We start from the raw sequence: 576,716 nt of genomic DNA, 5'->3' as shown, positions 1-576,716 counted from the left end.
GACGCCAACATGTCCTCCCTGAGTGATTGGCAAATGGAGTCTGTTGCCTGCTATAGTTGCTCCATCTGCCTTTCTGGGGGGACAATGGAAGTGGCCACCCTCTCCATAGCTTGAGCCATCATCTCAGATGCTGCTGCCTGTTGGTTTGCCATACCGTATATGGATTTCTCCCATGCGGTATTGCCTGGTGGCGTACGGCCACTGCTTTGGCGGGCACCACACCTGTCTGGGGCAAGGCGAACTGGGCCTTGCTGTACCAGCACTGCCTGAGGCTGCAGGACTGCATTCCCCCTCTGATCTGCTGGCCCAGGAACAGGATCAGATGTTGCGGAGTGTGGCCCTGCATCCGTAACTACCAAAGGCGGACCTACCAACACTGACATCCCCATAGTGGGCTGTACCCCTGGTGCAGGTGGGTCGGACAGAACAGAATCTCTCCCAGAAACACCTACTGTCATGATGCCTACCTCCAAGGAGCCAGGTCCGACCCAGCAACCCCAGAGGCAGGCATCATTTCCCCCAGGGAAGTGCCAGCGGGCCCAAGCTGGGGCCCTTTGGACACAGTCCTGGTGCCTTAGGTCCCAGGCTCATGTTGGACCCCTGTCCTGGCGCCTTAGGCGCCAGGCTCATAAAGCTAGACATGTGTTCAAGTGTTTTAAGGTGCACTTACCATGCTGCTACATCCAGGCCCTCTTGAGGCCTGAATGGAACTACTTTACCTGTGGACCTACTTTCCCCTGGGTGTGGTCGGGGAAGGATACATACCTGATCGGTGGAAGGATACATACCTGGAACTTCTTCCAAAGCTATTTAAACCACACCCGATCAGCAACTCACGCTTCGCGTTGTTCTGCTCCTCGCAGCTGGACGCTCACCGTGTCAGCTCCTGCATCTGGACTTCAGCCACGCCTGTCAGCATCCTGGGTCACCTGCTAAGAGAGAATTGGAGAGAAAGAAGACCTTACCTGCTAAAGCTGCATCACGGAGACTTCACAGCGACGATCCTGAAAGGGAAGACATCATTTTAAAAGCATTTTGCTTCGATCGCTGCAGCGCTGCATTTCACTCACCTTTCCTGGGCACCTCCATCTTCAGCAGCGATCATCCGGATCCGCAGCCACTTCTCTGAGCCTAGAGAGAAAAAGACAAGAACACAAGGTGAGAGAAGGAAGGGAATAGGAAAAGCTCAGTTTCCTTCTAAGACTTACCTGTTGGGTCATTCCCATTTCATTTCGGGTCCTGCCGCTTCCTGGCATTCCGGACCCCGACCCCGGGGTCTTGCTGCAATAACAATGAACATTATTATTAAGCTTGAACTTTTGAACTTGCTACAGAACTCTTACAGCGCCTTACCTGAATAGTCAAGCTTATTTGAACTCCCATCAAACCTCAATCCAGTGAAGTAACTGGGTTTCAACGCGCCCCTGCATCAGAAGCAGGATGGAGAACTCATCCTTCCAGACCCTAAGGTGAGACTTCACGGGGAATCGAGGAAGGGTATCGTGGAGGGCTGGAAGGGAGTGGGTGGCTTGAGCATTATTCCGTCAGTAGGTAATACTCCCTTTTCACGCACAGGGCAATATTCCTGCGAGCCAGTGAGTCCATCTTCAGAGTCCTGCGCTTCACCATAGAAGAAGCATCAGCACTTGAAGCCAGACCTGCGCCTCCGTGGGAATCAGGTGAGCGTGACAGAATGCGAAGCCTACCCACAATTTCCCACCCGGGCGCTATGGAGACTTCCGAGACAGATCAGCTGGCCCAGCTTTTGGGGGAATTACGGGCAGAAGTGCACTCAGCCCGCCAGGAGACTAACGCTCTCAAAAGAGAACTGATCCTATCCAAGGAAAGAACAGATGACCTGGCCAAAAGGTTATTGCAGGCCCAGGCAGGGCACACTCCTTTACCTAATTCCGGAGGTACTTCCACATCAATGGGTTTGAATAACCCGGTACAAATCAATCTACCTGGACACATGCCTTTGGCCCCGCCTGAACGTTTTGCGGGGGATCCCAAGAAATATGCCGTCTTTATGAACCAATGTCGTTTACACTTTCTATGCAGACCCGGGGCCTTCCCTAACGACCAGACCAAGGTAGCCTTTATACTATTTTACCTCAGTGGCAGTGCTGCCGATTGGTCTATTCCATTGGTAAATCAGGATGATCCCATTCTCCAGAATTTTCAGGGTTTCCAGGCCAGCATGGAAAGATTGTTTGCTCGACACTCTCAAGGACAGGCCCTTGATAACGAACTGCTATCCTTACGACAAGGGTAATCAGGATCTTCTCTCCTACGTTGCCACCTTTAATAGATTGGTTGTGGAAACTGGATGGCCAGAAAACAAAAGGATCACATTGTTTCATCGAGGCCTGCGCGGAGAGCTTAAGGATGTTCTAGCTCAGATAGTAGATCCACCCCAGGTCTGCGCAGACTACATAGACTTGGTGGTTCAACTTGATCACAGACTTCAAAACAGAAAAGCAGATCGGTTCAAGTACGAAACCCGAGTACCGATCAAAACCCACGCTAACTCCAAGAGTTCCGACGTATCCGAACCTATGCAAATCGGCGGTGTTAAAGGACTATTAACGCAGAAGGAACGAGAGAGAAGGCGGCAAAAGCAACTTTGCCTGTATTGCGGGACTTCCGGTCACTTTCTTCGAAATTGTCCGGTTAAACCACCTAAGAAGGTGGTTGGAGCCACTGATAACGATTTATTGACACCTGATTTGGGAAATGACCTAGCCCGACAAGCGTAGGGGTCCGCTTGCCGAGCTTGAAAACAAACTCTTTGACCTCGCATTTTGTCATGCCTATGGTGCTCGTGGACCCAAAACAGCCTCAGCTGTTGCATGCTATAAAAGCATACATCGACAGTGGAGCTATTGGAAATTACATAGACCGTGAATTGGCTTCCAGGATTAAGCTTCCTCTCTGCCCGAAAGTAACCCAAGATGTCATTACTACAGTAGATGGAACCGAAATAGCCTCAGGGCCTGTAACGCATTCCACTGTTGAAATGACACTGGTGGGTCAGGATGGACATCGGGAAGCAATAGTGTTTCATGTGATCAAGGCCCCACAATTTCAAGTAATTCTTGGAATTCCTTGGTTAGAAACACATAATCCCAGAATTGACTGGCGAGCAAAGAAGATAAGTTTTCCTGATTGTGAACCAACTTGTTACCCAAGAAATCCAGTTATGGGTCTAGCCTCAGCAACTTCCACCCCTGTACAGCTACCGTCAGAATACCAAGAATTCCAAGACGTTTTTCAGAAGGAACAGGCTAACACGTTACCTCCCCATCGGTCTTATGATTGCCAAATCGATCTGGTACCCAATGCTCAACTACCTTGTAGTAGGATTTATGCTCTTACAGAACCTGAGAACCTACATTTGCGTCAGTATTTAGATCAGTACCTAGCCAATGGTTTTATTCGCCCGTCCAAGTCTCCTGTCTCCTCAGCTCTGTTCTTCGTGCCGAAAAAAGAGGGCAACTTTAGAACATGTATAGACTATCGCGCCCTAAATCAAATAACGATTAAGAATCGTTATCCTCTGCCCCTGATCCCTGCGCTTATCGACCAGGTGAAAGACGCTTGTGTGTACACCAAGTTAGATCTCCGAGGAGCTTATCAATTGGTGCGTATAAAAGAAGACGACGAATGGAAGACTGCATTCCGTATCAAATTTGGGCTCTTCGAATATCATGTTTGTGCAATGCACCTGCCGCCTTTCAGTACTTTATGAATGATGTTCTTCGGGAACTTATCGACGTCTGTGTCATTGTTTATATTGACGACATCCTGGTGTACTCCTCTTCAGAATCCGATCACAGAAAACATGTTAGGGCAGTTCTTGAGAAATTGCGCCAGCAGAGACTATTTGCAAAGCTCGAGAAATGCGTTTTTCATACCACAGAAGTGGAGTTTCTCGTATTTATCCTGACACCTCAAGGAGTCCGAATGGACTCGCGAAAGCTGGACGCCATCCTCAAATGGCCATCTCCTAGCTCGGTGAAGGGAGTTCAGAGCATGCTCGGCTTCGCCAATTTCTATCGAAGATTCATCCCGGAAATTTCCCGAACAGTCCAACCCATCACAGCTCTCCTAAAGAAAAACAAACGCTTTGAATGGACTCTTGAGGCCGAACAAGCCTTTCAGGACCTGAAAACCAAATTCACCTCTGCACCTATATTGAAGCACCCGCACCCAGATCTCCCTTACATTGTGGAAACCGACGCATCCAGTTCGGCCATGGGAGCTGTCCTGTCGCAAAGAGACCCAGAAACTAACCAACTACACCCTGTGGCCTTTTGGTCCAGGAAATTTTCTCCTCCTGAAATCAACTACGCAATTACCGACAAAGAGTTACTGGCTATTAAATCTGCTTTCAAGGCTTGGCGTCACTACCTTCTCGGGGCAAGACACACCATCACCGTAATTACGGACCACAGAAATTTACAGTATTTAAAGACGGCCAAGGCTCAATCTTCACGACAACTCCGATGGGCTCTATTCTTTGCGGAATTTGATTTTGTAATTACCTATCGCCCTGGCTGCAAGAATGGTAAAGCGGACGCCTTATCCCGGATTGGCATGGAAGAACCCAATTCGAGTTTAGAACCTGTGCCAATCATACCAGAACAATGAATTTTAGGCCTAACTTCATTGCAAACTATTGAGGACATCCAAACGCAAGTAAAACAACTTCTAGACTCTTCAGCCTTACTGGAATGGAGTCAAAAGGGTCCTCATTACACCGTTAAGGATGACTTACCCTACTTCCAGGAGCGGTTGTTTCTGCCTAGTAAAGAATTGCAAGAACTTGTTATTGCCCATCATCATGAATCATTAATGGAAGGACACCCTGGTATCGCTAAAACGGAGGAAGAAATCAAACGCCACTTCTGGTGGCCTTCTTGGAGAAAAGACATAAAGTCTTTTGTTTTGTCTTGCGGAATTTGCGCCCAAAACAAGGGTCAAAAGAAAAGGCCAGCCGGCCTACTTCAACCCTTGGATATTCCACCGGCATCATGGCACACCTTGTCAATGGACTTTATAACTAACCTGCCTCCTTGTGCTGGTTACAACACTATCCTTGTAAATGTGGATCTATTCTCCAAAATGGGCCACTTTATCCCTTTAAAAGGTTTGCCTTCAGCTTCCACCTTGGCCAAGGAATTTCTGGAGAATATAGTTCGCATACATGGTTTCCCTTCCATATTAGTCTCGGATCGTGGAAGTCAATTCATCTCCCATTTTTGGAAGAGGTGTTGCCAACTAGCACAAATAGATTTGCAGCTATCCACCAGCCACCACCCCCAGACCGACGGACAAACCGAGAGAACCAATCAGACTCTCGAGCAATATCTTCGGTGCATGTTACACAAATCCGAGTTAAATTGGAAAGACATCCTTTGGATCGCAGAATATGCATACAACAATTCAGTTCATTCTGGAACCGGACAAACTCCTTTTTATACTTTGTATGGTCACCATCCTCGGACCTCTGATCTAGATCCACCTCTGACCCTGGAAATGCCCACAGTAAATCATCTGCATTCCACAATAACCTAAGCCTTCAAAGAAGCTGCAACTCATTTACAGCAAGCCAAGAAAAAGTATAAAGAAAACGCTGATTTGCACCAAAGTAAAACTCCTCCTTACCAAGTAGGAGATCAGGTATGGCTAGCAACGAAACATTTACCCCTCAAGGGCCCGCGAACCTTCAATCCCAGATTCATAGGACCTTATCCCATCAAGGCTATAATCAATCCTGTGGCCTTTAAACTGGATTTACCGTCTAACATGCGTATTCATCCAGTTTTTCATGCATCACTTTTGAAGCCAGTACAACCAGGGACCCGACTGTCCAAGCCTCCAGACCCAGTTCAAATTGAAGGGGAATTAGAATTCGAAGTTAAAGACATTTTAGACTCCAAGGTGTTAAAGTCCAAACTCTTCTATCTTGTTCACTGGAAGGTACATGGACCTCAGGAGAGATCATGGGAGCCTAGTAACCATGTTCACGCACCTCGATTAATACAAAGGTTCCACCGGAGATTTCCGAACAAGCCAAAACCCCCGGAGGGAACAACCTTGGGAGGGGCCTTGAGGGGGGCTACTGTCATGATGCCTACCTGCAAGGAGCCAGGTCCGACCCAGCAACCCCAGCGGCAGGCATCATTTCCCCCAGGGAAGTGCCAGCAGGCCCAAGCTGGGGCCCTTTGGACACAGTCCTGGTGCCTTAGGCGCCAGGCTCATGTTGGACCCCTGTCCTGGCGCCTTAGGCGCCAGGCTCATAAAGCTAGACATGTGTTCAAGTGTTTTAAGGTGCACTTACCTGATGCAGACCATGCTGCTACATCCAGGCCCTCTTGAGGCCTGAAGGGAACTACTTTACCTGTGGACCTACTTTCCCCTGGGTGTGGTCGGGGAAGGATACATACCTGATCAGTGGAAGGATACATACCTGGAACTTCTTCCAAAGCTATTTAAACCACGCCCGATCAGCAACTCACGCTTCGCGTTGTTCTGCTCCTCGCAGCTGGACGCTCACCGTGTCAGCTCCTGCATCTGGACTTCAGCCACGCCTGTCAGCATCCTGGGTCACCTGCTAAGAGAGAATTGGAGAGAAAGAAGACCTTACCTGCTAAAGCTGCATCACGGAGACTTCACAGCGACGATCCTGAAAGGGAAGACATCATTTTAAAAGCATTTCGCTTCGATCGCGGCAGCGCTGCATTTCACTCACCTTTCCTGGGCACCTCCATCTTCACCAGCGATCATCCAGATCCGCAGCCACTTCTCAGAGCCTAGAGAGAAAAAGACAAGAACACAAGGTGAGAGAAGGAAGGGAATAGGAAAAGCTCAGTTTCCTTCTAAGACTTACCTGTTGGGTCATTCCCATTTCATTTCGGGTCCTGCCGCTTCCTGGCATTCCGGACCCCGGCCCCTATGGGGAAAAAAGACAAAGACATTGAATGAGCGAATGCAAAGACATTACCCGAACGCTCATCCAGAACTTACCTGTCATTTACTGGGACTGCACGTTTCACTTCGGGTCGGCGCCATATCTCCGGCATTCCGAACCCCGGCCCCTAAGGGGAAAAAGACATAAGCGTTAGCGCTTGCTGCAATAACAATGAACATTATTATTAAGCTTGAACTTTTGAACTTGCTACAGAACTCTTACAGCGCCTTACCTGAATAGTCAAGCTTATTTGAACTCCCATCAAACCTCAATCCAGTGAAGTAACTGGGTTTCAACGCGCCCCTGCATCAGAAGCAGGATGGAGAACTCATCCTTCCAGACCCTAAGGTGAGACTTCACGGGGAATCGAGGAAGGGTATCGCGGAGGGCTGGAAGGGAGTGGGAGGCTTGAGCATTATTCCGTCAGTAGGTAATACTCCCTTTTCACGCACAGGGGAATATTCCTGCGAGCCAGTGAGTCCATCTTCAGAGTCCTGCGCTTCACCATAGAAGAAGCATCAGCACTCGAAGCCAGACCTGCGCCTCCGTGGGAATCAGGTGAGCGTGACACCTACCTGCGAAGCCACATAGGTCTCATCATCCGAATCAACACCCGAAAAGAGGTCTGGGGAGGTGCACCCAGAGACACCCCTGGAGAGAACGGTCTGCAGCAAGAGTGGGTTCTCACCCACCACTACACCCCGTCCCCCACTGGTGGCCGGTCGTGCCTGAAATCCCTCCTGGTTCTGCACCATCTCCTCACCCTCAACAGCATCAAGTGCGTCATCCCCTGCAGAAACATGAAAGACAAAAAATGGAAACAGGCATTAGCACCATAGCACACACATAGGCTTCACAAGCCAGAGATCCAGTACATGATTTACACATGTGCCACATGACTATAACCCTCCCATGCATGCACTGTCACTGAGTTTTCAGGGGAGGAAAATGTCAGACACTTATGACACCAAGATGGAAGAGCAACACATTAGCTGCATGCTGGCTAGCAGAGCCATCACACATTGGCCTGTGAGTGGCATGTCCAATCCACATACATGACACATGCCATCACACAGATGGCATGTACCATAGGCATGTCACATATCATTTGACAATAGGGCTGAGAAATGCGTGGTGAAAGTGGGGGGATCGAAACAATCAGCCTGAATGAACAATGAGAAATACGGAACAATGTTGTTTCAAGATGCCACTTCAAGGGCAACTGGCATGATGTCGCACAAAAAGTCTACTGTGGGCAGAAGGGATACTGTAATACCCAAATCCAGGGGCGCAGAATGTTTTGGATGAAGCACATGGGTGACCCAAACCACTCAGGCACACACACCCTCACCTGGCACTCAATCAGAACCCCTCACACACACAACATACACATGGATCACACACACATGCATGTGCACTCACCGGACAATGCCTCGTAATCTGGCAGATCTCCCAAACCTTGGATCTGTTCCTCTGTGACGTAGGTCCCAGCAACAGACTCTTGTACAGTGAGTTCAATGTCCTCTTGTGGAGACCCACCTCCAGTCACCAGAGTAGCGGCATGACTTGACGCCAGCTTTTTCTTTGCCCTGCGCTTAAGGTCATTCCAGCGCTTGTAGCACTCACCAGCTGTGCGCCTCACTGATTCAAGGGCATTTATGATGTCCGCGACAGTCTGCCAGTGTGCCTGACGTCGAGCAGGTGTGGTCTTGCACCCTGAAGTGATCAACATTTCGCTGTCATGTGCGCACACATACTGCACAAGTGCATCACGTTCGGCATCATTGAAGCTAGGCTTCCTTTGTGTGCCGGACTGCGTAGCTGTGTCTGGGGTATCAGCCTGTAGTGGACGAGCACTCTTCCTCTTTTTTTTGGAAGGTGGTGGGGATCCTGAGTGGCCTACGCTGCTCTGGCCACTAGGGGCAGGAGCACCTGTGGACTGGGTAGTTGGAGTGTGGGAATGCACACTGAGCATGGGACTTGGTGCAGGCATTGGCTGAAGTGTTACGTAGTCAGGGGGAACGTTAGCAAGATGGACTGGAACCAACACTGCCCTGGCTGGGAGAGTCAGAGCTGGGGTGGATGGAGCTGCAGCTGCCCCTGTAGCCTCCCCACCCTGCCTACTCGGGGCAGCAGATGACATAGCTGCCCCTGATCCACGTGGCCTGGTGACACCAACTTGCGCCGCCACACGCGGCCTAGACTTGGCGACCTGGAAGTCAGCCTGGGAGTCACCCTCTGCCAGGTCAGGTGCCACAATGGGCCGGTCCAACAAGGGCTGAGCAGAGATGGTGTCAGCCACATTTCCCTCAACTATGGGGGGGGCATGGGTGTCCGTGACTGGTCCTCCACACATGGGGGGCTAGCGGTACCCTGCAAATCCCAGCCACGTCCCCTACCGCGCCCACCACGGCCACCTCTTGAGGCTCGGCCACATTTGCCACCCTTACCGCTTGGTCGCCTCCCAACCATGGCACTGATGTTGTTGTGCGTATGGGAGTTGCAGTAAACTATTGTCCTGGGCAATTGGGTGTCAAAGGGGTAGGGTACTAGATGGAATTCGTACCCTAGTGCTCTAGCAAGGCTGTATGTGACCTCTGGGGAAAGATGACGGGTCACGCAACGCGCAGGCACCCCAAAAACAGAAAATAACGTGCACGCAACCCCTCGTAGACCACGTGCGTGGAAAAATGAACCCGCGCTACACTGTGGCACCCAGAAACACAAAAATTAACGTACGCGTGTTACACGCAGCCTACAATGACCTCTGAAGGGGTATGCGACACACGGGGCAAGCACAGTTGGTTAATATGTGCGCGACTCACCGTCTGCCTGGAAAATGAGCATGAAAAATACGCACTTGTGCGCGTTGGCAACACCCCCGCCAAAAGAAGAATTGTACACTGTCTGAGGAGACAGGACAAAAGAAGAAGTGAACGCTGTTTGAGGAAACAGGCACTACAGAAAATCAGAAAAAAGCTGTCAGAGGTAACAGGGAGTGCGAACTAGAAATGCTGTGAAGTAAATCGCGTGTGAACCGACAAGAAGTACAGAATTCACCCACTCACTCTCCACAAAAAGCACGTACAAGGAAATGACGTCCTACACGTGCCTTTTGAACCTCCAATTACACGAGCTGACACTCGGATGTGCAGTTCTTGGACGTGTAACATGCACCCGGGTTCAGGGAAACACCCGCGCGCGCATGTCACAGGCGCGCTTACGCGCTAAGGGCCTTTGGTCCAATGAAATTGCGTACGCGTGCTTACGCGCTAAGGGCCTTTCCTCGAATTACACGCCGACGTGCTAGATTTGCACGTGCCAAATCACTCCGTATCAAGCTGGCCACGCGTTCACACACGGAAGACCACGCTCCTGCCCAGAAGGCCGAATTACTGCACCCCAGAGCCCCGAGCACGCTCCCACCTGCCATCTGCTGCTGCCTGATTGCCTGCTGCCCACGTGCCCTGCCTTTTGCTGCCTGCACGTCAGCCCGGGGTGCTGTTGCTGTGACCACCCCTGCTGGAACAGAAGACTCCTGACTGCGATTCCATCGCTCCACAGCCCAGCCCCAGGACCCAGTTGCCCACCCACTCCTGCCTCTGGGGTTGCCATGTCGGGCACTACACCATCTGGCACCACTGGCAACCCCCAGCCAGAGAGGCAGAGGGCCACCAGCTTTACTGCCACCGAAGTTGGTGTCCTGGTGATTTTTGTATTATAATAATTTGTTTATTGATATATATGAAAAGATAAACTGGATATAAGGTGTCATCCCTCATCCACTGTTCGTTCCACTGTTGCTTTTACATACACCTTTCTCAGACGTGTCCTGTGTATTCCGCCTTTTTTATATATATTTCCTATAGTTTTACCAATGTTCTCTGAGATATTAGGCAATATTTTATACAGTGATGATTTCTTTTATGGCAAAAGTCGAAATGAAGTTGGAGGAGGAAGACGGTGAGCTAATGGCTGCTGGACAAAATGGAGAAAAAAAAACATCCAAATGGACAGTTGCCATAGCAACTATGCCATGCCAATGTCTCTGTCATTGGTGCGATATGTTGCAAGGAGAAGACCCCTTCAGCAGATGGATCAGTGAAGAGCGATGTTTTTCAAGTGTTCTGGTCTCGCTTTTCCAATTCTCACACAGGTTCTGAGGCCCTTCCAATGGGGGTTTGCCATTATACGCTTCTGTGAATTAGGCCCACAGGCTCTCGCTGGTCTTTGTTTGCCCCCCTGTCGTTTGCAGGGCTACCAAGCAGTGGTCCTGGGCTACCTAGGTTCATCTGCCTCCGGCTCAGCGGCGCCCTCTTCAGGTAAAGCCTAAACACATACTCCCGCCTCTCCTTCACTTGCAGTTGTGTTTATTTATAATTGTTTTTTTTATAACACTTAATACGAAGCGGCTTCTAAGAGCGGACCCAGGATTCGAACCCGTGTTTATCTGCGTCGTCTTGCTTACAAGGAATGCATTGCCACTGAGCTATACTACCAGCATATAGTAAAAATGGGAAGTGTTTTACCTGGAAACACAGTTCAAATGGCATCTGGGCGGTTGTAGCAGCCCCATGGCTGCTTTATAAAGTCATGCTGTAATGAAACGCATTGAAGGAAGCGCCTAGAAACAGGACTTCGAGGTGTAGCGCCTCTTCCATAGCACTTCTTCCCGCTATAATGACACCCACGGTGCTTCCTGAGCCCTTCACTCTTACGAGGCACTAACGAGGCCAATACAGGGGCAGGAACTTTTCATGGCTTTTGCTCACAAAAGCGCGCATGTGTCTCTATAAGCGCTATAAATCCCTGATGTTTCCTCATGCCACGCATGAGAAAGGCGTCCAGTCGTGTGCTTTCTTTTTTTTATTCGTGGACTTGCATACTTGCCAACATGACTCATTCCAATCTGTAGGTGCTTATCCAGTTCTGTTTTTTTTCTTTGCATCCTGGAACTTATAGTTCCACATTTCCCATTATATAACTCGGACTACAAGCCCAGAATGCAACAAAAAAAACCAGGTCTGGATAAGCACCTGCAGATTGGAATGGGTTATATTGGCAACTATGGACTCTCAGATCACCTACGTTTTAAATGGGACATAACAACTACAAGTCCCAGAATTCAAAAGGATAACCTAAGCCGGGTTAGCCTCAGCAGGCTCCGGGTAAACAGGGATGAAGCAAAACACTCTGAAAAGATGGGAGGACTCATTGGGGGATGATCATTGTGCGTGAACCTCCAGTGATGGCCGCTGGGTGGCGCTGTGGCATGAGTGACTTGGCTCATTCTACTTTCAGAAGCAAACCTGAACTTTCTGGCACGCCCCCTGCAGGCCCGGAGGGAGGGCCTCACTTTGGGCAGGAGGACCTGTCACTCAGGCTGCCTGCACGCCCCCTGCAGGCTCGGAGGGAGGGCCTCACTTTGGGCAGGAGGACCTGTCACCCAGGCTGTCTGCACGCCCCCTGCAGGCCCAGAGGGAGGGCCCCACTTTGGGCAGGAGGACCTGTCACTCAGGATGCCTGCACGCCCCCTGCAGGCCTGGAGGGAGGGCCTCACTTTGGGCAGGGGGGGCCTGTCACCCAGGCTGCACGCCCCCTGCAGGCCCGGAGGGAGGGCGTGACTTTGGGCAGGAGGACCTGTCACTCAGGCTGCCTGCATGCCCCCTGCAGGCCCGGAGGGAGGCCCTCACTTTGGGCAGGAGGACCTGTTACTCAGGCTGCCTGCACGCCCCCTGCAGGCCCGGAGGGGGGGCCTCACTTTGGGCAGGGGGACCTGTCACCCAGGATGCCTGCACGCCCCCTGCAGGCCTGGAGGGAGGGCCTCACTTTGGGCAGGGGGGCCTGTCACTCAGGCTGCCTGCACGCCCCCAGCAGGCCCGGAGGGAGGCTGTGACTTTGGACAGGAGGACCTGTTACACAGGCTGCCTGCACGCCCCCTGCAGGCCCGGAGGGAGGGCCTCACTTTGGACAGGGGGGCCTGTCACCCACGCTGCCTGCACGTCCCCTTCAGGCCCAGAGGGAGGACCTCACTTTGGGCAGGGGGACCTATCACCCAGGCTGCCTGCACGTCCCCTGAAGGCCCGGAGGGAGGGCGTGACTTTGGGCAGGAGGACCTGTCACTCAGGCTGCCTGCACGCCCCCTGCAGGCCCGGAGGGAGGGCCTCACTTTGGACAGGAGGACCTGTCACCCAGGCTGCCTGCACGCTCCCTGCAGGCCCAGACGGAGGGCCTCACTTTGGGCAGGGGGACCTGTCACCCAGGCTGCCTGCACGCCCCCTGCAGGCCAGGAGGGAGGGCCTCACTTTGGGCAGGGGGGTGTAGAGATATCGCGAGACCCGTGAGTCTCGCGAGATCACGCCCGTAGCCGGAAGTGCCGCCTCCGCGCTCCGAGCGCGGATTACGCAAGGATTAGGAACGGAGCAGCAACGGGAGCAGGACGTGTCCTGTGTGCTCCTTCCAAGCACGGGCCCCAGAGCACACATTAAGACTTATGCAGCATGTGCTAGTTATGGCCACAGTTGTAGGGCCTGTTGCCCTTTGACATTATTCTTTAATGCAAGCAAAAGCAAAGTTATTGCATGCTGTGAAAATAAAGGCATCTAAGTAGATAAGACGCCTCCTGTCTTATGTGAAGATATTATACAACATAATTGGCGACGAGGATTACAGATAAAAGCCGCGCAGAACCATGCAAGGAGCAACCCCACCACCGCCCTTCCTACAGACTCCAGGTAGACCTGCCATTCCGTGGCCACAATGGCAACCATTGTTCATGATGTATGTCGAGGCCTTGGGCGGTGCGGGCTACTCGGCGGCGAGACGCAAAGCAATGTTACTTAATGCCCTGGGCGTCGAAGGGCAGAGAGTGTTTGAAAGTCTCACCCCAGGGCAAGTGGCTGCCGACAACGACAATGTTTTCAAGGAGGCTGTCAGGAGGATTGTTAAGAGGTTCGCCAGCAAAGAGAATACGGTCCTGCATAGAATCCGGTTCTACAGCCGCAAGCAAGAAGCCTCAGAACCCGTTGACGATTATGTTACCAAACTGCGCGAATTGGTGGCGCTTTGCAACTTTGGTAACAATGCAGAGAGCCTCATCTGCGACATGCTGGTAGTTCACACCAATAGCAGGAAAGTACAAGACAAGTTCATTTTGGAGAAGGAACTACTACTGGATAAAGCGATTGACATAGCGAGAGCAGTGGAGGAAACAGCTGGGAGAAGGAAAGAACTCGCTGGAAGCCACAGTCCCGCTGAAATACAAGCTGTGGCATTCCGACCGAGGAAAGGGAGGCAAGTACCTGACACGAGAGAAGGGAAATGGATGAAGAAAGAACCTCTGAAATGCCACAGGTGCACAAGTACAAAACACCTGGCGTTCGACAGAGAGTGCCCGGCCAGAGACAAAGAGTGCTCAGTATGCAAAAAAATTGGTCATTTCTCGAGTATGTGTCGTTGGTGCAACAAGAAAATCACGAGCGTAAACACTGACCACAACACGGAGAGGTAATCGTCATCTGAAGACGAAGGGAGACCTACAGTTATCATGGTGAACAGCCCACGGACCAGAAGAGAAAAACCCCATTGTGCCATCAAGATCAATGGGTTAGAAACAAGAGTCATGGCTGATTCAGGGTCGGATCTCACCATAACACCCCTGCGTACATACAAAGAGATGGTGGGGACAGAAAAGGTACAAGTGCTCACCACACGACACAGGCCAACGGTTTTTGGCGGGGCGTCCATAGACCTACTGGGATACATTAATGGAAAAGTGGAGTTTAAAGGAAGAGAGACCACCACCAAAGTCTACTTCAGTCAAGAAGGTCTGGCAGTATTAGGATGGGACGACCAGGCTAAACTGAAAATCAGACTGGACCCCAGCACGGAAGATCAGGTACTGTCGGTCAGTGGGAGCAGTGCGCCAGTATTAAAAGGAGATTATCCTAAGCTATTTTCGGAGGAGCCAGGGCACATCAAGGGCTTCGTGCACAAAATATTGCTCAAAGCCATTGCCGTTCCAGTCAAACACAAAGTAAGGCCAGTACCTGCAACTGCGAGAGACACACTCAAATGTCAATTAGACAAAATGAGGAAGGATGGCGTCATCGAAGAAATCGAGGCCTCTGAGTGGCTCAGCCCAGTTGTACTTATTAAGAAACCGAACTCAAAAGAGCTAAGGGTCTGTATCGATCTTCGCAGCCTGAACGTAGAAGTTATCACGGACAGCTACCCACTGCCGAGCATTAATGAGTTGATCCTCATGATGAAAGAAGCCAAAATATTCTCTAAATTGGACATGAGGAATGCGTACCACCAAATACAACTGCACAAGGAGTCCAAACCTCTCACCGCTTTCATAACCCCGTTTGGCACGTACCAGTTCACCAAGATGCCATTCGGCTTATCATCCGCTGCTTCAGCGTTTCAGCGAATGATGGATGCCCTGCTACAGAAGGTCAGAAATGTGGCTTACTTTCAGGACGACATTCTTGTCTACGCAGGGGATGAACAGACACACGACGCCACATTGAAGATAGTTCTCACCAAACTGCAAGAAGCCGGAGTGAGATTAAGATATGAAAAATGCGTATTCAAGGCGAAAGAAGTTGAGTATTTGGGGTACAAGATATCAGAGAAAGGCATAAGTCCCAAACAAAATTTGATGCAGGCCATAACTAAAGCACCAGAGCCCACCAACAAAGACGAAGTAAGATCATTCCTCGGGTTGGCGGAGTACTATGCCAAATTCATCCCCAAATTCTCGGAAACCTCAGCACCGCTCCGGGAACTCCTTAAAAAGGGATCGGAGTACATGTGGCAAGAACCCCAGAAGAAAGTGGTGGAAAGCATAAAACAACATATAGTAGAAGCGCCATGCTTGCAACCGTTCAACCCCGAGTGGGGTACGGTCATCACAACAGATGCCAGTGCATATGGACTAGGAGCTGTGTTAACTCAGAAGAAAGGCGACACGGAACGTGTGGTAGCTTTTGCCTCGAAAGCCGAACAAAACTACTCCACCATAGAGAAGGAGATGCCAGCGTGCGCATGGGCAGTGGAACATTTCAGAATATATGTGTGGGGCACAAAATTCAAATTAGTTACCGACCATAAGCCCCTCATCCACATGCTCAGCCCAGGCGGCACCAAAGTGTCAACGCCCAGATTGGCACGCATAGCAGCCAAACTGCAGGAATACACTTTCGAAGTACAACACATCTCAGGATGGAAGAATTTGCAGGCAGACTGCATGTCAAGATTGCCAGAGGACAAGGATAAGGCCACGACCTTCCTGCAAGAAGAATGCATTGTAGCATCCATCACAGATCTCAAGACACCAGACTACCTAGAGCTCAGTGAGAAAGACTGGGTGGAAGAAGATGGAAAGGACCCGACCATGGCGAGAATTAGAGAGTGGATCAGGAGCGGGTGGCCAAATGAACGGGCAGTTCCAGAAGGAATGAGACCTTATTGGAAAATAGCAGATGAAATTTCAGAGGCAGACGGAATAATCATGAAAACGGACCAAATAATCCCGCCCACAGGCATGAGAAAAATCATTCTCTACAGAGCCCATGCGGGCCACTTGGAAACACCATGACACGTCGAAGAGTGAGAGAAGCCTACTGGTGGCCGTCCATGGATCAAGAGATCCGCACCATGATCGAGAGATGCCATGAGTGTCTCAACAGTGACAAGCGCCTAAAGATCAGACAGGCGCCCCTGATCCCTACGGAAGTCCCAGAAGCGGTGTGGTCAAAAGTAGGTCTAGATTTCATAGGGCCATTGGAGGCGATGACGCCCGAACATCGGTACGGCATAGTGCTAGTGGACTACTTATCAAAGTGGGTCGAAGCCGAGTTTGTTCCCAACATCACCACCGCAACAGTAATTGAGGTCCTCACAGCCATCTTCCAGAGAGAAGGGCTCCCCGATGAGTTAGTTTGCAAAGGTAGCGGGCGCCCCTCTCTCGACAGAACAAGGCCTGATAACCTGTTCAGTGGTTATTAACCACTTGAGAGTTCGCAGCCACTGCTTTTACTCACTGTGCCTTTCACAGATGGGAAATATCCATTTGCATATCAGTCTTTGTCCTGCCCAGGGGCAGTCCAGCACCGAAATGCAATGGCAATTCCAACCTGAACGAGAGTACCACCAGCAACCCCATACACGTGTTTCACCCTTGTTGGGGATCATCAGTGAGGTCACGCTGATGCCTCTCTAAGCACAGTGAGAGGGAGACCACGTCTGGTTGCCCCCAGGAGACCTAGGGTTACCAATCCCAGGTTCCTTGAAATTTAGTTTGCAAAGGTAGCGGGCGCCCCTCTCTCGACAGAACAAGGCCTGATAACCTGTTCAGTGGTTATTAACCACTTGAGAGTTTGCAGCCACTGCTTTTACTCACTGTGCCTTTCACAGATGGGAAATATCCATTTGCATATCAGTCTTTGTCCTGCCCAGGGGCAGTCCAGCGCCGAAATGCAATGGCAATTCCAACCTGAACGAGAGTACCACCAGCAACCCCATATACTCCCCAATGAGTTAGTAACAGACAACGGTGTACAACTGATTTCCAGAGAAATGGTATTGTTCCTGAAGAAGCACCACATACACCAGAAGAAAGCAGCACTATATCATCCCCAAGCCAATGGGCTTGTCGAGAGAGCCAACAGATTTATCAAGGGGGCTATCCAATTAGCTACTGCACCAGGGATGGACCCTCTCAAAACCACAAAGGAGGCCATAGCAGCTCACAGGTTAACTCCCAACGGGATCACCCAAATTTCCCCGTTTCGCATGTTGAGAAGGAGGAGAGCAGCCTCCACATTAGTGCCACCATGGTTGGCCAAAGTAAGAGAAGACGAAGAAGTAGACATGTCGGAAGTGGTATGGAGAATAGAAAACAGCAAAGCACGCATGAAAACATGGAGTGATAGAAGAAGGACCAAACAAGGGTCAGATGTTAAAGAAGGAGACTGGATCAAAATACGGCTACCGACCAAGGATCAACTCACGGGTTCACGGTTCAGCAGACCCGTAAAAGTGATTCACCGAGGATCCAACCATGTCCGCACCGAAGATGGACGCACATGGAACATGGAAAGAGTGGCCTTGTTTGAGAAGAGACAAGAGAGAGAGAACACCGTCGAAAGATCGGAAGCCGAAGGAGAAATGAACCATGAGAGAGGGATAGAAAGTGAGCCGGCGGCCGATGACAGAGAAAGAGAAGAAACCGGACTGGAAGCGGATACACCCGCGGTAGAGCGAGAGGAGGAGCTGCAGGAGCTACACACTGAGAAAGGTGATCGGCCACGGAGAGAACACAGAAGACCGGTGAGATACAATCACTATGTCTTACAATGAACTGCCTTTGCATTATCAGGGGGAGGTGTGTAGAGATATCGCGAGACCCGTGAGTCTCGCGAGATCTCGCCCGTGGCCGGAAGTGCCGCCTCCGCGCTCCGAGCGCGGATTACGCAAGGATTAGGAACGGAGCAGCAACGGGAGCAGGACGTGTCCTGTGTGCTCCTTCCAAGCACGGGCCCCAGAGCACACATTAAGACTTATGCAGCATGTGCTAGTTATGGCCACAGTTGTAGGGCCTGTTGCCCTTTGACATTATTCTTTAATGCAAGCAAAAGCAAAGTTATTGCATGCTGTGAAAATAACGGCATCTAAGAAGATAAGACGCCTCCTGTTTTATGTGAAGATATTATACAACAGGGGGCCTGTCACTCAGGATGCCTGCACGCCCCCTGCAGGCCCGGAGGGAGGGCCTCACTTTGGGCAGGGGGCCTGTCACCCAGGATGCCTGCACGCCCCCTGCAGGCCCGGAGGGAGGGCCTCACTTTGGACAGGAGGACCTGTCACTCAGGCTGCCTGCACGCCCCCTGCAGGCCCGGACGGAGGGCCTCACTTTGGACAGGGGGGCCTGTCACCCACGCTGCCTGCACGTCCCCTGCAGGCCCGAAGGGAGGGCCTCACTTTGGGCAGGAGGACCTGTCACCCAGGCTGCCTGCACGCCCCCTGCAGGCCCGGAGGGAGGGCCTCACTTTGGGCAGGGGCCCTGTCACTCAGGATGCCTGCACGCCCCCTGCAGGCCCGGAGGGAGGGCCTCACTTTGGGCAGGGGCCTTGTCACCCAGGATGCCTGCACGCCCCCAGCAGACCACTGCCTGTTCAGGGGATTCCCTGCCTAGGAGAAAGGGGTTTCCCTCCCGCCACTGCTGCCTGGCTGCCACCTAGTGGTGGCAGTTGGAAGTGCTGCTGGAGGCGGGTTGGGGAAGTCCAGCTTTGCAGGAAGCCGCCCAGCAAGCAGAGAGGCGGGCTGCTTTCTGACTGTGCCTCCCCCGAGCAAGGAGGGCAGACTGCGCCTGCAGACGTTCAACTAGCGCCCAGTGCTCCCCCGGGGCCAGCAGCCGCTCGCAGCGCCTCCAACAGGACCAGACTCGCTGTATCCACGGAAGCGCCGGTGACTGGCATCTTGCACGCGAAACTGCAGCAGGCGCCGCAACTGACCGAGCCATCTGAAGTCGCAGGCACCTGCAGAACGGCGTAGGACTACACACATGGAACTCGCCTAACACACCGGATTTCGGAGCTGTGGACTCAGATCTGTGCAGTGCGGGCCCAACCCACTGAGTTATTGTATATCGAAAACACTTTTGGAATTGGAGTTCCGCAAACCGTGGGAGTGGCAGGGCAAGTGCGGGTTAAGCACCGATCACCCGCAGCGGGTGCTTTAACCCACGCAGCTTCTTCTTTATATCACTGGCGTCCGCCAGATAAGATTGCATTGCACGGGCATCTCGGCCGCTGGAGCATTGACCCACCGAGTTACCTGCCAGAGCGGCAAGCTGTGATCTCCGCAGCAGGTGCATTAACCTCCCCCGAGCCTGGAATAGATCCTGTCGCACACAGACCTCGGCAGCAGGCGCAGTAGCCCACCGCGCTGCCAGGCCGCCGGGCCCTGGCACTTGGCAGCGGCGCTTCTCGTGTTGCACAATCGTGGGCTTTTCTGCTCCTTGGCCTGTGCTGCACTTCCCGCTTCCTCTCGTGCAGGCGCTGCTGCCTCTGAAGGGCGTCCCAGGGCGCAGTCGGCGCACCCTATGGGGGGGTGAGCCCGACAGACACCCAGTGGAGTCTGACACCTGCAGGGTGTTCCCATTGGCTGGAATGGAGTCTCACACCTTTTCCTGCTGAAGGAGGGCCTTCTGCCCACACGCCTCGCTCCAGCGGAGCCTTGGTCCAGCAGCTCATCACTGACCCCCGAGGGCCATGTCGGGCAAAGGGCCCCCGCAGGACGAGGTGGCCTTCGACCCCGAAGAGGGCCCCTACGACTCTGGCTTGCTGGTTTCCGTGACGTCACCCCTGACGTCACTCGCGCCGCTGGACAGCGGACGGCCCGGGGGAGCCCGGCAGGACCCGCCGGGGGGCGACGATGAGCGGCCCGGGGGGAAGAGGGGCGAAGCCCCGGAGCAGGAGAGGAACGACTCGGCCTACGGGTCATCGTCCATCACAGACTCCCTGCTGGGCAGCTGCACGGGGGAGCCCCCCAAAGAACTGGCACTGGGGGACCCGAAACCTGAGGTGCCCGGGCCGGACCCCCTGCAGGTGCTCGCCTTCATCTCGGAGGATGGGGACACGTGAGTACAGCCACTCTCTGCCAATCACGCCCCCCTCCCCCGATCTATACCTGCCTGATAACCACACGCCCCCTTACTGGCAAACATCTGCTTGCAGACACCTGGACTGCTGCCACCAATCGGCATGGACGGTCCCTGATCAATAGCTGCCCGGCATCGCACACCCCCTCAATGATCAATAGCTGCCTGTTATCGCATAACCCCTCAATGATCAATAGCTGCCTGGTATTGCATACCCCCTCAATGATCAATAGCTGCCTGGTATCGCACACCCCCTCACTGACAAATAGCAGCCTGGTATCGCAGACCCCCTCACTGATCAATAGCAGCCTGGCATCGCAGACCCCCTCACTGATCAATATCTGCCTGGTATCGCATACCCCCTCACTGATCAATAACAGCCTGGTATCCCACACCCCCTCACTGATCAATAGCTGCCTGGCATCGCATACCCCCTCACTGATCAATAGCTGCCTGGCATCTCATACCCCCTCACTGATCAATAGCTGCCTGCATCGCATACCCCCTCACTGATCAATAGCAGCCTGGCATCGCATACCCCCTCCCTGATCAATAACAGCCTGGTATCCCACACCCCCTCACTGATCAATAGCTGCCTGCATCGCATACCCCCTCACTGATCAATAGCTGCCTGGCATCTCATACCCCCTCACTGATCAATAGCTGCCTGGTATTGTATACCCCCTCCCTGATCAATAGCTGCCTGGTATCGCATACCCCCTCCCTGATCAATAACAGCCTGGTATCCCACACCCCCTCACTGATCAATAGCTTCCTGGTATCCCATACCCCCTCGCTGATCAATAGCAGCCTGGTATCCCATACCCCCTCACTGATCAATATCAGCCTGGCATCGCATACCCCCTCACTGATCAATAGCTGCCTGGTATTGCAGACCCCATCACTGATCAATAGCAGCCTGGCATCGCAGACCCCCTCACTGATCAATAGCTGCCTGGTATCGCACCTTCTCACTGATCAATAGCAGCCTGGCATCGCAGACCCCCTCACTGATCAATATCTGCCTGGTATCGCATACCCCCTCCCTGATCAATAACAGCCTGGTATCCCACACCCCTTCACTGATCAATGGCTGCCTGGCATCGCATACCCCCTCACTGATCAATAGCTGCCTGGCATCTCATACCCCCTCACTGATCAATAGCTGCCTGGTATCCCATACCCCCTCACTGATCAATAGCTGCCTGGCATCTCATACCCCCTCACTGATCAATAGCTGCCTGGTATTGCATACCCCCTCACTGATCAATAGCTGCCAGGTATTGCATACCCCCTCACTGATCAATAGCTGCCTGGCATCGCATACCCCCTCACTGATCAATAGCAGCCTGGCATCACATACCCCCTCGCTGATCAATAGCTGCCTGGTATCCCATACCCCCACTGATTAATAGCAGCCTGGTATCCCATACGCCCTCACTGATCAATAGCATCCTGGCATCGCACCCCCCCTCACTGATCAATAGCAGCCTGGTTTCGCACACCCCCTCACTGATCAATAGCTGCCTGGTATTGCAGACCCCCTCACTGATCAATAGCTGCCTGGCATCGCACACCCCCTCACTGATCAATAGCTGCCTGGCATCGCACACCCCCTCACTGATCAATAGCAGCCTGGTATTGCATACCCCCTCACTGATCAATAGCAGCCTGGCATTGCATACCCCCTCGCGGATCAATAGCTGCCTGGTATTGCAGACCCCCTCACTGATCAATAGCTGCCTGGCATCCCATACCCCCTCACTGATCAATAGCTGCCTGGTATCGCATCCCCCCTCACTGATCAATAGCTGCCTGGTATTGCAGACCCCCTCACTGATCAATAGCTGCCTGGCATCCCATACCCCCTCACTGATCAATAGCTGCCTGGTATCGCATACCCCCCTCACTAATCAATAGCAGCTTGGTATCTCATACCCGCTCACTGATCAATAGCTGCCTGGTATCGCATAGCCCCTCACTGATCCATAGCAGCCTGGCATCGCAAACACCCTCACTGATCAATACCTGCCTGGCATCGCATCCCCCCTCACTGATCAATAGCAGCCTTGTATCGCAGACCTCCTCACTGATCAATAGCTGCCTGGTATCTCATACCCCCTCGCTGATCAATAGCTGCCTGGCATCGCACACCCCCTCACTGATCAATAGCTGCCTGGTATCGCATACCCCCTCGCTGATCAATAGCTGTCTGGTATTGCATACCCCCTCACTGATCAATAGCAGCCTGGCATCGCTTTCCCCCTCACTGATCAATAGCAGCCTGGCATCTCATACCCGCTCACTGATCAATAGCTGCCTGGCATCGCAGACCCCCTCACTGATCAATAGCTGCCTGGTATCCCATACCCCCTCACTGATCAATAGCTGCCTGGTATCGCAGACCCACTCACTGATCAATAGCTGCCTGGCATCGCACACCCCCTCACTGATCAATAGCTGCCTGGCATCGCAGACCTCGCTGATCAATAGCAGCCTGGTATCGCACCCCAACCCCCTCACTGATCAATAGCAGCCTGGTATCGCAGACCCCCTCACGGATCAATAGTTGCCTGGTATCGCAGACCCTCTCACTGATCAAAAGCTGCCTGGCATCGTATACCCCCTTGCTGATCAATAGCAGCCTGGCATCACAGACTCCCCCCCCCTCACTGATCAATAGCTGCCTGGTATCGCATCCCCCCTCACTGATGAATAGCTGCCTGGCATCGCACACCCCCCTCACTGATCAATAGCTGCCTGCCATCCCATACCCCCTCACTGATCAATATCAGCCTGATATTGCATACCCCCCCCAACTGATCAATAGCAGCCTGGTTTCGCATGCCCCCCCCTCACTGATCCATAGCAGCCTGGTATTGCAGACCCCCTCACTGATCAATAGCTGCTTGGCATCGCATACCCCCTCACTGATCAATAGCAGCCTGGTATCACAGACCCCTCACTGATCAATAGCTGCCTGCCATCGCACACCCCCTCACTGATCAATAGCAGCCTGGTATTGCATACCCCCTCACTGATCAATAGCAGCCTGGTATCACAGACCCCTCACTGATCAATAGCTGCCTGCCATCGCACACCCCCTCACTGATCAATAGCAGCCTGGTATTGCATACCCCATCACTGATCAATAGCAGCCTGGTATCGCATGCCCCCCCCTCACTGATCCATAGCAGCCTGGTATTGCAGACCCCCTCACTGATCAATAGCAGCCTGATATTGCATACCCCCCCAACTGATCAATAGCAGCCTGGTATCACATCCCCCCCCCCCCTCACTGATTCAATAGCAGCCTGCTATCCTATTTATTATTACTAACTAATCAATAAGCCACATGCATTGCAATCAATCACAAAGATCATACTTGCCAACATGACTCATTCCGATCTGTAGGTGCGTATCCAGTCCTGTTTTTTTTTTCTTTACATCCTGGGACTTATAGTTCCACTTTTCCCATTATATAACTCGGACTACAAGTCCCAGAATGCAAAGAAAAAAACAGGACTGGAAAAGCACCTACAGATTTGGATGGGTTATGTTGGCAACGATGCAAAGGGCACCATCTGCTGACTTTGCAAACCTTTCCCTCTGGCCATTTGCTGTCCCGTAAATAAAGGGCAAACTGACCCCATTCTTGCATTTCACGGAAACAAACAGACATTATTGGACTCAACGACTTGTAGTTGCAGATAAGAAAAAACCCAAGCGTTGACTTCCACAGCTCTGCAACCTTTAGCTGTGCAGATGCTACGGACTACAACTCCCATGAGCATTAGGTAGCGTAGGCGACGGTGAGGGGTCAGGGATCCAGTGCCACCTGGGGCGCTCAGGTTGCAGACCCGCTGGTTTAGGCCTCCGAGCAATGTCCGGGCTCGAGCAGTTATTGCCCTCCAGCGCCACCTGCTGTATACTGCCGGCGGTGCACGCCTGGGATTTCACAATCCAATATAATAACGCTATATGCGCTGGGTTAGTACATATGTGGTGACTAGTGTCCATGTGCAGAGTGGACGTGTCCGGTGTGTCTGTGTTTCCTGCATATACTCGATTAAGGTGTCGACCCCCGCTTAGTAGCCAGGATGAGTCCTGCAGCAATTGCAGCAAACTCCAAAGTACGGACAAAAAGCAGGGAAAGCAGGGAAACACCGTATTGAAAAACGGATGTATTTTAATGTTTCCATAAAAGTAAAACATTTGTACAAAAAAACAATAGTACAATCAGCAACCACACAAAGACACACAGAGGCAGGACGCCAAAGTACACGACCTGTACACACACACATATATATACTGTATTCCACCCCGTACAGTTTCGCCTGTGGACCAGGGCAACAGTACAGTGCAGGCATCCAGCCCGCTTCTTCTCCATGGAAGCCTGCACGTGCAGTTTCTTCTTGTCCATTTGAAATGTAGGGACATGCACTTCCATGCACACACGGGGCTGCATCGGGAGCTCTGTGCAATACCACATGACCCACCCCATGTTACCTTCTCTCCAGGACTGATTAGTAGTGGTGTGTAGCTTCTCTAGTCCGCCATATTGCTATTTCTTTTGCCCCCCGGCACAGACGCATGTTGCCCTTCTGTCGGCCCCTTCTGGTGGCTGTCCGGGGATGACGCTGAGCCGTTCGTGTTCTGTTTTTATTGTAGAAGCCTCTCTATTCTCGCACAAGGTCAGGAAATACGGGTCCTCAAGGTGTCCATAAAACGGACAGTGAGTGATACCGTGTCTCTCAGTTGCCCCTTCTCCTAAGTCACACTGTTAACAGCGCCTGTGTCTGCCCCTGAGGCTTTTCTTTGAGCTGTGCCACTCGCTCTGTATTTGGTGAGTGCCTCTCCTAATACGGTGCCAGTTTAAAGCTTTGCCCCAGAGTCCTGTAGCATCCTAGCATGTGTTGTCACCCCCAGGGTCATGGGGTGGTGCTTCTCCAGGGCTGGTTCTAGGTCCCTAGTCCATTACTCCTCGTGCCTTTTTGTTTCTAATGCTGGGGGTCTTTGGGGTGCTGCTGGCTGAGGACTGCAGATGTGTGATCTTGCTCAAGGCATTGTTTGTAGGGATTTGCTCTTTCTTCTTGCAAAGCCTGGTAGTGGCTGGGGTGACCGCTCTTGACACGGCACCCGCTTTTCCCCATTCTGCAGTCTCCCCTTTAAATTAGTTTTGCCCCCCCCAACTCATTCCCATAAAGCAGGATAGGGTTAATGGTGTCAAAACGCTTTAGCCTTAATTATACTGGTGGATTCTTTTTCTCGAAGTATTTATATTGCCATTGTATGCCTCCTAGTCTGAGACATTGGTACATTGGTAAGTGTAACCTGTTGTATGCTCAACTTTTGCGCCTTTAAGGATGACTCAGAATCTATTGTGGTTTTTCTTTGGTTTATTCTGGAATGCCATGATTTTTTTTTTCATAGGTTCATTTTCAAGGCCCAGATTGTGCAGCCATCTTTGAGGACGTCTGTGGCATCTGTACTGGCTCAGGACTGATAGGATGTGCGCTTGCAGTATTCCATGCTGTATTCATTCATTCACACTAAACACGCCACAGTGTGTGGGCTTGCTATAATGCCACCAGGGAGGGGGCAAGGGAAGCAGGCCCTCACCTCTGATAAAGAGCAAAGTCACTGATGGGATGAGATGATGGCAATGGCAAACCCCTCTGCAGAGATTCTGCGGGAAGGAAAGTGGCAACAATTCTGGGTCTCACTGATTCGGACATTGCATTTCAGTTCTTTTCATCGATGCATCTAGTTCTTACTTCATGTTGGCTATTTCCATTGTAGCCATCCTTTAACGGCTGGAACTTCATCAATGCTTTCCTTACGACAATTAGTAGATATAAGTGACATATATATCGCCAACACAGATATGGTGGGTTTAAAAGGGCTTGCAAAAATCCTTCACCTAAAATGTGAACACTACTCTCTCTGTACCAATCATTCCACAGTCACTACCTGCACTTAAGGTTCTAAATGTGAAAGTAGATTAATCCATTTGAGCCACGTCAAACATGTAGCCATCGCTGGCAGTTCGCCTGCAGTTCAGAGCCTTGTTAGCAAGACATTGTGGGTATGTAAATTAGCCCAAATGCAAGCCTTTTGCTCCAGGAAATTGTGTTTGTTTTACAGGGCAGTGCTCCGTTATACATAGGCTTTATCAACCCAAGACATGCATTGCTCAAGGACATTATGGATATGTTTGCACCAAAATGGCACACACCAGTGATTCATATACCCTAGTGTCTGTGCCAGCGCGCCCATTATTTTAAGCTGGGAATGGAGTTTTTGTGTAAAAGTATCTGAGAAGAAAAAGGAAATCTGTAAAACGCGTCACAGGTTGTGCCGAGAGGAGAATCGCATGATTGAAGTCACGTGAGTGAGAGCAATCTGATGAACCAAATAGAAATATGATGTTTTAGAAAGTTAACATTTTTTAATGTAGACATCTCCAAGATGTCATCTCATCAAGTGGGAGGGGAACTGAGTTTGAAAGCTACTCCCATTAGACTGCCCACTTCATTACTATGCCCAATAAGTATGAAAGGGATGGTTTAGTGCGAGGTCCTTTTTGGAACATTGGACCATACACTGAACAATTTAGATTAGAGAAATGATATACATCTCTAAATGGAGTGGTTTCTGATATATAAAACTCCAACCTATAAATTCTGGGTACGCACTTACTCACTGACTGGCAGGGATGGACTGGCAGGCAACATAAAAGGAGAGAAAGGAGAATTGATAACACAAAGGATAATGGAATAGATTGATTTCCTTTTGGACCTATTATGGGTTACTATTAGTACACCGCAAGGGAGGCTACCTCGGGTTAAAGTCCAAGGCCTTCTTCAGTGTAAAAGAAAACAAACAGGCTGTGGAGGGAAGCTCACCCCCTCTTGCTGACTGATGCCCACCTGTTCCTAGAGAGGGAGAATTGAACCAGGCCTTAAGAGGTTGCTGACCTGTCTACAAGACAGCCAAAGGAAATGCCTATGTAAGTATAATGTTAAGGGGAAATACTTCTGAGGGGGGGGCGATACTCTAAAGGGTAATAGATTAAATCCCATCCCTTTTTATTTGTGAAAGTACTGATGTGGCAGGGGTATATAAATTGACTGTACATCCTGAGAAACATGTATTTCAGAAGTGTATGTGCTTCTAGAATGATTTGACAAAACACATCAGAATGGTGTATATATGGGGAGAACACTGCTCCTCTTCTGTGCAATGAAGAAGCACAGATTGGGAGCCAACATATATCTCACTTGTTAGGAAAGATTTCGTAATTGTAGGCAATTTTCCTTCCATGTGGCAACCCCTAAACTTTTTGCTGTTGTTTTTCACCTTGTTCTTGACTTTGCCAGAGAAGTGCAGCCTTCTGCTGCACTCCTCTGGGCTTTCGCTCCTTTCTTACGGGGAAACTGACATGCCCTTAAGACAGTCAGTACCGGGGAACGCTGTTTCCCGTAGTTTCTTTTATCATGTTGCGGCTTTCGTGCAACATGACACAAGAGGGCACTGTAAGCTAAGTTACAGCTCTCTTGGGTCTCTAGCCTTGTACAGGCCCTAGATACTCGTTTAGGATTGTATCTGATCGGTGCAAGTGATTCAGGGACGGGTATGGTGGCAGCAATCGTTTCTTGTGTTTTGAGCTCCTTTTGGCGTTCTAAGCGCGTTTTTCGCGCTTAACCCAAAATGGTGGCCTGGCTCCCAAAATGGCCAGACCACGAGGCTCCTTTGTCCTGTCCGCTGACCGTCTTGCTCCCTTCACCTTCCCCAGGTCGAGCCGACCCGGGGCCTTCCTTATTTGGGCATGTACTTTCCCGCGAAACACGGATGCTTTCGCGGGCTTCTACATGTCTTTTGTGTGCCTCCAGGATATGGGCTGGGATTTCTGGTCCCAATACACATCCTGGGTGCCAGAGAGTCTAGGGTGGTGTGAATGCCTGGGACCACCATGGTCCGTGATTGGTCCACGAATGGTGTGAGTGTTGATGAGCGGATCTCCCATTGGGTCCCCTCCGTTTTGGCGCGAAGGGAACCGTGGATAAGAGGGGGCTGGAAACACCACTACCATGTCGATCTCCTGAGTTCTCATGAACGAAGGAATACAGGAGCCAAGTATCCTGCAACCAAGAGGCTGGACCGAGGAATCGCTGGTGACCCGCTGAAGGACTTCTCCTCTGCACTGCTATCGCCTTGTGAAACCCTTTTCACCTTTGATCGAACCAGAAGGCCTGTACTGGTACTTCGACCCTTTGGAATAGCGGGAACAGCTATTCTCGGCATCTTCACCATCTCCTGCCAGTAAGCCTTCTGACTGGCCAGCTTACACGGGAGTCTTGCTCTGTAACCGCCGCCAGGTTGTGTAGTATTTCGAGTCCTTGTCACTCTCACACGCTTCGTACACTTGGCGTTCCAAAGTCTGAAGTGAGTAGTGTACATTTGGCTCAGATACACACGGCCGCTCCGTTTCCCTGCTGTGGTAACAAACTGTGCGGGTTTCTTCGATTGGGACGTCTTTTTTCTCAACACGACAACGAGGCGTTCCCTGCTCTTCTGAACCTGCCAGCTGCTGAAACTGACGCGGAGAAGCCTGGGTCTGCTTGCATCGGGGACCGGTGAGTAGCATAGCTAGGATCTGGTCGCCCTCCTGCAGGAGCCCATTGCTTTTCCCCGCTGTGTAAAACAGCACCCTTTTCCGTACTCGCGCTCTGCTTCTGCCCACTGTGGAGGCTGCGCTTGAGTCGCGGAACTTGTTCTTCTTCTTTTGTGCACTAAACTGAACTGACTGATTTCCCTCGAAGAGCTTCTCCTTTTGCCCGTTGGCACCAGCGCGTGCAGGTACTTTTGAGCACAAGGCTCCACTCTTCGCAGGGCTCGGACTTCCATCTAGTTAGGTGCCTCTGAAGGCGAACTGGGTCTAAGCATTATTTTGCACTGCCTGTCTTCCTTCCCTTTTAGGCGGACTACCCATTTCGTGCATATAACGCTTGGGACTGTCGTATTTGTATATATATTGTGTTGATATGGTATGTGTTGGTTTACTATCGTTATATTGTGATTTTCTCGCTACGGTCATTGTTTTAAAGGCCTTGAAATAAATGTGTATATATTTTTTATATAACAACTGTTTGGAGTAGTTTGTAAGTGATCTTGCTTTGGGTGCTCATTGCAGGCTTTCAGTCACCCTCACCCCTCTTGAGACCTAGTCTTGACCGCCGCGATCGCTACCTTGTTTGGTCTGGCTCGTCCAGAGGTTACCCTGTTCCAAGTAATTAGGTTGGCCTTCTGAACTTCTGCGCCACCAGGACAGAGTTCAGAAATCCGTCTTAACAAATTGGTGTACAGCGGTGGGATACGACTGAAGGTATCCAGTGTTGCGCACGAACTAAGGCATTTCAGGTTATTCCAACCAGGACACGTAGTGAATTGTTGTAGTATAACTTTAAAAAGGCCATAGTCCTATCTAACAGTATGGAAACAAATACATTGTTAACTTTAAATGCTTCCAAATCAGAAACACTGAAAAAGATGTGTGCAGAGAGAGGTGTTTCCTCTCAAGGCACGAAATTGGAAATGATCCAAAGAATCGTGGCGTGGCAAGAAGCGCAGCTTGACGCTATAACTTCTGAGGACAGTGCGGAAGGTGGTGGGGCTGCTCTCACTGGTAGAACCGACGGTTCTGCCGCTGCACTGATCCATCGCGACCACGAGGACAGGGAGGACGAGATGTCTAATGTTTCCTCTGCCAGTGCTGATGGGGAGGCTATGCTTGAATTCAAGAAGCAAGAGCTGCGGTTTAGGCAGCAGGAGCTTGAATTCAGCATAGCCAAACTAAAAATCGAACAGGCAGAAAAACAGAAAGACAGGGATCACCAGTTGGAACTGGCCAAGCTTCAGTTTGCAAATGGGTCCAAGGGTCCTGGACATGGGTCTGGGGCTTCCTCTCATCCACGGTTTCCGAAAGATCTGCTCAGTGTGTATGAAGAAAGGAATGACATTATGGACTGGCTGAATGCGTTTGAGTATGCATGCGAAGTTCAACAAGTTGACAATGCTGATAAGATTGCCTGGTTACTCAGCAGACTGCCCCATTCTGGCTGTAGTGCTATTATGGAAATGTCGAAGGCTGAGCGAGCTGATTTCGCAATGTTAAAGCAAACTCTCATTTTAAAGTTTGGGAAGACTCCGGCCCAATATTTGAAACGTTATAGAGAGTATAAGAAAAAGGAAGGTGGTACTTGGGTATCTTATGTAACTGAATCCTTGAAAAACTTAACTGGCTGGGTCGAAGGTTATAAGGTTTCTACCTTCGAAGGCATGATAAATCTTGTCATGCTGGAACACATTTTTGCATCTTCTTCCCCGGAGCTTAAGCAGCATTTGGCCGATTCAAAGGAGATAGATCCTAAGAAGCTGGCCATTGCAGCAGACTTATGGGTGTCACATCGAGTGTCCCATAAGGACAAAACTCATCCTGGTAAGCAGGAGGAAGGGAAAAAGTCCAACGTTATGGAGGGTGGAGAATCTGATAAATCTTCTTCTCATAAGGGCCACAAAAAGAAAAATAAGGGTAAGACACAAGAGAACTCACAGGGTAGTGGAGGTCCGCCTCCGAAACAGAACTTTGGTTACCATAAGCCTCCCTATGTAAACAGACCCAATAGATCTTGTTTTGCTTGTGGAGCAACTGACCACGTGAAGGGGGATCCCCGGTGTAAGGTTAGACCTTTGGGGGTCCACTCCGCTAATCTGGCCTTCTCCTCCTACGAGGAAGAAGAGATTACAGGAGCATCCTTCTCCTCAGACTCATTTCCCAGCGGGATAGAGGCTGAGGTAGTTTTAGTGTCCCTGGGTTCCTGGGAGCCTAAAGTCGCAGAGGCTTATGCTAGGATTCCGGATAATACCAAGCACTACTTTAAAGACAGTGTGCTGATCAATGGAGTAGATACTCCAGCTCTTAGGGATAGTGGGTGCAGTCGCACTGTAGTGGATTCTACCTTGGTAGACTCAGAGGAAGTTGCCAGAGCTACTCTGATGCCCACTAAGTTGGTTGACGGCCCACTCCGTATGTTCCCAGTAATACCTGTAAATCTTACTTTAAATGGTACAGCAGTCAGGATTCCAGTGAGCATTCAGAGAAACGTCCCGGGAAAGGTCTTGTTAGGTAATGATCTCAGAGCTTTAGGGCTCGTAGGAGACACTGCCGAAAGACCCTACACACGGTCTCAAGCACGGGCAGCATTGGCCAAGACCAATACGCCGCCCCAGCCGAAGGGGAAACCCAAGGCGAAAGGAGTCGCCAAGTCAAGACGAGGGAAAGAGAATATTCCCCCGAGCTCACCTACCACTGCGGTGGAGGAAGTTGGTCAATCGCCCGGGCCTGACGAGGAGGTGGCGATGCCTGAAGTATTTGACCCCAACGATCATCCTGAACTAAAAGACTTGTTAGTTGAAGGAGGTCCTGATAGGGACGAATTCAGTAAAGGCCAACGTGAGTGCCCATCTCTGGAAGGCCTAAGGAGACAGGCCTGCTCCCAGCTTGAGGGTGAACCTCCTGGGACGCATAGGATTTATTGGGAAGGTGGACTCCTGTATAGTGAGCCCACAGAGTCTACAGAAGGAGACCATAGGAGGTTGGTGGTTCCCCTTGCTGTTAGGCCCTTCCTCCTGCAGTTGGCGCATGAAGTTCCCCTTGCTGGTCACCTTGGTATGAAGAGGACCAAGCAAAGGTTATCCATGCACTTCTACTGGCCCAAGATGGGGGTGCAAGTAGAAAGTCACTGCATGAGTTGTGCCTCCTGCCAGTTGTCTGGTAAGGTTGGCGCGACAATCCAAGCTCCGTTGGTATCGCTCCCAGTTGTGGGGGTACCATTTGAAAGGGTAGGGATCGACATCGTTGGTCCCCTTGACCCGCAAACATCCTCGGGCAATAGGTTTATCCTGGTGCTGGTCGACCATGCAACCAGATATCCTGAGGCCATCCCATTGAAAACTGTAACTGCCAAGTCAGTTGCAAAAGCTTTACTTGGCATATTTACTAGGGTTGGCTTCCCTAAAGAAGTTGTGTCGGATCGTGGCAGCAACTTTATGTCGAAGTATATGCAGGCTATGTGGAAAGAATGTGGGGTCACCTACAAGTTCTCTTCTGCATACCACCCCCAGACCAATGGTCTGGTGGAACGTTTCAACAGAACGTTAAAAAGCATGATTGGGGCTCTGGAGGAACCTCAGAGAAGAAAATGGGATCTTCTTTTACCATGCTTACTGTTTGCCTACCGAGAGGTACCACAGGAGGGTGTTGGCTTCAGCCCCTTCGAACTTCTGTTCGGTCATCCCGTACGGGGACCCTTAGACATCGTCAAGGAGGGATGGGAGATGCTCACTCCCCCTGTTACTACCAACGTAGTTGATTATGTGCTAGGGCTCAGAAAACGGATGGTACTTCTGATGGGCTTGGCTAGTGATAAATTGAAGGCAGGACAAGCGCTGGTGAAACATTGGTACGACCAGAAAGCTTCCCTCATCAACTTTACACCTGGTCAGCAAGTCCTGATCATGAATCCCATAAGGCCTCGAGCTTTACAGGACAAATGGTCAGGCCCTTACACAGTGGTGGAGCCCCTGGGTGAGGTTAACTATTTAGTGGACCTTGGAAGGCCTGGACAGGCTCCAAAAGTGTTTCACGTGAATAGGCTGAAGGCTTTCGTCCCAAGAGTCGAAATCGCAGCACTGCTACTGGCTTCAGACGTTGAGGAAGAGGAGTCTGAACCTCTCCCCGACCTGTTCCAAAGCAGTCCTTCAGATAGCTCTTTTGAGGGTGTCCGAATGGCCCCTCACCAAAATGGACAAGGCTCAGTGGTTTACCTTGGACATGAAGTAGGTGGAGGGAGGAGACAGCCTCTACCCAGTAAAGTACAAGCAGTACAAGACTGGCCTACCCCCAGTACGCAAACCCAAGTGAGAGCCTTCTTAGGACTCACGGGTTATTACCGCAATTTTGTGGCAGACTATGGCACCATAGCTGCTCCTCTGACTGCCCTCACAACTCCGAAGAAACCCAAGAAGGTAACTTGGACCGACGAGTGTGAGAAGGCCTTCAATGGCTTAAAAGACTCCTTGTGCCAGGCCCCTGTCCTCAGGGCCCCTGATTATCAAAGACCTTTTATCGTGCAGACGGACGCCTCTGACACTGGGATAGGAGCTGTACTATCACAAGTAGATGAGAAGGGTAAGGAACACCCTATTGGTTTTATTAGCCGCCAGCTTAAGGACAGAGAGCTCAGATGGTCCACGGTAGAGAAAGAATGTTTCTCTGTTGTGTGGGCCCTAAGGAAGCTGAGGCCCTACCTCTATGGGACCCACTTCACTGTGCAAACTGACCATAAGCCGTTAAAGTGGCTAATGAACATGAAGGGGGAGAATCCAAAGTTGCTTAGGTGGTCCATAAGTCTACAAGGCTTCGACTTCACTATTGAGCATAGGCCAGGTGTCCAACATAGCAATGCTGATGGGTTGTCCAGAATGTTTAACCGACCTGAACAAGAGACTCATCCAGTGGTGGATTAGTTCCCCCTGTCCATAGTCTGGGAGGGGCGAGTGTTAGGAAAGATTTCGTAATTGTAGGTAATTTTCCTTCCATGTGGCAACCCCTAAACTTTTTGCTGTTGTTTTTCACCTTGTTCTTGACTTTGCCAGAGAAGTGCAGTCTTCTGCCGCACTCCTCTGGGCTTTCGCTCCTTTCTTACGAGGAAACTGACATGCCCTTAAGACAGTCAGTACCGGGGAACGCTGTTTCCCGTAGTTTCTTTTATCATGTTGCGGCTTTCGTGCAACATGACACAAGAGGGCACTGTAAGCTAAGTTACAGCTCTCTTGGGTCTCTAGCCTTCTACAGGCCCTAGATACTCGTTTAGGATTGTTTCTGATCGGTGCAAGTGATTCAGGGATGGGTATGGTGGCAGCGATCGTTTCTTGTGTTTTGAGCTCCTTTTGGCATTCTAAGCGCGTTTTTGGCGCTTAACCCAAAATGGTGGCCTGGCTCCCAAAATGGATAGACCATGAGGCTCCTTTGTCCTGTCCGCTGACCGTCTTGCTCCCTTCAACTTCCCCAGGTCGAGCCGACCCGGGGCCTTCCTTATTTGGGCATGTACTTTCCCGCGAAACACGGATGCTTTCGCGGGCTTCTACATGTCTTTTGTGTGCCTCCAGGATATGGGCTGGGATGTCTGGTCCCAATACACATCCTGGGTGCCAGAGAGTCTAGGGTGGTGTGAATGCCTGGGACCACCGTGGTCCGTGATTGGTCCACGAATGGTGTGAGTGTTGATGAGCGGATCTCCCATTGGGTCCCCTCCGTTTTGGCGCGAAGGGAACCGTGGATAAGAGGGGGCTGGAAACACCACTACCATGTCGATCTCCTGAGTTCTCACGAACGAAGGAATACAGGAGCCAAGTATCCTGCAACCAAGAGGCTGGACCGAGGAATCGCTGGTGACCCGCTGAAGGACTTCTCCTCTGCACTGCTGTCGCCTTGTGAAACCCTTTTCACCTTTGATCGAACCAGAAGGCCTGTACTAGTACTTCGACCCTTTGGAATAGCGGGAACAGCTATTCTCGGCATCTTCACCATCTCCTGCCAGTAAGCCTTCGGAAGCGTCTCTGGGCCATTCAGCTGACTGACCAGCTTACACGGGAGTCTTGCTAATTAACCGCCGGAAGGTTGTGTAGTATTTCGAGTCCTTGTCACTCTCACACGCTTCGTACACTTGGCGTTCCCAAGTCTGAAGTGAAGTCTACTGAACAAACATGTTAAACAGGCACGTTTCTCTTTACAAGCGATTTCTATGCAGGAATGTCACGTAGCCGGTATTTCAATGGAGTTGTTCTAAAAACGCTGTTTGAAATTCTGACATGTCCATTGAGTAAGGAGTGGCATCTATTTTCAATAAAGGGGAAGTAGAGAGACTTAAATAGGCAGGGAGTGCATTTGCTTTTCCATAAAATGGCCACTTCATCCTGAGCCCTTACACATTTCAATGCATGTTGGATGCAGTTGAGGGTAAATCAAAGGTACATATGGCGATGTCTCTGTTTACAAAAGTCCACATAGACGCATAGAAAAGTAATGCCACAATTGTATTGATCATTCTTCATTGTAGTCACCAACAACATTGGAATTCGATAGATTTCATAGATGCATAATGTCTTTATATTTAAATTGATTTACTTATTTCTATTTTATTAAATAAACCTTCTATGCAACCCTGTGCGTTTCGTGTCCAAAAAGGGTAGGGAGGCTGTTGGGAAGAAATATAGCTGAATTGGGGTCCCAGGTTCATACAAATAAATTCATTCAATAAATAAAAGTTGTGTGTGCCTGATTTGGGGTGGGTGGAAAAATCCTGCTGACTAGTTGTTTCCCGATGGAAACATCCTGCAGTCCCACTCTCTCATTGGATCAAACCTCCTCCCTCGCCGTGGCATCCCTGACCCCAGGTTAGTTTCTACAGGTGGCCGACCCCTACTCCCTGGTCCTGTCTTCGGCTGGTTGAGAGGACCTAAAGCCATCTCTCTAAACTCCCTTAAGAATTTCCTAGCTTTCCCTACTCTACCCTGCCAGGTGTCAGTTCTAGACAGGAAGTTGAGAACTGTTGGATTCAGGGCTCTGGTTAGCATTCCCACTCCCACCTCTCCCTTTCCTACTCTTTCTTCTTAGCTATGTTGCCTCGCTCCTCTCTCTGATTCCTCTCACTCCTCCTAAGCGTTGCCACCACCCTTTGATGTTACACCCTCTGCTCAAACACCATGCTTTCACTCGCTACCAATCCCTTCACAACCACTACCTGCACTTAAGGTTCTAACCACACTTTCCACACAACCACACACACACACACACACACACAGCAGTACCACTTCCACTCCCAAGCCAATGCCTCACCTTCTACAATAATTGCACCCACAGACTGCTGCTCCTTCTCCCTCCTGCTGGTCTCTCCGTTTCTGCCACCTATGACCTCACTTGACTAAGCCACACTTCTGCTGCCTGCCTATATATACACTCCCTCTCTACTGATTGCAATCTGGCCATGTCTTTCCCACCTGGGGTGAGTGGTATGCCGCACAGTTTACAAACAAGGGTGAGCCCCGTCCACTTCTTCTGCACTGGCTTGCAGCATAAAAACAGCAATGGTGGCACAGGAGGTTTCATGTTGCGGTTCATGTTTGGGGGCTCATCTCCATATGCCTCAAGGGGTAAGTCCTAGGTTTATGGGGGTGCTGATAGGAAGTGGAGCTGTGGGTGCTGGAAATGGATGCTGATGGGAGGTAGAGATTGAGGGAGCGGGCAGAGGGTGCTGATGGCAATGGAAATGCAGCTTGCTGGTAAAGAGTGTTGATGGGCGTGGAGATGGAAGGGTGCTGATGGTGATGAAGCGTGCTGGCAAAGGGTGCTGATGAGGTAATGGCCCCCGTAGTCGAGGGGCTTATTGTTATTAGTACCCCAGCCCGTTAGACTGGGGTACTAGAAGCATTTTTTTTCTGTTCCAAAATGCTCCAGTGATTTGGGACAGAAGAAAATGGCCGCCAGGGAAGGGAAAAGGAAGTCCGTTGAGAGATACTGTTTTGGATCTTAACAGTTCAAATGCGATACCGGTATCCGCCATCAGATTTGAGTGGGGTTGGATCTCTCTTGGGGCCCGAGTGTGCTGGAGACGTCTAGCTTTGTTTCGTAACCAATTAACCCTATCCCAGATTAATAGTACGATGTTCTGGGATCATATGTGGACACTAAGGTTCCGGTGGGTAAAACCAGTGCAGTGATTGCGACTAATGCTAGGAATTGCGATCGGATCTTGTGGGACCTCTCAACGGACAGGTCCACTTTAATGGCAAATCCAGAAAAAGTAAAGAACATTTTGTATGATGGAGACTGGTCTGAGACGGTCGATCGATTCCATGAGTATCCTTCATTCACACGAGCACAAAAAGTGAGGCTTCATCTCAACTATTCTAACTCAGTGTCTGAATCGATTATTATCATACGCTGCTGCTAAGATTACCCTGGAATTTGCTATTAACCAAGGAAGTCTTGCTGAAAAGAAGGAGTAATTCCTCTAACGGATGCCTTTTGTCATTTTTGTTCTGAGAAGGACAATTTAGAAACCTGCAAAACACCTATTATTGGAATCTGATGCATTAAAGCAGGGGTCGGCTACCTTGGGCTTTCCAGATGTTTTGAACTAAAATTCCCATAATTCCTAGCCAATCTTGTCAATGTTGAGAGATCATGGGAGCCGTAGTCCAAAACATCTGGAGAGCTGCAGGTTGCAGACCCCTGCATTAAAGGCTGGGAGAGTGATTCTGATGGGGAAATGATTGTATTCCATAGACTGTCATAAAATAGAGTCCTTATGGCGACGATGTTTTAGCGTATACAATATTTTGGACGTGATAGCAGTTGCAGCTTTTTAGAAGTTTCAGAATTTGGGTTCATGCTATGCAACTACATTTTGTATTAATTAATAATGGTATGAATGTGCATAGGGAATTAAGATTTTTTGTTGGTTTCAGACTATCTGCATGTATTTCATTACATTAGGGTGGATGAGCTCTTTTTTAGAGATCAAGTAAAAATGATGATAACATTTAATAGACAGGTGTTTTAAATGTATTTTATGATTATAATCTATGTATTTCTTTTACTGAATTTGCATTGGCTGTCTGGCTTTGTTAATAGTATGTATTGCTATTTGTTTCCCCTTTAAGGTTTTTTGTAAACCAAACAATAAACAAAAAAACGAAAAGAAATAGATTGATTTTGGACATTCATGGGAAAGGGATCTACCCAGGACTGGAGAAGGTTTTCCAAGTCACTGGTTATTTGGTAATCCTTTATAAATGTTGCGTATGATTTACTTTGAATGTTTTGTTGTTTAGTGTGAGGGCCAGTGTTGTGTATGCAAGGAGAATTCCCCTTAGAACCTCGACTAGGTAGGAAATTCCCTGTTAAAGTAGGTTTAGTTAGGTTTTCCTTGCACTTTTTGATATCAATAAAATGTCAACCAATGAGCAAACACCAAGCAGTTGCCTGCCCCGCTTTACTAAGCCCTCAGAGGGTGGAGATGGATTGCCTTGCCTTGGCAGTGGGTGATTGCAAACAATGATGGCAGTGGGTGATGTTGGAGGATGGTGCCGATGCGTTACCATGGAAGGCGCTGGCAGTGGTTGATGACAGGGGGCGATGGTGATTGGTTATAAAAAATAAAGGAGCTGGCAGTGAGTTGGGATGAAGGGGTGCTGGCATTTGATGCTGATGGAGAGTGGTGGCAGTGGATCGTAATGGAGAGTGGTGTGTGACAAATCATGGGGTTCAGTCACTTCTACCCAGAGGGGCACCCTTCTTTGTGAGGCTAGGGAGGTGAGGCTGCTTACCGATATTCCCCCCTTGGGGTGGTAAAATGCAGATGGACCTCACAGGGAAAGGCTCTCCTTTTGGGGATAAGGACTTCCATTCCATACAGAAACACCCTAACCCTCTTTTCCTAAAACCTCTAAGGCCCACCCCTCTAATTTGCTAGAAAGTACCAATATCATGTATTGTGATGTCCTTACCTGTACGCCAATAGGGTGTGGTCAAACCCAGGCTATGAGCAGAAAGGGGTCACTCTTCAAAACATCATCAAAGTACTGAGAAGAGGAAGCACCGAGGAAGCATAAAGATTACCCCAGCCTCTGACCAAAGTACTGAGAAGAGGATGCACTGCGTAGGCAGGAACATCACCTCTGCCTCTGGCCAAAGTACTGTGAAGAGTAAGCCCAGAGGAAGCATAAAGGTCACTCCATGGAAACAAAAGAAAGGCCTTGACAGTCTGACAAAGGACTTTAATCAGAGAGCGTCCAGCAAGGAAGCTTGAAACCCCCTGAATCCAAACTTGGCAAGAGGAGACATCACAGCTGCATATCTGTGAGAAGCAGTCGGTGGAGCAGACTCAAGAAGGTGCAAAAGCCGAGCAAAGGAGCAGCTGGAGGGAGAGTGGCAGTGACGTAACCTCAGCTGCGAAGGACTGCTCTCAGGCCCCATGGAAGCAGGCTAGAGAGGCGAAGAGCAAAGAAAGGCAACAACCACTACCAACACCCCAGGAAGAACTGGAGCTGGGACTGCCTCCACAGGAAGGTAACGGAGGCTTCGGGAGATCCGGTAGGGGGTTGGGTGTAGAAGGTTACATCACGAGTAATCTCCCTTGTCCCAGTACTCCTAAACAGGAGTGCATTGGGAGTAATCCAGCACATCATTGAGGAGTGCATCAGGAGTAATCTCCCTTGTTCCAGTACTCCTAAGCAGGAGTGGATCGGGAGCGCATCATTGAGGAGTGCATCGGGAGTAATCTCCCTTGTCCCAGTACTCCTAAGCAGCAGTGCATCGGAGGGGCATCATTGAGGAGTGCATCAGGAGTAACCCCCCTCATCCCAGTAGTTCCATTAAAACTACTGGAAGGAAAGACTTTGAAGAGTGCATCTGGAGGAAACGCCCTCGTCCTAGTAGTATCCAGAACACTATTGGCAACCAAGACTCGACACTAAACATCGAGAGTAATCTCCCTCGTCCTAGTGGTTTCAGAAGCCTACTAGTTGGGGAATTGTAAATACCAAGGGGATGAAAAGGACACTCTCTCTCAACTGGAAATAAGTCTGTAAAGAATTACATAAGGTCATTCGAAATGTGTAGAGAAGAGAACTGTATTTGTTTTGCACCAGGAGGAGGGAGTCCTCCGCCTGGTTGGATCGAGGGTGCCTGATGGAGGTTATTATGGCGTGCCTAACATTTCAAATTCGAACATTTCGAATTCGTTATTTTCGGCTATGAAATAATTGCGTACATCCTTGACGCAGTAGGGTCATTCAGGTGTTCTTTGAATATCATTCATGAATACCACCTCTGTGTCTGACTCCTGCTTCTGGCAACCTCTCACACGGGGCAGTGGATTGTAAGGGAGGGTGGGGGCAGTGGGTGATGGCTGTAGGTTATCATGGAAGGTGCTGGCAGCGGGTGATGGCAGAGGGTTAGCAAAGGGTGCTGATGGATGGCATCTGTCCTTCATGGTGATGGCAGTGCGTGCTGGTGGTCTCTTCTCATGGTGGGGGAGAAACAACAGATGTTCCTGCATAGCCTCCAAGTTGTCATATCACAGGCGCGAGGATCCCACCCAGTCCTGTTTGTAGCTTTGGCGTTTGAGTGGTGCTTTAAGAGCAACTTGCCTGCAAAAACGATTGCATTGGAGTGCAGAGAGGAGCGAGATGGGATGTGAGGAGGGACCACAACTTGTTGATGCTGTTTGGTTTTTTAACCACCCGTTGACTGCCCATGGCCATGCAAATCCCTATGGCCATTCCCACCCACAACCTACCCTTCCCCATCAAAAACACACCCTCCGAGTATCTCTTTGAGATTGCTCTATCATGTAGTAACATCAAACTGTGTGCTGTAGGCAAAGCCAATGTCATTTATAAGCAGTCTTGTGAAGGTTCATGACTTAATTGCAGTTGTAAATATGCTCCTGATGCATTAAAAAATTATTAACCAAGTGTGCTTTCAGCCACTTGATTTATAAGCAGTAGGTGTGTTCTTGCATCTGCTGCTTGCACTCAATTCCTCTGGAAATGGCAAGGTTTTGGATTGTGTATAGGTAGTAGGCATTTGCGAGGTCTGCTATCATATGCCAAGGCACTCGCACCATTTTGTAGCTGATGCCGTCTTATGGCCAAGTAGTAACCTTTTGACAGCGCCTGGCAAATGCCCATGTCATGCATACACAAAAACCAAAACTGTTGGCTTTGTCAATGCTTGTTTCCATTACATTCTGATACGCTGTGAGAGGGGCCCCGCAAGGCAACAGTGTCTGCCTCAACTGCTGTGCAGCTTCCATGCATGAAGCTCGCGTGAGGCCACGATGCCGCCTCCCAACCAGGCTCGGACTGGCCTATAGGGCAATGCCTGAAACAAAAAACGCAAAATGCTAGTGTGGGCCTGTTATTTTGGGCAATGTGGGCCACCTTTCTGCCCACTGACGGCCGGTTTGATGAGCTACTACTCTAACGGTCTGTCACAAAAGGAATTAATTGCCGTTTGCATCTGTGGGACACTTTCTCATTGGTGCTCGAGCGCATTTTATTCCCCAGTCCCTGCTCCCAACCTCCTGTGGCTCCCTAGAGAGAGGCACCCATTCCCAGCGGCCCATGGGATGCTGCAGGCCCCTTAATGACTGCTTATCACTCTGTCTTCAAGCAGCGCAATAAAGTGGAGGCGATTTACAAATGATGGCCCATTTAAGAGACCTTTGTTTTGGAGGAGATGCTTGTAACGTTTCTCTGTTCATAAATGCAAATAGGCATTTTCCCTCTGAAAGCAGACACAAAGCACCAGCTAGCTGCCCGAATCTACGCTCTCCTCCAGGTCAATTACAATATAACACACAAAACTGTTTTAATTTAGTTACCTTCTTTTCAGATTTTAACGCGCATAATGTGATATTTTCGTCACATATATGAACCCTTCATTTGTCAAAAGCTGAAACACAATGAGCTAACCTTTTCACACATTACATGTTGTTATACGTCTTGAAAATACATTTTTCAAAACCCAAAGGCCATTTTATTTTGCATTTTGCCGAAGTGCATTCTGGTATTTGTAGTCTCCCAGTCAAGATGGGGGAATAATGCCACAATTGTACACTTTTTGCTTGAAATTTTTCTGTAATGACTTATATATTTGAGTGGGTACCTTACTATGGTCTGTGTACTTTTCAAGTCCTCTTTATAAAGCAGAGTATTGTTGAAAGCCCGACGTGGGGTTGAGGAGGGGGAATGAGAGGGCAAGCGAGTCTGGACTATTTGACCAGGATGTGGCAAGAGGGGTTACAATACTGGACACTGGTGCAGTTATTATTCCCTGATCATTGTGGCCACGTGCTGCTTTTCAGGGCACAAGTGGGTGGACAGCGTACATTTTTTCAGAGCGCGGACACAACACCCTTTGGTGTTCTTGAGGTAGGCAAAGGCATTTGGCTACCAGGAGTTCACCCAGGTTGTCATGTTTCCAGTGCAGACAGCATACAGCATAAAATGATCATCAAAACACATGCTCGTAATGGGATTTTGTTTTCCAGGGAATATTTCACTACATATTGCTGGGTTAAAAAGGCGAGCACCTTTTTATACTTGACCAGAGTATTTAATGAAAGATGTACTCTCTGAGGTTATTTTTCTGTTGTTACATTTGTAGAAAGCGCACAAAGCCCTTGGGTATTCAGGCACTATTGCCGCAGGAATAGGAAAGATGACATATGATTTACAGGAAGGTGTAAACGTATAACATCTCAGCAACAGTCTCCTAACCTGCTCAGTTGCCTTTGAAACTTTCTGCTATAGCATGGCCTGCTATTCTACACCCGGTGAACAGTTTTCGCCTGCTCACCCTCTTCAACCGTGGCTCACGGGGTACATTAATGAGGCTCCCTTCTCATTTTGTAGTGAGCAGCACTTGATAAGCGTGGTTATTGCTATTATTTTTTTGACAGTCAAAATAATCCTTATCTGTACCTTTGGAAATAAAAACATATTGCTAATTTGAACAATATACCAAAATATAAAAACAATCGTGAAACCTCTGTAAAAACAGCAGTTGGTTTCAGTTAGCAAAACACAACAGCCATATTTTTGCATTGCCTTCCACATAGTGTTTTTAAACCAATGTTTCCAAAGACCTTTTGCAAACAGTATTTCTATGAACTGCACCCGGGAAGAGATGTGATTGAGTTCCTGAATTGCAGACTGCTCTCAAATCTGGCTTTCGTCACTTAACCAAAGTGAGTGCTTCCACAACTTTTATCACACTCTGCCTTATCTGCCAAAATCAGAAGTCTGTACAAGGTAATCAGCTGTCTGCTACTGCATAAAAATGCCTCACCCCTGATATTGACACATGGGTAAATGTTAATATTGACAATTCATATACTTGACGTCACAGTGTATTTGTCTACTACCTTACGCATGGCAACATAATGTAACTTCCCATGATACCTTTGCATACTAAAGACTCATTCTGTGATATCAATGATATCACTATTTATGCAAATTAGGGGGACCCCACACATGCTTTGTAACCCAAGTCCCGCACATACTAGGGCCGACCCTGTTAATGCTAGTAGAGATGTGGAAGGCAAAGGGCTCGGTATGTAGGCATGTACAAAAATGTGTACTGCTGTATGGAACTACAGAAATAGGTACCCAGGGGATTGGTACCAGCCTACCAGGAAGCTAGGAACGAGGGCTTGCACCGACGGCATATGCCTGTGTTCCGTAGAAATGGCTTGTGCCACTCCTTGGGTGCCGCCTTTTTTTCCAGAACCCCACCAGCCCTTGTCCGTGCTTTCCCATCCATGTCTGAATACCTCTCCTTAGACCGCCTTCTCCCCCTACTTACCTGCTTTTGTCCCTTACCTCCCTTCCTCACGCTCTATGGCTGGCAGCAACATAGAGAAGGGAATTGCCTCTGTTTCTACGTTGCATGTTGGCCATCTTGTTTTTTTCCCACAGGGAATTCAGATGATTTTCAATACTAACGTTACAGAAGGTCATACTTTTATGCTTTGTTGTTATATTATTTACTGTAGAAGTTTTGCTGCTCGAGAAAGTAAAGGCGAGAGAAAGCATAATCTGGGCCTCCGGGTCTTCACTTAGAATCGGGTTTCCACTTGCATCGTGCACCAAGTTCTCTGTTGAAAAAACAGCACCCTAGAGGGGAATGGGGATTGGGGCCTTCAACATTTTAGGTCATTCGCCCTAGGTCAACAGATGGCCTCATTTAACCCCTGTAGTGGGTACTATATTTTTTAACTCTGGGGTCTCATTTAACAACTTTGTGATCTAAGGAGCTATAGGTTTGTTTCCTGTCAGATTAACCCAACGGCTTATCAAGGTGTGAATGGAAAACCCAGGACTGGAGTACGGTGGCATCGTAATATGTAGTCATATGGTAACCTTATTTTAAGGAACACCCCTGTGCCAACAAATTGTACAGGTCGCCCACCAAACATTTTACGCCTCTATATTAATGCTTAGGTGATGTGAGCTGAAGCGGCTATTTTCCTTGAGAAAAAGTTGGATATTACAATCTATTCCTTATTTCGGGATTTTTTTTATTGATATAGCTGAATTAATCAACTTTACAATTTCATTTCTTTGAATAAAATCAATACAACTCATAAAATGATCATATATCATAAACATTAAAAATGCTAAGGTGTTCATAGTCACACATCGATTAACCACCAAGGAGAAAAAAAAACAACAAAGAAAGAGAAAACAAACAACCAAATCCAAGAAGGATTATAAAGTTTCTGTAAACCTAATGTTTACGTCATTATGAAGTGGCCGAGTTTCATTGTGTGTGTAAGAATATCTCCGTAGTCAATCCGCCCTTCAAGCGTAAACAATTCCTAGAACCTTATCAGGTGTTAACAGTGACCTCCATCCGAAGTGGCAATTGATGTGTTAAGGATAAGCAATACAATTAAAAGGTTAAACATACAAAGTACATTGAGTGGCCATAAACCAATTTGATTGATGTAAAAACCCAATGACTCCAATTTGACATGACAATATATGTCAGCAAAAAATGACTTGCCAGAAGTGCTCTGGTGAGATCCCACTAAACTGTTTAACTGTTGCCTTAAGATATTTGGTACGCAACATCATTAAGGCTTCACATTCAACAATTAGATGATATAACGTTTCTTTGTTTCCAGCACTATTACAGAACCGACAAATGGCTAGACTGCTTTTGTAGGCCACAAATTGAATCGTAAACACATAAAGTCGGATCTGAGGTGTCGAGATGTAGACTTCTGTAAATATTGTTCCAAATTGCTAAATTCTTTTATGCCAAAGGGTTGTTTTGTAAGGTCTTGATATTCCTGGCATTTGGCTCTTGTTTGTATCCTGTCAAGCTGGAAGAGCTTTGTTTTAACCCTGGTAGGATTTTGAATCAGAATTTCTAAAGATATTGTTATTTCACCTACAATGGGCTCAACAGTAGTTCTCCATTTCCACACGAACAGATCATTAGCCTCGCGCATATCTATGGACAGAATACTGATTAACAATTGTGAGTTGGCATGCAGTATACACTTTCTGAATAGAGCAATTAAACTCCATAAATATCTTGCATGTAATGAAATAAGGCCTAGTTCATCCCTAATCTAAGAGGTCGGAACACACCCTGGAAGTTTCAAGAGTGGCTTCCAAAACTTGGCCTCAAGTCCCTTCCACCAACATTCGGGGATGATTTCTTTCGTTTCTGCACCATACTTGTTCTGAATAAGGGCAGCATGCGAGACAGATGTAGCCAATTTTGTCTCCAAACTTGTCCTGAACTCTCTCTGATCACCATGTTCTGCAATGATCACACCCAAATAAACATATTGAGAAACAGTTTCCAGGGTTGAGTCTTGGAAAAGCCATTTAGATTTTTTGCTTACATTTCACCTTTTGGACTGGCCACCCACCATGCTTTTAGTCTTGTCCAAGTTGATAGTGAGAAAATGTTCTTGGACAAAGATGTCCAAGGCATTCAACAACTGTTGTAGCCCTTGAGGTGTTTTAGACATGAGGACTAAGTCGTCTGCGTACATAAGTGCTGGAATAGACCTGTCAGCCAACTTGGGAGCATCAGAAATTACCTCTCTGAACACTCCCTGAATGTCCAAAATGAAGGAATTGAAAGGGGCTGAGGCCAGGGTGCATCCCTGCCTCAGCCCTCTTCATGCGTCAATGTCAGGAGTCAATGTACCTTCCAAGTCGACTCTCACCTGCACCTTCGTATTAGAGTCCAGTGCTCTAATTAAGTTAATGAGCTATCGTGGACAACCTGCAGATGTTAATTTCCTAAAGAGCAGCTCTCTAGGAACAGAGTCAAATGCGGCTCTCAGGTCAACAAAGACAAGATAAATTGGTTGCTTCATAGGAGCGTAGTGTGCTATGATTGACTTGATGGTGAGAAGATTAATTGCAGTTCCCATCCTGGGGATAACCCTGTTTGGAAGGGATCCCGCTGAGCACAATTTGTGGCCCACAAATTAAAATCTCTCAAAATGAACCTCGTGAAATATTTCCAGGTGCGTCAAGAAGGGCGATCAGCCTGTAATTTGCCGGGCAGGCACGGTCTCCCTTCCTGAAGATAGGAACAATAACTGAGCGTCTCCCTGAATCTGGGATGTTGTTACTCTTCAAGATTTGGTGAAAGATAATGTAAAGTATCTTAGCCCCCAGCTCAGGATATAGATTGAACGTAAAATTGTTTAGGCCATCTTGGCCCGGTGCCCTAGAGTGGCTAGATCGCATTATGTAAAATAGAATGTCCTCCCCTAAAATTACAAGCTGATGAAAACTATTAGATCCAGCAGCACACTCCTTGACCTCGCCATCTGGACACAGTTACAAATTGGTATAATGAGTTATCCAGTCCTGTTGCCGCACTCCGTTAATTTGAACGGCAAGTGAGGCCCTGTGCGTTAGTGTATAGTGTGTACAGTTAGTGTATTTACACTTAAGTGTTCGAATAATAGAGGCCCGCACAGTAACAGGTGGGCCTGACTCTTGGCTCGCCGGAGCTCAGCTTTCCGGGACTGCAGCTCTGGATCAAAAACATGTTTAGGTTGGAAGTAGGTATGTGAAGTGGAATACGATAGTTGTCTAAACCACTGCAAGATCGAAGTCTACGGTTCTCCAACCCACCCAAGGCTAGAAGTCAATCTACCAAGCTGATTCTTCAATGAAGTGAGGGATTGGATATCGCAACGGAAGCGCATTCTGGCATTATTAGATGTCATTGAAAATGGATAGCTTTCCAAATTTCTACCCACAGAAGGTTGGACATATTTTCTTTTTTTAATTGTTTTATTGGTTAATTATATTTCAACCTTTAACCTAAGTCCAAACAACCATCAACTCAACTTAGGGGGGAGCAGGGCAAGGAGAAGAGAGAAAGATAAGAAAAGAAATAAATCAAGTCCAAAAACTCTCCAGCCCCCCAAGTAACAGTCTTTGCCCTGCCCCAGTTCATTGGTTGATCTCATCAACTTTCTCTGTTAACAGTTCCTCTACAAATTTCAAAGCGTCAATTGTGTGACCAAGTCGGTCCGCGGTTAGCAACCTCTCCCACAATTGTTCTTCTAGAGCAGAGTCGCACTCATTAGAGTTGGTCCCCATTGCCCTTGTCCTTTGATCACCTAGAGATGGGCAGTTAAGCATCAGGTGTCTTTTTGTTTCAATGGAATCCACATCGTTGCAGAAGCGACAAGTAGCTTCCTTTGATGTGATTTGCTTCCGTAGTAGCATCACTTCTCTTGTCGCTAAGGTGTTAAATCTACAGCGTCTCTGTAATGTGCGGTGATGGTAGTTCGTTGAGTTTGTTACGCTCCCATATGATATTGGGCATTATTTAGTTACTTTTAATTTCGATAGTTTCTTCCCAGTCTTTCGCCTGTAGAATCTTTTTAACCTTGTTCGGGTTTCCTTTTAAAGTCTGCATCTTGATTTTGAAGTGATCTAAGTATTCTTTGCAGCGAACTTTCCATCTCAGAAGGTTTTTATTCTTAGCTGGCTCTTTACCTCTTAGAATCTCAAAAGGTGCTGGTGGAGAGTCCAGCTCACACTTCCGAAAGACGGAGATCGTTTTCCACATAACTATAGATGTTAAAGATTGCAATCTTAGTTCATGTCTTATTATGGCTACTGAAACTGAATTAGGTAGCCGGAGGATCTTCCTCCAAAAGAAGGCTTCACATAAGTCCCAAGTTTTCCAGGCAAGATTAACAAGGGCTTCCACCCCATATGTAATCACTGCAGAGACCTACTGCTTATAGAAGGTTACGATAGGAATCATAGAAAAGGTTCCTAAACGACATTGTAATGCTCTTCCCTGATTGGTTAATTTCATCAGTTTCTCCTTGATCATTTGGTAGTGGCCCAGCTCATTGATGTTTTTGTTGATTTGTATCCCAAGATTAATTATCGACTGTACTACTTCAAGCAGTCGATTTTCGATACTCCAATTAAAGATTTTTGATTTTTTCCTGATTGACACATGCAGATTTCATTATCAACGCCTTGGATTTCTCAATGTTGATCCTCATCTCGTTTTTATCCAGATAGATTTTGAACGCTTCTAATTGTCTCTGGATTTCTATAGTGGTCAAATCAATAAAAACGAAATCGTCCTCCGCATATAGGATCCACGGGATTTCACCCTCTCCAATCTTGGGAGAGAAGGCTCGGACTTGTAGTTGGGGATCCTTTATATCAGCCAAGTATAATGCAAAAAGGAAGGGAGCTAAGGCACACCCTTGTTTAATCCCTCGAAAAAGTATGGATCTTCTTCGTAATGGTACCGTCCCTAGATAGCTGGATCTGTATTGTTGTATTCATGTACAGAGATTGCATAGCCTCTAAAAGATCTTCTGGGGAATTCCATTGTTTTACTTGGACCATAGAAGTTCTCGGCTTATGCAGTCGAACGCTTGTTCTAAATCTACAAATCCAAGGTAGACTTTACACTTGGACTCTAGAGCTCGTTGCTGTAAGAGATTTAGAATGAACAGGTTCAGGGAGGTGCCTACTCCACTTATGAAAGCTGTTTGTCTAGGATATCTGCCTTCATTGCCCAGTTTTTAAGGTCGCGTAGAAGAATTAACGCAAAGATTTTGCCAATAGAACCTAATAGCGCTATTGGTCTGTAGTTACGAGGATTACTACGGTCTCCCTTTTTAAAAATTGGGACAATGATTGCATCCTTCCAAGATGGAGGTACTGTTCTTGTTCACTTGACTTGACTGAATATCAGGTATATCAAGTCGGTCCAGCTTTCTTTGTTTTCCTTGAGCATCAAATTCAACACACCGTCAGGACCCACTGCCCTTGAGGAGCTTAGTTTAGTTATCATCCCCAAGATTTCTGTCCGGTCAAAATCAATTGAGCATGCCAATGTCCTGATCTTCTTTACTTGTCGACTTATGGGTTTCTTTCGACCAAAGAGAACCGTATAATGGGAGGACCAATGCTCTTCCGACACCTGATTGATTGATACTGCATCTTGAAAATCATCTCCCTTATTGATGATGTCCCATAGGTATCGTGGATTGCATACACGTATTGCTGCCAGCATTTCCTCTGCATCATATTGTGCTCTTTTGGCTTTTATTCTCTTTGACCAATTTTTATAAGTCTGCTTATATTTTTTAATTTCTTCCACTTTCTGGCGACCGTCAGTCTTTGATAGTCAGAGTAATTGTGCTCTGTGTTCCTTCCTTTTTTTCACTAACTCTATATTATAAGTGTGTTTCCTATTGACCACTGTAGTTTTGGTTAAATTGGGCTTGATTTCAAACTCCTTCAGTAACCACGCATATTTAACCTTCTGTGGATTATTGGCAACATAATGGTCAAAGCATGTGACCAGTGTAGGGAGGGCCTCCTTTTTTATTCTCAGTTTGTTGTGTCCCCATGTTACTTCAGATGGAATTATTTTAGGCCTCTCACTCCCTTCCTCTAACCTAGGTCATTTCAATGTCCAGCAAAGCGTGGTCACTAGTTGCTTGTTTTTTTACTGTAAATGATCTAATAGATTGCACAGGGTTCCCTTTAACAAAACAGTAATCAAGGCAAGCACTACTAGCACCACAGAACCAGGTAGCCGCACCATCGAAATCCCCTAAGGTTGACGCATGTAACATGATCATGGAGCGGATTTCCACTTCCATCGCCGCTCCTTTTCTTCCAGGTGCTGGATTTTCTTTGGTTTCCCATCTCTGGTTAACAGTCTAATGTTAAGATTGCCACAGACTAGTATTAATTGGTTAGGATCTTCTATCATGGACCTATCAATTTGTTCCATGATGTCTCTTATGTACTTGTCAGTATGGCACTTATTTTCACTCCAATAGGTTTTAATTAGGAGGATTTTTGTCTCCTGTTTCCTTGAATGTTTCGTAATCTGTAGAATTTGGACAAAGGGATTCGGGATATGATGTTCCAATACTTCAAGATCACTGTTTATTTTGACCATAGCTAATAGGCCAGCATAAGGCCTTCCCTTCTCACCTTTCCTTGCGGGGTTGATGTAAACATTGGAATCTTCACAAATCGGTTTATCCTTTATCCATGATTCTTGTAGACAGATAATTTCGTATTGTCCTAGGAAATTATCTTCACCTGAGAATAAGTGCTTGAATCCTTGGGTATTGCATGAAGCAATTCTCACATTCTTCTCAATGAAGACATTTTCGGTCTATTGTTTCTTCTTCGTAGTTTGGGCTTCGGCCACCCATGACCAATCAACTTGATTTTGAACTTTTTTGCTGCGTGGTTTTTATTAGTTTTAACTGCTTTCTAGAATTGTCAAATATCAAGCTGAGCTTCTTTGCCTCCACCCATGATGGTAGGACTGCTTTAGAGGCAGCCGGCAGTATCGCCCTTGGTGGTAGGGAGACTTTAGAAGCAGCCGGCAGTTTCAACGTGGATTCTGGGATATCCTCCTTATTTTTCCCATGCGGTCTTGAGTTTACTCCCTTTCCACATGCTTTATCTTTTGCATCTTGGATTTTATCTTTGAAAACACTTTGCTTAGGGACCGAACTTCTCCTAGATTGGTCTCTTTTTGATGACTTTGAGTGAGCGTATTCCTTTGCATGCGATGGAGTTTTCCCGGGATTCTTATCATGGTCTCCGATTCCCGTCAATTCATAACCCAATAAAATAATGTTGTCCTTCATTTCCATGAAAAGTTCCTTTATCAGAACAGATCTTAGATGCAGTTTTACCAAGTCCAGTCTCTTTTCATTAACAAATTCCAATGTCATCTGATGAGATAAACAGCAGAGCAGGAATCTGCCACAAGAGCGACATGACTTTTTCTCTGTTTAGAAGCACTCTTTGGTGTCCTTCTCAGTTCTCTCTAGCATTACTTTACAATCGTTCTTGCTTCGTTTGGTCTCCACTGAACAGGCCGTCTCTTTCCCTGGCGGCGTTGAATCCAGCCTATCCGGTTTCTTAACAACAGGCCTGGGGGACGTTTTTTCTTTTAAGTTCAGATGTACTTTAGGTTCAAGTCTCTCTTTCACTTGTTTGGGTTTCTAACCCTTTTCATTCAATTTTTGTCTCGATTCCTCCTTGCATCCTTTCCTTTTATCTTCTAATGTTGTAAAAACCACATTCTTTTTCTTTTCCTCGTTCTCAGGACAACTTTTCTCTGTGTCTTTTGACCTCTTGTCTTTATTAATTTCCTCTTTCCTGAACATCGTTCCACTATCGGGCACACCAAGATCACTTTTTTCTTTCTCAGGTGAAGTTCTGGCCTGATTTTCAACTTCCTGCCAGTCCAAGAGACTAACGCTCTCCCACACTACTTCCTCTTTATTCTTCCTCTTTATTTTGTTCCAAGGCCTCAATGAGGTCACTCAAACAGGATTCAGAGACCCTCGAGTCGTCTTCTGATGAGCCGATAGACCACGTACAGGGGGAATTTGGGGCAGATGTAACTTGGGAGTTTTTCTCTAGTATCAATTCTATTCTAGCCTTTTTTGCCGCCTGTGGTTCTTTCATCCTTGGGGGTGGGGGGTTCCTTATAGTCCCATTTAGCTTTCGGCATCTGACTTGATTCTTTGTTTTTTTCTCCCTTTCTAGGTTCTTCCTGGGCCACATTGCCATTAGAATTTCTTGCTCCATTTGATGCCAAAAAAATCAAAAAAGTTGATTTGGCTAAATTGTCAGAGGATCTTTCAGGGTTTTTAGCAAAGTTGGCATTTTCCATAGGCTTTCTTCCGCCATCCGCCCCTTCTTGAGTATTAGCCTTACTTCTTTGAAGTTGTAAGGGACCCCCCTTTGCTTTACGCTTTTCCTTACTTTGATTGTCAACCGCAGAGCTGCCCTGATTTGCTGATGGTTGGCGAGTTCCTAGATGTTCACAACTATCTGCTGTTGCTAAAGTGGAGCACTTTTTTTCAGATTTATCATAGCTCTTCATCCACTTGCAATCTTCTATTACCGCCTCCATGAGAAGAGTTTTATCATTTGATTCACATCTTGCTAAGTCACTAAGGCGGTTTTGCCACACGCCGGTTTGCTCAGCTTCCTTATCTAATCTATGCTCTACTATTTCCCTAAAGCAACCAAGATCGCACAGTTTCTCTTTAGATTTTAGGTTTATCGCTAGCAGCTCTTGTAGCGAGTCATTTATACGTTCATATAATTTCAAAAAAGGCGCAACCGAAATTGTCAAGGCAGCCATTACTGTATTTTGGATGTGAGTTGAGGTCTCCATCCTGTCCTTTTTCAGTAGATCCTCCGTTTTCAATAGCATGGATTGTTCAGTCAGGGTCAGAAAGGGGAGCTACTTGTGGGGTGGTCAGGCTTCCACTTATAGAGGTAGATCCGGGATAAGAATTGGCTCTCATGGCCCCTTGGATCCGGCAGAAAGATGTAATCCCCATCAAGGGTTGCAATTTTGTCTTTGATAAAGGAAAGGCTCTGCAGTTTCTCTTGAGCAATTTTACCTGTGAGTGCCGTGATATCTTTCACTAGCTTATCTGCTAACAGTGAATTAGTTAGATCTTTTTTTTACCGGCTCCTTTCACCTATCTGGGGATAGAATTACTGCTTCAATCGCTTGTTTGTTGTTCTTGACAGTAAACCCCCTTTTTTCACTTCTCCTTTTTCCGCCTGGCTAATTGCACTTTCTTCCCGGCTCTCCACATCTCTGGGGGTTCGTTCTTTCCCATTTTGAGGATTTTCCTCTGCCAGCCGAGCCTGGTTCTCAGCTGGGAGAGGAGTTTCCTCAAAAACATCCCAATCGTCAATGTCTTCCCAAATTGCGGGCACATTATTGCTGTTTGGCTTTTCGCAATCAGCGTATGTTTGCCTAGTAGGAACTGGAGGTCTAAGAAGTTTTTCCATTCCAGCACCTTCTTGTCTTTCAAGGACACTTTTCCAGGTCTTTTCCATGTCTTCCACTAAGCTGCCCTCTTCAGAAGCAGTTCTCTGCTTGGGCCGATCTAGCGGCTGGGCCTCCATAACTCCAAGGCCATGCACCTCCACCTCCAGTTTGTTGCTCGGCGATCGCGCCTGGAGGCGAAAGGGGGCAGAGGAGAGGCGCAGCCAAGCAGCCCACCTCTCTTTCATCCACCGCCGCAGGCGAGGCCATCACCCCATCGACACAGCCGTCCCGCAGCAAGTCGGGGGGGGGGCCCAAAGAGCCCTCACCCCCCATGTCCGCTGCGTCTACTGCCTCCATGCCCGCCTCAATTTCAGCCGCTCCTGGCTGGCTCATCCACCGGTAAGTTTGGAGGTGCCGTTTGTTCTGTGTTGGCTGCTTCTGAGTCGGAAAGTCTTTGTGGGTTCTCTCTGAGTAACAGGACCGGGCTGGAGGGGGTATTATTAGATGATTTGATCTTGGTGTGGGGGGTTGAGTATCCCCCAAACCGCTGCAGCCCGTCTCTTTTGGGCCTGTTCAAAATCATCCCCAGGTAAGAGAGTTAACGAACCCAGAGGTTTCTGCACGGCCACGCCCACCTCCCCCTCGTCAGACAATGTTTGCAGAGTGGCATTTTCAAAAGGGGGTTTATCCAATGCCTTCCTTTGTCTACGTTCATGTCCAAGCCCTGTGATCCTGTTTGGTGACACTAGGGCTATCGTCAAGTCCGTCGGTTCACGGGCAGTGAATGAGAGCCTTAGTTGTTTTAATGTTGGTAAGGCCGTTTGCGTGGACAGACTGGTGTGAGTTTTTATTAGAGATGGATTTCCCCGTTGTCTCACCTGGAGTCTGGTTCGGGTCCCAGCAGAATCACCCAGTACTTCCTTAGGCTCCCCACCCACTTTCTTCATCGTCGTGCAGCTCCTCTACGTTTCGTTTTACCAGGCAGTCACTGGCCTGGAGCACTCGTGTGCAGGGGCATCAGCTGAAAAACTCAGACGGCTCGGCTCGGGTGGTCGGATGGTCTGCTCCCGCGACTCAGAGCTCAGCTCAGCTCAGCACACTCGTCGAAATCAGAGGAAAGGACCCTCCAACATAGGAAAACGTGTCAAGCCGCACTTCTTCACTCGCACACTCTCACAGATGCCGCTTCCGACAATTCCTTCAATGTGGGCAGCATGGACACATGACCAGGACAAGAGATTATGGTCACTGTTGGTCTGTATTTTGACTTTAAATTAATTTGTTAACCCAAACATGTATCTATCCAAGAATATATAGGCCCTCATTACGACCCTGGCGGAGATCGTGGTGCAAAATGCACCATGGAGCACGGCGGAAAGCTGCCGATACCGCCATGGGGGTTGGCGGATTTACCGCCCCATTCCGACCTTGGCGGGGCGGTAAATCCCCAATCCCCATTTTACCCTTCCCCATTCCCATTTTTGCCCCATAGGGTATAATGGGAGTGGGGAAGGAGTTAATTACGCCACCGTAAATTACGGTGGCGTAATTAACGACGAGGTCCCGTAGCGCCATGGATTTTTCCGCCCGGAAAAAACGGGTGGAAAACTCACCATGGCGCTACGGGATCTCGTAGTAGGGCGGACGGGTCCGCCGCGAATACCGCTGGCGTAGACCCACTCCGCCAGGGTCGTAATGAGGGCATAGTCAATAATTGATGCGCTTTTACCACGCTGCCAGGTACTCATTGGTGGGATGTCGGTTTCGAAGGCACCATTGAGCTTGATAAATTGACGATTGCTCATAACATTTAGCCACCTCCGACAGGGCAAATCATTTTTTGACTTTGATACACATTTTAGATTTAAGTCTCTGACAAGAATTGTATTTGTGATTTCGGGACTTTGTAAGACTGTGTCCATTGCTTGAGATCAGACAGAAACTTGTCATCCGATATGGCTAGGGGATTGCGATACATATTGTTCAGAGCAAGTGCTCCACCGGGATGAGTAATTCTAACCAACTGTAATAGGCATTGGGTGCTGCCCAAGGCACAGCCATGAATCCCTTATTGCTGGCAACAGCCACTAACCACCCAGAGGACGGACGACCTTTGCCATTAGACTTGGCTGGAAGAAGAATCACGTTGTAGCCATTCCACAGAGGCTGTTCAAGCAGCCAAGTTTCTTGTAACGCTATTATGTTGTAGGCAAGTAAAGTAGTCGTGCTCGAATTAAATAAGTGGAATGAGCCACGCGTGTTCCAACTTGCAAGGGAAATTGTAGCTAAACTATGTGTCTGGATTGGGTATGATCTTGCATGAGCTGTCCTAGAGATCTGATGGTTATTTGTGTGACCATACTGTTCATTTTGTTTAACACTTTTTTTCTGAAGAGACTCGTATGCCAAAGTGAATCCTAGCTCAAAAATGGATTGTCTAGATTGCCAGATTAAGTTTAAAATTACACCTGATTGTATCCAAATTCTGGCACAAGATAAGTCAAAGTCATCCACAAATTGTACTTGATCTAAATCTGTAGACGTCAGGTCCTCTAGACTCGGAATATCTGCAAAGATGTTAAGAATTGAAGTTCGGTTTAGATCATAAGTGTTTTGAACATTGGCGCAGCATTTAATTAGAGCGTGGTAATTAGGACTTTGTCGCTCACTAATAGATCGAATGCTGTTGTTAGGGACGTTATATTGATGCAAGCCCTTTTTCTCTGTTAAGGGGTGTGGAAGTTGAGTTTGACTACTGACGTGATCTGTTAGCTTCATAGCAACAGTTTGAGCCGGCGTGTGAGTTAATGTATTTTCCAAGTGTGCTAGTCTTTGTTCAAGGCAATGGAAATCAACCTCACTTGTTGTATTGGCCTGATCTGATGGTTGCCCCACATGTGTGGCCAAGAGAGTACTTTTATGGATCTCTTCAGTTAGTTTTGTTTGCATGTTTATGGCGTCTAAGAGATCGTCTAGAGGCTCTTGCGATCCAAAGCTCTTAATTACCCCCATTGGGGTTTGGGTTGACGTCAACGTATTTTTGTTTATCGTTGCATATTTTCTGGAGATGGCTGCACTAGCAATTGTTCGTGCTTTCTTCTGTGTTACAGTGCTAGCAGTGGGACCACTTTTCTTCGGTTTGCTTAAGTTTTTAAAGAAATGATTTTGTGGCTGTGTGTTCGTTGATTTTACTAAAAGTGATGTTCATGGATTTTTTCGATTGGTCCAATGGCTTGATATTGGTCCGGCTTTCACAATGGGTTTACAGAAAGATGTAATATCCTGATGACTGTTTTTGCTCATCAGCAAGTTTTTTGCGAGGAGTGTCTCAGAGTGATACTGGCCGTGGGAGATCTATAGCTGCAATTTCTGCAATGGATCCGGATATGGTGGATCCACAAGGCACTAGAGGACCCCCCGTCTTCATGGGCGCCCCACTACTCTCCTCGTTTGCCACACTGCTTAGCGTTTTTGAGTAACCTGCTGTTATAGTTGACAGAAATGAAATTAGTAATTTGCTAATGTCCGGGGTGCAAAAATGAGCTAGCGCATGCTCGCTAACCTTGTTTGTGACCACATGAGGTTTGACAATCGGCCACGCCTGGAAAGGTTGCGGTGGAGACGCCAAAGCTTGAGTTCTAAGAGTTTGTTGCACTAACAGTTTTTCAATTAACATAGATTGTGAAGTGAGTCTCGCACCAAGAGTTTCATACAATTTCAGCAAAGAAATGACGGCAGTGTCCATGTTAATGTTAAAGGATATTTGTACTGCGCACTACACCACCGGAGTGGTCCCCTGGCGCTCTGGAAAAGGGAGAGGGGGGGTGAGTTAGTGTGAGTGAGCTGGAAAAGTGCAAGAGAGCAGTGATGTGATGTTGGCAGCCTCAGCCCGGTGGGTCTGTTGGCTGGGCTTGGGGTGTTTTATGGTCGGTAGTCGTTGTGTACTGTTGTGCAAGTCTATGTGTGGTTGGTTTTGTTGTTGCAGTGTAGTGAAGTTTGTGCGGTTTGAAGACAGAGTCGTCTGAATATGCATTCAGGTGGCACTGTCAAAGGTGGCGGGGTTGGGATACATCTACAGTTTTCATGAAATCCATTCCATAAGGAGTTCTATATTTGCCAGGCTGTGATGGTTTCTGGACTGTTCGAGTCCTTTTTATGCAAAAGTGTTCTTGAAAGCCAGACATCAACACACGCTAGACCTTAGGAGACATGTGGTCAAGTGCGTAAACTGCAGACTTGTGTCAAATCCTGGCTCTACCACCAATTAAAACTGAAGTGGGTGATCCTGAGCAACCCGTGTATCACACTAGGCCTTGGAAAGGGCACGGGTTCGGTGACTTATGGGCGGAGGGTGTCCTAAGCTGCTGAGGGAGAAGGAATCCTTGACTCGGAAATGCAAGAAATCGCGATAACAAAACCGGAAGTCACGGCAGGAAGCTGAGTTCATCTTCAGCTCGAGGCCATGGAAATTCCCTAAAAGCCCCGCGCGCTTCTGAGCTCGGCTCGCCGTCGAGGTTTTGGAAAGCATGATGGGCTCTGGAGCTGGGGCTGGGCACTCAGAGGTACCAGAGGAGGGTGACCAGGGAAACGAGCCTGCGCTACCCCATGAGCAGGGAGTTAGAGGGGATACCCCGGAAACTGGCTTCTGGCGCTCCATGAACCGAACCCTGCTGCGCTGGGATCCGATAGTGGGTGCTCCGAAAACTGGGCCTCATCAGTGATGGAAATGGAAAAAAGACTCTAGGAGTTCGCCTGCGTGGAGGTCGGAGAGAATGGAGTGGTGGCGTCAGGACTAGGGGTGGGCTCACGGCAGCAACTGATAGACTTGTAAAACCTTTCAAAAACCCACAGGATTAATTTAACACTTTTCTATAGCTGACTTGAAAGGTGCACAAATCACGCGATAAACCCACCTGACAATATTTAAACGGCTCCAGTAACCTATTGAGGAAAACGGGTATGAATCTCACTCTAGAATGAGAGCCTACAATTGCCAGCATGCATAGTTCTGTGTTTGAAATAAAATCATCCTAGCTGGAAAGAAACACATTGAAAGGAAATCCATTACACAATGGCCCCCTGTTATTCTTTTTTTCCACGCAGCCTGGAGGATTAAGCACCCCTTCCATTTATTATAGCCCAACATTTGAAGCTCTTGGGACAATAGCCTCTTCCAATTATGTACTCCCTGCTGTGCCTGTAGACTCCTATACTCCAACCTTAAACTGTGCCTAACTGAACACAACCACAAACGAGCTGAAGCGCAGCTCATCTGAGCTTGGATGTCTTGGGGCATTGGGAACGGCTGATCACTGTGGGTGCAGGGTTCGAAATTAAGATACGATGAGCAGGAGCTAAACAGCTCCTGGGTGTCCGGCATCACCAGTAGACCGGAGGTACTGTAACCGTGGATCTCACTTCTACATGGGATGTGCGCTTGTTGCCCATAACGCATGATCCATAATGTTTAATTGAGTGCTGGATATGTCCTAATTCGACTTTATTCACATTCTTAAATGCTCAAAGTTAATGTCACATATACATGTTTGTAAGGCACCACTTGTGCCTGGGGGCCAAAAGTTGCTCTTTGTGGCTGTTGCTTTCCTGCTAACCAGGCTCTCCTACGACAGAAGCAGGGGCCAAATAGCCCCCCGCACTTTCCAATCCTGATGTTATATGAGTGAAGTGTGAGTTTGCTTTTTGTTGCAGCTCACTGCCCCGCCTTCCCCCTCCCTCAGCCCCACAGCACTGGGGTCAACACAAACACCCCCCACCCCCAACCTCAGAAGTAGGGCCAGTCCACCACTGGTTTGGGCCAAACCAAGGGTACTTTGCAAAATGGCTTGGGGTAATCTAGCACCAGGCCCTTGTATCCCCTAGCCGCTGGCATAGATCACTCTGGCACTCGGCTTTGGATACTCTGGCAACAGGCCATTGGATCCCCTAGCCACTGGCATAGATCACTGTGATTCTGCTTTGGGTACTCTAGCAACAGGCCCTTGTATCCCCTAGCCCTGGCATAGATCACTCTGGCACTAGGCTTTGAGTACCCTGGCAACAGGCCCTTGGACCTCCTAGCCACTGGCATAGATCACTCTGTGACTCAGCTTTGAGTACCCTGGCAACCGGCCCTTGTTACCCCTAGCCACTGGCATAGATCACTCTGGCACTTGGCTTTGGGTAATCTAGCAATAGGCCCTTGGATCCCCTAGCCACTGGCATAGATCACTCTGGCACTCGGCTTTGGGTACTCTGGCAACAGGCCATTGGATCCCCTAGCCACTGGCATAGATCACTGTGATTCTGCTTTGGGTAATCTAGCAACAGGCCCTTGGATCCCCTAGCCACTGGCATAGATCACTCTGGCACTCGGCTTTGGATACTCTGGCAACAGGCCATTGGATCCCCTAGCCACTGGCATAGATCACTGTGATTCTGCTTTGGGTAATCTAGCAACAGGCCCTTGGATCCCCTAGCCACTGGCATAGATCACTGTGATTCTGCTTTGGGTACTCTAGCAACAGGCCCTTGTATCCCCTAGCCCTGGCATAGATCACTCTGGCACTAGGCTTTGAGTACCCTGGCAACAGGCCCTTGGACCTCCTAGCCACTGGCATAGATCACTCTGTGACTCGGCTTTGAGTACCCTGGCAACTGGCCCTTGTTAACCCTAGCCACTGGCATAGATCACTCTGGCACTTGGCTTTGGGTAATCTAGCAATAGGCCCTTGGATCCCCTAGCCGCTGGCATAGATCACTCTGGCACTCGGCTTTGGGTACTCTGGCAACAGGCCATTGGATCCCCTAGCCACTGGCATAGATCACTGTGATTCTGCTTTGGGTAATCTAGCAACAGGCCCTTGGATCCCCTAGCCACTGGCATAGATCACTCTAGCACTCGACTTTGGATACTCTGGCAACAGGCCATTGGATCCCCTAGCCACTGGCATAGATCACTGTGATTCTGCTTTGGGTAATCTAGCAACAGGCCCTTGGATCCCCTAGCCACTGGCATAGATCACTGTGATTCTGCTTTGGGTACTCTAGCAACAGGCCCTTGTATCCCCTAGCCCTGGCATAGATCACTCTGGCACTAGGCTTTGAGTACCCTGGCAACAGGCCCTTGGACCTCCTAGCCACTGGCATAGACCACTCTGTGACTCGGCTTTGAGTACCCTGGCAACCGGCCCTTGTTACCCCTAGCCACTGACATAGATCACTCTGGCACTTGGCTTTGGGTAATCTAGCAATAGGCCCTTGGATCCCCTAGCCGCTGGCATAGATCACTCTGGCACTCGGCTTTGGGTACTCTGGCAACAGGCCATTGGATCCCCTAGCCACTGGCATAGATCACTGTGATTCTGCTTTGGGTAATCTAGCAACAGGCCCTTGGATCCCCTCGCCACTGGCATAGATCACTCTGGCACTCGGCTTTGGATACTCTGGCAACAGGCCATTGGATCCCCTAGCCACTGGCATAGATCACTGTGATTCTGCTTTGGGTAATCTAGCAACAGGCCCTTGGATCCCCTAGCCACTGGCATAGATCACTGTGATTCTGCTTTGGGTACTCTAGCAACAGGCCCTTGTATCCCCTAGCCCTGGCATAGATCACTCTGGCACTAGGCTTTGAGTACCCTGGTAAAAGGCCCTTGGACCTCCTAGCCACTGGCATAGATCACTCTGTGACTCGGCTTTGAGTACCCTGGCAACCGGCCCTTGTTACCCCTAGTCACTGGCATAGATCACTCTGGCACTTGGCTTTGGGTAATCTAGCAATAGGCCCTTGGATCCCCAAGCCACTGGCATAGATCACTCTGGCACTCGGCTTTGGGTACTCTGGCAGCAGGCCCTTGGAACTCCTAGCCACTGGCATAGATCACTCTGTGACTCGGCTTTGAGTACCCTGGCAACCGGCCCTTGTTACCCCTAGCCACTGGCATAGATCACTCTGGCACTTGGCTTTGGGTAATCTAGCAATAGGCCCCTGGATCCCCTAGCCATTGGCACAGATCACTCTGGTACTCTGCTTTGGGTACTCTGGCAACAGGCACTACATAGATCACTCTGGCTCTAGGCTGTGGGTACTCTGACAACAGGCCCTTGGATCCCCTAGCCACTGGCATAGATCACTGTGATTCTGATTTGGGTAATCTAGCAACAGGCCCTTGGATCCCCCATCCACTGGCATAGATCACTCTGATTCTGCTTGGAGTAATCTAGCAACAGGCCCTCAGTACCCCTAGCCACTGGCCTAGATCACTCTGGCACTTGGCTTTGGGTACGCTGGCAACATGCCCTTGGATCCCCTAGCATAGATTACTCTGTGACTCGGCTTTGGGTACTCTAGCAACAGGCCATTGGATCCACTAGCCACTGGCATAGATTACTGTGATTCTGCTTTGGGTATTCTCGCAACAGGCCCTTGGATCCCCTAGCCACTGGCATAGATCACTCTGGCACGCGGCTTTGGGTACTCTGGTAACAGGCCCTTGGATCCCCTAGCATAGATCACTCTGTGACTCGGCTTTAGGTACTCTAGCAACAGGCCATTGGATCCCCTAGCCACTGTCATAGATCACTCTGGCACTCGGCTTTGGGTACTCTGGTAACATGCCCTTGGATCCCCTAGCCACTGGCACGGATCACTCTGGCACTCAGCTTTGGGTACTCTGGTAACAGGCCCTTGGATCCCCTAGCCACTGGCACAGATCACTCTGGCACTCGGCTTTGGGTAATCTGGCAGCAGGCCCTTGGATCTCCTAGCCACTGGCATAGATCACTCTGTGACTCAGCTTTGGGTAATCTAGAAACAGGCCTTTAGATCCCCTAGCCACTGGCATAGATCACTCTATGACTCGGCTTTGGGTACCCTGGCAACCGGCCCTTGGATTCCCTAGCCACTGGCACAGATCACTCTGGTACTCAGCTTTGGGTACTCTGGCAGCCGGACCTTGGATCTCCTAGCCCACTGGCATAGATCACTCTGGCACTCGGCTTTGGGTAACCTGGCAACCGTTCCTTGGTACCCCTAGGCACTACATAGATCACTCTGGCTCTAGGATGTGGGTACTCTGGCAACAGACCCTTGGATCCTCTAACCACTGGCATAGATCACTCTGGCTCTAGGATGTGGGTACTCTGGCAACAGGCACTTGGATCCCCTAAGCGCGGACCCGGGGATCGAAACTGTGTTGCTCTGTGTCGTCTTGCTTCCAAGGCGAGCGTGTTGCCCCTGAGCTATCCTTCTCCTTCATCTAGAGCATAGTCCTGTGCCTTAGGAATATCATCCTCTGGACCTTCATATGTCACACAGCCACGCACCTCGTCATCATCAGTAATAGGTTCACCACAAAAAAGATCAACAATGAAACCACAATAAATACTACTTTTACGTTCCAACACCCCCGCTATATTGGGTGAGGAGATCCCAGGCCATTAAGGTCCTCTACCGCAACTATTTGTTTTGTTCTCATGCTGCCCTCTCCCTATATATCAGACGAGAGATCACAGACTCACTAAATATACAGAGCCTCTTTCCATATCCTCGTTTCTTCCGTTATACAGCGCTGTCTTCTCCCCTATTACCTAAGGAAAGGATCCCGTTGTTCCACAATCCTAAAATAACGACCTCAATAAAAAGATATACACCACAATATGGTTTTCTACTTCGTCAATCCAAGCTCTCCTCGCCACACATATATACCCACTCTTCTTTTCACTCCCCAACACTCATACATTCCCCTCATATCCCACTTATTCTTCTCCAAAAAGGGGTGCACTCACATCTGCAGGTTCACCCAAGGTCCCCCGTCACAGGGTCCCATCAACGGCCTGCACAATCCGCGGACAGCGCTCCACTCCAAAGAACAGAGAGGAATTCTGATAACGCGGCTCCTGTAAACCTCTCAAAGGTTTTGCACAAAGGGGACTGGTTGCTGCAGGTGGGTGCAGCCCCTCCGGATCTGTGGCCAGGGATCTTCTGTTGTCACGGGGGCCAGTGGAATCACTTTGGGGTCACCAAAAATGTGTGGCAGCTCTCAGCAATCAGACCAAGGAAATGCAAACCGGTAGGGAAAAAGGCTAGATGCATTCTCTTTCGAGACAAGAGCTTTATTTTGTTTACAAAAGAATAAGGTGACAGGGCGTTACAAATCCACTGCCAAAGAGCTCTCTGGCATCCTTCGTACACGATTCAAGTTAGAAACACACAAATCGTTACTCATTAAACACTCAATATACAGTGTTAACCCCCCACCCTCATTGGCTACCGCCTATATACATGCTAATGATTACATATAGCCCATCCTCCAGTTGGTTCCACTGTCTTCTCGCTCATCTTCACCAGACGCGAGTACCCTCCTCGTCCATCATGGAATACTGCAAAGCAATTGGTTAACATCCACTCTACCTTCGATCCAAACCATGTGATATATGCACCTGGTTATCGACGTGCATTCCATGGGCAACTTTGAGGTCAGGCTGGTCCTAGCGAACAGAGCAGCCCTTTTCTCATCCCAGACACATTAATAATAATTAGGCATTTATATAGTGCTACGAACCCTCGGGTATCTGAGCGCAGCTTATTATTACCCACGGTGTGTGGTGCTCATTTATCGACCTTGGAAGGATGAAAGGCTGAGTTTGGCCCCGCCGGGATTCGAACCTGCATTAGCAAGCTCTGCACCGATGTCAAAGCGAGCACTCTACTCACTGTGCCACTCACCGGCTTGCATACATTGGCAGGCCCACCATGCCCTCCCCACTATACAGGCATCATTTTGAGCTTTCCTTGGCACAAAAAATAAATCATGTTGTTCGCCACTTTCCCCTTTATCCGTTCCCCTCCTCAAGAGTGAACCTAGCGTCCCTCTAATCAATACAGTTCACAAAGGATTTAGAGCCTATTTCCATGCACATCTGGTAGTTCAAATTGAACGATCGTCATTCCGGGGGGCACTAGTATCTTGAATCTTGGTTCGTGTTTTGGCATCTGAAGACCTCTGCCTTCGCTCCCAGGAATACAACCTTGGTACTAGGCTGCAGCACTTTGCTTCTTCAGCTACATACATTCCTACCCAACGGATGTGCGGGCCTATGCGTGTTCTTTGCCGCGCCTGGGCATCTGGATGCAATGGTGGGGCGGGGGATAAGGCCTCCTTGTTCTATGTTTCTGTGAAAACAGGACCTGCGAGGATTCAGGACTATTCGTAGACGCGGTGTTAGTTTGTGTTATGACTGTCGTGTATGTGTGTGTGTGTATATATACTACAGCCTACATAATTCAATTACACACTACTGGTTAACTTCCCCCTGTGTGATTTCCCACCCCTGCCAATTGTCCCCACCCATAACACGCCCCCCTCCCTCCACCACCGTCCCATGCTCATTTCTATATTTTAATATATTTTTCGCAATCTAAATCGTCGAGGAGGGGCGGTGGTCTGGATGTGCCTCCCTACAGTTCCAATAGTAGGAGTCAAGGAGGATAAAGGTATGAAAGTGGGAGGCAGCACGGGATAGGATTGGGAACAGGGAGGGTGAGGAAGGCTTGCGATCACAGGTTAGAGGGTAGGAGGTATAAAGATTCAGCTACGTGCGGGGGGTCTATTGATCTAAAACCAGAAGATGGAACTGAAAGGGTGAGAGGGGCTGCCTGGGCAGCCAATACTGAGGCCATGGGGTTGGTGGGGGCAGATAATGGGCGGTAGGAGAGGTTGCGTGTGGAAATGGAGTAGAGTGGCGGTCCCATGAGGAGGCTGGAGCAATAATGAAGCCTGCTGAGGACCAGACAGGTAATCGGGTCTCTAGCAGAGTATAAAGGCGAGGCGGGGAAGACTTTTCAGATGGCGAGTAGATTAAGCCAGGCTGCTGTTGCTGTTGGCAAGGCTGAACTGCTGGAGTTTGATGCGACTATCAAAGAGAACCCTCTTGTTGCAAGCGCTGGGCAGTAGGTTACAATAGAAAAGGTAGGGGAGGGCTCAAGGGTTGAGATATCCGGAGCTCGGTGGAAAATCACATCAGTTTTTGCCGAGTAGAGTATTTGCAGAGCAGAGCGTAATCCAGTGATGAAGAGGCAGTAAGAAGTGCGGTTGGATGGCTCTGGGGTGAAGAAGGAGGAGAAAAACATGTGGTTGTCAACAAAAAACAGTGATATGAGAACCCAAAGGTGAAGACACGATTGCGGGGGGGGGGGAGACAGGAGGAGGAGGAGGAATGAATTGGGGACAAGGACTGATCCTTGTGGGGACCTCCCACTGGGAGGGCACCGCAGAGGAGGGGCGGCGGTACATAGGGATGGAAACGGGGGTGTTAGACAGGTAGTAGGTCATCTATTCGAAGGGCAGCATCATGGAAGCCCATGCGAGCGTGGGGTGCAGATAAGGATGGCGAACAGCACCAAAAGCGGCGGAAACCTTGAGGTGGGTGAGAATTGAGTAGAGTTTAGAATGGGGAGCAGTGGAGAGGGACTGGGGGTCATGGGTGCATGCTGTTTCAGTTGAGTGTTCACTGTGCACCCCTGTTTGGAGGCCCCCGCTTACACAACGCAGAGGATACGATGCGGCGTCCAGGAGAATCATTCGTCCTTATGTGCGCCGCTGTCATATGTGCAACAAAAAAGAATGTGTGTACGCCGGTTCCTCCATTATGTCTCTGACTGTTCCATGGACTGAAATGCCCTGGTGGAAATTACAGTTGACCTGTTACAAATGTTTTTTGTTAAACCACCCGTCAGCATGTGAGCTTATTACTGATAGACCAAATTCCAATGAACTCCCATTGCACTCTGCAGAGAGTTAATGGAGCTCAGCTCCTTTTCACTGCACTTTGCAGAGAGTTAATGGCGCTCCGCTCCCTTTCACTGCACTCTGCAGAGAGTTAATGGCACTCAGCTCCATTTCACTGCACTCTGCAGAGAGTTAATGGCACTCAGTTCCCTTTCACTGCACTCTGCAGAGAGTTAATGGCACTCAGTTCCCTTTCACTGCACTTTGCAGAGAGTTAATGGCACTCAGTTCCCTTTCACTGCACTTTGCAGAGAGTTAATGGCACTCAGCTCCATTTCACTGCACTCTGCAGAGAGTTAATGGCACTCAGCTCCCTTTCACTGCACTCTGCAGAGAGTTAATGGCACTCAGTTCCCTTTCACTGCACTTTGCAGAGAGTTAATGGCACTCAGCTCCATTTCACTGCACTCTGCAGAGAGTTAATGGCACTCAGCTCCCTTTCACTGCACTCTGCAGAGAGTTAATGGAGCTCTGCTCCCTTTCACTGCACTCTGCAGAGTGTTAATGGCACTCAGTTCCCTTTCACTGCACTCTGCAGAGAGTTAATGGAGCTCAGCTCCTTTTCACTGCACTTTGCAGAGAGTTAATGGCGCTCCGCCCCCTTTCACTGCACTCTGCAGAGAGTTAATGGCGCTCAGCTCCCTTTCACTGCACTCTGCAGAGAGATAATGGAGCTCCGCCCCCTTTAACTGCACTCTGCAGAGAGTTAATGGCGCTCAGCTCCGTTTCATTGCACTCTGCAGGGAGTAAATGGCGCTCATCTCCCTTTCACTGCACTTTGCAGAGAGTTAATGGCGCTCAACTCCCTTTCACCTGTGCTTATGCTGCCGGGTTGCTGAAGATCTGCTGGCAGCACAGCGGGAGCTGCAAGTAATAGGGAAAACGGAGAGTGCAGGGCCAGGGTTTGGGGAAATCAATAAGGAGCAGAGGCTTGGGGTTAGGGGGCGCACAATAAATGCTTTCGCAGCAGCAAAGTCAAGGAGAGTGCCCTTAACATAGACTAGAAATACACACAAAACTTTAAAAACCAAGATTAGCATGTACTGTTTGTGTAATCTGCTTTGTCTGAGGAATTACTGCAAAGTTCTTGAATCACAATGTAATAAAAGCTGTTTCATTTGTATTTATTGACGTTTGGCAGGAGTTGCTTAACCGCAGAGTGTAGTTTGGAGGACAGGGGTGGGGGTTGAATTTTAGTGTTTTTTCAGTCCGGGGCACCAAATGGAATAGAAACTGCCCTGTGCATGAGGAGGATAACATGGCCCACAATGGATAACAAAGTTAGTACCCTTAGCACCACGAACTGAGCTTGTGTCGTTCCTACTGGTGCCCCAAGAACCAAGAAGCAGGAAAATCAACCGCGCTCCTTAGTCACGAAAAAGCTGCGACCATGGGCAGAAAGTGGAAGAAATTCAGGGGAAACAACGCACACCCGGATGGGCCAGAATACAATGCCACTAAACCACATGTACAAAATGGATATCAAATCTTACAATTACAGGGAAAGGCAAGACTTGCTCTATTAAACGAACAAAAGAAAATGACCTTCTGAATGTACGGCACTTTCCCAAACCACTGGCGCACTCGCACCTACAAAGGCTGTGAAAATCTGGAATGTCTTGCCTTTGGAGCTCAGGTTTGTAAAGGAATAACATCCCTTTTGCCCTAGATTAAGAACTGTCCTTTTCAACTAACGCTCCCCACGGCATGCCTCTCTGAATAGAACCTGCCCCTCTTCTGACTCTCTTGCCCACGTTGGTCACCTGTCCCGTCTTTTTTGTTGCTGTTTCCTGTGTTTGTGTGCCCTGATGCCTGCGGGCTCCGGCGTCCTAGAAATAAATAAATAAAAGCACGATCCAATCTGATCTAAATTGTTACCTTTTTTCTCCAAGTGTACGGTGCTGTGTAGCCATTTGAGTATTTGCGAGCAAAAGTTTGGACTCAAACCTGCAGCCTTGCCACTGGTAATCCCATACTCTAACCATTGAGGTTGGTTGCGTCTCCCAATGGACCCATCCTCTCATGATCCCTCAGCCCTGCCACAACATTATTTATTCATGTATGTACGGAAGGAAGTTGGAATTGTTTTACCATTCCGAGATGTCTGACAAGTAGTGCTTTCTTCTGTCTTAGCCGTTTGTATGGATTGTTTTACCATTTCAAGATGGCCGGTCTGCTGATGCCTTCTTCCTGTAATATTGTACACCTGACAAAGGCAGCTGGTTGCAGGATGGAGGCACATTGCTATTCTTCTCTCCATGGTGGCAGACCTAATCTTTGCTGCCTTTTTACTAAGCTCTACCGCTGCAGTCGTAGCCCACCCATAATACTTGTCTTTTTCTGCCTTTCGCATTTTCAAGCAGCGGACACCCTTGTGGACACCCTGCCTTTCTTTGGCATGGTTACAGTGGGGTTTTGGGTGGCTACATATCAGCGACAGGTAGGGTGGTGAACCGTCCCCTATTTTGTGGGACTGTCCGGTTGTAATGGGCTTTGTGTCCCGCAGAGAGCCTCTCCGGCATGGGTAGAAGTCCTGCATTGTTCCTCTGAAGCAGTATTTGCCGTCGATTGCCTTTCCGGCTTAGCAGGGAAGGACAGTAGCTACCCCTGAGGTGCTTTGTGTCAACTAAGCAGTACAACCGGAAAGACAAGAGGGTTCATGGCCCAGCACAGCGGTTCCTGCTGAAGGACTATTGTCTCTTAAGCCGTGCGAATGGTGGGTGATAAACGGGAGTGGAGCCCGACACTGCATGCTGTGTGTGGAATAATGACTAATGCAGGTTCCCTGAAACTGCTCTGTCAAGTATCGCCATGAGTAAGGCGGAGGCAGCCTCACAGTCCTCTCTCTTACTCTCTCTGCCTCCCGCTCCTCAACCAGCCCCGCACATTCCTTCCTTTCCCCCCATCCTCTCGTTCCGACTACCTGCTTGTGCCATGCAGAGCACAAAGTGAGCCAGGAGTCAGCACAACTGTTACCCCATAGGATACAGCACACCCCTTCCCAAGAATTGACGTGACCTCTAATAAAATAAACAGTATCCTACAGTAACAGTAACTTGTGGTTAGTTAATTGTCCCTGGATTTACACGACATCTAAAAAAAGTAGCAATTTCCAAAGCAAATGTATGGTTAGCTACTAATCATCAGGTGGCGCAGAATGTTTCTCTTGCCTTCTCTTAGGTCCATGTGAAATCCTTGAAACCTGATTGGCATCTTGCATGAGAGTTTAGGCCTTGACGTTAACCTACGTTCACTGTTATGGCTATCTACTACACTGTCGCTCGCATTGACCCCACTCCTGCCAGCATTTCCCCCTCTCTCAACATGCTTTGCGTTCCATGCATTCTCACCCCCAATTCAACCAAAAAATGCCATTTAGCATTTTGCTACTTAGTACCTGAACCTCCTAATTTATATGCTTTCTCTTCTCTCGTTTCGGGGGGATAGCTCAGCGGCAGCGTGCGCGTCTTGGAAGCAAGACGACATGAAGCAACACAGGTTTGATCCCCGGGTCCGCGCTTAGAAACCTCTGGGTGTTTAAGCGCATTATAAATACGTAACTAAGACAAAAAAAACTATTCCTGTAACAGCGCCTCGATGCCTGCGGGCTGTGTGAGCGCTTTATAAATGTAATTAATTAAAAGTTTCTCTTACTCCATTGTGTAAATGACACTTAAACTCTATATTACCCTAATTTCATTTCTAACAACCTTGGAAAATGTATCTACTATCCTTGTCGGCTTAGAAAATGTTGACATCCCTCTAGGCATCATCCTGCCCTTCTTTATCCTCACTACGTCACCGATGACAACCTTTTTTTGTTTTTTTGTTTGGTTGGACACCCTCTATCTTTCTCCTGATGCATTATCATCTTCTGACATAAGCTGTCTGGCTCGATCAGCTTTCTTTTAATGTTTCCATTGACCCATGACGGATTCAGTATAGTATTTGCTGCCCTACCCCTCATGAGACTAAAAGCAAAACTGCCGTAACTCTATTGGGTAAAGATCTGACATACCAAACTAGATCCCTCAATGATGTTACTATGTGCATGTTATTCCTGTTAGCCAATTCACTAGTTCCGCTAGTACCCTATTAAAACGTTCAACAAGCCCATTAGCTTTGAGATGATAATTCTCAGCACATTTCCAATGTACCCCTTATGTACGTATCTTCGTGGCATACCTTGCCACCTCTCCTCTCCTGAACTAAGGCCTGCTATTGCTGATGATCTCCGTGAGGTATCCTTCCCTTTCCGAACACTTGTTCTAAAAATATAACGATTTCTTCAGATGTAACCCTTGTCACTAATTTGATTTCAGGCCACCTGGAAAAGGAGTCTGCTACTACCAGTATGAACTTCATCTTGGGCCCCATGTTAAAAAAGGTCAATCCCTAAACCTTTCCATACCCAATCAGATGGATTCATGTTGCTTGGTTCAGGTTTCTCTATATTAATGCTTTTATCAGTATTACTACATGGCCAGTAATTCCTAACATATGATTCTAGGTTCATATTTACTCCTTGCCACCAATACTTCTCCCTTATTTTCCTTTCATGCCTGTGATGCCTGGATATATTAATGCTTTCATCAGTATTACTACATGGCCAGTAGTTCCTAACATATGATTCTAGGTTCATATTTACTCCTTGCCACCAATACTTCTCTCTTATTTTCCTTTCATGCCTGTGATGCCTGGATATATTAATGCTTTCATCAGTATTACTACATGGCCAGTAGTTCCTAACATATGATTCTAGGTTCATATTTACTCCTTGCCACCAATACTTCTCTCTTATTTTCCTTTCATGCCTGTGATGCCTGGATATCCTTTGTGTGCTGCAGTAATTGATCTTTCACGAAGCGACACCGGTTGAACCAATTGATGTCCCCTGAGTAATAGATTATCCTCTACTGCCAACTCTTCCTTTACATCCCAATAATGAGCAGGTTTCTCATCTGTTTTATTTTTCAGGCCATTACCTCACCTGATTGATTGTCATATCTAGTCTTGCTATAACTCCTCCCGATGCTAATAGGATACTGGCTACCGTGTCCTCCTTCTCTGCCTTCTCAACACTTCTGAAAGGCATGTGTGATAGGAAATCAGATATTTTATTTTCAGGTCTGGGCATATATTCTACCCTAAAATCATATTCCTGAGTCTTTAGACTCAATCGTGCTATTCTCGGTTTCGCTTTGGCGATGCCTATGATAGATAGTACTTCAACCTTTAACTGTTTTACTGCTTCCTCACATTCACCGGACCATACAAATTTCTTTTCCTTCTTAAATAGGTTGCATATTGTCAGGGTAATATCAGCAACGTTTCCTACAAACGTATAATAGTATTGTGCTGTCCATAGGAATATACATATTCTCCAGCATGGGTCTGGCATGGATTCACATGCTCATGAATATTCCCCGTCGTCAGGCGGGAATCCTCGGTAAAGAAAAAACCAGTATCAGTTTCGTTTCTGATCTGTCTTTCGTAGTAATAACAAATCACTGGTCTCTGCGTCATACTGACCACAGCCAATGACTGCCCTCTACCTAAGCCCCGCCTCTGGCAGCCATCTTCAGATTTTTACCGCACGTTCATGTGTTGGGATCCTCGTGCTATTGCTCTCGAGCGTTAGGCTATTTTTTCACGTTTTTCTCAAAAACGTCGTTTTTTTCGGTCAAAAGAGCCTCAAGCTCCACTGACTCTCCATCCGATCAACGGGGACCCATGTCGGATTCGTCTGCGCCCCTCAAGGGTGAAGATTTCGTCGAGCTACGCTTTTGGAGGACTCCAGAAGTTTTCTCAGGCCCGTCCCGGACATGGCCCAGGAGAAGGGAAGCTCGACGCCCGGAAAGCTGTTCAGGGTCTGCCCTGGATGCCAGCTGCAGAACGTCTTTAAGGAGGACGAACACTCCTTTTGTCTCTACTGCCTACATGAGGACAAGACGCACGTGGAGAAGGACTGTGCGTTTTGCGGCAACATGTCGGAGCGGACCATGAAGGACCGCCATCAACGTCTCGCCCAGCACTAACTTTACATTTAGATGGTTCAACGGCCACCCCCTTCTCTTTTAGCCTGCTTAACACCTTGTGAAATGTGTCATTGTGCTCTTTTCCTGCCTTCCCATAAAGAATTTTACAATCTTGATACACAATGATACCCTTTAATACCCTTCATGATATCAGACATAGTTCTTTGGAACAGCACTGCTGTGGATGCCAAACCAAATAGCATTCTCTTGTATCGGAACAATCCAAATAGCGTGATGGACTACAGTCTACAGAAGAAATGTCTACAGTTTTCCGTCAGCACTATTTGGTGATAAGCCGCTAATAATGGTCGTAATGAAGTCTGCACCATGCATGCAGTTTTGCATTTCTGCGATAGGTGGCCGAGGAAATTGATCAATCAATATGTTCTTATTTACCTCCTGCAAATCCATGCATACTCTAATCTTCCCTGTTTTCTTCAATGCCACTACTACTGGACTGACCCATTTTGCTGACTATCGGTTCAATGATACCTTCACATAGCAGTCTTTCCAATTCTTGCTCTATGTCGCTTCTTAAAGCTAATGGAACAATTCACACCTAATGCGCCACAGGTTCCACTCCTTGCTTCAGTATGATTGTGTGTGAATACCCCCTCAATCTTTCTATCAACATGCCTAATTTATTAAACAACTAGATTACCAGTCTGCAGTTTACAAAAATGTGGACAGGGTCTTGTAAAAGGGGGTGGGGATCTGGTGACATCATCCTCTGAGGTTTCCTATTCCAAATGTAGGCAGGTATGCTCTCAACCTTTTACATTGCTTGAAGGGTGAGAGCCTGGGTTGGACACCAGAAGTGACATCACAGGAAGTGACATCACAAAACAGTGTACACAAAAATCCTAACAAATATTAACTAACTAGGGTGCTCCAACACTATGCCCTTTTGCATGCAACGATTGTACCGTGTAAATGCAGTTAAAGAAAATCAAAATGTCAAAACACATGTTAATTCTACAAAGTTTACATTAGCCCCGTAGAAGTAGCACACTGCTTTTTGGTGCATGGGACTTCAACCACTAGAATCAGAAGCCAGAAGTATCTCAAGTTCTCAGGATCACACACTTTAGTTAAGCAGTGAAGCTGGGATTTTAACCCACATTTTTTCTGACATTTATGTGGTACACATTTACATGTTTTGCTTTCAAGGACTACAATAATACTATGTTACAGTGATTACTTACACACTACACAAATCACATAGTAAAGCAGCCTGGCAATATGTAAGTTCTTACAGAAACTCATTAAGCCAATACAATCTAATTATTGCCTTATTTCCACATCATGAATGGAAAACTACAAACTGGGAATGCAAAATAATGCAAGTATTTAACACACACTAAAATAAATTGTGTAGAGCAGCGTAGACCTGAATGCTTGGATACAGCTGGTATCAGATATAGCTACCTCTGGGTATGGAGAGACCGGTGGGGAAGGACATGCAAAGATATGGCTGGGACAAAGGCTTTTGTAGAGGACAAGGTTACTCGGTTGCAAGGTGAGATTATATAGGTAGGATGAGTAGACTGGGAGTTGGGGAAGGGAGAATTGGGGGGACAAGGGAAACAGACAGACACGGGTTGTTACAGATTGTAATGTATGCAAATATGACGGTCCGAATGTTTTTTGTTTGTTCGTAAAAAGAAAATTAATTAAAAAATGTTTTTTAAAAAGTATTTGACACACACAAAAATATATTGTGCCTCATTACGAGGTTGGAGGTAGCCATGCCCTTAATAGACTGGGCCACCAAACATAAGAGACAGACACCGAATGAGCCATGAGGAAGCCGGAAGGGTCTTCGCTCTTCTCGGACCAGCGCCTCTTGGGAGCCTAACGGCAGGGGCGTCTGGTCGTAATAACAAGGGCTCAGCTTCCCCCGAAGAAACGGCACTCTCCCCACCCACGAACACCTTCAAGGGCAGGCAGGGCTCAGGCACAAAGGGTTGGGAGAGTTGGGCCTACTATGGACTTGGTGCAGAGGAATAGGGGGAAGCAGGTGTTGGTCACGGAGCAGGCACCACACTTTCAGACTGAGTTTCACGAATGTGTGCAGGGATTCTTTTTGTTGTGAAAATAAATCTGTGGCCAAGTTTGCCATTTTGAAGAACTGTCTCATTCCTGCTCATTTCTAAGGGGAAAGAAGGAAGTGGAAGAATGAGCAAAAGAGGGCTTATTGGCTATGGGTACGAATGGACAAATGCAAGGGTCACTGGCGTAACAGGAGTCGCTGCAAACCCCCGCGGTGCAGGGGGCCCTGCCAGCACATATCCTGGGAGGGGGCCCACTTGAAAAAAGATTCTTTTTTTTTAACAAAAAAAAAGTTTTGTTTTGAAGTCACTCTGCATTAATAAAGAAATGATTTCTGTAACAGAAATCATTTCTTTATGAAGGCAGGGTGACTACAAAAAGAAACTTTCTTTTTGAAGGCTGAGGGCTCCCCCCAACCCATGACATGGAAGACCCTAGACTGGAGGGCTCCATGTCATGGGGTGGTGGGGAGCCCTATGACTTCAAAAATAAATAGTTTATTTTTGAAGTCACTCTACCTTCATAAAGAAATTATTTCCGTTATGGTTCAGTCCTTAACTGAATAATTTCTTAATGAAGTTAGAGTGACTTCAAAAAGAAATAATGGGGCTCATTCTGATCATGCCGGCCCGGAAACAACGGTGCTAGTCATCTTACCCGCACCGTTGTTTCCAGACCGGCATATTACAGGTCTACCTGCTGGGGCGGCTGTGCCCGACAGGTCTGACCCTGCCGGGCACAGCAGCCCCGATAGGCAGACCCGTCACGGAAGCACCAGCACCGTTAACAATGGTGCCGGTTAGCAACGGTGCCGGTGCTTCCGTGCCCCTAATCCCATGGAGTCCTATGGGACTCCACAGGAATGGGGATTACCAAAATTACCGGCGCCTGACTTCTCAGCCGCTGGACTTGGAAGAGCCTGGTGGCACCGGGAAGACAGGTGCCAGTAATATTTTACGGGTCTGGTGGCAACGGTTACTGCCGGACCCGTAATGAGCCCCAATTTCTTTTTTAAGTAATAGGGCTCCCCTCAGCCCCATGACGTGTGCGTGTGTGAGTGTATGGTGAAAGGGTGCACACTTAAATGTATAGGTGGCTGCCTGTGTGAGTGTATGGTGAAAGGGTGCACAATTAAATGTATAGGTGGCTGCCTGTGTGAGTGTATGGTGAAAGGGTGCACACACGTATGGGTTGCTGGGTGTGCGTGTATGTGTGTACGCTGAAAGGGGGCACACTTAAATCTATGGGTGGCTGCCTGGGTGGGCCTGTATGGTGATAAAGTGCACACTTAAATGTATGGGTGGGTGGGTGTGTATATGGTGTGTGAGCTTGTGTACAGGGGCACAACAAAACATACATTTCGGGGGCTAACCCTTCAAATGTTGGGAGATGCGCTAACTTCACGAGTGGTGGGGAGGGGCAAACTTATTTGTGTGGGGGCATCTAACTTCTTTACGCATTTTAATGAGACTATTCTAGTGCAGCTTCAATGTTACAAGCAGTTAACTCTCTCCTTTAAGTCTCCAATTCCCTCTCTACCCTTCCAATCACTCCCCTGGCATGCAAGTACTAGACCCACATCACGATTTCAATTGCCTAAAAAATGTGCCATTTGAATGCAGATACTAGCAGTGAAATGTTTTACATTGGTAATTGCTGGGCCCTTATTAACAGCAAAACCCAGGTGCTGTTTAACATTTGTGTCCTGTTCTGTCCGGCAACTGCTCTGAAGGTCAGCCAGGCCGAGTCAACATAGCCCAAAATGTCAGTGGGGGAGAGTGCTGAAGCCCAGTCAACTCAATGGTGTTGAGCCACTACTTGTGTTTAATGCCTTGATTACTCCTAGCTCTATTCTTCCTCGTCCCAGTACTTGTGTATGAGACAGTACATGTGTACTCTGGCTTATACGCAAGTGCTGGGATGAGGTAGAGGGACATGGATGCAATGCCTGACTTAGCTACATGTACTCTTAATCACTTCTAGTCCCACTCTTCCTTATCCCAGTACTTCCCTATGAGGCAAGGAGCCTCAAACGTAAGCTCTGGGACAAGGAAGAGGGACATGGAGATAATTCTTGGCCAAGGAGCTGATTTTGGAGGTTGGGGTAGAGGGTGGGAGGGAGAGGGAATTTGTGGGGGGCGGGATCGTGCGATAAATCATAATGGTTGTCCATGTCCAGGCTAAGCAGGCATGATATGTGGTATTAGTGGCTAGAGAGGCATGTTGGTGCTGGCAGTCTAGCCATTTCTTACTGCGGCATTGTATATTTTTCTAGGCATCTGTGATAAAATGATATGATAAAAGTCATTTATAACGCACCTTTACACAAGTGTTTCTATGCGCGATAAGGCAAGCGAGGGAAGATAGAGGGAGGACAAGACAAACGATCTCACTAGGTTTGTGTCATTGTGAGAACGAGGGAGGGGGGGAAGTGCAAGGGAGAGGGGAGGGGAAAACAGTGCTGCAATGTTCTGAGTAAGTACAGCCAGGGCAGCGCGGCTATGGGTAGTACAAGGTGAACAAGGGGCTGCAGGGTTACAGTTACAGCCCCTAAGTGCATGGTAGGCATGGAGGCAGTGCAAGGGTGACCGATCAAGAAAGAGCCTGGACTCAGAGAGACTCTGAGGGCATCCAAGCAACGGGTCGGTACAGCAGACAGGTAGGTCTGCAGGGGAGGTAGAGAGAGAAAGCAGAGGAGAAAAGGAAAGCTTTGAGCTGCTTCCGAAACTTCAGGTTGTCCGGCTCAAGTTTGAAGGGCAGGGAGGCCATTCCAGAGGGAGGCACCAGCAGAGGAGAGAGATCTACCCCCAATCTCTGCCTGGAGAAGCGTCTAACCCTTAGAGAGTCTGAGGTAGCTGAGCGAAGGGCTCGAGAGGGAAGGTATTTTGGAAGAGAGCGTTGGATGTAGTGCAGGCCCCGGCCCCAGTAAGCCTTGTGGACAATGCAAAGGGTCTTGAACTTGATCCATGCAGCCATCGGGAACCAATGGAGAGAATTCAGGGCTGGAGAAATATGATCACTGGGCTTGAGACCAAGGATAAGTCTTGCAGTCCTGTTCTGGATAAGTTGCAGATGATGGAGAGTAGAGGAAGGCAGAATGAGAAAGAGGCTGTTGCAGTCGTCCAGCCTAGAGAGAACCAGGGCTCAGGAGACAGTGAGCTTATAGTGGAAAGTGAGAAATGGAAAAGTCCCTTTGAGGAGGAGCAGCTGGTAGTGGAACATCTTTGTGACATCTGAGATGTGAGGAGAGAAAGAGAGAGTGGCATAGAAGATGACACCAAGGTTTTTTGCCTCACAAGAAGGGGAAGGAAGAGGGCCCAAGGCGGCCGGCCAGAGTGAGAGGAAAAACTGGTGCCAGGGTCCTAATGAAAAGGATCTCCGTCTTACTGGCATTAAGGCAGAGATTGTTGGAGGTGCACCAATCCTGAATCACAGATAGACAGTCAGGAATGAGTGAGAGAGGAGAGGAGGCTGAGGGGAGCCTGAAGGAAAGCTGAGTCATCCGCATAACACTGAAAGTTAGAGGAGAAGGTCGAGATCAGGTGGGCCAAAGGGGCCAAGTAGCGGTTGAAAAACCAGGGTGAGAGTATAGAGCCCTGGGGAACGCCACAGGTAGAGAGAGGTGGCAGACAGATTGGAACTAGGTTGGACCTGGGAGGGGGGTGCAGTCCAAGAGGAAGGAGGTCAGTCACTCCAGGGCCTGATCTGTGATGCTCAGGTTCTCACTGAGTCGATTGATCAGGATGGCGTGAATGACCATGTCAAAAGCAGAGGAAAGAAGGAGGGTGAGGACAGAAGGAATGCTGGAATCAAGGTTAGAGAGCAGATCTTCATGGGTGTTCAGGAGAGCAGTTTCCATGCCTCTGGCATCTCTGAAGCCAGACTGATGGTCATGGAGACAACCAACTGATTCCGTGTGGAGAGTAAGCTGGGAGATGGAAAGCTTTTCCAAGAGTTTGCCCAAGAAAGGGGTGATGGAGATTGGGCAACAGTTTGCCGGGCAGGTAGGATCAGCAGATGGCTTTTTGAGGAGTGGGTACACAAGGGAGTGCTTAAGGGGAGAGGGGAACGTTCCAGTGGCTAAAGAGTGATTACAAAAATCGGCCATGGCTGGAGCGAGGGTGTCAATATGGACCTTGATGGTTCTGGAGGAGCAGGGGAGCACCTGTTTGGACAACGCTTTCATAGTTCAGACTTGTCTAGAAACCTCGTCAGGTGTTGTCAGAGTGAAAGAGGAAAAAGGAGGGGGAGAGGTAGAGTCGACCAAAGGGGGCCGAGAGAGGAAGAGGGAGTGGAAGAGGAGATAGAGGACAGGATATCTTGAGATTTCGCGGACCAGTGAGAGGCCAGAGCCACACAGAGGGCCTTGGAGGGAACAGAAGAGGTAGAGACCGCAACAGGATTGACCAGTTCCTTGCAGATTTGAAAGAGTTCGGCCATGTTGGTAGAGGCGGCGGAGACGCAGGCTTGAATGTGTGCTCTCTTCTTGATGAGTGTTATTGCTTTGACTGGCATTTTGGTGCAACCAGTCTAGGCATGTCTAAATGTGGCCTGGCATGCCTTACTGTAATGTTATTATGTGTCTACTACACTGGTCTACATTGTGCAGCCAGTTGGACATGTTTTCATTGTGGCATGGCATTTTTAATAGCAAAGCATTAATGTTCCTGTGCACTGTTGGTGACTTACATGTATTGGATTGGTGTTACCCTACAAAACAATTGCAAACGCTGTGGCTTTATAGGCAATTTTTCCTCAGAAAGTGTGCTGTATATTGCATTAAAACACATATTTATATCTTTCTCCTAGTGCAGTGTGCGGCATACCCCTTCAGCAGCATGTTCGTGTATATTGCGCAAGCGTGACAATCTAGGCCGGCCCAGAGTGTGGCGCGACCTGTGATTTGTTGCTGAGTTTTGGGGGGGCCCCCCTCAGCATGGCTCGCAGGGAGGCCCCCACATTTTGTGTTACGCCACTGGCAAGGGTTATCCTACGTCAACATTATGAGTACCACTTCATTGCGTAGAATTGTAACTCTTGTACTCTACAGTGGTACAAAACGTGAGAAATGGCTGTAGCAAGCTCTTTGATAAAATGAAGGTTGTACTTGTGTCATGGGGTTGTGAAACCTTGCGCTGTGAGTGGCGCCTGGGTATATTATGATTGTAACGTCTTGTTTTGTAGTGTGTGACATGGGGATTTTCAGTGTTAGAATCTGTTGTGGGGCTTATATGTCATGCCGTCTGCGCATCACTTTCGGCGTTCTGTGCTGTATTGGAGTTATTGTAGATTGCCGTGTGTTGTTTCATTTTGTACTGTGACGTGTATGGTGGTGTTGTAGGCTGCATTGCCTCCTGCTCTGGCATCAGGCGATATTTCAAGCTGTGCACGTTGCTATTGCAGTGTGTGGTACTATAGTGCAAAGGTCTTCAACGTTGCCTTTGTCACATGTTTGGACTACAAGCCCCATTAGAGCTAGTCAGCATAGTCAATGGAGAAGGATCATGCGATTTGTAGTCCAAAATATCTGTAGAGGCGCACTTTACAGAGCCGTCAGTCGTTACGTGGCCACGTTTCTTTCACGCCACGGGTAGCCATGTTGTTTGGCTTGTTTTCTTGAGGCCCTGTGCTTCACTGTTGGTGCTGTGAAGCGGCCGCCACGAGGCGCTTGAAGAAAACGCCAAATAAAAATATTGCTAGTGTTCCTGGTTTTCTTTGTGTCTATGAGGTTACCATAGGTTGTGGCACCAGCTTCCGTGACGCACGCGCCTCTGTTGTGATTCTGCGGCCTGTTGTCTTGGTAATTTGCTGATGGAGAAGTGGGGTGTCAGGTGACTGATTTTTTTGTGTTTGTCACCGGCGAGATGTTTTTAGGCACTTTAATAGCACTTAATCCCGGACCAGTTCACGGAACACAAACCCTCCCAGCGCACGCACACCCTCTGTCGCAACGCCCAGCCTCAACTCACAAAGAAACCAGACTTGAGAGTGAATTTTCTGGGGTAATTTTCCCTTGGATCCGACAAGTGGCTATGTTAATTGCCTCCAGGCGCTGGATAGCAAGTGACCTCTTGGCATCAGGTCAGGTTCGGGGCAGTGGCTTTTCAGAAGCCCTGCCCACTTCCACAGGCATTTAGGAGGCGGGGGAGTAATACATTGAAACAATTATGAAAAAATTACCAGGTACTTTTGGGGGGGGCACCATTAGGTGGCATTGATTTAAACACACAACTTTAGACTTCAACCAATAACTTAAAACCACACAGTATGCCGAGTGGGAGACCACCACATAGCTCTCAACCATTTGTGTCGCAAAGGCGGGTGAAAACACCCGATTTTATTTTTGGCGGGTGAGAGGCCCATTGAAATGAATGGGCGTGTAAGAGGCTTGGCGGGTGAGTCAGCTATTTACAAGGCGGGTGACACCCGCCAAAAGCGTGTGAGTTGAGAGCTATGCCACCACAAAGCTTGCCGGTCCTCTGGCAGATAAATGCCAGCCTCTTTGCTGAGACTCTGTGCTGTGGTTGGCAATGGGTCTTGTAATCAGGCCCGGCTTTAGGGGGGGCGAGCCGGGCTACCGCCGGGGGCGCCGCGCCCCCCAGGGCGCCATTAGCCCCTGCCACGCCAGCTCGGGGGAGTCTTTCAAGGGCCCCCCCCAACTGGTGTAGCGGGAGAAGGCACAGCAGGCGGGCGCATTCAATGTCGATCGGGTGCTGAGCACCCGATTGTCACCAAATGCGCACCACCGCCGCGGGCGCATTCACCAACAAAAGGCACCTTAGCCCCCCCGCCACGCCAGCTCTGGGGATTCTTTCAAGGGCTCCCCCGAGCTGGCGTAGTGGCGGCAGGCCCCTCATTGTTAGGCAATGCGCCGTGGCAGCGGAGCACATTTAGGAACAATACGGTGCTAATGCACCCTATTCATAGAATTTACTCCTTGCTGGAGCGAGGAGGTTTAAAAAAATGGAGTCCGCGTTCAATTCCAGGAGGTGTCACAAGTAACTAAGGTCCCGGAAGGAGGGAGACCAGGAAGGCACCAGGAGAATAAATGGAAGAAGTGAGCGCTTCAGGCGAAGGCCCTCGATAAGGGGGAGCACTGAAGGAGTCTAGGAAAGAGAAGTTCGAAGATCCTGGACAGAGGGTAGGGGCACAGGAAAATACGAACACACTTGCCGAAGTTCGGAAGTCTAGCGTTGAGACGCAAAGCGCCGCGGGGGCATGTCCCTTTTCAAGGGACTGGCAAACTCCTGGAAACGCTAGCGCGGTACTCATGCACTAACGTCGGCCATGTTGAGTGTGCCTTAGAGGGAGTGTAGCAATGCCTTATGGACCATGTAGTCAAGAAGGGGCTAAAACGGCGAATCATGACAGCATGACCCCTCTTAAACTGCGATCCTCCTGGTTTGCCCGGATGGGTTAAATGAAACCGTCGTAGCAAAAGTTAATGTACAGATTGTGTCTTTGAAGCCAGGGTATGCCTAGTACCATCGGATAGTGAGCAGCCTTTATTAGGTCGAAGTGTAGCATCTCTTGGTGGTTGTTAATGGACAATAACAGTTCTGTGGTTTGTTGGGTTATGGGTCCTGAAGATAACGGACTTCCATCGATGCCTTCGACCGCCTGGATGATGTCCTTGGTTTCCTGGGAGATATGATGTTTCAGGGCCCATTCATGATCGAGGAATATCCCCATTGTTCCGCAGTCCACCAAAGCCAGGAAGGAATATGTTTCATCCTTGGTCACTGATAGAGACACTTGAAGAATCACCAGATTGTTTGTGGTTTGACAGGGTTTACTTGGAGAAAACTTGGAGCACGAATCTTTCTCCAGAAGCTGGGCTCCGTTCAAGATCGGGAGCTGGCGTTTCCCGAACGCCTGGGAGGAGTTATTGGGCAATTTCTTTCTAGGTGTTTGTCTGATGCACAATACATACATAGCCCGTCTCTATCCTATGGTTCTTTCTTGTGGAGAAATGGGCCCCTGTAAGGAGCCAAGTTTCATCGGTTCAGGATCTGGCTGAGGACTGGGAGTTGTCTCCTTATGACTGGGATATTCTAATGGAACCTTTGTTGGCAGGGAGCGTGTCTTTTTCCTTTCAGATTTTCTTTCCTGGATGCGGGAATCAATCTGCAATGACAAGTCCAATAAAGCCTGGAACGAGCTTGGGCGGGCTACCCGGGCCAGTTCATCCTTGATGTCGTCGTTCAATCCACTGCGAAACAGAGTAAAACAGGCTTCCGGAGCCCAATCAGCCTCCTTGGCCAATTGTTTGAATCGGGTGACGTATGACAACATATCCTGAGAACCTTGTTGAAACTCCAATAGCCTCTCTTGAGCACTGTAAACTTGCTCAGGTCGATCAAACATAGTTTTAAAGGCATCCACAAATCCTTCATAGTTGTCCAGAAGTGGGTCCCCTGCATTTACTAGAGGTGTTGCCCAGGCCAATGCGTCTCCTGAAAGATGGGAAATTATGAAGCCAACCTTGGCTCTGGGTGTTGAGAAGTAGTAGGGTTTGAAGGTAAAATGAACCAAACACGAGTCGAGAAAGGAACGCAATGTTTTGGTGGTTCCGTTGTATTTGTCCACAATACCCCCAACTATGGCGCTTTCTTGGAAGGCAGAGTCCCTGGAGAGAACGAGTTGTTTCAGGGCGGCATTTTCCGTCTTTAAGTTCTGTACTTCACTTGTCCGCTCTTGCATACCGCTCATGAGGTCTTGGACGGCGGATCCCATTGTAGAATCAATATTCAATCCTTGGCGTCTCAAACTGTCACACTTTGCCTGAATACTCACCTGTTTGTCTTTCGAAGCCTTGGACTGGTTCTTTTCCTTTTTCCGGACAGCTCGGGACTTGTAAAGACTCGGGCGTGAATCCTCCGTCGCCAGCATGTAGATATCTCTGACCGAGGGAGTCCGCGTTCAATTCCAGGAGGGGGCACAAGTAACTAAGGTCCCAGAAGGAGGAAGACCAGGAAGGAACCAGGAGAATAAATGGAAGAAGCGAGCGCTTCGGGCGAAGGCCCTCGATAAGGGGGAGCGCTGAAGGAGTCTAGGAAAGAGAAGTTCTAAGATCCTGGACAGAGGGTAAGGGCACAGGAAAATACGAACACACTTGCCGAAGTTCAGAAGTCTAGTGTTGAGACGTGATACGCTGCGGGAGCGTGTCCCTTTTCAAGGGACTGGCGAACTCCTGGAAACACTAGCGCGGTACTCGCGCATTAACGTCGGCCATGTTGAGTGTGCCTTAGAGGGAGTGTAGCAATGCCTTATGGAGCGCGTAGTCAAGAAGGGGCTAAAACAGCGAATCATGACACCTGTCTCCTCTACCTACGCGTATGCAGTATGCAATTGACAAAGAAACCGGGCGGTTTTTGTCATTTCAGAATTTCACGCGACAGGAATATTTACAGCATGAAAGGGACTACATTACCCTAGTGTTGCAACAAGAAGACTAAGACTGGGGATTGACTCTACCATAATGGCATCACCACTGGAAATATTTGTGGAGGTGAGCTTGCTAGGGTAACAATTTGATACGTTACGCTGTATTACATTCACTGTACAATGAATTGAGATGACAAGGATACGGGAACAATTGTAATTAGTTTATTATTGAAATTTTTAGATCAAAAAGTTCACTCCATCCATCATAGAAGCAACGTGTATTTGTCAGTTGTCCTCTGTCCTTAGGTAGGTTGGCTAAACGACTGGGGCAAGATATTCTATACCCACAGTGAACTACAACCGAAACATGTGTCGACAGACATATATTCCCCTATATTTACATAGAGTGATACATCCATAAAATAAATGAGTTTTGATTTTGAAAATGTATTTTGTATTCTGTTATGGTGATAATAGACACCTATGTTAGGTATAGTTGTTGATATGAATATGAGTACCCAATAGGGCGTTTCAGGCATAAACGATATTGTATGAAGACTGAGAATCATGTGATGAAGTCCTAAACTGAAGATGATCATTTAAAAATGAAAGGAAGAGTGAGGGCGTGCACAATCACTATTCCCTTAGGGATTATGAGCACAAACGAAAAAGTTTGTGTGAGTGTTCTCTGTGATCCACAATATGAATTGTTTTTGACCCAAAAAAGTGAAATAAATATTACGTATTGGTTAAATTCTTGTGACTACATACATATAGAATCCCGTCATCATTTATCTATTTGGTCCATTTTTTGTTATTGATGTGTATACTCACCTGGAGGACCGTAGAATCACACCAGGTACCCTTTTGGTATAATCCATATAGTTAAGGTCCAGTGTCCAGGTTTGTTGTTGTAAGCTTGTGTCACTTGTGTGTGTGTTAGTGTCTAGGGTTACTAGCCCAGTGGGCGTATATGGTGTGTGGTGGTGTGTAGGAGGGGGCAGGAGTGGGGTGGTTAGTACATTGGCTAATCTCTAATTCTGTGTGGGTAATCTACACAATTCTATAAAGTGATACACATAGTCTAAGTGTGACATGTGGCTAATATTCACAAATTTGTTTAGATGTGACACAAACTGATATTCACAATTCTGTCTAGATGTAACAAAAGCTGATATGCACAAATCTAGATGTGACGCAAGCTAATATTCACAAATCTATCTAGAGTTGACGCAGGCTAATCTTTACAGTTTTGTGTAGATGTGGCACAAGCTGCTATTCACAATCTATCTGGAAGCGATACAGGCTAATCTTCACAGTTCTTTCTGGATGTGACGCAAGCTGGTATTCACAAATCTGTCTAGATGTGACGCAAGCACATTTTTACAGTTCTGTCTAGATGTGATGCAAGCTGGTATTCACAAATCTATCTAGATGTGACGCAAGCACATTTTTACAGTTCTGTCTAGATGTGATACAGGCTAATCTTCACAGTTCTTTCTGGATGTGACGCAAGCTGGTATTCACAAATCTGTCTAGATGCGATGGAGGCTAATCTTCACAGTTCTTTCTGGATGTGACGCAAGCTGGTATTCACAAATCTGTCTGGATGCGATGGAGGCTAATTTTCAGTTCTTTCTGGATGTGACGCAAGCTGGTATTCACAAATCTGTCTAGATGTGACGCAAGCACATTTTTACAGTTCTGTCTAGATGTGATGCAAGCTAATCTTTACAGTTCTTTCTGGATGTGACGCAAGCTAGTATTCACTAATCTATCTAGATGTGATGGAAGCTAATCTTTCCAGTTCTGTCTAGATATGGTGCAAGCTAGTATTCACTAATCTATCTAGATGTGATGGAAGCTAATCTTTCCAGTTCTGTCTAGATGTGGCACCAACCGACATCAACAGTAGATGCAGCAACACTCAGACTGATGGTTTGCAAAGCAATCAGGCTAAACAGGAGGTATTGCTAGTTAAACACATTAAAGTTAAAATGCGAGCTATGGCCAACTGGCTGCAGTCAGGCTAAGTGTGGATAGAGGTAGGGTAGATGGTAGAGGCAGGGAGGCCCAATAAGAGGCACTGCAGTGAATGCAGTAGTACTTAAAACAGGTGGTCTTTAAGGTAAAACACGCTAAATAGGAGATATATGCAACAGTCTACAGGCTCTTAGATAAGCATATAATAAGAGGGGTCAGACAGTCTAGCGTGGAGAAGTAATTGCTGTTTCCCCTGTCCAGACCTCGCCCACATTGGCAGTCGCTGCCGGCACAGAGAGGGAAGCCTTCCTACCGTAGGTTTTCTATTCTGCAGCTGGGATGGTGTCAACATCTAATTGGGGAGGGCCAACATCTGAGGTTCCCCATTGGGGCTATTGCCAACATCCATTTCGGCCACTGCCAGTAGCTACTATTGTGCCGTGTGGGCCGGTGTGAACATCTAATGGAGCCCTGTCAACATTTGAGGTTCTCCATTTGGAACATTGCCTGCATTTGAGATTGGATAATTCTCCACGTTTTCCAGTGTGACTAAAGCCAACGTTTGATACTCTACACCCAGGTTACCAAGGTACTCCATGTCTGACAGTGGCAACAGCTGGCATTCTCTTCTCGGACCACCTGAGCTTCTTCACATCTACCCAGGCCATGATCTGAGATTTTCCTTTAAGAGTCCTGTTAACCCAAAGTCAACCTGCGGGTGCTATTTCCCCTTTGGCCGGTGACCACAGCTTGGGTGTCCAGTGGAACCAATCCCCCGTCACACAAGATACCTCGAGATGGAATAGTGCCAACATCTGAACTCTTTCAGGAAAGAGTCACTATTGAGCTGTTTGGTGGTTGGTTAATTGGTTGCAAGGCTGATGCCCCAGAAACTCACTGCGAAATCCAGACCAGGACAGATGTATTTATGGAAGTCTTAAAACTCTCAGACCAGCTTCTGACCGCTTGGGATTTGTGTGCCAGTTTTGCAGCCCATCAGCCCAAAGTCCTTCTCCTATGTAGCTAGCTCTCTGTTCTTGCACGTTAGGGCAACAGAGTGCCTAGAATGGGTGCTTCTTCCACCAGAAGATTGACAAATAAAGGCCCAATTCTAGTTTGATTGCGTATTTCACATCGTACAAATCCCACTTTCACATCCCCACCTCCGGCTTCCAGCTGGTTGCATCCCACACTCATGGCATTGCTTGAATATATTCTTTAGTGGGCTGTTGGACTGAGTGCCATGTGTTACTGAAAGCCTGACTCGGGTAACTAGTAACAGGGGCATTATTCTGGGTTATTTCCACCTCCCATCAGATACTAAATCCATAATGAGGCGAGTGTGAGGCCCCTGCCTCCATCATTGCTAGCGAGAGGGTGAGGACGATTCCCGGGTGAAGTGGTCTTGGGTTGTTTTAAGTCCTCTGTGAGTGTCCCTTTTAGGCCAGGCTTTCTCTCTGTGTTCTAGCTAGTCCTTGTCATTCTCATTTTCCCATAATAAAAACACAGACCTACAAGTGCCAGGATGGCTTGCAAAGAGGCACGAGGACTGGGTGAGCGGCTCATGATGCGTGTGTCTCATCTCCGGATGTCCAGGTCTGGTTGGGCAGTGGGACACCTGGAAACCTATGATAGGAAGGCTGTCCTCTATGTCCTGGCTGGAGGATCACACTCAATTTTATGGTAATCCTCCCCACGAAAACACAAATACAAAAACGAGGATGAAAATAGTGAGGAATAAAAATGACAAAGTCTAAAAAAAACTCTTTATAGCCATTATAATACAACAAATAATAAAAGCAAATTAGATGGTATACGTCACCGTTGGCACAGCAGCAGATCATCTCATCTCACCAAAATCTTGACTGGGCAGCTTCCAGACTAGGTTGGCAGAGAGAATCCTCCTAACGGGACTGAAAGGAAAAGATGCGTCCATCCGTTCCCCAGCACAGAAGCTTTTCTCTGGCAGCCTATCCGGTGCTCTCCAATTTAAACCTCCCACAAATGCAGGATAGTACTTTTCCAGAAAATTCACCTGTTGCTAGCATCCACTGGCATTCGGCCGGAATGTCACATGGAACACTCCAAGAGGCCACTTTCTCCTAGAAACGCGAACGACAACATCGTTTGCTTTTGGCTCCTGCATCCTTATCAGGCGCTTTATTCAAAACAATCCCTGAAACACTGCTGACTGGAACAATATATTTTTATAGTGATTCCGAGGATGCAGCCAGTATTCGGAGCTCACATTAATATGCAGCCTTCACTTGAGGAAAATGCCCACTGCTGCACCCAGCATGCATTTCAAACAGACGCCATGTTTTAGTCAAAGATATTAAATGATTTTAAAAGCATTACAGGCGCTTATACAGCAAGACAGTGTATCAAAGCACCACAAGGCAAAAGGGAAGGGAACAAGGGAGCAAATAAACATTGAACATTTTCAATGAATAAAAAAAAACATACAATGGTCTTAATAGGCCTTGTGACATTCAGAGCATGCAAGTGCAGTAAAGAGAAAGAAAAAGGGGGCTGGAGGTAAGTGCTATTAGGGTGCCCCTGGGTGGACCCTAATATAGGGCAAGCCTAGCAGTCGATGGAGCGCTTTGCGGTGCTTGAGTAACACAGGGCGCTATGTGACTTTACTGGTTTTAGGCCACCCTCTGCTGCCATTATCAGGATCTCCAGGCACTTTGGAGGTTCTGGAAGGGACCGGTGGGTACGGTTACTTGGATGAGAGGGAAAATGCATGCTAGCTTTGCTGCTATGTGGATGCGGGCAGGTCAGAACAACCCGGCTACGGGGGCTCCTTTTGAGAGGAGCTTTGTACTGAAAGGGGAGCTTCACTGGCTTGGGCGGCAACAGAACTGCTGGGATGCAGGAGCTGGCTCTGTGGTCTGCATGTTGGTCAGAGAGGTGTGATTGGCTATCCAGGGTGGCAGTGGTATAGTCTCTGCAGAGGGTCTTTTGGGGCGATGTCTTGGTAGCGGAGCGCGAGTACCCCCGCTTTCCCTTCCAGTATAGGCCGAATTCCAGCCCTGCCATTGAAGGCGGGGGATGGGGCTCAAGAATCCTAGACCCCTGAAAGAGGAAGCATGGAAAGCCAGTGGGAAGTACTGGCACCATAACATGTGCCTGGCAACGTCGCAGACACCTGGACTTCAGCAGTGGGTACCGGGGTCAGCCAGTCTGCCTTTTTCCAGCATTCTCATGACAGCTAGACTCTATGTGGTCTCCAGCCTTATGCTCCCTTCCTCAGTACTATTGTCCCCAGGGTCTGTGGCAAGTATTTTCAAAATTACTTTAATGTTTAGGCATCTTCTGCTGGAGGGCCTTCTCTATGCCAGTAAGATAGCTCAGCGGGTTGAGCATTCCCTGCTGAGATCTGCGTTTGATTTGCAGGTCGCAGGCTTGCATCCCAGCAAGGCCGACTCAGCTTTCATCCTTCAGAGATTGATAAATGAGTACCAACTTTGGTTGGGTGACATTGCATGTAAATATGTTCTATGTAAAGCGCTTTGGCGAAAGCGCTATATAAATAACACATCAGTATCTTTGCATTCACTACCAGCTTAACCTTAGGAAGGGGGACCCCTCCCCGCCCTCCATCCCCCACCAGTGTGAGATCTTGACTTCTAGTTCTGGGAATAAGAACGTATTTCGGGGAGGTAGGGACGTCCCGCCTCTCTACTAGTACAACCCAAACTGCTAGTAATGGTCACAGTAAAAAAGCAGGCAACTTGTCACCTTTAAAATCTCCAATGCTTTGAATCCTAAAATGTGGCTCTTGCTTTCAAGATAAAATGGGGGCATTCGCGAACAGAACGTTATATTTCGGGCGACAGTACCTCTCGCATGGAGATTTTCACAAACACCGTCTCATCAGCCCCAACCGTACAATGTCACAGGCATTCTCTTATTGGGGACCTCGCCCAGTGAGCACAATTCCAACCGTGTGCTAATCGCCACAGCCACAGTGTGGTTTGTGAGTGCATCATTCAAACACGCGTGTGTGCGCCTTGAAATCCCCCACTAGCGCTACGCAGTGAAGGAAGCGGGCCCCAGCCTAGACTCGGGCCATAGACCAGGTGACCACCGATGAGCTGCCGCTCTGGACTACGGAGGGTGGGAGGGGGGTCCACTTCTAGGCCCATTGCATGCCCCCCACCCCTCTTCTCAATGCTGCTGTGTGTGTGGCATGCAGCAATCCTGTTGCATGTTGTGACACGACATTCTGAGTTCTGCTGCTTTCATATGTCCCGCCTGAGTATCTTCACTAGTCTGTTGCATTGGGGGGGGTCTGCTAGGGGCATCCAGCAAGCCCCAGGGTGCTGTGGGCCATCAGCACCTTATAGGCCCAGTGCCTCTGGGGATTGGGCCTGCTATGGGCATCTAGTAGGCCCCAGGGTGCTATGGGGGATCAGCCTAAGAGAGGGCTGCCGGGGGACACCCGGTCTTGAGTGGGGGCAGGGCGAGCCTTTCCCATGACAATGCAGACCTGTGCCACCGTCCTGGCACGAGGGACCCACGGCATCATGGCCTGCAGGCCCGTGCTCACATGGTGTAGGCCTAGAGGCCTAAATGAGAAAGCACTCAGTCCTTCCTCTTTGAGAGTCTGAAGCCGTTCTGTTGCACGTGTCGGCAGGGGCTCCATTTATTAGCTTGGGCAATGACACAGTCATTTCCCATCTTAAAAGGGCAATACACGTTGGGAGGGGCCCACCTCTTAAATGGGCAATACACATGGGAGGGACACATTCCCTTAAAGGGGCAACACAGTTAGGAGGGTCACACAGCACATTGTCCAGTCTCCTGTGTGAGTGGCTCGCGGGTAGCATAGCTGCTCTGCCTTTGTGCCGGGCAGTCTTCATGCCTTCAGGCTGGTCCTGAGGGTGTAGACCCTTGGGTGAGGGACTGCACGATGGCAGCAAGCGAGAAGTTTCTACCACCTTCTGTCTGTTCGCAGGGACCAGAACTTGCCTCAGAAATTAGCTTCACAAGTTGGTGACTTAATATCCTTTTAGCTGCAAACATCCAACACCAAACCATAACCTTCTTATCAGTTCATAACACCTGCTATGCGTCTTGGCATGGGAAGTGTAACACATCAATGAAAATCACAAGTCTTCCTAGCCGAGCACTCACTGCATAGTACCCTAGTGTGTCCACCCTCTTCCGTCACATCAGAGAAGGCAGGCCTGCGTAGCTTCTCCTGACATTTCAAATGTTCCCGAATCTCACGGCGTCTGCACGTTAGGCGTGAGCGGCTCACCCTGTGCAGAGAGCTAGGCTGTCAGCCATCGGCTGAGAGCGGCTCACCCTGTGCGGAGAGCTAGGCTGTCAGCCATCGGCTGAGAGCGGCTCACCCTGTGCAGAGAGCTAGGCTGTCAGCCATCGGCTGAGAGCGGCTCACCCTGTGCGGAGAGCTAGGCTGTCAGCCATCAGGTATGGGTGGCTCACCCTGTGCAGACAGCTAGGCTGTCAGACATCAGGTGAGAGCGGCTCACCCTGTGCAGAGAGCTAGGCTGTCAGCCATCAGGTGAGAGTGGTTCACTTTGTGCAGAGAGCTAGGCTGTCAGCCATCAGGTATGGGTGGCTCACCCTGTGCATAGAGCTAGGCTGTCAGCTATCAGGTGACAGTGGCTCACCCTGTGCAGAGAGCTAGGCTGTCAGCCATCAGGTGAGAGTGGTTCACTTTGTGCAGAGAGCTAGGCTGTCAGCCATCAGGTATGGGTGGCTCACCCTGTGCAGAGAGCTAGGCTGTCAGCCATCAAGTATGGGTGGCTTACCATGTGCAGAGAGCTAGGCTGTCAGCCATCAGGCGAGAGCGGCTCACCCTGTGCAGAGAGCTAGGCTGTCAGCCACCAGGTGAGAGTGGTTCACCCTGTGCCGAGACCTAGGCTGTCAGCCACCGGGTGAGGGTGGCTCACCCTGAGCAGAGAGCTAGGCTGTCAGCCATCGGGTGAGAGTGGCTCACCCTGTGCAGAGAGCTAGGCTGTCAGCCATCAGGTGTGGGTGGCTCACCCTGTGCAGAAAGCTAGGCTGTCAGCCATCAGGTGAGAGCGGCTCACCCTGTGCAGAGAGCTAGGCTGTCAGCCACCGGGTGAGAGTGGTTCACCCTGTGCCGAGACCTAGGCTGTCAGCCACCGGGTGAGGGTGGCTCACCCTGAGCAGAGAGCTAGGCTGGCAGCCATCAGGTGAGAGTGGCTCACCCTATGCAGAGAGCTAGGCTGAAAGAAATCGGGTGAGAGCGGCTCACCCTATGCAGAGAGCTAGGCTGTCCATCAGATGAGAGTGGTTCACCCTGTGCAGAGAGCTAGGCTGTCGGCCATCACGTGAGAGCGGCTCACCCTGTGCAGAGAGCTAGGCTGTCCATCAGGTGAGAGTGGTTCACCCTGTGCAGAGAGCTAGGCTGTCAGCCATTGGGTGAGAGCGCCTCACCCTGTGCAGAGAGGTAGGCTGTCAGCCATCGGGTGAGAGCGTCTCACCCTGTGCAGAGATCTAAGTTGTCCATCAGGTGAGAGAGGCTCACCCTGTGCAGAGAGCTAGGATGTCAGCCATCAGGTGTGGGTGGCTCACCCTGTTCAGAGAGCTAGGCTGTCAGCCATCAGGTGAGAGTGGCTCACCCTATGCAGAGAGCTAGGCTGACAGCCATTGGGTGAGAGTGGCTCACCCTGTGCAGAGAGCTAGGCTGTCAGCTATCGGGTGAGAGTGGTTCACCCTGTGCAGAGAGCTAGGCTGAAAGACATCGGGTGAGAGCGGCTCACCCTATGCAGAGAGCTAGGCTGTCAGCCATCAGGTGAGAGTGGCTCACCCTGTGCAGAGAGCTAGGCTGTCAGCCATCAGTGTGGGTGGCTCACCCTGTGCAGAAAGCTAGGCTGTCAGCCATCAGGTGAGAGCGGCTCACCCTGTGCAGACAGCTAGGCTGTCAGCCACCGGGTGAGAGTGGTTCACCCTGTGCCGAGACCTAGGCTGTCAGCCACCGGGTGAGGGTGGCTCACCCTGAGCAGAGAGCTAGGCTGGCAGCCATCAGGTGAGAGTGGCTCACCCTATGCAGAGAGCTAGGCTGAAAGACATCGGGTGAGAGCGGCTCACCCTATGCAGAGAGCTAGGCTGTCCATCAGATGAGAGTGGTTCACCCTGTGCAGAGAGCTAGGCTGTCGGCCATCACGTGAGAGCGGCTCACCCTGTGCAGAGAGCTAGGCTGTCCATCAGGTGAGAGTGGTTCACCCTGTGCAGAGAGCTAGGCTGTCAGCCATCGGGTGAGAGCGCCTCACCCTGTGCAGAGAGGTAGGCTGTCAGCCATCGGGTGAGAGCGTCTCACCCTGTGCAGAGATCTAAGATGTCCATCAGGTGAGAGAGGCTCACCCTGTGCAGAGAGCTAGGATGTCAGCCATCAGGTGTGGGTGGCTCACCCTGTTCAGAGAGCTAGGCTGTCAGCCATCAGGTGAGAGTGGCTCACCCTATGCAGAGAGCTAGGCTGACAGCCATTGGGTGAGAGTGGCTCACCCTGTGCAGAGAGCTAGGCTGTCAGCTATCGGGTGAGAGTGGTTCACCCTGTGCAGAGAGCTAGGCTGTCAGCCATCATGTGTGGGTGGCTCACCCTGTGCAGAGAGCTAGGCTGTCAGCCATTAGGTATGGGTGGCTGACCCTGTGCAGAGAGATAGGCTGTCAGCCATCAGGTATGGGTGGCTCACCCTGTGCAGAGAGCTAGGCTGTCAGACATCAGGTGAGAGTGGTTCACCCTGTGCCGAGACCTAGGCTGTCAGCCACCGGGTGAGGGTGGCTCACCCTGAGCAGAGAGCTAGGCTGGCAGCCATCAGGTGAGAGTGGCTCACCCTATGCAGAGAGCTAGGCTGAAAGACATCGGGTGAGAGCGGCTCACCCTATGCAGAGAGCTAGGCTGTCCATCAGATGAGAGTGGTTCACCCTGTGCAGAGAGCTAGGCTGTCGGCCATCACGTGAGGGCGGCTCACCCTGTGCAGAGAGCTAGGCTGTCCATCAGGTGAGAGTGGTTCACCCTGTGCAGAGAGCTAGGCTGTTAGCCATCGGGTGAGAGCGCCTCACCCTGTGCAGAGAGGTAGGCTGTCAGCCATCGGGTGAGAGCGTCTCACCCTGTGCAGAGATCTAAGTTGTCCATCAGGTGAGAGAGGCTCACCCTGTGCAGAGAGCTAGGATGTCAGCCATCAGGTGTGGGTGGCTCACCCTGTTCAGAGAGCTAGGCTGTCAGCCATCAGGTGAGAGTGGCTCACCCTATGCAGAGAGCTAGGCTGACAGCCATTGGGTGAGAGTGGCTCACCCTGTGCAGAGAGCTAGGCTGTCAGCTATCGGGTGAGAGTGGTTCACCCTGTGCAGAGAGCTAGGCTGTCAGCCATCATGTGTGGGTGGCTCACCCTGTGCAGAGAGCTAGGCTGTCAGCCATTAGGTATGGGTGGCTGACCCTGTGCAGAGAGCTAGGCTGTCAGCCATCAGGTATGGGTGGCTCACCCTGTGCAGAGAGCTAGGCTGTCAGACATCAGGTGAGAGCGGCTCACCCTGTGCAGAGAGCTAGGCTGTCAGACATCAGGTGAGAGTGGTTCACTTTGTGCAGAGAGCTAGGCTGTCAGCCATCAGGTATGGGTGGCTCACCCTGTGCATAGAGCTAGGCTGTCAGCCATCAGGTGACAGTGGCTCACCCTGTGCAGAGAGCTAGGCTGTCAGCCATCAGGTGAGAGTGGTTCACTTTGTGCAGAGAGCTAGGCTGTCAGCCATCAGGTATGGGTGGCTCACCCTGTGCAGAGAGCTCGGCTGTCAGCCATCAGGTATGGGTGGCTTACCATGTGCAGAGAGCTAGGCTGTCAGCCATCAGGCGAGAGCGGCTCACCCTGTGCAGAGAGCTAGGCTGTCAGCCATCAGGTGAGAGTGGTTCACTTTGTGCAGAGAGCTAGGCTGTCAGCCATCGGGTGACGGTGGCTCACCCTGTGCAGAGAGCTAGGCTGTCAGCCATCAGGTGACAGTGGCTTACCCTGTGCAGAGAGCTAGGCTGTCAGCCATCAGGTGAGAGTGGTTCACTTTGTGCTGAGAGCTAGGCTGTCAGCCATCAGGTATGGGTGGCTTACCATGTGCAGAGAGCTAGGCTGTCAGCCATCAGGCGAGAGCGGCTCACCCTGTGCAGAGAGCTAGGCTGACAGCCATCGGGTGACAGTGGCTCACCCTGTGCAGAGAGCTAGGCTGTCAGCCATCAGGTAACAGTGGCTCGCCCTGTGCAGAGAGCTAGGCTGTCAGCCATCAAGTGAGAGTGGTTCACCCTGTGCAGAGAGCTAGGCTATCAGCCATCAGGTATGGGTGGCTCACTCTGTGCAGAGAGCTAGCTCTGTCAGCCATCAGGTATGGGTGGCACACCCTGTGCAGAGAGCTAGGCTGTCAGACATCGGGTGAGAGCGGCTCACCCTGTGCAGAGAGCTAGGCTGTCCATCAGGTGAGAGCGGCTCACCCTGTTCAGAGAGCTAGGCTGTCAGCCATCGGGTGAGAGCGGCTCACCCTGTGCAGAGAGTTAGGCTGTCAGCTATCTGGTGTGGGTGGCTGACCCTGTGCAGAGAGCTAGGCTGTCAGCCATCGGGTGAGAGCAGCTCACCCTGTGCAGAGAGCTAGGCTGTCAGCCATCAGGTGAGAGTGGTTCCTTTTTGTGCAGAGAGCTAGGCTGTCAGCCATCAGGTATGGGTGGCTCACCCTGTGCAGAGAGCTAGGCTGTCAGCCATCAGGTATGGGTGGCTTACCATGTGCAGAGAGCTAGGCTGTCAGCCATCAGGCGAGAGCGGCTCACCCTGTGCAGAGAGCTAGGCTGACAGCCATCGGGTGACAGTGGCTCACCCTGTGCAGAGAGCTAGGCTGTCAGCCATCAGGTGACAGTTGCTCGCCCTGTGCAGAGAGCTAGGCTGTCAGCCATCAAGTGAGAGTGGTTCACCCTGTGCAGAGAGCTAGGCTATCAGCCATCAGGAATGGGTGGCACACCCTGTGCAGAGAGCTAGGCTGTCAGACATCGGGTGAGAGCGGCTCACCCTGTGCAGAGAGCTAGGCTGTCAGCCATCGGGTGAGAGCGGCTCACCCTGTGCAGAGAGTTAGGCGGTCAGCTATCTGGTGTGGGTAGCTGACCCTGTGCAGAGGGCTAGGCTGTCAGCCATCGGGTGAGAGCAGCTCACCCTGTGTAGAGAGCTAGGCTGTCAGCCATCAGGTGTGGGTGGCTGACCCTATGCAGAGATCTAGGCTTTCAGCCATCAAGTGTGGGTGGCTGCCCCTGTGCAGCGAGCTAGGCTGTCCATCAGGTGAGAGTGGCTCACCATGTGCAGAGAGCTAGGCTGTCCATCAGGTGAGAGTGGCTCACCCTGTGCAGAGAGCTAGGCTGTCAGCCATCAGGTGAGAGTGGCTCACCCTGTGCAGAGAGCTAGGCTGTCAGCCATCTGGTGTGGGTGGCTCAGCCTGTGCAGAGAGCTAGGCTGTCAGCCATCGGCTGAGAGCGGCTCACCCTGTGCAGAGAGCTAGGCTGTCAGCCATCAGGTGTGGGTGGCTCACCCTGTGCAGAGAGCTAGGCTGTCAGACATCGGGTGAGAGCGGCTCACCCTGTGCAGAGAGCTAGGCTGTCCATCAGGTGAGAGCGGCTCACCATGTTCAGAGAGCTAGGCTGTCAGCCATCGGGTGAGAGTGGCTCACCCTGTGCAGAGAGCTAGGCTGTCAGCCATCTGGTGTGGGTGGCTCAGCCTGTGCAGAGAGCTAGGCTGTCAGCCATCGGCTGAGAGCGGCTCACCCTGTGCAGAGAGCTAGGCTGTCAGCCATCAGGTGTGGGTGGCTGCCCCTGTGCAGAGAGCTAGGCTGTCCATCAGGTGAGAGTGGCCCACCCTGTGCAGAGAGCTAGGCTGTCTATCAGGCGAGAGTCGCTCACCCTGTGCAGAGAGCTAGGCTGTCCATCAGGTGAGAGTGGCTCACCCTGTGCAGAGAGCTAGGCTGTCCATCAGGCGAGAGTGGCTCACCCTGTGCAGAGAGCTAGGCTGTCCATCAGGTGAGAGTTGCTCACCCTGTGCAGAGAGCTAGGCTGTCAGCCATCAGGTGTGGGTGGCTAACCCTGCGCAGAGAGCTAGCTGTCAGCCATCAGGTGAGAGTGGCTCAGCCTGTGCAGAGAGCTAGGCTGTCAGCCATCAGGTGTGGGTGGCTGACCCTGTGCAGAGAGCTAGGATGTCAGCCGTCAGGTATGGGTGGCTCACCCTGTGCAGAGAGATAGGCTGTCAGACATCAGGTGAGAGCGGCTCACCCTGTGCAGAGAGCTAGGCTGTCCATCAGGTGAGAGCGGTTCATCCTGTGCAGAGAGCTAGGCTGTCGGCCATCAGGTGTGGGTGGCTGACCCTGTGCAGCTGTCAGCCATCAGGTGAGAGCGGCTCACCCTGTGCAGAGAGCTAAGATGTAGCCATCGGGTAAGAGTGGTTCACCCTGTGCGGAGAGCTAGGCTGTCAGCCATCAGGTGTGGGTGGCTCACTCTGTGCAGAGAGCTAGGCTGTCCATCAGGTGAGAGTGGCTCACCCTGTGCAGAGAGCTAGGCTGTCCATCAGGTGAGAGTGGCTCACCCTGTGCAGAGCTAGGCTGTCAGCCATCGGGTGAGAGTGGCTCACCCTGTGCAGAGAGCTAGCCTGTCAGCCATCAGGTATGGGTGGCTCACCCTGTGCAGAGAGCTGGGCTGTCAGACATCAGGTGAGAGCGGCTCACCCTGTGCAGTGAGCTAGGCTGTCCATCAGGTATGAGCGGCTCACCCTGTTCAGAGAGCTAGGCTGTCAGCCATCAGGTATGGGGGCCTCACCCTGTGCAGCGAGCTAGGCTGTCAGACATCGGGTGATAGTGGCTCACCCAGTGCAGAGAGCTAGGCTGTCCATCAGGTGAGAGCGGCTCACCCTGTTCAGAGAGCTAGGCTGTCAGCCATCGTGTGAGAGCGGCTCACCCTGTGCAGAGAGCTAGGCTGTCGGCCATCGGGTGAGAGCGGCTCACCCTGTGCAGAGAGCTAGGCTGTCCATCAGGTGAGAGTGGCTCACCCTGCGCAGAGAGCTAGGCTGTCAGCCATCAGGTGAGAGCGGATCACCCTTTGCAGAGAGCTGGGCTGTCAGCCATCGGGTGAGAGTGGCTCACCCTGTGCAGAGAGCTAGGCTGTCAGCCATCTGGTGTGGGTGGCTCAGCCTGTGCAGAGAGCTAGGCTGTCAGCCATCGGCTGAGAGCGGCTCACCCTGTGCGGAGAGCTAGGCTGTCAGCCATCAGGTGTGGGTGGCTGCCCCTGTGCAGAGAGCTAGGCTGTCCATCAGGTGAGAGTGGCCCACCCTGTGCAGAGAGCTAGGCTGTCTATCAGGCGAGAGTCGCTCACCCTGTGCAGAGAGCTAGGCTGTCCATCAGGTGAGAGTGGCTCACCCTGTGCAGAGAGCTAGGCTGTCCATCAGGTGAGAGTGGCTCACCCTGTGCAGAGAGCTAGGCTGTCCATCAGGCGAGAGTGGCTCACCCTGTGCAGAGAGCTAGGCTGTCCATCAGGTGAGAGTGGCTCACCCTGTGCAGAGAGCTAGGCTGTCAGCCATCAGGTGTGGGTGGCTAACCCTGCGCAGAGAGCTAGCTGTCAGCCATCGGGTGAGAGTGGCTCAGTCTGTGCAGAGAGCTAGGCTGTCAGCCATCAGGTGTGGGTGGCTGACCCTGTGCAGAGAGCTAGGATGTCAGCCATCAGGTATGGGTGGCTCACCCTGTGCAGAGAGATAGGCTGTCAGACATCAGGTGAGAGCGGCTCACCCTGTGCAGAGAGCTAGGCTGTCCATCAGGTGAGAGCGGTTCATCCTGTGCAGAGAGCTAGGCTGTTGGCCATCAGGTGTGGGTGGCTGACCCTGTGCAGCTGTCAGCCATCAGGTGAGAGCGGCTCACCCTGTGCAGAGAGCTAAGATGTAGCCATCGGGTAAGAGTGGTTCACCCTGTGCGGAGAGCTAGGCTGTCAGCCATCAGGTGTGGGTGGCTCACTCTGTGCAGAGAGCTAGGCTGTCCATCAGGTGAGAGTGGCTCACCCTGTGCAGAGCTAGGCTGTCCATCAGGTGAGAGTGGCTCACCCTGTGCAGAGAGCTAGGCTGTCAGCCATCGGGTGAGAGTGGCTCACCCTGTGCAGAGAGCTAGGCTGTCAACCATCAGGTATGGGCGGCTTACCCTGTGCAGAGAGCTAGGCTGTCAGACATCAGGTGAGAGCGGCTCACCCTGTGCAGTGAGCTAGGCTGTCCATCAGGTATGAGCGGCTCACCCTGTTCAGAGAGCTAGGCTGTCAGCCATCAGGTATGGGTGCCTCACCCTGTGCAGAGAGCTAGGCTGTCAGACATCGGGTGATAGTGGCTCACCCTGTGCAGAGAGCTAGGCTGTCCATCAAGTGAGAGCGGCTCACCCTGTTCAGAGAGCTAGGCTGTCAGCCATCGTGTGAGAGCGGCTCACCCTGTGCAGAGAGCTAGGCTGTCAGCCATCCGGTGAGAGCGGCTCACCCTGTGCAGAGAGCTAGGCTGTCCATCAGGTGAGAGTGGCTCACCCTGTGCAGAGAGCTAGGCTGTCAGCCATCAGGTGAGAGCGGATCACCCTTTGCAGAGAGCTGGGCTGTCAGCCATCGGGTGAGAGTGGTTCACCCTGTGCAGAGAGCTAGGCTGTCAGCCATCAGGTGTGGGTGGCTCACCCTGTGCAGAGAGCTAGGCTGTCAGCCATTGGGTGAGAGCGTCTCACCCTGTGCAGAGAGCTAGGCTGTCAGCCATCCGGTGTGGGTGTCTCACCCTGTGCAGAGAGCTAGGCTATCAGGCGAGAGTGGCTCACCCTGTGCAGAGAGCTAGGCTGTCAGCCATCAGGTGAGAGTGGCTCACCCTGTGCAGAGAGCTAGGCTGTCAGCCATCAGGTGAGAGTGGCTCACCCTGTGCAGAGAGCTAGGCTGTCATCCATCAGGTGTGGGCGTCTCACCCTGTGCTGAGAGCTAGGCTGTCAGCCATCAGGTGTGGGTGGCTCACCCTGTGCATAGAGCTAGGCTGTCAGCCATCAGTTGTGGGTGGCTCACCCTGTGCAGAGAGATAGGCTGTCAGCCATCAGGTGAGAGTGGCTCACCCTGTGCAGAGAGCTAGGCTGTCAGCCATCAGGTGTGGGTGGCTCACCCTGTGCAGAGAGCTAGGCTGTCAGCCATCAGGTGAGAGTGGCTCACCCTGTGCAGAGAGCTAGGTTGCTATCAGGCGAGAGTGGCTCACCCTGTGCAGAGAGCTAGGCTGCTATCAGGCGAGTGTGGCTGTCAGCCATCAGGTGAGAGTGGCTCACCCTGTGCAGAGAGCTAGGCTGTCAGCCATCAGGTGTGGGTGGCTCACCCTGTGCAGAGAGCTAGGCTGTCAGCCATCAGGCGAGAGTGGCTCACCCTGTGCAGAGAGCTAGGCTGCTATCAGGCGAGAGTGGCTGTCAGCCATCAGGTGAGGGTGGCTCACCCTGTGCAGAGAGCTAGGCTTCTATCAGACGAGAGTGGCTGTCAGCCATCAGGTGAGAGTGGCTCACCCTGTGCAGAGAGCTAGGCTATCAGCCATCAGGTGTGGGTGGCTCACCCTGTGCAGAGAGCTAGGCTGTCAGCCATCAGGCGAGAGTGGCTCACCCTGTGCAGAGAGCTAGGCTGCTATCAGGCGAGAGTGGTTGTCAGCCATGAGGTGAGAGTGGCTCACCCTGTGCAGAGAGCTAGGCTGCTATCAGGCGAGAGTGGCTGTCAGCCATCAGGTGAGAGTGGCTCACCCTGTGCAGAGAGCTAGGCTGCTATCAGGCGAGAGTGGCTGTCAGCCATCAGGTGAGAGTGGCTCACCCTGTGCAGACAGCTAGAGCTAGGCTGCTATCAGGTGTGGGTGGCTCACCCTGTGCAGAGAGCTAGGCTGTCAGCCCTCAGGTGAGAGTGGCTCACCCTGTGCAGAGAGCTAGGCTGCTATCGGGTGTGAGTGGCTCACCCTGTGCAGAGAGCTAGGCTGTCAGCCATCAGGTGAGAGTGGCTCACCCTGTGCAGAGAGCTAGGCTGCTATCAGGCGAGAGTGGCCTGCCGTGTTAAGGTTTCTAGATGGTTCCCGGTCACGTGCCCAGAGATCTCTAGCTTGTCCCGTGACTGTCCCCTACTCTCGGAACCTCGCCTGTTTCCTACAGAGGTCTGTAGGGGACACAGGGCACCTTATGCCTTTAAGTGTCTGTGTCACCTTTCATATCTTCCTGGCTGAGCTACTGCACTGGTGGGTTCAGTTCAATCACCGCACTGCTACCGCGGTAAAGGGAGGTGTTTAGAGTGAGCAAAGACTACTGCTGAGGCGCAGTCTGACTGTGACCTCTCCTATTGTGTGCAGACCGGTGGTGCTATCCAAAATATTCCGTATTTAGCCCTTTTAGCCATCCCACATTAATAGGTACACACCAAGCTCACCACATCCCTGTTTAGTTTGTATGTCCTGTCTGTCCATTTCTTTGTGTTGTCGCAGCATCTTTCTGTAGTTCGGCATGTGTGTTGCTAGGCTGATTGTTGGGTCGTCTTTTAGTGTTGCCATCGTCAGTGCTGGGGAGGGCATTTTCTGAGAGGCACTGTGTGCAGTATTCTTCTTCATTTTGGAGGGTCGCGTTTGCCCGCTCCTTCGGGTGTCTTCGTCCCCTGGGTTCTGGTCACCCCTTGGTTTGTGAATTATTTTATAGTTGTGCTCCTGAAGTCTTATGCCCTATCGCTCCATCCGTGGGGGCATTTTCGTCCTTGGGTTTCCAAACAGGGATAGTATAGTAGTAGGCTTTATTTTTCTGCTTGGGAGTAGGCCGCTTCCGTTTCTGACCACTCTCTACTGGTATACACTACTGCATGTTTCAATGTCTGTGCTTCCCTCTGACTTTGGGCTAGACTGGCCCCTAGTCCCACAGGACTGGCATCTACTGTAACTTCTGTGTGCCATGCTGGGTTGAAAAATGCTAGGCAGGGTGCCGTTGATAGCGCACACTGTGTGAGCGTCTCCCCAATGACATGGGGCATGCTGGCAAGTAAGGGCAACATCCATGCACACTGTGGGAGCGTCTCCCCAGTGACATGGGGTGTGCTGGCATGTAAAGGCAACATCTATGCACAGGGTGAGCGTCGCCCCTATGAGATGGGGCGTGCTGGCATGTAAGGCCAACATCCATGCACATTGTGTGAGCGTCTCCCCAATGACATGGGGCGTGCTGGCATGTAAGGGCAACATCCATGCACATCGTGTAAGCGTCTCCCCAATAACATGGGGCGTGCTGGCATGTAAGGGCAACATCGATGCATACCGTGTGTGCGTCTCCGCAATGACATGGAGCGGGCTGGCATGTAAGGGCAACATCCATGCACACCGTGTGAGCGCCAGCGCAATGACATGGGGCGTGCTGGCATGTAAGGACAACATCTATGCACACCGTGTGAGCATCTCCCCCGTAACATGGGGCATGCTGGCATGTAAGGGCAACATTCATGCACACCGTGTAAGCGTCTCCCCAATAACATGGGGCATGCTGGCATGTAAGGGAAACATCCATGCATACCGTGTGAGCGTCTCCGCAATGACATGGAGCGTGCTAGCATGTAAGGGCAACATCCATGCACACCGTGTGAGCGCCAGCGCAATGACATGGGGCGTGCTGGCATGTAAGGACAACATCTATGCACACCGTGTGAGCATCTCCCCCGTAACATGGGGTGTGCTGGCATGTAAGGGCAACTTCCATGCACACCGTGTGAGCATCTCCCTAATGACATGGGGCGTGCTGGCATGAAAGGGCAACATCCATGCACCCCGTGTGAGCCTCTCCTCAATGACATGGGGCCTGGTGGCATGTAAGGGCAACATGCACACAGTGTGAGCATCTCCCCAATGAAATGGGCGTGCTGGCATGTAAGGGCAACATCCGTGCACACTGTGTGAGCCTCTCCCCAATGACATGGGGTGTGCTGGCTTGTAAGGGCAACATCCGTGCACACTGTGTGAGCCTCTCCCCAATGACATGGGGCGTGCTGGCATGTAAGGGCAACATCCGTGCACACCGTGTGAGCCTCTCCCCAGTGACATGGGGCGTGCTGGCATGTAAGGGCAACATCCATGCACACCGTGTGAGTGTCTCCCCAATGACATGGGGCGTGCTGGCATGTAAGGGCAACATCCATGCACACCGTGTGAGCGTCTCCCCAATGACATGGGGCATGCTGGCATGTATTTTGTATTTATTTTATTTATAACGCGCAAAACCCGCAGGCCCGGGGGCATCAGGGCGCAATTTGAAGGTTACAGAAGTGCATAGATACAAGAGTCAAGATGCATGACTTTACATAGAAATGACATTACATGATATGAACAGGACATTAAATACAGGTAAACAGTCAGCAGGGCAGAGATAATAAGACAGAGGCGCTGTGTGTGACTTAAGGCAGGTCGAAAAGCCAGGATCTGGTATTAGCTTTGAAGGTGTGAAAAGACTCTTCCGCTCTGATAGTAACAGGGAGAGAATTCCAGAGCTTGGAGGCTAGGACCGGGAAGCTTGAGCCCCCTGCTTTTTGCAGCTTAAATCTAGGGATTGCTAAGCAATGGGATTGGGCAGTTCTTAGAGGACGGGAGGTCGAGTGTCGCGATAGTCGACTGCTGAGATAGATGGGGGCCTTGTTGGCCAGACATTTGTGCGTAATGGCGAGTGCTTTGAGGGAGATTCTTTGCTTGACAGGTAGCCACTTTAACTTTGACCTGGTTTCTGAGATATGGTGGTTACGAGGGATGTTTAAGGCGGCACGAATGGCATTATGTTGGGTAGTTTGGAGTTTGTTTAAGTTCTCTTGACTAGTGCCAAGGTAGAGAGCACTGCAGTAGTCAATTTTAGCCATGATGAGGGTTCTTGCTAGTGTGACACTGTTGGAGGTGGTCAGGAAAGGTCTGCAGGCTGCAATGAGTTTGCATGTGTATGCTGACGCAGATCTGACAGCATTCGTTTGTCGGGTTAATGATAGCGTAGCGTCAAGGTAGAACCCTAATGTTTTAGTGTCTTTTGAAACTCGAATGCTATTGCCATCTATAGTGAAAGATTGGTATACCGGTTCAAGTCTGCTCAAGCGTTGTGCGGTGCCCAAGATGAGAAGCTCTGTCTTATCATCGTTAAGGCATAGCTGGTGTTGGGCCATCCAGGCTTGTATAACCAGGTAGACATCATTAAGGGCCTTGGTGTCAGCCAGATAATCACCAGTAATGGGAATGAGTATCTGGGTGTCATCCGCATAATTAGTGGAGGAGACACCCAGATAGTCAAGCACATCAAAGAGTGGTTTTGTGAAGATGTTATAGAGAGTGGGTAAGGGCAACATCCATGCACACCGTGTGAGCGTCTCCCCAATGACATGGGGCGTGCTGGCATGTAAGGGCAACATCCATGCACACCGTGGGAGGGTCTCAGCAATGACATGGGGCGTGCTGGCATGTAAGGGCAACATCCATGCACACCGTGGGAGCATCTCCCCAGTGACATCGGGCGTGCTGGAATGCAAGGGCAACATCCATGCACACCGTGTGAGCCTATCCCCAGTGACATGTGGCGTGCTGGCATGTAAGGGCAACATCCATGCACACCGTGTGAGCATCTCCCAAGTGACATGGGGCGTGCTGGCTGCGTATGTGCAACATCCATGCACAGTGTCAGCATCTCCCCAATGACATGGGGCGTGCTGGCATGTAAGGGCACCATCCATGCACACCGTGTGAGCGTCTCCCCAATGACATGGGGCATGCTGGCATGTAAGGGCAACATCCATGCACACCGTGTGAGCGTCTCCCCAATGACATGGGGCGTGCTGGCATGTAAGGGTAACATCCATGCACACCGTGTAAGCATCTCCCCAATGACATGGGGCATGCTGGCTTGTAAGGGCAACATCCATGCACACCGTGTGAGCCTCTCCCCAATGACATGGGGCGTTCTGGCATGTAAGGGCAACATCCATGCACAGTGTGAGCATCTCCCCAATGACATGGGGCGTGCTGGCATGTAAGGGCAACATCCATGCACACAGTGTGAGCCTCTCCCCAATGACATGGGGCGTTCTGGCATGTAAGGGCAACATCCATGCACAGTCATGGAGCATGCTGGCATGTAAGGGCAACATCCATGCACACCATGTGAGCCTCTCCCCAATGACATGGGGCATGCTGGCTTGTAAGGGCAACATCCATGCACACCGTGTGAGCCTCTCCCCAATGACATGTGGCGTGCTGGCATGTAAGGGCAACATCCATGTACACAGTGTGAGCCTCTCCCCAATGACATGGGGCGTTCTGGCATGTAAGGGCAACATCCATGCACACCGTGTGAGCATCTCAGCAATGACATGGGGCGTGCTGGCATGTAAGGGCAACATCCATGCACAGTCATGGAGCATGCTGGCATGTAAGGGCAACATCCATGCACACCGTGTGAGCCTCTCCCCAATGACATGGGGCGTGCTGGCATGTAACGGCAACATCCATGCACACCGTGTGAGCCTCTCCCCAATGACATGGGGCGTGCTGGCATGTAAGGGCAGCATCCATGCAAACCGTGTGAGCCTCTCCCCAATGACATGGGGCGTGCTGGCATGTAAGGGCAACATCCATGCACACCGTGTGAGCCTCTCCCCAATGACATGGGGCGTGCTGGCATGTAAGGGCAACATCCATGCACACCGTGTGAGCGTCTCCCCAATGACATGGGGCGTGCTGGCATGTAAGGGCAACATCCATGCACACCGTTTAAGCGTCTCCCCAATGACATGGGGTGTGCTGGCATGTAAGGGCAACATCCATGCATACCGTGTGAGCGTCTCCGCAATGACATGGAGCGTGCTGGCATGTAAGGGCAACATCCATGCACACCGTGTGAGCGTAACCGCAAGGACATGGGGCGTGCTGGCATGTAAGGACAACATCTATGCACACCGTGTGAGCATCTCCCCAGTAACATGGAGCGTGCTGGCATGTAAGGGCAACATCCATGCACACCGTGGGAGCCTCTCACCAGTGACATGGGGTGTGCTGGCATGTAAGGGCAACATCCATGCACACCGTGTGAGCATCTCCCTAATGACATGCGGTGTGCTGGCATGTAAGGGCAACATCCATGCACCCCGTGTGAGCCTCTCCTCAATGACATGGGGCCTGGTGGCATGTAAGGGCAACATCCATGCACACCGTGTGAGCCTCTCCCCAATGACATGGGCGTGCTGGCATGTAAGGGCAACATCCGTGCACACCGTGTGAGCCTCTCCCCAATGACATGGGGCGTGCTGGCATGTAAAGGCAACATCCGTGCACACCGTGTGAGCCTCTCCCCAATGACATGGGGCGTGCTGGCATGTAAGGGCAACATCCGTGCACACCGTGTGAGCCTCTCCCCAGTGACATGGGCCGTGCTGGCATGTAAGGGCAACATCCATGCACACCGTGTGAGCGTCTCCCCAATGACATGGGGCGTGCTGGCATGTAAGGGCAACATCCATGCACACCGTGTGAGCGTCTCCCCAGTGACGTGGGGCGTGCTGGCATGTAAGGGCAACATCCATGCACAGTGTGAGCATCTCCCCAGTGACGTGGGGCGTGCTGGCTTGTAAGTGCAACATCCATGCACACCGTGTGAGCATCTCCCCAATGACGTGGGGCGTGCTGGCATATAAGGGCACCATCCATGCACACCGTGTGAGCATCTCCCCAGTGACATGGGGCGTGCTGGCTTGTAAGGGCAACATTCATGCACACCGTGTGAGCATCTCCCCAGTGACATGGGGCGTGCTGGCATGTAAGGGCAACATCCATGCACACCGTGTGAGCCTCTCACCAGTGACATGGGGCGTGCTGGCATGTAAGGGCAACATCCATGCACACCGCGGGAGCCTCTCCCCAGTGACATGGGGCGTGCTGGCATGTAAGGGCAACATCCATGCACACCGCGTGAGCCTCTCCCCAATGACATGGGGCGTGCTGGCATGTAAGGGCAACATCCATGCACACCGCGTGAGCCTCTCCCCAATGACATGGGGCGTGCTGGCATGTAATGGCAACATCCATGCACACCGCGTGAGCCTCTCCCCAATGACATGGGGCGTGCTGGCATGTAAGGGCAACATCCATGCACACCGAGTGAGCCTCTCCCCAATGACATGGGGCGTGCTGGCATGTAATGGCAACATCCATGCACACCGTGTGAGCATCTCAGCAATGACATGGGGCGTGCTGGCATGTAAGGGCAACATCCATGCACACCGTGTGAGCATCTCAGCAATGACATAGGGCGTGCTGGCATGTAAGGGCAACATCCATGCACAGTGTGAGCATCTCCCCAATGACATGGGGCGTGCTGGCATTTAAGGGCAACATCCATGCACAGTGTGAGCATCTCCCCAATGACATGGGGCGTGCTGGCATGTAAGGGCAACATCCATGCACACCGCGGGAGCCTCTCCCCAGTGACATGGGGCGTGCTGGCATGTAAGGGCAACATCCATGCACACCGCGTGAGCCTCTCCCCAATGACATGGGGCGTGCTGGCATGTAAGGGCAACATCCATGCACACCGAGTGAGCCTCTCCCCAATGACATGGGGCGTGCTGGCATGTAATGGCAACATCCATGCACACCGTGTGAGCATCTCAGCAATGACATGGGGCGTGCTGGCATGTAAGGGCAACATCCATGCACAGTGTGAGCATCTCCCCAATGACATGGGGCGTGCTGGCATGTAAGGGCAACATCGATGCACAGTGTGAGCATCTCCCCAATGACATGGATCGTGCTGGCATGTAAGGGCAACATCCAATCACACTGTGTGAGCCTCTCCCCAATGACATGGGCGTGCTGGCATGTAATGGCAACATCCATGCACACCGTGTGAGCCTCTCCCCAATGACATGGGGCGTGCTGGCATGTAAGGGCAACATCCATGCACACCGCGGGAGCCTCTCCCCAGTGACATGGGGCGTTTTGGCATGTAAGGGCAACATCCATGCACACCGTGTGAGCATCTCAGCAATGACATAGGGCGTGCTGGCATGTAAGGGCAACATCCATGCACAGTGTGAGCATCTCCCCAATGACATGGGGCGTGCTGGCATGTAAGGGCAACATCCATGCACACCGCGGGAGCCTCTCCCCAGTGACATGGGGCGTGCTGGCATGTAAGGGCAACATCCATGCACACCGTGTGAGCCTCTCCCCAATGACATGGGGCGTGCTGGCATGTAAGGGCAACATCCATGCACACCGAGTGAGCCTCTCCCCAATGACATGGGCGTGCTGGCATGTAATGGCAACATCCATGCACACCGTGTGAGCCTCTCCCCAATGACATGGGGCGTGCTGGCATGTAAGGGCAACATCCATGCACACCGCGGGAGCCTCTCCCCAGTGACATGGGGCGTTTTGGCATGTAAGGGCAACATCCATGCACACCGTGTGAGCATCTCAGCAATGACATAGGGCGTGCTGGCATGTAAGGGCAACATCCATGCACAGTGTGAGCATCTCCCCAATGACATGGGGCGTGCTGGCATGTAAGGGCAACATCCATGCACACCGCGGGAGCCTCTCCCCAGTGACATGGGGCGTGCTGGCATGTAAGGGCAACATCCATGCACACCGTGTGAGCCTCTCCCCAATGACATGGGGCGTGCTGGCATGTAAGGGCAACATCCATGCACACCGAGTGAGCCTCTCCCCAATGACATGGGGCGTGCTGGCATGTAATGGCAACATCCATGCACACCGTGTGAGCATCTCAGCAATGACATGGGGCGTGCTGGCATGTAAGGGCACCATCCATGCACACCGTGTGAGCATCTCCCCAGTGACATGGGGCGTGCTGGCTTGTAAGGGCAACATCCATGCACACCGCGGGAGCCTCTCCCCAGTGACATGGGGCGTGCTGGCATGTAAGGGCAACATCCATGCACACCGTGTGAGCCTCTCCCCAATGACATGGGGCGTGCTGGCATGTAAGGGCAACATCCATGCACACCGAGTGAGCCTCTCCCCAATGACATGGGGCGTGCTGGCATGTAATGGCAACATCCATGCACACCGTGTGAGCATCTCAGCAATGACATGGGGCGTGCTGGCATGTAAGGGCAACATCCATGCACAGTGTGAGCATCTCCCCAATGACATGGGGCGTGCTGGCATGTAAGGGCAACATCGATGCACAGTGTGAGCATCTCCCCAATGACATGGATCGTGCTGGCATGTAAGGGCAACATCCAATCACACTGTGTGAGCCTCTCCCCAATGACATGGGCGTGCTGGCATGTAATGGCAACATCCATGCACACCGTGTGAGCCTCTCCCCAATGACATGGGGCGTGCTGGCATGTAAGGGCAACATCCATGCACACCGCGGGAGCCTCTCCCCAGTGACATGGGGCGTTTTGGCATGTAAGGGCAACATCCATGCACACCGTGTGAGCATCTCAGCAATGACATAGGGCGTGCTGGCATGTAAGGGCAACATCCATGCACAGTGTGAGCATCTCCCCAATGACATGGGGCGTGCTGGCATGTAAGGGCAACATCCATGCACACCGCGGGAGCCTCTCCCCAGTGACATGGGGCGTGCTGGCATGTAAGGGCAACATCCATGCACACCGTGTGAGCCTCTCCCCAATGACATGGGGCGTGCTGGCATGTAAGGGCAACATCCATGCACACCGAGTGAGCCTCTCCCCAATGACATGGGGCGTGCTGGCATGTAATGGCAACATCCATGCACACCGTGTGAGCATCTCAGCAATGACATGGGGCGTGCTGGCATGTAAGGGCAACATCCATGCACACCGTGTGAGCATCTCAGCAATGACATGGGGCGTGCTGGCATGTAAGGGCAACATCCATGCACAGTGTGAGCATCTCCCCAATGACATGGGGCGTGCTGGCATGTAAGGGCAACATCCAATCACACTGTGTGAGCCTCTCCCCAATGACATGGGCGTGCTGGCATGTAATGGCAACATCCATGCACACCGTGTGAGCCTCTCCCCAATGACATGGGGCGTGCTGGCATGTAAGGGCAACATCCATGCACACCGCGGGAGCCTCTCCCCAGTGACATGGGGCGTGCTGGCATGTAAGGGCAACATCCATGCACACCGCATGAGCCTCTCCCCAATGACATGGGGCGTGCTGGCATGTAAGGGCAACATCCATGCACACCGCGTGAGCCTCTCCCCAATGACATGGGGCATGCTGGCATGTAATGGCAACATCCATGCACACCGTGTGAGCATCTCAGCAATGACATGGGGCGTGCTGGCATGTAAGGGCAACATCCATGCACAGTGTGAGCATCTCCCCAATAACATGGGGCGTGCTGGCATGTAAGGGCAACATCCATGCACACCGTGTGAGCATCTCAGCAATGACATGGGGCGTGCTGGCATGTAAGGGCAACATCCATGCACACCGTGTGAGCATCTCAGCAATGACATGGGGCGTGCTGGCATGTAAGGGCAACATCCATGCACACCGTGTGAGCATCTCAGCAATGACATAGGGCGTGCTGGCATGTAAGGGCAACATCCATGCACAGTGTGAGCATCTCCCCAATGACATGGGGCGTGCTGGCATGTAAGGGCAACATCCATGCACACCGTGTGAGCATCTCAGCAATGACATGGGGCGTGCTGGCATGTAAGGGCAACATCCATGCACACCGTGTGAGCATCTCAGCAATGACATGGGGCGTGCTGGCATGTAAGGGCAACATCCATGCACACCGTGTGAGCATCTCAGCAATGACATGGGGCGTGCTGGCATGTAAGGGCAACATCCATGCACACCGTGTGAGCATCTCAGCAATGACATAGGGCGTGCTGGCATGTAAGGGCAACATCCATGCACAGTGTGAGCATCTCCCCAATGACATGGGGCGTGCTGGCATGCCCCATGCACACACACTTTCCTAACACGCTTCAGTGCTGTGCCCAATGTCAGGATCATCTTTGAAAAAAGAAACACTAACAAAAAACCCCTAAAAGACCATGAATGGGTTCCCTGCTGTAAATCCACACCGCCCCCCACCTGGGCACTGCGGTAGGTCACGCGCTCCCCTCCACCCGCGAGGAGGCTGCAGGCGGGTGTGGCGGTGGGGGCGCAGATTCTAGGATAACAGACAGGAAACGCCCAAGCAGCGGTGACTCACACTCAAGTGACAGCCCAAAAAGCACCTTCCGTCCCGAAGTCACTCGAGAAGCTGATGTGGGGGTTTCAGCCGTTGCGCCCACAGCTGCTGTCCGCATTATGGGAGGTGAGCGCATGGACATGCGCGCTTCATCAGAACAACCGCAGATCTCGAGCGCCGACACCACGTGAACGACATCCGCCCAGCTCTGCCAATGCACCTCAGTCTCCACCGAGAGTGCCCTGCTAATCTAGTACTGGTCCCACCCTGACCTACTGTGCTCCTACTAATCTAGTACTGGGTCCCACCCTGACCTACTGTGCTCCTACTAATCCAGTACTGGGCCCCACGCTCAGCTCTGCCACTGCACCTCAGTCTCCACCGAGAGGCTACTGTGCTCCTACTAATCCAGTACTGGGCCCACCCTGACCTACTGTGCTCCTGCTAATCCAGTACTGGGCCCCACGCGCAGCTCTGCCAATGCACCTCAGCCTCCACCGACACCGAGAGTGCCCCTGCTAATCTAGTACTGGTCCCACCCTGACCTACTGTGCTCCTGCTAATCCAGTACTGGGCCCCACGCGCAGCTCTGCCAATGCACCTCAGCCTCCACCGAGAGTGCCCCTGCTAATCTAGTCCTGGGCCCCACGTGCAGCTCTGCCAATGCACCTCAGTCTCCACCGAGAGTGCCCCTGCTAATCTAGTACTGGTCCCACCCTGACCTACTGTGCTCCTACTAATCTAGTACTGGGTCCCACCCGGACCTACTGTGCTCCTTCTAATCCAGTACTGGGCCCCACGCGCAGCTCTGCCAATGCACCTCAGCCTCCACCGAGAGTGCCCCTGCTAATCTAGTACTGGGTCCCACCCTGACCTACTGTGCTCCTACTAATCCAGTACTGGGCCCCACGCGCAGCTCTGCCAATGCACCTCAGTCTCCACCGAGAGTGCCCCTGCTAATCTAGTACTGGGTCCCACCCTGATATACTGTGCTCCTACTAATGCAGTACTGGGCCCCACGCTCAGCTCTGCCAATGCACCTCAGCCTCCACTGACACCGAGAGTGCTCCTGCTAATCCAGTACTGGGCCCCACGCGCAGCTCTGCCACTGCACCTCAGTCTCCACTGAGAGGCTACTGTGCTCCTACTAATCCAGTACTGGACCCCACGCGCAGCTCTGCCACTGCACCTCAGCCTCCACTGACACCAAGAGTGCTCCTGCTAATCCAGTACTGGGCCCCACGCGCAGCTCTGCCACTGCACCTCAGTCTCCACCGAGAGGCTACTGTGCTCCTACTAATCCAGTACTGGGCCCCACGCGCAGCTCTGCCAATGCACCTCAGCCTCCACCGACACCGAGAGTGCTCCTGCTAATCCAGTACTGGGCCCCACGCGCAGCTCTGCCAATGCACCTCAGCCTCCACCGACACCGAGAGTGGTCCTGCTAATCCAGTACTGGGCCCCACGTGCAGCTCTGCCACTGCACCTCAGTCTCCACCGAGAGCGCTCCTGCTAATCTAGAACAGGGGCCCACAGGCAGCTCTGCCAATGCACCTCAGTCTCCACCAAGAGTACTCCTGCTAATCTAGAACTGGTGCCCACAGGCAGCTCTGCCAATGCACCTCAGTCTCCACTGAGAGTGCTCCTGCGATTCTAAAACTGGGGCCCGCAGGCAGCTCTGCCAATGAACCTCAGTCTCCACCGAGAGTGCCCCTGCTAATCTAGTCCTGGGCCCCACCCTGACCTACTGTGCTCCTACTAATCCAGTACTGGGCCCCACGCGCAGCTCTGCCACTGCACCTCAGTCTCCACCGAGAGGCTACTGTGCTCCTACTAATCCAGTACTGGGTCCCACGCGCAGCTCTGCCAATGCACCTCAGTCTCCACCGAGAGTGCCCCTGCTAATCTAGTCCTGGGCCCCACCCTGACCTACTGTGCTCCTACTAATCCAGTACTGGGCCCCACGCGCAGCTCTGCCAATGCACCTAAGTCTCCACCGAGAGCGCTCCTGCTAATCTAGAACAGGGGCCCACAGGCAGCTCTGCCAATGCACCTCAGTCTCCACCGAGAGGCTACTGTGCTCCTACTAATCCCGTACTGGGCCCCACGCGCAGCTCTGCCAATGCACCTCAGTCTCCACCGAGAGTGCCCCTGCTAATCTAGTCCTGGGCCCCACCCTGACCTACTGTGCTCCTACTAATCCAGTACTGGGCCCCACGCGCAGTTCTGCCAATGCACCTCAGTCTCCACCGAAAGTGCCCCTGCTAATCTAGTACTGGTCCCACCCTGACCTACTGTGCTCCTACTAATCCAGTACTGGGCCCCACGCGCAGCTCTGCCAATGCACCTAAATCTCCACCGAGAGCGCTCCTGCTAATCTAGAACAGGGGCCCACAGGCAGCTCTGCCAATGCACCTCAGTCTCCACCGAGAGTGCCCCTGCTAATCTAGTACTGGTCCCACCCTGACCTACTGTGCTCCTACTAATCCAGTACTGGGCCCCACGCGCAGCTCTGCCACTGCACCTCAGTCTCCACCGAGAGGCTACTGTGCTCCTACTAATCCAGTACTGGGCCCCACGCGCAGCTCTGCCAATGCACCTCAGCCTCCACCGACACCGAGAGTGCTCCTGCTAATCCAGTACTAGGTCCCACCCTGACCTACTGTGCTCCTACTAATCCAGTACTGGGCCCCACGCGCAGCTCTGTCAATGCACCTCAGTCTCCACCGAGAGTGCCCCTGCTAATCTAGTACTGGGTCCCACCCTGACCTACTGTGCTCCTACTAATCCAGTACTGGGCCCCACGCGCAGCTCTGCCACTGCACCTCAGTCTCCACCGAGAGGCTACTGTGCTCCTACTAATCCAGTACTGGGCCCCACGCGCAGCTCTGCCAATGCACCTCAGTCTCCACCGAGAGTGCCCCTGCTAATCTAGTACTGGGTCCCACCCTGACCTACTGTGCTCCTACTAATCCAGTACTGGGCCCCACGTGCAGCTCTGCCAATGCACCTCAGCCTCCATCGAGAGTGCCCCTACTAATCTAGTACTGGGTCCCACCCTGACCTACTGTGCTCCTACTAATCCAGTACTGGGCCCCACGTGCAGCTCTGCCAATGCACCTCAGCCTCCATCGAGAGTGCCCCTACTAATCTAGTACTGGGTCCCACCCTGACCTATTGTGCTCCTACTAATCCAGTACTGAGCCCCACGCGCAGCTCTGCCACTGCACCTCAGTCTCCACTGAGAGGCTACTGTGCTCCTACTAATCCAGTACTGGGCCCCACGCGCAGCTCTGCCAATGCACCTCAGCCTCCACCGACACCGAGAGTGCTCCTGCTAATCCAGTACTGGGCCCCACGTGCAGCTCTGCCAATGCACCTCAGTCTCCACCGAGAGGCTACTGTGCTCCTACTAATCCAGTACTGGGCCCCACGCGCAGCTCTGCCAATGCACCTCAGCCTCCACCGACACCGAGAGTGCTCCTGCTAATCTAGTCCTGGGCCCCACCCTGACCTACTGTGCTCCTACTAATCCAGTACTGAGCCCCACGCGCAGCTCTGCCACTGCACCTCAGTCTCCACTGAGAGGCTACTGTGCTCCTACTAATCCAGTACTGGGCCCCACGCGCAGCTCTGCCAATGCACCTCAGCCTCCACTGACACCGAGAGTGCTCCTGCTAATCCAGTACTGGGCCCCACGTGCAGCTCTGCCAATGCACCTCAGTCTTCACCGAGAGGCTACTGTGCTCCTACTAATCCAGTACTGGGCCCCACGCGCAGCTCTGCCAATGCACCTCAGCCTCCACCGACACCGAGAGTGCTCCTGCTAATCTAGTCCTGGGCCCCACCCTGACCTACTGTGCTCCTACTAATCCAGTACTGGGCCCCATGCACAGCTCTGCCACTGCACCTCAGTCTCCACCGAGAGGCTACTGTGCTCCTACTAATCCAGTACTGGGCCCCACGCTCAGCTCTGCCACTGCACCTCAGTCTCCACCGAGAGGCTACTGTGCTCCTACTAATCCAGTACTGGGCCCCACGCGCAGCTCTGCCACTGCACCTCAGTCTCCACCGAGAGGCTACTGTGCTCCTACTAATCCAGTACTGGGCCCCACGTGCAGCTCTGCCAATGCACCTCAGCCTCCACCGACACCGAGAGTGCTCCTGCTAATCCAGTACTGGGCCCCACGTGCAGCTCTGCCACTGCACCTCAGTCTCCACCGAGAGGATACTGTGCTCCTACTAATCCAGTACTGGGCCCCACGCGCAGCTCTGCCAATGCACCTCAGTCTCCACCGAGAGTGCCCCTGCTAATCTAGTACTGGGTCCCACCCTGACCTACTGTGCTCCTACTAATCCAGTACTGGGCCCCACGCGCAGCTCTGCCAATGCACCTCAGTCTCCACCGAGAGTGCCCCTGCTAATCTAGTACTGGGTCCCACCCTGACCTACTGTGCTCCTCCGAATCCAGGACTGGGACCCACGCGCAGCTCTGCCACTGCACCTCAGTCTCCACCGAGAGGCTACTGTGCTCCTACTAATCCAGTACTGGGCCCCACGCGCGCCTCTACCAATGCACCTCAGCCTCCACCGACACCGACTGGGCCCCACATGCAGCTCTGCCACTGCACCTCAGTCTCCACCGAGAGGCTACTGTGCTCCTACTAATCCAGTACTGGTCCCCACGCGCAGCTCTGCCACTGCACCTCAGCCTCCACCGACACTGAGAGTGCTCCTGCTAATCCAGTACTGGGCCCCACGTGCAGCTCTGCCACTGCACCTCAGTCTCCACCGAGAGGCTACTTTGCTCCTACTAATCCAGTACTGGGTCCCACACGCAGCTCTGCCAATGCACCTCAGCCTCCACCGACACAGAGAGTGCTCCTGCTAATCCAGTACTGGGCCCCACGCGCAGCTCTGCCACTGCACCTCAGTCTCCACCGAGAGGCTACTGTGCTCCTACTAATCCAGTACTGGGCCCCATGCGCAGCTCTGCCAATGCACCTCAGCCTCCACCGACACCGAGAGTGCTCCTGCTAATCCAGTACTGGGCCCCACGTGCAGCTTTGCCACTGCACCTCAGTGCCCCTGCTAATCTAGTACTGGGTCCCACCCTGACCTACTGTGCTCCTACTAATCCAGTACTGGGCCCCACGCGCAGCTCTGCCAATGCACCTCAGTCTCCACCGAGAGTGCCCCTGCTAATCTAGTACTGGGTCCCACCCTGACCTACTGTGCTCCTACTAATCCAGTACTGGGCCCCACGCGCAGCTCTGCCAATGCACCTCAGTCTCCACCGAGAGGCTACTGTGCTCCTACTAATCCAGTACTGGGCCCCACTGCACCTCAGTCTCCACCGAGAGTGCCCCTGCTAATCTAGTCCTGGGCCCCACCCTGACCTACTGTACTCCTACTAATCCAGTACTGGGTCCCACGCGCAGCTCTGCCAATGCACCTCAGTCACCACAGAGAGTGCCCCTGCTAATCTAGTACTGGGTCCCACCCTGACCTACTGTGCTCCTACTAATCCAGTACTGGGCCCCACGCGCAGCTCTGCCAATGCACCTCAGTCTCCACCAAGAGGCTACTGTGCTCCTACTAATCCAGTACTGGGCCCCACGCGCAGCTCTGCCAATGCACCTCAGTCTCCACGAGAGTGCCCCTGCTAATCTAGTCCTGGGCCCCACCCTGACCTACTGTGCTCCTACTAATCCAGTTCTGGGCCCCACGCGCAGCTCTGCCAATGCACCTCAGTCTCCACCGAGAGCGATCCTGCTAATCTAGAACAGGGGCCCACCGGCAGCTCTGCCAATGCACCTCAGTCTCCACCAAGAGTGCTCCTGCTAATCTAGAACTGGTGCCCACAGGCAGCTCTGCCAATGCACCTCGGTCTCCACCGAGAGTGCTCCTGCTAATCTAGAACTGGGGCCTGCAGGCAGCTCTGCCAATGCACCTCAGTCTCCACCGAGAATGCTCCTGCTAATCTTAGCCCAGGCCATTAGCCCCCCTCCATGCCAGCTCGGGGGGAATCTTTCAAGGTCTCCCCTGAGCTGGGGTGGTGGGAGAAAGCGTGGCAGGTGGATTAAATGCGCCCGCTCTCTGCGGCAGGGCCCATTTAAGAACAATAGGGAGCTGATGCTTTTGCATCGGTGCCTATTGAAAATCCTGTTGCCACGTTTTTGTTTTTGCTGCCGCAGCTAAGGCTAGTCCTGTCTCCGGTGATCAGCCGGCATTGATCGTTGGTGGCACAGCTGGAAACCTCTGCTTGGAAGAGTTTCCTTCCACCCCCAGGTTTTAGATGTGTAAATTAACTTTGTTGTATCCAATGAATGGGATGGAGGTCCATGGCAAGCCTACAGTGGGATGGGAGGTTGCTGCAGGTGCATCATGGAAACTTTGGACTTTATGAATGACGTAGAGAGACTTCAGAGTGATCCTCGCCTCCACTGGGAGCCAATGGAGTGCTTTGAAGGCTGGTTCCACGTGATCCGGGACGCGCAGATCCAGGCACGTCCTTGCTAATTGATTTTGTAGTCTCTTGTGTCTGTATAAGATCTTTTCTGGATTGTCCGAGTAGATTATTTTACAGTAGTCCTGGTCCTTGTAAGGTTACAACCTTGATCGCAGCAAGGATGATTCCAAGATCAACTCTTTGTGATGGACCTATGTGCCCCCCTTGCCCCAACCCTGTGTCTGTCTCCAGTTTGAATCTGCTTAGGCACAGGCCTCGCCTTGAGATACGGTTAAGGCATTCCGTGACTTTGGCCTGTCCCAACGGATCCTTGGCCAGGTGTATGGGAATCCTGAGCATACATTTTGAAGTGCACCTGATAATGGTCCAAGAACTTGGCCAGCAGCACATGTAAATCCTGAACAGAAATGGCGAGAGGGGGGACCCCTGGGCGACACCACATGTAACCCTATGGATGGACGAGTCCACAGCTACAGTTTGTACCCTGTGGCTGCCGTCGAGAAAGAATTAGTGGATCGATTCGAGGACATTGCTGGGAATTTCAACCTTTTCAATAGAATGGTGTGGTCTACTGTGCCATAGGCTGTCGAGAGATTGAGGAGGATTAAGCTAGACCGGTGCCGTCCGCAATTGCCACTGTCGCGTCTGTGCCATGGCCTATAGCCTGATTTAAGATCAAGAAGGTGAGACATATCTCACCAGGACTAGGGAGCAAACTATGAAAACTATATACTTAACGGTTCTGCACATATGAAGGGTACACACCCTTCCCCCTCCTACTTCAGGCTGGCTGATTGGGTAATGTTGTCGAAACTGATATAATATTATTTTGTCTCCATTGTATATGTTGGCCTATGCCCAGTCGCGTTGCGAGGAAATCCGTATTGCAAGGTCGTGACCTTAAGTTAATCAAGCCTCCATTTTAGGTTAAAGTCGCCATTTTGGCTTATCGTGCAAAGTCACCCTGTGGCCTAAAATGGCCGACCTGTGTTCTCTTGTTCTTACTTTAACCTCTTCAACCTCTGTAGGCGAGTTAATGTCCAACCTGTCTGCAGGCTACATGTTAGGGTCATGTAGACCTTGTCCTTTGTTGACCTCGGGTTCAGGGGATTACTTGAATCGGTGATGTTAACCTACAAGTATACAAGAACAATAACGCTATTTAAACATGACATGCGAAACATCTGTTTGACCTGCATTGAAGCAAATGTGTAAAGAGTGTAAAGTTAAACCCAGAGAATAATAGTGCTTGTTAGTAAATGTATTAAGAAGTAAACCGCATGCACGAGATATGTAAATTAGGAATGAACCTGGCGCGAACCCTAGCCCAGTACATGATTAACTTGTAGGAGGCTGGACATTGTTATGAAGAAACGGTATAAATATGCTGATGTCCAGCTAGAAATTCCTGTTCACTGCTCACATTGAACCCTGCTGGTGGTCTCTGTGAAGTACTGACGGCCAAATAGCTATTTGTGTACTTTGTTTTATAAACTGTTCAGTATTGCAATAAAGATTCTGGGAATCTTTACAAGACTGTGTTGGTGTATTTCTCTTTGCATGGTGTAAAAGCCTTAATATTGTATTTTCTGATTCAACAATGTAAGGGTGTGGCACACACAGGTGGCATGTATGTTACAAAAGACTTTTATTAAATAAATGCAGGTTGGGAAAATATCTTCATGTCCCTAACACTAAAAGGGGTTGCCCTGCCTAGAAAGAATATTCTAATGAGTCTGTCGGGATAGTCCAAAGAATTAAGTCCACTGTCGTGTCAGAAATCCTATTTCCAGCCCTCACACTAAGAACTCAAACTAATGTGAAAAAAGGAATCTTCTTTAGTCTCAGAGTTCTTTTCCAACTTACAAAACACATTTTCTAAATGGTGCATCAAATAAACTTCAAAAGAAAGGAGAACCTTACTCCCCAGGTTGTCTCTTCCGACGAATGTCCAATGAGGGTCTTCCTTCTTTCAGTTTTCCAAAAATGTCCTTGGTTTCTTCCCAGTATTTTCTGCAGTCAACCTGGCTCATATTTCTCCCAGATACTGTGACTATGAAGATTCCTCTTGTCTTCTCCTTGGTTTCACAGCCAACCCGGTACACCGTCCTGCCAGGTACTGTGACTATGAAGATTCCTCTTATCTTCTTGGTTTCACAGCTAACCCAGTACACCATCCTGCCAGGTACTGTGACTATGAAGATTACTTTTGTAGGCTTTGATTAGGCTTGTGGGTCCCAGACTTGCCTTTGTGGTTCTCCTTTCTGTTAGTCATCTCACCAACTGTCCTGGTCTCCCCGACCTCTCTGGAGAGCCTACCGGTCATCTTCAGTTGTTTGCAGTTGCTTCATGCCTTCTTGGCTTCCCTCTGCGGCTTCCAGGGACTGCGGTGGCTCAGCCCTGACTCACGGCCTCTGAGCTGTGCATCTCAACTTCTCCACATGCTCCAGGCTTCCTGTCTGGCTGGGAGCTCCGGCTTCTTCTCCTCTCGGGTGTTCATCTGCGAAGGATACCTCAGGAACGCCTCTACCAGTGGGTAAGCGTCCCGTCTCCTCTACTGCTGTGAGGATTCGATCTCCCGCTTCGTCCTGGGAGGGCTTCTCTCATCATCAAGTCCTTATTCCCTTTTTATGTTCCGTTCTGATTTGCTAGACACAAATTGACTAGTGTCTTTGTAGTGGTTTGGGGGATTATTCCACATTACTGTGCACTTCTTCCTCGTCCCAGTACTATGGTCATCCCTGTTCTCAATGTTCTTCCTCGTCTCAGCGTTTCTTGGGGAAGTGACATTGTCTATTCTGCAGAGAAAAGACCAAGGCTAATTAGCCTTCGGTGTGGGCCACACACCCTCTTGCCCACTAGGGGTTGGTTCTGTTAATAAAGTAGTGATAGCCTTTGTGATAGTTCATTAACACACTTGTTTTTCAAATTCCACAAAATAATGTATTTATTCTTTAGAAATTTTGCCCAATGCATTTCAGACATAATGTCCTTCATCAGGGCCTTAGGTTGTTGCCTGATTATAGTAGTCACCAACACAGTAATGTCCATCAATGATCAAAGTGCAAATATACACATATAAATATAGAGTGTGGGATCGTATACCAACTGTGCGCTAGTGACCACACTTAAAATTTCAGAAAAATTATTGATTCCAAATAGAGTAGTAGAAGAAAGAGAAAATGACGGGTGGCTGCAGAACTACCCACAAAAATCCGTAAATGGTAAATAGTCAACAAAAAGTGGGAGGGTTGTCAAGTCCCGCGCTCAAACCCTAGCAGTATATTAAGTCCGAATGATGGCGTTAAATGCCGAAAAATCACTCAAAAAAGAGAAAGTTCCAATGTCACAGAGGTTCTTTAATACGGTGGACAGCCGACACGTGTTTCGACCACTGGTCGTCTTTAAGGTTGTGTACAGTGTTTAGCCATGCATATAAGTGTGCAATATACACAAATCAATTGAAAACATGTATATATGTTGTTACATTTGGTCATTTACATAGTAAAAAGAAAAAGTCCAATGTATAAGGCATATGTGTCAACAGAAATTAGTTGTTCAAAAAGTAAAGAATAAAAATCATACCATATTGTGTCACAACAGCGGATTAGGATGAACAGGTGGGTACGGGGTGGTGGAAGGAAAAATAAGATATAAGGGAAAGTAAGAAAAACTTCTTGTAACCATTTCAGTAATTCGCTATCTCGGACTGGTGCCTTTAAAAATGAAAATCGATTATACTGGGAGAAATACATCCTTCTCCCTTTGTAACTCCCTAAATGTGGAGCCATTCCATCAGATAGCCGATAACGTGATTATTTTCTTTTAAAATCACTATTGCATGTTCATTCTACTGTGCCCCCCCTTGAATCCAATACCTAAAAGATTTATCCCAATGGGTGTCCATCGTATTAAAGAACCTCTGTGACATTGGAACTTTCTCTTTTTTTTGAGCGATTTTTCGGCATTTAACGCCATCATTCAGACTTTATATACTGCTAGGGTTTGAGCGCGGGACTTGACATCCCTCCCACTAAATACACACATATTTCCAAATTATGTCATGCACAAAAATTATATTCATGTATATTCCAAGACATAATAGAAATAGAAGAATTAGCAGGGTACCCACATGACTTCCATTAACATTGAACAACCAAAAGGAGAGACATATGGTAACATTATTCAAATGAGTCAAACATGCTAGAAGTATGTTCGTTAATGCTTAACAGTGCATTCTAAGCTGGTACTTAACAGTACATAGGAAAACCACTGTGGACCATAGTCCTTCATGCTGTTTGTGCTGACACATCTAGTTATTACTGGAGCTGTTAACCAGTATATGCTTATCACGTCACCCTATATGTTTTTGAATAGGGCGCATTGTTTAACAACTGTTATTCAGCTAATGCGCTAGTTGTGTGAACCGTAATGTGTGTCTTCTCGTGTAGCCGGTACGGAAAAGTCACGGTGATCTATACTCAATTGTGTTTTTTGTGTAAACTTACTGCTACACATTATGTGCTCCCATGTGTGGTAATAAATGTTAGGTGCTTATGAAAGTTGCATTCATTTTGCTGATATTAAATGAATGATACCTTTAATGTAGTTACGTGAATAGTGCTGACTTTAATGCGTGCACACTAGGTGGTAATGTGAAACTGGGTCTGACTTGTAATGGCGAACATGGTTCGCGTTTCTCTCTGCAGTTTTGCGCTATTCTAAAAAGATCATGTTGTACTATTAAAATACGATCGTAATCATGGATCAGGCTTACATTACTTCTATCGGTATCGATCGGTTACCTTTGAGTTTCAGAGCATCTAGACGCCAGCGCGATCGAAGGCAGTCAAACGTGACTGTCATACTTTCTGCATACAGTGTCTTAAGACATTTTACTACATGCAATACTGAGAATACGGTGTATTGTATAAGATGCCCGTGCAGCATTTACTAGGCTGGCGAAACTGGCAGGAAAATTAGGATACGCATGAACGAGCACAAGTCATGTGTTACAAATAAAAATGCCAATTCATCAGCAGCAGCAAGACATTTCATGGAATATAACCACAGTGCGGCTCAACTGAAATTCCAAGTTTTAGAAGTAATGGATAGTCAAGAACATGGACAAGACATCAAGAAGAGGAGACAACAAAGAGAAGCATATTGGATCGACCATTTGGACACACTTGTGCCAAATGGAATGAATGAAGAGTGGGACCTTAATTGCTTCCTGTAACCATGAATTCCCATCACAAAATGACACATGATGAGACAAAGACAATACATATTGAACTAGTAATTGATTCAACAGTCTTAGATTATGTAGTGTTTTAATTCCACAAGTGTGAACAAAAGGTGGCTATTTGAAGGAGTAATGGAGCCAACAGTTATTGATAACTTTAATGATAACTTTTTAATTCGACAGGTGTAAGCAGAAGGTAGATCATTCAGAATAGTGATTTGAGAGGTGTAACGAACACAACAATATGGTAAAAGCTGTGCGATACTTCAACGCTGTTGACACAGTACACAACCCATCCATGAAGTGATTAGCATAACATGACTCAAATACTAGATGAGTTTTCTCGAATCAATACATAAAACAATTTGCATATGACGGTGCTATTGGGGCCCCCATGGCTGTCCCGGATGTTTGTAGATAGTATTCCTTCTCATATTTGAAGTAAGAGTTAATGGAGATAAATGTCAATAGAGACATGATGAACTCCTTGGCTGCCCCAATTTCTCCTTCTTGTAGTAAAAGTCACTCAACGGCCTCCTGACCTAGGTCATGTGGGATACTGGTGTAAAGGCTATTAACATCTATGGTGAACAGATTGTCTTCATTGGTGAGGTTGATGCTCTCTAGAATGTTCAAGGAATGTGTGCTTTCTTTCATGTATCTGCCAGTTTTCTGAATTAGTGGCTGAAGGAAGTAACATAATGGTTGCAAAGCTCCTCCTGTCGTTGCAACGATGGGTCTGCCTGGTGGATCCGTCAAACTCTTGTGAATCTTCGGTAAAAGGTAACAATGTGGAGTGTGAGGTTTTTTATTCAGTAGAAATGCTTTAGTTTTCTGCAAGATCAATCCCATTCCCTCTGCTTCCTGCAATAATTCCTCTGAATATTCTAAGTCATGTGTAATTGTTTATTTAATCATGGCAGACCTATACAGCTGTGGGTGCATCTGACGTTAGTTTAGTTAGCAAGAGACTTTCTCTTGATCTCGTAGATATTTTGTCTGCGGCCTTCCTTTACGCAGTGTCAGCGAATAGTAGGTGGGTCCATGATTGGTCTAGAGGTGTTCACAGGGCCCGAATCAGGAAGTTAGTCCATGGACCGGCCTTTCATATCACACATTTTTATTTGAACTACTTATTGAGGTTTTTTTTTTTTAATCCACTGGAGGAATGACTGGAAAATTTGCAAAAGCTTTTGGGAGTAGGCCACGGCTCCTCACACACGTTTGGTGAAAATCTGTCCAGCGGTCCAGGCCCTAGGTACAAAAAAAACTTTTTTCCCCTCAAGTCAAGCTGGATTTTGAAAATGTTTGGAATCCCCCTATTCCTGTACCCGCCTTTGATGAAAGTGCACCAAACTTTACAAAATGTTTTAAAGTCTGGTCTATATTCTATACGTTCTAATCCACACAAAAAGTGGTCTTCCTATGGGGATTCCAACTTAACCATAACTGCTGGTCGCTACCGCCGGCCCTGTAAAATGTACAGGGTTATATTAGATGCGATTTTCTGCAGCCTCTGTCCCTAAGCAGCATGTTTCCTCTCACTTAGCAAGCCCCTAAGCTCCTTCTCATGGGTAGGCCTCTGCTTTTGGGAATGCCACCAGGGGTGGAGGGCCTTTGAAAGAACTGGTCTTCTCTCTGGAACTCCTTCCCCCTTATATACAAGACTGACAAATGCGATGGGGCCAAAAAGACACAAAAGACCTGGATATTTACCCCAACGCATGATTTGATTATTCTGTTTTTGGCACCCTGAAGCCACTGCCATGTCATATCAGTGACTTTGTGAAATGCCAGCACTCACGATCACTCTTTGTCCTTTTTTTCTGCAGACTCCTGCACCTGGCGATCATCCACAGTGCCTTGGGCCTCTGCCTGGATATCCTCTCCCTGATCCCCACTGAGATGGCCGAGGTCCAGAATGACTTATTCCAGGTCAGTGCAGTGGATGGGCTGGTCATCGCTCAAGGCTACTCGTTGGCAATGGCACTTTCAGGCAGAGAGATGAGCCGGTGAATGGCTTACTGGTACCTTAGCCTGGGCTGTCCTATCACACTATCCCAGCAGCAAGGATTCCTGACCACCCTCAAAGTAGCCCCCTAATGACCCCTACACTGAAGGTGATCTCTGGCAGATATATGATCTGAACGCTGGTGTCTGTGCCCTCTGGGCTCCACTATAACTCAGTGTAGACAATTGTGTTCTGGCAGGCCTCGCAGCTTGGAAGCCTGTAATGTGCAGGTTCAACCCCATTCTATCATGCCACTTGGTAGCCCTGTTTCTAAACTCATTCCTTCTCCCCCTGGATCACTTGTTTCTAACCTCTTGTACCTTCATGTCTCACTGGATCACATGTGACTCCTCAGGTTTACCCTCTTTGGATCACTTGTGTCTTGTCTTGCTTGGTCCCTCGTATCCCATGACTTTCGTCACCTTGTGTTTGTCGCACCCGCTCCCTCGTGTTCCTTTTTAATGGTTCCTTTCCCTCTTGGCTCGCCTACTTCCTCCTCTACCTGATCCTCTTAAATCTTTTTTATTGTTGTCCTTCATGCCTCATCTTTCTGTTTCTCTTGTACCTTGTTCATCATTTTCCTTCATGCCTCATCTTTCTGATTCTCTTGCGTCTTATCTATATTGTGTCCTTGTTTCTCCTTTCTTTTGGTTCCAAACTCACTAGTGCCCTCACTAGTTTCTCTTGAGTGATGATGAGCCCACTCCTCAGTAGCTCTCAATGGTGGTGGCCCAATGCCATGTTCTCTGTGCGGATGCTCCCCCTCCTCATTGCCGCACTGTGGATGTTCTTTTTCTGCTTTATTCTCTGAGTAGTGATGAGGCCCCTCCTCAGTCCGTGTTAGTGGTGACGGCCCCTCACTGTGTTCTCTCTGTGTTGACGGGCCCCCTCCTCAATGCCTCTCAATAGTTGTGGTCTCTTGCTGGCTTCATGGGTGGAGGGCCCCTTGCTCTGCTCTCTAGGGTGATGACCCCCTCATCAGTTCCTGTTAGTGGTGGTGGCTCCTCACTGTGTTCTCTCTAGGGCGACGAGCCCCTCCTCAGTCCCTGTTAGTGGTTATGTCCCCTTGCTGTGTTCTCTCTGTGTTGACGAGCTCCCCCCTGAGTGCCTTTCACTGGTGATAGCTCCTTGTTGGCTTCTCCTGAGTGGTGTGGTAATGGTCACTTCCAGTCTTCTACTGAGTGGTGATACGCCCTTTCCGCAGTTGTCTTGTGGGAATAGTCACTTCCAGTCTTCTCCTGAGTGGTGATATGCCCTTTCCGCAGTTGTCTTGTGGGAACTGTCACTTCCAGTCTTCTCCTGAGTGGGCATACGCCCTCTCCTCACTTGTCTTCTGGGAATGGTCACTTCCAGTCTTCTCCTGAGTGGTGATAAGCCCTGTCCTCACTTGTCTTGTGGGAATGGTCACTTCCAGTCTTCTCCTGAGTGGTGATACGCCCTCTGCTCACTTGTTTTGTGGGAATGGTCACTTCCAGTCTTCTCCTGAGTGGTGATACGCCTTCTCCTCACTTGTCTTGTGGGAATGGTCACTTCCAGTCTTCTCCTGAGTGGGCATACGCCCTCTCCGCAGTTGTCTTGTGGGAATGGTCACTTCCAGTCTTCTCCTGAGTGGTGATACGCCATCTCCTCACTTGTCTTGTGGGAATGGTCACTTCCAGTCTTCTCCTGAGTGGTGATACGCCCTCTCCTCACTTGTCTTGTGGGAATGGTCACTTCCAGTCTTCTCCTAAGTGGTGATACGCCCTCTCCGCAAATGTCTTGTGGGAATGGTCACTTCCAGTCTTCTCCTGAGTGGTGATACGCCCTCTCCGCAGTTGTCTTGTGGGAATGGTCACTTCCAGTCTTCTCCTGAGTGGTGATACGCCCTCTCTTCAGTTGTCTTGTGGGAATGGTCACTTCCAGTCTTCTCCTGAGTGGTGATATGCCCTTTCCGCAGTTGTCTTGTGGTAATGGTCACTTCCAGTCTTCTCCTGAGTGGTGATGCGCCCTCTCCACAGTTGTCTTGTGGGAATGGTCCCCTCCAGTCTTCTCCAGAGTGGTGATAATCCCTCTCCTCACATGTTTTGTGGTAATGGTCACTTCCAGTCTTCTCCTGAGTGGTGATGAGCCCTCTCCTCACTTGTCTTGTGGTAATGGTCACTTCCAGTCTTCTCCTGAGTGGTGATACGTCCTCTCCGCAGTTGTCTTGTGGGAATGGTCCCTTCCAGTCTTCTCCAGAGTGGTGATAAGCCCTCTCCTCACTGTCTTGTGGTAATGGTCACTTCCAGTCTTCTCCTGAGTGGTGATACGCCATCTCCTCAGTTGTCTTGTGGGAATGGTCACTTCCAGTCTTCTCCTGAGTGGTGATATGCCCTCTCCGCAGTTGTCTTGTGGGAATGGTCACTTCCAGTCTTCTCCTGAGTGGTGATACGCCCTCTCCGCAGTTTTCTTGTGGGAATGGTCACTTCCACTCTTCTCCTGAGTGGGCATACGCCCTCTCCTCACTTGTCTTGTGGGAGTGGTCACTTCCAGCCTTCTACTGAGTGGTGATACGCCCTCTCCGCAGTTGTCTTGTGGGAACTGTCATTTCCAATCTTCTCCTGAGTGGGCGTATGCCCTCTCCTCACTTGTCTTGTGGGAATGGTCACTTCCAACCTTCTCCTGAGTGGGCATACGCCCTCTCCTCACTTGTCTTGTGGGAATGGTCACTTCCAGTCTTCTACTGAGTGGTGATACGCCCTCTCCGCAGTTGTCTTGTGGGAATGGTCACTTCCAGTCTTCTCCTGAGTGGTGATAAGCCCTGTCCTCCGTTGTCTTGTGGGAATGATCACTTCCAGTCTTCTCCTGAGTGGTGATACGCCATCTCCTCAGTTGTCTTGTGGGAATGGTCACTTCCAGTCTTCTCCTGAGTGGTGATAAGCCCTCTCCTCAGTTGTCTTGTGGTAATGGTCACTTCCAGTCTTCTCCTGAGTGGTGATACGCCATCTCCTCACTTGTCTTGTGGGAATGGTCACTTTCCGTCTTCTCCTGAGTGGGCATACGCCCTCTTCTCACTTGTCTTGTGGGTATGGTCACTTCCAGCCTTCTACTGAGTGGTGATACGCCCTCTCCTCACTTGTCTTGTGGGAACTGTCACTTCCAGTCTTCTCCTGAGTGGGCATACGCCCTCTCCTCACTTGTCTTGTGGGAATGGTCACTTCCAGTCTTCTCCTGAGTGGTGATACGCCCTCTCCGCAGTTGTCTTGTGGGAATGGTCCCTTCAAGTCTTCTCCTGAGTGGTGATACGCCCTCTCCGCAGTTGTCTTGCGGGAATGGTCACTTCCAGTCTTCTCCTGAGTGGTGATAAGCCCTGTCCTCCGTTGTCCTGTGGGAATTATCACTTCCAGTCTTCTCCTGAGTGGTGATAAGCCCTCTCCTCACTTGTCTTGTGGGAATGATCCCTTCCAGTCTTCTCCTGAGTGGTGATACACCCTCTCCGCAGTTGTCTTGTGCGAATGGTCACTTCCAGTCTTATCCTGAGTGGTGATAAGCCCTCTCCTCACTTGTCTTGTGCGAATGGTCCCTTCCAGTCTTCTCCTGAGTGGTGATACGCCCTCTCTGCAGTTGTCTTGTGGGAATGGTCACTTCCAGTCTTCTCCTGAGTGGTGATACGCCCTCTCCTCAGTTGTCTTGTGGTAATGGTCACTTCCAGTCTTCTCCTGAGTGGTGAAACGCCCTCTCTGCAGTTGTCTTGTGGGAATGGTCACTTCCAGTCTTCTCCTGAGTGGTGATGAGCCTGTCTTTGGTTATCGTCTGCAGACCCCTCTACATCTCGCCGTCTACCTGAACCAGACTGAAGTGGCTCGCGCACTGGTCCAGAAGGGCGTGAATCTGGAACTCCAGGACCGGAATGGGAACACGCCCCTGCACGTGGCCTGCGAGCAGGAGAACCTGGACTGTGCCCATGTCCTGCTGCAGAAGGACGGACCCCCAGAGTCCTGCAGGACCTCGGAGCCTAGGCAATGGCCGAACCTGCAGCTCCAAAACTGGCAAGGTGAGCAAAGGGCCCTCCGCACCAGAGTCCATCCAGTGAGGAGGAATGAGTGAGACTCCATCGAGTCGCATGAGGCCGGTGATGAGGAATGAGTGAGACTCCATCGAGTCCCATGGGGCCGGTGATGGCGAATGAGTGAGACTCCATCAAGGTGCCTGAGTCCAGTGATGAGGAATGAGTGAACCTCCATCGAGTTGCATGGGGCCGTGATGAGGAATGAGTGAGACTCCATCGAGTCGTATGGGGCCGGTGATGAGGAATAACTGGACTCCATCGAGTCGCATGAGGCCGGTGATGGCGAATGAGTGAGACTCCATCGAGTCGCATGAGACCGGTGATTAGGAATGAGTGAGACTCCATCGAGTCGCATGAGGCCGGTGATGGGGAATGAGTGATACTCCTTCGAGGTGCCTGAGTCCAGAGATATGGAATGAGTGAGACTCCATCGAGTTGTATGAGGCCGGTGATGGAGAATGAGTGAGACTCCATTTAGGTGTCTGAGTCCAGTGATATGGAATGAGTCAGACTCCATCAAGTTGCATGAGGCCGGTGTTGGTGAATGGGTGAGTCTCCATCAAGTTCTATGAGGCCCTCATTCATATGAGGCCAGGGCTGCATGTATGGGTGCCTTGCTCATACGAGGCCAGGGCTGTCTGTGTGGGAGCCTCGGTCATATGACACTAACGCTTCCTGTGTGGGCATCCAGTTGCACCCAGTCTGGCTGGGCCAGGTAACCAAGGTCCTTCTGGTCACTTATCTGCTGTGTAGTGTCAAGTAAACATCAATTATCATGATCTCTCAGACACTCTGTGAAGGTATCCAAGGTCTTCCCACCAGTCAGGTCAAGTAACCGACTGGGGGCTCAGGGCCTGCAACAAGCTGTGCAGCAATATGATCTGGTCGCTTGCTACACATTGAAGAACAGCCAGTTTACTACCTATGCCCCCTATAGCCGAGTTGCTAGGCGCAGTAAGGAACACTGTATCCATGTAACCGACTTCCATCGGTATGCCTAAACATCGACTGTGTGCCCCAATAGCTTCATGGGAGGAGCGAGTGGCACGTAGGAAGTGTCACGGTATATTGCACGGCACACACCCACTAGAGAACTCCTTCCCCTACAATGGATGTGGCGCACAACAAAGCACTTTTTATTTGAATAAACTACGGATTCTTTTTTGAGTAGGCCTCCAACCCGTCTCGCACCCAGCCTCCACTAACACCCCGTGTCACAATGGTCTAGGAACAAGGCTGGTGTGTATCAATAAGAGATTTATTAATGTATTACTTAATGAAAAAGGAAAATCAAACAATATACAGTAGCCGTCGATGTTGTGGCAACACAAATGCAATGACCTCTACAGAACAATTAGTTTCAGATATCCTATCACAGTTCACACGGACCTTTAATGGCAAAACAGGAAAAATATATTTTTTTACAAAGAGACAGCACCAATGGTTCAGCACTCCCCCCTGCAACACTCACCCCCAAACATCAGATAAACTTGATTCCTTTGACTGGAAAGCAGTGGCAAAAATTAGGAATAGAGGGAAAATCGGATTTGGGGTAAAGCCCACCACCCCAAGATGGGAAGCCAGCAAAGAAAGTGAAAACCCATTTTTGGAGCAAAATGGCAGAATGGGATTTTGATTATTACTCGCAACTGCTAGAGGACAGAATGAACGGGAATTCATATTGCTTACACTTTAGGGGATAGGGAACGTTTAGAGAATACTAATCAGCACACCAGGGCAACAATAGAAATAAAGTGGGAAAATCGGTTTTGGGAAAAAGCAAATGCAAAAGGGAATAAATACAGTGGCAAATGGAAATTCATTTACACTGGGTTTACAATGACAGGCAGCTCAGGGAAGGGGTTTAGCTTACAATAAGAAAATCGGTTTTCAATGACAAGGACAGAGGCTCATAACGGGTAGACCTCTAGGCAAAAGGGATTGCTCACAATGGAACAACAGTTTGAGGTTTAATAAGACAGGTTCAAATAGGAATGCGTTTGGTAATGCACACAATGGGATCCGGTCATTTTTTTTAATGCATTTTTTCGAAATGCAATTATCTCAAACATTTCGTCGACATTTTTTTTTCCGAATGTATTTTTTTTTTAATTTAATACGTTTTTGGGGGTTTGTAAGTAAAAAAAAGTGTTAAAAAAACAGGGGTTTGGGGGGGGGAATAAAAATAAAAAAATAAAAAATAAGCATTCGAAAAAATGTCATTCGCAAAAAATCACTATAAACCGCACACAATACTCAGACAAATTTGGTTTTCAGTTACGAGGAGACTAATTCTTTTGAGGCAATACTTTAATGACTATAATAATGATATACAACACCAGGGCCAAGATGGTTGATTTCGAACTTCAACAATCTTGTACCGTGAATTTCAATGGGGGAATTAATTGATTTACTTAAGAAAAATACTAAGGATTTACACAGACAATTGAGAGTTATTTTTTTTAAGGAGATCTGCTAACATACACAGGCTAATAACTTCTTCTACGGGAAGGTGACTGATTTACACAGGCAATTTGTGGGGTTTTTAATGAGGTTTTCAATGGGAGAAATATTGGATACAATGTTACAAAACTGAAAGACATATGCAATTTAGGGCTGGGGTATATGCTACTTACAAAGCAAGCCTTGGTTTAGGATTCAGGCAAGCCAGCTAGATCTCAGGACACCCTGGACAGCAAGGGTAAGGGATCTGGCATGTAAAATGGCATAAATCGAAATGAATCTGCATTCTGATTGCTGCAAAAAATGCCTAAAATGAAATCAGTCATTTAATGTCAATTGGGAGTGTCGGTCCCCCCCTGTGGGAGGGCCGCTTTATCCTCCAGAGCCATCTCTCTTCCTCTGGGCTCAACCGGTGACCAGAGATTTTATTGGTGCCTTTGAACTTTGCATTTTGCGCTTTGAGGTGGGTGCAGGAAGGGCTCACACCTCCTGGTCAAGCTTTAGCCACACTTGCCTACTTTGAACTGTCTGGGCTCCTGCCTTCATGTTTGGCAGAGCAGGGAATTATGTCGCCCTCAACAGCATCACATTTTATTGCGGGATGGTTATAGGATATGTGTGATATTCAGCGGGAAGTGGGGCTTTGTCATCATGACTTCCTGCCATCATGCCAGAACTGGTTTTTCCTGTCGTAAGTGTCTCTTCAAAGGTGACTGGAGTCTTGTGGGTTGGGACATAATGTACATTTGCTTGGGCAACTCCCCTCCCCCATTATATTTCCCTGACAATTTTCTGCGTGAGCAGTGCTATCTTTCCACTGTGGCTTTTTAAAGCCGTATTTCTTTTCACACGTGTGCAGGCTTTTTGCTTCTGATGTTTAAAGCTCTGTCTTGCAGGTCACAGGATTCTTTGATTCCTCCTTCTCGGGTGAATTTGCATTTGCTGTTGGTCTATTGACAATGATGGGTAGGCCCCCTTTCACATGGTTCTTTAATTTGACATAAACACAAAGAAAAAGCCAAGGCATTTTTTGTTTGCATTGTTTAAAGGGCTGCTATTCATGTGAAAGGGGAAGCAAAAGCTGTTTTTGGTTGTAGAACTGCAATTCTTGCCCCTCGTGTGAAAAACATGTAAGCAAGGTTGTTGTTGGTTGCAGTGAAGAAATTCGTGTCATTCAGATTAAATAAAAGCAAAACGAGGCCGATTTTGGTGGCAGTGTTTAAATGCTGCTGTTCAGGTGAGGGGGGCTGTTAGGCAAAGTTTGTATTCAGTACCCTTTGGGAGCACTACACACAACTAGGACTACAGGTCTAAGCAAAACCAACCTTCGGTATAAGTCTGTACTACACAGTTTTGGTAGCGTTGCTGAGCAGCCAGCCGTATTTCAAGAGGGGAATGTGAGCAGTAATGATGTTACACAGAGGTCTACAATCACAGGTAGCCAAATAAACTCTTATACTCAAGGTTTCTTGGTAAAACACTTATTAATTTATTTCACAGTCAGTTATAAAACATTCACTAGAAGGAGGCAACTAAATATTATAAACAAATATACTTCAGTGCTAAACTATACGTTTCTGAGGCTTTTAAACTACTTTGAAGGAGGAGCAAAATGGCATTCAGAACTCTTTGAAGTAGGAGCAAAAAGGCATAGGTTGTTAGAATATCACAAAGAAAGTTCACAGGTATTCTCAGACAGTGCAGATACTTTGTGTTCATCAGAAGAGTCAATAAAATGCAATAGGTTAGGCCAAAGTCAATGGGCTAAAGTCTTGGATAGGATAAAACAGTTCTGGTAAGTAAAACGGTAAAGTCTCTGTAAAGGTTCTCAGAAGTAGTTTGCGAAAAGTAAAATCATATGCTGGGTTACAAGCTGACTAGGCCTGCAAGTTGCCAAGGTTTCAAGCACTTTCGCAGTGAGAGGCAAGTTCTCTCGGTCGGGATTTCACAGTACCTTACAATGAAGATAATATGCAGCTGAAGAAGTCTGTTCCTGGCAGTTCCTGCAGATCTCGCTGTTCCTGAGCCTCAGTCGTGGGGACAAGAGGGAGGACGTTGGGGAACTCCTGCACTGCCCTGGGACTGGTCAAAAAGCTGGTAACTTGCAAATCTTCAATTTCGGTAGCTGTAGTCAAGCACGCAAACTGGTGTCCTTCTCTCTGGTTATTCGGTTTCCTGCAGCAATCTGAGGAAAATACAACCAGCTCTGAGAATGGTATCCACATGGCTTAGGGTTGAGTTGATTGGACCCACCAACTCAAAGGGAGAAGTCGTCCTTGCAGATAGGGTGTGCTGGTTCTAGGAATTTGAAAAGACTAGTACAGTTAATTTCACTTTACTTTCTCTGGGAAACAGTAGTTTATCCCAGAGAAGGTATTTAAACCTTGGGACAGCCTAAAAAGGCTTCCCTCTGTCACTGCACTGAAGGTGCTGTGTGACACAAACAAACAAACAAGATGATGCCTATGGAGTTGGTTAGTCCATATCCAAAGAAACAATCCCAGAAAAAACAAATGAAAAGTTTGAAGTCCCAAAGTTTAGTAAAAGAGCTGGAGGGCTCGAAGTTAGAGGGAATTGGCACATTTATGAGAATTCTCCCTAACAGGTGCTTCTGTCTAGGGCCTTTAAATTCACCCTACAGAAGGAAGAGCACCAGGTTTTGTGCAGCACCACTGGTCCCCAGTAAAGTGTTCCCTTCCCTATGAGTCACTGGCAAGAACCCATCCAATGGCATGGAGGCCATTCTGGCTGTGGTTTCAGGCAGGGCACAAGTCGAGAGTACACATGAGTGGGTGGAGCAGGGCTTTAAGTGGGCTGTGGCCAGCCGGGGCCAAGCACCGGCAGACTCCGAAATCTCGTTTTGAGGCGGGGCCCTTGCGGGGCTCACTAATCTCCCCCGGCCATTACATGAAAAGGATTTTTTTTAAAGTGTGAACCTCTCCCTCGTGTACGAGAGGTTCAGGCTTCAGAAAAAAATGTCTTTCATCCATAACGGTGGCGCGCATACCTGCCTAACCTCCAGGTTTAACTCGGAGAGATTTTTACGCTCTTCTCCGGGTCTCTGGGGAAGAGCGTGGAGTCTCCAGGTTTTCCGCCCGTTCCTGCGTCTCCACTAGATGTGTGTGCTTTGATCTCTTTCCTGCCATGCATGCAATACCGGCAAGTAACGCTGTGTCCGTCGGTGATTCCTAACAGCACATCTGTTGGGAGTGAATGTTTCTTTGCTGCTGCCCTGTCCCTGAAATGCACTCATGTTTGCCTTCAAAGCGAGTTAATTGCAATGAAGGGCACACATTACGGCCTCTGCTATGGCGAACACGTGCTAAGTCACACGGAGATAAAAAAAAAAGCTATTGTGGCGTGTTCAGAGATTTCACATACATGTTCACATTTGAATATATATATATATTTGTGCTGGATCCTTTAATAGCTTTTGCATATTTGGTGCTTATTACAATCCTGTATTTTTAAACACATCTAGTACAAACCTAAATATATTGCAACGTGTGGGCATGGCCTTGCGAACGTGTCGGCGGGGCATTCCGTTGACTTGGATCTCCGGGTTTTTCATTTTGGAATGTAGGCAGGTAGGGTGGCACCGCACATGCGAGGCATGCCTTCCAGCAACAGATGCCCATGGGCCGGCGCCACCATTATGGAGAGAAACGTAAGGCCCCTGGAAGCAGAGGCCTTCTTATCTAAATCCTGAAGCTCCTGCATTCGTGGGAGTTTGTCTTTAGGAAAAAGGACTCCGCTTTCAGCGGCCTTTCAGCCTTAATGGCGACCCTGGCCCTCCCCAGCTGACGAGGGGCAGTGGCACCATTAAGTCTGAAAAGGTGAGGCGCTGTCCCCTGCCAGGCAAGCCTATAGAAAATAAATGCAGAGATCAGCATCCTCTACCCCACTGGGGAGAGGATGCCGATCTCTACAAAAGTCTGCCTGGCCCATTGAGTCGGGGCTGTCAAGGGGCGTGGCCTAACGTGCCAGCAGGTGATCCTGCCGGTAGGCCACGCCCCCCTTGATGATCCCGCTCATTTTGCAGTAAGCCACTAAAGGCGCTTGGGGCAGAGACTCATCCCAAGGCTAGGTGGGCGGAGAAAGGTGTTTCATTAAAGAGTGAGGCTGTGGGGCCGAGCACCCCAACCAGTGTCTCGTGCTGGGTTGCAATTACTTGTTATCAGGCCACTGTTTGATTTGAGCACATGTGCAACGCAAAGTCAAAACCTCACACAGCCCTCAGTCACATCCCAATATTGACCTGCATTCAAGAAAGCCAGGCTCAAAACAATAACACACTGTTTAAAGTGGTCTATTCTGTTTCCAGGACCAGTGCTTGACAAGTAAAATGTGTTGCACTGCAGATGCAACTCATCATGTGTGACAGTGCGCTGCACACCTGGGTCAAAGAATAACTAAAAGCAGGGCCAAGCATACAGGCACCTGCAGAGAATGTTCTTTAGAATAGGGCCTAGCATACAGGCACTTCCGGAGAATGTTCTTTAGAGCAGGGCTTAGCATACAGGCACCTCCGGAGAATGTTCTTTAGAGCAGGGCTTAGCATACAGGCACCTCCGGAGAATGTTCTTTAGAGCAAGGCCTATCATACAGGCTCCTCCGGAGAATGTTCTTTAGAGCAAGGCCTATCATACAGGCTCCTCCGGAGAATGTTCTTTAGAGCAAGGCCTATCATACAGGAGCCTCCGGAGAATATTCTTTAGAGCAGGGCTTAGCATACAGGCACCTCCGGAGAATGTTCTTTAGAGCAGGGCTTAGCATACAGGCACCTCCGGAGAATGTTCTTTAGAGCAGGGCTTAGCATACAGGCACCTCCGGAGAATGTTCTTTAGAGCAGGGCTTAGCATACAGACACCTCCGGAGAATCTTCTTTAGAGCAAGGCCTATCATACAGGCACCTCCGGAGAATGTTCTTTAGAGCAAGGCCTATCATACAGGCTCCTCCGGAGAATGTTCTTTAGAGCAGGGCTTATCATACAGGAGCCTCCGGAGAATGTTCTTTAGAGCAGGGCTTAGCATACAGACACCGCTGGAGAATGTTCTTTAGAGTCGGGCCTATCGTACAAGCACTGCTGGAGAATGTTCTTTAGAGCAGGGCCTAGCATACAGACACCTCTGGAGAATGTTCTTTAGAGCAGGGCCTAGCATACAGGCACATCAGGAGAATGTTCCTTAGAGCAGGGCCTGGCATACAGGCACCACTGGAGAATGTTCTGTAGAGCAGGGCCGAGCATACAGGCACCGCTGGAGAATGTTCTTTAGAGCAGGGCCTGGCATACAGGCACCTCTGGAGAATGTTCTTTAGATCAGGACCTGGCATACAGGCACTGCTGGAGAATGTTCTTTAGAGCAGGGCCTGGCATACAGGCACTGCTGGAGAATGTTCTTTAGAGCAGAGCCTGGCATACAGGCACCACTGGAGAATGTTCTGTAGAGCAGGGCCTGGCATACAGGCACCTCCGGAGAATGTTCTTTAGATCAGGACCTGGCATACAGGCACTGCTGGAGAATGTTCTTTAGAGCAGGGCCTGGCATACAGGCGCTTCTGGAGAATGTTCTTTAGATCAGGACCTGGCATACAGACACCTATGGAGAATGTTCTTTAGAGCAGGGCCTAGCATACAGGCAAATATGGGGAATGTTCTTTAGAGCAGGGCCTAGCATACAGGCACCTCTGGAGAATGTTCTTTAGAGCAGGGCCTAGCATACAGGCACCGCTGGAGAATATTCTCTAGAGCAGGGCCTAGCATACAGGCACCTCTGGGGAATATTCTTTAGAGCAGGGCCTAGCATACAGGCATCGCTGGAGAATGTTCTTTAGAGCAGGGGCCTAGCATACAGGCACTTCCGGAGAATGTTCTTTAGAGCAGGGCCTGTCATACAGGTGCTTCCGGTGAATGTTCTTTAGAGCAGGGCCTATCATACAGGCACCTCTGGAGAATGTTCTTTAGAGCAAGGCCTATCATACAGGCTCCTCCGGAGAATGTTCTTTAGAGCAAGCCCTATCATACAGGAGCCTCCGGAGAATGTTCTTTAGAGCAGGGCTTAGCATACAGGCACCTCCGGAGAATGTTCTTTAGAGCAGGGCTTAGCATACAGGCACCTCCGGAGAATGTTCTTTAGAGCAGGGCTTAGCATACAGGCACCTCCGGAGAATCTTCTTTAGAGCAAGGCCTATCATACAGGCACCTCCGGAGAATGTTCTTTAGAGCAAGGCCTATCATACAGGCTCCTCCGGAGAATGTTCTTTAGAGCAGGGCTTATCATACAGGAGCCTCCGGAGAATGTTCTTTAGAGCAGGGCTTAGCATACAGACACCGCTGGAGAATGTTCTTTAGAGTCGGGCCTATCGTACAAGCACTGCTGGAGAATGTTCTTTAGAGCAGGGCCTAGCATACAGACACCTCTGGAGAATGTTCTTTAGAGCAGGGCCTAGCATACAGGCACATCAGGAGAATGTTCCTTAGAGCAGGGCCTGGCATACAGGCACCACTGGAGAATGTTCTGTAGAGCAGGGCCGAGCATACAGGCACCGCTGGAGAATGTTCTTTAGAGCAGGGCCTGGCATACAGGCACCTCTGGAGAATGTTCTTTAGATCAGGACCTGGCATACAGGCACTGCTGGAGAATGTTCTTTAGAGCAGGGCCTGGCATACAGGCACTGCTGGAGAATGTTCTTTAGAGCAGAGCCTGGCATACAGGCACCACTGGAGAATGTTCTGTAGAGCAGGGCCTGGCATACAGGCACCTCCGGAGAATGTTCTTTAGATCAGGACCTGGCATACAGGCACTGCTGGAGAATGTTCTTTAGAGCAGGGCCTGGCATACAGGCGCTTCTGGAGAATGTTCTTTAGATCAGGACCTGGCATACAGACACCTATGGAGAATGTTCTTTAGAGCAGGGCCTAGCATACAGGCACTGCTGGAGAATGTTCTGTAGAGCAAGGCCTGGCATACAGGCACCGCTGGAGAATGTTCTTTAGATCAGGACCTGGCATACAGGCACTGCTGGAGAATGTTCTTTAGAGCAGGGCCTGGCATACAGGCACCACTGGAGAATGTTCTGTAGAGCAGGGCCTGTCATACAGGTGCTTCCGGTGAATGTTCTTTAGAGCAGGGCCTATCATACAGGCACCTCCGGAGAATGTTCTTTAGAGCAGGGCCTGTCATACAGGTGCTTCCGGTGAATGTTCTTTAGAGCAGGGCCTATCATACAGGCACCTCTGGAGAATGTTCTTTAGATCAGGACCTGGCATACAGGCACTGGTGGAGAATGTTCTATAGAGCAGGGCCTGGCATACAGGCACCACTGGAGAATGTTCTGTAGAGCAGGGCCGAGAATACAGGCACCGCTGGAGAATGTTCTTTAGAGCAGGGGCCTAGCATACAGGCACCGCTGGAGAATGTTCTGTAGAGCAAGGCCTGGCATACAGGCACTGCTGGAGAATGTTCTGTAGAGCAAGGCCTGGCATACAGGCACCGCTGGAGAATGTTCTTTAGATCAGGACCTGGCATACAGGCACTGCTGGAGAATGTTCTTTAGAGCAGGGCCTGGCATACAGGCACTGCTGGAGAATGTTCTTTAGAGCAGAGCCTGGCATACAGGCACCACTGGAGAATGTTCTGTAGAGCAGGGCCTGGCATACAGGCACCTCCGGAGAATGTTCTTTAGATCAGGACCTGGCATACAGGCACTGCTGGAGAATGTTCTTTAGAGCAGGGCCTGGCATACAGGCGCTTCTGGAGAATGTTCTTTAGATCAGGACCTGGCATACAGACACCTATGGAGAATGTTCTTTAGAGCAGGGCCTAGCATACAGGCAAATATGGGGAATGTTCTTTAGAGCAGGGCCTAGCATACAGGCACCTCTGGAGAATGTTCTTTAGAGCAGGGCCTAGCATACAGGCACCGCTGGAGAATATTCTCTAGAGCAGGGCCTAGCATACAGGCACCTCTGGGGAATATTCTTTAGAGCAGGGCCTAGCATACAGGCATCGCTGGAGAATGTTCTTTAGAGCAGGGGCCTAGCATACAGGCACTTCCGGAGAATGTTCTTTAGAGCAGGGCCTGTCATACAGGTGCTTCCGGTGAATGTTCTTTAGAGCAGGGCCTATCATACAGGCACCTCTGGAGAATGTTCTTTAGATCAGGACCTGGCATACAGGCACTGGTGGAGAATGTTCTATAGAGCAGGGCCTGGCATACAGGCACCACTGGAGAATGTTCTGTAGAGCAGGGCCGAGAATACAGGCACCGCTGGAGAATGTTCTTTAGAGCAGGGGCCTAGCATACAGGCACCGCTGGAGAATGTTCTGTAGAGCAAGGCCTGGCATACAGGCACTGCTGGAGAATGTTCTGTAGAGCAAGGCCTGGCATACAGGCACCGCTGGAGAATGTTCTTTAGATCAGGACCTGGCATACAGGCACTGCTGGAGAATGTTCTTTAGAGCAGGGCCTGGCATACAGGCACCACTGGAGAATGTTCTGTAGAGCAGGGCCTGTCATACAGGTGCTTCCGGTGAATGTTCTTTAGAGCAGGGCCTATCATACAGGCACCTCCGGAGAATGTTCTTTAGAGCAGGGCCTGTCATACAGGTGCTTCCGGTGAATGTTCTTTAGAGCAGGGCCTATCATACAGGCACCTCTGGAGAATGTTCTTTAGATCAGGACCTGGCATACAGGCACTGGTGGAGAATGTTCTATAGAGCAGGGCCTGGCATACAGGCACCACTGGAGAATGTTCTGTAGAGCAGGGCCGAGAATACAGGCACCGCTGGAGAATGTTCTTTAGAGCAGGGGCCTAGCATACAGGCACCGCTGGAGAATGTTCTGTAGAGCAAGGCCTGGCATACAGGCACTGCTGGAGAATGTTCTGTAGAGCAAGGCCTGGCATACAGGCACCGCTGGAGAATGTTCTTTAGATCAGGACCTGGCATACAGGCACTGCTGGAGAATGTTCTTTAGAGCAGGGCCTGGCATACAGGCACTGCTGGAGAATGTTCTTTAGAGCAGAGCCTGGCATACAGGCACCACTGGAGAATGTTCTGTAGAGCAGGGCCTGGCATACAGGCACCTCCGGAGAATGTTCTTTAGATCAGGACCTGGCATACAGGCACTGCTGGAGAATGTTCTTTAGAGCAGGGCCTGGCATACAGGCGCTTCTGGAGAATGTTCTTTAGATCAGGACCTGGCATACAGACACCTATGGAGAATGTTCTTTAGAGCAGGGCCTAGCATACAGGCAAATATGGGGAATGTTCTTTAGAGCAGGGCCTAGCATACAGGCACCTCTGGAGAATGTTCTTTAGAGCAGGGCCTAGCATACAGGCACCGCTGGAGAATATTCTCTAGAGCAGGGCCTAGCATACAGGCACCTCTGGGGAATATTCTTTAGAGCAGGGCCTAGCATACAGGCATCGCTGGAGAATGTTCTTTAGAGCAGGGGCCTAGCATACAGGCACTTCCGGAGAATGTTCTTTAGAGCAGGGCCTGTCATACAGGTGCTTCCGGTGAATGTTCTTTAGAGCAGGGCCTATCATACAGGCACCTCTGGAGAATGTTCTTTAGATCAGGACCTGGCATACAGGCACTGGTGGAGAATGTTCTATAGAGCAGGGCCTGGCATACAGGCACCACTGGAGAATGTTCTGTAGAGCAGGGCCGAGAATACAGGCACCGCTGGAGAATGTTCTTTAGAGCAGGGGCCTAGCATACAGGCACCGCTGGAGAATGTTCTGTAGAGCAAGGCCTGGCATACAGGCACTGCTGGAGAATGTTCTGTAGAGCAAGGCCTGGCATACAGGCACCGCTGGAGAATGTTCTTTAGATCAGGACCTGGCATACAGGCACTGCTGGAGAATGTTCTTTAGAGCAGGGCCTGGCATACAGGCACCACTGGAGAATGTTCTGTAGAGCAGGGCCGAGCATACAGGCACCACTGGAGAATGTTCTTTAGAGCAGGGCCTGGCATACAGGCACCTCTGAAGAATGTTCTTTAGATCAGGACCTGGCATACAGGCACTGCTGGAGAATGTTCTTTAGAGCAGGGCCTGGCATACAGGCACCGCTGGAGAATGTTCTGTAGAGCAGGGCCTGGCATACAGGCACCTCTGGAGAATGTTCTTTAGATCAGGACCTGGCATACAAGCACTGCTGGAGAATGTTCTTTAGAGCAGGGCCTAGCATACAGGCACCGCTGGAGAATGTTCTGTAGAGCAGGGCCGAGCATACAGGCACCACTGGAGAATGTTCTTTAGAGCAGGGGCTATCATACATACACCGCTGGAGAATGTTCTTTAGAACAGGGCCTAGCATACAGGCACCGCTGGAGAATGTTCTTCAGAGCAGGGCCTATCATACAGGCACCTCTGGAGAATGTTCTTTAGAACAGGGCCTAGCATACAGGCACCGCTGGAGAATGTTCTTTAGAGCAGGGGCCTAGCATACAGGCACCGCTGGAGAATGTTCTTTAGAGCAGGGGCTATCATACATACACCGCTGGAGAATGTTCTTTAGAGCAGGGCCTAGCATACAGGCACCGCTGGAGAATGTTCTTCAGAGCAGGGCCTATCATACAGGCACCTCTGGAGAATGTTCTTTAGAACAGGGCCTAGCATACAGGCACCGCTGGAGAATGTTCTTTAGAGCAGGGGCCTAGCATACAGGCACCGCTGGAGAATGTTCTTTAGAGCAGGGTCTAGCATACAGGCACCACTGGAGAATGTTCTTTAGAGCAGGGGCCTAGCATACAGGCACCGCTGGAGAATGTTCTTTAGAGCAGGGCCTACCATACAGGCAAATCTGGGGAATGTTCTTTAGAGCAGGACCTAGCATACAGGCACCGCTGGAGAATGTTCATTAGAGCATGGGCCTAGCATACAGGCACCGCTGGAGAATGTTCTTTACAGCAGGGCCTAGCATCCAGGCACCGCTGGAGAATGTTCTGTAGAGCAGGGCCTAGCATATAGGCACCGCTGGAGAATGTTCTTTAGAGCATGGGCCTAGCATACAGGCGCTTCTGGAGAATGTTCTTTAGATCAGGACCTGTCATACAGGCACCGCTGGAGAATGTTCTTTACAGCAGGGCCTAGCATCCAGGCACCGCTGGAGAATGTTCTGTAGAGCAGGGCCTAGCATACAGGCACCGCTGGAGAATGTTCTTTAGAGCATGGGCCTAGCATACAGTCACCGCTGGAGAATGTTCTTTAGAGCAGGGCCTAGCATCCAGGCACCGCTGGAGAATGTTCTTTAGAGCAGGGCCTAGCATCCAGGCACCGCTGGAGAATGTTCTGTAGAGCAGGGCCTAGCATACAGGCACCGCTGGAGAATGTTCTTTAGAGCAGGGCCTAGCATACAGGCACCGCTGGAGAATGTTCTTTAGAGCAGGGCCTAGCATACAGGCACCGCTGGAGAATGTTCTTTAGAGCAGGGGCCTAGCATACAGGCACCGCTGGAGAATGTTCTTTAGAGCAGGGCCTAGCATACAGGCACCGCTGGAGAATGTTTAGAGCAGGGCGTGGCATACAGGCACCTCTGGAGAATGTTCTGTAGAGCAGGGCCTGGCATACAGGCACCTCTGGAGAATGTTCTTTAGATCAGGACCTGGCATACAGGCACTGCTGGAGAATGTTCTTTAGAGCAGGGGCCTAGCATACAGGCACCGCTGGAGAATGTTCTTTAGAGCAGGGCCTAGCATACAGGCAAATCTGGGGAATGTTCTTTAGAGCAGGACCTAGCATACAGGCACCGCTGGAGAATGTTCTTTAGAGCAGGGCCTAGCATACAGGCAAATCTGGGGAATGTTCTTTAGAGCAGGACCTAGCATACAGGCACCGCTGGAGAATGTTCATTAGAGCATGGGCCTAGCATACAGGCACCGCTGGAGAATGTTCTTTACAGCAGGGCCTAGCATCCAGGCACCGCTGGAGAATGTTCTGTAGAGCAGGGCCTAGCATACAGGCACCGCTGGAGAATGTTCTTTAGAGCAGGGCCTAGCATCCAGGCACCGCTGGAGAATGTTCTGTAGAGCAGGGCCTAGCATACAGGCACCGCTGGAGAATGTTCTTTAGAGCAGGGCCTAGCATACAGGCACTGCTGGAGAATGTTCTTTAGAGCATGGGCCTAGCATCCAGGCACCGCTGGAGAATGTTCTTTAGAGCAGGGCCTAGCATACAGGCACCGCTGGAGAATGTTCTTTAGAGCAGGGCCTAGCATACAGGCACTGCTGGAGAATGTTCTTTAGAGCAGGGCCTTGCATACAGGCACCGCTGGAGAATGTTTAGAGCAGGGCGTGGCATACAGGCACCTCTGGAGAATGTTCTCTAGATCAGGACCTGGCATACAGGCACCTCTGGAGAATGTTCTTTAGATCGGGACCTGGCATACAGGCACCACTGGAGAATGTTCTGTAGAGCAGGGCAGAGCATACAGGCACCTCTGGAGAATGTTCTCTAGATCAGGACCTGGCATACAGGCACTGCTGGAGAATGTTCTCTAGAGCAGGGCCTAGCATACAGGCACCTCTGGAGAATGTTCTCTAGATCAGGACCTGGCATACAGGCACTGCTGGAGAATGTTCTCTAGATCATGGACCTGGCATACAGGCACTGCTGGAGAATGTTCTTTAGAGCAGGACCTGGCATACAGGCGCTTCCGGAGAATGTTCTTTAGAGCAGGGCCTGGCATACAGGCACTGCTGGAGAATGTTCTTTAGAGCAGGACCTGGCATACAGGCGCTTCCGGAGAATGTTCTTTAGAGCAGGGCCGAGCATACAGGCACCGCTGGAGAATGTTCTCTAGAGCAGGGCCTAGCATACAGGCACCTCTGGAGAATGTTCTTTAGAGCAGGGCCTGGCATACAGCCACTGGTGGAGAATGTTCTCTAGAGCAGGGCCGAGCATACAGGCGCTTCCGGAGAATGTTCTCTAGAGCAGGGCCGAGCATACAGGCACTGCTGGAGAATGTTTGTTAGCCTCTAATGCAGTAGGAGAGATCTTTACACATGTTAAGTTGTCCCTTGTCGGGTGTAAGCTTTTCCGCCTCTTTGCATTTTGGTACTTGTAGTGTTATATTTATAAAGGGGAAAAACAATTTTATACGTACATCACAGGAATTGAAAATTGCGTTCTAAAAGCTGGGACATGCAGAACATCACTTGCAAGCTTCGTATATAACATTTTTTTTTTAAGTGAGACTGGTCAAGGAGTGATTTCTTGTTTTTTTAGTACGTTTGGGGAATTCAGCCTGGGCTTTCCATGGAGACTGCTACAGGAACGGGAAATCACGTGCTACTACTAGCCACGTGAATTCACGCCAAGGGGCCAGGGCCAGCCCCGTTTACCAAGAGGCTGCTATTGTTTGGTGACGTCACTTATTGTGTGCTGCACAAATACGCATGCCCCTCAATTAGGACTCGTGCCTTTGCTTTTCGACCAGTGTCTGGTGCCGCCGCATTAACCCCTGGAGTAGAGGCTTCATTTCGTTTCCGAGTAAAGTGTGAACTCCATTTGTGTGGGCCGCGTGCCCACTGCCTCGTGTTTTATATTCGGTTTAGCCAGAAGTGAGGACTGCTGCTGCCTGAGCTCCCCTCTTCCCCACCCTGCTTGAACAGGACTCTGTAAACTGTCTTGGCTCACCTTGGGTAGCGAGGTTGAACATCAATACAGCACAATATCAGATAAATTAGGATTGCCCCCAGGGGTACTGCCTTAAAGAAAAAAATGGCGCATTTGCTGCGTTTACGAATAAACCATAAAAATAAGCTGGAAAATATTGGATAAAATCAGAATGAGAACCCCCCTGGGGCGACGTGGAGTGTTTTTACAACTTGAAGTGTAACGTTTTGGGCAAGTTGTTCAATTCTCTTCCAGTAGATGGAAGGACCGTCTCCTGCTCGCCATGCTGCAGGAGGAAGCAACTTCTCCCGGGCGGGTGTTCCTCAACTAGCTTGGGAAGCCAGGCACCTGGAGAACTGCAGGCCCCACAGGCAATGCTTGCAGCCGACGGCCACTTCCGGTGCAAGCTTTCATTAAAGCAGGCAGGTGGAAATGAGCCACCGGCACCTTGCGGGGCAGTTGCGGATGGGGGGAGGAGGGACAAAGACGGAGGACGGGTGTTCAGAGAAAGAATTGTCCGTTTTTGGACCCCTGTTTGCTCTTTTGTCAGTATAGGGTGACCAGACATCCCGGTTTTGGCGGGTACTGTCCCGGTTTTTGGTGCTCTCTCCCCCTTTCTCAAGATTATGTTTCCATTGGAAACTGCAGTGGTCCCGATTTTTGGAAGTCGGTCTTCATACCTGACAGCAGGGCCGGCCTTAGGGCAGGACGGGCGACATGCCCCCCAGTGTTCCATTAATCCGTAGTCACACCAGCTCAGGGAGTCTTTCAAGGGCTCTGCCGAGCTGGCGCAGTGAGAGAAGGCACGGCAGGTGCCCTTTTGTTATTAAATGCGCCCATGTTGGCGGGGCTCATTTAATAATTACCTCCCCACTCTGACGGGAGCGAGGCGGTTTCATACATGCCAACATTCCGACGCACCTTGAAGGGATATTTCTTCGAAGAAATCGGGAGACAGCAATTTCCCCATAGGGAATGCATTGGGGAAATAATTATTTTAGGCGGGAGAATGTGAAAAATAGCAATATTTTTCACTTTAAAATTGGGAGGGTTGGCATGTATGCGGTTTGCGTTGGAAAAGGGCGCTCCCGCATTAGTATGCGCGTCCTATTCCAGTGATTAACTCCCTGCGAGGCGCCACAGCGGGGCGGTAGAACAAACATTTGGCGCATCCTGACCTCCCGTACCTCTCCCTGTTGACCAGGGGCACACAGGGAGGAGGGTTGCCAATTCTGCCCAAGGCGCTGCTGCGGCTAAGGCCGGCCCTGGCCGACAGGCATGAATGCATAGTCTGACACAGAAACATCTTGCTCGTGCTATCAATTAGAGAAATGGGCCGGGAGCAATGTAGGTCCCTGGCTGCTCCTTTTTTGAAAATGGGGACGATAAGACTCCTTTTCCATGACAGCGGGAGTCTCTGTGAGGTCGCCATCGCATTACACACAGTTGATAGAATGGGCACCCACCAAGTTGGGAACCATTTAACAACCTCAATGTTGATGCCATCAGGGCCTGGAGATTTTACCCCCCCCCCCACCTCCCTCCAAGCTGCAGTCAGAGAAGAAATAACCTTCTTCTAATACTGTCAGTTAAGGCTAGTCCTGGGCCTGTCCTCAGACCCCTGCCAGTGAGGAGTTAAATAGAATACCCGAAAAGTGGGGACTCCACACTTCCGGGTTGATGACACTAATCTCAGTGTTGTCCCTGGTTGTTGTCCCTTTGGCTACCAACCTCCAGAAACCCTGTGTATAGTTATCTGCACCGTCTGGTCTAAAATATCCCATTGTTTTTCTGTTTTTCTATATGGACAGCCTTCTACTTCTTGCATAAACTTTAGTATCTCATTTTTAGGGCATATAGTTCCTCCGCCTTTAGAGTCCTGGCCCTGGCTTCCACGCACAGTCTTCGTTTTGCCTCCCTACACTCCAAGTCAAACCATGCAGCGTCGGGGCGTCGTCTACTCAAAATGCTAAATGCACTGGTTTGCCTCCTTTTAGAGCCTCTACTAGTTATGTGTTGGGAGCTCAAACACACCACTGACCTTAGATTCCCCCTCGTCAGGATTAAGTGTAGCTGCTTTTAAGGGACCAATGTTAATACTATTCAATGTACTTTCTATTCAGTCCCTATTTAGAATATTGTTTGAGCTTGCTTGGTTCTCTTCGTTTTCCACCTCTGGACCCTCAGCTAAAATCTCCCACTTAATCACTAGAGGATTGTGGTCACTCTCAGGCCAGTCCGGTACCGTAAAATCCAGAATATTTCTATATGCAGAATAATTTACGAGGCCATAGTCTATCACCGAGGACCGAGCTCCCGATCTAAATGTTGGTTTCGGAGGGATATCGCTGGGGCGTCTCCCGTTTAACTCAACCAGACATAGATCTTTAATAAAGGCATTGATCAAACACCCTCTGGAGTCCTGTGCTGGTAGAGATGACTGTGCTAGACTGGACTGGTCCTCGCCTAGATCTTCCGTTCCCCCTAGGTTTGCGTTAGAATCATCTCCCAATATCAAACAGCTGACACTTTTATCATGATTCAGAAAAGTACTAATAGTCCCACCAGTTTTAAAGATGTTCCCAGATGACAGTTTTGGTTGAATATACACATTCATAATACAAACGTTCTCCGCTAGGCTTCGCTCAATGTCCAAAGAGATTATAATGCATTCATTACTATCGCACTCGCGTCTTTCTACTTTATAGCCGAGGCGCTTGCGTATCAAAGTAGCATGACTTGTAGTCGGTCTGCCACGTCAAACTCTTTCAAATATTTGAGTAAACCGCTCTCATTGGTCAGCCAGGTTTCTTGCAAGCAAATTACGTCATGTTCTTTAAGCCATGCTATCCAATCTCGATCGCTTAATTTATTTAAAACTCCAACCACGTTCCAACTAATTAAAGTAATGCACTTATTTAGTGCCGGAAGGTAACTATCGTGGCTAGTGATGAAGGAGTTACTAGGGGCAATTCGGCAGTGCATGTGTGATACAACCGTACACTGACTCACGGGTCTGGACTGAAATTCTATCTTGGGTCGTTATGTAAGTAGACGCATGCGTCTGTATCAAATTAAATTCTAATTCAGCCTTGGATTGGTCAAAAATAAGGAAGTTATTAGGATAAACGACCGCAAGATCCTTGGTCTTGAATTGGGTATGGTCAACTCGACCTTCGCCCTGACATATCCGCATGGGGTCTAGCCATGTACCATGCAAATGACTTACAATTTTCAATACCTTTATGTGACAGTGCCTCACTGCAGTTGATTACACACGCCCTGAAAAGAGTATTGGCCACCCCGAACCTAACATTGCACGCTCCACTAAACATACAGTCAGACAGAATCCAAGAAATCGTGAAGATATTGAAAGAGAGACGCGTGACTCCTAAGGTTTCGGCTAAGGCCCTAATACTCTTGGATAGGAGTTCTTGTTTCCGTGTGTGCGGCCTTTAAAACAACAAATAATCTTCTGATCGCTCCAGCCTTCCAAACATCATCTGTGTCTTTCCGTTTGCCTTTATATCTGTCTTTCGACAGGACGGCTGGAAGATTTGACATCATGGCTTGTGCCTGGACTCTCATTTGTTGGAGGTTGGGTCAATTTTTATGGCCTACTTCCAGGCCGATATCTAGTTTTCCCAAGGTTCGGGTTCTTTAGTGCCTAGTTAGGGGTAATATATGTTTTCTGCTATCGGGGGGAGTGGGCTTCTTTGTGTGCGGCGGTGCAGCCACAATATTCACCTCTGGCTTGAACTTAAGAAATGTTTGTGTGTACCCATCCCTCCTAGAAACACCAGAGTTTTCTCATACAAAACCGTTCACCCACAGATAGCTTGGCGCTGTAGAATAAAAGAGAAAAGGTGTTGGAATATTTTGTGGCAGGTGCAGCGAAAGAGTGACCCCCACTTCACTGCTTTCTGTAAGATGGCACTTCAATTAGGTTTCTAGACATTGGCCTCTGCCTGCGTCGGGGACAATTACGGTTCCTGTGGGAGAACACATTTGGTAGCCTGCTGTGCTTTAAAAATGAAACAAATGGGTTTGAATATCATTTGCTTTCTAACTGGTAAGCGGTGTAGGGTAGGTGAGGGCAGCTGAGAAGTGTTCGTATTTCTTTGATCCAAGGAGATTTGGTGCTGCCGTATTTTGGGCTCTCTGCAGTTGTACCATCAGTTTGTCCGAGAGGCCATGGGAAATGCTGTTGTTGAGGGTGTAGCCTTGGTGATGTACAGACCCCTACAATCACCCAGTGGGAGAAGTCTAGTAGTGGAAGGAGAGATGGTAGTCTTCTTAAATGGAAGACGCACAGGTTCAATACTCCTAATAGCTGATCTTTCAAAAATCACTCCCACATTTTCAGTCTTTTGTGTTTGAGCATGGGGCAAAGGATTGCAGCCAGAAGGAAGGATTCCATGAGATCTAGTTTATCAGGGTTTCTAGTTAGATCATTTCTGTCCATCCAATACTTGATCGAAGTTAAGCATTCGTCCAATCGTGGGCCAATGGTGTCTCTACTTTGCAATAATTTAACTAAAATCTTGTATCGTCAGCATAGTTAAAAAACAACAACACCAACCAGGCGATTATATCCATCAAGAGGAGCATTTACAAATTAAAGAATGCTGGTGATGAGGCTGCACCCTGGGGCACCCCACATCTGAAGAATGATGGGTCAGTTGAAAAGAATACCCAGCTGTACTCGCTGGGATTGATTCGTTAAAGTGTAGCCATATTTCCCTTCAATTCGCTGGTTCTCTAATCTGACAACTTGTGATCGACTGTATCAAATGCGGCTGACAAACCCAATAGGTCAAAAATAGCCGGCGTGACTAATTCAGTGTGGCATGCGTGCCTGACATTAGAATCCTCTACGTGTTGTGTGTTCAAGTTGTTTTGCCAGAAACAGGATGGATATTGGCAGTGTCTGTGGGATCTGGGGAGGGCTTTTCCCAAAAAGGGTGCACAACTGCTGGTTTCCAAGCGGAAGGGCGGACACCGAAACTTAAGAACACATTGAAAAGTAATGGAACATGGTTTGGGAATAACGGGAAGATATCTTTTGCCAATGTAGAGGGAGAGAAAAGTAAGAGCGCATGTGGATCGTCTTCCCCAAGAGTGCCCCTGGGTGTCCCAGTAGTAGGGCTTTCCATGTGAGGCGAGGAAGAGGGGTAGACACTGTTCAGGGACAGCTCGTATCTGATATCGTCTATTTCTCAGAGGAAGAAGGTGGCAAGGATATCCACCACGGCCTGTGAGGGCGAGAGGCTGCTACCTCTAGAACTAAGAACATTCCTTCACTAAATGAGGAGGAGCATTATGCATTTGCTTTGCATTAAAAGCACCTGTGTATAATGGTAGATGAGCTGTTTAACAACATTTGCAGATGAGGGTCATGTGAGCCATTGTCCTTCTGGGCTTCTTACCTTGCAGCGGTGTAAGTTCACTTCTTGCCTGAGCTATCTTTTATTAGACTCTTGCTTGTGGTTTATACCCATTCCTCTCTTGGCTTGCTTAAGGCATTCCCTAAAGAATCGCATGTAACTCCAGGTCTACATTTGAAGGTAGGTCTGTGGGCCTAGTTGCAATTTTTGAGAGATGTTATGAGAAGTAAAATGTTTCCAGGAGTGAGTAGGACAGAATGACTTTCCAGCGTGGGAATTGGAAAGCTTAAAGGGTCACCAAAAGGATCAGACCCGGTCCATTTGATCACTTACAATCCCAAAACGAAGAAAGACTCTGTTCCAAAGTGTAGCCCGCTATGTCTGTGGAGCTATGAATCGCTGTAGAAAGCCGAGATTCTCAATGGGCTCCAATATGTCTGCTATGTCACTGTTTAGAATGGAAACAACTAGAGCACGTGGTCTGTTTGCCATCGCTGGTGATCCTCATCAACTCTTCCCTCCTCTTTATCGTCGCAATACTCTGGGTATTCTGGGCATTGAAGTCCATAACGTTTCTCGGTTTCCCAACGTCACTTTGTTTCAACTGATGGCTGGAGGAAACAGCAGATGTCATGTGACTATTGTGCGCAGTAACGTCTCTTGGTTCTTCTTTACAATGTGCCATCAGAGCTTTAGGGCAAAGGGAAGATGCATGTGTTAATGGAGTTACCAGCTTCCCTAGTTATGGGTCTCCTACCCTCACATGATCCTCCCTCATAGTACCGCCCCTAGGGTCAGGATCAGGCAGCCGCTGCCTTCCCCTGGTCATGAGAAAGGAGTCCCATCCCTGGGCTTACGTGATGGCTTTGCTGGCTTCATCGCAACACTAGACCGCTGATCTTGCATTCAGTAGTTAACATTGCAATAGCTTAAGCGGACCAGAATGCAAATCGTTTGTGAAAAACGCGACTTGTTCAATTGACTTAAGGGAGTTCAGACAGTAATTCCTCCCTAATGGCGTGGAACGATATATTATCCCGCTTTAAGTTTAATACTGATTCCTGCACCAGTGGGAGGGATAAAGAGAAAACATTTATTATTTTACTGTTAGAGGCAGTTTCAGGGTGAACAAATTAACCATGACTTGTGGCTTTGGGCCCGGCTTGCCTTTAACGCGCCGCACCATATTAAGTTTAAATATTCTTACTTCAGTGACGTCGGGAGGAAATAAAGGAACTATAGAGCGGAAAACGTCCTACTCCTAGTGATTGACAGGCATGAAGCCAGTTTTGAAAGCGGTTGAAAAGAGAAGAAACCAACCTTTGCTCCGAAAGATTGGAGCACACTGGCCCCCGAGAAGAAAAAACCTGCAAAGTGTAGGGAAACAAAGTTCCCTTGCATATGGGTCAGTCGCGTACTTTATGACGTACATATGGCCCCACAGTGTTCATGTCCTAACTCGCCACAAACCCTCTGTTGCGCATGCGCAGTCCAGGAGGCTCCAAACCATTCACTAGGAGATTGGCAAGGCTGGCAGCCAAACTGCAAGAGTACACGTACACCGTTGAGTATTCCCGGGTGGAAGAACAAGACGCTGACTGCATGTCGCGCCTTCTCTGTAAGAAACCATTGCCACGCACCTATTCATCGGATGAACGTGTCGTAGCCTCGCTGGAAGGCATCATCAGTGACAAATGCAAGGGCTCAGGGGCAAGAGAAGGGATTTAGGCAAGGGACGCAGATGAAGGCCTGCGGCAAGCGCAGAATTTCTAAGTGTACGTTGGGGCATGTGAGCATTGCCTACTACTGGTCATGCCTAAGGCCAACCAGGGCAATCTAGATTCAGCCTTACTGAGCGTAGGATAAGAGAAGCAGACGGATGACCTCAGATGGGTGACATTGTGGACAGAGTGGATGCTGAGTGGAGCAGTTGCACACCAGGCAAGCGCAGGTGCAGAAGGGGGAGGGGACAAGACATAACTATATTTAATGCTCCCCTTGCTTAGAAGCAGCCTGGAAGCTGCTATGGCATAGTAATCCTGGATTAGCACTCCAAGTGGATAGACCTTTACGTTCTCCCAGCCATAACCACAAGACCAGTGACTGGAGTAACGAGCAAGTTTTTTAGGAGAGAAGGGTTCGCTGGAGAATTCGTTACACATATGGAGTTCCGCTAGCGTAACATATCATTATGGCTTCTTTTAAGGAATGCAAAATCTCCCCCCTGAGGTTTGAGGTGGCCCCTCAACAAGGCAGTTGCCAAGAGGAGAGGTCCAACGGGTTAAAAAAATGGGAGCCACCTACTTGCGCCAGCAGCTTGCAGAAAACTCAGACTGCCCTGGGAGCCGTGGCAGCCTCCATTCAGGCTGAGATTTGCCAGAGCCAATGGCACGCCACTGATCCAAATAATGAGAATAGGGCCCGCACTGGCTTGATCCCACCTGTGGTTAGTTCCTTGTAATTAGGGAGGACAGTAGGGACTGGGAAGAGGACATTTCATGACTTGTCAAGAGAGAGCAAGTCAAGCAAAGCGCCTTTCTGTGACCAAAGGTATGCTGTTCAGAACCCAGATGTGCAACAGCTGATTGGGTCAATTGGGTCAAATTGAGACCGGACCACAGGAGTATGCTGTCAAGATGAAGATAATCAGAGTGAGAAAGAACTATGTCTTCACCAAAGATAGTATGGTCTGGAACATTGAATGGGTAGCCTAATATGATTGGAAGGTTACATCTAGCCAGGCATATGTGACGACAACATGGATGAAAACAAAATGGCGACCATCCCAATGGCAATACGAGAGGCTCCACCGAAACAGACAACAAACGTTTAATGTTCTGGCTCCGGCCATCACGGGGCAGAGCTAGACCCTTAGCAAGAGAACTGGGCGCCCCCATGCTGGAGCCCCTTGAGTAGAATCACCACCTTACAAGCCCTTCACTAAGTACCCGTCAGGAAAGACGAGTCCCAGCTGGGATTAGGGAGCGTGGGGTCTGGCCTTTCTCCCACCCTGTTCATTTGTGTAAAAAATGTCCCGACCTGCTCTGAGTCCTCTTCTGAGTGCCCATGAAGGATTTGGGGGCCAGGACATGAGCACACCAGAGATGCAGAGGTGCACAGAAAGTGTTCTCTCAGTAGGACACCTGCTGTGTGGCTATGCCACCGGGCTTGCAAATTCTCAGATATACTTGCTGTATTTGAAAATACTTCTGCTTTAAGATTGGAGAATCTAGGTTCTTCTCTTTAACTTTGCCGTATTTCATCCTTACACATTATAGTTCTCCTGCCTCGTCCTCGTGCCGGTAAAAGATGATGGTTGTGCACGCCTTAAATTTTGGCCATACCACTGGGAAGCCTTCCTCTTAGACAAGTTGTGCCCAGTCCAATCCTAACTTGCTGACTGCTAAATCACTTAAATTCCACCATTTCAAGGCAGCTGCCATAGGCGTAATGTAAGGCTAGCAGAATGGCCCGAAGGGCTCATGTTTCCTCTCCACCACCTAAATCAGGCTGGTCAGCACTGGCAACCTGCAGAGGCAGTCTGAACTGACCGCTAGGAGACTCCCTCCCTGTAGGAAAAGATACAAACACCTTGTGGTGGGGGAGCGGAGGGCACTGATTGGACTCCAGTTACCGCCACCCACTGAACCTCCATGAGAATCCAGTCTCGTGTGAAAGGGCATGAACATTTTAAAGAGAGTTCACGGCACTCGGCTAAGCTTGTCTTACTGACCCTATGAGAATCCAACCTCATACCACGAGATCCAACAGGGGGCGGGGGAATAGGTCAGAGGTAATCTCCACCTGTTTACCTCCATGAGAATCCAACCTCATACCACGAGATCCAACCGGGGGTGGGGGAATAGGACGGAGGTCATCTCCACCTGTTTACCTCCATGAGAATCCAACTTCATACCACGAGATCCAACCGGGGGTGGGGGAATAGGACTGAGGTCATCTCCACCTGTTTACCTCCATGAGAATCCATCCTCATACCACGAGATCCAACCGGGGGCGGGGGAATAGGACGGAGGTCATCTCCACCTGTTTACCTCCATGAGAATCCTGGCTCGTACCACGAGGTCCAACCGGGGGTGGGGGAATAGGACGGAGGTCATCTCCACCTGTTTACCTCCATGAGAATCCAACCTCATACCACAAGATCCAACCGGGGGTGGGGGAATAGGACGGAGGTCATCTCCACCTGTTTACCTCCATGAGAATCCATCCTCATACCACGAGATCCAACCGGGGGCGGGGGAATAGGACGGAGGTCATCTCCACCTGTTTACCTCCACGAGAATCCATCCTCATACCACGAGATCCAACCGGGGGCGGGGGAATAGGACGGAGGACATCTCCACCTGTTTACCTCCATGAGAATTCTGGCTCGTACCAGGAGGTCCAAAGGGGGGGACATAGGACTGAGGTAATCTCCACCTGTTGACCTCCATGAGAATCCTGCCTCATACAAAAAGGTACACACGGTCCAAATGTGGGTTCATATGACTCGGGTAACCTCCACTTATGGCCCTCCGTACAATCCACCATCATGTGAAAGTGCATGCGATGTCCATGGAGGCGGAGGATCCGGTATATGGTAACCTAAACTTACTGACCTCCAGGAGAAGCAGGTCTCATGTGAAAGTGCATGCGAGGTCCATCGAGGCGGAGGATCCGGTCTATGGTAACCTAAACTTACTGACCTCCAGGAGAAGCAGGTCTCATGTGAAAGTGCATGCGAGGTCCATCGAGGCGGAGGATCCGGTCTATGGTAACCTAAACTTGATGACCTCCAGGAGCAGCAAGCCTTATATGCAAGGGCATGCGAGGTCCATCGAGGCGGGGGATCTGGTCTATGGTAACCTAAACTTACTGACCTCCTCGAGAAGTAAGCCTCATATGCAAGGGCATGCGACGTCCATGGAGCCGGAGGATCTGGTCTATGGTAACCTCAATTTACTGACCTCTAGGAGGCGCAAGCTTCATATGCAAGGGCATGCGAGGTCCATCGAGGCGGAGGATCGGGTCTATGGTAACCTAAAGTTACTGACCTCCAGGAGAAGTAAGCCTCATATGCAAGGGCATGCGACGTCCATGGAGCCGGAGGATCTGGTCTATGGTAACCTCAATTTACTGACCTCTAGGAGGCGCAAGCTTCATATGCAAGGGCATGCGAGGTCCATCGAGGCGGAGGATCTGGTCTATGGTAACCTAAACTTGATGACCTCCAGGAGCAGCAAGCCTTATATGCAAGGGCATGCGAGGTCCATCGAGGTGGGGGATCTGGTCTATGGTAACCTAAACTTACTGACCTCCAGGAGAAGTAAGCCTCATATGCAAGGGCATGCGACGTCCATGGAGCCGGAGGATCTGGTCTATGGTAACCTCAATTTACTGACCTCTAGGAGGCGCAAGCTTCATATGCAAGGGCATGCGAGGTCCATCGAGGCGGAGGATCGGGTCTATGGTAACCTAAAGTTACTGACCTCCAGGAGAAGTAAGCCTCATATGCAAGGGCATGCGACGTCCATGGAGCCGGAGGATCTGGTCTATGGTAACCTCAATTTACTGACCTCTAGGAGGCGCAAGCTTCATATGCAAGGGCATGCGAGGTCCATCGAGGCGGAGGATCGGGTCTATGGTAACCTAAACTTACTGACCTCCAGGAGAAGTAAGCCTCATATGTAAGGGCATGCGACGTCCATGGAGCCGGAGGCTCTGGTCTATGGTAATCTCAATTTACTGACCTCTAGGAGGCGCAAGCTTCATATGCAAGGGCATGCGACGTCCATGGAGCCGGAGGCTCTGGTCTATGGTAATCTCAATTTACTGACCTCTAAGAGGCGCAAGCTTCATATGCAAGGGCATGCGAGGTCCATCGAGGCGGAGGATCTGGTCTATGGTAACCTAAACTTGATGACCTCCAGGAGCAGCAAGCCTTATATGCAAGGGCATGCGAGGTCCATCGAGGCGGGGGATCTGGTCTATGGTAACCTAAACTTGCTGACCTCCAGGAGATGCAAGCTTCATATGAAAGTGCATGCGAGGGTCATCGAGGCGGGGGATCTGGTCTATGGTAACCTAAACTTGATGACCTCCAGGAGATGCAAGCCTCATATGAAAGTGCATGCGAGGCCCATCGAGGTGGAGGATTGGGTCTATGGTAACCTAAACTTGCTGACCTCCAGGAGAAGCAAGCCTCATACCTATGTAAGGGCATGCGAGGTCCATTGAGGCGGAAGAGCTGGTCTATGGTAACCTGAACTTGATGACCACCAAGAGCAGCAAGCCTCATGTGAAAGTGCATGTGAGGTCCATCGAGGCGGAGGATCTGGTCTATGGTAACCTAAACTTGCTGACCTCCAGGAGAAGCAAGCCTCATATGAAAGTGCATGCAAGGGTCATCGAGGCGGAGGATCTGGTCATTGGTAACCTAAACTTGATGACCTCCAGGAGAAGCAAGCCTCATATGAAAGTGCATGCGAGGGTTATCGAGGCAGAGGATCTGGTCTATGGTAACTTAAACTTGATGACCTCCAGGAGATGCAAGGGCATGCAAGGTCCATCGAGGCGGAGGATCCGGTCTATGCTAACCTCAATTTACTGATCTCCAGGAGAAGCAAGCCTCATATGAAAGGGCATGTAGGCTGCAATGGGTAACGGCCCTATTTTGACCCCAAATCCATTTTCATGCAAAAGGGAACACATGCTTCCACAGGGGATCTGTAGGACTTGGCTAACCTTCTTTAACTGACTCTAGAAGAGTCAAGCCTTGCAATAAGGTGTGCAAGCTCCAAAGAAGGGATCCGTAGAAGTCTGTTAACCTCCTTCTACTGAGCTCATGTAGAACCTAGTCTCACACGCAAGGGCATGCAAGACTCTGGAGACTGTAGACCCTTATGAAAGGGTGGAAGTGCCATAGGGCATTCTGTAGGGCTGATCTTAACTACTCCTTCTGACCCTCAGAGGAAACCAGCCTTAGAGGAAACCAGCCTCATACGAAAAGGTGCTCATGTTCCAAATGGGGTTTCGTAGGACTCTACTAACATCCTCAGACTGACCCCAGGAGTATCCGGCCTCATATGAAAGAGTGTGCACGCTCCATTTTGGGTACCCTAGCACACTGGTAACCCCAGTGAAGAAGAATCCAGCCTCACATGAAAGTGCACAGAAGCTCCGAGGGGGGAGCTATGTAGGCTGAGGTGATCTCCATTTACTGGCCACCAGGGGCTCCAACCTCCTACAAAAGGGCATACAAGCTCCAGAGGCAGGCTCAGTATCACTCAGACCACCCCCACTTGCTGACCTCCAGGGGGATCCAGCCTCATATGAATGTGTGACCAAGCTCCCTAGAGGGGCCTTAGAGCTGTGCTAACCTGCATCTTCTGAGCCCCAGAAAATCCCAGCCGGTATGTAGTATATCCATCTAAAGTCTATCCATCGAATGCATTTGCATAAAGGGGTTTGCAACGATAAAATATGCATGGAATGCATGTTTTTGAGGGGTAAAGGGTTCATTTTTTTTGGGTGCGTTTTGAAGGGTGTAAAATGGGGGGTTGGGAGGGACCTGCCCAGAAGGGTGAAAAATGGGGGGTTGGGAGGGACCCGCCCGGTTGGGAGGGACCCCCCCGCCCAGGACCCACCCATTAAAAAAATAAAATAATTGCATTTGATGCAAATTCTTTCGCTGCAAAAAATTTGAAGGAAATGTCACTCGATGCAAAAAGGTGCTAGCTCCAAAGTGGGGTTCTTAGGACTTGGGTAACCTAGATCTACGGACCTCCAGAAGGATCAAACCTAACAGAAAAGGTCGTAAAAAGTCTATAGCTGAATCCTGAAGGCTCGGGTGGCCCCCACCTTCTCACCTCTGTGAGAATCCAGCTTGAGGGATGGGCCTGTCTGGGTATGCATTTCCCACTGTTTAGGACCCACTGGACCCTTGCTAGGCCCGCAGCATTTTCTAAGCCAGTGCAAAAACTGGCAGGATCTCTTGGTGAAATGCCACATGTGACGAATCAACTTCCGGGCAGCAGGGCCCAGGGATGAATATTGGTTTCTAAACCATCAATCAGCCCCACACTTCTAGTACACCAGAAGGGATCCGAACAGATTGGAAACACAAGCAAATTATAAACCTCTGTGTCCAATTTTGGTAACGTGGATGGAACGACAGGTTTAGCTCGACAAGGTTGTGGATCTGTGGTTAGTAGCAACACAGCAAAAATAAAATGATTACCCAATGATAAAAGGGACTGTCCAGTCAAGGTTGTATACACATATCTACTTTATTTTGATCACAACAGACAGTTCTAGCACACTACAAAATACAACCCACCCTGTAAAGGAATGCAGAGGACAGGTAGTTTCAAGAAGGAAAGGGGATGCACTCTGGTTACTGACAGGCGGGTAGTCAGTAAAGTAATTAATCACAATAGTTGTAGAATACTTGGATTCAGCACAAAGGGAGCAATGGGTCGTAAAATGTCACTAGGGGCCTTCGTAGGAGGACCAGGGGGACAGAACCACAATGTACCTTGTGCTTATAGAAGTTCTTGGTGCTCGACAGGGTCGAGTCGAATTCAGGGCGCTTTGAGCTCCTGTGACAGAGTTCACGGCAGGAGACAGCTGCGGGTATCAGGCGGCAGGCAGTTTGGTGAGCGAGGCTGCACATACAGCTGCAGGCTGGCCTACACTGCATCTCGGGGTCAGGAATCGTCTCAGTGTTGGTTGGTGGATATGAAGCACTGGTCGAGGCGTCTCGGATGACTTTAGGGACTGCGGCGTAACAACAGTCAGCGGTGCAGTCGTTTGCAGTTTGAGGGGCTCGACTGGTTCAAAAATATCCTTTAAGATGGATGTCAGTAGATAATTGTTGATGCGCTCCTCCTAGCTTCTTCACTGGGTTCATGTCATCCTTTAAGGCAGACGGCCCAAAGCCACACGCTGTGAGCTGGCTGGGTAATGGTTCTGGAGCTGCTGGGTGGGTCCTATGAGATCAGCATCTCCCTCTGTTCCCTGGGAGATGTTTAGGGGATCTTGCTTTCCTCTTGGAAATCCTGGCCTTCATTCATTGGTGGAAACTGTAAGGCAGACTATACCTTCTGCCAGGGTCCAAATTGGTTCTTCTTGTTACTCCTTGCAAAGTCTTCAGATGATCTGCCCAAAAGAGTGGCTTAGCCCTCTTCTAAAGCCAAATGGGCCACAGTGATTAGTGTAGGCCAGTGTTGTACTCATGTACAGGATCAGCCACTAGGAACCAGTGTAGATGGAATCTGACAGCTTGCTGCCGGGACACGCCAACAAAAACCCAGAGCGGGTCTCCTCAATTGAGGGCAAACTTTCTCTCTAGAGACCGGACTACATGTAGAACAAATGTGCAGTTCAGTGGCTAGAAGGAAAGAGCAACCACACACACCAAGCTAGGGAAAAGGAAAACGGGGCGTTAGATCAAGGAAGCGAAAGGTGAGTGTAATGTATGCACAGTGATTTCACTAACCATGCATAAATGCAAGTGGATCTTGGGTGTGTCCTGGGCTGAATATCGGACCGTAACTGGACAGGACTGGGAGGTTAGTATGTTAATAGGGGCTAACCCGATGAAACAAGGACGTACTAAACAGTTCATCAAAGGTTAAATCAGCAGAGCGTCCAAATCCATACAAGGGGTCTCTTATAATCCAATCCAGCAGGTTTTAGCATGGAGTCTTTATGATAAGGAAAATGTTCTTCTGTTCTGGTGGTGGTGAAAAGTAAGTAAGAAGAGGATTCAGGATAGGGTTAAAAGGAAAAGAGGAGCAAGGCACAGTAGAATGGTACCTGTGCACTGGAGAGGTAACGTGGTTGTCCGACAGGGATCGAGCGTAGAGTATCCAGGGATGTTCCGTGTTCAGATGTCAATCAGCAGCGTCAAAGCAGACAAGGAGAAGACAATCAGCAAAGTGCCGTGGTCGTGGAGTAGATATCAATGTCCAAGCCGATAGGTAGCAGGCAATGGAAGTCTGGCCCTGTACCGTGGTCGGAAGACAGAAGAGAAACAGCGACAGAGAAGCAAGGAGGCTTGAAGCATCTGCAGTAGAACGTGGAAACAGCCAGACATAAAACAGGAGCACAGGAATTCTTTTTTTAAAATTTGTTTTGGCTACACAGTAACCTTTACAAAATATAAAAATCAGATATGAACAGATCATAAAATTGCATTACGTAAAATTTCATTACATACGATCCAATACATACAATATGACAAATCCTAATTTTTACAGAAAAGAATAAATGACTTGTGCAACAAACTAAACCACAAAAAGAGCAAAGAAATACTAGTTATCTGAAGAAACCTTCATTCATGTCCAGGCTGCCTCCCTATAATTCACATTTAACTTTTAAAAAGCGTAGTACCGCCAATTGTAGTTTAACCCTCGAGCCGTGCAGCATATCATTCCAGAGGGCTTCCAAATCAACACGCTCTGGGTTGGGCACATACTTAATAAAATATTCAATGCGTGCAAGTCTTAGTCCTGAACATTGTGTCAGTAAATGTTGAAAAGTTACTTCGCTAATGTCTAGCTCACAAAATAGACATTTAGCCGTGGGAGTAAACAGACATTGCCTTATGCTCATAATTTGGCCCGTTGCCAGGACGTTAAAGCAAAAACGCATGAATTCCTGTCTATGCCCTTTGCTGGGGAATCTTCTGAGGTAGGGTTCTGTTGTAGCAATTTTTTTATGATTACCAACCAGATGCGCGTATAGTTTTTTGCTTTGTAGTAGGTGAACTGTAAGATTCCAATCTGCATGTTGCAGAAGTATCTTCACCTTGGTTGGATTGCTAATAAGCAATTCTTTTGAGACCCCTACTAATGCCAGTACTTCATGAACCTCCTTTTCCAAATCCCGCACTACCACACAGGATTCCTTACCAGCGACCAGGCACCATCCCAGGATTCCATACAGGGTGGATTCCTTGCTCACAAGCAGTTTCCTAAGCAACGATACTCTGCGCCAAAGGATTACACTAGAGAGGGTATATAGCCCAAGTTCGAAAGGTATTGCCGCTAGTGGGACACACTTCGGGAGATACCAGGTCAGGGACCTTAGGACACGTGCCTCATATTTCAAAAATTCACTCCTGAACCAAGACGGGACCAATTCCATCCCATAGCAAAACTGGGCAATGGTTTTGCTACGGTACATTTTTAGACATGGTAGCATCGAGAATTTCCTGTATTTGTTATCAATTTTTAATAGTTGGGAGATCAGTGGAGTTATTTTTTTATCCAAATAATTACATAGATTGGCCCTGGTAACAGTCTCAAAAATAGGATAGCCTAGGTACATGAAAGCATGACATATAGTAAGTTTAGCGTGATCCAAAAACTATGCAAATTTGGATAACCGTTTCCTGTAGCTCAGTTGCATGATAAAAGTTTGTGTTTGATTTATGACCAATGCATTTTCCACCGTGTATTTCTTGAAAGCCGACAGAACACGTTGCGGGCCCAAAGGCGTTAAGTCAAACAATATTACGTCGTCTGCATATGCAGTCCACACAATCCTAGTACCCTCCACTTTTGGTGCAGCAAAAGATGCTTCTTCCAGGAACGGGCCAACATCTGACAAATGCAAATTAAAGACAGTAGGCGCAAATATGCACCCCTGTCTAAGACCGTTTCCTGTATTCATTTCCTCTGAAAGAGTTCCCTCAGTATTAAGACGTACCCTTATCTTAGATTCTGCATGGAGCTAATATAGGATCGCCAGGAGCTGTGAAGGCATATCCAGGGCAAGCATTTTACTCCACAGCGTGGGTCTGTCAACTAAATCAAAAGCTAAACAAAAGTCCATTGAAGCCAAGTATATAGGTTGGCTACCTCTTTGTCTGGTTTGTTGCTGCATGATGGTTAATAGGAGACCCCCCGCGTCAGTTCCAACCGCTTTCCTGATGCCAAATTGCTGTGGTGACAATACTGCCTCTTCCTCCATCCAAACATGTATGTGTTCAAGGACCAAAGACGCAAAGATCTTAGAGTCAGCATCAAGCAGGGCAATAGGTCTATAACTAGTTGGTGAGGATCTATCACCCTTTTTTATAAATTGTGACAACATAAGAGATATGCCAAGTAGTTGGAAAGACCTTGGTTATAGCGATGTTCTTGAACAGTAAAAAGAGAATTTTGGCCCAGAGAGTCATATTACCTTTAAAGACCACATTAGCAAGCATATTTGGACCTGGTGCATGAGAAGGCGAGCATCTAGAGATCAATCTTTGGACATCCTGTAAAGAAAAGGGGAAATTCCACTGGCATCATTTTTGGGGTGAAAAAGAGCTTGATGTCCATCTTGTCGTTTGCAACCCTTGCTTTTTTACTACAGTTAGATTTCTTTGTTGCATTTGTAGTACCTTGGACAAATTTCCCCCCAGTTAGTTTCTTATCAAGGGCTTGTCGATTTGTATTTACTTCTTCTTTTTTGTTATTGGTTGTTTTCGAACCTGTGCCTTTCCCTTATGGGTCATAGTATCATTCAGAGTATCAGATGTTTCCCCATAATCGTCTTCTACAATTTCTGATGAGCTTGAAGGACTCTGAGTTTGAGGGTCAGGCTCTCCCTGATTAGCTTTTTTTGAGGTCCGCAGTTCTTTCAATTCTAGGGCTTTTTTGCTTTCATCATCAAGTTGAGACAGGTCAATACAGCCTTCAACAGCCAATCCACATATATCTTTCAAGTTGGCGTTGGTATTGTGGACTTTTATTCCCGGTAAATTCTTATTTTTTTTTTCTCACAGTTTTTAACACCGCCATTTGTCTTAGCCGCCCTACGTCTAATGGCCCTGGCCCTCATTTTGTTCTCTCTTCGAGATAGCGGTGGATTATGGTTAGTTGAACATTCTAAGGAGGCGTCCCCATCTAAGGCCCCCCCTTCCTCACCATCAGGCTCTCCTCCCTCCTCTAGAGCCCTTAGTAATACAGATGGACTATCCATATCGGGAGCATTCAGTGGAACCTCTGAGTTGCTTACACTAGATGTTAGCTTCTCATCCAGTCTTGTGAAGTTTGAATGAACCAATTCGGTCTTCTCCCTTAGACTCATAATCTGAGTACCGTTAGTGGACACCAAAACTTTAAGTTCTGCCAGACCACTCAGCAGGGCAGCCAATGAGTCATTGTTTCCTGGGGTGAGGGCTTCTGCATAGGATTTAGGACAAACCTCAGTCTCACAATCTGTCTGCACTGTCTGATCGTGGGAGACTATACAGATTTGAGGTTTAACATACCCCCCCATCAGTGCCCATCTTTCCATTGCCAAAAGGAAGCACTCACCTTTACAGATCTTTTCTGTATTAACCAGTAATATGGATCTGAGTTCCTGGATATCTAAATGGATTTGTTCGTGGCCCTTGTCCAGAAGATTCAAAATCCTAGTTAATACAGGAAACGTGGCATATGTCATGGCCGTCTCCTCTTGATTGATGCCATCAAATAGCGGTCCTGTGAGGGGATCAATAGTTCCAAAAGACTGATTCAATATGGAGGACGTAAGGGAGGTTGGACTAGACGATGTTATCTTATTAGCCACTGGACCACCCTGCCCCCCACAATCCCCCGTATGTGACTCTATCTCCTTGGCCCCACCACCAATGTCCAATTTTTTTTTTCCCAACGTGAGGAAAGGCTGGGGGGTTAATGGAGCCTCCTCAGTGGGTTTGTGTAAGTGACATTGTCACAGCCCCCAGCTCTGGGTCTAATGGGTGTAGATGGCTCCTTTGACAGCCTGACCCTCCTGTCAAGTTCTGCCCGAACCACCGGCGCCAGAAGGGATGTATCGGCCCCTCTTTTAGGTTTTACTCCTTCTTCCATTTGCCCCAAGGAGTATCTACGGGAAGTCTCATATGTGTATGACAAACTCTTCTGTGCGAGAGCAGCTAGCGGGCCTGTGTTCGAATACTTATCTCCCAAAATGTCATCCACCCGGCATGAAAGGACGATACCCGTACAGTTAGGCAAACAATTTAAGTGCTTGTTCCCCGAATTTTCTTCCTCCTGAGATGAGGCGGAAGCACCCATACGTGTCACCATGCCCTTTGCATGGGGCAGTTCTTCATCTGGTGGGCTATCACCATTAGGGCCATTTTTTGGGGTAGGATCAGACTGTGGACCTTCCGCTGACAGGCTATCCATTTTAAACACAAAGACCGGTTTTGCCAAGGAGTAGGTTTTTTTAACTACTTGCATGGGTCTTACCAGTTTTCCGTTTCGGAGTGTACCAACCATACTGCAGCATGAAAGCAATGGAACTGATCTTACTCAGTTAAATACTATGGCAGCACAGTCCCCAGGGAACGCGAGACCTTGCTACCTTCATCAATTTTCTTAAACCCCCACAGAAGCAATAAACACTTGCACTCCGTACAATTCCGTACAATTCACGGAGGAATAGGGTACTTTCCTGTACCTATTAGGTGTGTAAATGTCCAGCCTCAATTGCAGTACATATTCAAAATATAAAACAAACAAAGAAGCAGAAATGCAGAGAGCACATTAAAGATGCCCCATTATGCCCACAAGATGACACTAACCATAAAGCCTCCAGAACAGCACTCACCAAAAAGAAAACTTTTCTCATCAAGTAAATGCGGGCTCCAAGGGTTACCCCGAAGGCCTCTCAAACAAGGCTTGCCCTATACCAGTGTTGCCCTGTAAGATTCCTCCCCAAAGTAGGGCCCCGCGCCCCGCGCCGCGCACCGTGAACAGTAAACAGTACTTGTGTGTACTTCTGGGTGCGCGCGCAGGTCAGCGGGCTTATGTCCACGCAGGAGGACGGCGTAGACGCCCAGGGGGCAGAGCCAAGATCACAGTGCCAGACCTTTTTCTATCTTGTTAGGTCCAGGCAGCCAGGTGCATCGAAAGAAAGACGTCCTCCAGACGGCTTTCAAGTGGTTTTCCCTCGAGTCGTCCTGCTGGATAGAAGGATCGCAACACTTCAAAGGATCACCAGTGCCAGCTGACAGCAACCCGCCGCCCCAGCAAACAGTACTTGTGTGTACTTCTGGGTACAGGAATTCCTGGAAGTTCCGAAGGACACAAGGAAACAGCATGTAACCGAGCCGTAACATAACTTCAATCAGAAGCGTTGGAACAGCGTTCTGAGGAATAGATATAGATCAAGAAGCAGTCAGGTGACCGCATAGCCCATGTCATGTCCTAGGCGAAGGGGCTCACTCTGCAGGATATGCGTCTGCACAGCTGTCACAAAGCTAAATTAGTTGCCTGGACAACAGAACGCAAAGCGTTCTATGCTGGTGCGCACAAAACTGAGACAGACGCTATGGTAGTTGCCACAAGCGAGTCCGTGGATAGCGATTCCTGGGGAATCCGTGTAGTGAGGAGCACAGCCCCTGGCCAACCATGACAGCAAGGCCTACCTTAATGAAGCAATCCTGGGTCCCCACCAACAATCTCTGGTATGCGTGAGGTCATAAACAGAGTGCTTTGCAACAGAAAAGGTAAAGGGGTGAAAACATGTAATACTAAGTCCCACCTATTTTCCTGTCTGTTGTGGATCAAAGGGTCTTTCTGGTTAATTGAGCTCTCTGTGGTTCCTGATTAAAACCACAGGTCTCCCTTGAAGATGTGGGGAGACCAGACTTTTGGTCGCCGCTAAACCACATACTAGTACCTTCTGAATGGGGTCCCCCTGTGGGGATGACAAAGAGATCCATTGCAGTAAATGAGGACAGTGATGCGAGGAGTGGCAGGAACCCCATTACACTGCATGTGGCTACTGGCGTGTAGAATGAGCGGAGATCCATTGCAGTAAATGAGGCCAGTGACGTGAGGAGTGGCAGGAACCCCATTACACTGCATGAGGCCAGTGATGTGAGGAGTGACTGGACCCCATTACACTGCATGAGGCCAGTGATGTGAGGAGTGGCAGGAACCCCATTACACTGCATGAGGCTACTGGCGGGTAGAATGAGCGGAGATCCATTGCAGTAAATGAGGCCAGTGACGTGAGGAGTGACTGGAAGCCCATTACACTGCATGAGGCTACTGGCGCGATGGATGAGCGGAGATCAATTACACTGCATGAGGCCAGTGATGTGAGGAGTGGCTGGAACCCCCATTACACTGCATGAGGGCAGCGATGTGCGGAGTGACTGGACCCCATTAAACTGCATGAGGCCAGTGATGTGAGGAGTGGCTGGAACCCCCATTACACTGCATGAGGCCAGCGATGTGCGGAGTGACTGGACCCCATTACACTGCATGAGGCCAGTGATGTGAGGAGTGGCTGGAACCCCCATTACACTGCATGAGGCCAGTGATGTGAGGAGTGGCTGGAACCCCCATTACACTGCATGAGGCCAGTGATGTGAGGAGTGACTGGAACCCCCATTACACTGCATGAGGCCAGTGATGTGAGGAGTGGCTGGAACCCCCATCACAATGCATGTGGCTACTGGCGTGTAGAATGAGCGGAGATCCATTGCAGTAAATGAGGCCAGTGACGTGAGGAGTGACTGGAACCCCCATTGCACTGCATGAGGCCAGTGATGTGAGGAGTGGCTGGAACCCCCATTACACTGCAGGAGGCCAGTGATGTGAGGAGTGGCTGGAAACCCCATTACACTGCATGAGGCCAGTGATGTGAGGAGTGGCTGGAACCCCCATTACACTGCATGAGGCCAGTGATGTGAGGAGTGGCTGGAACCCCCATTACACTGCATGAGGCCAGTGATGTGAGGAGTGGCTGGAACCCCCATTACACTGCATGAGGCCAGTGATGTGAGGAGTGGCTGGAACCCCCATTACACTGCATGAGGCCAGTGATGTGAGGAGTGGCTGGAACCCCCATTACACTGCATGTGGCTACTGGCGTGTAGAATGAGCGGAAATCCATTGCATTGCAGTAAATGAGGCCAGTGACGTGAGGAGTGACTGGAACCCCCATTGCACTGCATGAGGCCAGTGATGTGAGGAGTGGCTGGAACCCCCATTACACTGCATGAGGCCAGTGATGTGAGGAGTGGCTGGAACCCCCATTACAGTGCATGAGGCCAGTGATGTGAGGAGTGGCTGGAACCCCCATTACACTGCATGAGGCCAGTGATGTGAGGAGTGGCTGGAACCCCCATTACACTGCATGAGGCAAGCGATGTGCGGAGTGACTGGACCCCATTACACTGCATGTGGCTACTGGCGTGTAGAATGAGCGTAGATCCATTGCAGTAAATGAGGCCAGTGACGTGAGGAGTGACTGGAACCCCCATTGCACTGCATGAGGCCAGTGATGTGAGGAGTGGCTGGAACCCCCATTACACTGCATGAGGCCAGTGATGTGAGAAGTGGCTGGAACCCCCATTACACTGCATGAGGCCAGTGATGTGAGGAGTGGCTGGAACCCCCATTACACTGCATGAGGCCAGTGATGTGAGGAGTGGCTGGAACCCCCATTACACTGCATGAGGCCAGCGATGTGCAGAGTGACTGGACCCCATTACACTGCATGTGGCTACTGGCGTGTAGAATGAGCGGAGATCCATTGCAGTAAATGAGGCCAGTGACGTGAGGAGTGACTGGAACCCCCATTGCACTGCATGAGGCCAGTGATGTGAGGAGTGGCTGGAACCCCCATTACACTGCATGAGGCCAGTGATGTGAGGAGTGGCTGGAACCCCCATTACACTGCATGAGGCCAGTGATGTGAGGAGTGGCTGGAACCCCCATTACACTGCATGAGGCCAGTGATGTGAGGAGTGGCTGGAACCCCCATTACACTGCATGAGGCCAGTGATGTGAGGAGTCGCTGGAACCCCAATACACTGCATGAGGCCAGTGATGTGAGGAGTGGCTGGAACCCCAATACACTGCATGAGGCCAGTGATGTGAGGAGTGGCTGGATCCCCATTACACTGCATGAGACCAGTGATGTGAGGAGTGGCTGGAACCCCCATTACACTGCATGAGGCCAGTGATGTGAGGAGTGGCTGGAACCCCCATTACACTGCATGAGGCCAGCGATGTGCGGAGTGACTGGACCCCATTACACTGCATGTGGCTACTGGCGTGTAGAATGAGCGTAGATCCATTGCAGTAAATGAGGCCAGTGACGTGAGGAGTGACTGGAACCCCCATTGCACTGCATGAGGCCAGTGATGTGAGGAGTGGCTGGAACCCCCATTACACTGCATGAGGCCAGTGATGTGAGAAGTGGCTGGAACCCCCATTACACTGCATGAGGCCAGTGATGTGAGGAGTGGCTGGAACCCCCATTACACTGCATGAGGCCAGTGATGTGAGGAGTGGCTGGAACCCCCATTACACTGCATGAGGCCAGCGATGTGCAGAGTGACTGGACCCCATTACACTGCATGTGGCTACTGGCGTGTAGAATGAGCGGAGATCCATTGCAGTAAATGAGGCCAGTGACGTGAGGAGTGACTGGAACCCCCATTGCACTGCATGAGGCCAGTGATGTGAGGAGTGGCTGGAACCCCCATTACACTGCATGAGGCCAGTGATGTGAGGAGTGGCTGGAACCCCCATTACACTGCATGAGGCCAGTGATGTGAGGAGTGGCTGGAACCCCCATTACACTGCATGAGGCCAGTGATGTGAGGAGTGGCTGGAACCCCCATTACACTGCATGAGGCCAGTGATGTGAGGAGTCGCTGAACCCCAATACACTGCATGAGGCCAGTGATGTGAGGAGTGGCTGGAACCCCAATACACTGCATGAGGCCAGTGATGTGAGGAGTGGCTGGAACCCCCATTACACTGCATGAGACCAGTGATGTGAGGAGTGGCTGGAACCCCCATTACACTGCATGAGGCCAGTGATGTGAGGAGTGGCTGGAACCCCCATTACACTGCATGAGGCCAGCGATGTGCGGAGTGACTGGACCCCATTACACTGCATGTGGCTACTGGCGTGTAGAATGAGCGGAGATCCATTGCAGTAAATGAGGCCAGTGACGTGAGGAGTGACTGGAACCCCCATTGCACTGCATGAGGCCAGTGATGTGAGGAGTGGCTGGAACCCCCATTACACTGCATGAGGCCAGTAATGTGAGGAGTGGCTGGAACCCCCATTACACTGCATGAGGCCAGTGATGTGAGGAGTGGCTGGAACCCCCATTACACTGCATGAGGCCAGTGATGTGAGGAGTCGCTGGAACCCCAATACACTGCATGAGGCCAGTGATGTGAGGAGTGGCTGGAACCCCCATTACACTGCATGAGGCCAGCGATGTGCGGAGTGACTGGACCCCATTACACTGCATGTGGCTACTGGCGTGTAGAATGAGCGGAGATCCATTGCAGTAAATGAGGCCAGTGACGTGAGGAGTGACTGGACCCCATTACACTGCATGAGGCCAGTGATGTGAGGAGTGGCTGGAACCCCCGTTACACTGCATGAGGCCAGTGATGTGAGGAGTGACTTGACCCCATCACACTGCATGAGGCTACTGGCGTGTAGAATGAGCGGAGATCCATTGCAGTAAATGAGGCCAGTGATGTGAGGAGTGGCTGGAACCCCCATTACACTGCATGAGGCCAGTGATGTGAGGAGTGGCTGGAACCCCCATTACACTGCATGAGGCCAGTGATGTGAGGAGTCGCTGAACCCCAATACACTGCATGAGGCCAGTGATGTGAGGAGTGGCTGGAACCCCAATACACTGCATGAGGCCAGTGATGTGAGGAGTGGCTGGAACCCCCATTACACTGCATGAGACCAGTGATGTGAGGAGTGGCTGGAACCCCCATTACACTGCATGAGGCCAGTGATGTGAGGAGTGGCTGGAACCCCCATTACACTGCATGAGGCCAGCGATGTGCGGAGTGACTGGACCCCATTACACTGCATGTGGCTACTGGCGTGTAGAATGAGCGGAGATCCATTGCAGTAAATGAGGCCAGTGACGTGAGGAGTGACTGGAACCCCCATTGCACTGCATGAGGCCAGTGATGTGAGGAGTGGCTGGAACCCCCATTACACTGCATGAGGCCAGTAATGTGAGGAGTGGCTGGAACCCCCATTACACTGCATGAGGCCAGTGATGTGAGGAGTGGCTGGAACCCCCATTACACTGCATGAGGCCAGTGATGTGAGGAGTCGCTGGAACCCCAATACACTGCATGAGGCCAGTGATGTGAGGAGTGGCTGGAACCCCCATTACACTGCATGAGGCCAGCGATGTGCGGAGTGACTGGACCCCATTACACTGCATGTGGCTACTGGCGTGTAGAATGAGCGGAGATCCATTGCAGTAAATGAGGCCAGTGACGTGAGGAGTGACTGGACCCCATTACACTGCATGAGGCCAGTGATGTGAGGAGTGGCTGGAACCCCCGTTACACTGCATGAGGCCAGTGATGTGAGGAGTGACTTGACCCCATCACACTGCATGAGGCTACTGGCGTGTAGAATGAGCGGAGATCCATTGCAGTAAATGAGGCCAGTGACGTGAGGAGTGACTGGACCCCATTACACTGCATGAGGCCAGTGATGTGCGGAGTGACTGGACCCCATTACACTGCATGAGGCCAGTGATGTGAGGAGTGGCTGGAACCCCCATTACACTGCATGAGGCCAGTGATGTGAGGAGTGGCTGGAACCCCATTACACTGCATGAGGCCAGCGATGTGCGGAGTGACTGGACCCCATTACACTGCATGTGGCTACTGGCGTGTAGAATGAGCGGAGATCCATTGCAGTAAATGAGGCCAGTGACGTGAGGAGTGACTGGACCCCATTACACTGCATGAGGCCAGTGATGTGAGGAGTGGCTGGAACCCCCATTACACTGCATGAGGCCAGTGATGTGAGGAGTGACTGGACCCATCACACTGCATGAGGCTACTGGTGTGTAGAATGAGCGGAGGTCCATTGCAGTAAATGAGGCCAGTGATGTGAGGAGTCGCTGGAACCCCAATACAGTGCATGAGGCTACTGGCGTGTAGAATGAGCGGAGATCCATTGCAGTAAATAGGCCAGTGACGTGAGGAGTGACTGGAAGCCCATTACAGTGCATGAGGCCAGTGATGTGAGGAGTGACTGGACCCCATTACACTGCATGAGGCCAGTGATGTGCGGAGTGACTGGACCCCATTACACTGCATGAGGCCAGTGATGTGCGGAGTGACTGGACCCCATTACACTGCATGAGGCCAGTGATGTGCGGAGTGACTGGACCCCATCACACTGCATGAGGCTACTGGCGCGCGGAATGACTGCAGACTTGTGAAATGGCAGCAAGTCCATTATATAGTTAATGAGTCCAGTAATGGGAGCATTTAGGCTCCCTGTTTCAAACTCCGTTGTTTTTCTGTCCCCACCACCCCCTCTAAACTCCCCTTTTCTGCCCTTCTTTCTGCCCTAGGATTAGCCTGCCTTCACATCGCCACACTGAAGAGAAACGGCTCGCTGGTCGCCCTGCTGCTGAAAAGGGAGGCCGACATCAACGTCAAGGTATCTACGAACGAGGGTTCCAGGCGAGCCACTGGTCCCAAGACAGGCAGAGGAAACGGGGCTTACCCGCATGCAACCATGTAGAGGCTAGTGGCAGGAGCTCCCCCGGGAAGCAAGGCCAGGAGCGAGCTGTACCCACACACCAGGGGCAGGAAAGGGCTGTACCAGGCATTATGGACAGTAGTGGGCGGTGCCTTGGCAAAGGTGGGGAGCTGATGGTCCCTAAACACAAAGTGGCAGGACATAGCTCCATACAAACGCTAAAAGGCAGGAGGGTGCTGTACACAGACACAGAGGGGAGATGGGGACTGTAACCAGACAGAGGGAGGAGAGTGCTGTTCCCAGACACTAACTGGAAGGAGGGTGGTGTACAGAGACACAGAGGGGAGATGGGGACTGTAACCAGACAGAGGGAGGAGAGTGCTGTTCCCAGACACGGAAGGGAAGGAGGGTGCTGTACACAGACACAGAGGGGAGATGGGGACTGTAACCAGACAGAGGGAGGAGAGTGCTGTTCCCAGACACTAACTGGAAGGAGGGTGGTGTACACAGACACAGAGGGGAGATGGGGACTGTAACCAGAGGGAGGAGAGTGCTGTTCCCAGACACTAAAGGGAAGGAGGGTGCTATACACAGACACAGAGGGGAGATGGGGACTGTAACCAGACAGAGGGAGGAGAGTGCTGTTCCCAGACACTAAAGGGAAAGAGGGTGCTGTACACAGACACAGAAGGGAGATGGGGACTGTAACCAGACAGAGGGAGGAGAGTGCTGTTCCCAGACACTAAAGGGAAAGAGGGTGCTGTACAGAGACACAGAGGGGAGATGGGGACTGTAACCAGACAGAGGGAGGAGAGTGCTGTTCCCAGACACTGAAAGGCAGGAAGGCTCTGTACACAGACACAGAGGGGAGATGGGGACTGTAACCAGACAGAGGGAGGAGAGTGCTGTTCCCAGACACTGAAGGGAAGGAGGGTGCTGTACACACACACAGAGGGGAGATGGGGACTGTAACCAGACAGAGGGAGGAGAGTGCTGTTCCCAGACACTTAAAGGCAGGAAGGCGCTGTACACAGACACAGAGGGGAGATGGGGACTGTAACCAGACAGGGGGAGGAGAGTGCTGTTCCCAGACACTGACGGGAAGGAGGGTGCTGCACACAGACACAGAGGGGAGATGGGGACTGTAACCAGACAGGGGGGTGCTGTTCTCAGACACTAAATGGAAAGAGGGTGCTGTACACAGACACAGAGGGGAGATGGGGACTGTAACCAGACAGAGGGAGGAGAGTGCTGTTCCCAGACACTAAAGGGAAAGAGGGTGCTGTATACAGACAAAGAAGGGAGATGGGGACTGTAACCAGACAGAGGGAGGAGAGTGCTGTCCCCAGACACTAAAGGGAAAGAGGGTGCTGTACACAGACACAGAGGGGAGATGGGGACTGTAACCAGACAGGGGAGAGGGGGGGAGTACTGTTCCCAGACACTGAAGGGAAGGAGGGTGCTGTACACAGACACAGAGGGGAGATGTGGACTGTAACCCGACAGAGAGGGAGGGGAGCATTGGTCCCAGACACTGAAGGGAAGGAGGGTGCAGTACACAGACACAGAGGGGAGATGGGGACTGTAACCCGACAGTGGGAGGAGAGTACTGTTCCCAGACACTAAAAGGCAGGAAGGCGCTGTACACAGACACAGAGGGGAGATGGAGGCTGTAACCAGACAGAGGGAGGAGAGTGCTGTTCCCAGACACTGAAAGGCAGGAAGACGCTGTACACAGACACAGAGGGGCGATGGGGACTGTAACCAGACAGAGGGAGGAGAGTGCTGTTCCCAGATACTAAAGGGAAGGAGGGTGCTGTACACAGACAAAGAGGGGAGATGGGGACTGTAACCAGACAGAGGGAGGAGAGTGCTGTTCCCAGACACTGAAGGGAAGGAGGGTGCTGTACACAGACACAGAAGGGAGATGGGGACTGTAACCAGACAGAGGGAGGAGAGTGCTGTTCCCAGACACGGAAGGGAAGGAGGGTGCTGTACACAGACACAGAGGGGAGATGGGGACTGTAACCAGAGGGAGGAGAGTGCTGTTCCCAGACACTAAAGGGAAGGAGGGTGCTGTACACAGACACAGAGGGGAGATGGGGACTGTAACCAGACAGAGGGAGGAGAGTGCTGTTCCCAGACACTAACGGGAAGGAGGGTGCTGTACGCAGACACAAAGGGGGAATGGGGGCTGTAACCAGACAGAGGGAGGAGAGTGCTGTTCCCAGACACTGAAGGGAAGGAGGGTGCTGTACACAGACACAGAGGGGAGATGGGGACTGTAACCAAAGGGAGGAGAGTGCTGTTCCCAGACACTAAAGGGAAGGAGGGTGCTGTACGCAGACACAAAGGAGGGATGGGGACTGTAACCAGAGGGAGTAGAGTGCTGTTCCCAGACACTAAAGGGAAGGAGGGTGCTGTATGCAAACACAGAGGGGAGATGGGGACTGTAACCAGGCAGAGGGAGGAGAGTGCTGTTACCAGACACTAACGGGAAGGAGGGTGCTGTACGCAGACACAAAGGGGGGATGGGGGCTGTAACCAGACAGAGGGAGGAGAGTGCTGTTCCCAGACACTAAAGGGAAGGAGGGTGCTGTATGCAAACACAGAGGGGAGATGGGGACTGTAACCAGGCCGAGGGAGGAAAGTGCTGTTACCAGACACTAACGGGAAGGAGGATGCTGTACGCAGACACAAAGGGGGAATGGGGACTGTAACCAGACAGAGGGAGGAGAGTGCTGTTCCCAGACACTGAAGGGAAGGAGGGCGCTGTACACAGACACAGAGGGGAGATGGGGACTGTAACCAGAGGGAGGAGAGTGCTGTTCCCAGATACTAAAGGGAAGGAGGGTGCTGTACGCAGACACAAAGGAGGGATGGGGACTGTAACCAGAGGGAGGAGAGTGCTGTTCCCGGACACTAAAGGGAAGGAGGGTGCTGTATGCAGACACAGAGGGGAGATGGGGACTGTAACCAGACAGAGGGAGGAGAGTGCTGTTCCCAGACACTGAACGGAAGGAGGGTGCTGTACACAGACACAGAGGGGAGATGGGGACTATAACCAGACAGAGGGAGGAGAGTGCTGTTCCCAGACACTATAAGGCAGGAAGGCGCTGTAAATAGATGCAGAGGGGAGATGGGGACTGTAACCAGACAGAGGGAGGAGAGTGCTGTTCCCAGACACTAAAGGGAAAGAGGGTGCTGTACACAGACACAGAAGGGAGATGGGGAGTGTAACCAGACAGAAGGAGGAGAGTGCTGTTCCCAGACACTAAAGAGAAAGAGGGTGCTGTACACAGACACAGAGGGGAGATGGGGACTGTAGCCAGACAGAGGGAGGAGAGTGCTGTTCCCAGACACTAAAGGGAAAGAGGGTGCTGTACACAGACACAGAGGGGAGATGGGGACTGTAACCAGACAGAGGGAGGAGAGTGATGTTCCCAGACACTGAAGGGAAGGAAGGCGCTGTACACAGACACAGAGGGGAGATGGGGACTGTAACCAGACAGGGGGAGGAGAGTGCTGTTCCCAGACACTGAAGGGAAGGAGGGTGCTGTACACAGACACAGAGGGGAGATGGGGACTGTAACCAGACAGAGGGAGGAGAGTGCTGTTCCCAGACACTAAAGGGAAAGAGGGTGCTGTACACAGACACAGAAGGGAGAAGGGGACTCTAACCAGACAGAGGGAGGAGAGTGCTGTTCCCAGACACCGAAAGGCAGGAAGGCGCTGTACACAGACACAGAGGGGAGATGGGGACTGTAACCAGACAGAGGGAGGAGAGTGCTGTTCCCAGACACTAAAGGGAAGGAGGGTGCAGTACACAGACACAGAAGGGAGATGGGGACACTAACCAGACAGAGGGAGGAGAGTGCTGTTCCCAGACACCGAAAGGCAGGAAGGCGCTGTACACAGACACAGAGGGGAGATGGGGACTGTAACCAGACAGAGGGAGGAGAGTGATGTTCCCAGACACTGAAGGGAAGGAGGGTGCTGTACACAGACACAGAGGGGAGATGGGGACTGTAACCAGACAGAGGGAGGAGAGTGCTTTTCCCAGACACTTAAAGGCAGGAAGGCGCTGTACACAGACACAGAGGGGAGATGGGCACTGTAACCAGACAGGGGGAGGAGAGTGCTGTTCCCAGACACTGACGGGAAGGAGGGTGCTGCACACAGACACAGAGGGGAGATGGGGACTCTAACCAGACAGAGGGAGGAGAGTGCTGTTCCCAGACACTAAAGGGAAAGAGGGTGCTGTACACAGACACAGAAGGGAGATGGGGACTGTAACCAGACAGAGGGAGGAGAGTGCTGTTCCCAGACACTAAAGGGAAAGGGGTGCTGTACACAGACACAGAAGGGAGATGGGGACTGTAACCAGACAGGGGGGGTGCTGTTCTCAGACACTGAAGGGAAGGAGGTTGCTGTACACAGACACAGAGGGGAGATGGGGACTGGAACCAGAGGGAGGAGAGTGCTGTTCCCAGACACAGAAGGGAGATGGGGACTATAACCAGACAGAAGGAGGCGAGTGCTGTTCCCAGACACTAAAGGGAAAGAGGGTGCTGTACACAGACACAGAGGGGAGATGGGGACTGTAACCAGACAGAGGGAGGAGAGTGCTGTTCCCAGACACTAACGGGAAAGAGGGTGCTGTATACAGACACAGAAGGGAGATGGGGACTGTAACCAGACACAGGGAGGAGAGTGCTGTCCCCAGACACTAAAGGGAAAGAGGGTGCTGTACACAGACACAGAGGGGAGATGGGAACTGTAACCAGACAGGGGGGAGGGGGAGTACTGTTCCCAGACACTGAAGGGAAGGAGGTTGCTGTACACAGACACAGAGGGGAGATGGGGACTGGAACCAGAGGGAGGAGAGTGCTGTTCCCAGACACTTAAAGGGAAAGAGGGCGCTGTACACAGACACAGAGGGGAGATGGGGACTGTAACCAGACAGAGGGAGGAGAGTGCTGTTCCCAGACACTGAAGGGAAGGAGGGTGCTGTACACAGACACAGAAGGGAGATGGGGACTGTAACCAGACACAGGGAGGAGAGTGCTGTCCCCAGACACTAAAGGGAAAGAGGGTGCTGTACACAGACACAGAGGGGAGATGGGGACTGTAACCAGACAGGGGAGAGCGGGGAGAGTACTGTTCCCAGACACTGAAGGGAAGGAGGTTGCTGTACACAGACATAGAGGGGAGATGGGGACTGGAACCAGAGGAAGGAGAGTGCTGTTCCCAGACACTTAAAGGGAAAGAGGGCGCTGTACACAGACACAGAGGGGAGATGGGGACTGTAACCAGACAGAGGGAGGAGAGTGCTGTTCCCAGACACTAAAGGGAAAGAGGGTGCTGTACACAGACACCGAGGGGAGATGGGGACTGTAACCAGACAGAGGGAGGAGAGTGATGTTCCCAGACACTGAAGGGAAGGAAGGCGCTGTACACAGACACAGAGGGGAGATGGGGACTGTAACCAGACAGGGGGAGGAGAGTGCTGTTCCCAGACACTGAAGGGAAGGAGGGTGCTGTACACAGACACAGAGGGGAGATGGGGACTGTAACCAGACAGAGGGAGGAGAGTGCTGTTCCCAGACACTAAAGGGAAAGAGGGTGCTGTACACAGACACAGAAGGGAGAAGGGGACTCTAACCAGACAGAGGGAGGAGAGTGCTGTTCCCAGACACAGAAAGGCAGGAAGGCGCTGTACACAGACACAGAGGGGAGACGGGGACTGTAACCAGACAGGGGGAGGAGAGTGCTTTTCCCAGACACTGACGGGAAGGAGGGTGCTGCACACAGACACAGAGGGGAGATGGGGACTGTAACCAGACAGAGGGAGGAGAGTGCTGTTCCCAGACACTAAAGGGAAAGGGGGTGCTGTACACAGACACAGAAGGGAGATGGGGACTGTAACCAGACAGGGGGGGTGCTGTTCTCAGACACTGAAGGGAAGGAGGTTGCTGTACACAGACACAGAGTGGAGATGGGGACTGGAACCAGAGGGAGGAGAGTGCTGTTCCCAGACACAGAAGGGAGATGGGGACTGTAACCAGACAGAAGGAGGAGAGTGCTGTTCCCAGACACTAAAGGGAAAGAGGGTGCTGTACACAGACACAGAGGGGAGATGGGGACTGTAACCAGACAGAGGGAGGAGAGTGCTGTTCCCAGACACTAAAGGGAAAGAGGGTGCTGTATACAGACACAGAAGGGAGATGGGGACTGTAACCAGACACAGGGAGGAGAGTGCTGTCCCCAGACACTAAAGGGAAAGAGGGTGCTGTACACAGACACAGAGGGGGGATGGGGACTGTAACCAGACAGGGGGGAGGGGGGAGTACTGTTCCCAGACACTGAAGGGAAGAAGGTTGCTGTACACAGACACAGAGGGGAGATGGGGACTGGAACCAGAGGGAGGAGAGTGCTGTTCCCAGACACTTAAAGGGAATGAGGGCGCTGTACACAGACACAGAGGGGAGATGGGGACTGTAACCAGACAGAGGGAGGAGAGTGCTGTTCCCAGACACTGAAGGGAAGGAGGGTGCTGTACACAGACACAGAGGGGAGATGGGGACTGTAACCAGAGGGAGGAGAGTGCTGTTCCCAGACACTAAAGGGAAGGAGGGTGCTGTACACAGACACAGAGGGGAGATGGGGACTGTAACCAGACAGAGGGAGGAGAGTGCTGTTCCCAGACACTAACAGGAAGGCGGGTGCTGTACGCAGACACAAAGGGGGGATGGGGACTGTAACCAGACAGAGGGAGGAGAGTGCTTTTCCCAGACACTAAAGGGAAAGAGGGTGCTGTACACAGACACAGAAGGGAGATGGGGACTCTAACCAGACAGAGGGAGGAGAGTGCTGTTCCCAGACACCGAAAGGCAGGAAGGCGCTGTACACAGACACAGAGGGGAGATGGGGACTGTAACCAGACAGAGGGAGGAGAGTGCTGTTCCCAGACACTAAAGGGAAGGAGGGTGCTGTACACAGACACAGAGGGGAGATGGGGACTCTAACCAGACAGAGGGAGGAGAGTGCTGTTCCCAGACACCGAAAGGCAGGAAGGCGCTGTACACAGACACAGAGGGGAGATGGGGACTGTAACCAGACAGAGGGAGGAGAGTGATGTTCCCAGACACTGAAGGGAAGGATGGTGCTGTACACAGACACAGAGGGGAGATGGGGACTGTAACCAGACAGAGGGAGGAGAGTGCTTTTCCCAGACACTTAAAGGCAGGAAGGCGCTGTACACAGACACAGAGGGGAGATGGGGACTGTAACCAGACAGAGGGAGGAGAGTGATGTTCCCAGACACTGAAGGGAAGGATGGTGCTGTACACAGACACAGAGGGGAGATGGGGACTGTAACCAGACAGGGGGAGGAGAGTGCTGTTCCCAGACACTGACGGGAAGGAGGGTGCTGCACACAGACACAGAGGGGAGATGGGGACTCTAACCAGACAGAGGGAGGAGAGTGCTGTTCCCAGACACTAAAGGGAAAGAGGGTGCTGTACACAGACACAGAAGGGAGATGGGGAGTCTAACCAGACAGAGGGAGGAGAGTGCTGTTCCCAGACACTAAAGGGAAAGGGGGTGCTGTACACAGACACAGAAGGGAGATGGGGACTGTAACCAGACAGGGGGGTGCTGTTCTCAGACACTGAAGGGAAGGAGGTTGCTGTACACAGACACAGAGGGGAGATGGGGACTGGAACCAGAGGGAGGAGAGTGCTGTTCCCAGACACAGAAGGGAGATGGGGACTATAACCAGACAGAAGGAGGCGAGTGCTGTTCCCAGACACTAAAGGGAAAGAGGGTGCTGTACACAGACACAGAGGGGAGATGGGGACTGTAACCAGACAGAGGGAGGAGAGTGCTGTTCCCAGACACTAACGGGAAAGAGGGTGCTGTATACAGACACAGAAGGGAGATGGGGACTGTAACCAGACACAGGGAGGAGAGTGCTGTCCCCAGACACTAAAGGGAAAGAGGGTGCTGTACACAGACACAGAGGGGAGATGGGGACTGTAACCAGACAGGGGGGAGGGGGGAGTACTGTTCCCAGACACTGAAGGGAAGGAGGTTGCTGTACACAGACACAGAGGGGAGATGGGGACTGGAAGCAGATGGAGGAGAGTGCTGTTCCCAGACACCTAAAGGGAAAGAGGGCGCTGTACACAGACACAGAGGGGAGATGGGGACTGTAACCAGACAGAGGGAGGAGAGTGCTGTTCCCAGACACTGAAGGGAAGGAGGGTGCTGTACACAGACACAGAAGGGAGATGGGGACTGTAACCAGACACAGGGAGGAGAGTGCTGTCCCCAGACACTAAAGGGAAAGAGGGTGCTGTACACAGACACAGAGGGGAGATGGGGACTGTAACCAGACAGGGGGGAGCGGGGAGAGTACTGTTCCCAGACACTGAAGGGAAGGAGGTTGCTGTACACAGACACAGAGGGGAGATGGGGACTGGAACCAGAGCGAGGAGAGTGCTGTTCCCAGACACTTAAAGGGAAAGAGGGCGCTGTACACAGACACAGAGGGGAGATGGGGACTGTAACCAGACAGAGGGAGGAGAGTGATGTTCCCAGACACTAAAGGGAAAGAGGGTGCTGTACACAGACACCAAGGGGAGATGGGGACTGTAACCAGACAGAGGGAGGAGAGTGATGTTCCCAGACACTGAAGGGAAGGAAGGCGCTGTACACAGACACAGAGGGGAGATGGGGACTGTAACCAGACAGGGGGAGGAGAGTGCTGTTCCCAGACACTGAAGGGAAGGAGGGTGCTGTACACAGACACAGAGGGGAGATGGGGACTGTAACCAGACAGAGGGAGGAGAGTGCTGTTCCCAGACACTAAAGGGAAAGAGGGTGCTGTACACAGACACAGAAGGGAGAAGGGGACTCTAACCAGACAGAGGGAGGAGAGTGCTGTTCCCAGACACCGAAAGGCAGGAAGGCGCTGTACACAGACACAGAGGGGAGACAGGGACTGTAACCAGACAGGGGGAGGAGAGTGCTTTTCCCAGACACTGACGGGAAGGAGGGTGCTGCACACAGACACAGAGGGGAGATGGGGACTCTAACCAGACAGAGGGAGGAGAGTGCTGTTCCCAGACACTAAAGGGAAAGAGGGTGCTGTACACAGACACAGAAGGGAGATGGGGACTGTAACCAGACAGGGGGGGTGCTGTTCTCAGACACTGAAGGGAAGGAGGTTGCTGTACACAGACACAGAGGGGAGATGGGGACTGGAACCAGAGGGAGGAGAGTGCTGTTCCCAGACACAGAAGGGAGATGGGGACTGTAACCAGACAGAAGGAGGAGAGTGCTGTTCCCAGACACTAAAGGGAAAGAGGGTGCTGTACACAGACACAGAGGGGAGATGGGGACTGTAACCAGACAGAGGGAGGAGAGTGCTGTTCCCAGACACTAAAGGGAAAGAGGGTGCTGTATACAGACACAGAAGGGAGATGGGGACTGTAACCAGACACAGGGAGGAGAGTGCTGTCCCCAGACACTAAAGGGAAAGAGGGTGCTGTACACAGACACAGAGGGGGGATGGGGACTGTAACCAGACAGGGGGGAGGGGGGAGTACTGTTCCCAGACACTGAAGGGAAGAAGGTTGCTGTACACAGACACAGAGGGGAGATGGGGACTGGAACCAGAGGGAGGAGAGTGCTGTTCCCAGACACTTAAAGGGAATGAGGGCGCTGTACACAGACACAGAGGGGAGATGGGGACTGTAACCAGACAGAGGGAGGAGAGTGCTGTTCCCAGACACTGAAGGGAAGGAGGGTGCTGTACACAGACACAGAGGGGAGATGGGGACTGTAACCAGAGGGAGGAGAGTGCTGTTCCCAGACACTAAAGGGAAGGAGGGTGCTGTACACAGACACAGAGGGGAGATGGGGACTGTAACCAGACAGAGGGAGGAGAGTGCTGTTCCCAGACACTAACAGGAAAGAGGGTGCTGTACGCAGACACAAAGGGGGGATGGGGACTGTAACCAGACAGAGGGAGGAGAGTGCTGTTCCCAGACACTGAAGGGAAGGAGGGTGCTGTACACAGACAGAGAGGGGAGATGGGGACTGTAACCAGAGGGAGGAGAGTGCTGTTCCCAGACACTAAAGGAAGTAGGGTGCTGTACGCAGACACAAAGGAGGGATGGGGACTGTAACCAGAGGGAGTAGAGTGCTGTTCCCAGACACTAAAGGGAAGGAGGGCGCTGTACACAGACACAGAGGGGAGATGGGGACTGTAACCAGACAGAGGGAGGAGAGTGCTGTTCCCAGACACTAAAGGGAAGCAGGGTGCTGTACGCAGACACAAAGGAGGGATGGGGACTGTAACCAGAGGGAGGAGAGTGCTGTTCCCAGACACTAAAGGGAAGGAGGGCGCTGTACACAGACACAGAGGGGAGATGGGGACTGTAACCAGACAGAGGGAGGAGAGTGCTGTTCCCAGACACTAACGGGAAGGAGGGTGCTGTACACAGACACAACGGGGGGATGGGGACTGTAACCAGACAGAGGGAGGAGAGTGCTATTCCCAGACACTGAAGGGAAGGAGGGTGCTGTACACAGACACAGAGGGAAGATGGGGACTGCAACCAGAGGGAGGAGAGTGCTGTTCCCAGACACTAAAGGGAAGGAGGGTGCTGTACGCAGACACAAAGGAGGGATGGGGACTGTAACCAGAGGGAGGAGAGTGCTGTTCCCAGACACTAAAGGGAAGGAGGGTGCTGTATGCAAACACAGAGGGGAGATGGGGACTGTAACCAGGCAGAGGGAGGAGAGTGCTGTTCCCAGACACTAATGGGAAGGAGGGTGCTGTACGCAGACACAAAGGGGGGATAGGGACTGTAACCAGACAGAGGGAGGAGAGTGCTGTTCCCAGACACTGAAGGGAAGGAGGGCGCTGTACACAGACACAGAGGGGAGATGGGGACTGTAACCAGAGGGAGGAGAGTGCTCTTCCCAGACACTAAAGAGGAGGGTGCTGTACGCAGACACAAAGGAGGGATGGGGACTGTAACCAGAGGGAGGAGAGTGCTGTTCCCAGACACTAAAGGGAAGGAGGGTGCTGTATGCAGACACAGAGGGGAGATGGGGACTGTAACCAGACAGAGGGAGGAGAGTGCTGTTCCCAGACACTGAAGGGAAGGAGGGTGCTGTACACAGACACAGAGGGGAGATGGGGACTGTAACCAGACAGAAGGAGGAGAGTGCTGTTCCCAGACACTAAAGAGAAAGAGGGTGCTGTACACAGACACAGAGGGGAGATGGGGACTGTAGCCAGACAGAGGGAGGAGAGTGCTGTTCCCAGACACTAAAGGGAAAGAGGGTGCTGTACACAGACACAGAGGGGAGATGGGGACTGTAACCAGACATAGGGAGGAGAGTGATGTTGCCAGACACTAAAGGGAAAGAGGGTGCTGTACACAGACACAGAAGGGAGAAGGGGACTCTAACCAGACAGAGGGAGGAGAGTGCTGTTCCCAGACACCGAAAGGCAGGAAGGCGCTGTACACAGACACAGAGGGGAGACAGGGACTGTAACCAGACAGGGGGAGGAGAGTGCTTTTCCCAGACACTGACGGGAAGGAGGGTGCTGCACACAGACACAGAGGGGAGATGGGGACTCTAACCAGACAGAGGGAGGAGAGTGCTGTTCCCAGACACTAAAGGGAAAGAGGGTGCTGTACACAGACACAGAAGGGAGATGGGGACTGTAACCAGACAGGGGGGGTGCTGTTCTCAGACACTGAAGGGAAGGAGGTTGCTGTACACAGACACAGAGGGGAGATGGGGACTGGAACCAGAGGGAGGAGAGTGCTGTTCCCAGACACAGAAGGGAGATGGGGACTGTAACCAGACAGAAGGAGGAGAGTGCTGTTCCCAGACACTAAAGGGAAAGAGGGTGCTGTACACAGACACAGAGGGGAGATGGGGACTGTAACCAGACAGAGGGAGGAGAGTGCTGTTCCCAGACACTAAAGGGAAAGAGGGTGCTGTATACAGACACAGAAGGGAGATGGGGACTGTAACCAGACACAGGGAGGAGAGTGCTGTCCCCAGACACTAAAGGGAAAGAGGGTGCTGTACACAGACACAGAGGGGGGATGGGGACTGTAACCAGACAGGGGGGAGGGGGGAGTACTGTTCCCAGACACTGAAGGGAAGAAGGTTGCTGTACACAGACACAGAGGGGAGATGGGGACTGGAACCAGAGGGAGGAGAGTGCTGTTCCCAGACACTTAAAGGGAATGAGGGCGCTGTACACAGACACAGAGGGGAGATGGGGACTGTAACCAGACAGAGGGAGGAGAGTGCTGTTCCCAGACACTGAAGGGAAGGAGGGTGCTGTACACAGACACAGAAGGGAGATGGGGACTGTAACCAGAGGGAGGAGAGTGCTGTTCCCAGACACTAAAGGGAAGGAGGGTGCTGTACACAGACACAGAGGGGAGATGGGGACTGTAACCAGACAGAGGGAGGAGAGTGCTGTTCCCAGACACTAACAGGAAAGAGGGTGCTGTACGCAGACACAAAGGGGGGATGGGGACTGTAACCAGACAGAGGGAGGAGAGTGCTGTTCCCAGACACTGAAGGGAAGGAGGGTGCTGTACACAGACAGAGAGGGGAGATGGGGACTGTAACCAGAGGGAGGAGAGTGCTGTTCCCAGACACTAAAGGAAGTAGGGTGCTGTACGCAGACACAAAGGAGGGATGGGGACTGTAACCAGAGGGAGTAGAGTGCTGTTCCCAGACACTAAAGGGAAGGAGGGCGCTGTACACAGACACAGAGGGGAGATGGGGACTGTAACCAGACAGAGGGAGGAGAGTGCTGTTCCCAGACACTAAAGGGAAGCAGGGTGCTGTACGCAGACACAAAGGAGGGATGGGGACTGTAACCAGAGGGAGGAGAGTGCTGTTCCCAGACACTAACGGGAAGGAGGGTGCTGTACACAGACACAACGGGGGGATGGGGACTGTAACCAGACAGAGGGAGGAGAGTGCTATTCCCAGACACTGAAGGGAAGGAGGGTGCTGTACACAGACACAGAGGGAAGATGGGGACTGCAACCAGAGGGAGGAGAGTGCTGTTCCCAGACACTAAAGGGAAGGAGGGTGCTGTACGCAGACACAAAGGAAGGATGGGGACTGTAACCAGAGGGAGGAGAGTGCTGTTCCCAGACACTAAAGGGAAGGAGGGTGCTGTATGCAAACACAGAGGGGAGATGGGGACTGTAACCAGGCAGAGGGAGGAGAGTGCTGTTCCCAGACACTAATGGGAAGGAGGGTGCTGTACGCAGACACAAAGGGGGGATAGGGACTGTAACCAGACAGAGGGAGGAGAGTGCTGTTCCCAGACACTGAAGGGAAGGAGGGCGCTGTACACAGACACAGAGGGGAGATGGGGACTGTAACCAGAGGGAGGAGAGTGCTCTTCCCAGACACTAAAGAGGAGGGTGCTGTACGCAGACACAAAGGAGGGATGGGGACTGTAACCAGAGGGAGGAGAGTGCTGTTCCCAGACACTAAAGGGAAGGAGGGTGCTGTATGCAGACACAGAGGGGAGATGGGGACTGTAACCAGACAGAGGGAGGAGAGTGCTTTTCCCAGACACTGAAGGGAAGGAGGGTGCTGTACACAGACACAGAGGGGAGATGGGGACTGTAACCAGACAGAAGGAGGAGAGTGCTGTTCCCAGACACTAAAGAGAAAGAGGGTGCTGTACACAGACACCGAGGGGAGATGGGGACTGTAGCCAGACAGAGGGAGGAGAGTGCTGTTCCCAGACACTAAAGGGAAAGAGGGTGCTGTACACAGACACAGAGGGGAGATGGGGACTGTAACCAGACATAGGGAGGAGAGTGATGTTGCAAGACACTGAAGGGAAGGAGGGTGCTGTACACAGACACAGAGGGGAGATGGGGACTGTAACCGGGCAGAGGGAGGAGAGTGATGTTCCCAGACACTTAAAGGCAGGAAGGTGCTGTACACAGACACAGAGGGGAGATGGGGACTGTAACCAGAAAGGGGGAGGAGAGTGCTGTTCCCAGGCACTGAAGGGAAGGAGGGTGCTGTACACAGACAGAGAGGGGAGATGGGGACTGTAACCAGAGGGAGGAGAGTGCTGTTCCCAGACACTAAAGGAAGTAGGGTGCTGTACGCAGACACAAAGGAGGGATGGGGACTGTAACCAGAGGGAGTAGAGTGCTGTTCCCAGACACTAAAGGGAAGGAGGGCGCTGTACACAGACACAGAGGGGAGATGGGGACTGTAACCAGACAGAGGGAGGAGAGTGCTGTTCCCAGACACTAAAGGGAAGCAGGGTGCTGTACGCAGACACAAAGGAGGGATGGGGACTGTAACCAGAGGGAGGAGAGTGCTGTTCCCAGACACTAAAGGGAAGGAGGGCGCTGTACACAGACACAGAGGGGAGATGGGGACTGTAACCAGACAGAGGGAGGAGAGTGCTGTTCCCAGACACTAACGGGAAGGAGGGTGCTGTACACAGACACAACGGGGGGATGGGGACTGTAACCAGACAGAGGGAGGAGAGTGCTATTCCCAGACACTGAAGGGAAGGAGGGTGCTGTACACAGACACAGAGGGAAGATGGGGACTGCAACCAGAGGGAGGAGAGTGCTGTTCCCAGACACTAAAGGGAAGGAGGGTGCTGTACGCAGACACAAAGGAGGGATGGGGACTGTAACCAGAGGGAGGAGAGTGCTGTTCCCAGACACTAAAGGGAAGGAGGGTGCTGTATGCAAACACAGAGGGGAGATGGGGACTGTAACCAGGCAGAGGGAGGAGAGTGCTGTTCCCAGACACTAATGGGAAGGAGGGTGCTGTACGCAGACACAAAGGGGGGATAGGGACTGTAACCAGACAGAGGGAGGAGAGTGCTGTTCCCAGACACTGAAGGGAAGGAGGGCGCTGTACACAGACACAGAGGGGAGATGGGGACTGTAACCAGAGGGAGGAGAGTGCTCTTCCCAGACACTAAAGAGGAGGGTGCTGTACGCAGACACAAAGGAGGGATGGGGACTGTAACCAGAGGGAGGAGAGTGCTGTTCCCAGACACTAAAGGGAAGGAGGGTGCTGTATGCAGACACAGAGGGGAGATGGGGACTGTAACCAGACAGAGGGAGGAGAGTGCTGTTCCCAGACACTGAAGGGAAGGAGGGTGCTGTACACAGACACAGAGGGGAGATGGGGACTGTAACCAGACAGAAGGAGGAGAGTGCTGTTCCCAGACACTAAAGAGAAAGAGGGTGCTGTACACAGACACAGAGGGGAGATGGGGACTGTAGCCAGACAGAGGGAGGAGAGTGCTGTTCCCAGACACTAAAGGGAAAGAGGGTGCTGTACACAGACACAGAGGGGAGATGGGGACTGTAACCAGACATAGGGAGGAGAGTGATGTTGCAAGACACTGAAGGGAAGGAGGGTGCTGTACACAGACACAGAGGGGAGATGGGGACTGTAACCGGGCAGAGGGAGGAGAGTGATGTTCCCAGACACTTAAAGGCAGGAAGGTGCTGTACACAGACACAGAGGGGAGATGGGGACTGTAACCAGAAAGGGGGAGGAGAGTGCTGTTCCCAGGCACTGAAGGGAAGGAGGGTGCTGTACACAGACACAGAGGGGAGATGGGGACTGTAACCAGACAGAGGGAGGAGAGTGCTGTTCCCAGACACTAAAGGGAAAGAGTGTGCTGTACGCAGACACAGAAGGGAGATGGGGACTGTAACCAGACAGAGGGAGGAGACTGCTTTTCCCAGACACTAAAGGGAAAGAGGGTGCTGTACACAGACACAGAAGGGAGATGGGGACTCTAACCAGACAGTGGGAGGAGAGTGCTGTTCCCAGACACTGAAAGGCAGGAAGGCGCTGTACACAGACACAGAGGGGAGATGGGGACTGTAACCAGACAGAGGGAGGAGAGTGCTGTTCCCAGACACTGAAGGGAAGGAGGGTGCTGTACACAGACACAGAGGGGAGATGGGGACTGAAACCAGACAGAGGGAAGAGAGTGCTGTTCCCAGACACTAAAGGGAAAGAGGGTGCTGTACACAGACACAGAAGGGAGATGGGGACTCTAACCAGACAGAGGGAGGAGAGTGCTGTTCCCAGACACCGAAAGGCAGGAAGGCGCTGTACACAGACACAGAGGGGAGATGGGGATTGTAACCAGACAGAGGGAGGAGAGTGATGTTACCAGACACTGAAGGGAAGGAGGGTGCTCTACACAGGCACAGAGGGGAGATGGGGACTGTAACCAGACAGAGGGAGGAGAGTGCTGTTCCCAGACACTTAAAGGCAGGAAGGCGCTGTACACAGACACAGAGGGGAGATGGGGACTGTAACCAGACAGGGGGAGGAGAGTGCTGTTCCCAGACACTGACGGGAAGGAGGGTGCTGCACACAGACACAGAGGGGAGATGGGGACTGGAACCAGCCAGAGGGAGGAGAGTGCTGTTCCCAGACACTAAAGGGAAAGAGGGTGCTGTACACAGACACAGAAGGGAGATGGGGACTCTAACCAGACAGAGGGAGGAGAGTGCTGTTCCCAGACACTAAAGGGAAAGAGGGTGCTGTATACAGACACAGAAGGGATATGGGGACTGTAACCAGACAGAGGGAGGAGAGTGCTGTCCCCAGACACTAAAGGGAAAGAGGGTGCTGTACACAGACACAGAGGGGAGATGGGGACTGTAACCAGACAGGGGGGAGGAGGGAGTACTGTTCCCAGACACTGAAGGGAAGGAGATTGCTGTACACAGACACAGAGGGGAGATGGGGACTGGAACCAGAGGGAGGAGAGTGCTGTTCCCAGACACTTAAAGGCAGGAAGGCGCTGTACACAGACACAGAGGGGAGATGGGGACTGTAACCAGACAGAGGGAGGAGAGGGCTGTTCCCACACTAAAGGGAAGGAGGGTGCTGTACACAGACACAGAGGGGAGATGGCGACTGTAACCAGAGGGAGGAGAGTGCTGTTCCCAGACACTAACGGGAAGGAGGGTGCTGTACACAGACACAGAGGGGAGATGGGGACTGTAACCAGAGGGAGGAGAGTGCTATTCCCAGACACTGAAGGGAAGGAGGGTGCAGTACCTTAGCGCAGGTGTTGGAAGGTGATCACTGCACTCGGACACTAAGAGCACAAGGGAGTTATACCGGGCCTCAAAAGGAAAGAGGCAAGGTGTAGCCAGGTTTTAAATCAAATGTTGCCAGACACTAAAGGTTAAATGGGGCGTGTCCCTTGACACTAAGATGGATGTGGGGGAGCTATACTCAGAGACAAAGGGCAGGTGGGAGCTATATCCAGAGGTTTGGAGTAGGGTGGAACTCTACTTAGAATCTGAGGGAAGGGTCGAGCTGTACGCTGGCAAAGGAGGATAGCACAGGGGCAACGCGCTGGTCTTGGAAGCAAGACCACGCAGAGCAACAGAGGTTTCAAACCTGGATCCGCGATTAGAAACCGAACTCGGGTACGATATTAGGTGCGTTATATAAAACAATTAAATAAATAAATTAAATAAATGAAGGAGGAAGGTGAAAACTAACCAGACACTGAGGATGGGAAGCCGCTCCGCCCAGAAATTAGGGACTGGAGGGTGCTCTACTCATCCAGTAAGGGGCAGGAGTGAGCTGTGCACACATACAAGGTGGAGAGGGAACTGTATCCAGGCACAAAGACAGCTAGGAGCTGTGAGAGCAGAACTGACAGGATCAGCCCAGAACTATTCTCAAACTCCCTGACACATCAACTGGTTAGAGACCCCTTAGTCAACAGGTGCGGATCTTCAAAGGGAAAAACCTAACTTATCCAGGAGCAATGCGTTTGTCTTGGAAGTAAGCCAACACAGAGCAACACAGGTTGGAATCACGGTCCCGCGCTTAAGACAATGGCTTTCTCCCTCCCCTGCGGCTGCAGCATTTAAAAAGAGAACTACTTCCTCCCATCTCCCTAAAGGAAAAACAATGTTGCCACAGGTGGGAAATAAGTCGAGTTTTGCCTGTCCATTGTAATGGCTTTTTTACATCAGAAAACCACAAAACGAACTTCTGTGTAGGGGGATAGCCAGGAGGAAACGCAGGTGCAGAGCAGATCACAGACACCACTTCCAGCGCTACAAAGTCGCCTGAAGAAAATCCCAGGGGGCGGGAAGCCCTTTAAAGGCTTCCTTCCCTGCCTTGGAATGGGAAGTGAAGTATTCAATCCATTACAAAGTTTGCCTCAGCCAATGGGAGAACAGTGAGGACTTTATAATAGAGGCCAAGCTGGGAGCTCGGGTGAGGAATCCATGAGGAAGCCATAGGGCACCAAAGTAGGGGAGCCCCTGAACCCCAAACGTGGAAACTGCTCCAGTGAGGCAGAGAAGAGCCCAGCTGAACCCCAACAGAGAGGTATGCTCCTGTGAGGAAGAGGTGAGCCCTGTGACCCCAGAGGAGGGGTGGGCTTTCATGAGAAGAGGGACCAAAAGAAAGAGACCCCAGACTCCAGAGACAGGAGGGGCGACAAGTAGATAGAACGAGACTTTGACCCCAGAAGATGGGATTTGTAGCAGAATAGGAATGCCCTGTAAACCCAGAAAAGGGGTGTGCTACAGCGAAGAGAGAAAGAGTGAGCAGGGTACTATATCACTAGGTGCACACTAGTGAGCAGGGCACTATATCCCTAGGTGCAGACTAATGAGCAGGACACTATATCACTAGGTGCACACTAGTGAGCAGGGCACTATATCCCTGGGTCTGGATAAACGAGCAGGGCACTATATCCCTGGGTGTACACTAGTGAGCAGGGCACTATATCCCTAGGTGCACACTAGTGAGAAGAACACTATATCCCTAGGTACAAACTAGTGAGCAGGGAACTATATCCCTGGGTGTGGATAAGCGAGCAGGGCACTATATCCCTGGCTGCACCCTAGTGAGCAGGGCACTATATCCCGGGGTGCACACTAGTGAGCAGGGCACTATATCCCTAGATGCACACTAGTGAGCAGGACACTATATCCCTAGGTGCACACTAGTGAGCAGGGCACTATATCCCTGTGTGTGGATAAGCGAACAGGGCACTATATCCCTGGGTTCACCCTAGTGAGCAGGGCACTATATCCCTGGGTGCTCGATAGTGAGCAGGGCACTATATCCCTAGGTGCACACAAGTGAGCAGGGCATTATATCCCTAGGTGTACACTAGTGAGCAGGACACTATATCCCTAGGTGCACACCAGTGAGCAGGGCACTATATCCCTGGGTGTGGATAAGCGAGCAGGGCACTAAATCCCTGGGTGCACCGTAGTGAGCAGGGCACTATATCCCTGGGTACTCACTAGTGAGCAGGGCACTATATCCCTGGGTACTCACTAGTGAGCAGGGCACTATATCCCTGGGTACTCACTAGTGAGCAGGGCACTATATCCCTGGGTACTCACTAGTGAGCAGGGCACTATATCTCTAGGTGCACACTAGTGAGCAGGGCACTATATCCTTGGGTGCACACTAGTGAGCAGGGCACTATATCCCTGGGTGCACCCTAGTGAGCAGGGCACTAAATCCCTGGGTGCTCACTAGTGAGTAGTGCACTATATCCCTAGGTGCACCCAAGTGATTAGGGCACTATATCCCTAGGTGCACATTAGTGAGCAGGACACTATATCCCTAGGTGAACACTAGTGAGCAGGGCACTATATCCCTGGATGTGGATAAGCGAGCAGGGCACTATATCCCTGGGTGCACTGTAGTAAGCAGGGCACTATATCCCTGGGTGCTCACTAGTGAGCAGAGCACTATATCCCTAGGTGCACACTAGTGAGCAGGACACTATATCCCTGGGTGCTCACTAGTGAGCAGGGTACTATATCCCTAGGTGCACACAAGTGAGCAGGGCACTATATCCCTAGGTGTACACTAGTGAGCAGGACACTATATCCCTAGGTGCACACTCGAGAGCAGGGCACTATATCCATGGGTGTGGATAAGCGAGGAGGGAACTATATACCTGGGTGCACTGTAGTGAGCAGGGCACTATATCCCTGGGTGTGGATAAGTGAACAGGGCACTATATCCCTAGGTGCACACAAGTGAGCAGGGCACTATATCCCTAGGTGTACACTAGTGAGCAGGGCACTATATCCCTAGGTGCACCATAGTGAGCAGGGTACTATATCCCTGGGTGCTCACTAGTGAGCAGGGCACTATATCCCTGGGTGCTCACTAGTGAGCAGGGCACTATATCCCTAGGTGCACACTAGTGAGCAGGGCACTATATCCGTGGGTGCACACTAGTGAGCAGGGCACTATATCCCTGGGTGCACCCTAGTGAGCAGGACACTAAATCCCCAAGTCCTCACTAGTGAGTAGTGCACTATATCCCTAGGTGCACACAAGTGAGCAGGGCACTATATCCCTAGGTGAACACTAGTGAGCAGGACACTATATCCATAGGTGAACACTAGTGAGCAGGGCACTATATCCCTGGGTGTGGATAAGCAAGCAGGGCACTATATCCCTGGGTGCACTGTAGTAAGCAGGGCACTATATCCCTGGGTGCTCACTAGTGAGCAGGGCACTATATCTCTAGGTGCACATTAGTGAGCAGGACACTATATCCCTAGGTGTACAATAGTGAGCAGGGCACTATATCCCTGGGTGTGGATAAGCAAGCAGGGCACTATATCCCTGGGTGCACCCTAGTGAGCAGGGCACTATATCCCTGGGTGCACACTAGTGAGCTGGGCACTATATCCCTGGGTGTGGATTAACGAGCAAGGAACTATATCCCTGGGTGCACCCTAGTGAGCAGGGCACTATATCCCTGGCTGCACACTAGTGAGCAGGACAATGTATCCCTGGGTGTGGAAGGGTGAACAGTGCACTATATCCCTAAGTGTGCACTAGTGAGCAGGGCACTATATCCCTGAGTGCACACTAGTGAGCAGGGCACTATATCTCTTGGTGCTCACTAGTGAGCAGGGCACTATATCCCTCTGTGTGGATTAGCGAGCAGGACACTATATCCCTGGGTGCACCCTAGTGAATCCCTGGGTGCACACTAGTGAACAGGACACTATCCCCTGGGTGTGGAAGGGTGAGCATGGCACTATATCCCTGGCTGCACACTAGTGAGCAGGACAATGTATCCCTGGGTGTGGAAGGGTGAACAGTGCACTATATCCCCAAGTGTGCACTAGTGAGCAGGGCACTATATCCCTGGGTGCACACTAGTGAGCAGGGCACTATATCTCTTGGTGCTCACTAGTGAGCAGGGCACTATATCCCTCTGTGCGCATTAGTGAGCAGGGCACTATATCCCTGAGGAAAAGACAGACGGGGAAGAGTCCATTAGCTCCGCAAAAGAGGAATAGGAAACAGAGAGAAGGAGAGTCCCAGTGACTGGGAAGACTTTTCGGAACTCTTGACAGGTAGGAAGCCCTGAATGCCGACGTGGAGAAGCCTTGTAGCCCCCAGAAGAAGTGATAAAGACTGAATGCTAGAGTGAATTAAGCAGGAGTCCCTCCTATCTGGTGCTTTCTGAATGTATTTCTGTTTGCTGTGCTTAGTTCATAATCCTGAGTTCAAGGACTACGACTCCCAAGAATCTTTATGCGACAGCTGTCCTCAAACAATTTCTATGCAATAGTCATATGTTTCACTTTTGGTTTAATCAAACCCTTTTGCTTATTCTGGTGTCAGTAGTTGTATGTTCCCTCGTCCCTGTGACCGAGATTTAGGCATATGATGGTGCTCTACCTAGAAACCTAGGCTAGAGGGACTTGTACCTAGAAAGTACGTACAGGAGGAAGCTGTACGTAGAAACAATGGCGGGAGGGAGCTGCACCAAGAAACTCCAGGCAGGAGGGAACTGTACAGAAAGGGGCAGGTGCAAGCTGTACACAGTCATAAAGGAGAGAGGGGAATACATCCTAACATAAAGGACAGCAGGGTATGGTAGCCAGGACTTGGGGTAGGATGGAACACGACATAGAAACCAAGGGCAGAATGACGTGTGCATAGAAACTAAGGGCAGCAGGGAACTGTAGACAGGCACTATGGGTAGGATGGAACACTGCATAGAAACCAAGGGCGGAAGGACGTGCACATAGACACTAAGGGCAGCAGGGAACTGCAGCCAGGCTCTAGGGGTAGGATGGAAAACTGCATAGAAACCTAGGGCAGAAGGACGTGGACATAGACACTAAGGGCAGCAGGTAACGGTAGCCAGGCACTAGGGGTAGGATGGAACACTGCATAGAAACCAAGGGCAGAAGGACGTGTGTATAGACACTTAGGGCAGGAGGGAACTGTAGCCAGGCACTAGGGGTAGGATGGAACACTGCATAGAAACCAAGGGCGGAAGGACGTGCGCATAGACACTAAGGGCATGAGAAACTGTAGCCAGGCACTAGGGGTAGGATGGAACACTGCATAGAAACCAATGGCAGAAGGACTTGCGGATAGACACTAAGGGCAGGAGAAACTGTAGCCAGGCACTAGGGGTAGGATGGAGCACTGCATAGAAACCAATGGCAGAAGGACGTGCACATAGACATTAAGGGCAGCAGGGAACTGTAGCCAGGCTCTAGGGGTAGGATGGAACACTGCATAGAAACCAAGGGCAGAAGGACGTGTACATAGACACTAAGGGCAGCAGAGAACGATAGCCAAGCACTAGGAGTAGGATGGAACACTGCATAGAATCAAAGGGCAAAAGGACGTGTGCATAGACACTAAGGGCAGCAGGGAACTGTAGCCAGGCTCTAGGGGTAGGATGGAACACTGCATAGAAACCTATGGCAGAAGGACGTGTGCATAGACACTAAAGGCAGCAGGGAACTGTAGCCACGCACCAGGGGTAGGATGGAACACTGCATAGAAACCTAGGGCAGAAGGACGTGTACATGTGCATAGACACTATGGGACAGAAGGACATGTGCATAGATACTAAGGGCAGCAGGGAACTGTAGCCATGCACTAGGGATAGGATAGAACACTGCATAGAAACCAAGGGCAGAAGGACGTGTGTATAGACACTAAGGGCAGGAGGGAACTGTAGCCAGGCACTAGGGGTAGGATGGAACACTGCATAGAAACCAATGGCAGAAGGACGTGCGCATAGACACCATGGGCAGGAGAAACTGTAGCCAGGCACTAGGGGTAGGATGGAACACTGCATAGAAACCAAGGGCGGAAGGACGTGCGCATAGACACTAAGGGCAGGAGGTAACTCCACCTAGAAACCAAGGGCGGAAGGACTTGTGCATAGACACTAAGGGCAGGAGAAACTGTATCCAGGCACTAGGGGTAGGATGGAACACTGCATAGAAACCAAGGGCGGAAGGACGTGCATGTAGACACTAAGGGCAGGAGGAAACTGTAGCCAAGCCCTAGGAGTAGGATGGAACACTGCCTAGATACCAAGGGCAGAAGGATGTGTGAATAGACACTAAGGGCAGCAGGGAATGATAGCCAGGCACTAGGGGGAGGATGGAACACTGCATAGAATCCAAGGGCAAAAGGACGTGTGCATAGACAATAAGGGCAGCAGGCAACGGTAGCCAGGCAACAAGGGCAGAAGGATGTGAGCATAGACACTAAGGGCAGCAGGGAACTGTAGACAGGCACTAGGGGTAGGATGGAACACTGCCTAGATACCAAGGGCAGAAGGATGTGTGAATAGACACTAAGGGCATCAGGGAACTGTAGCCAGGCAGTAGGGGTAGGATGGAACACTGCATAGAAACCAAGGGCAGAAGGACGTGTGCATAGACACTAAGGGCAGGAGGGAATGATAGCCAGGCACTAGGGGGAGAATGGAACACTGCATAGAATCCAAGTGCAAATGGACGTGTGCATAGACACTAAGGGCAGCAGGCAACGGTAGCCAGGCAACAAGGGCAGAAGGACGTGAGCATAGACACTAAGGGCAGCAGGGAACTGTAGCCAGGCACTAGGGATAGGATGGAACACTGCATAGGAACCAAGGGTGGAAGGACGTGAGCATAGACACTAAGGGCAGGAGGAAACTCTACCTAGAAACCAAGGGCAGAAGGACGTGTACATAGACACTAAGGGCAGGAGGAAACTGTAGCCAGGCCCTAGGAGTAGGATAGAACACTGCCTAGATACCAAGGGCAGAAGGATGTGTGAATAGACACTAAGGGCAGCAGGGGATGATAGCCAGGCACTAGGGGGAGGATGGAACACTGCATAGAATCCAAGGGCAAAAGGACGTGTGCATAGACAATAAGGGCAGCAGGCACCGGTAGCCAGCAACAAGGGCAGAAGGATGTGAGCATAGACACTAAGGGCAGAAGGGAACTGTAGACAGGCACTAGGGGTAGGATGGAACACTGCCTAGATACCAAGGGCAGAAGGATGTGTGAATAGACACTAAGGGCAGCAGGGAACTGTAGCCAGGCAGTAGGGGTAGGATGGAACACTGCATAGAAACCAAGGGCAGAAGGACGTGTGCATAGACACTAAGGGCAGGAGGGAATGATAGCCAGGCACTAGGGGGAGGATGGAACACTGCATAGAATCCAAGTGCAAAAGGACGTGTGCATAGACACTAAGGGCAGCAGGCAACGGTAGCCAGGCAACAAGGGCAGAAGGACGTGAGCATAGACACTAAGGGCAGCAGGGAACTGTAGCCAGGCACTAGGGATAGGATGGAACACTGCATAGGAACCAAGGGCGGAAGGACGTGAGCATAGACACTAAGGGCAGGAGGAAACTCTACCTAGAAACCAAGGGCAGAAGGACGTGTACATAGACACTAAGGGCAGGAGGAAACTGTAGCCAGGCCCTAGGAGTAGGATAGAACACTGCCTAGATACCAAGGGCAGAAGGATGTGTGAATAGACACTAAGGGCAGCAGGGAATGATAGCCAGGCACTAGGGGGAGGATGGAACACTGCATAGAATCCAAGGGCAAAAGGACGTGTGCATAGACACTAAGGGCAGCAGGCAACGGTAGCCAGGCAACAAGGGCAGAAGGACGTGAGCATAGACACTAAGGGCAGCAGGGAACTGTAGCCAGGCACTAGGGTAGGATGGAACACTGCATTGAAACCAAGGGTAGAAGGACGTGTGCATAGACACTAAGGGCAGGAGGGATCTGTAGACAGGCACTAGGGGTAGGATGGAAAACTGCATAGAAACCTAGGGCAGAAGGACGTGGACATAGACACTAAGGGCAGCAGGGAACGGTAGCCAGGCACTAGGGGTAGGATGGAACACTGCATAGAAACCAAGTGCAGAAGGACGTGTGCATAGACACTTAGGGCAGGAGGGAACTGTAGCCAGGCACTAGGGATAGGATGGAACAATGCATAGAATCCAAGGGCAAAACGACATGTGCATAGACACTAAGGGCAGCAGGGAACGATAGCCAGGCACTAGGGGGAGGATGAAACACTGCATAGAATCCAAGGGCAAAAGGACGTGTGCATAGACACTAAGGGCAGCAGGAAACTGTAGCCAGGCACTAGGGATAGGATCGAACACTCCATAGAAACCAAGGGCAGAAGGATGTGAGCATAGACACTAAGGGCAGCAGGCAACGGTAGCCAGGCAACAAGGGCAGAAGGGCGTGAGCATAGGCACTAAGGGCAGCGGGGAACGATAGCCAGGCACTAGAGGGAGGATGGAACACTGCATAGAATCCAAGGGCAAAAGGACATGTGCATAGACACTAAGGGCAGCAGGCAACGGTAGCCAGGCAACAAGGGCAGAAGGATGTGAGCATAGACACTAAGGGCAGGAGGAAACTAGCCAGGTACTACGGGCAGGATGGAACACTGCATAGAAACCAAGGGCAGAAGGACGTGTGCATAGACACTAAGGTCAGCAGAGAACGATAGCCAGGCACTAGGGGGAGGATGAAACACTGCATAGAATCCAAAGGGCAAAAGGACGTGTGCATAGACACTAAGGGCAGCAGGCAACGGTAGCCAGGCAACAAGGGCAGAAGGACGTGAGCATAGACACTAAGGGCAGCAGGGAACTGTAGCCAGGCACTAGGGTAGGATGGAACACTGCATTGAAACCAAGGGCAGAAGGACGTGTGCATAGACACTAAGGGCAGGAGGGATCTGTAGACAGGCACTAGGGGTAGGATGGAAAACTGCATAGAAACCTAGGGCAGAAGGACGTGGACATAGACACTAAGGGCAGCAGGGAACGGTAGCCAGGCACTAGGGGTAGGATGGAACACTGCATAGAAACCAAGTGCAGAAGGACGTGTGCATAGACACTTAGGGCAGGAGGGAACTGTAGCCAGGCACTAGGGATAGGATGGAACAATGCATAGAATCCAAGGGCAAAACGACATGTGCATAGACACTAAGGGCAGCAGGGAACGATAGCCAGGCACTAGGGGGAGGATGAAACACTGCATAGAATCCAAGGGCAAAAGGACGTGTGCATAGACACTAAGGGCAGAAGGAAACTGTAGCCAGGCACTAGGGATAGGATCGAACACTCCATAGAAACCAAGGGCAGAAGGATGTGAGCATAGACACTAAGGGCAGCAGGCAACGGTAGCCAGGCAACAAGGGCAGAAGGGCGTGAGCATAGACACTAAGGGCAGCGGGGAACGATAGCCAGGCACTAGAGGGAGGATGGAACACTGCATAGAATCCAAGGGCAAAAGGACATGTGCATAGACACTAAGGGCAGCAGGCAACGGTAGCCAGGCAACAAGGGCAGAAGGATGTGAGCATAGACACTAAGGGCAGGAGGAAACTAGCCAGGTACTACGGGCAGGATGGAACACTGCATAGAAACCAAGGGCAGAAGGACGTGTGCATAGACACTAAGGTCAGCAGAGAACGATAGCCAGGCACTAGGGGGAGGATGAAACACTGCATAGAATCCAAAGGGCAAAAGGACGTGTGCATAGACACTAAGGGCAGAAGGAAACTGTAGCCAGGCACTAGGGATAGGATCGAACACTCCATAGAAACCAAGGGCAGAAGGATGTGAGCATAGACACTAAGGGCAGCAAGCAACGGTAGCCAGGCAACAAGGGCAGAAGGGCGTGAGCATAGACACTAAGGGCAGCGGGGAACGATAGCCAGGCACTAGAGGGAGGATGGAACACTGCATAGAATCCAAGGGCAAAAGGACATGTGCATAGACACTAAGGGCAGCAGGCAACGGTAGCCAGGCAACAAGGGCAGATGGATGTGAGAATAGACACTAAGGGCAGGAGGAAACTAGCCAGGTACTACGGGCAGGATGGAACACTGCATAGAAACCTATGGCAGAAGGACGTGTGCATAGACACTAAAGGCAGCAGGGAACTGTAACCACGCACCGGGGGTAGGATGGAACACTGCATAGAAACCTAGGGCAGAAGGACGTGTACATGTGCATAGACACCATGGGACAGAAGGACATGTGCATAGATACTAAGGGCAGCAGGGAACTGTAGCCATGCACTAGGAATAGGATAGAACACTGCATAGAAAGAAGGACGTGAGCAAAGACACTAATGGCAGGAGGGAACTGTAGCCAGGCACTAGGGATAGGATGGAACAATGCATAGAATCCAAGGGCAGAAGGACGTTTGCATAGACACTAAGGGCAGGAGGAAACTGTAGGCAGCCACTAGGGGTAGGATGGAACAATGCATAGAATCCAAGGGCAGAAGGACGTGTGCATAGACACTAAGGGCAGGAGGAAACTGTACCTAGAAACCAAGGGCAGAAGGACGTGTGCATAGACACTTAGGGCAGCAGGAAACTGTACCTAGAAACAAAGGGCAGAAGGACGTGTGCATAGACACTAAGGGTGGCAGGGAACGGTAGCCAGGCGCTAGGGGTAGGATGGAACACCACATAGAAACCAAGGGCAGAAGGACGTGTGCATAGAAACTAAGGGCAGAAGGACGTGTGCATAGAAACTAAGGGCAGAAGGACGTGTGCATAGACAGTAAGGGCAGAAGGACGTGTGCATAGACATTAAGGGCAGGATCAAACTGTAGCCAGTCACTAGGCGTAGGATGGAACACTTCATAGAAACCAAGGGCAGAAGGACGTGTGCATAGACACTAAGGGCAGCAGGGAACTGTAGCCAGGCACTAGGGGTAGGATGGAACAATGCATAGAATCCAATGGCAGAAGGACGTGTGCATAGTCACTAAGGGCAGCAGGGAACTGTAGCCAGGCACTAGGGGTAGGATGGAACAATGCATAGAATCCAAGGGCAAAAGGACGTGTGAATAGACACTAAAGGCAGAAGGAAACTGTAGCCAGGCACTAGGGATAGGATAGAACACTGCATAGATACCAAGGGCAGAAGGACGTGTACATAGAAACTAAGGGGAGAAGGACGTGTGCATAGACACTAAGGGCAGGAGGGAACTGTAGCCAGGCACTAGGGGTAGGATGGAACACTGCATAGAAACCAAGGGCAGAATGACTTGTACATAGAAACTAAGGGGAGAAGGACGTGTGCATAGACACTAAGGGCAGGAGGGAACTGTAGCCAGGCACTATGGGTAGGTTGAAACACTGCATAGAAACCTAGGGCAGAAGGACGTGGACATAGACATTAAGGGCAGCAGGGAACTGTAGCCAAGCTCTAGGGGTAGGATGGAACACTGCATAGAATCAAAGGGCAAAAGCACATGTGCATAGTTACTAAGGGCAGAAGGAAACTGTAGTCAGGCACTAGGGATAGGATCGAACACTGCATAGATACCAAGGGCAGCAGTACGTGTATCTGTGCATAGACACTAAGGGGCAGAAGGACGTGTGCATAGACACTAAGGGCAGAAGGAAACTGTACCTATAAATCAAGGGCAGAAGGACGTGTACATAGAAACTAAGGGGAGAAGGACGTGTGCATAGACACTAAGGGCAGGAGGGAACTGTAGCCAGGCACTAGGGGTAGGATGGAACACTGCATAGAAACCAAGGGCAGAATGACGTGTACGTAGAAACTAAGGGGAGAAGGACGTGTGCATAGACACTAAGGGCAGGAGGGAACTGTAGCCAGGCACTATGGGTAGGATGAAACACTGCATAGAAACCTAGGGCAGAAGGACGTGGACATAGACATTAAGGGCAGCAGGGAACTGTAGCCAAGCTCTAGGGGTAGGATGGAACACTGCATACAATCCAAGGGCAAAAGGACGTGTGCATAGACACTAAAGGCAGAAGGAAACTGTAGCCAGGCACTAGGGATAGGATAGAACACTGCATAGATACCAAGGGCAGAAGGACGTGTACATAGAAACTAAGGGGAGAAGGACGTGTGCATAGACACTAAGGGCAGGAGGGAACTGTAGCCAGGCACTAGGGGTAGGATGGAACACTGCATAGAAACCAAGGGCAGAATGACTTGTACATAGAAACTAAGGGGAGAAGAACGTGTGCATAGACACTAAGGGCAGGAGGGAACTGTAGCCAGGCACTATGGGTAGGTTGAAACACTGCATAGAAACCTAGGGCAGAAGGACGTGGACATAGACATTAAGGGCAGCAGGGAACTGTAGCCAAGCTCTAGGGGTAGGATGGAACACTGCATACAATCAAAGGGCAAAAGCACATGTGCATAGTTACTAAGGGCAGAAGGAAACTGTAGTCAGGCACTAGGGATAGGATCGAACACTGCATAGATACCAAGGGCAGCAGTACGTGTATCTGTGCATAGACACTAAGGGGCAGAAGGACGTGTGCATAGACACTAAGGGCAGAAGGAAACTGTACCTATAAATCAAGGGCAGAAGGACGTGTACATAGAAACTAAGGGGAGAAGGACGTGTGCATAGACACTAAGGGCAGGAGGGAACTGTAGCCAGGCACTAGGGGTAGGATGGAACACTGCATAGAAACTAAGGGCAGAATGACGTGTACGTAGAAACTAAGGGGAGAAGGACGTGTGCATAGACACTAAGGGCAGGAGGGAACTGTAGCCAGGCACTATGGGTAGCATGAAACACTGCATAGAAACCTAGGGCCGAAGGACGTGGACATAGACATTAAGGGCAGCAGGGAACTGTAGCCAAGCTCTAGGGGTAGGATGGAACACTGCATAGAATCAAAGGGCAAAAGCACATGTGCATAGATACTAAGGGCAGAAGGAAACTGTAGTCAGGCACTAGGGATAGGATTGAACACTGCATAGATACCAAGGGCAGCAGTACGTGTATGTGTGCATAGACACTAAGGGGCAGAATGACGTGTGCATAGACACTTAAGGGCAGAAGGAAACTGTACCTATAAATCAAGGGCAGAAGGACGTGTGCATTGACACTTAAGAGCAGAAGGAAACTGTACCTATAAATCAAGGGCAGAAGGACGTATGCATAGTAACTAAGGGCAGAAGGAAACTGTACGTAGAAACCAAGGGCCGAGGGGTCTGTACCTTGGTGCATGAAGAAGGCAGCAACTGTACCCAGACACTAAGGGCAACAGGGAGCAATAGCTAGTCACTCATACCTAATGGCATCCCGCTTGCCCACTCCTGTGTCTGAGGGAAGGGATACCCGAGTGGCCACCTATTGTGAATGACTGGCTCGGACTACCCCTCTCTACTGTACCTAATCCCACTCTGTGCAATGTTGTACAGCGCTCTGCCGCTTAGGAGCTAGGTGTGCGGTTTATGAACGACCTAACCCAAAATAAGGAGATGACTTCTCTTTGTGTGTGTACATTCAAAACTGCATTATTCATGTGGCTTATGTCTCTGGTCAGCAAGGAGTTTTAAATAGTTGATCATGGGGCCTTCTCATGAAAGCAAGTCTTTTAAAAATAAGATTCATGTTTGAAGAGTGAAATGTGAGGTGTGTCTATGCCTTTGTCGATGGCAGAAGCCAGTCTGCTTACCTCATTGTGAAAACCCTGGCAGTTGGGATGTGCTATGGTCGCGACCGGCCCTCTGGCAATGCTGTGATCTTGGGGCATGTCAAGAGTGCCTGATCAAAGTTGCCCTCGTAGTGTAGAAGAAGAATTCTACCCTACAATGTAACCCTGTGTCTGGATACAAAGAAACCAGCACCAGGGGTCAATTGTTTGGAAGAATGGACCCAAACGCGTGGCAGGAGATTCCCTAAACCGGAAAAGAAAGAGTGATTGACAATAACTATACCCGAATCTTGGCAAAGGCAGAACAGACAGATTTCTACTACCTTCGTGTAAATGATCAAATTCCATGGTGACACAACTTGAATTGAAACTACATCAACATCAAAGGGAAAGCCGGAAGATATCTGTTACAATAAACAAGGACATACGAATTTTTGGTACTTACAAAAGACCAAAATGGCAAGTGAAATCAAAAGTATGGACAGACACTTCTTACCATGGGAGGGCCAGATGGTAGTCCAGATAGGGCATCTGCTCCAAGTAAGACCGCAAGGTACAGAGGTGTACAGGCCTATTCCCGCTGGCACGCGAACGCCTAGGGGTGAGGAAGTTCAACAAGGAATACCCGAGGAAACGAGGACGCTCCTCCCTCACCCCACGATGGTACACCGGCAGTCTCTAGTCCGTACCGGGGTGAGGCGAGGAGGAAGGTACCGGCAGTCTTATGGAGCACTTGCAGTTGTGTGGATCCCAAAGCATAGTGAGCAATCCAACGAAGTCCGGGTTGGTAACGGGCTGGCAATAATGGTGATCAGTCGTGAGGCAAAAGGCAATCCTGAAGGCAGTCCGGGTCAGCAGCGGGAGTATCTTCAACAATGACAAAACTTAAGGCAGTAAAAACAGTTCAGGGTGAAGTCCGAAATGGCAGCAGGAAGGCCAACAGGTAAGGCGGGGAGGAAACACAAGGGACGGGAAAAGAAGGATGGGCACAAACAGGACGGAAGACTTTACTCCACGAAACCAAGGTACAGAGACTCGATAAGGGGAGCGGAAGCCAAGGCAGGAACAAAAAGGGTCAAGAACAGGGAAACAGAATCTTGATCATAGAACGTAGCGCACTTCATACAAAATCAGAAGCAATAGGCTCAATGCAAACTAGAGTTTTTGAAGTTACGGTCACATGACCATAACGTGCATCTGACGTTGAAGGAGTCAGTGTCCCTGCCCCAATTTCCATGGCAACCGCCACCGCGACAGGAAGGAAGGATATCTTTTTGTGAACTTGGTGCGGCAGTGAGTTAACCCTTCTTTAAGAGGGAAAGAATAAGACTGTACATGTGATCGATGGTATGAATTGCGTACTTTGGAATGCCCCTGTTGTGTCTGACAAGACGGGGAAGGCGCTCGCCCAGCTCGATTCTTGACACGCCCACCTCGATTCCTGACAGGGTACCTGTCCGTTTTTGAACATGAGTGAGTGCTCATGAGTACTTGCAAACAATCTCTGGCGACAAAGAAGGCCATGTCCAATTTCAAAAATTGTAGCATAATGATGGCGTCATGGGGAATGAATTTGTGTGACCTTGACGCAATGACATCACGTTTGGATCCCAGAAGATGTTTCTGATGCTGCAAGACAATTTCTGATCAGAAGTAAACCAATCACCCGGCAACAATGACAACGTATCCTTTCCCTTATTCCTATTTTTTAAAACGTATATTCAAACAAAGAATCAGGATGGGAGAACCACACATTAGAGATTCACCAATTGTGTCAATATGCACATGTACCTGTTGTACTCCTTTCTGTGCCCCTTACAACATACTGAATATCACACTGCCACCACCCATTTGGTCATGTGCCTCTCCCGGCACCACCACTCCCCGTGGACTACATTTCCCGTGAACACTAGCCCACAGCTTACTCATTGGCCCACGTTCTGATACTTGATTGGATGGCCTGGTCTAGGGGCAGGCGCCACCCGCACTCTTTAGTTTTGCGTTCACTCGCACAGAACGCAACGATCCAGACAGACGCTTCTGCGCAGGCACTCCACGAAGTAAGTTTCACTTTCCAATCCCAGTCAGTTGTGCGCGATTCCACGGTGTCGCTCTGACCAGTCCGGGACACCCCACAACCCTAGCACGATTCCACGTGCACGGTTATGCCTCAGCTCCAAACCACACAACGCCTGGCTCCTCTCGGTGCGGCCATGTATCCGTGTTTGTATCACCGATTTTCACAGGCACTTTCACCAAGCACTTTCTTGGACATTATGCTCTCTGGACCACCTTGGACCACACAGCCCAAACAGCACAGGCTCCATAGACCACCAGTTATGCCTCCGATCAAGCGTTTTCAATGCCCTTTGCCAAACGGAGGCTCCTGCCTTCACCCATGTTGGGCTCACGCAGGCGCTTTAGCCTCCGCACTGACTGGACATCACGCACAATCCAAAATCCAGTTCCGCCACACCTGGCCTCTGGCTCGTTCACCCGTCCTCAGGTAAGCACCACCCCTGACCAGTCACCCTTCTGTGAATTAGACCGAGACTACATGTAGCTCTTACCTTTTCTTTAAGTTGCTGGCGCCATTCATTGACACTCCCACCATCTGGAAACCCCGGTTGCAGATCTGGTACTTTGGACTAACATCCTTAGCCACAGTGGACCCTTGGCCACTGCCTTCACCAGAACCTACGCATGGTTGAAGACCCTCAGAAGCTTTTTACCGCCACACCGGGTGTCGGTCCACGGTAAGCTTCTGTCTACCGGTGCATATTTGGTGCACCCGTTTTTTGACACCAATCAGTCACTATAAAGTTATTTAAATTACGAATAAAACCCTGGAGACCCCACACCTGCCTAACTATCTGCCTTCAATTCTACAGATACCATACGGACAGTGTTTTATCCCTTCACCTCCATCCTGAAGAAGGCCATCACAGCCACCTAGGTCCAGCCCTCGTACTCCGTGGCCGAAACACTACAGTGTCGATCTATGACACAACCTCAGCCCATACTTACCTGTACACACCTGTTGTTGTGTTTTTTCTTATGACAATGCCCATGGACCAACTGAGGTCCTGGGCTGCATTCACTCTTGTGTTGTGAACCCATGTTGATTGTGTGCCCAAGATATTTTGTACCACCAAAAGGCTAACACCCTCCACACTCTTGAGGGTGGTACCCAACGGTACACCTAAAGACCAAACGTATAACTGTCCGTCTATCTATCATTATGCAAACAAGTGATATATTGTACGTATCATTACTAAAATTCAGAGATGAAACAAATATTTCCTGAATCTCTAATGTGTGGTTCTCCCATCCTGATTCTTTGTTTGAATATACGTTCACCCTCCTGGGCATATCAGGACCTAGCCAGGCGCCCTGTACGATTACCTATTTTTTAAAACATCCATCATTGATCTTAAGAATTGTCATGGTAACAACAAACATGTCCCCTCCCCTCCTTGGATTTGGCCCTCAATACCCTCCCACGTTGTTTCCGCTTCCTTAGCACCATACCTTCCCTGTACCTCTCTTTTACAATCCATTCTAGTGATCCTGGTCACCGGAATCCTGTGGCAAATCCAGGGATCATCTGCTTCGTAAGTCTTCACCGTTCCTTCATGATGTCCACGATGCGTAACAGTTAGCTGAGTGCTCAAGATAAAGTATAGTGCGCCCAGCCAGGCCTGGTCACCTGCCTCCAGGAGATATGCTTTAACACAGACACACTGTGTGTGAATACAGGTATCTGAAATGGAAGCACTGCATTAAGTAGGCCCGATCCATGTCTGGTTTTCAGGATACCCCTCATTAATATTCATGCAATAGATTTGCATACAATGATTCTAAATGTATGCACATTTCTCCTCATGAATATTAATGAGGGATATCCTGAAAACCCGTCAGGATACCGGTACTCGAGGTCCGGTGTTGGACAACCCTTTGTAGGGGAGAAGAATATGTCAGGTGATATGAAATTCCTGTGGCTTGGTTCAGAGCACATCTTAACCACTCCTGAGTTATCCTTGTGTATGCCGCAGAAGGGGTAGGATCTTTTACTAAGCTCTGTAGGTGGCAGGACTGGTGAAATGGCAGAAGACGACTGCGTTAGTTTGAAGGCTTGGCAAGAAGCAGGTCTCACACCGTACTTGTCCCCAGCGGATATCAAGAAATCTGGTGATATTAGTGATATCAACAGCTTTTTATTGGTACCAGGACCACACACTGTTTCGTTTCCAAGTGAAGAGGGAAGAGCGGCCATTGCCATTCTCTTTTAGATTGCTTTTTTAATGCCAAAATTGTTTAGATAACGTCGTTGTCATGCAAGTCATGGCTTACGTATATCATCCAAAATATTATTCACATACATTATCCCAATTCCCATTAATAATTCATTATACACTTTGGATAAAGGCGCTATATAAATAACACCTCATTATCATTATACACCATTAATAAACGAGCCATTCATCTATCCCAAATATCCGCGCATTAGTTGAACATTGGTACGATTCCATGCAACTAACTAACAACCCTCGCTCACAAGCATTGAGGTTGGCCAAGGTGCGGCCTCTTTCTTCTTCTTACATTTGTGTGAACTGCTATTAAAAACCTTTGTTGCTTAGGTGGTGTTTGGTCAAGACCACATAGCAGTGCTGATTGCTGCGGTCTTTCGTTCATTAACACCTCACAGGGCTGAGTATCTCTTCACCAGTGTATTACCTGTAGTTCACAAGAAGAAGAGGCAGGTCACATGTCATTACTGAATCATTAAAGGGCGAGAGAAAATCTATTTCCCATTCAAATGAAATGTTCCCTCCTTACCGATCTAAAGGGACTTACAGAGGAGACATTATTCATTCTCTCCTAATGTATGGCTATGATATCATTCCTCTTATGTTCAAACCTTCAAACTGTAGTTTAAACAATCAGGAAATCAAATTGTTAAACTAGGTATAAAAAAAACAGCCACACAGAATCCCCCGACTTATACAATTTGGTGCAGTTGAATAAACTTTAAAACAATGGTTCTTGATATGGTGTCAAAAATATATTGATGCCACTCCTTTAAGGAGGGTCCACTGGTTTCTACTGTTATCAAATGCATAGTATTCTTCAGGACCACCATTCAATAATTAGCTGCAATATTCTAAAAAATTCAGGCTTACGCTTGTGTCGTTGTACTGCTGTAAATGCTCTTGACACTCGCTCCGCGACTACACCTCATCATGCGCCAACCATTTATAGCAAATAATGACAAACCTGTCACGATTTTAGATATGGGTAAAGACAATCAACCCTACCATTTCCTCATTATCTTAAATCCCAGGAGATACTAATGCCACAATGAGTGTAGAGCACATGAGTGAGTTCTAATCCAGAGTACATACATGTCTTAATCACTTCCTTGTGGTGTTGTCCTCTGAAAAAGGAAGCAAACACAAAGGAAAGAGGAATAAGTAAGGTAGGCATTGAAGCTAGAATAAATCAGCTGTGAAGATGGATCAAATCGAACTCTACTTGCTCATGTGGGCCGTGTCCTCTCTCCGAGCGGTCAAACCTTTCTGCTAGTACCGATTTCTTTAAATACTGCTTTGCCTGCCGCCATCTGCAAGTTGGCCACCATGTGACAATGCAAGTGTGTGTCTCTTGGTGTGGCTTGCTATGTTCAATACGATGGGCAAGTGCAGCAGCCATCTTACTGGTATGTTATGCAAAATGAGATCAATCTCTCAAATGCTGTAATGCAATCCCAAGGCATCGCGCGGAGCAAGTTCGCAAATTATCCTTTATGATTAATGGCTCTGTAATTGAGCCCTGTGCTTCTATCACATGCTGGGATGTATCTACGGTCAGCGTGCCTTCGAATGTGGCAAAGCAGACCCATCATCTTCTTAGGATACACCGAGCATTAGAGCAAGTTAGCTCCACATTGTTTCTTCAGACTCACAGCATTCTTCGATTCCCCGGCCTATGAGGGATACGGTTATTAAAATGTTGAAAAGATCAGGCATGAACATACCTCGCGAGTTGTAGTGCTCTTTCAGGCCTCACCGTCTGAGTTTAGTAGTTAATCTATACAAGTACTCTTAGTTGTGGGCTCTTGAGTTTAGACCCCAAAGGCCGAACTCTAAACTTAAGATCTCTACTGACATGCTCGGGATTACTCCTAAAATGCTTTTCCAAACTATCCTTCCACAATTACAAGGTTCCGCCACAGGGATGCAGCCCACAGATGCGTACTGCATGGGGCCATGAACATTACTAGTCTCAGCAGAGGAGTTAGTAAGGAGTAGTCATATCATCTATGAAACCTCAGCAGAACCTTGGAGGGTGCAAGTGCTAAATCACAATGCCATTATTACCTGAGTTTTCCAATAGGTGTTTGTTACAAATGTCCGGCTGAAATAGGTAATCACTTGCTCTCTCTCAACGTTTATGCTGTCGTCTACCATAAACTTTGACATTACTTTCCCGAAAACAATATTAATATTGACCCTGTTTCTCTATGGTACCTTGTGGTGAACCAGAAGGAGGAGTCGGACTCGAGCTTAACATTTTAAAGGTGTTCGCATTAGATAAAGAAAAAATGCCTACCTGTCCGTATTGCAATAAGGGATTTTCCCTGCCTAAAAAAAAAGCATCTAAGGGCGTTCATCAAATGTCCAAATCAAAAATATCCCATAGTCTGAAATCTAACTCTTATTTGGTCCTACCACTTTTAGAAAAAACGAATCATAAAAAATAGCCAGAACAGTAGCCTTTCCACTCTGGCTTCTTCCAGCCAAAGCTTCTTGGGTAGCTCCAAATTAGTTTTCAATAGTTTATCCCAGTAAGGTTTTAGTCCTCTTTTCAGGTTCCTTATGACCAGCTTTTTTTTTAATTTTTTTTTTTTATTCAGTGTATTTGGTTTATTACAAACCTTTCACAAATGAAACAAATTTCAGCAAATAGATCATACATAAAAATAAAATCATGCATAGAGACAGCAAAAACCAAAACAAAACAACAACCTCTAACAAAAATTCTATCCTAAAAGAAGTCTCCTAAATAGGCAAGCATTACTTGATGGGTATTCAAATTTAAAACAAGGAGGCGCATAGAAACATTACATCTTATTAGCTAAAACCAATTAAACTAGTTAGCTTTACATCATCATCGCTGAATTGGTCTAGCATTTTAAGGGTTTGTTCTAGAAATTTGACTGTTACAAAGTTTATTCTTGGTGTTCGACAGTCATATATTAAACTCCACCATTTCTCAGAGTCAAGACCACATAGATCTACGATGTTAGTGCTAAAGTACAGGTTTCTGAGTTCTCTCAGCTTTGGGCAGAATAGTACCAGGTGGCTAAGAGACTCTTCACTTCCTTTACCTAATCTGCACCTTGTGCATATCTTTCTTTGGTATATCTTGCCTTTGTTGTTTTGTTTTGGAGAACATTCAGTCTAAAACGTAATAATAGATCTCTTTGCTTACGATTTGTAAATTTTCTCAAATAATCCGGTATAATAGACATCACACCACAATTTGTTTTTAGGAGTGTATGAGTTTTTGACAATGCTCTTTTTATTTCAGTGTTGGTCCAGTCCTCTGCCCATAGCATTCTTTTAACAGCTTTTGGGTTTTCGGCCAAGGTTTCTTTCTCTAGGCTTGACTCCTTTAAAATTCAGTCATTTTTCTTATCCATTCTTCAACTACCTCTTCTGTGAAGTTGTTGTTTTCATAGAATATTTCAAATTGAGGTAGCATCACGTTATTCATTGTTTATCTATATAGCATCAGCCGATTGTAGCAGATGTATACATATAGAGCTGTCAGGCCAAGTTCATGGCGAATTACCGTCATTGCTTAGCTTTCGGCAACGGCAAGATATTTTTCCAGAATAGCCCTTCCAAGGCATTCCAGAAATGCTATGGGATATTCATGCAAGTTTCTCCTCCATATGTTAGTGTTGGTATTACTTTGAGCCTGTAGAATGCTATTACAGGTCGGAGGGAAAATCTCCCGTATCTTTTGTTGATAATATTCGCTTGTGCGATTAGTTGTTTTGTTTTCATCTTTAACATTCTTTTCCAGGGCTCTTCATTTTTTGTGCCGCTTAATTGGCTACCCAAGTATCTCATTTCGCTACATGGCTTTATTTGCGTTTTGTTCACAGACCATGCTTCGTTCTTGCCTTGTTTCCATCTTTTGTCACCAAATATCAGTATTTCTGTCTTTTCTGCATTTATTTCTAAATCCTTTTTTTCTGTATATTTTTCAACCTGATTTAGGGCTCTTCGTAGACCAATTTGTGTGTGGTCTAATATAATCAGGTCGTCTGCATATAATAGATGGTTTACCGGTCTGCTATTGTCCAGGCAGTATTGCAGATCTTCAATATAGAAACAAGAGAGTAGCGTCTAACGGGCAGCCTTGTTTTAGGCCTTTTGTTGTTTCTATTTCCTTTGATAGATTGCCATCTTGATCTAATTTAACTCTTATTGAAGTTTTAGCATAAAGTTCTTTGATTGCTTTCAGGAGATCTGTAGGGCAACCTTTAGTAGCCAATTTTTCCCAAAGATGTTTTCTATTTACACTGTCAAAAGCTTGACGCAAGTCAATACTGGCTGTTTGTAACTTTTGTTTGTTTGTGAATGTTCTTTTTTTCATCAATCTTAGTATCAGTAGATTTAAGCTGCACCCTACATTTTCAACAAAGCCCGACTGCCGTTTGTCATAGATGTTTGTGTCTTTGATCCATTTTTTTATCGTTTTAACAGAAGTGTAGCAAAAAAAATTCCAACACAATCCAGCAGAGCGATTGGTCGGTCATTTTTAGGTTCCATCCGATTTCCTTTTTTTAAAATAGGAACAACGATGGCCGACTTCCATGATTTAGGGATTTGTCTCAGCTTGATGATTCTCTTGAACAGTCTTTCACAGAAAAGGGCCCATTTTTCTGGATCTTCTTTTAACACCGCATTCGACAGGCCGTCTGGCCCTGGAGCTCTTGATGAGCTTGCTTTTAGAATTAGCAGTTTTATGTCTTCTTTGTCGAATGTTATATTCCAGGATCCGGTTTCATTTTCATTTATATTACTTTTGGTGTCCGGTTTTTCTGAGTCGTTGAACAATTTTGTAAAGTGCTCCATCCAGCCACTTTCCGGAATAGGGTTCATAAGAGCTGCCGCTGATTGTTTCTCATTTAGCAGATCCCATAGTGTCCTACTGTTTGCATTATCTATGGCTTTTTGCATGGCTTCAGCATCCTGTTGTAACAGTTGTATTTTATGGGATTTCTGCCAATTTGTGTATTTTTGTTTTCTTTTCCGGATCAGTTCTTTTGTTTCTTTGCTATTTTCTGTTTTTAATGCGTATAGATCTTTTCGCAATTGTTTCTTTTGTGTCATCACTTCTGGATCATACACATGTCATTTTTTCACTTTTGGTTTCATATATTTTCCTGAGCTTTGTTTGAATATCTGTAGAGATATGTCATATTCTACAGACATTTTTTCTTTAGCTGGCCACTTATCCAGATTTTGCAATACAGTGTCAAAGTCGTTTCTTTTTAACCTTAGGCGATTTAATCCGGATTCCAACTCATTTTTAGTATTCCATACCGGATTTAGTCTTGTCTTCCAGTGGGAAAACACAGCGATAATTGGGTCATGATCGCTGTGAATTGATGGTATTACACGAAAGCTCTGGATTTTCGTTAGCAGTTGTTCCGAGACAAACATGTAGTCCAGTATATTATTCAATTTACCATTGGTCCAGGTGTTGGTGGGTGGGATATCTCCCTTCATATTTCCATTTAATCTGTGCAGTCTCCTCGCTTCCATTTCATTATTCCACATTTGACCACGTTTACATTTTTGGCCATTTTTTTGATTTAATTCATTTTGTGTCGATCTCTTTACCTCAAAACAGTTTGCATTAGGATCCCTGCAGATGAGAATATTCATGTCTTGCTGCACCTCTCTTTTACAATCCAAACATTCCATTAATTGAACTATGAATTGTTCACTTTTTATTTTTTAGGGGATTCCAATATACGTTCAATAAGAGCAACGTTTGTGTAGGCCTTGGGGATTCCGACTGAAATTGCACTACTGTTGCCTGTATGTACGAGTCAATATTTGTGGATTCCAACACCGTTATTCCGGAGCCATTTTTAATTAAAGTTAGCAGGCTTGCAGTGTCAAGATTAGTCAGGCGAGTACAAAGGCAGCGAATATGGCAAGGGAAATGTGCACCCAGGAACTACGACTCAGGTATGCTAGAACCCAGGAGTGCAAATAGAGTGTGACATCAAAACCAATATATGAAAAGGGATGTGGGGTAAGCACCTGACCGCGAGGAAAGTCGGCAAGCGCCTTACCCCCAATTGCTGTTACAGGTACTGACAGCGCTAAACCCACGTGGAGGGCAAGCAATGACAGGATCTGTGTACTAACACTCTTGATGGTATTACATAAGGGAACTTAAGAACTGTACTCACGAGGACGAGATAAACCTCTTGAATGTCAGCTAGCCCACGAATCCTGTTGAAGAAACTGGAACCCCGAAAGGCTAGAACAGCAATGGAAGGAAAACTAAATACCTAAGTGGGAATAGTGTTTACAAAATAGTGAGGAAAACATAAGCATTCACACAGGAGCTAGCTACTACCGCACACCACACCTAATAATCAAAGGGAAAATAAATGCAGAAGTGCAGTGGAAAACATGGAATGGATCCTCTAGAAAGTAAGGATCAGGAGCAGGGAAAAAACGAAATAACCTATGCAAACTTCTCCCTACCCCTCCAAGGAAAAGACAGGAAACTAAACTAAGAGGAAGGCTAAGGCAAATGGGTAACAGCAGCAAAGGACAGAGTCAAAGAAATATAGAACACAGACAAACTGGGCTGCATCTAAAAGGGGAAAGCACTGAGAATTGCTGCCTGCAAACAGAGGAAGACAAAAAGGGAAATCAAGGGAGCAGAAATCAATTAGCGCATGAATCCGAAATTCAGGGCGGAGGAAACAAGAAAACAGGAACAAGGAAGTAGGTACAAAGGCAAAGAACCAGGAACCAGGGACTAGTCAAAAACAGGAACACTGCAAACGATGACCAGCGCTGGACTGAAGTGAGACTGAGGCTTTTAAAGCTGTTTAACGAGCACACGCCTCAGGTGTGCTGACTGCTGCACCTGCAGCCACAGGTGTTGCCTATCCTCCACCCAACCTTGTCCTGCAAGGGTGGAGGTGGAGCAGTGGGCCAGGCATTCTGGGAAGCACAGTCATTTGGTTAAAGAAGCATGCTGTCTGCCAAAAACCTGGAATGGATCCGGAAGGGAAGTAGTTTGGAAAATAGGGATTTAGCGCTCCCAATTCATTACAGCACTGTGGCATTAGGTTCGGAGGAAATGTACAGCTTGGAATAAGCCCCAAAACATGCCCCCAAGTGGCGGGAACCGGAGCGAAGGGAGCGAGTCGTGACAGTATACCCCCTCCTATGGCCCTCTTCGGGTGCCCGCCACCCGTACGAGACTTCTTCTTTCCATGATGGGAGTGCTTTTTCTTTGGAGGTGGCACTGATGGAAATGGTGGCTTGTGGGCAAAGGCAGATGGGCTTCCATGATAGGAGTGTGTTGTCTTTGGAGGTGATACTGATGGAAACGGTGACTTCTGGTGAGGAAGAGACTCATGGTTCGAAGAAAGGCATGAAGAACTTGCAGGACCTGGAGCAGAGTTGGAAGGTCCAGGAAGCTCAGTCACTGGGAGTGGACCCTTGTAAGTCTTTGAGGAGGGAGGCAGGCTGGTGCAACTTGCCTTAGACGATGGTAGAAGTTCTGTTAGCCTTTCCGCCGAGAGCGGACATGCGGGAGGTGAGGAAGTTGCTGGCTTCAGGAAATGTTCATGTTCAGCCATTAGAGAAGGTGGCGGCTGAGGTAGAGGTTCAGATCTTTTTCTGTCATCCATCTGGGAAAAGGCTTGTGGTTGAAAATGATTAAGGTTTGACTGCACATATTCTACGCCTTGGATGCCTGGAAGTCCCATGGGTTGTACGAGGCTGGTACTCCTGGTGACAGTCGTGTAGCCACTTTGTTGCACGTTGGATACAACCGCAGGGACGTTTGGCATACTGATAGGAGTGATAGACACAGTACTTGGTATTTCAGGCACACTCGCAGAAGGAGCAATAACAGACACATCTTGAACTGCAGCAATCATTCCCTTCCTTTGGCTACTAGCACCCAACTGGTGCTTCTTGGCGGAATTCTGTTGCACAAGTTCTGTAGGTAATACGCCGGTCTGCACCACCCCCTGTGCACACCCAGGTGAGTGGTTCTGACTCACCACTTGGTCCAGCTTGATGACTCTGAAGCGGGAGCTGGCAAAAGTCTCAAACTCTGATGCTGCATTTTTAGGAGGCTCTGATGCTAAAGTGAAGCAGTTGGGAGAATCGTCTTGTGGAAAAGGCAGGCATTCTGGTGCTCCTACTGAAGCAAAAGAAAGGCAATCTAAACGTTCATCGACAGTAAATGTTTGGGATTCAGGAGGACTGTCTGGAGCAGTAGAATATATAGCAGGATCTGATGGTGTAGACAGGTATACCTCTGATGTTGGAAGCGAAGCTAAGCAGGATACCGGTGTATCATGAACTGAAGGCAAGCAAGCAATAAACTCTGGAACTGAAGACATGCACATATGATGGACTACCGGAGGCTCTCTGGCAGAAGGATGATCTTCTGGATGAGTCACTGTAGCTGAAGACAGGCAGGCCAGAGGAAACTTTGAAGCTGAAGGCATGCGAGTTGGAGCCATCTCGGTAGCTGAATCCAAACATGTCAGGGTCTTTGGGACTAACCCCGTGCATGGTGGAGGCTCTTGATTAAATGGCAGACATGGCAGCGGTTCATTGATTGAAGACACGTGTACCAAAGATGACTGCAGGGCTGTGGATTGGATCATAGAAGAGTCAATGGTTGTAGGAGGACACACAGAAGTCTCAGAAGTTGATAGACACATTAGTGGCTCAGGAATGGAGGGCACCTTTAGGGCATTAGACTCCTTGGCTCCAGTAACCAAGGACTGAACTGTACCCTTGCAGTCCTTTTCTTTAGTGGGTGACACAGAGTCTCTTTCTTTGTGGAAGTCAAAATCAACCAGTGGAATCACCATAGTAAAGTCTCTGTTAATCAGGATTTCGTCAATTGTCCATTCCTCTGTCTTAGCTTCTGAAAGAGGCAGATTAACAATCAACAGTTCAGGAATCGCCTGCTGGTCTTTTGGTTCTGTATACTGTGGAATGAGTTCATCAGAACATGAAATCTGTACTGTCTCTGACTGTTCGTATTGATCAGAATTGGCAGAAGGAAGAGTGAACCCAGAGGTAAGATCGTCTTCCACATCAGCTTTAACATCTACTTCAGTCTCAGCAGCTGTATCAAGAGCAGGACCTAAGCCTACTGTAGTGACTGAATCTGTGTATGCCACCTTTGTGTATTGTGTTTGGAGATCAGAAGCTTGTATGTGTGCTAGCTCAGAATTATGACAGACTGCTACACAGGAAACTTTAGGTAAAGGAGTGGCTTGTAAATCTTCAGCTAACTGCAATCCCTGACAATCAGCAGAACAATTGTTAGAAACTGTGCCCAGATTGAGCGCTGTGCTAGAAGAAAGACTTTCACTTCCAATAGATCTAACATATTGGCAATTATCATGGTTTACCAAAGTCTCTGCACTCAGGGGCTGAACTGTGTTCACTTCATCAACATCAATGGATAAAGTCTGAGGTGTATTCAGGAATGCGTGCAAGATCTTATTCTCCTCTTGTAAAGAAATGAATTCTTGTGTTAACTCCTCAAGCTTAGCTCTTAGCATGCCCTGCATTAACTGTACATCACTATCAGTAGGCACAGGGGGAGGCATAGTGGCATCAGGGCTGGATCCTACACTAGCAATCTGGATGTGCACCGATTGTGCATTTTCCTCAACTGCTTTCAGGTTCTGAGATTTATGCTTTCTCATACTAACTTGGTCTGTGTTACCCTTAAGCAATCTATTGACCTTAGACCTCTTGACATTAGGGACTACCGTATGTACTTGTGCAAAGAAGTATTTGGACTGAGGGTAGAAAACTGAAGTTATGCAAGGAACCCCTCCATTCGTTATGTTTGTACCATGAAACTGTTCTATCTGAGGTGAAGCACAACTGGAATCATGGGGTTCAACAACAGAGGTACTCTTGTATAATAAGTCTAACAGTGTGTTGTTTTCTGCGGCTAAGGCTTGCGCTGACATAGAATCGGGATCAGAACAAAAGATCGAACTAGGGTCAGGCAATGTAGGATGTGCCATCCTATGGGAAAAATACTTTGCTCGTAAATGCCCATTCGTGACAAGGAGTTCATTTAAGCCAAGACTAGTGATTTGATTGTCACAGGTAAATGTAGGGGAAGCTTTCTGTACAAGCTTGTTAGAGGCCTTGCTGCCTTTCTTTCTTAAACTTGCCATATTCAATGGGAATTTTGGGCTGGTCATACTGTCAAGATTAGTCAGGCGAGTACAAAGGCAGCGAATATGGCAAGGGAAATGTGCACCCAGGAACTACGACTCAGGTATGCTAGAACCCAGGAGTGCAAATAGAGTGTGACATCAAAACCAATATATGAAAAGGGATGTGGGGTAAGCACCTGACCGCGAGGAAAGTCGGCAAGCGCCTTACCCCCAATTGCTGTTACAGGTACTGACAGCGCTAAACCCACGTGGAGGGCAAGCAATGACAGGATCTGTGTACTAACACTCTTGATGGTATTACATAAGGGAACTTAAGAACTGTACTCACGAGGACGAGATAAACCTCTTGAATGTCAGCTAGCCCACGAATCCTGTTGAAGAAACTGGAACCCCGAAAGGCTAGAACAGCAATGGAAGGAAAACTAAATACCTAAGTGGGAATAGTGTTTACAAAATAGTGAGGAAAACATAAGCATTCACACAGGAGCTAGCTACTACCGCACACCACACCTAATAATCAAAGGGAAAATAAATGCAGAAGTGCAGTGGAAAACATGGAATGGATCCTCTAGAAAGTAAGGATCAGGAGCAGGGAAAAAACGAAATAACCTATGCAAACTTCTCCCTACCCCTCCAAGGAAAAGACAGGAAACTAAACTAAGAGGAAGGCTAAGGCAAATGGGTAACAGCAGCAAAAGACAGAGTCAAAGAAATATAGAACACAGACAAACTGGGCTGCATCTAAAAGGGGAAAGCACTGAGAATTGCTGCCTGCAAACAGAGGAAGACAAAAAGGGAAATCAAGGGAGCAGAAATCAATTAGCGCATGAATCCGAAATTCAGGGCGGAGGAAACAAGAAAACAGGAACAAGGAAGTAGGTACAAAGGCAAAGAACCAGGAACCAGGGACGAGTCAAAAACAGGAACACTGCAAACGATGACCAGCGCTGGACTGAAGTGAGACTGAGGCTTTTAAAGCTGTTTAACGAGCACACGCCTCAGGTGTGCTGACTGCTGCACCTGCAGCCACAGGTGTTGCCTATCCTCCACCCAACCTTGTCCTGCAAGGGTGGAGGTGGAGCAGTGGGCCAGGCATTCTGGGAAGCACAGTCATTTGGTTAAAGAAGCATGCTGGCTGCCAAAAACCTGGAATGGATCCGGAAGGGAAGTAGTTTGGAAAATAGGGATTTAGCGCTCCCAATTCATTACAGCACTGTGGCATTAGGTTCGGAGGAAATGTCCAGCAAGGAATAAGCCCCAAAACATGCCCCCAAGTGGCGGGAACGGGAGCGAAGGGAGCGAGTCGTGACATGCAGATGGTCTTCCAAGCAAATCTCCTTTCGCCGGATTGCATAACACGGTGTATCCCTCCTTAATGGGTGCAATTTTCAGCCATGATTCTTGTATGCATATTATTTCAAGATTGTTTAGAGTTGGATTGAAATCATTGAAAAGATGTCGGAATCCTCTGGTATTCCAGCTTCCTAATTTCCATTGATCTTCTTGGGATTCCTTGGGTGGCTACAATTTCGGTTTTATGGCAAGAGTGCCAGCTAGCCAATTCCAGTACTTCGGATCATCTTTTGATGTTTGTGTTGTATTATTTGATTGAACTATATTTTGGTTTCTTTTTATGGTTATTTTTATTTTGTTCAAGTGTTCCTTTTCATGCCTTTGAATTTGCTCTCCATTTTCATCTTCCTTTAATTGCCGTTGCGATGATTCTGTAATCTGTCTTGTTATATTACTGTTGCCACATGAATGACTCTGATCATATTCAGAGTTCTCTCTCTGTTTTGACTTCACAGTCTCACTTCTTTCTTTATCTTGTTTTGCTCCATCCTCTTTGAAAAATTCTCTGTTGATTTGCTCAGTTTTGCTATTACCACGGGCCCCTGGCTCTTCATTGGCATTTTGGTTAGCAGCTAGTTTTGTGATCTTAAAGCCCAACACTCTAAAGTTTTTGTCGGCCTCTAGCATAATGGAGGCAAGTAAAACCGAGTTTGTCACTATTTCAACTAGGTTGACACGAGCTTCAACAGGAAAACTTACAGACAAAATTTCTTCATATTTTATAATTTTTAGTTGAGGAATATATTGTAGAATTTTCATGACGGCTGATCTATTTAGTATTAGCCCGTCCGAGTTTCTTGCTACTCTTTCGAGTATCACAACCGTGTTTGTCGGTGGTTTTGGTTTTGGCTTAATCCATTTGTTATTTTGTCCGGTTTTTCTTGGGATTCTGTGTCTTTCAATCGGTGCCCTTATTTCATTTTGGTGGGCAATGTTCATATTTTCAAATAGTAACTCTTTAGGCATGGAAGTTTCCTTAGGTTCTTTACTCATTTCTGTATATTTGACTGTGCATTTTTGCAATTTTTCGCTTAAAGTTAGAAAGTTTTCTTCACTTTTTTATTATTAACCTTAGGGTCAATGCATACTTTTTTGGATTCATATATATTGAAATCCGTGATCACCCTTTCTTGAGTTTCATTTTCTTGCGAGTTTTCAATTTCATAGACCGAGCAGTCTAGGAGTTCCTGTAGGTTGCCATCATATGTACTAGATTCATCGGAAGACACAGATACAGTCGTGGTCTTTCCTTGTGCCAACTGGGCCAAAGACTCTGATGGTTTACTGCTGGGTGGTGGCATAGTGGAAGCACTTGGAATCTCATCTTCAGCTGTGGTTTTTAAATTTCTTAAGAAACTCCTAGAACCACAGATCTTTTTCTTTTCTTTATTTTTCACTTGTTTTGCAGGCACTTTTTAGATTTTTCTTTTGTATGTTTATTGACTTTAATTCCTCTGCCTTTTTAGTTGCATTTTGATTGAATATTGAAAAGGCACTTGTGACTGCTTTATATGTAGATCTTACAGATTGGTCGGGATTCTCGCTTACAATTTGTTGGTTGTTTTCATTTTCCAATGATATTGAATTTGGGTCATTGCCAAGCTAGATGTAACTGGTGGTATGACTCTTTGTTCTTCGCATACAGTAGACTGTGCGGTGTCAAACTCGCTTGCTGTCACACCAGTGGTTTTTGTATTTCTCGTTTCCACTTTTTCTACCCCTTTTGTTTGCGGAGATAGGGTTGTGACGATTTCTCGGATCCCTTCTAAGAAAAGATGTTTATCAGATTTTGCATCTTGTAATAGGTCTATCAGTGTTTTTTGGATCACTCCATCCATTTCTTTCTCCCGGCTTCGCTTTTCTTTGATTGCCTCCAAGACTGATTCTACATAAATAATTTTACTATACATGAATGCAATCATTGTTGTTTGGTCTTGGTGATTTTCATTTATACTTTCATACAGTTTTAGAAAAGGAGCCATAGTTATTGATACTGAGGAGATGATGGATTCCTGCACCTCTTGGAGCCACCTCGTTTCCTTTGTTTCCCTATTAAGTGTGACGTTTTTGAGTCTTTGTGCATTTATTCCTTTATTTCTGTTACTCTCTTTTGAACTGTAATCTGATGATGAGGAGGTGTTGTCATCAGGTGGCGTTGTCACCTTTGCGTCGAGATTTGTATGAGGTAAGAAAATGTGATTTGATCTTGTAAAGCTTTTATTTCTAGAGCATGCTGTCTGTTTACTTCTCCCTCTTCAGGTGATCTTATCCTTCTGCTTTCGGGTTCAACACTATTTTTGTTTATGGTTTTGGCTGTCCATACAACTTGTTCAACAGGATCTGGGAGTTCACGCTGTATGTTCTTTAAAGTGCTCTGAACAGGTGAATGTATCCTTGGGCGTTTTGGAGCCCATGATTCATTTTGGGTCTCTTCTCCATTTTGCTTTAACAAGCCTTGTTTTTGAATTGTTCTATGAGAACTTTTTTCCACAATTGTGATCTGGGTGTTAGATTTTTCTGATATTGGATTTGTTTTTTGGGTATCAATCATCTCAGCTGTGTTTGATAGTAAATCATCATCTGTTATTTCCAGAGTAAGTTTCCTTTTGTGATAGTGCTTCTGCCATCTAGCACTATTTTGGTTGTTATACTTTCTTGCATGTTGTTACATATTTGAGGTTTGCCCATGTTTGGGGATTTAGTCACTCCAATTTGCAATGGTTTTCCATTGAAGTGCCACCTCAGTGTTCCGATCTCAAAACTAGAGTAGCACCTTTTTTTTGCGTGTTTCACCTGGCTTTGTATCCCAGATAGCTCTGAGCCTTTCGGGCGCACACCAGACTGTGAGCTGTTATTTTTAGTATTTGCACTATCATTTTTTGCAAGCTTCATATTGGCGCTTTCCTTTTGTATTTGAATATTTTCACATTCTGATTCTGGCATGTTAAGGGGTACTTGTGAGGGCATGTTATCTGGTTTCTGTAGGGGCGCTGACTGTAATACCTTTACTTTTGCTGATTCGGATATAGGCATGTTTTTTGAGGTTTGATGGATGTTTTAACTGTAACGCTGTGTTAACTCCGCTGCAGAGGCCGGTCGACCCCTGTTTATAAGGGATGAGGTGCTTGCACACCGTAGCGCAGGGTGACGGGGAACAAGCCTCGTTCACCACGTCAACGTCGGCCAGGGACTGTGCCGGCTCGCGGCCACTGTAAACCCCGCCCATACAAGGAAGCGGATCGCCCGCCGGCCAGCAGCGTGGAGGCTAGGCTGCCGCTTTCCCCTGCCACTTTCCCCTCGCCGTGCACCCCCTCTCGCTCGCAAAATGCCTCGGAGCGGGGGCATCCAAATTCGCCCAGCAATAGCGTGACAAGGGCGGACTCATCCGCGCACCCGCTCACAGCATCTCCGACGCGCCCATCCTCACATTGTACAAGTAACTCGTTCTCGGCCGCGCTCACACACGCTGCGCCGCAGATGCTGCCGCAGCCACAGGGACCATGAAGCGCCTCCTCACCGCATGCTATCGACCCCCGGTGTAAAGCAGACGTCAATAATGGGTGAGGAGCAGGTTTTAGCTGCAATTCGTGACAGCATGTGGTTTATGTCCAAATCGCAGGCTATGTTTGCATGTGAATTTATGGTTGGCTTTATACTTTGCTTTGAAATAACCTTTGTGGCAGTCTTTATGGCATGTATAATGAGTGGTAAGGCAACAATCTGTTTGTCAACAGTAGCAACTAATGCACGTACCTTACTACGGGTTCGTGAATACATTTCTCCGGATGTTTCAGGGTCCATTTGCTCGCACATAGGCGAACACTAGGCAAACACTCCGCTACGCTCCGCGTCTGTAAATGGTCTTTATGGTTTCTTGTGGTAGAAACAGAAAACAGACTCCAATAGACTCCAACAGGGTGGCTTCCTTCTTCCAGGGGATGGGTAACAGAGCTTCACCTTCACCAATGCCAAACACTCTGCAAACATTCCGCTACCCTCCGCGTCTGTAAATGGTCTTTATGGTTTCTTGTGGTAGAAACAGAAAAAAGACTCCAATAGACTCCAACATGGTGGCTTCCTTCTTCCAGGGGATGGGTAACAGAGCTTCACCTTCACCAATGCCTAACACTCAGCAAACACCAGTTTTAAGTCTTTAAACAAATCCAATGGTTCCAGTTCCTTAAAAGGAGAAATTATCTCTAAGTGCGATTTCACCATTTGGGACATTGGACCTCATTACAAGTTAGCCGGTGCAGTAATAACATGCCGGTATTACTGCATACCGGCATGTTACCCCACTGGCACACTCCAAGTTTGGTGGTCGGGTAGCCAGATTTACCGGTGCAGCTCCGAGCTGCCAGTAATTCCAGCACCCCGCCACCAACAAATGCCAGTATTACTGGCACCAGTATTATCGGTGCCGGTAATACCGGTAATTCCCCCATGGAGTCCCTATGGGACTGTATGGAATGGGAAATTCCCACACTTAACACCACCTGTCATCTGTGTGGTGCTAATGGTATTTCCATTTGGTGGTTTCCGCCGGATTTACCGGTGGGATACTACCAACCTTTTAATGAGGCCAATTGTCTTTTGTTCTCTTTAGTTAGGTCCCTTTTACTTTCGGATTTGGTTAACACGGCAGTAACCATCGGTCCCTCTCCCTGGATTTACTTTCCCCCAGAGCTTTTGCCGGCCCAGCTCGATAGTTGTTACACTTCTTGTGCAGAGATTGGGGATTAGGTTTCTCCGTTGCGGCCTGGTCTTGGCGTCAGTTAACAGGCCTCAGGTCCACCCCGGCTGCTGCGTGGACGCAGTAACAGGTGAGGCAGTCTATCTATCATCTCTGTCTCCATTTCGGCATGGTCGCCCTTTGCAACGGTAGCCTGCCAGCGTCTCTCTCTTAGTCTGCTCTCTCTGCACGCTATTGACGACTCTGCGATGTAGCACAGCTCCACCTCTGCAGGACGTTCTACCGCCCCAGGCTCATCTCTGAGTAGGAGTCTTCTTCCTCCATTTATGCTTCCTCGTCTCTTTATTTTCGCTGCAGTATTTCCACGGGGCACGTTGTTCTCCATCAGCTCTTGACTTTACAAGGATCCCAGCATTGCCTTCAGCCAAATATTTGGAAGTAGTGTTAGCATGTTGTGTATGTCTATCTAGAGAAATAATATCAGTCTTTTCTATTCCCATACAGGCAGACAACCGTGTTCTTTGTATGGAGTTCCTGGTAGGAATGGGAGTCCATGTTCCCGAGAGGGGAGTCACTCCCAGTGGGTTCCTCTTGCCCAGACCCCTATAGGGGGGTTTTCTTAGTGGACTCACCTTCCCAGCTTGAAAGGGGGTGGCTTGCCCCTGGGAAGAAGGGACAAATTGCCCAGATTTGTCATGGACTCGATCAACGGCATCCATCAATTGCTACAGTGCCTAGTGGGATTTGTGAAAAGGGAATTGACATGGTTTGCAAAACCCAACACTGGATACAGTATTCTAGGGATGGGGGAGAGCACAACCAGGACTCTGGGTAGATTAGCTGCACAGGTATTTTAAAAAGGAATGGTACTAGCACATACCCCCATTTTGAACCATCTTTGAGCCATCTTTTGGGTTTGCTTGCACCGTTGCTCTCTGCTGTAGAGTTCCTTCACTATCCCAAGTTATTTTCCATCTATGCCATAACCAACAGAACCAAAAGCTGTTGAGGCATCAATAAAATAAACCTATGTGTTGTGCCCCTTTGCCGGAGCGTCCTTGGCTACTACATAGGATAACCCATCAGCCAGATTTCAGAACTCCTGATAAATCCTCCTTGACAATCACTGAACACGTGTATGTGGCTCACCCAAGCTTCTAAGTTGGCTAGTAAGGTCTTAGCAAAGAGTATCCCCCCTGCATTGGAGGATAATTTAGTAAGATGACTGATGACCCATGGGCCTTACTTGTGAACTGGTGCAGTTCAAATGCCCTTGCAAGATTTAGACCTGAACCAGCAAGCATCCCACAAATGGGGTGCTAGCTTCATGGCATCGATTGCAGCTGCGTCGGGCCTGCAGCCTTGAATGTGCGTTTTAAAGCGGCATCGATATTATGGTGTTTTTTAAAAAAAGAAATGCAAGGGGAAAACCATCCTTCTATTGACATCCCACTATATAATGTGAGCGTAAAATCGGCCATCTTGGTTAAGGGATCCGTGTCACAGCGCCACCTTGCGACTGTTGCTGGAAGTGCACCTTCAGTCCAGAGCCACAGAGCAAGGCTTTGCTGGTATGCAGCCTTTGACTGGGTGCTCTGTACGCCCACACCTCGAGATACGGTCTGTCCAAAAGGGAATACTTCCCAGAGGAATTTACTGCCAGCTAATGCCTGGGTTTTTTTCTCCTTATGCCGCGGTTTCCTAGAACCACGAGGCCCTGTTTTTCTGCATTAGTTTGCTTTGCAGGCGTGCCTGCCTGGCACTTTGGGCTTGGGTTTTCAAATGCTGTGAATGGGCTCAGAGGCAGTGGGTGGGGTCCCAAAGTGCTAGCAGCTGTCATTGGCGCTGCCTTAGGTTTGTTTTGCTAGTGACTCATCGACCTTCTTGTAGCATAAGTATTATTACTGTTTAAGCAGCCAGTGGTGCCGGCCTCTCTGAAACTTTTAAAAGACCTTTATAACACCTTTCATTCAAAGTGTGTAGTCATAAGTCCTATTTTCGTGCGCTGTAAACGTAAGGTGTTGTTAATATATGAATCAATCCCACTAGGAGTAGCTTTTTGGAACTTGCACCTATTTAAAAAGTGCTGTATAAACATTTATGTTATATTTTTATATCTTGTATATAGGTGCATTATAAATAACCTATCAGTCAAGCAATGGGTAGGGCAAATAGCCAAATGGCAAACACAGGGCTGCATTGTGGGCTGGTCACTTTTTGGAGCTGGCGGTATTCCTGCAAATCTGCCCAATTCAGAATTTACCACTAGCCGTTTGAACTACCACTCTGTTTTGTTGAAGATTTCTTTTTTCGTCCATTAACACCGTGCTATAGATCATGTACAGTGAGTGGTACACACAGCTGTACATTTTTTAATGCACCCATTCTGACTTGTAGGGCAGACTTCACCTCTGGCGGGATTCAATTGGAATACCACCAGAGAGAATACCTCCACATCTGTAACTGGGAGAACAGGAAATATGTCTCTTTTTTGTTTTTACCATTACTGTCTGCATTCTAATGGCCCCCTAGTTTTAGTTACCCACATCCTCCTAGGCAGATCATGCTATCTTGTGCTTGTGATATCCTTCCTGTCTGCCAGTAGTAAGGAGTGCTGTCATATGTACATGTCTAGAATGGCTGACACTTCCTCCATGCGCTAAGTCATCTGCATGTCTCTTCCAGGAGGGCACCAGCGGGAAGACCCCACTGCACCTGGCCGTGGAGCTCCGGGACCGGCCGATGGTCAGCTTACTCCTGCGGCGTGGCGCCCAGGTCGACGCCACCATGTTTAACGGCTGCACGCCGCTACACCTGGCAGTGGGCAGGAAGGACGCCACCATTGCCAGCCTCCTGTGCCAGTCCGGGGCGGACACCCTGTTGAGGAACGTGGAGGATGAGACCGCTCAGGACCTGGCAGATGGCAATAATGACGTAAGGGACCGCCAGTCTTAGGTGTGCGCCAGCCTGTCTGGACTATGGAAAGTCGCTGGGTGCAATGTGCCCATAGTACCTGCCTAGTGGCCTGAGAACAAGTTCTTGCTAAATCCCTAGATTTAGGCATACGACCGCTGTCTAGAAGGAAACCACAGTTGACTACACCGGGTTTCCTCTGCTCCAGTTACACCCTGTAGCTTTCTCTTCCCGAGACTGCACGTGTCCACGATTATGCATTCTTACAGGGTTGGGACTTACTTACCAATCAATAATTATGGTGAATGCCTTCTGTGATATGACCAACACAGAGAAGGACTTTTAGGATGGTCTGAGGGGGTAAAGGGAGGCTGTATTCAGCTCTGACCTAGAGCCCACATCCATGCTATTTGGCTGCCACCCCTCTGCCTTTGACTCCATTTTTTTGTGGAAGCACCCCTACAATAATGGTGGGGTTATTGTTGTTGGTGTTCTTTCTACCACTGCTGTAGGTGCTGTCTGCTATCCCTCCTCCGACAGCTGCAGTGTTAGTGGGGCTGGAATCCCTCTTCCTTAAGGTGTAGGATTAGTGAAGGCCTGGCATTTCTCCCCTTGTAGCAGGAGGGTTTGAGGAGATGGCATCCCCTAACTTGCAGCTATAGAGATGGTGGGACTGGTAGTTCTCCACGAGCTGCAGGACTGTGTGTAGTGGGCCTCTACCTGCCGACTACATTTGCTAAGATTCATATGGACTGGCATTCCCTACAGCAGGAGGGTACCTGGACCTTGAATCCTATTAAGGCTGGGCAGCAGGGTGTGTGGAGCTGGCATACACCACCAGCTTCTGGATTGAGGGTTAGAAGAGATTGTGAAGGAACTGCAGAGAATCCCACTGTCGCAGTCGTGGGATCATTTCTAATGTTTGGATAAACGTCATGTGCTGTCACTGTTTGTTTGTTTCTGTCAGCCTTCTCACCTCACTTTTCTTCCGTCAGCTTCTGGCTTACTGTGCATTGACCTGCCTTCTCACCTCTCTTTGTTTCCCTAAGCTTCTGGCTTACTGTGCATTGACCTGCCTTCTAGCCTCTCTTTGCTTCCCTAAGCTTCTGGCTTACTGTGGATTGACCTGCCTCGTCACCTCTCTTTGTTTCCCTCAGCTTCTGGCTTAATGTGCATTGACCTGCCTTCTCGCCTCTTTGTTTCCCTCAACTTCTGGCTTATTGTGCATTGACCTGCCTTCTCACCTCTCTTTGTTTCCCTCATCTTCTGGCTCACTGTGTATTGACCTGCATTCTCGCCTCTTTGTTTCCCTCAGCTTCTGGCTTACTGTGCATTGACCTGCCTTCTCACCTCTCTTTGTTTCCCTCAGCTTCTGGCTTACTGTGCATTGACCTGCCTTCTCACCTCTCTTTGTTTCCATCAGCTTCTGGCTTACTGTGCGTTGACCTGCCTTCTCACCTCTCTTTGTTTCCCTCAGCTGCTGGCTTACTGTACATTGACCTGTCTTCTCACCTCTCTTTGTTTCCCTCAGCTTCTGGCTTACAGTGCATTGACCTGTCTTCTCACCTCTCTTTGTTACCCTCAGCTGCTGACCTACTGTGCATTGACCTGCCTTCTCACCTCTCGTTGTTTCCCTCAGCTTCTGGCTTACTGTGCATTGACCTGCCTTCTCGCCTCTTTGTTTCCCTCAGCTTCTGGCTTACTGTGCATTGACCTGCCTTCTTGCCTCTTTGTTTCCCTCAGCTTCTGGCTTACTGTGCATTGACCTGCCTTCTCGCCTCTTTGTTTCCCTCAGCTTCTGGCTTACTGTGCATTGACCTGCCTTCTCGCCGCTCTTTGTTTCCCTCAGCTTCTGGTTTACTGTGCATTGACCTGCCTTCTCACCTCTTTGTTCCCCTCAGCTTCTGGCCCTCTTGCCTTTCGACGACCTCAAGATTTCTGGGAAGCCTGTTGTGTGTAAAGAGTGACCCAATTGGATGTCGCGGATACCCAGAGAATAAGGTGGAATGTTACCATCTACCGGAGAATTGCATGGTCCTGTATGAGATCGTGGTCGGTGTGGGCAAAGGGAGATGGACTGCGGCGGACCCCATACACTCGGGAAATGCATGCTGGGAAAGCCTGACGACGAATGCTGCATCTATCTAAGCACATGCAGCTCTGGACATCCTTATGACGGCACGGCCAAGCACCCCCCCAACCTCTTGAACCTTGCTGAGGTCCCAAATCAGAGTGGCGTGGACTGTACAGTGACCCCGGGCAGGCCGTCCCAGGAAAAGTGAACCCATGGAACTGGCTCGGGCCTGGATTTGTTAGGGGTGACCATCTGGTTATGGATGTGAATTGTAAAGGGAGGGGTACAGATTTATTTTCCCACCCTACATTTGGCCTCTGCAGTCTAGCCTGGACTATGAGGATCACTGCAGCGTAGGAGAACACGCTTGACCGCAAGTGAGGGACCCTGTTCCTAACCAGGCCCAGAGCCTGCTGCTGCTTTCAGGGATGCCTGTGACCTCACAGTGGGGTCATGTTACCGGAAGTAGACCTGACCTCCTGTGCCTGGATGCAATGACATCTGCAGCCGGGTCAGAAGGATCTCGATTCTCCGCGGTTTGGCCCGCTCTTGCTGGTGGCACCAGATTTGTGCTTTGCATACGCCACGGGGGAATACCACAGTGGAGCTCACCTTGTGAATATCACTCATTTTCATTTTGACCAAATGTAAATAAAAAGAGTGTTTTTGAGTGTGGGTTACATGTAGGTGTTCTAGTTCTTATTGCAGCATGATCCTATTCAATCTTCGGCCGGCCTGAGGTAGGCGTAATGACATACATGTGGGAACACAGTTGGGAAAATCTCCCGGGCGCATGTGAGAAAGGCGACAGACCGAGAATTATTTTCAATATGTGCTCTGACGAGTTACTGAGGGTGGCCTCCTTCAGCACCTGGTGAAATGGGTACACGGGTGGCGGGCGCGGTCCCAGAGCTGAACGGTAGGAATGCAGTAGGTCTAAACGGGGTGCATTGTCAAAGCTGTGTTAGGGGTCCTAACACTGGGGCTGGGGTTTCCAACATCTGAAAATTACACCATGAAACTTAGCGAGTTGCTTCTTCACTTAGAAATGTACTGGCTTAAGCGGGTCATGGACTGGTGGACAGGCTCTTCTTGGAAAAGATCATGGGGTGAGTTATAAGGCTTTCAACATGAAATGTCTCCACTTTTACTCAAAGGACAACTGCTGGCAGAAAAAAGTCTGAAGTCCACAGCGCTTGTACTAAAACAAAGTAGAGGAGCAACAGGGCTGTGGGTGTCTGGGGGGGGCGTGGGTTAACTGCCACTATACTACCACTGGGAAATTACAGTTAGACCAAGAGTGGGTCCCAGTCACACTGTGCCAAGAAGATTGCTGAATAGAAGTACATCTGAAGTTTTATTTGAAAGAGAACACAGCCTGACACGTGTTTCGAGCTTTGACTAGCTCTTCATCTGATGCTTGACTTGAGAATTCGGAAGGATCCAATTAGAAATGGAAATCAAGCAGTTAAGCTCTGCAGCTTCGCAATTGCAGTAAAGTCTTGGCAAGGAAAGAATAACAACTCAATTTCAGCAATTTCAACTTCAGACTTGTACTTCTATTCAGCAATCTTTTTGCCGTGGTGTGACTGGGACCCACTCTTGGTCTCACTTTTACTTAAACCATTATTTCTTCAGATATAAAGCTAATTTTCACCTAAAGTGTAGTGGCAAATCAATGGGAGCCAGCATGGCTCCTAGACATGCAAATAATTTTTCTATACCATCTAAAAATGGTTGTATGTCATTTCCTCGACGGTTGGAATTTCGATGGGTTTTTTAATGAGTATTTTTTATGGAAAAAACTCATCAAAATTTCTGACCCCCACCCTTATATACACTTTCCCAACCCCCCATATATTTCGATGAGTTTTTTCAGTGAAATAATACTTGTAAAAAAAAACATCGAAATTCCGACCGTCGATGAAAGGACCCTAAAAATACACCCATACCAGCATCTCCTCAGAGCAAACATTCTGAAGTGTTATTTTTTGTTGTTTTTTTGGCGAGTTACATGGACGAGGTATTTGGCGACACGTTAAACAACATTCCTGAGTGTATCCAATTCACACTGCAAGCTATGGCACTATCACACGGTTTTTTAGATACGCCCTTCGGGATCTCACGCAATATGTTTTGTTCTGCTAGTCGCCGAAAGAACAGATGAGAATCGCCCTTTGCTTTGGGTCAGCGCTCACCCGAGGCCACATATTTCAACCTTACTGTACTCACACATTTTATAAGTTCCAGATTAGTTTAAGATGCCAGGTTGTTTCCCTTCTGCTCCGGGTAGCTTCTGGGTCCTGCCCGGCTGATTGATCTTTAAGGGTGAGAAACAGGGCACGTAGTTTGGCATGTGGGATAAGGTACCTTTTATTCCATTAAGTCCTATCAGTCTTGATTGCAAAAGGGACTGCCCATTGGTTAACCTTTCTCTCATGCTTACCAGTAACTAATCACAGTCAAGAATCAAGCAACCCAGCGAATGCAACCAAGGCCAGGAGGATAGCTCGGGAGCAGGGGAGTTGCTAGGTCTGGAAAAGACCCGGGGCTACGCTGATGTTGGAACTGTTGGGACTGGGGGCTAGCTAGTCTTTTGGCTGTAGCTCCTGAGATTCTATCTGGGGCTACAACCAAAAGATCAGGGGCTATAGCCCCCTTAGCCCCCCCCTAGCAACGCCCCTGCTCGGGAGCAAAGTGTTTGTCTTGGTAGCAAGACAATGCATAGAAACACAGGTACGAATCCCGATCCCTGCTTAGAAACCGGTCCCCACTTAGAAACCGGTCCCCGGTATTAAGCGCGTTTTAAAAGAACAATGATAACTATTAGAATTATAACAATGACCCCTCTTCATCACATCATGTGTTTTCCCCCTCTAAGGTGTTTGTCCTCTGGCAAAGCCCCCGTTCCTATAACCTCTTGCCCCTCACCCCTTCTGTTATAGCTACAAAACAAGGTCTCATCCAACCCTGGCAGGGTCACAGTGTGCCACTTTTCAGACCCAGGTCAGGTGCCTTTAGGGCACTACAGCAGTGATGGGTGCAGTATAAATACTTAATAACATATCCTGTTTAATTTCCCACAACATCTCTCTGTATGGCTGCGCGTGCGGCACAAATGAATGGTTGTTCTGTGCCTTTGTCCAGTATGTGGGTTTTGGATAAACACTTATCGATTTGTCCCCTTTGGGTCGCAAAGCTGTTGTTGCTATGGTCACAGTGCTGAAGCGGGTGCCAGGCTCGAGGCCAGGAAGTCTTCCGGTCTTCTGTCCCTGTAGTACGGAGGAAGAATGAATGGTCTAGGATGCCGGTGCTGCACCTGTTCCGCGACCGGTGCTCAGTAATTCTGATGTGGACGGGCCTGGATGTATGTCCAACATAGCGGAGGCCACACGGGCATTGTATGCAATACATGGCCCATGCCGTCTTACAGTTAGTATGTTGGCAAGGTTAAGCCTTTAGACAGAACACGAGTCTGAGTTGGCATAAGAATGTGGTCAGATAAATTGGAAATTGGGAGTCCGGCAGTGTCAGTGTTTCTCTGTAGGCCATTCTCCTCTGCGTTCTCGCCCGGCGTTGCTAACGACTCCGTGGTTAGTGGTGGAATTGTGGATTCCTCGTTGTTGGCCTCTGCCTAAAAAAGGGGGGCAACCCCGATAGGGAGGAAAGAAAGGGGGATCAAAATAGGTAGTGTCCGGCAGAGATCCGCGGATGAATCGATGCTACTGTCAGAAAATGTGACTCTATGTCGAGTAGGTTTGTGGCTGCCTGTCTGATTGCGATCAGACTTTGATAGGGATAAAAGAAGCCTTGGATGTCACAAGCTAGTTTCTTCGTTTTTTTTGTCAGGTTAGTAAGTTTAAGTTCCTCTTCACAGAGTTTGTCTTGAGCATGAAATAATGGAGATGTCATTGAGAAGGTTTTATTCAGCTGCTTCAAGTTCTGCTTGAATAATAGCACCCGGACGCTGGGCTGTTGGTATCGTCAATACCATAAGTCCTTAAGCGCCAAAAAAAACGAAGGGATTACCTAGTACATACTAAGCCTAAGGTTAACAGGTCAACCACCGCAAGTTGGGACCTGAGACCACTCACGGGGCACTTCCCGTGCGAGCCATGCTCGGTTTGCACATTTTGCCACCAAATGAAGGCATTTGACATTGCTGGCAAAAGTTGGGAACTTCGCCAACATACTAACTGTAAGACGGCCTGGGCCATTTATTATATACAATGCCCCTGTGGCCTACGCTATGTTGGGCAAACATCCAGACCCGTCCACATCAGAATTACTGAGCACCGGTCGCGGATCAGGTGCCGTACCGGCACAGCCCCCATGGTTGGACACTATGTGGAATACGGCCACACAGCCAACGACATTCTATAATGGGTGCTCGGACCGGCCAAGAGTGCCTTTAATCCACAAGTGCAGGGCAGCGGTACTAGTTTCTATTGTTTTCTTTTACCAGTCTGTAGCTTGAACGGTCCCATTTCCGGCCAGCCTTTATCTTTAAGTCATTTACCGTTGTCTTAGATACGCGCGGACAGAGTCTTCATCGCCCACGGTCGGGCCTTGTTCAGTATTCATGTATTCACTTTTAGTTTCTTGCAATTTGCACTTCCTTTACATTTCTCACTGGCTGATGCGTAACAGGGTTCTGTAGGTGTTGTGGTGGCAGTGTGGGGCTCACGGCTCTGAGGTGATGGGCTTTCCCACGCTCTTCCGTGCTCCTTCACACTTGGTCTAGTTAGCATATTTATGCATTTGTTAGTTTGAGTTCTTATGCTCATGTTTCATCGTTACAGGGTCCTGAGGAAGGTGTGCTTCACTTGATCATTCCACCGAAATGCCTTTATGATTTGCTTTCCCTGGCCTTGGCCCTTGACAATTATTTATTTAATTGATGACTTTTGTATGTATGATGCTGTTGCTTATCTATGCACGTGTATTTTCTAAGTGCATAAGCAATTGCTATGCATTCAAGAAGCAGAATTCATGTGTCTAGCTAAATTAATTTTGATTGTACAAAATAAAAAAATTAAGATATATTTTCAAAATGTCACCTTTATGTATCGTGTGTGTATCACGAACATTCAATGCAGGTTCTCATTTACACACATTTGCATTCTGCCAAGTGTTTGAATGTTTTTGAAAGATTTGGATTCAGTTCCGACTTGCATGTTTCATGCAAAAAAAAAACTTTTTGACAAGTCACTGTATATAATTAGTTCTGATGGGAACACCCCCTTCTGAGTTACATTGTCTTTCCAATTCCCATCTCAGTGGAGACTTTCTCTCTTCTGTATTACTACTAAATCACAGGCCATGTGGAAAAAACATCTATGGACACACGTTCGTCAGCGGCGGCTCCGTTATCGGAAACGTCAGACCCAAAAAAGTCACGCTCGTCGACTACTCCGTTGACTGTCCATGGCAATCCAGTCAATGATGCAATCTACCATGCAGAAGCTGGTAAAACATTGGTCGGCAACAACCCAGATAACAACACCATAGTCAATGGTCCAAACAGCGATTAAACCCACCGGCAAACCAAGGGCTCACTCGTCAACAGAAAAAACATTGTTGATGAAGATGTCAACTAGTTTACATGCGTTCTCCACAAAAGGACAACCGATGCAGATAACCAGTAAATGTCACCTGTCAAATTCCTGTCAAGTGATTCACCACTCGTCCATAGACCAGCAACTGGGCTTACGGCTCCTGCGACAGAGCAAACAAGCCAAAAAACGAATTGACACAGAGTAGACAGGAGAAAACTCCTCCCTCACAGCCAGATGCTGCACCTGGCTTATCCGGGGATCCACAGGAGCAAGAAGGGAAGCCATCGCCCATCGTCTCACCAATCATATACACAGATGTCATGCTTGAAGACATCATCATTCCGGTTTTGAGGCACAAAGAGCACACTATGCAGTGTTTTTGGATTCGGATCAATCCGTGGTTATGCAGGAGCAAAGAGCCATACCACACAGCTCATCTAGCCTCACCAGTCTACCCACTATTGAATCCTCAATCACATTTACAAGTTCTCTCATCATTGCAGAGTCTGTTCACACAGCTCAATTCCAGACTCCCTCATCCACAAGCACGGCAGGGAGCACCAACGCTGACAGATCCACAGGGAGCGGCAGCACCGACAGATCCACAAGGGTCCTCAGCTAAGCGCAAGAGATCAGCATCCAGTGTACGGTGAATGTCCCCACGATGCCCGAGGAAACTCGCAATATCATGGATTCAAGTATCCCCACAATGTAGTAGGGAGCACTCCAGGTCACAGTCGCAGCAACGATCACAACACCTGCCCGGACCACATAGGTCACCATCAACACCAACATCTCTGCGTAGGATGCTGGCAAGCACACAGCCCTTAGGCTGGGACCAGAAGGAAGGTGAACTCACAGATACAGATACTGCACCACATGGTGCAACATCTACCACAACGGGCTCACCACACAAGGATGATGAATGGGACACTGATGACCTATTTAAAAACCAGGGTCCACAACAAACTACCTGCTAATGTCGTATTTGGCTGCAAAATTAGCATTTCACCTGAAACAGGAAAAAGGAGAAAGATCGTCTTTTCAGAACAAATATACAGACGATCAGGTCGGAGATTATAAGAAAATATATCGATTTATTATTTATTTTTAACACATGATAAAAAATGGACATGAGAAGTAATGCCCATACAAGTGAGACAAATATATAAAACAGAACAGACAAATAAAGCAATGGGCGTGTTTGTTTGCTGTAAAGAAATGTGCAAAAATTCACCCATTAGTTACTAACACCACTCTGCAAATAGAGGACAAGTTTCTTTTTTGGATGGTATAAAATACCAGTTTGCTTTATTTGTCTGTTCTGTTTTATATATTTGTCTCACTTTTATGGGCATTACTTCTCATGTCCATTTTTTATCATGTGTTAAAAAATAAAAAATAAATCGACATATTTTCTTATAATCTCCGACCTGATCGTCTGTATATTTGTTCTGAAAAGACGATCTTTCTCCTTTTTCCTGTTTCAGGTGTAATGCTACTTTTGCAGCCAAATCCGACATTAGCAGGTAGTTTGTTGTGGACCCTGGTTGTTTAAATATGTTTCTAAGTCCTCTCCCAACAAGCCCCTAAAAAAAGAGGACATTTGATTGCTTGTTTTATGATTACCCTGGGACACTGATGATACTGCTATGTACGAAACACCTAAAAGCCCCTTGCAACCATCGCAAACAGATGATATCAGGGCTTTCCACTGCATGATCTCCAAGGCATGTCTAGAATTCAGCTTGACACCAATGGAAGAAAGGAAAGAATGTTTTATTTTCGACCGTATGGGAAAACGATACAAAACCATGGTCTCCATCCCTATCCTAGACCATGTGTGGGAGGAAGGAGTACGTACAATGAGGCATCCCTTCGCTCGGCAGTGAAAGGTAGATTGGAGAAGAAATGTAAGGCTCCAGAATCTACGCCTAAATGCCTCACCACCCAACCAACACCAGAGTAAGTGGTATCCGCAGCAGCAACCAGGAAAGCGCATACACAATCTCAAAAATGTGCTACACCACCGGATAATGAAGGGAGAAAGCTGGATGCTTTCAGCGAAAAAGTCCTAATAATTGGGGCCACGACAGTAAAGGCTGCCAATTGCCTCGCCATTATAGCCCATTATGACATCGAGAACTGGCATAGAATGGCTTCCATTCTCGAACATCTGCCTGAAGATCACCGGAAAGAAGCCCTAGCTATCTTAAAGGAGGGCGAGGAAGCATCATTCCACAACAATAACATTGCTGTCTACCTGCGGAAACAGGATTCAGCCAAATTAGACATAGAGTAGTTCTAAGACGACAAGGCTGGCTTAGGTGCACCCGCTTCAGGCAGGAAGTGCAACACAAGGTGGGGAACATGACATTTGAAAGCGACAACTTGTTCGGCCCGAAGATAGATGAGGTGTTGAAGGCCATGAAGACAGATTCAGACACTACGTGGTCGCTTACAGCGCTGCAGGGAGGAATACTTTTCGCCCCTTTAAGCGGATAATATACAGACAAATCGATGTTAGATGTCATCCAGCACAGCCATCTGATGGAATCCAAGAAACAAACAAAGCACGTTCCTTCCAGGAAACATGCACAACAGCAGTTACAAGTGCTTTGACAAGAGGTGCGACAAATGCTCGCCGAAAGGGCCATCCAGGGGGTCCCAAAACATCTCACAGGAAAAGGAGTGTACTCCAGATACTACTTCGTGGAAAAGCCTGACGGCAAGTGCCGCCCCATACTCTATTTGAGGTGGCTAAAACAGTTCATCAAAAAGCAAAATTTCAAAATGGCTGTGCTGCATGAATTAACAAGGGCAGTGCAGCCTCAAGAGTACCTGGTGTCATTAGAGCTGCAGGATGCCTATTTCCACACCTCAATCCACCAGAGTCACAGGAAATACCTAAGCTTTCTAGTAGGGAACAATCACTATCAATTTTGAGTCCTGCCTTTCGGCCTAAAGTTGGTGCCTCTGACATTCACCAAATGTCTCGCGCCCATTGCTGCATACCTCCAAGGCAAGGTCACCACGTCTACCCGAATTTGGACGATTGGCTGGTTCGGGCACCGACAATCAACCAAGCAAAGTCCTCCTTTTCCGAGAAAAAGACTCTCCTGCAACAGCTAGTGTTTACCATACATTGCAATAAATCTTGTACACAGCCCTCCAAACACTAGTATGTTTGGGAGCACAGTTCTCCAACACGGAAGCATTGGTGAGACCGTCCACCGACAGAACCCAAGTGCTAAGAGCGCTAGTATCAACCTTCCAACCAAACAAATGGGTATCGATTCGCAAATGCATGGCACTCCTGGGCACCATGTCGTCCTGCATCCCGTTTATTCCTCGCTGCAGGCTGCACATAAGGCCCCTGCAGGAATTTCTTGCCAGCAGGTGGTCCCAGATCGAGGGATCATGGAAAGACATAGTGCAAATCACCCTCACCCTCACAAACAAACTCCAGTGGTGGTCCAGCACGCAGAATATAACAGAGGGCATGCCTTTTCAAGAACCAATTCTCAACCCACACCAGTGGCAGATGCGTCACTATCTGGAGGGAAGCCGCACATCGACCCCAGACATGTCAATGGTCTGTGGACGCCGGAAGAAACATCTCTACACATAAACATCCTGTAGCTGAGGGCGGTCCGGTGGGCACTCAAATCCTTCCTCACGATAATACACAGCTCTGTGGTGAAAGTCCTCACAAACTACACCGCCACTATGTATTACCTGCACATGCAGGGAGGAACAAGGTCATAAACCTTATCCCAGGAAGCACAAAAGAGTTGGCATTGGGCTGTACTCAACGGCATATCTCTCCAGGCGTATCACCTACCAGGGATACACAACCAGATAGCGGACAGTCTAAGCAGGGCCAATGCTCAGAGCCACGAGTGGGAATTCCATCACAATCACATCCGCAGGATTTTTGCTCAATGGGGTCACCCATCCATCGATCCATTTGCTACCAGGAACAACAAAAAAGGTTGCCAGTTTGCATGCAGAAGACCACAACAGGGATCGCTAGGAGACGCATTCTCCTTTCTGTGGACCAACATCTTTGCCTACTCTGACGAATCCCAGGATGACGTCACTGATTCCATGGGGGAGTCTCTTCCCCTGAGACTAGGGAGGTGAGGCCGCTATCCGATAGTTCCCCTGTGGGTGGTACTCATTCGGGTGGATCTCATGGTAGGGGAAACCCCCTATGGGACCAGTGATGACTATTGTGGGAGAACGCAGTATCCACATAACGCCCCCGTCTCCCCTTCTGCCCCACTCTCTTCACCCCTACCATCCTAGTCCATATACTTCTGTAGTATGCAAGAAGTAGAAAGGACTGAGGCGAGGTAGAATAGGGATAAACATCATGGGAAGGAAAGATAGCTCAGGGGCAACGTGTTTGCCTTGGAAGCAAGACAATGTGGCATAACACAGGTTTGAATCCCAATCCCGTGCTTAGAAACCACTTGCTGGTATTAAACTGGTTATAAATTAACAATAAAATAAATAGATAAAAATGATTAAAAAAAAGAAAGGATGGAAATGAGGAAAAGGCACAGATCTGCAGGGATCACTCCACGGAGCCTAGTTGAACAGTCTAGCTTTCAACTGCAGACTTTGATAGGAACGGACATAAACCCTGACAAGGGACTTACCTGAATGTCAGACGCTCCGGAGAGGAACCGTGAGAGGGACTGAGAGTTGCAGAGGGGGGCAAGAGGAGCAGACCCTGGCACAGAGATGCTGAAGGGGCACTATCCACGGGATCCGCTAAGAAAACTGAAGGGCTGGCTGCGGAAAGCGCCATGAGCGAAGGACAACAGGAACAAGTGGTCTGGAGAGAAGGGAGACACTGAAGTGGTTCTGAAGCTGCGGAGCCGCTGCGGCAAGTCAAAGACAGCCCCAGAGCACCAGCGAATCAGAGGACAGTGGGAAGCTTGCAACTGACCGGAGGGCTGCAGCCAAGACCCTTAAGGTAGTTGGGTGGCAGAGTCTGTTTTGGGAGAGGGGGTCCCCTAGAGAGTGAGAGAAACCCTGAAAAGCATAGTGGATGAAACCTTTACTGAGATACAGTAACAAGGGGAATAGGGTCTGGGACCCTTACAGGAAAAGGACATACCAAGTAACAAGAAGGTCTAATCTTTTACATGGCAGTACTTGGAGGGAAGGCGCCCCAGGGCTGTCACATAAGAGAAACAATAAAGAAAACTGCGATAGTGATACATAGGAGGACAGTACTTTGCAGAGGAGAAAACCAAGTCTGTATGTGAAATCCAGAAATCATAAATAGAACTGTGAGAGTGATACACATGTAGACAGTACTTGACAGGGGAGCAAACCAAGTCTGTGTTTGGGACTAAGAGACCTAATGGAGAAGGAAATCGGGTCTGCCAACCAGGGTCGACAACCCACCAGAGTTTGGAGAAGCATCCCACTCCTCTTCTTAGTTGTAGTGCCTGCTAGGAGGAAACCAGGTCTGCCAACCATGGCCAGGGACCCACCACGGCTTGTAGGAGCCTGCAAGCCCCTCTTCTTCATCGCAGTTCCTGGTAGAAGGGAACTAGGTCTGCCAACCAGGGTCAGCCACTACAGTTTGGAGAAGCGTCCAAACTCTGATTCTTTGTCACAGTGCCCGGTGGGAAATGAACGAGGTATGACAATCAGTGTCAGGGACCCCAGAGACAGAGGAGAAGTCTGAGAAGTGCCAATTGGGGAATGGAGACACTTCCCCACCAATTGTTGAACTGTGTTACAAGCCTGAGGAAGGCTGGGGAAGGGAGACATTCCCCCCAACACGTGGTTAACTGATAACCCCAGAACTGTCTTTTTGTTCAGGGGAAGGGAGTCATTCCTCTGGGCTAGGAAGACCTACTTTATATTTTGTTTAAACTTAATGTGTGAGGGACAGAGCTAGGATTCTGACATTGTACATTGAGACTTTTGCTTTTGACATCCTAACTACGACATTAGTAATTTTGGTTGAGGCTGGGAAACCTGTCTTAAAGTTTGGGTAAGATAGGGTTTTCTTTTCATTTTCTCACTTGAATAAAAGCTTATTCCAACCATCCTGACCCCTCCATGTCAGAGTCTTACTTCTGCACCCTTATACTAGGTGCCGCCCATTCCAATGATCAGTAAGATGATACAGAGGGTCTGGGCGCATACCTCTCGGATAATACTTTTAACACACAAATGGCCGAGGCAGACATGGTTCATGGACCTTCTTCAGCTGTTCAGAGATGAGCCAATTCACTTGTGGAGTGTCTTGAAATGGGGAACATCTTCCTCGGGACCAGCCCTTGAGAGCAAAAATTACCCAAATCAGCCCAAAATACAGGTTCTATTGTGCCGAGCAGTGATCTCATGCTAGTGACAAATGACACCTTCAAACTGTTTAGCATTTATTAGAAACAGTGAATTTAGCAACATCTTGGGATTCAAGTTAGAGAAGATTACAAAACACAAAACTTAGAGAAATACAAAATATAGAGAAACATAGTACTTAGAGAAACATAGAGAAACACAGTCTTACGCCCCTTCAATCAGCACTGGGAGACCCTGGCCCTCATAAGCTAGCTGTTGCCAGCCCCGCTCATAGGACAGCGCTGCAGGGTGCCGACAGAGCATCAGGTTCCAGACACTCGATCTTGCTCGAACCAAGTCCACGGATCGATCTCCCACCTGAGTCATGTGGGCATGCATTTTTGTAATCTCGTGCTGTCAGTCCATGACGCACAGTTCCAGAACTCTCCCTGTGCAAAATATAGGCTTGCTCATAGAATATTCCTTGTAGCTCACTACTGCGTAATGGAGGTGCTACAACAGACTACTGTCAGCATTTAACACATACTTTGAATAAACTATTGGCTTTCAGCGGCTAATGCTGTCATCTAAAGCCCTGATTGGCAAATTTGCATTTTGTGTATCACGACATTTCACCCCTATTCAAAGTGTGGGCGACAATGCTGGCTAATACCCATCAACATAGTATGTAGTGCAGTGATAAATGAGGTGGTGAACGACTTTGGGGCTTTGCAAGAGGTTTAAGCAAACTATCTTCTAGCAGTTAGTCAGCGTGCCATGCAAGGTTAATAAAAACACTACCTAAACAAAAATGTACACAAAGTGAACAGTGACATATACCCTTGCCAAAACCTGGCCTACACAAAAATATCTAAATAATTATCGTATAACTGATTGTCAGTTAAAAAGCAGCATGCAGTTAGAATATCAAGGCAATCCGGTGCAGTCTAATCTACAATGCACTATTGCATTTATGTATGGTTACCAATTCTAAACCTGGCAGCCTTTCACTCTAAGGGCCTACACTCCCCCTGATCCCAGGGCATTTAAACGTAACTATGGGCTGTGTGATTAGACACTTCCCCCATGTATGTGGAACCCAACCAGAAACCATCTAATTTCATGAGCAAGGTGAACCCATGGGCACCAGGTTATCTAAATAAAAACAATTCTACTAATTTGCATCAAAGCATGGCATGTGTTATTCATGCAATCAAAAGCAAGCAGTTTAATCCATATGTTTGCTGGTAGCTGTAGCTCTGTGTGCCAGTGGGTTGAGGATGGTCGCCCCCACTCGGAGCGAAAAGCCAACACCTGCTGATTTAACAATGTTTGCCATAAAATGCATCGTGTGTCTTTAGCAGTCTTGTTGACCTGCCCTATGGCAGAAAAAATGTCTTCATAACTAAAGTTTTGCCATCTGCAGTGGTGGCCAATACTTGTAGCAGTGTTGGGCTTATCAATGGGCCCCACTAGGCCAGAAGTTTTATAGCGGAGCTGGCATCAGAACCCATACTGGCTAGCTCATTGCGCACAGTTTCTATGTCAAAAGCATATAAAGCTCCTGTTACCCCCCGCTGCTCCTGCAATTAATTAATCTAGCTCCTTAGCTACGCGCACTCTGGTGATGGGCCATAGAAATTCACTCCATTTGTAGCAGCTTGGTAGTACTAAGGAAACATTGCCTCATGATAAATCTATGTCTAAGTGTATCACTGTAATAATAGAGGTGTGCATTACCAGCCTACAATTTAAATGTTGCCTTACTACTGGAAAATCTAACATGTTCACAGTTTCTACCTTGTGTGACTTGGAGAATACCCTTCTCAAAGTGGGATGCCTACCATATACAATATTAGTTTTAGCTACAAACACCATACTACCATCCGGCAGTGGCTGTTTCATCGTACCATTGTGTGAAATGCATTTAGTCAAATTATAGTCCATAAAATCTTGGCGAGAACACTCGCTGCAGTTCTTGGTCAGAAAAAAACATAAAACATCAAACTAATTGTTGGATCCGTTCACTGAAACATTTGGGCCTAGGATTTCATAAGCACCAGTCATATGAGTCAGTGACAAAAGATGCCCGACAATGTGCCAGGCCAGTACGCTAGCAGTTCCATGTGGATACTCATTTGTAGCGCTTTTCCAATGAATTATTCTAAATGTCTACAATCAAAAGGTGACTCTTTGCATCAGTGTGCTGGAGACAGCCGTCCCCAAAAAACATGAAACTGTTTGGTTCAACACAAACTGTGTCACACACTGTGTCATGAAATTCAGATTTTCCTCACATTCGTTACAGAAAGTCATAATTCTATTAAAGACACGGAGGCGAAGGATTATGCTTACTGTACAACTTTACTGTTCAGCAGCAAAGAAAACAGTACCAAAGAACATGAATACAAATCTAATAAAAACTACAATAACCATGGTTTTCTGAGAATTTGTAGTTCATTTCGATTGGTCCTCAACTGACCATGTGATAGATCCATAAACCAATGAACAAGTCCTCAATGAAACAAAAACTCCAGTCCTCTTTCCCTTCTTCCTCTTTCTTTGTCCTTGCGAGGATGAGTTCTGTACGTCTTTGATATCTTCTTCCATTCTCAAATTCCTGCTTGTTTGCTATCTGACGTCGTCCCTAAAGAAACATAAATTAGAAAGGTGACTATAAACTGACACAGGGTGGGTCAATCGTAAATTCCACATCTAGTAATAACCTGTATACTCATTGATCATTAGCAACATCTTCATAGTTATTATACATCCTGTATGATTCATTACATAAATAACAGCAGAAACATGACATGTAAACATCTCATTCTTACGATTGATCGGGTGGGATAATCCTTCGCCTCCGTGTCTTTAATAGAATTATGACTTTCTGTAACGAATGCGAGGAAAATCTGAATTCTATGTCAAGACCGGAGGCTCGGATTATGCTTGTTCAAAGCTTACTTACCACTAACGATGTTGCACTTTCCATGGGTTTAAAATAGAAAGTTTTAAAAGTCGATTCATTCGACCAATCCGCAGACCTCATAATGTCTTCCACTCTAGCACCTATGTTATATGCTTTAGTAGCCATCACTCCTCTAGCTGAGTGGGCGCCATACCTCTCAATATCTATGCCTGCTTCTGCCATCACCCACCCAAGCCATCTGGCTATGGTAGCCGGTCTAACCGCTTTAAAACGTTTACAAATAGCTATCAATAATTGAGTTATCCCTTGAGGCCTTACTTCCCTCGTCATATCTTCGTATGCCGCTAGGCATCTGACTGGACATAATTTTGGTTGGTTTGGAAAAGATTCATATGAAATAGATCTCAATCCTGTTTTGGTCCTCTTTGAAATGAGAAAAGTCACTCCGTTAGGGGATATACTTTTCCTATTAACTTCCAGAGCTCTAACATCAGACGATCTCTTACATGCTAAAAGACATAAGAGCATGGCTAACTTTCCTGAAATAGCTTTACGAGTCAAATCCTGATTATCTGGCCATGTCAAAAATAATCTCAAGACCTTGTCTACATCCCATAATTGACTATATTTTTCACTAGGAGGTTTAATCATCTTTACTCCTCTTAGTAGTCTACAAATTAATGGGTGTTCCCCAATCGCTAATCCATCAACTCTAGGATGCCCAGCCGATATCGCAGATCTGGCCGTGTTAATGGTCCTATATGCCTTACCTTGCGCTGCCATCTGCGCTAAAAAATTTGCTACATGAACTACATCCGTTCTATCGGGATGTATGTTCCTCTCCAAACACCAGCTACTCCATCTAATCCATGCTGATCTATAAGCTTTATGTGTCCCTGGGGCCCAGGATTCATTAATGATGTTCTCAGCTTCGTCCGATAGTCCTGGCCTAATCTAAGATCCCCTGAAATCGCCCACGCTAAGAGATTGAGTCCTCCTGACTTCACCAAAGGGTGACTGAGGCCTCTGGGATCTCGAATGATTAATTCCCTGTTGGGTAAAGCCAGTGGGTTCTGGTAAGTCAATTCCAGTAGACTGGGAAACCACACCTGACCTCTCCAATCCGGTGTCACTAGGATTAGTGATGCCCTCTGACGTCTCACCTGAGCAAGCGTCCTCGTTATCATGGAGAACGGAGGAAACGCGTAGTTCCTCTGATGGCCCCAGGATTGCAGAAAAGCATCCATCGCTTCTGCTTCCGAGTCCGGTCTCCAGCTGAAGAACCGGGGTAATTGCCTGTTCAATCTTGATGTAAATAGGTCGATCTGGCATGGACCCCACCGAGACATTAGTTCCTGGAACACCCCTTCGTCCAGCTTCCAATCGCTGGTGTCTCTGAGGTATCTGGAGTTCCAGTTGGCCACTTCGTTCTGTTGGCCCGGCAGGTACTCTGCCCTCACTGAAACTCTCCTTTCCAGACAAAGTTCCCAGAATTCCTTTGCCAGTTCTGCAAGAATTCTGGATCTTGTCCCTCCCAGTCTGTTGATATATGTGACTGCCGAGACATTGTCCATTTTCAGCAGAACGCAACATTGAACCTTCTCCTCAGTCCAGCATTTCACTGCAAAAGACCCTGCTAGTAATTCCAGGCAGTTGATGTGGAGACTCGTCTCTTGATCCGACCACCTGCCCCCTGTCGACAGGTTTCCGCAACGGGTTCCCCAGCCCCATCTGCTGGCGTCGGATTCGATGACCAGGTCCGGGGATGAACCAAATATGGCTCTCCCGTTCCATGCATCCATATGAATGAGCCACCATTTCAACTCTTCCCTCACTTCTTGGGAAATGTTCACCTTTGATTCGTATGAAGCGCCCTTCCTGAGGTGATAAATCTTCAACCTCTGGAGTGCTCTGTAATGAAGTGGCCCTGGAAAAATCGCTTGTATTGATGCCGCTAGGCGCCCTACTAATCTCGCAATGTCCCTCAGCGATATTTCTCCCTTCGCTAGTGTGTGTCTCAGCTGTTTCTTGATCTCGTTCACATTGTGAATGGGTAGGCTGAGGGTTCCCTGATTTGAGTCCACTATGAAGCCTAGGAATTCCATTGCTTGAATTGGAACTAAGCTGGATTTCTCCCAATTTATAATAAAGCCCAGGCTTTCTAATAAGTCTATTGTTAACTGTACTTGTTCTACCAATGTCTCCTTCTCTTGGCACATCAGACATATATCGTCTAGATATATTATGAGTCTTATCCCTTGAGCCCTGAGGTGTGATACAACTGGCTTCATCATATTGGTGAAACACCATGGTGCCGATGCTAGGCCGAATGGTAGGCATCGAAACTCCCATGTCGCTTCCCCCCAGATGAATCTCAGAAATCTGCAGTGTTCCTCTGCTATGGGGATAGTCAGGTATGCATCTTTAAAATCTATCCTGGCTAGCCAGTCTCCTTGAATTAGAGTATCCCTTAGTAGGTGTATCCCTTCCATTTTGAAGTGTCTGTACACTACGTAACCGTTTAGACCTCTCAGATTGATTATTGGTCTTGTCTTGTGTTTCCCTTTTACTAGGAACATATTGCTTATGTAACCTCCTGACTGATCTGATGCGGGGCGTATAGCTCTTTTGCTTTCCAGACCTCTCAACTCTCTTTCCAGTAAGATCTTGTCTTCCCTGTTCAATACTATCCCTCTTGGTGGTTTCTCCTGCTGAGGTGTATCTAGAAAAATCTATATAGAAGCCTTGCGCGGTCTGAATCACCCAGGAATCCCCTGATATGTTCAACCAATTCTGTAAAAACTGAGCAGTTCTCCCACCTACTTCTATGATATTTAGATGTGGGATTGATAATCTCACCTGGGTTGTTTTGCTGACGTTCACCTCGCCAGTTTCTTCCTCTTCCTCTCGATGGGAAGAAAGGTGTTTGTTTGTGCTCCTCATAATCTCTCCATTGTGCTCTGTCTTGGTAGGATCGATTGTATTGGAACCGGCCAGCCGAACGACCCCTTCCTCTGCTGGCCCGTCCAAAAATCTACCTTCCGAAAACCCTCTTAAGAGAAACTTGAGCCTTATCCAAAGCTGCATAGGAGTTTACAAATTTGGTGAGCTCCTTGATAAAGGAGTCCCCAAACAATGTTCCCTTCGCCGAAGTGGCGGATTCTGAGGAGGCTAACTCGCTCAATTTTGGGTCGATCTTTACCAGTAAAGATCTCCTCCTTTCTGTGATTATAGCATGATTAGCGTTCCCTAACATGCATATCACCCTTTGGGCCCATCCGATAAGGATTGCCGGGTCTATCGGCTCCCCTTTTATCTTCGCTTCTTCTCCCATCTGGAGAATCTTTGTGAGGGGTCCCGTCATATCAAGCATCTTGTCCTGACATGAACGCCAGGATCTATCAAGGCCCTTCCTCACATCTTTAGTAAACTTGCTCATAAAGGTTATCATTTTATCATCTATTACCGGCGTGTCTGCCGCCCCCTCAGGGAGGAGTGGTCTGGGGCATTCCGCCCTCATCTTGCTTCTAGCCTCTTTGGCTAATGGCGCCCTCAGGCGTTTCTTTAAGTATGCCGAAATTCTTCTGGGGGGTTCCCATTTTGATGATCTGGGATGGATCAGTGCTTCCGGATCAAAATCCCCCTCATCGGCAACATCCTCCTCCTCCTTCCTTTTCTTTAACGCTTCATGGCTCTCATCCCCTGATGAGGATATTGATAACACTTCCTCTTCCTCTGGGTATTCCTCCTCCCAATCATTCTCACCCTCATCTGAGGAATCGGAGGATGACTCTCGTCCCCTGCTAGGCACCGTCTTACCCTTTCTCTTTCTTTTACCACCTTTCTTTTTTGGTGGAGAGCCCGGGGGGGGTGTGGGCTTCATCCGCCCTACGGGCCGATTGACGGCCCCCTTTTGTTTTCATCCGTGCCTTAAGGCTCTTGCCCTCCTCCAGGCCCTGGGAGAATCTGAGCCAATCCTCCATCAGCGCTATCTGCTGAGGATTATGTCCCAGAGAAGCCCCCAGGGCTTTCTGGAAGACAACATTCATGTCCGAGTGGCTCCTCTTTTGGCTGACCCCAGCCTTCCCCTCATCACTAGAGGAACTCATGATTCCCAGGCCCTGGGGAGTAGTATTATGATATTATATACATATATATATATATATATATATATATATATATATATATATATATATATATATATATATATATATATATATATATATATATATATATATATATACCAGGGTTCTCTCAGTACAGAGGTTCAGATATTGTTTTAAATTATAAATTATAAGTCTTCCCTGGTTCTGTTTATATCAAAGATATAACAGTATTTTCACGTCACAGGTTTTACCTGGGACTGTGCCCGTCTTAGGTGCGGTGTCAGAAGATTGCCTGCAGGGGCGCTGCTGAGCTCGTAAAACAGGATGCTACGCTCGTGCGATGCGTGCTGTTATAAGCCCTTATCAGTATAAAAAGAATCTTTCTTTCGGATCAATATCACTCGTGTCCAACTCCCAACGTACAAACTTTCGCAATGAAAAACGAAGGAGAGAGTGCCGGAACTACGCAGTCCCGTCGCGCTCTCCATTCCGTTATGTAGTGCCCTCTTTGACGGTTCGTAGGAGCTGCGGCCGCCGGAGCACCAGCCCCGTCGCGGTCGCCGCCCCTTAGAACTGCCTAACCGTTGCGGAATGTTCCGCCATATAAAATAAACACGCTCTTCACACTTAGGTGAAAGTTATCATGCACACCAACATTCACAATAGAGTAATAAAAGAAAAGTACTTAACTGGCTGCCGAGCAGCAAAGAAAGAGGAAGAAGGGAAAGAGAACTGGAGTTTTTGTTTCATTGAGGACTTGTTCATTGGTTTATGGATCTATCACATGGTCAGTTGAGGACCAATCGAAATGAACTCCAAATTCTCAGAAAAACATGGTTATTGTAGTTTTTATTAGATGTGTATTCATATTCTTTGGTACTGTTTTCTTTGCTGCTGAACAGTAAAGTTGTAGAGTAAGCATAATCCGAGCCTCCGGTCTTGACATAGAAATCAAATTTCAAGTCAGTCTTGGGTTCATTTACCCGCCTTAAGGCTGGCTGTAAAAGTATCCAGTGTTTCAAAGGTTACCATCTCAAATTAGAGCTCACACACTTGGTAGCATTACTTCAAATTAAGGACCTTAACCTATGCACAGCTAACTTTGGTGTGCGCACTCATTTTATCTCAAAATATATTACGATCCTGCTTGCATAACCCTGCTGCCCCAACAATTCATAAATCATTTTCCTGCCTACGTGCAATGTAGTAGTAGTTTTTTTTTTTTTTTTTTTTTTTTTTTTTTTTTTAAACAAAGCATCTCTGGTTAAAGCAATTCAGTTGGAAGAGCAAAACATTTCGTTTTTTCAATGTGTTAGCATTCAAGTGCTGTGTCGCACAGCTGTTTGTGGTGCATGATGTCACAGTCCACAACCCATTGTCCATAGTCCTTTAAACAAGAAAGGCAAAACATATCAACCAGGTTATTTCCAGCAACTGAATCATTTGAATGTGCAGCATCAAATGTTTGATAACTAGCCAAGTCTGCACCGTGCCAGTTCAGCAAAAGTTATTACTCTGTTGGACACTTCTCGCAGGTTGCAGAACAAATGTCCTCATACGTCATGCATGTTAGCAGCATTGAGTGCGGTGCAGGACAGGGTCAAAGTTCACATATCATCTCGCAGTGACCCGCTTTCTCTGAGAATGCGTCTGCTTGACTGATCAGTGTCACCCGCAAATTACACACATCTACCCCAATCATGGCACGCAACTGTCTTGGTTTTTTGCCTAGGCAAAATACAAATAGAAATGTTAGGATTTCATCAAAAGTACAATGTCATTGTTCTTCACGTTAGGATGTCATCAAAACTACAATATCAGCGTTATCCACCCCTTCCCTTAACACCACCCCCCACCTTCAGAAGTCTCATCAGGTAACTACACACTTTATCATTGCTATCACAATTATTTGTCACCCTTCTGTGTGTTACTGGGGGATTATTTACACTCAACCATACGGGGTGTAATTGCCTAATCACAAACTCATTTGTGCAATGCGATCATAGTTGGTCAATGGTACTTCAGACTGATCTGTGATTTTACAAAAGCCATATAATAAGTACCCAGGTCGCACTTCCCAATGGATCAATGCTTTTCTTTGTCACCAAAGCGATCACGAATGCCAGGCGCCAACTTGCTTCCAGTCTTTCATGATCTTGATTAAGGTTGCCCTGCTGGCATCACTCCATTTTTCAAAGGTAAAGTCCTTCAGTCCAATACCGCTTGCAGTTGCACAAGCAGCTTTGTTTATTTTTCTCCATACAGCTAGTGTCTTTCAAGCCTCTGGTTTTCCACTTGTCATTTTCCCAAAGGGTGTCTGCTGATTTCTTGAGCCACCCCTTTGAGAGCGTAAGTCAGTTTCTTTATTTCCTTCAACAAATCATTAATTCTTGCACTAACCCGTGAGGCTTCTGGATCATGGCTAATGTGCAGTGTTCATGTTATACTCAGTTCTGCATGTTGTTTCTTGCAGAACGGCTACCTTTGTCAATTTTGCTTCCATCTGGAACGCCATAATGTCTTTGTCAGTTACTCCAGCCCTGACAAGGTAGCTTGCATTTTTGCCAGCTGTGTATTTTCACTTCTCAAAGCGCCTAGAGGTTTCTTCTCCAGTGCACAGCGCTTTACTTCAGTTCACATCACATGGAGTACTGGGATGCAGTTTGCACAGCAATGTCTATTCACTTCACATCACATGGGGCATGGGGATGCAGCTTGCATGGCAATGTCTCTTGAAATGGGCAGCTGTCTTTTCTTAGCCCATTCACAGATGCAGTTTCCCCAAATGTTCAGATGCGTGATGCGCCCAGTCTGCCATCTGCATGCAGCATTTCTTTTCCTTGCAGTGTTGATACTGGGCAAATTCTTTACTTCTGATCAGCTCTGTTATTGCATGCCCGTGTCAGAAAGCATGCGTAAGGTAGATTGCGCTCTTTTTCATCTTCTCACTCACAGCAATTATTGCCTTCAGTTCTGTTTCAGCATTTTGTCTTTGCACCCCGCTCCTCAGTCTTTGCTTACACTGATGGTGTCTCTCACATGGGATGGAATGCAGAATGTCATTGTTTATCTTTCCTGTGCACATGGCAGCGCCATACGCACGCAGCACGCTTGTCTCTTTGCTCTTAGGCCTATAACTCTTAAGCTGGGGCGGCTTCAATGGAAGGCACTCGTTTCAGACAGTTCACCCAGATTAACTGTTTTCTGCATTGCTTCAGCAACTCAGAAAAGCTCCCATATCTGCCAGCTTTTATAAACACCATTTTACTGAACAGGAGCGCGGCATTCTGCTTTCCTGCCTTCCTCCAACAGTTTTTTATTTCGCGCACCTCGCCCAAGACAGTGCAAGTTATCTTCAAGGCACAAGCTCTGCACAGCAAGACTCTTATTTTCAAAAGAGGCACTTTTTCTTGTCATCAGATTCAACTCCATGTAATTTTGCAAATCGTCTTTTAGCCTGTTTAAACTGATCAATGTCCCATTTAAAGGCATACATTTTTCTATTTCCTCGTGACCTTGTAGTTTGGCTTTACAAACTCACTCCAATGCAATGTGCGATCTTTCAAAAGAACCCGCAACCCACTAAATCTTTGTGCTGTTTTATCACACACAGATTTTTCATTCTGTTGTACCATTGCCAAATTAAAACCAATATTTCAGTGCATTTAAAACATGTCATGTGTAGTGCAGCTCCCTGCATGTTTTCTGCAAGAGCAACCCACACTCTATATTGCTTGTGGGCTGTTAATGTGTCAACAACATTTTTCACCATGTATCACAGTCAACAGGTCACTATTTCCAAAACATACATCACTTATAACGCAACAGTACTTTGTCTTTTAGCAGCAAATACATGGCATAGCGTGGGAAGCAGTCAAAATACTATAGGGGCAATTTAGGGGCAATTTAGAAAATATAAATAGTCTTTTCCCCCAAACCATTGCAAACTGATTCTGCAATTCCAAATCAATACACAAAAATCGAAAATCCAAACACCATTCACTCACTTTCTTTTTTAAGTGAGTCTCTCACCCATTGTAAGCATGGCACAGCTAAAATGCAATGTAGCCATTTTAGTGTGTTTCCTTAAACAGAATGCACCACCAGCACATGGAATTTACAGTTGCCAAAAAACAAACCCTTTAGGCTTGCAACACAAATGTTACTCTTTCTCCTAAACTCCGCTCATTCCCAAGTTATCTTCAGGAATGTCAACACTTCAAAAGCATACATTTAAAAAGCTAACCTTCGTCTCCTTACATTACAGCCCCCCACTCGCTAGCACACTGGGGCTGGATCTCATTGTTTAAATCACTATTCACAATTTGCATATCAAATCCTTGCAACTATTTTCCTGCCCTCATGACAGAATAGAGTTGAGAACTCCGTCTCACTTTGCATTCCAAATTGCAACTTTAACTGGGGAAACCGCATGATAAAATTATTTCCTAATTGAACATAAATCTTTCTTCACCATTCATCGGAGCGCTTTAAACATAGCCATTTTCCCGCTTGTTTATCGCCTTGTGCTCCCTGGCTCCATTCCCAAGCAGTAAGTCAGCCACGACTGATTTACTGAAGGGGAAAGTCTTAACTACACAAGCTATCGGCCGCGGCAAGCCGATACCAACGTGCTGTCTTTTTGATGTCTCAGAGCTGCAGTGAAACCACCAAGGAAATGCAACAGCCTGCTCCTCACTCTGCACTGTGTTCTCTCACACAATTTGTCATTTCACAGCAAGGCACTGCTCTGCACAAATCCCCAAGCTGCCACCAAATGTCTTGAAATGGGGAAAATCTTCCTCGGGACCAGCCCTTGAGAGCAAAAATTACCCAAATCAGCCCAAAATACATGTTCTATTGTGCCGAGCAGTGAACTCATGCTAGTGACAAATGACACCTTCAAAATGTTTAGCATTTATTAGAAACAGTGAATTTAGCAACATCTTGGGATTCAAGTTAGAGAAGATTACAAAACACAAAACTTAGAGAAATACAAAATATAGAGAAACATATAATTTAGAGAAACATAGAGAAACACAGTCTTAGGCCCCTTCAATCAGCACTGGGAGACCCTGGCCCTCATACGCTAGCTGTTGCCAGCCGCGCTCAGAGGACAGCGCTGCAGGGTGCCGACAGAGCATCAGGTTCCGTCCACTCGATCTTGCTCGAACCAAGTCCACGGATCGATCTCCCACCTGAGTCATGTGGGCATGCATTTTTGTAATCTTGTGCTGTCAGTCCATGACGCACAGTTCCAGAACTTTACCTGTGCAAAATATAGGATTGCTCATGGAAAAACCCAACTCTGTGATGCTCCCTGCTCGCTCCTACCCCTCCCTTGGAGCCCTCTCTGTGAAAGCTTTGGAATGTCCTTATCAGCGTGTGGGCAAGGCCTTCTTAGGGAAACAGGATTTGTTTATGAAGCCATGCAGCGCTACAGTTAGAAAGGCAGAATATTCTAAGAGAAGCCGAGATAAATTAACCCCATGTGAGCAAGTTCTAAAAGGCATGCACTCATAGCTTAGTGTTCATAGCGCTTAAGATTGGCCATCTAAGCGCTATATAGGTGCCATAATGCTCCAAACACTCCAATAATGTCTCTATTACCTACAGAACTGGGGCCTTCGCCCTGCCTGTCTATCTACAATGCATAATGTGACCTACCACCCCTACTAGGCCTGCATATTCCTTGTAGCTCACTACTGCGTAATGGAGGTGCTACAACAGACTACTGTCAGCATTTAGCACATACTTTGAATAAACTATTGGCTTTCAGCGGCTAATGCTGTCATCTAAAACCCTGATTGACAAATTTGCATTTTGTGTATCACGACATGGAGCCAGAAAGATCTTCTGTCTGAAGACAATGGCAGAATCCTACATCCTGACACACGATCACTCAAGCTAGCAGTGTGGCTCCTGATCCCACAGGAATACTGAAACGTGCTTGCAGTGGCGAGGGCACCATTCACAAACCGCTCATGCCTTCTAAAATGGCTGTTGTCAACACAGCCAGAGCATATTCTCCCATATCTGCTATCACTCGCTAATAGTGAGCTCTCCTTCTCATCCATCAAGGTGCACCTTGCAGCCATCTCCAGGATCGCTCGGAAAAGGGGAAAGGCACCACTGTTCAGCGACAGACTGATTTTTCTGAGGGGACAGTTTGAACATAGTCCTTGCAGGGCTTATAAGGGGACCCTTTGGACCTTTAGCTACAGTGCACATAACGTTTGTTTCATGGAGCGTCGCGTTCTTGGAGGCCATTACATCATCCAGCAGGGTTTCAGAATTGCAGGTACTGGTAATAGATCCACCGTACTTAAGGTTTGAAAGGACCAACCCCCTCTTCATCCCGTAGATACCTACTGAGTTCCACAAGAACTCAACCATCACGTGCCCTACTTTCTTCCAGAACTGTACAACTCCGCTTGAGATTGCTTTGCACATGCTAGATGTAAAAAAGGGCGCTCAAATATTATTTGGACCAGACAAAGTCCTTCAGAGTCTCAAAACAACTCTTCATGGCACACGGCCCATCAAGTAAATGGATGGTGATTACAAAGCAAGGCATTTCTAGGCTATTTCCTTTCCAATAAACCGCTATAGGCAGCAGTCTGGGCAGACTCCACAAGAGCTGTGGTGTCTTCCGCGGCACTATGGCCTGACATTTCACTAACAGACATGTGCCAAGCAGTCACGTGGGCGGTGCATAGCACCTTCACAAGGCATTACTGCCTACGAAGTCGGCATGCAGCAGACACTCGGATGTAGAAAGCAGTCCTATAGCGTCTATTTTAGTAAGGCAAGCCCTGCAGCTCTAGGGCTCACCAATTATGCACTATTTATCTAATCTGTTTTTGACCTATCTTCACCGCCTTGTGGAAGTTGATACTACTGTAACATTGATTCACAGCAGTTCCGATGCTGGGGAAGAGATATGTTGCTTACTTGTAACTCCATTTCTCAAGCATTTGCATCGTTCATGGATCCACATGCCCCCCCCAGCCTTTCCCAGAGGTAAAACCCATATGTTAACTGTCTTGGAAAGAGTAGATCGGGGCTGCTGATTTAGCTTGACTTATCATCAGCTTTCAACCTCCTGGACCATAAAAAACTGTTGTACGGATTGGTTGACGTTGGGGGTTTCTCTAAAGAAGCAGTGACATGAATGGAGTCTTTTCTCGAGGGGAGGAAATCCTGAATTCATTGGGGAGATGCGTCATCTGATGCCAAACCTATTGACTGTGGTGTCCCACAGGGGGCTTGTTGATCCCCCTCTCTCTTTAATATTTACATCCAGGCACTATGTAAGGAAATGGGGGTGTTTTTTGCTAATTACGCAGATGATTTTCAATTTACCATGGAACTCAGTGGAAATTATGCTTATGATCAGGAAAAATGTAATGAAATTTATATGGCCAGAAACAATTGGATGTCCAGCAACTGGTTATGTCTAAATGCAAGCAAAGCAGGGCTTATAGTATATGGGTCTAAGCTTACCCGAGGGAGGTTAGGACAGGAATGTTCAAGTTTCTATATTGATGGAGGCCTTGTCTTGGTGGCTGGTAAGGTCAAACCACTTAGTACGTTTATGGAGGCCTTGCTTAATGCAGATGCCCATGTGGACTATATTGTCAGGAACTCTAATTACTATCTTAGAGTTTTGAGATTGATCTGTCCTATGATCACGAGGGAAAACCGTGAGAAATTGGTGCAAGCCATTGTCTTACTGCAACTTGATTATTGCAATTCCCTGTTAGGGGGAGCCAGCAAGGAATGCATTTACAAACTGCAGAAGCTTCAAAATGAAGCAGTACACATGATCTGCAATATTGCACACAGAGATTCAGTACTATGGCCGTAGAGAACTTCACTGGCTTCAAGTGGCAGCCAGAATTCTCTTCAAGCTATTGACGCTGGGACAGAAATATCTTTTCGGGATTGCCCCTCGGTATCTAAAGGAGAAATTGGAGTTTTACAAACCTAGCAAGAGTTTGCATTCTACAGAGGCCTGTACCCTTAAGGTAAACCGATTCAAAAGAGTTTGGGGGAATGGTCGTTCCTTCCCTGTCCGGGTGGCACAGGCTTGGAATGAGCTTCCTGAGTCATTAAAGAAAAAGGGAAATCATTCTATTTTCAGGAAACTCCTGAAGACTAGGTTGTTTGCATAGATAGAATCCAGCTTATTTGTTCTGTAGTTTTTGTTTCTTGTCATGTTGTCTGTCTTGTATGTAGCACCTGATTGCCTGGATGCCTGAGGGCTTTGGCGCTTTATAAACAGATAAACAGATAAACAGATAGATAGATGCATGCTTAGCAAACAGCTCGCCATATTCCAGCAAGCGTGGCAGGGTTCGGAATTGAGGGAAGCTGGGAGCCATTTAACTCCTGCTTGAAGCCTCGAAGAGCCTGGTTAGTTTGGCATAAAAGGCTACCATGGCTCCCCAAGCCAACTGATGCCAAACAAACATTCCTATAAGACATTAATGCTGTGTGTTTGGCCAGATCTATAAATAAGCATTCAAACACATCTGTACAATATTTAAAGCATACTGGGTCATAAATAATGGACTAAATGTTAAGTGTGAATAACTGTGCAAGTTAGATTTGTGTCACGCTATGCACCCATAACAAGGTGGATGGGCTGTGTGACGAATCCTAGTGTATTGTCACTGTTCACATGGGGGGAGCCCCTTCCCATGAGGCTAGGGTGGTGAGGCAGCCACCCGATAGTTCCCCTGGGGGTGGTACTCAGCGCATGGATCTCATGGGGAGGGAAACCCTCCATGGACCTAGTGAGGACTATCCTGGGAGAACGTGGTATATAAAATACCCATCTCTGTCCCCTCTTTCCTTTTACTCCACCTACCCCTCTGCGGTCCCCCACACATCTATGCATCTATGCATATCCGTAGTGTAGAGCACCCCATCTATACAGACCATACTGGGACAAGGAAGAGTGAGACAAACCCACATGGACTTGACAAAACTACTGACATGAAGAAGAACGGGCAAGGAGGCAAAGGCCCACAGCGGAACCAACATACAATCATCTAGAGCTATAGCCTAAGATAAAAAGGGAAAGAGGACTGACGGATCCTACCTGGGGGAACCGTGAGCCAGCTGGAGACTCACCGCGAAGAACAGGAAAGGCTGTCGAAGCCTCGCCGAACACACGCTGTGTCAACTGTTGCCCAGGCTGGAGAATCAGGGGCTATGGGGAAACCGGGAGTCAGACCATGTAGTTGGACCAAGAAGCACCAGCAGAGAGGGAAGGGACCCGATCTGGGAACGCTGCATGGACACACAGAGACCACTGGCAGGCGTGCAGGTGCCTGCAGCGGGAAGCAGTTCAGCGAAGCTGTCTGAGAAAGCCGGTTACGCCACACAAGGTACCTAGGTTACTGTAGCGGGTGGTGGCGATAAAGAGGAGCAAATGAGGTGGTTGGGGACGACTGAAGCACCCCACCCCTCTCGTACCAGTACCTGGTCGGGGGCAAAGCAGCAAGAACACATATATGAACCAGTGCCTAGCAGGTTAGTGAACTAGGCCTGGGTACAGCATGTGATAAACCTATGAAGTCAGGGAAGCCCTGCAAAAGCAACGCACAGGACCCACAGGAGCCAAGCGATGCACACAGCAAAGAGGCTGGGGACCACAACCAGTCGGGGAAGGCCTAAGAGGTCTGGGACCCACACAAAAGAGAGAGAGAAGCTACACAAGAAGTCAGTAAGGTCCTGAGACAACCTAGAGGGATATGGAACTCACGAGGAGAGAGAGGAAGAGAGAGAGAGAGAGAGAGAGAGAAAGAGAGAGAGAGAGAGAGAGAGAGAGAGAGAGAGAGAGAGACAGAGAGAGAGAGACAGAGAGAGAGAGGGGGAGGATAAGGGGTCGAGGACACACTATCAAAAGAAAAGACATTTTCTGGAATACTAGGAACCAAGGGGCTGGGGCCCACAACAAGTCGGGGAAGTGAGTTTTTCCTACAGCAGATTTGATCATGGTAGAATTCATGAAGTTCTTAACCACGCATTTTGCCGCAAATATATGTGGGGGTGAGTTTAGGTGAATAATGAATGTAGGAAGGTTAAGGAGGGGCTGCGGGGTACCTGCCCCTGCATATATTTGCAGAAAAATCATCCAGTAAAAAAACAAAACAAATCGCTGAATTCTACCACGATCAATTAACTTTGACCAAATCACCTAGAACTGTCCCGGGACAACATAGAGGCGTCTGCAACCCTCACAAAAGAGAGCGAAACTACACTGTTTTGCCATCAGGAATCAATTCCTGCTCTGGTGCTGATTTGCTGCACCCCTGCGTTTCCTCATCGTCCTATGGCGCCCCCCTTCTCTCCTTTCTGCTCTCCCTATCGGCCAGAGTCTCCTACTGCTCTGCATCCGGTGCCTCCGTCCCACTATGTGAAGCAGGTCGATCCAGAAAACTGAAAAGGGACTATTTCCTGCAGGCCTGCGGAGCGTCCATTACTCTGCTTGGCTTTCTTTGTTTTCCTTTTCCCTCGCCATTAAGCGCCTGCCACAAGCAGCCAGCTCTACGGACAGGTGCTGATAGCAATATTACCCAGAGCTGCAGGGCAATATGGTGTCTATGACCCTGTAGCCCTCCTTATGCTCCCTTGCGTCACGTGGCTTGTGGTCTCATAAGAAACCGTATTGCCTAGGGTGGCCAACTCTTTGATAGTCTTTTGCTGGACACTTGCCCACAAGTCGATGACGACGTCATAACGTTATTCATGTTTGGTCCGCCCCTTTTTGTAATTTAAATATGTTAATGGCTCTTAATTCCTGGCTTAATTGAAATGCAAATGGTTTGTCCTTGGGAGGTGATGGTCACGTTTTTTAACTGCAAACATGACCATCTGGACCCCAGGAACAAAGCATTAGCATTTGAATAAAGCCGGGTGTCGAGCGTTACAGCTCGACCTCTAGGCTCAAAAGGAGACAGGACTGCAGAGCCGCCCGGAGAAAGAAAGCAGCAGGCGGCAGAGCCGTGCTGTGTACATGGCCACTTCAGTTTGCAGACGCAAGTCGGGACAACCTGCGTCCCGCACAGCCACTCTGCAAACTGCTTTATTAACAGGGGCTTCACAGAGTCCAATGCTCGATGGTCAGCAAGAACCCACAGAGAGACGAAACACATTTCATGCATGATCGAGCAGCCCAGGTAGGCAATGCTCAAAGTTATCTGCTTATTCTGTAATTTGGACGGAAAGGGGACACTGCTCAGGAAGGGGGCTTGGACATTCAAACCCATGGGATTGCAAGTGACTTGCAGGACACCGCTCCAGGCAGATGAGCAGGAATTCCTTTTTTATGAATTTAAAATTGGGGATGGAGATTGGACATTGCCCCCTGGAGCTTAGACCCATACAGCATATAATGTACACCTTGCCCCCCTCACCGGTTGCTTAGATTCTTCCCTTGCGAGTTGAGATTCTTCTTATACGCCATTCTGCAACCTCTTTCCACGTTAAAGGTGATTAAAGGTGTTGATACCTACTGTTTTTTGTGTGTTTGTGTGCATTCTGCGGACACCGCTCATGACACCTTCACCTCTCCACCTGCTCCAATTGTATTTCATGCCAAAACAATACAAATGCGTACACAAACCAAAAGACCTGAACGGGATGCCCACAGCACCATTTTCACAAGCAAAGATTTAAATTGTGATAATTATTTTTAATGCTTAGATATTTCTCTGATTGCTCACAGTATTCAAATGATACCTTGCACTAAGACTGCTAACCTGCATTCTCATGGCCCGTCGCCCTTTGCATTTCACACCAAGTGTTCTTTACATACATGTAATAATCCACTTGATGGGAAATGAGTTGCACTATCTTTTTCTATTAGGAAAAACGAGGATAGATGTTTTATTTATTTTACTTATAATAAGTACTTGAAAAGTGGACTTGCGACGCTATAACATTTCACTTTGTGCAGGTCGGTAGGGCACACCATTGGGATAGAAGTCGTGCCAGTGTTTTCGTTGCTTGCGAGGGTCTGTGCTTCCATCAATGTGCTCTAAGTGAAGAAGGATATGTCAACCAACACATTTCTCAAACATAATTCCTACGGGGCACTGTGGAAGTTTTCATCAAGGATCACATTTACTGGTTAGAGGCCCCAGAAAGCGAGGAAAGATGAAGTATCCTAAGATGAAATATTTGACACTTCTGTTGAAAATGGAGTAATATACCAGTGATGTAGATAAACAGATGGAAGATAATACTTATTAGTACCTGGTGAGAGTCAAACAGAATGCAGCACCCATTCTGATTGGCTCTCGCCGGGTCGTTACCGGCCGAGAATCCTTTGATTCTCGGCCGGGATTCCAGCTGGCTTGTCCTCGGCGGGGGTCATGGCAGCCCCTCAGCCAATGAGGAGGCTCGAAGCGGGGCCATCCCCGCTCCGAGCCTCCCCACAGCTGAGAGGCTGCCGCCGGGGACTCGGGTAAGGCATTTTTTTAAATTTCCCTTTCCTCCCTCCTCCCTGCCCTCCCGACCCCACTTACCTGCTTGCTCCTTCGTCCCCGGTGGGGGACGATGACAGCCTCCAGCCGTGTGGAGACTCGGAGCAGGGCCACACGGCTGGAGACTTCCATCGTCCCCCGCCGGGGACACAGGTACGTTTTTTTTTTACTTTCTCTCCCGCCCCCCCAACCCCACTTACCTTCTGCTCCTTTTTTTCAGGAGCGGACATGCTGGGAACGCTTCAGTTCCCAGAGCGTCTGCTCCCGATGGCCGCCATGGAAAGGGAAAACAGATTCCGTGTTCCCGGCAGCCATTTTCTTGGACGTTTCTTTTTTTTTTCTGTCCCGAAACGCTGCAGCGTTTCGGGACAGAAAAAAATGCTTTTAGTGCCCCGGTCATGCAGATATTGCGGGCTGGGGTACTTCGCTCGGGCCTATTACTATGGGCCTGAGTTGGTAATTCCCCCGCCGCTCGGGGCATATTGCTTAATTAATGCAGACCATCGTCCTAAATACCAACAAACATAACAAACGCAACGTTCACTACCCATCTCACCAGTGCCTGCAGAAATTGAGTTTGGATGGCATTTGGAAGCAATTTAGGAAGAACTCACAGTCGATGTTTTTTTGTGTACCTTGAACGGTCGTGCATATCCTGGGTAAAGTGCAGGCTGCAAACGCAGAATCGATTGGCCGTCACGTCGGCCAAGATTTCCAGAGCCCTAATTTCACTCTCGTCCACTTTACAACCGCAATTTCTAAGCCATCTTCTTATTGAATCAATATCCTTTGGGACTACATGCAGGACAGCACCAGGAACTTTGGCGTGGCTTGCATTCTTGAAACCTACATGAGATCTGCATAAAGAAGTATGAACTATTACCACAAATAATACCGGATGAATGTGAATAAAGGAATTTGCACCAGATATTAGAAAGATAAAGAAAGAAAAGCTGTGTAGCCTAGTCGAGTGAACTCTGCGACAACTTTATTATACTATTGTTATACTGCACATTGTACTATAACGCACAATGATGAATTGTGGTAGTTACCACAAAGAAAATACTTGAACTAATCGCTAATGACTAAGGGCCTCATTACACGGTAGGCGGTAAGGGTTAACGGTCACCGGTAAGGGTACCGGTGACCGCAAACCCTTACCGCCTTATTACGAGGTCCATTTGCGGGTTGGTACTTTAACGCCTGCTTTTAGCAGGCGTTAAAAAAACGAACCCGCAAAGGGACCTTGGTGCTAATTACGGTACCGCAATTTACGGTACCGTAATTAGCGCCTTCCCCATTCCCATTATGCCCTATGGAGGCAAAATGGGAATGGGGAAGGGCCTTGGTGAATGGGGAATTACCGCCCCCGCTAACCTTGGAGTAGGGCGGTAATTCCGCCATCCACCAAGGCGGACACGGTAAAATACCAATGGCAACCATGGCGCTAATGGCGCCATGGTTACCGCCTACTGTGTAATGAGGCCCTAAGTCTTTGAGATACATGAACATTAAAATCCTGGGTACATTTGGTTGAAATCGACATAGACGTTCATAGTAACGTTAGACAAAGGAAAAAGCGCACACCTTCTTTTTCCGTGATGATGGTCATTGCGGCAAAAGAAGGTGTGTGCTTTTTCTTTTGTCTTCATAAATAGGCTCTTAATGAAGCCTGAGGCCCAAAAAGACACGGCGCCTGTCACACTAAGTACATATGCCGTGCCTTTTTGGGGCCTCAGGCTCCATTAGGAGCCTATTCATGAAGAAAAGACCCGAACGGCACACATCACTCCCAAACTACACCTCTGTCGTGTGACAAAATCCGCTCCTCAATATGAATAAATAATTGCTATATAAATTAAGCTGCATCATTACATTGTAATTCAAGTACTTTACAGAAGAATTCTAATGTGAAAACACAGCTGTTGCTGCCAAAGTAAATGTTTTTTTCTGTTACCTGCTCTTAGGGAAGGCCTTGCCTGAATGCAGTTTGAAACTGTCCATACTGGCACTCTGCGGTGTGAACATCCTATCGGGGTCTGAGGGCCTACTGGCCTGGCCCTGTGTTGCAGATGTTCTGTTCGTCCCACCTCACTTGTATTTCGCAAGGGGCAATACTAGACTAACCATATGAATTATTTTCTGATAGAAGGTTATCATTCCAAGATGGACATTCTGGTACACTTTTATTGTACTCCTTCAAAATACCTCTCTGAGAGTGGGAAAGGGGACACATAGCACCAATGAGGATTCCTGTATGCTTTGCATTAAATCACAGAGCATGTCAGGACTATACCAGTGATCAGAGATCACTACATTTGATAAACAAGTCTGTGATAAAAGGATTGTATGTGTGAATCTCTAAATTCATAACTGATGAATGGCTTGGTGCTCACATTACTGTTCACAATACTCACCCTAACATTAAAATGCAACATCAGCCACTCAAATGGGGAACAAAGGCCCTTTTGTTTCTTTTTTCCGAAGAATTTTAGAGGAGGAAGGGCTGGGTCTCAGTGTGGGCATGCCCAACCCCAATACAGAAACATCTTTAGAGAATTATATCTACGGAAAGGGCAGGAAACCGCACAAGAGAGACCCAATAAACAATGCACAGAAAGCCTACACAGAAAGGATTGCACCACTTTCAAACTTTAGCCTGACCAGTGATCAGCGGATGAAGCGTTTTAAAGAAAACCGTCTGCTAATGCATGGTAGAGGGTCCAGAGGCCTCAGCGGTTATTTCGGCAAAAAAGAGAAGTCCCATGCTTTATCTAACAGAACTGGCATTAGCAGCTCTTATTAGTACTGGCCTGCAGCTAATGAAAATCATGGTGTGGCAGTGTAGAAAGGGCGTTTGGCTTAGTGGATGTACAATTTGAGCCAACTTCTTTGATTGCTTTATGTGTTTAAGTATGGGCACCGTATGGCCTGCTCGTCAGAGTCACATATACAAAACATTCCAGTGTGCTCTTGTATGGACGCCACGCATTCCGAAGCCATATCTATAAAAACAATAACACCAACACAGAGAGTGGGGCAGGGGAGTCCCGACCAATTTATTTTTTGCTCAGGGGGGGCCTTGGCATAAAAAGTTTGAAGACCACTGCTCTAGAGCCACAAGAAGCAGTTCTTCAGGCATTACTACCTTCCCCATCAGCTCCTGACTCCAGAGCAAATACGTGGGTGAGAGGGCACATCCTCTCTTTGCCCAAAGTTCCTTTTCCTCTTTAGGTGCTTTTCCTTGCGTTTCTATGATTTGAAGCACCCGGTCTGCAGTATATGGAGCTGGCATATGTACCTGCTGGGACACGGCTTCCATTTTCTGGGAATCTGTAAATGGCAAATATGCAGCCTCTTTCACCGCCCTGTCTGCAGCATCATTTCCAAGTGGTATGGGGTTAGTATGATTAGCATGCACAGCTCCTTTTACAATACCTACCTCTGTGCACAGGGTTAATGCTTTGATTAGTCTGCATAACAGCGCAGCATGCTGGTCAGGGGTCCCGTCAGATCTCCTAAACCCTCTTCTCTGCCACCTTGATAACCCTAACCGCACAGTGGAGGTTGCATACGCAGTCAGAATAAATAGTGACCGCCTTCCCCTTACTCATTTCTAGCGCCTCTATACGTGCCACTAGTTCCGCCACTTGCAAGGTGTAATGCGAAGGCAACCGTTTCTTCAGTCTGACCTGGTATTCCACATCCACAAAGCCCACAAAGGCTGCACCTGTATGCCTCCAACCAGTGTCCTGTGTGAAGGCATTATGAAGCAAGACACAGACAACAGATTCAATATTTATATAAAAACTTGTATTAACTTAAATGTGTGAGGAAGGCATGGTATCAAGTAGCAAACACAATGAATACAAGTTTTGAAAACCTTTATTTAAAGGGTTGGTCGAATTCCTACCTAGCCCTAACTCTAAAATGGGAGTAGTCTCGACCATTAAATAATAACAAAAAAGTCCAAGTCAGTTTGGTCAAAATAAAAAGGCCTACTCTAAAAAAAACTAACCTTGCCCTCTTTCTCAAGATAACAAATGTGTTAAGGGAATACAAAAAGGAAAATAGTGTGTAAAAAAGAAATGCCAGAAGGGGTTCTGTACCAACTCCCTTCCCTATGTTCAACCCCATGGGGTCTAGAGAGTCTTGTAATAAACAAAGGATAGGTGGATGGCACAGCTCTATCAGTCTTGCACACGTTGCCTTACTGGTGCAGTTCAACAGTTCAATCCTTGGCTTTCAATCTCTGGTGGTTCAATCACTTCCTTAGGCTTCACGCGCCTTGTCATCAATACTCAGTCAATACGCTCTTAATCTCTCACAGTTCTGTACAGGCTTCCCTCTGCCGGGCTCGAGCCTGTCTGGTTTCACTCTATCACACAATTCTTAAAATTCAGCACAGGCTTCCCTCTGCCGGGCTCGAGCCTGTTGTGTTCTTCATGTTGGTTCCCTTGCCTGCGCTTTATCTTAGATCTTTATCACTGTCAGAGACTTTAGAAACTGCAAGGAATTTACATAGACCTCTGCATGACCACTTTGACCTCTCTTTCCATATTCCTTCAATTCACAATCTTCTCATGCAGCACCAATGCATCTTTGTATTTGTAGTTCTTCATTTGCATTCTTGGCATTTTTCAAAGTTCATTACATTTTACTTTTGCACTCTTGGCGTGTTTTACTTTTGCCACGTTGGCTTGTTTCACATTTCACATATTTCGTTTTCCTGTTATTTAACTTTCTTTCCTTTGATCTCCACTTGTAACATCTTTCAAAAGTGCATACCATTTCACAGAGAATTTCGAATGTGCGCGTTCCTCTTGCAGCACCACTCTTATTTTAACAATTGCTCTCTTCATTCGCGTTTTATCGGCACACGCGCAACCTTCACTTTCAGTCACTTTCCCTTTAACATCAACCAGACATTTGTTGTGCTCAATAACTCACTGGTTGTGTCAAATGAATATCTTTCATCTTTCTTTTGCAGTTCAAGGCCGTTACCAACGCTTCCTCTGCTCCTCCCCAACTCTGCTGTTCACCCGGGACGGTCGTGGACCTTTTCCTAGCCCCTTGAAGGTTTCATTCCTCCTCTCGTTCGGCTCTGCCTTTCGAACACTCACGGCTTCCCAAAAGCTTGGAAATCTTGCCTGGCTTTCTGTCAATCCTCTCTGTTGCTGATCAACACCAATGTGTCAATACCTTCCAACGCCCACAGCCTGGTTCGCCTCAGCATAGGAAGAGCTGTTTGTTCTTGTACCCAGCCTCACTCAAAGTGTGTCTGTGTGTGCCACCTTTTATTTTCACAGAGAGCCTTAATAAGTGGCAGGTGTACATTATTAAAGCTACATGCCTGACTCTGCCTGGCCTCATTACAGGGACGGGGCCGATGCAAGTCAGGGGAGGTAATCCTTCTGTCCATATTCCTCATCTTCTTTGGTGTAGTACTTTTGTTAATACAAGGTGGGAAGGAATTATGGGACTTGTAGTTTCCCATAAAATAAACAGGGATAAGGGTTAGATTGGTTGTGGAAAACGGGGATACCATGTCTCACCATGGGGTGCTTCTCCCCCACTCCCCGAGGACCCCCTACCCAGGTGATTCCCTCTCGCTTGTCCACCCCCAGGGTAGGGATCCAAAAGCAATGGCCTTTCCCTGGCCACCTGAGTAAGGGATCGCCGGAACTACGTTGTGAAACACCCTCTGGTTTTTCACAAATGTCAGGATGGAAAAAGGCCTAACTTGCCTATGCTAAAGTACATTTTCCCTACCTAAATAAAACTAAGGAAAGTCTGAGTCAAAGATTCTCTGTCCAAAGCCTATCTTGCCCTCACAACTAATATATAGAATGTGTAGGGATGTCAGCAACTAAAGGAACCATTGTCCAACATAAGGTTCTGAGCCTCTTCCAGCTCTCAGCTTCCTTTCAGCTCCCTTACCCAAGTATAAAGTTGTTCCAACAAAAAGTCTTCAAGTTTCCTCTCTTGAGTTCAAGATGATATAGTTTACCCAGTACTTGGGGTTCCCTTCCCCAAGTTCCAAGTAACACAGGCCCAAACACCAAAAGAACCTTGGTTGTAAGTCAATAAAGAGTTCAGGTCTCAAGGTTCCCTTCCCCAAGACTTAATTGGTCAAAGCAAGATTGGTCTTATGGGGTCCATTTTACTTTTTGAGGCTCTGCATTTTAAAGCTTATCTGTGAGGCAGGAGGTAATAGAGGAATAGCTTGGGATAAACCGTCTATAATCGGAAGGCTCTAAGATCTTTTTTGTTGTAGGGATTGGAGTTTCCTGCACCGCCTTCACTTTTTCCCCCTGGGGTTGAACAAGGCCATTCCCCACAAAAATATGGTTGAAGGACTTGTCCATTAACATTTGAAAGCTGGCTGGGGCTCCGTGAAGGCCAAAGGGTAACACCGTCAATTGGTATAGGGCAATACGAGTGGAAAAGGCTATTTTCTCCTTGTCCTCCGGATTGACAGGCACTTGCCAGTATCCCTTAGTTAGATCAATTGTGGAGAGGAAAACAGCAGCTCCCAATCGATCAAACAGATCATCTATGCTTGGCATAGGATAACTATCAAATTGGGAAACCGTGTTTACCTTTCTGAAAATGATACAGAACCTTCACGACAGATCTGGTTGGCAACAAGTACAATCGGAGAAGACCAAGGACTCTGGGACGGTTCAATTATATCCGAATTCAGCATCTTTTCCGCTTCCTGTATGACTACCTCTTTTCTTGCCTCAGGGATTCTATACGATTTTAAATGGACAACCATCCCTCGGGGTATGCAAATGTAATGACAATCCCCATTTACTCTTGCTGGTTTATCTCGAAAGATGTCAGTAAACTGATTTAATTAATCTGGTAGACCGCATTTTTGGGTTGGTAATATGTGAGAAGGAATCAGAGTATCTTCATCTGATTCTTCTGTCAAGAGACTAGAAGATGAATAACCCCTGGGAGAGACTCTACCAAGTCTTTAGCTCACTGTCCCTTTCACAGAGAAGAAATGGGCTTTCTGTTGGTACTCTTGTTCAGAGGAGAAATACCTAGCATTTCGGGGCTGGACTGCCCCTGGGCAGGACAAAGACTGATATGCAGGGACATTTCTTCTCTGTGAAAGGGACAGTGAGCTAAAGACTTGGTAGAGTATCTCCCAGGGGTTATTCACCCAAGAACAGGTCATTAGGCTGTGTTCGTGCTGGTAGAGAGATTCCCAGACCTCCCCTTGTTTTGCATAAATTAACTTTGGGTCTCACCCTAAGTTACCAGGGCGATCCAGACATGAACCCCTTGCTCACTGTTCTTAGAGAGGCACAGCTTCACCTCACTGACGATGCCCAAGAAGGCTGAAACACGTGTATGGGGTTGCTGTTGGTACTCTTGTTCAAAGGAGAATTGCCTAGTATTTCGGTGCTGGACTGCCCCCTGGCAGGATAAAGACTGATATGCAAGGAAATGTCTTCTCTGTGAAAGGGACAGTGAGCTAAAGACTTGGTAGAGTCTCTCCCAGGGGTTATTCACCCAAGAACAGGTCATTGGGCTGTGTTCATGCTGGTAGAGAGATTCCCAGATCCCCCTTTGTTTTCCCCTTAATTTACATTTGATGGCATCACAGGCACAGGAGGTGACATCACGGGAAGTGGTAGCCACTCTATTGGCTTCCTCTTCTGTGATAATCTGCTGCTATGAACCCCCATTTTCCATTTCTTTAGGTATTCGGCACAGTGTGAAGCAGCAAGGAAGGGCCGATAGAATGCACCTATTCCCTAGGGGGCACCAGTCTTCTCAAACCGTATGCTGTCACTTCAAATGTCCTTTTGCTGGCAAAAGAAACAGACCACTTTAAACATGGTCACTTATCACTGACATGCTTTACTCTGCTTCCTCTGGTGTGTGGGAAGAGAATATGTTTGGAGAATAATGAAGTTCAAGGTGGGGCTCATGTTGTGCACCCTCAATGATACAACCAGCGGTATCACCAATTGGAATTTGCTTCAGGAAACAGCTCCATCGAAATCTATGCCCCTCTCTTCTCTGAAGAGTTGGTTTTGAAGGCCATTCAGCAGATCAAATCTTGCGCCCCTCTGACGTGGTGCCATTCAGAGTCCTGAAGGAGATTTCAGCTGACCTTCTAGGATTGATTACGGATACTGTCAATGCCTCATTTCAATCGGGATTTATACAGCTGGAGCCAAAGGCTGCAACAGGAATCCCTCTTTTTAAAAAAACCTTCATTGGACTCCTCCCTGCCAACTAATGTTCATCCCATCTCTCTTCTACCTGCTCTTATGAAACTTTTGGAATCACTGGCTTCTCCTCTTCTGTCCTCCTTTCTTGAACTATCGAACTGTCTTTACTCAGCCCAGTCTGGTTTTCGGGCAGGCAGGGGCACTGAGAGCATCTTGGTCTGAGTACAGGACGACTTGGCCAGGCTAGTGGATGCAGGGGGTGTTGGAGCCCTGATATTATTGGATCTATCCGCAGCTTTCGAGACAGTGGATCATCTTACCCTGCTATCCTGCCTGGTCCAAATTAGTATATCTGGGCAAGTATTAGCTTGGTTCTCTTCTTTTTTGGTGGATAGATCTCAATCGCTTCGTCTCTCCTTTTTCTTCTAAATCTAGTCACCTCAGTTGTGGTGTCCTTCAAGGCTCCGCTTTGCCCCCCATTCTCTTCAATATTTGCATCCGGGCCTTAGTGTCCCTCATCAGCTCCTTTGCCGTCAGATGCTACTCATATGCCGCCGACACCCAGATCCTGATTCGTTTAGATCTTGATCGGGACAGGGTGTCGTCGGGCCTTGATCAGTGCCCGACGGCCGTGGGGGGTGGATGCGCCTTAATTGGCTGAAGCTGAATGGGGACAAAACGGAGGTGCTGGTGGTGGGTTCTCCCCCTGATCCCTGACTCTAGATTGCCTCTTTCTGGCCTTCTCCCTTGGGTCTCTTCCTGTTTGTACGGCAAAGGTTAAGAATCTGGGAGTACTCATGACTGCTACCCTGTCTATGGATGCTCAGGTTTCATCTGCCTGTCAGACTAGGTTTAATCACTTGAAAATCCTGAAAAGGTACTCCATATGATAGCACCATCCCTGCTTCCACCCGTTGTGGCTGCGATTGTATCCAGCCGGCTGGACTATGCAATTCTCTTTATCTTTCACAGCCTAAGAGTCTGGTCCTTCGCTTACAACGCCTTCAGAATTTTGCTGCGCAGGTGGCGAGTGTCTCACGATGGGGCCCATATTTCTCTGGTTTTGCGCCGGTTGTGCAACGCATCGAATTCAAGGCGCTCTGCATTGTGCATCGTTCTCTCCACGACCACGGGGTGGAGTATCGGTGTGTCAAATTTGTACGCTATCTTCGGAAGCGCTCCCTGAGGTCTGAGTCTCCTGGCCTGCTCTGTGTGCAACCTTTTCGCCATTCCCAGACTGGGGGATGTTCTTTCTCTATTGCGCCGCGCAGCTTTGGAATAAGTTGCCTGTGACATTTAAAAAAATATCCAACCATCTGGCCTTCAGGAAGGTCCTTAAAACCCATCTTCTCCTAACTTAGTGGCTATGGTGGTCGTTGCTGCTTCCTTTTCAGGTCCTGTCTCTTCCTCTCCAGCGCCATGATGCCTTTGGGCTACTGTGCGCTTTATAAGAAATCTTAACATAACATAGCTGCCTCATACGTGGGGTTCAGGGTCCTACAGACATGGTTTTAAAAAGGGGCCACCACTCAGCCCCTGCATATCTTCAGTAGGCACTGAAACCACACATGAGAAAGAGGATACAAATAACCAATGTACATTACTTGTCATAAAATCAACAACATAAAATGTGTGCACATAATTAACTAAAATAGCTATATATGACAGTTGACATGATTCAATAATGCAACACTTCTGAGCACATACAGTTAACACTGGCCTGCCCGTCTATTTTATTATGATAGCACCCTAACAGTAAAATGACTGCTAATGCAAGAGTCATATAAAAAAAGAAACACTGTAACTGCATGTGTTTTTACCAGCCAAGGACTGACCTTTACAAAACGTATTAATGCATCTCATACTGGCAAGGGGTCCTCCCAATATCTTTTGGGGAGAAGGGGCAGTTGACATGGTTGGGGGAAGCGACTATGACATTGGAGAAGGGACATGTGGCAGCGGCAAGAGGGAATGGTGAAGTGGGCGGGGGTAAGAACAGATGACAGGATAAGGAAAGAAGGGGCAGGAGTGACTTCTTACCCCCCTTGACAATGGGATGGGTGACTGACAAGAGAGGACTCTGACTCACCAGGGGAAAGCAGCATCTTTCTACTCCCAGAACAGCCAATGTCAGCGACCAGCCCTTTCTCCACAAACATAAACTGAGTGCCAGCAGCAGAAACGTAAACAGCACAGACCATCCGAGAGGCATACACGCCGGCTAGGGCCGGTATTGCAGCAAAGCGCCAGGCTCAGCTGGTCAATTAAATCCCATTGCCCGGGCATAGGCCCAGAACGCCAGTTCCCACCTCAGACCACTGATGGATCAAGAACCGTGCCGCCTCGCCCCAATCGCTGAGAGCGACTGCTGGAGAAGTGCCTTTCTCCCTGCCCAGGAGGACGAGTGCTACAGTCCACATTGCCCCGCCCCACAGCGAGGTGGCCATAGGCTCCAGACTTGGACTCCATACCATATTACCATGACCCATTTGGAGCACCCAAGCACCCTCCACGGGAAATGCCACTGGAGTGCCCCACATGGAACACTCATGTGCAAACACCCTCCAGACAGAGTGCCCCGAGCTAAGCACAGCAAAGCACAGAGAGTTCACATTGTGATCCAATGTGTTGTCTTGGAAGATCTGTACTTTGGTGGGAATTCAGTTGCCAAGTTCGAGTTTTAATCGGATTCAGATGTAGCAAAATTAGATATTGGGCTATTCAGGTCCATCAAACAAAGCAAAAGCATTTCCTAGACACAGTGACACACTAATACAAAGTTACAGCATTGAGCTGGAATCATCTCGCCCGGGCTTATCCTCATAGAGGCGCAGTATAGTAGATGCTCAGAAACCCATAGACCACCAACCGGATCCAGTAGAAACCTCTTAGAGCTGACTGTCATCTTTTGGTTCCAGCGGTGTAGTGTTCAAAGCCTAACGTATCTGGGTGGCACCGGTCGACCAGATGGTCCGACAAGAATCAAAAGGCACAGTGATGACATTTTGTGAGAAGAGGGCACTGACCTTAGGGGTTTCAGCCAGCTACGTCCAAACACAATAAAATATGCGCGTGTTGTTTTTCCAATATGTGGGGTATTTTTTTGTCAGAGTACAGAAATGTGGACTCCGACGTTTTAATGGCAGCCACGCTTGTCCGACCGAGTGGCAGGTCACAAATCAATTGACAAATGGGCACCTGGACCACTGTCAGTCAGTACACATACGCTGAGTGCAGCTGGCCTCCAGGCACCAGAATCACTCATGCTACTGCCATGCGACGAGCGAGTGACTAGCTCTGGCTGCGACTATCTTAGAAATGGTGCAGAGCACTGTCCCCATGATGCCCCCGCCCCCAAGCATCTGTCTACTGTGAAATAGTCATGTGACCAAGACGGAGTAGGAACGTGGCCGTGGTGCCCCATGTGGTGCAGGTCAATAAAAGGGAGGAGGAAGCCGTGGCACATCATCCATCGCCGGCGCAGGGCCAAAAGCAAAGCAACTGAATGAAGTAATTGCAGAGACAGAGGAAGACACCTGCCTTCAGATCACGAAGGAGGCCATCATGTCAGGAGAATGGAAGAACTACCTTGCGGCCGTAGCTCATCGCACCCCACAAGCACAAGAACTCCTGCGGAATCAGACACGAACTATCAGTCTCATCTTAAAGGGACACTGCATTGTAGTGCCTTTCAGTTTGCAAGACAGGGCACTCCAACTGGCGCAGAAAGACCACCAAGGAATAGTTAAAACACAAGCATGCCTAAAATCAAGAGTGTGGATGCCACAAATGTAACAGAATCTAATAACGCTGGTGGAAACCTGCACGTCATGCCAGGCTGCCCGCCGAACAGGTCTCCCAGAGCATGTGGCCAGCCCGCCCAGGAGTGGACACCGATAGGACGGAGTCAGCCTTGACTTTTGCACCATTGCTAACGAGGCATACCTCCTGGTGGCAGTGGACGATTTCATGCGGTACCCGGAAGTAGAACCAGCAAGATCCACGGATGCAGCCTCAGTAACGACAGCACTGGAAAGGATGTTCGCAGTCCACGGAATACCATCCTCCATCAAAAGTGACAATGGCCAACACATTAAGGAGAAGGGAATTCAAAAGGTTCCTTGGTGACATGGGAATACGGCACCACCACATCACACCATATAGGCCCCAAGCAAATGGAGACACAGAGAGGTTTATGTCCTTGATCATCAAAGTGGTAAGGATTGTGAAGGACAAAGGTCGTCCGTGGCTGCAAGAGCTATACCGATTCCACCGGCCCTACCGACTAACCCCACACTCAGCCACGTTAGGCACTCCAGTAGCACTCATGTTCAGGATCCCCATCTAGGCCGGATTTTCCCTCCACCATGCCTGGAAGGATTGAACGGAGCAAAGGTGGCGAGAACACAACGAAAGAGAGAACAGGGCCAGTAGAGCAACACTAAGCCAGCTACAAGTGGGTGACACAGCACTAGTCCAAAACCGTGCCTCCCCCATAAAGATGACGCTCCCATACGAGTCTCAATTAATGGAAGTCACCCACTGAGCACACGGAATGGTGACAGACTCACGAGGGCCGGCGACAGTGATGCGGAACGTGTCCCATTTCAGAAGGATACCAGCGACCACCTGGCAAGAGAACCGTAGAGACCGCACAAACAAGGGACGCACAGACCCCCTAGGTCCAGACACCGCAAAGGCAAGGCCCAGGAGAGCCATCCAGAGAAATGCCAGAGGCCTGCACTGATCCAAGAGAAGAGCCAGCAAGCCCTGGAGTGGTTGACACCCTGAAGAGACAAAGGAGCGATTGATACTCACTCCGCCAGTGACCAGTCCAATCATCGTGACTATGCAGGTTCATCCTGCAGGGGATCTACCGGAGGGGTGAGGTCCTGAGAGAAGAAGCGACAGTAAGATAGAACTATGGTCATGTCAAGGGTACCTTCGGACATGCAAGGGGACGTTGTTGAACAGCTCACTCCTCAGGAAGTAGGAACGTGGCTGTGACGGCCCATGTGATGTAGGTCAATAAAAGGGAGGAGGAAGCCCACCAAGGGGTTCTGTTCTCGTACCAGATATTTGAGCTGTGTCCGTGTATTCTGTTTGTCTGTACCCCGTTGCATAGTGGGGGACTGGACATGACATCTATCGTGCTGCAGTCCTGCAGCGTGGGCCACCTGTGTGTGTGCTCAGAGTGCACAGCAGCAAGCTTAGCTATTCTGAGCACTCGGCCCATGCTACACGGGGCACCATAAGCGCCGGCGCTGATGCCACCCCATTCCCCACACTCCGGCATATGGCTCTGAGTGTTCCAACCTTCTGTATAAGACCACAAGCCACGAATCCCCAAATCTGCCCCTTTGCACAGGATACATGCCAAAAGCTCCCCCTCCTTTGCACTGGCCAAATTTCCCAAATCTGCTGCGCAGGATGCTGGCCTCTGTGCAGGACAGAATCACTCCTTTGTATCATAGAAAAAGTATTTCACCCTTTTGCACAGGAGCACACGTCACAAAATGGAAACTAGTTTACTGCGAATTGTCTAGACGCTGCCACCACCCTTGACCTTGGAGCAATGCCCATATCAGTTAGCTCAATTCCACAAGGTTTTCTGCCCCTGCCTTCCCGCTCACGCTTTGATCACGTGGTACGGAAGGGCAAGCGTTAAAGTAGACACAAACGTGCTCGGAACGTAACAGTGAGGGGGCGGAGCGTTGCTAGGGTCCGTTTCTCGGATGGGAACTAGACACTACCCTTTGGGACAGGCACGGCTCGCACATTCATTGCTCTAGCTTAATGGTTCCATGTGGCTCTGCGGGGGCAGCTGAAGCATAAATCCATGTGCGTTACTCCAGGCGTAATGGACGGGTGTCCGTCTCCCATCAGTGGACCGCAGGGGGAATGCTTTATCTGAAGTGGTAATGTGGGCTTTCTTATTTATTTTTAAGCTTGTATAGCGCGCCGAACCCAAAGGCATCGAGTGCTTTCTTATAGAGCAGAAATGTTACAGTTGCAGTTGTTACACAGAGTATATACAAGACTGACATAATGCATGGTATTAACATTGCAGACAAGACATAGTATATACAATATTTACAGTAATCACAGTTTTTTTTAAATATGTGATGTGTAGTGTGCGGGTGTGAGTTAGTAACCCAGGCTTAGAATGAAGAGGTGAGTTTTGAGTAGTCTGTGGCAAATCCAGAAGGACTCTTGCACTCTGAGTGGGAGTGGCAGTGAGTTTCATAGTTTGCTGGCAATCGTAGGGAAGCTGCTACCACATGCATTTTGGAGCTTGAACCTGGGATTAATGAAGTGGAACTGGTAGGCTGCTCTGGTAGGTCTTGCATGTTGTGTCATGGTGATTTTGTCAGATAGATATGCGGGGGTCAGGTCATCCAGTGTAGACATTTGTGGGTTAAGGTGAGTGATTTGAACATGATGTGTTCATGTATTGGAAGCCAGTGTTGTTGATGTCTTATTGCAGAAACGTGTTCTGATTTGGGGATGTTGAGTGCTGCTCTGAGGGCATTGTTCTGAAGGACCTGTAACTTCCAGATGTTCTGGAGCTTGGTGCCGGCATATACGGCATTGCAATAGTTGAGACGGGCTAGGACTAATGCTCTGGCCAGGGTCACGCAGCTGTCAGGTGTGAGGAATTGTCTGCAGGCGTTAACGAGTTTGCACATGTAAGTAGTGGCTGATGTGGCATTGATTTGTTTGTTTAGGGCGAGTGAGTAGAGTTTTTACCTTGTTAGTAACTTTTATGATGTTACCGTCAATGTTGAAGGAGTTGAATGTTGTTCCACAGAGTGGAAGGAATCGTTTAGTTTGATGATCCTGTGTTGAGAGCCTATGAGGGGAAACTCGGTCTTGTCATCATTTAAACATAGACTGTGCTGCGCCATCCAGCGTTGGATGGTGAGATATATGGCATTGAGAGTGGCTGTGTTGGCATTGTGGTCCCTGGATATTGGCATGAGGATCTGTGTAAGTTGTGTAGGTGACACCCAGGTCGTCCAATCGATCAAAAAGAGGCTTTGTAAAAATATTGTACAAAGTGGGGGAGACACGAGCCTTGCGTTACTCCGCACGCGACTATGGTGGGTGGTGCTTCTGCTTTAGTGGAGAAGACTTTCATTGTTCTGTCACTAAGGAAAGATTTTATCCATTGTGTGGCATTTGTGAAGAAGTGCGCTGCCGAGGCCAATTGTTTTCACAGGATATTGTGGTCAGCAAGATCAAACGCAGTGGAGAGGTCTAGGAGAAGGAGCAAGGCTGGTTTCCCTTTGTCCCTCAGGTCATCTATTTGGACTGTTTCCGTCCCATGTCTTGGGCGCAATCCACACTGATGTAGCCTAAGTATGTTATTGGCTTCCAGATATTTCTGGATTTGCAAGTATGCTACTCTATCTAAAATGTTCAAGAGAAATGGAACAGTTGCTATTGGCTGGTAGTTTGTGGGAATGTTACGGTCGCGTGTGTTTTTTTTGGGTACGGGTAGTACCCACGTGTTCCGCTGTTGTTTTTGAAAGAGGCATTCATCGATGAATGGAGTATGCAGTCTTTAATGACTGTCCGTGGGCAGGGGTCACCTTGATGGTTTAAGACTTAGGATGATTTGGAGGACTTCTGAATGGGTGACCTCCGTGAATTCAAATTGTGGCAGTTCCTTGAAGTTGGTGGCGTTCTTGGGGAGGGTAGATGGTTCGGAAGGTTTGGCTGTTCTTTTTGGCTTGGATTATGGATTGTAGGCGAGTGATTTTGTTTTGGAGTGCATTTTGCATGTTCTCACATCAACTAGCATTTTTGTTACAACTTTCCACTGGTGGGATTGCGGTTTCTAGCTCTCTGAGGATTAGTGTTACAGCTAGCTTTAGAGATTCTGTCGTTGCAGAGTTTACTTTTGGTAAGGAGTACTTGTTGTTTGTACACCCTGGAGGCATTGTCAAAGGCATTTTTGTTAGCTACTGTAGGGGATTTTTTCCAGAAAGATTCCGCCTTTCTTAGCACTTTTAGCTCAGGGGTGAACCAGCCATTGAGGTGGGCAGGGCGTTTGGCTTTTTGAAGTGCAAGTGGGGCTATTTTGTTTATGGCTGGCAGGATAGTGTCATTGTACAGTTTGGTCATTATGGTAGGGTCAGTGTTGTTAGCAGTAGGTGTTGCTAGGTTGCAGTAGCGGGTTGTTGGCAGCGATATTCCTTTTGTTTCCAGAGGGCGCCTCTGGAACTAGTATAGGGCGGTTGGTTTGGCCGATCTTTGTATCGACTTTGAATGTGATGAGGTGGTGGTCGGACCATGGGCAGGGAGAATTGGATGTGATGGTGGAGTTGCAGTTGATGTCTGCAAGCCAGTTGAGTGTACAGTCTTTTGCGTGTGTAGGATTTGGATCCTGTGTGCGAGTCTGAGTGCTGACATGGTATTTGCCAAGGATAGAGCGTTGTTGTCGAGGGGGTCGTTCAGTAGGTTAAAATCCCCCAGAAGGATGGGTAAGGATTTGGGTTTGGCATTGGAAGAAATGATTTTTGTGACCTCATTTTCAAAGGCGAGTACAGGCCCAGGGTGTCTATAGATGAGGTGAATGTTTAATGTGGCTGTAGCAGATAGGGACATTTTGACTGATAGAAGTTCGCAGGAAGTAACAGGGGTTACGGACACCTCTCTCATGTTCAGAGATGTCCTGGCAATGATGGCCACTCCTCCTTTAGCGTTAGGTCTGTCCCTTCTATATATGGAGGGGCTGTCTAGAACGGCAAGTGAAAGGGCTGGTCCTGCTGCAGCATGTAGCCAGGATTCTGTTATGGCTAGGAAATCTAGATTGTGTGAGGTGAGGATGTCTGCAATGTCTAATGCGCTGGCTGGGAGGGGTCTGGCGTTAATGAGAGCTCCAAGAATTGTGTAGTTGGGTGTGCTGATGAGGGTGGGTAAGCGTGAGTGAGTTCGAGTCGTGCAGAGTGTGATTCTTCTTAGGATGGGGGGGGCAGAGGTGCCTGTTGTGTCGATTGTTAACTTGGTTCTGGTTGCAAGGTTGGTGTTTCTGTGTGGCAGTGGGCATGGGACACCCAGGTCGTGCTTATCATGAAGTAGAGATGGGTTGTGGGTCACCTGGGGAGTAGTATGGTTGTGGTTGAGCGCCACCAGTGGGAGGCGGGTGGGCTGGTTAGAGTTGGCATCAGGAGTGAAAGGGGGCATGGCTAAATACTGGGATGCATTGATGCTAGACAAGGTCACAATATGACTTCCGTAAATCAGGTATATGGTTGGAGCAGGGAAGATGGTAGTTTTCGGGTAGATAGGGTAGGTGGTGATGTGCCACTTCCTGGACTATTGGGCCAGAGGGTGGTAGTGGAACTATAGGAGCAGGTTAACCTGGTAGTGAGGGTTACCAGCTTGCGGCGCTAGTGCAGATGTCAGGACTAGCAGCAGGTGAGCTGAAGGGGACAGGACTTCATACAAACATGCAGCGATAGAGAGCTGTTCACAAGCTAAAGGTCCTTTACAATAAGCGAGTTTACATGAAATAAAATGCATAGCGATGCAAATTGCACGTGTCTATGCCAGTGTGCAATAGTTCAAATGATACTGTCAAGCGAATGGTATTATACAGCGGTGAACGCTGAGGGGACCATATATCAGACACAGTTACGTTTGATTATCTATGCAGAGACTAAGAACAGGCTGTGTGAATATATAGTAAACGTAAAGCACATCTAGGACACGACAGGCCAAGTAGTGATGATTCATATAAGTGCATTCATGCAGTTATACAGTGCTACTAGAGTCTGTACCTGGCAAGATCCTTCGTAACGTGATCGGTAGTAGGTATTTCTGCTGAAGTGGCTAATCTTATTCTGTTGCACTACTGTATTAGCGTGGCATTTCTTTTTTTTTTTTAGCAAACAGCATTGCACTGTGGTACTTGAGTTGGAGTGATTCAAGACTACAAGCCCCAGAATGCATTATTGCTCACGTTGACCCAGGACTGCATATATGTGCCCCTGGTGACATGTAGTCCTTTACAACCTAATCTTCCACTGAAACAATAGCCAGCATGGCGGCTGTCCAGGCAGGGGCCTGCACATATGCGGGGAAATCACTTCATTGCAATATAGCCTTTGTTTGACTGTCCTGTGGCATTTGAGTTTTATATTTTGAGAATGCGAAACATTGCTCGTCACAGGTACATTTAGAGTGAAACATGCATGTTTATCTGCATTGAGATGTAAAACTATATGCACTGCCCAGCCAGACCTATGTTCCTCCATACAGAAGACGTTTCTGGCCATACTGTTCTTGCGTGCGCTTTTGGTTATCCCGTCAAGTAATCTTTACAGTTGCAGATAAAACACATAGCCTACTATCTCACGTGCTGCTAAGTTTAGCTCGCATGGAAAGTAGAAGTAGGCGCGTGACATCCCTGGGCTTTAGCTGTTGCTGAAGGGACCTGCTCGCCACCAGAGCTTTAACCGCATCACACTTACTTTGGTAAAACATGTCTTTTGTGATCGGTCAATTGATACTGTGACGGTACATTCAAACTGAGGGACACCCCCACAGCTTCTGTTGCCTATCATGTCTGCTTCCAAGACAATTAAAGTGAGTAGTAAAAGAAAGCCCCTTTTAAAGATTAGTTGATATTCCTGATGCCCGCTAGCTTGACATGCACACTTAACATTTGTTTGTGTTGATTGAAATAAAAACGGTGTTCATAAAAGCAAGCTGGATGTTTGTGACAATCTCTTGTTCCCAGCCTATAATAGCGTATTACGCAATTTCTTGTTATGTGTGTATAAAAGTACAGTAGTGTGAAATAGACATTTCAGGTTTTCATTATTTTACATTATAGGTGTTGCAGTTTCCGTTTAGGATGTGGAAAATAAAGCTACACCGATATTCTTTGGGCTGAACATATTTTTGAAAGGATTGTCATGTTGCTTGACTTTTACAATGGGCCAGCTTTATTGATGTGGGCACACAGTTGTGTTAATTACACCAGAGATTCTAGTACAGCGGACTGGTTGCAGCAGAACCTGGATAAATGTCCTCGCCTGTTGCCCGAGTGGCTTGGAACTTCCAAAGTACTACACCACGTAAGAGGAGTCAAACTCTTTGCTGTGCCTTGTAATGCTATGTTATTGAGTGTAGTATAGCGCACCTTCCCAAGTCAAAAAGGAAGATCTTCCTGGAATCATTCTGGAGACATCCGGTGACTCCATTCTATAGTCATCCATGGTTAGTTCAGGGAGATCATCCGAAACCATCCTGAAGTATGTGTAGAGGCCGAAATATATAAATGAGATGATTCTAGTTATCACAGAAACTACTCCAGGAGTTCTAGTTACTTCAGTAATGATCTTGTATTACTCCAGGATGACCCCAAGACAATTTCAGGAGGGCTGGGAATGACTTCATGACAACTTCAGGATGTTATGTTATTTGGCATGTATATAGCGCTCTATATATCATTGGTATGACCTCAAAGCGCTTGTGGGTTGAGGTCACTTGAGTGCACTCAATATGTGAGCAGCTGATGCTAGCTGCATCCTTAGATTAGGTATGGTGGTATTGAGAGATCAGTTGAATGTGTGCAGTCTGGTGGTTGGCCTCCGAGACTACATTCTGGCGGCATTAGGCTTGTGCAGGACATTTATGTGTGCAGCTAGGCTGATGTTTTGTGTGGGGTATAGCTGCGTTCTAGCAGGACGTTGAGGTGTTCATGGAGTATTGTTCATATGTGAGCAGCCAGACCAAAATTGATCGAGGGGTATAGCGAGTGGTGAGTGTCTTGAGTGGATGTTTTATACTTACAAACCCACTGTTCCGGATTACATTCTCGCGTTTCGCTGTAGATGTACTCAGATGGAGATGGCACAGGAGGCAGCAAGGCATGTGTGGTGTACTCAGGAAGTGGATAGTCAACAGTCACATATCTTAGCGCCTGCAGGACGCCAAGGTTGTCCTCAATGGTATCCGTCTCCCGATTCTGTCTTGGTGACTTAGTCGCTTTCAGTGGCATCATTGCTCGGTATCTCCTGAACATTTGTCTGCAGGGTGTAATTACTTTCCAATGTAATGTCATTGAAGTCGTAGCTCATGGTGTTTCTGGGTTTAAGCGGCCCTAGATGGTCTTAATCAGGTTTACGGAAAGAGCCAGGTTTTTATAGCTTTGCGGAATGCCATATAGTCTTGGGTGTATCGAATGTTTGGGGGGAGTGAGGTCCACAGAGTTGGAGCCATGGTTGAGAAGGCGGATCCTCCAGTCCTGGCTGAATTGAGGTTGGAATCACTAGTAAGAGGGCAGTGCTTGATCTTAGGGTACGTGGTGGGAGATATGATTTAATCTTCTGTTGTAGGTACGTTGGGCCTGCCTTGTGCACTGCTCGTGGGTAATGCATAGGGTTTTGAAGGTGGCCCTTCGTCCCACAGGGAGCCAATTAAGGGTGCAGAGAGCGGGGGAGATGTGGTCTCTGTGACCCAGGGCAAGGAGTTTGGCGGCAACGTTTTGGAGTTTAAGTTGGTATGCCGGTGATCCTAGGTTTAAGGAGTTGGCATAGTCCAGTCTTGACATAACAACATGCATCTAAGGAGTTTGAGGTGACAGGATTTTGATACATTACTGATCTGAGGGGAGAGGGTTAGGGCTGAGTCCATAGTGCAGCCAAGGTGACTATTTTGGGGGCGGGGGGTACCAAGGGAGAAGGGCAGTATTGTCACACACCATGATTTCAGTTTTATTTGGGTTCAGAAGGAGATGGTTTCTTGTTATCCATCAATCAATATCACTGAGGCAAGCTTCAAGGTCAGGAAGTGGGTTGGTACTTGTTTTGGGAATTCTTCTGATAATTTGGGTATCGCCGGCAAAGTTGTAATAGGAGAGGTTGTGCACGAGGATGTTTGCTAGAAGAGTGGTCAGATAGAGGGCGAAAAGGAGAGCAGAGAGGCAGGCGCTTTGGGGTACGCCGGTGTTCACAGCGCGAGCTGTTGAGACAAAGGGGGAGAGGAAAGTGATTTGATTTGTTTCCTGTTGCTCAGGAAGGAGGCAGTCATTTTGAGTGCCAAGCCACGGATTCCTAGATATTGGAGACGGTCAAGGAGGATAGAATCGTTAACAGTGTCAAGGCTGCTGACAGATCAATGAGAATCAACGCTGCGCAGCCCTCAGTGTCTGCCGCAACCTTGAGATCATCCCAGATCGAGATCAGAGTGGTTTCTGTTCCATGGCGCGGCCTGAAGCCTGATTGCGCAGGGTCGAGTAGTTTGATGGATTCTATGAAGCAGTTGAGCTGTGAGAATGCAGCACGGTCAATGAGTTTCGCAAGAAATCTGGGTTTGAAGATCGGTCTGTAGGGTCGAGGGATGCCTTTTTTAGAAGTGGTTTGACATGCGCTATTTAAAGGCCTCTGGAAAGGTGCCAGAGGTGAGGGAGTCATTTAGTATGGACCTTTCAAGTTCTCCTGCGCAAGTAGAGGAGAATATTTCTTTCAGAAGAAAGGCGGGACAGGGAGCAAGGGGGGATTCAGAGAGTCTTCTGCCAGATAGATCTAGGAACTCGTCTCTCGAGATGGGGTGGAAAGAGTGGAAGGCTGGCATTGCGGTCGTCGGGGCAGCGGAATCGGGAGGGCTAGGTTTGGGGCACAGGGTGAGGGTGGAGAGTTTGGTGTTAAGGGTTGCTATACTATCAAGTGCAGTGTTGTAGAAATGTAGCGAGAGGGAGTCACAGAGCGTCTGCCTGGAGGTGGTTTGGGCAGAGGTGCAAGTAGGTTTCACGAATTCTGAGATGATCTTGTGGAGTTCTTTGCTGCTGTTGCCACAGTTCAGAATTAGTTTATTGTAATAGGCCTTTCGGATCTCGGATTTGTAATTAGGGTGGTAGTGGGTGAACAGATCTGCAGAGAGCAGTTTTAGATGTTCGCCATTTGCGCTCAAGAGAGCCATTTTGACTTTTGAAAGTCTTCAGGTGAGGCGTGAACCACTTGGTGGACGGTCCTTTGCGGGAGGCTGTGGGGAATTAGTGATTCTTTAAGCCAGGAGTCAAAGGATTCGATGGTTAGGGGTCTATCAGAAGTCAGTGTCGCTGGGAGACAAGTAGCAGGGCTTCGGCTAGGTCGGGGAGTACCTTGACTTTGATCCAGCATTTGTGATCATATGTGAGGGCAGGGAGAGCCATGGGTGAACAGGCTGGTGTGTGGAAAGAGAAAGGGATGGCAGAGTGGTCTGTCCAGATAAGCAGCATGGGACTTGGCATAGAGACAATGACATAGGAGCTGAAGATTGCATCAAGTGTGTGACCCCCAGAGTGAGTTGTACCAGTGGTTTGTCGGGAGAGGTTGCGAGCCTCAAGACTGTCGACCAGGGGTTGGGTCCTGGGGTTGTTGGGCACATCGAACCAGAGATTGAACTCTGCTAGTAGTGCGAGTGTTGGGTGATTTACCTGAATGGTGGCTATTGAGTCACAGTGATTGTTGACAAAATTTCGCATATCCAGGGGGTCTGTATATGAGTAGGAAGCTGTGAGTGAGTTGATGGTAGCGAGAGTTTTACTAGAAGCGATTCACAGTTAGCATTGCATGTCTGGGTTTCGGCACATGAGATGGAGAAGCAATTTGATTTGATTCATTTGTAAGCGTGCACCAAACAAACTTAATCGTGTCTGGCCGCTGATGGAACAAGTAACAATGAGTCTGCAATCATCCCAATAATATCCAATTAGATGGTGTATTGCACAAACCAGTAACTAACCATCGGTGTTCCCTAGCAAAACAAATGGGTCTTCACAGCCTTACGGGAATGCTACGTTTTCATGTCTCAGATAGCTCCATAGACCCTGAATCTTCAATCCCCTTTACTCACATATTTAGACTGCGGTACATGCAGCAGATTCTTATCGCATGAAAGCAATTGGCTGCTTGGGGTATAGCTCCTAATTCTATCAGGTAGATACCTTGGGCTACTTAGTTCACGCATTTGAAGACCAGACAGCAGATTTTAAAATATATATACGCTCTCTCACAGCCAGCCAGTGTATAGATCGTCTTAGATTGGAGATAGGGGAAGATTTTGCCGTCCTAACTGCAGCATTTTGGGCCACTTGCAATCTTCGCATTTGGAATACTGGTATTCCCGACAGTAGCACATTGCCATAATCCAATCGCAAGTTAACAAGAGTCCCCACCACTGTTGCTCTGTCCTCATTCACTATGAACAGCAAGATTTGTCCCAGCATTCATAAGGTGTAAAACACTGACTGCACATTTGTGCTAACCTGCGCTCCACATCCCATGCTGTCTTCTCACACACAGCCCACATTGAAAGATTTTGGGCAAAGTTAAACTGTGGACCCAAAAAAAAAAACAGGGCGACACGCCTGCTTGGTGTGTTGCAACCTCTGTCTTGCTGGCACAACAGCAGCTGGTTAGCACACATCCAGGTCTGTACCTCTTCTCTACTTTCAAGAACACCAGAGTATCATCCGCATAAGAATGAAATTTGATGCAGTGTTTTCTCAAGATGTCCATAAGAGGTTTAACATATAAATTAAAAGGCAGAGGAGAAAGTGAGGACCCCGTGGAATCCCACACTTTTGTAAAAAGGAGTCCAACAGGAAATCTCCTAGCTTAACCCTTTCTTCCCTTCCGGTTAGAAATGACTTAAACCACTGAAGGGCTTGTCCCAAAATCTTTCCCACCTCTCTTAGCCACCTCAACAGGATCTTGTGATCTACCATAGCAAATGTGGCAGATAGGTCCAACATGATCAACAAAGACATATCCCCTTGATCTGCCGTTTCCAGGAGATCGTCCCAGACTGTCAGTAGTGCAGTCTCTGTCCCAAATCCTGGACGAAATCCTGATTATAAGGATCTAGTAGGTTCTCCTGTTCCACATATTCCTGTAACTGAGATTTCACAATTTTCTCCAGAATTTTTGCCGGCCATGGAAGTCCTGCCACTGGTATGTAGTTCTGGAGATTCTTGGGATCTAAATTTGCTTTTTTTAACAACAGGGTAACCACTGCCTTCTTCAAATTTACTGGCACTATACCTGTAGTTAAGGATTTGTTCACAAACTGTGATAAATGGGGCACTATCCGGGGCTACTTGTTGGCTACTGAAGATGGAATTGCAAATAAATCATCATTTGTTGCCTTCAGGTTAGAAAGCAAAAAACATATCCTCTCCTCCGAAACTTCAGTAGATACAAATGGTTTCTGAACCCTCATATTATCTAGGCTAACAGCCTCAACCATCTTCGATTGTTCCTTGGTAAATACAAATGGTTTCAGAACCACCTCATTATCTGAGCTAACAGTCTCAACCACCTCCGATTGTTCCTGGGGGATCAGTCAGTGTGACTTGAATACTCTTTTCTCGAATCAGATCTATTTTTTCCATGAAATGGTTGTTGAAAGCATCTACCTGTAGTTGTGAGGTTTGTAGAAGGATCAAAATGAGGTCAGTATTGTCAGAGGATAGGCGGTCAAAGATGAGGTGTCTGTTTCTCGGCGTTGAAAATGAGGCATGTGACTTCTTGAGGCGAGTTGCAGGTACTCTGAGGGGGCGGGGAGGTGAATGGGTTAGGTCAACAGGAAGTGGAAGGTATGCGAGAGACGTGTTGGGGAGCATCGGGGGGGAATTGGGAAGTGGTGCATGTGTGGGGGTTAGGCGAGCTGTTTGTGGTTCGAGTCTGGAGGGTGCTAGGGATTTAGGTGTACTGGGTGAGTGGTCAAGATCAAGGGGGTGGAGACGGGGAGAGAAGGGTCTGATGGTGGAGGGAAAGGATGGGAGGTTTGACCGATGGTGAAGTGGTGAGGTATGAAGAGTCGATGGAGAGGGCCCGTCAGCCTTTCTGCGTTTTGTGAGTTTGGCTGCCAGAGGGTGTGAGAGTGGGTAGGAGGGTCAGAGGGGAAAGAGGATGAAGCAACGGTTTTAGTAAAGGCAAGAGATGCTACTTTGAGAGAAAGGAAAGGGTTTGAAGGGGGAAGGTCTGTGGGCGGGGGTTGAGTAGGAGCAGAGGGCGGGTGAGTGGACGGTGTGGGAGGTAGGGTGAGAGGGCATCGCAGGTGAAGAGAGGGAGCACTGGGCTGTGCAGAGTTTGTGGGATGCGGTTGTCCTTGTGGGACCACGCCGTCAAGGGGACGCTGGGTTTCCGAGGGAGAGGTGTTGGAGGTGAGGAAGCGTGGGACAGACGTGGCGGGGGGGCCTGGATGGAGTGCATGTTGGTAGAGAGATGACAATGTTGGTGTGTCCTAGAGCTCTACACGAGTGGGTGGGTGCTAGTGTAGGTGTCACAAGAGGTTTGGCATGGGCCGGGAGGGCGGAAGTGGGGGGGGGGTAATTAGTCCGGGGGATGGAGTTCCTGAGTGAGCACACCTGTGCTGCAGTAGTGGCGTGGGACTTGTGATGTTTGGAGTGCCAGAGAGCTCCTCTGGCTTGCGAGTTGGAGATTGCACAGGGAATAGGGGGTTGTTCTTAATAGATGCCATGGGGTAGAGGGAGGGCGAGATAGCAGGATGGGTTGAAATGTGTGGGGTAAGGGTATGAACACATGGTGTTTGGCGCACCAGAGCGCTCCTCTGAGAGTTAGAGGCGAATGATGTTTGGGAGGGGTCAGAGTGTAGCAGTGTTCGAGGGCAGAGATCGCAACCCGATGTCAGATATAGGGGTGGTTCTTGAAGGTAGGCGCTAGTACGGAGAGCATGCACCAGGAGGGCCGCATTAAGTGGGGCGAGTATGGTGCACAAGGGGCAGAGAGACGGTCTTTGTTGATGTGGTATCTCCATTAGGGAGGGGAGGTCAGTTATTGTTGTGGGATCGAGTAGTTTAGCAGCTGAGCAATGTGGGGGTCAGAGAGTGGGTGCATGTCCAGGGGGGAAGGACGGAAAGGTATCAGGGTCGAGGTACCTAAGACTAAGATGGCAGGGAGTGTACTGAGCAAAAATGCAATAGCAGCACCTAGAAATTGAATCACCTGTATAGAGGGAGAAAGGGCCTAACACGGGGGACAACATTAAATGCAATTACAGTAGTGCAATAGCAGCACCTAGAGTGGGCACACCTGGATAGCAGCACCTAGATTGGGGATACCTGGATAGCAGCAGCTATAGTGGGCACACCTGGATAGCAGCACCTAGAGTGGGCACACCTGGATAGAGGGAGAAGGGTCTAACATTGGGGATAGCAGAGAATGCAATAGTAACAGCTAGATTTGGGACACCTATACAATAGCAGCACCTAGATTTGGGTCACCTGGATGGGGGATGAGGGGGTGGCGCCCTAGCACAGGGGACAGCAGTAAATGCAGTAACAGTAGGTGTAATAGCAGCACCTCGATTTGGGGCACCTGGATAGAGGGAGAAAGGGCCTAACAGAGGGGGAGGGGCAGTAAATGCAATAATAACCGCTAGATTTGTGGTACCTATACAATAGCAGCACCTAGATTTGGGACACCTGGCCAGCACGAAGTACAATAGTAGTATTGACGGTAGCACAAAGGCAGGTAGTTATTTTTTTATTTTTTATTCCTAGATAGCGTTAGCTGTCAGAGTCAGCCCAATTTTGATAGGCAGCTGTCTGTCTCAATCCAGTTGTCTGTGACAGGCTAGACGTGAGAGGCTGCTGTCTTGCACATGTGGTTGGATGGGTGGGTATTACTCCAGGATGACCCCCCCATGACTTCAGGAGGGGTAGGGGGATTACTCCAGGGGGACCCGATGACAACTTCAAGATGGGAGGGGGATTACTCCAGGATGACCCTATGACAACTTCAGGATGGGTGGGGGATTACTCCAGAATGACCCTGACAACTTTAGAATGGGTTTGGAATTGTGAACTATTATTGCAGACAATTTCAGGCAGAGTTATTTTATGTTGCTTCAAAACGATTTAGGAAAAGGGTTTGATTACCTGTGTGTAAAACGGGTGGTATTACTATAGGGAGAGTCTAGTTAGACTTACGGATAGTGTACGGGAATAGCTCAAGGGAATTTGCAGCCGCCACTTTCCATCTTTGCTAGAGCACTCAAATGTCATTAACTAAGTTTGCAGATTTAGTATACAAAACTACAAATCCACCCCGCAATGTCACAAACCAACCTGTAAACTCCCTCATTTCAGTTCTCACCTCTAGCTAACGTGGTATAACACCCAATAAACTCCCACAATTACAAATCACGGTATTTGTATTTAGTTATTTATATAGTGCTCTTTCCCCACTTGAGTGGCCTCAATGCACTTTTTCTCGGTTGGAACGCCCTTGGTGACCGTAGTCGATGTGGTAGGAAATTCTAGGGAGTTTAGCTTAGGAGATGCATGTGTGCATGTTGCCGTTATAAGACTGGGGTGGCTGGCAAGGCTCTACTAAGCAGCCCCAAGAGAGGTCAGACATGTGGGTGAGTGCTGGTGAGGATTAGAGATCGCTTGCTATTGTTGAGAGAGTCTATGTGAGGCCAGCTATACCAGGTTCCTTTCGGGTGGTAGTCACTGTATGCTAGTGGCAGAGGTGTTTCAGTCGGGACGGCTATGTCTGATGCTAGACCGGCTGTGCATAGCCATAGCCATATTCCATCGTGCATGGTTGCTTGGCCATGCCTCCGGCCTATGTCCACACTAGTGGTGCGAGATATACGTACGGTAAGCTGCAACATTGCTGGGGTGCCGTTTGTCCAGGTCTAGAATTGAGAGTCCTATACCAATGAGCATAGGTAATGTAGCAGGTTTCAGCGTATATTAAACTAAGATGGAGGCTATGCCTGGATTTGAGTAGTGGGAGAGAGGCCTACGTTTCATAATGCAGTAAGTTTCAGCATATAGTAAACAAAGATGAGGGCTATACCTAGATTTGAGAATCCTGTATAGTGGGAGAGAGGCCTAGGTATCACAGTGCAGTAGATTTAATCCTATAGTAGACATAGATGGAGGCTACACCTATATTTGAGAATCCTGTATAGTGGGAGAGAGGTCTAAGTTTCAAATGCACTAGGCTTTGTCATATAATAAACAAAGAAAGAGGCTACACATCGATTCGACAATCCTGTATGGTGGAAGAGAGGCCTAGGGTTCGTAACGCCATAGGTTTCAGCATATAGTACAGTGGGTTTCTGTAATATAACAGTAATCAATGGTATGTTATGCCTAGATTTGGGAGTACGTTTGTAGTGGGAGATTGCTAGTATTGAGAATTTCCTGAGCGAGCGATGCAGGTTAACAATCGCAGTGATTCCTTAGTGATGGGGGCGTGTGCTACCCTGGGCTAATTATCTTAATGTTCATGGTCTCTCATGTAGAACAGCGGGCGGGGGGTGCTGAGAGAAAGTTGCAGGTGTGCCACAATGAAAGGGCTTACCTGGGGTACTTGTTGGCTGGCAGTGTTGTTGAGCAATTGGGGTGGTATGTCAGGTGAAACCGCTGCAAGAGCTGCCAGCCCCTGTGTTGTAATTGATGCGCGGGAGATTATTAGTGGTGTGTTCTCAGGGTGCAGTGGATTAGAAGCGTGTTGGGAAAAGCCAGGTTTTAAGGGCCTTCCTGAATTTCAGGTGGTTTTCAGTGTTGCAAATGTGTAGGGGGTAGGGAATTCCAGATGATTGGCGCTTGGACTGAGAAGGAGGACCCGCCAAGCCTTGTGGAGCTGTGGTGTGGGATCACTATGCGAAATACTGTGCGAGATCGGAGGTTCCAGGAAGATTGGAATGGGCCAATTTTGTCTCGTAGGAATTCCGGTCCGGTGTTGTCGACTGCGCAGTGGGTGATACACATGGCTTTAAAGGTGGTGCGTTGAGCAATAGGAAGCCAGTGGAGGACTCTCAGGGTCAGGCTGATGTGTTTAATGAGATTAATGAGCAGGCGTGCTGCCACATTTTTGATTCTTTGGACTTTCCTTAGTTGGCATGCCAGGGCTACTAGGTAGAGGCAGTTTGCGCAGTCTAGGAATGACAGGATTATAGCGTTGATGGCCGAGAAACGGTGGGGATGGGGAAAATCCGCCTGAGAGTCCCTAGGTGGAAGAAGCAGGTTTTGGATACGCTGGTGGTGTGTTGGTTGAGGGTAAATCTGAGACCAACTCACATCCGAGGTTTTTTTTACCACGTTAGAGGGTGCCTGTGTTTGTCCTAGTGGTTTGGGCCATGGGATTGGTTGGGGTAGGAGCGCTGTTTTCCCACAGACTAGGATTTCGGTTCTCCCAGGGTTGAGGATGAGGTGGTTGGTCATCAACCTGTGGGTCAATGTCGGATAGGCATGATGACAGGTCTGGGCTGCTGGAGCCTTCTGAATTTGGGTTTTGAGGATGATCTGGAGATCATCTGCTTAGTTGTAGCAGGTAAGGTTGTACAAGTGGATGATTGCAGGGATGTTTTGTATGTAGAAGTTGAAGATTAGGGGTGATGTGGATCGCTCCACATCAGCTAGCTGACTGCACTAAAATACACACTTTGTGACCTCAATCTGTTAAAGGTCTACCGGCATGACAGACGACCGATCACTTCACCCAATATCACTAAGAGCAGCTAGCAATTAGTTCGACCATTCCCCACACCCAAGAAAACACTTGTTGAACCCCAAAAGAAATCAACAGCACAAAAACATGTACCATTTACACGTTGGCACCAACCTACAAATTCACCGATCAACTATATAGTTCTACACACAAGAGTTTCACAGAGCAGCGTGTGAGCTACAATTACGTTACCAATTAGTAGCAGGGGCTGACATATCAACCAAACTTGGTTGTGGGTATGTTCCAATTCCATTGTTTTTAAAGACCATAATCTGAATGATTGAGCAGGTATGTGGGAACGTGTAGGTGTCACTTCCCTGTCCAAACAGGCATGAAAGTCATACTGTAACATGGACACACTGTTGCAAAGAATTGGTGACAGAGTCGAGCTTGTCAAATTAGATCTGTCCGACAAAATATCTGTAGCAGACGATTGACTGTTACTTTATAGGCCAATAGTTTGTAGTTGTTGAGCAGGTACATCTTTGGGAACTTCAACATTACACAGACGTCTGCCGATTTATTGCTGTGTCTTTCAATTGTCTAGGTGAAGTAACAGAGGCGGGTTCTGAGGAAGGAATGTAGGAAGAATCAAGAACACTAGCCATCCCTGCCAAAAGACTCAGGTTTTCCAGCTTTTGGAAACAGCCATTAATAAATTTAGGAACAGTCAAGGTTCCACCCATCAGCTATTACAATATAATTCTCTTGTTTTTTTCCACGGCATCTTCTTGTAGCTCATGCAACATTTCTGTTTTCCAGCATTTCCCAGATTGCACCTGTAGCTGCTTTTTCTCCTAAGGCTTCAATTAGTACCTTCAGCATCACAATAGGTTTTCATTATTTCATCAAATGTTTTCTGTGTCTTAATACACCGTTTCTTGGCTGTGGGTATGAAAAAGGCAAGTTGAAACAGCAAAGTGACTATCAATAAAACAACATTTTTGCTTGAGCTGTACACCGGGGTAAGTGACTCCCCCTTAAGCGCGATCCTATCCATCCCCTTAAGAGTTTTGCTTATTCTTGCGCTCCTTGGTGCCTTCCTCACTGCCCATGCAGCTACCCACAACTCAGTCTAGCTGCACACACTCTGAACTGGACTACAGTACCAGAGGGCTTTCAACCCATAGCGCTTTGCCAATAACATAAGCGAAATCATGTAGACCATCTATAGTTTAGAGAGTTACTCTAGAGGAAAGACATGCTGTACAAAAAGAGTGGTGGGCATTGTGCAGCACTTATCTGTATGTGTGAATAAAGGGAATGCCTCTGCGTAGTGACGTCAGATGTAACCTCCTCCCCCAAACATCAAATAGATGAACAAAAAAACAAAAAAAAAATACATTGCTTACCTGCTGACTAGAAAAGCACTACTGCCTTGAAATCCTTTTCTTCAGGTATTTGTCTTCTTTTTTCATCAAGACCCTCCATTGCCATTTACAATTAACCTCACCAGGAATTGCCTATGGCTCAACTTCGGAATCAAAGAAAAGCACATTAAACAGTGCCATGATTTGAGTTGGTGTCTAAAAGAAGAAATAAAAAAAGAATTTAGTATTCTATTTGTGACCCGTGTCTTTACCCAAAACCATTAATTTATAGTGGACTTGATATGGAGATTCCTGCTTGATGTGTCCTGATTTGTGAGTGAAGTGCCTCTTGGTGCTTGGTAACTTCCTCCAAGACTTTAATTCATTGTGGCTTCAACTAGTTGCATATGATAATACCCAGAGGTTTCTAACCACGGACCCGGGGATCGAACCTATGTTACTCCGTGTCATCTTGCTTCCAATGCGAGCACGTTGCCCCAGAGCTATATCCTCTGCTCGCTAAGTGTTCTGGAGAGGCAATACGTTCTTAACTGCAGAGCTCTTGTACCTAAAATGCTGCAGAGTTATTTTGTGTTTGTCCTCTTTAAAAGACAAGCACCGGTTTCAGTTTCTTAAATGTAAATATCAACCATAGAGAGTCCCCAGCTTGCAGACAGCAAGATGTACAGGACATGATAAGGACCAGAAATAGGATGGTATACAGGGACAGAACCCATGACCAAAGTGATTTTTACTGGGGGAACAAAAAGTAAATATTACACCTTAGCAGGAAGGCCTTCACTAATATGAGCCAGGCACTATCCTCCAGAAGGGTCAGAAGTTCACCCCATATGCATCACTACTGTGCCATAAATGATGCACTACAGGCTTGAAGACCACTGCAATAAGGGAATAAAGTGACTTCCCACTTTCAAATGGCAAAGCAATTAACAGCACTCCTTTCACACCCATGTCAAAAAACTCCTGCTACCCCTCTGATACACAAGGCTGCTGAAAAATCCTGCTGAAATATCGGAAAAGCAAGCAAATAGCCTCAAGCTCCACAACATCTAACGAGAATGAACTGGTCCCATCATTAGAGACCCAAAAAATAAAAAAATGTATACAAAAATAAATAAAAAACCAACCATCAACATAAAAAACATTCACCCCAGATTATCATAAACAACGATCAAAAAATATATTTTCAAAAACTAATGTCAGTGATCACTATCCCTAGCAAGCATTCAATAGTTTACAGGCAAAAGTATCTTCAATTAACTTCTGAGGGGAAATGGTTGGAAAAAAACAACCCGTATTGAAGGGCCAATAAAAACACTCCAGGAACCTCATCAACCTATGTACAGACTGTGACATAAGTATAACTATAACACTGAGTCCGCAAAACGTACATTTTTATATATTAAATCATGTAGCGATTTCCCCAAAGTGTAGAACATAAATTAAAATGTAGATTGAGGAGAGCACGAGTCACGGAGGGAATAAGAACACTGTCCCCCTGTGCATAAAGCCTGGCACAACTACCCCTTCTGTGAACTGAAAAGGCAATGCAAAACAGGGGTAAACAAGCCCTCTATATGTTCTTTAAAATAAATGGCGTAAAAGCAATACAACAGCTCTGCTTCACGGGTATAGCATCCATAACTTCCAGCAGTGTAGAAATAATATTCAAAAGCATGACAATACAAAATGACATTCTTTGAATGCCAGACAGTTTGCTTTTTATGGGAGGCAGCCTTACAGAACCTCTTTAGGGCTGCTTTGACCTTGAACTTCTCGAGAACAGAGTACCTGTCCTGTACACTTTTCACATTACACAAATCTCAAACCGGTGCACATATACAATCTTCCCCAGGTTGAACATGTGGGGGGAGGGACATCTATGCCAGCGGGCGTCTGTTCACCGGCATGCAACTGTCTGGGCAATGTATAGAAAATTACAAACACTGTGCCCTCTATATACAATAGACACATTCTCACAGGGGCTATGCGACACTGCTATGTTCTTAAGCAGACGACAGAGTCAAATCTTGAGTATCGCTGGGCCTGTGCAACTCTTTTCTCCACAGTAAAGCACTGGAATGATTTCGCTCGTACCCACTGAAGGTGCGGTCATATGTACGAAATGTATATGTACCGTACCGTACAAATAGCCACATCGCACACAAGGGCACCGCAAGCACGTGGATAATGGACAACTTTAAAAAGTAAAAATAGCAACCAGGGATTTTGCAAAGGTTTGTTTAGTACATTAGGCTTCCACAGTTCAAGCCAACACGTGCACTGTCCCCTAGGGACCGGGGTGGATCCAAGGTCTCCTACAAACTAGCAATCAAAATATATGTTAACACATAGTGGTGCCAGCAAAGAGTTTTTTTGCATAAAAAAAAAATAAATCTTGATAACAAGATAGCCACTCTAGAGCAGTGATCTTCAAACAATGACCCCGAGCGCCCCTAAGTAAAATGTACCTGGCTTGTCCCCCCGACACCCATGCACACACGGTTTCCAAAATGTTTATCGGTTGTGAACGGTTATCACCCGCTGGTGTAGAATGGTGCCTCAAGTGGAGGTACGGGTGCTAAACACCACATTCTTTCAAAATCATTGCTTGCAATATCTCAAATTAGATTATGTGGCAAATGTCGAAACACAGCATTCAGAATGTTTTGCTACAGAGGACATGACTAAATGAAGTCTTGGATATTTATTTCCTACAGTAACGTTTGACATGTAACAATTTGTTTAAGTACAACAACTTTGAGATTACTATCAATGCAGTCATTTGCAAGTTGGACAGAGAACTAGTGTGAAGGGTGGGCCTGCCTTTCAGCAGCCAGCCTGTCACTTCTGGGTTCCATTTTTGCAATAGCCAACAACAGGATTTCTTCCAGCTCTGACCGATATTTAGTCTTTAGGGCTGCAAGTGCTGAGAATCCAATCTCGCAAAGGTACGAGGTGCTGAAAGGTAACAGTACATTGACTGCACATTTGGATAAAGTTGGAAACTCTGCCTTTTGCCAAAATCCACCCAAAGACAATTTTTTGAATTGGCTCTCCAGTAGGCAGTCACTTTGAAGCTCCATTAGGTTCCTCCCGGAGGTGTGTTGGGAGGTGGGTCCCTACACCTGCTAGGAAAGGCAGAACCACTTAGTCATTGATGTTACAATTGTCCTCTGGAAAGTACTTTGAGACTGGTTCTGAGATGGTTTCCTATTAGTTCAGCAACACATGAACTATCATACTCGTCTCCTCAAGAGCATCTGCTAATAATGGACACGCATAGGAATGTAGACATCAACCCCCTTTGTCCAAAGCTCCAGCTTATTGAATGCTGAATGTTTGCGTTCATAGCCAATGATGTAGTTTGTGTGCCTTGCAGGGAGAGGTTTAGAAAATTTCGCTTTTCAAAGATGTTGCCATAGTAAGCCAGATTAAGCTAACAGTAGAAGCCAATGTGAATCACACAGAGGCTCTTCTTTTTCTGGTCTAAACCCAGGAGAAAGTGTGCGATTTAAAACTTTTCGCCTGGAGAGCCATCTGACCTCTGTGTGAAACAAAGCATCATGTTCAGATCCCATTTCTGCACATAATGTGGTAAACAGGCGGGCTCTTGTGGGGTGCATCTTTACACCAGAAGTCAGCACTTCTGAGAGTCCACTCCCAATATTGAGCACAGGCAAAGTTTCCCGGTCTTTCACGCAGTGTGTCCACAATACATGTGGAGCTACTGCCAACACTTTTGCTTTTAACCCAGCTTTAGCACCACACATTGAAGGAGCACCATCCATGCGAAGACCAACACACACCTCCCACTTTATGCAGTGGGAATTTAGGAAGTAGTTAATGTCAAAGACTACAGATGCAGTTGCTCTGCCCTGAATTGGTTTACAAAATAAGAACTCCTCCAATATTTCTTTTCCATGGCAGTAGCTCACATAAGCAAGCAAATGTGCTTCTTTTGAAATGTCAGTGGCCTCTTCCAACTGCAGGACAAACTGACTGTTTCAAGCATGATATCAATTCTGTACGGCTATCAGAGGACAGGTCCGCGATGCGGCAGAACATGGTGGTGTCAGATATAGGGATACTTTTGCATTTCTCTGCTGCACCGTCACCAAGCATTACCCAGTTGACAGCGAGAATTGTTAGCAGAATTATTTTATCAGCATCTGGAAAAGGTTTTTGCTTTTGCCCCTTCCCATTGTCATCCATAGTTTGTGATTCAGGATCCAAATAAGTACAGTATTGTAATTTTGTGTGGGCACCATTGTGCATTGTGCCATATAGTCACTTTGTAGAAAGGAAAGTGCTGTACCCCATTCTTTCCAGGCTGCAATCAGTAGACCAATGAAAAGTTGCTTTTTTCAATGTCATCATATCCCTTCATCTGGGATCCCACAGAGCCATACTGTCCCAGGTCATTGAACATCACCTGCATCTTGGTTTTTACCTCATCCCAGAATCCTTGAATTTCTGGGCATTCCCACCAAACGTGCTTTCACTTTCCTACCTGCTTACACCCGCTCCAGCATAGGTTTGACGTTTGCAGGTACATTACATTTAACCTCTTAGGGTTGTAGTGTCATTGTACCATAATTTGTGTCCACATTTCTCTCGCCTGTATTGCACGTGCCCGTTTTGGGATACCCCTCCAGGTGTGCTCCCACTGTGCCCTGGGTATTGATTCCCCTAGTGTTCTTTCCCATTTCTTCATATAATTCCATTGGATCTCCTCTTTTTGTGCGTTTAAAAATGTGTACATGACTGATACTAATTTCTTAGAGCTTGCACGGGTTGTTCAAGTATAATTCAAAGCGGTTTAGTTCTCTGGTCGCTGCCCGCCGTATGGTTGGGGTCAACAGCCAGTACCTCAGTTGTTCATATATCGGTCTTTTGCTGTCAGACCCAGCTGCGTCTTACAGACTTCAAACGTTCTTATTCTCTGATCCTAATACATGTCCCTGATTTTTGTACACCCCGCTATTTCCCATTTTATGTATGCCCCCTTCCCCATGGGAAGTCTGGATTTCCGAACATAGGTCTAAAGGGAGCCGGTTCTTCCGTTAGTTTGCCTCTTTTTGTTGTTTCGTCCCACACACCTAGCGCCGCCCTCATCACCTCGCTAATTTTAAGGTTTGGGAGTCTGTGTTTTTTCCCTTTCTATAGCAGTTCCTATAGTGGTGTGCCCGCCACTGGTCTGTCCTGGTTGGGCCAGATTTTCTATGTGTCTTTGGGGGGACCCACTCTTTTAGTACCCACAGCTGCACTGCTTCTTAGTATTTGTGTAAATGTGGTAGGGCCAGACCTCCCGTGATCCCCGGGTCCACGCTTAGAAACCTCCGGGTATTAAGCGCATTATAAATACGCAACTAAGACATATTCCGGTAACAGCGCCTCGATGCCCCCGGGCTGTGCGAGCGCTTTAAAAATAAAAATATAGGTGCCGTCAGTACTGTTTTTGCCACTCTGGTATTGCTTGAAAATAGTATAGTAATTACAGAAGGGTATTCGTTTTTATCAGCGTCATCCGTCCCCACATGAGATCGTCAGGGGGTTCCATCTTACTAAATCTTGTTTTATCCTTCCCAACAGTTGTGGTAGGTTTTCCCCACATAACTGTTCCACTCATGGTGTAAGCGTGATCCCTAAGTATGTGATCCAATGGTCTGCTATGTTTAGTTGTAAGGAGGCCGCTATGCTTTTTATCTCCTCGTGCTCCCCCTCTAGGACTACTAATTCCGACTTCTGTCCATTGATTTTTAACCCTGAGATTGCTCCAAGCTCTTCCAATTCTTGCATCAACGCTGGCTCGTCCGTACAGGGTCTGAGAGTGCCATCAGCATATCATCCGCATACGCCACCACTTTGTGGGATTTCACTGCCATTTCTATGCCTTTCAAAGCCTCTACGTCACAAATTCTTATTAGGAGGGGTTCCAAGTAGTACGGTAGTCGCCTGTCTGTTTCCATTTCCTTCCCACTCTCCCCCTCCCTTCCTTATTTATGTCTTACCTCTTCCACTATATGAAATGCCGAGTACGATAATTTAACTTCACATCTTTACTGTTGATGGCCTCTAAGAATGTCATTGTATTTTCCCTTGTTCCCTCCCTTGCCTTGATTGTGGAGTGGGCCTGGTATACTCCTGTGTCTCCTGCCTTGTCTTTTGGGTCTTTCTGTGATTCGCTTTCCTAGAAATGCGGCTGTCCCGCCCTTGGCAGTTTGCCAGTGGTGTCCGAGTGAGGATTGCCTCCTTTTTCCTTAATGGTTGCTATTTAGCCCACTTATGCCCTCTGTTGAGTGTCCGGTGTGTTTCCGGTTTATTGTGGGGCTCCGCCCCTCCCGTTTATCACCTCTGGGTCTGTATACTTTGATCAGGTGGTTCTGCGTGTGATATTGTGCCATGGGGTGTCCCCCCCCCGGTGACTTGCCTGGTGCCCAGAGTTCTCTTTAGGTTACCGTGTTGGGTGCCATGCTGGGTTTGTGATGCCCACAGTGTTTTTATGTCTGTGGGGGGCCCGGCTTTTGAGTGGCACTGTTTGCCAGGCCCCAAGTGGGTGGGGGGGAGGAGGCCGACCTCGGGACCCTTGTGCTGTTTTTTAAGCAGTGCGATGGCTCAACTCTGGCGGAGTTCGGGCGAGGGAGCTTATACCCGCTTTCTTGCTTTGTTGTTGCCGCATCTTGGCATCCCTCCTCCTCCCTCCCCCTCTCTCCCCCCACTCTCGCCCCCCCCCCTTTGGGCACAGCTGGATTTGCCTGCTCTCTCTCCCGCCCGGAGCCGCTGCAACCTTCCCGGGTTCTCTTCCATTTCCCGATATGTTCATACAGGGCTCTTCAAGGTTTCATATCTCCAATATTGTTATGTCAAACTGTTGCGGCCCGTAAGGGAGAGAAATGTACTTAGGTCTGCTTCCCGAGGCTGCCACCTTGGAACCTCTAGGCCACATTTTAACAGTATCTTTGTTTTGTATGCCTTGAAGATCCCGTACAAAGAAATCTCTGGTCTTTTTGCTAAATCAGCATGTTTTGTTTCCAAATGCTGCATTAATGGTGTATGCTTCAGGCTTGCTAATGTAGCGCCACAATCCACACACTGCAGCTCAACTTCTCCAGCAACTGTGACCCATGAGAACCCAAAGTCCAAATAATAAACATATTTCCGTGTGTTTGCATTTCTTTTGTCTGTTTCCATCTCTCCTTCTGCTTTTCGTTTGAGATGCTTTCCATCTTTGGGCACTAGGAAACGATCTGGGTTGTGATATTTCTGCATTTTAAAGCCCGAACAATAAAATTACACTCACACAGTCTAAAACTCACCTCTACCTTCTGCGACGACTCCGCTTGGGCTCACAGAGCCTGTCAGCCCCTGCGCGCACTTGTGTGCGGCAGGGGTTGACAAGTATGATAGTTCGAATTAGAAAGACTGCTCTGGGCATCACATCCCCCCCCCCACACCCAATCGGTACAGTGAAAAAGATTGTTTCACTTAGTACCAGCGATCCATCTAAAAAAGGAGCCTGAAACTGTGAAAACATTGCAAACCCCCACTTTAGTGTATGTCACGTCAAGTTTTCAAAAGTTAAAAATGCTTCAAAAGATTTAAAATGACAAACACCACAAGCAAAGACTGAAAAAGAACCATGTGAAAATTCTGGGAATTTTTTTTTTTTTAAGTCCCCAAAAGATTGAAACAATGGCAAACACCACATGCAAAGACTAAAAAGGAACCATGTGAAAAGCATGGGGGATGGGAAGGGGGGGAATCTCTGCAAAAATGGGTCAGAAATACTGGTTGGATTAAAAAAAAAACAACACATTGATACAAGTCTCAGAAGACTCCCTCTTCAGATCGTGAAGTTCTAGCTCAAATTTTATTTTTTTAAAGTGTGATCCTGGACTATGCCACAAATTGGCGGCGAAAACCACACCTGGATGCAAATTGCACAGGGCCGATATAAACCTTCAGCACTCCAACTCAACCAATGGTACATAGGGAAAAGAAACCTTACCTGCCTGTGTGACTGGGTCAAGTGCTTCCCTGGATTTTTCTTGCTGGGACACAGGTGGTTAGTTTGACACACCGACGGTGGGAGCGATGCTGCTGCAATGAAAACAGTTTGTCAAGGATACATGGGTCTACCTGAGACTTGAAAATTAAGATTAGATGAGCGGGGGTTTAAACCAGCTCTTTGGTGTTAGGCATCAGCTAGTAAGCAGGACCGAACGCTGGGAAAACAGGAGAGAGTACACAGTGCACTGTAAATGCAACTCCCACATCAGATGTGATCTTTCAGTACCACCCTGTAGTGATACACGAAATTGCAACCTTGCCAATCAGGGCTTTAGATGACAGCATTAGCCGCTGAAAGCCAATAGTGTATTCAAAGTATGTGCTAAAAATGCTGACAGTAGTCTGTTGTAGCACTTCCATTATGCAGTAGTGAGCTACAAGGAATATGCAGGCCTAGTATGAGTAATAGGTCACATTATGCATTGTTGATAGACAGGCAGGGAGAGGGCCCTAGCTCTATAGCTAATAGGTATTTTTGGAGTGTTTGGAACATTATGTCACCTATATAGCGCTTAGATAGCCAGTCTTAAGCGCTATAAACACTAAGCTATGAGTGCATGCCTTTTAGAGCTTGCAGATGGGGTTAATACATCCCTGCTTCCCTTAGAATATTCAGCCTCACTAACGGTAGCCCTGGCCCCAAGCTAATCTTCCTTTTCTCTGGGAAGGCACTGATAAGACATTCCTGAGCTTTCGCAGATGGGAGCCAGGGTGGGGCTCAGACGGAGCAGTGGAAATTAACAGAGTTGGGTTTTTTCCATGAGCCAGCCTATATTTTGCACAGGGAAAGTTCTGGAACTGTGCGTCATGGACGGGCAGCACGAGATTATAAAATATCCATGCTCCCATGACTCGGGGGGAGATCGTCCTGTGGACTTGATTCGTGCAGAAACAAGTGCCCGGAATTGGCTCTGACGGCGTCCTGCAGCACTGTTTCTCTGAGCGGGGCTTGTTTACAGCTAGCTTATGAGAGCCCAGGGTCTCCCAGTGCTGATTAAAGGGACGTAAGACTGTGTTTCTCTATGCTTCTCTATATTTCTCTATGTTTATCTAAGTTCCATGTTTCACTATATTTTGCATTTCTCTAAGTTTTATGCTTTGTAATATTCTCTAACTTGAATCCCAAATGTATATGAAATTCACTGCTTAGAATAAATATGCTAAAACTTATTTGAAGGTGTTATTTGTGACTAGCATGAGATCACTGCTCAGCACAATAGAACCTGTATTTTGGGCTGAATTGGGTATTTTTTGCTCTCAAAGGGCTGGCCCCGAGGAAGATTTTGCCCAGATCACGACACACCCCAAACTGGACATGAGAAAGGAGCAGCCTCAAAAATAAGTTTGAAATCCCCAATTGTGACTCTTAACTATACCTTTAAAATTGCCCCCCATCACCTACAGCAAAATACAGTTGTTAAAAAGAAAAAAAAGGCATTCTTACCATCGGCAAGCCCTATGACAGATGTCAGGATTTTTTATGGTGCCACTGCTGCTGGGGACTTTGCTTCCCTAGATGGGATGATAGAGCCAACTTGTGTTCCTGCAATTGAAAAAGTACATTAAAAAAAGATTATAGACATACCAGATTGACCGAACCAACTTGGCCAGTCAGCACACATCCTCCCTGCACACCAAAAGGGACCTAGGGTGCAGGGTCCTACCGGGAAATCTCCAAAATTTCCTATAGGCCAGTCCATCCCAGTTGGCAGACAGAACAGAGAGCAATCAGAGCACATACCTGAAAACATTACTCATACTCAGTCACAGAGACAAAAAATGATAGAGTGAGAGAAAGATCATCAGCTTGTTATATTTTACTCTAGAGAATCCGACACAGAAGTGCTTAACCCACCGAGCTAACTTTTCGGAAACATCGAGTAATAGCCATTTAGCTTTTACTGCTGTTCAGTGACAGCGCTGAAGTAGCAGCAGACTCTGCTGCGGCTGCTATGCCAGACACAAGGGCCCCTGGCTTCTCTGCAACATGTGGTGCCCCATGCAGGTGACGGCCTGGCACCCACAGCAGGAAGATATACATGAATTTCACTTTAAATCCGTTCTATGGCAGTGGTGCACCCAAAGTACTGTTGGTACGATTTTAGTACATTAAGGGATGCATAGACTCGCTCTATAGTAGATGGTTACTGGGGTAGCTCAGCAGGTTGGGTCAAGGTGTGGGGGTCACCTGCTTGCCGGTTGCCAGACATTTGGTCGAAAAAAATTGGTCGACCAGACAAATGGTCGAACCAATTTGATCGAAAACCAAATGGTCGAATTTTTTTTTTTTTTATTTTAACCCTTTTTTTTTTTTTTTGGGGGGTGCCCCCCAACCCCCTTTTTTTCTCTAAAAACCCCTTTTTATACTAAACGAAAACCCGAAAAATAAATATATAAATAAAATAAAAAATTCGACCATTTGGTTTTCGACCAAATTGCGTCGACCTAATTGCAGTCGACCAGTTTTTTTTCAACCAGTTGTCTGGACACCCTGCTTGCCTCCTCTCCCCACGTGTTTACCTTTGTGTGTCCACAGAGGTAGAGGAGAAACAGAGGGACTGGGAAAGGCCGGAAACGCTTGTTTCTCGGCACCCCCTCCAACTGTGGTGTGGGGGGCTGAGCCAGAAGCGACATCCCTTACCAGGCAAGAAGACGCTGGCAGCACCAGCAGGAAGCAACAATGCAGCCTGGACGCGCAATCAAAACGCAGGAAAGCTCACCTCCAGGCTGCGTACATTTCCAGTTTTGTGGCCACGCCCCATCACATCGCACTGACTCAGCATGTGCATGGGGGGGGGTCAGTGGCTCGCCATGCAGTTAAGTGAGGCACAAACAAAAAGTTCTCTTTTCTCGCCGTCCTGGATTATGTGCCCCATGGATTGAAGACCTCTGCCTACAGTGTGGCTATTTGTCAGGCGAAATACTGAATTGTTATCTTGCTGGCAAGACTACCTAGGAGTTTGCATTTTCACTGTATAGTAGCATATTATACATGAACAAGGAGGTACCTTGTCAGTGAGACAACACAGGGAAATGAAGGAACTCTGCCCGATACAGACAGACAGAGGAAGAAACGCTGGGGGGGGGGGGGGAGTTTATTGTGGTACAGACAGACTTTGGCCGGTACAGCTCAATGCACTGCCTGGAAGCACTGAGGGGTAAAGTTAGGCACATTTCCTTACAATGTCCAAATCAGAACCCCTCACCTCGTAAAGGCAGTAAAGTTACAGAAACCATTCCAAGAGAACTCCGTGCCCAAGGGGTCTCCCACTCCAAGGGCTCTCCATGCCCAAGGGGACTCCATACCGAAGGGAGCTCCTATGCCCAAGGGATCTCCCATGCCCAAGGGATCTGCCGTGCCCAAGGGATCGCTCACTCCCAAGGGATCTCCATGCCCAAGGGAACACCATGCCCAAAGGGACTCCTGTGCCCAAGGGGACTCTGTGCCCAAGGGCATACATGCCAACTCTCACGATTTAGGCATGAGACTCCCAATTATTTAGTGAAAAATACTGCTATTTTTCACGTTCCCCCGCCTAAAATAATTATTGCCCCAATGCATTCCTGTGGGTAAATTGTTGTCTCCCGATTTCTCTGTAGAAATCTCCCTGCCAGGCGTGCCGGAATGTTGGCATGTATGCAAGGGATCTCCCACTCCCAAGGCATCTCCATGCCCAAGGGATCTCCCACTCCCAAGGCATCTCCATGCCCAAGGGATCTCCCACTCCCAAGGCATCTCCATGCCCAAGGGAACTCCCATGCCCAAGGCATCTCCATGCCCAAGGGATCTCCCATGCCCAAGGCATCTCCATGCCCAAGGGAACTCCCACTCCCAAGGCATCTCCATGCCCAAGGGAACTACATGCCCAAGGGAACTCCATGCCCAAGGGAACTCCCATGCCCAAGGCATCTCCATGCCCAAGGGATCTCCCACTCCCAAGGCATCTCCATGCCCAAGGGAACTACATGCCCAAGGGAACTCCATGCCCAAGGCATCTCCATGCCCAAGGGATCTCCATGCCCAAGGGAACTCCCATGCCCAAGGCATCTCCATGCCCAAGGGAACTCCCATGCCCAAGGCATCTCCATGCCCAAGGGATCTCCCATGCCCAAGGCATCTCCATGCCCAAGGGAACTCCCACTCCCAAGGCATCTCCATGCCCAAGGGAACTACATGCCCAAGGCATCTCCATGCCCAAGGGAACTCCATGCCCAAGGCATCTCCATGCCCAAGGGAACTCCCATGCCCAAGGCATCTCCATGCCCAAGGGAACTCCCCAGCCGAGAAGGCACACAAAATCCCCTCCCCTGTTGCTGCAACCAAAAGAGGAAGCCCAAACCCATCGTCAGGGTTCATCAAGCGAATATACCTGGCGCTTAGAAACACCTTCGAGGTGTCGCGGCGCTTTATAAAAATACAATATCAACCCCCTGCCCGTGCACGGCACGAGCCCCGCTGCCTCCATGATTCTCTGCCTGAGCACGTACACGTACTGCGTGAAACGTCACGACGCCTTCACAGAACTGCGTGTCACGCGTCATGACGCCGAAAAGGTATCCCAGAATGTGTCGGCAAACTTTTAAGCGCACATACAATGGACTCGGGCCTGATAGGGACCTTAAGTGCGTGACTGATAATGAAAGCAGTATAAGGCCCCCGTGTAGGGAGCGCCCCCTTCCTGACTGCAGGCGGCATCAGGTGAGTGAGTGAGTGAGTGAGTGAGTGAGTGAGTGAGTGAGTGAGTGAGTGAGTGAGTGAGTGCTGGCGTCCGGCTCCTCTAGGCACTGCTTTTTGCCTCCGTGAACTTGCCGCTCCCGCCGCTTTGCTGTTCTATTGGTAAGAGGGGACCCCGTGCATCCTCTGGAAATGCACGCTCAGGCTGCACCCCGCTGTGCTCCACTTATCACACCTTGAAGTGACACATTGCAAGTGCCGGACTTTCTAAACGCCCGCCTTTGAAATGGCACCGGGCACAGTAGCTGCCCAGAAGCTCGTTTACCTGCAGTTGAGGCTCTGGGATCCTCGCAGAGGCAGTGACTGTATATATAATACCTGCACAGGCTAGTGATTCCAGGGGCAGTTACTGCTGTGCAGCTGCTGCACACACCCGGCTCTGCTGTCAGTGACTGTATATATAATACCTGCACAGGCTAGTGATTCCAGGGGCAGTGACTGCTGTGCAGCTGCTGCACACACCCGGCTCTGCTGTCAGTGACTGTATATATAATACCTGCACAGGCTAGTGATTCCAGGGGCAGTGACTGCTGTGCAGCTGCTGCACACACCCGGCTCTGCTGTCAGTGACTGTATATATAATAATACCTGCACAGGCTAGTGATTCCAGGGGCAGTGACTGCTGTGCAGCTGCTGCACACACCCGGCTCTGCTGTCAGTGACTGTATATATAATAGTACCTGCACAGGCTAGTGATTCCAGGGGCAGCGACTGCTGTGCAGCTGCTGCACACACCCGGCTCTGCTGTCAGTGACTGTATATATAATAGTACCTGCACAGGCTAGTGATTCCAGGGGCAGCGACTGCTGTGCAGCTGCTGCACACACCCGGCTCTGCTGTCAGTGACTGTATATATAATAGTACCTGCACAGGCTAGTGATTCCAGGGGCAGCGACTGCTGTGCAGCTGCTGCACACACCCGGCTCTGCTGTCAGTGACTGTATATATAATACCTGCACAGGCTAGTGATTCCAGGGGCAGCGACTGCTGTGCAGCTGCTGCACACACCCGGCTCTGCTGTCAGTGACTGTATATATAATACCTGCACAGGCTAGTGATTCCAGGGGCAGTGACTGCTGTGCAGCTGCTGCACACACCCGGCTCTGCTGTCAGTGACTGTATATATAATACCTGCACAGGCTAGTGATTCCAGGGGCAGTGACTGCTGTGCAGCTGCTGCACACACCCGGCTCTGCTGTCAGTGACTGTATATATAATAATACCTGCACAGGCTAGTGATTCCAGGGGCAGTGACTGCTGTGCAGCTGCTGCACACACCCGGCTCTGCTGTCAGTGACTGTATATATAATAGTACCTGCACAGGCTAGTGATTCCAGGGGCAGCGACTGCTGTGCAGCTGCTGCACACACCCGGCTCTGCTGTCAGTGACTGTATATATAATAGTACCTGCACAGGCTAGTGATTCCAGGGGCAGCGACTGCTGTGCAGCTGCTGCACACACCCGGCTCTGCTGTCAGTGACTGTATATATAATAGTACCTGCACAGGCTAGTGATTCCAGGGGCAGCGACTGCTGTGCAGCTGCTGCACACACCCGGCTCTGCTGTCAGTGACTGTATATATAATACCTGCACAGGCTCTGCACAGGCTAGTGATTCCAGGGGCAGCGACTGCTGTGCAGCTGCTGCACACACCCGGCTCTGCTGTCAGTGACTGTATATATAATAGTACCTGCACAGGCTAGTGATTCCAGGGGCAGCGACTGCTGTGCAGCTGCTGCACACACCCGGCTCTGCTGTCAGTGACTGTATATATAATACCTGCACAGGCTAGTGATTCCAGGGGCAGCGACTGCTGTGCAGCTGCTGCACACACCCGGCTCTGCTGTCAGTGACTGTATATATAATAGTACCTGCACAGGCTAGTGATTCCAGGGGCAGCGACTGCTGTGCAGCTGCTGCACACACCCGGCTCTGCTGTCAGTGACTGTATATATAATAATACCTGCACAGGCTAGTGATTCCAGGGGCAGTGACTGCTGTGCAGCTGCTGCACACACCCGGCTCTGCTGTCAGTGACTGTATATATAATACCTGCACAGGCTAGTGATTCCAGGGGCAGCGACTGCTGTGCAGCTGCTGCACACACCCGGCTCTGCTGTCAGTGACTGTATATATAATACCTGCACAGGCTAGTGATTCCAGGGGCAGTGACTGCTGTACACACCCGGCTCTGCTGTCAGTGACTGTATATATAATACCTGCACAGGCTAGTGATACCAGGGGCAGTGACTGCTGTGCAGCTGCTGCACACACCCGGCTCTGCTGTCAGTGACTGTATATATAATACCTGCACAGGCTAGTGATTCCAGGGGCAGCGACTGCTGTGCAGCTGCTGCACACACCCGGCTCTGCTGTCAGTGACTGTATATATAACAGTACCTGCACAGACTAGTGATTCCAGGGGCAGTGACTGCTGTGCAGCTGCTGCACACACCCAGCTCTGCTGTCAGTGACTGTATATATAATACCTGCACAGGCTAGTGATTCCAGGGGCAGTGACTGCTGTGCAGCTGCTGCACACACCCGGCTCTGCTGTCAGTGACTGTATATATAATACCTGCACAGGCTAGTGATTCCAGGGGCAGCGACTGCTGTGCAGCTGCTGCACACACCCGGCTCTGCTGTCAGTGACTGTATATATAACAGTACCTGCACAGGCTAGTGATTCCAGGGGCAGTGACTGCAGCTGCTGCACACACCCGGCTCTGCTGTCAGTGACTGTATATATAATACCTGCACAGGCTAGTGATTCCAGGGGCAGCGACTGCTGTGCAGCTGCTGCACACACCCGGCTCTGCTGTCAGTGACTGTATATATAATACCTGCACAGGCTAGTGATTCCAGGGGCGGTGACTGCTGTGCAGCTGCTGCACACACCCGGCTCTGCTGTCAGTGACTGTATATATAATACCTGCACAGGCTAGTGATACCAGGGGCAGTGACTGCTGTGCAGCTGCTGCACACACCCGGCTCTGCTGTCAGTGACTGTATATATAATACCTGCACAGGCTAGTGATTCCAGGGGCAGCGACTGCTGTGCAGCTGCTGCACACACCCGGCTCTGCTGTCAGTGACTGTATATATAACAGTACCTGCACAGACTAGTGATTCCAGGGGCAGTGACTGCTGTGCAGCTGCTGCACACACCCGGCTCTGCTGTCAGTGACTTCATATATAATACCTGCACAGGCTAGTGATTCCAGGGGCAGTGACTGCTGTGCAGCTGCTGCACACACCCGGCTCTGCTGTCAGTGACTGTATATATAATACCTGCACAGGCTAGTGATTCCAGGGGCAGCGACTGCTGTGCAGCTGCTGCACACACCCGGCTCTGCTGTCAGTGACTGTATATATAATACCTGCACAGGCTAGTGATTCCAGGGGCAGCGACTGCTGTGCAGCTGCTGCACACACCCGGCTCTGCTGTCAGTGACTGTATATATAACAGTACCTGCACAGACTAGTGATTCCAGGGGCAGTGACTGCTGTGCAGCTGCTGCACACACCCGGCTCTGCTGTCAGTGACTGTATATATAATACCTGCACAGGCTAGTGATTCCAGGGGCAGCGACTGCTGTGCAGCTGCTGCACACACCCGGCTCTGCTGTCAGTGACTGTATATATAACAATACCTGCACAGGCTAGTGATTCCAGGGGCAGTGACTGCTGTGCAGCTGCTGCACACACCCGGCTCTGCTGTCAGTGACTGTATATATAATAATACCTGCACAGGCTAGTGATTCCAGGGGCAGTGACTGCTGTGTAGCTGCTGCACACACCCGGCTCTGCTGTCAGTGACTGTATATATAATAATACCTGCACAGGCTAGTGATTCCAGGGGCAGTGACTGCTGTGCAGCTGCTGCACACACCCGGCTCTGCTGTCAGTGACTGTATATATAATACCTGCACAGGCTAGTGATTCCAGGGGCAGCGACTGCTGTGCAGCTGCTGCACACACCCGGCTCTGCTGTCAGTGACTGTATATATAACAGTACCTGCACAGACTAGTGATTCCAGGGGCAGTGACTGCTGTGCAGCTGCTGCACACACCCGGCTCTGCTGTCAGTGACTGTATATATAATACCTGCACAGGCTAGTGATTCCAGGGGCAGCGACTGCTGTGCAGCTGCTGCACACACCCGGCTCTGCTGTCAGTGACTATATATAACAATACCTGCACAGGCTAGTGATTCCAGGGGCAGTGACTGCTGTGCAGCTGCTGCACACACCCGGCTCTGCTGTCAGTGACTGTATATATAATACCTGCACAGGCTAGTGATTCCAGGGGCAGTGACTGCCGTGCAGCTGCTGCACACACCCGGCTCTGCTGTCAGTGACTGTATATATAATACCTGCACAGGTTAGTGATTCCAGGGGCAGCGACTGCTGTGCAGCTGCTGCACACACCCTGCTCTGCTGTCAGTGACTGTATATATAATAGTACCTGCACAGGCTAGTGATTCCAGGGGCAGTGACTGCTGTGCAGCTGCTGCACACACCCGGCTCTGCTGTCAGTGACTGTATATATAATACCTGCACAGGCTAGTGATTCCAGGGGCAGTGACTGCTGTGCAGCTGCTGCACACACCCGGCTCTGCTGTCAGTGACTGTATATATAATACCTGCACAGGCTAGTGATTCCAGGGGCAGTGACTGCTGTGCAGCTGCTGCACACACCCGGCTCTGCTGTCAGTGACTGTATATATAACAATAACTGCACAGGCTAATGCTTGCAGAGGCAGCGACTGCTGTGCAGCTGCTGCACACACCCGGCTCTGCTGTCAGTGACTGTATATATAACAATAACTGCACAGGCTAGTGATTCCGGGGGCAGTGACTGCTGTGCAGCTGCTGCACACACCCGGCTCTGCTGTCAGTGACTGTATATATAACAATAACTGCACAGGCTAGTGATTCCGGGGGCAGCGACTGCTGTGCAGCTGCTGCACACACCCGGCTCTGCTGTCAGTGACTGTATATATAACAATAACTGCACAGGCTAGTGATTCCAGGGGCAGTGACTGCTGTGCAGCTGCTGCACACACCCGGCTCTGCTGTCAGTGACTGTATATATAATAGTACCTGCACAGGCTAGTGATTCCAGGGGCAGTGACTGCTGTGCAGCTGCTGCAGGCTAATGCTTGCAGAGGCAGTGACTGCTGTGCAGCTGCTGCACACACCCGGCTCTGCTGTTAGTGACTGTATATATAATACCTGCACAGGCTAGTGATACCAGGGGCAGTGACTGCTGTGCAGCTGCTGCACACACCCGGCTCTGCTGTCAGTGACTGTATATATAACAATACCTGCACAGGCTAGTGATACAGGGGGCAGTGACTGCTGTGCAGCTGCAGCACACACCCGACTCTGCTGTCAGTGACTGTATATATAATACCTGAACAGGCTAGTGATACCAGGGGCAGTGACTGCTGTGCAGCTGCTGCACACACCCGGCTCTGCTGTCAGTGACTGTATATATAATACCTGCACAGGCTAGTGATTCCAGGGGCAGTGACTGCTGTGCAGCTGCTGCACACACCCGGCTCTGCTGTCAGTGACTGTATATATAATACCTGCACAGGCTAGTGATTCCAGGGGCAGTGACTGCTGTGCAGCTGCTGCACACACCCTGCTCTGCTGTCAGTGACTGTATATATAACAATACCTGCACAGGCTAGTGATTCCAGGGGCAGTGACTGCTGTGCAGCTGCTGCACACACCCGGCTCTGCTGTCAGTGACTGTATATATAATACCTGCACAGGCTAGTGATTCCAGGGGCAGTGACTGCCGTGCAGCTGCTGCACACACCCGGCTCTGCTGTCAGTGACTGTATATATAATACCTGCACAGGTTAGTGATTCCAGGGGCAGCGACTGCTGTGCAGCTGCTGCACACACCCTGCTCTGCTGTCAGTGACTGTATATATAATAGTACCTGCACAGGCTAGTGATTCCAGGGGCAGTGACTGCTGTGCAGCTGCTGCACACACCCGGCTCTGCTGTCAGTGACTGTATATATAATACCTGCACAGGCTAGTGATTCCAGGGGCAGTGACTGCTGTGCAGCTGCTGCACACACCCGGCTCTGCTGTCAGTGACTGTATATATAATACCTGCACAGGCTAGTGATTCCAGGGGCAGTGACTGCTGTGCAGCTGCTGCACACACCCGGCTCTGCTGTCAGTGACTGTATATATAACAATAACTGCACAGGCTAATGCTTGCAGAGGCAGCGACTGCTGTGCAGCTGCTGCACACACCCGGCTCTGCTGTCAGTGACTGTATATATAACAATAACTGCACAGGCTAGTGATTCCGGGGGCAGTGACTGCTGTGCAGCTGCTGCACACACCCGGCTCTGCTGTCAGTGACTGTATATATAACAATAACTGCACAGGCTAGTGATTCCGGGGGCAGCGACTGCTGTGCAGCTGCTGCACACACCCGGCTCTGCTGTCAGTGACTGTATATATAACAATAACTGCACAGGCTAGTGATTCCAGGGGCAGTGACTGCTGTGCAGCTGCTGCACACACCCGGCTCTGCTGTCAGTGACTGTATATATAATAGTACCTGCACAGGCTAGTGATTCCAGGGGCAGTGACTGCTGTGCAGCTGCTGCAGGCTAATGCTTGCAGAGGCAGTGACTGCTGTGCAGCTGCTGCACACACCCGGCTCTGCTGTTAGTGACTGTATATATAATACCTGCACAGGCTAGTGATACCAGGGGCAGTGACTGCTGTGCAGCTGCTGCACACACCCGGCTCTGCTGTAGTGACTGTATATATAACAATACCTGCACAGGCTAGTGATACCGGGGGCAGTGACTGCTGTGCAGCTGCAGCACACACCCGACTCTGCTGTCAGTGACTGTATATATAATACCTGAACAGGCTAGTGATACCAGGGGCAGTGACTGCTGTGCAGCTGCTGCACACACCCGGCTCTGCTGTCAGTGACTGTATATATAATACCTGCACAGGCTAGTGATACCAGGGGCAGTGACTGCTGTGCAGCTGCTGCACACACCCGGCTCTGCTGTCAGTGACTGTATATATAATACCTGCACAGGCTAGTGATTCCAGGGGCAGTGACTGCTGTGCAGCTGCTGCACACACCCTGCTCTGCTGTCAGTGACTGTATATATAATAGTACCTGCACAGGCTAGTGATTCCAGGGGCAGTGACTGCTGTGCAGCTGCTGCACACACCCGGCTCTGCTGTCAGTGACTGTATATATAATACCTGCACAGGCTAGTGATTCCAGGGGCAGTGACTGCCGTGCAGCTGCTGCACACACCCGGCTCTGCTGTCAGTGACTGTATATATAATACCTGCACAGGTTAGTGATTCCAGGGGCAGCGACTGCTGTGCAGCTGCTGCACACACCCGGCTCTGCTGTCAGTGACTGTATACATAATAATACCTGCACAGGCTAGTGATTCCAGGGGCAGTGACTGCTGTGCAGCTGCTGCACACACCCTGCTCTGCTGTCAGTGACTGTATATATAATAGTACCTGCACAGGCTAGTGATTCCAGGGGCAGTGACTGCTGTGCAGCTGCTGCACACACCCGGCTCTGCTGTCAGTGACTGCATATATAATACCTGCACAGGCTAGTGATTCCAGGGGCAGTGACTGCCGTGCAGCTGCTGCACACACCCGGCTCTGCTGTCAGTGACTGTATATATAATGCCTGCACAGGTTAGTGATTCCAGGGGCAGCGACTGCTGTGCAGCTGCTGCACACACCCTGCTCTGCTGTCAGTGACTGTATATATAATAGTACCTGCACAGGCTAGTGATTCCAGGGGCAGTGACTGCTGTGCAGCTGCTGCACACACCCGGCTCTGCTGTCAGTGACTGTATATATAATACCTGCACAGGCTAGTGATTCCAGGGGCAGCGACTGCTGTGCAGCTGCTGCACACACCCGGCTCTGCTGTCAGTGACTGTATATATAACAATACCTGCACAGGCTAGTGATTCCAGGGGCAGTGACTGCCGTGCAGCTGCTGCACACACCCGGCTCTGCTGTCAGTGACTGTATATATATAATACCTGCACAGGCTAGTGATACCAGGGGCAGTGACTGCTGTGCAGCTGCAGCACACACCCGGCTCTGCTGTTAGTGACTGTATATATAATACCTGCATAGGCTAGTGATACCAGGGGCAGTGACTGCTGTGCAGCTGCTGCACACACCCGGCTCTGCTGTCAGTGACTGTATATATAACAATACCTGCACAGGCTAGTGATTCCAGGGGCAGCGACTGCTGTGCAGCTGCTGCACACACCCGGCTCTGCTGTCAGTGACTGTATATATAACAATACCTGCACAGGCTAGTGATTCCAGGGGCAGTGACTGCTGTGCAGCTGCTGCACACACCCGGCTCTGCTGTCAGTGACTGTATATATAATACCTGCACAGGCTAGTGATACCAGGGGCAGTGACTGCTGTGCAGCTGCTGCACACACCCGGCTCTGCTGTCGGTGACTGTATATATAATACCTGCACAGGCTAGTGATTCCAGGGGCAGTGACTGCTGTGCAGCTGCTGCACACACCCTGCTCTGCTGTCAGTGACTGTATATATAATAGTACCTGCACAGGCTAGTGATTCCAGGGGCAGCGACTGCTGTGCAGCTGCTGCACACACCCGGCTCTGCTGTCAGTGACTGTATATATAATACCTGCACAGGCTAGTGATTCCAGGGGCAGTGACTGCCGTGCAGCTGCTGCACACACCCGGCTCTGCTGTCAGTGACTGTATATATAATAATACCTGCACAGGCTAGTGATTCCAGGGGCAGTGACTGCTGTGTAGCTGCTGCACACACCCGGCTCTGCTGTCAGTGACTGTATATATAATAATACCTGCACAGGCTAGTGATTCCAGGGGCAGTGACTGCTGTGCAGCTGCTGCACACACCCGGCTCTGCTGTCAGTGACTGTATATATAACAATACCTGCACAGGCTAGTGATTCCAGGGGCAGTGACTGCTGTGCAGCTGCTGCACACACCCGGCTCTGCTGTCAGTGACTGTATATATAACAGTACCTGCACAGGCTAGTGATTCCAGGGGCAGTGACTGCTGTGCAGCTGCTGCACACACCCGGCTCTGCTGTCAGTGACTGTATATATAATAGTACCTGCACAGGCTAGTGATTCCAGGGGCAGTGACTGCTGTGCAGCAGCTGCACACACCCGGCTCTGCTGTCAGTGACTGTATATATAACAATAACTGCACAGGCTAATGCTTGCAGAGGCAGCGACTGCTGTGCAGCTGCTGCACACACCCGGCTCTGCTGTCAGTGACTGTATATATAACAATAACTGCACAGGCTAGTGATTCCGGGGGCAGTGACTGCTGTGCAGCTGCTGCACACACCCGGCTCTGCTGTCAGTGACTGTATATATAACAATAACTGCACAGGCTAGTGATTCCGGGGGCAGCGACTGCTGTGCAGCTGCTGCACACACCCGGCTCTGCTGTCAGTGACTGTATATATAACAATAACTGCACAGGCTAGTGATTCCAGGGGCAGTGACTGCTGTGCAGCTGCTGCACACACCCGGCTCTGCTGTCAGTGACTGTATATATAATAGTACCTGCACAGGCTAGTGATTCCAGGGGCAGTGACTGCTGTGCAGCTGCTGCAGGCTAATGCTTGCAGAGGCAGTGACTGCTGTGCAGCTGCTGCACACACCTGGCTCTGCTGTTAGTGACTGTATATATAATACCTGCACAGGCTAGTGATTCCAGGGGCAGTGACTGCTGTGCAGCTGCTGCACACACCCTGCTCTGCTGTCAGTGACTGTATATATAACAATACCTGCACAGGCTAGTGATTCCAGGGGCAGTGACTGCTGTGCAGCTGCTGCACACACCCTGCTCTGCTGTCAGTGACTGTATATATAACAATACCTGCACAGGCTAGTGATTCCAGGGGCAGTGACTGCTGTGCAGCTGCTGCACACACCCGGCTCTGCTGTCAGTGACTGTATATATAACAATACCTGCACAGGCTAGTGATTCCAGGGGCAGTGACTGCTGTGCAGCTGCTGCACACACCCGGCTCTGCTGTCAGTGACTGTATATATAATACCTGCACAGGCTAGTGATTCCAGGGGCAGTGACTGCTGTGCAGCTGCTGCACACACCCGGCTCTGCTGTCAGTGACTGTATATATAATACCTGCACAGGCTAGTGATTCCAGGGGCAGTGACTGCTGTGCAGCTGCTGCACACACCCGGCTCTGCTGTCAGTGACTGTATATATAATACCTGCACAGGCTAGTGATTCCAGGGGCAGTGACTGCTGTGCAGCTGCTGCACACACCCGGCTCTGCTGTCAGTGACTGTATATATAATACCTGCACAGGCTAGTGATTCCAGGGGCAGTGACTGCTGTGCAGCTGCTGCACACACCCGGCTCTGCTGTCAGTGACTTTATATATAATACCTGCACAGGCTAGTGTGCTCTGCTGTCAGTGACTGTATATATAATACCTGCACAGGCTATTGATTCCAGGGGCAGTGACTGCTGTGTAGCTGCTGCACACACCCGGCTCTGCTGTCAGTGACTGTATATATAATAATACCTGCACAGGCTAGTGATTCCAGGGGCAGTGACTGCTGTGCAGCTGCTGCACACACCCGGCTCTGCTGTCAGTGACTGTATATATAATACCTGCACAGGCTAGTGATTCCAGGGGCAGTGACTGCTGTGCAGCTGCTGCACACACCCGGCTCTGCTGTCAGTGACTGTATATATAATACCTGCACAGGCTAGTGATTCCAGGGGCAGTGACTGCTGTGCAGCTGCTGCACACACCCGGCTCTGCTGTCAGTGACTGTATATATAACAATACCTGCACAGGCTAGTGATTCCAGGGGCAGTGACTGCTGTGCAGCTGCTGCACACACCCGGCTCTGCTGTCAGTGACTGTATATATAACAATACCTGCACAGGCTAGTGATTCCAGGGGCAGTGACTGCTGTGCAGCTGCTGCACACACCCGGCTCTGCTGTCAGTGACTGTATATATAATACCTGCACAGGCTAGTGATTCCAGGGGCAGTGACTGCTGTGCAGCTGCTGCACACACCCGGCTCTGCTGTCAGTGACTGTATATATAATACCTGCACAGGCTAGTGTGCTCTGCTGTCAGTGACTGTATATATAATACCTGCACAGGCTAGTGATTCCAGGGGCAGTGACTGCTGTGTAGCTGCTGCACACACCCGGCTCTGCTGTCAGTGACTGTATATATAATAATACCTGCACAGGCTAGTGATTCCAGGGGCAGTGACTGCTGTGCAGCTGCTGCACACACCCTGCTCTGCTGTCAGTGACTGTATATATAATAGTACCTGCACAGGCTAGTGATTCCAGGGGCAGTGACTGCTGTGCAGCTGCTGCACACACCCGGCTCTGCTGTCAGTGACTGTATATATAATACCTGCACAGGCTAGTGATTCCAGGGGCAGTGACTGCTGTGCAGCTGCTGCACACACCCTGCTCTGCTGTCAGTGACTGTATATATAACAATACCTGCACAGGCTAGTGATTCCAGGGGCAGTGACTGCTGTGCAGCTGCTGCACACACCCGGCTCTGCTGTCAGTGACTGTATATATAATACCTGCACAGGCTAGTGATTCCAGGGGCAGTGACTGCTGTGCAGCTGCTGCACACACCCGGCTCTGCTGTCAGTGACTGTATATATAATACCTGCACAGGCTAGTGTGCTCTGCTGTCAGTGACTGTATATATAATACCTGCACAGGCTAGTGATTCCAGGGGCAGTGACTGCTGTGCAGCTGCTGCACACACCCGGCTCTGCTGTCAGTGACTGTATATATAATACCTGCACAGGCTAGTGTGCTCTGCTGTCAGTGACTGTATATATAATACCTGCACAGGCTAGTGATTCCAGGGGCAGTGACTGCTGTGCAGCTGCTGCACACACCCTGCTCTGCTGTCAGTGACTGTATATATAATAGTACCTGCACAGGCTAGTGATTCCAGGGGCAGTGACTGCTGTGCAGCTGCTGCACACACCCGGCGGCTCTGCTGTCAGTGACTGTATATATAATACCTGCACAGGCTAGTGATTCCAGGGGCAGTGACTGCTGTGCAGCTGCTGCACACACCCTGCTCTGCTGTCAGTGACTGTATATATAACAATACCTGCACAGGCTAGTGATTCCAGGGGCAGTGACTGCTGTGCAGCTGCTGCACACACCCGGCTCTGCTGTCAGTGACTGTATATATAATACCTGCACAGGCTAGTGATTCCAGGGGCAGTGACTGCTGTGCAGCTGCTGCACACACCCGGCTCTGCTGTCAGTGACTGTATATATAATACCTGCACAGGCTAGTGATTCCAGGGGCAGTGACTGCTGTGCAGCTGCTGCACACACCCTGCTCTGCTGTCAGTGACTGTATATATAATAGTACCTGCACAGGCTAGTGATTCCAGGGGCAGTGACTGCTTTGCAGCTGCTGCACACACCCGGCTCTGCTGTCAGTGACTGTATATATAATACCTGCACAGGCTAGTGATTCCAGGGGCAGTGACTGCTGTGCAGCTGCTGCACACACCCTGCTCTGCTGTCAGTGACTGTATATATAACAATACCTGCACAGGCTAGTGATTCCAGGGGCAGTGACTGCTGTGCAGCTGCTGCACACACCCGGCTCTGCTGTCAGTGACTGTATATATAATACCTGCACAGGCTAGTGATTCCAGGGGCAGTGACTGCTGTGCAGCTGCTGCACACACCCGGCTCTGCTGTCAGTGACTGTATATATAATACCTGCACAGGCTAGTGTGCTCTGCTGTCAGTGACTGTATATATAATACCTGCACAGGCTAGTGATTCCAGGGGCAGTGACTGCTGTGCAGCTGCTGCACACACCCTGCTCTGCTGTCAGTGACTGTATATATAATAGTACCTGCACAGGCTAGTGATTCCAGGGGCAGTGACTGCTGTGCAGCTGCTGCACACACCCGGCTCTGCTGTCAGTGACTGTATATATAATACCTGCACAGGCTATTGATTCCAGGGGCAGTGACTGCTGTGCAGCTGCTGCACACACCCTGCTCTGCTGTCAGTGACTGTATATATAACAATACCTGCACAGGCTAGTGATTCCAGGGGCAGTGACTGCTGTGCAGCTGCTGCACACACCCAGCTCTGCTGTCAGTGACTGTATATATAATACCTGCACAGGCTAGTGATTCCAGGGGCAGTGACTGCTGTGCAGCTGCTGCACACACCCGGCTCTGCTGTCAGTGACTGTATATATAATACCTGCACAGGCTAGTGATTCCAGGGGCAGTGACTGCTGTGCAGCTGCTGCACACACCCTGCTCTGCTGTCAGTGACTGTATATATAATACCTGCACAGGCTAGTGATTCCAGGGGCAGTGACTGCTGTGCAGCTGCTGCACACACCCTGCTTTGCTGTCAGTGACTGTATATATAATACCTGCACAGGCTAGTGATTCCAGGGGCAGTGACTGCTGTGCAGCTGCTGCACACACCCTGCTCTGCTGTCAGTGACTGTATATATAATACCTGCACAGGCTAGTGATTCCAGGGGCAGTGACTGCTGTGCAGCTGCTGCACACACCCTGCTCTGCTGTCAGTGACTGTATATATAACAATACCTGCACAGGCTAGTGATTCCAGGGGCAGTGACTGCTGTGCAGCTGCTGCACACACCCTGCTCTGCTGTCAGTGACTGTATATATAACAGTACCTGCACAGGCTAGTGATTCCAGGGGCAGTGACTGCTGTGCAGCTGCTGCACACACCCAGCTCTGCTGTCAGTGACTGTATATATAATAGTACCTGCACAGGCCCGGCTCTGCTGTCAGTGACTGTATATATAATACCTGCACAGGCTAGTGATTCCAGGGGCAGTGACTGCTGTGCAGCTGCTGCACACACCCGGCTCTGCTGTCAGTGACTGTATATATAATACCTGCACAGGCTAGTGATTCCAGGGGCAGTGACTGCTGTGCAGCTGCTGCACACACCCTGCTCTGCTGTCAGTGACTGTATATATAATACCTGCACAGGCTAGTGATTCCAGGGGCAGTGACTGCTGTGCAGCTGCTGCACACACCCTGCTTTGCTGTCAGTGACTGTATATATAATACCTGCACAGGCTAGTGATTCCAGGGGCAGTGACTGCTGTGCAGCTGCTGCACACACCCTGCTCTGCTGTCAGTGACTGTATATATAATACCTGCACAGGCTAGTGATTCCAGGGGCAGTGACTGCTGTGCAGCTGCTGCACACACCCTGCTCTGCTGTCAGTGACTGTATATATAACAATACCTGCACAGGCTAGTGATTCCAGGGGCAGTGACTGCTGTGCAGCTGCTGCACACACCCTGCTCTGCTGTCAGTGACTGTATATATAATACCTGCACAGGCTAGTGATTCCAGGGGCAGTGACTGCTGTGCAGCTGCTGCACACACCCGGCTCTGCTGTCAGTGACTGTATATATAATACCTGCACAGGCTAGTGATACCAGGGGCAGTGACTGCTGTGCAGCTGCTGCACACACCCGGCTCTGCTGTCAGTGACTGTATATATAATAGTACCTGCACAGGCTAGTGATTCCAGGGGCAGTGACTGCTGTGCAGCAGCTGCACACACCCGGCTCTGCTGTCAGTGACTGTATATATAATACCTGCACAGGCTAGTGATACCAGGGGCAGTGACTGCTGTGCAGCTGCAGCACACACCCGGCTCTGCTGTCAGTGACTGTATATATAACAATACCTGCACAGGCTAGTGATTCCAGGGGCAGTGACTGCTGTGCAGCTGCTGCACACACCCGGCTCTGCTGTCAGTGACTGTATATATAATACCTGCACAGGCTAGTGATTCCAGGGGCAGTGACTGCTGTGCAGCTGCTGCACACACCCTGCTCTGCTGTCAGTGACTGTATATATAATAATACCTGCACAGGCTAGTGATTCCAGGGGCAGTGACTGCTGTGCAGCTGCTGCACACACCCGGCTCTGCTGTCAGTGACTGTATATATAATAGTACCTGCACAGGCTAGTGATTCCAGGGGCAGTGACTGCTGTGCAGCTGCTGCACACACCCTGCTCTGCTGTCAGTGACTGTATATATAACAATACCTGCACAGGCTAGTGATTCCAGGGGCAGTGACTGCTGTGCAGCTGCTGCACACACCCGGCTCTGCTGTCAGTGATTGTATATATAACAATACCTGCACAGGCTAGTGATTCCAGGGGCAGTGACTGCTGTGCAGCTGCTGCACACACCCGGCTCTGCTGTTAGTGACTGTATATATAATAGTACCTGCACAGGCTAGTGATTCCAGGGGCAGTGACTGCTGTGCAGCTGCTGCACAAACCCGGCTCTGCTGTCAGTGACTGTATATATAATAGTACCTGCACAGGCTAGTGATTCCAGGGGCAGTGACTGCTGTGCAGCTGCTGCACACACCCTGCTCTGCTGTCAGTGACTGTATATATAACAATACCTGCACAGGCTAGTGATTCCAGGGGCAGTGACTGCTGTGCAGCTGCTGCACACACCCGGCTCTGCTGTCAGTGACTGTATATATAATACCTGCACAGGCTAGTGATTCCGGGGGCAGTGACTGCTGTGCAGCTGCTGCACACACCCGGCTCTGCTGTCAGTGACTGTATATATAATAGTACCTGCACAGGCTAGTGTTTCTGGGGGCAGTGACTGCTGTGCAGCTGCTGCACACACCCGGCTCTGCTGTCAGTGACTGTATATATAATAGTACCTGCACAGGCTAGTGATTCCGGGGGCAGTGACTGCTGTGCAGCTGCTGCACACACCCGGCTCTGCTGTCAGTGACTTCATATATAATACCTGCACAGGCTAGTGATTCCGGGGGCAGTGACTGCTGTGCAGCTGCTGCACACACCCGGCTCTGCTGTCAGTGACTGTATATATAATAGTACCTGCACAGGCTAGTGTTTCCAGGGGCAGTGACTGCTGTGCAGCTGCTGCACACACCCGGCTCTGCTGTCAGTGACTGTATATATAATAGTACCTGCACAGGCTAGTGATTCCAGGGGCAGTGACTGCTGTGCAGCTGCTGCACACACCCGGCTCTGCTGTCAGTGACTGCATATATAATACCTGCACAGGCTAGTGATTCCGGGGGCAGCGACTGCTGTGCAGCTGCTGCACACACCCGGCTCTGCTGTCAGTGACGGTATATATAACAGTACCTGCACAGGCTAGTGTTTCCATGGGCAGTGACTGCTGTGCAGCTGCCGCACACACCCGGCTCTGCTGTCAGTGACTGCATATATAATACCTGCACAGGCTAGTGATTCCTGGGGCAGTGACTGCTGTGCAGCTGCTGCACACACCCGGCTCTGCTGTCAGTGACTGCATATATAATACCTGCACAGGCTAGTGATTCCAGGGGCAGTGACTGCTGTGCAGCTGCTGCACACACCCGGCTCTGCTGTCAGTGACTGTATATAATAGTACCTGCACAGGCTAGTGATTCCAGGGGCAGCGACTGCTGTGCAGCTGCTGCACACACCCGGCTCTGCTGTCAGTGACTGTATATATAATACCTGCACAGGCTAGTGATTCCAGGGGCAGCGACTGCTGTGCAGCTGCTGCACACACCCGGCTCTGCTGTCAGTGACTGTATATATAATAGTACCTGCACAGGCTAGTGATTCCAGGGGCAGCGACTGCTGTGCAGCTGCTGCACACACCCGGCTTTGCTGTCAGTGACTGTATATATAACAATACCTGCACAGGCTAGTGATTCCGGGGGCAGTGATTGCTGTGCAGCTGCTGCACACACCCGGCTCTGCTGTCAGTGACTGTATATATAACAATAACTGCACAGGCTAGTGATTCCGGGGGCGGTGACTTCTGTGCAGCTGCTGCACACACCCGGCTCTGCTGTCAGTGACTGTATATATAATAGTACCTGCACAGGCTAGTGATTCCGGGGGCGGTGACTGCTGTGCAGCTGCTGCACCCACATGGCTCTGCTGTCAGTGACTGTATATATAATAGTACCTGCACAGGCTAGTGATTCCAGGGGCGGTGACTGCTGTGCAGCTGCTGCACACACCCGGCTCTGCTGTCAGTGACTGTATATATAATACCTGTACAGGCTAGTGATTCCAGGGGCAGTGACTGCTGTGCAGCTGCTGCACACACCCGGCTCTGCTGTCAGTGACTGTATATATAATAGTACCTGCACAGGCTAGTGATTCCAGGGGCAGCGACTGCTGTGCAGCTGCTGCACACACCCGGCTCTGTCAGTGACTATATATAATAATACCTGCACAGGCTAGTGATTCCAGGGGCAGTGACTGCTGTGCAGCTGCTGCACACACCCGGCTCTGCTGTCAGTGACTGTATATATAATAGTATCTGCACAGGCTAGTGATTCCAGGGGCAGCGACTGCTGTGCAGCTGCTGCACATACCCTGCTCTGCTGTCAGTGACTGTATATATAATACCTGCACAGGCTAGTGATTCCAGGGGCAGTGACTGCTGTGCAGCTGCTGCACACACCCGGCTCTGCTGTCAGTGACTGTATATATAATAATACCTGCACAAGCTAGTGATTCCGGGGGCGGTGACTGCTGTGCAGCTGCTGCACACACCCGGCTCTGCTGTCAGTGACTGTATATATAATAGTACCTGCACAGGCTAGTGATTCCAGGGGCGGTGACTGCTGTGCAGCTGCTGCACACACCCGGCTCTGCTGTCAGTGACTGTATATATAATAGTACCTGCACAGGCTAGTGATTCCAGGGGCAGTGACTGCTGTGCAGCTGCTGCACACACCCGGCTCTGCTGTCAGTGACTGTATATATAATAATACCTGCACAGGCTAGTGATTCCAGGGGCAGTGACTGCTGTGCAGCTGCTGCACACACCCGGCTCTGCTGTCAGTGACTGTATATATAATACCTGCACAGGCTAGTGATTCCAGGGGCAGTGACTGCTGTGCAGCTGCTGCACACACCCGGCTCTACTGTCAGTGACTGTATATATAATAATACCTGCACAGGCTAGTGATTCCAGGGGCAGTGACTGCTGTGCAGCTGCTGCACACACCCGGCTCTGCTGTCAGTGACTGTATATATAATAGTACCTGCACAGGCTAGTGATTCCAGGGGCAGTGACTGCTGTGCAGCTGCTGCACAGACCCTGCTCTGCTGTAGTGACTGTATATATAATACCTGCACAGGCTAGTGATTCCAGGGGCAGTGACTGCTGTGCAGCTGCTGCACAGACCCTGCTCTGCTGTCAGTGACTGTATATATAATACCTGCACAGGCTAGTGATTCCACGGGCAGTGACTGCTGTGCAGCTGCTGCACACACCCGGCTCTGCTGTCAGTGACTGTATATATAATAATACCTGCACAGGCTAGTGATTCCAGGGGCAGTGACTGTGCAGCTGCTGCTAATGCTCGCAGAGGCTGTGACTGCTGTGCAGCTGCTGCACACACCCTGCTCTGCTGTCAGTGACTGTATATATAATACCTGCACAGGCTAGTGATTCCAGGGGCAGTGACTGCTGTGCAGCTGCTGCACACACCCGGCTCTGCTGTCAGTGACTGTATACATAATAATACCTGCACAAGCCAGTGATTCCAGGGGCAGTGACTGCTGTGCAGCTGCTGCACAGACCCGGCTCTGCTGTCGGTGACTGTATATATAATACCTGCACAGGCTAGTGATTCCAGGGGCAGTGACTGCTGTGCAGCTGCTGCACAGACCCTGCTCTGCTGTCAGTGACTGTATATATAATACCTGCACAGGCTAGTGATTCCAGGGGCAGTGACTGCTGTGCAGCTGCTGCACACACCCGGCTCTGCTGTCAGTGACTGTATATATAATACCTGCACAGGCTAGTGATTCCAGGGGCAGTGACTGTGCAGCTGCTGCTAATGCTCGCAGAGGCTGTGACTGCTGTGCAGCTGCTGCACACACCCTGCTCTACTGTCAGTGACTGTATATATAATACCTGCACAGGCTAGTGATTCCAGGGGCAGTGACTGCTGTGCAGCTGCTGCACACACCCGGCTCTGCTGTCAGTGACTGTATATATAATAGTACCTGGACAGGCTAGTGATTCCAGGGGCAGTGACTGCTGTGCAGCTGCTGCACAGACCCTGCTCTGCTGTCAGTGACTGTATATATAATACCTGCACAGGCTAGTGACTCCAGGGGCAGTGACTGCTGTGCAGCTGCTGCACACACCCTGCTCTGCTGTCAGTGACTGTATATATAACAATACCTGCACAGGCTAGTGATTCCAGGGGCAGTGACTGCTGTGCAGCTGCTGCACACACCCGGCTCTGCTGTCAGTGACTGTATATATAATAGTACCTGCACAGGCTAGTGATTCCAGGGGCAGTGACTGCTGTGCAGCTGCTGCACACACCCGGCTCTGCTGTCAGTGACTGTATATATAATACCTGCACAGGCTAGTGATTCCAGGGGCAGTGACTGCTGTGCAGCTGCTGCACACACCCGGCTCTGCTGTCAGTGACTGTATATATAATACCTGCACAGGCTAGTGATTCCAGGGGCAGTGACTGCTGTGCAGCTGCTGCACACACCCTGCTCTACTGTCAGTGACTGTATATATAATACCTGCACAGGCTAGTGATTCAAGGGGCAGTGACTGCTGTGCATCTGCTGCACACACCCTGCTCTGCTGTCAGTGACTGTAAATATAATACCTGCACAGGCTAGTGATTCCAGGGGCAGTGACTGCTGTGCAGCTGCTGCACACACCCTGCTCTGCTGTCAGTGACTGTATATATAATACCTGCACAGGCTAGTGATTCCAGGGGCAGTGACTGCTGTGCAGCTGCTGCACACACCCTGCTCTGCTGTCAGTGACCGTATATATAATACCTGCACAGGCTAGTGATTCCAGGGGCAGTGACTGCTGTGCAGCTGCTGCACACACCCTGCTCTGCTGTCAGTGACCGTAAATATAATACCTGCACAGGCTAGTGATTCCAGGGGCAGTGACTGCTGTGCAGCTGCTGCACACACCCTGCTCTGCTGTCAGTGACTGTATATATAATACCTGCACAGGCTAGTGATTCCAGGGGCAGTGACTGCTGTGCAGCTGCTGCACACACCCTGCTCTGCTGTCAGTGACTGTATATATAATACCTGCACAGGCTAGTGATTCCAGGGGCAGTGACTGCTGTGCAGCTGCTGCAAACACCCTGCTCTGCTGTCAGTGACTGTATATATAACAATACCTGCACAGGCTAGTGATTCCAGGGGCAGTGACTGCTGTGCAGCTGCTGCACACACCCTGCTCTGCTGTCAGTGACTGTATATATAATACCTGCACAGGCTAGTGATTCCAGGGGCAGTGACTGCTGTGCAGCTGCTGCACACACCCGGCTCTGCTGTCAGTGACTGTATATATAATACCTGCACAGGCTAGTGATTCCAGGGGCAGTGACTGCTGTGCAGCTGCTGCACACACCCGGCTCTGCTGTCAGTGACTGTATATATAATACCTGCACAGGCTAGTGATTCCAGGGGCAGTGACTGCTGTGCAGCTGCTGCACACACCCGGCTCTGCTTTCAGTGACTGTATATATAACAATACCTGCACAGACTAGTGATTCCAGGGGCAGTGACTGCTGTGCAGCTGCTGCACACACCCGGCTCTGCTGTCAGTGACTGTATATATAATACCTGCACAGGCTAGTGATTCCAGGGGCAGTGACTGCTGTGCAGCTGCAGCACACACCCGGCTCTGCTGTCAGTAACTGTATATATAACAATACCTGCACAGGCTAGTGATTCCAGGGGCAGTGACCTCTGTGCAGCTGCAGCACACACCCGGCTCTGCTGTCAGTGACTGTATATATATAATACCTGCACAGGCTAGTGATACCAGGGGCAGTGACTGCTGTGCAGCTGCAGCACACACCCGGCTCTGCTGTTAGTGACTGTATATATAATACCTGCACAGGCTAGTGATACCAGGGGCAGTGACTGCTGTGCAGCTGCTGCACACACCCGGCTCTGCTGTCAGTGACTGTATATATAATAGTACCTGCACAGGCTAGTGATTCCAGGGGCAGTGACTGCTGTGCAGCAGCTGCACACACCCGGCTCTGCTGTCAGTGACTGTATATATAATACCTGCACAGGCTAGTGATACCAGGGGCAGTGACTGCTGTGCAGCTGCAGCACACACCCGGCTCTGCTGTCAGTGACTGTATATATAACAATACCTGCACAGGCTAGTGATTCCAGGGGCAGTGACTGCTGTGCAGCTGCTGCACACACCCGGCTCTGCTGTCAGTGACTGTATATATAATACCTGCACAGGCTAGTGATTCCAGGGGCAGTGACTGCTGTGCAGCTGCTGCACACACCCGGCTCTGCTGTCAGTGACTGTATATATAATAATACCTGCACAGGCTAGTGATTCCAGGGGCAGTGACTGCTGTGCAGCTGCTGCACACACCCGGCTCTGCTGTCAGTGACTGTATATATAATAGTACCTGCACAGGCTAGTGATTCCAGGGGCAGTGACTGCTGTGCAGCTGCTGCACACACCCTGCTCTGCTGTCAGTGACTGTATATATAACAATACCTGCACAGGCTAGTGATTCCAGGGGCAGTGACTGCTGTGCAGCTGCTGCACACACCCGGCTCTGCTGTCAGTGATTGTATATATAACAATACCTGCACAGGCTAGTGATTCCAGGGGCAGTGACTGCTGTGCAGCTGCTGCACACACCCGGCTCTGCTGTTAGTGACTGTATATATAATACCTGCACAGGCTAGTGATTCCAGGGGCAGTGACTGCTGTGCAGCTGCTGCACAAACCCGGCTCTGCTGTCAGTGACTGTATATATAATAGTACCTGCACAGGCTAGTGATTCCCGGGGCAGTGACTGCTGTGCAGCTGCTGCACAAACCCGGCTCTGCTGTCAGTGACTGTATATATAATAGTACCTGCACAGGCTAGTGATTCCAGGGGCAGTGACTGCTGTGCAGCTGCTGCACACACCCTGCTCTGCTGTCAGTGACTGTATATATAACAATACCTGCACAGGCTAGTGATTCCAGGGGCAGTGACTGCTGTGCAGCTGCTGCACACACCCGGCTCTGCTGTCAGTGACTGTATATATAATACCTGCACAGGCTAGTGATTCCAGGGGCAGTGACTGCTGTGCAGCTGCTGCACACACCCGGCTCTGCTGTCAGTGACTGTATATATAATACCTGCACAGGCTAGTGACTCCAGGGGCAGTGACTGCTGTGCAGCTGCTGCACACACCCGGCTCTGCTGTCAGTGACTGTATATATAATAGTACCTGCACAGGCTAGTGATTCCAGGGGCAGCGACTGCCGTGCAGCTGCTGCACACACCCGGCTCTGCTGTCAGTGACTGTATATATAATAGTACCTGCACAGGCTAGTGATTCCAGGGGCAGCGACTGCCGTGCAGCTGCTGCACACACCCGGCTCTGCTGTCAGTGACTGTATATATAATAGTACCTGCACGGGCTAGTGATTCCAGGGGCAGCGACTGCCGTGCAGCTGCTGCACACACCCGGCTCTGCTGTCAGTGACTGTATATATAACAGTACCTGCACGGGCTAGTGATTCCAGGGGCAGCGACTGCCGTGCAGCTGCTGCACACACCCTGCTCTGCTGTCAGTGACTGTATATATAACAATACCTGCACAGGCTAGTCATTCCAGGGGCAGCGACTGCCGTGCAGCTGCTGCACACACCCGGCTCTGCTGTCAGTGACTGTATATATAACAATACCTGCACAGGCTAGTGATTCCAGGGGCAGTGACTGCTGTGCAGCTGCTGCACACACCCGGCTCTGCTGTCAGTGACTGTATATATAACAGTACCTGCACAGGCTAGTGATTCCGGGGGCAGTGACTGCTGTGCAGCTGCTGCACACACCCGGCTCTGCTGTCAGTGACTGCATATATAATACCTGCACAGGCTAGTGATTCCGGGGGCAGTGACTGCTGTGCAGCTGCTGCACACACCCGGCTCTGCTGTCAGTGACAGTATATATAATAGTACCTGCACAGGTTAGTGATTCCGGGGGCAGTGACTGCTGTGCAGCTGCTGCACACACCCGGCTCTGCTGTCAGTGACTGTATATATAATAGTACCTGCACAGGCTAGTGTTTCCGGGGGCAGTGACTGCTGTGCAGATGCTGCACACACCCGGCTCTGCTGTCAGTGACTGTATATATAATAGTACCTGCACAGGCTAGTGATTCCGGGGGCAGTGACTGCTGTGCAGCTGCTGCACACACCCGGCTCTGCTGTCAGTGACTGCATATATAATACCTGCACAGGCTAGTGATTCCGGGGGCAGTGACTGCTGTGCAGCTGCTGCACACACCCGGCTCTGCTGTCAGTGACTGTATATATAATAGTACCTGCACAGGCTAGTGTTTCCAGGGGCAGTGACTGCTGTGCAGCTGCTGCACACACCCGGCTCTGCTGTCAGTGACTGCATATATAATACCTGCACAGGCTAGTGATTCCGGGGGCAGCGACTGCTGTGCAGCTGCTGCACACACCCGGCTCTGCTGTCAGTGACTGCATATATAATAGTACCTGCACAGGCTAGTGATTCCGGGGGCAGCGACTGCTGTGCAGCTGCTGCACACACCCGGCTCTGCTGTCAGTGACTGTATATATAATAGTACCTGCACAGGCTAGTGTTTCCATGGGCAGTGACTGCTTTGCAGCTGCTGCACACACCCGGCTCTGCTGTCAGTGACTGTATATATAATAGTACCTGCACAGGCTAGTGTTTCCAGGGGCAGTGACTGCTGTGCAGCTGCTGCACACACCCGGCTCTGCTGTCAGTGACTGTATATATAATAGTACCTGCACAGGCTAGTGATTCCAGGGGCAGTGACTGCTGTGCAGCTGCTGCACACACCCGGCTCTGCTGTCAGTGACTGCATATATAATACCTGCACAGGCTAGTGATTCCTGGGGCAGTGACTGCTGTGCAGCTGCTGCACACACCCGGCTCTGCTGTCAGTGACTGCATATATAATACCTGCACAGGCTAGTGATTCCAGGGGCAGTGACTGCTGTGCAGCTGCTGCACATACCCGGCTCTGCTGTCAGTGACTGTATATAATAGTACCTGCACAGGCTAGTGATTCCAGGGGCAGCGACTGCTGTGCAGCTGCTGCACACACCCGGCTCTGCTGTCAGTGACTGTATATATAATACCTGCACAGGCTAGTGATTCCAGGGGCAGCGACTGCTGTGCAGCTGCTGCACACACCCGGCTCTGCTGTCAGTGACTGTATATATAATAGTACCTGCACAGGCTAGTGATTCCGGGGGCAGTGACTGCTGTGCAGCTGCTGCACACACCCGGCTCTGCTGTCAGTGACTGCATATATAATACCTGCACAGGCTAGTGATTCCGGGGGCAGTGACTGCTGTGCAGCTGCTGCACACACCCGGCTCTGCTGTCAGTGACAGTATATATAATAGTACCTGCACAGGCTAGTGATTCCGGGGGCAGTGACTGCTGTGCAGCTGCTGCACACACCCGGCTCTGCTGTCAGTGACTGTATATATAATAGTACCTGCACAGGCTAGTGTTTCCGGGGGCAGTGACTGCTGTGCAGATGCTGCACACACCCGGCTCTGCTGTCAGTGACTGTATATATAATAGTACCTGCACAGGCTAGTGATTCCGGGGGCAGTGACTGCTGTGCAGCTGCTGCACACACCCGGCTCTGCTGTCAGTGACTGCATATATAATACCTGCACAGGCTAGTGATTCCGGGGGCAGTGACTGCTGTGCAGCTGCTGCACACACCCGGCTCTGCTGTCAGTGACTGTATATATAATAGTACCTGCACAGGCTAGTGTTTCCAGGGGCAGTGACTGCTGTGCAGCTGCTGCACACACCCGGCTCTGCTGTCAGTGACTGCATATATAATACCTGCACAGGCTAGTGATTCCGGGGGCAGCGACTGCTGTGCAGCTGCTGCACACACCCGGCTCTGCTGTCAGTGACTGCATATATAATAGTACCTGCACAGGCTAGTGATTCCGGGGGCAGCGACTGCTGTGCAGCTGCTGCACACACCCGGCTCTGCTGTCAGTGTCTGTATATATAATAGTACCTGCACAGGCTAGTGTTTCCATGGGCAGTGACTGCTGTGCAGCTGCTGCACACACCCGGCTCTGCTGTCAGTGACTGTATATATAATAGTACCTGCACAGGCTAGTGTTTCCAGGGGCAGTGACTGCTGTGCAGCTGCTGCACACACCCGGCTCTGCTGTCAGTGACTGTATATATAATAGTACCTGCACAGGCTAGTGATTCCAGGGGCAGTGACTGCTGTGCAGCTGCTGCACACACCCGGCTCTGCTGTCAGTGACTGCATATATAATACCTGCACAGGCTAGTGATTCCTGGGGCAGTGACTGCTGTGCAGCTGCTGCACACACCCGGCTCTGCTGTCAGTGACTGCATATATAATACCTGCACAGGCTAGTGATTCCAGGGGCAGTGACTGCTGTGCAGCTGCTGCACATACCCGGCTCTGCTGTCAGTGACTGTATATAATAGTACCTGCACAGGCTAGTGATTCCAGGGGCAGCGACTGCTGTGCAGCTGCTGCACACACCCGGCTCTGCTGTCAGTGACTGTATATATAATACCTGCACAGGCTAGTGATTCCAGGGGCAGCGACTGCTGTGCAGCTGCTGCACACACCCGGCTCTGCTGTCAGTGACTGTATATATAATAGTACCTGCACAGGCTAGTGATTCCAGGGGCAGCGACTGCTGTGCAGCTGCTGCACACACCTGGCTTTGCTGTCAGTGACTGTAGTGATTCCAGGGGCAGCGACTGCTGTGCAGCTGCTGCACACACCCGGCTCTGCTGTCAGTGACTGTATATATAATACCTGCACAGGCTAGTGATTCCGGGGGCAGCGACTGCTGTGCAGCTGCTGCACACACCTTGCTCTGCTGTCAGTGACTGTATATATATAATGCCTGCACAGGCTAGTGATTCCGGGGGCAGCGACTGCTGTGCAGCTGCTGCACACACCCCGGCTCTGCTGTCAGTGACTGTATATATAATACCTGCACAGGCTAGTGATTCCAGGGGCAGCGACTGCTGTGCAGCTGCTGCACACACCCGGCTCTGCTGTCAGTGACTGTATATATAATACCTGCACAGGCTAGTGATTCCAGGGGCAGCGACTGCTGTGCAGCTGCTGCACACACCCGGCTCTGCTGTCAGTGACTGTATATATAATAGTACCTGCACAGGCTAGTGATTCCAGGGGCAGCGACTGCTGTGCAGCTGCTGCACACACCCGGCTTTGCTGTCAGTGACTGTAGTGATTCCAGGGGCAGCGACTGCTGTGCAGCTGCTGCACACACCCGGCTCTGCTGTCAGTGACTGTATATATAATACCTGCACAGGCTAGTGATTCCGGGGGCAGCGACTGCTGTGCAGCTGCTGCACACACCCTGCTCTGCTGTCAGTGACTGTATATATAATACCTGCACAGGCTAGTGATTCCGGGGGCAGCGACTGCTGTGCAGCTGCTGCACACACCCGGCTCTGCTGTCAGTGACTGTATATATATAATACCTGCACAGGCTAGTGATTCCGGGGGCAGCGACTGCTGTGCAGCTGCTGCACACACCCTGCTCTGCTGTCAGTGACTGTATATATATAATACCTGCACAGGCTAGTGATTCCGGGGGCAGCGACTGCTGTGCAGCTGCTGCACACACCCTGCTCTGCTGTCAGTGACTGTATATATAACAATACCTGCACAGGCTAGTGATTCCGGGGGCAGTGATTGCTGTGCAGCTGCTGCACACACCCGGCTCTGCTGTCAGTGACTGTATATATAACAATAACTGCACAGGCTAGTGATTCCAGGGGCAGTGACTGCTGTGCAGCTGCTGCACACACCCGGCTCTGCTGTCAGTGACTGTATATAGAATACCTGCACAGGCTAGTGATTCCAGGGGCGGTGACTGCTGTGCAGCTGCTGCACACACCCGGCTCTGCTGTCAGTGACTGTATATATAATACCTGCACAGGCTAGTGATTCCAGGGGCGGTGACTGCTGTGCAGCTTCTGCACAGACCCGGCTCTGCTGTCAGTGACTGTATATATAATACCTGCACAGGCTAGTGATTCCGGGGGCGGTGACTGCTGTGCAGCTGCTGCACACACCCGGCTCTGCTGTCAGTGACTGTATATATAATAGTACCTGCACAGGCTAGTGATTCCAGGGGCAGCGACTGCTGTGCAGCTGCTGCACATACCCTGCTCTGCTGTCAGTGACTGTATATATAATACCTGCACAGGCTAGTGATTCCGGGGGCGGTGACTGCTGTGCAGCTGCTGCACGCACCCGGCTCTGCTGCCAGTGACTGTATATATAATAGTACCTGCACAGGCTAGTGATTCCAGGGGCGGTGACTGCTGTGCAGCTGCTGCACACACCCGGCTCTGCTGTCAGTGACTGTATATATAATAGTACCTGCACAGGCTAGTGATTCCAGGGGCAGTGACTGCTGTGCAGCTGCTGCACACACCCGGCTCTGCTGTCAGTGACTGTATATATAGTAATACCTGCACAGGCTAGTGATTCCAGGGGCAGTGACTGCTGTGCAGCTGCTGCACACACCCGGCTCTGCTGTCAGTGACTGTATATATAATACCTGCACAGGCTAGTGATTCCAGGGGCAGTGACTGCTGTGCAGCTGCTGCACACACCCGGCTCTGCTGTCAGTGACTGTATATATAATAATACCTGCACAGGCTAGTGATTCCAGGGGCAGTGACTGCTGTGCAGCTGCTGCACACAGCCGGCTCTGCTGTCAGTGACTGTATATATAATAATACCTGCACAGGCTAGTGATTCCAGGGGCAGTGACTGTGCAGCTGCTGCTAATGCTCGCAGAGGCTGTGACTGCTGTGCAGCTGCTGCACACACCCTGCTCTGCTGTCAGTGACTGTATATATAATACCTGCACAGGCTAGTGATTCCAGGGGCAGTGACTGCTGTGCAGCTGCTGCACACACCCGGCTCTGCTGTCAGTGACTGTATACATAATAATACCTGCACAAGCCAGTGATTCCAGAGGCAGTGACTGCTGTGCAGCTGCTGCACAGACCCTGCTCTGCTGTCAGTGACTGTATATATAATACCTGCACAGGCTAGTGATTCCACGGGCAGTGACTGCTGTGCAGCTGCTGCACACAGCCGGCTCTGCTGTCAGTGACTGTATATATAATAATACCTGCACAGGCTAGTGATTCCAGGGGCAGTGACTGTGCAGCTGCTGCTAATGCTCGCAGAGGCTGTGACTGCTGTGCAGCTGCTGCACACACCCTGCTCTGCTGTCAGTGACTGTATATATAATACCTGCACAGGCTAGTGATTCCACGGGCAGTGGCTGCTGTGCAGCTGCTGCACACAGCCGGCTCTGCTGTCAGTGACTGTATATATAATAATACCTGCACAGGCTAGTGATTCCAGGGGCAGTGACTGTGCAGCTGCTGCTAATGCTCGCAGAGGCTGTGACTGCTGTGCAGCTGCTGCACACACCCTGCTCTGCTGTCAGTGACTGTATATATAATACCTGCACAGGCTAGTGATTCCAGGGGCAGTGACTGCTGTGCAGCTGCTGCACAGACCCTGCTCTGCTGTCAGTGACTGTATACATAATAATACCTGCACAAGCCAGTGATTCCAGGGGCAGTGACTGCTGTGCAGCTGCTGCACACACCCGGCTCTGCTGTCAGTGACTGTATATATAATACCTGCACAGGCTAGTGATTCCAGGGGCAGTGACTGTGCAGCTGCTGCTAATGCTCGCAGAGGCTGTGACTGCTGTGCAGCTGCTGCACACACCCTGCTCTACTGTCAGTGACTGTATATATAATACCTGCACAGGCTAGTGATTCCAGGGGCAGTGACTGCTGTGCAGCTGCTGCACACACCCGGCTCTGCTGTCAGTGACTGTATACATAATAGTACCTGGACAGGCTAGTGATTCCAGGGGCAGTGACTGTTGTGCAGCTGCTGCACAGACCCTGCTCTGCTGTCAGTGACTGTATATATAATACCTGCACAGGCTAGTGATTCCAGGGGCAGTGACTGCTGTGCAGCTGCTGCACAGACCCTGCTCTGCTGTCAGTGACTGTATATATAATAATACCTGCACAGGCTAGTGATTCCAGGGGCAGTGACTGTGCCGCTGCTGCTAATGCTCGCAGAGGCTGTGACTGCTGTGCAGCTGCTGCACACACCCTGCTCTGCTGTCAGTGACTGTATATATAATACCTGCACAGGCTAGTGATTCCAGGGGCAGTGACTGCTGTGCAGCTGCTGCACACACCCGGCTCTGCTGTCAGTGACTGTATATATAATAATACCTGCACGTGCTAGTGATTCCAGGGGCAGTGACTGTGCAGCTGCTGCTAATGCTCGCAGAGGCTGTGACTGCTGTGCAGCTGCTACACAAACCCTGCTCTGTTGTCAATGACTGTATATATAATAATACCTGCACAGACTAGTGATTCCAGGGGCAGTGACTGCTGTGCAGCTGCTGCACACACCCTGCTCTGCTGTCAGTGACTGTGTATATATTACCTGCACAGGCTAGTGATTCCGGGGGCAGTGACTGCTGTGCAGCTGCTGCACACACCCTGCTCTGCTGTCAGTGACTGTGTATATAATACCTGCACAGGCTAGTGATTCCGGGGGCAGTGACTGCTGTGCAGCTGCTGCACACACCCGGCTCTGCTGTCAGTGACTGTATATATAATAGTACCTGCACAGGCTAGTGATTCCAGGGGCAGTGACTGCTGTGCAGCAGCTGCACACACCCGGCTCTGCTGTCAGTGACTGTGTATATATAATAATACCTGCACAGGCTAGTGATTCCAGGGGCAGTGACTGCTGTGCAGCTGCTGCACACACCCTGCTCTGCTGTCAGTGACTGTATACATAATAATACCTGCACAAGCCAGTGATTCCGGGGGCAGTGACTGCTGTGCAGCTGCTGCACACACCTGGCTCTGCTGTCAGTGACTGTATATATATTACCTGCACAGGCTAGTGATTCCAGGGGCAGTGACTGCTGTGCAGCTGCTGCACACACCCTGCTCTGCTGTCAGTGACTGTATATATAATACCTGCACAGGCTAGTGATTCCAGGGGCAGTGACTGCTGTGCAGCTGCTGCACACACCCTGCTCTGCTGTCAGTGACTGTATATATAATACCTGCACAGGCTAGTGATTCCAGGGGCAGTGACTGCTGTGCAGCTGCTGCACAATAATACCTGCACAGGCTAGTGATTCCAGGGGCAGTGACTGCTGTGCAGCTGCTGCACACACCCGGCTCTGCTGTCTGTGACTGTATATATAATACCTGTGCAGGCTAATGCTCGCAGAGGCAGTGACTGTATATATAATACCTGCACAGGCTAATGCTCGCAGAGGCAGCGACTGCTGTGCAGCTGCTGCACACACCCTGCTCTGCTGTCTGTGACTGTATATATAATACCTGCGCAGGCTAATGCTCGCAGAGGCAGTGACTCTATATATAATACCTGCACAGGCTAATGCTTGCAGAGGCAGCGACTGCTGTGCAGCTGCTGCACACACCCTGCTCTGCTGTCAGTGACTGTATATATAATACCTGCGCAGGCTAATGCTCGCAGAGGCAGCGACTGCTGTGCAGCTGCTGCACACACCCTGCTCTGCTGTCAGTGACTGTATATATAATACCTGCACAGGCTAGTCATTCCAGGGGCAGTGACTGCTGTGCAGCTGCTGCACACACCCTGCTCTGCTGTCAGTGACTGTATATATAATACCTGCGCAGGCTAATGCTCGCAGAGGCAGCGACTGCTGTGCAGCTGCTGCACACACCCTGCTCTGCTGTCAGTGACTGTATATATAATACCTGCACAGGCTAATGCTCGCAGAGGCTGCGACTGCTGTGCAGCTGCTGCACACACCCTGCTCTGCTGTCAGTGACTGTATATATAATACCTGCGCAGGCTAATGCTCGCAGAGGCAGCGACTGCTGTGCAGCTGCTGCACACACCCTGCTCTGCTGTCAGTGACTGTATATATAATACCTGCACAGGCTAATGCTCGCAGAGGCAGTGACTGCTGTGCAGCTGCTCCACAGACCCTGGTCTGCTGTCAGTGACTACATATATAATAATACCTGCGCAGGCTAATGCTCGCAGATCTGTGACTGCTGTGCAGCTGCTGCACCCCCCCTGCTCTGCTGTCAGTGACTGTATATATAATACCTGCGCAGGCTAATGCTCGCAGAGGCAGTGACTGCTTTGCAGCTGCTACACAGACCCTGGTCTGCTGTCAGTGAGTACATATATAATAATACCTGCGCAGGCTAATGCTCGCAGAGGCAGTGACTGCTGTGCAGCTGCTGCACAGACCCTGCTCTGCTGTCAGTGACTGTATATATAATAGTACCTGCGCAGGCTAATGCTTGCAGAGGCAGTGACTGCTGTGCAGCTGCTACACAGACCCTGCTCTGCTGTCAGTGACTGTATATATAATAGTACCTGCGCAGGCTAATGCTTGCAGAGGCAGTGACTGCTGTGCAGCTGCTGCACAGACCCTGCTCTGCTGTCAGTGACTGTATATATAATAGTACCTGCGCAGGCTAATGCTTGCAGAGGCAGTGACTGCTGTGCAGCTGCTACACAGACCCTGCTCTGCTGTCAGTGACTACATATATAATAATACCTGCGCAGGCTAATGCTCGCAGATCTGTGACTGCTGTGCAGCTGCTGCACAGACCCTGCTCTGCTGTCAGTGACTACATATATAATACCTGAGCCAGCTAATGCTCGCAGAGGCAGTGCTTGCTGTGCAGCTGCTACACATACCCTGCTCTGGAGGAAGTGACTATATATATATATATATATATATATATATATATATATATATATATACAGTAAAATACGTTGTTAAAAGGACGTTATAGTTACCAGTAAATTTGAAAAAACCCTGAAATTAGCCAGTTATGGTAAGCCAAGCAACCATAACTCGCCCAACCACCGTGCGCTGCTAAGGCTAACACCCAGGGCCACAGGCTATACCTCAGTCTCCAAAGTTATATGACTATTTTTTGTACCTACATTATTACACTTGTCAAAAAAGAAAACACGGGCACATTTGCAAAACCATGCTTTAATATCCTTGCCAATGCTTCTCACGAATTTGTTCGAAATCCACCCATGTTTTTATTTTTAAAGTGTCAAAATGTATGTACATACAATAGTGATATAACTTAGCCCCCGCTTGACAAAATCCATTCAGTCTTTACAGAAACATTGAAGGTTGGGTCTATAATCTTTCTCAAAACTTTTGTGCTGTTTATACTGTGATCAACACAATTGGTTGATGATTTTGGCTCATTCTAACATTTTTAATAATGTCATATTGAAGCTGTTGCAATTTGCCACCATTTCATTGCTACTCAGCATTCGCCCAGTTTGGTTTGATTTTGTGCTGCATGTCTTACAACCTATGCAACTGTATGAAAATTCGGTCTCTTTTATACATTTTAGCTTGGGTAATTATTTATTTCATTACCATTGTCTATTTGTGCTCGTGTTGTGTCCAAAAGTCATGCATTTGTTTTCAGGCACAAGCACTTTGCCATTACGTTACAAGATGTCTGCCATTGATTTACCTCTACATGCATCCGCTTGCTGAGTTGTAGAAACCATGAAGGGCCTTACCCTGCTATTTATAATATGCTGAGCCCCTCCCCGCCCCCATTGGTGAACAAGCGCTGTTTATAGCGAGAAACGCGCCCATACAGGACTGCTCTCTGGGTGTCCTGCCTCTGTTATGGGGTCTATGGCGGTTTTTTAAACATGATACACTTTGTATCTTTAATAAACTTGAAAGTAAATTGCTTCAAGTTTCTGGCTTTTTCTTTGTACGAACAGGACCTTGTTGTTTATTTCCATGACTTGGAGTGCAGGTTGAACTGTCCATCTCCATGGCGGTTTTTCCTCTTTTTTTCTGTTATATATATATACCTGCAGAGGCTAATGCTCGCAGACGCAGTGACTGTTGTGCAGCTGCTACACAAACCCTGCTCTGTTGTCAATGACTGCATGTATAATAATACCTGCGCCGGCTAATGATTGTTGACATGCTACTGTCTCCAGTTCCAGTGCCTACTCTGATAGTAAGGATTCCCCAGGGCCAATGGCTGCAGATCCGGTACTTTCACTGGGTCTAATGACCCTTCTGTGGATAATGACTGCAGGCACAGTGTCTGTTCTGGCTGCAGATTCTGAAACAACACCTTGATGAATATCGGCAGACACTAGCTTCTCTAGCGCTGATGGTCAATGCCCATCACATCCTCTGGCTGGAGCAACTGAGTGCAGATACATTACCTGCTCTGGGGCTAATGACTTCTGGTACAGTACCTCGTACCTGCTCATCAGCTACTTCAATACCTGTCCTGGATAATTACAGGCACAGTACCGGATCTGGGATACCGATGACGAACACACTACCCCTAATCCGTTACATATGACAGAATACATGCTCTGGGCCTTATAACTACAGACAGAATACCTGCTCTGCACAGTATGTACTCTGGGGCTAAAGATTCCAGTCACAGTATCTGCTCTGGAGCTAACGGTATTTAATACCTTCTCATGAGCAAATCCCGGGTTAATGACTGCAGAAACAGTAAAAACCCCATGCCCCTTTTCCATTTAGTGTCCTTTCCCATTCCTAACTCGCCTCTGACACCTCGAACCACCCACTCAAACGAACGTATCAAACGAACGTAAAGTGTAAAGAAGTAATCAGTCGGGATAAACCATCGTGCAGCGATTTTCTAAACGTGTTTGGGGCAACTGATGGGATGCTCATTAACTACACTTGCGCCAAAAAGGTGGTGAACCGTGCACAAAGGACATTTAAATGTATGCATCATAGTTGTGCACATTGAGGTGCTCTTTTCCCACCAAATGCACAACTGCGCAAGGCAGAGGGTGGAAAGGTTTTTTGGGGCATTTTCAAGTAAATCGCGATTTTCAAAAGAGGTGCACTTTTCAAAGCACAGGGGGCGGGGGGGGAAATTCCCTGTGCCTATTTGCAACAGGTGCAGGGGATATAAAATGTATGGGTAGGTCACTTATGATCTTATGATCCTCTCATGCAATGAGTGAGTGAATGCTGTGTGTGAATAAGCTAGTGAATGTTAAGTCAAATAATGTGGCGTGTTTGTGCTGAGCCAGGGAGTTGATTTTTGGCTGGGGAGGGCAGCACAGTAACAATGTGCTTTTAAAACAAAATGTATTTTATTGGTATTTTCAACAGTAAGCACACATGTAGCCCCCTCCCCCCTTCTTGGGGCCAGCTTTTTGTTTCCATTTGAGTGCCACCACAAGCGTTGCCGCCACTATCAGGATGATGTATGTCTTTGAACTTTCAAGGGTAGATTTTCCTGAACCCCACCCATTCCCAGGATGGCCATCCTTGTGCTGTCTGGCATCTGACTCCCAAAAATACAATTCATTGCTGCACAGGTCATGTCCCAATAAGGCTGTATGATTGGGCATTCACACAAGAGGTGCTTCCACAATCCCAGTTCCCCACATCCCCTCCAGCAGAGCACTGACACAGTTGGTTAGAATGTATGTAGTTCTGGGGTGAAATGCCATTGCACCATTATCTTAACCCACATCTCCTGAATCTGGATGGCCTGCGTGAGCTTGGGGATATCTGCCCATAACTGAGTCCAAAGTTCCCCCTCCCAACGGCTGCCCCACTGCAGTTTCCTACTGCTCCATAAAGTGCCATGCCTGGCTCCTTGCCCCTTCTGCTATAATACCATATAACGCTCCTACCAAATGCCTGTCCTTATCATTACGAACCGTTCAAAAAGCGTGAGGTCCCTCGTGGCCGCTGACCTGACCATTGGGTTCGTAAGCCAGTGCCTCTGTGAAGAGTAGTGATACCTCTCCCCTTCATCTAGCCCGAATTCCTGCTTCCACTGTGCAAAGGATTTAATGTCCTGATCCGAGAACATGCCACGTAGTTTGTGATACCCTGCCGCCTCCACCTATTGAAGGCACACCTTTCCATACCTAGTGTGAGCTGCAGATCCCTACGTTTGTTTGCCGATTCTATTCTTGTGGCGAAGTAGTTTTTATGCTTTCAGGACTGTTGCTTTGTACAGTTTGAGTTGTCTTTGGTATTTTATTTTGTCTTGTTTGGTGTATTCTCTCCACTTATTTTCCATTGTGCTTTTTTGTGTAGAGTTTTTTTTTCAGGTCTTCTGTGAATCATTTTGCTGCCATTTGGTGTTGCTTTGAATGTTTTAGCTGGTGCTAATTGGTCAAGGGCCTTGGTGATCTGATTGTTTGTTAGGGCCTATAGGTCCAAATTCTTACTGTTTCTTTTCTTGCTGTTGTGGAGTTTTTCCTTCCTGTCCATTAGGAAGGTTTGGGGTGTGATGTAGAATGCTATCCAGTAGTGGTCACTCCACACCATTGGTGTACGTGGTGCCGATGCGCATAGTTCTCCCCTGCAGCAAATTGCATCCAGGCTGTGTCCGGAGCCGTGGGTGGATCCATTTACTATTTGCTTGAACTGCAAGGTTTCCAGGAGTGCGCACAGTGAGTTTGCTGTGTACACGTTTTCTTTTTTGAATTATGTTGAAATCTCCCAGTATGACTAGGTTGTCATGGTGGGTTGATAGCATGGCGCCTCGGCCGCTAGTTTTGTTGCAAAGTTGGGGTTGTAAGACGGTGGTCTGTAGATCAGGAGGAATACTAGGTTGGATTGGTCGTTGAGTTCTACCTTGATTAGGAGGGATTTATAGTCTCCCGTGTGGATTCTGATGATTCAAGATGCTCCAGTGTGTTTTTGTGTGTGTAATTGCTATTCCACCTCCTCTACAGTTCTCACTGTTGGCGTGTATTAAATTATAATTGTCCGGTATTGCTTCAGTCGCGATGGCTTTATAGTTGTCTGGTAGCCAGGTTTCTGTAAGGAAGAGCACCTCTTTGCCTCCTTCGCTTAGGAGGTCATTGATTTGAGTGTTTTGCCATGGATCTGACATTGGGGAGGCTGCAGTGTAGTTTGCTTGATTTCCCTTTCATGTTGTTGTTAGTATTGTTTGTTCTGACCGGTGTTTTATTGGTTTGGTTTCTGTTCCAGGTGGGTTTTTCCCGGTTGAGTCTTTTGGGTGAGGTGGTTCTTTGTTGGTCAGTCCCTTTGACGAGTAGACTGTTAAGGTTTATGGCGGGGTTGGTTCATTCCGGGTGCTAAATAGGTAGCTACCCCTCTGTTGTTCCAGTCTTGGTGATATAGGTGGTGTGGAGTGTGATGGATTCCATTTTGTCCCTTGTTCTGGTTTGTCCCTTGTTCTGGTTTGGGTATTGTCCATGGTGGAGACCGGGTTGGGATGGTTTATTAGTTGTTCCGTTTGGTGTCCTGGTTGGGTCTGTATTTGTGAAGCTTGTTGGCTGTCGGTTCAATGTTGCTGTGCTGTTTTTGTTTACCACGTTGTCGTGTGTGGACCGGTAGCGAGCCTTGTAGTCTGTCTTTGTACTGTTATTTATATGTCTCCTTGGGCCATCTCAGATGTTGAGTTTTTTTGGGGTTGTGGGATCATGCTTTTGGGTGCCTTCCCTGAGTGGTTTGGGTTTTCGTATTATTTCTGTTGTCTGTTCTGGCTTCTTTGTCTTTCTTGTGGCGAGCCATGATGTGTGGGTTGTGTTCCTTAGTGGGCATCCTCTTTCGATTGGTATTTTTCCTGGTATTTTGGGTTTAGTCTTTGCTGGTTAGTTGTTGCTTGTATTAGGTAGGTTGTGGGTAGTTGAGACCTCGGTTGATGGGACTTTGTGGTTCCGTTTGTTTATTGCTTCTTTCTTTTTTGGATGTTATGTGTTTTTTCTTTTCTTTTTTTTTTTTAAGTCCTGGAGGTCCTTTTCGTTATGGTTGTTGATTATTTGATCATGCGCAAAGCAAACATGAATACTGTTTGATGGCGTACAGATGAATACTGGCACATATATTGGTGCAGTCCGCATGCAAATTTATTGATTGTGAGGGTTGCTGGGTTCCTGCTTTTGACTGGGATGGCAAAGGATTCTCGCTCAGGGGTGCATGCTTTGTTTAGGCCTCTGGCTTCCACTTGAGCCCAACATAGTCTCCAGATTTACCCATGCCACATTGGGGATTGTGAGGGTGCTGGGTGCCTGCTTTTAACTGGGATGGCAAAGGATTCTCACCCAGCGGTGCCTGCTATGTTTAGGCCTCTGGTTTCCACTTTGGCCCAACATAGTCTCACGATTTACCCTTGCCACAGTGGGGGGTCATTCAGCATAAGTGCAACTAAGCAAAAGTGGAATGACATCTGTATTGGTCTACATATCATCCTACAAACTCTGTTCTGAAGTAATCAGTAAGTCATCCTCAAATCATCAAGAACAAACATGTTCCATGGCAACGCTCTTGAAGTAATCAGCAGGTCATCCGACAATTATCCCCAAATTATCAGGGACAAACGTGCAGTCTCTTGAAGTGATCAGAAAGTCATCCTAAAAGCATCGGGAACAAAGAGTTTTCTAAAATAGGGATGATGTTTGCATATTCATTGTCACCCTAAGCTCATCCTCAAATCATCACCCACCATTCTGAGACATTTGCTGATGGCTTTAACAGCATGATGACGTCTGATGATGTGGGAATGACTTCTAGTGTAGCTCGATGATCATCAGATGACCGGAGGATGGTCTCTAAAGTCATGCTTTTAGAGCTGGATTTTGCCGTTTCAGACCGTTTCTTGGAGCTGCAGGATCTGCATGAGTCGGGGTAGAGGACTAATCCATGGACAGGGGTAGACTGGGTAAGGTTGCTAATTGAGGTGTGTTTCTATATGAACATTTGGTGCGCTTTGTGGTGACGTTTTAGTCACTTCCTGAGTTGTCTGGATTTACTGAATGGAGCATTTTTGTGTCTTTTTGGCAGAAGAGGGGCATGGAACAGGAGGTTTGTTTTAGCCTCCCTTTTCCCCTGTGCTTTCAAAAACTACTTGGTCTTGCGCCAACATGATATTCATGTACCAGCAAAAAGCATGCAGATTCCACAAGTATCCATTACAAAAAATCTGCTGACCATACGTAAGCGGTAGGCAGCATTTACTCACTTTTCTCTGTGAGTGTAAACTGGAGGCATAATGCGATTTTATTTATTTACTTTTTTTATTTATTTATTTTATTTTTTTTGTTTTTTTTATTTTAAATTTTTTGGTTTTGTTATTTTTATACCTTTCTCTTGCACTTTGTAGTGGAAATGATGAAAATGGGATGGAGTAGGCCGGCTTGCACTGTGCACACACAAGTAGCAGGGTTCGGAATTGCTGGGAGCTTTTTAGCTCCTGCTTCTGGTCTAGTAGAGCCTGGGTAGCTTGAAACCAACAGCTACCATGAGCTACTTTTGGCTGCACTGGTCAACTGGTGGCCATGCCTTTCTGACATTAACTGTACATTTGACCGTGTGCTGGTAAATGAACAGAAAATTTGGAAAGTACGCATTTAGACAAAATGGATCATACATAATGGGCAAAAAGGTAAGGTGTGCATTCCATGTGAAAGTTAGATTTGCTGTGAGCTGGGTACTTGCTCCTGGATCCCCAGTGGTAGCTCCTGCCTACTGGGTGATGCCAGACACCCAGGAGTTGGTTTTAGCTCCTGCTAATTGAATCCTAATTTTGAACCCTGCAAGTTACCCTGCGTGCAATTTACTCTTTCATGGACATACGCTCCAGCGTGATCTGCCTCCCCACATGTTGCGCATTGGGAGCTGAATTCTTATTTGCTTAGGCTTGCATTTAAGTCATGCACACGCTGCTCTTGCAAGCTTACTTGAAAATAGCTACAGGCATTGCTATTATATCGGCAAAGAGTTGGAAGAATATACGTTTTGACTCTTGACAGTCCAGTATCAGCTTTTCGTGGAAGGCTGCTTTGAGAACTTGTACAAGAGCTGTTTGTAAAGTTCTTTTGTGTTTCATGTTGATGCAGCTAATTACCTGCCAGCCTTTTCTGTGTACCCCCTTTGTCAGCAGAACAGATCTTCTTCATGTTCTTAATAACAGTAGTGATGAGAAGATGTTACCCCCTGCCCGCTTTGTTACTATTATCCCACAATACAGACCCCACATTCTAGGACAGCGAAATTACTACAACACCACAACCTTGGAGTTAGAAGCGTGCACAGATGGTGCTTTTACTTGCAAGGAAGCAGAATAGGCTGGAAGCGGGTGGTGGGTGATTATCTCTTATCAGACCACTCCTGATTGCCCAAATCTCACACTGGAGTTTGTTCTGGATAACCCGGCCATATTGATTTGTTTCGGTGGTGCGTCTTCAATGCCAGAGAAAGTTCACAGACAGCCTACAGTAATAACTGCAAATGTCTTATGCATTGTAGAAATTCAACCTGTTGGCCACTGTTTGCCCATATTTAAGTAACATTCCCTTAAAATACGGTAGTATTGTCTAACAGTCAGCTATTGTAATATTCCAACACTTGTTCTAGCTTTTCATCAAGAGCGTAGTCTGTAGTCAATAACAAAAATGTGTATGACCCCCTATACATTCCAAAAGTGACATGGTTATGCATTTATAGAGGACGTGGGTCATATGACGAGCCTGCAAGTGCAAATTTGATGTTCAAAAGCCACAAAACGAGTGTATAATCAAGACACACAAAGAAGAAAGATAAGGGCAGTTGCAATAATTAAACCATCTGTAACTTGATTAACTTTAAAAATTAAATGAAAAAGGGATCAAAGCATCCTACATTTCGCTGTTTGACAGAGCTTAAGCATGGTAGTAGCAAGTGAAAAGGGACAATCTTCTGTAAAACCCCTTTAATTAGCACTCCATTTCCAATTAACCCATGGCAAAAATGTAGTTCTTGCATAGTTACCATGAAAAATAGACATAGAATAACTCTAACCGCGTCAAAGTGACGGTGCTTTGGTAATAGTCAAGTGCAAACAAGCAATCCAATCGTCATCAAAGTGACAGTGCTACATCAATTTATGTGCAAAATGGCACACTTCTCATGCCTACTAATAAAACACAGGCAAGTGTTGTAATTGGCGAATTTTAAAGTGCATACAAGCATCGCCAAAGTGATTGTTTTGGATCATTTTTGTACGCACAATTATAAAATTGCATACCTTAATAAATCGCACACAGAATTTGTAAAAGTGGAAAATTACATGCAGGAGGGCAATCAAAAAACATTCAGAAATTCTGTCAGTGACAGAAATTAATCAATCCTTTTGAGTGTTACTAAATGATTGCCAACTCCCCACAAAGCAAGCAAAAAAGATATAACAACAATACTTGTTGATTTTCAAAGTAACATACAGTACCAAACCTAACTAGGAGAAATGTCAACGCATCAAAAGTGCCAAGAAGCAATACAATTGAGGCAAAAAACGACCAAAACAAAAATACATTCAGAAGTTACACAAGGGAAATGGGGTGGCGGGGGATTAAAAAAAGGAAAAAAGAAGGGGAAATGGTAGAATGCACTGAATATATTACAAAAAACTCAAAATGGCCAAGACTGCACATTAAATATATTCCAAAAAATATCAGAGAAAATATATTGCAAACAGAACTGCCTTCAATAAATTAAATCCGACTGACTTTTGAATTAAAATGTCAAATCAACCGGGCCTATAATCTTTGCAGGGTCAACTCCCTATTTCCCTTACGACAATGTGATTTTACATGATTCAATACATTTTAGGAGCCTTGTATCTTGTTTATGGAATTCCGCAAAATGGGTGGCTACAGGATAATTTTCATTTTTTTAAATGAATCGCTCCAAAATGTTCCTGAATTCTAAGTTTCAATTTTCTTTTCGTGCTCCCAACGCACATTTTAGTAAACGGACAGATCAACCCATAAACTAAAACCTTGGTGTTGTAGTCAGTCCAAGAGGTGATATGAGGCCAGTTTGTACCTTTTTTTTATATGCTACAGTTTCTACAAGGGAAACATCTGGCATGTTGATGCAACCAGTTCAAGTGTTCAGTGACCTCCAACTGGGTATAAGTGTTCATATTGCCTATACTTTTTCCACATTGATACGTGATCTGAGCTCTCGGATTCAAACACGTCTTAAGAACTCGATCTTTAAGTAAAATGTGCCAATGTTTGGTTACGATATTCTGAATCTGTGGATATAATGATGTAACATCAAGGGTAACAAAGATGAAATCCTCTTCCCAAAGTGTGTGTTGGAGTCGACATCACCAGTATCTTTTACATAGGAGGGTAAGCTAATAACAAGTCGTAGGAGGAAGGAATCAATAAAAGTAGACATGAGTTCAGTAAGAGATCCAATTGAACTAACAATCGGTCTACCAGGTGGTAAAGATTGATTCTTATGAATCTTTAGTAATAGATATAACGTTGCAATAGTTGGCCATTTGACAGTCGAAATTGGAACTCCTCTTTGTTTAAAATCCTTCGCATACCACTTGTCAAGCTGTCAGTAGGATCTTTAGTCAATTTACGATAACTCTTTTTGTCTCGCAGCAACTTATTAGTCTCTTTATGTAGTCATTCCGGTCCCAAATAACTACATAACTCCTTTTGTCCGCTGGTTTAATCACCAATTCTGTTTTTTTTTTTGTCAAATTCTTTAAGGCAAGTAATATCAGTGCGTGACAAATTTGTGGGATTGTGGAACCAATTAATTTGATTGAGAACTTTCTTAACCTGATGCTCAAATTGCGTGATAATTTTGTCCTCGACAAATGGAGGTGTAAAGTACGATTTGTGGTTAATGGTAGTTTGGTGACGAAAACAAAAATCATATGTGATGGGTCTAATAATGAACTTGATAAAGTGGAATCAGTCGAGATCAATGAGGCATGAAAGAGCTTCCATATCCCGACACTCAGGGCCCTGAATTCAGGAACTTGATCACCTGGTAATTAATTTCCTAATGCAAAAGACGTTTTCAGACGAAGTTTCCTGCAAAATTTGAACATGTCAATGAGGGTGTCAACCTGATCGATGTTTTGATCTGGGACAAAGGATGAACCTAATTCCAGTAGAGTTCGTGTCTGGTGGTCCATGGGTGTATTTGTTAAATTGAGCACTGTATCTGGATGCCAGTCCAGTAGAAATGATGTCTTTAACGGAGTCTGGTTCTGTTTCCATGGCTGTGCTCTGCCTCTTGCTCTGTTCTTTCTTCCACCTCTGTCTGCCCCGCCTGATATCTTTTTCTTTTTGAGGGTCTTTGGAGTTTTCTTTTCTGTGTAGATCATCCTTTTTTCCTCTAAATAAATCACATTTATTTTTAACACCTGCAGCTGTTGAGCCTGAAGTTGTAGCTTCCTCTTTTTCTGAGCTTACTTCTGAAGTCTGATGATGCAATATCTAAAGTATTCACTGGGATAGTAATCAGGTTTTTATCCCAGGAGTCATATTTTTTTGGCAAAGATATAAATCCTGCCATTACTATAATGTTCCCGATGGCGTTGATACTTCGGATTTTGCATTGCCGTATTTCTTCTTGGTAACTTGTATTTCTTCTTGGTAACTTTTCAATATGTCACTCAATTTGACTTGAAAAGATTTGACTATCTCCTGATCCTGTATTTGGCCAAGTTCTTTGACAAGATCAATAATCTCTTGGTTTAACTGTGCATGGTAAAGCTTGCTGTATTTGATGATGCGTAGCTTATGAAAGGAGCATTCAGTTAAACCGAATTCCTAAACATGTCACTGTTTTTTTTTTCTTCATAACTAGAGAATGTAAGAATGCAAAGTCCCCTTGGGATCCTTTAAGCGTCAACATATTTTTCTAGCGCAGTGAATTCGCACAATTTGGACAACTCCTTGCGCTGTCGTTTTTCCAATGTCTTCAGTTTATCCAATGTTGACACATTTGTGCTTAACATGGATGGGTTATTTGCATTTGGTGCCCGCGCTAGACCCTGATTCAAAAGCCAGATCTGCCAATTTCAGACGATTTGCAATTGAAGTCACTGACTCCATAATGCCAATTGTTTAAAACGTTCAGTGCACAAGGCAACACATGCAATTTGCTGATCGTACTTAAGTAGCAATTTCAGTCACACATGATGCATACTCCCAATGCTTATTAAAAATGGCACCCTTGAGAGATTAAGCTTTGATGCTGCATGTTATATCACTTGGAGATTCCAGCAAGACATTGCTTGCACAGACAAAAGGGGGCTCGCTCGAGAGCCCTCGACCTCTTGGAACACGCAAGGGTTCTCATCTGCTTGGGCCACAGATTGCCCTCCTAAAAAATGTAAGCAGCCCTATTATTAAACACATTAAACGAGTGGTCACATAGAAGAGGTCAAAAGGACTCCTTTCAGGCTGGATTTGTAAAGGGTCTGGGGACACCTCCCCTGATCTTTCTAATATCTTTGCTAAAGGACAAAGCTCTCAAAGCAAAGTGTAAAATCCATCTTGCTTTTTAAACTATTTTTTGACAGCATTAACAGACAGTGAATTTGTGGAACAAACTGCCAGCATGGGAGTGCCTTGGAGATATCGTGGACCAGATAAGGACTCTGCATACTGACACCAAGAGAGATTGCGGTTAAACACCAACTGCGGGCTAAGCGAAGAGATTGTAACTCAGAGGCGTCAAGCAGGCCTGCTCTCTGTCCCATAGGCGATTTACAATGTGGTCTACTTTAAGTACCTCAGGGCTCATATTTCTAATAGTTCAGTGGAAACACGCCCTAGCCACCCAGCCCTTAATCTTGAAATGCAGGTTTTGCTGGTAAAATAGAGATGTACAGAGTAAAGGTTGTTCCGGGACTGACTTACGGAGCAGACGCCCTGTTCCGGTGTCCAAATAAACACTGGGCCATTCTGGAGGGGATCTTCTGGAGACGGGTCCTGGGTTTTCCAAGAGACGTATCAATGCAGATAATCAGACATAAAATGGGCCCGAGGTCTCTGAAAGCGGCAGCAGATTGGAAAACACTGACCTTTTTTGGAAAATGTATGAATGACAATTCGGCTCCAATTCTGGCCACAATTAGAGCTGAGCTGAAGAGATAAAACGGTACTGCTGTGGCAAAGTGGGGAGCGGGCTGTAGAGCCACACTGGGGCTGTTGGCGGCCTCACTGGAGGAACTGTGGTCTAACCCAGGGAAGGCCAAGAAGAAGCTCTGAACATTAGACTGGATCACAACCAACGAAGAGGCAAACGACTATAAACTCGTCTATAACCTTGTGAAGGAAATAAGAAGCCAGGTCAATGTCCAAGAATTTCTGGGGACATTTCCGGATCCAATCTATAGCACACAATTCATGAGGATCAGACCGAACCTCTTTAAAACGATCGAGGTTCTGTCGGCTAGAGCTAGGCTTCGTCCAAACTTGATGTGCTGCAGATTCTGGAAGGCTGCAGGCTCGGTTGAAAACCTCACATTTGTTCACGAGATGTTCGGCCTTCACCCTGATTAGGACGAGACATTTAATGTTTTTTTGGAATGATGCTCTACTCTAACAGCAGAAGATTGGTGGCTCCTAGTGCTGAGAGGCAAGAAGACTCTGCTGACCAGGGAATGCATCAATCTATTATACTCGGATGGAAATGGGGGTACCTAAAAATCTGAAAACTTGAAGGAGAAGTAAGACCAGAACATATTTTGCTAAAGTTTTTGTATTAAACTAATTTTAAAATAAGAAATAAATAAGAATGATTGCTCACACCACTACTCCGTCTTACATGCTGCTGACTTGTAGTTATTAGTTTTATGTTGCCACTTTAATTAAAAAAATGGCTGAACAGAATGCACCTAGAAAATGTATTATCTAGTTCCACATAGACAAGCACAGTTAAGTAAAAAAGGGGTTATTCCTTCATTAAACTTCACTATATTGTATTTCTGTATGGGTTTTTAAAGCGCAGATCTAAGTGTAAAGCAACAGCACTGTACCTAGGGGAGGGGAAAGGGGTTACAGGTAGGTTGGGGGCTTAGCGTTGGTAGGGGAAGCACATGAAGGGATGTTTCAGAATGAGTACTAGGATAGAGTGGACCGATTTGAGGTGTTCTTCGAAGAGTAGAGCCTTTAAGTTCCTCCTAAAGTGTAGGATGGAGGGGGCCAGTTTGACCTGTAGGACAACCTTGTTTCAGGGACCAGGTCCCTTATTTCACTTGAAGGCTTGAAAAGGCGGCTGTTAGGTGTGCGCACACGTTCCTCGGCCACGCGCACACCACTGTGGAGCCTGCTTGTGTGTTGGCTGTTTTCTGCCCATGCTGCTTTCCGGCATTCAGCCTTGGCTGTCTGTGCTGCGGTACCACGGCACATCGTTTGGTGGTCTATGGAGAGGAGAGCTGCTGGACTCGCTGCGCCCTGATTGCAGCTGAACGTTGTGGTGTGGAGCCTTTTGAGTCTCCCCGTCTTTGGAGATGCCAGGAGACGCTTGGAGGCGTTTGGTTGAGACTGGGTTCCAAGGCTGGGTTCAAAGACCGTGAACACAACTTTCCTCTCCCCTGCGAGTATTTATGTTCATAGGGGCGGGCTAGAAGGGGGGGGGGGTCAGGGTGGTGTGGTGGAAAAGACACGCTGCTTTTATATATGGTATTTATTAATCCATCTATGCCCAGACCTGTGTTTAAGTAAGGCTGGTGCTACGCTAAATTGACCTTCAGCCCACTCTTGGTTTAACTTGCTGGTTGATGCCCTGTCATGATGCCCGCTCCCGGGGAGCCGGTTCAAGCCCTGCGTCCCCGAAAGCTGACATCCAGTCCCCAAGGAAGGACCCAGCAACCCCATATAGGGGCCCTTTGGATGGTGTCCTGGCGCCTATGGCGCCAGGCTCATAAAAGACATCAGTCCTGGCGCCATAGGAGCCAGGCTCATTATGGAAGTGCTTGGGTGCACTTACCTGATGCAGACCATGCTGCAGGATCCCGACCTCCTTGAGGCCTGAAAGGAACTACTTTACCTGTAGGACTAATTTACCATCCGGGCGTGGCCGGGGAAGGATACATACCTGATTGGAGGAAGGATACATACCTGGAACTTCTTCCAAGGCTATTTAAACCCCAACAGCCACACGTGCTTCGCGTTGTTCTGCATCTAGCAGCTGGACGCTCACCGTGTCTGCTCCTGCATCCTGACTTCTGCCACGCCTGCCAGGATCCTGGATCACCTGCAAAGGAAGAGAAGAAGAGAACAGAAGAAGGAAAAGTCCTTACCTGCTAAATCCGCATTCCCGGAGACATCTCGCCGACAATCCTGAAAAGGAAGACTTTTATTTAAAAGCTCATCGCGTCGATCGCTGCAGCGCCGCATTCCACTCACCTTTACAGGGCGCCTCCATGTTCAGCAGCGATCATCCGGATTCGCAGTCACGCCCCAGCCTATGGAGAAAAAGATCAGAACAAAAGGTGAGAGAGAGAAGGGAATAAGGAAAGCTAAATCTCCATGTTAAGACTTACCTGTTGATTCATTCCCTCTTCATTTCGGGTCTGCGCTGCATCCTGGCATTTCCGGACCCCGGCCCCTAATGGGATAAGAGACATCAGCGTTAATGAGGGAATGAAAAGACATTACCAAAAAACGCTCATTAAAGACTTACCTGATTTCTACAAGGATTTCACCTCTCATCTCGGGTCAGTGCCTGTTCCCCAGCATTCCGTACTCCGGCCCCTATGGGGAAAAAGACACTAGCATTAGTACATTAATGCATGGACACAAGGGGAACCTCTAATCAAAAAACTTACCTGGAAGCCAAGCAAGTTTGGTTCTCCCCAATCCGAAAATCCAGTGTAGTAACTGGATACCAACGCGCCCCTGTATCAGAAGCAGGATGGAGAGCTCGTCCTTCCAGACCCTAAGGTGAGACGCTACGAGGAATCACAGAAGGGTTTTGAGGAGGGTGAGAGGGGAAAGTGGGAGGCTGATTGCATTAGCCCGCAGACAGTTAATCCCCTATTTTCGCCTACAGAAGGATACTTCTGCAAGCCAGACAAGCCAGATTTGGGGGCCCGGTCCAGTCCGTCTTCCGAACCCTGCGCATCACCTTAGAAGAGGTCACAGCAGCGCAAACCAGGCCAGCGCCTCCGTGGGAGTCAGGTGAGCGTTACATGCCCCGGCAAGCTGCCTTTACCATATTTGTGGTTATCGCTCAGTAGATAACTGCTCTATAATGGGCAACAGTTTAGCAACAATGCCCTTTACAAGGTCCCAGCATTTAGTCACCTCTGGCATGTTTTGGGATGTCATGCAACAATGTATCTGCTAGATCCATTACTCACCTAATTGTAGACTTCTCCCAGGATGCGTTTAACACCAAAGAGCCTAATGCAGTCCCACTGGAGCATGGTAGTCCCTTAGCTATTTCCTCTCCTAAACGGAATCGTCTGGCCGAGGTGCTTGGGTTGAGCGCAAACCGTGCCTTGGGGAACAGAAGACTAAAGGGACTAAAACCTTCCTGGAGGTTGGTGTGTGTAAACATTCTGAACAGAGGCAGCAGCAAGTAAGGTCAGCCAATACTGCCATGGTCAAACTATATTGAGGTCCATACAAGCCCCTGTGTAAAAGTTAGAGAAATTTATATTGCTTTCAGTGTCCATCTCGGGCGTTTCGGGGTATGGTGGATGAACAGACCGATCACACTATGCAGGTTAGTTCCAGCCAATGGATTCATGTCAAGGAGAACATCACACAGGATTTAAATCGGTGTAATAACTTTACATATTTTTGCCAATGAGGTCGAACTATTGGACAGGTGTGCATTACAAAAGCAGCCTGATAAGACTGATAACTTCTGCCAACTGATCAAGCCCACGTTATGGCCAAATCCTGTCAGACTGACCCAGATGGTGCGAATCTTGTTCAACCACTGAAGGATAAATCTACGAGATTACTGGAAGTTGTACCTGACCCGCAAGTGTTGATACCATCTTTGCATGTTGCAGTGGAGAACCAACACAAATATTGACGCCAACGCTGCCCATTATACCTGGAGAACTAGCACAAGTATCTTCATGTTCTGTCTGACCAGCTTATTCTAAATTATTATTCTTGTTGTATTCATTGAGCTCAGACCTAGCTTTGAGAAGAAACGGAGCGCTTTACAGAGGTGTACAACAGGCAAAACTGAGCGCTTTTCAATGGTAACAGAACAGATGTACAGCGGGGGTAGGATACAGAGGAGGGGTACAGCTGAAACGGGTGGCAGGGAGGAGAGGGGTGGGTGGCGTCTAGTGAGTCAGGTGGTATGAGTGGTGACATGATGGCCTAGGTGTTGAGAGACTCCTTGAAGAGGTGGGTCTTGAGTTCTTTTCTGAATTCTAGGAGCATGGTGGTGGGGTCTGGTGCCGATGGGAAGGAGGTTCCATAGTCTTAAGGCATTTGCAGAGAAGGCTTGTTTTCTGGTCCTTTCCTTTTTGCAGTGGTGGATTTCAAGTCTGCACGTGTCCTGTCTTCTGGTGGTGCGTTGTCCGCCGGAGATGCTCAGACTTGAAGGTGATTTGCGCATGCAGTGGGAGCCAGTAAAGGTCGATGAGGGCCGGGATGATGTGGTTGTATCTGCGTAGACCCTTGATGAGGCGTGCGGCTATGTGTAGGACACTTCTCAGAGGCACAAGGGAGGATGACTGATGGCCTTCGAGGAGTGCATTGCACCCATCCAGCAGGGATAACACCTGTGCTTGAACAGTGGATCTAAAACTGTCCAGAGGGAGGAAGGGCTTGACTTTTTTCGCAGGTGGGAGATGAGTTTTTAAAAAAAAAAATGTTAAGCTATGTCTTGTTTTGTCGATGTGGAACCCAAGGCACTTGGCGTAGGAGGGTAGCTCTGGTGTGAAGCCCTCCGAGTTCATGGTTAATAGCCAGTTCTGTATGTCTGGGTGTTCAGTGTTGTTGAGGAGTATGAATTCGGTGTTTGAAGGGTTGTGCTTCAGTCAAGCACTGGACAGCCAAGACTGTATTTGTCTAAACGTAAAAGATCTTGCGCGTGGGCAAAGTGCAAATGCCAGTGATTGTTGATAAAAAATGTAAGCTTTTTTTGGTATGGATCAAAGAAATGTCATTAATGTCGAGAAGCTGGTAGGTAAGGAGCCTAGAAGGCCCCCAGAAACAGTGTTGGCCTTGCTCCATCAGACAACTGGCCCTGGGATTGTTAGGACGACTTATCTAAGGGTTCTCCATAGAATTGAACTTGATGATTGATGCACACAGAAGGACAGGAATGGCATACTCGTGGGCTGTGCGGCCAGTAACCTGCTGTTTTTTCTGAGTATTTATAATCATTTCCAGCAGGGTCGCTCTAATCTGATACTGGTATTGGATTTTAATTAGGACCTATAGGACATTAGTACCCGGCATGCGCCGCGCACCGGGAACACAACGTGGTGATTGCTCATTTGCGAGCCATACCACACGGTATTCCCTTGTCTTGGTCTAACGGGCCTGGGTACTAATGGCAAAAAGTCCCTCGGCGGCGGCCCAATACCGCCCACGGTAATGCCCCCGGGGCTTTGTAACTACGGCCCCGGGGGCATTACCTGGGGCGGTATTGGCCCGCCGCCTCGGGTCTTATTGCCACAGTATGGAATATCCAGTCCTGTATGTTCTTATTCTCCGAGTGTATTGCTTTTTAGCTGTTTTTTTTCTTGATTGCCCTGTTTATAAATGTTGTGCTGTTGTTAGATTCAAGCCGTGCGGAGAAGGCCGGTGGAAAAGGCCTTCTCCACTCTCTGCTGCTCTGCTGCGTCCCAGGCATCAGCTGGCCAAGACTCCATCCGACTCAACAAAGCCGGGATCTGCAGCGAAGCACCGTGCCTCCATTAAGCTTGCAATGCCCTCCGCATTCCACGATGACCCTGCAGGCCACGTAATGGCCGCTCCAGTCGCCACGGAAACCAGCAATGTTATTGCTGAAGCAGGAAGCCCTGCGTTGCACTCATCAGGCCAGGATTGGCCCATCTGCCCTGCCAGCGCGTCCCCTCCTGCCTTAAAGGGAGAGGGAGTGCACAGGGAAAAGGCCTTCTCCACTCTCTGCTGCTCTCCACTGCTTGACGGGGTTGGACGGCACCCCAACCCACTTACTTCAAGGTAAGGCTGCAAAAATTAGCCTCAGCGCACCCATCTGTGCCAAGCGCCACCTTAAACCACCTCCACCCATTATGAGGAACATGCGGTGGCGCTCGCGTACCGCCCCCTCCCTTTCTCCCTCGTACATTCCGCTCTTACACACACGGAACGAATGGCTGGGAGAAAGAACTTCCAGTCATGCCCGCTGTCCCAAGAGGCGCATGCTAGCCCACAATAAGCATTATTCTTATGCTTCCTACTCTGCATTGCTTGCCGCTCCTGAAGCGCTTCCATGCCCCCCTCGAGGAACAGTCATCAAACAATCCACGGCCCATAAACAAGCCTGAAGCTGCCATCCAGGCAACATCCCTTGCTCCAAGCTCCACACAGGGCATAGAGCAGGGTTACTACCCTGCGCCCGCCCAAACATCCACTGGCCATCCAGTAAGGAACCTTACACCAGCGCCGCCTTCAACTGTTGGGAAATCGCCACTGCTAACTGTTGCCGCTCTCGCTGATGTTTACACCCTAATGACGGCAGCACACGCCGCCTCCTTATTGCCTGCTGCCTCCCGCATTTATACAAGGCAAGTGCCAACTGCCCCCACTACCAAGCTCACGCATGTTGTACTCAATGCCATTCTTATGCCTGACTGTAAGTCTGTGCCTGATGCACACAATGCCACTACTGTACCTGCTGATAACATCCCTGCAGCCCCCAAGGCCCCAACACTGTCCCCATGGCCGGCCATAGACCTGTACCGACCACTTCTCTGAAATGTGACCTGGTCAATGCACGCTCTGTCCCAGTCCACGCCTTGGACATCCATGACCTCATTCTACAGACTAATTTAGACCTCCTCATGATTAATGAAACCTGGTTGAATGAAACATCAGGCCCAGCCCTCGCCCTTGCCATCCCAGACGGCTACACCATCTACAGGCAAGACCGACCCCTTACCAGGGGCGGTGGAGTAGCGCTCATCGCCAAGGAAAGCCTAGGCATTAGGAGAACGGAAGGGAACCTTGGTCACAGCTGTGACCACCTCCCTCTCAAAATCAACCTCTCCTCCAACGTTACCCTGGCTCTTCACATCGTCTACCGACCCCCGGGCCCGGTCACAGATTTCCATGATTTCCCTCATCCACTCTCTCTCAGGCAACCTTAAAAAGACCGCCAAAGTCCTACTCGCAGGAGACCTTAATTTAGGCCTTCATGATCCCACTGACACCCACGCAGCCACCTTGCACAAAGCCTTATCTACTCTAGGATTTGCACAAGCCATCTCCAATCCTACTCACTCTAAAGGACGATCGCTGGATTGGGTTACCCACCATAATTGCCCAGTAGCTACCACTGAGCACTCGCCCATATCATGGTCGGACCACCACTACATCCAATTTGACCTCGACACCTCCAAAGCGCCTCCTAACCCTTCCATCCCTCTCCCCCGAGCCTTCACCAGAAGATCGCGCCAACTCACGGTGGAAAGGATCACTCCTTTCCTTAAAGTACCCTCCCTCCAGGCCCACTTTTCACCAGACCCTGAAATTCTAGCTAAAGTTTTTAAGTCTGCGATCACCCAAGCTGTTGACTCTATGCCCCCCCCCCCCCCACCCTTAGGAAAGCCAAAAAAACTTTGCACACCAATGCCTGGTTCTCACAGGAACTCCTCCCAGGTGCGCGCTAAAAAACAAGCCGCCCTCACAGATCGGAAAGCAAAACCTAATGACGCAACCAAACTAGCCTTCAAGGCCATCTCAAAAGAATACAAATCAGGAATAATCATCGCCAAAGCCAATTCATTCAACACAAGGATAGCCAATGCGAAATCTGGCACCAAAGAAATCTTCGCCATCTTTAGGGAGCTGGAAACCCCGTCCACCCCGCCACCGACTATCCTTAAGGATGAAAACTGTTGCAATAACATCCAATCGGCCATGCTCAACAAACGTAACACCCTGCAAACCAAAGTCCTAGCCCACCAAAAGGCCCTCACTCGCCTAATTGCCTTGCAGAATAACAACCAGGATGAGCACACTAAAATCAACTCCTCCCCGTTATTCAATTTCAAGGATATGACCGAATCCGAAGTCATCTCTCTTTTAAAAACTATCAAACCCTCCAATTGTAAGGGCAACATATGCCCTGCTCAGCTCATCAAAGACTGTGGCTCGACTCTTGCCCCGTTTCTGACAGCATTCATTAATGCTTCTTTTCAGTCTGGCAATGTCCCTACGACCTCCAAAGAGGCCTGGGTATGACCACTCCTCAAAAAGCCATCCCTTGACCCATCGGCACCAGGGAACTACAGACCCATCACTACTGCCCCCTTCCGGCTCAAAATTCTGGACAAAGCAGCCTACCTGCAGGTCCAAAAATTCCTCGAGGACCACTGCCTTCTTGGCCTTGGGCAGTCTGGCTTCAGACCATGACAAGGGACCGAAACTGCCCTCCTCGACTTAAAAAATCAAATGGATGACATTAGAGACGCTGGCAAACCTGCGCTCCTGCTGCTCCTCGACTTATCGGCCGCATTTGACCTTGTGGCATAGATGGCAGAAAACTGGTGTGTCTCAACGGCGACAAAACTGAGCTTCTGTTGATCGGCTCACCAACCATCTTGGGTAACCTTGACAAGAACTACTGCTGCTCCTTCACCATCGATAATATACCCATAGCGGTGTCCCATACAGTCAAAACCCTGGGAGTCTACCTAGACTCTAATCTCATCATGAACAGGCAGGTCAACGCCATTGCCGCCTCATTGGCATAATACGCTAAACTGCTCAATGCAGCAAGACCCTACCTAACTACTCAGGATTGCCTCACCATTGCCAGGGCTACTATCTGCTTGAGACTGGACTATTGCAATGCTCTCCTCGGAGGGACTTCAGGCAAAAACATTGCCAAACTCCAACTTGTCCAGAACAACGCCCTCAGGGCTGCCACAGGATTCGCCAGAAAGGACCACATATCAGACCTTAGAATACAAGTCCACTGGCTACCCGTTAAACAGAGAATCAATTTTCAAAATCCTATCCCTCACAAACAAATGCCTACATGATCTGGCACCCCCCTACTTGGCTCAGCGCGTAGCCATGCCCACATCCGCCAGGCTGTCCAGACTAGCCTATACCAACATGATCACCAAGCCCATAACACGCAGAGTGCATGCAGGCGGCTCTAGCTTCCCAGCCATTGCTGCTACCCATTGGAACGCCCTACCCTCGCCCATCAGGGGAATTGACTCCGACCTAGCGTTCAGCAAAGCCATCAAAACAACTGTATTTGCCTAACCGCTTCTGTCAACTCCCAAGCAAGCCATTACCTTGTACACTAATGTAACCAAATATACTGTACCGTGTAACCTTGTGCATATGCTGTAACCAAGTAACCACCGTCTGTTTTGTAATCCTGCCTACGTACACCTTCTTGCACCAAGCGCCTCAATGCCTTTGGGCTGCAGTGCGCTCTACAAATATAAAAAATAAATAACATAAATAAATGTGTTTGTTTGATTTTTGTACCTTGTTTGTCTTGTCTGATGTATATTGCGCTCCGAGACCCTGGGGTGTGTGGCGCACTAAACACATTTTAATAAATAAGGTGACCATCTTAATTTATTTTTACTGGTGGTTTTGAGTATTGTCCAAAATGACTGACTTTCTAAAAAAAAAAAATTATAATGTGGAACTCAAGAATCTTTTTTCTATGTTCATCTGGAATTCCAAAATGACCGGTGCAATGCGCGCATATTGGAATCTATAAACGACTGTTAACCAGAAGTACTGCGGAAAAAAGTAATTTGTATAAGACAAATTATTAATTAATTATTTATATTATTGTATAAGACTATATATTAATACTGTTCTACAAGTGGATTATTATTTCACAAGCACGTGTTAAGAGGACACCACTTGCCTGAATATGTCTGCCCTGGGGAGATGGGAGGAGCTTCCTTTACAAGTGCCTCCCTCCTACCAGCTAAATTGGTACAACCGTATGTTGTAGATAAGTCGGGCATGAGTAATAATGACAAATATCAAATGAAGAGACGCACGCTGCAACATGCTGAGTGATGAACAGTTTATTTTTATTAGACGCAAATGACAGCTTATGTTTGGAGAGCCGCTCACAGAGCAAGTCCATGTGGTATTGCCAGGACCATCTCTGGAGATTAGAGGAGAGGCGCTTTATATAGAGGGGTCACTAATATAAAGCCACATTAGCCCGAACCCAGACGGTTTGCATGAATGTGACAGTTACAACCTCTCGCATCTACGCACTAATATAAAGCCACATTAGCCCGATCCCAGACGGTTTGCATGAATGTGACCGTTCAACCTCTCGCATCTACGCACTAATATAAAGCCACATTAGCCCGATCCCAGACGGTTTGCATGAATGTGACAGTTACAACCTCTCGCATCTACGCACTAATATAAAGCCACATTAGCCCGATCCCAGACGGTTTGCATGAATGTGACAGTTACAACCTCTCGCATCTACGCACTAATATAAAGCCACATTAGCCCGATCCCAGACGGTTTGCATGAATGTGACAGTTACAACCTCTTGCATCTACGCACTAATATAAAGCCACATTAGCCCGATCCCAGACGGTTTGCATGAATGTGACCGTTACAACCTCTCGCATCTACGCAATGGCTAAGCTTTGTGGTTTCTAACCCTTCCCTACATAGCTTCTGTGTCTCTTCTATGGAGAACAACATAACAGCAACTGTATACCAAATAAGGTAATGCCCGAAGCAGCAGCAGCAGCAGCAGCCCTGTGACGTGCGACGTTGGGTTTCTGGACTGTAGCAGAATCTCACATATATACTAAAGGAAAATGAAATACTATACAGAAAACCGTATTTGTGGCCCCTTTCTACACAAACACCAACACACTTGGTCCTGGAAAAATTGATTAAACAGTGTGATATATATATATATATATATTCTTCATACATTTTTTGCTGACAGCAAGAACAGATACAAATCTTGTGGTTGGAACACAGGATGGGTCCCAAATCGCATGAAACAAAAACATGAAGGCCCAGTTGGGACACAAATTGGAGCAGTCTTGTGTGTATTTTTTTATTGTGTTTTTTGTGTTATCGTGATAATTTTATGTATGTCTAATAGCAAACCCATTTTTCATGTGATTTCGGACCCGTTTTGTGCAATGTGCAACAAATCTTCTTGATTACTGTGTTCTATCCACAACCCACAACCCAAGATTTGTATCCGTTCTTGTTGTGAGATTTATGAATAAAGATGTGTGTGTGTGTATATATATATATTTTTAAACAAATATTTTATTAGATTTTCAATTTATAACACATAGAGCAGTAATGATAAAACAGATCGATAGAGTTCTTCCTAAGTACATAAGTACATTCAACAAGAATAAGCGCAACAGTAGGTCTTCTCCTAAAACCCTTGAACAGTTAATAGACAAGAATCGATTATCCTCCCCACTACACTTAGCAACCTTATTACATAGTCCGAATTGGCTTGAGATCGAATATGCAACCGATAGGGGTACATTCGGGAAGTATTTGCCCGTAACAATGGATTCTAACTTAAGGTTCCCGTTGTGAAACTTTGCAATACATTGCTTTCCCTGCTTCCTCTCCCCGTCAATGTTTTATTGAAGTTAATAAATTCGGGCTACCTCTGAAGGCATTGTAAATGACAACTCTGTTCAACTCAATTAATTACCACCAGTGCTTAGGCCATGCTCTTTTGGTATTGTTTCTAAAAGAAATTGTGCTTTTAACCAGCTTTATATGTACAAAATCAATTTCACTTACATGCGTTATATAGGATTGAGTTGTGTCTTAGTGACAGTCCATTCTAAGGCCGTTTTTCAGTCCGACATTACCATTTCGGTCTAGCTTCCATGTCTATTTTTGGTTCCAGGGCATGTAAGCTATTACAGCATAGCCTTTGAGCACATTGAACTCTCATGTTCTACATTTTTACTCATGTTCTCGTCTTACAGAACGTTATAGTTCGCATTATCTCCTGAGATTCCCCAAATCTCTCCTTCCCCCCTCATCCCTCCTTTCTTACCTCCCCATTTCTTTTTATTAATCCCCCCACCTCTATACAATCCTCAACCCCCCTACGAGTATTATTTTAAATTTCAGATTCCAAGCTTTTACCGTTTTCTTCCCTTTCTCAACCACAGCGTCTCCTTATCTATATTTTTGAGAGGGTTCAGGTTACATGTGTGTTTCGGAACAGGTGGGGTTTAAAGAAATGGGCTTCTCTGTCCCATACGTGTACATGAAATGGATTCCATATAGTTAGGAATCTTAGGTATTTGCCGGTGCTGATGGCGCATATCTTCTCCATAGCCATCACCCCCCAGATCTTAACCCACCAGCATGCTGAGATTGGACCTTCTTTGTTTTTCCAATTTTGTGCAAGTCATTCTAGCTGCTGATAGTAGATGGGTGATGAGTTTGGCTGTCGCTCCTGACATTGCGTATTTCCCTTCTATAGGGGCTCCTAAGAGGATTGTCTTCGGAGATCTCGGTAGATCCACCCCTGAGATGTCTTTTATGTAGCTTAGTATTTCCTTCCAGTAGGCAACTGCTTTAGGGCACGTATACCACATGTGGAACAGGTCTCTCTTCTCACCGCAGTTTCGCCAACAGTTTGGTGAGTAAGACTTTGCAATTTTGTGGATGCGGTTCGGGGACATCTACCATCTGAGGCACAGTTTGTACGCAGATTCCTTTATTGTGGTGCATCTGGAAGTGCTGTATGCACGTGCCCATATTTGGTACCATTCCTCCTCCGTTAGTGACTCTTGCATATCTCTCTCCCAATATGTTTTGTATGCGAGATGATCAGTTGGCAGGTCATTGGAGAGGAGTTTGTAGAGTCTAGAGATCCCTTTCGCAGTATTGCCTTCTTGAAGCGACAGTTCTAGGCCTGATGGCGTCCTCGTGCCTGCTTTCTTCACCGTTGGGTGTGTAATCCAGTGCCTGATTTGCGCAGATCTATAGCGTTCGTTTTCCCCTATGTTGAATTTTAACTGGCAATCTGTGAAGAGCAGTGGAGTGCCGTCTTTGTACATGTTTTTCAGTTGCATTGTTTCTGCCCCTGACAAGCCCACCCAGTATCCCCGCCGGAGACCCGGTGTGAAGTCTGGATTGTCCATCAGTGGCGTATATGGACTCATTCCACCAGGAATGCGTTTCTTTTTCCAGGCTTTGTCCCAGCTTAGTAAAGACCATTTCGTCATTTCTAGTAGAGCTTCTCTGTTTCGGTTTTCTTTGCTCAGGCTCAAGAAGGCTATTAGGGGGACGAATGAGACTGATTGTTCGATTCTGCACCAACCTTCATGATCCTATAGTTTCGCCCAACGCAGCATTGGTGCTATCTGTCTATTTCTGGAACTCCCAGACCGGCCAGATGAGGGGAGCGCATTAGGATTCGTTTCTGAATTCTAGGTTTCTTATTATGCCATATAAATTTGAATATCGCATCTTGCAGTTCTCGGGTCTTGCCTGGTGGTATTGGCACTGGCAATGAGCTTACCACATAGAGGAGGCGGGGGAGGATGGTCATTTTGACCGCTGTGATGCGGGCGAACCATGACAACTCCTGGGAGTCCCATCTGCGCAAGTCTTCCTGTAGTTGTTTCCACAGTGGCGTTATGTTTGTCTGATATAATTTGTGCAGATCGCTGGCAAGATAAATTCCTAGATATTCCAGTTTTCTTTCAACCCAGCTCATCAGGAATGATCTCGCCAATGTCTCGATATCTTCTCTCTTTGCCGTTATGTTCATAGCTTTCGATTTGGAGACATTTATGGAGAATCCCGAGACTCGTCTGAATTCCTCCAGCTGGGCCATAGCTCTGGGCATTGTATTTTCTGGGTCTCCCATGAAGAGCATGATGTCGTCCGCGTATAGGGCTATTTTGTGGGTTTCCTGACCTATTGTAACTCCCTTGATACTGACGTCTTGGCGGATCTGCATAGCACATGGTTCCATTGCCATTGCGAAAATTAGAGGGGAGAGAGGGGAGCCCTGTCGTGTGCCCCTTCCGATTTCCACGAATTCTGTGCCCTGACCATTGATCCTGAAACTTGTCGATGGATGCTGGTAGTTGGCGAGCACCATTTTCGTAAATTCCGGACCGCAACCAAACCGCTCCAACATCAAGTTCAGATAGCCCCAGTCCATGCTATCGAAGGCTCGGGTGGCATCCAGAGCTGCCACAGCAAATGATTGTTGTGATCGTCGTCCAGCATCAATGACGTTCACTGCCCTTCTGACGTTGTCTTGTGTACGTCTGTCTGCGATGAACCCTGCTTGATCATCATGTATTATGTTTGGAAGGATTCCCATTAGACGAGTTGCTCAAATTTTCGTGTAGATTTTTACATCCGTGTTCAGCAGTGCTATAGGCCGGTAGCTTGCACAATTTTTGGGATCTTTGCCTGGTTTTAGCGGTAGTATAGTTATGGACTTCCCCATATCTTGCGTGACCTTCCCCTCTTCTCTAATTGTGTTGAATAGTTTTGACAGCGGGCCTAGCAGTTGTGTACGGAATGTCTTGTAATAGCCATTGCCAAAACCGTCCGGACCTGGCGTCTTATTTGCTGGTAATGCTGTCATGGCATCGCCGATTTCTTGGGCAGTAATCGGTTTCCCAAGATTAATTCCGTCTGTCTCTGTGATTTGGGGCAGTTGAAGAGAGTTGATCTAGGCAAGTTGATGGTCTGGGTCTAGATTTTCCCCCTTTAATAGTTCCATGTGAAATCGTTTCATTATTTCCTTCTTGTCCAGCTCTGCTGTGTGGGATTTCCAATGGGAGTCATTTAGCTGCACTATGTATTTCCAGGTTTTTTGTTTTCTCAGTTTTGCTGCCAGGAATCGATTAGCCTTACCCCCATGTATGTAGTAGGATTGTTTTGTTTTTAGTAGCGACTGAGCCACCCGGTCCGACGTGTGGTTCTCCAGTTGAGCTCTGATTTTCCGTAGTGCTCTTAAGGATTTCCTAGAGCATCGAGTCTTATGTTGGGCTTCTGCAGCTTTCACCTCTTTTTCTAGTTGGTTTGTCACTAGTGCCCTTTCGCGGTGGTATTCTGAGGCTTGTGACATGAATTCTCCCCTAATCACTGATTTTCCTGCGTCCCATATTACCCCCCAGGCCGTTTCTCCGTTATCGTTTTCTTTAAAGTAATTGTTGATGGCGGTCTCCATATGAGTTCTTAATGCGATATCTTTTAGGAGGATTTCGTTTAATCTCCAAGATGGTCTTACACTGTTTCCTTCCACCCCCCAGTCCACACCCACCATCACTGGTGCATGGTCTGAGTGAAAATCCACACCAATTTCCACTTCTGTTATTTGCGGAACTAATGTTGTGGATACTAGGATCATATCTATCCTGGAATAACCAAGGTGAACTGCTGAGTAGTAGGTGTACTCTCTCCGGTCTCCATGGAAAAATCGCCAGGTTTCAATCACTCCTAATTCTCTGTAGAACCGACCCAGAGCTTGTTTGTTATTCTGATCAGTGGTTGTTGGGGGAAGAGTCTTATCCAACATCAGGTCCATAACACAATTGAAGTCTCCATCCACTATCAGTTGGCCCTCACACCAGCTGCCAAGACTGCCCAGCAGGTCCGTTAGGAACACACCTTGATGACTATTTGGAGCATAAATTGCTATGATTGTGTACAATTTCCCTTTTATCAGCCCTTTGAGCCCCAAGTATCTGCCCTCTTTGTCTTTGCGAGTTTGTAGTTTTTTAAAGTGGAGTGCTTTCCCAATTAGTATAGCCACCCCTCCTTTTTTTCTCACCACTTGAAGCGAAGTAATGTTGTGGAAAACACCGGCTGGCCATGCGCTTCTCATCTTTGGGGAGGAGATGTGTCTCCTGCAGAAGCCCAATCGCCATCTGCATTGATTTCAGCCTGTCTAGTATCGCTCGGCGTTTTATTGGTGAGTTCAGGCCCCGTACATTCAGAGATATGACTCTTGACTCAGCCATTTTGGTATAGGAGGGGTTGCGCTGGTATAGGCTTGGATTGGGCTACATCCGTGTTTTCCACGTTTACTTTTGGGTGCCCTAGGACTCGAGTTCGTGCTGTTGCTGTGGTTCTTGATTCATTTTGCTCTTCTCGCTGCCTAGCAGTTCTCCCTTTCAGCTCCCACCTTCGAGGAGTGCATTTCCCTCTCCTCTGTGTATATTTCATATGTTTTGATGTGTTGTAGGCCTTCATCATTATACAACTGTTATTCGTTCCCCGATTAGTCGCTTCTGCAAGCTTCTTTGCACAACTTGTCATTCCTGGCTCTGTTGCTGGGTTTTGGCCTTCTCTGTTTTTTTGGATTTACGCTTTTTCTCAATTGACCATTCCCATGGTTTACTCGCTGTGTCTTGGGAATTGGGACGTATTCGGGCAATCGGTTGATCTTGGATATCTTCTAGCTGCAGGATTGCACCACCCTCCTCACAAGTAGAGATCTTCTGCTGTTTGCCCTCCCATGTAAATGCGAGGCTGAAAGGGTGAGCCCATCTGTATCTTATCTGTTTTGCTTGTAGTACTTTTGTAATCGGCTGCATCATTCTTCTTTTGCAAAGCGTGACAGTGCCAGGTCTTGGTACATTTGGATGTGGGAGCCATTGATTGTGAGGTCTTTGTGGAACCTTGCTGCCCTCAGTATATCTTCTTTCTGACAGTAAGACATTACAGCTATTAGTACATCTCTGGGTCTTGCACCAGGGTCATTCCGTTTTTGGCCTACTCGATGTATACGATCAAAGCCGATTTGGCCCGATTGAGTTTCTGGCAGAAGGCTGCTGAAGCACAGTTGCATTGTATCTTTAAGGTCACAGTCCTGGATCGTTTCGGGGAGGCCTTTAACCCTGATGTTGGATCTTCTTGAGCGGTTTTCAAGGTCTTCTGCCTGTAGTTCTAAGTTGGTTTTTGCGCTGGACAGCTGTTCCAGGAGGACACTGTTCTGGGTAGATTCTTCTGCAACAGTTGATAAGCCATTTTCGACTATATCTACTCTGTTTCCCAGGTCTGTCATTTCTCTGCTTACTTCCTGGAGGGAGGATTTCAATTCTTCTTTCGTCTGTTCCAGCTGGTTGTGGAACGAGTTTGTAAGTCGGGCTTCAATTCCCTTCAGACAGTTCAGAAGTTCCTCCTTATCTGACAACATTGTGGGTGGTATTGTTTCTACTGTACGTTCAACCAGAAGGGGGGGTGACTGACTCTCCTCTCGTCGACTCTGACCCCAGCACTTTTCAATTGGCCCACTTGAGTTTTGGCTTGGATTCTTGGTTTTGACTGTCCAGTTCTTCCTCTGACTCCTGGCATCAGGACTGATCCGTCGGGAGCAGTCAGTACTACTCGGAAGTCAAGGGTGATGACTCCTTGAATCCAAGCGTACGCTTCCTTCACCGCTTAGAGCTCTTAGGGTCGGAACCTGCTTCCTGGCTGTTCTTGTGGTCTTTTGTTGCGTTCTCTGGGTCGTTGGAGTGCCTTAAGGGCACATTTGCTTACGGGAGTTGTAGTGACTTCGGAGAGGGGTGTTGTAGCTTGTGGATCCAGTTTCTCACGTTGTAGGACTGAGAATTAGAGTGCCGACCCTGACTGTAAGGCACAGTTGGCGCGGGAGGAGGGTGTTTGCCGCGCAGCAGGGGCCACGGATTATTTAGAAATATGTTGGCTGGGAGCGGTTGACGCGCTGCGTTGGGCTGCAGACTGGGAGGATAAGGAGGGATATGCAGGGTGTGGTTGCAGGTGCCCACATACCTCTGATCCGGTGCGAAGACCACAACTGGGGGCAGGGTTGATCTTTGCAGCGCCGGGGAGCGGGATAGCCCGGGGCCGGGCTCCGGGCTGTGGGATCTTTGCGCCCGCTACTACCCGGCACCTGTGTGAGCCAGCAGACTCGGAGGCATGTATTCCAACGGTTTGCCGGTCAGCAGGAGATGTAGTGTTGGCGTGGTACGGGGGTGCCTGCTCCGTTCCGAAGCGCGCAATTTGGGTTAGGATCAGTGGGCAGTCAGCGGCGGCTCGATGTGAGGCTCCCTCTCGCCGACGGTTGTAGCCTCCGTGATTATGGCACGAAGCAGCGCAGCCGTTGGTGATGGCGGTTCCTCTACACCACGGTGTTTCTCGGGATCGGCTTGTCCGATTCGACCCAAACTGGCACCGGATACCGCAGGAGAGGTTCGGACACCCTCCTGAGGACTTTGTTTCGGACGTAGTTGGCTCGATCTGCAGGATTGTTTTCCTTCAGGATTCCGGTAGGCTCGGAGCTCCGAGATCAGGTGGCCATCTTGTTTGGCGCGTCACAGCGCCCCCCTGTATATATATTTTTATATTACACTGTCAAGTCCATTTTTTATTTATTTTTTTTTTCAGGACCATGTGTGTTGGTGTTTGTGCAGCAAGAGGCCACAGATACTGTTCTCTATATAGTATTTCCCTTTCCTTTAGTGTATATATGTGAAATTTGTATCCAGATAGTAGGAAAGGTGGGTGTCTGTTTTGATACTCTGTATTTTCTGGGATTATACCATTGTGTACTAACCTGTAGCAGAATCTGCGATTCCTGGAGTGCGTGTGTGTATCATGTAAAGATGGATCTACATGGCTTCACAAAATGGGCCTAGTGAAAGCATAGTATGGCTACTCTGCCACACCAACCCCCCCAACCCCCAATTTGGTCATACCTTGACCACATAAAACATATATGTATAAAATCACTGGGCATGCAAAAATGCATCAGTGCATGCATACACAAATGCATCAGTACATTATAATATCACAAAATAAAGGAAATAACAGAAGCACTGAAAACACATTAAAACATTCATACAATTACACATTTTGAGTGTACCGTGTGCTGGCCATCCAAGTCAATAGCGTTGAGGCCTGAAATGTCACTCTGCAGAGCCTGTTCTATCGCCTCTGGGTCTTTGACCACTTTAAGGATCATCAGCTTGGTGTCTGTGGGCATACAGGAGGCCTGGTGTGCACAACATTGAAGCGGGCAGCAAGCTATGCACCCTAGCCTGGTGAGGCTACTCTGAGGGCCAGGAAGAGCATTATGCCATGCAATATGGATGAACCAAGGGAGGCAAAGAGACCAGGAGGCGGCAGATTCTTTAGTGGCATGGAGGGTTGACCCAGTGTTCCTGAGGTGAGTGATGATGCCAGACACCTGGTAGTACAGCATTCTTGCCCAACAATCTTGCAGGTACCCCTCTGGGCTGTGACGATGGTATCTAGGCATATCCTATTTTGAAGCACCGTTGTTCTAAGCGCTAGTTCCTCATGATTCAGCGCAGAGAGGGCTAATGCATTATTGTTAGCAAACCTATTCAAGGAGGAAGGATGCAGCATGGAGGTCGGCCCTGTTCACATCTGTGCCTATCCACAGGAGAAGATCACCTATAGCCCCTTCAATCCAGTCCCAAACTGAGCCCTTTACTTATGCAAAGGGGAGCAACCGAATTGGGAAATTGTATGGTATGTCTGAGTGCAGGTCTGTGGAAGCCAGTGGTGCAAGCCCTGTGCCATCCCAGTGAGAGCCATTGGTAGACAAAGTTCCCATACAAAAGGTATGCACCCCTCATCGTGATGTATATATTTATGTTCTTGAAGTTGCCAGCAAATTTATTAAATGAGAAATTGTTTTGTGCCACATTCAAAGTTAGGTAGGGGATGGTAAGTGTGGGTGAAACCCAAGGGAATAGGCTCTGTGAGGCCTGTGGGTGTGTAGGCCACGCTGATCCTGGAAGGTAGCAACCCAGCTTTGGAGGGGATGTACCATGATCTATTGAAAGGGTGGCTGTACTGTGGGCATGAAGTGGTATTGGTAGTGGGATTGCAAACCTACCAATCCCCCTAGTTGAATGGAATTGGAATAGAAGGAATGCCCCCACTGGCATGCAGCAGCACATACGTGAGTCAGAAGCATTCATGAGTGAAGCACCTTGCCATGATATGTTCAGGAATGTATTCACACGAGGAGAGAGATGTGGGATGGCGGTACATTGGAATGATGGCACAGCACGATAAGAGTATTCTGATGACCAGCATGTTAATCAAATACAGTCCTAGGCAGTTCTTGGTACTTTGAAAGGAGTAAAATGTACCAGTCGGTAGGCGGCGCTGCATAACAAATAGCCACATAAGTAGATGGCATTCGATCAAAACCAGCAAGGGTGGCAATTGGGATGAGAGTCCAGACACGGGACATATATGCAATAGCATAGGATGCAGTGAGATGTGAGACACACGATTAGAACAAATCTGGTGCACCAATCGGGGCAGTATCTCCTCCAGAAAGAGAGTCCGCGGGTCCGTGGGTGGGTTGGGTGCGTGTGAATGTTCAGTGACTATCTAGAGACAACAGAACAAGGAAACCCAGCACGTAAAATATGAGGACAGTAATGGTGAAGGCAAAGTTCAGAAGGCCAGCTGGAGAAATAGTGAATAATGCCGAGAAGGAAAACAAATACGGCGTACAAGAGGCGGTGGTAGCGTGACGGGTGCCAGTGTCCAAGAGTAGCCAGATGCACCAAACGTACTGGCTACGTGAAGGACGCCGGAAGCAATGATCAGCCAGGTGCACCAGGTGGGAGAAGGCCCAGAGTCTTGAGGTAGGTCTCGCTTGTCTGGTATAAAATAGACGAACAAACACTACTGAGGCACTAGGACCGCTCTGCAGGCTGTAAATGTCCTCTTAGGCAAAAATGGGCTTTATGCACCTGTCGTCTAGGTGTGCAGCATTACTGTAGCTGCAATATGAACCAAAATGTGGAATACCTTGTATCGCCCGGTAGTCTATGTTTGGGGGTCACTATGACACCCCTGTGTTACTGCACTGAGGGTGCTGTGTAACACACATACCAAAAACACATGAAGCCCTATGGAGTAAAAGACCCCATAGCCCATAAAACACATTACCTAGTCAAAGGACATTCTCAAATCATGCCCAAGAGTGGGAGAAAAAGAGTCTCACTCTTAGCAAGAGAAAGAAATAAACCCCAAAAATCCAGCAAAGTTGCTGGGGGACTCACTAGGTTTGGGAAATTAGCCTTAACAGAGAATTCTCCCTAACAGAGAAGCAGAGGGTGGAGTGCTGTGCATGGCTCACCGTTGCAGCAGCCGAGATTGAGGAGCAGCAGAGAAGCCAGAACGACCGCGAACTGGGAAGCAGATGGCAGTTTTGTAAGGGCCTCTGCCCTCAATCACTGTCTGCAGAGATTATGTGGTGGGGAGTGTTCATTTTGAATGCTTTCCCTAAAGTGAAGTGTGCTATGGAGCCAGGTGAGCACTGGAGCACTATTGGCACGGTGACTTCTCTTTCCCTGACCGGTGTGGACTGTGGGGAGCAGGAGAAAGCAACGTACCTTGGAGTGGGAAGCAGAGCCAAGCAGAAGACAGAAAGGCAGCGGAGCAAGCAGATGCATATGCAGCACCCAGTGAGTTCACTAGTTGAATGTCACCCCGCTCTGTGATCGCCTGTCGGCCCGAATAACAAAATAATGTAAAGAGGCAGAAGTGGAGGATTGGGCACAGCTTTGCTTACCAAAATAATGCATATCAGCTAAGGTGGCAGAATAAGAACATTGGGGGAAATTTTAATTTTAAAGATTAGAAAAACCACCACTGCCAAAGCCAAAAGAAGGCAATAGTAAAAGACATTTACAGCAACCAATGTTGCCGAAATACAAATAGGGCAGTTAAAAAGATCAATTGTAAATTCTGATGTCAACAAAAGATGGAGGCAATAATTAAGAAAGACCCAAACAAGCATTCCCATGGGGGGTAAAATATAGCCCTTGAATGTCAGAAATAAAGATGCCAGACCGCGCCAGGATTTAAGAGTGACTATCCCCGGAAGTTGCAGTAAACGGACAGTGGAAAGCATTGATCGGTGAATGTAGCACGAGTACTAGGTGAGAAGAATTCATTAGGACTAAAAATGTCTTTATGTGCCGATGCCTCAGTCTAAGATATATAGCTCAATGCAGTGATGATATGTAACGTTACGTTGCAGTCACGAAGATTGGCTTGAATTGCAGCTATTATGCACTGGGAACCCAATCTTGAATGTGCCGTACAGACAGGGGGGGGGGGGGCCTACGAAGTTTAGAACTCTCCACAATAGTTGGACTATCCACTTCTGGGAAGAGGTGAGATAGGTACATTATATTTAACGGCTTCAGTGTTTGATAACCGTCGTTCGAGGATGCTGAATCTAAATCATATGTAGGAGCCACAAAATCATTGTAATCATTGATTGGCATTGGAAGGACAGTGCAGAGTTTCCCTGATGAGTAGTTCTCATCTCGGACTACCTACATGACTGATACGCTATCAACTTCTGTAGGACAGAAGCAACCTTTGCCTCTGTATATTCAGAATCCAGGTACGACATGTATTAGAGAATGGATCACTGGTGAGGTGATTAAAACCACAGCATAAATATGTGAGTCTCACATCACCTCATTGATAGAGCATGGACTTACTCACCAATATAGAGTAATAATATTAAATTCAACATTGGTATACATCGGCATTCACAATAGTCGGCACCTTCGTAGAAGGTTTTGCGTCCACTCTTGAATGAATAGTAGAATGTTGTTTGGCATTTTGGGCATGTTATGATGGAAGCACAATCATTACACTAATGGGGCGAGTACACCTCAGACGTTGATACTAATGTATATATGACAATTGGGAAGTTAATGTGTCCCTGAATGGTCTTTTTGAATATACTTTTCTAGAATTCTTTGCTCCTGAAGAAGGGGGTGTAAAGGGTGTAACCCCGAAATGTGCTGACATCACAATCAAGAATTTCTCCGTTTGTTGTAGGAGATTTAACTGTTTTGTGAAATTGTTAATTTGATGGAACATATTTTGTTATTTATGAGATGAGTATCTTTGGTTGTGAATTATAAAGATATAAAAGTACAAACTAATCATTTGTGATCGATATATTGGCTGTTATTTGAGTTGTCATGGTGTGCAGGGGATGGGAATGTCTTAAGTGTTGGACACTATTCGTGCAATTGCCTGACTTTGCCTGACCCTTGTATTGGGACATGTCATGTAAACGGCACTGTTGTCCTTTGTGTTGTGCGAAAGTGTTGGAGTTCGAAAAGGGGGGTGGGGCAGTGGTTTGTAATTTCCTCCATGAGAGGATGGGGAAAAGAGATAAAAGGAAGGGGGGATACGGCATCTTAACCATCAGCGTCCCACTCCCGATGATCCCTCCCCTCACACCCCTCCCAATCCAGGTGATCCTCCCTCACTGGTCCACACCCAGGAACTGGATTCAATAACGATGGCTGTGTCCTGGCCACCTGGATGACAGATCCCCGGGGACCAGCTAGTGAGACACCTTCGGGTTTCTCACACCGTACAAACTGTTGGGCTGAAGATGGCAATCCTGGTGCTACATACAGTGCAACCTAGCTCCACGATGCGGCCAGGCTCCATTCCATACACACTCCAAAGCTAAGCGTGCAAGCCTGGTGCTGTCCACAGGTCACTTTGGGGCCCAGGGCATGATCGCAACTCGTTGAATGAACCAGGCCTGGTTCTGTGTAACTGGGCACAGGGCCCCGTAGCTCCAGGATGTGGCCAGTCTCCATTCCTTGCACACTCCAAAGCTAGGCGTGCAAGCCTGGTGCTGCCCACAGGACACTTTGGTGCCAGTGGCCCAGGCCCAGGGCATGATCGCAACTCTGGCACCCTTTTGGAGTTGAATAAGGCAGGCCTGGTTCTGTGTACGGGACATCCTAGCTCCAGGGTAAGGCCAGGGCTCGAATTTGCATTCTAACACTCACAAAGCACGCTCTGGGCATAACGTACAGGGAACACACGCCGTACCTAAGTTCCTAAGTACTTGGGCATACCACAGTGCTAGTGGGCACAAACCTGCAGCTGTTTAAAGGATGTCCACTACCCAGGGAATAGCTGATGTACCCTGGTTCAGACACAGCTCCCACCAGAAAAAATACAATCCACTACGGGAGGAAGGTCCAAGATGCGCTTGCAAAGGTAACCAGTGTTCATTTCCACAAAACAGAAAAACACCCGCAAAGGACTCTGCTGCACGAGAACGTTCTGAGAGCATTTGCAGTGTCTTAAAACTACAGACATCGTCACTCGTTACGCCATATTATGTGATACATTTCTACCATCCCAATTGGGTGGACACTACACATATAGGGTCTGCTCCATATGGAGGCCATTGGTCCATCTTCACCTGTCCATCTCCATCCACGTGGGTGCTGCTGGGCTTGTCATCCATGGTGAGGCTGGCCTAAAACAAATTGTCTCCTCTGTTATGCACTGTTACCTTATCGTTGTTGCAAACAACTGGCACACACAACAATGGGCTGCAGGAATGTCGAGGTCACACTAACTCACATGCTTCTCATTCTCAGGCAGCTCAGCAACTCCCAAGGTCCTCCACCTTAGTTATGGGCTATAATTTAGTTGGTACTCTGGACCTCACTACACAAATCATGTGAACCATTTCTGAAGGCGTGATAGCTTTGCCTTATGATCTTAGTTATCGATCAGGGGTGTAAAGGTTTGTTTGGTAGTCTGAGTTTGGGCGATGCTGTGGCATGTGGTGGACTCAAGATGAAAGCATTGCAAGACTGTATTTCTCATGTTGGGATTGTGTGGGGCAGGAGGCCTTGCTATCTCGGAGGCATGCTGCTCTCTTCTCATGACCTTGCAGGGCACATTCTTTCCTGTGTGCGAGGGCCTGTAATTCTTGAGACAATGGAGGAGTTCATGGGCTGCGTGGGACCTGGCCGGGGTGGAGGTGGTGTTCGCGCTCATGCAAGAGACCCGATATTCAAGCATCTAATACTATTTGCCGCGCTTGTGCCTACATTCTAGGATGGCTGCCATTTGTCTAAAATGGCGTTTGCATTTGCCTGTCTTCTCTAAACCGTAATGCATGCATTATAGTGATCGCCCCCCCACCCCCTCCCTCGCTCCCTGAATGTGTTTTCTAACGTTTGTGCCTTATTAGATATCGCTTAGGAGGGTGGGAAGACCGTGTGTCCTTCCCAACATTCCCCCCTTTTGTTACTTCTACAGTAACAAATTCCCAAATAACTTCCCCAGGGGCCCATGAGTTGGTCTATATCCTTCAGCATTCCTTTTTGATCTCTCTTCTAATCTTTTGGCCTCTTCATATGGCGTTGAATCTTTAATTGGAACCCGTGCCCTGCACACATCTCTGAAGCTTTCTCCGGCCTGGGGATATTCTTCTGGTGTGCATGTCATGTAAATACAACCCCCCCATCCCCAGCTAGGTCAACCCAATCTTCGTTCTAATTCTTGAGGTCGGTGGGGGTTTGGTGACTGTGCCAGGGGGGAGTAAAGGGTGGTGAATCTCATACGTGGTTTGTTTGGGTCACTGGTCTGTGTACCGCTCTCTGTGGTACCAACCGCGAGGTGTTCTGGCTGTTACCCCAACCGAAACCATCATCATTGCCTATTTGGCATTGCTTTTGCACGACAGAGTCCCATCTGGCACGTGTAAAAAATAACTAAATTAAAATTATGCTAGGCACCAACATCTTCACTATCTCCCCCCAGCCATGATGGATCCCAGAAAAAGCCAGATTGAACGAATCGTCATCCTGTATGCCAGCTTATTTTTTCATTTGTACCCCCAGTTGTGCGCACGGCCTCGATGATATGAGACAGTGAGCCATTCCCTGCATCTTCAGGAGGCACGAATGTGCAGCAAGAATCGCCAATTTTCTTGCATACACCTCCTTCCATGGCAGTAAGCATGTCTACGACATAGCTATTCTGCATAGTCATTAAGTCTTAAGGCACAAAGTTCCACCTTTATGACCTTGACTCTTTGTTCAGTGTCGTTGGCTAGCTGTATGAGATCCCAGCGGACAATCAGCAGCCATTTAGCATTGGCCGCTGCTTGCAGCCTGGGCAGCATAAATGATCAAAAAAGGTTTCTGCTTTGCTGAAGAGCTGTATTTCACTGAGCAAGGTTGCTGAGTCTTGGGGCAGGTAGTTTGATCTCTTCTTCCTCTTCAGTTGTTCCTGCTTTTTGTCTCTGGCGAGATGCAAAACTGTGGTACTGGCAAGGTGTTTCTTCTTGCGTTGGCAAGGAGGTAGGGCAAACCGTTTTTGCTGGCCCCTCTTGCAGGTGTGTTTTTGGGATTACAGGTAGCGCTGAGTGCAGTGTGGCCAGCGAAAAAATAGCCCCTTCAAGATGGTAGGAGGTGAAGTACGCTTGTAATCCATCACTGCTGCCGTGCCTTTCTTGAGATCAGGGATTAGTAGTTTTGTTGCAATGCTCAGTCGATCCGACAGGAATTGTTCCAGCACTGTGAAAGCAAAGTTCATTTGTTTCTTCTCTGTGCGCTTTTACTGGTTTCTCCATTGCCCCAATCCATGTTAGCTTTGTGATGTGTTCAGTCCAGAATTGTGCACATGCAGCATCCCTTCTTTGTATCCCACGAGGCCTTCTGCCATGCAGCTCTCTGTTGCTTCTTGCCATTTGTTATTGGAGTATCTCTGTCCTTCTATTACCACATAGGGTCTCTTAAGGCATTTGATGCTTTTCCGGTTGTCGTTGCACTTCAGGCGATCTGCATCCACCAGTTCCAGGTACATTGTGTGCCTGGAAAGTTCCTCTGACCCTACACAGTGCGCTGTACTAGGCATTGTGCCTCTATAATCCGTGCTTCCTGTGGCACTAGGACCTTGGGTGCTCCTGACACATGCAGTATCGATGAACAACCGTAGCAGCCCCCATTCATTCTATTTCTGCCTACCACACTCCTATCAGTATACCAGCTGGTGGACAGTTCAGGGGGACGTACATCTATGGCGTCTAAACAGTCTGCTGTATGTATCATATTTATGCCTTCAAGCTTGTCTCTTGGGTACCCTTCTATATCCGTTTACAATTGTAGTTACATTATGTACATTAATAGGGCCCCATAAATTTGGGAAACGGGGATCTAGCTGTGTATTCTTACATTCTAGCTAGGTGCGGTGGGGTGTACTCATTCTGGGGCATAGGGTACATTGGGAGCTGTCTTGAAAAGGGGAAAATCTTCCCAGGGGCCAGCCCTTGAGAGCAGAAATTACCCAATTCAGCCCAAATTACAGGTCCTATCGTGCTGAGCAATGAACTCATGCTAGTGAAAAATGACACCTTCAGAATAAATGTAGCATTTATTAGACAAAAAGCATAAACAGGAAATTTAGCAGCAATGTGGAATTCAAGTTAGAGAAGATTACAAAGCTCATTAGAGCAATCACAAAGAAACACAAAACTTAGAGAAACAGTCTTACGCCCCTTGAGATGGTATCATTAATCAGCGCTGGAGACCCTGTTCATCTTAAGCTAGCTGCTGCCAGCCCCGCTCAGATAACAGCGCTGTAGGGTGCCGCGAAGAGCCTGTTCCGGGCACACACACTCGGTCCGCGGATGAATCTCCCTCTAGTTCTGGGTGCGTGCACCTTTTGTGCTCTTGTGCCGTCAATCAACATGACGCACTGTTCCAGAACTTTCCCTGTGCAAAATTTAGGTTTGCCCATCGAAAAACCCAGCTCTCTCTGAGATGCTCCGTGCTCGTACCCCTCCCTTGGAGTCCTCTCTGCGAAAGCAGTGGAATGTGTCTTATCAGCGTGTGGGCAAGGCCGTACCAGGCCTTCTCAGGGAAAGAGGATTTGTTTACGAAGCCATGCAGAGCTACAGCTACAAGAAACAGAATATTTTAAGAGAAGCCGAGATCAATTAACCCCATGTGAGCAAGCTCTACCAGGCCTGCACTCATAGCTTAGTGTCCATAGCGCTTCAAAGATTGGCTGTCTAAGTGCTATATAGGTGCTCTAATGCTCCAAACCCTCCAATAAGGTCTCTATAGGCTACTACACTGGGGCCTTCGCCCCGCCTGTCTATGCCCAATGCATAATGTGACCTACCACCGCTACTAGGCCTGCATATTCCTTGTAGCTCACTAAAGCGTAATGGAGGCGCTACCATACATTACTTTCAGCATTTAGCACATACTTTGAATACGCTATTAGTCTTAGCTGTTAATGCAGCCATCTAAGGCCCTAATATGCAAATATGGTACATTGTATTACACGACAGGAGCATTGCATTAAAATGGGGATTGGGGATTCTGGCACTAATACATACTTTGCTACCTCTGTCGAATGTTTGCGCTCGTCTGGTTCTGCCCGGGAGACAATATTTACAGTAAGGTTATAATCTCCACAAGTGTGCAAGTTAGAGGCTGTTCGCCGAACACCCTGTGTCCGGGGTATAGTCGGAGCTGAAGCACACCACTGTGGCGTGCACCCTGGTTTCAGGCAGGGTCTGAACGCATGGTAGATTGAGTACAAGCCTTGGGTTGCCCGCAGGACACTGCATACCCATGTTAGGGTACCGGCACATGCTCAGTCCTGCTGGATGCTGTGTCCAGGATATCCTCGTGCGAGGTACAGACTAGGCTCTGGTTTAAGCGATTTTGGGGCCCAGGCGCAGATAAATGCGACCACCACACACTCAAACCCAAAGAAATAAAGTTATCCAAGAATCTCTGGTCGCCGTCCTCCCAACCCCCTTCATTGCACTTACAGCCCACAGAAATGCTGCACTACCAGTTATTAAGGGTGTTACCATGCTGGTTTTAAAGTTCCATGACCCCCTCCATTGTTGCTGGACTCGGATTAATAAACAGTGGCATTTCAAGGGCACCATTAGCACTGCACGGCCAGGGTACTTTTGGTTGTGTATAGACGTATTCTAACAATACCAGCCATAAGGAAGGTATCCCACTGTAATATAGAGACGGGCACATGGCAGTAGCCCAATGAAAAAACTCCACCAAAGACACAGAAAATCAGATTAGAAGGATTACAATTTCCAAGTGCACAAGCTTTGATACAGTAGACCGACTGGAAGCGACAAGGAGGGTTCACATACCATGGCTGATTTGCTTTTCTGTCGTGTGCAGTTACCTTGGAAACCATTTACCAGACAAGACCTCACAGAACAAAAGTTCTTGGACTCAGGGAGGCAAAAACTCACATTTAGACCAATTGAGAATATAATCTGCTCTTTACAGGCCCTTTACTCACAAACATATAAAAACACACCCTACACTGTAAATGAATTGGGTTGGTTATACATGAACATACACAAAAGATGCATAACGATAGGTTACGTCACCCGTAGTGTAGTCGTAGAAGACAACCTCATCTCGGCCACCACCACATTACCCAGTCCTGGGAGGAAAGCTCAGCGGCAACATACTCGCCTTGGAAACGAGATGACACGAAGCAACACGTTCGATCCCCGGGTCCCCGCTTAAAAACCTCTGGGTATTAAGCGCGTTATAAATACACAACTAAGACATATTCCTGTAACAGCGCCGCAATGCCCCCGGGCTGTGTAAGTGCTTTAAAAATGCAAATGAAATAAATAAAGAGATCACACGTACTAACGGGGTCTGGAGTGCAGCGTCCTCCCTCTCAGCAAGACTTTTTTTCCCAGGGGTTCCAATTCTGAATTCTACTACCTCGATGCCCTCTCTTATGGGGAACGGGTTCCCGCCCAATTTAGGTTGACAACTGTCTCCGGCTGAAGGACGGACAGCAAGCATGGGGGGCGGAAGGGGCATAGAGTGGACATTTCCCGTTAATAGTGGAAAAACCCAGCTCGCCTCTTGCTGCTCGCTGCCAGCACCCCTGATCACTGCACCTGCAGAACGACTCCCTGCTTGGTGCATCCTTGATTGAACAATGCATCAACTATCTTCCATAATGAGCTCATCAGCTTCCAAATAAACACATTGCAACTGTTGCAGAATTCATGTCTGCTAATTGAGCTCACAGGAATGTAGACTTCCATTGTGGTCCTGGGAGTCCATGTCCAAAATTGCTGTGCACGGCACCTTGTCTTTTTAGCTCCTTTTCACACATATTACAATGGCATAGACATAGAACCTCAGATGAGTCACTGAACGAAATTCCAAATGCACAGGCCTGGATACAGGAGACCGACTGGAAGTGACCAGCAGGGTTCACATACCACAGCATAGACACAGAACATCAGATGAGTCACTGAACGACGTCCAAGTGCACAGGTCTGGATACAGGAGACAGACTGGAAGAGACCAGGAGGGTTCACATACCATGGCGACAGAGAACATCAGATGAGTCACTTAAAGGGATAGTCCAGTAAAAAATGTTATTTAAAAAATAGGCAACATTAAAAAAAAATACTAGGACTTTTTTTTTAAAACTTCCTATGTAACATTTTGAGCTATTCAAGCTCACAATTCGCAAAAGCAAGGAGCCCGGAAAACTTAGAAATAAAACTGCAGCTTTAAAAACGTATTTATGTTTGCGGTCGCTTTTGAAGCGACCGCAAACATAAATACAACCTTGTGTTTGAAAACGCTGCGTTTTTTCTTTCCAAGTTTCTCAGGCTCCTCTGGCTCGGAGGAGCCTGAGAAACTCGGAAACAATAACCGCAGCGTTTTCAAACACAACCGCGTTGTGTTTCTGCCTGCTGTGGCTATCACTTTGGGTCTCCGGTGCTCCCCCAGGGCTCCCCCGGGCTCCTCCACGCAGCTAGTGCTTATTTTTTAAAAAAAAAAATAAAAAGCACTTACCGAGATTCAGCTGCAGCTTTCCTGCTCTGGTCTCTGGTCCCCGTCCTCCGCGTACAGCACCAATGAAGGAAAAGCCACCCAGCAGTAGCTTTTGTTTACTACAGCTGGCTTGCTTTTCCTTCATTAGTGCCGCAAAAGCAAAAGCCAGCACAGGCAGGCATCCATTTCACAAAATGGATGCGCCCATGTGCTTGCTTTTGCGAATTTTGAGCTTGAATAGCTCAAAATTGTACATAGGAAGTTTTTTTTTTTTAAAAAGTGCTAGTATTTTTTTTAATGTTGCCTATCTATTTTTTAAATAAAATGTTTCACTGGACTATCCCTTTAACATCCAAGTGCACAGGTCTGGATACAGGAGACAGACTGGAAGTGACGAGCAGGGTTCACATACCACACCATAGACACAGAACATCAGCTGAGTCACTGAACGACGTCCAAGTGCACAGGCCTGGATACAGGAGACAGACTGGAAGAGACCAGGAGGGTTCACACACCATAGAACGAAACAAATGACTGTTTTGTGCAAAATACTGCCAGTACCCATTCTTGCATATGAAGCAACGCCAGTTCAACCAGGAGTGATGCTTTTCGGACGTCCTGAGGTGCGCAGGTTAAATGATGAAGTGGGGACTTGAGCCAGTCAGCGGTTTTGGCTTTCACAACATTGTTTCCGAGTGTTTGTCCCACAGCGAGTTGCACTTTTAGTGAATGTTTTGCTTTCAAGATGTAAAATACCTCCTTTGTACACCTGACTTTGTAAGTAAACCTATTGCATGAGATGGCAACAGGACTTTAACATGTGTGTGCATTTGCCTACCCACAATGCCTTTCACATTTCAGGTGAAAGGGTTTTTTCAAACGAGACAAAGGGAGAGAGACAAAAGGGGGGGAGAACGACACAGAGGGAGAGGGAGAGGGAGAGAGAGGGAGGGAGGGAGAGAGAGAGAGAGAGAGAGAGAGAGCGAGAGAGAGAGCGAGCGAGAGAGAGAGAGAGAGAGAGAGAGAGAGAGATTCAAAAGGAGCTTATTTTGTCCATCTTAAATGGACATCTACTGGTATCGGATCCTTGATGTGCGCCAAGAAAACCTCAGCAGGGTTTTACTGCTATACTTTAAAGGTTTAAACGCACCCCACAAAGGTCATTGGATGTGGAGGTGCCCTGCTTAGCCATTGTTTACAGAGTTACACACGCATTCGGGATGTGAAGCAGAACCTTTCAAATCGTGGAAACATGCAGGACCGTTTCTTGTGCCAAATGAGGCCACCTAGAGGTAACCTTGCCAGAGGCCTCTGGCCCAGGCCCTTTTTACTCCAGTGGCCTTCGTGAACAGAAAGAGCAGCCACTGGGCTACATAACTCCACCAGCCCTTCTACCCAAGACACCAGGATCACAGTGTCTGTCGCTGGTGGCAAAGCTGGGTTGTAAGCCTCGACGTTTGCATTCCACTTTCTCGAACATGTGCCCCGAATCCCCTCCCCCCTAACACATGCAGTAAGTAAGCCCGCTCCAGACTGATTCTAAGTCACTTTTTATTCATTTTTTTAATGTCATTCTGGTGCAGGGTTGTTGTTTTGTAACATAGGTGTGGCTATCGCCAGAGTGTATATACTTCTGTTGATCGCCCGCAGAGAGAGAGAGAAGACTGTGTTTTTAGGCTTGGAGCTGTCATGTCGTGGGAGCACATCTCCGCAGTAACTGCATACCACACTGAGCTGTCTTCCGAATCGTCGTGAAACGTGTCCGTATGCAGTTCAATTTAGCTTTTTGCACAAAATCAATATTTCCCCGAAAGACATGTAAAAATGGTGCAGCCGCCCCCGCAGCGCGCTACACCTGTGACAGTCTCTGTGAGGACCCTCCCCCCTCTGCAGGAGCTGAGGGGCATCGGGACTTTCCTTCAGCTTCAGGACCCCAGCCGTACACGCTATTTCCAGAGCTTTGACCCTTAGTAGGGGGCCCCCACCCAGACGGGGAAAGCCCCCGTGCACTTGCTTGGAAGAAGGCTGCACCCTCTATCGGGGCAGGAGGGGGTGCATTTACACCTGAAGCGTGTGATGTTCTCGCCACCATTTCCCTGCTCCTCGTGAGACCGAGCCACCCAGCACGGTGGCTGGGCGGCAGGACTCTGTGTGCCGTTTGCCCCACTGGGCACATGCTGCTATCCTGGAGTGGTGCATCCGGGACCGATGTGCAGAGGGCAGGCCCCGGGCTGCAGCGAGCAGCTGCCAGGCGAGGGAGGGCAGAGCGGAGGAGCTTCCAATAGTGGCCTTCCTCTCTCTGCGTCTGCAGGAGCGCCCGCTGCACCACCCGTCACAGAAGGGGCCTGGCACCAGGCACACTCGCGTGGTCTGGAGCACTGCAAGAGTGGAGTCCGGGCCACGAAAGGAGTCCTGCTACGCCCCAGCCACCCCCCAAATGCGGTGCACGCAATTCCATATGGTCTCATCCGCGCCCTTAGTGGCAGATGGCATTTTAACACATAAAAAAAAGAAAACTGCTCATTACAGATGCAGGGAACTGGTCTATTAGAGCTCTGTCCAGGCACTCTGGGGCAAAATACATGCAAACCTCCTAATTTGCATATGGTTTGCACCAACGGAAGTGACTTCACAGAAAATGACTTTGCATCAGTCTTTGATCCTTGGAGGCACCATGGAAGTGACATTAGAGTAGGTTTCCATAAGTAAGCCAAGTGGCAAATCCCTTTGTGGCTCAAAATACCAACATTGCATGATTGCTATACATGGAGCAACTCCATAGGTAAGGCTTTTTTTTTTTTTTTTTTTTTTAAATAACAGCATGATATATTAACAAACGCTCTGAAGTGAAACCTCTGCCCAGGATCACACACTTTGGTTAAATGATGGAGCTAGGATGTGGACAATTTAAGCAACTGAGCACATCTTCCCAGGTTTAGTAGATATAGATATTTATTAAGGTTTCCCTTTGCATTTCATGTGCTTAAATAATACTTTATCATTAGCAATGCTTTGGAAGCAAAGCACATTAGATAATAAACTATCCCTTCATAATTAGCCTTACATTAAATACATCATCATAGGAATATGCTGAGCAGTAAGAGAATGGCTTTAGTTGTATTCTCCCCATCCTGCATGCAAATTCACAATAGCATCATGCAGGTTAATGTGAGCCTAATAAATCGCCCCTGGGTAAAGCCATAGTCCTTATTTCACTCGGGTATTAAGCGCTTTACGAAAATAAAAACACAAACTAATAAAGCAGGCAACATTATGCACCTTTTCTTCTCACTTCCGATCACTCCCCCATGAACATTTGTAAAGGGACAAAAGTCCCTGCTAATAGTCCAAGCCACCCTCCCACCAGTGCCTAATGGCTCGCATGGAAATACTGTTGACACAGAACAACGTGAGAGCCCCTCTGCTGCACGGAGCACCTTGGGACATTGCCCTGGCAGCGGGACACCTCTCCCGTTCAGAAAGGGTAAGGTGTCCTGCTGCCGGCCAATGAGCCTTCAGAAAGGGTACGTTGTCCTGATGCCAGGACAATGAGCGTGCCGAGTAGGAATTACTCAGCACACATTGTTATGACAGCTGGACACCTCTCCAGTTCAGAAAGGGTAAGGTGTGCTGCTTGCAGGCAATGAGCATTCAGAAAGGGTATGTTGTCCTGCTGCCAGGACAATGAGCGTGCTGAGTAGGAATTGCTCAGCACACATTGTCAAGGCAGCTGGACACCTCTCCAGTTGAGAAAGGGTAAGGTGTGCTGCTGCCAGGCCAATGAGTGTGCTGAGCAGGAATGGCTTAGCACACATTGTCCCGACAGTGGGACACCTCTCCCGTTGGGCACCCTCATTGAGGTGCTGAACGGGACAAGTGTCCCGTGAACAAAGTTCCAGCCAGGTTCTCAAAAGAGCCTGTGCCGGGAGTACAGCTTGCTCTCCCTGCCCCCCCTCTTGGTACCCCACTGTGCGTGGTGGTGTGTTTGAGGTTGAGGAGGTGGCGGACTGGCAAGAGACCAAGGTTTCCAAAGAGTACCCCCGTCCCCTAGCATTGTGCTCCGCACTCGCCCCGGAACTGTACGACCCCACAAGTTGTGCTGCCTCTCTGAGCCAACACACCTTCAGGGAGCACCGTGCATTGCATATTACTGAGCAACTGTGGACTCCAAATTAGATCGAGAGAACAGTCAATGTCCACCCCCTCCCCCCCCCTGATTTACTGCCTGTTATTTGCTCACTGAAGTCTCCAGCTTTACCCAGGCTTTTTCGCTCATTTGCATCTGCTCTCTGTTGGGCCTTTTCTTATTCATTCACTGTTTCCTTTTCTGAGTGACTTACCCCAGAGGGGTGGGGGGGGGGGGTGCTGGTCCTGGCATACACTATCTTTGCTGCCCCCCTCCCACCTGCAGCGTTGTATGTAGATGATCATTACCTCCGTGCTGCATTCGACACCATTGATCACTCCACTCTAGTTTCGTCTCTTTCTTCCCTTAGGTTTTCTGGTACTATTCTTAAACGGTGCTGTTCTTATCTTGCTAATCGCCCTTTTTCTCATTCCTGGAAGGGTGCAACTTCTCGCTCTTCCTCTCTTACACAGGGTGTCTCTTAAACTTGTAAAACAGTGGATGATGCAACTCTGGATGTGTCTCAATGATGCTAAATCAGAGTTGTTGCTGTTCCGTTCTCCCACCCCCCAAACCCCCAGTGATCCAAATTAGATCAACGATGCACCAAATTCATGCCTGATGGATGTGTGATCACAACAGAGACTAAAGATCAAACTCTGGGCACAGTCCTGGATTGTAATGTTCGCACAGATGCCCAAGTGAAGAAAATCACTAGCAATACTCGATGCCACCTGAAACTCCGCCGAGAACTTACTGACCTCCATTGTGAAACAGTGGCTAAGGCCACCATTCTTTGCAGAATTGATTATTGCAATGTGCTATTGAGAAGTGTCTAAAGAATTTGCACGTCCTACAAGTGGTTCAAAATAATCCTGTGTGGATTATAAAACTAGTATCCCGAGGTGAACATATTGCCTCACTTCGAAGGTGTCTCCACTGGCTCCCTGGAAAAGCCAGAATCCATTTTAAAATAGTGGTTTTTACTCATAAAGCCGTCTATGGCACTGCCAACCCGCAACACACTGCGTTCAAGTAACACTATGTGGCTAAATTATCTGCTCCCTAAACGATGAAGGCAAATGGAAAATGGTTTCCGTATGTAGCATCCTCCGCTTGGAATACCCTTCCGATGTATCTGCGCCTGGATTGCAACTTCTCCTCCTTTTTGAAAGGGCCTGAAAACGAACCTGTTGGAATAGCTGCTCATCGTGTCTTCTAATGGACGTATGAACTTGAGTTTTGTGTAATTCGTATTGTGGGGTGCGTCTGTGTGCCCACGCCTTCGTGCCTTTCGTTGAGTGACACCATTCACTTTCGTATTTACACTGATCTTGCTGCCATCTCATCCTGAATGTCCTCCTGTATTCTTTGTTTAAATTAAATTAAAACGGAAATCTTCGTTATTTTCCTTCCCTGCCTCTATGTTTCTCGTCTCGGGCACATGATCTTTGTGTCTTATTTTATCCTTCCTTTTCCTCTCAGACTTGAATCTCCTCAGTCGCCCGTCCGTGTCATTTCCATTTATTTAATATTAAGAAGATTCGCCCATTGCCTACTTCTTCTTCTGTCAAAACGCTGCTTGCCGTCGTTATTGTTGTTCACTCTACGTTGGTCTCCCTGAATTGGCCTTTGTCCGTGCCGTTCGCTTCTTCACTCTGTGGCCCAGATTCTTTTGGATCTATCTTCTCCTATTTTTCAGTTTTTGGCTCGCCGCCCTTAAGTTGGGCTGCACATTTAATGTCCTGCTAAATCTATTCACGCTCTAGCTCCTCCTGACTTCTGTGCTTTTATTTCATTATCATCCTCATCCTCGTCCTCCGCACATTCTTTGCTGGGCCGCTCATTCCTGTGCTATATCCCGTTTTGGTTCTTTCCATCGGATTGTCCCCACGCTGTGGAACTCTTCACCCTTTGGATACCCGCTCTTCTTCTAATCATTCACATTTTAAAAAGCGTTTAAAAGTTCTTCTACTTCAACTTTCTTGCCCTGAATAATGTCTTGGGACTTTTTCTATGATTCATCCAAGACTGCGATTCCCTTTTCATTTGTTATACAATTCCTAATGTTCGGCAGAGCTTTGGATAAAAGTGATATATATATATATATATATATATATATATATATATATATATATATATATATATATATATATATATATATATAGTAAATGGATTATTCGCAGGACCTAGGACACAAGCGTCGTGTTTATGCCAAGTGCAGTGTCCATCGGAACAGGTCTGAGTCCAGGGCGGAGGCGGAAAGTTTGAAGGACGCAAGGTACTTGAGGGAGGCAGAGGAAATGGAAGGTATCCCCATTGGATGTGCCTTAGTGAAGATATTTGCATGAAATGTATACGGGCTGCTCTGCCTGGGTCTACTGCATTGCCCGCCGGCAAAGCATTCACTTAGACTGACTATATTGCTTGGCGAGGCGGGCATTGATCGATTCACTACATTAGATCAGTCTTTCTTTTTCAGGAGGTCCATACATTTTCCCACCACTGCTCAATAGCCCATGGTTATTCTCTGAAATGGTATGAAATCTATGTAAAGGACATTAAATGGCTGCTCTTGATTCACAGTATAAACGCCACTAACGGCACAGCACAGATACGTATAATGTAAGTGGTGTGATATTTGTCCTTTGGCCATTTTTGTTGGCCTCCCACCACATGGTACTGTAGGAAAGTTTCGGGGTTTGGTCTTTGTGGTGGGATAGAGGGCGAGGCAGGCATGTTGATGGTTGCATGTTGGAAGTACCCAAATCCTAAGTGATGCCCTAGTTATATTGGTTGGGCTGCAACATTTTGGTATATCTTCCCCAAAGGGGAAAACCCAAACTCTTGGTTTGAAGGGCTTTGTATCGGTGTTGGGCATTGATGTTGGGGCGCGCAATAGGGCTGAAGAGTTTGCACGGTGCTGATGTGGTAGCTTACAGACCTGTGCTGGCTGTGTGTAGTGTAAAATGATACCATATTAAGCTGTGGAGAATAGGGAGTAGAGTTGGGGGTGAGGTGTTATGTGCCATTTGGGATTGAGGGGGAAATGAGTGGAGCGGTTTGATGGAAGGGTCAGATCTCTTTCCGTTTCATGGCATCGGACCCAGATGTGTTAGTTTGCTCACTAGTCTCATCAGGGGGGGGCGTGTTCATGGAATTTCTGGGAGGGCCCTCCAATGGGTTGCTATTGACGAAGATCGAGAGCGTGGTTGCTTGAGGTTTGGATGCTGGCTTCATGCTGGAGTGGCTTGACGAGGGGAGATTTGTGGTCAGGCGATGGTGCTTTGGGCACAGAGGAGGAGGGTACTATGTTACTAGTGATGGGCTCCTGCTGTGAAAGGTGTGGGGGCAGCTTCATACTCGCTTCCGTGGGGCTCCTGGCATATCTGCTGACTGGTGTGCACTCTGACCCCACTCTTTATGGATGAGTCAGAGCTTTCGACTTTTGCTTGCCCACGTGAGGAGAACCCTTATACTTATGTTATCCCCGGCCCTTGACAAAACAAGTTATTGGACTCAGACAGGCAAAAAAGAATCGCACTTGTGCACTAATCATTATAATAACATTGAAAATGACTCGTTAGAGGCCCTTTATTTACTCGAGATTGTTATATACACACACACACACGCATGTCGCCAGCAGGTTGTACCACTACAGAAAACCTGCTATAAAGCATGTACAGCTGCCACAAAATAATCAGGATGAGAGATCCTATAAGCGGTTCTGTGGTTCTGAATATATACATTTATTTCAAACAACACAAAGAATTCTTGGTGACTTTGCAATTACTTTACAATACTCTTGATAAGCACGAGAGTCAGACAACGGACAAGAGTGATTCTATTCAGTGATAATACAAGGTAAGTATCCACCTCTGTGATGATGAGGCAAAACACTACACGTAAGAGCACAATCACGAATGATGGTAGGATAGACCTATGGTTGAACAAAGTACACCCGGGACGGAGAGTAGTCCAGGGCGTGGTTAACACAGGGTGTACACAACATTTTCTACATAACATACACAAAAGGGGGGTTTTACAGTTGTGTCACAGGTTACTGTGTAAAGCACCATAGAATGGGCCGTGGTTTCCTGAGGGCCGGAGTAGTCTCTGGGTCCCGCGTGCCAGAGGTAGGCCCATTGGGGTCCCAAATCGCGAAAAACTGCTGGTGCAAGCGTCACTGCGGGGTCCTCAGCAGAAAGTGGTTGCTTTGAGCCCATTCGAAGTGCTTTACGCACCTGCCGTCCAGTAACCAATTGAGGACCACATACAGCACCCCACTGCTAATGCAGCAGCAGATACGACGGGCAGATACGACGGACAACACCGCTACTGGTGTTCATTCTGACGAAGGCCAACAGACGGGCTCCAATCAAGCCTGAATTGCCGAAACACACCCGTGTCGATCCCCTGTGACGCAACTGTAAAACCCCCGTTTTGTATATGATGTAGAAAATGTTGTGTACACCCTGTGTTAACCACGCCCTGGACTACTCTCCGTCCCGGGTGCACTTTGTTCAACCATAGGTCTATCCTACCATCATTCGTGATTGTGCTCTTACGTGTAGTGTTTTGCCTCATCATCACAGAGGTGGATACTTACCTTGTATTATCACTGATTAGAATCACTCTTGTCCGTTGTCTGACTCTCGTGCTTATCGAGAGTATTGTAAAGTAATTGCAAAGTCACCAGGAATATTTTGTTGTTTGAAATAAATGTATAAAATTTTTTTTTTTTAGATTCGAAGAAATGGGCTTGGGTGGCTCAAATGGTCGGGCTGAAGCATGAAACTGTCTCAGGCAACAATGAAAAAGTGGCCCACAGTTGTAAATGGATATTCATTCCTTTAGTCTCAGACTGGGCCTTATTACAACTATGGCAGTATGGTAACAACGGTGATGGTAAGCTACCGGCACTGTTGCTATCGTACCGCCATAGTAAGAATTGTGCTTGCGGGTGCCTGACAGCCCACCAGGTCTGACCTGGCAGGCCGTGCGGTACCCGTTAGCACAGCTCGTCGGATGCACCGGCACCGTTATTAACGGTTAGTAATCATTTTGATGAGTTACTTAAGTATGCAGTTAGTAATGTTGACCATTGTTGCTGAATATATCACAATTTACTTACATTTTAACACAAAGCACCCCCTTGGGTACTATTGAAACAGTGGGCTTCATAACTACTCTGGCGGTAGCTGTGCCGGTAAAACCGGCACGGCTGCCGCTGGAGTTGCATCCGGATCTGGCACCCGCGAATGGGCAATTACCAGGTCATGCCGAGTTAGGCGGACATGATAATTGCCCTTTCACGGGTGCCGGTACCGGTAGATCCCCATTCCCATTTGAGCCCCATAGGGCTACCGGTACTGGCACCCGCGAATGGGCAATTACCGGGTCATGCCGATTTAGGCAGTCCTGATAATTGCTTCGCGGGTACCGGTAGATCCCCATTCCCATCTGAGCCCCATAGGGCTCAATGGGAATGGGGAGCTCGGATGCACTGGCAACGTTAATTACGGTGCCGGTGCATCCGACGAGCTGTGCTCGCGGGTGCCGCACGGCCTGCCAGGGCAGACCTGCTGGGCTGTCAGGCACCCGCAAGCACAACTCTTACTATGGCGGTACGGTAGCAACGGTGCCACTAGCTTACCGGCACCGTTGTTACCATACCGCCATAGCTGTAATGAGGCCCAGTCTGTGACTAAAGGAATGAATATCCATTTACAACTGTGTGCCACTTTTTCCTTGTTGCCCGAGACAGTTTCATGCTTCAGCCCGACCATGTGAGCCACCCCTGCCCATTTCTTCGAATTTAAAAAAAAAAAAAACATTTTTCTTTTTTAATAATTCATGCTGAGCTCTCAGGGCCCCCCTGGGATGCACCCGCGGACCCAGGCCTCCACATAAGGAGCGTACTAGGCCTTTTTACGCATGAAAATCTTGCAAATACGACCGCTTTATTATTTTCCTGTGTACATTTACACACAGGTTTAGAGCAGAGGGCAGTGCAAAGGTCAGGTTACTTGACACAAACCAGAAGGCTACTTTTGATTTTTATCTGCATGGATGTAATTGCAAGCCACCTCTGAAACAGAATGTATTTCTCTGAAGCCGGCTAGGTTTTGGCGATTTCAACATTTAAATATATACAGGAGAGATCAAATGGCCAGACCTTAGAGAAATAATAAAAGGTGTATCCTGTCACAATGCAGAAAGCTGCTGTACGGTAAGGATTTCCATACAGTTTGTGCATGCGCCGCTGGATGTCACATACATTTTACTATCTTGCAAAGGAGAAAAGTCATTTTTACTCTCTTAAAATCACATTTACTCTCAAAGTTTAAAAACGGGGAGTAAAATACTCCCACTTCAAAATCTTATCTGGGGCACTGCGCGGACCCCTAGGGGGTCGCGACCCACAGTTTGAATACCACTACACTAGAAGGACATGGTAATATTTATTTATCTAGCTAATGGAGTGCTCCTGGGCTGGCTGAACTGTCAAAGGGAAACACTGTTTCCCTTTGGCAGTTCAGTTTAGTTCCCCAGCCGCACATGCTCCCTGAGCCATGCAAGTTCTGGGGCGTTTTGCTTCGCCAGCATTGCATAGCTCATTGGAAATGCTGGCTGGGGCACTGCATGTCTGTATGTCCGAGGGGGAGCTCCTGCGCCTCCTCGCACATACGGACAGAGCAGCTGGAGCAGGCCGTTTCAGCACCTACTTTCAGGCCAATGCAGAAGTTACGTTTATGTTCATTGTTTTTATTTAAACATGTGTATGGATGCGTGTATGCTTATGTTATGAGTGAGTGTATGGTGATGGATGCTCGTGTGAATGATAGAGTGATTGCTGTAGGAATGTGCAGCGCCTTGCATAGACACACAATCATGTATTTGGATTTTGGATTTGGTTTATTTATAAAGCGCAACCAGGCCCAGTGGCATACGGGCGCGTGAGTTTTTGAACATGTTACATAGGAGTACAATTACGTTAGAAGCAGTAGGCAACAGTTACAATAGTTGTGGTTACGAAAGAATACATACATTAATGTACAGGCATACATGTTACAATTTCAGGCAGTGGGCCAAAGGTGCGACAGACAGCAATATTATCTATGTTCATTGTGTTAGGACCAGTGGGGCCCAGGGGACAGGGATGGTATCTTTTTTTTACCGGACATCTATCATTCAAAACCCTCTGCATTGTCCACAAGGCTTTCTGGGGCCTGAGTCCAAAATACCTTCAGCTATTCCTCCGCAAATACCTCCCCTCTCGAGCTCTTCACTCCTCTACCTCCAACTCCCTCAGGGTCAGTCGTTTATCAAAGAAACTATCAAAGAAACGAGCTGGGGTAGATCTCTGTCTTCGGCTGGGGCCTCCCTCTGGAACAGTGCCCTGCCACTCTAAAACTTGAGGAGAACCATCTTTCTTCCTGCACTTATCAGACCTACCCTGTCTGCTGCCTTAAACGTAGCACTTGCAAATTGCTGGCTGCACTACCACTGTTTGTTGCCTTTATTATTTATTTATTTTTATTTATCTGTTTCTCCTCTGCTTCGCACTTTCCACTTCTCCCCCCTTCCATGCACTTTTCCCGTCACGCTTGCGCGTTCTCAATGTCACTGGGCCTAGTAAGATGGCTGTTTTATTCTCCTCGGTTCCCCTCCCTTGCCTTGTCGCGCTCTGAAACACTTGTGTACGAGCACGATAGAAATAAAATATCAATATCAATGCCTGCCCCCTGGACTCCCAGCACCAATTGCAAACTGTTTGGCTATTTACCCATTTTTTGTTAAAAGTATGCTCTACAATGCAACATTTAAATCTATTATTTAAAAAAAAATTCACAGGGGGGGAAACCCCCCTTAATGCCCCTCCACTTAAAAAAGAATCACCAGCCGCCACTGGCCCTCAGACTGTGTTGGGAACGGGATGGGGGAACCCAGGGACTATGGTGGGAGCACAATGGGCGGGAACCATGGGATAGTGATGGGAGCAGAGTGGGGAGAGCCCAGGGTGTGTGATGGGGTGGGGAGAGACCAGCGACTGGGTAGGAGTGGGATGAGGGAGCCCAGCGACTTTGATGGGAGCAGGTGACGGCGCGCAATATATACTGTCCATTTTGCATTTCTGGGGGGTACCGACCTGCCCAAATTTTGCTCAGGGGGGCCCCGGCCAAAAAAGACCACTGGCTTATAGGCTCTCATCCTGATTATTTTTTTATATTTACACTTGTGCCCACCTGGGTATATCAGGACCCCGCCAGGCGCCCTAATTTTACTTGTACAGATACCATTACAAAAAACCTGCTATAAAGCATTTACAGAAAAAACCAAAGCACTCAAGACCTTGCTACCTTTGACATAAAACAAGACATCTTTATTTTATAATATATGTGCAATACACAACAAAAAGGGTAAGCATAAACGGCATGCCTACCCACATGACAGTCAAGTCCGTAAAACACTCCCGCTACAGGGTGGAAACACGCCACGCGTGCCGCTCGGTCTTACGAGTTTCCTCGGGCTGATATTATCCAGTTTTGTGGGAAACGCCAACAAGTTTAAAGGGAAACGGCATGAGCGTCATGCTCCTCCCCCAGATCCCGTGTTGTGTGATCACGTGATCGCTATTGGCTGTGCTAATGCAATGGGAAAATCGCCACCATATTGGAATGGCTTCATACCTATGGTTCCAAGGTTAGATATCCAAATACTTCCAAAGTAGTACATAACTACTGTGTTTGCAAGTGTAACGGGATGACTGGGGGTGGGCATCCAGCTCCTTGCCTCCCCCTTCCACTTGTTAAAAATTGGGGAGTCCAAGTTCTAACTACAGAATCCCCTCTTCTCTTTACGGGGCATTTCCCTGTCCTTTTCAGTTGTGACTACCCTCGGCCGAAGAGCGGATCACAAGTGGAAGGGGCAGAGAGTGGAAAAACCCAGCGCCCCTCTCCTGGAATTCATTCCCAGAACCCCTTATCATGCACCTGCAGGATGCTCCGACTCCCTTCCCATATTCGTCCGTCAGTGGACAATAAAATAACTATTCTCCACATTTCGTCCACTCAGCAACAATATCTATGTAGTTATGTGACCTTGCTCTGCTTTCGCTACTGAAATGCTCGTTTATTTTACCAGGCCAATGGAGACGCAGGCTTTTAATATGGTGATGGGAGATGAGTGTCCAAAACGGCCGACACCATGTTGTTTCAGCTCGTATTTCGTATAAGCATTACTCATCCTCTCAACTCGCATCATTTGGCGAGCACTGGGGAGTGCAGTGCAAAGAACCGGGGAGTCCCCCTGACTAGCAGTGCAAGCACCGGGGAGTCCCCCCGACTATCGGTGCAAGAAAACGTTTTTACATTAATTTTGCCTTTTTAACTCCCCTATGGAGAGTAATGCCTGGATGTGGGGGTGAGAGTCCCAGTTTCATAATATTTTCAGTGTGTTGCACTGGTTCATTGCAGAAACGCAAACAGGGTGGCGGCAGTGTGGGTGCGCTCCTGTGTCCCATGTACTTTCTTACCACAAGGGTGCATTTTGCACCTTGTCCGGGCAGGTGACTGGGTGTTTGGCTGTCTTTCTGACTCGTCGGGTAGGACTTTGCTGTGTACATTGGCATGCCGCTTGTCCGGGCAGGTGAATGGGTGTTTGGCTGTCTTTCTGACTCGTCGGGTAGGACTTTGCTGTGTACATTGGCATGCCACTTGTCCGGGCAGGTGAATGGGTGTTTGGCTGTCTTTCTGACTCGTCCGGTACGACTTTGCTGTGTACATTGGCGTACCGTTGCATGAGCTTGAACGAAGCCTAGGATGGACTTGGTGGGCTTCCACTGGGAATTGGGGCCAAACAGTCAGAGTGACTCCATATTTAACTAGCTGTTGCTGAGGGGGCTGGCGGTCCACTACTAAGTGGCCACTATGTTTGAATGGTTTGGGGATGGCCCTAATCTGGCCCAGGCTTTCTGGTCTTTCACCTATGCAGGGAGGTTTGGGGGGTCTGGTGCCATCTGTCAGCCCACCACCGGACCCAAGAATCAAGAGACCACTGAAGGGTGTAGGAAGACTTCTGCTGGGGGCCACCACTGGCCACACCATCCACCTCTGAGGTGTAGCTCTGCTCTTCTCCTGTCCCAGGCCTCTCCCTGCCCTGGATTAGTGGATGGAGAGACCTTGAGTCCTGCTGCGCTCCTCGGCAGAGTCTCAAAGCCTGCATCTTTCTGCTTTCTCTAGAGTGGGGGCTAAGCGATTGCACGGCTGGAAATCTTGTAGGCGTTGCTCGTCATGGGACTGGAACCTTGTTGCTCTTCTGATGCTGACCTCTACCAAAGAGGGGAGCCATCCTGGAGTCCACTGTGCCTGATGACCCTGTGCTCGGTCATTTAACTGCCTGAGGCACCAAAGGTGTGCCTGGGTCCTCCTTTCTCATGCGAGTCATTGCTGAGGTCTTCCTGCCGCTACAACCAAGTGCAGCCAGGTGGTGTTCCAGTAGGGAAGAACCCACTGCCCTTCTCTTTGCAGTGAGTAGCTGTCCTCACCCACTGCCCTTCTTTCTTATCCATGGCATGGTGGGCAGCGGCCCAGTATGGGCCATGTTGGATGAACTTGATGAAAGCACACCTTGGCGACGATGCAGCTGGGCCAAGCCAGAGGGCGGATTCACCTCCGTTTCCTAACTTGTCGACCGATGAGGCCATGAGTGAGATCCAGGCCATAGATGAGGAGGATGAAGAGGGAAAAGGCAGGCAGAGCGAGGAGGTGGAACCAGCAACCAAGAGAAAGAGGACCATGACAGCGAAGGCAAAAGCCAGCAAACAGCAGGCAGAGGCTGCTAAGAGACGCAAACAGACTGGGGCTAGAGGAAGGGGGAGAGTGCAGGAGCCTGTGGCCTTGACGGCGCCCTTACCTGCTGAGGCTCCAAGGAACAGTGGCAGTGCACCCAGCGCTCCTGTGGCCAACTCGGCAGTGGTGGCAGCAGAGGGACCCACATCCTTGGAGCAGGTGAAAGGTATGTTCATGCAATGTATGCAGGCATGGGGGAATGGTGGTAATGTTCACATGTTAAGCGGTAACGTGAATGCATTTAATCAGTTTGGACGGAATGCTGAAGCTGTTCACCATCGGGGGGGAGAACTTGGGGTTGGGGGGCTTGGGTGCGGGGCAGAGCCCCTGGGGCATGGCGCAGGCCTCACCGATGTCCGGTGTAATCCCAGCATATGGGGGGGTGACTCAGTTACAGCAGGTATTTGCAACACCATCAGGCCTGTAAGAGTAATGGTCAGCCTTGGGGGTTCAAGGGGCGGCTTCCTCGTGGGAAATCCCCGGTGGTGGGGGCAGTCCTTGGAGACAGTTGTTGCCAACAATGGAAGCAAGTCAAATGCAGGGTGTAAAAGGGGGGGGGGGGGAAAGAGGCCACACAGTATGGAAGACCAATGCCAGGTTTTCCCCCTCCTCCCCCCCGCCCCCCCACGGCAGTAGGTAACTCATTGATTTGGCACATACCATTGGCTTATAAGGAGAGGATCTGGCAGAAATAATTTTTTGAGATCTTTTCCTTATTGGACATGGAGCCGGTGGGGATGGGATTGCGGTAATTAAGGAAAAAGAGAGGGAGAAGGATAGGGAGAGGCCCAAGGTGGAGGAGACCATTAACAATTAGTTGGCAGCGTTTAGGATGTTGTCATCCATCATGATTGAAAAATACCCGCAGGATGCTTGTGCGCTGATTGCTTATGAGGGTATCAGGTAATATTATCCCCACCAAAAATATCACGGTATATATGGTCGTCGGGAAAAGCCATAGGCAATATTTTTAGTGGGGATAATATTAGGGTTTTTTGGTAGCTGGGATTTTAAAATGGGGAGGTTGCGGGGGGGGAGGGGTGTCCGCCACAGGTTCCATGCCTTAATATTGCTGCAAAAATATGGCGATATTTTTGTATGGCGATATTTTTGCGGGGATATTAACACATGGAACCCTTATGAGCAGTACATACATACATACATACATTGTATTTGACTTATGGAGGTGACGCCTGGATGAAATATGGCAAAAGCTTTAGGCTCAAAATGCAGGTTTGACCCGTGATATCCTGGGACAAGGTAGATGTAAGGCGGTACATAGACAAAATAGTACCTTCACGGGAGACTGGGAGGAGAGGAAGGGGATAAGGCACAGGGTGTGAAGCCTCATTTTGGGAAATTCAGAGGGTCTTATTCATACCGGGGAAGGGAGTCCTTTCGTGGGCGCTCCCCCTGAACAGCCGTTCCAGCTACCAGAGGGAGCAGGCACCTTGCTGGAAATTCGCAGAGGGGTACTGCCCCTTTGGTAAAACATGTCGATTTAAGCACACAGGGGGCAGAGGTGCAGGGGACCACAGCTCTTCCCCCAGCTAGGGGAAACAGAGGAGTGGTACCAAACCCAAAGAAAAGGTTAGACGTAATTAAAACCATTTTGCCCACCCTGGTTTTCCTCCTTTTCTCAATGTATATCACAGCAGTATGGATGTGAAGTTACTCTGGGAAGGTTTAAGGTGGGGTATCGGGATTCCTTGCAAGGGTACGATGGTAAGCAAGAGAGCAGAACATTTTAAGTCAGCATTTGGTATGTCTCAGGTGGTTGCACAAAAAGTGGCTAAAAAGATCAGACTGGGGAGGGTGGTGGGCCCATTCACCTCCCTGCCACTGGATAATTTTGTAGTGTCACCGCTGGGATTGGTACCAAAGGAGGAGTTGGGTCAGTTTTGCCTAATACAGCACCTCTCCTTTCCTGAGGGGGGAGTCGGTTAATGACGGCATAGCCGAGGAGATGTGCAGGGTCCACTACTCATTTGATGGAGTGAAACTGGTAAGATCATCGGGGAGAAGGACTCTCATGGGGAAGGCCGACATCGAGTTGGCTCTCTGGTTACTGCCGATTCACGAGGAGAGCTATCATTTGTTGGGATTCAAGGTGAAAAACGAATACTTTTATGACCAATGCTTGCCAATGGGCTGCGCCATTTCATGTGCCTACTTTGAAAAGTTTAGTACCTTTTTGGAATTTTCTCTGAAACAGAGGGCACAAGAGGGAGGTCCTGCACAACCTTGATGGTTTTTTGTTCATCGGGAAAAAGGGGACAGGAGAGTGCGGGCCGCTCATGAGCACGTTCCAGGAATTGATGGAGGAAATGCGGGTTCCACTAGCGAGGGCTAAGACAGTTGGCCCGGTCTCAAAGCTGATATTCCTGGGGAACGAGATCGACTCAGTCGCAGGCGAGTGCAGGCTGCCTAGGGACAAGGTGTTGAAATTGAAGGAAACAATCAAGGATTTGAGGGGCAGGAGCAAGGCTACCCTGAGGGAGCTCCAATCATTGGCGGGTAACATCGACTTTGCGGGAAAGGTCATCCCGGCGGGGAAGGTATTCGCTAGGAGTATCGAGCGCAAAACGATGGGTTTGCAACACTCTTCACAGCATGTGCGACTGGGGGCTGAGTTAAAGCAGGATCTCAAAATGTGGGATTGATTTTTGGATGAGTTTAATGGTGTCCTGCTATGGAGGGAGGAGTGGGCCAACAGCGATAAACTCAAACTGTTCACTGACTCATCAGGCTCCCACGGTTTTGGGACCATTTTGGGGAACAATTGGTGTGGCCAAGCCTGGCCGTCCACTTGGCATCAAGAGGGAATCACCAGGGACATCACGTTGCTGGAATTGTTCCTATTTTGGTGGCTTTCAAGTTGTGGGGGAAAGAGTTGATTAACAAAAAGGTGTTGCTCTGGTCTGATAAAGTGGCAGTGGTCCAGATCATTAATCAGGCAATTCGAGAGTATTGAAGCTACTGAGAGAGCTCACAAAAAGCTTGCTTACATTGAACACCGAAGTTACAGCACGGCATATTCCAGGGGTGAAAAACATGGCCGCTGACTCCCTCTCTCGTTTGCAGTGGGAGAAGTTTGCAAGAAGCAAGCAAGACGATGACCCCATTCAAGGTGCAGTGGTGGGGCATGATTGGGGGGGATCTCATTTCCTTAATACACACTGCTCTGGCACCTGGCACATCAAGAAGATGCAAGGGGTGTTGGGAGCGGTTCTTGACCTTCCAGGACAAAGTATTAACGGTGGGCCAGAGGGGATTGCCAGTGCGTGCCTTCGTTGGATGGGGCTGGCGGTCTGGGAAAACTAGATGATGGATGGCTCATCACTTGGCGGCCATAACGCATTATTTCAAACTAGGGGGCAAAGCCGACCCCTCCAAGGAGCCTTACGTTGTGATGAGGGGTTGGGCCAAGCAAGCTGAGAGGAAGCCAGATTCACAGCGGCCCATTGATATTGTGAAACTGCACAGTTTAATTGAAATCCTGTGGGTGGTTTCTCATGACGAGTTGGAGAGGGTTTTGTTCACAGCAGCCTTCGCATTGGCTTTCTTTGGAGCCTTTAGAGTAAGTGAGCTGGTGCCCGGAAATGGGGATGGTAGGGGCTCTGGGTTTCTAAGGTTGGAAGTTGTGCAGTTGACAGAAGGACGGGTATTTATCTAATAAGGTCCAAAACCGATCAGAAGGGGAAAGGGAGGGCGGTTACACTCCAACATCCAAGAAAGCATAATGTGCCCTGTAACAGGCTTGGCAACATACCTCCAGCATAGGCAGCTGGCGGGTGCGGAGTCTCCTCTTTTCTTGCACAGGGACGGGTCGGCCTTGAGCCGTTTCCAGTTCAGAAGGGTCATGGACATAGGATTAGAGAAGATGGGGCTAACGGAAGGTGTTTGGGACCCACCCCTTCAGGATAGGGGCAGCCACATCAGCAGCTGAGCTAGGCTTGGGTCCGGAAGCAATCAGGAGAATAGGGGGATGGAAGTCTGGGTGTTTCAGGAGATACATCAGGCCGGATAAAATGTAGTGTTAACAGCTTCCTTCTCATCGCCTTCTAACTAACAGCGACACGGAGGAGGAGACGGTCCATCTGGGTACTAGGGCATTCATTTGTGTCATGGGACCGTGCGAGCTGGACGGCTGAGAGAGAGGAACTGACCACAAGCGAGTACCGGATTTGGTAGCACTGGGTGCCCCGAATGAGATGGGCTCAGCTGTATGGGCATATCAACAGATTGCTGGGTAAGCAGCAAAGGCTGGATGTTCTGATTATACACCTGGGGGGTAATGACTTGACAAGCCTGGGGAGGGGGGTGTTAATGAGGGAGATGATAGGAGTTGTCCTTGCAGCTTGGCAAAACTGAGATTTTGTGGTCTGAGATCATTCCAAGGCAGGAATGGCGGGGCGCTGAGAGCCACTCAGCGGTGGAGAAGTTGAGAAGAAAATTGAATGGCGCAATGGCGAAATTTTGCAGGAGCAGAGGATTTCCCCTGATTAGGCATGGCTTGGTTAATTTGAAATCCCCAGAGTATTATTTGATGGATGGAGTGCATTTGTCGGCATCTGGGATGGATCTGTTTTACTGGAATGTTTGCACGAAGCTCCTGGAATTGTAAAGTTGGAAGGGGGGGAGCCGTGGTGGGCGGTAACCCACCTTTGGCATGACTGTGTTTTGGCGACCAGTGGCAAGATACAGTCTCTGAATGAGCCATGGGAAAGCCGGAATGGTCTTCGCTCTTCTCGTGACCAGCGCCTCTTCGGGGGGGCCCTAAGCGGCGGGGGCGTCTGGTGGTAGCAATGAGGGCTCAGCTTCCACCGAAAAAACGGCACTCCCCCAGGCCAAGAACACGAAGGGTTGGAGGAGTTGTGCCTACTGTGGACTTTGTTGGGAAAAGGGGGAAGCAGGTTTTTGGACACTGAGCAGTCGCCGCACCTTCTGAACTATTTTCACAAAGGTGTGTTGTTTGTAGTGTTTTGAATTTATTTTGTTGTGAAAATAAACCTGCTGCCTTTTAATGCCAAAAGGAAGACCTGTCTCATTCTGCATCTTACTGGGAGCGAAAAGAAAGGGGCAACGAGAATGAGCAAGTGTTGTGGTACAAAGATGGACAAATGCCCAGGTTATCGCCCTGTGCATTGGTGCAGGGTGGGCGGACAGCAGATGTGTCTAGATTAGATTGCGGCTAAGCCGTTGCCTCTGCATCCTGGAAACATGGCTTCAAGGCCTGGCTTATCTCCCGCCTCTTAGACGCTAGAGATCTAGCAAGATAGCCCTGGCCTTAGACATCTGTGTGCAACCTGCAGGACACCCGCTCTTGCACCCTGGCATTGTTGCATGGCCTATTCCAGCGTTTGGAACTGGGAGACCCGGCGTGGGCACTGTATCCAGGAGCGAGTGTAGAACTCTTAGGGCACAGCAAGGGGACTGGCTGGCGGCTACTAACAATGGTCTCCAAGCTGTGAATGTGAGGGGAGAGTCCATTGGTGATCACACGCGTGCGGGTGGCAAGTGGGCCATGCCCTTCAGTGGTTGGCCCCCCAGAGCCGAGCACCGTGCATGCCGGGACCAGGAGAAAGAGTGAGTAAGGGGTGCCGTGCCACCGCAGGGGGGGCATCGGAGGAAAAGCTTCGACCCTGGAGGCCTCAAGAGCCCTTGTTTAGGGGCTCCGTTTGAACTTGGCCTTCCTAGCGATATTGTGGCCACGAGTACATTACCCCGCAATGACCGCCGTGCTGTGACATTACGCCGCAATGACCGCCGTGCTGTGACATTACGCCGCAATGACCGTGCTGTGTGACATTACACTGCAATGACCGTGCTGTGACATTACGCCGCAATGACTGCCGTGCTGTGACATTACGCCGCAATGACCGTGCTGTGACATTACGCCGCAATGACCGTGCTGTGTGACATTACACTGCAATGACCGTGCTGTGACATTACGCCGCAATGACTTCCGTGCTGTGACACTACGCCGCAATGACCGCCGTGCTGTGACATTACGCCGCAATGACCGCCGTGCTGTGACATTACGCCGCAATGACCGCCGTGCTGTGGCATTATGCCGCAATGACCGCCATGCTGTGACATTACGCCGCAATGACCGTGCTGTGTGACATTACGCCGCAATGACCGCCGTGCTGTGTGACATTACGCCGCAATGACCGTGCTGTGTGACATTACGCTGCAATGACCGTGCCTTGCTGCTTCTCCTGCACCCCACAGTGTGCGACGAAATGGTGACTGGGAACTCCTGCAGGCGCTGCTTGGCACATCTGACCGGACCTAAGGGGGTGGCCAAGTGAGGAGCGACTCTGGCAGTCCTTCTATGCAACGGCTGTGCCTCTGAAGGTGGCACGCCCCTCTACCGTGCCCCCCCCCCTTACAGGGCTCCAGATACCATTTTGAAGTACGAGTTTTTACTCCATATTTTCTCATTCTCCTTTCCAATGGGTGTTATCGTTAGAGATACCCACTGCCTTACATCTAGCGATGTATGCCACACCCGGCACTAATCGCATGCAATCGCCTTCCTGTGGCACTGCCCCGCTGGCACCATGGACCTGAAGATTCCTGTGCAGGCGTGTAGATGGAAGCATGTGTCCGTTACTGATTTTGCTCCCCATTTTTGCTGGGGGTGTTGGTTGGTGGGGAGTGAGCATGGACGGGAAGCTGCTTACTCGCAGGACTGCCTCCCTGTGAGGTCAAAGCCCCGAGTTTCATAAATGTGTGAGAAGAAAAGGGGGGCAGTATCAGGTGCCCCCCCTCCTACAACAACCTTAAAAAGGCCTGGCAGAGAACGTCGTACGCCTTGTCTGTGATGGCACGACAGCTGATCATGCATTCTGTAGTCCTGTGCCATTCAAAGATTTGGAAATGGCTTACTACGGCAGCATGCGTCACCTCCTGGGATGGTCCACCCTGTGGCAGTCATACATACCGGTGGCAGAAGGCGTAATGGCGTGCATGCGTCACCTCCTGGGATGGCCCACCCTGTGGCAGCCATACATACCAGTGAGGGAAGGTGTAATGGCGTGCATGAGTCACATCCTGGGATGGCCCACCCTGTACCAGTGACAGAATGCATAATGGCGTGCATGCGTCACATCCTGGGATGGCCCACCCTGTGGCAGCCATACATACCAGTGACGGAAGGTGTAATGGCGTGCATGCATCACATCCTGGGATGGCCCACCCTGTGGCAGCCATACATACCAGTGACGGAAGGTGTAATGGCGTGCATACGTCACATCCTGGGATGGCCCACCCTGTGGCAGCCATACAGACCGGTGGCGGAAGGCGTAATGGTGTGCATGCGTCACCTCTTGGGATGGCCCACCCTGTAGCAGCCATACATACCGGTGGCAGAAGGCGTAATGGCGTGCATGCGTCAATTCCTGGGATGGCCCGCCCTGTGGCAGCCATACATACCGGTGGCGGAAGGCGTAATGGCGTGCATGCATCACCTCATGGGATGACCCACCCTGTGGCAGCCATACATACCGGTGGCGGAAGGCGTAATGGCGTGGATGCGTCAATTCCTGGGATGGCCCGCCCTGTGGCAGCCATACATACTGGTGGCGGAAGGCGTAATGGCGTGCATGCATCACCTCATGGGATGACCCACCCTGTGGCAGCCATACATACCGGTGGCGGAAGGCTTAATGGCGTGCATGCGTCACCTCCTGGGATGGCCCACCCTGTGGCAGCCATACATACCAGTGATGGATGGTGTAATGGCGTGCATGCGCCACCTCCTGGGATGGCCCACCCTGTGGCAGCCATACATACCAGTGATGGATGCTGTAATGGCGTGCATGCGCCACCTCCTGGGATGGCCCACTCTGTGGCAGCCATACATACCGGTGGCGGAAGGCGTAATGGCGTGCATGCGTCACCTCCTGGGATGGCCCACCCTGTGGCAGCCATATATACCGGTGGCAGAAGGCGTAATGGCATGCATGCGTCACCTCCTGCGATGACCCGCCCAGTGGCAGCCATACATACCAGTGATGGATGGTGTAATGGCGTGCATGCGTCACCTTCTGGGATGACCCACCCTGTGGCAGCCATACATACCAGTGACGGAAGGTGTAATGGCGTGCATGCGTCACCTTCTGGGATGACCCACCCTGTGGCAGCCATACATACCAGTGATGGATGCTGTAATGGCGTGCATGCGCCACCTCCTGGGATGGCCCACTCTGTGGCAGCCATACATACCGGTGGCGGAAGGCGTAATGGCGTGCATGCGTCACCTCCTGGGATGGCCCACCCTGTGGCAGCCATATATACCGGTGGCAGAAGGCGTAATGGCATGCATGCATCACCTCCTGCGATGACCCACCCTGTGGCAGCCATACATACCGGTGGCGTAATGGCGTGCATGCGTCACCACCTGGGATGGCCCACCCTGTGGCAGCCATACATACCAGTGATGGATGGTGTAATGGCGTGCATGCGCCACCTCCTGGGATGGCCCACTCTGTGGCAGCCATACATACCGGTGGCGGAAGGCGTAATGGCGTGCATGCGTCACCTCCTGGGATGGCCCACCCTGTGGCAGCCATATATACCGGTGGCAGAAGGCGTAATGGCATGCATGCGTCACCTCCTGCGATGACCCGCCCAGTGGCAGCCATACATACCAGTGATGGATGGTGTAATGGCGTGCATGCGTCACCTTCTGGGATGACCCACCCTGTGGCAGCCATACATACCAGTGACGGAAGGTGTAATGGCGTGCATGCGTCACATCCTGGGATGACACACCCTGTACCAGTGACAGAATGCATAATGGCGTGCATGCATCACTTCATGGGATGACCCACCCTGTGGCACCCATACATAACAGTGGCAGAAGGCATAATAGTGTGCATGCGTCACCTCCTGGGATGACCCACCCTGTGGCAGCCATACATGCCAGTGACGGAAGGCATAATGGCGTGCATGCGTCACCTCATGGGATGGCCCACAGCTAGAGTGTGAGAGTACTGCCAATTTTTGTCGCCTTTCCCACCGGTGGCCAAACTGCTGCCCTGCCTTCCCTGAGGCCAAAGACTGAGTTATGAGGGGCTGAACTCGCTCTCCCCACACAGTCAATGGTTGTGCCATCTTGCCATTCTGAAGGGTGTCTCATTTGTTATGGGGTGCCCCAAACAAACTCTCCAGACACTATTTTCATGCCACTCTGCTGTAAAAGAAGGGGTGGCTGCTTTCTGGACAAGCTTGTGTTGGTGTCTTAATCAGGGTATGAAATTCAGTTTGGAGGCGCAGGAGCTAAAACCAGGTCCCGGGTGCCGGAACCAGGAGCGAGTATCCAGCTCACCCCAAATCTAACTCCCCCATAAGAAGCACACTTTACCTTTTTGATCAAAATGTATGATCCATAAATGAATACTAGATATGTCTAAATTCCTCTTAATCTTCTACGTCCTCGGTCTCACTGAGACATGGTTCACTGCCAGCTCTGCCACCAGCTTTGACACACTCCTACCTGACGGTTACAAGATCCTCTCCATGCCCAGGCCCAACCGTGCAGGGGGTGGTGTTGCCCTTATCTTCCCTGAGTGGATTCCTGCCACTGTCACTCCTACGCAGACCTACTCCTCTTTTGAATGTCTTGTCTGCTGACTCTCTCTCTCTCCTAGCCATTCCCTTACCGTGGCTACTATCTATCGGCCACCTGGTCAAATTTCCTCCTTCCTCTCTGAGTGGGCTGACCTCTCCTCCTCACTCCTGTCCTCAACCACTCAACTCCTCTTTCTTGGTGACTTCAACATCCACCTCGATGCCTCCTGTCCCCCCACTGATCTCTTTCGTGACCTCTGCGACTCTCTCGCACTCTATTCTCCCGTCTGGGCCAACTCACTCTGCAGGGCAGACTCTTGATGCTCTGATCTCCTCTGACCTTCCCCTCTCCGTCCCTCTCTCCACTCCTCTCTCCTGGAGTGATCACTTTCTCCTATCCTCCCACATCACCCTCCCTACCCCACAGGCAAAGCCACCCTCTTCGCTACCACCCACCTCCTCGGTCATCCGACCCATGAAGAGCGTGTCAGTTGAGGCTTTTGCTGCTACCTTCTCGCCCCCGCCTCCCCCTTCGGCTGACTCCCACCCTGACACAGCCCTCTCCATGCTCCACTCTGCTATATCTAATGCTCTTGATATCCTTGCCCCCGTCATGAGAATCCGCCTGAAGCCCAAAGCCAAATGTAACTCCTGGTATGACTCGGATCTCGTCACCCTAAAACGCAAGTGCAGGGTGGCAGAAAGGAAATGGCGTGCTTCATGTTCATCCTCTGACAAACTGGCCTGCTGCCTGCCCCAAAGGCAATACCGGCTCTCCGTTCTCACCAAGAAGAGAGCCCTTATCCAAGCCCGCATCTCTGAGGCATCAAACAACTCGGCCGAACTCTTTAAAATCTGCAAGGAGCTGGCCAACCCTGCTGCAGTCTCTACCTCTCCTGTCCCCTCCCAGGCCTTCTGCACTGCACTGGCCTCTCACTTCATCTCAAAAACTCAGGACATCCTGTCCTCGCTCTCCTCCTTTCACCTCCCTCCCTCTCTTCCCAGCTTTTCCTCTGGCCCTTCTGCAGCCACCCCTCCTCCCTCCTTCTCTGCCTTTCCACTTTTTTCTGCTGACGAGGTTTCCAGACAAGTCCGATCTATGAAAGTCTCGTCTAAACAGGTTCACCCCTGTTCTTCCAAAACCATCAAGGACCACATCGACTCCCTGGCTCCTGCCCTGGCTGATTTTTGCAACCACTCCTTCGCCTCTGGAGTCTTCCCATCCCCCCTCAAGCACTCCCTTGTGCACCCCCTCCTCAAGAAACCCTCTTCCGACCCTTCCTGCCCGGCCAACTATCGCCCAATCTCCATTACTCCCTTCCTGGGCAAGCCCCTGGAGAAACTGGCCATCTCCCAGCTTAACCTCCACGCTGAATCTGTTGGTAGTCTTCATGACCATCATTCTGGCTTCAGAGCTGCCAGAAGCACGGAAACTGCTCTCCTGAACATCCGTGAGGACCTGCTCTCGAACCTCGATTCCAACACTCCGTGTGTTCTCATTCTACTCGATCTCTCCTCTGCCTTTGACACTGTCAACCATGCCATCCTGCTCAACCGTCTCCGTGATAACCTGGGTATCACTGGTCAGGCTCTGGCGTGGCTGACCTCTTTCCTTTCCAATCGACCCTCCCAGGTCCAACTGGGGTCCTTCCTCTCTGACATCGTTTTCTCCTCCTGTGGTGTTCCCCAGGGATCTAACCACTCTCCCTGGCTTTTCAACCAGTATCTGGCACTCCTTGCCCTCCGCATCGCCGCTCTCTGCCCCAACTTCCAGTGCTATGCGGACGATACCCAGCTCATTTTCAGGCTACCCTCGGCCTCCTCCTCTCCTTCCCTCATCTCTGACTGTCTGTCTGCTATCCAGGAATGGTGTGCCGCCAATGACCTTTGCCTTAATGCCAGTAAGACTGAGATTCTACTTATCGGCACACCCACTCCCTCCTTCCCTGCAGCTCTCTGGCCGGCCTCCCTTGGCCCCCTTCCTGCTCCTACCTGCAAGGCAAAAAACCTCGGGGTCATCTTCGACTCCACACTCTCCTTCTCTCCTCAAATATCAGACGTCTCTAAGAAGTCACACTACCAGCTGCACCTCCTCAGAGGTATTCTTCCCTTCCTCTCCTTCCCCCAGAAGCTCACTGTCTCCCGAGCCCTGGTTCTCTCAAAGCTGGACTACTGTAACAGCCTCTACCTTAATCTGCCTGCCTCCACTCTCCGCCCTCTGCAACTCATCCAGAACAGAACTGCGAGACTTGTCCTTGGCCTCAAGCCCAGGGACCGTATCTCTCCAGGACTGAAATCTCTACACTGGCTCCCAGTGGCTGGGAGGATTAAGTTCAAAACCCTCTGCATTGTCCACAAGGCCTTCTGGGGCCTGGGGCCCAAATACCTTCAACTCTCTCTTCCTAAATATCTTCCTTCCCGAGCCCTTCGCTCATCCGTCTCCAACTCCCTCAGGGTCAGCCGCTTCTCGAAGCAACGAGCTGGGGGTAGATCTCTCTCTGCAGCAGGGGCCTCCCTCTGGAACAGCCTTCCTGCCTCCATGAAACTTGTGGAGAACCACCTCCGGTTCCGGAAGCACCTCAAAACCTTCCTCTTTGCTTCTGCTTTCTCTCTCCCTCTCCCCTGCTGAACAGCTTTAATTTTTCACTGAATCTGCTCTGAATCTGCAACTGGGCCACTCTCAGTGACCTCGATCCAGGGCCCAGCCACTCTCCACTTGCACTGCCTCCCTGGCACCCCCCTGCACTGCGGGACTTTCACTGTATCCTTACAGCCCCCCTTCCCAGCACTTGTTCTGCATCTACCTTGCACTTGCCACCAGCTGGCCTTATTTATTATTTTTTACGCTACTTACCTTGTACTGCACTCCCCCCCTCCCCTTCCCCTTTTCCCTTCCCCCCACCCCTGCACTTGCGCGATCTGAATGACACCTGGCCTAGTAGGATCGTTGTCTGTCTTCCCTTTGTTCCCCCCCCGCCTCGTCGCGCCTTGAAACACTTGTGTATTGGCGCGTTACAAATGCCATATCATATCATATCCTATCATAACATGCGCTCAGTTAATGTCACATAGCTATGTTTTTATGGTACCAATTGGCCTGGGGAGCCAAAAGTAGCTTCTGGTGGCTGTTGGTTTCAAGCTAACCAGGCCCTTCTGTGCTGGAAGCAGGGGCCGAATAGCTCCCAGACATTTGGGACCCTGGGTAAGGAGTTGTGAGCATCCACCATTTGTGTTTCTATTGCAAGCTGGAGTTTCACCAACTGGTAGCACATTAGGGGCAGCTTGCCTATCTGCTGAGGAACCCTGTGCGTAGGCGCTTGATGGCCCACTTGTTGGCTTCTCCTACAGGAATAATGAGCACGGACTGCTCCCCACTAGGCTCTCTGGGGGACCGTAGTAACTGCTCCCTGCTAGGCTCTCTGGGGGACCATAGTAACTGCTCCCTGCTAGGGTCTCTCGGGGACCGTAGTAACTGCTCCCTGCTAGGGTCTCTCGGGGACCGTAGTAACTGCTCCCTGCTAGGCTCTCTGGGGGACCGTAGTAACTGCTCCCTGCTAGGCTCTCTGGGGAACCGTAGTAACTGCTCCCTGCTAGGCTCTCTGGGGAACCGTACTAACTGCTCCCTGCTAGGCTCTCTGGGGAACCGTACTAACTGCTCCCTGCTAGGCTCTCTGGGGGACCGTAGTAACTGCTCCCTGCTAGGCTCTGTGGGGGAACCGTAGTAACTGCTCCCTGCTAGGCTCTGTGGGGGAACCGTAGTAACTGCTCCCTGCTAGGCTCTGTGGGGGAACCGTAGTAACTGCTCCCTGCTAGGCTCTGTGGGGGAACCGTAGTAACTGCTCCCTGCTAGGCTCTCTGGGGGACCGTAGTAACTGCTCCCTGCTAGGCTCTCTGGGGGACCGTAGTAACTGCTCCCTGCTAGGCTCTCTGGGGGACCGTAGTAACTGCTCCCCGCTAGGCTCTCTGGGGGACCGTATTAACTGCTCCCCGCTAGGCTCTCTGGGGGACCGTAGTAACTGCTCCCTGCTAGGCTCTCTGGGAGACCCGTGCAAGTTTAGGGACTTATTTTTGAGTGCCTTCCTGCTGTTCCTTTTTGATTTAAACTGTTTAGAGTGAAACATTTGTGGGAAGCTTTGGTTTGTAGCACACGGTTTTATGTACTTTTGTAATGATAACCACAGACTTTACCTTAAGTGTGTTAGTTTTGTGCTCATGCAACGTTTCTCAGCCCCCCCATGTAAGGCCGGCTCCTTGCTGAGCCCCCACCGTGGCTTCGCTCTGCCTAGTTCAGCAGAGGGGAAGGGCGGAGTTTATTGGGGGTGCGCAGCTGGCCCCCACCTATGTATTCTCGCATGTGCCCATTCATAACATTCCTGCATGTTCATCACGGACCTATGAAAGAAATTACTTTGGGCTCATTACAACTTTGGCGGTGTTCTGGTGGTAAATCTGCTAAATTACCTTTATCGCCACTCGGTCCCGCAGAGGTAGGCGGTGTAAGGCCTCCATGCACGCCATGGGAATTTTGGCCATTTGTGCTGTAGCGCGGGGAATGTAGCGCATTTTGCCTTTCTGCACTGCCATACTCTTAATGAGGCCCTTTGTGCACATGAATAACACGTGGAGGACTTTGTTGGATCATGTTTTGAGTGTCTGTGAAGCGGTAGAGCACATGGGCCCTCATTACGACCCTGGCGGAAATCGAAAAACGATGGCGGAAATGCAATACCGCCATCGAATAGCGCTCGGTGCGACTATGACCCGTCACCGCAAAGTACGAAGCCATTAGCGACACCGTAGTGAACGCCAACGCTAACTGCACCAAGCACGCACGCGCGCGCGCGCGCGCGCCATGCCAAACCGCAAACACCACCATGGTGCAACGGTACGCCAATTCCGACCCTAGCGGACATGTACCTAACGCCATCAGGCATGGCGGAATGTACCATTCCGCCATGGCGAGAAGTACGGCATCGCGAATCAACCGTAAACGGCCCCACTGAGTGCCTGTACACCGCTCCCTGCCCACAAAGTACAACTCCCGGTAGGTGCAATGAAGTCACAATGCAACCATTGAAATGTACAAAGCACCCATGCATGCCAACGAACAAAAGCAACACAAGAGGGGCCAATGGGAGCTGCAGGTCACAGATGGCACGAATACAGAAGCCATCCCAATGGACATGACCACAGTCCCCCACCAAGAAACGCACGCAAACACAGGCACCTGTGCCCAGCAATATTCCGAAAATCACATCATTCCACCAGTCCACCTGGCTGACCGGCATCTGTTACACAAAACCCAATCCCCCGCCCCTGAGCATGACAACATTCAAACTGTCATATAGGCAGCCCCCATCCCTGACCTCACGGGCTTAGTAGGCAAACGCGCCCAGTACAGTACCACGCAACTAAACCCCGAAGCTGGAACCCAATGCAGATCTCCTCACAATACATCGCCCCCCAAATAGGCATATGCCACATCACTTGCAAAGAAAAACGCTACACGGGCCAAATCAGAATAGCAATTTATGCACATCAAAGACACCAAGCCCATACAGCCATCAGGCCATGAACTCCAAAACACTAATCACCATTGTGGGCTGCATCCGCAAGAAATGACCAGCCACTACTTGTGTGTCGCCCTGTACCCCCATGGTACACAGAGCCACATTCACGTACGAAAAGGCAACATGGAAGCGCACAGAACCGCAGGGCTGTCCCAATGGGGAGGCACTAGTCCAGCTGAAAGGCCGAAATGTTGCTCCGAGACACCAGTACTGCGTAAGGGCATGTGGGCCATTGGCGATCGTCCCATAAGATCGTAATGCTGCTCCACCGATTAACACGAAGCAGCAGGTGTCGGGAGTAAAATCCATCTGCAGGAGTGGCATACAGATGGCAGTGGCAAAAGGGGAGGAGATACCTGTCAACCAAAAGAAAAGAAAAAGAACAGAATGGCCATCAGAACTACATTCGAACAACTCACTTCAATGATCACACGAAATCCACAGCCATATGCATGCTAGCCCACTCAAAAGGATCATCACCACCCCAAAACCACTTGCGACTCATAACCATCTATATCGAGGTGCAAACACCATCACAAACGAGTGTACCTGTGCATGCGTCTGTCAAAACAGAATCCATCAGATGGGAATGTCAACGTGCATGGACACAAGTGTCTGAGGGCGCCTCGAGACAGGGAGGGCTCAACAAGGCCAGATAGACGATGGTCCCACTATGGCAGCCCTGCATCACATAGCGTAGGGGAGGCGGATAGATCCCAAGAAGCCCTGTACATGGCAAACTCTGTGTCAAATCACCTGCCCATGCATCCATTCATCATTCCCTCATCCCGGGATCAAAACGCCTGAATAATTACTCACATGACATTAGAAACATCCATTGAGTCTGTGCGTTATGCAGCCTGCAAAATCCACAGTGCCCCAGCCCGTAATTCCAGTGTTGTGAAGTAACATGTATTTGGGAACGGCCGGCCTCATCGCCCACGTAGCTAATGCGCATCCCAAACTATTCATATCAATCATTGCTCCCTCGCCATGGGCCCTGTCTCAAGGACATTGAACAATAGAACGTTATATTTGCAGTCAGACCTGTGGGCATCTCCTCGCCGCCAGCTGAAGACCGAAAGCGCCGCCCTTCGAATTCCTCATTTGCAACACCACGTCGGAAAGGCATCTGTGGCCGTTTGAAATCACTAATTATTCCATCGAGTGCGGCTGTGTGTGAAAATGGCAACTGCCTTCACCCACGAATGGGACGCCCCGCCCGTCGTTGCAACTCGGTACAGTGATGCATGAGGGCCCACCGTTACTCGAGTACTACGTTCCACTGACCCATCACAAGTCTGTTCGCGACTGCACAGATAGAATGGGAAACAATGGGACCATAGCCGAATGAACATAACAACCAATCCAACACGGCCATCGGGTACAAATACATGATAGCAATAGCAAGATACCATTCCCCGAATTGCAGCGTTGTGCGCGTGACGTGCTCGGCCAAAGGGGAGGGCAGTTTGCACAGGTGGAATGAATCACCACAGGTGGAGGCCATACAGCCTGAAAACACATAAATTGCACAGCCAGTCTCCTCCCACAACCACACCGAAATGCTACCGGCAGGACTCGCGATGTTGGCCCTGGGGGACCTGATAGCACTGCAAGTGCTCCAACTCCAAGAGGAAGACGAACACCAACTACAACCGGCCGCACGGAGGAGACGCAGGAGGAGGAGGAGGGCAAGGCAGGGCCAGCAAGGCCCACCAGCACAGCCACTACCACCACGCAGGCAGCCCGCAATCCCACGCCTCCGAGCACATCCGTTCAACCTCACTGATGAGCAGATCCACACCCTCTACCGTTTGGACCGGGACACCATAGCCGCCATTGTGGACATGACACAGGCTGACCTTGTCAGCATGATAGATAGCCCAACCGCCATCCCACCCCTACTGAAGGTGGTGTCTGTACTCCACTTCCTGGCCACAGGCACCTACCAGCACACAGTCGGACAGTTGCATGGCATTTCTCAGCCACTGTTCTCACGGACACTATTGCAAGTGCTCGATGCCCTCCTGCAGCACGCAGACGACTACATCTCCCTACCACGCTCGGAGCAGGAAATTACAAACACGAAAGTGGGATTCCATGCACTTGCCGGCATACCGGGTTGCATTGGTGCCATCGACTGCACCCATGTGGAATTGGTCGTCCCACATGCCATGGAGGCCCAGTACCGCAACCGAAAACAATTCCATTCCCTGAATGTACAAATGGTGTGTGACTCCAACAGGATCATTACACATTGTTGCGCCCGATTCCCTGGATCAACCCATGATTCTATGGTCTTGAGGAACTCTACAATACCACGCTACATGGAGCGACACGCAGGGAACAGATCCTGGCTACTCGGTGAGTCTCATTACATGCATGATGATGTGGGGTATGTGAATTGGCAATGACCTGGCAGGAAGGGGGGGGTGTGCGTACGTATCAATGGCATTCCACATCATACGTTTCTCGTCCACATACAGGTGATGCTGGATATCCACTGAAGAGATGGCTCCTCACACCAGTCCGGAACCCACGGGACCAGCATGAGGAGGACTACAACCATGCCCACTCACGTACCCGTGTAGTCATAGAACAGGCATTCGGCCTACTGAAGGGCCGTTTCCGCTGCCTCAGCAGGTCTGGCGGGGCACTCCTGTACCGCCATGAGAAGGTTGCAAAGATGGTGATGGCATGTGTCATGCTCCACAACATGTGCGTACGTAGAAATGTGCCCATGCCCCCTGACGCAGAACTGCAAGCACCTGAAGATGGTCATGATGAGGGTGGGGATGTGGCAGCACCTCATGGAGTCTGCGAGGCACCGGAGGCCCGTGACATTCGTCAGCATCTCATTGATGTATGCTTCTAGCACTCACGCCTGGTGGCTGATACATGGACACGGGACTCGTGGCACTGCGTGTGTCTGGGACATGCACAATATGGACTGTACGCCTATGATGGCCTAGTACACAAAGATCAATGTCCACACATCTCATTGGTTGATCGTGCACTTTTTATGGCATATGTGATGTCATGTTGAACACCCTATCGACCCGCCACCCAAGTGAGCCCAACACACCCCCTCCACCCCCCTACCTCCCCCCCGAACACCAGTGTCCAAAGATGCTCATTGTCAGTGGGCTGTCGCTATTGCAAGCCCCCTCTGCGGGTATCAGGGGCACCCCTGCCTGTGGAGCGCAGGTTCCTTCCAGATCTACGTTGGGGGCTGCCCTGGACGGAGCTTGCAACGGATGATGTGTCTGCCTGCTCACGTCCATGCATGTCCCTAAGGGTTTGCGAGAGCTCAGTGAGCACACGGCGCACTGCGGCAAGTTCGGCACATACGTCCTTGGCCGTCGCATGCAGTTCCCCCCTGAGGCTCTCGGTGCTTCTCTCCATTTGGACTCTCAGGCTCTCGGTGCTTCTCTCCATTTGGACTCTCAGGCTCTCGGTGCTACTCTCGATTTGTGCCCTAAGTGTCTCAGTTGATGTTTCTATGTCTGCCTTAGTGCCCCCACATTCATCAGCATGGTCCTTGAGGAGCGTGGCCAGTTGCTGCTGTTGTTCGATCAACTGGTCGAGGGACTGTTGCCTCTGCTGGGCCAAGGCCATTTGCGGGGGTGTCACAGAGGGGCTGTTGTCCTCATGTTGCATTGCCACAGGGCTTGTGGGGGATGGCCAGTCGTCGTCTTGTGGGTGCCCCTGCGTGGTATCCTCATGTTGTACGGGATGGGACAGACAGGGGGATTGGGACAGGTCATGGATGGATCTGACTTCGGCATCCCCGTTTTCTGTGTCGGAGCATGCTGCCATCAATGGGGTGTCACCTATGGTGCTGCTGCCACCGGAGGCAGTGCCTTCTGTGGCATCCATTGGGGGGACCTGTGGTGGTGGTGTTGTGGGCATGCTGGCTGCTGGGGTGCCTGTTGATGTTCCCTCCTCTGTGCTGCCACCTGATTTGTGCTGCTGCCGTGTCTTGATGCGTGCAGCTGAGGTGGAGGGTCTCTGGCCGTTGGTCTTGGCCCTCTTTGCAGGTGTGCTGGTAGGGGTGTCCTGTAGCTCGTCGTTTGGATCGGACCCTGTGGTGGAGTAGAGGAGGGCGAGGGTTATTGGTGGGTCTGTGGGAATTGGAATGGCATTGTATCACATGCATTGGGGTGGTACCTGAGGGTGATTTGGGCCGGGCCCTTGGAGGTGCTTTGATTTGTGTGTGGAGTGAGGGTGCAGTTGTTTGGCAGCCTGCAGTTAGGGTGTGCCTGCTGCACGTGTAGTGCGTGTATTAGGGGTTTTTAATTATTTATGTATTTATTGTGGGTTTTAACGTGCGCTATCAGGCCGATGTGTGTGGACGTTCTCCTGGACATGTGTTTCTGTTGCACTATGTGGACGCATGGTACTTCACATGGATGGACTGTGTGGATTTGGCATTGTTTTTTCTGGCCCACCTACCTGTATCTTCGGATGTCTGCACTCCTTTCTCCATCCCTCCGACTCCCTCTATGCTCTCCATTCCGATGGTGGAGGCACAGATTTCTTCCCAGGGGGTCAACTTGATGGGTGATTCAGGACCTCCCCCGGTGGCTGTGGCAATGTTGCGGTTGGCAGAGAGTATGCTGCGGACGCGTATCCGCAGGTCGTCCCATCGCTTGCGGCATTGCTGTGGGGTGCGGGGTGCGGTCCCCACCGCACTTACCCGCTGTGCCACCAGAGCCCATATGGCCTTCTTGTTTGCAAGTGCCGTCCTGGTCATTTGCGTGCAGAAGACGACGGCAGCATTCTCCTGGAGGGTCTCTGTTAGCACGGTGAGTTCCTCACGGGAGAAGTGGACCTGCCGCTTGCGGTCGCACGCTTTCTTCGCTGCTTTTCCCATTATTCTTGGTTTCGCTAGGGTGGTTGACGGGTTGGGGTGTGTTTCAGGGTAGTGATTTTAGTGGTTGTGTGGTTTTAGTGTATTTATAGGTGTACGCCGGGATGTTTCCCGTTCCGGGCCCATGTTTTAACTTCCGTTTCCGTATATTTCCGGGCACCGTACTTTCCGGTAGGCGCACACTGCGGTGACCGCTAAGAGGGGTGGCGGTATTGCACCTGGGGCGCCGTACGGCGGCGGTGTGGGCCGTTTTGGGGTCATTTCCGCCATCGCGGACTTTGCACTTCCGCCATGCCGTGGTGCTCGTGCCCGATGGGTCGGAATGGGCCGCACTTTGCTCCTTCGTGCAATGGCGGAAACGCTATTTACGCTGTGGCGCTCCGGTCAGTCGCTTTCCGCCAGGGTCGTAATGAGGGCCATGGTCTCTGCTGCCTGTGCTCATACATTCCGGCATAGCACCTGGTGGACACTCCATCCCTTCTACCTGCCGGGTGGTGCTTGGAGTATAGACTTCATATCCATCCCATTGGGAGCAGTAGTTGCAGCACAAGCCTCCCGCATTTCCCTCCAGTGATGCAGCATGGAAGGGCAGCCCCGTGACATTGCAAGTAAAGGTGCCCCTAGAATTGGGCCATGCTGGTCAGGCCTCGTGTATGGTGGGGGCGAGATGCATTGGCCACCATTACTTGACCCTATCACGTGCCGGAAGGGCAAGGGCACTACATTTTGAAAATCCTCTGCTTTTCTGCCTTCTAGAACATGCAGACGATTTGCCAGAAGTACACACATTCCAAACCTTACATCACACAGGCCGGGTTGTGCTTCACCCGCGGTCCACAGTGCACAGAAGCGTTTTGCTAACCACTGCAGCATTAAAGAGTATATGCTAATTCCTTACCCTAAGTTTGGGAAAATAACTGTTTTTATTGGTCATTTCAACAGATAATACTTGAAATTATTGAAACTAAAATTCACTGTAGAACTAAAGCTGGGTTTTCGCTATGCTCCAATCTGCAAGGTGTTCTCCTTCAGGAGACCCCCACGGTCCGCGTGTCTCTGGAATTATTAAAACCCCTCAAGCCATGCTTTCCTTCCACTGTTGCCATTAATGGCCCATCTCCAGGAGCCTGATCCTCGCTTTTGTTGCAATTCCTATCTTTGACTATTAGTCTGAAGCAGTAGCAAGACCCCCCCCCCCTCCACCCCCCATATCAGGAGCGAAGGAAAACACGTCCTGTAATGGAGTTCTGACACAAGGTGGAAGTGATGAGAGCCCCGATACCTGCCTGATCGGTCTACCCAGGGATCCCATAAACCGACTCCTTGCCCCCTATGACCCAGGAATCCTGTACGCCAACTCCTTGCCCCCTCTGACCCAGGAATCCCATACACCAACTCCTTGCCCCCTCTGACCCAGGGATCCCATAAACCGACTCCTTGCCCCCTCTGACCCAGGAATCCCGTACGCCAACTCCTTGCCCCCTCTGACCCAGGAATCCCATACACCAACTCCTTGCCCCCTCTGACCCAGGGATCCCATAAACTGACTCCTTGCCCCTCTGACCCAGGAATCCCGTACGCCAACTCCTTGCCCCTCTGACCCAGGAATCCCGTACGCCAACTCCTTGCCCCCTCTGACCCAGGAATCCCATACACCAACTCCTTGCCCCCTCTGACCCAGGGATCCCATAAACCGACTCCTTGCCCCTCTGACCCAGGAATCCCATACGCCAACTCCTTGCCCCTCTGACCCAGGAATCCCGTACGCCAACTCCTTGCCCCTCTGACCCAGGAGTCCCGTACGCCAACTCCTTGCCCCTCTGACCCAGGAGTCCCGTACGCCAACTCCTTGCCCCTCTGACCCAGGAGTCCTGTACGCCAACTCCTTGCCCCTCTGACCCAGGAGTCCCGTACGCCAATCCCTTGCCCCCTCTGACCCAGGAATCCCGTACGCCAACTCCTTGCCCCTCTGATCCAGGAGTCCCGTACGCCAACTCCTTGCCCCTCTGACCCAGGAATCCCGTACGCCAACTCCTTGCCCTCTCTGAACCAGGAATCCCATACGCCAACTCCTTGCCCCTCTGACCCAGGAATCCCGTATGCCAACTCCTTCCCCTCTGACCCAGGAATCCCCTACGCCAACTCCTTCCCCTCTGACCCAGGAATCCCCTACGCCAACTCCTTGCCCCTATGACCCATTGAATCCCATACGCCAACTCCTTGCCCCTCTGACCCATTGAATCCCATATGCCAACTCCTTGTCCCTCTGACCCATTGAATCCCATACGTCAACTCCTTGCCCCTCTGACCCAGGAATCCCGTATGCCAACTCCTTCCCCTCTGACCCAGGAATCCCCTACGCCAACTCCTTGCCCCTCTGACCCAGGAGTCCCGTACGCCAACTCCTTGCCCCTATGACCCATTGAATCCCATACGCCAACTCCTTGCCCCTCTGACCCATTGAATCCCATATGCCAACTCCTTGCCCCTCTGACCCATTGAATCCCATACGTCAACTCCTTGCCCCTCTGACCCAGGGATCCCGTACGCCAACTCCTTGCCCCTCTGACCCAGGGATCCCATACGCTAACTCCTTGCCCCTCTGACCCAGGGATCCCATACGCCAACTCCTTGCCCCCTCTGACCCAGGGATCCCATACGCCAACTCCTTGCCCCTCTGACCCAGGGATCCCATACGCCAACTCCTTGCCCCTCTGACCCAGGGATCCCATACGCCAACTCCTTGCCCCTCTGACCCAGGGATCCCATACGCCAACTCCTTGCCCTCTGACCCAGGGATCCCATACGCCAACTCCTTGCCCCTCTGACCCAATGAATCCCATATGCCAACTCCTTGCCCCTCTGACCCAATGAATCCCATACGCCAACTCCTTGCCCCTCTGACCCAGGAATCCCATATGCCAACTCCTTGCCTCTCTGACCCCGGAATCCCATACGCCAACTCCTTGCCCCTCTGACCCAGGAGTCCCGTACGCCAACTCCTTGCCCCTCTGACCCCGGAATCCCAACTCCTTGCCCCTATGACCCATTGAATCCCATATGCCAACTCCTTGCCCCTCTGACCCATTGAATCCCATACGTCAACTCCTTGCCCCTCTGAACCAGGAATCCCATATGCCAACTCCTTGCCTCTCTGACCCCGGAATCCCATACGCCAACTCCTTGCCCCTCTGACCCAGGAGTCCCGTACGCCAACTCCTTGCCCCTCTGACCCCGGAATCCCAACTCCTTGCCCCTATGACCCATTGAATCCCATATGCCAACTCCTTGCCCCTCTGAACCAGGAATCCCATACGCCAACTCCTTGCCACTCTGAACCAGGAATCCCGTACGCCAACTCCTTGCCCCTCTGACCCAGGAATCCCGTACGCCAACTCCTTGCCCCTCTGACACAGGAAGACCTAGGTCACGTTACGGCAGCACTGAAAGACTTCGCCCAGATGTTTTATCAAACCTCATCAACCCTACAGCTAATCTAGAAATCCAAGGTCCGTAACAGTGGGGCTAATCCCAGATACCAAACCCAAGACCATCTGCTTTGATGTTAGCTAGATCTCTCATCTAGCCCCTCCCAGAAAGGTGAAATGCCCCCCCACCCCAAAACCCAAAAGGGGAAAAGAAATTCTGCTTCTTCAAGACGGCCTTGCAAGCATCCTTACTCCTCAACGCCTCTCGCTCTAAACGAGAATCCTAACGAGAATCCGTGATGAGTAGGGCCTGGCTTGCGCTTTGAAGATATTTGCTCTGCAGAATATATTAGTTGGGCGACCATGCCAGGAGGTCACCCCCAGACCCAATCAAGAGCGCCACACCAATTGATCAATGAATTGGATTCTTGACCACCTCTGCCTTTGATTCATAGAACACCACTGTAGTCCCCAACACCTTTTGCAATATGCAAGCCAAAGACATAGGCCGGGGTGCAGAAGTAACATGCATTTATTAATAGACCATGCCTGGATCACTCACTTTGAAAGCTTGTATAAGGAGACCAGGGATTTGGAGGTGGTTGTTTATGTTGACTTAGTCGCAAATGAAGGACTAATCATTAGCAAGACTGAAGTAAAATTGTCATTGGGTTCCCAAAAGAAGGGTAAAGCCCCCGGGCCAATGCAGCCTTGTGCCTTGGACGCGTACCAATGTCCTGAACTGAGGCAATCAACCGAGTTTTCAAGAAGGGGGCAGACATCTCCCGGCCATTTATAAGCCAATTTCCCTTCTTGAGGCGGGTGGGAACATTTTTGAGAAGGTGTTATTGGTCCATTTGGAAACGTGTTGCTGAGGCTGGTGGCTTGAATCATCTCCAGGCAGGGTCTCAAATGGTTATTGGGACTGTGGACTAGTCCCTAAGGCATCTCCTGCTGTGTGGCAAGTATGTTGCCCTGAGGAAAATGGTTATCTATTCAGTTTTCATAGACCTTAGGATGTCTTTTGACACCGTTCCTATGGCTAGACTATGGAAAATGTTGTCAAATCTGGGTATTCCTGCAGCCCTACTTGGAGGTATTATGTTGATGTACAAGGAAAATGGGGCCAGGGTGTGCTGTGGTATGGGTGGGGGCCTGTCTAGAAAACTGAACATTGATAGAGTTCAGCAGGGATGTGTTTTGGCCCCCATTTTATTTTGTTTATTCATAGATGGAGTTATCTGTGAACTTTTGGCCTCACCCACTGATGCCCCTGCATTGGCGCATGATGGGATTCCAGCTTTGATATTCGCTGACACCGCCATCCTCCAGTCCTTGAACCCAGGGCGATTGCGCCGTCAGCTGGATATCTTCTCAAGTTTCTGTAGAAAAAATTGCCTATAATAAATACTGATAAGACCAAGGCCATGGTTGGTAGTGGATCCCTGGGGAAAAAAGCGCCCCAGATTGGATCTGGTCCTTGGTGGGTCATGAATTGAGCAGGTTAAGATGTACGACTACCTGGGTATAAGAGTGCATGAAGACTGTTAGGCGGGGTAGACACGGTCTCGATATAGTGGTGCAGTCGTTCACTTTGCTAAATGATAAGGGGGTGGTGCAGTGCGTGTGCCTCAAGAGGCCTATACAGCCGAAGCAAGGCAAGCTGCTGTTTACGGCGCTGAGCTACGTGGTCGGTGCAATGCCACACATTTGTTAAAGAGTGTGAATGCTTGTCTCAAAAATGTACTGGGGCTTCCAACTAGTGCCCCGACTTTTCAAATCCTTTTGGGATTGGACCTTACAGTCCATCAAACAGTTAGGTAGAGGTAACCGCTCCTATATTGGATTAGGTTATGGAAAAATGAGAATCTTGCCAAATATCGAAGAGCTATGGAAGATGCAAGGGCCCAGGAGGCTGGCCTAACCTGTTCCGCTCACCTGGTATCCACGGGGACGCCACCCAGCCCTGGTTGGATGATTTGCACTCTCGAACCCTCTCCCGGTCCCTTGGTAAGGCCTCTGGTTAAAGATGGGTCTGCAATATAGGAGAGCTGGATTCAATACCAGATTGTCTTTGTTTTCCCACCTCCCTTGACCTCAACTCCTTCCTCCCCCTTGGGCCCTCTCCTCACCTTAATATTGTAAAAGGTGGATTCTCCGTCCTGCTCCTCGTGGCAGGAGCGTTTAGATGTGGGGGCGAGCAGCGACCAAGTTACTTCACTGGTGCAAGCCCCCCTTTGGGAATCCAGGCCTGCTGCGACTCCGTAGGTTTACTGCTTTACAGTCTTTATATGCAGTTCTTATGTTCCTCTTAGTTCGAATAATAATGTCTTAGTTCTTTCCTTTTAGGTATGGAAAGGTATTTTGGTGTTGTCATGCAGTTTGAAGATGAGCATGGGCCAGTAGGCGAAAGCGCGGTGTGCACGATGTTGTCTGGTGAGTAATGCGCGATGCGCGGCGCTGTTTTGCCTTTTATATTGCTAACCTGTGTCCTTTCTCTCCTTGCAGGTTGCGATGTTCCTCGCCGAGCGCTGTAATGTTCCAGAAATGATACTGACCAGGAGATGACTACCCAGGTAAGAATTGTTTGGCTATCTTCATTCGGGAGGAAACGTGAGTAAACGCTTACTAATGCTGTCGTCTCTCTCCTCTTTCCAGATTATGGTATTCCAGGATGCATGCGGTGCCGGATGATGGAGTTCGTACCTTCAGGTGAGTGGAACTGAAGTCAGCGATGGATTGAAGACAGGATACTGTTCCAGGTAAGTTTCGTAATGTTCTTTCTCTCTCTGCAGGTCCTTGGTTTCAGGTAACATGGCATCAAAGAACTGGACACAGTGAGCGTTACGCTGCCCACAGCAGAATAACGCAAAGCATGTTCTGCTGTTTGGGTGCGGTTTAAATAGTCTCAGGTAAAGTATTCCAGGTAAAATAGTCCCAGGCCTGCCATACCCAAAGTAGTCCAGGTAAAGTAATCCCAGGCCTGCCACACCCAAAAGACTAGACCGCATAGCTCAGTTCCTTGTAACTGAGCTATGTGTGTGCCTTCATGTTGGCTGAAACCCTCCACCCCCCCCTAAGTTAAATAGTCCCAAGTAAATAGTCCCATTCTAATGTTGGTCTTCATGATGGTTATGAGCCTGGCGCCAAAGGCACCAGGACTGACTCCAAGAGAGACTAAGGATGAGGTTTCAAGGCCTTTGACCTGGCCCCAACTGGAAGGCTGACTGGCCAGTGAGGGCCAGGGGCAAGGGTCATTACATAACCCTTCCTTGGCTGCTGCATGTAAAGACCAAATTCTTGGCTCTGGGCCTTTTGGATCTTTGGGCCCACCCTGCGACCATTGACGTAAACTCAAAAGCCAAAGTACAACAGAGAATGGCAGAAATAGCGAGGAGCTTGGAAGATCATCTCAGTTTAGTACCTATTGGTCTCTCAAGCAGGTGCAGGGCTATGAAGACTATCTGGACACTATGAGCCGCAAAGCAAGGCGCGCTTTGTTCATCAAGCTTAATTTTGGCATTCTACCTCTGGCATCTGTAAAGTCGAGCCCGTGTTGTCCTTTGTCCAGGGGTCAGGAAAGATGGAGCTCATTTTTTGCTTCTTTACCCCATTTACAAGGACCTTAGAAGAATGTCTTGCAAGTGTCTTTTTCTGCAGAACCAGGTCTCGGCCGTTGCTGAGGCCATCTGATTCTTTTTGGAAGCCGAGATACCCCTGGCCATGTTTACCAGGCCTGGTATAGGAGAACGACACTGAGCAATCTTCTTCCATAACTGCAAACCTATTTATTTTATTTGTGTTCCTTTGCTCATGTTAGTTCATGAATTAAAGAATGACCACCCGATTTGAGGACCCAAACGGATGTAAGGACATTCACTATTGACGCATGTCAAAACCAAAATCTTTATATACACATGAGCACTTTCCTTTACTGATTGGCACTGATCCATAATTGCTTTTATATTATTTGTATTTTATTTATTTGTATGGCGCACCAGGCCCGAGGGCAACCGGGCGCATTATTTAGTTACAGGCAGGTTACAGTCAGAAGTATTTACATTAAATATACACGTTACATAATCAAGGGTATGCAGGTTACACACGGCTGATCAAAAATACAAAGGCAAGATATGATCCAAAAGGCCTATGATGCAATAGTTAGTGTTACAGTCAAGGTCATGCGGAGTCGTGGGTGGACAGCCGAGCTTTGGCATTGCGCTTGAAGGCAGGGCAAGAGGGTTCACCTCTGAATGGGTTAGGATTAGCATTGACAATCTTTGTTTCATTGTATAAATTGGGCAGAAAGTGTAGGTCTTGGTGACTGTGTTTCTGTTTGTCTATGTCCATGTTGGCTTTTATGGTAAATTATTTTTATTGAAATGAAATATTCATATTTGCACGATAATTACCAAGAAGCACAGCACTCCACTCTAAGGCACAAAACCTTTCCTTCCTGACACGGTTTCTTACCGCTAACAAGTTAAAAGCCGCAAATGCGTTTTTAGAGCCACCAATCACAGAACTTCTAAGACACCACAACATGTACCATTTTCAATTCTGGTCTCTATTTCCCAGCTCATCCCCACCCTGCTGACAGATGGAGGACACCGGTCTAATGAATACCTCTGATAATTTGGTTGCTCACAAAAATGAATGCAGTACCCTGGAACCATTTCAGGCCAATTTTGTTTTACACAGTAAACAAAAGAAATTGACATGTGCAATGCTCTTCGTCTCTGACATCCCTGTGCCCTTTCCGTTTCTAGCACAGCAAACATTTGATGAAGTTCTCAGCATATAATGTAAACCTTACCTTTGCCATTATACAGTTAGAATATTTCGGGTTACTTGGTCACTCTCAATAGTGTGCATTTCAATCCGCAGTTTTCCATTTGCTTAACCGTAAAGGCGCCTATTTTGCACCACGCATAACCAGAGATTCCGTTTACTATGAGGGCCGCATCTGCTTTAATGCAGGGCCAGGGAAGTGTTGAACAGTTGGGAATTGCATTTTTAAATCCACCCCTCCTCTTTAGGGGATTGTTGGGGTTGATAAAAGGATAATCAGTGATCCACAATTAATATCAGCACTGGGAGAGAGGTCAGAGATTTTGAATTTCCCAGAGATCGCCACGTGTTTTTGGCTATGTGAGAATTATCAACTAATAATGAATTGCTAGGGATCTACTTCTGGATTCCCACCCCATTAATGTCTATATCAGGGAAGATACCAATTCAGATAAACCCCCACCAATGGTTTGTTCTGGAATCATGCACTTATTTATATACAGGAGGATCAATGATCTTTTGATCACAAATGTACAATAGATAAGAAATCATGTTTGAGGAGCATTCTGACCGGGTTGTGGAGGGGAGTAAACGGAACAGTCACCGGGGACAATACATAAGTGGACATACATAGATTAAGGACAACGCACATTGCACTTGTGCAGGTAGGCAGTACGGCCAGCTGTACTCGGGATGTGACCACGCTGGCTGAAGTGCTAGAAGGGAGGCAGAGGAGGTGAGAGACGGAGGTTAAGAAGGTAACTCTGAGGTGAGGAGGTAGTCTTTTAGTTTGGTTTTGAACAAATCCGTGTGGACTGTTCCTCAGATTTCCTGGGCAAGAAAACTCCATGCATCTGGGGCAAGAGGAGCGAAGGAGCGGAAGCGAGAGGAAGCACAGGGAGGGCGAGGAGGCAGAGCAGAGATTTCGAGAAGGCTTGTAGAGTTGGATAGAGGAGGATAGATGGTGGTGCCTTACCATGAATAGATTTGTAAACCAGGAAAATAAATTTTAAAGAAATTTAAATATGGCCCCGTTTTGCATAGTCAGCCATCCAGCCTGGTGATGTAACGAGGAAGTAGGTCTGAAGTAAGGGAGTTCAAACGGAGTCCTGGTAGCGAAGTTAATGATCTTTTCGAGATGTCAGGAAGCATAGTTTGGGAGACCAAAGAGGATGCTGTCACAGTAGTCCAGTTTACAGAAGACGAGTGGTTAGGAGATGCTTGGCCGTATTGAAAGGATATACGTCAGTTTTGTGAATATTGTGACCTTTTTGAAAATAATGACCTAATGGAGTAGTGACCGAATTGATTTTAACCTAAAAACGAAAAGAGATGAGGGAGAGCATTTAGCATGGAAGAAGAGCACCTCTGTTTTGGTAGAGTTTACCATCCCAGAGTGCAAAGCCATCCAATATTTAATGGCAGAGAGATTTGTTTTAAATTTTGGTAGAGAAATCAGAAGAGAGTTCAGGAAAATTATTTGGGTGTTGTCTGAAAAGAGTTGGTACGATAACCCAAAGGAGGAGATAGTGCCCCAACAGCAGAGGTGTAGAGTGTAAAGAGGAGAGGACCCAGGACAGCCTTGTGAAACACCAGAAGTTGGAGGAGTGAGTTGAGAGGTGGTGTTCCTTCAGGAGACCGAGAATTAGCAAGGTACAAGGTAGGATGCAATCCAGGCAAGAGCTTGATCGCGAATCCAAAGAAGAGGGAGAGTATTAACGAGATCAGAGTAATCGACAGCGTGAAAGGCTCCCACTCCATTGAATGCCTACACCCCTAGCGCCTTGGCCACACAGCATTGCTGCAATTAGTCCACCTGCATCACTCGTCCAATTCCTGCACGCGCCATCTAACTCGCCAGACCCTAAAAATACATGCACTAAATACCTATGGCTTATGAGGACACCTCACAGCCATTTAACCACGACAACATCACCAAGGCCAACAAACCTATCCACTCCTTACCACCAATTCTGCCACCTTCAGCTCACACAATCCCAACCAGGCCAACATCACTACTTCCCAATCCTAGCATATCCCACCTAGCACAAGCTATATCTGGCTTCTCGGCAGGCCCCTCAGCCAGCATTACAGCACCTTGCACACTGCCCCTAGGCAAACTACCACCGCCAGAAATGAGCATGACTGGCTCCCCCACTAGTTTCACCAAGGGGACCACTGCACTCTTACCCACTCCATGCGCTCCCACTGACACTGCTTACCCAGCCAATACTTCAACTAAGCCACCATGTCCTGCAGCTCGCACATCCCACACCAGAGTCAACCTCCTTGAAACTAGTATAGTCCCCTGCGCTACGAGCACTCTGCCTATCCTCTGTCTAGACAGCCCACACTCAACCACACGTCCAGGGAAGCACAATGTCCCACACGTTCTGACAAAGATATGTGCCTATCCATGCAGGGGAGCCTGCAGATGCCATAACCTAAGAACCAGAACGATGCTCTCATCAACACCACAGCCTACTTTCTCCACTCCCATATTAGGAGAGCACAGATATGCAGATTCAAATCCCACACCGCCTAACCCCCCTACTCCACCCGTCCTACCTACCAGGAACCCCCACCACTCCTCTGAAGCTGCAACCCAGAGTTCACCGGCCAAATCGTTGCCTGAACTTAACTGCGCTTTAATAAAGGCACGCTCCTTAGGAGCTCATGCCATCAAAATTCATGACACAATTATCAACCATCATTTGGACGTCCTGGCTATTACTGAATCCTGGCTCTACAGTGCCTCAGGCCTGATGCTCTCCCTAGCCATCCCCCCTAACTACGCCATCCACAGAGCTGATCGCACTAACACGCCAGGAGGTGGTGTCGCTCTCATTGTCAAACTATCCCTCCAAATCGGACCCATCCCTATCCCGCCCATTCCAGGACACCAAATACTATTCCCCAAACTCCCCACTGACCCCCAAACCACCATCAATGTGCTCCTCCAGCCCAATTTCTCCAATCAACCTGACCTAGATATTCCACTCTTGATCACCCTGCTCATCAAACCCACAACCAAATGCATTCTCGTGGGGGACCTGCACCTCGGATTCAAAGACCCGGTTGACCCTAAAGCCTCTCCCCTTATGCAAGCTCTAAGCAACGCGTACTTTTCCCATATGGTCTCCTCATCCACCACGTCAAGGTATGCACACTGCATTGGATCCTTACTACCAACGCCTCTATATCCACTGCCTCGGTCAGCCCAGTACTGTGGACTGATCACTCCCTAAAAGAGTACACTCTCTCATTAAACCAGCAATCAGATTCTCACCCTCCAGTGCTACCAATTCTAGTCGACAACACAGGTAAGCTGGCACATGATACCCTCAAGCCTGCCCTCAGCACCTTGCTTACTGCTTACTGCTCACCCCATGACTAGCAACATGAACACACATTATTAAGCGAATCGCTACCATCAGAGCCGCCTCCGCCCTACGTCAACAAAAAGGAGTCCTGGAGCATCTCTACATTAGAACTCCCACCGCTCCACGAAAATCTCTCTAAGGCAGCTAAATCCTATAAGAAAGCAGTTATTGCTCTCAAAGCCAATTCCTTTGATGCTAGGATCTCTAAGGCATGATCTAACGCCAGAGAGCTCCTTACCATCCTTAGAGAGCTAGAATACCCCATGCCTAAAACATCCCCAGCCATGTCCCGGGAGGATAGCTCAATGGCATCGTGCTCGCATTGGAAGCAAGATGACATGAAGCAACACAGATTCGATCCCCAGGTCCGCGCTTAGAAACCTCTGGGTATTTAAGCACGTTATAAATATGCAACTAAAACCACAACAACAAAAAAACCTGTAACAGCGGCTCGATGCCCCCGGGCCGTGTGAGCACTTTAAAAATGCAAATAAATAAATAAATGGCTGTCAAAACATGGTGCTCCACCATTCAAGCTGCTCTCGTGATTTAAAATCGAGCTACTACAAGGAAAAATCTCGACTAAAAATGCATTTGTGCCCAAAGCCCACCCACCTCATGATTCCGGAGTTCCCACCCACGGAAAAACCTGCTCCGCCCCCACTCCTTTCTCATTTGCAGCTGTCGCACAAGAGAAAGTTCTAGAAACCATACTCTCCTAAAACCATCCAACTGTAAGGGTGACACCTGTCCAGCGCACATAGTCCACCTCTGTGCACCCACGTTGTCTTCAATTTTCACACTTTGTGAATGCTTCCTTCATGTCGAGCGAAATCTCCTCCAGTATAAAATCAGCGTGCCTCACACCACCCTCTATCGACCCGCCCTCCCCCCCAATCGCCCTCTGCAGTCCTACCACTACTGCCCCATCACCACAGTTCTTTCTTACTTCAACTTCTAGAGTGGATAGCTTACTCCCAAATTCAAACCCACCTAGAACAGCATCACCTGCTAGGCACTAGACAATCTGGTTTTGGACCAAAACAAAGTACGGAAACAACACTACTTGACCTAAAGATCCAAATGGATTGCACCAGTGACTAAGGGAATTTAGCCATTCTCCTCCTCTTGGACCTATCCACCGCATTTGACGTAGTTCATCATGTCGCCCTCTGTCAGCACCTCTGCACTCAGGCCGAAACCTGGACAAAATCCTTCCTCATTAACTGTACCTCTAGGGTCTTCATTGGCAAGGCTGCTGCGGACCCCATCTTAGTACTTCTGGGTGCTCCACTCTACCCAAGGCTCATGCCTTTCCCCCACCCTCTACAACACCTATACTAAGCCCTTCATCTATCTGCTTGACTTACTCTGAATCATCTACGCTAAAATGCAGATGACACGCAAATCCTCATTCCCATCTCTCGCAACCACAGCTATACATATAGCATACAAAACTGGATGGCCTCCCACAACCTCTGTCTCAACGATGATGATACAGAGCTGGTCATCGTTGGCTCACCTTTCCAGCTAAAACCTTGAGAATACCTTCTCCACCTTTTGCATTGATGGATCCGACATTCCAGTCCTAAAACATGTTTAAACCCTGGGCGTGCACCTGGATGCAGAGCTATCCATGACCAAACATATCAATGCGCTTGCATCGGCCACAGCCCATACTTCCAAACTCGTATCTCTAAGCAGACAATTTCTCTCCCCTCAACAATTGCCTCACTCTGGCCAGAGCTCTCGCCCCCTGACCAAACTAGACTAGTGCAACGTTTTCCTCATGGGCCGCACCACAGTCAACCGGGCTAAAATTCAATTGCTCCAGAACATAGCTTTACGCGCTGCCGTGAGCATAAGCCGACCTGACCATATCTCTACAACCAGACGAGAAGGTCATTGGCTACCTATTAAAGCCTGTATTGATTTTAAAACCTTGACTTTTGCACACCGCTGCATATACAAAGATGCCCCTGAATACAACTTCCTCCCCACGAAAAAACACATGCTCTCACTGCGATCAGCTTACGGCATCACTTTATGCATTCCTCCATAAAGAAAGAAGAGAGCAGGCGGTAGGGGTTTGTGTCACTGCGCCCACCCTCGAACTCTTTACCACCATCTATGAGAAATTAAGTCATACACATCCTTTAAAAAACGGTTAAAAAACTGGTTGTTTAACAAATATGCCTAAACCTACCTGTCAACCTATCTACCTATTGTCAGTACAAACACTGTGATACCCCTGGGCCTGGGCGTTACAAAAATGTTATAAATATAAAGAGTGTTAAGATAAGAGGATACATTGGAGTGTTTAGCAGAGGTGATTAAGTTTGACACATTCATGAGAGCAGCTTCTCTGGAGTAACGGGAGCAGAAACCTGCTTTTGGGGGGTCTACAAGGTTGTAGATGAATTGGTAAGACGGTTGAACACAACCCTTTCTGGCCGCTTTAGAGTAGTGCGGAAAGAGACACAGGGCGAGGGTTCTGGTCAGCACCTGGCTTTTTTAGGTGAGGGATGACGGTTGCTGTTTGGAAACAGAGGGAAAGCAAGCATAGTCGAAAGGGCAGGTTGACGAGTTCAGCTAGTGAGAGGCCACTGGAGGTTCAATAGGCTTCACTGGCTGAGGAGCAAGAGGGTCTGATTGGGCACAAGTGGGGTTAGCCTTCATCAGTAGAGATAGCACCATCTGTATTAGTGTGATTAAAGTGGCAGATGGAGGATGATGGTAGAGCAGGGGTAGTGTAAAATGTAGGAGGGAGTGTGAGGAAGGTCAGGAGAGATTCTCTAATTTTGGACAATTCTGCAGTGAAGTGTTCAGCTAAGTGATGAGCTGTGAGAGTGGAGTTGTTAGTCATAGACCTGAGAGGATAGAGGAGTGAGTTAAGGGTGCCATTTAGCCGGCGAGGATGGTTCGAGTGAGAGTCGATGAGGGTTGGGTAGGATTCAATTTTCACTCTATCAAGAGTGAACTTGAGAGAGTTCAGGGCAGAGTGGTAGAGTGGCAGGTCCTCATGAGAGTGGGTACGCCTCCATTTGCGCAGCAGCCGATGCATGTGTGTGCAGAGAGCGTATGAATGGGGTGACCCATGGCTGAGGATGCTCAGAGTTGGGTGTGAAAGTAAGCAGTGGGAAGTGAGAGGAGAATGAGTCGTATAGTAAGGATTGGAAGCTGGAGAAGGCAGTGTTGGTGGAAGAAGCATCAGGTGTAAAGGAAGAGTGAGAACTGTAGGTCCGAGAGAAAGGGGGGGAATGGCAGAAGGTTTACATCTCCGTTTAGTAATGGGTGAAGCAAGTGGTGAAGAAAGGTCAAAGGGTGGAAAGGAAATAGTGGTGGAGTGATCAGATATTGATGCTGTGATGGTAGTATTTTGGGCTGAGGGAGAGGTGGGGATGAATGGGAGATCCAAAGAGTTACCCCTTGTGTGGGTTGGTAGGTTATGGATAGAGTGGAGAGCGCGGTCACTAAGAAAAGACTGAAGTTCAGATTTCTGAGAAGTTGTTGGAGTGGGAAGGTTAAAGTCACCTAATAGAAGGAGTTGATATTTAGTGGAAAGAGAATCAAGGAGTTACCCACGATAATCAAAGAATGGTCTAGTGGGACCAGGAGGGCGATAGATGGAGATGATGTGAAGCGATTAAGGCACAGCAATAGTAGAGATGGTGAATTCCAAAGAGGTATGGGAGGACGTGGCATTGGAGATTTGTGAGGCATTGGGTCTGGAAGATGGTACTTGTCCGCCTCTGCCTCTGCCAGTCAGTCGAGAGTGAGTGAATGAAGGATAGTTTGGAGTCATGTAGGGCCGTCAAAGCGGCAGGGTCAGGTGGAGAAATCCAGGTTTCAGTGATAGCAAGAAGGTCCAGGGGAGGAAAGCAGGAGTGAAAGTAGTCAGTGATAAAGGACGTTTTGTTGCATAAAGACTGAGCATTCCAGAGTACAATGCTCAATTGATGAGGTAAGGTAGAGTATAGAAGTTGTCTCAGATGAAGAGAGGCAAGGCGGTATGGTTAGCCTGTTTTGTTTGTTGGAAGGAGGTGAAAGAGATGGTGTAGTGGGAGTTGTGAGCTTTATAATGTGGATAGGAAAGGATGAAGTAGTGACATGATTGGAGAGTGTAGGGAGAGGTGAGGAGCAGGAGTGAATGATGTATAGGTGAGTAGCACAGTGTGGAGAGACAGTGCAGTAATTGGAAAACTAGGGGTACGCACAGATGCAGGTGTTTGCAAGTAGTTATTTTAGTGGAGTGTTGGGGGTTAGAAGTTGAAGTTTTTGTGCTGTAAGCAACACATTTTTGTGGCAACCTGTAGCAAACCAGGAATGCAGAATGAAATGAAGGATATAGTAGCAACCCGTGGCGCTCTCTTCCCTGTAGTTCTGTCTTCCCAAAGGACAGTGCTTGTATACCCAAAGTAACCTGGAAGTAACTTTGTCAGAGGTCAAAAGGGCAGTCCCTAGATCGATCCTGAATGTTTCTTCTGACCTCTGCAGGCAGATGGAAAGAAGGCTTCTGGTGATGGTAGGGTGAGCTCTGTGTTGCTCCCATCCCAGCTGAAGCTCCTTTTTGAGGGGGAAAGTGCTTTAAAAAATAGTGATTTTTGTGGTCAGAGGTCATGGGGCAGTCCCTAGATCGACCCTGGATGCTTCTATTGGGTCCCCTGATCTCTGCAGGTAGCATCAGGCAGATGGAAATCTCTTATTTTGAATCTCTCTGGGTTTGTGCACAGGTGCAGACATTGCATGTAGTCTGGTCCTGGGAAGCAATAGGGCTTCGGGGACTGCCTTCCGGTGTGGCCTCAGTTAGAGAGGACACTCCATACTTAATCATGCTGTCTGCCTGTCCAGGTCTCTATTATGGAGCCACTCCAGCCTCAGCCCTTCTAAAGCTCTCCATCGTCTAGCTCTTCTGCTTCTTTCCACATGTTGGTTTCCTCCTTATTTCCTGGAAACCTTTTTCCTCTTCTCTTGTCTGCCTTGGTCGTTATCAGTCTGATCTGGTCTGTTTCCTTCTTGTCCAATCACCTTTTCCACTTTGCATCCAGTTTTCAAACCTCCTAAAGACCCCCCCCAAAAAATAAATTAGGATGTACTGGCTCATTGGCTAATTATTCTGATTGCACATCTATTCTTCCCCCTCAATAAGGCCTCGCCTCTTCACAGTGATTGGTCATTGGGTCTCCAGGCCCCATTTCTGGGAGTTCTTACTCCACCCATCTGAAATTACATTTCTGAACAACTCTAATATGAAGTTACAAATCTTCAACATGACACTTTTCTTCCGTTTACTAATAAGGGTCACAACCCATAGATTTCTAAATTGGTCTGATCATACCGATCACGATGAAATGTGTCTGGTGTTGGCAGGTGGATGCCTGCGCGAATGACTGATTTCTGTTATTTCTTTGGACAGAGTTAATGTTAGAATCATGATGTTTCACAGACAGGTATTTGATTTCCTTAGCTACAGTATACATGGCTCTCAAATTTGTGACTTATTCTGGGTAGCCACAATCGTATTTTACCTTTTTAACGTTGGTTCCAAGGGTTGAATTTTTAGGTGAGTCCTATCAACAGATGGTGCTCTTTGTGTGCTTTTTTGAGATACATGAACCATCTATTTATCTATTAAGGTTCCCTAGTTTATGAGCAAAATATGATTTTCCAGAGAAGCCTACGATATCCTCTTAAGTACTTGTAGCTTCAATCAAATAAAATATTTCTGCTCCCATGCTCTATGGTCGGCCTGGTTTCTCTCCTCTGTTGACATTGTTTGCAATAAAACCTCAACATTCTTCCAGGGCTAAGGACCTGACCATGTGTTTCCTTATGTCATTAGGCAGATGAAGCATAACTCTGCCCTTTTAAAAAAAAAATGTTTTATTTGTTTATGACTCAATGAATCTTTAAAAAACATAACAGACCAATAAAACAGATTTATATACATTTGAATATGAAATAAGAAAAAAAAAAAGAATCCTGCCAAAATTGACCATTAAAATATTCCAGCCAGTAAGGTTGCTCAACAGAAGTGGCTGTCTTTCTAATTCCACTTTGCTCCCCAGTCCTTTTATTGGTACCAGATGTTCTCTAGTCAGATTGATCCAGATTTCCCATTCCACACACAATCCCTTTAAACGTCAATTTCACAATTTATTAGCACCTGAATTGCAGCTGCAGCAAGCATAATGTTTGAGCCTGAGATGATTCTGTGCCATAGAAATTCTGAAATGATGTCATTTTCTTTTCGAACAAAATTTCTGAAAAGTCTAAGGCGGTATTTCCATGAACCTTCGCAGTCCATTAAGCAAGTGCCTTAGTGTCTGTTTGGCCGGATTTATACAGATCGAACATAACCTTTTGGCCCTATGACCCTGACTTCGTTTCTCCAGCACTTCCCCACAGCAGACTAGATTTAGTCTCATTCTGAGAATATTTGTGCGAAGTTTCCTGTCTGGAGATTTCATCAAATATTTTGAGAGACATCCAAGTTTTTTTTCTCCCCTTAGAAATGGGTTTGCAACTGGAACCTTTCTTACTTTTTCTATTGTGTCTATCCAGTCTAGAATTTCAAGTTCTTTTTTGACTTTGAGTGGATTTGAGACCAATGTTTCTATATCAAGTTTAATTTTAGCAAATGCTTTAATTACAATTCCCCTTAGGGTCGAGAGGATGTCTGATTTGCAGCTTACCATATGTTTTCTCATATCGCTGTACAAGCTGGTTTCTTTTCCTATGATTATCTCTCTGTAAAGGGTCATTAGTTTCCAGTTGGCCATACATCTTAACGACTTTAGTCCTAATTCAAATCTCAGGCTGCTGGTGGATGTACAGTTCGGCAGACCTAGAGCTTTTTTCCATAATCGCCCCTTAAAGTGCTCCCAATTCGCAGACCATAAATTTGGTTTTGCTTCCAAACCGTATGTCATGCATGCTGGACATTTTACCTCTGGATATGGAACTCTGTCTGTACGCAGAACGGGTTATGCTCATAGAACTGCTAGCCCGTTTTATTCGAGATGGAGGTTGTTTGATGTATTACCAGGAATACAACGTCTGCATTATTCACGTCGTTGAATTCACGTGATTCAGGATAGTCACGTGTTTTACGGCAGAACGTTCATAAGCAGCGTGGATACATGGCTCGCTGCTTCTGATTGAACATTTTGGCGTCTTGGTAACTGAACTTTTCATCTGTGTCCTCGCATCCCGTCAGTTGCTTCCATGGCCTTCATCGACGTGTTTCCTTCACATGCGATCTCCTGTATCTGCCTTCAGCAGGTTTTGTTAGCGTGTCTTCTCACACGCGGGTTCCTGTTTCATTTGTATGCTGTTTTCCTGTCCGCATGTAAGTTTCCGCTTTCAATCCCACGCGGAAGCTGGAACTCTTCAAGCGCGGCTGTTCTGGCTGCGTGTACTTGGTTTGCGTGTAAAATTCCACCCGGACGCTGAAACTCTTCAAGCGCGGCTGGCCTGGCTGCGTGTACTTGGTTCGCGTGTAAAATCACACGTGGACGCTGGAACTCTTCAAGCGGCTGGCCTGGCTGCGTGTACTTGGTTCGCGTGTATCCAGCACGCGGTTGATTTGAACCTGTGAGGAAATAACAGGTGGACTCCTTTCAATTTTGTTCTGTTCCTGGTGGGAAAGGAAGGTGTATCCACAACTTTTATTTGAAGGTGTCTGTGCACAGAACTATGGACGCTATCCTGTGGTGCACCAACCTGGTATCTAGCGAGAGCCTCGTGCCGTTCGGGATAAGTCTCCCTTACTAACCTTCTCTCCTTTGTCATTGTTTTTTTTTTCCCTGGATTTCTTCATTGACTTTGGTGGATACTGCAGTTCTAAGCCTACAGGTTAGTGTTGGAATTTGCATTATTGCCATTCTATCTGAAAGGTTAGTTGAGATCGTTTGTCATTATGCTTTATTTTTCCTAGGCTGCCTTCCTATTACTCTCCCACGCCCTTTCCAGTTATCCTTCTCTCTGCCTGTTTTACCAGTCAGAGAGTTGTATCATTTGGAAGGTCTAAATTGCCATCACTACTATCAAATCGTGTAAATTCAAGGATCCGGAAGACCCCTATCAATTGTATCTGTTTTGGTTACCGTATCCTTTTCATAAGATACTTTGGGGATTTAAGGCACCGTATAATGTTACTGGAGCTACTTTGGCTAAATAGTACCTCACTAGTGGTATGATGGAAAATTTGCAAAGCTTGTAGTTTCATTTGATCTGTGATGCTACTTGTGTTACCTTGGCCATTACCTCACCCTCTACCTCGTATATAGCAGGATTGGCATGCATTTTGTAGCCTAGATATTTTACTCTTTCTACTACTTTAACTTGCTTTCCACCTAGTCTCCAGCTGATGGATTTCACTTTTTTCTGCGGGTGTTTAAAGATGAGAATGTTTGTTTTAGCTGAGTTGATGGAGAGTCCATTGATCTTGGCATACTCATTCATTCTTGTTAGCAATCGCTGAAGTCCTATTGGTGTTCTGTCTTAAAGCAGAATGTCATCAGCATAGGCCAACCAACAGATTTTCCTCCCGTTCAAAACAGGGCAGGCCAATGCTGATGCGTCAATAAAGGGTCCTATATCTGATAAGAAGAGATTGAAAAAGAGCGGTGCTCCCAGACAGCCCTGTCTTACTCCTCTATTTACCTCTGAGTTCAGACAAATGGCCTATTTCATCTAAGCGAACTCTGAGATTGGTGTTTTTGTGCAGTTGCACCAATATGGATAACAGCGTTTCTGGTATGCTCCAACTTCGCAGTTTTTGCCATAATAAAACTCTTTCAACTTGGGCAAACGCTTTTGACAAGTCAATCCATGCTCCATATAAAGGGGGAGAGTTGTCTTTTATTTTTTGTCTGTTCATTTAACAGGTTTAGGGTCAGACCATTTATTGTAGTCGACATTTCTTTTCTAAAACCTGTTTGATAGCGTGAGAGTATTTCATGTTCTTCTACCCAATGTAGGATATGGTTTAAGAGGAGCTTCATGAAAATTTTGCTCTCTATGTCGAGCAGGGCTATTGGTCTATAATTGGCCTTTGGAACTGTCTTTTGCTGGTCCTTCTGAGGTCAGGCCCCAGCCATTCACAAAACTAAATTCAATTTTGTGTGTTAGAAAGGTCAAATTCCCAGTGGACCCTTTCCATACTTATAAACCTCTCTCCCAGGCCTAAGCTTCGCCCCCTTTCTGTCTTTGCTAAACCTAAAAGCGGTTTTACCACAATGGGCCTGGCAGATGTAATGATGAGGTGAAGACCTCTGTGATATGATGGGGTCGGGGGGGAGAAGGAGGAGAGGGAGTAGGGTTCCTTGTGTGTCCCGGCATAGTTTTTTAAAGTTGGCTTCTCATGAACAAAATAGTGTTTTTTCTTTTAGTATGTATACTGTTCCATTATGCCTTTTTTCACATCTCACATTAAATAAAACACATTTCGCTTAATTTTCCCTTGTGCTGCTTATGACAATATTTTTTAACAGGTGCACAGTTAAACTTTCATTAAAAGTGTGCCTTTGGAGTCTTGAGGGGCGTGGCCAACGAGCGACCGATGTAGACGCGTGCTCGCTGAGCTCCCGGTGCCGCCAACACATCCTGCCAAATCCTGGGGGAATTTGACTTGCGACACTCCTGCAAAATTACGAAAAGTTGGCCGACAGACGACACGACACATTGCAGTTGCTCCCGTAACAAAACGGAGGCCGGAGGCGAAGATAACTGCGGTGGAAGGTGATAGAGCGTGGCACCCGCCGAACTCGATCCAAGATGGCCGACAGTGACTTGGGATAGTGCGCCACTGACATCCGGCACGAAGAACAGCGCCATACAGGAGGAGCGGACGGTTGATGGGAAGGCAGTGACCAACCGTACGCGCTCCGCTCCGCTCCGCGTTGAGCGCCCGCCAACTCAGAACAAGGGGCGACAGACAGCGACGGAGAGGCACGTGATTGGGCACGCGAAACGGTGAGGAGCAGGGTGGGCGGGAGGCAGTGGTTGCGAGCAGCTTTCCCGCTTGCCCGCTCCCAGAAAATCGCTTGTGATTAGATCGAGAGTTAAATCCGTGCCCCGGCCCACGCACAACGCTACTAGAATCATCAAGGCGGATCCTCATCGAAGTTGTGACTGCAACGGTCATGGGCAAGGACAAGAGCAGGAGAGGCACGACGCAAAGCAAAATGGAACAATACGCGGTGCCCACACTGGCCACGGAGCCGACACAGGAAAGATCGGCAATTACTGAAGATGAGGAACCCGAACCCTCTCTCAAAGACATTATGAACGCCATAGCCAACTCCAGAACCGCTATGGAGATTAAAATGGACGGCATCAGCACAGAAGTGTCCCTCCTACGCCATGACTTGCAGAAACTCACGTCCCGCACGGGAGAGGCGGAAACCCGCATATCCAACACGGAAGATGGCCTCCGAAACATCCATCAACAGATGACCAGAGTACTGCAACGTGTTAAGACTCTAGAGGAACGGGTGGAGGAAGGAGAGGGGCGCTCTAGACGGAACAATATACGAATCCTGGGATTACCTGAGAAAAGTGAAGGCCCCTCCATGGAACTATTCCTTGAACAACTACTCATGGACCTATACGCCCCAAAGAATTTTTCGAAACTTTTCTCCATTGAACGTGCACATCGAGTCCCAACAGGCAGACCAACGCCTGGGGCCCCACCCCGCACTGTGATTGCCAAAATCCTAAATTACAGAGATCGCGACGCGATACTGCAAATGGCCAGATCCAAGGGAGCCACGACCTACAACGGCGCGAAAATCGCTTTCTTCCCGGATTTCACACGGGAAGTACAAAGAGCACGCCAATCATTTGACCAGCTTAAGAAGAAGCTACAGACCCAAAACATCAAATATGGTCTCCTGTTCCCGGCACAGCTGAAAATTTACCATAATGGCACAACCGTGCACTTTAATGACCCAAAGGATGCATGGAATTGGGCAGAAAATAACCTGGAGGGAGATTGGGGCCCCACAAATAGAAGGGAACGTGAACGAAATAGACCGCGCCCGGACAGATCCCCGAATGCACAACCACTACAAGGCCAGGATGGACTACCACCAAGAGAAGCCGACTGAAGTGTGCGGACACATGCTGATAGCAATGCACTGTCAGAGCTTTTCCCCCCCCCCACATTGAAGAAATGGCGGCTCGAGCGGGGGCCCCCCCCCTCAACAAAGGTAATAGGACCAGCGCCGAGCAACGGCGACAGAATCGCAAAGAAGTTATATCGAATGTATTGATTGTTTGTTCGGTCCGAGCAGACCCTTGTCAGGCTCGGCCTAATGTTGGGGCGACAGGTACTTCCAGTTGGGGTGGAGTATGGGGAGGGTACGAGGGAGTTTGTGTTTAGGACAGAGTTTATTTGTTTGGTTTGCTGCTCTAAGATCAATGCGCGCAATAGGCTGGGGTCGGGTTCCAGGGGGGCGGATAAGGGGCAATGCCCGGAGATACACACAACATTACCCGGCATGTCCGATTCCCGACCACCATGACTGACCACACCGCTGAAAGCAAGAACAGGTCTATTAAGATAATGACCTGGAATGTGAATGGGCTAGGCAGCAGTATCAAGAGACGCCTTGTACTCCAATATTTGAACCGTTATACGCCCGATGTAGCCTTCCTAACCGAAACGCACCTGGCGGGCACAAACTGCAACCTCTTCAAGCGAACTAATTACCGCATCGCGATACACTCAGGTTTCTCCATGGGAGCTAGGGGGGTGCTGATCCTCGTGCACAAACGACTTCCACTGACCCTCTCATCCGTCACACAGGACCCAGGAGGTAGATTCGTTCACATAACCGCGACTCTTTGGGAGCGGCCTATATCCATGCTAGCCGTATATGCACCACCTACCTTACTCACTGCACTACTTGAAGATATAACGCCAATGTTGGCGGCGGACTCCTCGAGCTTGATGGTGGTGGGGGGAGATTTCAACGAGGTCATGCACCCAGAACTTGACCGAACACACATCCGCTCGAGAAATCCAGCTACGCATACCAAACTAGCCACGTTCGCCGACGCAATAGGCCTGAAAGATGTGTGGAGACATTTGCATCCTGGCACGAGAGAATACTCTTTCCTCTCCGGAGCACACGCCTCATTATCTAGACTTGATTACTTTTTTCTCCCGATCTCCGAATTACATCTAGCAACCGATGCACACCTCCTACCCAGAGGTATATCGGACCACTCCCCGCTCGTAATGGTGCTCAATACACACAGGCCGATTCCCCCACCCACGTGGAGGCTAAACAATTATTATCTGGGCTTCCCCGACCTAGTCGAACATATCAAAAAAGGAACAGAATCATACTTTGAACTGAACACAACCTCAGTGGATAGCCCTGTAACATTGTGGGAGGCATACAAACCCGTACTGAGAGGGGAACTCATATCCCAGATCGCAGCCCATAGGAAAAAACACGCCGCGGCGATCCGGGCGGCCGAAAAGCGAGTACAAGAGGCAGAGGTAGCTCATCTATCCCAAGACCTCCCAGAATCCCATCGCGAATTACAGCTAGCACAAAAACAGTTTCAAAACGTCGCCCTGGACAATGCCAAACAGGCACACGCAGCGATGCGGACCAGAGTGTACGAAACCGGGGATAAGGCAGGCAAAATGTTGGCGTGGCTGGAGAGGCGTGACGAGGGGCTCCGACATGTTAGAGCGATCAGAACACAGGGGAATACACTAGTGACAGCGGACCGTGACATAGCGGAAGAGTTCGCAAGCTACTACAAGGAACTCTATGGACCGCCAATCTCCCCCATTGACACTACACCCATCTCGGGAATCACCCTTCCCTCCCTGACACCTGAACAAAGAGCCCTGCTAGAAACCGACATATCGGAGAATGAATTGTCTGCAGCCATAGCCGACCTTCAACCCGGGAAAGCCCCGGGACCCAACGGCCTTCCGGTCGAGGTATGGAAGAAAATAGGCACGAGCGTAATTACACCACACTTGCTGAAAATGTATGAAACCTCCCGAAACAAAGGGTCCCTCCCACAAGACCTGAGACAGGCCACCATAGTGGTCATACCCAAAGCGGACAAACCCCCAGAGTGCTGCAGTTCGTATAGGCCCATTTCCCTTATCAATACAGAAACCAAAATTTTAGCGAAAACCTTAGCCAATAGATTGCAGCAAGTTATACCCTCCTTGATCCACCCGGATCAGTGTGGTTTTATGCCGCAGAGATCCACGCGGATGAATATACATCGATTATTCATGGCGATGGAGAATGCGACCACCATCCGAGACCCGTTGGCCCTGTTGGCCGTAGACTTCGAGAAGGCCTTTGACTCTATCAGGTGGGATGCGATCTGGGAGATAATGCAAAGGATGGGATTCGGGCCCCAGTTTATGAGCTGGGTTAAATTATTGTACAAATCCCCGCTAGCAGTCACGAAAGTGAATGGTCACGTGTCAGGCCCCTTTGAAATCGGCACAGGAACCAGACAAGGATGCCCACTGTCGGCCATGATATTCGCAATAGCGATTGAACCACTCGCTATACTGTTAAGAACAAACGAAACATGGAAGGGATTTAGATGGTCTGAAGCCTGGGAAGATAAGGTGTCCCTATACGCGGACGACTTATTGGTTTACTTACAAGACCCGGTCAGATCCTGCCCCATAGTGACTGATTTACTGCAGAAATACGGCTCCTTCAGTGGCCTGAAAGTAAACTGGGACAAATCCACCTTATTCCCACTTAAACAAGAGGGAGACTCGATCCCGCCCCAATGTCCCTACCGGGTAGAAAGGGAACAATTCAAATACCTAGGTATTCTAATAACAAATAAGCTGACTGATTATGTGCCCAGAAACCTGTACCCAGTCATGACAAGATTTGCAGAGGATGCCCGTCACTGGTCATCCCTCCCGCTGACACTACTGGGTAGAGCTGCACTCTTCAAAATGATGACCCTACCCCGCCTACTCTACATATTACAAAATGCCCCATTACACATCCCTTCAAACATATTTAGGAAAATAGACCAGACACTCCGCAGACTGCTGTGGAATAACGGTCATCCACGCATAGCCCTAGCTACACTCCAAAGATCCATATGGGAGGGCGGAATAGGACTACCCCGAATGCAAACATACTATTGGGCCAGTCAATTGATGAAAGTGAATGACCAACTACACGGCGACACCGATGCACCACACAACAAATCTCTAGAGTCGGACACTCCTGGAAAACCCATCATGCTGTACCTTTATAAGAAAAGAGACCGCGCGGCTACTCCCAACATGCGCGCACAGCTAACACAAATCTGGACAGACGCACACAAGTTCGTGGGATGGGGCGACAAACTATCGCAGGCCCAACCTCTGTGGAACAACAAGAACCTTCCAGGTGTATACACGCTCCCCAGGTGGCCGAACTGGTCCCGGCAAGGTCCGCCCATCTTGGGAGACGTTGTGAAAGATAACACCATGGTCCCTTTTGCAGAGCTGGCTCTCCGACTTGGACTTCCCCAAACCGAACATTACCACTATGCTCAACTACAACACGCACTACGAAACATCCTCCCCGAAGTGAGCCCCCTACCGGACTTCACCCCCATTGAGAGAAATCTACTCCCGGAACCAATTACCCGGAGAGTGACATCGGTTCTATATAGTGCCATAAGTTCCTTTGGCACACCAGATCTACTGTCACTGCGGACCAAGTGGGAATCGGACGTGGGGGCCATACTGCCGGAGGAATGGGTCATGACATTGATGTTCCCTAGGGAGATAGCGATTTCATCAAGGCTTAGATTGGTTCAATTAAAGATATTACACAGAGTATACTATCCCAGGGTGGCCCTACACAGATGGGGAAGAATAGATGATCCGAACTGCCTGCGATGCAAAACGGAAGAGGGTACCTTTTTCCACATCATATGGGATTGCACACATATACAACCACTTTGGGAGGCATGCTGTGCGGAACTCTCTAGAGTTATGGGGAAAACAGTTCCCAGAAACCCTAAGCTACTACTATTGGGGATAGATGATGAAATTGACCTATCTAGATATGAAAAACTGCTCTTGTTCACCACCACCGCACTTTTGAAAAGGAACATTGCTCAAAAATGGGGCTCGGACCAAATACCGAGCTATGAACAATGGAGAACGGATGTGGATATCTGTGTCGCAACGGAATACAGAGTATACGCGGCCAGAGGATGCCCGGCAAAAGCCCTGAAAGTGTGGAGGAAATGGGAAGATGCCCAATGAGGATTATAAAACAACTGGACGCTGCCTGCGGGCTCAACTAAAGCTGTCCCCCCCCCCTTTTTTCCTTTGCAAACATATGTGTACAACATCTGAAACAGCCAGTAACCCTCTCCGGCAATGCGCATGTATTGATTGTTTACGTTGTTTATTTGTTTAACCTTGTTTTTTCCTAAAAACACCAATAAAATGTGTTATTAAAAAAAAAAAAAGTGTGCCTTTGAATTACTTCTGGAAATGTCGTTTTCTTTTTAATATACTTGTTCAAACGCAGTTGCAGGATGCCGAGTTCTCCATGGCAGTTCTTTGATTAGCTGGAAATGGGCCTGCAGTTTCCAGCATTGTCTCTGGCACACAGGGCACAGTTTGTTTTTTTATTTTTCTATTTCTGACAACAATGTCTGAATGTTGAGAGCTGAATGCTGGATATCTGCTGGGCTTTCATGCGACAGCCAGCAGTTAGTCATCCAGATTTATGAACCTTTGGGACTAATTTAGACTGATGCAGTTCATCCATATCCTGGGGCGGGAAATACCACAACGCTCTTCGTGTATCGCACAACAATACGTTCATATTCATAAGATAATAAAAAAGAGTGCAGCAACTGAATATTTGATTGGTCACACGAACTACCCCCTTACACAGATCTAGATATTTTTTGTCTGAATTTTCTGCATTCGCCATACTGCGGCAGCTCCATGCTTTCAAGGTGTTGGGAATACCCCAGTACAGGTAGATGTAATGCTTTACATGTGTTTACATGTAGGCCGCTGGAATCCTCTCGTACTTCTAACAGCCTGCAGCAACATCAAGTAGGTAACGGCTGCTTACAGCTGGCATAGTGCCAACCAAGGAGCTCTCCCGCTGTGTTTTGCCCCACACTGTGAACATCTTGGTACCGCCTCTCAGCACATGCTCTGGAAATCCATAACTGCCCATTTTCTTTTTTTAAGAACTTTATTTGAGTTTTCAGCTTCCAACATTATAGAGATCAGTCGGACTGCCACAGTGCTCACTAGGTTGACACATGAATTCTCAAATCAATGATGCCAATCTCCAACCCACCAAAGCCGAACATTTCAACCCCCTTGTTCCGCTGCACAAAGTGGCTTCCTAGGGACAGTGTTTCAAGCATCCTTTTTGCTTTATTTTTTAAACTCTAGTATCATATACTTGGTATATGTCACAGTATAAGTGAACGTAGAGCAATGCATGGTTTATATTTCCAAGTGCCAGAATAGGTGCCAAATAATGTCTTTAGATAATAAAGATGGTAACAGAATAATGCATAGGGCACAAATTCTTATATTAAAATTGCATGGCCAAGAAGTTATAATTTTAAGGTACCAAATTACAAAACACCAAAGTAGCATGCGTCCGTTCTTAAGCAAGCGTAATGATTCTAATGTCCAGAGAATCTAGAATAGCACCTGTCATTCCTAGACAGCAGGTGTAAGATGAGGTTTTTCTCCAACCCTAGAGAAGGTAAGGATTCTCAGAGGTTAGGCTGCACTCTGCGACCGTGGACTTTGACACCGAAAATCCCACCCAACATTAAACTCTAAGATGAATTAACTGGAATGCCCGCCTGGAGTGGAATGGACTGCGGTGAAGAATCTGAGATGTGGTGAGCTGCACAGCAAGACCGTGGTTCCAGTGGGACATGAACTACAGAAAAAGGTCCAGCGTGCACAGTAGAAGGAAGGAGGAAGCCAAGCTTCTGAAGGAATAAGGTAACCGGGCAGGAGGGGAATGGGGTTGGAAACAGAAACTAGAACAGGACACAGCAGGGCACTTGTTGCATAAAGCTTCATGGTTGCTCCGACAGCCAGCCGGAAGTCCTCCATGATGGGTGAGGTGGAATCAGCCTACAGTTGCCACCTTGGGAGGGGCAAGGCATGGGTGGAATGAGTTAAACGAGCAGCCTTGAAACGGCTCTAAACGTCCAGCGATGCCAGATACTGTCTGCCCCGCAGCCTTGAAACAGCTCTAAACGTCCAGCGATGCCAGATACTGTCTGCCCCGCAGCCTTGAAACAGCTCTAAACGTCCAGCGATGTCAGATGCTGTCTGCCCCGCGGCCTTGAACAGCTCTAAACGTCCAGCGATGCCAGATGCTGTCTGCCCCGCAGCCTTGAAACAGCTCTAAACTTCCAGCGATGCCAGATGCTGTCTGCCCCGCAGCCTTGAACAGCTCTAAACGTCCAGCGATGCCAGATGCTGTCTGCCCCGCAGCCTTGAACAGCTATAAACGTCCAGCGATGCCAGATGCTGTCTCCCGCACAACCTTGAACAGCTCTAATCGTCCAGCGATGCCAGATGCTGTCTGCCCAGGTGAGTCGTGTCACCTTCATTCATAGACTAGTGCAGGATGGGAAAGCACGAGCTGTCTCGAGTGAACACTGGATAAAAGGAACCCTTTGTGCATGTTATGATGTGTAAATGATGATGCAAGCACCTGCTTTGATGCAGGGGAATTTGAATCCGGTGGGATTTCTGTTGCCTTCCCCTGTGTCATCCTTTCAGTCTCCTTCCCTGGCGGCTGGGGGGATCCTGTTTGTTCAGGGGTGAACCAATTGTTGTTCACCAGCCTTCCTGCCTCTTATTATGTATGTGGATAAAAACTGATGATTAGTTTCAAAATACTTTATGCATTCATCAGATCTTGTACATGTTTTCCCATTACTTTCGAATACTTTGTGAAATTGTATGACATTCTAAATCTTGAAATTATCATTTCTATGTAATGCATAGTACACTTCTATATAATTACTGTAATCCCTATTTTTTCTGAGCTGTGTAAAAACCATAACAAGGTGAGGAATGACTCTCCTCTCCTCCTTTTTTGCTACTTTCCTTTTGCAAATGTTTCTGCCCTTTCCTTACCATTGATATATAGTTTTGAACTGTTTCTAATTTGCTCCAAAATATTGAAGACTTCAGTACGTGGCTGGTGCTAGAAATGAGCATAAAAAGATGGACATAGCATACTGCCTAGTGTCTCCCATTAGCTAGCCCACCTGGAAGACGGGCGATGGGTGTCTCCGAAAGCCTCAATCCTCAGTCCAAGTGATATTGTAGAGTCCAGGTACGTCCCTTCTGGTTAAATGGTTGATCTTCAGAAGGTCTGTTGGGGTCCTATTGAGTTGCTAACATCCAGCCCACCATTAGACCTGGCTTCTTCAAAGCAATGTTTAACATCCAACCGTCGTTAATTGTGGTTTTTCCAGCTTCTTCTGGCTCTCTGAGGTGGTTTGCATAAAGAGCACTGGGTATCTCCAAAATGGTTTCTGCACGGTGCTCCGGTAAACTATATAATTGGAGTTCAGTATGCAGCACCATGCTGCCCCTTTCTTGCCTGCTCAGAGTGCACGGGCCTCATATGTGGACTAGTTCTTTGCTTCCTCGCCACTGCTGGAAGTCCCCAGTTTCTGTTTTCCTGCCCATACTTCTACCCAGAGTCTGCTCTCGTCAGGCACTGATTTCTGTCATTTCAAATTGCTGTGCTTTTAAAATAGTTTCTCTCTTTAGTAGGATAACCTAAACTGATGGCTAAATCGGATATTTTGGTACCAGGAGACCTGGCTTCTAATCATGCTTTTTGCATGTGGCAAAATGGTATAATTCTGGCTAAAAGAAATTGGTTTCTTATATTGCGCTTTATGCCAGACTCCAACCTCTAAGCATGGGACCGGGTATTGAAACCCATGCTGGTCAGCCTAGTCTTGTTTCCAAGACTGCGTTGACCCTGAGCTATCCTCCCGGCAGATCCCTTCCTCTTCTGTTATAATGAAGACGCGGATGGAAGAGAACTTTCTAACCAATGTTATGGATTCCATTTTGGACGTCCTAAACTGTGTCTGAGCGATAATGACAGCACAGCTGGAAGAGCAGTTACAGAGGGGACCTAGAATTTTGATGCATGGCAGACTCTACTCCATGCATAGGTTATTCACTGCTCAGTATATTCCACCAGTATCCAGCCAAGTGGATTCTGAGCTAGTGAAACGTGGTCTCGTTTCTTCAAGCAATCTAAGCATGGCCACCTCAAGCGGTTGTGCTCAAGGGAGACTCAAGTGTACAATGTTGCAATACTTTGCTATATTCCTCGTGGATTGTATTAGTTTGATGTGGTGGTCTGAGTTCACGGAGGGTTATTTTTGCCCCCGTCTACTTTGGTGAACCTGGAATGAGATGTAGACACACAGGATTCATGTTTTTGGTTATAAACTTTTATTAAATAATAAAGGGGTTGGAAAATATCATCTGACTTTCACTAAACTAAGAGGTATTTCCCTACCTCAACCAAAAACAAAAAGCCTGTCCTTAGTCAAGATGTCCAAAGCAAAAATGTCCTGTGTCCAAAGTCCTATCCTAGCCCTCACACCATAAAGGTAACTCGAATGTGCTAAGGAACAAATATCTTTGAGGATACATCCTTTCTCTTGGCGTTGCACTCCACTCATAGGGAAATGTCTCCTTTCCCCAGGTCTGTTCAACCAATTCAAAATCCTAAGGGCATGAGTCTTCCTTGGGATTCTTTATTCAACAAAACAACTTGAATGCAAAACAACTTGGATGTGGGTCCAAACCTCACAGAACACCTGGTATACTTCTCTGCCAGGTTCTTTTCAACCGCAATTTGACTCGCAAGCTTTTCTTTGCCCGGTATACTTTCCTGCCAGGACTTTCCCATGGGTTTACTTCATACACTTGCAAACTTGACTTTGCCTGGTATACTCTCTTGCCATGTGTTTCTCATACAGTTCACTTTATAAACTTGCAAACTTGACTTCTGCTATTATTCCTTTTAACATATCGGGTTTTAACTCCCTTTTATTCACTTCACTTGCTCGTGTCTGTCCTTGATAGCAGTGCCGAAGTCTCCCAGCTTCCCTTCTCAGGACTCGCTGGCTTTTTGTGGCATTCCCTGGTCCTCTCGCGGTAAACCTGAAGCCGTGCTCCGGTGTCCCATCTCCACCTCATGGGTTCACCGGCATAATCTAGCGGCTTCCACATCCTTCACATCCTTCACGGCTCCCGCTCTACTGCGGAGCCCTTCTCCATTTTCGGACGGCGCTGGTACTGATCCTCAGTTGCCATGGCCACCAGGAAGACTCCTGTTCCTGCTACGGTCCCAGCACGGCACAGCGAACCTGCTCCAGCAGTCCTTCTTCCAGTCCTCCTTCCGCCGTGTCTCCACGCCTCCAGGCTCCATGGTCTTCCCTGTGGCTCAGCAGTTCCTCGGTCAGCACTGAGAGAGTGAAGCTTCTCCAGCTAGCGTCTCTTTCCCCTATGCTGGTAGGGGTTTTTAAATGTCCCAGCCCCTATCATATGCTAGCCAACCACTAGAGCCCGTGCTGGGCTTTTCGGGTTCACTGATCCTCATTGCTCTATTCAGCCTCCTTGGTGTTACTGTCTGACATTGAGGAGTAGTGTCAGAATTGTCAAGATGTCGAGGGGAGAAATGACAGTATGTCATTGGGGCATAGAGAATGGGAGGAACCTCCCTAAAAGGTAAAGGGGATACCATGTCTCACCTGATGATGTCCGATCATCCCCCCAAAGGGCCGCCTCCCCCGCCCCAGGGTCAGGATCAGGTTGCGGCTGCCGTTCCCTGGCCACATGGGGAGAGGCTATCCCCGGGAGAAGAATGATGACATCATCCGATTCATCACACTATCTGTTGATGAAAGTTGAGAAGAGAGCATGGTCCCGACGGCCTGGGTATGGTTCTACCACCAGTGTCCCTTCCACAAATTAAATTACTTTGTGGTAATTTACTTTGTGGAAATGACTTTGACATCTTACTTCGAAATGTATTTTATGGGGGGGTTCCTCCAGATCCCTTTCCCTGCCACTATAACTCTTACATGAAACCCCTGCCCACCCCCATTCTACCCCTGAACCCACACAAAAAAGTCCTTCGATGTAATTTCCACGTAGTCATTTATTTCGTGGAAACAATGCGAGACCCTACCACTATGGTGGAAGCGTGAGGTGAAATGGGTTATTGCAGTTAGTCCCTCCAAATTCCAGCACCTCAAGTGGAGTTAAGTCTTGGGCTCAGCCTGTGCTACTTAAAGGGGGAAGTGTATTTCAAGGAGTCTCTTGGCTACTTAAGTTTGCAAGTAATTTGACGGGGCATTGAGGGTGCTCAGCTGTACAGTGTGAAGCTTTTAACCACTCCCACTTCTAAGGTGAAAAGGTGTACCTAGCAGCCATGCTGCTGCTCACGGCAAGCACTTCAGCCAGAGCCCTGCTAGAAGACCGCAGCCCGTTGGTTATTGGCTCATTGTGAGTGCTCTTCTTGCATACAGGCAATCATCTGTGGGCAGGAGGGTCACTCCCATCTTTCTTTGGGTAAATATCTTTGCTGTTTCTCTATTTACTTTTTTCCTGTTAAGTCCTTGTTCAAATAAGCCAATGTGGAAATGTCGTGTCCCTTCTCGGCTGCGTTCCTTTATGAGCACCAGTCATTTTCAATAGACAGCTAAAGGGCCAAACCAGTGGCCCACCATGTCTTACTCGCCAAGAGCCAATTATCACTAGCCGATGGGAATGCACTATGATGCTGTGCCACACATCTCACTGGGCTCATGAGGCTGCATCAGGCAACAGGGCACATGCTTCCAGAAGGAAGGCTACAGTGCAAAGAAGCCCGGGACCAGCTCAGCCCCAGAGAAATAATGCCAGTGTTGGAACCCTGAATCGGGGAGGCCCTTCCTCTACCATTGCCTCATGGGAAGATAAGTGCCTGCAATGTAAAGGTTTGGGGGAGGCAGTGTAGGAAAGGTTGCAGGTGCACTATACAGGCCCATTTGGCAGGGCTAGCTGTGGGTGAAGGGCTGCAAATGGTTGCAGAGGTAAAGTCAGGGAAGTGTCCATGGTGTTGGGTGTCTACCCCCACTGCAAGTCTGGTTATAACTACAATTGATAGTCCGTACTGCATTTCCAGGCAGTTCAGACTCTCATCACATCATCCAGGCTGGACTGGCCAAGTCCACCAATGCCCTTCAGCGTGCCTGCCATCTTCACCCCAGCACCGCATGCAGATGGCAGCACCGGGGGTCACCTATATCTCACCCTCCAGCTGGCAGGACTTTGGCGGGCGCATTCTGTCATTTAAAAGACTTCTTTGAAAGACCTAATTTTGGTCGTGCACTGGTTGTTGAGCATTATTTGACCAGTTGTTTATATGTATGTGGGGACAGCAGGTGGGGGGTGTCGGGTAGGGAAGTTCTCTGGGAGTTAAATTGGAACATGGGAGGTCAGTGCTGCCCTGTGGGCCCAGCTGTTATGCTTTTGTGCGTACCAAGAGTTCCTCTACGAACCTGGGCAGGGATGCTGAGATGATCGTAGGGCACACTCCCGGAGCCTACTGTGGAAGCAGGTGCTTGATGATGAATTGGTTAATGTGTGCGGAATGGTTGGTTATTCAAGTCTGTTTGGTAGACTCCTTGAGACACTGAAGTTCCTCCGGTCCTTCAAGCTACTGTGAATTGTTCTCTCCATGTTCTTCAGGTGCCAGTGTGCGTTGTTGATAGTCACGTTGACCGGGTAGGACCACAGCACGTGTGATTGTTTCTACCCATTTGGATATCGGCAGTTCATGGGGTTGGATTGGGGTGTCTGGTTCATGTCATGTGACCTGATGGTGGTATCTCCAAGTTGTGGGTATTGTAATTGGTTATTTATAACACGCTTAATATCCAGAGGCTTCTACGCGCAGACCCGGGGATCAGACCTGAGCACGTTGCCCCTGAGCTATCCTCCAATAACAATACTTTCATGGTTATTTATTCTTGTTTTTGCGACACTCTTTATTTCCCTGGCAGACAGGTGGATATCTGATTCATTGCGTGTGGTGAGCGGGTCATGTCTGTTTTGAAGAGCGTCCTCTGAGAAAGGTGGTGGGGACTATTGAGTCTTGACCAGCTAAGAAAACAATACAAAACCTGTGTTGATCCTTACTTGTTTTGTTATCCGAGTTTCCTTCTAGCTGAGAGATGGGTTGGCAATTCGTTTACAGCTGATGTATGTGGACGATCTGTCACGGCTTATCTATGTTGTCCGGCGTAAGCGGGAAGTTTGTTAGATGTCACTGGATTGGTGAAAGCAGGTAGGGATGTTACTCTGAGCTTTCTCAAGGTCTCTGCCTCCCTTGGGTGGAATATACCTTCTTATGGTTGCGGGGGAGGGGGGGAAGAGCTAGTTTTGTAACAGTTTTCCAAGGTCAAATGGTTCTCTAAGTGAAGTTCTCTGGGCATGGCATTTGAGAGGTTGGTGGTCATCGGGATAAATGTGGTCCTCCCTTGTTTCCTGTGATACCGTGGAATCATTTCTAAGGTTCCCCTGATCTTAGCATCTTGCCAACGACATAAAGGGTGATTATTCTTCATGATTAATGCTGGGCCCTGCTCTGGGCAGTCTGGTGGGTGATGGCGAGGGCTGGGGATGTAATCCTGTGTTTCACAAGAAACTAGTGCAAGGACTGAAAACTGGGGTGATGTGGTCCCATCTTTTTAGTCTATGTAGCAATCCTGCTGCTGCATTTTATATATCTTGAAGTGTTTCCAGAGGGAATCTGAGAACCCTACAATTATAATTATTTTATATCGTGAAGACTGGTTTCTAAGCACGGAACCAGGATTCGAACCTGTAATCGTTCTCCTATTGCTTTTCTGGTTATTTATCGTCCACCTAGTCCCCTTACTGCTTTCTGTGATGGCCTGGATATTCTTTCCTCGCTATTGCCACTCGACTGCCCACTGTTCCATCTTGGAGATTTCGATCTCCGTCCTACTTTGACACACCTTCCTTGTCCCTTTCTCCCCCTACTTGAATCCTATAATTTCCGACAGTACCCTAACCCACCATCTCGCATTTCTGGCTCCTCTCTCAATCTTATCTCTGCCTTCCATTCCTGATTATCAGCAGGCTTGTCCTCTACCTTTCCCTCGTCCGTCACACCATTCTCTTCACTATTTTTCCTTTGCCCATCCTTCTCTACCTCTACCCCCTATCTCTTATCTCTGTCATGACGTACGTCACTTCAATTCTTCTGAGTTTCTTCATTCTTTTTCTACAGCTTGTCTTCACCCTTCCTATTTTGCGAGGCTACTTTCCGGCTCTGCTTCTTCCACTCTTAACACGGCCCTTCTCACATCACCAGAGCTTGTTTACGCTGCTCGTCCCTTTAAATAATCATATACGCCTCCTCAACCCTAGGTCTCTCCTAATCTTTGACTTTCGCTCTGCTCTCGGCTGCACTGAACGAAGATCTCTTTCGGCATCTGACCTACAATCTTGGCCTCTTACGCTCTTCCTATGACTCTGTCTTGATTGCTTCTCCTTTTCTTTCCTTGTCTTTTTCAGACTCCAAATCGACTCCTTTCCCCTCCTTCAACTGAGCCATGTCAGGACTCTCCACTTCCTGCTTCTGACTTATCTACTTTCTTCAATCCTCCTCTTCTCCCTGCACTATTTCTCTTCGCTCTGGTCTGTCCTCTGCTCTGTCCTCCTTTATTATTTGATACCGACACTGCTGATTTCATTGCTAGAACACACCCATCTTCTTCCCTTTTGGATTGTATTCGCTCTTCTCTTGTTGCCAAGGTCTAGCCCTACTGCTTCTCTATCTCACTACTCGGATTAAAATCTACTTCTCTACCTCTTCTTTCCTTTCTTCCTTCAAACATGGTCATTCTTTTGATTCTCAAGAAACCTTCTCTTGACTCTTCATCTCCTGCGTACTATTGACCTATCTCTCATCTTCCTTAGAACGGATTGTTTACTCATATTTCCACCCTCTCTACTTTCTCCCTTCCAGGCTTGGTTTTGTCTGCTGCTTTCCATGGAGGCTAGGTTGCTAGCTGTCACTGACTCCCTTCTCTTAGCTCGTCCCTCTAAACGTCTCTTGCTGAAATTATTAATCTCTTTGGCCTCTCTCAGGCTGTAGAATTCTGTATACACTCGCGTTTCCTTCATCTTAATCCACCTAAACTGGAAATTCCTTTTTCCCTTCTTCTAAAAGCCTGCGCAGGCCAAGGGCGTAGTGTCGTGCGCTGCAGGAGACGCTGCCCATCGATACGTAGCACGCTGCGCTACGTCCACGCTTCTGAACCTTTGAGAGCTGCGGATCGACCCTCAGCAGCAAAACCCGCACAGGCCAAGGGCACGGTGTTGTGCGACGCAGGTGTTTGGTGACGCAGAATGCGAGCATGCAGCGCAGCCGTCAACCAGCAGTGACCGCAAGGTAAAAAAAGGTGCGGGTAGGGGGCCCAGCCATCACTGCGTCCCACTAAACTGCCCTACCTCGCGCTTACTTCCGTTACAATGCATGTCTCATTCTGCACTGCCTCCACACACCCATTAGGCCCCCCCCCCTTTGTTTTTTGTGTCTCTGCAACTGTTTCTCTGCATTTCTCTTGCGTTCATCTGCATGTATCCTTTCTATGTGAATGTTTTGGCCCCTATCACCGTTTCTCTGCATTTCTCCTGCATTTTCTGCATTTTTTCCCTCTGTGAGTGTTCCTGCGTGTGCTTGCACATGGCGTACTGTTGTGTCGACTAGGCCTATCTCTTCTTCTCTAGGTTCCCTCTCACTCTGTTGGTGACTACTGCTGTCCTCTAGGCCTTTTTCCTCTAGGCTGAGCTGAACCCAGTTGGCTCCCACCGCTGTTTCCACTCGCTGTGTGTTTGCTGCCCTTGTTTACTCGTCTCTGTCCTGCTGTTCCCCTAACCCCTCCCTAATCTCCTGGTGTGGCGTAGCTCTATGCAGCATTTTCTTCTCTTCTCCTTTTCTCCTGCCCTTTCTTCTATCACACCTTCCATGGTGCTCTAAATCTCCCCAATCTTCTCCAATTGCTTCTCTATCTCTTATCCTACTCCTCTTACTAAGACTGGAAAGAAGAAGCTCAAGGATACCCTGATCTCCAATCCAGACCTTCCCATTGTTGACACCTATGGCGGTGCCTCCTCCAGACACTCTCGCCAACATCCTCTTTGTAGTTCCTTCTCCCGACCTATGAACCCTTCATATGGTCGCACTTTTCTTCTTCCACTTCTCCCATTAATGGTGGCACCAGGTAGGAGGTCCTCTTGGCCTCCTTGTCCTCCAGAGTCATCATTAATGTCTATCTAAATGGCACTGTCATGGTCCAGGGCCCTCAGCCCAATCTCCTATTTGATAGGCGCCTCCCTCGCCTTATCAACTTCCTCCCTTCTCATGCTACTCCTTTTACCACTTTGCTGGCTCCTAGCCGCCTCCACCTCTCTGGCTTCCCTGCCATCTGCTTCTCTGGCTCCCTGGACAGCCACCTCCCCTCTGGTTCCCTTGCCACCTCCAGCCTCCACCCCTCTGGTTTCCTTGCCATCTACCACCTCCGAGTCCTCTGCCGCTTCCTTCCACCTCACTGGCTCCTCTGCCACTTCTGAAGGGTCGGAGGCGTAGCCACAATTGTCTAACAAGTGAGATAATGTAGTTGGGCACACCGCAGCAACATTGACATCTGGAAATGCCTACGGAGCGCTGCTGAGTGGGCATTTACAGATTTTGGCTTGGCCTTGTCCTCTCAGGCCCCTACCCTGTCTACACCTCTGCGAAGGGTACTCCTCTCTTGTACCCCTCCCCAGAAGTATTTGGAAAGTGGCAACCTGCTCCACGTGGCTACTCTCAACTCTTGCTCTGCTGTCAAACACAACTCTGACATCTGCCACATCCTTGAACTCCCGGACCTGTATGTTCTCGCTCTTACCAAGACATGGTTCAAGGCGTTTTGACACACTCCCGCCTGAGGGCTACAAGATCCTCTCTGAGCCCAGGCCCGGAGGTGGAGTGGCCCTTATCTTTCCTGATGGATTCCTGCTTCCATCATCCCCACCCAGACCTATTCCTCCTTTGAATGCCTTGTCTGCAGGCTCTCCCGCTCTACTGAACGTTCTCTGACTTTGGCCACTATCTACATGCCACCTGGCCAGGTTGCCCTCTTCCTCTGAATGGGCTGGGCTGACCTTCCCTCCTTTCTCCTTCCCTCTTCCTCTCAGCCTCTCCGGGGGATCTCAACAGCCACCTGGACTCTTCAGACCTCTCCTCTGGGCTTTTCCGCAATTTATGTGACTCTTTCCTTCTCCATTCTACACTGTGGTCTGACACTCAGCCGGACACCTTGGATGTTCTCATCTCTACAGACCTCTCTCTCTAATCCTCTTACTACTCCTCTCTCCTGGACTGACACTCTTATTTCTTCTCACTTGAAGCTTCCTGTCCCCTTGGCAAAGCCCCACCCAGCACTGCCACCTTTCTTCGTTGTCATTCGGCCTATGAAGCAAGTGTCAGTGCCCGCCTCTGCCTCCACTTTCTCTTCCCCCACCTACTCCTGCGGCTGACTCCCACTGTGACACAGCCCTTTCCAGCCCTCACCTTTCTATCTCTAACACTCTGGACATCCTTGTCACTGTCATGAGGATCTGCCTGAAGCCTGCCACCAAGTGCAACTCCTGGTAAGACTCTGATCTGGCCACTCTGAAACGCAAGTGCAGAGTAGCCGAGCTGAAGAGGCAGGCATCGGGCGCACCCTCTGACAAACTGGCCTGCTGCGTGCTCCAGAGGCAATACAGACTCCATCTCCTCTGAGAGGGTCCATTTTCAAGCCTGCATCTCTGTGGCCTCTAACTAGACGGCCAAACTTCAGGCCCTCTGCACGGCTCTGGCTTCTCATTTCACCACTAAAGCCCAGAACATCCTGTCTGCACTCTTCCTCCCTCTCCCTCTCTCGGGGGCTCCTTGGCCACCCCTTCTTCTCTCCTCCCTCTCGCCTTCCTCTCTCCTCTAACAACTGATGATGTTTGTAGACAAGACCAGTCTATGAAAGTATCATCAAACAGGTGATCCCCTGCTTCTCCAGAATCAATAAGGACTTATTGTGTCTCTCGCTCAAGCCTTGGCTGATTTCTGTAACCACTCGTTCAACACTGTTTTCTTCCCCTCTCTTCTCAAGAACTCCCTTGTGCACCCTCTACTAAAAAAGCCTTCTGCCGACCCCCTCCGTTCCAGCAAACTATCGCCAGTCTCGATCACCTCTTTCTTGTGCTAACACCTGTACAAGTTGGCGATTCCCCCAGTTAACGCTCCACACTGAATCTGTTGGTTGTCTCCATGACCATCAGTCTGGCTCCAGAGGCACGGAACCTTCTCTCCTGAACACCTCTGAAAGACTGCTCTCTAACCTTAACTCCAGCTCTCCCTTTGCCCTCATTCTCCTTGACCTTTCCTCTGCATTTGACACCGGAAACCACGTCCTCCATGATTAATCGTCTTTGCGAGACCCTGGCAACACAGATCAGGCCCTGGCGTGGCTGACCTCCTTCCTCTTGGACCGACCATCCAAGGTTCAGCTTGGGTCTTTTATCCTCTCTCTCCACATGTGGTGTTCCCCATGGCTCTATCCTCTTACCCTGGCTCTTAAATGTTTATCTGGCCACTTTGGCCCCCAGATCTCTACCTTTTCCTCTAACATTCAGTGTTATGCAGCTGACACACAGCTCTCTTTCAGGCTGCCTTTGGCCTCCTCGCTCATCCCTGACTGATTATCTGCTATTCAGGCCTGGTGCGCCTCTAACGATCTCTGCCTTAATGCCAGTAAGACTGAGATCCTTCTCAATGAGACCCATGAACCCACTTTTACTTCCTCGCTCTGGCCATCCTCCTTGGACCCCTCTCCCCTCACCAACTTGTGAGGCAAAAATCTTGGTCATCTTTGACTACTCTCTCTCCTTCTCTACTCACGTCACGGACCTCGCCAAAAAGGCCAATTTCTGCACCTCCTCGGAGGTATTCCATCGTTTCTCACTTTACCCCAGAAGCTCACTGTCTCCAGAGCTTTGGTTCTCTCCAGACTGGACTACTGCAACAGCCGCTTTCTCAATCTGCCTGCCTCTACTCTCTGCCCTCTTCAACTCATCCAGAACAGGGCACAAGACTTATCCTTGGCCTGAAGCCCAGGGACGCTTTAGTCTGGCCCTGAAATCTGCCCACTGGCTCCCTGTGGCTGCAAGGATCAAGTTCAAGACCCTCTGTATTGTCCACAAACCTTTATGGGCATGGGCCTCAGTATCTTCAACTAGCCCTTCCTAAGCACCTTACTTCTAGAGCCCTCCGCTCGTCTACCTCTAACTCTGTTGGTGAGTCGTTTCTCTAAGCAGAGAATGGCGGCGGGGGGCAGGGCGTATATTTACCTCCTCTGCAGGAGCCTCCCTCTGGAATGGCCTTCCTGCCTCGCTCCATCTTGAGCTGCATTTTCTTAAGTCCTGGAAGTTTCTCAGGAAGCGCCTTCTTTTTCTCCCTCTCCCTCTTTCTCTCTCTACCCCCTCTTTCTCTTTCTTTCTTTCTTTCTTTCTTTCTTTCTTTCTTTATTTCTTTCTTTTTCTTTCTTTCTTTCTTTCTTTCTTTCTTTCTTTCTTTCTTTCTTTCCCTCTCTTCTCTCTCTCTCCCCCTCTCTTCTCTCTCTCCCCCTCTTTCTCTCTCTCTCTCTCTCTCTCTCTCTCCCTCTCTCTCACTCCCTCTCCTCTCTCAACATACTCTTGCACCTTCCTCTTTCTGCTGACAGGCTGCTTGGTGTCCTCTGAGGCTTGCAGGGTACCCCCAGTCCACCTTGCACCGGCTCCTGGCCCACCTTGCACTACCTGGCTGGGTTGCTCCCTGTAGCCTCAGCCTTCCCTGCACTTAACTCGGAGCCCTGCTGCTCGGCTGCACTTCCCCCTGTACCCTCTGCCCAGCACTTCTTGTTGTGCACTTGCACGTTCTAAATGACATGCTGGCTTGGTGAGCTTGTTTCCCATGTCCCATGTCCCTCGTCCCTCGCCCGGTTGCTATTTGCAACACTTGTGTATAGGCGCATAACAAATACCCAATGAATCGGTCTGTCCCCCCCTCCCCGTCCCCTTCGCCTTTTCATCTTGCATGTTCATCTCCTGTTCCGCTCGAAATCTTGGGGGGGACCCTTCCATGTTTCCAGCGCTGCTCGGCTCAGTCCTTAGGCCTCTCATTTCCTGCTTGCTGCTCTTCTCCCCTCTCTGGTTCTTTCCAGATCACACTACTGTAACTGCTGAACCCATATGCATGCATTAGTATTGGCCGACCCCTTACCCGGAATAATTTGGCTCACAAATTTTTGTCAAGTGTTGGCAATAAAAGGCTGTAGGATTTTATTGTACAGATATGGTTATGGAGATAACAATAATCACATATCATGATGGTATCATACTTTTGGGCACCGGGTCCTAAGGTTACCCCCTCTGGCCCGTGCCGCCTTCTCATGTCCCACGACTTGTTGTGGACACAGTACAGTGCCTTGTACCTCTTTTTCTCCCCGTTCAGGGTCCACAAACAGCTTGTTTTCTCAGAGCATGGAGCCCTGGGTCTTTGATGTGTATAGTAGCTGACTGTCTGGCCCCCTGAGGGGGGAGGGGGGCAGGTCCTTGAACCTGCACCCTGCCTGACTGTTGGTTTCCTTAAGTGCTTAGCACCTTGCTGCTTGGAGGAAGGGCGAGGTGATCGTTCACACCTCACCCTTCCTCAGCTTTGTGTGGCAGAGACTGCTTGTCTCTGCAGCTAAGGAGGGGAGAGGAGCAGGCCAGGGGAGGTTGGGCTGCCCCTCTCCTGGCCTGCTGTGATGGTAAGTTACCCCGCCTCGCCTTGGGCGGCGCTGCGGGCGGCATTGCCCAGACCTACACCTCTAGCCCCAATGTTCGGCGCTCTAGTGCCCCCCTGCTCCACTTCCTGCCCCCGCGTTCTTCTTCCCACCCCCAGGCCTCCTTGTGCGGCCTCCCGTTGTCTTGCTCCCGAGCACTGGAGTCCATGGCCTCGTCCCTGCTCTCATGTCACCCCTCTTATAGCGCGCCTGCTTGCGTTCTACTGAATCACTCTGAATCCCGTTCAGTGTAGTGGACCCAGGCTTTGGCGAAAGCGCTATGCGTGTTCAGCCGGAGCAGGAGGAAAGGCAGCATTCCATGGCTGGTGATCGCCCCCCCAGGCCTTGCCGCAGACACGTCAGTCATGGGAGTGGGCGAGTGTTGGGCTGGGGCAGAGGCCGCACCGCTGGCACTAACGTGGCACGGCAGCCTACTCACGCCCTGCCCCAGTGATCTACTGCCTGGATATGAGGCGGGGGGGGGGGGGGGGCTTTCCCATCCATGGGTTGCTGGAGAAGTTCTTGCAGAGTGGCCTAGCTGTCCGTGCCAGAACCCCCAGCAAAGTGCAAGTGCCCGGCCGTAGCTCCCATCGGTGTGTGTTGCCGGAGGCAGGCAGGCCAGCCAGCAACGGGACACTGGGTGTGGGTAGGTAGTGGGCGCGCTCCCTTTCTCTCCAGCCCCTGGTGGCCGCCTCGATGTGGAGGCCAAGGCCCGAGGGCTCCCCCGGGAGACCCGACACAAGGCCTCTTTGAGTTACTGCCCAGGTCTGCCACTACCTGGGCACAGGCGGCCCTGTGTGCGGCAGCCGAGGGCGTGGGGGGGTCTCGTCGCAGCCGGCCCTGGAGCACACAGGGCGCCTTTGTGAGGGCGGGCGACAAGGCCTCGCTGTCAGGGCCCCACATGTGCCAAACTTGCTAGGAAGGACACCTGGGACGAGCCACTGCGTGCTCTGCCCCTCACCCCACCCCCCTAATCCTCAGACCCATGTTCCTCGTGTGCCTTCTCTCGCCCCTGCGGACTCTTGACCCTCTCTCCCGGCAATGTCTCCTGTTCCTCTGCTCTGCCATAGCCACACCTTGCCCCCCCCCTCCCCACTTCCTAATCTGCAATGGTACCTTTCCCCCGACCCCGTCGCTGGCCCGTTTTTCTCCACTGCCTGTTCCTCTCTCCTGCCCCTGCGCGCTGCTAGGACGTTTCCCTGCCATGCCCCCTTCCTCCTCTTTCATAAGTTTCGCCCCCCCCCCCCTCTCTCTCTCCCTCCTCTCCGGGTCTTTTCTGGTTCACTCCTCCATGTTGCTCTGCTCCCACAGACTCCCCCCCCCCCCCCATTCAGTTATCTGGCCTCTGCCATCCAACACCCTACTTTTACCTTTCTAGTGCTATAGAGTGTCTTGCCAACTAGTCAGGCAGGCCTTGCCAGCTCCGGATATGGACCAAAAAGCAGTGAGATTGCTCAGCGAGTTCAATGCAAGTGGCTGAGATGTGTGATCCGCGTGCAACATATTCGGTACTCTCCGGCAGACTCCGCCTTTCATCTTACTGAGGCGATGGGAGTGACGTTTATGCATGGACTGCGTGTTTGCGAACTCCCCAAGTACACAATGGATAATTCTAGTGTGCACCCACAGAGGCCAGGCAGATTACATTGCGGAGCCGCCACTGTCGCGAGACCGAGGTGGCGGAGAGGGGCACACCGTTATGCCCCCCATTAGGCGGCAGAACGCCTCCGCGGGTCAAAGCCTGGGGGCCACTCGCTTCCCGGCCCTCCTGTGTTAAGGGATGTGCTTGGTTACTCCCTCCCTCGCCCCGGGTGCAGACCCCCCATGGCTCAGCCTGGCCTCGCTCCGTCCTCTCCACTTCTCTGCACGGGACACGCAAGAACACGCCTCTGAGGTGCCCTTTCCAAGTGAGTATTCAGGGCCCCCGGGCGCGCGGCTGCGCCTGCGCTGCGCGGATATGGCCTGGCAGATGTGAAGAGGCGATAATGGGGCATAACGGCCCGGTCCTTTCCTGTGGCCACATTGTAGGCCGCTTGTCGAGCTATCCTCGGGCCCTCGCAAAGCCAGTGCTCCGGGTAGGCCACCACCCCCATGGTCCTTTACCCCGGCATTTTGTGGGGGGGCCTTAGACTCTTTGCCCATGAGCACGGAGGCTGCGATGCGGGCCGATGTTTCTCATGGAGGCACGTGTGCGGGTCACTGTAGCAGGAGAGTACACGTGGCAGCGGCGTGAAGGCGCAGTCAATAACACTTCTGCAAGTCAGCCAGCCACAAAAGCTGCCGAGTGCCCCAGAAGCCCCGCCTTTCCCCTGCTAGAGAGCGGGGCCGCAGCATCCTGTGCCCCCAAGTAGCAGCATTGGCTGCCCGTGCTAATCCCAGGCCCATTCCCGCCCAGGACCGCTACTCCTGGGAGCTCGGCTACTCCTGGGAGCTCGGAGCTTGCGCTGCAACGTGCCGTTCCTTATCCCTCCTGCAGGTGAATATGGGTCTTTCTCCATGTGCGGGGACAGAAAAGGTTAATGGAGCTGGAGATGTCTTGCTCGATTCATCTGCGAGTCCCAATGAAGCTATCCCTGCATTGGGGTGCCCACCCTCCCTAGGACACCGGTGGTGCGCCACTATCACGCCCTGCCCCCGCCAGGGGGTGCCCACCCCACCACACCCTGCCCCCGCCAGGGGGTGCCCACCCTCCCTAGGACACCGGTGGTGCGCCACTATCACGCCCTGCCCCCGCCAGGGGGTGCCCACCCCACCACACCCTGCCCCCGCCAGGGGGTGCCCACCCTCCTTAGGACACCGGTGTGTGCGCCACCACCACGCCCTGCCCCCGCCAGGGGGTGCCCACCCCAGCACACCCTGCCCCCGCCAGGGGGTGCCCACCCTAGGACACCGGTGGTGCGCCACCACCACACCCTCTCCCCGCCAGGGGGTGCCCACCCCACCACACCCTGCCCCCGCCAGGGGGTGCCCACCCTCCTTAGGACACCGGTGGTGCGCCACCACCACGCCCTGCCCCCGCCAGGGGGTGCCCACCCCAGCACACCCTGCCCCCGCCAGGGGGTGCCCACCCTAGGACACCGGTGGTGCGCCACCACCACACCCTGCCCCCACCAGGGGGTGCCCACCCAAGCACACCCTGCCCCCGCCAGGGGGTGCCCACCCTAGGACACCGGTGGTGAGCCACCACCACGCCCTGCCCCCGCCAGGCGGTGCCCACCCTAGGACACAGGTGGTGCGCCACCACGACACCCTGCCCCCACCAGGGGGTTCCCACCCCACCACACCCTGCCCCCGCCAGGGGGTGCCCACCCTCCCTAGGACACCGGTGGTGCGCCACTATCACGCCCTGCCCCCGCCAGGGGGTGCCCACCCCACCACACCCTGCCCCCGCCAGGGGGTGCCCACCCTCCTTAGGACACCGGTGGTGCGCCACCACCACGCCCTGCCCCCGCCAGGGGGTGCCCACCCCAGCACACCCTGCCCCCGCCAGGGGGTGCCCACCCTAGGACACAGGTGGTGCGCCACCACGACACCCTGCCCCCACCAGGGGGTTCCCACCCGACCACACCCTGCCCCCGCCAGGGGGTGCCCACCCTCCCTAGGACACCGGTGGTGCGCCACTATCACGCCCTGCCCCCGCCAGGGGGTGCCCACCCCACCACACCCTGCCCCCGCCAGGGGGTGCCCACCCTCCTTAGGACACCGGTGGTGCGCCACCACCACGCCCTGCCCCCGCCAGGGGGTGCCCACCCCAGCACACCCTGCCCCCGCCAGGGGGTGCCCACCCTAGGACACCGGTGGTGCGCCACCACCACACCCTGCCCCCGCCAGGGGGTGCCCACCCCACCACACCCTGCCCCCGCCAGGGGGTGCCCACCCTCCTTAGGACACCGGTGGTGCGCCACCACCACGCCCTGCCCCCGCCAGGGGGTGCCCACCCCAGCACACCCTGCCCCCGCCAGGGGGTGCCCACCCTAGGACACCGGTGGTGCGCCACCACCACACCCTGCCCCCACCAGGGGGTGCCCACCCAAGCACACCCTGCCCCCGCCAGGGGGTGCCCACCCTAGGACACCGGTGGTGAGCCACCACCACGCCCTGCCCCCGCCAGGGGGTGCCCACCCTAGGACACAGGTGGTGCGCCACCACCACACCCTGCCCCCACCAGGGGGTTCCCACCCCACCACACCCTGCCCCCGCCAGGGGGTGCCCACCCTCCCTAGGACACCGGTGGTGCGCCACCACCACACCCTGCCCCCGCCAGGGGGTGCCCACCCTAGGACACCGGTGGTGCGCCGCCATCACACCTTGTCCGCCGCCATCACACCTTGTCCCCGCCAGGGGGTGCCCACCCTAGGACACCGGTGGTGCGCCACCATCACATCCTGTCCCCGCCAGGGGGTGCCCACCCTAGGACACCGGTGGTGCGCCGTCATCACACCCTGTCCCCGCCAGGGAGTGCCCACCCTCCCTAGGACACTGGTGGTGCGCCGCCATCACACCCTGTCCCCGCCAGGGGGTGCCCACCATCACACCCTGTCCCCGTCAGGGAGTGCCCACCCTAGGACACCGGTGGTGCGCCACCATCACACCCTGTCCCTGCCAGGGGGTGCCCACCCCACCACACCCTGCCCCCGCCAGGGGGTGCCGACCCTCCCTAGGACACCGGTGGTGCGCCACCACCACACCCTGCCCCCGCCAGGGGGTGCCCACCCTAGGACACCGGTGGTGCGCCGCCATCACACCTTGTCCGCCGCCATCACACCTTGTCCCCGCCAGGGGGTGCCCACCCTAGGACACCGGTGGTGCGCCACCATCACATCCTGTCCCCGCCAGGGGGTGCCCACCCTAGGACACCGGTGGTGCGCTGTCATCACACCCTGTCCCTGCCAGGGGGTGCCCACCCTCCCTAGGACACCGGTATTCAACCACCATCACACCCTGTCCCCGCCAGGGGGTGCCCACCCTGTCCCCGCCAGGGGGTGCCCACCCTAGGACACCGATGGTGCGCCGCCATCACACCCTGCCCCCGCCAGGGGGCGCCCACCCTCCCTAGGACACCGGTGGTGCGCCGCCATCACACCCTGTCCCCGCCAGGGGGTGCCCACCCAAGCACACCCTGCCCCCGCCAGGGGGTGCCCACCCTAGGACACCGGTGGTGAGCCACCACCACGCCCTGCCCCCGCCAGGGGGTGCCCACCCTAGGACACAGGTGGTGCGCCACCACGACACCCTGCCCCCACCAGGGGGTTCCCACCCCACCACACCCTGCCCCCGCCAGGGGGTGCCCACCCTCCCTAGGACACCTGTGGTGCGCCACCACCACACCCTGCCCCCGCCAGGGGGTGCCCACCCTAGGACACCGGCGGTGCGCCACCATCACCTGTCCCCGCCAGGGGGTGCCCACCCTAGGACACCGGTGGTGCGCCGTCATCACACCCTGTCCCCGCCAGGGAGTGCCCACCCTCCCTAGGACACTGGTGGTGCGCCGCCATCACACCCTGTCCTCGCCAGGGGGTGCCCACCATCACACCCTGTCCCCGTCAGGGAGTGCCCACCCTAGGACACCGGTGGTGCGCCACCATCACACCCTGTCCCTGCCAGGGGGTGCCCACCCTCCCTAGGACACCGGTGGTCAACCACCATCACACCCTGTCCCTGCCAGGGGGTGCCCACCCTCCCTAGGACACCGGTATTCAACCACCATCACACCCTGTCCCCGCCAGGGGGTGCCCACCCTGTCCCCGCCAGGGGGTGCCCACCCTAGGACACCGGTGGTGCACGGCCATCCCATCCTGTCCCCGCCAGGGGGTGCCCACCCTCCCTAGGACACCGGTGGTGCGCCGCCATCACACCCGGCCCCCGTCAGGGAGTCCCCACCCTAGGACACCGGTGCTGCACCGCCATCACACCCTGTCCCCGCCAGGGGGTGCCCACCCTCCCTAGGACACCGGTGATGCGCCGCCATCACACCCTGTCCCCGCCTGGGGGTGCCCACCCTCCCTAGGACACCGGTGGTGCGCCGCCATCACACCCTGTCCCCGCCAGGGGGTGCCCACCCTAGGACACGGATGGTGTGCCGCCATCACACCCTGTCCCCGCCAGGGGGTGCCCACCCTCCCTAGGACACCGGTGGTGCGCCGCCATCACACCCTGCCCCCGTCAGGGAGTGCCCACCCTAGGACACCGGTGGTGCGTCGCCATCACACCCTGTCCCCGCCAGGGGGTGTCCACCCAAGGACACCGGTGGTGCATCACCATCACACCCTGTCCCCGCCAGGGGGTGCCCACCCTAGGACACCGGTGGTGCGCCGCCATCACACCCTGTCCCCGCCAGGGGGGTGCCCACCCTCCCTAGGACACCGGTGGTGAGCCGCCATCACACCCTGTCCCCGCCAGGGGGTGTCCACCCTCCCTAGGACACCGGTGGTGCGCCGCCATCACACCGTGTCCCCGCCAGGGGGTGCCCACCCTCCCTAGGACACCGGTGGTGCGCCGCCATCATACCCTGTCCCCGCCAGGGGGTGCCCACCCTCCCTAGGACACCGGTGGTGCGCCGCCATCACACCCTGTCCCCGCCAGGGAGTGCCCACCCTCCCTGTCCCCGCCAGGGGGTGCCCACCCTAGGACACCGGTGGTGCGCCGCCATCACACCCTGTCCCCGCCAGGGGGTTTCCACCCTAGGACACCGGTGGTGCGCCGCCATCACAGCCTGTCCCCGCCAGGGGGTGCCCACCCTCCCTAGGACACCGGTGGTGCGCCGCCATCACACCCTGTCCCCGCCAGGGGGTGCCCACCCTAGGACACCAGTGGTGCGCCGCCATCACACCCTGTCCCCGTCAGGGAGTGCCCACCCTAGGACACCAGTGGTGCGCCGCCATCACACCCTGTCCCCGCCAGGGGGTGCCCACCCTAGGACACCACCTTCTAATAGAATAGGAATCCGAAATTAACAAATGGGACGCACTTTTAAACATGCAGAAAACAAAGCAACCCAAGGCACCTGCTTTGAATAGTCATGGGGGAGGGGTGCTCACTGCATGACTGGGTCTTTCCTGCAACGTCTTTTCTTTTTGTTTTTTTAAAGTGTGACCGCACAGGGGAACCGCTGTGGTCTCACTTGCAGTCCTTTCCTCAAACGGGATAGTGCCTGTTGAACATAGTGGCCAGAAAGCGCTTCCGACCCCAATATATTCAAGGCAGCTGGCAGCCCCGTGGAAGGCGCAGGTCATCTTTTCAGAATAAGGCGGCCTTCCCATTTCCAAATGGGTTATCTAAACATAGCATATCCTCTGCTTTATTTTTAGATGCCCCATTTTTGGAGTAGCTGGACCAAAATGTACATTTTTAATTCTTTTTAAAATAGTCACAATATGAGAGGAAAAAGTGGGCGATGGGGAGCGATATGCAAGAAAGCAGAGGGAGAGCATTGGGTCAGAGGGGGTAGCAGTGTGCAAGAGAGCAAAGAGGAAGCAGAGGGGCAGCGGCCCAGAAAGCCTAGGGAGCGTGGGCTGCAGGGAGGGCGCTGGGCCAGAGCGCGGGGAGAGAGCAGTTGACTGAAAAGAGGCAGTGAGCTGCAGATTGGGAGAAAGGATGAGGGAAGAGTGCGATAGAATGGGAGAAAGCACGCAAGCAAGATGCAGAAGCAGCATGGAAGAACGAAGCGATGCAGACTGCGGGAGGAATTCAGGAGTGTATGGTGAGAGTAGTGGGGCAGGGACTGGGGATGCACATTATAGTGCATGGCTTAAAAGGGTTCGGGAGTGTAACTTGTGATGGGGAAGCTGGTGAGTGTGGGGGTGTTGGTGTGATAGATATGTGGGTGATTGGGGAGCACAGAAAGGGAATATTTCCACCATTGAAACCGATAATGGTCGATGCAGCTAATAATATTGAGGCATGCACATAAAACCAAAAACGTAGCGCAAAACAAACACTACTGTCAAACCAGGGACATCTGATATGAAAAGTGCAGATAATAAAATTCTGGCTCTTGTAGTGCCGAACACTGCCTCTTTTTTGCAATGTGGCAATCTTACACCCTCCCATCAATAACACATGTGCTGCAAAAAGGCAGCAATGAAGAAGTTTGTGCTGCAAAACTAGCTTTTGTATGCCGCAATATTGACCAATTCATGCCTCAATATCGCGGAGGGTCTGATAGAAGTGTCTTCCCTGCACAGCTGTACAGCTGCATGGGTATTGGCCCCAGCGTGCGTCTCTCCTGGTTTTATTTTTAGAATAAGTGTCTACAAATGACAACCCACACCCAATCGCCCTAGCTTCTGTCTACTCTCAGCACCTGCTTTGGCACTCCCTCCACCTTGGAGGCTCGCACTTACACCCAACACGGCTCCTGGCATGTAGCACTTGCCTCACCATGCACTTCATCTGTTGCTCACTCTCCAGCACAGACACTACAGCACCAACCCCCTCTGCCCTCTTCCTTGCTGCACTTGCACCTTCTGAATTACTCACAGGGCATAGTAGGTTCATCCTTTTTCCTTTCCTCTCCTATGTGGTGTATTCAATATGTATCGGTCCCTTGCTCCCTCCCTCGCCCTGTTGGCGTTTTGAAACAGTATCTACTTGCTGTATAAGCACTGAACAAGCGAGCAATAAATAAATAAGTAGGGTGCCAGAGGTTTGTTGGTTCTATGTATCATGCATCAGTGTCTTCAGGGCAGCATTATAGGGTTCTGTGTGGGTTCCGACTGTTCCACTGCTCACTACCCCAGACATGGTCTGTTACCATGCTGCCATGATGTTTAGAGTATTTCTTTCTAAATTGAACCCTGTAGGACCCTTTGTGTTTTACCTTTTAAAGTCCAGAGCCTGATAACCCTGAATGTTGCCTTTTGATTGGATCCGCCTCACTCTAGTATGACCTGAAACTAGATGTTCCGATGACATTTATCTCCGCATTTGTCCACAGTTCGGTCTTCAGGTCTTTTTGGTAATACAATTATTCCATGAGCCATGTCATCTGATCAGATAGAGAATTAGAGAATGAGAGGGGTACCTGTCATTTGAGTGAGGTCAGCAAACAAGTGAACCACATCCTGGCATACATTTGATGTGTCTGCATGATGGAGGATGCTGTATTCTGATTGGCTGTTGTGGCTGCATGAACTGTTGGAGGATATATACCCGCTGATGGCCATCTTGTAACTTCCTGCATTTGCTTCTTCTTTCCACAGAGTCTGCCTTCTCTGTGGCCATGGTGCTGTTCCCTGTCGTCTCGGCCGATGAGAATCCGCCTCCTCTTGGGCAGGACCCGTGGGGGGACTTCTGGTTGTTTCGCTTCTTTGTAAATGTCGCTGGCTACTTGACCATCGTGGTGCCTGGCTTTCTGCTGATCCAGTACTTCAAGCGGAGGAACTACTCTGAGACGGGTGAGGTGTGGGCGTCTCAAGAGGAAAAGACAATGGTACATGTATTAATGTGGTCTTCTCCTTTTTTCCAAGGAAATTAGGAAAGGATTATCGCAGCAGAGGCCTGGTGAGAACAGTGGTGTGGGCTAGTGGAAAGTAAGAGGACCTTAGTGAAGCATGGCACTGCAAGAACCTATGAATCATTAGTTCTCAGTGGCATTCCACTCTACTGCTCTTCAGCCTCTGTATGCCAGCACCGTCGGGGGCTCATCACATCCCAATTAGCCTTTGCCCAACCCTAGCACGGGCGGATCTGGCACTGGTCAATGTAGGCCTGGTGTAAAGCATTTGCTTAATCTAGCATTGGCAGCGCTGTGTAAGAATCATAGACCCATAGCATACTTCCCCTACCATCTAGAACCTTTGCATACATGTGGTATTCCGGATCAGGAACAGCTGGGGTCTCACTCTCTGCTCAGTGAACTGTGTTGTGGTTTCAGACCAAGCCACAGTATTGAGCCAGTGTCTGTTTCTCTGCGAAGAACACCTGACATTAAACTGATTTTAGGGTGTCGGGTGGGAGGGGGGGCTGCAGCATCCTGCTTCTGTTCTTCTGTAGCCTTTCTGTGGATCATACCATTCTTTTAGATCGTCTCTTAGACCTTTAACGGGCAAATTGGGGGCATTGGCCTCCTTTAGATCTAGTTTGGAGAAAGGGTCTCAGTCAGTGGCCTCCTCTCCAGGCCAACCCCCCTCAGTTGTGGTGTCCTGCAACAGTTGCTCCTCTCTGTCCTGTGATATTTTCCATCTGTATGACCTCACCAGTGGCATTCACAAAAGAGCGGGGCGATCTGTGTCAGTCCCGCGTGGATGATGCGCTTTCATCGCTGTCCTCAGTGACCCGCCGGAGTCTGTGACGTTGCTGAAGCTTCTACACAAAGTCCGATCATGGATGCTAAGCAGCTGGCTTCCATGCCCCCCTTGTTGAGCCTCTACCATGGGTCTGGAGAAGCGCCATCTTGGGGGTGGCTTTTGTGATAGTGACATATTTTCGAGAATCTGTGTCCATGCCACTTTTTGGAATGTTTACCCAGCACACTTGATCCTGCATATTCCTAGAAATGCATTGCTAACTCAAACCTAGACCAATGCAATCGCCTTCACGGTGGATGTCTTCAGAAACCTCTGGGGACATTGGCGACATTGGACCCATGGCAGAATGCTGGGATATGAATGTTGTGCAGACTAATCTCCTTTTCCCACAGATTGCAGGTCTATGCACTGGTTACTAGTGGCTGGCTGAAATAATTCAAAGACCCAGTGTCTGACCTTTGCAGCACCCTAGAGCAAAAGGATAGATCTTCCTACAGAATGTCATGTTCTCCGATCTCCCTTTAGAGGAAATACTGGTGCTCCCCAGCTACTCCAGGGATGACGGGCTTAGGAAAATACCCAAGCAACTCTGATTCATCAGGGGCCTCTGGTTTCCCCTCCAGCCGTAGAGTACAGCACTCTGAGACTGTTCTGTCTGTGATGTTAGCACTCTATAAATATCCTTCTGTTGCCCGCTGAGTCAGGCACGACCCTTGCAGTGAGCAGTCCAATCTGAGATGCTTGGCCATGTCCCCATCGCCGTAGAAGTCCAGCCACTCCAGACAAGTTTTGCCCTAGTTGGGCCTCTTCATGGAGTCATGCCTTTCTACTTCTTGAGTGCAGCGAGCAGTGGACCTACTTTGGGTGTACCCCCATTGCTTAGGGAGACTTGCCTAGAAAAGCAAAAATGGTGGAGGTAAAGGCTTGAGCCAATGTTTAACCCATTAGAATTGCTCTAGGTAGCGCTCAATTTAAACATTTAGCTAGTCTGTCAAAGTGTAGAAGAGACGCCACAATAAGCGAATGGAACCCACAGCCAACCAGGGGGGGGGCGCTGTTCCAGTCGATCTGCTCTGCAGGGAAAGTGATGCATCTCCCGTGTTGGTCTGTTGATGGAGCCCCCCCCCCCCCCGCACCCAGAATGTTCTAATCCATGCTTTTCCACTTGTTGCTGCCAGCGGAACACACTTTTAATGTCGCTGCAACCCTTCTCCTTTATCTGCCAAGCTTTGGAACCGTTACACGCAGCCATCTATCGGCATAAGAACTATGCAGCCATCTGTCGGCTTAAGAGCTATATAAAAGCGGGCCCTTTGCATTCACCTTGATGACCGTTGTAAAGCTGGACCAGGGGCGCACCATTCAGTGCTCCCAGTTATTGTCATGTCACCACTACTGACTTCACACAAGGATCCGCAGTCCAGTCCAGTGGTAATATCCAGGTCTCCAGAAGCCGTCCTGAGGTCTGTGCTGTGGCTGCAGCACAAAAGAACCCAAAGTCGGTAACCTGCTAAATCCCAAAACTCAACACCTACTTCTTCCACTGCACCCGTTGCCATTGAAAGTAATCCTAGGTCACCCAGGGTCTTATCTTCAGCCAGGTATTGTCGTGGTCCACAGCAAGTTTCACCTTGGGACATCCACAGCCGGAGAAATGTCCCACCAAGGGAGTCCATCGCAAAGACCTAAAGTGCTGCCTTCTCCGACAGTCTGGTTCCTCTCTTGTAATGTAATGAATGTAATGTAAAGAAATGTGAGTGAGAGACCACAGTCAAAAGGCCTCTGGGCGCTAGCCAAACAGGTAGGAAGGAACGAGAAATAGCACTCCGAAGCAAGGAGACACAGGGCCTACCTAAATGAAAACAAAAAAGTCTTCAGTGCTCTGCGAAACTGAAGATGCTCAGGGATTTCCCTTATGTGCCTGGGAGAGAATTCCACAAAAATGGGGCGAGCACAGAGAAAGAACGCTCTCTGGCAGGAGCTCTGCGAAACCAAGGGACTGCGAATAAATTGGCCAACGAGGATCGTAGGGATCACACAGGCTGATTGGGGGATCAATTTAGATTGTAAAATACAGGGCCCAGAATGAGCAACAACACGATGAACCATACACTATCTTTAACTTAATGCAACTCTTAACTGGGAGGCAATGGAGTTTGGCCAACAGTTGCGAGGCCGAAGACCGAAGCGGGGGCATTCATTCAGTACCAGATGTGCGGCAGCATTTTGAAGAACTTGAACCAAAAAATCTTTTTGGGCCTCATAATTCCCATTACAATAGTCTAGGGCACCTGCAATGGAAGCCACCACTACGGATGTCCGGAGCTGCACAGGCACGAAGGGAAGTACTTTCCTGAGAAGCTGCAGTTTGCAAAACCCTGTTTTACAAACTGCCACAATCTGTCCCTCTCTAGAGCCTGAAGGCAGCAGATTCACCCCCAGGTCCCAATGCGTCAGGCCAGAAATCACACTGCCAAAGAGCATGTACCTTTGGATGGCCGACCACCATACTCTCGGTTTTGTCGCGATTGAGTTTCAGCCAGTTCTGTGACATCCACCAGTCGATCTCACTAAGACAGAATCTAAGCTTAGCCGGAAGATCAGACGATAAGGTGTTCAGTTTAAAAATAAATTGAGTGTCTTCGGCATAAGTATAGAAACGGACACCCAACGACTCATTTAAAATAGCCAGAGGATGCACATAGAAGTTAAAAAGCAGAGGAGACAATGAAGATCTGTGGTACCCCACACAAAATGTGCATAGGCGGGGCACAAAAGCCTGCGAAAGGCAGTCACTCGGAAAGGAAGAGAGCCAGGCCTGACACTCCTGCCTGTTTCAGGCGCTGGAGGGTCAATGGTATGAAACCCTGCAGAGCGGTTGAGAAGAATCAAAACTCCAACCTCCCTGCGGTCCTGGGACAAAGCAAAATCATCCAGGACCGAGACCATTAAAGAAAAAGAAGAAACTCCATAGTTGTGCTACCACCTGTTTAGTTTGTTTGCATGATAATGCAATAAATACCACAAACAATTATTAGTATGATATTTCCCAAAAAGTTTTTTATTCGCAACTTAAATTCATTTCATTTAAATTGTCCTTTAGAAATAAATCCTCTTTGTACAACGTTGTCTTGCAACAATTAAAGATTGTGTCACACACCCTGTATATTATGTAACTAAGCCTGCCACAAGTAACAGCGCTGCGATGCCCCTGGGCTGTTTGTGCGTTATAAAAATGCAAAAATAAACAGTTCTGACATCTCCCTATGGAAAACCAAGACAAACAAGTAGTTACTCTATTTGGGTCTTTGTTGCCCTCCGTCCCCCCCTCCTTTTAAACCCCTCCCCCCCCAAAAAGTTGCTGTCGACTAAATAATGATTTTCTAACACTTTGGTGACTTATAGTTTAGGACAGTGCTTAGTTGTCAAGATATCTTGACTGATTTCCTCTAAGTGAGGCTTTCTCGTGTTTTCTTTGGACTGTTATGTCATTACTGAGTCTGTAAAAAATGTTTGCATAGAAGAAAGCCTCAGTCTACTATGTCTGTTATACAGGACAATATCATCTTTTTCTCATTATGATCTAAAGGAAATATACTTTAACAAAAATAATTGGCATAAAGTTACCTGAAATTGTAGATTAATCTGTGCAAGCCTTTTCGCGCTGAGATGGTGTGATTGCCATGCTAAAGATCCCTAAAAATGGGCGTTTATTCATATTGCGCGGTGACACCATCACGCTAAAGAACGCGGTGACGTCAAGCATCAATGTCGTGCGGTAGCCATTTTGCTTTGGTGTAACTTTCTTTCATATAACGAAACAGTGATCGTTTAACTATGGTGTAAATTTCTCTATTTGTGGCTGCTATTGTTGCCTGATATAATGCATATTTCTGTTTTCATGGTCTAATCGGATATTTATGTTGACCATAGTATATAGCAGAGGTGAACTTTATATAAACTGGTTTTGAAGAGAGAAAAAAATAAAAATGAAGACTTTGTCTTGGTTAGCTTATTATTAATGGAAACGAAAGCTAGAATACTCTTTGCTAATGGTTATATTGAGAGAAAAGGCTGAGCTGAAAGATTGACATTCTTCATTAGCTACCTGATTTCCTGACTACTAATCAAGGTTGCATCTCATCATTTATTGGTGTTCAAAGATGGCCAAAAAGGAAAGCCCATTGCTAAAACATTATCTTGCTACATTGTGCAGTCGTAAACTAGATACCTTCTGATGCAGTGTCATTTGCATATGTGTTATACCAATGGGAAACCATATCAGTTTGCATTTAGTTCCTCTTAGAAAATGGTGTAGCTCCTGGTCAGTGTTTAGACCGTAGTGGCATGAGTCCATAGTGCAAATCCCATAGGCTTCACGTTGTCTTAGTATTCTTTCTAAATGTCCTCCTCTCGGTGGTGACGAGATCTTCTCTATCCCAAAATGTTTTATTTGGGATAGTTGGTCCAAAGAATGTTGGACTTGGAAATGGCTGGCTAGAGGTGACCTTGAGTCTTTGTTGAGAATGGCTCTGATGTGTTCCCCTATGCAGATTCTTAATGATCTTATAGTACTGCCTATATAGTAGCGATTACATATGTCATTTATGGCTTACAATGTATATTTACTATTGCAATTTATTAGTTGTCTGATAGGTGTTTGTGTTCCATTTGGTTTTTGTATGGTGACTTTAGCGTTGTTGAGTATTAGCAAACCTGACATTGTCCACATTTGTAGTTTCCTTGCAGCGGTGGTTTTAGCCACATTGAGGTTGTTTTGGTAGGTTTGGTAGATGTTGCATGATGAAAATGTGATGGGCTTAGCATATTTTTCAAATTTTTTGCTTTCCAGAATGTTACGTTGGTCATCCAGTATCTGTTGGAGATCAGTATCCACTTTTAGAATGTTCCAATTCTTTGACATTGTTCTTTTAATAATGTGATTATTTGATCTATAGGTTGTGATGAACTTTATTTTCTATGATCCAGTCGGTATTTTGGATTTTTTGTCATACAGGAGATGGTCTCTTGTTCTGAATTGAGTTGTTTGATAACATTTGTTTAGTAATTTCTGAGTGTATCCTCTTGGTCTGAAATTTTGCATTTTGTTGCTTACATGTTTTTCAAATTCGTCCATTGTTGTGCAATTACGTTTAATTCTCAGCATGTCTCCAAAGGGTATATTGTGAATTACATGGATGGTTTCTTGAGGCATGTAGTGTACTGTTGACAGAGGTTGGTTTGATATGCAGGGTACTATGGATGATCATTGATACATGGTCTTTGATGTAAAGATGAAGGTCCCAAAAATCTTATTTCTGATTGGCTTTCTTGTGTAGTTATTTTCAAATTGTAAGAGTTGTTATGGGTATAGTAGTCCAGAAGTTGTTGATGAGTGCCATTCCAAAAGATGTCATCAATGTAACATCCCCAAAAAATAACATGATAATGGAGAGTGAATGGCGGATACTGCCATGCATGCTCAAGTTTGTAGTGCCCCAGGTATAGGTTTGCATACGATGGGGCAAACTTGGCACCCAGGGCAGTTCGTTGAATCTGTTTATAGAGTTGTTGGTTGAAGGTGAAGACATTATTTGTTAAAGTGATACATTTCCAGAATCATTAGGTTTTGTGAATAATATGAGATGGATCTGTTTTTTAAGAAGTAGTTGGTAGTGTGGAGTCCTTAGTCATGGAGAATGCTGGTATATAGTGCAGATACATCCATAGTGACAAGCCAGTAGTTACATTCCCAGTATATAGTTTCCAACTTTTGAATGATGTGTTTTATGTTTTTGATGAAAGATGATAGAGATGCTGCTAAATTTTGTAGTTGATGATCCATGAATTCCGAGATTCTTTCAGTCAAAGAGCCAATGCTGTTGATAAACTGACGACATGAGGGTAAATCTGTAAATGTTTTAGGAATTTTAGGAATGAAGTACATGGTTGATGTTATAGGTGAAGAAATGCTCATACATAGATGTTCTTCGTCTGTTTGTTTGTCCTTTTTCTTTCCAATGAATCCTCATGGAATGCCATTCAGCTTGAAGTTGGGGTGTTGGGTTGTTGTGTAGTTTTTCGTAACAATCTGTTGTCAAGATGTTCTATTGCTATTTTAATATAGTCTGCTGTTTGAAGTAACACAATATTGTCACCCTTGTCGGCTGTTTTGACCGTTATGCTGCTGTTTGCCTTTAATTCATTGAGTGCTTGTTTTTCTAATGAATTCAGATTGTGGTGGATCTTCTGTTTGGTTCCTTTGAGATAAATTGCACGGAGGTCTGATTGCGTTGCCTTGAAGAACATATCTATTGCGTTATCCGTTGTTGTTATAGGTGTACGTTTGGATTTAGGTTTTAAAGTGGTGGATTCTGTAAGTTCCGTGGGGATGTTTTGTTCTTCTGCAAAGGACTCTAATGTGTGGATGCCTTCTTGTTCTGGTAAATTCAGTAAGTCGACTGTGTGTTCCACAAATGAGACTGTTAATTCAGATGTTACCAATTGTCTTGTAGGATGCTTTGGCACTACAGAATGTAAAAATTACTTTTAAAATTTTCTACAAAAAAGATAGAGATCCCCTATAGTAGACAAGTAATCGTAGTGGTTTGTGGGCCAGAAGTTAAGCCCTTTATTTAGTGCCGTGATTAGATGTGGCGAGAGATCCTTTTTTGTTAGATTTACCACTAGGTTTTGCGTTGGGGTAGTGGGTTTTTGGATCTGGTTTGAACTCCTACTTGTGAATTGTCTGGTGTTGTGTTTTGTGCCTTTCCCCCTTCTTCCCCCCCTTTGTTGGTCCTTGATTTGGTATACGTGTCGAGGTATTTGCCCATTTTGGAGTTTGGCTTGAGTAGTTGCGATTTTGCTTGTGCTGGATAAATTCCTGTAAACAAGATGTTGCTGGAGCAGAGGTGGATTGCTGTGATGGAGTTGTTTGTTCCAATTGATTTATGTCCATTGATGTTGGGGGTATTGTTTCCTGATCGCTGTCACTCACTGAGTCTGTGTCTGATGTTTGAGGGGTTGCTGTTTGTGGTTTGGTTTTGGATGTTGAGTTATTTCTGAAGACTGAATATTTATGAAAGGTGTATACTCTTTTAAATATATAATATAATTCGTCACGTATAAATTGTCATTGTATTTTGATCTTGATTTGTTCCGAGAATTGGTCTATGATTTCGTCCAAAATGGAATAATTTCGATGTTTTCTCCGGTAAATTTAGTATTTCGATGTCTTCCTTGATTTTTGTAATGTCCTTAATGAGCTGATCATGTTATTTCTTGGCATTGTGCACTAGTCTATGAATCATTTCTTTAGAGGCAGAGGTCGAAGTGGGCGGGAGCTGTGTTCCTATACTTTTTATTTTTGAAGTTTCACTGTTCCTATACTTTTTTTTTTTTAAACTTTAGTTTTTATTTGCATTTTTATACAACAAACAACATTGAGAGAACTGAACGCCCTTTCCCCCCCCCCACCCTTATAGCCCGCCCGGATCCCCCCCCCCCCCCCCCTGTGTCCGTTCCGGTGATTTGTCTTTGGGAGACTTCCTATGTGGCTCGGTCTCTTGAGCCTCGAGGTCGATGCGTTTTGTGACCGCTTCTTTGGTTGGCTTAATGCCTCCGTTCCCCGGGTCGTGGGGGCCCAGCCCTTATTGTTCTGGCTTGCTGGGCTCAGCCCGTCCTCTACTAAAGAGGAACCATCCCTTGTGTTCAGTGGACATCCCATCCCCAGGACTGCTGCACCCCATACCAGTCTGTAAGGAATGAGCTGGTGTCATTATTGACCCTGGCGGTTAATTTGTCCATCAAAAACATGTTTTTTACTTTTTTCAGCCAGTCCTCCTTGGAAGGGGGTTCGGGACTCTTCCATTTCTGGGCCAGGGCTACCCTGCCTGCTCTCAGCATGGTTTCCCACATTCTTGGGTATCGGTAGAGTTCCGTGTCCTCCGGGGGGAGGCCCAGTAGCATCGTTAAGGGGTTTAGCGGCAGACTATCGTCCGTTACTTCTTCAATCCAGCCCCTCACCGACTCCCAGTAGGACTGTACTTTCGGGCAGTGCCACCACATGTGGCTTCTGGATCCCGTCTGACCGCAACCCCTCGGGCACCTCGGGGACACCCCGGAGAACATTTTGGACAATTTGACTGGGTCTCTGTGCCACCCCTGTATTATCTTAAAGTTATGTTCCATGTCCGCGGTGAACAGGTTCCCATGAAATGCTATCCTGAATATTTTGGCCCAGGCGTCCTCAGAGATCTCCCCGCCCGCCAAGTCGTCCCAGAACCGGCGGAAGCTCCTTCTTCCTTTAAGATTGTAGGTATTCAACAGTTTGTATATACTGGACACTGCCCCCTTCCTGGATGTCGTCGAGTCCAGCAGCGTTTCAAAAGGAGTCAGCTGCCTACTCAGGTTTGGGCCCCAAGCTTTGGCGCAGAGGATGCCCTTCAGGCGGAGGTACTCGAAGATGGAGAGTGAGCCTTGACCGAGGGCAGCTTTCAAGACCTCATAAGGCAGAAATTCGCCCTCTTTGAACATCTGCCCCGCCCACTCCAAGCCCCCATCTGACCAAGTCTGTGAGTTCCTGAACCCCTGCCCTCCCAAGTTGATAGGGTGGCCCCAAAGAGAGGACATTGGAGATGGCCATGTAGTTAGATGGGCGGTGCTGGGGCCCTCTTTCCAAGTGTCCCAGAGGATTCCCAGGGTCGGGTGTGTTTTTAGGTGTTTCGGGATCGTCTTGCGTGGGGCCCATAGGAGGTCTCTGACCTTTAGGGGGTGAGCGTCCATATCCTCTAAGTAAGACCAGTACGTTCCCAGCTCCTCCTTCATGTGCTCCATGAGGACGCGCAGTTGGGCCGCGCAGAAGTATAGGTGGAGATCCGGTAGCCCAAATCCCCCCTCCTCCCTTGGCAGGGTCAGCGTAGCCCTTCCGGTTCTCGGGGTTTTCCCTTGCCATACAAAGTCTCGCACCCCGTTCTGTAGGTCTCTGAAGCACTGTACTGGGATTCTAGTCGGGAGGGCAGTAAAGAGGTACAGAAGCCGAGGGAGTACGTTCATTTTGATTGCGGTCATTCGGCCGTACCAAGAGAGGATCATCTTCCCCCACCTCCTCAGATCTGAAGTGATCACCGCAGTCATGGGGTTATAGTTGGCTGCTCCCAAATCCGCTAAGTCCCTGGTGAGGAGTACCCCCAGATATTTTATGGCAACCCTACCCACCCTAATCCCGTGAAATCTAACCAAGGGGTCCAGTAATGGGTCTAACGTTCTCATTGGTAGCATTACCGATTTCCCTGTGTTAATTTTTAGGCCAGAGAAGCGACCGAATGCAGAGATCAGGGCAAGGAGGGGGGGGAGTGAGGAGCCCGGGTCCACCAGGTAGGCCAGGACATCGTCCGCAAATAGAGAGAGCTTAAATTCCACCTCGCCCCTTTTAATACCCTTGATATCTGGGCAGGCTCTAACCGCTATTGCCAACGCCTCCATCGTAAGGACGTATATCAAGGGAGAGAGTGGGCATCCCTGCCTTGTCCCGCGAGATAGGGGGAATGGTTCAGACAACATCCTGTTCACCTGTACCCTTGCCGTTGGGGCCCGGTAGAGGGCGGTTATCCAGAGCATAATGTGAGTTCCAAAGCCCATCCTCCGGAGGAGGAGTTCCATGTAGCGCCACTCCACCCTGTCAAAGGCCTTCTCGGAGTCCAGGGAGAGGACGCAGGCGTCCAAATCCGATGTTTGGGCGAAGTGGAAGAGGTCTATTGTTTTACGGATGTTATCTGTCCCCTGCCTTCCTTTAATAAAGCCCACCTGGTCCCCGTGTACTAGTTTCGGCATTATACCTTCCATCCTCCTCCCCACCACCTTGGCCAAGATCTTAACGTCGATGTTTAATAGTGATATGGGGCGATAAGAAGAGCAATCCGCTGGGTCCCTTCCCTCTTTGGGCAGGACCGCTATAATGGCTCCCATCATGGATTCTGGGAGGATGTCCCCCTCTAGCACCGCGTTGAAGACCCTTGCGAGATAAGGAGCCAGCGTGGAGCAAAATTTCTTGTAAAAGAGGACGGAGAAGCCGTCCTCCCCCGGGGTAGTGCCCACCTTCATCCCACTGATCACCTTGCCTACCTCATCCTCGGTTATCGGGCCCTCCAACCCCTCGGACATTTCCCCGGAGAGGGCCGGGATCTGTATGGAATTAAGGAAGTTTTCTATCTGGGTGTCGTCCCCTTCGTATTCGGAAGGGTGTGAATACGAGGGGGTGAGCGTCCATATCCTCTAAGTAAGACCAGTACGTTCCCAGCTCCTCCTTCATGTGCTCCATGAGGACGCGCAGTTGGGCCGCGCAGAAGTATAGGTGGAGATCCGGTAGCCCAAATCCCCCCTCCTCCCTTGGCAGGGTCAGCGTAGCCCTTCCGGTTCTCGGGGTTTTCCCTTGCCATACAAAGTCTCGCACCCCGTTCTGTAGGTCTCTGAAGCACTGTACTGGGATTCTAGTCGGGAGGGCAGTAAAGAGGTACAGAAGCCGAGGGAGTACGTTCATTTTGATTGCGGTCATTCGGCCGTACCAAGAGAGGATCATCTTCCCCCACCTCCTCAGATCTGAAGTGATCACCGCAGTCATGGGGTTATAGTTGGCTGCTCCCAAATCCGCTAAGTCCCTGGTGAGGAGTACCCCCAGATATTTTATGGCAACCCTACCCACCCTAATCCCGTGAAATCTAACCAAGGGGTCCAGTAATGGGTCTAACGTTCTCATTGGTAGCATTACCGATTTCCCTGTGTTAATTTTTAGGCCAGAGAAGCGACCGAATGCAGAGATCAGGGCAAGGAGGGGGGGGAGTGAGGAGCCCGGGTCCACCAGGTAGGCCAGGACATCGTCCGCAAATAGAGAGAGCTTAAATTCCACCTCGCCCCTTTTAATACCCTTGATATCTGGGCAGGCTCTAACCGCTATTGCCAACGCCTCCATCGTAAGGACGTATATCAAGGGAGAGAGTGGGCATCCCTGCCTTGTCCCGCGAGATAGGGGGAATGGTTCAGACAACATCCTGTTCACCTGTACCCTTGCCGTTGGGGCCCGGTAGAGGGCGGTTATCCAGAGCATAATGTGAGTTCCAAAGCCCATCCTCCGGAGGAGGAGTTCCATGTAGCGCCACTCCACCCTGTCAAAGGCCTTCTCGGAGTCCAGGGAGAGGACGCAGGCGTCCAAATCCGATGTTTGGGCGAAGTGGAAGAGGTCTATTGTTTTACGGATGTTATCTGTCCCCTGCCTTCCTTTAATAAAGCCCACCTGGTCCCCGTGTACTAGTTTCGGCATTATACCTTCCATCCTCCTCCCCACCACCTTGGCCAAGATCTTAACGTCGATGTTTAATAGTGATATGGGGCGATAAGAAGAGCAATCCGCTGGGTCCCTTCCCTCTTTGGGCAGGACCGCTATAATGGCTCCCATCATGGATTCTGGGAGGATGTCCCCCTCTAGCACCGCGTTGAAGACCCTTGCGAGATAAGGAGCCAGCGTGGAGCGAAATTTCTTGTAAAAGAGGACGGAGAAGCCGTCCTCCCCCGGGGTAGTGCCCACCTTCATCCCACTGATCACCTTGCCTACCTCATCCTCGGTTATCGGGCCCTCCAACCCCTCGGACATTTCCCCGGAGAGGGCCGGGATCTGTATGGAATTAAGGAAGTTTTCTATCTGGGTGTCGTCCCCTTCGTATTCGGAAGAATAGAGGGTTCTGTAGTATTGCCGGAAAGCCTCTCCTATGTGGGGAGTGTCACCTCCCATGAGTCCCCGGGTGTCCCTCACCTCCTTCACCCTCCTGCTTTTCTGCACCTCTCTCAGCTTCCAGGCAAGAATCCTGTCTGCTTTGTCCCCCTTTTCATAGTATCTTTGCTTAACCATTTGGAGACTCCTCTCTGTTTTGTGTAGGAGGAGGTTCTTCAGTTGGAGCCTATAGTCTACCAGTGCTGCCACCCGGTCGTGGTCTAAGGGTCGGGTCGGGGATCCCCTCGGTTGGAGTCGGGCTATCTTTTCTCGTAGGGCTTTCTCTTGGGCCACTCTCTCCCTCTTCTTTAGGGCGCCTATTTTTATAAGGGTACCTCTTAGGGTTGCCTTGAAGGCGTCCCAGAGCGTGTGCGTAGTCACCTCCCCGTTGTCATTAAGCTCGAAGAACTCTGTTATGGAGTCTAAGACCTCCTGGGCAATGACCTCGTCTTTTAGCAGGGCGTCATTGCATTTCCAGCGCCCTCTGCTTTCCCTGTTCCAGCCCATCGTGATGGTGATGCGGGCCATGTCATGGTCAGACCAGGGGACTGGGTCTATCCTGAAGCCTGATACAAACGGGTGGAGATTATCGTCTGTTAGGATGTAATCTATCCTGGAAAATGAGCTATGTATGGCTGAGTGGTAAGTGAAGGAGGGGATATCCGTCCTAGGGGTCGGGATAGTATCCATCAGGCCCAGATCGTCATTTACTCTCCGGAAGCTCTGCGCCATGGCCTCTTCTATGGGCCTGGGGTTGTGGGGACCCGTCCGCTTCCTGTCCACGGTGGGATCCAGGACCATGTTGAAGTCACCTCCCACCACCAGTGGACCCTGCGTGAATAGCATGAGTTTGTCCCGGGTTTCCTCCCAGAATTGGGCCTGGTTTTCGTTCGGGCCGTACACCACCGCCAGGGTGATGGGGGGGCCCCCTGTAGGGTGCCCCGAAGCAGCAGGTAACGGCCTTCGGGATCCTTCAGGGTCGCCTCCTTCACGAACCCTACATTCCTTCCTATTAGTATGGCCACCCCCCTTTTCTTTGTCCTATGGGACGCGTAATAGACCTCCTCAATTCCCCCTCCCCGCAGCCCGGGCTCCTTCCCCCTAGCCCAGTGAGTCTCTTGGACAAACAGTAAGTCCAGTTTCGCCCGCCTAAACTCTCTGCAAATCAGAGATCTTTTCGTGGGGGTGTTCAGCCCCCTCGCGTTCAGGGTGCCCACTCCCAGGGCCGGGTGGCTGTTAGCCATAATCAATGTTTCCTGCCATTCTGGTCAGCAACTTCGCATCTGTGCTCCCTTTTCGCTCCCCTTGATTCACCGGTTGGACACTAATGAAATGAACCCCTAACTGCCCCTCTAACCCTCTTCCCAACAAACTAACCCCAACCTGGTCATATACCCCCACCCCCTCCCCCGGCGTCCAGCCAGATAGTTCCGCCATTACTGGCTTTTTGGCCGGACCACCAGCCTGCCCCTCTCGGCCAGGCACTTGTTGCAAATTCTTCTGCGTACGAGCCCCCCCCCCCGATTCCATTCCCGTAGTAGCCCACATTTTGTACTTGCTGTTCAGCCTGATTCTGGTGCCGTTCTTGCCTTTCGGCGGTCCCCGGGTTACTTCCTTGCGGTTAGTCTGCTAACTCCGGCCATCCCGGGAGACCCGTCTTTCGCACCAGTGCTGGCTGGAACCCCTTGATGATCATCCCTCCGAGTCATTTCGCTCTGCCTCTTTCCCTGGTGAGGGTGTGTTCATTTTTCTAAATTTCCGTGCTCCAGATTTCTTCCTCCTTTCGCTCGCCGGTCCCGAGCCACTTGCTCCACTCGCCGCCGGTCCTAATGGCTCCCTTCGGGGGGGCGGGTCCACCACGTAGTCCTGGATGGCCCCTTTGATGTCCTCCTCAGTGGTCAGCGTCGTCCTTTGGCCCTGATATTCAAAGGTCAGGGAGAAGGGGAAGCCCCATCTATATCGTACTCCCTTATCCTTCAGCAGTTGTGTGAGGGGGCGGCACATTCTGCGTTTGGAGAGTGTGTATGCAGAGAGGTCCTCTTGGTGGCCTATTCGGGCCGGTGCTTCTCTCCCGCTCCACTCCCCGGGTCGAGCGCGTCTCTCGCGTGCACACCGCCTTCTTCGTCCGCGGTCTTCACCCCCGGGCGGGTCTCCCCGGCTCCCGCTCTGCGTTGGCGCCGCGGGGGATGTGTGGTCACCGCGGCATCGGGGATCGGCTCTCCTCTGCTTGGCTCCGGCTTCCGGCTGCGCGTCGCCTGGGCCCTCTGACGCACCTCTGCTGCTGGTCCCGCGGCCTTGAGTCCGCGGCCCTGGAACTCAGCTTTTCCTGGGTCTTTCGACTTCGCTGTTTCGCTCCGTGGGGGGCGCCGGGGGTTCTCCCCGCTCTGCGACCTGTTCTTTCGCCTCGGGGGGGTCTGTGGGGGGGCTCAATCCCGCTTCTGACCCGGCCGGTGGCGGAGCGCTGAAATCAGGCAGCCATTGCCTGTGCGCCCCCTGGTGGCCTCCCTTCCTATACTTTTAATAAGAAACCGTTCCGGAATAGTTTCGTTTTTAAATAAAGGTGTAAGAAGAAGTTGAAGCTTGCACTGCACTGACCATTCCCTTAAAGAGCAGGTGTGTTTGTTTGGGATTTGGATTGTGTATGGGAGGGGGGTGCAGCGATGGGGTTTGTGGTGAGCGGGGCAGGCCAGCTGGGAACATAGTTCGATCACTTCTTTTCGTACACTGCAACCACTGTTTAGAGGTGTTAAGAGATATTCCCACTCTCTAAGACCTTCGATATCATCATCATCTTCAAATGGTGGAAAGATACAAATGTGTAATCCACGTGGTATGCGTCCTACTTGTAGATCCTTTTCTAAGGTTTTGATCTCCCACCAACGTGAAAGTTCTTGTTTCTGAAGTTTTTATTGTTGTATAAAAAGTTAGCGTAATGAATGGCTAGTTTCTCCTCCTGTTTTGTCCGGCTGTGGTGTGTATCCTGAGAACAATAGTTCAGCCTCCTGGTCTCATGTTGTGTTGTTGCCTTGTTTTCAATAGATAGTAGAAATTCTATTATATATTCAAATTGGGGAGGCAGCCTTTCACTGCGTAATGAAAATCGAAAAATGAAGTTCAGCTTGTGGCAGTGCTAGCGCTCTCCTGATCAATTGTTCTGAAGAAAAAAGATAGTATTGGTGATGGTGGGCTGCCAATTTGGACTTATTTCCCTGAAGCTGATCAGGGCCTTGAAATAACTAAAGAAGAAGAAGAAACTCCATAGTTGCGCTACCACCTGTTTCATTTGTTTGCATGATAATGCAATAAATACCACAAAAAACTATTAGTATGATATTTCCAAAAAGTTTTTTATTCGCAATTTAAATTCACTTCATTTAAATTGTTGGTCAAAATCACTGTAACGTTGATGTAACGGAAAAGTTGATGCACAATTTATCAGGAGAGCACCAGCACTGCCACAAGCTGAACTTCAAGGATTGAGACTATAACTGATTCCGTACCTCTAAGTGGGCTGAAACCAGACTGAAAAGGGTGCAACTGCTCGTTACTCTCCAGAAACCTGGAATGCTGAGGAGTGACAATAGCATCCATCAGTTTCCTCACAAACGGGCAGAGCGGAATTGAACGGTAGTTAGTGGGGGACAGAGGATCAAGTGAGAGTTTCTGAAGTAAAGGAACCACAATTGCATGTTCCAGAGGAACTAAAATAATCACACACTCAAAGGAATGTCGACGCACTGCAGTGAACAGTGGGATCACATTGAGAGGTAATGATTGCAGCGCCTTCAAAGGAATAGAGTCAGGCGGGTAGGAAGATTTAAGTTTACGTAAGGCTAGCCAGATGGGATCAAAACAGGAAAAACCTGAGTCTGAGGGCAGAACTGTGCAGAGCTTGGTCCGGCCGACATAATCAATGTTCTAATTGTTTCAGTTGTTTTGGCGAAAAAAAGACTATAGCATCATAGGTTGCTTGAGAGTGAAACCGGTCAGACCGAGCAGAAACTTCTTGCCATCAACATCCCAGAGACTCCTTCCAAAGGAGGTCCATCTTCGATGGGTCTCTTCGAGTAAGGCCAAGAAACTCCACCACATCGCCTGCCAAGGCACACAAGGTACTGTGATGAGGAAGAGCATCCTCCATACTCTGGAATCATCCAGGTGTCCCAGATTTGTCTTGGATCCTGTTCCCATGCTTTTTAATAACGGTCAGCTTGCTGCCCCGCGAGCCATCCAGATCAGTTTAGTCGGGTTCTTCAGTTTTCCTGGAGTCTTGTTTGAACTCCTGGTAGAGTTAAGGCAGGGTTAGGCTATCCCCTCAGCCTTCCTCCAATGTTTGATGGTTTCACACACACAAAGGCCATCGCAGATGCATATTGGTAGGGTTAGGTACCAGTCTAAATCAGCCCAAACCACAATAGTTGGTGTAGGCCTGGGCTCGAAGGGAGACCATGTTGCACAATGACCATTTGAAAGGCCTGCCTCGTGGTTTCCCCATACAAAGGAATGACCCAAAAACAAAATGGATGTGTAGTACTTGGCCATTGGGGTATTGATGTATTTTTCTATCAAAGTTACATTTGGCTAAGGCCGCAAAATCGGCTGCACACCTGGTGAAACCAAAACGAAAGTATAGCTGCCTCCAGACAAGTCCAAAATAATTGATGGAGGTGGATAAAATCACCCTACGGAGAAAAAGCACCCCTGTCCTAGGATTGATATGGGCTACGATCAGACCATATGCTAATAAATGCTTCCATTGGCAGGGGGACGTCCGTAGAAGTCCCTCTGGTAACCAAAGAGGTCAAAGGTGTAATTTAATTGGTTCATCAGTGCCATCAAAGCGACAGCAAAACCCCCAATAATGGAATGTTTCTGTAACGTCCCCACATCCGCTGTGTGTAAAATGTAATCATTTTATGACTGGTGTAACAGTGTCGATGAAGGAAGCTGACACAAAGGTGCCATATTTGTTGATATAGACTTTTATTGTAGTGAAAAAAAAAATCCCCATCTCTAAGACGAGGTGGTTCCCTGCCTCAAGCTAATACTAAAGGAACGGTCAGAATGTCCTCAAAGTCCACAGTCCTGTGTCACAACCTACTTCTATCCCTTACATTACAACTAAATAATAATATAATCCAACAGTTGCACCCCAAGGCAAATTATTTCCTTCTCCTGGTATATGGATGTTGGTCCCAAAATGTTCTCTTTTGAAAACGGTACCAGGGGCAATGACTCCCTTCCCCTGGCTCATAGCAGTGTAACAGAGTTCCTTCCCCAGGAGAATGACTCCCTTCCCCTGGCTCGTAGCAGTGTAACAGAGTTCCTTCCCCAGGAGAATGTCTCCCTTCCCCTGGCTCGTAGCAGTGTAACAGAGTTCCTTCCCCAGGAGAATGTCTCCCTTCCCCTGGCTCGTAGCAGTGTAACAGAGTTCCTTCCCCAGGAGAATGTCTCCCTTCCCCTGGCTCGTAGCAGTGTAACAGAGTTCCTTCCCCAGGAGAATGTCTCCCTTCTCCTGGTATCCGGGTGGTGTTCCACAATGTCCTCTTGTAAACAGATTCCAAGGGGAATGACTCCCTTCTCTTGGTATCCGGGTGGTGTTCCACAATGTCCTCTTGTAAACAGATTCCAAGGGGAATGACTCCCCTCTCTTGGTATCCGGGTGGTGTTCCACAATGTCCTCTTGTAAACAGATTCCAAGGGGAATGACTCCCTTCTCTTGGTATCCGGGTGGTGTTCCACAATGTCCTCTTGTAAACAGATTCCAAGGGGAATGACTCCCTTCTCTTGGTATCCGGGTGGTGTTCCACAATGTCCTCTTGTAAACAGATTCCAAGGGGAATGACTCCCTTCTCTTGGTATCCGGGTGGTGTTCCACAATGTCCTCTTGTAAACAGATTCCAAGGGGAATGACTCCCTTCTCTTGGTATCCGGGTGGTGTTCCACAATGTCCTCTGGTAAACAGATTCCAAGGGGAATGACTCCCTTCTCTTGGTATCCGGGTGGTGTTCCACAATGTCCTCTTGTAAACAGATTCCAAGGGGAATGACTCCCTTCTCTTGGTACTTGTCAGCACTTTGCAATATTGTTCACAAGAAAGCCAGGGCAAATACTCCCTTCCCCTGGCCTCTTTTCAGTGTACTTGAAATGATTCACTTCCGTCACTAGGAGAATGACTCCCTTCTCCTGGTGTTTGAGTGTTTCTTTTCACCTAGGGTTTTATCTTGGCTCTCTCCTGTTAGGGTCCCAGACTCCCTCAGCCACTTACTGGCATCTCTGCGGAGGCCTTTCTTCGGGTCAAGTGCAGACTTTGAATCTCACAGGCTCTCCGACAGGAAAGGAAGACAGTCCTTCTTCCCTTTTCACTTTATAGGGCTTACTCCGCTACATCGCAATGTGAACACCTTTTATCAATGGCTCCTTGGAATTCCTCATGCCTCCTTTGAGCCCCCTCGGCTCAGTACTAGTACAGTCAGTATTCATCATGTTTTCTGTGCTCTTCTTCATCCTAGTATTTTCTTTCTTGGCTGTATCCCAGACACTACACAAGTACATTGGCTTACTCTCAATATAGCCGTTTGAAATGGAGGGGGCGGGGCTAGCGCATATGGGGGTGTGATGTTGTACCCTAGGTGGTCGCTCTTATCCCCAGAGGGGGGAGCCTTTCCCCATTAGGTCCTCCCGCTTTAACAACCCCCGGGGGACTATTGGGTAGCAGCCGCACCTCCCCAGCCTTATGGGAAAGGGCTCCCGCTGGGGATAAGTGACAATACCTGGCGAATCGCCACATAGGGCAATGACTCGATCTGCGTCTACTTTCATATAGCTTGAAGGATGGAGCTACCCTCTGTAATGAAGTCGAGCATAGGAAGGCTACTTACACTAAATGGCTACAAAATTCTTAATTAATGGCAGGCTATGATTATGCTTTCTAGAAGCAATGATAGCAAAGGGTTCTGGTCCCTTGGTAAACCCGCCTCCACAGCAATCGTGGGATGGTGCCTCCCACCCAAGGTGACTGATAGAAACACATAGGTGAGACTATTGGCTCTCCAGCCACCGGAGTATCGACTTCCTGAGGTTCCTGCGCAGTGGTCCTATACCGTTGACATTTCTACAATCATCGCCATCATGAAATCTTTTTAAAAGTCTCGGTCCCCAGCCCAAATGTCGTCTGTGTATGATTTGATAAAAAATGAATCTGTTTTGGTGGCCCAACATGTTCCAGGTTCTATTCCAAGAGATGTACCCGTGGCACTGTACCTTCCTCATGGCATTCGAGCATTCTAATTCCTGTCGTTAAAAAATGTGCAAGAAGTGGTCCAAAAACTATACAAGTCTCACTGTGCAAGACATTCCTTCAATGATAATTTATTAGCAGATATAAATAGTTGGATCCCTACCAATGACATCATCCCCTTTAATCAAACAGTATTTCAGAAGGGTATGGGTACTCGCATCAATGTATTAGCATTAATCACCACCGTTGAATATGTCTGGGGCATTTTAAATTAAACCGTCTGTTGCCTATATCAATTTCAGCTGTAAGTTCTCTAGCAGAAGCTTAAATTGTGGGGTGTCCCCATGGGTTTAGTGTCATCAGTGTAAAGTTCAGCCTGTCTACTCCTTGACCTGCAACTAATTCACTGCCATCCTTTGTGGGCCTAAATCAAGGCTGCATATTGCCTCCCGCGCTTTGTATTTTCTATCTTGCAGACCTACGCACTAACTAAACTCTGGGGTTTAATGTTCCCCCTGGATTGGGCACTACCCGTATTCAATGACTCTGCTATGCTCAGGACCTTGTACTATTGGATTACACTGCGAGAGGTGTTCAACAACTATTAGGCAAGACACACAACTATACAATCAAAGATGGGGTGACCATCAATGTGAATAAAACACAAATATGATTATTAATGCAGGGATTAAGAAATCCTCACATACACACCTGGACGATTGACTTACAGGACCTTTTAAAAATGTTTCAAGATATGATTATCTGGGAGTAAATATAGACGATTTTAAACTAGCGTCACCAGCTAGAAATACTGGTACTAAAATGGTGTCAATAAAATGTGGCAATTAAGAGATTTCCCAAAGAGCATAGCGCATACTCTATTGCCTCCATTCTGAAAGTGTCCAAGGCCAAGATCCCTCTGATCATCTTGTATGGGAATATGATCAAACCGTCAAAATTAGAAATTGTCAGGGTGATGTTTTAAGTCACTCTTTAATTGCCAGAGCCAACTTCGATAGATTACCTTTATGTTGAGTTTGGCCTAATAGTATCATTAGTCAATTTAGCACTTGAATGGCTTCCCTCTACTGAAAATTGGTAAATAGTCTTCGGAACACCATCTTACATTACATTTTTGAGGCCACATGTAACACCTATTGTGGGTATGGGAGTCTTGCTTAATGAGGGTCATGGTAGTGTCGGTAATTATTGTCACAGTCCTGGATTAGAGCCCGCTCTTAGCCCATTACGATTCTACGTCAGTGTGACCATAAAAGTAGTACTCTCCTTGGAGCAGGAGCAAATTATTACGGATTTGTCATGTAGAAGTATATCAACCAATGCTTGAAACGGACGTCTCATCCCCTCTACCTTTTGGATTTCCCTCATTTCATAATCGATAATGCCTCTGTCTCAAATTTAATTTGGTTGAGCTGGAGGTTATGGGATTCAGCAGGAGAAGTTACAAAGATGGGAGGTTTAGTTTATTTATTTCTAGAGCGTGCCAAGCCCCTGAGCATCTGGGCTCTATGCTTACAGGTTGCATAGAAAGTACAGACTTATAATACAAGAGGTTGCAAGGAAAGTACAACTTATAATACATAGGATCAATTGCAGTTACAATTAATGTTTGGGCAATATATTACAAATGTGCATGGCTTAATATATTACATACATTGCAATATGTTGCATGTCTGCATAACACATGATAGGTTAACTAGGACTAATTTAGCAGATATACAGATGGCTGCAAGCCGTGATTTGGTCAAATTGCAGGTAATCACAAGTTAGCATAAATAGCAGAGAAGATGGATGAGTGGTATAGCTGTAATGGCTAGGTGGACTTGGAGGTGCCTTAGGCAAGAAGACGTGTTTGTACGATAGGGTTGTAATCTTGCTCTCGTAGCCATACCTTGGCATTATTTTGAATAATTTGCATCTTGTTAAGATTAAGTTGTGTGGTGCCTAAATAAAGGGCATTGCAATAGTCCAATTTGGAGAGGACTAGGGCTCTTGCTATTGTAATACAGTTGGATGGGGTCAGGAAGGGCCTGCAAGTAGTGATGCGTTTGCATGTGAAATCAGATGAGGATGCCATGGCGTTTGTCTGCTTAGTTAAATGTAAGGTGGAATCGATGTAAATGTCTAGGGTTTTTACAACCTTAGAGACTTTAATTATGTTGCTGTCAATATTAAAGGAAGCGAATGATTAGTCAAGCTTGTTAACGTTAGTCGCCGATCCTAAAAGGAGCAGCTCTGCCTTATTTATTTATTTGTTTGTTTATTTGTATTGCGCCGACTGCTCGCAAGCATCGGGGTGCATACATGAGCAGAAGGACACATAAAAGAAGACAAGACGATAGACGCTACAGGTCAGCTCATAGAGAGATTAAGCAGGCAGATGACGAGGAATCTCATCTGGGATTAGTTAAAGAGCATGGTTTTATGTTTTTTGCCGAAAGAGTAAAGTTTTGTTTCCAGGTTGAGACATGTCGGTAGTTTGTTCCAGAGGGTTGCCGCACGGGTGGGGAAGGCTCTTCCTAGACATAGTTCTTTTTTAAATTTTAAGCTTATCAAGCCCTTGGCTTCTGATCTTCATGTTCTGGTCAGATTGTAGGGTGTGAGTTTGGTCTTTAGGTAGGCGGGAGCTTTTCCATAAAGACATTTATGGGTTAGACACAGGGACTTGAATTGTACGCGGTCTTCCATTTTTAACTAATGTAGGTCGCGTCTGGCTTCACTAATGTGATCTCTCCTTGATTTTTGTTTGATAACTCTTCTCGCCTGATTTTGAATCAGTTGGTACTTGTGTAAGGTTTGCTTGCTGGCACCAGCAAGGAGTGCGTTACCATGGTCCAAACACGATAAAATGGTGGCTCTGGCAATAGTGGCACAATTCTTTTAATTAAGAAGAGGTCTAATTGCTTTGAGGAGTCTAATGTAGTAATTGCAATTCTTGGTGACATACATAGCTTCAGCATCTGCGTTGAGTGAAGCTTCAAGAGTCATGCCAAGTGTTTTAACCTTACCGGCTACTTCAGTGCAGGATTCCTTGATGTGAAATGCCTTGTAGTTGGAAGTCGTTTTTTGGCACGCGCCTGGGTGGATCCAAATACCATTAACTAAGTCTTATTGCTGTTAAGGCACATTCAGTTGTTGTTAATCTACTCTTCAATATTCTTGTAGAAGGTGTTCAGTGTAATACTGTCCTTAACATAATCACCGCTCAATTCCATGACTAGCTGGGTTTCGTCAGCATAGTTGGTGAAAAACACTTGGAGTTGTTCTAGTAATTCACACAGGAGGCGTATGTAGATATTAAAGAGCAATGGTGACATGCTAGCTCCTTGAGGAACTCCACATGAGATGTTATGTTTGGTTGAAAATGTGTCTCCCCAATGGACACGTGATATTCTATTCTCAAAGAAGGAGGTGAGCCAGCTTATTGCTTCATTGGAGCAATTTGCAGTTTTGGCTAGTGCTTGTTGTAATAGCTGGTGGTCTAGCGGGTCGAACGCGGCACTTGGGTCTAAAAGCACTAGTAAGCCGGTTTTGCCCTTGTCCATGATTTCCAGCATTTTCGTTTGTAAACCTAGCATTGCTGTCTCGGTGCTATGTACGGCTCTAAAAACAGATTGCTGTGGATGAAGTAACTTGTTTTTATCTACATATTCCTGTAGTTGAGCTGTAGCTATTTTGTCCATGATTTTAAGGGTGAAGTTGCAATTCGTAATAGGCCTCAGGTCTAAGTTGTTTTTTTTTTACGAGTGGGGTAATGGTGACTTTTTTTTTTACATGTTTATTTTTAATCGACGCACCAGAGAAAAGTACATTACAACATATTCTTTCATGACACTCTGTGCAGCTCATTGATCATCTCCTCCCCCATCAACCCCATTCCCGTCCCCCCTTAGTTAACGTCCAAATCTTGCTCTTCTGTCCGTTGTATCATCTCCGTGCTCCTTGCCGTTAGAGCGTTTGTTACCGCTCGTGGCTTAAAAGTTAGTGCTGGATAGCTCTGGTCATAGTCTATTACAGGGGACCAGATGTTCGTGAAGCGGTGAAGGAGGCCTCTGTTTGCCGCCGTGATCTTTTCTGCGACAAAGATGTCCCAAAGTTTCAGCCACCATAGGATCATCAGGGGTCCCTCCGGCGATTTCCAGGTTCGTGCCACTGTGATTTTAGCGGCCAAGAGGAGGTGAGTGAGGAGGGTGGCACCTCTACCCGACCTTGGGTATATGCCTGGAAGCTGGGCTCCTAATAGGATTGATTCTGGCTCCAAGGGCAGCTGTATCCCAGTTATGTCTGCTATGGTGGCGATGCATTGGGCCCAGAGGTTTGCAACCACTGGGCAGGACCACCACATATGGATGAACGATCCCTGTAGGCCGCATCGACGCCAGCATCGAGGGTCCAAGGCTGGGTTGATATGGTATAGTCTACGTGGCGGGTAGTACCATCTTAGAAGTAGTTTATGGGCACACTCCCGATTAGGAGGAGGCCCGCGTGCGAGACCAAATGTCTGACCAGACCTGGTCTTCTATTGGGTGTCCTAGGTCTGTTTCCCATTGGTTCATGTAGGTTGCTCTAGCGACCAGGAGATGCGTCTGCAACAGCTTGTACATCGCTGAGATGCGCCCTCGGTGTGGAGGATCTGCGATTGTCAGCTCTGTAGGGTCTAGATCTCGGGTCGCTGCCTCGTGCGTTGTTGGATGGGAACACCAATGCCTCAGTTGCACGTATGTGAATCTGTCTGTTTCCGCCAGGTCAAAGGTGTTTTTGCATTGTTCAAAAGTGAGTGGTTGATTCCTCTCAAAGAGCTGGCTTAGGGAGCTGAGGTCGCCGGCGATCCAGTTCTTAAAGTTCACTAGGTGGGTTCCTGGGGAGAACGCTGAGTTATGAAATACCGGGGAAGCTGGGCCTAGGCCTCTAGGGATTCCCCTCTGTTTACGAGTCCATTCCCAAGCTTTTACAGTCTGCTAGTGGAAGAGAGGATGTTCGGCCACGTTCTTCGGAGGACGGGGGAAAGGTGCAGGAGGAAGCAGAGAGGGAGGAGTAAGCGGGATGGTTCAATCTCGACCCATCTAGTTTGTTCAAGGTTATCGTCCAGCCCACAGTGTGAGCCAGCTGGGCTGCGATCTGGTATTTCTGGAGGTCAGGGACTCCTAGGCCTCCCAAGTTCGGATTGCTCAGCATTGTCTTGAGCGGGATCCTTGACTTTTTACCTTTCCAGATGAAGCGTAGTACCTTCCTTTTGGAGGCGCAATAGTGGGGACCGGGGGATCAAAACTGGAATGGCCGAACAGGTGTAAAGCAGGGGTGGAAGGAGGTTCATTTTACATGCCGCTATGCGGCCCAGTAGTGAGATCTCCTGCGAGAGCCAGCGAGTGAGGTCCTCCTCTAAGGTCTTGAACAGTGGTTGAAAGTTCGCTTGGTAGGTATCCTCCGGTCGGGCTGTGATCTGTACTCCTAGGTAGGGGATGGACTTTTCGCTGAGCTGGATCGGGCAGAGGGCTCTGAAAGAATCCTTATCTTCCTGTTCCAGTCTCACCCCCAGGGCGGATGATTTCGCGAAGTTTATCACGAATCCTGAAACTTTACCAAAGAGATGAATTTCTGCCAGGGAGGACCTCAGCGATTGGGTGGTGTCCGATATGGTTAATAACACATCATCCACATATAGTGCTATTTTATGTTGAGTGGGGCCTACTTGGAGGCCTTTGATTCTGGGGTTCAGTCGGATCCTTTGGGCCAGTGGCTCCATAACCAGGGCGAAGAGCAGGGGAGACAAGGGCCATCCTTGTCTGGTGCCGCATGATAAGGGGATCGGGTTAGATAGGAAGCTGTTAACGCGGAGCAAGGTCTTCGGTGATTGGTAGTTCGCTAAAACGAGTTTCTGAAATGTGGGTCGAAAGTGAAAGGACTCTAGGGTGAATCAGAGTAATGACCAATCTACTTTGTCAGAGGCTTTAGTCGCATCTAAAGCTAGCACAGCCAATTTACGTGCATCTCGTTGAGTGACTTCGACCAGGTTTAGGACCCTGCGGATGTTGTCTGCAGCAGATCTATTCAGTACGAATCCTGTCTGGTCTGGGTCGATGTCCGGGAGCACTCTCGCTAATCGGTTGGCCAAGATCTTTGAGTAAATTTTAGCGTCCAGGTTTAGTAGAGAGATAGGTCTATACGCTATGATGTCTCTGGGGTCTTTTCCCGGTTTCAGGCCGAGAACCGTGATCAATTCCTGCATGGATGAGGTGATGGACCCCGAGGTAGCGAAGGAGTTAAAGAGCGATGTGAGGGGGGGTCACCAGCTGCGAGAGAAAGACTTTGTAAAAGCGGGTCGAGAATCCGTCTGGACCCGGGGCCCTTGGTTTGAGACTTTTGATGACTTTGTCAACCTCTTCGCTCGTGATCGTGGTCTCCAGCTCTTCTCGCACCGTAGGGGCGATCCGGGGAAGCGCTGCATCTCGCAGGTACGAGAGCTGCTCTTCGGGTGATCTCGGGGAGGCTGTCATCGTGTCTGTGAGGTGAGTGACTGCGATGTGTTGCTTGTCTCCCTCTGCGAACTGGACTCTACCCTCGGAATCGCAGAGGCCTAGGATGGGATTTCTCTTTCTAGTCTTTGCCAGTTTTTCCACCAGAAATTTGTTGGCCTTGTTCCCTTTAGCGTAGTAGCTCTGCTTAGTTCTGGCAAGAATCTGAGCCGTGTCCTCAGCGTAATGTGCTTCTAGCTTCTTTCGAGCTATTTGCAGGGCTCGATGGGTTCTGGGCGTCCAGTTTTTTGCTTTACATATAGCTTCTGCTCTCTACGTCCTCCTGTAAGATCTGGCGAGTGTGGCCCTTCTTTTTGTGATAGGCCGCTCCTTGGGAGATTAGGACCCCTCTCACAACCGCTTTCATTGCGTCCCACGTGTTGGCCGGTGAAGTGTCCTCGCTTTTATTTTCTTTGAAGTAATCTTTGATGGCTTTCGCTACCACATCTCTTAATGACATGTCATTCAAGATCGGGTCGTATAGGGACCACTTGTGTTTTGGGAGCGGATCAGGGTCATGGGCTCTGAATGGGGTGTGGGGGGGTGTACCAGGTCGATGCGAGAGTAAATTCTGTGTACATAAGAATAGAATGAGTAGTCGCGGACCTCTGGGTGTAAGACTCCATGTGTCGACCACATCGACCACATCCAAGGTGCGGAAAAGTTTAAGCAGAGCTGTTGCCTCACTGAAGTCTTTACGAGCAGGGGGGTGAGATTTATCTTTGATTGGGTCAGGGGCTCTGTTGAAGTCTCCCCCTATTATCGTTTGACCCTCCACGAATGGTCGGAGGGCATCTTCCAGAGCTGAGTAAAACTCTTCCTGTTTATCATTCGGGGCGTAGATCGAGATAAGGGAGTATAGCTGGCCGTAGATCTGGCATTTAGTTGCTACGAAGCAGCCATCTGGGCAAAGCAAAGTGTCTAAAATTTGTGGTCTAAGTGTCTTAGCGATGAGTAAAGCTGCTCCACCTTTTTTTGTGCCGTTCGATGCCAGGAATTGTAACGGGAATTGTCTGCCGCGGAGCCTAGTGAAATCTGCTGGAATCGGGTGAGTTTCTTGAAGGAATACGACTGAGGCCTCTTCGTTCTGTAGACGCCGTAGCATAGATTTCCTCTTCTGCTGCCCGTTTAAGCCTCTGACGTTGAGGGTTAGGAACTTCACTTTCAGGTGTGGTTGAGGGTCATCGTGGGCTTTCCTCGACGGCTGGGGTGGGCTCTGTGGGGGGGCGGGGGGGAGCGAGTTTCAGGCATCATACTAGAGCTTGGTGACAATGCGGTTCTCTGGTGGTCTTGTTTTATAACCTCTCCAACGGGAGGGCAAACTGAAACGGGAGGGTGAACATGGATGTGTGTGGGGGGCCGAGGTTTTCTGTGCAGCCTTCTCCACGGCCAACAGGGCCAAAACTGTTTTCCCCACCAACAGGGCCGGGGTAGAACCATTGGACTTGGTTCGCCTCCAAGGGTGAGTTGGTGACATACTCCTCGGAGTGGGGTGTGGGCCGCTCGGGGCCCGCGGCATAGTTATGTTCCGCTTTAGTTTCGAATTGGCGAGATCACGAGGGGTATGACTGGATCATCGTATCCTCCGGCATCTCTGTGCTTTAGACCAGGATTGTTGTTGCTGTCTTTGGGGTGATTGGTCCGGTTCTTCTGGCGGGAGATAAGGACTGGAGGAGAGCAAGGCCTCCGGGGAGTTTGGATGCAAGATGGATTTCGCGTCCTCAAGATGGCTGATTTTGCGCAGGGTTCCCTGGTGTGTGAATTGGAGAGTGGAAGGGAACAGCCATCGGTAGCGTATCTGCTGACTTTGGAGGAACAGGGTCAAGGGCTTGAGGGCTCTTCTTTTCTGAAGGGTCATCAGGGAGAGATCCTGGAATATCTGAAATGGGGTACCCATGAATGAGAGCTCGTCCTTGGTGCGGCTTATCGCCGAGATGGCCTCTTTCGTGGCGTAGAAATGGACTCTAGTGATTACATCCGGGGGGCCATCTGAGTCTACTCCTCGCCTCGGGCGCAATCTGTGGGTTCGGTCCAGGACGAGTTAAGCTTTGTCCGTGAGCGGGAGAAGGGCCTGGAAAAAATTGCTTATATATTCTGGTAGTTTTTGTCTTGGACAGACGACGGGACCCCTCGGATGCGCAGGTTATTCTGTCGTGGCCTATTCTCCAGGTGCTCCTGCTTAAATTCGAGCACTTCGCTTCTAGTCTGGAGCGCTTGAATCTCGCGTCGCATTTCTATTAGCGTTGCGTCATGGCTCTGGGTTAAGTCCTCTACTTCTCCTAGTCTCTGTTCGGCTTCTGTGAGTCGTTGGTGTCTGTCTGTTCTAGATGTGTGGTGAGCTCGGTCATGCAGGACCTAAACGCAGCTTTGATGTCCCGCATGAAGGCCACAATGTCATCTTTGGTGGCCAGTTTAGCTTGTTCTTCCGGGGCCTTCTGTGGGGTGTGCCTAGGGGGAAGGTCCGGCTTCTTTGCATTATCCTGCACTGGGAGCATGGTGGAAATGTCCGAGGACTTGGGTGTTTTAGCAGGCTTCGACATGTTGCCAGTACAATGACCCTGGGGTTTCTTTTCCGGATGGGTTGCAAAGGGTAGGGGACTGCCCGCCGGGGAGCTGCTGTTTCAGGCTCTACACCTGACTGAGATCCGGGATATCAGGGTGACGGTGGGCAGGGGCGCCCCAGGAATTTGCCAGGTGGCTGGGCCAGCGGAGGATACTTATCAGGGACTCGGGTGATTCACCCCCATTGGGCCGAGTTTAGAGCAAGGCCTCAGGGCCCTCAATTATTGAGTGCCTCGGGGGGGCCGAGCGCTTCGTTCACTCCACAGGGCCGATGCTTATGGGGGATGGGCTTGCCTCTCTTTTGTCGCCGCTCTCGGATGCTGCAGTTCCTCCAGTCCTCGGTTTGTGTCTGGCTCCGACGCTGCTCGCTGGTCAGCCACGGAGAGGGTCGCCCTTCGTTTTCACGGCTCCGTCCGCGTCAGTACCCTGGAAATCTTCAGAGCGAGCCGCCAGTGACGGGGCGAGGAATCTCTCCTCACGGCTCCACCTCCACCTCCTCAGCAGGTCCCGTCCGCCATCTTGAAAACGTTGCTGCCGGACTGCGAGCGCGGGGGAGTTCGATCCATTTCAGTGCTTAATCGGGGAATAATGGAGCCTTACTGCACATCGGCGAGTGCCCCAGAATATCAGCTTGCCATAGCTCCATCGGTCGATTCAATCCGTTCGCTAGGGGTTGATTAAATGCTAAATGCCGCAGGTCTCGGGCGGAGGCCCTCAGGGAAGCCGCTGCATCGCTGGCGCTCCAAGCCATGCCCCAATGGTGACTTTTTAAATATTTTCCGGCACTGTTTTGTCTCGGAAAGATGAGGTTACAATTTTAGTAAATAAAGGAGCGAATATGTCAGGATATTCAAGTATTATTTTAGGGGGAAGCTTGTTTTCCGCACACGACGATGGTTTCATGGATGGCAGTGTTTTCTTCATGGTGTCGATAGATATTTAAATTGGAATTTCTCTTTCCCCTGGTCAGTCGCCAGTTCGACTGAGGGGGTTAGGTTGGGACTTGGTCTCAAGAGCAGATGCAATTCGTTCTCTAGCTTTGGTGATTTTATTAACGAAAGCTATCTGAGTGTTTTCACATTCTAGTTGGGAAGGAGTGAAATTGGGTACCAGAGCCTGAGGTTTGTCAATAGATTTTAATATGTCGAAGAGTTTGCTGGTAGAACTCGAAGATGCTTCAATTTGACTATTGAAGTAGTTCCTTTTGGCTTCGTTAATGCTGTTCTTATCATTAAGACCGAGCTCATGCTTGACCATCCAAGATTGTATAATGAGATGTATCTCATTCAGGGTTTTACTGTCTATAATGTAGTCACCAGTGATATGGATGAGTATCTTGAGTGTCATTCGCCTAGTTAGTGTAGGTGACACCCAGGTAGTCCAGATCATCGAATATAGGCTTGGTGAATTCATTGTAGAGAGTAGGGGACACGCAGGACCCTTGGGGAACTCTGCAAGTGACCGGGTGGGTTCAGCAGCAGCTGAGGGTGCAAAAACCCTCATGGATCTGTTGTTGAGGAATGACTGGATCCAGGCGTTTGCTTGATCCCAGAAGTCTGCAGCAGATGTTAAATGTTGGCATACGATTTTGTGGTTCACGTAATCGAAGGCCACTTATAAGTCCAGTAGGAGAAGCAGTGCTAGTTTACCTTTGTCTTTGAGATTTTGGATTTGCGTCTTGAGGTTGATCAGCGCAGTTTCAGTCCTGTGTCTAGATCTAAATCCTGACTGTCTGAGACCAGGCAGGTTGTTAGATTCAAGGTATCGCTGTATCTGCAGATAGGCCGCTCGGTCAAGGAGCTTTAATAAAAAGGGCACTGTTGGGATAGGTCTATAGTTGCATGGCTTATTTGGGTCCAATGACCCATGCATCTTTAAGATTATTAGGTACTATGCTTGATTTGAATGGGGCAAGTTCCTTCACAGCCTCCTTACTAATAGGGGTGATGATAGTTTCAACCTCTTTGATGGAGAGAGGAGTGAAGTTAAATTGAGCATGTGTACTATCAGTAGGAGTCGGTTATGGTGGGTGTGGCAGTATTTGTGTGGCGAAGACGTGTTTAACTGGCAGTGTTTCCTTGGAGGACCTCTGAGCCCAAGAGGTGTAGTGGTCACTGTCGATTTACACAGCAAAGGGCCCTGAAACATTGCACGTCAGCTATGCGCACTACGTGTCACCGTCAGGAGGTATGGCGGAGTCTGGAGGCGAGCACGAGTTGGATTTGTGCACCGGTTCTATGGTTCCTGACACACATCCTTTAGAAGATGAAGGGCAGGCCAGAAATGCTGATAACTAAGGCTGAAGCAGCAAAATGTATGTATTCACTAAGACACCCTAGAACCTGTGCATCGAAAACCATTTGGATGCTTGAGATTGAAATCGAGAATAAGGGCTGTGCCAAACAACAAGTTTTTCTCTCCGTGTGAAGGAGGAGCTAATGTAGGGGATCTTTCAGAGGATCTAGGTCTCTCCACTCCGCTAGCCTGTTTGGGGTGAAAGATGAGTGAGTGTATTAACAGTCTCCGGTCCGAGTAGTTTTCTCTTCCTCTCGGACAGATGGTGGATAACGAAACATTGAACAGCCCTTTAATGGACGCAACACCAGTGTGTATGACGTCACTGTTCCTTTGGTAGATTAACGTCTTAATAACAGACTGGACTTGGTTATTTCACCAGTGCCAGTTTTAAGTATGACATTGTCTGGAATAATTGATGAGAATACGATTGATGTGTTTGAGGCTGTTAGTAATTCTGGGATGGGAAGTGAGTTCCGATAGCTGTACTAGGACTTCTATGTTTGAGGCATTGGAAAATGTATGGACTATTTTAACCTTTAGATTTGTATTTATTTGTATTAGGTTTATATAGCGCTTTATGCCAAAGTGCTTTACATTGTAACAACAAGAACACATTAGAATATAATAAAATAGAAGCATAATTACAAACATTAGACAAACCATTAAAAACAGTATGTAGAACAATTTACCAAGGTCAATAAACGAGAAATAGAGTGGGGAAGAGTAAGGGGGGAGAAATGGGGGACTAAGAAGAAGAGATTTCAAGGGGGAGCTGAAGGAAGCGTAAGAGGAAATGGAGTGGATAGGGGGCGGTAAGTAGGAGGGGAAATGAGGGATGACGGAGAGAAGTAAGAGGGAAGCCATGAGGGATGTCAGGACGGGGGATGAAGAAGAGATTTCAAGGAGGCGCAGAAGGAGGAGTACGAGGAAATGGAGCAGGTAGAGAGTTCCAGTGTAGGGGGGGCATAGAGCTGAAGGGATCGGAAACGGGAAGAGGCACAAGGAGATGGAGGAACAGTGAGTAGGAAGCGATCAGCAGATCGGAGGGAGCGAGAGTGGGTGTAGAATGAAAGGGGACAGGAGCGAGATCATGAAGAGATTTAAAAACGAGACAGAGGAAGTGAAATTTAAGTTGGGAATGAAAGGGGAGCCAGTCAAGATAAGAAAGCGAAGAGGACATGGAGTCGTAAGGAGCGAGAAGACAAAGGGTATGGATGGCTGAGTGGTAGAGGGATTTGAGGGGAGCAAGATGAGAGGCAGGAAGTACAAAGAGGAGAGAAGAGCAATAGAAAAGACGGGAGAAGATGAGGGAAGTGATTAAGAGTTTGGCAGCATGGAAGGTGAGGGAGGAACAGATTTTGCCAACATTGAAGAGGTGCTAGTGACAGGCGTGCAGGTAAGAGAAATGTGGTGGGTAAAGGAGAGGGTGGAGTCTAAGTAGAGGTCTAGATTGCGAGCAGAGACAGAGATAGGGAGGTTAGTAGGGGAAAGAGAATAAAAGGAGGGGGAGACAGAGGGGGAAGCGTGTTGGACGGCATAGAGGTTAAACTTGATATTGCTGGGAAAACATGGCTCGGATGCTGATATGGGAAATAACAATTCTAAGGCTAATGTAAAGCAACATTCCAACAACTTTGTAAGAGCAGATGATATTTTGTGATATCGGGTGATGAGGATGCCATTGTATTGACACTTTAACGGTAAAGGTACGGACAAGGACAAGTCTGTTAAGAAGAATAGAAATCCGAGTGGTAAGGCAAGCGTCTATGTATGCCACTAGGAAAGCATAAGAGGAAAAGGCCCAGCTTGCGCAAAGAGATGTTCGACTTGTTCAGAATGCTGAGCGGTTGTTTGCGCTTGAAGAATTGGTAGAAGTGAATAAAAAATGGCTAATAAGACATTTTGGAAGGAAACAAAAACTCAGATGCTTCGCAAAAGGGTAGAGATAAGAGTGCTCCTCACGAAGCTGAGTAGAATGGTTAACGGACAGGGTAGAGGTATCCAGGTGGGTTCTCCGCATCCAGGAGTAACTAATGGAATGATGAATAATGCAGAGGATTTGTACGATGGGTTGCAGCTATTCTCACTTTCACGGGAGGAAATGATACAACTGTGTGCCCTTCTACTGTTATTGTACCTAAATCTACAATTGCATGTCAAACTACACTACACTGCATGCATCGCCTGTGGGGTGGCATAGAGAGGCGGAGGAACGCATCGTCTGTGGGGCGGCATAGAGAGGCAGAGGAAATGTTAAGTGCTTGCAGATTCGGGTGTGTTAGTTGCCCAGATCATCAACCCTTAATTCGCACTACCTTCCTTTGTATATTAGTGTCATTCCACTTAGAAGCATTACTTCAAATGATATCCGGATAGTTCATTAAGTTGAGGAAGTTGGCCGACTTAAGACAAACGTACTCTTTACAGCTGATACTATCATTGATTTTATAATGATGCATGAAGTGGAGCTCCTCGAGCGGGGGGGGGGGGCTATTGATGTCATTATCTCAATGCCCACGATTACATTTGGCAAAGGACGGCCACTACCTTTCCTGCCGTCAAGTCACAATCTGAGCCAACTTCTGGAGTTGGCCAAGGGACCTCTTCATCCTCTGTAGACTGTTTCGAAGAAGTCCTCTCGTAAATTTTAAGAGGAACCACAGGATGCTAGTATTACTCGGCCAGAAGTTGAGGGATATTGGCAATGGCTGCTGATGGTCTGCAAGTTGCACTTTATGAAAGCACCCTGATACGCTCAGACTTTCATGCTGTGCCCCTGGAATCCTCGGGTCTTCTCATTACAGTGGCAAGCACTGCTTATTTGCACATTTGGATTAGTTCCCTATTCTCCTACTCCAGGAAACCTGGATGGTTGATACTCTGGTTTATGACGGACGCGTCGCCATATTTGTGCCTGCTGTAAAAGGACCTGTTGGTCGAACCAAAGGCGGACTATTAATCTCCATTAGTAATCAATGGAGTATATGTAGGCGTCGCTGCAGCACGAATACAGTATTGGTAGCACTTGGCAACTATGCAACTTTAAATGATTTGAGGATAAACATTGAAAAATCTAAGGTCATGGTCATTGCGCCACCTCATATTGAGCCTAAAAGTTTTAAATGGAGGATACATTAAACTATATAAATATCCTGCAGTTTTATTAAGTTAAAATGGTACATGCAATGGCAATGAGTGTATTCTAAAACATTGTAGCAGCTGGGAGCGCTTAATGAGTTGGTAGGCAAGCAGGATGGTTATTCTGTGAAAGCATTGCAGAACTTGCATAGAGCAGAGCTGCTTTCCTTATGCCCTGTGGTAGATGGGGTGGTTATTCTGGGAAAGCATTGCAGGCCTTGTATAGAGCGGAGCCAGTTTCCTTTATGCCCTGTGGTAGATGGGGTGGTTATTCTGGGAAAGCATTGCAGACCTTGTATAGAGCGCAGCTGCTTCCCGTAAGCCCTGTGGTAGACTGGATGGTTATTCTGGGAAAGCATTGCAGACCTTGTATAGAGTGGAGCTGCTTCCCTTAAGCCCTGTGGTAGACTGGGTGGTTATTCTGTGAAAGCATTGCAGACCTTGTATAGAGCGCAGCTGCTTCCCGTAAGCCCTGCGGTAGACTGGGTGGTTATTCTGTGAAAGCATTGCAGGCCTAGTATAGAGCGGAGCTGCTTTCCTTTATGCCTGTGGTAGCTGGGGTGGTTATTCTGTAAATCATTGCAGACCTTGTATAGAGCTGAGTTGCTTTTCTCTATGCCCTGTGGTAGACGGGGTGGTTATTCTGGGAAAGCATTGCAGACCTTGGCTAGAGCGCAGCTGCTTCCCTTAAGCCCTGTGGTATAGAGAGATGGGCGGAGCTGCTTTCCTTTATGCCCTGTGGTATAGAGAGAGGGGGGCGTGAATGAACATGCTGATGCATTGAGGACATTTTAATGAGTTGGTAGGCAGGCGGGGTGGTTATTCTGGGCAAGCATTGCAGACCTTGTATAGAGTGGAGCTGCTTCCCTTAAGCCCTGTGGTAGACGGGGTGGTTATTCTGTGAAAGCATTGCAGGCCTTGGCTCGGGCAGAGCTGCTTTCCTTTATGCCATATGGTAGATGGGGTGGTTATTCTGGGAAAGCATTGCAGACCTTGGCTAGAGCGGAGCTGCTTTCCTTTATGGCCTGTGGAAGATGGGGTGGTTATTCTGGGAAAGCATTGCAGACCTTGGCTAGAGTGGAGCTGCTTTCCTTTATGCCTGTGGTAGATGGGGTGGTTATTCTGGGAAAGCATTGCGGACCTTGGCTAGAGCAGAGCTGCTTTCCTTTATGCCCTGTGGTAGATGGGGTGGTTATTCTGGGAAAGCATTACAGACCTTGGCTAGAGCGGAGCTGCTTTCCTTATGCCCTGTGGTAGATGGGGTGGTTATTCTGTGAAAGCATTGCAGACCTTGTATAGCGCAGAGCTGCTTTCCTTATGCCCTGTGGTAGCTGGAGTGGTTATTCTGTAAAAGCATTGCAGGTCTTGTATAGAGCTGAGCCGCTTTCCTTTATGCCCTGTGGTATAGAGAGATGGGCAAATGAACATGCTGATGCATTGGGAAATGCTTAATGAGTTGGTAGGCATGCGGGATGGTTATTCTGTGCAAGCATTGCAGACCTTGTATAGAGCAGAGCTGCTTTCCTTTATGCCATATGGTAGATGGGGTGGTTATTCTGGGCAAGCATTGCAGACCTTGTATAGAGTGGAGCTGCTTCCCTTAAGCCCTGTGGTAGACGGGGTGGTTATTCTGTGAAAGCATTGCAGGCCTTGGCTCGAGCAGAGCTGCTTTCCTTTATGCCATATGGTAGATGGGGTGGTTATTCTGGGAAAGCATTGCAGACCTTGGCTAGAGCGGAGCTGCTTTCCTTTATGGCCTGTGGTAGATGGGGTGGTTATTCTGGGAAAGCATTGCAGACCTTGGCTAGAGTGGAGCTGCTTTCCTTTATGCCTGTGGTAGCTGGGGTGGTTATTCTGTAAATCATTGCAGACCTTGTATAGAGCTGAGTTGCTTTTCTCTATGCCCTGTGGTAGACGGGGTGGTTATTCTGGGAAAGCATTGCAGACCTTGGCTAGAGCGCAGCTGCTTCCCTTAAGCCCTGTGGTATAGAGAGATGGGCGGAGCTGCTTTCCTTTATGCCCTGTGGTATAGAGAGAGGGGGGGTGAATGAACATGCTGATGCATTGAGGACATTTTAATGAGTTGGTAGGCAGGCGGGGTGGTTATTCTGGGCAAGCATTGCAGACCTTGTATAGAGTGGAGCTGCTTCCCTTAAGCCCTGTGGTAGACGGGGTGGTTATTCTGTGAAAGCATTGCAGGCCTTGGCTCGGGCAGAGCTGCTTTCCTTTATGCCATATGGTAGATGGGGTGGTTATTCTGGGCAAGCATTGCAGACCTCGTATAGAGCAGAGCTGCTTCCCTTAAGCCCTGTGGTAGACGGGGTGGTTATTCTGTGAAAGCATTGCAGGCCTTGGCTCGAGCAGAGCTGCTTTCCTTTATGCCATATGGTAGATGGGGTGGTTATTCTGGGAAAGCATTGCAGACCTTGGCTAGAGCGGAGCTGCTTTCCTTTATGGCCTGTGGTAGATGGGGTGGTTATTCTGGGAAAGCATTGCAGACCTTGGCTAGAGCGGAGCTGCTTTCCTTTATGGCCTGTGGTAGATGGGGTGGTTATTCTGGGAAAGCATTGCAGACCTTGGCTAGAGTGGAGCTGCTTTCCTTTATGCCTGTGGTAGATGGGGTGGTTATTCTGGGAAAGCATTGCGGACCTTGGCTAGAGCAGAGCTGCTTTCCTTTATGCCCTGTGGTAGATGGGGTGGTTATTCTGGGAAAGCATTACAGACCTTGGCTAGAGCGGAGCTGCTTCCCTTAAGCCCTGTGGTAGACGGGGTGGTTATTCTGTGAAAGCATTGCAGGCCTTGGCTCGAGCAGAGCTGCTTTCCTTTATGCCATATGGTAGATGGGGTGGTTATTCTGGGAAAGCATTGCAGACCTTGGCTAGAGCGGAGCTGCTTTCCTTTATGGCCTGTGGTAGATGGGGTGGTTATTCTGGGAAAGCATTGCAGACCTTGGCTAGAGCGGAGCTGCTTTCCTTTATGGCCTGTGGTAGATGGGGTGGTTATTCTGGGAAAGCATTGCAGACCTTGGCTAGAGTGGAGCTGCTTTCCTTTATGCCTGTGGTAGATGGGGTGGTTATTCTGGGAAAGCATTGCGGACCTTGGCTAGAGCAGAGCTGCTTTCCTTTATGCCCTGTGGTAGATGGGGTGGTTATTCTGGGAAAGCATTACAGACCTTGGCTAGAGCGGAGCTGCTTTCCTTATGCCCTGTGGTAGATGGGGTGGTTATTCTGTGAAAGCATTGCAGACCTTGTATAGCGCAGAGCTGCTTTCCTTATGCCCTGTGGTAGCTGGAGTGGTTATTCTGTAAAAGCATTGCAGGTCTTGTATAGAGCTGAGCCGCTTTCCTTTATGCCCTGTGGTATAGAGAGATGGGCAAATGAACATGCTGATACATTGGGAAATGCTTAATGAGTTGGTAGGCATGCGGGATGGTTATTCTGTGCAAGCATTGCAGACCTTGTATAGAGCGGAGCTGCTTTCCTTATGCCCTGTGGTAGATGGGGTGGTTATTCTTTGAAAGCATTGCAGACCTTGTATATAGCTGGGCTGCTTTCCTTTATGCCCTGTGGTATAGAGAGAGGGAGGGGGGTGAATGAACATGCTGATGCATTGAAGACATCTTAATGAGTTGGTTGGTAGGCAGGCGGGGTGGTTATTCTGTGAAAGCATTGCAGGCCGTGTATAGAGCAAAGCTGCGTTCCTTTATGCCCTGTGGTAGACTGGGTGGTTATTCTGGGAAAGCATTGCAGGCCTTGTAAAGAGCGGAGATGCTTTCCCTTATGCCCTGTGGTAGATGTGGTGGTTATTCTGGGAAAGCATTGCAGACCTTGGCTAGAGCGGAGCTGTTTTCCTTATGCCCTTTGGTAGATGGGGTGGTTATTTTGGGCAAGCATTGCAGACCTTGGCTAGAGCGGAGCTGCTTTTCTTTTATGCCCTGTGGTAAATGGGGTGGTTATTCTGGGAAAGCATTGCAGGCCTTGTATAGAGCGGAGCTGCTTTCCCTTATGCCCTGTGGTAGATGGGGTGGTTATTCTGGGAAAGCATTGCAGGCCTAGTATAGAGCGCAGCTGCTTTCCTTAAGCCCTGTGGTAGACGGGGTGGTTATTCTGTGAAAGCATCGCAGACCTTGCATAGAGCGGAGCTGCTTTCCTTTATGCCCTGTGGTAGATGGGGTGGTTATTCTGTGAAAGCATTGCAGACCTAGTATAGAGCGCAGCTGCTTTCCTTTATGCCATATGGTATAGAGATGAGCGGAGCTGCTTTCCTTTATGCCCTGTGGTAGACTGGGTGGTTATTCTGTGAAAGCATTGCAGGCCTTGGCTCGAGCAGAGCTGCTTTGCTTTATGCCATATGGTAGATGGGGTGGTTATTCTGGGAAAGCATTGCAGACCTTGGCTAGAGCGGAGCTGCTTTCCTTTATGGCCTGTGGTAGATGGGGTGGTTATTCTGGGAAAGCATTGCAGACCTTGGCTAGAGTGGAGCTGCTTTCCTTTATGCTTGTGGTAGATGGGGTGGTTATTCTGGGAACGCATAGCAGACCTTGGCTAGAGCGGAGCTGCTTTCCTTATGCCCTGTGGTAGATGGGGTGGTTATTCTGGGAAAGCATTGCAGACCTTGTATAGGGCACAGCTTCTTCCCTTAAGCCCTGTGGTATAGAGAGATGAGCGGAGCTGCTTCCCTTTATGCCCTGTGGTATAGAGAGGGGGGTGAATGAACAAGCTGATGCGTTGAGGAAATGCTTAAATCACTCCCCCTCGAGTATGTGCGGCTTGAATTTAAGCTTGCTTCAATATCCGGGGGGCGCTGTTGGGCACGTTGGAAATGGCCGCCTGATCTAAGAGCTCCCGCTCCACCGAGAAATCCTGAGCTAGTTTATCCGTCCAGCGCTGCCTGTTTCGGCTCGGACGGGCCGGGGTGATTGCCCGGCCGCCCGTGGGTGACCAGACGAAATCCTGAGGCCTGGGGTCCGGGGTCGCCGGAGTTACGGCACGATTCAGATTGACCGGCGCGCGGAGTGACAGGTATCCAGAGGCGAGCTCCAGGGCAGTCTACTACAGAGCCGCGGCGCGGCCGGAACGGCTGGGCCCAAAAGGGGAGGAGCTCTGTCCCGGCTCTGCCCTGACACTCTTCTGGCGACACGATACGGCTTCTGGGCTGCGGCGGTGTCGACGACTCATCGGCCCCGGTGGTGGTTCCGCGGATGCTCAGCCCCATAGAACTCCTCACAAATCCCACAGGTCTGTGCGGGACGAGGCACCCGAAGTGAATCGCAGTATTAATACCCACACGGACGACCGGTAAGGAGACGGGGCTGGGCGGAGAGGGGGCTCCGCGGGTTGCCGCGGGGTTGGCCGGGCAGCAACTAAATCGGACCCGCAACCACCCTTGTTGAGGCGGTGTGCTTAAGTCTCCGAGCGGACGGGAAACCAAACCCCTACCGATAACTGGAATACGGCGTGCTGCGCCACCTGGAACGCCATTACTCATGGGGGAACCACAGAGGCCGGCTAAGGGCACCAAGACTCCGGGGAAGCAGAGGAAGGGCCCCATGGACGCCTACATGGGGGGGTCAGGGACAGGCCGCATCTGCCGACGCCCACTCGGCCGACACCGAGATCCCCGCTGCTGAATCCAGTGAGAATTTGGACAACCTAACAGCTATAGTTCAAAACGGGTTCCGCTCGATAAACTCTAAGCTGGATGACATAGTCTCTACCATCGGCTCCTTAAAGGCTAGGGTGGAGAAGGAAAGCCTACGCATAACGGAAACTGAAACCTGTATCAGCACTAATGAAGACGTTATCGCGCACCATAGCCGCGATATCACCCAAATTAAGGAAAATATGACGAAGCTACAGAGCAAGTGCGAGGACCTAGAATCGCGCTCTAGGCGCAATAATATTGGTGTGGTGGGCGTAGCGGAATCTTTTGGGAAGGCCCAAATGGAGACACATCTTGAGACACTGCTCAAAACCCTGTTTGGGCCGGAGGCCTTCTCTGAACAATTTTTGGTGGAACGAGCACATCGTACGCTGGCCCCTGCACCTAAACCAGGTGCGCCACCACGCACCATAATCGCTCGGCTTCTAAACTATAGAGACAGAGACACAATCCTACGAAAAGCAAGAGAGGCGGGAACCCTCTACTATGAGGAAAGTCTCATACATTTCTATCCTGATTTCTCCTCTGGAGTACAAGCGAGCAGAAGGTCTTATGAGCCAGTCAAGAAGCTCCTAAGAGAGCGCCAGATCCCAAACGCTTTAATGTTCCCGGCAAAAATGAGGCTTCAACATGCGGGCAGGGCCCATTTCTTCGAGTCCCCAGCGGAGGCCATGCATTATATTGAAACTTCCATACCCCTTCCTCCCAGAGGGGGCAGACCAGCACAAAATAACAGACCCACACCCGTGGAATGAGAAACACTTGTACGTCGACCCGGCGCGGGCCCGGGGCCCGGGGCCCATATGAATAACTGATTGAGGTACACCAGGTACTTTGGTTGGTGGAGCTGTTGGACCTGATCGGCGGCCATGTGAAGCAACATGGCCACCCGTGGAATGTTCCATAAGTTGTATGGGCTACATCGTCCAGTTGGGGGTGATGATGGGGGGGACGGGTGGGACAGGGTGGAGGGGAAGTTATGTTCAGTTGTTGGATGGACTCAAGGGGACATTTTGTTGAAGGTTTTGGCTGCCTTCCGGAGCTACCTCTGAAAGGAGGATGGAAGGGGACGGCCTGTTGTTGGAAAAGTAAAATTTTGGTCGCGGCTGGGCTGGCACTGTTTACATGGCACGAACACTATGCACCTGCGAGATTTGGAAATGGCTAATGTGGCATCTCGGGTCCCCGGGGACGGGCTGCTGGTCAAGCTGTTAACGTGGAATGTGAGGGGATTGAACAATCCGGTTAAGGTTAGGAAGATATCCAACTACGTCTCCAGGCACAATCCACAAATACTGATGCTGCAGGAAACCCATGCAGTGGGGACAGGTAATTCTCACATCCTGCCCGGGTGGGGTCCCCAGAGGCACCACACGGACTACTCTACCCAGTCCAGAGGGGTTCTCACCCTTATTCACCCAAGCCTTGGGTTCCGGGTTGGTGGGCACAAGGTCGATCCCCAGGGGAGATTTGTCATGGTCTGGGGGGAGGTGGCTAACCAACAGCTTCTCCTGGTTAATACATACGGCCCCAACATTGATGACCCGGCCTTCTACCTGGATATATATCAGATGGTTACAGCATTGGATGTTTCGAGTGTCTTGTGGGGGGGGGGTGGTGGTACTTCAACCTGACCATTGATCCGGATCTTGATAGATCCTCTATGGTGATGAGACCCCCAAGCAGGACAGCATTGAACCTCAGACATGTCATTGCACAGCTCTCACTGGTTGATGCGTGGAGGGAGGTTCACCCGGGCAGTAGAAGATACATGTTTTATTCCTCGGTACATGATTCCGAGTCCAGGATTGATTACTGGTTGGTATCCACGCCTATGACGCCCTCTGTTGAGCGATGTGAAATCCTACCCCGCACCCTCTCCAATCACTCCCCAGTATTGCTGGAACTACTATTCCGGAACACCCCGAGTCCCTTCAGGAGGTGGAGAATGTCTGGTGGAATGTTAAGTGACCCCGGGGTGGTGGAGTCACTTCATGTTGAAATTTCGGAGTTTCTGTCCAATAACATTGGATTGGTCGACAGACTCTCGATGGTATGGGAGTCATTCAAGGTCTGGATGAGGGGTCTGCTGATGTCTAGAACTACGGGTATGTTAAGGGCTGTGAGGACCGAACTATCGGCAGTTGAAGGGAAGTTAGATGCACTTGAGGTAGCATATTCAAATACGCAAGACAAGAAAGTGCTAGCCGACATACACACTAATCTCCAGGAATTTGACAAGCTTGCCTTAAGGGAGGTCCGATATGTTGCGGCCCCGATTCGGGCACGCAGGTACGGGAGGGCAACAAGGCTGGCAGGGCGCTCTCCAACCTAATCAAACTCGATAAACAACCCACACAGATCACGAGCATACGCACGCAACAGGGGAGGGTTCTCCTTGGGGATAAAGACATTGATGGGGAATTTATGGAATTTTACAAGAGGCTATACTCTAACCAAGATAAAAAAACGTCCGCAGAAATCAGGACCTATCTTGAGGCCCTCTTCCTCCCTAGGCTCCCGGACGAAGTACGACTGGCAATGGACCAGCCGGTAACGATGGAAGAAATTGGGGAAGCAATCAAGGATCTATCAACAGGCAGGGCACCGGGGTCAGATGGGTTAGGCGCCGAATTTTACAAGGAGCTCCGGGAGGAACTTGTGCCGATACTACTACAGGTGTGGGAGGAAGCGCTCGAATCCGGCAGATTGCCCTCAACTATGAGAGAGGCCATAATAGTGGTACTCCACAAGCCCAGGCGACCACCACAGGACGTTTCGTCCTACAGGCCCTTATCACTCATAAACACAGACGCTTAAATCTTTGCAAAGATCCTGGCGAATCGCCTTCTGCCGGCAGTCCCGACCCTAGTTCACCCCGATCAAAATGGGTTTGTCCCTACTCGATCTACAGCCCTAAACCTCAGACGACTCTTTGGTATCATGGCGCAAATCGACCCCGCGAGGAGCGCGGTGGCCATATCCCTTGACGCTGAAAAAGCGTTTGACACGGTATCATGGTTCTATCTCCTTTCGGTGCTTGAGGCGTTTGGGGTGGGTCCCACCTTTATACGATACGTAAAACACCTATATACGGAACCTGGAGCCTGGGTCCTGACCAATAAGACCATTTCCGAGATGTTCCTCCTAGAAAGGGGGACCAGACAAGGATGCCCTTTCTCGCCTCTGCTATTTGCGCTGACCATTGAACCTATGTCGGCCGCGGTCCGTCTTAGACACTCAGACAAAGGGATCACTATGAAGGGCTCCACCCAGCTAATTTCGCTTTACGCGGATGACACACTATTATATGTCAGGGAACCTGAGGCTAATCTAGCACCCGTCATGACTGAGATCCAGGGGTTCGCAGACTATTCCGGGTATACCATAAATATGTCGAAATCAGAAATATTTCCCCTAATTCCTGCCACCCAATGCCCTACAGACACAGTGGGACTCAAGTGGTCCGCGGACCACATTAGATACCTGGGAATACTGATCTCCAGGGACAAGCTCACACTCTACGCAGATAACCACGAGGAATCCCTACAGGCAATAGGCTCCAAGCTTCAGATCTGGGGGCGGCTCCCAATTTCATTAGCCGGCCGTATTGCCATTCTTAAAATGGTGGTCCTCCCTAAACTTTTATACCTATTTGTTAATATTCCTATATGGCCGGGCAGGGCCTTCTTCTCCAGGCTTAGATCCATGGTGGTAACATTTCTCTGGAACGGTAAGACTGCTAGGATTAGCTGGGAGAAGATGGCGGAGCCCTATGCCTCTGGAGGGTTGGCGGCCCCCGATTTCGAACTGTATTATTACGTCTCCCAAGCTCAATTTGCGAAGTATTGATATAATGACGAGAACGATACACCCCACGCATGGATAGAGGAACACACCACACATCCCACGAGTATACAGTCAGTCATTTTCGATCCAAAGTATAAAGACACATGCGCATACAATCCGGTTAGCTGCACAGTCAGGGCATGGATGGCGATATTTAAGAGGCTGGGTATGGAGGTCCCCTACAACCCAGAGGTGCCGCTTTGGGACTTCCCGGGCATACCCCCCACGCATGATACTAACATACAGGAGTCCTGGGACCCTAACAGGGAAATGAAACTGGGTGACATGTTTGTGAATGGTGTTTTTGCGGACCGGGGTCTCTTGTTGAGGGCACTGGTGGGTGGGCCCCTGAAAAAGTTGCAGTACTACCGTATGAGGTCTGCATTCCAAAAGAGGTGGCCTCTCTTCCCGGATGAGCCCCTTCCCCATCCATGTGTGCAATTGATAACATCTAAAAATGGCCTGGGGATTGCTAGGTTGTACACAGCCGTGCAAGCTCATACCCCCACATTAAATCAGATAAAGGAGCAGTGGGAAGCGGATTTGCAGGGGACCATTGAAGAAAAGAAATGGGCCAACTATTGTGCGTTATCCAAGAAGGTTTCGCTTAATGCTGGTCTAAGGGTGATTCAATTTAAAATCCTGAACAGGCTACATTATACGCCTGCCAGAATCGCAAGGTTTGCACCGGATGCCTCTGACGCCTGTCCTAAATGTAATGCTCCCCAGGCTGGATCCTTTCACATGTACTGGGACTGCCCGGTACTGAGGGGATTCTGGAGGGAGGTGGCTGAGCTCCTGGAGGAATTCACTGAGGTTCCCCCCGATTTGACTCCTCAGAAATACTTGTTTGGGGACATTCGCAAGCAACCAGAGAAAATTAGAAGATTATTTAACATTGCATGCGCTATTGCTAAAAAATGTATTTTACAGAAATGGAAAAGTTCTCTCCCGCCCACCCTAAACCAGTTCCTTCAAGAACTGACACATGTCAACAAGTCAGAGGAAAAGTTTGTTTTAACCTGCCCCTCGGCATGCAGGCCCAAGGACATTTGGGGCCCGTTCAGATCCCACCTATGTAACATGATTGCCGATGCTGACTTGTCTTCATAATATTGTTATGTGAAATGTAACGGATATTCTACCCTTGATGTAACTGTGCTGTGATGTGGCGGCCTATACGTGACCATTAATAAAAAAGAGTTTAAAAAAAAAAAAAAGCTTGCTTCAATCTCCTCTTTATCTGTGCGTAAAAAGCTTTTATTATGTAGGAAACCGGCGTGTGTCTAGGTTGCCTTACAGAGGCCTTTGTGAACATGACGGTGCCTGCACGGGATGCTAGTCTGAATCGGACATGTGGCCAATGGAGCACAGTGGTGCCTGCGAGTCCCGCACAGAGACCTGATTTCACATGTAAACGAGTATTAAAAAGGACTTTACTGTATTTCATGATTTGGAAAACTCGTTTGTTTAATTGGGTACAAGGGTTAATAGTGGGGATTACCTGGAGTATTGCATGAATAGAAGGTCCGATCCTGGGTAGATTACCGCCTGTATTATGTATTATAAGTACAGTAATTTTATGGACTATGTATATTAAAAAAATAGGTCATGCAGAGTGTGGCAAAAAATGGGATTGAGAGCGCTAAACGTCTTTGGATTGTGAAAGCCTACCGCCCCTACGGCGTAGGAGTCATCGGGCTTGTGTGTAGGGGTCTGGGGGGTTGTTGCCCATGTGGAAGTGAGCTATGAAGAGAATTGGGAATGAACTGGTGTTTATTAATCTTATGACTAAGAGGTGGTGTCTTGAGCAGATTTTGAATATTATGACTATGTAGCTGCTTGTTTTTGGCTTGGATTCCCTTTTAATTGATGCGTTTTATTTTGTTCTGTATAAGAATCCACACTGGCTAAATTATACTAAATGTACATGACTTTTTGACTTACCGTGTTGGTGCATGTAAAGTGGTGCAAGCCGGGGTGTGGGGCACAGCAGCCGGAAGGGGTTTGCTAGAATAGGGGTGATCATCAAAGCTACCACGGGTAATGCAGTCTCCCCACACTGAGTCCATCAAACGCCCATGTCCTTCCTGGCAGCAGCACAAACCACCTCTGAGCTTCATCGTGGAGTGTGTGAGGGGGCCTCTGGCAAATCCCAGTGCCTCTATAAGAAGCTTTGGGTGCCCGTCTGCAGATCTGCCTCCCACGAGAACATGAGCAGCTCATGAGCCGCAGAATGCGGCAGCTCCTCAGATGAGAAGATTCCCATCCAAGGCCGCCGTAGGAGAAGTGTCGAGCCGCAACAGAGTGAGCCTTCACCGGCACAGAATATGGCCATTCCTCTGATAGCCTCATGGAATAGGATAGCCTGGGGAGCCTTTCTTACCAGAGAACCTGGCAATGTCTTTGGAACACCTCCAATGCAGCCCGCAAGGGATTGGCGCAGTGCCTGCATTGGCCCGATTGGCCCATGGCTGATTGCTGCACATGCTTCTTGCCCTTGGAATGTGCAGTATCAGTCCTCCATCCGGTGTATAGCTAGCAGCTGCCAGGCGTGCACTGTGCCCACTCAGCAGGCTGGCGCAGGAGCCACTCCCCTCCCATCCTGCTGCCCTCCAGCTGAGCGGCTGTTACTTGAGAATCCCTAGGCTGCCCAAGGGCGTTATTCTGGCTTAAGGGCAGTCATGAAAAAAATGGTGTTCCTATTGATAAATAGAATCTCCCGTCCCCTGCACACCTCTTGATATTGGACAAATAGTCCAAACAAAATTTAAACTGATGTTACTATTTTCACTGATTTTTGTTTTACGATTTTTGATTTTCAAACCGCTAAATTCATCACTCGTTTAATTTTGCATTATTTAGTAGAAAAACAAATTTCAATGTACACAGTGTTTTCTGTAGAATGTTTATCAACATTATATTTTTTTGTGATAAAAGTCTGAGTTCCATTCAATCAAAGATATTAAAAAAAATCAAAAAAGTACAAAAGATACAAACATTCTCAATTTGGAGCTCTACGAGAGTATAACTCTCTTCTTCAGGAGCAGTAACTATTCATTTGAACACAACATTTCCCAATAATGCTGGTAATTTAAAAATATTCTAAATATAGGTTACCACAATTGCTTTCTGTTTCAAAACATTTCTTTTTTCTTATCTTTACGACTTCAAATGCCCAATTCGGTGTGGAATTGTAGAAACGTTATCTAATGAGACAGTTTTCTGGTGTTCTGCAAATAATAGCAATATGTGTATTAGATGGCAGTTTAACTCAAGTGGTCGCTATAATGTTATTAAGGTAAGTAAGGTGAGTAAAGTAAGTATTTTAGTTCTTACCTGTATGTTATTATTAAGCTTTGTATATTTCTGAATTCTGAAGTCAACTGTTTGTCGTCGTGTCTCTCAAACATAATCTCTGATCAGCTTACATTCTATATCAATCATAAAAATGTGTGTCAGGCTATAGTCATTTTGCTTTTCTGTACATTTGAGATAGTTCTCAATACGGAAGTTAATGCATTACCTGCATGTCGCGGTATGGATGCGGACAGTGCTGACAATTCCACACGGTCCTGACTCAGGAGTTGGTTCCTGTTTATTTTAGAAAAATCTACACGAGAAATAACGTGTCAATATTTTTAATGATCGGCTACGTCAGGGTCATTTAAATAATTCTCTGTGTTTCTTCTTACCTTTTTATAACTGAATTCCCTCAGTTCAGGAATGTCCTGCAACCTCTTCACAGGTAACGTCGTTCGTTAGCCATCTGCGGTTAGTTAATGTCATGTGACTTAAACTATGATTTTGGTCACGTGATTTCCTGGACTTCTGGGAATTGTAGTGCCCTCGGGTTTATCAATTCCGCAATGGTTATATAATATCGTCCTAGATAAGTGCATTCATTCTATTCGTTTCATAGTTGTTCATACCTGACAGAGTGAGTTCCTTAGTTTTCAAATTATCATTTGCCTATCTTTCTAATGAGACAATCCACTTGTTATGTTGTCATATGACGTACAGTTTGTCATGTGGGTTTCTGGGAGTTGTAGTGCCCACGGGCAAATAAATCACTAGCTCATTAAGTGATATTGTCTACAATTGTACATTATATAATTGTCAGCGGGTGCTTATGTTATAGATGTCATCTTACATTTTATCATACTTCACATCGAAATATTTCATCTATCAGTATGGAGTGCTGGGAAATATAGTATTGTTAGCTGTGTAATGTCTCAATCCACATTTATTAATCATATCGCTCTCTCATAGTGATAATCATAATACATGTGAGTTATTAAACTATAGATTGTCTTTCCATTATTCCACACCATTTCACTTTAACTTTACTTGGACAACAGCATGAGCACAGATATGAACACAAATAAGAGAGCAAATATTGGTAATAATGATCAATCATTCTCGCAGCAACAGGTTCTAATTGCATCACTATTCGTAAAGATGAAACCTCAAAAACATAAAAACGTGAGGGCGTAAAAGCAAATATCAATCAGCCCTTTTCTCAGCAATAAGTGCTAATTACATCGCTATTTTTTCTGCTATTTACAAAAATACATTCAGAGAGTACTCTTCGTTCATACCTCTGGGTTCTAGGGCATCTAGTTTGTGTACCCAAAACATCTCTCTACGGGATAGGATTTGTTGTAAATTCCCTCCTCTAGCTGGTCGTGTGATGATTTCAAGAACTACAAATTTAAGTTGTGAAATTGTGTGTTTAGAATCTCTAAAGTGTCTTGTCACTGGTGATTTCAAATTTCCTGTTCTTATATTAGACTTATGTTCCGAAATACGGTCTTTCACCCGTCTTAGCGTCTGGCCAACATAGTACTTGCCACACGGGCAAATTAGTCCATATATTACGCATTTGTTCTCACAAGTGGCAAAGGGTTGTAAGTTGATCTTCTGACCTGTGTATGGATGTCTAATTGTTTGACCTTTCTGGACGTTGTTACATTGGCTGCAGTTAAAACACGAAAATGTTCCTTTTTTTCGGCTTCGACAAAAACCGTTGTTGTGTTGTACTTATTCTCTCTGCCTTTACCAGTGAGTCCCGTAGGTTTCTCGCTCTGTTGTAGGCCATTAGTAGTGGTTTCGGAAACAAGGTACTGAGCTGTGGATCCAGTCTAGTAATTTTCCAATTTTTATATAATGCCTGCAAGAGGAAAACAAACAGAGGCGTGGAGAAGGCACCCTTCTGTGGGGTGGGGTGCACTGCAGCTTCCTCTGCTTCCATGCCACTGGACACAGTGCCCTCCTGGGATCGGCCAGAACCCGCACTCTCAGCCTCTATACTGCGTGCCCAGAGAGCGCATTAAATGCAGGGGTTCTACAGACCTCATCTTCCTTGGCCACCATTGTCAATGGGAATTCTCATGCCATTGCTAATAATGAATGCCTAGTGGTCGTGGTGTTTGAGCCATGATGGCCCCCCTGATTGCAGAGCTGGGCCTGGGATCAGCTGAATCATTGCACCTGGATCCACAGGACAGTGTGTTCAGCCTTCTGCAGGAGGGGAGCATGGCACAGGACAGTGTGCTCAGCCTTCTGCAGGAGGGGAGCATGGCACAGGACAGTGTGCTCAGCCTTCTGCAGGAGGGGAGCATGGCAGGCAGAGCTGGGCCTGGGATCAGCTGAGACATCGCATCTGAATGCACAGGACAGTGTGCTCAGCCTTCTGCAGGAGGGGAGCATGGCACAGGACAGTGTGCTCAGCCTTCTGCAGGAGGGGAGCATGGCAGGCAGAGCTGGGCCTGGGATCAGCTGAGACGTCACATCTGAATGCACAGGACAGTGTGCTCAGCCTTCTGCAGGAGGGGAGCATGGCACAGGACCGTGTGCTCAGCCTTCTGCAGGAGGGGAGCATGCCAGAGGACAGTGTGCTCAGCCTTCTGCAGGAGGGGAGCATGGCAGGCAGAGCTGGGATCAGCTGAGGTGTCGCATCTGAATGCACAGGACAGTGTGTTCAGCCTGCAAGAGGGGAGCATGGCAGGCAGAGCTTGGCCTAGGATCAGCTGAGATGTCGCATCTGAATGCACAGGACAGTGTGCTCAGCCTTCTGCAGGAGGGGAGCATGGCACAGGACCGTGTGCTCAGCCTTCTGCAGGAGGGGAGCATGGCACAGGACAGTGTGCTCAGCCTTCTGCAGGAGGGGAGCATGGCAGGCAGAGCTGGGATCAGCTGAGGTGTCGCATCTGAATGCACAGGACAGTGTGCTCAGCCTTCTGCAGGAGGGGAGCATCGCTGGCAGAGCTTGGCCTGGGATCCGCTGAGGCGTTGCATCTGAATGCACAGGACCGTGTGTTCAGCCTTCTGCAGACGGGGAGCATGGCTTGCAGAGCTGGGCCTGGGATCAGCTGAGACGTCGCATCTGGATGCACAGGACGGTGTGCTCCGCCTTCTGCAGGAGGGGAGCATGGCAGGCAGTCCATGCTGTGCTTTACCTTCCTGGTGCTGTTCAACACAATGCACCATAAACTCAATCTGACCAAATGGCATTGGGGTAGACCGTGGCCACGTGCCTGTCCTGAAATGACTGTGGCCCTAGGGAGCAAGACCACCTGCTTCATATGAGCGGGGGGTGGGGGAGCGGGGTAGGAATCCTTCATCCTCTAGCATCGGATGCGCTGCTTGGAAAGTCCAGGGGCAACAGGCTGCCCTTTCCCACACTCTACCCAAGTAGGGAAGGGAAGGGAAGGGCGTAGCTGCAGGCCCTGTGCCTAGGTGACCGTGGAAGGGGCAGGCCAGATACCCAGATGCTGTGCCAGACCCCTGCAGAGGCCTTCGGGACTGTACTGCACATGGATGGCTCGGGCAAGTCCCGGCTGTAGTGTGGCCAGGGCGGGTGGTGCAAACTCTGTGATCCGGGGGTCTCTGCACCTTCCAGGGCCCCCCTGCACAGTATAAACGAATCGTGGCTTCTTTCTGACGCCTCTGATCACCCTTTCATGGAGGAGTCTTCCATTATAACCGACACAAGCCTTGATCGACCAAACCTTCCCAAAACAGAAGTCCCCGAGAAGCGTCAAGGGCGAGAACGTTCTTTGCTGTCTGTTTGGCTGTGTCTTCACTGAGGGCAGCCCTTTGGAACCCCTGCTGCCCTGCTGCCTGCATTTGTCTATCTACTGACTTTGAAGGCGCCGCGCTTTCAACCCGTGCACAATTTCAAAGACAGCTGACTGCAGGCAACGCGTGCAAAGGACACGCCCCTTTTTGACCACGCCCACTTCCGGAAGTAGGATCAAAAAGACTTCCCATCCGCCCTTGCGGCGTTAAGCCAGAGAAGCGTCAAGGGCGAGAACTTTCTGTGGTGCCTGTTTGGCTGTGTCCCGTCTCGCAATAGAACATCATTTATGAACGGTGGCTACAGGATTAAGGTATTTCAATCTATACTCATTCTCCTACATCTGCTGCGAATATTTGACCTCTTTTGACCTGCCTTAAGTGGAGTTCATTAATAAGGGGGGAAAAACCCCACAGGTCTGTTCATCATCACGCACTGAGGACTGCAGGCTGTTGCCTTTGACTCAGTGTGTTTCAAAATACAGTCTACAAACAACTTCTGTACAACGACTTGTGATCAGTACATCTGATTTTACAAACAAGTGGGTTGCACAGCTGATTAAAACCCCCTCAAGAAATGTAGTACTGGGACCTTTACAAAGCCCATTATATCAGTACAGTGCCACATCCTAGAGTTGTGGTGCATCTATTCAGCGCCTTGTCGCTTTCAGCATGGAAAACCTCAACACAGTCAGTATGCTTAATGACTCTAACAACGGTCCGCACACCAGGCAACGTGCTAAAATGGAACAAGGAAAGCTTTCACAAATAACAAAGCCTAATCAGAAGATTATTGACATTTCTCACTCCCCCTTGGCTATCCTGACCTTGCAAGCACAAGAGAATTTACCACCGGTGTTGCCACACTTGATCGTTAGTAGCTCAAAGGATTTGCTAACTCTTCCCACTGCAACGCCTATAACTACTCTGGCAACTAAAGATCAATCACTGCAAGGTCACATCCAACTCACTAGCTCAACTTCACCTACAAGAACCATCCTGGTACAAACAAAAGATAGCATGGAAATGCAGCACCTAAATAATACTTCCTCTTATGAACAGAACATCACAATACAAGAGAGTGAGTTGCCTGCTTTTATTTTTCCACCAATTGCTGAGCAATCAAAACATGCTAACTCTGACACTTTACAAGCTCTTCATTCCACTCTCCCACCCTGGAATACGGATGTTGACTCACAATTCACACCGGTGATAACACAGCGGGATAAAGCAGCCTTAGCTAAAAGACGATGGCAATCGCTTTACGAAAGTAAACGTCTTTCACACGATTTAGCAAATTCTCCCATAGCTCAACGAAATCCAAAGATAGCCCGTCTCTCTTTGGACATGATCGAGACTGAAGCACTCTTGGCAAACCAGGAAAAGCGTAAAGCAGTTTTTGGCCATTCAAATTATACCTCATCACCGCTGCCAACAATATGTAACCTGGATAGCATGGGGAAATTTGTTCCATCTAACACGGAGCCTCCAAAGCAGAACATTACGTCTCAAATTTTACCACTGACCCAATCCAATCTCTCTACTGAAACCAAAGAGATTAAACCTCAGCCTTGTCAGTACAATGCATCCATGCAAGAAACAGACAATATGCTGTCTATTCCAACCACTATGCAAGATCTTCAAAATATGTTACTAGCAGTGACATCTCAGACAATGATACCATTCTTAAAAATGCAAGAATCATGTGTAGATGCGAGTAAAGATCAGGCAACTTTACTAGCCCTTATCCACGCAAAACAAAACTTTATAGAAGCCTTTGTTCAAAAGATCCAGGATCGCTTGGACCATGAAGCCGAAATGACTCAAATATGGCAATCCCGGTTGTCAGATATTGCCAGAAAAGATTGTGCAGACAACACACAGCTCACTTCGGCTTTAATCACCAGGGCAATCAGCGGACAAGGAGCAGAATTCCTACAAAAAAAAATAACAATCTACAAGCCAACGAGACCGCTCAGATCAACCAACAAAATCCGACTGGAACAAAAACCTTACATCAAGAAGAAACTCGGAGGCACCGCTTTCTACCACTTAGCGGCGAAAATCTGGAACAACACCCCAAAAGTAATAAGGAACACCAAAGATCACCTTAAATTCAGAAAACTACTAAAAACCTACCTCTTCAACACCAGAGACTAAAACCGAAACAACAATAAAACAAACGACTCAAAAAAGGACACTGACAAACCCATAGAACGACAGAAGTACTCCAAGCATCAGTAGGGCTGAGGCTGGACGCAAGGGTCCACCCGCGAGACCCAGGGAGACGGAGGCAACAACTCCAGCCAACCCTTACCATCCCCCTCCGCCCGTACAGCCACAACTAGGTACCACAGGACTGTGGTACGGACGAGATACCACCAATCACCCCACAATCGGAAGTATGGACACTAGCAGCTGCGCTAATCATGTGGGGGGTAAGGAGCATGCAAAGTTATTAAGGGAGCGGGCGGAGGGGACAGCTAAATCCTCAAACGGCCTCGAATGCAAAAACGGGCACATACCTCCTGAGGCACAGGGCTTAAAAGCATTCCGCTGGGTAAGATTACACAAGCCCAACTGGCTCAATCCAGGATAGAGATACCAACTAACCAATACCACTAACAATTTCCTTCTCTGCATACACCTCTCAAACTCCAAATCAAACACAACCACAAACCTCTAGCGCAGCAAACCACAAGAACTTCACTACACTGCAACAACAAAACAAAAAGCACACAGACTCGCACATCAGCACACGACGACTACCGGCCGCATACACCCCAGGCCCAGCCGACGGAACCACCGGGCTGAGGCTGCCAACAGCACATCACTGCTCTCTTGCACTTTTCCAGCCTCCACCCACTAACCCACACCTCCCTCCCTCTTTCAGAGCCGCCAGAGGACCACTCCGGTGGTGATAGTGCGCGGTACAAATGACCTTTAACATTAACATTAACATGTCATCCATGAATTGCCCAAGCAATCCTCCGTCAAATGACTTGGCTCAACGGCCCCTACAAACCACCAATGACAAGGCGATAAAAGGCCAAACTGCTGGAATTGGGGTGGATCGACCTCAAATCCTAGCAGATCATAATCCACCAATCGCAAGTGTATCAGCAAACATTCAACCTCAAATTATGGAACCCAATCCCATTTTAGGAGCTACTACCTACCCTATTTTATTGCCAACTGCCCCTCATACCAAACTACAAAATAAACCTAAAACAAAAAAGAGAGCCTTCCTCTGCAATCTGACAACACCTAAACCAGTGCCGCCAAAATCGATAACAAAAAACATAATTGTGCCAGCCGACGTCCCTATACCAACTGATATTTTGGTAGAAACCAGAATCTTACCTTCACAGGGAGAAAACACGCTGGAAGAAACCTCAGATGATGCCCAAATGAACGCTCTATTAAACCTATCGCAACATCTAGACGCTGACCTAGACATTTCAGAAGAAGCCCAGATACAACCAAGCGAAGCATCACTCATCATTATGGATAAATATGAACAAACTAAATCCCACCAAGACTCTCAAATTAGTCTAACATTTGAAGATATCTCAAACACATCATTATGGATCGACGAAGTAACCAACCCACGCACTGACTCGGTTCTACCACAGACGTAAAGTAGTCCTCAAAATAAAAATCCACTAACCATCTGACTAACTCAGTCAATTTCTGGTAACCCAAGGAGACCTAAACTCTCACGAGCGGTATTACTGAGACGTGTAGAAGCAGATACCCAAGAGCTGATCATGAACAGATCAAATGTTCTACGTTTATTCAGCGCCATACCGCAACTACAGAAGATAAGAACGCAAGAGATCCTCACAGTGGAATTTGTAGATGAACAGCAGCTGGATCAAACTATCTACTCCTCAACTCCGCTAGCGAAAAAGATCAGATCATGAAAGAAAAAAATAATCTAAACACACTGGGATTTGACGTACATTCTGTTGACTCCAAAAAAGAAGTGCAGATGGAACTAACTTTACAGAGGAAAGGTTCTTCAAAGGAACAAGAACATCAGATAGACTACAAACAAAGGACCTTAGAAGATTGTAAAATATAATACTCAGGAACGACAAACGAGAACGGCACATAGATAGCAAGCGCAGGAGCACAAAAGATGTAAACTACAATACACAGGAATGGCAGATGCAAAATACCCAACAAATTGATCCTAAGATCGGCAATAAATACCTGGATCACACCATACATCATATACGGAGAGTAATGGAATGGTCACAATTAACAACTTAAGAAAGTGCTGACTCTTCTTTTTAGCCATCATTGCAACCTATTAGATCTGAAATTTCATTATGTTCCTGGAACACTTGAGGACATAGTCATCTCTTTCGCGAACAGTCATACGACCTGTCACAGTATGACATCATCTGCATACAGGAATCCTGGATCACAACACAGCCAATCTGTGACGGATATACAACTCTGATGGTCCCTGCAATAAAAAACAAAACAGGACGTCCATCTACAGGTCTCTTGGCCCTTATTAAAATGTCAAACAATATTATAGTCATTGACTCATTCAAAATAAATGACTGGATTCAAATCACGATACTCCAGTCAGTCCAAACCAAAATACCATTAACTTAGGACATTTTTGGCATTACCAATACCTATTGGAATCCAATGGCCATTACTGATGAGTTATATATTGACACATTTTTGACATGTATCGACAACATTACTTTACAATACCCTGTTATTCAAACAATGGTATGTGGAGACCTTAACATACATCTTTATGATAGCAGAGGGACTGAACTAAACCAGAACAACATGTCCCCAAGAGCTCGACGATGGCAGAAAGAAACATCTACTAGGGGACTCATTAGAGTGCTCTTCCTTGATACCCAAACCAATAAGCCGCTCAATACATGGACCCGTGGCATATCAAATGCCATAATAGATTACATCTATACATCAAACCAAGTTGCATTGACGATAACACAGAAAAAACACATACAAACAAATCATAGTGATCATGCATTAATGATAATTACGTGGGAAATGTACAACCCCCAGAAACCAAAAATAAATTTACCAGAACTAGTAGTTAATTCGAACCAGACTAGACTGAGGATCTCTCAAAATGCCCTGGTGATATTAGCAAACCAAATTACCTCATCAACAATGACAGACGACAAATGCCTAAATTATCCACAACTCTTGCTGCCATTTAAGTTATCCAGAACAATAAATACTCTGAACAAACACTGTCATATACATGCCTATTCAACAATAATAGCAGAAAGAAAAAACAAACTGAGGAAAGATATTAGAAAATACAACCAACTACACCCAAGGATTATGACCAAATTCGAGTATTAAAACAACAGTACAAAAACTGGATGAGATCCAACAGAGCACTTCAAGGGCAAAACGATGCAGAACAAATGCTGCATGCTTTAACACCAGAGATCTGTGGAAACTATTGGCCCCACCAACAGATAATCTACCAAAAATGACAACTGATGTTGACGAGCAAGGATGGACTTCACATTTTCAGAAGCTTTACAACATAAACTCTGAATTACACACTAAAGACTCTACAAAACATCACACCTGGACTCTCACATGGCAACTAGAGGATCTAGAACGAGCCATCACCAACTTGAAACCCTCACGTGCCCCGGGACTGAACGGCCTCTCAAACCAACTTATCAAAGCCAATAAAACCTTATGGGCACATTTTTCCTCCAACATCTATGAAACCATTAACAAAACCAATACCATTCCACCTTCTTGGAAGACAGCAATTTTGATACCCATTTATAAAAAGGGAGATAGAAAAGATCCAGCCAATTCTAGGCCTGTTGCCTTGTTGGACCCCCTAGGAAAAATGTTTGCTACTTCTCTTCTGGACAAATTGAACACCTGGGCCAAAGCAAACAACATACACGCACCAAGACAAACAGGTTTTGTTAAATATGTGGGAACCAACATCAATCTACTCCTACTTAACTTGCTGAAGCAAGAGGCCATCCGCAATCAAAGACAAATATATGCAGCATTCATAGATTTGAAGCTCGCTTTTGACCTAGTCAATAGATCACTACTATGGTCGAAATTGCGACAATGGGGCTGCCCTGATGATATCTTGGAACCAATAAAGTTACTTTATGGGGAAACCTTGATTAGAGTCCGACTGTCACAAGACGGTACAGTAACTGATTCCATCCCAACTAACAATGGACTCAAACAAGGTTGTCCCCTAGCGGCAACGCTTTTCAATTTATTTACATCAGACTACGAAACCGAGACAAACTCGCCATTATCAAATCCACCGAAATTAAATGCCACAACCATCGTGTGCCTGATGTGTGCAGACGATATTGTGTTGTGTTCACAAACTCCAAGAGGCCTCCAAACAGCCTTATTAAACCTAGAAAACTATATGAAGATAAATCAACTTAAAATAAATACACAAAAATCCAAAATAATGCTCCTGGCGCCATCCCACAAAACACAACAGCCGAAACCATTTTTTCTTAATAATCAACCCCTTGAACAAGTAACAGTTAAATACTTGGGGATTTGGATGAATCAATCACCCACTGAATCGAATTGGTCCAGCTATCTACTGGCAAAAGCTTTATCTCTAGCCCGTCAGGGTCGAGTTCTACACTTGAAGTATGGAAGATTCACATTCAAACCAATTATATCATTTTACAGACAAAGTCATGGCGATTTTACTTTATGGAAGCAAATCCATGATTAACATCGACAGATCTATATGGCTGCGTCTGGAAGGCATGTTCTGGCGGAAAGTGCTCCCTTTACCTCAATCGTTTCCGATGGTCCGAATCCGATATGAACTGGCACTTCAGTCTCTCACCTCACTTCAAACATGGTGAAAACTAGATCTTTACAGGAAAATCTTCTCTGACTTGCATATTCCAGCGCTACATATTTTCCATCAAAAAGAACTCCCAACCCGCGCAATTGCCTTACAAACCTGGAAGAATCATATGGAAAATACTAGAATAACAGCAGACATATCCATGGAGCAGCTAACTCAACATCCAGTAAAAGCAAAACAAAAACTTGCGCGCAACGATTGGATAGCAACTATCGAAGCCAAAAGACAATTAAAACTTAACCAGGAATGCAAGTTGGACATGCACCCATTAAACAGTCTCCCGTTATATTTACAATGTTTTCCATCTGCCTCTGTCAGAGACCCTTTCCTACGGTTCCGTTTTAATTTACTACCAACACGAGAACTGCTACAATCCAGGCAACTTCTAACCAAGGAAAATTCCTTCTGTCGGTTCTGTTAACAACAAACTGAACTAGAAACTCTACAGCACATAGGTACCTTATGTCCAGCACTTGATGAAACCAAATTCCGAATTAGAGACATGCATCTCCCATCTACAATCAAACTCTTACCAGAAGATCGATGGGCGAAATTTCTACACGGTGGCTCAAAGAAAGACATTTTCACAATTGTCTGTTTTTTAATGTATTATTTGAATCTAATAGAGGAAAGGAAATGGTCTAAGAAAGAGACCTGATTTCTGTTTTGGAATGTATAAAAGATGAAAGGTTTAAAATTTGAACCAAATCATTTTAATAAAAAAAACAAATAAATAAGTCCCCATACATTTGACACCCACCAAAGTTTGTATGTCGAGGGAGGGGAACATTATACCTGAAAATGCAAGCCCAAAGCATTGTGCACCTTCTAAACCTTTGTCGGCATGGCACGATATATATGCCTTTGGGGGACTCCTCTCGAGCCTTAGTTTTACCATGGATTGTAATAAGCCGGCTAGGGAAAGTCTAGTCTAAGCAGTGCTTCGGTCATGGCCCAAATGGGAACGCTTTGAATCACTGGTGTCCCTCCGCCAGCTGCCCACTGAAGTCCATGGACGGGCGACTGCGTGTACTACTTTGCCAATACTTTAACGGTTGGGGAAAGACATTGCACACGGACTGCTCCTGGCCACGCAGGCAGGCAGTGGGATTCCTGTTGCTGGCGGTAAAGGCTGCTCACTGTTTGCTGAGTTCGGCACTGAATATATAAACTTCCCCATTGGATGATTGCAGTGCGGCCGTGTGGAATGCTGCTCACTTTCATTTTCATTGTTTTCATTGTTGGTGCGTTAGGCGCTGAAGTCGTAGTGATGTGACCGAGTACCCGAGCACTGCTGCATGGACCTGAGGGTGTCCCGGCCGCATTCTGTCACTTCCCGGCCTCCGGCGCATTACAGCTGTTGACTGGGTCTGAATTGGAACTTTATCAGCCTCAGATTGAGGAAAGGCTTTTAGAACGCATTTAACAATCACTACCCTACTACATACAGGAACAGTGAAGTCCCCACCCTGAAGATGGATCATTCGATCCGAAACGCGTTGGTTACCTATGTCACCTATTAAAAGGGGGCTTCCCTGAATGGTGTTACTTTACAATACAAAACCCCAAGAGTGAACTTATTGCTGTTTGTTAAATTTATATCGCTGGTTTACAATTGGTTAATGAAATGTATACATGTCCCTTTGAACATTTACAGGATGTGAATAATAATGCTAGGCTTTGAGCTACTTGCTTTCTGCTTTCGTTGCATTTATGTACCTTTACAAACCAGGATATACTCTGTTTGTTAATTGGAATGAGAATTCCTGGATGCTTCACCATTGTCTGAATAATTCTTTTGTACATTGTTCATTTGTTTGAAAAAACAGACCTTGAGAGGTCTATTAAAAAGTATCAAAAAGTATTGGTCAGTACCAGATCTGTATAATTGGTTACATAAGTGATCTTACATGCCCGATTTACCCTTTATTGATGTTATGTATTTTCTATTTTGTAATTTGTTAAAGTCAAGACTCAATTAACACTCTTTCCACATGAGAGTATCAATTGATCAACTAAGAGTCAACATTTAACTCCCGAACGAAGATTCGGTAGGAGTGCATTTGGGCTTACTGCCTAGCAATAGGTAGTTTAGGTTGTTTAGATATTTTGTCCCAAGTGGTCTTGTGACGTTAGCCCGCCTGCACCTGAAATTTCACCATAAAATTCATTGACATTATTTCTTTATTTAATAGTGTGAACTAACACCTTTTCTGTGCTTCTACTCCACATCAATTATCCTGATTTACATTAGCTGTGCATTCCCACCCCATAGTTCTCTGGTAAAGGAAAGGAAGAAACCCTCCACACAGGCAGGGGTTTTGTTCCCGAAGCCTCCTGAGGTCCGTGGTCTCTGGTTTTCACTCTGACCTGTTGGTGACTGTGGCTTGCTTGCAATCCAGTCACTGGTGGTGGCGAAGCAGGAGGTCCCTGGATTCTGCATAGTGACCATATTGAGTGAAATCTAGAAACCCCCCTGGGAGCATAACTTTCATGAAGGTGCAGGCGCAGCGGCCAAGTTGGATAGTGAATGTTACCAATGTGAGGTGGCGTGAATAATGGAATGTGGAATCCTCCCGTTGTTGGCAAGCCTCCCACTCGACACCATGCCAGGACAGAAACCGAATGAAAAGCCTGCAATGAAAAGAATGAAATGGGTACAATACAACGTTTTGCCTTGATTGTGTTTGGTCTTCCTGTGGCGTAGTATAAATCACAACAGAAAATGTGTGAGGTGCACAGCCTATTCGAATGGTTAATTTCATAACCTATATAATATGTCCACGTTTGAAGTTTAGTTTATTTGTAAAGCGCAAACCAGGCCCAGGGGCAACCGGGCGCATACTCTTGAAAACAGGTTACAATAAACAGTACATACATAATAAAATTACACGAATATACATAAAGTACATAGGACTATCATTACAAATTATGATACAGATACATTATAGAGTGTATATACAAATAACCTATAATTGCACGTGAAGGCAAGACTGGGTGAAGGGCCTCATAAGTCGTGTATGTATCTCGCAATGCAACGTCGGGTGCGGCTGGGCAGTACTCTCCCGCCACGAAGAGTGAAACAATGTACAACAACCCTCTGTTGCCAGGAGGTGGCCCAAATGCACTCAAGTGGAGAAGAACCTCCCCTGATAAACTTGCTTTGGTAATGGATTCACACATGTATTGCAGTGCAAAAATAAAAAACAAAGTCTATAAACTCTTCAAATGACAAACTCAAAGTCCTTACTAACACCAAACGCTAGTGTTTCATACACGTTTCACCTCTTTCTCAGGTATAATTGATAAAGTTTTACAAAAGAAAATATTACAAAAGACAAAATCTCTTTCGTTTCCAGAACTCAATATTTCCAATCACACTTCATGTCAGTCTGGAGATGTTCATTCAGACACCTCGACAAGTATTGCCAACACGTTTACAGCCCACACTTCCAGCAGAACTCTCAATTCTGTTTAATGTTACTGCATGCATGGCTGACCCTGGCGTTCTGTAGAGTCCCAATTCAAGTACCTCCTGTGACTAAATACCCTGCCTCTCCCAGCGGGAGGCCATGGGGGTACGGGGGTAATCCGAGGTCTGCGGATGGCATGGGGAGGATCATCGGACGTCCCCAACATCCCCCATGAGGAGGCAAGGGGCTCATTACATTGCAAAAACCTGAGGAAACCGAAGGGAGTTGTGGGTGATGGAATACAGAGCGGAAGAGCTTTGGGGGTACTCCTAGAGGGGCAAAGGAGCGGAGCAAGTGGCCGAGGAGTGACAGGAGGAGCACCACAGGAGAAGAGAGGATGTTGTGGGGAATACGGAGAGGAGAGCGAGCATGGAGGAAGGTGGAACTTAACAGGAGAAGAGATCGTGGGAGGTGGTTTCTGAGGAGGGTAAGCCTGATCGCAAGCCTTATAGGTGGGGGATCTGCGGGAAAGGCAGTGGAGAGGAAAAGGGTGGGATGTTGCCAGCTGCAAGCTAGATGGCTACAATCGTGGAGAGTTGAGCACTAGGCACCCAAGACAAAACTATTCGTACGATTCAGAGTTGATGCAACCAGACACGACTAGTGTGTTGATGCAACCAGACACGACTAGTGGGTTGATGCACGACTAGTGGGTTGATGCAACCAGACACGACTAGTGGGTTGATGCACGACTAGTGGGTTGATGCCACCAGACACGACTAGTGGGTTGATATATCCTAGCCGAAGCACAATCTGTTTCGTCATTTGTGTTTCACGGCTGTACTCAAGCAGTGACTATCATATCGAATCACAGAAATGGAAAGCGAGGAAAGAATAACCAAGAAACAGGAAGGGTAGGAAATATAAATAGCTCCTACTCCAGGAGACCGGACAACTGAAGGCAAACAGGACGGGAATAACAAAAGAAAAAGAAGAAATAAGGGAGGGAAGGAGGGTCCCGAGAATTCGGGACCCGAGAGGACGAGGAGGTGCAGAGAGAGGAAAAGCTCAGCAGAGCAGAAATACATCGTGTAGCAAACCGCGGCAGCACAAGAAAGCCCAGCCGTCCGTGAAGGGGTTGCAACGCACAGAAGGAAAATAGGGTGTGGCTTAAATAACGGCACGTTCGCTTGAGCGGAAAAAGACTAGACCGCTAAGTGGACGTGACGCGAAAGATGTGACGGGAATTAGGAAGTGCGTAATCGAAATCGGGGCCACAGACGCCAGGCAGGAATGCGTCGCATGACAGAAAGTCTGTCCCTCCCCCTACTCGGGGAACAGAGACAAGTAAGGAACCTCATTGGGAGAGGGTTATCCCCAGTTCAAGACAATGGGACTCGGAGGACATTGATAGAGTGATGAGGAAGATGTCCTTTTTTTGTAGATTTCTGCGAAAAAGACCCAAATTTCTTCCATAGCTATCAGAGTACTCTTGCTACCTCTGCCCCTTCAGGATCCAAAGACCCTCAACCTCATACTAAGAGACTCTGTACTGAGACTCCAGTTCAGGGGTTGATTTCAGACCCTTTTAGTGTTGAACCTTACCAGCAGTATGGTGAGGATTCAGATGTACAAATGCTGGACGACCAGACTGGGGTTGATTACTATGGAGATGATGAGGACCAGGAGGAGGAGGAGGAGGAAGACGAGGCAGAGGCCTATAGTCTCGACTCCCCTATTCCCAAGGACCCCCCTTTGAATGACTCACCGGTTGACAATCGGCCTTTACTTAGCCAAGGCTGCAGCCTATTCCCAAATTGACACTCGGGGTGCCCAAGAAGAGAGAGATTTTGCAGAGGAAATTCTAGGGGACAAAAGATCCATTGCCCAAACTATCCCCATTGTAATATCTATTCAACGTAGAATCGATCCTTCTCTGGTGACCCCTAATCTGACTCGGGCAGTTAACCCACGAGTAGAAAAACTATTTAGGACCGCTCCCTCCGACCCACTGTACATAAGGGGTCAGCTAAAACCCGACTCATTAGTGGTTACAACCACCAGAAAGAGAGCGGGAACACCACTAGCATCTTCAGAAGCACCCCCGGACAAGGAGAGCAAAAGAATATATGCTCTAGGGAGGAAACGTTCCTCCCGTCTGCATACCAAGCACGCATTGCCAATACCACCACAATGCTAGCAAGCTACAATTGCCACCAATGGGAACAGGTAGCTGCCCTCATTGCCTGCGCACCAGAACCTCTAAAGAGCCAGTTGGCCCAAATTGCGTCGGACGGAAGATCAGTGTCTGGATGCATTCTCAAGGCTAACTTCGATGCAGCAGACAACACAGGAAGGCTGATAGCAGAAAGCAGTGTTTAAACGACACGCTTGGCTAAGGCGGTCAGGGTTTAAACCTGAGACCCAAGCCACCCTCATAGACATGCTAGTAGAACCAAATGTCCTGTTTGGGAAAGCAGTGGAGGAAGCGCTGAAGACGGCTAAGGACGAATATGACACCTTAAAGTCCCTTGGCCAACTAACAAATAAGCCCCCAAACCAGCTGGGAAATAATAATTTTCGTCGCTTTCGCTGCCAAAATTCCCAGAGAGGGTCCAATTACTATCAGAACCAAGGAACCTTGTGTGACGGCAACCAACAGGCTACCCAAGGTTTCCCAGGAGGTCAAAAGAGGGGCTGAGGCAGCCCAGGTAGAGGTGCTACACCTCCCAATAAACAGCAGTGACGTTCTGCACCAGGTCCCTTCCCATGCATCCCTAGTAGGGGGGCGCATTTCCATCTTCACCCACTCATGGGAAGGGATCACTTCGAACAGATGGGTGCTGTCCAGTGTCCGCAGGATACTGTATAAAACTACTGGAATGCCCCCGCAACCATCCTCCAAGACGGAAGATGCACTCCTTGGAGCACCAAAGAATCCTCCTCGAAGAGATCGTCATTCTTCTTGCAAAGGACGCAGTAGAACTCGTCCCGGGCAACCAGGTAAACAAGGGTATTTATTCAACTTACTTCCTTGTGCCAAAAAAAGATCGAACGATGCACCCAGTATTAGACTTGCGCCCTGCAAACAAGTATGTCAAGCCACAAAAATTCCACATGACTACACTCCAGGAAGTAATCCCCCCCCTACTAAAAAGAGGAGATTACATGGCAACATTGGATATGAAAGATGCTTATTTTCGTATTTCCATGTTCTCAGCGCACAGACGATTCTTGCGTTTCAAGGTAGACAGCCAGCACTACCAGTTCAAGGTGCTGCCCTTCGGTATAGCCTCGGCTCCAAGGGTATTCACCAAGGTACTGGCGGTGGAAACTTGTAGTCTTATCTATCTATCTGCTTGGATAATCTGTAATTGTGCTAATCCTCATGCTACCTCATGTCAGACAAAATACAATCTGAGGGTCCTCCACGCGTGAGGGATCATGGTTACAGTGGACGTCACACTAGGGATAGTATTACTGGCACGCCCTATGTCGACGCCCATTTTCGAGTTTCGAAAAACAAACTGTAATACTCTGCAGCTTCCACTAGATGTCGGCCTATGCACAGCATGTGAATCTAAGCAGATACAAGCATCAGAAATAAGATTACGGTGACGGTATAGCCTTAGCTCCAAGGGTATTCACCAAGGTACTGGCAGTGGTGGCGGCGGTGATGTAATCGTATTTCTGATGCTTGTATCTGCTTAGATTCACATGCTGTGCATAGGCCGACATCTAGTGGAAGCTGCAAAGTATTAGTTTGTTTTTCAAAACTCAAAAATGGGCGTCAACATGGGGCATGCCAGTAATACTATCCCTAGTGTGACGTCCACTGTAACCATGATCCCTCACGCGTGTAGGACCCTCAGATTGTATTTTTTCTAACATGAGGTAGCATGAGTACAGATTATCCAAGCAGATAGATGGATAAGACTACAAGCATCCATGCACCTTCTCTCAGAGGGGAGGAAGGGTGGGCGCATGTGAATCTAAGCAGATACAAGCATCAGAAATAAGATTACGGTGAGTAGTGTATTATATACATATTTTTTATTTTTTGGGGGGGGAAAATAGTTTTGTGAATAAGCAGTCAAACGTGTGTGTGTGTGTGTGTGTGTGTGTGTGTGTGTGTGTGTATATGTATAAAATATACATGTATATGCTTAGGTATGGTTCCGTACTCAGCTGATGCAATTTATCAGTGTTAGGTTGCCCTCTGCTGTCCAAATGGCAAAGTGCACCCACTTCAACAGCAGCTTTTATTTGAACAAACAGAATTTTTTAAATTTTATTTTATTTGTTACACGCCCAGAACCTTGGGTGTCACTGCGTGGTTACAAGACAGCTTAGAAATTAATAATACATTGTTTCATTGGTTACATTACATTTTTGGACAGTTGGTGCAGAAATACAGTTTACAAATATTCACTAACAAAATACTTCAGTACAGAGACCTGTCCTTGGGTGCTAATATTGGTTGAATAGCCAGGGTTTTAGCAATTTCTTGTAAGCCGTGAAGGAGGATTATTTTTTTATATTAATGGGTAGGGTGTTCCAGTGTTTGGGGGCTAGGGCGGTGAAGCTGCTACTCCCTCTCTGGTGGATTTGAAGCGGGTAGGAGCCAGAAGGAGTTTGGCGTTAGCTCTTAGTGATCTCCTGTTATCTTTTGGGTCAAGAGTGTTATGATAGATGGGTCCTTTTCTGGTCAGGCATTTGTGTGATACATAATGTTTTAAAGATGACTCTGGCTTTGATAGGAGCCAATGAGCGTCCTTTCTAGTCTTGGAGATAGATTTTTTTATACCTAGCGCTGCTCTTAGGACTTTGTTTTGCAGTGGTTGCATTTTGGCTAGGTTGGCGTTGGATGTGCCTAGTAATAGTACGTTGCAATAATCCAGTTTCGATGGGACCAGGGCTCTGGCTAAGGTGAGGCAGTTGGATGGGGTCAGGAATTGTCAACTGAGAGCAATGAGTTTGGAGGTGTAAGCCGTGGAAGAGGCGAGCGCATTCATCTGTTTAGTCATAGTAAGGCTGGCGTCAATGTACACTCCCAGTGTTCTGATTTGCTTCAGCACTGGAATAGCGGTACCATCAATGTTGATGGTAGAGTATTCGGGGTGGAGGGTTGCTATTTTGGCTGGCGATCCTACGATGAGGACTTCTGTCTTCTCATCGTTGAGACAGAGGCTATTTATAGCCATCCAATTTTGTATGATGACGTATATTTTATTGGTAGTTGGAGTGTCCTGGTCATAGTTACCTGTGAGAGGTATGAGGATCTGGGTGTCCTCAGCACTAGACAATATGGGTGTCATATACACAAATTTTGCGGATAACAGGAGAATGGGCACGGTTCTACGCGGTCACCTTTGCCTTCCACGATCGCAAACATTTAGAAGTTAATTCTTTCCACTGCCACTTTTCTTTACACAGGGCACAGCAGTTCCTACGCTGTAGGGCGAATGTCTCCTCACGAGACAGAACTGAAAGTAGGTGCTGTAATTATACTACCACGCAATCTTATGCCATCACAGGGACTCAGCAATGGAACAAGGTTCACAAGTATGCGTCTGTAAAGATGCTTTATAGAGGCCTGTGTGATCGATGAGACTTGGAGACTGTTCTTATGCCGCGCGTACCTCTAATTCTATCCGATAGGTTTAGCCTTTTCAATGACCATTAATGGGTCACATGGACCTTCACCCCCTTCCTTGAAGCGATCAGTGGTAATTCTGATATTTAGGAAGGGGGACAGAAGTGACCCTATGAATTACTGAGCGATATTGACATTTAAGATCTGCTAGAATGGCGTATGTTACATCGGAAACTGCTAATGGTAGATTCAAATCTTGCGGGAGTGCCACCGGGCAGGTGGAGACAACATAGAGCATGTTGTAAAGAACAGACTGTTTTTCACTGACTCTGGATTTACTCACAGGCATCTCCTATGGGGCTCTTATTTACAGCAAATACTTGGCCATGTGCATGCACACAGCTGTGTGTGCCATTTGGCAAGCCTGCCATCTAGTAGTCAACTGCTGCACGGTTTGTTTTGTATGTACACCCTGTTATCCATTACATCTGAGGTTTCTGTGCAACCAATTAGTACCGCCATTGGACAGACCCAAGACGAGCCATTCGCTGCTCTGTGCCCCAGGCTGCGTGCGCCCTCTCCTCCCATGCACCCTGCTCCACATTCACACCACTGGGATCTTCTGGGTGAATGACTGTCCCTATAGGGGTGTCCAATTCAATCGGGCAACAGGCAGATTTGGGTTTGAACGTGCTTCCTGCGGGCTACACCATCAGGCCTGTGAAAATTAACAGGATAATGGAGTAGCGGCTAGTGGATTTTTGAGTTGGTGCCTGTGGCGTAAATCAGTAGCCTGTGACCAAACAGAGGGGTTCTTGGTGGTTCCCCTCACACCATCATTTTATCTGATGCATTTGACTACACAATCTTCAGGATAATTAGTTAAAAGGGGACTATTTTAAATAGTCCAGTACTTCAGATGCCAGATCCCAAAGCGTACATGCCCATTAGAAAGCGTTGTGCCTCATAGATGTGAAGGGTGTTTTGTACACCGGGATAGAGTTCTTCCGGTGCCACCTTGTGGGAAGCTGTCTATTGGTAACTTCTATGCTAGCTAGAGCTGGATCACGAGTACAGCATTCTCCCGGTACCACGTTGGGGGAGGCGGTCTATTGGTAACGTCTATGCTAGCTAGAGCTGGATCACGAGTACAGCATTCTCCTGGTACCACGTTGGGGGAAGCGGTCTATTGGTAACGTCTATGCTAGCTAGAGCTGGATCACGAGTACAGCATTCTCCCGGTACCATGTTGGGGGAAGCGGTCTATTGGTAACGTCTATACTAGCTAGAGCTGGATCACGAGTACAGCATTCTCCCGGTACCACGTTGGGGGAAGCGGTCTATTGGTAACCTCTATGCTAGCTAGAGCTGGATCACGAGTACAGCATTCTCCCGCTACCACGTTGGGGGAAGCGGTCTATTGGTAACCTCTATGCTAGCTAGAGCTGGATCACGGGGATGAGTTCTCCCGCTTACACGTTAGGGGAAGCGGTCTATTGGTAACATCTATGCTAGCTAGAGAGGATCACGGGTACACAGGGATGAGTTCTCCCAGTGACATGTTAGGGGAAGCTGTCTTTTGGTAACTTCTATGCTAGCTAGAGCTGGATCACGGGTACACGAGGATGGAGTTCTCCCAGTACCACGCTAGGGCAAGCTGTCTATTGGTAACTTCTATGCTAGCTAGAGCTGTATCATGAGTACCGCATTCTCCCAGTACCACGTTGGGGGAAGCGGTCTATTGGTAACCTCTATGCCAGCTAGTGCTGGATCACGAGTACACTGGGATAGAGTTCTCCCGGTTACACGTTAGTGGAAGCTGTCTATTGGTGACCTCTATGCCAGCTAGAGCTGGATCATGAGTACACAGGGATAGAGTTCTCCTGGTTACACGTTGGGAGAAGCTGTCTATTGGTAACTTCTATGCTAGCTAGAGCTGGATCACGAGTACACAGGGATAGAGTTCTCCCGGTACAACGCTAGGGGAAGCTGTCTATTGGTAACCTCTATGCTAGCTAGAGCAGGATCACAAGTACACGGGACAGAGTTCTCCTGGTACCACGCTAAGGGAAGCTGTCTATTGGTAACTTCTATGCTAGCTGGAGCTGAATCATGGGTACACGGGATGGAGCTCTCCCGGTTACACGGCAGGGGAAGCTGTCTATTGTAACCTCTATGCTAGCTAGAGCTGGATCAGGAGTGCACTGGGATAGAGTTCGCCCGGTACCACGCTAGGGGAAGCGGTCTATTGGTAACCTCTATGCCAGCTAGAGCTGGATCACGGGCTGCAGCTTCATTTCATGTTTAGGCTGCAAGTTTGGTTTGCTTTTTTTTTTTTCATGCAAGGCAACATTCTGAAGCACTTTTCTGAAGACGTGACACGCAATCACACGGCACAGCAACATTGGCCGATAGTCCTGAAGGAACGTGAGCCGGTAGTTTAATAATAATAATTGTACCCGTTTCAGGAGCGGTACCTGGTAGTAATGGTATGTAGCAAGCCGCAGTGATATTTTACTGGGTATTTTGTTGAGCTTCGAATAATTGCATTCTTTGTTTAGAAATGCTGCCAGTCATTCTGGGTGGCTGTAGCAAAAACAGCGGGTGGAAAACTATATCCTTATATCGGAAATGTGTTGCCTCGGACGGGGGCAAGTGCCCGGAGAAGGGACTGGCGGCATGGAAGCACACATGGGAAAACTAATCGAGATTGGGTGACATTCTACCTGATCTCTTATTGCAAATCCAATTGAGCTAAAAAAAAATGGTAGGGGAATGTATGGGTTTAAACCAGATCCCTATATACCTGCAAAATTTCCCGTCAGCCCATTACAGAGATCGGTTTATGCACTGCCTCGCGAATATGAAAAGTGCAACTATGAAAGCTCCTTTCTAAAGCCCCCCCCCCCTGCCTCCATTACTGAGTCCATGTATGCGAGCTGTGTGTTGAGAGCCGGAGAAGGGGCTTTGCATGCCTGATCCGACCGGCATAAATAAGGCCTATGGGCGTATGTTTGACACCCCTGCTTTAATGCATAACTGTACCTCAAATGTCGGTCAGAGCTTTGAGGCTGATTGTCCTCTATGCGCCCTCCCTTTGCCCGAGCCTTCCACCCCCTGGAGGGTGTTCCCTGGCTTCCCATTACATTGCCAGCCTAGGCGCTCTGAGGCTAGTAGGGTGGTCATGAAAGCCTATTGACCTGCCCGTCTCTTGCCCATTGATCCGAGCAGGCGGGGGGGGGGGGGAGCGGGCACTCTGCTCAGGGGCAGTCACACTCCTGCATCGGATGTGTGCTGCAATCAGGCCACCTTAAAGTGCCCAAATAGACACACCCCAAACTCAAATGCTGCACCGTCTGTATCCTTGTGGGTCATTATTCTGTTCCAAAAGTATATATATTTCTGATGCTTGTGAATCCGCTTAGACTTTAGTGACCTGCAGGCGCACCCCTGGCTCAGTACAAGTATGTACATTTGCAAAGAAAACCGATATCTTCAACATGGTCAAGTTCTTTACCAAAATCTCAATTAGCAGCCTTTGGGTCAACTCTACCTGCCAAATAAAGGAATGGCTCACATGGCAACGCTGACCATGAGATGAGCCAAGCTACCCAAGTGCAGCGGCTTCAGACCCAGTGCCTGCCCTCACTTCCCCTGCCCAGACACAGGGGCCCCACCTCCAGTGTCTGCCCTCACTTCCCCTGCCCAGGCACAGGGGCCCCACCTCCAGTGTCTGCCCTCACTTCCCCTGCCCAGGCACAGGGGCCCCACCGCCAGTGTATGCAGGACAGGACCTGCAACCTTAAATCGGATGCAGGGACGGCCCCACCAACATCCTCTGCAAAGCTCGGCGTTTCCTCTTACCGTGCCTCAGACATGCTCTAGGCACACCGACTCCACACCTGCCGTGCCCAATAGCCCATGCCCGGAACACGGTGGCCTACACGGCCTCCTTTCAGACATTGTGGCCAAGACGTGGCCACTGGACACAGTAGCTCTGCCTTCAGCCATACCAATCGGCGACGTGCCAACAGTGCATGGCCTTGCGTGCGGGGAATAGCCTGCAAGGCACCGTGCTTGGGGAGTGATGTGTAACCGGGGTCCAGCCTTGGAGACTCTGGCTGGATTGTGATGGCATTTGTAAGGTCGCCGGCCTCATCTGAAGAATGCTGTACACCTGCGGGGGGAGAAGGGAGATAACTAGCTGGGAAGCTGAGAAACCCCTGAAGATCGGAAGGGTGCCGCTACATTGCCAATCTTGTACCATTTTCCAGGCAGCCGCATTGTTCTGGAGGGACACAAGGCCAACACAGGAATACAAATGAAGACGGAGACCTCAGCAGAGGTGTGAATCCAGCCGCGCGCTCTGGGGACTGCGAGGGACTTGCTGGAAATTGCCTCGGACGCGGGCATCCTGGGGATGCTGCTAGGATGTGGTCTTGGTCACTGGATCCTTGGTATGGAAAGTGCCTCGGACGCGGGCACCCTGGGGATGCTGCTAGGATGTGGATATGGTCTCGGTCACTGGACCCTTGGTCTGGAAATGACCTCGGATGCGGGCACCCTGGGGATGCTGCTAGGATGTGGATATGGTCTCGGTGACTGGACCCTTGGTCTGGAAATGGCCTCGGACGCGGGCACCCTGGGGATGCTGCTAGGATGTGGATATGGTCTCACTGGACCCTTGGTCTGGAAATGGCCTCGGATGCGGGCACCCTGTGGATATGGTCTCGGTCACTGGACCCTTGGTCTGGAAATGGCCTCGGACGCGGGCACCCTGGGGATGCTACTAGGATGTGGATATGGTCTCGGTCACTGGACCCTTGGTCTGGAAATGGCCTCGGACGCGGGTATCCTGGGGATGCTGCTAGGATGTGGATATGGTCTCGGTCACTGGACCCTTGGTCTGGAAATGGCCTGGGACGCGGGCACCCTGGGGATGCTGCTAGGATGTGGATATGGTCTCGGTCACTGGACCCTTGGTCTGGAAATGGCCTGGGACGCGGGCACCCTGGGGATGCTGCTAGGATGTGGATATGGTCTCGGTCACTGGACCCTTGGTCTGGAAATGGCCTCGGACGCGGCACCCTGGGGATGCTGGTAGGTTGTGGATATGATCTCGGTCACTGGACCCTTGGTCTGGAAATGGTCCCGGACGCGGGCACCCTAGGGATGCTGCTAGGATGTGGATATGGTCTCCGTCACTGGACCCTTGGTCTGGAAATTGCCTTGGACGCGGGCACCCTGGGGATGCTGCTAGGATGTGGCTATGGTCTCGGTCACTGAACCCTTGGTCTGGAAATGGCCTCGGACGCGGGCACCCTGGGGATGCTGCTAGGATGTGGATATGGTCTCGGTCACTGGACCCTTGGTCTGGAAATGGCCTCGGACGCGGGCACCCTGGGGATGCTGCTAGGATGTGGATATGGTCTCGGTTACTGGACCCTTGGTCTGGAAATGACCTCAGACGCGGGCACCCTGGGGATGCTGCTAGGATGTGGATATGGTCTCACTGGACCCTTGGTCTGGAAATGGCCTCGGATGCGGGCACCCTGTGGATATGGTCTCGGTCACTGGACCCTTGGTCTGGAAATGGCCTCGGACGCGGGCACCCTGGGGATGCTACTAGGATGTGGATATGGTCTCGGTCACTGGACCCTTGGTCTGGAAATGGCCTCGGACGCGGGTATCCTGGGGATGCTGCTAGGATGTGGATATGGTCTCGGTCACTGGACCCTTGGTCTGGAAATGGCCTGGGACGCGGGCACCCTGGGGATGCTGCTAGGATGTGGATATGGTCTCGGTCACTGGACCCTTGGTCTGGAAATGGCCTGGGACGCGGGCACCCTGGGGATGCTGCTAGGATGTGGATATGGTCTCGGTCACTGGACCCTTGGTCTGGAAATGGCCTCGGACGCGGCACCCTGGGGATGCTGGTAGGTTGTGGATATGATCTCGGTCACTGGACCCTTGGTCTGGAAATGGTCCCGGACGCGGGCACCCTAGGGATGCTGCTAGGATGTGGATATGGTCTCCGTCACTGGACCCTTGGTCTGGAAATTGCCTTGGACGCGGGCACCCTGGGGATGCTGCTAGGATGTGGCTATGGTCTCGGTCACTGAACCCTTGGTCTGGAAATGGCCTCGGACGCGGGCACCCTGGGGATGCTGCTAGGATGTGGATATGGTCTCGGTCACTGGACCCTTGGTCTGGAAATGGCCTCGGACGCGGGCACCCTGGGGATGCTGCTAGGATGTGGATATGGTCTCGGTTACTGGACCCTTGGTCTGGAAATGGCCTCGGACGCGGGCACCCTGGGGATGCTGCTAGGATGTGGATATGGTCTCGGTCACTGGACCCTTGGTACTTAGATTTGGGCTTCACTGGATTTCATTTCTCTTCCATTCCGACACCTTTTCTTTTAGGCACATGTTGGCATCTCCTGTATGTGTCCATGTTTTTTCTGACCTTTCCCCGAAGACTTGGGGAGAAGTCCGATTATTGACTCCCTAGACTCTAGCCAATCTAAAATAAGGTGTAAAAAAAGGGGAAGGGGGCTGGGGGTATCCCTCACATATTGTAGAGCATTGTTGGCTTGTTCTTAGGACACGAGCAGGATGGATCTTGGTGCAAAGAAACTGTGTTGCATCCGTGCTCCCCTGTGTTGCTTGCATCCGTGCTCCCCTGTGTTGCTTGCATCAGTGTTGCTTGCATCTATGCTCCCTCACGTTGCATCCGTGCTCCCCTGTGTCGCGTGCATCCGTGCTCCCATGTGTCGCGTGCATCCGTGCTCCCCTGTGTCGCGTGCTTCCCTGTGTCGCGTGCTCCCTTGCGTTGCGTGCTCCCTTGCGTTGCGTGCATCCGTGCTTCCCTGTGTCGCGTGCTCCCTTGCGTTGCGTGCATCCGTGCTCCCCTGTGTCGCGTGCATCCGTGCTCCCCTGCGTCGCTTGCATCCGTGCTCCCCTGCGTCGCTTGCATCCGTGCTCCCCTGCGTCGCTTGCATCCGTGTTCCCCTGCGTCGCTTGCATCCGTGTTCCCCTGCGTCGCTCGTCGCTTGCATCCGTGTTCCCCTGCGTCGCTTGCATCCGTGTTCCCCTGCGTCGCTTGCATCCGTGTTCCCCTGCGTCGCTTGCATCCGTGTTCCCCTGCGTCGCTTGCATCCGTGTTCCCCTGCGTCGCTTGCATCCGTGTTCCCCTGCGTCGCTTGCATCCGTGCTCCCCTGCGTCGCTTGCATCCGTGCTCCCCTGCGTCGCTTGCATCTGTGCTCCCCTGCGTTGCTTGCATCTGTGCTCCCCAGATTTAATGAGCAGGAGCCAAAACCATCACCCCATAGGCAGGAGCTACCGCAGGGGAATGAGAACTACCATGGCATGTGACTTAAAGGTCTTGCCCATAATGTATGACGTGTATTAGTTGTCTCAATTCTTCTTTATTAATATTCTCAAATACTTAATGTCCCGTATGTATGTTTGTAGGGCACCACAGGAGCCAAAAGTTGCTCCTTGTAGCTGTTGTTTTCAAGCTAACCAGGCACTCCTGGGCTAGAAGCAGGAGCTGAATAGCTCCCAGAAATTTCGAATCCTATAAACCTGCCATCTGGTAAAATTATCAAAACGAATCTTTCATTTTCTTGAAGGCAAAAAGACAGAGGGGAACATGTTCCATATTCAAGGAATCTTTGTGCCTTAGTCTGTTTGATGTCTCTCACATTTTCTATTTCATTGTATTTGTGATACTGGCTGTTAATATTCAACCATACACAACTAAAAACACAGCAAACGATAGACGTAAGCAATATATAATTTAAAAGCCATGTTCATATACAGCCCTGGAGCTTCATAACTAAGAGAGCCAATGTCAGGTACCCCCTGAATGTTATGATTGCAGCCGTATGCACACATTTTAAGATGCCAATTGTGGCCATAGTCTCCTCACCACTTGAAATTCGAACAAAATGTTTTTTATTCGGCATTAAGCAATTCAAGGTTATGTATAAAACGACTCAGCCATACAGTTCTGGTTATTCCCAATGCAGGGCAGTTCAACACAATGTGTTCTCCATCTTGTAGCACCCCTTCCTTTTTACACAGAGCACAACCAGTCTCTAGCTCCCTGTTCCCAGATCTTATCTGGGAGCCCTCTCCCGTAGGGAGAAGATTTCATCGATATCTTAACTGGCTAGCCCAATGGGGATTTGGGAATCTTTGCAAGTATTTTGGGTAGTTCCACGAGGCTTGTCAAGTGGTGATAAGCTGTGGTAAAGTGTGTACCGTCTCATCCCGGTGGTGGTTATTATCCAGTCGTTTCTCAACAGCAGCTTCTTCCTGGTGGTGGTTATTATCCAGTCATTCCTCGACGGCAGCTTCTTCCTAGTGGTGGTTATTATCCAGTCATTCCTCGACGGCAGCTTCTTCCTGGTGGTGGTTATTATCCAGTCATTCCTCGACGGCAGCTTCTTCCTAGTGATGGTTATTATCCAGTCATTCCTCGACGGCAGCTTCTTCCTGGTTGTGGTTATTATTCAGTCATTCCTCGACGGCAGCTTCTTCCTAGTGGTGGTTATTATCCAGTCATTCCTCGACAGCAGCTTCTTCCTGGTGGTGGTTATTATCCAGTCATTCCTCGACGGCAGCTTCTTCCTAGTGATGGTTATTATCCAGTCATTCCTCGACGGCAGCTTCTTCCTGGTGGTGGTTATTATTCAGTCATTCCTCGACGGCAGCTTCTTCCTGGTGGTGGTTATTATTCAGTCATTCCTCGACGGCAGCTTCTTCCTGGTGGTGGTTATTATCCGGTCATTCCTCGACGGCAGCTTCTTCCTGGTGGTGATTATTATTCAGTCATTCCTCGACGGCAGCTTGTTCCTGGTGGTGGTTAGTATCCGGTCATTCCTCGACGGCAGCTTCTTCCTAGTGATGGTTATTATCCAGTCATTCCTCGACGGCAGCTTCTTCCTGGTGATGGTTATTATCCAGTCATTCCTCGACGGCAGCTTCTTCCTGGTGGTGATTATTATTCAGTCATTCCTCGACGGCAGCTTGTTCCTGGTGGTGGTTAGTATCCGGTCATTCCTCGACGGCAGCTTCTTCCTGGTGATGGTTATTATCCAGTCATTCCTCGACGGCAGCTTCTTCCTGGTGGTGGTTATTATCCAGTCATTCCTCGACGGCAGCTTCTTCCTGGTGGTGGTTATTATCCAGTCATTCCTCGACGGCAGCTTCTTCCTAGTGATGGTTATTATCCAGTCATTGCTCGACGGCAGCTTCTTCCTGGTGGTGGTTATTATCCAGTCATTCCTCGACGGCGGCTTTTTCCTGGTGGTGGTTATTATCCAGTCATTCCTCGACGGCAGCTTTTTCCTGGTGGTGGTTATTATCCAGTCATTGCTCGACGGCAGCTTCTTCCTGGTGGTGGTTATTATCCAGTCATTCCTCGACGGCAGCTTCTTCCTAGTGATGGTTATTATCCAGTCATTGCACGACGGCAGCTTCTTCCTAGTGATGGTTATTATCCAGTCATTGCACGACGGCAGCTTCTTCCTAGTGATGGTTATTATCCGGTCATTCCTCGACGGCAGCTTCTTCCTAGTGATGGTTATTATCCAGTCATTGCTCGACGGCAGCTTCTTCCTGGTGGTGGTTATTATCCAGTCATTGCTCGACGGCAGCTTCTTCCTGGTGGTGGTTATTATCCAGTCATTCCGTAACGACAGCTTATTCACATCGTTCAGATACCTTATAAGGTCTCCAGCTGACGACTCCACACAATTTTCCTGAAGTTTGACGTATGTGAGCAACACTGCAGAATACTGGCCAGATCTTCATACACGGAGTCCTTCAAGTGCATCAGAAGCCGTCTATACAATGAAAAACTTCCAATCCACTGGGCAGCTCAAAGAGGTTAGGCCCAACTTCAACCTTAATGCACAATAGGCACACAATCTGGTAACCTAATGCTTGCTTCCAACCCCTTGACTTGGGTCTTGTCGTAGGTCAGGGAGCGCAATTTTTGGTTAACCTCAGATCCATGCAACAGACCTACAACCACCTTCATGTTGTAAAAAGTGAACAATGGACGAAGGGAAAACCTACAATGCTGCTATCTGATCTTCTTCATTTGGGAACCAGCTTGGACAGCCATAGTTCAAACACGTCATTAGGACACTCATGTTGTCATCGGCCTCCAATTTAAAGCCCATATATGTGAGCGATGAACATATGGTGTCAAACGTTGAACTTTCATACTCCTGTTATTCCCCATTTAACTTCATTTTTTATTTAAATCTAATTGTTAGTTTTCCCACCCTTGATAACAACTAATTCAAATATTCCCTGATGGCGTCACGCCGTCTTTGGAGGCCCAACTGGGCCCTGTCCCTGTGAATAACATCATCCTTGTATGTTAAGTACGGGATGGGCACAGTAACAATCCTTGGGGGTGTAAATGAGGATCTGGAGAGAGTCTCCAAAATCAGACGACTAGAGGTTGAATTGACGGTGAGTTAAGACGCAGATTTGACAAAGGCCCCTGCTTGCTTAGAAAATCTCAGTCCGAGCACCCTGCCCATTCAACCTTACCTGTAAGGGGGCATACTCGTGGAGACGGATCAAGATCGATAACCGGAGCCCAGGGATCTGCCATTCTCTCTGTTGGCGCCAGGGTATGTTGAGTTTCACGCAGTCAAACGCCTGTGTGTAATTGATGGCAGCCATGTAGAGAGGCAGATTTCCAGAGCCAAGTGACTATTCTCTCAGCCAGTTCACGACCAGGCCATTCAGCTCCATGCCTAATCCCTTCTGAAAAGCAGTCTGGTATCTCTGAAGCATCCAGAATCCGAGGCCCAGTCCACCAGGTCATGCAAAGCCAGTCCTGCGAAGATCTCGCTGTCAAGAAGGGAGATGGGATGAGTCGCCCTTCTTGTATATAGGTACAATTACTGCCATAAGCCAAGAACTCTGTGTCGCTCTTTACTTCAGTACTAAACTGAATAGGATATACAGGATCTTAGACCACAGCTCAAGTTATAATTTAAATGGAGCATTCGACAGGCCTTTGGAGCCAGAGGCCCTGCAGTTAGAAGACTTCTTTACCAAGGACTCAATGGATTCCATAGAAATATTCCAGTCCCACTCGGCCTCCATTACTGGGCAAGGAATTTCACTCCGATTTCTTATATGCATTCTGAAAGGGACTCGCCCACACACCCTCGGCTATTGGATTGCTTTGCTGACCGCTTTGGGCTTTGTTCATTGTATTGATGAGATCCTGGAAGTTTCTAGTCATTTTGTGTCCCAGTCTCTTTACTACCCTGTTTATGAATTGGGGTACATTTGTAACTCCTGACCCAGTTTTTAAATGTTTGTCTCCAGTGTTTTCATTTGGCCAAATATGACTCCCCGCTTTCTCCTAGCCTTCTCAAGACTCGAATTTCTTTTCTCAACTCTTTTAATTTTGGATTGTCTCATCGAAAGTGTGAGATTTAAAGCATTTCACTTTCTTGCTACCATTTGGAGTAAGGTTAAATTCGAGAGAGCCCTCGAAAGAGCCAGGAGTGAACCCACATACTGGACCCACTCAGAATTCTCAAATTCCATGTTTGGAACGGATCGGACCATGATTACCCGTCAAAGGAAACTCTGGGGATATAGACTTTATGGGTATTGATAGTTGCCAGTAAGCAGTGTGCAATTAAATCCCCGGTCTCCTATTTCTTTCAGGATGTACTTGGAGATTAATGGCAATCGTAAAGTAGGCGCTTTGGTTTATATATCAACCTGGATTCCCATGTAGGTTTTATCTGAGATAGCATTGTTAATAAGAAGTGGCCTATTTTGTAACAAAATATTATATTGTGCCTTGAACATTGTGTTATCAAAGGAATTTCTTTGTAGACAGTTTTTGTTTGTCATTTCATTTTGGGGCTTTACAATTGGTCTTGAAAGTTTTTGTACTTTTTGTATATGCGTCCAGGACTGTAGACCCTTATTTGTTGGCTCTGTTCCAAACTCATGAAGGCCCATGCTGCGAGATGTTGGCTCTGTCCCAAACCCACTAATACTCACGAGAGCAAGTGCTGACTCTGTCCCAAACACACAAAGCCCATGAGGTGTTGGCTCTGTGCCACACATTATCAGGAGGGCAAGTGTTGGCTCATCAAGACACATAAAGGCACATGAGGCCAGGTGTTGCCTCTGTCCCAAACTCATGAAGGCCCATGAGGGCAGGTGTTGGAGGTTCTGAGCCAAATATTAGAATATGGTCAGCGATCTGACCTAAACAGAGCAAACCAACCCCAGTGATGTGACCTCTTGAGGTGATGTGAGATGACCCCATGTCTCCACCCCGCTCTCATCAATACGGACGATTTGGAAGCTCTGTAAACATCCGGAAAAGTCTTTAATTTCAAGCAATAAATTGAGCAGGAAGTTTTATTACTTTTGACTTGCAAGACAATTTGGACAACATCCTAGCCTTAACCCATTCCCAACTAAGTTGCTTCGCCCTCCAAACCCGCTCCTTAAATCAGTTTCGACGCTGGACGTCGAAATGCACTTCGCAGGCCTTCTGGCACACTATTCCCACCGCCTTGAGAATAATAATGATCATTTTCTTGCGGGATTAATCAGTCCTCTGTTTATGTCCACGTCCATAGGATATTGCATGCTGGTTTATTTCTGGGTGAAACATGGTGGTTCCTGCTAGTTCTGGTCACATCCTCCTCAGGCGATGGGCATAGGATGTCCACCCCAGTAACGATATGTGGCACTGATGGACAATTGGGGCCAGTTCAGACCAGCGTGATCCACTGGCTCCGAGTCTGTGGCCTTTCCCCAGTGACTTGAGGTAGCCAAATGTCCGTTGTCAGCACATTTGAATGATCACACAGTCCCGATTATGGCAACTAGCAATATCCAGAGCCAATAGACTCCCTAACTAGTGTCCATACTAAACACTTTGATTGGGGTTATAGAGGTGGCATCGTAAATGGGTGAGGGGGAGGGGGGGTCATCTTCTCTCATGATCGGTCGGGAAATCCCAGATTTCCCACACCCGTCTGCTCCCTCCCAACCCTCCACTAAATTCCTACATACCACATTTTCAACTCAATGCGTGGGGGCGGGGCTACATTCTTCCACAGGTCTTTGAACAAAATGTGGCCTGCCTTTAGGTTGACAGCATGTTGGATGCTTGAACATATTCCTTTCAATGGTGCTAGGCCAGGGAGTGACCCAGAAGACCCTGTAACCCCAAGCTTGGGATCCAGCATAAATGTCACCCTTTGAGACGACCCAAGAGGGTGATTCATTTTGAGAAAGGGGACTATTTTAGATGGGGGAAGTAAAATTCCACGAACAAATAACCACCTGTTCAGAAGTCTCCAAAAAAAGAGGGTTTTCATGCAGGTTGCCTTGGTAGTCTACAAAATTCAATATTAATTGGCTCTGTTTGTATGGGAGAATAAAGTGGTAATTCCCAGGAGACGTCAGTCTGTCCCACCCCATGGAATTGCTGCCAGAGCATTAGTTGCATGTAAAGGTCTGCTCGAGGCTACATGGAGTTAGCCAGGTGCCTGGAAGAAGGAACTTGCAGACCTATACATAGGTGCTTATGTATAGTGCATACACCGTAGGTAGCCGCGCTTAGGTCGTTGTGTTCTGTGATTTGCATCCTTTGACGCCCACACGGTTGTGTGACTGCTTTGGCTGTGTCAGTTCACTGGGAAGAAGCAGGTTTGCTTAAAGTTGCAGAAGTGCAGGCATGGAAGGGTTCCGAGACAAGCCAGCCCACACCTTCCACACATTCCACTCTGCAAACTCACATGCGCACAAAAACAAGCATATGCCCACTGGGCACCCAGGGCATGGAATGCCGCACTCCACGCTCCATCACCACTTTTAGAAAAAGCCTGAAAAAATACCAGTTTCCCTACACATAATCCTGCCTCGCCCGCTGCTATCGCTTGCCTATCCTGATCTTCCACTCCTGAAAAAATACTGTAACTTTTTTCAACTCTCACCTTTTCAAAACTTTGAACCATGTAAGGCGCTCCACACTGCGGGCAAGGTTTTCATACCACCATGTTGGTGTTCTGTAAGTGGGGGATATATCATTTTGTGTTATTCAGACAACTAGTCTGATGTCCTGACATCCTCTGAACCCACCAGAAAAATAACCCTCGCCCTTGTAATGGTGGGCGCTGTGTATGATTCGTCAAATCCTATACGGCTTAAAGTGTATCGCCCAACCTGCCCGAGGAGTAGATTCAAGGCATGCATCCCGACAGTATATCGCCCAACCTGCCCGAGGAGTAGATTCAAGGCATGCATCCCGACAGTATATTGCCCAACCTGCCAGAGGAGTAGATTAAAGGCATGCATCCCGACAGGATATTGCTCAACCTGCCAGGTTGGGCGATATCCTTTAGGGAGTATAGGGTTTAATGAATGATACACCTACCACCTGTAAAGGGAGGTGGGGTGTATAATGTGGTGTTATTCTTCAGGCAGGTTGAGGTGTGCTCCTGTATAGTGGTTTTAATGTACCCTTCAGGCAGTTTGAGCTGATGACTGTATGGGTTAAATCTATTTGCATGACTTTACTGGAAGGTGCCCTGGTTTGTGGGGAAATGGTGGATTGTTATTATTTGGGTATTCATTGAGCTCTTTGGGAAGCACTGAGTGTGTCAAGTCACAGGGGAGGTATGTTGCGTGGTAAGCAGATCGTAGGGATTAATACAAAGGAGCCTGGAGCTACCTGGGGAGGAAATGGGTGAGCTGATCGCCCAGTACCAGGTTAGTTGGTGAGTGTGAACTTGGATGTTAAGGAGGAGCCATTGCTTGAAGAGTTTTCGAGCTCCTTCCTGAAATGTAGAAGCGAAAGGGAGAATCTGGTATTGATCGAGAGGAGTCTCCAGAGTTTTGGGGAATAGACAAGAGGAGGCATGTTGTGAATCATGCAGCAGGATTTGAAGGTGATGCATGCTTGCAGCGGATGCCAGTGCAATTGATGGGGGTCAGGGTGATGTGACTACATCTGCAGAGTCCTTTGAGTCATGCTGAAGGGCACATCTCATGGTTGCCAGAAGTCTACCCATGAGGGAGTGGACCAAGGCACATTTCCTTCCCAACTGTGCACTCACCTGATATTAAATTGCCACATTTAGCCTGTGTACCCAACTGATGTTGGATTACTTCATTTAGCCTTGTACCCACCTGATGACTGCTTGCCACATTTAGACTGTACCCACCTGATGATTGACTACTACATTCAACATGTGTGCTCACCTCATACCCGAGTGCTGCATTAGCCATTGTGTTCACCTGGTATCTGGTTGTGTTATATAATTGACAACAGTAACTAAATTGAACGCAACAGCTCCTCAGCCACTCTAGCCTATCCTGCAATAGTGACCGAATTGGACATAGCCAATCTCACCCACATAATGTTGGTAGTCCTGATGATCATCATGTTTCCTTTCTGCATGATACCCCACCCCACTCCACACCATGTACAAGAGGATACTTCATCATGATCAAGGAAGGATTAGCTAGATTGGGATGCCAGCGCCACCACCCAATCCCCTGCCCTACTCCATTCCTCCCTTCACTCCCTCCTTTCCCCATACAAACTGCACCCTCTAACACTTCCACCAACATCAAGAATAAAGCAGCCTTAGCCATCCCGAACCTCAGTTATAACCTCGCGAAACCACCCCCCTACCCCCAACCTAGCGAAACGAACGATAAGACAACACCCGTCTTGGGTATTGACAGACTCAACAGACTCATGGCCAGAAACAAAACCCTCCACCGAGTCACCTCCCTCACCACAACTTCCAACACGCCCATCAAATTAGACACCTCCTCCAATAACTACCAACACAAAGACCACTCAAAAAACCGATCAAAAACCAAACCAAGACCACAACCATTAATCACATCCCCAACCAAGTCAATACACTGTCTCATGCCCCCACCTCTACTCTCCAAGGCGCACTCATCAACGCACGATCTCTGGGAGCCCATGCCCTAGAAATCCACAACCTCATTGTGGACCAACAACTTGATATGTTGGTAGTCACCGAAACATGGTTACACCCTGCCGCGGGCCCACTCCTAGCTATTGCTATCCCCCCAGGATTCAGCATCCTCGGGACAGATAGGACTACTACACAAGGAGGCGGAGTCGCTATAATAGCCAGAACCACCCTGCAAATCAGAGCCTGCCCAATGGAACAAATTCAGGGTTACAAACTACTACTAGTAAAGATCCCATCCGACCCTGAAACCACCACCAATTTGCTGGTAGTGTATAGATCACCGGATAAAAACACTCATCCCAATTTAGACATCCCTTTACTATTAACTCCCATTATCATGCCCAAAACTAAATGTATTATCCTCGGTGACATCAACCTAGGATTCAATGATCCCTTAGTTATCGATGCACTAGCCTTCCACACAGCTATGTCAGACATGAATTTCGCACAGTTGATAAATGAACCCACCCACTCCAAAGGAAGAACCCTGGATTGGTTTCTCACGCTCAATTCACAAGCCTCCATTGACTCTATCCTCCGTGTTAAGTGGTCAGACCACTTCGTCATCAACTTTACTCTCGACAATACCGTCACAGACCAAACCATCCCCAAAAAAACCTGACACCTTTGAAACCAGAAATATTAAAAAAAAACTCTGACAACATCTCCCCTGTTCTGAGTGCAGCACTAGCTAACACGACTAAAGGTACTAACAACCCTGCTTACCTAGCAGAACGTTACCAACAAAGCCTTACCCATACCATTGACCTACTTGCTCCTATCACCACCAAAACTCGAAGGCCAGATAAAAAATCTTGCTTCTGGTTTAATGAGGAACTAGTGTCCCTGAGACGCACTAAAAGATTGCTCGAGCACCTCGATAGTAAACCCCTGAAACAGCCAAAGCCTTTGATGAAGCCAACAAAAAAATACAAATCGGCGATAATCACGCAAAAAGCTAATGCCTTTAACCATCACAATACTAATGCCTCCTCAGACAGCAAAGAACTGTTCTCCATCCTAAGAGAGCTTGAAAATCCATGTCAAGTTATAGCGCCCACTAATGCCAGCACAGACTGGTGCACCACTATACAAGATGCCCTGGCATCCAAAATCCTACTTCTACAAAATGAAATTGATAGCAAAAAACACTCTTAACGGAGAAAATTCTACCTATCGTAGCAGTGAACCCATCTAACACCACTCCCGGCACTCCATTTCATTTCACACTGGTCTCTCACAAAGAAGTGCTAGACACCATAGCCAAACTCAAAGCCTCTAATTGCAATAAAGACCAATTCCCCTCCCACCTAGTCAAACTTTGCGCCCCCACCCTAACGCCCATCATCACCAAATATGTTAATGCCTCCTTCCTCACCAACACAGTCCCCATCAGCATTAAAAAAGCCTGTGTGACCCCACCCCCTCCCAAAAAAAAAAAAAAACCCTGGATCCAGCTATCCCCACCAACTACCAACCCATTACAATGGTCCCATTCCCCCTGAAAACAACTGATAAAATAGCTTACTCCCGAATACAAAACCACTTAGAACATCACCAACTACTAGGGGACCGACAGTCAGGTTTCCGTCCTAACCACAGCACCAAGACAGCCCTTATTGATCTGAAGATCCAAATGGGTGCCTCCAGAGAAGCAGGCAAACTCTGCCTACTAATGCTACTGGATCTCTCAGCAGCTTTCGACTTGGTCGACCATGACAAACTCTGCGTCAAATTAGCCAATAATTTCAACCTATCTAAGAATGCCACTGACTGGATCAAATCCTTTTTAGCAAACCGGACATCTAGAGTATCCATCGGCAGAGAATCGGTCGACCCTCTTCCAGTTCCCGCAGGCGTGCCGCAAGGTTCCTGCCTATCCCCCACACTGTATGATGCCTATACCAAGCTCCTTTTCGCAGCCCTGGATGCTATGGGTGTCATCTACACTAACTTTGCAGATGACACCCAGATCCTCATCCCACTAACCGGTAACTACGAGCAAGAATCCCTGCTCGTCAACCAAATTTACTCACTCATACAAAATTGGATGGCTAACAATAGCCTTTGCCTCAATGATGACAAAACAGAGCTACTCCTACTAGGCTCATCCACCAAAATGGACGCTTTTCAGCCCGTCTACAAATCATTCATCATTGATGGCACCACGATCCCTGTACTCAAACGAGTAAAGACACTTGCTGTCTATCTAGATGCCACCGTAACTATGTCAAAACAAGTAACACCCTAGCCTCCTCCACCTCCAAACTCATCGCCCTTTGTCGCAAATTCCTTTCACCTCAAAACTGCGTTACACTAGCCAGAGCTCTTATACTTTCCAAGCTCGACTATTGTAACATCCTCTTCCTTGGCACCTCCAAAACCAATATAGCTAAACTTCAACTTATGCAGAACAAAGCCCTCAGAGCTGCCTTAGGCATAAAAAAAATCTGAACAGATCTCCAATATCAGGAGAGACAACCACTGGCTCCCCATCCAAGCTAGGATACTATTCAAAACCCTTAGCATCACGCACAAATGTATTGCCAATAAAGCTCCCAAATACCTCAACACAAGTCATGAAGAAATCTCAGACCAGACTTCTCAGATCCAACATTAACTCATACCCCGAAATCCCAAGATATAAAAGAGAGAAAGCGGGAGGTAGCAGTTTCAAGGTCCTAGCCCCCAGACACTGGAACTCTTTACCCACTAACATCATGAATGAAACATCATATCCACAATTCCAAAAATCTTTGAAAACTTGGTTATTCAACCAATATTAACTGAGCCCATATCATGAACCTGACCTAACCAGACCGCCACTCTCCACTTGTATATACGTTGTATGTTAAATCACCTGTATTTTAATTGTTTTCTACTGTTATTTTATAAAGATTGTATTTATCTACTGTCTGTAACTACGCCGTGATACCTCCGGGTCTGGGCGTATAACAAATGTAATAAATAAATATGTATGGGAGTATGTGTTCATTTTTATGGTGCTGTGGCACCTATGGCAGGTGAGGATTGTCCTGTTGTGGTATATGGTTTGAATCTTGCGTTATGGCAAGATGTAGTGTCCTGAAAAGCGTTACACAATGATCAGTAGCCAGTGGCGAGTGGACATTCTGGAACCTGCTCTTTTATGTTTGAATGATGGTTGTTTTCATCAGGCTGTTGGGTCGAGGTGATATCCTCGATCTGTTGTAATACATGTCTGGTTATGATTTACATTGATATCCTGGGGAGGGTTGCAGAGGGGTATGAGTAGGTTGGGTCATGGCACTGGTTAGTAGGTATTGTTTCATGACGTTTTTCTTGTAAGTTGAGGTGCAACCATATTTTATTTTGAGGAATTTAACTCTACGTTGGACGTTATTTTCTGCCAGCAAAGCTTTTTCGAGACTTTGGAAAAGCTCTGCCTATTTAGACTTTGGCTCGGTTTTGTCTACTTCATTTTGTGAAGTTGCCCTGCCATGTTCCTGACATCCAGAGTCCGCTTATGCTGGCCCCTTGTTGTTGTAGTAGTAGTTTGTCATTTATAAAGCGCCTTTATCCCTTTCAGTATGACTTCTATTTGCTCGTGGGGGGTCGGGGCAACGCCATCTTGGGACCGAAGTCCAAAGTATGAGAACATTCTCAGAAGGGTTAACTAACATGTGTGTGCATTTGGCCAAATATGAAATTGGGAGGGATGGCTGAGTCCCAGTAAAAGCTACTCATTATGGTCGGGCCTGTAGATGGGTGCTAAGGTGGTCGGGGGAGTGTGTGCGGGTACAGGAGACTCGTTATGTGTCCAGCTCGACCACATTTTTATCGTAGGACTTGGCTGTATTCTGATGGCAGAGATGTTGTACTTTGTGTTTTTGTCTGGTTTATGAAGGCGAATGCGTTTGGGTGTGCTGCCGTGACTGGCTAGAGTCCACCGTAGTGGTGCATAGCTATGTACCTTGAGCCTCAGTTGGAACTTACTTTTGATGTGGACATGGAATCGTCCGGTCTGCTCTGAGAATTCAATTCTACTTTACCTTGTTCTGGAGAATATACTGGGGAGTCGCAAACAGTGTCATGAAGCTAAGCGTGAAGTAGGGAAGGTTTGTCCGGTTGCTGGAGGGATGAACCGGTTTTGAGGGCCTTCCTGAAGAAGAGGCTCGTAAACCTAACACCAGACACTGTTATTTCGACAAGTGGAGGAAATTTGTTATTTGGTGCCAGTCTAAACAGATAAACCCCATAGAATGTACTCCTTCCCACATTCTAAACTATATGCTCCACTTGTAAGACTTCGGATTAGTTTTTAATTCCATAAAGGTCCGCCTAGTTTATTTATCAGCGTACACCACTTCTCAGAGTAAGGTATCATGGTGGAAAATTCCCGTCATTGAGGCATTCATGAAGGGGGGTAAAGAGACTCCACCCTCCAATTTCAAACCCACCGCCAGGCTGGGATCTCAATGTTGTACTAGCAAAGCTCATGGGGGCCCCCATTCGAGCCTATGCATAAGTCACATTTTAAACACCTGATATACAAGACTGCCTTCTTAGTGGCTGTTACTTCCATAAGATGAGTTAGTGAATTGCAAGCTTTGTCAGTGCAGGACCCTTTCTTTATCATTCATAAAAACAAATTGGTTTTACGTACACATCCAAGGTACTATCCTAAATTCACTTCCAAACTCCACGTAATCCAATCCATTGAGCTATCAGCCTTCTTTCAGACTCCAAATAGCTCAGCTGAGGTAAAACTCCACACACTGGATGTGAGGAGGGCGGTCCTTTACTACGTAAACTAGTCCAGGCCGCTTAAGGAAACAGACCAACTGTTTGTCTACGTAGCACCAGGCAGAGATGGAGACCGTGTTTCCAAGAATGCCATCTCCAGATGGATAGTGTACAACTATGCCATTCATTATCAAACAATACCCTGCCTTTCACACTAAGAGCTCACTCCACAAGGAGCACAGGAGCTACTCTGGCTTTTTTTGCAAATGTCCCCTTAGACAGCATTTGCAGAGCAGCTACATGGAGCTCAGTACACACTTTCACTCAGCACTACTGCATTGACACCCATTCCAAACCAGATAAACAGGTGGGACAAGCAGTTCTAAAACATTGATTTGCTGCTGCTCCCTCACAACCCACCACCTTCTCCTAACACTGCTCGCTAATCTATGCATAGCATGTGATCTAAGCAGATTCCACAAGCCTCAGAAGGGATACATTACTCACCGTAATCGTATTTCTGATGCTTGTATTTGCTTAGATTCACATGCACCCACCCTTCCTCCCCTGAGAGAAGGTGCATAGGTGTTATGACCTTCTCTGATATTAATCTGCTTGGATGCACCTGTACTCGCGATACACTTCATGCTACCTTGTGTCAGAAACAAAACAATCTGAGGGACCTCAATGCGTGAAGGACAATGGATACAGTGGACATCACACTAGGGATAGTATTACTGGCACGCCCTGTCGATGCCCCTTTTTTCGAATTTTCGAAAACAACTGTGATACTCTGCAGCTTGCACTAGATGTCGGCCTATGCATAGCATTTGAATCTATGCAGATACAAGCATCAGATATACGATTACAGTGAGTAATGTATCCCATTTATCAACCAAGTATGTGTAGAATTGAGTTGACTATATGACTGGCTAGTAGCTTGCAACTTGCACATTTCACCCCTGCTAAATGTGTAACGAATAGTTATGACCAAATAATATGAGAAGAGAATTAAGAATAGATTGAAAGGGAAGTCGAGAAGGAGGTTAAAGACTCTCTCGTGTGGGTGGAATTTAATAAAAATTATTTCTTTTAGCCCCCCCCCTCTCCACCATTTCTCACCTTCCTTCATTATTGGGGTATTTATTGAGCACAGAGCTAGCTTTGGGAAGCAACGGAGAGCTTTACAATCATAGGCGGAGAACACAGTGATGGAAGCAGAGACAAAGGGAGCCAAGCGCTAAGTGGTTGAGGCAGAGGGTTGGCAATTGCCAGCAAGGATGAAATGTCCTTTCACCTGAGCCCCCAATAATGCTTCCTCATTTTATGAGCAACCAGGGAGGAAATAGTGGCGAGCAGATCACCCAGTCTCAGCTAGGGTATGGGGTGCAGGGTGTGTGGACCTAGATGTTAGGGAGCAGCCATCCTTAAAAAGGAAGGTCTTGAGCTCTTTCCTGGACTGTAGAAGCGATCAGGCAAGTCTTTTGTTGACGGGAGGAGGTTCCGGAGTCTTGGGGCATAGGCCGAGAAGGGTTGTCTTCTGGTTCTTTCCCTCCATGCCTCTCTGTAGCTCCTATTGTCCAGTGCCCATTTGGAGTGTTACATGGAGCCTTTGCATATTTAAACATGATTGAGGATGAGTGCAGGCAACGAGAGAGGTGGGCATAGGACCTGATATTGCGTGGGGGCAGTTAATGTGAACAATGGGCAGCAGTTGTGGGCGAGGGCTCTTCTTGCGGATGGGTGCAGTCAATGATAAATGTGGGCAATTAATTGTTTAGTCAGTGGGCCCAGGAGTTGGCATCGGCTGGGGACAATTAACATGAAAGGTGAGCATAGGATCGGAGTGAGATGATGTAACATTGGCACGGGATACACAGTGCATCATTTCAGAAAGTGGTGTGAGGAGGCGGGAAGAGGCCCAGCCAGGCTCTGCTGGACAGGAAGGACCGGCTGCTGGAATCTGGCGCAAAGGAAGCATGAGGTTGGTGCAGTGGCATGTCCTGAAGTAGCCAGGTGTATAAAGGAAATGGGATTCTAGGGAACCCGACAATGTGGCTAAGAAATGTGATATACACTGAGGGATTGCGCCTCACTAGTTTTATCTATCAGACCAAAATGCTCCAAATCACGAAGGGGAATGAGACGCAGAAGCAAAAATGTGTGGTTTTCTCCAGTTTATGGCGATGCCTCTTGGTGGTGGGAAAGACAAATGGTCACTGGGAGGGCAATGTCTCTAAATACTGTGGCCCAACTCTGCTGGCACAGTCCACTTTAATCACTTCCTCCCATGTGAGCTACCCAGTTCAGTTAAATGCATAGAGGTACTAGCCTGTATTGCGGCAAAGTAGAGCTGCCTGTGCACGTAAGCAAAGTAGAGTGACAAATGCACCTTTAGGGACTCTATAGTCGCAGTATAGATCTGTATAGAACATCGCTAAGCACCATATAACGGCCTGTTGCTGCAAATGCAATATGTATACTCCAATACTCCAGAGTCTTGGCGCATAAACAGAGTATACATAATGTAGTATGTATCCTCCAGGGCCTTAGCGTGTAGACCGAGTATACATAACGCAGTATGTATACTCCAGAGCCCTGGTCCATAGACCGAGTATAGATAATGCAGTATGTATACTCCAATGTCTTGGAGCATAGATCGAGTATACATAACGCAGTATGTATACTACAGAGTCTTGGAGCATAATATGTGTACTCAAATGTCTTGGATGGAGCATAGACCGAATATACATAATGCAGTATGTATACTCCGAGTCTTGGTCCATAGACCGAATATACATAATGCAGTATGTATACTGCATTCATGCCATCTGGCCGTGTTATAGTTTCTTGGCAACCTTTCGCATTTCTTTAATACTATTTACGCAAGCAACCGAATTTCAGCATTTGGGTGACTGCCTTTTTCATTTACAACCTGAATGGGTAATCCCTAAACCAAGCCCTGAGGAAGACCCTAAAGGGTTGAAACACGTGCAGGCTCATACTACACAATAAATCAAATTGCACACTACCACCTGTGACATTGTGTCTATTTACATCAGTGGCACTGGCTGAGAGTGACTAACACTTGGTATATTATTACAGTTGAGAAATGCTCTCCGTGGCATTAAGTATGGGTAATGCTGCCAGGCCACCCAAGGCGAGACCAGGTAACTGTTGTTACATGGCAGCAGGGTCAAGAGAGGGGCAGCAGCCCTCCTCCAGGGTCATTGCCCCTCGGATAAGGGAGACAGTCAGCAGGGTCTGGCGCTTCAAAGCGCAGGAAGGGTGAGGTAATAAAAATACCTCGCCCTTCCAGGAGAATATATGGGTGCATTGCACCCAGGAGACCCTAGATACTTGGGCAGGGTAGTACAACGGGATCCCCACCCTCCCCTCCGGGACAGAGGGGGCCAATTAGTCATCTGCAGGCTGGCCTGGGGGGTTGGTGCACAGCCCCCCACACACTACAAAGACCCAGGGCCTTCTCCGGGTCCTATATAATGAGCTGCTTGCAGCTCCAAAAACACAAACTGTTTGTCGACCCTGCACGGGGCCCCAAACAGTATAGGGAAATGCGCTGTGTACTCAGCGTCTTCCTGCTCTTTTTCTGTTCCACAAAAACCCTCCCTCCCAGAAAAAGGGGAGAAGAACAATGGAAAGAAACTCGGGACACGTACGGTGACCACAACAGGTCGTGGGACAAGAAAGGTGGCACGGGCATAAGGGGGGTTACCTCTGGACCCAGTGCCCAAAAGGATGATGATATTATGATTACGTGTATTGTTTATGTTCCCATAACCATACCTGTATCAATAAAAGCCTACGGCCTTTCATTGCCAACACTTGACCAAATTGTTGGTGTTGTGGTGTAATATTTCATGGGTGGCGGGGGGGGGGGGGCAAGGGCCATAAGGCATGACGCACACACCGCACAACATATGTAAGTCTGCTGCATATGGGTTCAACAGTTATGCAAGTAAATCATGTGTTATTCTACATGTCGAAAAGAATTTCTTGGTTATTTCTCCTTAGGCACGTCTTTTTAAAGCTTGCACTCAGCGTTTGAACCGACTGCTTATTACGAGGGGGAAGGGGGCGGGGGTCATAACGCGAGGACTCATCTCTGATGCTCTCTCCTCCCTCCTCCCCAGGCCGCGGCCTCTGCTTTCCTGTCATCCGGTCCTGTGTCTTCGGCAGCGAGGCCAAGTCGGGCCACCCGGACGATGTCTCGGCCTCTTCCAGGAACGATGCAATGGACCCATCTACAGCCAAGCAAGTGCTGAAGCTGCTTTTCTGCGCAGCCGGCTTGCAGGTAGGCGCCAGGGGTGCGCACAGCGGGGACTGTGTCCCCAGGCCTCCGCTCCAGACCTTGGGACATTATCTGGAGCCATTCAAGAGGGTGTGCTATATTACCCCCCCCCCCTGCTCCCCAGTGACTGCTCCTATCATTCAAGTAGTGATCTATGTTTCTGTCTTATCACCCGAGCCCCCAATAATGCTTCCTTCCTCATTTAGCCCCCCCCCAATTATAGCTCCGTCCTGTGACACCCCCCCCCCACGAATAATCCCTCCCTTAATCCTTTCCTCATCTTCTAATCATCCTTCACCTTTTCCCTTAAAGGTCCCCAGAAGCTGAATGAATTTCTTTTTGTTGTGATTTTTCTATTCAGCGCTTTCTGCCCTGGCCTTTTGCATAGCGCCACATAATGTTCAGATAATCTAGGGGAGATGCTTGAGGGGTAAGGGCTAGGGGCGGGCTAGGGCAGGGATACTAAGGCAATGGTAGGGGATGGGAGTCGGTCAGGGGCTAGTAAGGGAAGGTGGTGGGTGAGGGGCAGGGTAACTAATGGAGGCATTGTGCACCACGTAGGCAAAGAAAGGCCAGTGGAAAATGGTGGTGATGGGCAAGGAAAGAGACGTGTATAGAACTAATTGGGTTAGGGCCAAGGAAAGGCTCAGGAATAGGCTACTGGACAGGGAAAAGTATGGGAAGGGTGGTGGACTAGGGCTGGGTGTGGAGCAGGGAAAGGAAGGTTCTAAGTAGAAGTGGGTAAGGGGCTGGGAATTGATGGATATGGTAGTGGGCTGGGGCAGGGGAAGTGAGGGAAGAGTAGCGGGGGAGTGGTGCCGGTGAGAGGCAGTAAAGTGAGAGATCTGATGTGGCATTTATAACTCGCTTGTCCACAGTGTTTCTAGGCGCGACAAGGAGGGGGAAACAAAGGGCGGACAAAATAACGATCTTACTAGGCCTTGTGCCATTCAGATCGTGCAAGTGTGGGGAAGAGGGAAGGGGAGAAGTGCCAGGGGGCAGGAGAAAGAGGGGGGGAGTGCAGATAACTCACAAGTGCAGCCAGCGGGTGGCCCATAAGTGCAGAGAGAAGGGGCTGTAGAGTTGCAGATACAGACTATTAAGTGCTGGGGAGCCCGAAGGCAGTGCAAGGGCAGCTGGACATGCAGGAGCCTGGGCCTGAGTTCAGAGGGTGACCAGTGCGCAGAGCAGTCGAGTGCATAAGCAGGGTTAAATAAAAAGAGGAAGAGAAAAGGAAGGTCTTGAGTTGCTTTCAGAACCGGAGGTGGTTCTGGTCAAGTTTGAGAGAAGCAGGGAGGCTGTTCCAGAGGGAGGCCCCAGCCGAGGAGATAGATCTGCCCCCAACTCTCTGCTTGCAGAAGCGTCTGACCCTCAGAGTTGGAGGTGGATGAGCAGAGAGCTCGAGAAGGAAGATGTTTTGGGAGAGAAAGTTGAGGTAGAGCGGTCCCAGGCCCAGAAAGCCTTGTGGACAATGCAGAGGGTCTTGAAGTTGTCCTTGCAGCCACTGGGAGCCAGTGAAGAGATTTCAGAGCTGGGCGAAAAGGTAGGTCATCGTTAGGGAAGTTGAATGTTACAATAAAACATGTGAAACCTAAAAAGTCTCCATGTAAAAAGGCATTTGTGTTGCATGCTCCTTCCATACCACCCTTAACTGTTAGTTCTGGAGTTTTGTGACGCTGTTTTCCAAGCTACTAAGGGCTTCACAGAGTTATGCTCAATACAGTTTTGAACTCCAAGGTGTGTCCCTGACTAAGAACATCCAGCACCCATCCATCTTTTCCTGATATCCCGTAATATTGCTTCCTTTTCGGATCTTAAAACTCGCAACAAAGACCCCTGCCTGACTCTTTGGGGGGCGGAGGGGTAGTGGGTCGGGCGGCCACAGGTGCCGGTTGTGCCACCTGCTACGCAGTGCTGAGACCAGGTGGTGGTGGTGGTGGTGGTTGTGGTGGTGGGAGAGGGAGGGAGGGAGGGAGGGAGGGGGGGGGGGGGGGTGTGTGTGTGTGTGTGTTATTCCTTTCGCCTATCCCACCATGCCCCCAGTGTTTTGCAGGAGGCTCCTCACATAGCTGTGTCCCTTTAGTAGGTGCTCCATTTCTAAAGCTTTGTCATCCACAGTAGACATGGGACACTCGTCTCCCGCAAGGTATATTTTTGGGATGCGGTTTAGCAATTCAGACACAATACCATTGGGGCTGCCAGGGAAGAAGGGGTTGCCAAGTCCTGATCAAAAAGATCAGAAGCAGTCAGATCTGGGAAACAAATGGCCCACTGTAAGAATATTGTCAAACTCCTTTACATATTCGTTTGAGCCATAGGGATGCTAAGCTGCGCAGCAGCTGCCCCGCTAATGGCGTTATCAAATGTCTACGATGGTGGCTGGCCTACAGCAAGACTGGACAGCACTGCTTCATATATAGGGTTGGAGCCAGTGAGGCCATAGTTACTGCTTAATTGGTTCAGTTCCAAGCCCGAGGACGACAAACACCCGAGTTAGGTTAAGTGAGGATGGCCCCAGAGCAGGGGCCATCCTCACTGCTGGCTTTTTGGAAAGTTGGTTTAGGGGTTTGTTTATGAAGGAGAAGTTTTAGAGTTGGAGGTGAAAGCAGGAGGATAATGAGGTGACGCAGAAGAAAATAGTCTGAAGAGAGGAAGTCTCAGGAAAGGAGTAGGTCAGTAGTGAAGGAAGGAAGGAGAAGAGGAGGGAGAAAGAGGTCAGAGGTGACACAGGAGGAGGTAGGATGGATGAGACATGAAGGGACAGAGAAAGGAGTGCATTTGGGAGGCGCAGGTGGAGGAAACAGAGCTTAAGCGTGTCTTCACATCGAGAACATCAGGAAAGAGGCGGAGACCACACCAACCGATTGGGAGGAATGTCCAAAGGAGGAGATGAGAAGAGAATGAGAAGGCACTGACTGCCAGAGAGGTGTGAAGACCAGGGGGACATAATGGGGGGGGGGAACACACACCTGAACCATTATCGAAGGCAGCAGGGATTTCGAGAATTGGAGTAGATGAACGGTTAGCACGATGAGCGGAAGAGATGTTGTTGCTGATATTGAGGAGCTCTGATTCAGTAGAGTGCAGAGGTCGGAGGCCAGATTGGAAAGGATCCCAGAGGTTGTGTGTCGAGGAACTCAGTCAGTTGACATCTACACACTCTTTGATTTTAGAATAGTGAGGTAGAAGAGTTGACAGGACAGTTAGGCCAGGTTTCTTTAGGCTATGGATGACAGTCGCTGACTTGTAGGATGATGGAAAAGTTGCACTGTCGAGATGAGTTGAAGAGGGAAGCAAGATATGGAGCAACACTGGGAGCTATGAATTTCACCATGTGTGAGGATAGAGGGCCGATTGGGGGGAGGGGGGGTGAAGGGTTAGGAATGCCCAAACCCTTATACGCCTGCTCATAAGAATGCCCCCTGAATGCTCAACATCACTCCCCCATGCGATGGAATGGTAACTCCCCCTTCCCCCAACCACTGGAATTCTCAAATGATTATCCCCACCTCTTCTGTGCACAGGAATGCTCATCCCCCACCCTTTGGAATGCTTATAAGTTCACCCCCACGCCCCCAGACGCACCGACATGCAGGAATGCTCATGCCCCCGACACACAGGAATGCTCCTTTACCAAACCACCACCAATGTGTTCTCTTCTTTCCCCAATTGTGCCCCTTCACCCTAGTCCCCCCTAATGCCCCCTTACTTGTCCCCTAATGATACTCTCCTAATCTCTCAGTAATGCACCCACTCCTGACCGAAGCTGTTTCTGAATCTGTGATCACTGCGCCACCCGTAATTCGGCTGACTAAAATGTCGGATGACCATTACAGCGCGGCGTAGTGGTCAGATAGTTCAATGTGGCCGGCATCCCCCTACCCTGCTCCCCCATGGCAACTTAGACACACGCAGAAGTGTTCCGCCGACTTTCCTCAATCCCTGTGGTATCCGTTCCACCCACTTACCTGGTCAGCGCTGGCACTGCAGGGTCCCTTTTCTTTCTTTTCTTTTTTTTCCCTTAAAACATTCTTGTCCCCACCACTCTCCATTTAACAGAAGCGGTGCACACCCCTGAAATCCCCGACCTCCCATTACCACGACTACCGCTTCCCTTAGTCACAGTAATGGGGTCATCATTTTTGTACCGCGCAAAGGCGCAGGTATCGTACCAGGCGACAAAGTGTTGTCGCAGTAATAGTACGATTCCCTGTTTCTCATACACATACCCATGCTCATGAAAGCTTGCATCTCAAATGTTCCTCTTCCTCACGCACACCCCGACGTGCACAAATCCACACACCCCTGTGCATAGGAATGGCCCCTTTCCCTGACATGCAGGAATGCTCATTACCACTCTCCCACATGAGGGAACTGTTCTCCCACAGCATGGAAACACTTGAATGATCATCCCTGCTGCTTCTGTGCCCAGGAATCCTCATCCCCTACCATTTGGCACGCATAAAGGTTCACCTCCTCAATCCCTCCACCACTCCGACAGGCAAGAATGCTCATACTCTTGACACACAAATGTTTCTTCACCGAACAACCCAAACAGTGCCCGCCCCCCTTCTTTAGCCCAGCGAAAGCTCTCATCCTGACTACTAGTAACCTTCCCTCTCCCGGCTCCCATCCCGACTCCCAGTAATGCTGCCACTCCTAACCTAGATGCTTCCTCCTCTCACCCCAGCAGTGCTCTCACAAACCCCCAGGGCTTCATCACCCTATCTGCAGTAATGCTCTTACTCTGACCTCCCCCTCCCCCCGGCCCCCAGCCACGCCCTCTCGTCTACTCCAATGTAATAATCTTAGTTGACCCCAGTAGTGCTCTCCCCTTAGCCCCCATTATTGCTCATGCCTCATGTCTAATAAATGGTACCATCGCCTGGCCCTAGTCTTTAGGCTACTCCTCTTTTCCTGATTTTCATGGCCTGTAACTGTAACATTGCTTTTACATCCACCCCATAAACATTTGCACGTATTCTTTGTCACGTTAGCCCCTCAAAAGGTTCCCCCGGTTAAAAAAAAATGATTTCGTCCTCTAAAGCCCTAGCATTATTCCTCTAAGCGGTACTTTGTAGTAATTCTCCATTCTTCTTCTCCGCAGGTGTCGTATCTGACATGGGGAATTCTCCAGGAGCGAGTGATGACCAGATCCTACGGGGCCACCAGTAGCAGCCCAGGAGAAAAGTTCCGCGACTCCCAGTTCCTGGTCTTTATGAACCGCATCCTAGCATTCACAGTGGCCGGCCTGTACTGTGCCATGACCAAGCAACCCCGCCATGGGGCACCCATGTACAAGTATTCCTTTGCCTCGCTCTCCAACATCCTCAGCAGCTGGTGCCAGTATGAGGCCCTCAAGTTCATCAGCTTCCCCACCCAGGTCTTGGCCAAGGCCTCCAAGGTGATTCCGGTCATGCTGATGGGGAAGCTGGTGTCCCGCAAGAGCTACGAGTACTGGGAGTATTTCACAGCGGTGCTAATCTCTGCTGGGGTCAGCATGTTCCTGTTGTCCAGTGGCACTGACCATCACCCGTCCACAGTGACCACCTTCTCCGGTGTAGTGATCTTAGCTGGCTACATAGTCTTCGACAGCTTCACATCCAACTGGCAGGACTCGCTCTTCAAGTACAAGATGTCCTCAGTCCAGATGATGTTCGGGGTCAACCTCTTCTCCTGCCTCTTCACCATGGGTTCGCTGCTGGAGCAGGGTGCCCTCTTGGAGTCTGCCAATTTCATGGCCCGCCATTCAGAGTTTGCCCTGCACGCTGTGATGCTGTCTATATGCTCGGCCTGTGGTCAGCTCTTCATCTTCTACACCATTAACCAGTTTGGGGCTGCCGTCTTCACCATCATTATGACCCTGCGCCAGGCCTTCGCCATCTTGCTGTCGTGTCTCATCTACGGCCACGCTGTCACCATTGTGGGTGGGCTTGGTGTGGGTGTGGTTTTCCTCGCCCTCTTCCTTCGCGTCTATGCTAGAAGCCGTATGAAGAAGCGCGTCAAGAAGGCGGCAGTCAACGAAGTTCCCATCCAGAAGATTTAGGCCATAGCAGGAAGAGGTGAGCACGCGTTTCTCCCTCCTGCCGGCCAGACACTACCACCCCTTTGTTTCTATATAAAGTGAAGGAGAGGCGATTGTTTTTAACAGAACTTTTTATCCAAGATTTGAATGCAACCACATACGCATCATTGCTGGGCAGGCCTCTATTTTGCTTAATAGTGTACAAAGGTGATCAATGTAGGGTAGACGAGCAGCATCCCTGCCAGGCCTTCCTCCATTCGATCCCAAATCTGTTGCTTTCTCTGTAAAGAGCATTGGCATATGGCCCCTCTGCCATGTCCTCTGCCTTTTCAGAGTAACGCGAAGAGCCGAGGAGCAAGCGCCCCGCTCCCTCAATGAGACTCTAACCCAGATATACTGCCCGCGCACAGGTTGTTGGGGGAAGGCGCCGTTCTTTCCGTTCTCCTGAGATCACCTGTGTGTAGCTGGGCATAAAAGAGCTATTTGAAATAACATGCTGGCCAGTCTATCCAATTGCACACCTAGAGGCGATGCTGGGACTACGAATGATGCAAGGCCCCTGGAGAGTGTGGAGGTATTTGTGCACTTCTCCAATCCTCCCCATGCAAAGGGGTGCTGTAGGATGTACTGATCCATCAATGACTTTAGGGGACCTCCTAGCAGGAGCACTTGTGTGATGGTAGAGCACTGGGTATGAGGGGTTATCCAGGCTTTTTCCTCTCAACGTTGCCTGTGTAGGAGGCACTGTGCCTGTCCTTGACGCCACGGAACGGCAGGCACTTCAAGGAGGTACAGATGCAGTTTTGTTACTGTCTTGATATTTGAAGTTCTTATTAAATCTTGCAGAGCCTTCTTGCTGCACTATCCTCTGCTTGAATCCTCACTGTTGGGTGTTGTGGTTCTGTGTGGATAAGGACGGACCGCTTCTTCACCACTGGACACTAGACGTCCTTCTGCGTGAAGAACCACATGTCTCGTGATTGGCTGGAGGACTGTTGTGTGAATCAACCTTCTGGAATTTAACGTCATCACATTCCAGTTTACGAATCGTTCTCAAACTGGTTTCCCAAAACCCCTGCTGGACCAGGCCCATGAATGCCTGTGCCGCTCGGTGCTGTGTGGGGGATGCCTGCTGAGAGAGCCTGACGTGTGTCTTCGAATGAGCCGCTTCATGTTTCTGCACGAAGTATCTCCCAGGAATGACGTCTTGGTCTATTATTTTCACATATGTTGTGCTGTAGTCTTAGATGTTTGAGGTCTCTATCAGAGCAGTTATTTGTATTGGGTCCCCCTAAGTGAGGAGCCCCTGGAAGAGCTGAAACGCCCTGCCAATGAGGGTCTGCTCATAGGAACTTAGCTGGGAAAGGAATTGTCCTGAGTGAACTAGCTATACCACTGTATACAGAAATGCATGCGTGGTCTAAGAAGGCCGAGTGGGAGCAGGGATGGGTGCAGGGTGTGAGCGAGGCTGCGTGTAGGAGGCTGGGTGTGAGTAAAGGAATGACTGGTATAAGCAGCAAAGTGTGACCAAGTATGAGTGTAGAGTGCCATGTGAGCATGACAGATGGTAGAAGTAAGCAGCAGTGGCTGCAGCTATGTGGTGTGAACAGAGCCCTGTGTGGGTGTGGGCAGTAACATTACAAGGAAGAGGCATAGCCAGGGCATTTCAGACAAGCCCGATTAAGCTGATGGGCAGGGCGCAAGTAGGCTGGGTGTCCGCCGTGGCAAGTGCTCAGTTAACAGGTGTAAACACTGTGTCAGGCGGATTAAGGCAGGGACACAGTGGCTTAGGGAGCAGGGCATGAGTAGACTAGCCATGAGTAGGGGGCTTCAAAGCAAACCAGGTTTGAGCAGTATGAGCAGGTACGGTTATCTTGTGAGTAGGGTCAATATCAGCCTGCAGGGACATTGGGTGCAACGCTTGTGCCAACCTGAGAATCTTTCATTCAAATGATTTCTAAAAGGGGACGCAGAGTCCCGACATTTCTAGGCAGAGAGGCACAGTACGTTTGGGGGTGGGAGAGAAGCAGAGTTTGGGCATCAGTCATTATGGTGCTTTAGACGTTCAGACCTCCCACGCAAATGCCCTGAATATGGGTCCTGCTGGTAACCACATATCTTTACCTGAGGGATGCAGCACTTATTGGATTTTGTAATTTATTTTTGAGAAGGGGCAGGGTTATGTCAGTTTCCAATGGTGCACCCTGAAATACATGTATACGCTTTCCCCAATCCTATCTCTACATGTAAGTGGTGTGAGTCGGTGGGCACATTTCTATGCTACGCTTTGCTTTGATCGTTCTGCCGACGAAGACCGAGCCGCCATTTCCCAGATCCCTCTTCTGTTCTGCGTCCTCTGCCTGTCTGTAATATAGATTTCAAAGGTGGGGTCACATTTCTGGATTTACTTTATTCTTATTTAATTAAAGGGACTTTGTGCACCAATCCTACTACATGGGTATCATGCCTGCATTGTTTCTTGTTTGCAATAAAGCGGGTGGCGGGGGGCGAATATTTGGATTGTTTTCATAATGTTTAGGTCCAGAGTACTCGGTGCCTCCAATCAGGTGATGGGTATAGAGCTCCAAGTGTTATTTTCTTTTACATGGCAGGGAAGCAGAAAGAGAGGATATAATTCTGGGATTTGCAGGGTTAATCCTGCTAAAGGCTCATATGCTGTGCACGTCCTGTATTATAGCAGGCCCGGTTGGCTCAGATTCTGTTTTCTTTTTTTTTCTTTGGCAGTTTAAATTGTTAGTATTGGTGTTCTTCCTTCCTCCTGCTGGTCTCTGTTGTACCCCATCACTGACCTCACTTCAAAAACCCTCACTTGTGGCTTCCTGTTCCCTGCTTCTGTCCCTCTGTCTGCCCGGAATTAGGGAGAGGTACACTCCCTACAGAAGTGCAACTGTGGAAGTGGGCCCTGAAGGCGGGATCTTCCTTAATCCTGATCGGTTCTGGGACATCGAATGAATAGCAGACTCCCCAAGCAGAGATGTACCCTTCTCCCAGTTGCATTACAAGGATACCTGGAAGAAACCATTTAGACTTCTTGGTCAGTAATATTTGCATGCACTATTGCTTCGATATCCCTAATTCAGAGGCCGTGGTCACTGTGAGGTGTGGAAATGCACTCAACCTGAAAGGTAAAGCCCATCGCTCCATTGTAGGTAGCTGTGGCCGAGCAGTCAGGCTTAGCTCAAGGGCAGGAGAGTAGGCTGATACTGGGGTACAATTAGTCCACACAGTTAAAACACTGCACAAACATGTATATCTTAGTTCAAGTATGTTAAGCCAACATAAAACATAGTAAAAAATGTGTGTGTGTAGATAAAACAGTTAATTGTTAACAGTGCCCTTACCTACCCTATACTGAAATGGAAGGCTACTATCTAGTGATGGGCACAAAACCATATAGTAGCAAGTGGAGGGCGGGGCAAGGGAAACCAGACATTATAACATGCAGTATTAATGACAGAAACAGGACCTCAATTGCCAATAACAAATGTGGTCTCAATATTCCTAACTTCTAGGGCATAATATCATGGATCGTACAAATGTGCTGCTCGCAGCAATTGTGCAACCTCGGCGGACATAAAAGGATTAAACTCCGAATAACAGACAGCCAGAGGCCACCTAGAGACTGTGTATTTCTGATGCTTGTGAATCTGCTTAGTCACATGCTGTGCATACAGTCCGACATCTAGAGATAATTGTGGAGTAATGCATCTTGTCTTTCGAGGATCAAAATTGGACGTCGACATGTGGGTGCTTGTAACACTATCCCTAAAGTGACGTGTAGTGAACTTGAGATCCTTCATGAGTGGAGGTCCCTCAGATTGTTTTTTTCTGCCCAGCTAGCTGGTCACCTTATGCGGAGCATGAACAATTGCTAATACATATCTTTGTCCATGACCTCTTGCCATTTAATCTTCGTCCCCTTCACAGATGACTACTTAACAACCAACGCCAAAGACTGCGGAAGACCACTCCAGACCTCGGCGGCTGGTGCTCGGGTCGACGCTGTCGACCGCATGGCCTTGGCCCTCTGGCCAGGCCTACACATTAGGGAGAGGGGATCCCGGGCTCTGTTTCTTTTCAAGAATGCATTGCCTTCTCCGCTCTCTTTCCCCTTCTTGTTTTGCTGTCGCTATTAACCTGCGCTATAGACATGAACCATTTAAAATGTTTCCCTTCTTACAATGGCAAGTAACCTTGGAAAGACATACACCGGAGGTGCAATAAGTGTCAGCCTCGATCACCACGAGGAGTCCTGTCGGTCTTGCAAACGTTTGTCCTAAGACAATAAAAGAACGCTGATTAAAACAGTGAGCAGCCTACGCCATGCAGCACGCGGAGGGCAGCCCCCCCCGGCCGCCGCAGGTGCCTCAGGAAGTGAGCGACAGCCATGGCTCTGACACGGAGGCCATTGACCTGTCTACGGAGCAGCCACGTTCCGAGATATCCATCCCGGCAGGCAGGCCACCAGTTCTGCTATGGGGAGTGTACACTCCGGTGATAGGAATGCACACACCACATAAAGGAAAGCACACAACCCCCCGGGCCTCCTCGACGGACTTGTCGGGATGGCCAAAGACCCCAACGGGAACACCGATTTCTTCGCCAGAACCCACCGATCCACCGGGTCGGCCGCCCTCCCCGCAACCGTCTAGATGGCATGCGTCTGGGCACTAAAGTCAGTGTCAGCACCAAACTTCAGAAGAGCGTGCCGGCGCCTAAGGTTTCGGCCCAAAAAACGTGACGAAGCCGCTAAGGCCGTCGGAATCCCTTCAGATACGCTGGAGATCCGCGAGAGTCTCGCAAACATCATCTCGGCAGCAAATGGGCCTTAGGACACGTTGAAGGACACGTCCAGACGTCGTAAGTAAATATTCTGAAGGTTCCCAGCCTCTCTCTAAGACTGTCAGGCAAGGCTCGACAGCCTAAGGACACAGACCCCTCCCCATCCCCCCCTCCCCCTCCCCCCCAGAAGAGCCCCCTCCAGACCCCCTGGCTCACCCTTATGGACCAGGGACAGGTTTGAGGGGTACATGAATAAACTTTCTAAATTTGTGGACTTTTCATCACCCCTAAAAGGCTTACAGAGGAAGACTTCCATCCTACTACATCTAAATTTCAAAGGACCTGCAGCCACATTCCTCATGAAGAGGTGTTTGATTTGACAGAACCAGAGAAGATTCTTCAGGGCCCTTATGAGCAGGGAGATGATCCTTTTGAGGAGCCTATAGACCAGTCCCTAGATTGGGGTGATGAGCAGCCAGTGGGTGAAGCACCATGGCTGTCACCGTCCACTACCCCGGATCCAGACACATTGTGCTTAGATCCTCCCGTTTCACCCCTTATAAGACGGGCATCTCCCATTTATGACTAGATGGCATTCAATGCTATCCTGAAAAAAGCGGCAGAACACTTTCAGTTTGCCACTCAAGAGGCGGTTCAAGACATCGACTTAGTAGAGGTTATTTTGAAAGGGAAGCAACCTTCAAGCCAGGCGATATCTCTCCATCAAACAGCGTATCGCCCCCTCTTTGCTGACCCCATCGCAAACCAGGGCAGTAAATTCATGGGTCGAGAAACTTTTTTGCCCCTCACCTACAGACCCACTTTACATCCGGGGGCATGCCACTCCGGATTCCCTAGTGTTAACAACGATTAGGAAGAGAGCAGGAGTACCCCTGTCTACGTCCGAGGCACTGCCGGACAAGGACTGCAAGAAGTTGTATGCCCTGAGGAAGCGCATTACAACTGCAGCAGCCTATTCCACTAGGATAGCTAACAATACCACATTGTTGGATAGTTACAGCGACGTCCAGTGGAATCACTCCAGGATGGCCTGCAGGAAGACCCAGAGTCGACACGATCACCCCTGCTGGCGTTGGAGGGGAGGCAGGTGAATCAAAACATTCTTAAAAACACCCTGGATGCTGCAGAGACAGCAGGACGAACATTGGTCCAAGGTACCTTGTTGAAAAGGGACACAAGTTTGAAGAATTCGGGATTCAAACCAGAAACACAGGCTTCCGTCATTAACAGGCCGCTAGAAGAATCTAACCTGTTTGGAAAGGCGGTGGACAAGGCTTTAGAGGCTGCAAAAAGGAACATGAGACCTTGAAGTCACTAAACCAGATAACACAGCGACCATACCAGCAGCGAGTGGGTAGCTCTCGCCGCTCTTTTCGCGGTCAATCTTTCTCACGTTCCCCCCCACAATCGGTACAGAACTGGAAATACTTAATTGTCCTCAGTACAGGGGGCAGCTACCGCGGGCCAATATCAGCCAAGAGGACAGCGCTGTGGCAAAGGAAGGGGTGGAAGCAGCACCCCAAGAGGCTTCCGGCCTCAAATCAAAAATGACTTACCGATCCGGGTCCCCTCCCATGCCGACCCGGTCGGAGGACGGATAACATCATTCTTCCATGCAAGGAAGGGAATGACCACATACCAGTGGGTTCTCAAGACCGTCACCCACGGTTACTATATCGAGTTCAGCCGACCACCTCGATACCGGCCACCAACGTCCAGGAGATTGTCACCAGAACATCTGAAAATCCTACTACAAGAGGTCGAGATCCTGCAAGAAAAGGGCGCGATCGAAGTCATCCCCGTTCTACAGGTAAACAAGGGTATTTATTCAGTGTACTTACTTGTACCCAAAAAGGATCTCTGTGCTAGACCTGCGCCCAGCGAACAATTTGTCAAACCACAAAGGTTTCGTATGACAACACTGCAAGAGGTCTAAAACAGGGGGATTACTTGGCAACATTGAACATGAAAGATGCATACTTTCATATTTCAATGCTGCCAGCGCACAGAAATACTGAAGGTTAATGATAGAGGACAAACACCATCAGTTCAAGGTCCTTCCCTTCGGCATTGCCTCACCCCCAAGGGTATTTACATTGGTACTGGCGGTAGTAGCGGATCACCTGCACAGGCATTCCATCCCAGTTTATTCTTACCTCGACGACTGGCTAATAACAGGGTATTCGCAACAGAACAAGCCTATCAAACACCCAAAAGACAGTAGATTTACCCTTCAGTCTGGGATTCTCAATAAACGAGAAGAAGTCCAGTCTAGACTCTAGCCAAGTCAAACAATTTCTTGGAGCTCTAATTCGGACAGAAGACGGCCTCGTCTTCCCCTCCTACGAGAGGGTTCAAAACCTGCTGTTCCAAATCCCTCACTAAGCAGCCAATCGTGAGTTGACTGTACACAAGGCCATGCGAATGTTAGGCATGATGGCTTCCTGCATTTACTTTGTCCCACACGCACGTTTGCACATGCGCCCCATGCAAGAGTGGCTCAACAGCAAGTGGCGTCAGGCCAGCAGACAATGGGACAATCTAGAGGTTGTCTCAGCAGCCTTCGTTCTCTCTCTGCTGTGGTGGTCGAGGGGAAAACCTCTTGAAGGGGAAAACCTTCACCACCCCTGCAGTAGAAGCCACTTCCACTACGGACGCGTCTCTGAGAGGGTGGGGTGCTCACCTACTTCATCGCACGGCGTATGGTCCCCAGCAGTAGCGTCAAACCACATAAACCTGTTGTAGTTGTTGGCAGTGTTCAAGACCCTAAAAGCTTTTCAGACGCAACTTCAGGGGAAGACCGTACTGGTCCTCATGGACAGCACCACGGCCATGTATTACCTAAACAAACGGGGGCACACATTCTCCAGGGCTATCCAAACTGTCCCAGAACATTTGGAAGTGGGCTCTCAAACACAGGATGTTCCTCCTGTCTCAACATGTTCCAGGGGAACTCAATCTTCCGGCAGACGTGCTCAGCAGAGATTTCCCTCTACCCACAGAGTACGAATGGCAATTACACCAAGACATTGTCTCCAACATCTTTGTGGAATGGGGCTTCCAAGAGATCGACTTGTTCGCAACTCTGGAGAACGCACAATGCCAAGATTACGCCTCAAGGTACCCCCAGAACCGCTCCAAGGGGAACGGTCTCTGAATAACCTGGCCAGGGAAATTTGTCTACGCACCGCCCCCCTCCCCCCCACCTCCCCTACTCAACAAGGTAGTGTACAAGATGCACCAGAAACCAGTCACAATGTTTCTGGTGGGCCCCATGTGGGTCTGCCAACACTGGTTCTCCCATCTGATGGCGATGTCAATCTCTCCTCTGGTGAAACTTCCTTGCCCATACAACATCCTCTCACAAGACAAGAGGGAGACAGACCATCCTTGCCCGCAAACACTCAACTTAGTGGCCTGGCTCCTGTGGTCATACTGTGGGCACCTCCAACTTCCTCAGAGATGTATGGTCATTCTTAAAGAGGCAAGAAAGCCTAACACCAGACATTGCTACTCCAATAAGTGGAAACGCTTCGTTATCTGGTGCCATTCTAAGAGCATCAATCCCATTGACTGCTCTCCTACCCACATTGGGCCTCATTACGACCCTGGCGGAAATCGCGGTGCAAAATGCACCATGGAGCACGGCGGAAAGCTGCCGATAGCGCCATGGGGGTTGGCGGATTTACCGCCCCATTCCGACCTTGGCGGGGCGGTAAATCCCCATCCCCCATTTTACCCTTCCCCATTCCCATTTTTGCCCCATAGGGTATAATGGGAGTGGGGAAGGCGTTAATTACGCCACCGTAAAATACGGTGGCGTAATTAACAACAAGGTCCCGTAGCGCCATGGATTTCTCCGCCCGGAAAAACCAGGCCGAAAACGCTCCACGGCGCTACGGGAACTCGTAGTAGGGCGGACGGGTCCGCCGCGAATAACGCTGGCGTAAACCCACTCCGCCAGGGTCGTAATGAGGCCCATTGTGTTATACCAGACTCATCTACTGGACTCAGGTCTGTTTTTTAATTCACTGAAGGTCCACCTGGCTGCTCTTTCAACATACACTATGTCCCAGAAGGAGTTGTGATGGAAAATCCCAGTGATCAGAGCATTTATGGAAGGGGTTAAAAGACTACATACCCCTATTTCAAACCCAGCCCCTAGGTGGGACCTAAATGTGGTATTAACTAGACTAATGGGATCTCCCTTTGAACCTATGCATAAAGCTATCCTTAAGGCTCTCACTTACAAGACTGCCTTCCTAGTGGTGTTCGCTTCAATTAGAAAGGTCAGTGAATTACATGCCCTTTCAGTTCAAGACCCATTTGTCATAATTCACAAAGATAAGGTGGTTTTGCTCACTCGCCCTAGGTTTGCGCCTACCTTCAATTCAAAGTTCCATGTGAACCATTCAATAGAACTGCCCATCTTCTTCCAGAACCCCACTAACGTGGCAGAAAGAAGCCTGCACACACTTAATGTGCATAGAGCGGTCATATATTATCTGGAAAAAACGAGACCACTAAGAAAGACCAATCAGTTTTTCGTTTCAGTAGCGGCTGGTAGAGAAGGGGACCCTGTCTCCAAGTCGGACACCTCAAAGTGGATTGTAAACTCCATCACACTCTGTTTCTCTCTTGCCAAGAGAGATCTGCCCTTCAAGCCTAGAGCACACTCTACTCGGGGCACTGGGGCTGCCATAGCATTCATTGCAAATGTTCCTCTTGAATCCATTTGCAAAGCAGCAACCTGGAGTTCTGTATACACCTTTACAAAACACTACTGCCTAGATCCTCATTCTAGGTCTGATTCGCAGGTGGGACAAGCGGTACTAAGACATCTCTTTACTACTGTTCCTTCTCCAACCCCACCTCCAACTCTGGGTACTACTCGCTAGTCTATGCACAGCATGTGACTCTAAGCAGATTCACAAGCATCAGAAGACAATGCATTACTTACCGTAATAGCATTTCTGATGATTGTATCTGCTTAGATGCACATGTGCCCACCCTTCCTCCCTGCTCGGAGTAGAAGGAACATTGACGTCTTACTACTTTCTCTCTATTTGTACTCACTCACGTTAGTCATCAGGCTCCCTCACAGCAGAAAAAACACAACCAGAGGGATCTCGACATGTGAAGGATCTTGGGTACACTACACGTCACGTTAGGGATAGTGTTACAAGCACGCCCATTTCAACGTTCCCTTTCGATTGTTGAAAGACAAGATGCAATACTTTGTGATTACCACTAGATGTCGGACTATATGCACAGCATGATATCTAAGCCTACACAATCATCAGAAATGGTATTACGGTAAGTAATGCATGTCATATTTAACTATTTACACCCATAATTTATGCTTCTATAGAAAAGAAGATCCAGTATTATTAAAGCAAATTTTATTGTAATCCGGTGTTCTCACAGGCAGCAATGTAATACAAGACTTTAAAAATACATGTAAAATCACTGACAAAAGCTAACATTTTAGTCTTTGGCCTAAAACTCTCTGGACCCATGGAGGACACAGGAAAAATTTCCTGATTCGGTAAGTACCACAAAACGTCACATTCAGAAGAGCTTAATGTGCAACAAAGGTTTCCCATAGGAATAAATGGGACAAACCCAGTAGGTAAGCCTTTGTCTAAGGAGTAAAAAGGTACATCCCGGTTTTACTCCATGGGTAGGTGGCTGGGTGTAGGTAGTAGTGAAGAGAGCACCGAGGACACCCTTGTGGAAAACTCCAGTAGCCCCAGGAGGAGATGCATGCTATTGGGATTCAGCGCCAATACAAACAAATGAGGGGAAAAGTGGTTGGAAGATGCCTGCAGAGATTTTAGACCTTGGGGGGGCAAAGAAATGGGGGGAGGGGCGGAGTGATTGGAAGATACCTACAGAGATCTTAGACCACTGTGAACCCTTGGGGTAAGTATCTAGTGGGACTCCGTACTGTCCTGGCCAATTGTGCCTCCTTCCTGGCTGATGGCGGGCAACCTTTCTCTTACTCCTTTTCTTTCTTCATCTTATTCTTTGACCTGCTGTGTTCCACATGGCTCTGTGCTGTCCCCATTGTTTGTTAATATCTATATTCAGCTCTTGGTTGTCTACTCTTAGTGGATGACGCCCAGATCCTGGTTCGACTTGATCTTGCTGGGGCTGAGGTTTCCTCGTGCTTGAGTCAGTGCTTGGCATCCCCGGGGGGGGGGGGGGTGTATGAACAACAATAGGTTGACGTTGAATGGGGACAAAATGGAGATTTTGGAGGTGGGTCTCCCCGCAATGTGCAACCCCCCCACCACTCCAAACCCCCTGATTCCACTCTTTGGACTCCTCCTTTCTGGCCTTCACTTGTTCAATTTCCTATTCCAGTGACGGTGTTTAGAAATGTAGGGGTTATCCCATCCTCTACTCTTTCTATGACTGGCTAAGTTGGTGCAATCTGTAAGGCTGGGCATTTCCAGCTGAGGATAATGCAGAACACGTTAATTTTTTTGCCTAATCACCTGCGTCTTGTGGTTGTGGCTTCTTTGGTCCTTAACAGATTAGATTACTGCAATGCCCTGTTTTTTGCTCAGCCATTTGGGTTTAGCCATCGATTACAGGTGCTGCAGAATCTAGCTGCCCGTGTGGCGACAAACCTACCTTATGGAACATATATTCTCCTGGTATTAGGATCCTTTCATTGGCTTCCGGTGTGTAGGCGAGTGGAGTTCAAGGCTCTTTGCCTTGTGTTTGTCCCATATATCCGTAGTCGAGCTCTTCGCTAGATGCGTGTTTGGTGATAGTGCCTAGGTATTGAAGGCCTGTTGGAAAGGCCTACAAGGCTCTCTTCAGTGAGCCCCGGAGGAACATCAGCGAGATGCATCCCCAAGATCAGCACGAGGGACACCGGAGTGCTCCCCCAGCATGCCCTCCCGGCCAGAATCAGAATTCCAGCCTCCAAAGATGGCCGCCACTGTTGTGTACAACGCTGGCTCCATGGCAACCAGCAAAACAAATGTATCCACCACTGCAGGCCCGGATTGGCTCACCCAGCTTCCGGCCAGCAGCCCTATAAAAGAGCCTCTACACAGCCGGCAGGCGAAGCCGTGCTGCAAAGGCCTGTTGGAAAGGCTTACAAGGTTCTCTGCAGCTCTTATATCCCGCACCCCCTCCACAACGACAGCCTAGAACGTACACACACCACAAGTAAGCCACTTGCTGCCCCACATGGCTCTGGTTCCTCCTGTGTCATGCTCCCCACAAACCCTGCGGGCCCCCCCGTAGGCCCCATGCGCGCTCCTCATTCCCTGTAGAGGTCCTCTGCACACGCCCAAAGACCCTCGACTCTACGCCCTTGACTACCTGCACCCAAAACATCCTGTTAGGCTGGAGAACCATAACCCCAACCTATAGGTCCTCTGCTATGCGCTCCACTCCACCACTAGCACGTCACAAGGCCTACACGTTTTGTAACACCGTGGCCACCTTCCATTCAGCAGGAATCTTGCTGAACTGCAAGCAGACACCCACAATGCCCCACACAGCAGCATGCCGCTAGCATCACTGGAGAATTCTTTAACCCCCATACTGCATACGCTTACCCACCCCCTTGGGTTCACCAGCCTCCACGAACTTGGCAACAAACTTGAGGTCCACAGCTACTCTACGCGATCAATAACAATGCTAGTGGCGACCTACTCTAATCATACCTGCAGCACCACAGTCTTCCCAATGACTCCTGTCGCTGTCTCTATCTCTATCCCGAGGCCTAAATTGGTGAGCACTCCTCTGTTTCATGTAGTTGTGAGCTCCATTGATAATGTTGTTGCCAGCCTTCCATTGATGCCTATTGTTAACAAGCCCAATGCTGCCAGCCTTCCATTGTTTCCTAATGCTGTTAATATGCCCACTGCTGCCAGCCATCCATTGACGTCTATTGTTAACATGCCTACTGCTACTAGCCCTCCCATGATGCTCAATGATCTGAACATGCCTTATGTCGCTAGTACCCTGCTGATGCATAAAACTATAAGCACCCCCAGGATGCTGCCTTATGATACTGGCGCCTTGCATCCGCCCAATACCACTGTCACCCTCATTAGCCCCTCTGCTGAGAGCACCCCACTGAATCTTAAAGAAGCCTCCACGCCCGTGCCCTATGATGACAAAGCACCCCATAATGGCTGCGCCAGCATGGCACAGCACACCTCATTCAGCTGCGCCCTCATCAATGCACGTTCCCTCTGTGCCCATGCCCTTGATATACACAACCTCATCACGACACACAAACTTAAATCTCATGATCACTGAAACCTGGCTCCATGAAGCTTCCGGCCCGGTCCTAACTCTAGCATTCCCATCAGGCTACACTATATTCAGACAGGACCTACCACACTCGAAAGGAGGGCGTGTTGCCCTGATGGCGAAAGTCCGTCCCCATCAGAAAGATTAAAAGGACAGTGGAGAGCAATAGTGACTACCTACTCCTCAAACAACTGTACCATCACCCTCCATATAGTCTATCGCCCC

General features: G+C 49.1%; 2 protein-coding genes and 1 long non-coding RNA gene across 7 annotated transcripts; 2 read left to right on the top strand and 1 right to left on the bottom strand.

Annotated features, from left to right (window-relative positions):
* Positions 1-19,051: 19,051 nt before the first annotated feature.
* NFKBIE (NFKB inhibitor epsilon) lies at positions 19,052-228,908 on the top strand. The gene is made up of 6 exons (XM_069608863.1): positions 19,052-20,624; positions 124,632-124,734; positions 128,588-128,822; positions 171,699-171,787; positions 225,927-226,175; positions 228,056-228,908. Exons 1-6 carry the CDS (start codon positions 20,257-20,259, stop codon positions 228,119-228,121), a joined length of 1,110 nt encoding a protein of 369 aa, XP_069464964.1. The 5' UTR covers positions 19,052-20,256; the 3' UTR covers positions 228,122-228,908.
* A 40,630-nt stretch (positions 228,909-269,538) lies between these two features.
* On the bottom strand, positions 269,539-303,223 carry LOC138468343 (uncharacterized). Its single transcript, XR_011268247.1, has 5 exons — positions 303,097-303,223; positions 300,171-300,269; positions 298,665-298,756; positions 290,675-290,848; positions 269,539-290,207 (listed from the first exon to the last, which is right to left on the bottom strand). It is a non-coding gene; the product is annotated as an uncharacterized lncRNA (long non-coding RNA).
* A 79-nt stretch (positions 303,224-303,302) lies between these two features.
* On the top strand, positions 303,303-564,233 carry SLC35B2 (solute carrier family 35 member B2). 5 transcript variants are annotated; one of them, XM_069608860.1, is made up of 4 exons: positions 303,303-303,425; positions 465,201-465,395; positions 557,199-557,359; positions 562,464-564,233. In XM_069608860.1, the coding sequence occupies exons 2-4, from the start codon at positions 465,221-465,223 to the stop codon at positions 563,400-563,402; spliced, it is 1,275 nt and encodes a 424-aa protein (XP_069464961.1). In that variant the 5' UTR covers positions 303,303-303,425; positions 465,201-465,220; the 3' UTR covers positions 563,403-564,233. The 5 variants fall into 5 exon arrangements, with proteins under 5 accessions (XP_069464961.1, XP_069464962.1, XP_069464958.1 ...); XM_069608861.1 differs by lacking the exon at positions 303,303-303,425 and adding an exon at positions 303,476-303,563; XM_069608857.1 differs by lacking the exon at positions 303,303-303,425 and adding an exon at positions 457,766-457,907.
* Positions 564,234-576,716: the final 12,483 nt, after the last annotated feature.

Source organism: Ambystoma mexicanum, chromosome 4q (genome assembly GCF_040938575.1).
Source record: "Ambystoma mexicanum isolate Mex_15411 chromosome 4q, UKY_AmexF1_1, whole genome shotgun sequence".
Lineage (NCBI taxonomy): Eukaryota > Metazoa > Chordata > Amphibia > Caudata > Ambystomatidae > Ambystoma > Ambystoma mexicanum.
This window is presented reverse-complemented; position numbering and strand designations above follow the sequence as displayed.

Bases quoted from the DNA above. Each gene is read 5' to 3' on its own strand.
- NFKBIE (XM_069608863.1), top strand. From the start codon at position 20,257: ATGTCGGGCAAAGGGCCCCCGCAGGACGAGGTGGCCTTCGACCCCGAA. The intron at 128,823-171,698 runs GTGAGCAAAGGG...TTTCTGCCCTAG, and splicing joins GCAGCTCCAAAACTGGCAAG to GATTAGCCTGCCTTCACATC. The intron at 171,788-225,926 runs GTATCTACGAAC...TGTCTCTTCCAG, and splicing joins AGGCCGACATCAACGTCAAG to GAGGGCACCAGCGGGAAGAC.
- SLC35B2 (XM_069608857.1), top strand. From the start codon at position 457,781: ATGTGCTTGGTTACTCCCTCCCTCGCCCCGGGTGCAGACCCCCCATGG. The intron at 465,396-557,198 runs GTGAGGTGTGGG...CCTCCTCCCCAG, and splicing joins GAGGAACTACTCTGAGACGG to GCCGCGGCCTCTGCTTTCCT. The intron at 557,360-562,463 runs GTAGGCGCCAGG...TCTTCTCCGCAG, and splicing joins TCTGCGCAGCCGGCTTGCAG to GTGTCGTATCTGACATGGGG.